Here is a 507113-nt window from a genome sequence, read left to right as displayed (position 1 = left end):
GCTGGCCGGGCACGTTTTGCATTTAGCGCGTAAAATAAATTTGCACAATTTGTGACAAGAGTGCGAGCAAAACTAGGGAAAAGGGGTCTTGAGGAGTCGGTCAGAGGGGGAGGCAAACAAATTGACAAGCCACATGCACTGTGGTTAATTTCCCAATTTTAAATAGTTAATTGTTAAGCAATATTTTATGATTTACATGTATCAGTTTCATTTTAGCGTTAAAACATTACTACAATAACATCAACTGTAAGCTGCGCTTTTCCTTTTATTAACAATTAATAAAATTTTAAATTAAAATTACAAATATTATAAAAAATTATTAAAAATGATGCAAGGCTTTGCTAAAAACCACATATATTAAAGTTTAATAATAATATAACTTGCAATTTGTAAACTTTAAGCTTTTCACATAGTTTGATAAGCACTCCTGGCTATCCGCTTATGGAAGTAACACCTTCCCAATGGAGTTCCGCCCACTGTGCAGTGCCCTTGTCCCAAGGAGGCGTCACAGTGGGCAGGCTGGGCCCCTGTGGGTCGGCTAATTGTCATGCCATGCGAGACTTCTCTCGAGCGGTTGTCTCGGGACCGCTACTGATTTTTCCTCTTATTGCGGCTCCGCACTCGGTCCGTCCATCAATTGACTTTATCTATTTGAACTCGCATGTTAAAAATATCAATTTGTTGTCTGCCCAGACTTTTGACTTTGTCCGCTTCTGACAGACACTTGGGCCCGCTCAACTGGCTGGCTGCTTGGCTTGTTGGCCGACTCTCTTTCGGCCGGGTCTACGGTAGAATCGCAGCTTTGCGTTTTTGGTGTGATTTATGGCCACTCGGTGGCATAAATGTAGGTGCGGCCAGCTGCCACATAAATCATTGTTCACTCTGCAATGCAATTTTGCGCAAAATGCTCACTTTGCTCTCCGTGCCGAGGGCTCAGAGGTTGGCTCGCTAATCAGGGATAATGTTAGATAATGGGTTGGCCACGGCTTAAATTTGGAGACTAGGCATTCGTTGTTTCCGCAAAACTTAAAATTGTGTATTTTTAGGTTATTTATAATTTATAATACCATATATCCTTTTGATAATGAGAAGAAATATTTTAGATTTATTTTGAGATGTATAAATGTATATCGCCCAGGAAACTTAAGTAGCGGAAGCGGATATTTTGTCATCCCCATAAACCATTTAATCTGTTGTCTTAAGGAACTCTAGAGCCATTACCCTTATCCCGACACCTGTTATACTTTTGTCCTCCCTGGAACCTTTAGCAAGTCATTTGACCATTCGGAATCACTTAATTTGCTAAGGAACCCCAGCACTCGTATTCCTGCCCTTCAGATCAATTATGAAAGTAAAAAGGACTGGAGACCTATCCCAGATATAAGTGTGCCACTTGGGAAGGGCAGGGCAGCCGAGTAAATTATAGGGTTTGTGGAAATGTGGAGGGGGCTTACCCCAAATGACCACTCCCACATGAATAATTCATCGAGTCAACTGAGTGGCTGTGGCTGCATTAATGGGTAACGCTTCTTATTTACCATGATGCCGCAAAAAAATCAGACACCGAATTGAGAAATATTCTGCGAGACAAGTTTAATTAGAGAGCGAAGCCGAGTGAAATTGTCTTATCATAATCTTTCCACCGCCAGCGAGGAAATTTTCTGATTTTGCACACAGACTGACTGGAAAATTGTGTTTAGTCACTCCGTACACATCAATCATAGTCAGAGTCCCTTTAGACAGCCGAGTTAATGGCCAAGGGATCCTGGCCATAATGTGCTGGGTGTTTGCGTGTCCTCGGACTTTCAGTCGGACAAGTGCATGATTAATTATTTTATTATCTATAAATTGGTTTTGTCCCCTCCAAACGATGATGGTGGACCTTTTCCGCTCCTCTCGTTTACCTTTGCATACTTTGAGGCTTGTTAAAATTCCCCGCTTTTCTTTGTGCCTTAAAAGTTTTCACCGCGCTCGGAAAACTTCCGACTTCACATGTCGTTCTGCACTCCATCATCATTAAGCCCAGTAAAAGCTATAAGCCTCAAAAAAATATTTTTTAGGCATGAGGACTTCCATCTGAAGTATCCATTTGCACCGGATTTTCTGTTCAATATGTGGTTTTATTTTTTGTGCGCGAAAAAAACTTTCAAGTGGAAAATCTGTTGCAATTCTTTCGACGCCACCATCAAGAATATTTTTCATTTTTTATTGGGCATGTTTTCTGGCGAAACTCTGCCCAGATTTGGGTCACCAACTGCTGTCGTTTAATTAGCAAAATTTTATGACTTTGATTGGGCTGGGAAGGCAAATGTATTTGAAATACTGCGATGACAGCTTTAATGGCACAATGAGAAAAAATTGAAATGAACTTTGCAAGAGAGCTGATGAAATATCAAACTCGTGGAGTGTAAGTATTCAATAGATTCAGAACGTGAGAAACTTTCATTTGCACCAAACCTTATTAAGCCAATTGAGAGATACCCAATTAAAGTTCAAAAGTTAATTTCTTGGCTCGATTTCGGCTATCATTTCCACTGCGGGGCGCCGATCTTCTTTCCACTTAGCGGTTGGGATCATAAACCCGAACCAGCAACTAACTCAATCATTACGCAATTAAGCAGCGACCCAGACAAAGCATTGCCCCACAGATTTATAGCTATATCCATATCGAACGGGGGGCACATTAAATCACGCGACCCATTAATAAAATTGTTCCACACTCGCTGCCCTGTAATCGTTTGGGGGGGTCTGAAACAGAAGGCTCAAATATTTAATCATTGTCGCTGGGCTATCATTCTCGGGCCTTGGGATAGCTGCCATAATTCTGTGGAAAACAATTTGTACAAGTTGATTTTGTTCTCGAGAGGCAGCTGTGCGCTGGATCCAAAGATTCGAACAGTTTTATGACCCTGTTTTGGATGCCATTAAAGCGATTGTGTAAATTCTGGAAATAATCAAATCCCAAATAAAAAGCGTACAGATCACACTTAAATTTCTTGTAGAAGTCGTAAAGAGGTCTCGGGGTTATAAATTAATTTTATTTATCACTTCAGTGTAAGCGATCATCAAGATGGTACAAATAAAAGCAATTATTTACGTCTTCCTACTTCTGTATAAAAATTACACAAGCTGAAAAGGGTTAATTATAAAACCTTAATTACAATTTATAAAAAATTGTATAAATGATACTTCGTTTCATTTGGGAATTGTGCAACTTCTGCTCTTTATTCAAACTGTATTTAAGTCAGCCGAAGAAACAATCCTTTCTGAAAATCTACACACATTAGCTAATGAGATACACTTGCATTTGACGAATTCCCGCCCCCTTCAGCACCGGGGCATTTTCAGCATTGATCAAGTCTCTGATCGACATCAGCCCACACAAATTTTCCGTTTCGCTCTATGCAAATCGCTGTGTGGGACTTGAGCAAAAAATCCAATTAACACTTTTAGAACGTGCCAAAAACTTTATTGCGCAAAACTTGATTTATGCGAAACAGAGGGGAGTCGGTAGGGAAATCTATTGGTAGCCAAGGTGTCTGAGCCAGTTTAGTTGGGCAAACGGAAAACCTCACGATCGCGAAAAGAACACCCACGAACCCCAGAATCCACAAAATCAATAAACCTCGATAGCTTGTTATAGTAAAGGGCAAATATGAAATATTTAAATGTATTTATGACATTTCTATCATCAATTTATACCAATTACAACTTTTGTTATTAACCTAACTAATCTTATTTAATATTTTATTATTTAGGATTTAATAGTTTTTAACTTTAATTCCATTTGATTACACCGAACAAAGATATCTCCAATTTATACCCCCAGTTCATACTGTTTTAAACTGCGCTCTGCCTTGCCTCTTTGTAGTTCTTCGCTCACAACAATGAATTGCCGCGATTTAATCAATTGTGGCAGGTGTTTTTATTTTTTGTGTTTTCGTGCTGCTGCCACAAAAACTGCACGCAGCCAGCGATCGAAACTGGTTGGCTGCAGCACCGAAAACCGCTTTGAATCTTTTTGCGAAGTCTTGTTTGATTTGCTCAAATTAGCGCATGGAGAGCCGAAAACCTGCTGGCGTCCCCCATAAAAAGACTCGCAACATGTGGCACGTTTCCTTGGCCAGGCAATCGAAATTGAAAACTTCGCAGCAAATTGTTGGCACTTAATTGAGTAACTCCGATCGATCTCGATGTGCTTTGCATAAATTGAAAGGGGCCGTGGAAAGAGCGTTCTGGGAGTGGGTGCGTGATATAGGTGTCATATGGAGTCGCTTGTCAGTGGGCTTTGATCGTGTCTCCGCACCGAGGAGCATTGTTTACGATCTGCAGGGGTCCGAGTGGACACCTTACCGCAGTTGTGGCCAGGTGACCACAGCGGACAGAGACTTTATTGATTTCATGCCACAATTGAAAATTGTTGATCTTTTGTGGTTGATTTTCTGACACAATTGGGTCGTAGTTCCTAAGGTCGTGCAGGTGGTGCAAATGAACTATGGGCAACATAGTTGCGCTTTTTAATAATACCAACATGATCTTTGATTTCACACATTCATCGCCCAGGGGTTTCTTTTTATGATGTTTCAATCAATGCTTGAAAAGGTTGCAGTGGTGTCAATGCTATAATTAATTTATTAATGTTGAAAACTTAAGGCGTCAAGTTTATAATTAGCTTTCAAAGACATTTTTTTTTTTTAGAAATTAAACATTGGGTGATACATAAACTTAATCTATTTTCATGAATCTGAGGCAGATCTCCAAACTTTTACTTTTTGCACTCATTCTTTGGCTAATCAAAAGTTTATCACTCATTGAACTCTTTACATATTTTCATAGGCCCCTCTAATTTTCTCGATCCTCAATTTTCACCTCCACAATAAGGCCTCCAACATTTTCGCCACCACTAAAGAAGGTTATGATCGCCTTGACAATCCCCCGGGGCACTTGCGATGGCCAATCTTCGGTGTTGAAAAGGACATTTTTGATGTAGAAGTCGCCCTCAGGAACTGGACAAAAGTCGTCATCGACCAGGGGGAAATTGGTGGTTTCTCCATTTTTCAAAGAGGGCTGCACGAACTGGACGTAGAACTTCTTGAAGCAATCGCAAATGCTCGTTTGGGGCACGTCCATGGCCATCCTCTTGAACTCCCCATCGCCTCTGGGACTCGAATAGAGTTCCACCGAAACCTTGAAGTCATCATTGTTCATCTCACCAGTGAACTTGAAGGACCCGTTGAGAGCCCTCTCCCGGCCAACAGTTTTCAGGTTGTCGAAGAACACCAAAGTCTGCGAATCGCCCTCGAAGGGCTCTAGCCTCTCATTGGTAACTTCATAGGATTGCTCACACTGTTTAAATTATTATATCTGTATTATAATTTATATAAATTCTTTAAAATCACCTTTGTATATTGCAGCAAGTGGAGCAGTAAAATTATCCCAGGCCACCTCATTTTGAACTGTAGCTTGGATTTACTCCGTCCATCCTATTTATTTGGTGATTTCGGAACTGATTTGGCACGCGATTTTCATGTTCCATATGTTTACGAATTTATTAACGTTCTTGTTTTGAAGTTCATCGACAACAATGTATTTTCTGATTCTGATCTTTCGATTCTAACAAGACTTCTCTCAAATTCGCCCTTGTTAAATTTTAATTGACCAATTGACGTTGACATGAATGAAGCCGAAGGTAAATTTTTGGAGCATAAATATTTTACATAAAGAAAACATTTTTTTATAATTAAACATTTATATATTAAACCAAATAGCACGTGATGTTGACAAAAATAGAATGATAAATCATGAAGTTCACAAATAATAATTGCTCGTCCTATCTCGTTAGTAAATTATATAAAGTCGGCTATCGCTTAAAAATATTTTTTAAATAACATAAAGATAAAACCTAATTGCCCTAACTACCACAAATCTCATCAATTGTATAGCACCATTTGTAACGCTCTACAAAATCCGACGCCCACCCAGCGCCGTGTTGAAAATCCAACTAAAATAATTCAATTTGTTGGAATTGCCTTCACTTCACCTTTCCCCGCCAGATGGTGGCCCCGAAAATTCCGTCGAAGTCCCATCAACAGATCATCAAAATTTGGGGGAAAATCCCCCAGAAAAAAGCGATAATAAAGCATTAATTGAAAAGTTATAAACAAAAGACAGCAGCGACTCGAGAACGTGTAGACAAAAGACACGAAATACAAAACAACCAGCACAAAAAAGTGCGCAGTGCCAGAAAAACTAAACTCAGCAGGAGATATTTTACATTTTCACGGATGGATTTCCCCAGAAAGTGTGTGCCAGAGCGGAGGGCGCGCTAGTTTATATTTATACCAAATTCATTCAAGATCCGACGGGGGAAAGCGGCCTCCTTTCAGGGGGAGGAGGCCCAGAAAATAGGGGACACCACGCGCCCGCGCCTGCCACAAACTATAAATAGAAAAAGTCAAATGAGAGGGGATTTTCCGAAAAATGAAAACGTCACTTCAACTTGGCATTGCTCGCTTTTCGAGGGGGGCTTGCTGTGGGTCTATCCACCCATTTTTCCCCCAAAAACCCATAGATATGTGGAGTACTTAAAGTACCTCGTAGTAATATTATATGATACATTAAATGTTCCAGAACCAATTTTCTCCGACTAAATACATTTTAAAAAATATACTTAAAAAATTGTATATTAATCATAAGCTTATTACAAGTTGTGTGCCTTCCATACCTTTCCTTTGAGAGGCCATCAATTCAAGTGTCTAACTTATAAACCACAAATCCAAAAAAATTACATATAAATGCTATATACCCTACAAGAAGGTGGTATCCAAGAGGACAGCCATGTGCAAGCCGCAAACAATTCAAGGCATTTTCCAAGTAATATGCAACACATGTTCTACGGCTCGTGGGGGAAAGTGTGCTCCTGCGCCTGCGCCCCGTGCCACAAATGAAAACGGAAAACTGCCAAGGAGCCGACAGTTGTCGGTTTTTCCTTTTGTCAAATGGAGCAGCACACGAGCGTAATGTCAAGTGACAGTTCGCTGTCCTCGGCGAGGCATGACATTAGATAATGCTTTGACTCGGATCAGCGATCCAAAAACCCCAAAGGGACAAACAAAATGAGGGGGCCAAAGATCCATCTTTCTCCCTGCTCCGGCAGCATTGTCAATCAAAAATATTAGAACAGGATTTATGGGGGGAATGGCTTTTGAAAACCCAAAGAAAGTAAAAAGATAATATTTTTTAAAATATGAATGCAGTATCTGAATTTTTATAATCATAATCAAAACATGTAAACTTTGAATGCACGTTATTGTTAGGGACTGACTTAAAAATATGTTAATATAAAAGAGTTTTTTTGTGTTTAATTTAGGATTTTTGCACCCAACAAATTTGTGAGCAGATAGATTCTACATTTATGTTGTGCCCTTGAAGTAAATTATAGGCGTCACAAAATAATAAAAATATTTCAAACGAATTTCTTAAATCAATAGAATTAAATTCTAATTTAAAATTTTGATATTGACTTATCAATTAATATTGCCGATATAAAACAAACACAGAACGCAGTTAGTACAACCATTTACAATGTCTACCTCACAGACGAAGATATGACGAAATAGCAAAGACAACGAGTTAAGAAACCATTAGGCGGGCCACAAACTTAGCATATTCAGAGGCTTTCCTATCCCAGATTAATGGCCAGTCTGCTGCTCCGAGTTCGCCAAGTGGTCGAGCAGGTGACAGGCATTAGCATAAATCGCAGAAATCGCTGAAATCGAAGCGAGCAGAGCGGACAGGTCGGTCAACCATTAATGAACACCTACACGCCGCTGGGGTCTGGACCTGGGACCTGGCCGCGGTCCTAGCAGTATAAATCAAACATTTAATTACAGTGTAATTAATGTAACGTATTTCAATTAATTAAACGCGCTTTGATTGGCGTCGTTGCCCAGACGCAGTTCAGCCAAGAAACCAACTATCAAACAACGCCTAGGCACAAACCAAAACTTAAGCCGAGAAAATTCAGTGGAAAACAAAAATAAATTACGAAACCTGAAATTTTGCGCGCCAAAAATCGGAGAGGAAAATACTATATTGAAATAATCGAATGATAGAACTGGCAATACTCTTAAATTTTACTAAGCCAATAACTTTTCATATTTAGACCATATTTTAACATTGTGATACTTTTAATTGTAGAAGTACATAGTAAGGAATAGTAAAACTATATTTACAATATTTATAATATTATATGTCATTAAAATGCTGTTGTCTTATTTTCTTATTATTTGCTGCACAATATTGAGTAGCTAATATAAAACTAGTTACATATACAGAGAAGCTTATTATATGCTTAATAAGAGAGCAAGAACTTACCCGGTTCAGAGCAGTACAGATGGTTAATTCGTGCCTTAATAGTTAGTTATTAAATTTAAAATAATATTCATAATGTTTAGTAAACATCAATTTAAATTGGATCTGTAATAAAAAGTTAAATATGAAAAACAAAGCAGGTTATTTGTGGAGAGTTAGAGTATCCCAAACAGCTGGCTATGTCGGTGGAGCAGGTGAGAAGGCGGCAATGCCAACTAGAACCCCATCGAACGGCGCTATAAACCAGCTGCAACTGTTACCAGAGGATCGGAAGGGGCGGAGGGCGTGGCGTGGGCGATGGAAAACTCAATTGCGTCGTTGCGAAAATTAACTGCAATGTGCACAGAGCCCAAAGAGCCCGAGAGCCACTCTTGGCTTTAACAAATGCTAAAGGCTCGCCACAAGGCCTGTCCCGACTTTTTTAGCTATCTTAGCTACACAAGAACCAATATTAATGATTTCTTTTTTTAAATATGTAAATTACAAAAAATAATGATATATCGAAACTATTGATTGTACAATAGTTATGATCCTTATTTAAGCATACGAAAATATGATGAATATTTCGTTTATAAATATCAAAGCTGATTTCATTAACATTTCCATTAAAGGTAAAGAGGGAAAAATAAAAAAAAAATATTGTAAGTAAATTTACGGTAAAATGGGAACCGTGATTTTAAAAGAAGGAGGGAAGAGCTGTTCCAATAGCTTGGTTTTTCCTCAAATAAAAAAAATAGGAAATAAAAAAAATAGGAAAGGCTATAAATTTAATACACAACTAATGGTCCTAACATTTAATCAAATTCTTTTGTGCAATTCTTAAACAAATTTGAAATGTGATATTATTCGACTATATACATATATATTTTTATATTTTATATTTATAAGCCCTACTTATATTTTTTCAGTGTACAACTGCCTGGTGGCCTGTCTTCCTACGTTGCAGGCCGAGTTGAGAAGGCGTCGCGGCTTCCGTGGCAGGTTACAGCGAATTTGTTGCCGTTGTTGTTGGTTTGGCCTAATGCGAAAGTTGTTGCCCTTGTGTTAGTGTGCTGCAACTGTGATCGTGCCACAAGTGGCAGTGCCAAACAAAACTAGTCAACAAAAAACGCATCTTAAATATTTTTAAAAATTTACTAACCTGATAAAATATAACTTCCTGTGCTGTAGAATAGTAAACTAACGATATATTGTGACACTGTCCACAAAAACCAAATCATGCAAAACCAAGTCTTCTGAATTTATAGTTATAATAGTAATTTATTTTTTAAATGTTCATAGGATATCCCAAAATATAACTAATATGTTTTTTGTTTGACAGTGTGGTTTTTCCACCACGTCACGCGTCAAAGTTTGTACGTGTTGTTTCGTTTGTTGGTCAAGTGAGCCACACAACACTGACAATAACAAATGCAACACGCGCTTAATTTTTATTGGACCTCATGTGGTGCGCATGCGCAGCACCGAATAACCGTTGCATATGGACATACGGATGCGAATGCACATGTGCGCGTAGATATGTTTTGGGGCCAGCAATTGGCATAATTGACTGGTCGGTCCGTCTGGTCAGCTACGTGAGGTGGGAGAACTTTTCGGTTGCCATACTGTCCCGCCCCACCCCGCCGAAGTCCCCCGCCAGTCAATTGATTTATGTCCATCATTAATAACAATCACAGAGAGGTTCGAGACAAATGTAAGGCAGGCCAGCTGAGTGACAAGGAGGTTGAACCTTGGGTAACTCCCACACTGGACGGTTGTTTCCAAACTGGGAGCCCAGATAGTTGTGGCTGATCCTAATAGGTGGTTTACCTTTTTGAAAGCAGGTGGACGTGGACAATGAAATTGGATTAATGGGTTTTTTGAAATCATAACTGTTATAAAAGAAAGAAAATGGAATTAATTTGTTTTATTACTTTATTTTGTTGCTTAAATATAATTATTTCATATCTTATTCAGCCAAATAAAGATCATGCAAATATTGCATAATACTCACAAGTTTTTTTTGGGTTTTGTTAGGTATTTGAGGTTTAATATAATATCAATTCCTATGAGATAATTTACTTGTATACTATGTACTTCCATAGTTGCAAGCTTCGTATGTCGTATCATAGCCTTCGCTGTATTTTGCAATTATCAGCAATAAATTGGTTTATGTCGGCAGCCTCACATATCAACCCATACAGATTTTACGGCCCCGTCGTCTATATTTAGATACCGCCACAATAAAGAGCCCAGCACAACAAAAAGCGAATCCACTCGAACTAATTGCCCTGTCCACAATGCTGGGGCTTATCCTTGATCATCAATGGTTCATTAACTCCGCCAGAACTGCTGCTGCAAAAAAAACAATGCCGTGGAGCGTATTTAATACAATTAACTTGCTACGTTATAAGATTAACCCCATCGAAAGGGGGGAACCGCAATGGAGTCAAGATCAGGCTTCCTCCCAGATTAACAATCAATTAAAATTGACAAGTGGTCAGCAAAGTGCAGCGGAAAGCCAGGGGAAAATAAAGGAGAAGAAAATAATTACGATGGCTGCATAAAAGGCGCCATTTAGCCTCGGCTAACGACACGCAATAATTACGCCCAATTAATCGCAATAACTTTTGCAAATTAGATAATTTCGGTTCACGTCCCGGAGTCCAGGGAACGCCTCGCCAGCTGCCCTGGGGCCACATTAAATGCGATTCTTTTCCTGAAAGGGGGAGTTTGGGCGCAGAAGATTTTCCAGCACGCCACTCCAATGTGTGTAATCTTGCATAGCTGCACTTGTCGCTCCGCCAGTCGCCCCAGCCCCAGGCAGACCCAGAAACGCCCCAGCTTTAGTGACAATGTATGGACACCCAGATGGGTGGCTTTGGGTATGTGAAACTAAAAAGGAGAAACCCCTGATTATAATGGTTTACAAAACATTTGCCAGAAGTGCTTTCGTGCATTAAAAAAACATAAAATAGGTATGTCAAATAATTTAATATTTAACATTTTATAACAATTATATTTTTATTGGTATGCTTTTACCTTTTTTTTGAGCTTTTAAAACTAGGTGTCAACCCTTACTTAAATTAACTACGAAGCATAATTTAATTGGTTAGTTATATAAATTATACCCATTTTAATAACATCATTATGTTTCATACACTAAAATCACTTCTGCCTTTCATGTTTGTTCTCATATTTAATCATGTTTATTGCCTAGCAGATATCAAATAGTCGACTCCTCAGCCAAATATCCATAATTTATTATTTCCTAGTACAACTTTTTTATTCTTGCCCCCAGTGTCCGCCACTTGCTGCTCCTCTAGTTGCTGCTCTTGTGCTGCTGCTCCATCAAAAGGCTGTTCTGCAAATAAATTATTGCCCCGTGCACTTGTGCCAGCCCCCTTGGCACATGGCCCCTCCTCTGCCGCTCTACGCCCCTGCCCCTCTGGGGCAGAATGCCTACTTAGCCAAGGCGCAATGCTAAAAATACAATTGAACCTATTGCTGACAGCTGTTGCGTAAGCCGCGGAGCGCTTGAAACCGAAAAAGGGGGCATGTTCTTAAGCAAATATGGAAAGGATTTAGAACCGTCGAAAGAAACTATATGTTATATAAGGAGGAGATTAAAAACGTTTGCATGTTCTAATGCTAAAAAGCAGTAAAATCAAATTAATTACAATTCCTCAAACAATTCTAATGCGATTTTTTACCTATTTTAGGTAATAAAAACATTGTCAACAAGTCTAGGTAATAAAATATATATATTTTTTGTAAGTATAGATTTTGAGTACGTCCATCGGTAACAATAATTTTTATTTTCTGCACAGATTGAGGATGCGTAAGAAAAAAGAAGTAACTTGCCAAGCAGAAAACCTTTTTGCCCACATTTTTCATAAGTTTGCCTATACTAAAAAATATATTACTTAACAAACTCTTTTAGTATTATACCTTTGCATAGGAAACTCCGCTCCTGGACAAATGCAATTTATCAAAAGGCAGCACGCCACGGAGACTAAGAAAGCAACAAGCTGCCCCAACCAGTCGAAAGGCCCACCGGCAGAAGCGAGATTCGCTGCCGAGGAGGAGTCGCCTTCGTCTAGTATTACATAAGCAAACTCGCGATGCGAAGAGCAGTTGGGAGCTTATCTATCCGCGAGTATTGGCTGCTGGCGGAGCAAGGAGCAGATCAAGTGGCACAAGATCACAGGCCACGGCAAAGGGGGAGCACTGCGGAGAAGGGGCCTCGACAGCTGGCAAAAGACGGCGGCACTGTACTGGATGGCCAGTTCTAGAGCCAGAGATCCTGCTCCGTCAGAAGGAAAAGCTCCGGGCGGGCACGCGTCAAGCTGAGACCTGGTCAAGTACACGCACATAAAAAGGGTATTGTACTGGGCCAAAGAATATTAAATAAATAATTGACTTAGCACGTCTTATATGTTTACTTTTATTTGTACTATTAAAATATTATATTCTAATGTACTACATTAAAAATAAAGTTTATAATGTACTCAAAACACTGATATCGTTTAACTTAACGTATAACATAACACAACGCTGGAAAATTATCTTTAAAATAAAGTAAACTATTAAGTTTAATCCCTTCTAAAATTCTGAAGATTCTGTTAAAAATACTTAATGGCGTTAGTTAAAAATAAAAAAACTATTTTCTGTTTAAATTGTTTAATATTTTTTATATTTCTCTGATAAATATTTTAGTTTGTAGAGTAAAATGACAGACTGAACGAATTAAATGATCATGGCAACCCTTCGATTCTTGATTAGGATCTTAGGCCCCACAAATGTTCTTGAAGATTACCCCATTGATCAAACCAATTAAAATAGAATATGCTAATTCTTTCCCGTGCAGCTGGAGAAACTGTCCCAAGCCAAAACAGTAGCCCATTGTGCAGGAATAATATATATGTTGGTTTGTGGATTGGAATTGATTTGTTTGTGGCCTGTGGCCAAGTGACAGAGCTAGGGGACTTAAATCCAATCAGCGGACTGGTCCGCACACGCCTCCAATTAGAGTCTAAATGACAATTGTACTTTTAACCCAATTTACCCCAGGCTCCTCACAAATTCCCGGCAGTTGTTCTCTGCAGCCTTAACTATAAATCTGAATTGTGTACGATATTTAGGGTACGCGTGGAGCCCTTCCTTTAGTCCCTTTCTTTTTTCTCCTCCTGGTCGATCGCACTTCAATCTTTGCTCAAGTGTCGCAGAAGCCCGTGAAGTGCATCGGTTTGCCATATATGAAATGGTATTCTAACCCCAGAATACCCTTTCTTATGACTCGCTTGGGGAGTAAACAAAAAAAAAGGTTTCTTACTACCAGGATTAGGTAAAAGATTTATAATAAAGCAAGGGATTAAGTATTAAAAATCCTATAAATGGATAGTACCTATCAGGTTTCTAAATATGTTTTCTAGGATTTTATTACTAAATATATATATTTTATTTTAAATATTATGATTTGATTAGCATTCGCATAAAAAGGTTTTCCTTTTATCTGAAATGTTAAGTTCAATCATTATTTTACAATATTTTATTAAAGGAATTTTATTTAATTTTGATAATATTTCTATGTTTACATTTTTTAAACCCCCTATTAAGTAAAATTAAATGAAAAATATTTTTTTAATGCGAAATAAAAGAGTATTTATAAATGGCTTTCCTCGCGGGTATGGTGACTTTTCCCCTTTCTTGTTTATGCATTTGATTATTTGCTTAAATCTTTATCGTTGATTTCCCAGTGTGTGTAAGTGGGTATCTGTGTGTGCCTTCCTCGTTTTCAGTTTTCAGTTTGTTCTCTCCTTTAGTTTTGTATGCAGTTTCTCGTTTCGATTCGTTTCGTTCCTTTCGCAGTCTTCGTTTGCATCCACATCCACACAGGCCTACTCCCAGATATATTTGTATCTGTATCTGGAAGTGTGGCGGAGGCGAGTAGAGATCCATTAAGGCAATGACCTGTTTTCATATCATTTCTTTATGTTTGTGTGCTGTCCGGGCTTTGTTGTTGTTTTGTCTCGTTCTCGCCGAAGGGGGCGTGGGCGGAGGAGGCCGCAGGGGGGGCGTGGCGGGGCACACGCAATCGGAGGAATCGACGGCCGTCGCATGTGTCCCAATGTTGCAAGTTGATAGTAAAAATTATGATGATTCTTGCCCCAAACAACTGGCGGTTACTGGTCAAACAAGTTCTGTTGTTGTCGTATTTTTTGTTGTTTTTTTCTGCTTTATTTTATTTTTTTTGTGTGCATATTTATCTCTACGTTGTCGCTGCCTCCACTTCATTAGGTCTTTAATTTTATATCGTATCAAAACAGAGAAAAGGCAGGCACACAGCCGCTTTTTTTTCTCTTTCGCAAAGACCATTTTGTACCCTAAAAAAATTTATAAATTTTATACTATATAGAGAAAAAATTAGATAAAGTAATCTTTATTATTTAAATATATTTTAATCTTACCTTAAAAACAATAAATATTTAAATAAAATTTTCTGCGTTGATATACAATTAAAATATATTCTATTATATGCAATACCTGTTTTAGATAATATAATGTATTTAATTTACGATATAATATAAAATTAGATAAAAAGCTTTATTTTAGTTACGATAAAAAATACAACTAGAAAGAAAACTTTTTAAAATTATAATACAATCCTATTTGTTGAAGATATACGTTCTTGAAGATACATTATGGTGGAAGGACATAAATTGAATAGATATAAACATTAATTTATATATCTAAAACCCTAAATTTAGATGTACTTGTTTGCAAAACCATAGAATAATTATCTTTCCAGGGTATTTAAGCTTCGATCTTTGAAGCCAGTCTCCTATCTTACTGTTTTTTGCAGTCGTACTACGAGCCTACGAGTATCTGGTGGATACTTGAAAAAAGTCTTTGGTGCGTAAAATCTTTTTGGGTTCATTAGAACGTTGAACGTGGTTGTCGTTGTGGGTCCCTGCTCCGTTCCTTCTTGTTTGCCCGGGGAGCGGGTTCCTTGGCTCAGATCCGATCCTGGGCATGGTCACATGGGCAATCAAGTCGTTCCTACTGGCCCTGTCACTTTGACAGCGCATCTGCGGTTTAATCTGGTTTCTGGTTGCGCTGCTCTTCTGCCCGGTTAGCGATTGCAAAGTACCTATGTACATACTCGTAAGTTTTATTGCCGGGTACAGTACGAACCTGGCTCTATGAACCAGCGTCTATTTATAGTGATCGCGTGGATATGATCAATCAAACTGGAGGCGTGACAAAAGGGACAAGGTTATTTATAGGGCAAATAGACTTGCCTCGGGATTGGAAGAATAAAATGGCTAATAATTGTTAATAATTATTTCTTAATAGATGGTTCTAGCACGTACACAATGCTGCTTAGGTGATGCAAAATTAGATTTGACGTTTATTAAAATTTGAAGTAATAAGTACCCAAATTGTTTACTACATTATAATCACCTCTTTGTATTTACTGATCCTTTTTACTTTTTTATTTACAGGTCGGCATTTTAAATTCTGTTTATAGTTTTGAATAGTAATAAATGAAAATTTCCATTTAAAAACCTTGTTGTTCTCAACCTTATCGCACCTCCTTTATTTCCATTGTCGATCACGCCCATCCATCACCTGTAAGCCATGTGTAAAGAGCCCATCCACGAAATCTTCGTTCTTTTCCCAAAGTTTGCTCAAGATAAGCACTTTCAGTGTAAAGTGCCTTTCTATTTGCCCAGAACCAAACGAAAAACTGATATCTGCCTGCATTATTTGCTTAGAGCATTTGCCTCTGTTTGGCTACTTAAATTTCCCAGAGTCAATAAATGGAACCGAGTGTGCAGGCTGAGAAGCCCAGATGTCGCGGCCCAACCTTGACCATTCCACATAATTGCGATTATCTGGCGATGCTACAACGTTCCAGGGTCAGTTTGTTTTTTCTGATTTTCCAGCAATTGTTCATTAGCAGCAGCATCCTTGAAATCGAATGGAAATCGTAATGGGGCACACCCCCTGGGGGGCCAATAGGAATTGCACCCGTCAAGTCAAAGATTAAGCAAAGTTTGACCGAGAGCAAATGTATATGGGCAAAGCACTTTAATCACAGCTCATTTTCCATAGATTAACCTCCAAGTGGGTGGAAACTCTTGATACAAGACAAACAATTATGGGTTCCATAAATTACACATAGGAAAATTATTTTTTTTAACTAGACATGAATTACACCTCAAAAATGTAGTTTCTTAAACATATTGTGACCATTAAAAGATCAATAATAGAACCATAAATATGAAAAGGAATATGTTATATTTTAAGACCATAAAGAAACATTTTTTGTTTCCGTGCAATCGAGATCTGAGAACTTAAAACCTTTTGGATCAGACCATACTAAACCATAATCACGGCCAAGTGGTGATTTGCATTCGCAATTGCTCGAATCAATGTTATGAACGTCAAAAGCACGACAAATGAATCATGCTGCGATCTCTTCTTTATATATGGATCCCCTCCCGGTCCAGCAGATCGGGCCAAACTCCAACTCGTGTGCCCCAGAGGCAGCGACATTGACAATGAGCCAAAAAGCGTTTCCAAAGCGATCCACAAACGGTAGCCAGCCAGCAATAACAAAAAACAATGCACCAAACAAAAGCAGGGAAACGGTGGGGATGCATATCGAATCTCCGATACCATTTACCTAGTTTTAGTCAAAAAAGTATTTCAAAAGAGGCTTGCTTCTTAGTATATTTTACACCTTACCTTTCAAGTTGTTTCGTAAATAATTACAGGTGCTTAGTTGTGGGGAACCAATCAGGCCTCTTATGCGGCAATGATATATCGGAGGATATATTAGATATCAGGAATATCATAGAAATTCGAATTTAAATGATTTCCAAAATTATTTTAGATTAAAACTTTTAAAACCCTATAGCTATATATATTTATTTTAAAACTGTATTTTGCGGTGGACTTCTTTGATAGTTTGTAACACCATCATTATTCCGCCCTCTATTACAGGGTATCTTAAGAAAACGTGCCCGCTTGCCAGAGCTTTTGGATTTGGTTTGTTGTTGCAGCATGATCAGGCAAAAGATCGTTAAGCAGTGCACAGTAGCTGCTCGAGCGTCATAATAACAGCAGCAACAAGATGTTCGAGTCCCCCTCTCCGCGTTGGGGCTCCCTTTTCCCCCCGTTGCCCCATCGCCCATTCGCCCAGCGAGCCCACCGCCTACTGGCAGGTCCCACTGTGCCGTCCGTCCGGCTGTCCGTCCATCCGCCCCACCGTCCGTCCGTGGAGTTCTGAGTTTTGAGTGTGGATGTGGCTGTGGCTGTGGAGTGCAGCTGCAACGCTGCAGGGTGTACACTGCACCGTGCAGTGCAACATCGTCGCGCCACAAATCAACAGCACACACTGGACTCCTCCGATATCGGAGTGGCGTAGGCCCCTGGTTAACCGGTTTGCTCTGCGGACAGCCGGACATTACGGACGGTACGGACAGATGGGACAGATGAGACGGACTGTGCGATCGGATGGAGGAGACGGCGTCGACGACGATGCATAAAGCTTTTTTAGAACCTTCTTTGTTGCGGCTGGCAGCTGGATACACAGAAAAAACAATTAATTATTTCTAACCAGCAATGAGGGTTTTTCATTGATAGGGAATAAACTAAGAGCGAGTGCTTTTGAGAACTAAGAATAAAAATTATACTTTAGGTTAGTATTACAATTTGAAACTAGTAAATATTAAAAAAATATTTTTATTTTTAGATATTAGTAATAAGCATTTATTTTATTTTTTATTTATTTTATCCAAATTAAATCACTTCAAAGAAAAAAATGTTTAGCCAGAAGCCTTGTTAATAAAATCCTACTTACGGCTTATTATAAATTGTCATAATAATATTAACTTGTAAGCCGGAAGGCATACAAAAGCAGCACTACACTACTTATTTACCCTTGCATATTCGCCATCCTGCGCACTCTGCAGTTTCTTTTATTTGCCAAGCCCAATTTCCATTTGTTTACCCTGATTGATCTACGCCAATTTCTCTTTCGGCCTTTATAATAACCGACCAGCTACTAGTTGCCTGACCCACCGCCTCCTTCGCCCAACTCCCCTTTCTAAATCGTTAAATTTCATATATCAAATTATGGCCTGGATCCACGAACCCCTAATTTTGTTGCGTGTAATTGCCACTTCCAGTACAAAAGCTTTTATTTTGTATGCTTGTTGTATATTTTGTAGTTGTGTGTTGTTGTTGTTTCTGCTATATCTTTTGTTGGTGTATCTCGGGCTGTTGTTGGTGTATCTGTTGTTGTTGTTGTATATCTTTTTGCTTTTGTTGTTGTGTTTTCCGTTTCGTTCGGTTCTTTTCCTTCCTCTATGTTTAAGGCGACTGCGCTGCCGTCTTAAGCTGCATTACAACTTTTTACTGCGTCTTAAACTGAAATCGAGTTTTGTTGTGCACGTAGTACAGATACATGTGCCCGTACACACAAATGTATCTTTTGTCCGTATGTATCTTTTCTATCCATCTGTGTGTGCGCAACTCCGCCCGAACCATCAACGCCCCAAGTGCACTGGGCCCCTGCCTCCCATTCCACTGTATCTTTCTTTATGTGTCTCTGACAATCTGCTGGTTTGATAGTTACAACGTAGTCATCGTCAGCCTCCCGCCTTATAGAGGCCCCCTCCCCCTCCCCCTCACCCTTTTCCAACCGACCCACCGAAGTTCGTCCAGTAGCCGCGCTTAATTGCATTTTGACTTGCGGCGTGAAGTTGAGTTGAAGATCATAATGATGACGGCGACGAAGCCGATGATGACGATGGTGATGGGCCAGAAGTTGAAGATCAGCTAGCTGAAGATCTCGAGGCGAAGACGGGAAGAGCTTTGTCATATTGGAACTCTCCACGGTCTATTTGCTTAGGGGCGTGGTCGACGGTCGCCTCCTTTTTGGCGTATGCCCAGTAGCTGCGCTGGGCTGAAAAGTGTTTTGCACCTACACTGAGGGGCAACCTAACTAACTTAGGGGAAAATAAAAAATATCTTATATATGTCTAAATTTTAAGCAGTGAAAATAAATTGAATGGATAAATGAAAGATTAAAAGTAAACGTGGGGAATAGAGCATTTTTTGCAAAAGTACTTCAAGATTGTAACGAATGTAATGTAATAAATGTCTATAATATAAATATCTATACTAATAAATGGCAAGGGCAACCTAACTAACTTAGGGGGAAATAAAAATATCTTTCATAGTCTAAATTGTAAGTAATAAAAATAAATAAATAAATATAATAACGATCATAAGTAGGGTAAATAAGATGGGTAAATGGAAGAGTTAAAGTAAATGTGGGGAATAAATCATATTTTACAAAAGTACTTCAAGATTGTAATAAATGAATGTATAAACGTCTATAATATAAATATCTCTACTAATAAATGGGTAAATCTATAGAAAGTATAATCTGTTTTTGCTTTTTTTTAATGAAAATTTTAAGCAATATATTTTAGCAGTGTACTCGTCTCCAGTCCTGCGTCCCATTGTATTTGCTTGGCTTGTGGGTTTTGTTGTAGTTTTTATTATGACTTGCAACTGCGGGCTGCTTTTTCAGTTTTTGTTTGTGCTATGTTGATTGAATGCGCTTTGTTAGTTTGGGGACCCTTTTGTTGGTTTTTGTTCATTTGCTGTGATTAGTTAGCGGGCTTACGAAAATGTTGAATAAGTTAATACTATTTTGGGAGATCGGTTCTTAACCAAATTAGAGGCTTTTCACCCAAATGACTTCTACGCTGCATAAAATTGGTAAACAATTGGGGGACCCTGTTTGTTTCCATATTAACTGATTTTCACATGGGAACTTCACACATTTCGAATGGAATCCGTTATTGAAATAAGTTAATATCTTGTGGGGTAAAACATCCTAATATTTTATTATCTTATTGCTATTCAATGGAACCACCTGATTATTCATCCCCATTGTTTTTTCCTGTTTAATTTTATTTAAGCTGCACTAACCCACATTATTCGGTTTCTCGATAACCGCAAAACCGTGTTCATATTTATTAATTAGCGTTCAGCGATCCCTTTGTCACTTGGCCACTTGCCCGACGTTGGTCTTCTGTGCCTCGACTCAAACAAATTAGCTATGCTGATCAGCCATCGATTTCGGCGACCCAGAGTCGAATCGGTAGCCCGCTTGTTAACCATAGTCTCAGCCATTACGCATAAATTTCGACTTGTCTCTGGTTACAACTTGTCTTACAGGCCATGCCAACTCATGTTTGCTTCGTGACTCGTGTGTGTTTTTGGCAAATTATGTTCGTTCTCCAAAGGGAAGCAGGTATATTAGCTGTCGGATAACTAACTCACTAAAAATATGTTCTGGCGATTAATTTAGACAACGTACTTGTTTAATTAAATAATATCTGGTATAACTATATGTTATTCTAATAACGTTATAGTTAAAGTCTATACAGTTATAGGTCTTAAAAATTAAACAATATAATCCAAACTTTACATTTAATTGGATACAAAAATATGTAATTACACCTAGTTAAATAAAATATGTGTTAATCCACATTTCATGACAAATAATTCTCTACAGCTCATAAAATATCATAGACCATAATTTTCATTGATTGAATGCTATAATTAATGTGTTGAAATACTCATCTACATTGCAACAAGATCATTGGATAAAAGTTATTGTGTCACTTCATTACTACAAAATCAACGACCTCTAGTACTTTCCGTTTTTCAAATGCAGAACAGAGTATTCTACATTTCTGTTTGTTTTATTTTACTTGGAACTGACCGCTTCGGGCATAAGTTTACCATAATATTGTACCAATTTGGCTTTTGTGTTAATTTGTGTGTGGATCGGTAAATCATCTCGGGGCGTTAGTTTATTGGCCGCGTTGACTCTTGCTTTGATATCGGCTTGATTTGATGCCCCTTTTTATGGTGGCCGCAATTATCCAGGCCGTTTTGATGGGCCTCAAGTCCCGGTAACTGTGCTTTAATGGGCCCCATAAATCGTGGGACATTATGACACGAGCAATAATCCTGACTCCATCCGCAGTCCACACCTCAGCATGCATTTCATTATAAATAGGTTAAGATGCTAAATTTACTGGACATAAAGCGCTGAGGAGCAAAGCAGCTCGCACACACATAGCCACATAAACCTTTAAACCTAAACACGCACTTAAGTCATAAAAAAAAACCAACAACAGCAACTAAGACGAAAAACATGACATTAAATTGCATGAGGTTAAGCAGCGGAGAAGAAGCAGCAGCCGAAGAAGAGGAAAATAATAATATTGTCTATAGAACCCAGCACAGGTGTTCGGTGCCGCTGCAGCAGCCGCACACATAAAAAACCAGCAGAAAAAACACACAACAAACTTAAAATCAAGTTTTAAAGATTCAACAACGTCGACGGCACTTAAACAGCCCCAGCGCTAAAAAGAGATGGAACATAGACGGCAGAGGTCAGCACATTATAATGTTAGGAAAGTTCTCCCTCTAGGGTTCAAGTCATCATATTTCTTAGATTAAAGGATGAATAAAATTTTTTTTTTCATATTTCAACGATTTATTGTCAAGCCCAAGCCCGTGTATCCTGTAAATAAATATGAATGCAGAAATTTTTTTTAAAGAGAGTTCGAATCTTAGGATTGGTGACAAATTCTGTGTAAAATGCTTAAAGTTGGTATCGTAAGTGGTGTCAAAAGTTTAACAATTTACTTACTTTTTTCTCTGACTTATTTGACGGACTTTAAATGACAATATCAAAATCAAAATGCGTTGTTATTAATTTTTTATTTATTTTTTTTATAGTTATAGTATTATTATACTGACCTCTGCTGTGCCAGGAGCGAGACAGCAAGCAACCTTTAAATGCGAGCCGAGCAGCATCCAAACGTGATGCGATCGAAGGAGTGGCGAGGGGGAACACATAGGGGCAGGGGGATCTGGAGGGGATATAGCAAAGCCAAACCCAAGTCGCGATCGAGCCGTGCAGGCAGCAACTTGTCGAGACTCGCCCCCATACCCTTGGACGGACTCAAGTGCCTGACTGCCTGATTATGATCGGCTCGGAGTGGTGTGCTATATGAGCTGCTCCCCCTGCTGGTGCACTCAGAAAAAATACTCTTCATATTATATTAGAGTAACATTATTGGTGGCTAATAACTCAGCATTTTTGGGATAAAAGTTATCAGGGATGGTAAACTTTTTTGAAATCGTATCTAACAACAATTGAATGTGTCACTAAAAAGTCAAGTTCAGAGATCAAAACATATCTGTCTTTGTTGTATATATAATATATTTGTTGTATATATCATATAATTTCTTAAATTGGTCTTAAAAAGGCGTTTAATACAGGTTTTGATTAACCAATTGGTTAAAATTATGTCTTTCAAAACCATATCTCTCCTTATCATACAGTCATTTGAGGTGATACGATGAAACCATTCGCCAGGTTAATAAAATAAGAAGATCACCTTAAATATAGGAAAATATAACCTAAATAATATCCATGAGACCTGCAATTTGTGCTTCTTTTTCCGATTCTTTCCAGTGTAGGCCTGCTGCCGAGGAGTTGGTGCCTGTCTGCGTGTGTAATAAACATAATGATAATGCCCGCCGCCGTCCAAGTGGCTTGGCTGCCTTCTGCAGCTACCGTGGATGTAATTTACACTTACACTGTGGCACAACGGTTTTTCGGGGGGCCAAAGGGGCAGGCTCTGCGGTCTTAGAGCCAAAGAAATGACACACTTTGGTAGAACCCACATCCAATAACTGCTAACTGATTTCGTTTGTTTTCCCTGGGCTTTGCTACTCCGCAGCCGAACGTGATCGAGCGGAAAGCCCTCTGGCGGTCATTAGCCGAAGTTCGGTTAAAAGTAAAAGCCATCTGGCGTTCGAAGGAAGGGTTGAAAGTGGGTCTAATGTTCTGGGCTTCGATTTCTGGTTCAATACAGTAGGCACTCTGAAGGTGGAAAAACTTACAAAGGACTCATGTTACTGAGGTTATTACTTCAAATTTGCAAGAACACTCACTGAAGTTAAGAAAAGGACCCTTTGAAAGCATTAGATTGCCTGAGTTTATAAGCTCTGTACTAGTCAACGGTTTTTATACAACATCTTTGTCTTCTGTACCGTACTCCCATAAAATAATTGTGCAATATATATCCATTCCCTCGGATTATTAAAGTCATTGCGTTTTGCGCAAAATATGACCCACAGCAGGGCACAAATTAAACCGATATAAGCTACGCCCCATCAAGGAGGCCCTACTGAAAACCTTGATTCGTCCCTTGGGGCACTCAAAGTGGATCGGAACTGAAATGGACCCAGCGAAAAAGTCGAGAGACCAAGTGGTGAGCAAAACCAGCAGCTGAGCCCCTCGGGCGGCAGTTAATCAACAGTTTTTATGCAAAACTACAAAAACAGAAACCAGAACAGGAAAATGAAAAGCGAGCAATAACCCAGGCAGGCAGGCGAAAAAAAACCAGAGAAAAAAATCCGAAACGCACACCTCAAGCCCCGAAACAAGTCAATATGATCGATCGTTTGCTTGATTAAGCCTAATTGAAAACGAAAATGCAGAGAGCCAGAGCAGGGCGAGCGGAGAGAGCCACTCTATACGGTCGATGCGATACGATCCGCAGTCATGATCACTGGCCTGGTACTCGGATCGGGCGGACCGTCGGATCGTCGGATCGGTCCGGTTCGGTCAGTGGAAATCCGAAATCGGTGGAAACCCACCAGACGGGCCCCACTACCCACACTGGCACAAGTTACTACAAGAATTTTGAAATCAAAACAAAAACGTAAAAGATCAACGCACAAAAAGAGCGCGCCACTGAATTTTGGCGGGAGACTACTGTACCGCTCGGTCGGCGAGAATCAGATGAACAAAACAAACCAACAAACCGACAAACCGGAGGAGCCTGTAGTAGGCGTACCCAGTATCCAGTATCCACCGTCCGCACTCCGGCTGCATTCGTGTGGCGTGTGTAGAAGATCGAGAAGAACAACAAAACCAAAAAGCAAACTGCGCGAAGAGCGCCAAGCTCGGAAGATTTGCTTCGCGAGATTTTCCCGAGAGCACGGCGTTTTCTCTGGGCTGCGACAAGAGATCGGTGAAGAGACACCGAATGCAGCGAAGAGAGGGCCCCACCAGTGTTGCCGTGCTGCAGGTGGATAGTCGAAGAACCAGATATCATAATGTATTTCAGGCAGTCTTGAAATACCATTTTTTCGAGACCATTTTAATGTTTACCCGAGTTAAAAAATATGATAATAGTAATTCTAGTTATGGGATTGTAATAATAATTTTTAAAATTACTTTGTTTTTTAAAAGGTTACAGTTTAACAAAAGGATTTTACAACACTTGGATAGCTGAAAACTTAAGAACTCTTGTGGCACCAAGCCAGTGAATTCCATTTGATTGTGCTATGGTTCGTACAGTCAGTTAGTTTTATTCTATGATAAAAATCTTTTTTTAAGTTTAACTAATCTCCAGATGAGTTTATTGATAGGCAAATATTATGCTATCTTAAGTTAATATTTGAGTAACCGCTCGATCCGAATTGAAAATAATTTAATGTATCTCATATGTTTCTAAAAAGCAAGTGGTGAAACAATCTATCGATGCCTGTTCGATTTCATTACCGAGCCTAAGACACTACCAGAGTTGAGGGCAATTAAGGAACCCTAATTAATGGTCAATTAAGTACCTCCAACACATCTGTCAGTTGATAAGGAAACCCCGCGAAGGAACCCTTAACACTGCCACAATTTTCCGCACATAAGTGACCCTACCGGTTTCATTTCATTCGGCTTATTCTCCCCTTTTTCGGGCTCGAGAAAAAAGCGCGCCAAAACCGCGCACCTACCGGGGATTTATAGTCCTTCCTATGCTGGGCGCGATAAAACCTGAAAAGGAGCGAGGGGAGTGCGCATCGGCGGAGTGGGGAAAAGGCGCGTTTCCACTGGGCGAGTGTAATAACCCCAAACGGACCCTCGATCCGTCTCCCTTTCTCTCTCTGGCTGAATAAATTTCGCAGCAGAGGCGGAAAGGAGACGCCGAAGGAGGAGGACGAGCAGAAACCAGGCAACGTTACTTGTTTCTTGAAGGGTCCACACGATCGCCCCACGACGTCAATTTGCAAGTTCTCCTGCAGCCACAGAACTCGGGCTGCAACAGCACCGAGCCCACTGATTCGCAGCGGAGAGGGGAGGTTGAAGAGTACTCGGTCTCGGAAAGGGTTTGTAGGTTCCAGAACCCTTTACCCTGATCCTTGAAATATCTAGAGAATCTGACAAGAATGACGAAAAATTGCCTATTTTTCGAGGAAGTTGGAAGGTTTTCAATACTACGGAAATACAGAAATATATTCTTTAATTAATAAACGCTAGGATCATTATTCTTACCTGTAATTATAATAGTCCCTATTCGCCTATCCTTGCATTTTTAAATTTTCACGAAGAGTTCAATGAACTTTCTCTCTTACTCCAGTTTCTTTTTACATCTACAAAGCTCAATTATAGTGTGCTTCTTCATATATGTCCCTATATCTTTAGTCCCTCTTCCCATATCAGTGCACCTCCCGATTTCCCCGAAGAGTTCAATGGACCCTCGCAAAGTGCGCAACATTTGCGGACCGAGTTCGTAGTACGTAAGCCGTGTTCCCCTGTGTTTTGATTTTACGGCACAGATGTTTTATTTGCCACAGCACTCACACTCGGCCACGAAAGGTACACTACCCAGGAGTGATGGAGCGACCCGAAGAGCGAGCAATCTCGTGTTTACCCTGCCGCTGTCTTTCCTCATGATCCTCCACGTCGTGCCTTTTAATGCCTTTAATCCTAGCAAATAGTACGGGAGAGAACTCTAGGACAAGTGTATGGAGGAATACGAAAAGGCTGGATAAGCGAGGAGGAAAATATTACACCGCTCAAAACACAGGACTTTCGAGGAAATTGATCAAAAAATACGTATTTCTAACATATGAATTAAAACTCCTGCTTACCTCCTTATCTTAGTTATTATTTCCAAAAAAAAGTTGGTTTTAGACTAATATATTTCCATCTATCTTATACCTGGTTTTCAAGTCAGAAAAGAATTGAAATATCATTTTTTGACACTTACTATTGTATATCGTTAATAAATGTGCATGAAAGTATGCTACGATCAGGAGAACTTTATGATATCAGATAGGAACTTCAAGATTCCTATAATGATATGGCATATATGGAAACCTCAGGGGCGATGAGTAAATTAAGAGAGAAAAGCAGTTACATTGGATTCAAAAGTATTATTTTTTTAAAACATTTCCTATCTCTTTAACTATCCAGATACTATCGAAAACCTACTCCGAAAATGTTCTCTGTGCAGGCGACTGGCAGAGTCGTCGGGACTCAACCTGGGGACGTGTCTCTGTTTCTGTCCCTGGCATAAAACAGAAAGTGTGCAACACACGCTCTCGAAGCCAAGCAAAAGACTGTGGACGACCGGGCGCGAGGATCGCCAGCGCCCGCAGGGGAGGAGGCGGGAACCATGTGGTTGTGGTCCCAACTACGATTGCAGTGAACTTCTAGCCCAGAGTCATTGAACTTGTCCTGGGGTCTAGAGTGACTCTGGCTTCGACTGTGGCTCTACCACGATATCAGCACTGGGATCGTCATGATTGTCTTCGGCCGCAAGTATAGTACGTCATTACGATCGTGGTCCGTGGCACACACAGAGCAGTGGCTTTGTCCCCAGCTGTACCACACAGAACCGCACTCTGAATCCCACTTCTCCGACTTTTATTCCGACTCCTTCGTGGACATAATGAACTTGGGTTTTGGGACTCGAACATACGTACGTACTGCGTACGCAATTTTCAAATCGTGTTTGCCTCATGAGATCGTGGTGCCTCCTCTTGCTGCCCCTGAGATGGGTTCTAGCTGGGTAAGTTGGAGGTACTCTGCCAGAGGGTATATATTATTTTGTTCCCAATGGCTGTCAGTATATACGACAAACAGAAATTGGAAAAGTTTTTCTTAAGAAGTAGAAATTAGAGAAGTTTTTGTAAAGAAAAACAAGAGGTTCGAAAGCTCCCAAAAAGGTGCCTAAAAGCATGCTACAATATATATTTATTACAAAAAACTTACAGTTTGATGCCATTCCTTGGTATCTAAATTTTTTTTCGCAAATAGACTCAAATCATGTTAAAGAAAACCAGATTTAAGAATATGCCTGACTTTTTTGAGGTGATTTTGCTACATTTGCAATATCTTTATTAGGGTATTCCAAGATTCGCCTAGAGGAGCAGAAGGTCTTCCTGTTTTCTATTTGATTTGGCAACATGCTGTCTTTGTGGCCCGTTGTCGTTTGCATGGATATATCGAAAAGGCACGGGTATGGGTGCATATATATATGATAATGATGTTGGTGATCGTGCCACTTTAGCAATGGTTAGGCTACGTAGATCGGGCCCAAAGCCAGACCCTGGGATGGGTTGAAGAACCTTTTGATTGGTTAACCATACACGACTCCCCGCTACGGTTGCCCCCAAAAGTCTGCGGAGCAGTTCTGTGGGCAATCCTGAAGTGGGGTGCGGCGTTGCTGGGGCATTTAACTGTGCCATGTTCCCAGATCCTCTCCAGAAAAGCCGCCGAAAACCCCTCCTCCTGGGGGCCTGCATGCATAATATTGCCAAGATTTATTCAAAAAATTGATGGCAATTAGTCGTCGACTCTGGTTCGTTCTTTATCCGACTCTCGGCCTCTGTAGGGAACTCTGTTTATTCATTTATATGTGCATATAGGCAGTATGTTTGTGCATAATGATTTTCGGTATCAAATTACATTGGTTAGGGGTTTTAGTATGTATTTTACTTGCAGTTTGCTCTTGTCGACGCTGCTGTCTCCTCCTTCCTGCTTAATTTGATGCGCTCGTGCCGTCTTTCTTTATTTTCCCTGGGTCCATTCCCTCCCAGTCCCCACTATTCCAATCCATTGGATGCTCTGAATCTTCTACAAACTCTGGTTTTCCCTCAAATCGCACTTAATGGCTCCAGACCAAGACGAAATTATTTGCTAGCCCAAAATGATTATAATGAGCGCTAATTCTTTAGGCTTGTTTCGCGAAGCAAATTAGGGATACAAATGGGGATTTGGATTACACAATGTGCAAGGTTCAAAGTTTGCTACTTGAAGAGAGTATTTAACATAAAATTTAGTAATGGTATAGAGTGAAAATATTAAATTATTTATTTAAATATCGTTATATGAAAATTATAATGATTTTGCTAAACACTATAATTATTTAATAGATTCATTAGCTACAGCAAAAACCAATAATCCCAAAGCATTTAGCCCATAAGAAGCGGGTTTTTGAAACTAGTGATGAGGGGTTCATTATACTGGTTGCTATCGTCACTGCCAGGGCATAATTCTAATGGCCGTACAGGTGTTCGATATTAACGGAAAACTCACAAAAGCAAACCCAATGAAAATTAAAATAAAAGCAAAACGACTCAAGAAACAAAGTGAACACAAAACCCACACATCACAAACAAGCAAACGCACAGATGTGAATAAATCTTTAACCGCAGAGAAACAAAGAACAGCTAGGCTCAACCTGGGGCTTCGACTTCAGATTGTCCTGACCTCCGATGAGCCCTCGTCCTCTACACTCTCCATACTTTGAACTTTTCCTTGCAATCGTCTTTGTCTCCTTGAGTCTTTTTGTGATTTAATATTAAATATAATATTATTACCTTTCTCATATTCTTTTTAATTACATTTAGTAACAAAGAGAAAGTATTTATGGTTTTACAGTTCTTTTATAAGTAATTATTAATTATTATAATTAATTAAATTACATTGTTTTAGTGGAAAGGTTAAATATTAATACATTTCTTTATTTGTTTGTATTCAATGTGGTACACCCAAAGTTCATTTTGAGTATGAAAAAGCAGATTAGGTGCAAAAAACATTTAAAAATATCTTATAAGAGCGTTTTGGCAACCTTCTCCCGGGGTCTATTTGGCCAAATGTCTTTCCTTGAGCCGATCGCAGAGTTCAGTAGAAGTGAGTCCCACAGCTGAGGTTTACAAAACACACAGACACTCGCTGGCACACACACCTCATAGAACAGGCGTCCAGCTGTTGTCCCCTTCGAAAGGGAGTAAAGACCGGGGGTCGGAGAAGGGAAATCGGGAGGGGATTTGGGAAGGGTGGGGGATCGCTGTCGCTCAGTCGGACGTCGTAAGCGTGTATGACATGTGAGTTGCACGTTTTGTCGATTTTCAAATTGAGGCAGCGTCTCAGCACTCCTTCTCTTTCTGCCTGCCCTAGATCTGTCGACCTGGCTAGATTTTGAAAATTTGGCTTTTTCTGTTTAGCTTTCTTTCATAATAAAAAGAACCAAAAAAAAATTCTGAATGTTAAAATAAAAAAGTAAATTCATTATTGTTACAAATTTCGTGCAAACATAAAAAAAATCGGGTAAAATGATGAAGATATGCACATTTTCCATACATTTAAAATACATTTCTTAACATTTTTTTAATAGATTTCAGAGTTCAACACTTTTGGTATATATTCGAACCTATACTTTTTTTATCGATAAATATAGTCCCTTTATCCGAACCTTTTACTAAAGATGGTTGGCTGGCAGACCCATCTAGCTTGTCGCGTCTCTCCCCGCCTGGTTATCTCTATCACTCGCCTTTTCCGACTCGTGCAATCAAATTGAGGAGTTTCAGCTGGGCCCGAAGGTCCGTCTGTGGTCCGGACCCGTCCGCTCAAGACCTATGGGTACCTGTCAGTCAAAATGCGTTTTACAACAGTTTTCCTCCTCTTTCTTTCCCTCCCTCGGTTTCTTCGATTCGTTGCCCATTTGGTAACCCGTATCGCTGGTGTGGCTGCAACACGCTTTTATTTTCCCTTTTCTACCTCGAAAATCTATGAGCAATCTATCTTTGAGTGCACCACCAGCACCAGCAACAACAACAATCAATTTCGATTTTTATTTGTTGTCTACTTTTGAGGTTTAATGTGGCTAACAGCGACGAAGATTCAACAACTACTACTGTATGGTAATCCATGACAGTTACCGAGATCTTTATTGTGATCTATGGGTTTTTCGCCAGGTGGCTAGGGGTGGGGGACGAATTGGGATGTGTGTTTTGGAGAGAAGTTATAAGAGGAGATTCTAGTCCGATTATTGCAGTAGAAACGTCTGATATTCTGTTTATATTAAAAATCCGGGAGGCAAGGAAAGGGTTACTTTAAAATGAGTGAGTAGATCAAAAATCAAAAAATATTTTTATAATAAAGACATAAAATTCCACAGTACCAAATGTCTTCCTGCATAAAACTGGCTGCGACTTAAGAGGGCTGTTAAAAAAAGCATAATAGGAGTCCAACTAGTGTACTGAATGACCCTTGTTCTGGGCCAAAGAGCCCCAATAACCATACGAACTTAGGAGGATGGGGATCCACATTCGCTTTTGCCACACAATAAAATGTCATAAATTATACGCTCAAAACAGAGCACAACGCTTGGTCATCATAAAAAATAAAAATGTATACGTATACATGGGCCTGGGCCACAATAAAGATCCGAATGCAACAACGGACGACGACTGATCATTAATTAATGAACATGATCAACAGAGGCAGAAAAAAGCAGGCAGAAGTGGAAGCAGAAGCAGATGAGTTGTGGCTGGGCCATTAGAATGCAACATGTCGTCGTGGTCGTGTTCGATTGCTCAAAACACAGATATGCATCGCAGCCATCTATCCAAGCGTCTATATGGAGGTACACTGCGAGAAGGTCAATAAATTGGGCATTTTTCAGTTTTTCTGTGCTCTACTTAGTTTTATTTTCAACTGTTTCATTTGATTTTAGATTTTATTCAAAGAAAAGTAATTTAAACTATTCATCTATTAAACTATTGAGCTAGTTCAAAAAACTTACTTACTTTTTAAGCAACATTTTCTAAAACATTTTTCTTACATGAGAACTGTTAATTGATCGATATTTCCTTTCAGTGTCTATTTTTTATGTACGTTGAATTTCCCTTTGTTTACAAAACAAAATGTAAACAAAACTTTTGTTCTATCGTCGCAGGCAGCGATCGAAAGCATTTGCTGCCAAGCTTCAAATCCGAAAAAGGCAGAAAAAATGGAAATGAAAGGGCGGCAGGCTGAGGAGAGGCACTGAATCTGGGGCAACCAAGCTGGGGGCCTTTTGGATTCGGCTTCTAGATGGCAGAGTGTTCGTTAGAATCTGTGTGCTTGCATAAGCAGGCTGTGGCAAATGATCGAGCTACGCACCACAAAGAAGCATCAACACAAAACTACAGAGCAAGCAAATAAGCTGAGGAAAATACTGGGGAAAACAGGCTGGGAAATCAGTGATCGATCGGGAAATGCTCTTTAAGATAAAGAAAGGCGGTTTCAAACTCGGGGGATATATTCTGCCAAGAAAGCTATTTTTAATAAAACTATTTGGTTTGATTTTAAAAAATATACAACCCGTAAATATATTTGGTTCTCCTTAACTCTAACTTTTAATTGAGGTTTCTATCTTCACAAGGATAAATATTTAGAAGTAGTCTTTCTCCGCCACTTTTCACATATTACTTTACATTTACTTACCTCGTAAAACTTTTATGAAATAATTAAAATACTATTTTACACACGTTGGCAGATACAGCAACCTTCTCCCTTCGCCTTTTGCCATGCTCCACTTTTTCGAAATAGTGTATCTATCGGATAGCTTCTGCTTTTGTTCGCTGATGGCTGCTGCTGCACTTTGATTGACAGCTGTTGCAGAGGGCTTTACTTTTTATTTTCGTAATTTCTCTTGGTTTCTTTATCTGTAAACGCGCCCCGAAATGTTTCTAATGACATTCACTTTTCGGGAAGAACTCCACGCGCTTTTTGGGTCAATCATTATCGCCAAGTCGAGTTGCCGCGCACGCAGTTTGCACGTTCCTCCAAGTTTCGAGCGTCCCCCTAAGCTCCGTCCGGCATGAGTGGTCATGAACGTGAAGCCCGGCCAAAGACACACCGATCGGACCCCAGATGATTTCACTTTCAATGCCTGGGTTGCACACCGGCCGACAGGGAGAGAGATTGGGGTTATGAGGCCGCCTCGGTGCCCCTCGGGATATCAGTTTACCTTCTACATGGGAAGAAAAACATCGCCATTGGATTAAAAAGTAAAATAATAAAACTACATTTCATAAAAAGTACAACATGTTCTAGAAGTTACTTCATTAAGTATCCTAGAATAGCTAAGTATTATTGCAGAACATTCTTCACAATGCAATCTTTGTGTTACTAAAAAGTATTATTATTAATTCGCATTCTTAATTTCGCAACTTGAAGATCACTCAGCCTTTTCCAGTGTAGTCGGGCCGTGATCTATCCATAGCCAGGGGTCAGTCGAGGGCTGGCCCGCCTCACAAATGCTTGGGGAACCCTATTGGATTACTACATCACAACATTCTGTGTATGCACAGGCATCGGTGTGTTTGCGTTTGCCCCATTATCTAGTCAAACAAATGTTCCCCAGCAAATCTTGCCGGCAATAGAAACGTCAACCCTCTGCAAAAGAAAGAGTCCCAGCTCGAAAGGAGGAACCCAAGGGCTACGCCAGAATGGAAGGGCATAAAAACAGCCACTGGACAGGTCTGTCTGGCCAGCCCATGATAGATCACCCCATGGACAAATACGGACAGGTGAAACTTGTCAGTCTCGGGATCGGATGGTGAAAAGCGGCCCAGGGGTAGGAGCTCGAGTTTAGGGCCAGCCCGCCAAAAGGGTCGACGTCGCAAGTCCTACGCCAACAAACAAACAAACAAATAAACAAAGTGAAAAGAGGGACAGCCCGGGAGCCTGGGTGAAAAACCAAGAAAAAGTGGCGGCCTGGGGAGGGTTCGAAGCCCAAAGTATCCTAGAAAACGAATCATCATTCGATAATTGTATGCTCTTTTTAAAAGCCTTATAGCATCTGTCGATAGGAAATAGGTCCAATAAAATCTTTTTTATCTTTTATATTACTTATCACTTCTTATTTATCTTTTATATTACCCCGATCAAAATTTTCAAAATTATCCAGGGTATGCATAGTTCGCCCAGGGGTCATATCATGGTTGCCTTCTCTTTTTAGGCAACCCAAGCCGATGGTCTTGGCCTCTTATCGCACTGTAAAAACAAAGGCCCTGGAAAAGGGATCATGTAGCTGAGCTCAGATCAGTTCAGTTCGGTTCACTTGGGATCGGTTTAGCTCCGCGGAGATGGCTTGGGCACAGTGAACCCGAGACACACTTGCAGAGTGTGCTGGGCACAAGTGCAGGGAACCTGGGGCTCCGGAGAAAATTCGATGGGAGGGGGAAGGTTCAGGGGCCAGGGACCGAGGGCAATTTCTTCGGCAATTATGGGGTGACTGTGATCGTGCCTCGTCTCACAATTTCATGTTAATTTCCGTCTCCGTGGACGGAGCATTTATCGCGCTGTCTTCGGTTTTACGACCCATCATTGTCCTCATCCCCCGATTGTCACCTATTCGGTTGGTTTTGGTGGATTCGCAGCTCCCTTTTATGGGGACCAGTTCGCTCTTTGTCTCCTCGGTTTTTAATACGTCTATAAAATGATTTTTTGGACTGGAGCTAGTTTAACGATCTGTCCCTGCTACCAGAAAGTTATGATTCATTGGCGATCCGAGCACCAGCCATCTGAAGTTTTTGTCAGGCAGTCAGGTGTGACCCATGGCTAATGAGCGGGAAACTAAGTCGGATTAGGATCATTGGGGTTGCAGAGCCCTAGATTGAATACAAAAAATGATGGCGATGGCAAGGAACACATTTACAAGGATTGGTATTCAAAAATTATATTATAAAAGCTTCAACAGAGATCCATTAGCTAAGATCGCATAAGCCTAGTTTAAAGAGGAGCCAACATGTTTTTCAGAAAAGTGCTCAACTTAAGTTAAACAGTTTAGCCATACACCTAAATTAATTGATCGTTCAACGATGTTACAAAGTTGTAGCCATTTCAAACTTCAGTTGCCCAATAAATTTCCTTCAATACCTTTTCCTTTGTTTAGCCTCGGCAAAAAACACTTTGTCGCACAATTTGTATTTAACCTTTTAGGGGAATCCGAAAGATCACGCCACTCAGTTCGAGATACTGTGTAGGATGGCCAACTGTTTGTGTTTTATCATTTAACTGCGGAGATAATTTGCGCAGACATGATTTAAGCATTAAGCCGGGTTCCAGTGGACCATTAACATTCAGGTGTCAATTGGCCGGGCCAATAAGAACGCCGTGGAAAATGTCCGAGGGAGGGGGAAATGCTAAACGATTGGCAGCCTGGCACATTAACAAGAGAGCCAAAGGTGGCCAGCGATCCGCCGGTAAAAGTAAAAGTGATCCTCGGACTACTCCATTCGCCATATTTACATTCCCAGCGACTTGACTTAGTAACTGACGGATCGACTGGGTCAATAGAAACCAGAAGTCGCTGAGGAGGAGACCTGATTGCACTGGAAAGATGGTTTTTTACCATACACACAGACAGAAATAATCAAAAATAATAGAAATAGAAAAGAGTTTGCCTATAGTTGAATTGAGGTTTTTGATTGTACCCCAAAGTATATTTTTAAATTAAATTACAAACATTTTTTTCAGTGCAGTTATAATTTCCTGCGGCTGCCGACTTCAGCTCAACAAGTTCCGCGCGACTGCTTCCAATTATGGCGAGGATCTGTTTGCAACATACGCCAAAAAGTCAACTGCTTTGGGGCCTGGTCTCAACTGGGTTTGGTTTGGCTCGGTTGGGATCGGTTAGCTGGCTGGCTACTGGGCCTGCTGGCCTACTACTGGTCTTAGACTGCCTGGCGGCTTCCACTCGGACCAAGACAATGCGTGGATGCAGCCCAAACTGGCCAAACTCGCGGACAAATCGACCAGCCAGATACATATTTCAAAACACTCTTTAACGCCGTACATGGCAAGCTGTTTTACCCTTTCATACACATTTATTTTATGGGTCAAGTTTAGGATTAGGTACAACAAGTTTTATTATAAATTATAAAAACCGATAACCATTCTATGTAAAACGTGTTCAATAATATTTTTGAAAAACATTTTTTTGAATTAGGTATGTATATTTTTCATCTAAGAAGTTTTACCTTTACTAGAGTATCCCGAGGCTTGGCAATGTCGTTTTGAGCACTAACTTCACCGACTGCTAACTCATGCATTACGCTTAATTATAGTTTATTTATTTAATAAGCCAACTTTTGTGGGCTGCTGCCCGGCCCGGTCCAAGCCCCTAAGATTTCATTTTGCGCTTTAAGTTTTCGCAGCTCTTTGACTTGTTTTTGTGGTTTTTGTGTGCAAACTTTAATTAAATCGTTATGCAAAAGGTCCACTTGTGGTGCTGGTTTTGGCCATATAATTTAGGATTTTACTGGATCAGCAAGAGGTTGGTAGATATGGATTAAAGTACATGTTACATTTTTTCATACAATTTTATTTTTTATAAATTGAATATTTGAAAGCATGTATTTTGACAAAAATAATTTTAAAAAATCTAATCCTTCCTGTTTATATTAATTATGATATATAATTAGTTATGTTATATAAATATATATTATAAACTATACTACATTTCCAGTGTGGGCGCCTTCAGATTTAAGTCTTCCAACATCGATTTGGGTCAAGTGTTTTGTGTGCGTCTCGTTCTTCAAGATTGGGGCCTAATTATCTAATTTTCAAATTAACAGCTGAAACTGCGCCACAGGCTAGAAACTTGTGGCATCGACCAGCATAAACCATAATACGTTTGGGGCTGTTCCCCTCCAAATAATATTCCAATTGCCTGCTGAACTTCGACTTGCTCTTGGAACTTTTACTGATAACTCTTAATTGGATTTTCATTGTAATTCGAGGCGTAAGTCGAGCTTATCAGTCACCATGGGAGAATGTTCGAACGCATTCCTTCTGATGCCCATAAAAATAGGGTTAAACAAATAGTGACAGGAAAATAATGTTTACATGGACCTCCGTCGACAGCTGCAACTGCTTTTTTGTTTCTTTGCCTGGGGCCACCTGCGTTTGGATTTCGCACCTCCTGGCAAATGCGTGAATCACTCGAGCCCGCCGACAAGTGAATTAGTCATCATTAGTGAAAAATTACACTAGAAAAGTGTGTCCGAGCTGAAGAAATTCCATTGGCATAAGTCGGCCAGCAAGCGTTAAAATGGTTTAAAACACGGTTGCTGACTACACTGATCACCACTACTGTTAAACTTTCGAAGATATTATAACTTTCAAGCAAAAACTAGTACTTTTCAAATTCATAAAAGTATGTTTGCTATAAAATGTTAGTATTTAGTTTAATAAATCATAGCTTTTCAGCTCATAGCAATTAGGCGATTAAGTTTTATTTTTTTTTTTAAATACTTTTTAAAATATGTTATAAAATTCTAAAGTATATCCAAATACGATTAAAAAACACATTTAGGTCTAAATTATACAAACTGCCCGTGGTATTTACCAGTATTTGGTGGTGGAGTAATACTTTGAGTCCGCACTTTCCTGAATCTGGCTCCGTAGCCTCAAATGGCTCACCAGATGGTAGATGGTGAGCAGCAAGATAGGGGATCCGAGCGAGAGGAGGCTGGAGACGGGCCAGAGACTCAAGTTGAAGTGCAGCCCGAAATGCTGCGGCGCATGCGCAACGGAGCCGATGTCGGCTTATTTATGGCCTTTGGTTTGGGGCTTTGCTTCTTTATTTTCTGTGTTGGTTTTCAATTTTTTCCTTTCTTTTATTTTTACTTTTTGCTTCAGGTTCATTGGCTCTCGGGGCTTGTCTTTTGTTAAAATGCATTTATGGTCTTATTTCGTTGTAGTTCTCGGGGGCCCTTTCAGCGCGAGAGTGTGTGCCAGGCAGTGTTTTTTATATTTATTTTCTTTATTGTTGTGTGCGCGCCGAAGACGAAGGAAAATTTCACAAGGCGTCGCCAGTTTGTCTGGCGTGTTGGCCCTGGCTTATCTGCCTCTCTTTCCGATGGCTCTTTCCATTTGAGCAGTGCTACCGAGGCAGCTACTTTTCCGACGGGTCCAAAACGGTTGGGCTACAGACCAAAAAACTACCCTTCAGTAATCGAGTTACTAAAATTGCACCCCTTCATTTTATATATTTTTACTTTATTAAGCAACTCAACGCTTTATTTCATTTTTGCTCGGTCAAAAGAAGAAATTATGAATTATAAAATAAAGACGTATACCATATCTTTATGTGTATTCTTTTAAAGCAATTGTTCCAAAAGATCGAAAAATCTAAAGCTGTTGTGTCCTTCAATCCGCAGTACACCGTCGATTAATTTCTGAAAATTATAAAGGTGAAATACTGTTACATTTTATATTCACATTTTAAAGTATACTACAAAATGCCAACTAACTATAGATTAGTTTTTGGTGAATAGCACTGAATATTACAAAAGTTTCATTTGTTTTAATGCGAAATCTTCAAATGTGAATGCATACATTAGTATGAAAAGATACGGATAGTTTTATCGGTGAAGTCAGAAAAAAGCCAGAAAATATTTATACAACAAAGGGGATATATTTCTAAACAAAAAATCGTTAAATATTCAATTAAAAAAAAACTACTAACGTAAACAGGTGGTAAATCGTAATTTGTGTGGCTGAATCGCATTATAAGATACGTCTTTTAACTTACATCGCTCACAGCTCCGAATTCAGCACCAACTTTAAGTACTAAGGGATTATCTGGCTGAACGCCGTTCATACTTAGAAGAGCGACAGCCGGCTTTACCAAAGCCTTGTTGATCAGCCGGCAACCAAAAACGTCAAGTTTACGCAGCTTCTTGCAGCGGTTTAGCAACTTGAGGATGCCGACATTGGTGATGTTGGAGGAGTTTTGCAGGCTAAGGTCCTCCAGTTGCTGCAACCGAGTGATAAATAGATCGATGTATAAATCGTCTTCCAACTGACATTCAAGCCTCTTCAGGGCCTTCAACTTAGATATGGTTTCGGCCTCTCCAGAATCGATACATCGCAGGGTTTCTGGACAAAAGCGCAGAGACTCCAAGGTTTCGCCGTACTTTGTTACCGTTTCCCCAAATATTTTGTTAAGTTTTATACGGAAATTAGTGTTATCTATAGTGAAGTATTTCAGAGTCGGCAAATAAGGTAATGGCGAGTAGAAGATACCGTAACCAACTCTCAGTAATTCTATCTTGGGCCACAATGGCTCTTCGCCCAGATTACTGGGGATTCGAATGTCGCCGCAGTGTATCCTCAACGAATCCATGTTTTTCATGGACGAACACACATTATAAATATCAATTGGTTCCCCTCTTTTGTTCTGGAGTATGGACAGGTTCTCCAGGTTTACAAGCTCCTTTAGTCTTCCCACTGAAATAAATAATAGTTAACTCTAATTATTAAAAACCAAATATTTTGTTGGGCTCGGCATTACTGCTTTGAATCCATTAAAGAATTCGATCCCCCTATACGATTTGTCTCTTGATTCGACCCCTTAAAAATCGAAATTTGACTTTACTTATCCTTTAAATAAACATAATCTTAAAGACCAAAATATAAAACTTTAAAAGGCATGAACAAAATGAATTGTACAAAAATTTTTCACTGGCTTTAGTGGCTTTTTTAACCTGTAATGCTTTTTCTTGGGGGTATGTTGAAAATGTTTCCCGAAATTTTTTACGTTCCGAAGAGTTAAAGATAAATTTCCTATACTATTCGTGATCGATCAATGATTCTTGGTAAATATGAAGACAATAATTTTTGAACGAAATATAAAAAATAATTGGTGTTTCTTGTTATTATAAATGAGTAGGACTTACTATCTCGACGGTTAAACCTAACCAATTGCAAGTTATTTAGTTTAGGTAACTTCATCAGAGTGTCGACCAAATTTACTCTATCAAAATTGTTTATGAATCCGACCCATTTCAGATTTTGCAAGGTCAATAGAAGTGGAGCAATATGATTCCAGTAATTGCTGCGAACGGGAATGAAGAACTCCTCGAGATTGGGACAGAACATCGAAGCCAGTTTGGTCACAACCATTGTTTTTCCCACCGTCATGCTTGATATTCTAGAAACGGAAGATCCACAGAACGACAAAATTTTTGACCACTCGATATCTGGGCGTTGCTCGAAAACTATTTCCTTGTAAGTATTCCCAGCTTGCAGTGCAAAAGCCGTTCCGAGAACTGGATGGGCTTCGGCCAAATTAAGTTTATCCTTGATATTAAATAGCTCCTTGAAAATCAAGGCGAGAACTTCCACCGGCAAATTTAGGATATTACAAGACGCCATTATTTCGAACGTAAGCTTTATCTCGAACCGACCAACACGCTTTGACAACTGCAACTGAACTTAAAAGCTGTGAAGTTAGAAAGGATATATATATAGTTATACATATATATCGATAGTTGCACAAAGCTGAAATTATCGATATGGTATATAGTGTATAAAAAGCCGATCGATCGATACAAAAGAAGCTTTGTTGTTATATTGTACACTTGGACTTTCTAATGTGTGATATAAGACACTTATAAAATCGTTCGAATTTTAAATACGATTCTTGAATCTTACTTCAGAATGAATAGGGGAACTCCCCTATTAATGTCTAAAACTTATCGATACCATCGTTTGAATCGGATTGCTAACGGTGCGAAAATGGGACTTCCCAAAAATATTTCTGGATTGTAGCGGACACACACACACTTGCATATTTTTGCAGCTGTGTAATTTCAAAATAAACTGAGGAGTAGCTGATCACAGCGATCTAATACTGCTTATTCTTAGGAACATGTACATTCTACATACATTTATACATTACTACTTATGTATGTGCGTGTACATTGTCGGCGCAAATTGGACCTTTCATCGGCTGAATTGAGCAGGTTAGACAGCGCGATTCGATCTAATCAAATTTAACGCAGCATTGATCACCCCAAAGGTGCGACCCTTTTACATTGGCAAATGTTGCCCTTCCTTAACCCTTCGACCTGCTCGCCAGATTTTAATGGAAGTTCTCACGATTTTGAGATCTGCTGAAGTGGAGGGATGTCGAGGTGATAGGAGTGGATCATTTTCACACGCCTCTATTTTTCATGCGTTCTGCTTTCGCGCCTACTGCCAATTACATTCGTGCAACTGTCAGCCGTTCAATGACAATGACAGCATGGGGTTAAGCCCTGTTTCCTTCTCCCATCAACGACCTTTTTTATATACATTTGTATGCAACATCAGCGATTTTCTCTTGTATAAGTATGCGATATCGGGACTAGGCTGCACCGTCAGAAATTTTAACATGAAATCTTCAACAAAGTATACAGGATCTCTAGAATCTGCATGCTTTCAAGATCCTAGCGCTTATACGGACGGACGGACAGACGGACATGGCTAGATCGACAGGGCTAGTGATCCCAATCAAGAATATATATTTACAGTTTATAAGGTAGGTTCCGGCGAATCCTTTACCTGTATCTTCAACATTAATAAAATTAGTACAGTTTGTTTTCTCATGGCCAATACACCTTGCTTTTCTCTCAGTGAGCTGCAAACAAGCAGAGCCCAATTCATGCCTATGCAGCCATTATGTGAGGGAGATCGATTCGGCAGGGCTCCTCCTTCGATCCCCTCGATCAGATCTGCATAGGCTCGGGAAAAGAGAAGCAGCGACTTGTGCAGGTTATCCTGGCCGGGCATACTATACATATACATTGTATAATGATCGTGGCTGATCGCATTCGGATCTGCTTTTGTGCCTCACGCAATTTGTGCGCCGAATAATGCCGAGCATCGCTATCAATTGCCTGACCCCAAATAACGAATTCGTGCCCAACTTAATTGCAGACATATTGATGAGGCCCGGGCAGGGGATAATCCTCGGGACCCTTCCCCCTCCCGACTTCGGTTTCCATTTTCCAGAGTTTAGTTTTTTCGCCATTTGCGTGTCATTTTCTAAGTAGAATTGGCATTTCTTTTATCTCCGGGGAGATCGGATCAGATATCAGAAAAGGTCCGGGGGCCGCAACAATTGAGAGTAAAAGTAAATGTTGTAGATCCATATCAGCCATCCGAGTCCCTTTCGGAGATCGTGATCACTTGTTTGTTTAAGTTCTTAGCAGGTTCATCGTCATCGAAATGTTTCTGGTTCGTTGATTTGAGAAAATATAAATCCTTTTGTTTGCCTCGCCAACAGGTGGAGGATCGTCTCTCGTCCCGTCTCTTTCTCGCCGGCTGTGTGCTAATTGGATTATGTATTGCTTAATGATCCCTCGGGGCTGTCGGGTGTTAATCACTTAAGCATCCAGCACACAGATCGCCGTATTCTGCGGTTGTGCGATCAGCAACGCCGAAAAGGGAAAGTCTGGTAAATGGGTCAAGTAGGCCTGCTTGAAGGGATTACTTCCCTCATTTTAAGTCTGGTTGGTGCGGGCCCGAAACAAAGCATGAAGGTAAATGCATTGTGGGGCACTTTATCAAATGCGTGCTTACCTAAACATTGTTTGCGAAATCTTGAACCCTCTTCAATGTTTCGTCAAACTTGTATTTTTATGCTCCCTGTATTGTCACCTTAGCAAATATGTAGGTTCATATGAGAGATCCCATGTGGAAACGGATTGTTCATTGTTATTAAGAGTTGTTAAAGAATATAGAAACAAAGCCAATGGTTATTTGAGGTCAAGTTTAAGTTTCACGACGAGTTGATGTGCCAATACTATACATCTCCCGAGACATCACCCGAAGACCTGGGGTAACCCTTGATTTTAATGGCCGGAAGCTAGCCAGTTCTCATAGATCAAAGCGCTTGACTCCCTGCAATTAAAAATCGATGCAGGAGAGTAGCTCCAAATGATATTTGTACAATTCGTTAAGCAATTTAATTCTCACACTTTGCTGATTTTCCACATTTTCTTAAATAAACAAAACGACGAAACCTCACCTGGGTGCGGCCCCTTCTCGAAGACGCTGAAAATCGGGGTTCCCAACTCCCCCACAAGTGCTCAGAACGGCGTGAAAACGCTTGTAGTTGGTGGGCATTATTCTCATTTAACAATCGAATGCACAAGACTTGGGAGGGTTGCCAAGACACAAAAAATAAATAAAGAATAGCACATCGAACAAATTAATTTACTTTTGCCATGGAAGAGTGCGCAGGCGCAAGTTGCTCTTCGACTTTTTATTTCGGGTGCGCTTAACCACAGAGTTCTGGCCCAGGGGAAAATATGATTTAATATGTTGTCTTTGATTTTCTTGTCTGGGAGCTAAGAGTTCTCATTGAGCTCTGCCTTCGTTTTGCACCATTGCACTCTGGTCGAGCTTCAGCGATCATCAAATTTATGCGAGGCAACTTGAAGAACTTGTACCTTAAACACATTTAGATTATTCATATAAATGCCGGACTCTGCGTGGGAATTTTCGTGTAGTACTTTCTTATTAATTAAGAAACTCGATCATGCGGAACGTGTAAGCAATTATGGGGCTTATTCATTAGGAACTCTTTTTATGTCTTGGTTCCTGTACATTGAAATCGAGTTTAGAATGCTAGAATAACGAGTTCTCGACCTTTATAAATATTTCTTAAATATATTATTATTTATATACTATTAAGCAAAAGATCCCAAATTTAAACCCATTATTTGATTGTGTTTCCTAATACTTTCGCATTGAATTTCAAAGATAAACGCACTTCAAACTGTCATATTCGTCAAATTTTTCAATGCGTTTTATGGGTTTTAAACTGCAAACGCCAACGGCTGGAAGGGTGTTCTGCGGCGCGGAGGGCAAGGCCCTTGAGAGTCTAAGTATTCCTGGAACGCACGTGTTGCCCAAGTGTTAAAAATGCATTTGTGGAAATAAATCAGGGCAGGCAAAAGGGGCGGTTGCGGCGGGCATCGTCACCCAAGTCGAAACTAATTTTATGCATGACTTTTTACACATTCCAGCAATATTTACCCTGACAGCCACTCCAGCATAGTTGGACAGTTTTTACTTTTGTTCCACGGTCTCGCCGAGACATTCCTGCAGTTTTCCTTCTCCCTGTTTTCCCTGTTTGGGGTGTGAGGCATTTTATGCACAGTTAAGTTAATCTGCCCTGAGGGTACTTAGCAATCCACAGGCATGTGTCATCCTCTCACTTTTTCGCTTTTCCCGGCCTCTGACACATGAGACGCCGTCGTCTCCTGGTTTCTGTTTCTGTTTCTGGCTCTTTTGGTCCGTGCCAAATAAATACCAATGCCCACTTGAGGCAGGGTCCTCGGTTTGCCCCTGGCGGTGGCATTAGGCCCCGAATTCCGGACCATTTGGTGGCTCTCGATTTGGCATATGTCCCGCAGATCATCAATCCGTTGGTCCCGGCCTTGCACCACAGCAGGTGGCGGCCATTAATATACCTCGTGACCCAAAAGGTTAAATTACTCGCATTTATCCTAATGGGCGGATATTATACTTCAATAGTAAACATAAGAGTAAGTTGATTTAATATATATAAAATTATTAACATTAATTTTTTAATTTAAATACTTTATACTTTCAAAGCTTTGGGTACATAAAGACCAATTAGATAACTAAAAAAATAAGGAAATTAGTATGAAACTAAACTTTTCTTTGGTGGAATGTTAAGTGATCGTATGCCATAATATTAAATAATAATAGCTCAGAAAACGAAGACCTCATGCAGGCTCACAATTTTTCATGAACTTATATTTATTATTTTGTCTAAGTATGCTGTATTTCATGTCATTCTAATTTTTTCCACATCATGTGTGCCTTCCAGCTGGGAGAACTTTTGAGATCAGCCTAAGTCCCATCCTCTCCACCTTTTTCGTAATAAATTACCCCCAACAACCGCAGTGAAAACAACGAAAAGGCATTTCAATGCATCCACCTGATGACTGCCCGGGCATCCAGCTAATGACACATAAATATTTATCGGAAACCTCGGGCCCGGGCCGCCCCCTCCCTAAGTCGAAGTTATTACTGAAAGGGTTTCCGTGGCCAAAGCAAAAGCTTTGATCGCCACGGTCGGTTTCTGTTCAGTTTTTTGTCCGTTTGTCTTCTGTAATCTGGCTGAGCCGAGCTACTTGACTTACACACGCAGAACAGCAGAACAGCAGAACCAGTTCGAGGCATTGAGTAATTACCGAGGAGAAGTTCGGCGGGACGGAACCCAGGGTGAACCTTTTGTCGTGCTAGTGCGTCTTTGCACTCAAAAAAATTGTCCTTAAAAAGGTTTTCATTTCATTCAAAGTCAGTAACAAGTACAATATACTTATAATGTCAAATAAAATATACTAAGATTAGGTAAATTACCATTTAACTTGGTATAACGCACTCTTGTTTTATTGAATAATGATATAATTTGTTATTAGGAGCTCCAGATGTTGCAATCAAAGTTTATATTCAGGTGGCCTGAACTCATACATAAACCTAAAGAATTCGCGTTGAAACACAGAACAGAGTTGGAATCTAAAGCAATTCTGCTAAAAGAACTGTGCCATTATAACCGTAACAGAATAATGTTAATGTAGCTTGAACCTGATGTATGAATCTAAAGAATTCGCGTAGAAGCGGAGAAGACCTGCCGGCAAAAAAGAACGCAAGAGGCTTTAAGGTCCTCCACTTGGTAGTGAGTGTTTTTCCCAGTGCCCGACTCCAGCGCTGTCTTTCGCTTAATTGCGTAAGGCAGGTGGCAGTTGGAGCTGCCTTTCTGCCGATGAGGAGAATAAGACACGGTCACAGACAGGCCACTTTAAAGTTGTTCCCGTTGGTGATTAGTGACGGCTCTCCGGCTCTGCGGCTCGGCGGCTCACCCCTCCGCCGGAGTCCGTCTATTTTTCAGTTCGAGTGCTTTCCATTATGGCCAAGTGTCAAATTAAGTGCTCACATGATTAATATTTGTGGCCGGCAGGCATTGTTCCACAATGCAATCGGCCAATTCCATTCGGCTCCTGCTTCTGTCGTGGGCCAGTGCAATTTTCTCGCTGATTAACCGTGTCGTTTGGCTATTAAGTTTTAATTGTGAGTTGCATGCCGAAACGCATGAGAGTCTATTCCTTGAGGAATTTCCTAGCCATAAAGTCAATTGATGTATTTGGCATTGCCCGATTTTTTACGATGTCCTGGAACGGATCGGCCATGGGCAGCGGAAATTGACTGGCATAGCTTTGAGGTGAGTCAGTTCCTTCAAAACGCACATTTTTGTGGTTAGGGACTTAGAGCTGTCCACTACATTTATATACCTTAAAGCAAATAATTAGACATCAAAGTGAAGCCTTAGGCACCTATGTAGAAAATTTGAATAAAGAACTCCCATTGTCAACACTTTCATCCGCATGTCTGAAACCCAGTTCCTGTTTATGAGCCGTTTTTTGGCAAAACTTTCGTTTTTCGGGTCAGTTAATTAATGCGATAATTAATCTTGCTGACTGTCTGACTGGGGGATGACGTTCGACGGACTTTTATTGGTTGCGGGCAGCAGACTTTAAATCAGCTAACCGAGCTGTCAGAATTTTACAGTTGCTGTGCGATTGGGCATTTCGCCTTGAAAAATTGGGTCAACGTAAAAAAAACAAAATACAAGCTGTTGAAAAAGAGGGTCAGACTTTATTTCTAAAGTAAAGGACAGAAATTTATGTTATAATAGGTGGGTACTTCTTGAGAAATAAAGTAACCTAAGCTTTTAAAACTGAAATCGATATAAAAATAAGTAGAACTATAAGAACGCACATTACTCACACATTAAATATATGTATTATCGGATCGGAAATATATTCAGAAAGCAGAGTAAAGTTTAAGCCAAGAATAATGGATAATGTCTTTAGGACAAACAAATAAATTAAAAACAATGTATATTTAAAATAAATTTAGAGGATTGGTTCCCAGTTCTACATTTTAGACTTCTTTTAAAAAGTTTAACAATTTGTGGCTGATTAAGTTTACACTTATTTCTCTTACCGTTTGCAAAGATACATTCAAAATACAATTAAAACAATACCATATATCAGTTTTTTTTTTATTGAACTTTACAAATATATTGTAATATAGCAAGCGTGTGATCAATATTTTATAGATATATAGAGTTAGGAACAAATAAATGTAATTTATATTTTGCATTTATTGAACTATTACAAATATATTGTAATACAGCAAGCAATATTTTATAGATATGTAGAGTTAGGACTACCTCCATTCCAAATACTTGGTCTGCAATTGATATCTTCCGTTCTTACACCTTCTACTTGATAATAACCAACTTCCCTTGGTTAGGTCAATTAAAGTCGAGTTACACTAGGGTACCAAAAAGTTATCAATTAAATAAAAAAGATTGCTTCTAATGCACTTTTCAGCGGATGTGTTCATCGAGGGATCAAACCTAACGTGGGGCTGGGGAAAAACCTATCTGCAACTTTGGGCGAGAACTGGTTTTTTCGGTTTCCGACAATTCGAAACGTAAATTTATGATCCAGTGCGAGTGGTGATAGCTGTATCTGTATCTGTATCTGTAGCCGAGTACTGGAGTATCCGAGAGATGTCAAGATACACGGACCGAGTTCGCTACTGCGACTTGGACTTGATGCACACCTGCACCTCGCCGCCGCAGCCGTTGTTGTTGTTTCTCTTTTTATTATTGGTGTTAAAATTATGGGTTACGCCAGCCAGTTGGGGTAATGGTGATGCTGATCTGGGGTTGGGTGAGGTGTGGTTGACAGTCGGGACCGGTGTGCGTGTGTATCTGTGTAAGACGGTAGCACTTCCCTAGGCCGGTAACCAGCACCCATACCAGTGTCCAGGCCCAGCAACCAGTTCCTGTTCATCGGGGACTCGGATTCTGGACCTCTGGCCTGTCGTCGTGTCTGAAAAACTGTTCTAAGGGCCATAAATTGTGCCTGCCGTGTTCGCTGTTTGGAGTTGAGCCAACCATGACCACAATGGACTCAACACTGGTAGTCAAATAATCTCGTTTAATACCTGGCTTTTGTCGATCTTATTAGGAAAGAGCTGGAACGAGGCGGGGAACATTTACGTTAAGTAGGGAACACTTTTGTGATATCCTAAAGTGAAGCTCCAGAGATAAAACGCACTCCCATTTTCAAAACATGTATATTTTGATTTAATATGCATTGCAAAAGAAGATTATTTTAATATTTATTAGACATGTAAAATAAAAAGCGCTAACTGCCTTACACATATTTATATAGTTTCATAAAATGTACTACATTTTTAATTATTAATGTATTTAGAACGCAAAATAACTAACATTGATCAGCCAATTTAAAAATTCAGTTTGTTAGAATTAGACATGTATAAAATTGTAATAAATGGTTTTGAAGAAACGGTGATTTTAAATTCGAATTGAAAGTTAAGCGCCTTATAACTGATAGTGAAAAGATGGTTTGCAATTGAGTTGCATGCAGGATACAAATCATTTACTCTTTTACGAAAGCCCTGAGGCAGATGCCAACTAAAGGTTCTCTGATTAAGCCGGCTATTTCTGTCCCGAACACCTCTGGGTTCATTAGCCGCTGCATCCTCTGACCAATCAATTACTGAAACCCCAAGCCGGCTCATTAGATGCAGTCGAGATCATGTCTCGTTTCTCCAAAAGCAATTGCAGTTCATTACCGAGGATTGGAGCCTCATTAGGGGCACGGTTCCTTGCAATTTGCAGGCATGCCAAAAGGGTTTAATGTTTTGATTAAGACACAATTCTAACCAGATCCATTTCGAGAGCAGGTGTTGAGCGACGTTGGCGTGCGGCTTGTAAATCTTAAATTTGCCATGACCAGAAGCATTACACACAGCACTAAAAAAGGAGTCGGACTAGGGAGATTCTGAGATAGTTTATCTGGCACTGACATCTGTTAACTGTACTCTTGGAACGAGCCCAAACGCAGCCGCAATTCGTTTTTTGGCCTGCGGTTTCTTTGGTTCTGTTGGGAAATCGACCAAAGAAACCTTGGCCGATTAGCGACAAGTTAAACCCTTTGTACACAATCTTCTGACCTTAGGTCGTAAATTAATCAAGCTCCGAAGTGCGACCGAGTCGAAACAGAGTCATCAAACGGTGGCAGTGGCTCCATCCACTCGACTCGACTCCAATCCAATCCGAACCAATCCACCGGCCAACACCTGAGCCCCGAAACACAGCCGCACACAAACAAGTTGATTTTCCAGCCCAAATGCCCCCAAAACCCAACCCACTCCATCGAAACTCCGAACCGCTCCAATCCAAGCTCGGCCCAGGCCCATTGTATGTCATTTTTCAAAACCAGAAATGAAAAGAAACCAAGCCAAACGAAACGAATTAAAACAAGTGGGGCACTCATGTTCGACTAGAAGATACCCGTTGAATAATGTTAATCCCTTTGTAGAACACTAGCAGCTTGAAAGGCTGATATTGCTGAATTAAGTAGGCAATAAGTTTTCTAAGGACTGGGTTATAATTTTACATTTTTATAAAACTTATTACCCTTTTTCAAGTTTTAATTGAAATAATAATTACAAAAAAACACTAAACCTCATGGTAATACATAGATACTAGCCAGTTATAATATCAACAAGGTTTCTATACATTTCGGACTACATAAAAGGTTATACCCTTCTTATCTGGCCTACCAGGGTATCCCAAATTAAGCCTGCAGTGCGCTTTGCCACAGCGCACGTGCCAAGGCAGCGCAGCTTTTGCGCAGGCGCAGCCTCCTATTCAGAGTCGGAAAAAAGTCAGACACTCAAGACAACGACGATGACGATGCCCAAAACAGTTGTGGAACAGTTGTACTTCGTTGTTGCCGCTGGCCAGGCCAGTTGGGAAAACGCCCAGGCCAGAGCTTTGTAGTTAAAACGGTTGGAAGTCGCCCTTTCAATATGCTTTTACAATGTAACCATATTGAGGAACAACAATCCAACAGTATTAAAACACAATTTAGAATTGCTATAAAAAAATAATACTATATGCTATTACCAAATCTCCCCTATGATCAAATGCCCATTGCTATTTTTCTCGCATTATGTTTAGTAATTTAGATTTACGATAGACTGTAGCAACTTTCTTAATGTACTATACTTTGTTCAAATATATTATTTTGCTATTTACAATCCGCTTTAGATATCCTAATTTATAGAGTATCTAGAGTTCTCTTAACCATCACATCTCTTCTATCCCAAAGACTCGGGAAACATCTCCGGCCATGAGTCTTCGATTCTGCGATGATGTAGCTTTTAGATCTCCAGAGAAAAAGCCATTTATTTTATTTAGGGTCTGCAGACATTTTTTGTGCGCAGCGTTTTTAATTAAAAACATGGCTAGAAACAAAATATCTTGGCTACTTGGGCTCGTGCCCACGATTTGAAGGTGCTCAAAGTGGGCGTTGATTTCCGAGGGCGGCGGGAATGGGAGTTATAGCTTCTTCTTGAGCAGACATTGTAATTGTGGATCATGATGGCGTTGAAGATGGTGATTCAGCTGATTTTTTCTGTCTGGAATATTTATGGCCCGTGCCAACTGTGTCCGCGGCTGGGGAAAACAGCCTAACCTGAACTTCAGCTCCGATTCCATCTCGTCAGCATTTGAAACGGGATCTATCACTGATTGCTGCTACTGGAAATTTGTTTCTCGTTTGTTCGTTGGCACCACATAAAAGTGGAATTCGATTTACCTGGAAATTGGATTTTTGGGAGCACAGCCAGCACGTGCTCCCCGGTTCCATTTGCAGGTGTTGGTCCGCACAGCTTTCTTGGCCACGTTCTGATCTCTGACTGTCAGCAGCGCCCACGCCAATAGATCCCCGTGTCTTTGTCTTGTCTGGCTAACTGTGTCAGCAATTAGTTGCGGGCCTTATTTATGGTCTCCATTTGCCATTTGGCTGTTAAATTAATTAAACAAAGCAATAAACGAACATTGTATCCATAAAGCAATTCGGTGTTTTGGAAACAAACACAAGGCCTTTGGCTGGGTTAAATTTCGGATACGGCTCATTGAATTGGAAAGGATGCAGAACGTTCTTTGAAAAGGGGTTTATGTCGATCGAATAAATACAACAAATATAGGCCTAACATAATGCCACATACTTTTAAAATCTCAAGAACTTTCGTATATTTTCTAAAAGGTTCGTATACCATGATTCATTTACACAATTTCCTTATAACCACACAAACTTCCTAATCCTAGTGTTTCTAATTTATTGACTGCTTAAAAATCCACCTTAAGATAATTAAGAGATCAAAGTCAGAAATAAAATCACCAGCCCCTTCCTGCCAGAAATCACTCAGTCAGCAAATCCAAGTGTCAACGACCAGTACAAAGTGTTTATAACTATCTTTTCAACAACGATCCCAGCGTTTTGCACAACAAAGAGATCGCCTGAGCCAAGCGACGGACGAAATTCATTACCAAAGACCTGAGCCCCAGCCACCCGACATTAGTCATCTGCGGCAGGCAGACAGACACGACCAATCGACTACAATGAACTTATCGCGCCTATAAAATCAATCAACTTTTAATAAAAAAAAAAATATAAACGGCCAACAATAGCAACAGTAAAGTGCTGCTGGAAAAGGAGTTCAGTTTCCGCACATATGGATCAGGTCGGCCAATGACTCATCGAGTGGTCAAGTCGAGAACGAGCCGAACCCAAACCGAAAACCATAAATAAGCTCAAATATAAATAATTTTTAGTCCCCCCTGCTCAAGCCGCCACTCGAATTCGCCGGTCTTCCTGGCTCGTTGCTTATTTGCCCATTCGGCTTTGTTTATACAATAAATCTACCTGAACAGGCCCTCCCCAACATCTAATAAGGTGGGGACCAGGCCGGAACGGAGTCCATTATCCGATTGATCGCAGCTTGATGTACCCTAAATAAAAATAAATAAAAAACGATTTAAATATTTAATTTTCATATTTCAAAAAAAATATTACCTTATTATTATCAGTTTTATTTCTATGTCTCTCGTTGTCCATTGTCCTTTAATAATAAAATTGGCATATATTATAAGATTAATTTATATTATTATATATTATATCATACATATCTTCAAAAATGTCCCCTCTTATAAAATAATAAACTTTCTCTACCGGCTTTAGGCACCCTCAGCTAGGGTATCAAAGAAGAGATGGCTCCAACTGGGTCTAGTCTGGACCAAAGGCCAACTACCTGCAGTCCGTGAGTCATCCAAGCGAATCTTGCAGTTCGGCACACAGTTAAATGAAAACAATTCGTGGCTCGATATGATTAGCGAATCCCTCAAAAAACGCTGGCCAGGTAGTTAGACCGAAAAAGCGTCTGCGACCCTGGCCCTGTAGTCTGTCCCCAAAAGCTCCCAAGATCTTCGTTTCACACATTAAAACTTTTCAGCGGGATCGTGCAGACGTCTGGAGAGTCTATACCTCGCGAATGGATGACTCACCGCAGATCGCACCAGATCAAAATACTCGTCGTCCATTCCCGCGATCTCCTCCGGCCTTTCCTTACACGACCACGAACCTGGGGATACTGTTTTAGTTTTAATGCGAAACTTGTGTTTCTGCTGGCTTCTTTTGCTGGAACTCGATTTAGTCTGAAAAACAGAAATTATGAGTGCGATCAGCGCGGGAATGGGTTCAGAAGTGGCTAAATTTCTTAATTAAACTGGTGTGAAACGAGAACTACGCGTCTATAAACCTGTATACATTATAAGAGCGAAACCCTTGACATTTTTATGACATTAATATAGCTTCATAGGAACAGTTTGTTGATTAAATGACCTGTTTTCCAACTATTCCAATATTTTTGTTCTGAGGAGATAATATATTTATAAATATAAGGTTCTTTTCAATGGTTACCTTAATTAAACGGAAAAAAATTAGTTTTTCTTAAGGAATACATAAAAACATAAATAACTAAATCAAAGAGCTCTTATATATTGTACGTCAATGTGTGTCAGTAATGTATTTTAATTTTAAAAAATCATATTAGTTGTAGGTAACACTTAGGAGTCATATTCTTGTAAATTTAAACAAAAATGAATTTTTATTCCATCCCAGTAGAAGTATCCAACGCAGCTGACGATATATAAAAAATGACACTCCATTTGCTATTTTAGGCATTTATTGCATTGAAGATAGATTCATGAGGCTTCTGCAATTTCTAAACATATCCGCTGGGTGTCGAATTAAATTGCCGCATTTTTCATCCGCCGCAATATTTTTTCAGTTCGTTTGAACAGCGCAGTCAACGGGGACAGTAGCCACATTTTATGCAAAAATCTTTTATAGAATATTCGCTCTCTATAAATTTTAGGTGTAAAATATTTGCTGTGATGCAAATTACAACTTTCAAAGGGAAGGCGTTACCAGGCAGGCGAATTTCAAAACGGAATTTGTTTATTTTAGTATGTGTGCAGGCTTTTATTAAATTTTAAGCGGCAGCCAATTGTTTGTATAAGGTCTGGTATACATATTGCCAAAGCCTTTCAATAGTTTTTTAAATTTCAACGCTTCTACTTAAAGAATTCGATATGGCATACAGAAAACCTGTGAGAAAAATTTATTAGTTGTTTGAAAAATATAAAACATTTGTACCTTACCAACGCATTTCATTTGTAGAGAATGAATGTGAGCTCCTAGTTAATCAAACGACACTTTGTAAAATCGTCTGGTGGTATGAGGAAAATTAATTGTAAGTCTATCAGTTTCTCTACCACATGCTTCAAAACTTGTGGTAATAGTGCCGAGCTGATGTAAACAGGCAACACTTAGTTTCTTAAGCTTCGGCATTATGGGAAAATCATCTAAGATGGTACAGCAGCGAAATTTCAGTTCTTCTAAGACCGGAAAGCTAAAGTCTTCGTTGTCCTCCTCTGATGATATAAAAAAGCCCTTTAAATACAAATGGGTCAGCTTTTTGAGGGGTGAAAATGTGTGATAAAGATTAACAGGCTTGGGCAAGGTTTTCGGATACCCCTTAGCATACATATTTTCCAGAAACCACTTGCTCATTTGATACTCAGCTGAAAAAAATCTACATTAAAAACCAAAAACTAAATGTTGAGGGTGAAACGTACCTTCAGGATGGATATTATTGTGAATCCATATTTTCTCCAAATTGGGAAGATCGGTCAAAAAATTCAGAGCTTCCGGTGTGGCATTTACGGCAAAAATGTCAATTTCCTTTATATTTTTCATCTTCCGGAGGAAATTTCCAACTTTTTCTTGGTTCGGCAGACACAAATGCAAACTTATAACCCGCAAATTTGGGCAATACTGTTCGACCAAATCAAACGGCGGGCTGTCATTGTCGTACTTGTTTGTGTGGACAACTTCAATGGTTGATCCGCATAAGGGCAAAAAGTCCTTCCAAAGATGAGCTGGAGCGTCATACTCCGTCAAGCATTTCATTTCCTTCCCGCAATGGTACTTAAATGCTGCAGTAAACACTTCATCAACTTTGGCCAATTGCAGCTTGTCTTCCAGGCTTTCAAGCGATTCAAAGATCAGATCAAGAATTTCCAGAGGTAATTTGGCAAGTTGACCCATTATGCCACTTTTTTACGGGAAGCACGTGCTAAAACAATTACACAGCCTTGCACAGTTCACGTTATCGGGCTTTCGATAGGTTTAAGTCAAGGTAGCACCGAAGTAGGTTCTTATTTTTGTGACAAATGGAACTGATCTATTGCCGGCGGGCTGTTCTTAGCGGAACTATGGAAAGTCCTGAAGATGTGAAATCCAATTTAATACCCTGTCTACCTTGCCAATGTTAAAATAAATTCCTGCTCACACTTTAATCGAGTTATACGGATCTCTTTTACGTTTTTTGGCATTTTTCGTATATAATCATGAAGAAGTATGAATGATAATAATGTTGACTTCCAAAGTGCTAGTTTGAACATGAAGGAATGCATATTATTACAACTAAGTAAGGAACATTTAATTCCGACCAAAGTAATAAATAGGATTACTACTTTCCTATATTGCTAAAGAGGCTACGATTTTAAATTCGATTTTTCGCTATTTTTACTTGATACAAATTTCTGGGAACTTGCCTTTTTGCAGTAAAATTCTATGCAAGTAAAGTGTAGAGATGCCTTTATCGATTAATTGCGCGTCAAAGCTAACCTGCAGCCCTGGTAACTAATGTAACTTCATTCCCATAGAAACATAAGTTAAAAGCGTGTTTTGTTTGCTTGAACTAAAATTGGAAACACGAAGTTCAATAGATTGCTCTTGCGAACACACAATAATTTTGATTATCTAAAATATTTTCAGTGCAATTAGAGGAGCTGTCGGTAAACTGTCAACCTTCAGTCACACGAGTGTCATGCATTATTCAGGCCGATAAGCCCAAGAACCGTTCGATTTCCAGTCAACAAGTATTTGCCAATATGTTTTTAATTCGCCGCGGTGCAAGTTGGTCAAGCTGCCAAGCTGTTGGCAAAACCGAATTCAAGGATGTCGACTTCTTGTAGAACACAGTTGGGGGGTAAGTTGTTTATGTAATTTATAGATACTTTCTGACGTTGTTCAAGACGCACAGTTATATCATTTCTGGAGCCCATGTGGGCGCAAAGTAATAGTATGTTTTCCTCTATTATCTCCTCGGCTAGCATTAAAACCGCAAGTGCTAATAATAATTTCGATCAATTACAGCAATTAGCACTGGTCGGCTTGCACATAAAAAACTGCAGCAATTGCTTTTGGCGCAGAGTCTTCAATTGCTTTTTATTAGCGTTTCGATGTGCCTTGATTTACGCCTGATCGGGTATAATTTTTGCATCGACAACAACTTTATAGGGCTGGCCTGTTCAGATTCTAAAATTTATTGGTTTTCTGAACTTTTGTTTTACAACCAGATAGTTCGTTTCCACAGAAATAAAAAGTTCTTGTTTGTGCTATTAACTTCCCCCACTGAGAATGGCACCCAAGAGGAAAATTATTTTTATCACCATTCATTGAGGGACTTTCCAAGCGCTATAATATTTGGCACTTTGCCAATTGGCTACCAGATAGATTCGCTTAAAAATAATTTGAGTGCGCTACGCCCCTTTTTGATAATTATTTCCCAGCTCACGGATGAACGCGAGTGCAAACACTTCAGACAAATGGCATTTAATTGGAAATGTGAAAGTAATTAAAATATTTAATAAATATATGTATAGGTATAATCATGCATCACATATAATATTTATGTAGCATTTCTTTTTTATTTTGTTTATCAACGCATTCACAAGTGCCTTTATTTTGTGATTACCCACTTTCTTTATTAATCAAACTATGGAAAGTCTACGCAAGTTCATTCTTATGTATATTTAACCCTTTGTCTCTCTATCTACACTTTCAGTGATAATGCACAAAGAGTCCTTTTTTACTTACTATGCAGTCAGTTCAACAAAATTTTAATTTTAGTCCTATAAGGAAAAAGGTATTAATATTTTAAAAAGAAATTCAAGTTTAGTTTCTTTTTAAACCTTTGCCGCCATTTCAGCAACACCCCAGTTAATCCCATTTCAAAACAAAAACATCCGCAATCGCCTACCCCAACAAGGCCATTAAATGTGCCAGCGGTGACCCACTTTCACTGGCCAGAGAATGTGAACAGCTGTCAGGCATTGTGAAATATTGGGCAACCCTTGAGACAGGCCCAGCACCGATAAACCAAGAGACAGTGGACAGAAGACAGGGGCCACCAACGCCTCCCATCGCTCATCCGACTGAAAGCGAAACAAAAGACGGCAACCGGCAAACATGGGGAATACTTCCGATCCAGGACCGCGATCCCGATGTGGACTGAAAGTGCGATCGCCCACACTTTCGGAATAAGACAAAAGAACAGCTTGCCGGGCGATGATTAACTCGATTCGGGTGAGAATAATTTCCTTGCTTTGAATTTAAACTTGGAATCCAACAGCTTATCTAAGGAATTCAGTAACAATACTAAAAGTAACAATTAAATTCTTCTCAAAAAAACTAACACAAATTTTGTGCATAAAGAACTCTAGTAGATTTTTTGAAAATTTTAGCTAAAGTTCTACTTCTATTAAATTTACTGCTTGTACCATCTAGAATTAAACGAGATTTAGTATTTGTTTTAAAAGACATACCATTCCTTGTAAAAATATAGGTTTTAATTTTAAAAGTTCCTATATTGCGCTATATCAAATGATTCATTACATTGAACACTATCTTATGAATTCAAAAAAAGCTTACTGAAGCAGTGGATGTGATATCCTCAATATAAGCTTACGTCTTTGAAACATTGGGGCCCATTTTCTTCTCCGACGAGGGTAGAAAATTTTCCAAAGGCATGCTTTTTTAGTTGAACTATATAACTAAATTAAAAAATAAAAAATCCTATCGCTTTCTAGCAGTGGTGAGCAATCTATCTATTGTTGTTTAATGTCAACAGACCGAAATTGCTAATTTTCTTTGAACCCAAGCTTATCAGCTAGCTTCTGATTTTTCTGATTACGCCAAAAATAAAATTTCATAAATCATTTAAAGAGTCATTAATTTTTTCTGACATTAACTCATACTGTCTAAGAAAATGTTAGAAACTGAAATACAACCAATTTATTTAAATACATTAATGGTCATTGTCCAATAAAATTAAAATTGCTCATCTTCATAGTTCTGCATTACCAACTGTATTCGAGGCTCTTCGAATAAGCTGTCCGAGTCGGTGGTGAACTACAATTTAGGTTAATAATTGGGTCAAAATATCTGATTTGTTAAGATTAAAAGCTACTTTGACTTCTGTTAAATGCGTGTAAAAGAATTTAAGAAATCCGAAGAAGGTTAACGGACGTCTTAAATGGAATGGTATAGTTTATATATGATGATTTACTCAAAGTCCATATTATTCCTTGGCCAAATGACGACTGTTCTTTGTTCAGTTTAAATCTATTTCTGAAATATTTGATTTTGCTTTTTAAAAAGCCCCTGGCTATTGCGATCTTTTATCTCCCAGCCTTTTGGAACTCCGACTGTTGTTGCTCAGCGCCAGCTTTAAATAATTGTGATTTGTAAATTTATATAAAAACCGACTGATAACACTTTAGAATTTATTGATCGAATTGCGACGAACTTTAAATAAAATGAGTCATATGTACATATATATTTTTGAAATTAAACAATAGAAGCTTTGTTTACATTTGTTATCATTTATTTCTTATAAATGTATTTAGCGCTGAGAAATATTTTTGATTTTAATACGTAGTGGTATGACGGCCTAATTGTTTTTACTAAACATTACTTTTTTCGAACCTTAACCTAGATAAATAAAAGCAATGATGAAGTGCATTTCAAGATGGCTTGATATTTTTTGAAGGGTGTGTAACAATTCGATGTATAATGAGGCTTTAGTCATATCGAAGGCGGATGAGGATGAGCCACTTTTATCGTTGCAATCGGCGAGCGCCTTCGTTTGCGCCCAAGGCAATTTATTAATTATGCATAAATGGTGAGGTCGGGCGAGGGATGTGGGGGAGTGGGGCTGGGGGCTGGGGCTGGCAGCTCGGCGGAAAGTTCAAAAAGCAATCAAGTTCTGAGTGCCGACAGTTCTCAGCCGATTGTACAGTTAAGCAAACAGAAGGACCGTCGACGGGTCGGGATGGGATCGGCGGACTTTACAGCCTGACCAACTGAAGTTAAGCTGACAAAATGCACTTCAACTGGAATCACCTTAAATGGCAGACAACACACGCCTTTTGTCGTTGAGCATTTTATGGTTTTATCCCTTAGAAGGCAAAAGTTTTCATCGGAAACCATTTGACTGGGCAAAAGTTCTTGCTTGCCCCCTCTTCAGTTTGGGCGCAATAAATTATTGTATGGGAAAATAAGAGAAAAAATTAGAGTCCATTACTAGGTCTTCTACCTGCGGTTTGAGATCCTCAAACTCCGATTCCCGGCCATGTGTTCTCGAGTGCCCGGGTCCTATCTGCTCTGAACACCCCGACACCATTTTTCTTTTCCCCTTTTTCGGGTTCCTCGCTCCTTCGCAAAGTTTTAAATTTCTTGGAAATAAAAGCCTGGACATTAGTTTTCTTCCTTCCCTTTTCTATCGCTCAACGCTCGGATGGACCCTTTTATTATATCTGTCTTTTTGGGTTTTCGGGACAGGCAAAATTTCGCAGCTACCTAGGACCAGAATTCGTATAGCTAGTGGGAGTGGGACAGGCGAGGGGAAAAGTGAGGGATAGATGCTGAAGAAAATCTAAGGCTCGTTACGGTTGCCTAGTCTTCTAAGGATACTCTACTGGTGCCGGTTGATCACCACGAATATGTCAGTTGATTGGGGTTCTTTACACAATATTTAACTAACTAACATTTATAAAAACTTTCCAAATTGATAATAAATTTTGACAAATATTATACTGCAAGTATTATTATTTTGTAGAGTTTTTTAAAATTATTTTTGATTAATATGTATAAAATATATAATACACATTATTTTAAGTAATTAGAAAATAAGTGATAATTGTATAAAAGTGTTCAAAGATATTACCGTGTTTTAGCTCATACAAAAAAGTAGAAAAAAATATCATTTAAAATAAGGTTAGAGTAGCTATGATTTGATTTTTTCAAATATTTGTATTAATAATATGTTTCTATAAAAATTAAAAAAAAAGAAAATTACCACAGTATTGCTCATTTCGAATTATGTAGATGACTACCTCTATAATATTTTATTAAGTCAACGTATCTCAAAGTGGACCCTTTTGAATATTTTTTACTAACATTTATATTATTTTTTAACATTTTTTATTATTTGGATAAATTGTATCAAATATTTTCTATGATCTATGTTATGTAGTTCTAAACATGTAAAATGTTATGTAGTTCTAAACAATTTCTACCATTAACTTGTAGGATACCACATCCACAATCTTTCAGTGAGTCAGAGTATCTTAGATGCGACCTGTTCGGAATCTTTTCCTCGTTCGTCTTCCAAGTGTTATCTGCTCAGTCGCTGTGCCATCGACGCCCTGCCTCTTGGCCCCTGTCCGTGCGTTTATTTAATTTTTATTCGGGCTTCACTTGTCCCTCATACGCCGTGTGGATGTTGTAGTTGCTGCTTGGCTGCGATACGAAACCGTGCAGGTGTCCAATATTTTCTTTTATACCGCGTCATCGGCCCAAAGAAAAAGAGAAAAATCGAAAAAAAAATCCAAAACTAGTTCTAGATTTACAGCCACTCCCCCTCGCCGCCCCTGCCCCGTCCCGCTTTATTTCGCCCATATTTTCGATTCGATTGCGTATAACAAGTTTAGCGGTCTCGCCGCCCCGCCCCTTCTTCGAACCGTTCTTCGACTTGGTATAAAGTGCTTTGCATCCATGCAACGTCGTTTCCAGACCCCCAGCTCCCTTTGGGTCCACCCCCTCCCCAACTTTTGAAGCCCTTTCCCCTCCATACAGACATATATTGTTCGCTTTTAATTTTTGTTTTGATTCTACGCTTTTGAATCTCGTGCAGTGAGAAAAGATTTTCAGTCCTGAAGGCAATACATTTTATTTTGTATCAGTAAAAAAGGAGATGCTGAAATTATTACTTACTGATCCTTATTTCCTTTTTTTTTTGAATCTACAACAATTGTTTTTTGTATTTATAAAGCACAAACATTTTTTCCAGTGTGATTTTGATTAATATTGTATACATGTTGGGACTGTGGCTCTGGGGTTCTAAGGCCCCATGTGGAGTGGCCCGTCTTCTTAATATTTCCTCCATGCCTTGTAATTACCCAAATTTGGCGTCACTATCCGTTAAAGGGTTTATTTGTTAGGATTAGGAAGGGGATAGACAGGAAAACGGTTAACTGAAATTGAAGTTTATTTATGGAGTTGCCCAAGAGGTTTCCTACGAGGTTCGATAGGTGATAGACGTTAATAAAGAGATATTACAAACAGAATTAACATAGTAAATCTATCCCACAATGTTTAAAATATGTTCGATAGGTGATAGACGTTAATAAAGAGATATTACAAACAGAATTAACATAGTAAATCTGTCCCACAAAGTTTAAAAATATGTTTCCTATACTTTTTTGTTTAATAAAAACCTTTAGGTCTCTATTATTTCATCCAGTTGTGAAATTACAAAATACAAAAAATATACGAATGTGATAAGTTAACAAAATATGTAAGGAATTATTTATATTTTGTGTAAGAAGTTTAACTCAAAGATAACATATATACTTTGGACGTCTACATTTATTATGGTTGATAGTTCTCATGCAGGATATTTACATCTTTCCAGTAGACATGGTCACCAGAGGTCTCCACAGCTTGGTTATCGTCTTCCAGAATGCGTTCGAAGGGATAAGCCAGGGGTAAATCATCCCATCGACTGATACCCTTGGTGAAGTCGCAGTTAAGTTCGTTGCCCTGTCGAGCCTTGAAGTCGTAGACGGTGGCCACGATGAGAAGTCGTATCTTCAGGGGATTTCCTGAACCTCCCCGCGGTAGAAGCAGACGTCTAGGAAATCCACAATTCGAAGTGGAAATATTCAAGGGAAAGTCGTATTCCTCCCTCTCTGCCAGCTTTACGAACTGATGGAGTTCAGTGTACGAGATGTGATCACCAATCAGGCCTCCAAACTCTTTCGAATTCCTCGTAATCCTGTTGACTCCTGGATATATTACAGTGAGAAACGAGTCCAGCTGATAAAAGGGCTCTCTTTGAAGTGATCCTTGTCCTGGAGTGGTCAGAAAAATTCTGAAAATTGTAGATTGGGTTTTGTTGCTTGATACTTGTAGGCTGTAGTTAAAATCCTGGTGCTGCAGGCGAAACTGTCGTTGTTGCAGGGTAAAAGGCCACACAAACTGTCCTGCTAAGTAGAAATGCCTGGCATGCAGGATATTACTGAGATCTACATCAACTGGCTGATCGTAGGTGATCAGGGGACTTATTTGCACATCATCGATGCGAAGGTCACTGGGAATGAACGCTTTCTGATTAGGGGGTTGGAACACAGTACGATACCAACGATATGAGTGCAAAAATCGCTCGGCATAATAATAAAAGTCTTCTGACCTCAGAGAAGTCCGAATGTCCAGCAAAAGCTCAGGTTGCATCGGTTCTTCTATGGTAAGTTGTGTCCAATCGTATGGGAACAGTTCTCTTAGTCCAGTTAGCCAATTTTCGTTCTCTGCCAGATCAATATTACTGCCATTAGTTAGCTGAAGACTTCTAAATGAAATAGCGTCACTAACTTTGGCCTCGAATTCATCAAGATAATCCATAATGATTTGCGTAGTTTTTAAAGAGCTTTCCTTAAATCTATGATTATGTTTTTGTATATTCCGTGCTGGCTTTAACTGCTTATAGGACAGCTTCTGCGCATAGCGTTCCATTTTATAACGTGCTAGAATTTGGCTCAATTGATAGTAGCACCATTCCTGCAACTGATCTGACTTTTCCGCAGTCAAAGCAATACCCATGTTCAGATTATACCAATAAGACTGCCAACCAATGTCCTCCAACAAGTGCTGTAGTTTGTTCTCCCCTTTCTGCTGATGCATTCTCAGGATATTTACATCGGCCATGGCCTGAAACCATTCAAGCGAATTTCGCAGATCACCTTCCAAGCTTGATGGTTCCATTTTCTGCGGATGGATTTCCTCAATATCACTTGTGTTCTCGTATCTTACCCAGTTGGCAAAGTTGAAGTTCCTTGCCTTTGCTAGCGTTATGTCATCGTGATACGTTTCTGGCCACAATTCGTAGACCTTGGGCATAATAAGCGCCTGATAGTCCTCCCTTTTGAGGATAACTTGCGTCAGAGCTTGAACAAAAATTCCTGGATTAAGGTGAACTCTTGCCCAGCAAATGTTTTGCCATAAGGTATACCAGTCTCTTGTGTTGTAGAAAAAGTGATAAAGTCCCAGCGTCTGTTGAAAATGGTCGGCATTAAGTGGATTGTAGTATACATTGTGATTTAACAGTTTTCCCAAATTGAAGGCCTTATAAAACTCGGTCATGTGATCGTTGTAGACCTTGAATTTGTAGTATTCGAATAGTTATATATTTTGATTATTTAATTCATATACCGACCACATACTGCTCCTTATCGGTTACCAAGTGCTCTCCCAGTGATCGCCATTGTTGGTTCATCAGAGGCTCGTGTACATGATGCAAAATTTCCAGCAAAAAACGCTGTTTCTCCAAAAAGTAACGATTGCCTAAAAAGAATTGAAGGTTTTGAATCTGCACAAGTAACAATATTTTCAAAATGAACCTATGCCATTCCCAAGAACTTCCGAACAAATACCTATAATTAACAATGATAAGACAATGGAAAGTCCCATCGTGCTTGTGTACCACACACGAATCAAAAACACACTGGCGACAGTTTGCAAATTGCATTTTGATTAGCCTTCACATAGCTTTCACCTATATAAGGCAGCATTATCTCTCAGTTCGCAGGGTGCCTATTTTAAAATACAGATAGCCATTTTTAGACCTTTGTTATGTTATACCTTGAGATGAGTTTTGGTTTAATGCTTACAGTAAGCTTTTCTTTTGTCACCCTTTATTTTATTAAATTGGGGATAAACAAATAATACGAATTCCATATCATTTTGAAAATAAACCAATATGAGATTTCTAGTCTATATTTTAACAGTAATAATAATTTTAACAGTAAAATAAACCTTTATTATCTTATAGTTCCTAAATCTTTATCTAACAAGATATGACTCCAGATGGCTTTGCATTGTTAAATTAATCATACGCAGTTTATAAAAACTGTATCACATATCTCTTGTTTCTGAATTAAGTATATACTGGTTACTGTTATCCCCGTAATTGGCTATTGTTGGTAAAACAAATACTGGAAAACTGGGAATAAAGCGGAAAATTACCTAAAAGATATCCACAGAAGCGAGCCTCATTTGCCCATTAGTCACCAAGAGTGGCACAATAATGCAAAACGATTTTCGCCAACCGAGTGGTTATCCCCGCCCACCGGCGATCGCTTCCCGCTCCTGTTGCGAAAATGTGCGGACATTAAATTGACAACTGAGTCGCTTTCTGGGGCCGCTTATGTCTGATTTCTGATGGCTGCTGATGACTGGATGGCGGAAAAAGGGCAAATTATAATACGAGAAATGTTAATTACAGTCGGCGCGACTCGGATGTCTCGGTATCTGGCCCATTGTTCGCCCAGAAATTGGCGCATTAATGTAAATCGGCAGCCAGGCATGACGGATTATAGGAACCCAGACCTAGTCCAGATGCAGGCCCACCAGCAAATTATCGTCCAGTTACGCCAGTACTATATGTAAGACACAAAGCTCTTTGTTTCCACTCCCGGTGACAACACGTTGCGCTCGAGGAACTTAATGAGTTGGAACCGAAACGAAAGGAAGTAACCAGTTACTCGCACCACCCGGTAACTACTGATTGATTCTCATTGATGGTGCAAGAGGTGGTTGGGTCGATAAGCCTGTTATGACCGTTACCTATCAGGGAGATCTGTTGCAGCCTCATGAAAACTGATTACCAAACTCGTAGGCCAAAGAAACGTGACAAACTTCTGGCGAATCTTGCCTAATCATTGTCAGGGATAGAACAAAACTCTGGCAAGCACTGGAAAAATAAAGGTGAAATATTCTTAAAACATATCTACGGTCGTCACACTAAAACGACATTCTTAAATCAAGTTGAATTGGAGGCATTTTTGTTGCTATAATAATATGATTTAAACTCAATTCAACGTTTCGGTCCTCACCACTTTGCTCTCATATTGAGAACATTACACAGTTTTGAAGCACGAATGTTCTCAATTCAAGAATAATGTAGAACTTTTGTACTAATAAAACAAGCAAAAAAGTTGTAATATTGTTTAACAAAACTACGATATTAAACATAAAGCAATTGGGTTAAATTCGTGTAACTTTATCATATAATATTTGACGACCTAGCTTCGCTTCAAAACTTGTATGCACTTTTTCTTACACTGTATGCATGCACAAATCCCTTCGCACGTGCATTGGCATCCCTGGCTTTCCATCCGATTGCAGCCCGTCTTCGATCCTGAGTGCTTTGCATAATATCAGCACATTAACCGAGATCGCTGCATCTTGGCGCAGACTTTCAATGGGCTTGCCATCATCAAATCGCCATAAATCGTCACATAGCAGAACCCTCGGGGGCCGTGCTCCTTTCAAATGTCATCACAGGCTTTTTGCTGGCGTTTCCGTGATCCTTGGCCCCGGGAGGCTTATGAAATGCAAATTACATTTCAATAGCGCGCCTAATGGTCCCCTAACCCGCCTCATCTGCACGCACTGGGTTCTTTGTCATCGGCCCGATGATTGCCCCTTTTAGCGCATAGGAATCGCATTTAAAAAGTCATTATCGGGCGGATCCATCCCCCTACCACTTTCAGCGCATCAATCACTGCGCCTTTTGTCAACCTTCTTTTTTTGGTGGGTCATAAAACGGTTGGAAAGTGGAAGTCTTAGGCCCTATGCATGAGATTGGTAGGGTAGAATGCGTAACAAGCCGGTATATAGGTTTGGGGAACTCTGCTGGAGGTTTTCTTGTGTTCTAAGGGGTGCTAGGGAAATTCGGTGGGAGAGCTACTTGGGTTTAATGATCTCTTCCTTTGACCTCATATTGGTGGTTCTATAAAAACAGAAGCTAAATGAGAAATTTATGAATGAGTTCCTAAAAGGGGCTTAAACTCGTAATACTCTATTATATTAAAATCTGTTTTCATTTCAGGACTGCCTATGACTCACCAGACAGTAAACAACATGTTGCAGCTTAAGTGATCGCAGTGACTTCAATTACCACATTTCCGCCACCTTGAAGAGGTTACCCAACCGCTCTTAGCTGCCATCTAACTATTTTCACTCACTCAGCTATCTGCCAACCTCCAAAAGCTTCTTATTTATTATGGCTTTTTTTGGTGTAAATATTTAAGGTCTGACGCATACGACGGAATGGCATGTAACCAAGCGCAAATGAATCATCGAAGTCGGGCCAAAAGACCAGCCCAGACCGCAGGGCCCCGATCGGTAGTCGGATGTTTTTAATAAGGCGAGCGACAAACAACCAGAAATTGGGTCAACCGAGATAAATACGAGTAAGTGTTGTTTAAACGTACACTTTGGGAATTACTCGATTAAATTTAAAATTGAGGTTTAGATGAAATTATAATATGGGATCAGAACTAAAAGACGAAGATTTTTTCCATGGCCTATAAAGTGGTTTCAATTGGTTTATACATTTATTTAAAGGATTTATATACATAATTTCACAAATATTTATTTCGTTTCCTTTTGGTTTACTTCTTGACTCCAACTTAACATTCCATCTTTGCTATCCCATTATAACTCTAAAATTCTTGTAAATACACAAAAATATTGTAAACTGCAAATTTAAATATTTTTTTTAGGAAATTGAGTTTTAAATTTATAATAATTTTAGAACATAAATTAATAGAATGAAATACTTTTTTTGAAGTGCTCATAAATGGAGCTGATTTCGGGAGTTCTTTGTCGAAATTTAATACACTGATGGATACGGGAAGGGAAAGGAGCCTCGAACAATGGCAGGGCTTTCACGCGAACTGTCAACTTGTCACGACAATTAAGCAAGTCGATGGCTATCTGGCTATCTATCGGCGGAGCATCAGGAAACGCCCACGCATGCCAGCCGTCTTAAGCGTTAAGCAAATTAAATGTCCGATGTGTGGGGGGAGGACTTATTGAAACACGACACCAATCGGAGTGGATGCATCAGGTAGAGGCGATGACCCAATTCGCCGTGCACTTGCGCGACAATTTTGGTAAACACAGAACCCTGGGGTGACCCCTTACCACCTTGGGCCCCCAACTCCCCTGCTTTTTTGTCAGCTCCAATATTTGTTTACCATTTAGTTTATTATGCTGTGTGCGCCGTGGTTCTGCCTTGTTTGATTGCCCTTATTGGACTTCGGTGCGTTCCCTTGTGCCGTGGTGATTTTCAATTCAAGTTATGATTATTATATGTTGGGAAAGTCAAATAACGGTCGCTATAAGTCGAGCCGTTTGCATTCGAAGGCCCACAATTGCCGGCGATAATTTCAATTTGATGAGTTTTCAATTGCGCTTCCCAATGGGTTTTTTGATCTTTCTCGCTGGGACCCAGAGGTGTTGGGAAGCTTGTTAATACGCCAAATGCCTAACAAATATCAAACATTAGTTCTCTATTGTTGACATCGATGAGAACTAAGTTTTGAATACAGCCGAATTGATGCGATGTGTGCGTGGCAAATGGGCTGCTTGATCGTTATGATATTTACCTGTGAAGGTAAACCCCTAAGAAAGTCTATTTATTCTGAAATAAGTTTACATAAAGGCAATAGTTTTGATTTTATTACTAAAAAGCCCATGTTAATGTATACGATATTTAAAAAAAAATCATACAAATATAAGAGTAAAAAATTAATAAAAACAACTATTGTAGAATTATTTAATTCCTATAATAAAGTTAAAGCAAATGTAGGGATATAAAATTAAAATAAAAGTATAGTTCAAAATGTATTCGCAATATACACGTCAAGCTTATAATTATTTTTATAAAATATTTATAAAGTTTTTAAAACTCCTTAGCTATCAATAACTGATGCAACCTTTTATTGAAATATTTTTGTTTCTATTTTTATTTTAATCCTTTCGGTAAGCTACTTCTTATTCTGGCTTAATGATCCTTTAAATTTAAAATTCATTTTCTGCCCTCAATCCAGAATAACCGTCACCTCATCAGCGGCACAGTTAACCCAAACGAGTTGAAAGCGCCAAATCATCGCGAGGATTAACACCAATCGAGAGTCACCGTGGATGTGGTTCTCTGCCCACCTGAAAAGTTCCCATCGTTTCACGTGATTTGTTCTGTGTCAGCTTCCTTTTCTGCGTGTCACAAATTCACGGTGAGTGACTTTCGTAATTTGCTTTTTAAAAATTTTTTGGAAACGCCCAATTACTTTTACTCCTAAAATGGAATACTGTATCATTAAGAGCGAACAAGCTCTAGGTTTGGCAAAGAATCTTTATAGGTGTGCCCCGAGGAGGATCACAATACCTTAAGATACACGTACTTCTCCCCTTTGCTTTAAGTGCAAAAATCAAAAACAAGTCTCCCTGTTGTCTGCTACAGCAGATATCTTAAAATAACAAGCAAAAAGAGATAAAATATAGTAAACAAAATTTTCATTCCCCCTTTGCGCAGAAAATTCTTTCTGTATATAAATACAACTGCTGCGCGATTGTCAAAGCTGACAATTTATTTTTAATCAACAATACGCAAAGCAAAAACTCAGCCACAGTCCGCATATCTCAAAGATACGCACAGCTCAATGTCATTCCATTTTCCCCACTTTGGACGGGCATCCCGCAGATACAAATGTATCTGAGCAGATTTCCAGCCCTCTTTTTGGTAAGGAAACTGTATTCAAACAGAAGGGTAGATCACCTTCAAATGGAATTTGCAGTTGCGGATCGCTTAGTATTTTTAAAGGCATCCAATTTAATTTCTTGAATTTTCGCTGGCTTTCAATGTAAGGCTTTTTTACTTTAGATTTTTATAGATCAAAGATAGGAAGAAAATGTTTTTTTTTTTAATTAAGTTAATGTAAACTATGGTGTTAGAATCTTCAAAAAGCATACAAAATCTTTACTCTTTGTGGAAAGGGTCTCCCAAGCAAGAGCCTCTGACCTACTTCAGAGTCGATCTCAGCGACCCAGAAGTGCCACCCAGCCAAGCGAATCGGTTGCTCCAGAGAGCCACTGACCATCCAGCCAGATCCCATCCCTTGGGCGGCTCTTTGATCCCATTTACAGAGCGCCTTGGAAGTTGCAAACCCACTGGAGCATGGATGAGATTCGCTTTCGTTTTGCGGATCGATTTCAGCTGGGGCAGGAGAGTGATTGCACAGCCTCAGTGCAGCCGAGGATCACACGTTTTAGTTTTTGGGCCAGTGCTGGTGGGCAATTACAGTAATCCCAATTAATACGCGGCACTGGATCGCTTTCCTTCGGATCGTTTCGGTGCGAGATCGCCAGATGTGGCGCGTGCTGCATGCCAGCCCAGTATCGTATCTGTATCGGTATCTTTCTCTGCTCCTGGCCTATACTCGCCCATCGGGCCACACTTATTATTGTCCATCTATTTGTCTTTGATCAATCTCTGCAGTCCGAAGCAGCGGCCAGTGGCTGAAGGCCCCGGACCCGCAATTATAAGTGGCAGCCAGCCCGCAGAGTTGGCTGGCATAATTGCCCCAAAGGGGAAATCGGCAGCAGCAACTACTCCAACTTTGTAGCTGCAGACACGCTAACAACTTTGCTCTTTCCTAGGCGGTCGTACTCCGCGTCCACACGAGGCGTTCTACGACTCTTATCGCTCAGTTCTGGCCAACTGCAGGCGATGCTCTGATGAGGGTAATCCAGGCACTTGCATCTGCAGTGCCTCTCCGGTCGCATTCAAAATATCAAACGATCTAACTGTTTTTCTCTCGTGGTTCAGGACCAAGGCAATTTCCGTCGCCTGGGAGTCATCAACGGATTTACAAGAAAAGTCCATTAAAGATTTTTGTATTAACTGCCTGTCCGATTCGGAATCTTCAGGACAATTACTCATAATGAACGTATATCTTCTAACTGTTCTGATAGTATGAGCGAGTTGCATATATTATTTGTAGTCTAAGACCAATATATTTTCTTCGCGAAACAAGGGAACTTCTACATTTTAGTTTCAAAAGATAAATATTTTTTATGTTTTGTTTGGAAAACATTTATTTCCTACGCACGGAAAAAACCCGAGAGAAAACCCTGAAGAACCCTTCAGTGAAGCATACCCAAAATCAATGCACTTGGCCAAATCGATCGAGCCCGCCTAAATATGGGTTGTGCTCTTGGCCGCGATTTGCGATCGGTTTCGAAGGGGACCCTGCCATACGCAGCCCGGCCCTTGCCCCACCAACCCGGCCAAGCTCAGGCATATAATTTCGTTGACGCGCAGAATAAATGATAAATGCAATCATTATAAGAAACACAGCCACAGCGGAGCAACGAAAACTTGGCGAACACGAACGCATGATTAAAACTTTGGCAAGATGTGAGGCGATGGGGTGAGGGCCGGTGGATCCACGGTGGAGACCGCATTCTGAGGCGTTGATGCGGAGCTCAAGATACTTTATGCAGTTAAAGGAGTTTTTATACATTTTATGTCTCTCGAAAACTATAGTTTGGGAAAATAACTTAAATAATATAAGAGCTATTTTAAACTTTTTTTTTAAAGCTCAGTTACATTACATTTTTTCTATGCTTTTAGAGGGTTTAAAAAAATCAAAAGTAGGTAGATATTTTTCAAATCTGTATATATCTTATGTTTCACAAACAATTGGAAAATTTCTCAAATTTGATCTAAGATTTTATCAAATATCCTAATGATAGTATACATATTTTACAATATTATTCCATATTTTCTCTGAGTGTCGGAACTGGGGACCATCCAATGCGTGCGGCCGGTTTCACCCCGATCCCTCTGAGTTCGATCGTGATACGCTGACCGAGTGCAGCGCGAATGTTTTATGACCAGTCCCGACCCAGCCCGGCATAATTTGTTAGCCCGACCGAGTGGTCGAGGATGCTGGATCTGGATCTGGATCTGGGGCCTTGCCTCCGCGGTCCTTTCCTGTCCGCCCCTTTGCACAGAAGCTGCTCCACTCGGCTCGATTGCGTATAATTTTTTTCGTTTGTTTCTTTTTTTATTTAGCTTTTCGGGGTTTTGCTTCTTTATTGGCATCATTTGCCTGCGGGGCATAATTTTTGATGGGCTTTTGTCTGCTTCTTTGGAACCCAAAAGCCAAAAGAGATATTGTAGCGGGTTTCCGTACTACCTGGGTAAAAATAGGGTAGTTTGGTTTGCTTTTGGTTGAGAAGTGAAGATGAGGTTTACTCTTATTTTTATAAAAAGACTAGAAACTCTTCGGTAATATTCACATTTATAACGAGAAAATATCTAATTTTCAAGAATATTTTGCGTTTATTATAAAATCTATTTAAAATTAAAATGAAATCTTTTGCTATATTTTCTTTAAGAATAGTTCAGATTTAGGGATATTCCCAGCCTGCCTAGACCAACCACTTGCTCCACATTCTGTGCGGGTCCTAACAGCCCCTGCATGCGCATCAGTCTGGACTCCAGGCCGCTTCTCAATCGCTTTTGGCGGACAGTGCGCATTTGCTTATTCCCCTGCATATGATCGGGAAATATGCTACACATTTTCACTTTATGGAGTTCCCTCCGCAGAACCCTAAACCCCTTTTCATGGCCCCGGGCACCACGGGAGCAGCCGCGGTGAAGCGACAGCGGACGCCCCTCGGGCCTCAAATGTCGGACTCAGCATGAATATTTTATTTGGCGAAAAAAGAGTGGATGGATCCAGCTGAGTTACACGCGAAGAAATGTTGTCTTCTGAGGACTGATACCTAAAACGAAATACTGATCACTCTTCTGTGCACATATGTATCTAACTTAGGTTTGTCTTAGCTTCTCTTTTACTTTAAACAGATTTTTAAGTGAGAAAAATTGGTTTCTGTGTAGACTGATGGGTAGGGTGAGGATTGGTTTAGGGATAGCGATTGCGATTGGGGCCTGGGCCTGGGCCTGGGCCTGGGCCTGGGACTGGTATTGGTCTTGTCTGTCATGGACATGGGGCGCTGATGAACGTCGTTTCGTGTCTGGCATCTTAAGGTTGCCTTTTCGTACCCTTCACTTGAAGGCGTTTTGGGGTATGCTAAAAATTATAAATAAAGAGGGTATATAATGGGAAGAAAACATTAAAACCCTGTTTCTTGGCATCCTTGATATTAGTTATGGTTGAGTGAAGAGTATGATTACGTATGTGAGTCTGGTATGCTGTGTTATATTTGAAAATTTTCCTAAAATAAGTTCTTATCTCAAATATTTTTTTATCTAAAGTTTTGACTTATGGGTTCTTTATAGGGTGATTTTCTTTCAGATCTTATTCTTCGCCGATCCTCCTTTTTTGCCGATTTTTGTCTGTTTGGCTCGGTTTGACTTGATTTTTTGCCGGTTCTTGGCTGCGCTGTATTTTATGCTCATTTAATCTCGCTGCGCGTTTTTAACACATTTAAGGAGTTTCCTGGGAAGGGATGGGGTGGTATGGGGGGCAGGGGAGGGGCAGCAACCACCACATCATCGATTATGTTGATCTTTTTTGTAGCGTTTCATTTCGCTGTCCGTTCGCAGTCCCTCTCTTTCCCCCCACTCAGCCCCATCTCTTTCTTCAACCGATTTTTTGTTTAACTGCGCACTTTTTCTGGACCGTCCCGGAGCAGGGGGTGGTGCGGGGGACAGGGGGTGGGGGCAGACAATGGCCGAGACGAGAGGTGACTCGCTACCTGTCTTACACAAAATAAACGCACCAGTCTCTGCCCATTCCGCTTCCCTGCACCGAAAGAAAATAGTAGCGAAATGGGGTACTATGTTTTAAATTTTTTCCCCAAAACAAAACTACACCGAAGAAAAATAATAGACAAGTGGGGTAATGGATGTTACTCAAATTTAATTTTTATTCCAATCATTGTCTTAAAACGTATTTGATTAAAATTAACTACCATACATGAAGAAACTGTAGAGGTGACCAACCCTTTTTAGATTCCAATCAAAAAGTGGTAGATAACTTTTTCGATATAAATAGTTAAGGTCTATATTAACGTAGCCAAAATACTAATGTTGTCTATTTAAAGTGTAATAATTATAATCGATCCGATATAATTAAATAGTGTAGCAATGCCTAAGAGGAGAAACCTTAAAGGAAAATGTATTTATATTATTTCTACAGATTTTTTCTCACTGCACTTTGCCTCCTCAATGTTTTCTCTGTCTTTGTAACATAATTTTCCCTGCCATCTCTGTTTGTTTCCAGTTTGGAAACCCTTTAGGCGCTCATTGTCAGCTCAGGTTCTTCGATTCTGTTTTTTGTGTGTGTTTTTTTAACGAAACCAGATAAAAAGCGAAAAAACGAGAAGTGAACAAACTGCCGAGATATATGATTTCTTATTGTAAATCATGACATTTTGTTGCCTTCTGGCCCGGCAAGTTGTCTGTTTTCTGGCTACCGTTTCGGCCGTTACGCCGTGTTTGATTTGCGACGGGAGGCCAACAGATGGACGGGGGAATGGGTTCGGAACCCACGCGGCGGATTATGAACGCTGAGCAATCATCCCATCTCAGATTGGGGTTAAGCAGCTGGAGAGGACAGATCCTGTTTTAGGAATCGGAAGTATTTCATTTTCAAGTGATACGTAACGTACGTGAAGATGTAACTTTTTTAATGTTATGCAAAATAAAACTGATCAAACTGTTTAAACACACACATAAGAAAGTATCTTTTAGGACGTCCCATCATGATTTGCTTGTGAGTAATCTGTGACGATTGAGAATAACTATTATAATTAATCCTTTTTTTTAATTTAATTTTAGCTGCTTTTTTCACCATCCTTTCCGGACATCCGACAGCACTACCAAGTTTTACGTGTTACATCTTTCTGCTCGTAGTGCACCCTCATTATAGGGGATTAGCCACGCTCAATCGGAGCCAAGGAGACCCCTCTGAATGGCCTTCTTCTCAGACCTATTCGAGCTATTTAAACTCTTTGAACTACTCGACGGACCCTATCCTTTTGGTGCACAAATTACCCCAATTCAGGTGCCACGGGTAACCCCTTTTCCTTCTTGGGGGAAACTGAAACAAAATGTAAATAAAATGGCCACAAAAGGGGGTAAAGCGACGAAAAAGAATATTTCGCCCGCGGCCAAGTTTCACTTTGACACCTAAAGTGTGTGCGCATACCCCCTACATGGGGAAACCCGCTTTTCCACACCCTCGCACCGCCCTTTCCAACCCCTCCTGCTGGCTGCCCTTGGTGCGCGCCCCTGTTCGTTTATTTTAATTTTTTGTTCGCCCGCGCTTTCGTTTTCCAGAGAGCGAAAAAGAGGGATTTTCTGTTTTGGTTTTCCCCGCAGACAACAGGCCGCATTTGCTGGCACCCCGACTTTTCCGCTTTTCCGCCCACTCTCGGGCCTCCCGTTTGGCTCAATGCTCAATAGGTCTTGCGCTTGATAGGTCAGTGACCCACTTGGATGCGCTGCTCACCACCATCCTCATCATCGTGTTGCGGATGGTAATGACGTTGGGATACGGCTCCGGATGATGCTGCTCTACCAGGCTGGGGAACGAGGCTGGCTATGTCGCGTTTTAAACGTTCATTTTACATTTTAGTTTAATTTTTTAAATTTTATATTCAAACTAAGAGCAGTTTTTGTTCTTTTTTAAAGACTACCAAAAAATCATTACCAAGGGTTAACTATACTATATCATTCTCAAGCATGGGTAAGGTTTTTTTAACAAATATTTTTTTTTTAATCAAATATTATACAAATTAGTTTGAACTATAGACAGTTTTTTAATAAATCTAACTCGCTTTAGGCAGCATTTTGAAATATACTTTTCTGTACAAAACAAATACCCAAAGTCGAAGGTGTGGCGCACTGTAACCCCTGCGGCCCGCCCCCTTTCGGGCCTGCGGTGGCGCCCCCTTCGCCCCACCACCGCCCCCTTTCAGCACAGCATCAAGTTCCCCACATCATCATCATCGTGTTCTTTCCCCCGATTTCTCCCCTTTTTTCTTCAATTTTTTGCCTTTCCACAAAGTCAACGTTCTTGGCGTTTTCGCAGCTGCTTCGCTTTGCCATTGCCCCTGAAGGGGGAGGGAGATGCGAATGGGGGGTGGGGGATGGGAGGGAGTGCGACAGCCTATGCTGGGGCCTCTGTATGGGTGTGTATCTGTGAGCGCTTGGAGCTGGCCAAGATTGCGGCACATGTGACGCTTTGGTCGCGTGCTGCCTTTCGCTCCTCATCTGCTCGTACAGATTCCTCCTCTTCTTCGCTTCCATCATCTGCAGGGCCTACTGCACTGAAAAAAATATGATGCTAAAAGGGATAAGATCAATAATTCCGGCTTTGATCCTATAGGTATAGGTTAATATTGTGCAAAAATATCACTACATAGGTTCCCATTCTATCTTTAAAGATTTTTAACTGTTTAACTTCTACTTTTTCAATAAAATGTTTAATTAATATTAAAAAATATTAAAATTCCAATCAAAAATAGTGACATTTTTATATCACTATATCACCTTATCACTATTTTATTATTGAAAATTATATTTTACCACAGGTGTTCGAAGCTTAATGCTCTAAAAATGGTGTACATACTTTCTGAACTATATATTAGCGTGATTCATTAATTAATTTTTTTCTAAAAAGATATTAGTATTTCCATAAATAGCAATGAATTCTGATTTTTATGTAATATAAGTAGCATATAACCTATGTAAGTAACGAATTGTTTTCTGTGTATGCAACTTCTGCCGCGCGCTTCATTTTCAGCCACTGCAGTTGCAGTTGCAATTGGCATGGGCGGCGTGAAAGGGCTGGTGGCAGCGAAAGGAGGGGCGTGCTGCCTGTGCCTTATCAAGAGCAGGTCATCGGGAGATGGCAGATGCTGATTGCGGGCGGGGGGCTCAGCAAAAGAAATGAAAAATGGGTGGCCACGGAAAGTGTAACTTCTTCAAGGGAATAATATTTATGCTGCTGGAAGCGCGAGTTCGAGGGGGAAACCGGGGCTCTAAATCAATAAATTGATAGGGGAGTGACATCCACATCCTGGAGACACGCCATCGCACATCTACGATGGGCCTGGTGCCAGGTCCCCAGGCACAAGTGCGTGCTCCCCCAATTAAAATGGTTCCTAATCGCTCAACAAACCGTAAAACAGCAGAGGAGGTTAAAGAACTAGCTAATTTTTAGAAGCTTAGATTACATTCATAGAAATCTAGATTGGGTTTAATTTTCTACAGGGTGTATGTTAAGAATGAATATAAGGTTTTTAGGTTACCATAATACACAAGCTTTTCTTCAATTTCCTCCCAATATTTTTCATTAATAAAAAGATTTCAGATTTCAAATCACTCTAAATTAGAATTTTTAACTTTCTAACTAGTTTTAATTGCATTATAGGAAAGGATTTTCAATAAAATGTTTGACTTTTAAGAATCCACTTTTTTATGTTACTTTTAGTTCTTTAGAGCCATATATTTAAAACGGATTTAAATTTGTTAAAACTAAAGTGTTTCTTAAATATTTAATATTTTATATATAGTTATATTAACATTCTAACTAGTTTTAAGCTTTAGACATTGTGATACATTTAAACATCTATACGAACTCTAGTGATAATTAAGTTAATATGGTATTTGATAGACCTCAAAACGTGATTTATGCTGAAGTTTTCGCTATGCATTATCAGATACTTGTTATAGGGAGGGATTTTCAATAAAATGTTTGATTTTTATGAATCCACTATTGTATGTTTCCTTAATTATTTAGTGAATATATTTAAAACGGATTTAAATTTGTTAAAACTAAAGTGTTTCTTAAATATTTAATATTTTACATTTAGTTCTATTAACTTTGTTATGCTCTCCCGCTCACTCCAGCATCTCCCCCTCTCCTTCTGTGCGTTAACTCTCCCGCTTAAGTGACGATCGCGAGCTCTTAATTTAACGGTAATTTGCGTAGAACAGCCTGCCGCTCTGCCAGCGCCCGTCTCGCTCCCCCTGCCCGCCATCCCGCTCCGCTGGGCCGCTGCGCAGGCGCACAATTTACTGTTGTTTAGCCTCCTCCTAATTGATTGCTCCCGTTGTTATTGTTATTAGTGGCTTGTTGTTGCTAGTGCTGCTCTGCAGCGGCTGCCGCTACTTATTGCAAATATGAATTATTATTTATTTTTATTGGGGCGAACGGCAGCGTTTTCGTCACAACTTTTGCGTAGCCCGCCAGAAATAGTAGTGGACGTGGACCTGCGTTGGGTGCAGAAACTTATTTGTTTTCATTGTTGTTGGGCTGCAGAAATTGTGTAATAAATAATTCACGCTCGCTTTTGCAGCGTGCCACATAATCATATTCAATAATAATGGAAAAGCAGCAGCGAAACGGGCTGGGCCCCGGTTCAGGGGGCCGCAGTGCAGCTTGTTTGGGTCGCTGACCCAGAAATGTCAAACAGGGAAGTCTTTTAATTTGTACTGCTCCACACTCCATTTGCCTGGTCTCCCCGCGTGGCGAGCTGATTTGTGGGCCTTCAGTTCTGATAGGACTGGAGGTTTTTGAGTGTTCTCAGACTGTTAATTTGTCCATAAGAACTACCGAAACGTGTCTATTACTTTGTGAATGAATATAATTCTTTGCTTTTAACTGTGTCTAAATAATTTATATCTTAAACTTAAAAACTTCCAGTGCGTTTATCTTAAAACTACAGTTTTAGAGACCTATAAATTACTTATTGTAGTTCATTTTTCCTAGAAGCGGTTATCACGCTATTCTCTTAATAAAAAACTGTATGAAAGCTATAATTTTTTTTAACTTTTAATATTTTTACTTTTTCAAAAGTGATAATCGATATACTTTTAATAAAAAAAATGATATGAAAGCTATAATTTAGATAGACTTTTATATTTTATTGCGTAATCATGTTTTTAGTTATAAATATTAAAATTATATTCAAATAAAATAAATTAAATTAATTTCACTGAAAAAAAGGGTTAACTTAACCATTAAAAATAGTAAAGTTTAATAGTACACCTACCATATAATGGAAAGTCTGTATTTTCGTTGTTCAAATTAACTATTTGATAGGCTGGTATCCAAAGATTTAATACCGGTACAGTCGTACGAGATATTCCAAAAACTGCGTATTATCAAAACTATAAAACGTCTTTGAGTGGATTTCACCACCTCCATTCGGAGCAGGCTTATCTCAGTTTTCAGCTTGAAAAATGAAAAACACCCCCGCCCCCCGTATTTGCTTATTTTTGCTTTTACGGACTCTGGCAGCCAATCCGACGACACAGAGCACTCATATTACGCTTAATCAGTTTCGAATCCAAATATTTTTTATTTATTCTGCACTGCCTCGAGTAATTGGAGTTGCAAACGGAGAGATAAAAGATACTAAAAAAGCTGTCTAAAAACATAAGCAAGCTGTGGAGAGACAAAGAATAAATCGCAAAATCGAGCCCCTTTTTCTGTTTAATCCGTGTTTGCCCCTGCCCCTCCTCCTTTCCTTCGCCTTGCCTCGGACTTCTTCGCTTGTTGCATGCTCGCGCATGTTCATGTTTTTATGCTGTTTTGTGCATGTGTGTTCTTGTATTTCATCATCTGCGGAAATCCTTGCGTAATGTATCTTGAGTCGTAGCTTATCATTGCGAGCTATATCGGCTTGCTTTTGACCTCAGTTGACCTTGATTGGGTGTTTTATTTGGAGTTTAATCTAAATTAGTTTAGTACATAGGGTAAGGTAAATGAAATAATAGTTAATGGTTTACAAGTAATTGAATTTAGAATGGAAAGTAATACAAACATTTTATGATCCAAAAATATTAAGCTTTTATCAATGTTTTTAGCTAGTTTTAAACTCGTAAAATAAAGATTAAAGTGCAAACTGCGTATGTTTTTCATTATCCTAAATTATAAACATTTAATTAAAATCAATTGCCGTTTTTGGCATCAAATTAGAATTAGAGGCATAAAGGTGTTTTACGCGTATTTCGTAATATTTTTCAAGCGTTTTCGCGCGCAAAGTTGTGGAAGAAAGAGAAGGAGCTAAGGAGAGAAAGAGTGAAAAAAGCCAGTTTATGAGGAGTGTGGGTGGGAGGGGGTCTGAGTAGAAGAAGAGAGGAGAAAAGCAGAAACTGGTTTTCATGTTGCACAGTGAATTTTATGAAATATGGTGAAATTGATCAAAAATAACCAAATCAATATGGAAAATATTGACTGACAGTCAAGTATGTATTTTATAATTTCTGTAAAATAACAGTTTTAAGCTGTCATTTTAACAGAATCAATAGATCGCATTTTATTCAGTTTAATTTTTATAGAGTATCTTTTATGAGTTAACCAACGAATTACGCGTTTTATTTTTTAAGTAGTTTTTAAAAAATTTCATTTAATGTATATAATTTCATTAAAATTATAATATAAAACGTTTGACTAAAGAAAGATAATACAGGATAATACTTTTTGTACCCTTCAAAACAAGTGATGAATATAGTAAGTATTACCTTATCTTATTTAAATTTTAATTTGATTAAAGGAGCTCTAGAGAAAAGCTACTCCCTTTGTCTACTACCTTTTCAGTATTTTTTTTACTGCTTTATTCGTCCGCTCATAGAATCTACTCCCAATCACTCATACTCTTTCTACTGCGTTTTGAAGCCTCTTAAAAACGCTCGCTCACGCTGCCTCCGCTCTCTTTTTTAACAAATAAAAAATCAAAATCAAGAGGCAAGAGCAAAATGCAATAGCAACAACCACAAGCGGAGAGCATTGTACAATTGCAGTTTTTGTTTTGCTTCAGTGTTCGCTGGGCAGAGCAGTCGGCGTCGCTGCCTCCTCTTCGCTCCTTCTGCTGTCTCTTCTTCTTCTGCATTTACCTGCTCAACAAGATCTTTGTGTACCCACACACACATTCGAGCACAGCCTGCCTGCCCACTCACTCTCAGTTGAAACGAGAAAGAACGTTCGCCTTGGAGCACCGATTCAGGCATACCCTTTACTCGCTGTTGGGAGGATCAATTTTTTATCTTCCCTTTGTTAACGGAATTTTGGCTATTCGAAAACTTTTAATAGTTATGGAAATAATTTTATTTACTTTATGTAACTTACTAATTTTCATAATTTATTTCTATAAGATTTTTTTTTAAATGATCACTTAGCTTAACAAGTTTAAATTATATTGAATGATATCTTTTCAGTTAAAAACTTTGTTGTGTAAAAGTTATTTTTTTAGCGACGTGCCTAAGTGTACCATCATCAAGGCTAAAGAATCCTCTTAATATATGAATACATTTTTGACGAATTCGAGTACAACCTCTTATACGGCCAGTAAAGGGTACACAAAGAGCGAGTTTTTTTAATTTTTTCTCTCACCTCCCTGGCCCCGCGCCCGCCCACAACTACCTGCATGCATGTGCATGTGCAGGAGCGGGAGCGTGCGAGAGCGAGAGAGACTGCGATTGCACTGGCTGCGGCCTATGCTCGCTGCGCCTACGCCGCCTCGCTGCCGACGTCGCAGCGGACTCGCCGTCGCCGTAGTTTGAGGCTCCAGTGCGAACAGTTCTTTTTTAGCCGCGGAGCCAGTAAGACGTGTTTTCTGCCCTCTTTCCTTGAGTCTGCGACACGTTTTAAGTGCTCTTCCCCAATTGACAACAACAGCAAAGTAACAAAAAACCAGAACCCTCGTGACGACAGTTGTTTGTGTTTTTAAATCAGTTCTGAACACGAAAGGGCTTGATGAAAAATGCAAAAGAATCCGAAAAACTAACCAACCGACCTAAAACCTGACTTGAGTGTTGCTTGACAAATCAAGAAAACCGAAAACAAATCATAACAAAAACTGCACGAAAAGATGCAAAAGTTTCTAATATTCAAAATCTTGCACAAGAAGTACAAAATCAATTAAAGTGAACTCTACCAAAAGTTGTTCCAAGAGAAAAGAAAACAAACCAGCGAAGAACAATCAGAAGAGAGCGAAGTGCAAGCAAAGAGCAGGAAGGAAGGAAGCGGATAAGGACAAAAAGGAAGCCAGCACACACACCCACACACACACAATGGCCGTGCCCTTTTATTTGCCCGAGGGCGGCGCCGATGACGTAGCCTCGAGTTCGTCGGGAGCCTCGGGCAACTCCTCCCCCCACAACCACCCGCACCCGCACCCGCACCCACTGCCCTCGAGCGCCTCCTCCACCACCTCCTCCTCGGGCGTGTCCTCCGCCTCCTCGGCCTCGTCCTCGTCCTCCGCATCCACGTCCTCCGCCTCCTCGTCCTCGGACGGGGCCAGCAGCGCCGCCTCGCAGTCGCCGAACACCACCACCTCGTCGGCCACGCAGACGCCGATGCAGTCGCCGCTGCCCACCGACCAGGTGCTCTACGCCCTCTACGAGTGGGTCAGGATGTACCAGAGCCAGCAGAGCGGTGAGTCTGCGAAGATCCTCGGAACATAGCCGAGTTTTCCACTGCAGTTCTTGGGACTGCTGTTGGGTTATACACATATATCCATTTAAGATAGTACAACTTTTTAGATAAGTTGGAGGTTATTAGTTCTCCTGATTTATAAATCTTATCGTTTGCTATAGCCAAGTTGAACAGTAAATCTTTATAGATATAGCATCAGTTTATTGAACTCAGAACTTAAGATTGTGGTTTAATATAATAAAATAGAAGTATATATCTTTAAAAAGAAAGAAAAAGTTATAATAGAAATATAATCTTTTTATATATAACCAGTTTATTGCACTAAGAACTTGAGTTTGCGGTTTGAGAATATACAAAACTTATATCATTCAAAAGATACGAGATGTTCTACTCTTTCAGACTCATAGTAAATATTACACGTTTAAACCCAGATCTGCCCTTAGAAAAGTGAGAACCTTTAAAATTTCGATTACATTTTCAGTAAATATTGAGAATGGTTACTCAAAACCATCACAGCTCGTAGAAGTATAATAAACAAATTTAAACAAAACCGATCGTGATTTATAAAACGAGTATAAAATCTTTTCTTATCCTGATTTTTGAATGTTTGAATGATTTTAAGCATTATTCCAAAACATTTAAGTGAAGTTTGAAGTTTCCGAAAGTGACTAAAATATAAGGAAAAAATAGGGTAAACTAAAGATTAAAGAACATATATTTATCGAGAAAAGTAGTAATTTTTAGAAAACTTCACTGAAATTGGGTTACAAAAATAATAAAAGAACACAAAACAATAAATAATAATTTTATGGAATTTTGTAACATAACAAAAAAAGTTTAAAACCGCTTAGAAAAATACTTCAACGAAATACTACCCATAAATTAGTTTAACACCTTTGAATACCCTTGTTTGCATTGGATTGTTATTTTTGAAAATGAGCTCAAAACTAAATTGTTTCGACTAACAAAGTCTTATTTTTTATAGAACATTTTTTTGTGAATGAAACGTAAAATCACAACTTTTCCTTATTAAGAGATCTTTACGTTTTCCTACTCCTTTAACACGAGCCTCTACCTGGATGGTCAAGAAAGTGTTTCCCGCTTTTAAATGGGTCAGCAATTAGCCAGGTTGTTGTTGTGACTTTATTTGTTAACTGCTTCAGTTCCCCGTGCAGTTTCACTTTTCAAGGTTGTTGACTCATCCAGCGATTCGAGCAACTGCGTCAACTGCCTCCAGGTTGTGTTTTTCGCCCAGTTTTTTTATTTTGTGTATGGTCAGGTCAGCACTTTGTCAGCTTATCAGCAAAAAAAAGGGAGAGCGGAAGGCTACGCGAAATTTGCATTAAATTACTCGGCCACACTCGAAAGGAAGCCGCAACCCAAAACGGTAACTCAATAAAAATTAATCGAACAAGTTCAAAAAGGGGAAAATTGAGAGGTAATTGAGAAGTCTCGATTGGGGGAGGGGGCCGACCAAATAAACTGGAAGTCACAAAAATGCAAAAGCACAAACATGCAGGATTACTGGAGTAAAGGGATCCGGTTTCAATGAATTTGTAAACAGTTTCAGTTGGTAAATATTTACGGCAAGGGAACAGCCGAGAAATAATACATTACCTAATCTCCGTTGGTAAATAAAGTAATAAACGCAGGACAGATACACGGCATAAATCGATCACAACAAGATCGTTTTTATAGCTCCCCTTCGGTAATAGTCCCCTAAACCAGGCTCATAAATCTCCCGCCAATCCCGACTGAAATCTGCTAATGTGGTAAGCGGCAGTACGACTGCCAAGTCGGCTGTCATGCGATACGGCCCCTATTTCTTGGCCACAAAAATTGGGCGTGTGCTGCTGGACCAGCAGAGAGCGGGAAATAGAGACCTGGCCAAAAGCAGGGGCGCAGAGGCCGGAAGAGGTGAAACAGGGCTGGGAGCAAAGAGCTAAGCACGTTTAATTGGCACGCGCCAAACTCGAGTCGAATGTCTTACTTTTGAGCCGCTCGAGTGTGGGGCCATGTATCTGGGTATCTGCGCGATACGTATCTGCATCTCGATCGCAGTGCGCCCGTATCTGTTGCAGCCCGCTCGGCTAACCCAAATTATTAAACGCCATTTGACCTTAGGCAACTAGTTTTCCGATTTTCCGAGGGGCCGCGCGGGCCGAGGGTGTGAGCCATTTGCAAAGTGTTTGCCTTAACGGTTGTTTAAGTAGCTTTTGTGCTCGGCCACGTTGAGTGCGGTCAGTTTTTTATTGTTTTCCTCAGTTTTTCCTTTTTTGCGCGCTTTTCATGTTTGCTTTGCGGTTTTTCACTCGCGTTCCTTAATTTTGTGTTGGCTTTGCATAATAGATTTTGTCGCTGTCGATGATTGCCAGCTGCGGTCTGGCCAAATTGTTGTTTTATTACGTTGGCCGTTTTATTCGTTTCTTGCCTTTTTCGCGACTGTCAGCAACAGTTGGTCAAGCCAAAAAAAGAGGGTTCCCTTCTTGGTTTTGGGCGTGACTCACTTTTGGGCGTTTCATTATTCTGCCGTCTTTAACATCATATTTTTGAACTATTTGTTGCATATCACAGCTAGAGTTCTGCGATTTCGCAAAGCATGGAGTAATATCTTTTACATCGTTCCTTCAAAAGTCAAGTTTCCACTTAATCACATTTTACCCACAAATCTCTAGAAGCCCTTATCCACACTCTGCGATCGTCTACTTCAGTTAGCCACTCGAGTGGATAATTTATCTAATAGTGACACATCCCGAAAGTAGTGAACAATGCTTAAAGCACTCGAAGCGAGCACGGGATAAACTGCAGTTAACCAAGATGCGAGCACCCTTTTCCTGGTTCCCCCAGCCCGGCCATTATGTGCAAGCCAGAAGCACAGAATACTTTTAGCCCTGAAACGCGCTTAGTCATCAGGCAGCTATCAACCCTAAAAGCCTAAAAATGCGAGGCGCAAACAACCCCGACAAAAATTCCTAAATACCAACAGAGCTTTTCCCTACCAAAAACAAAAAACGCAGGAGGGAGCCCTTTGTTTCGGGAGAGGATTAAGCATCCAGAGGCATCCAAAGAGCCACCCCGCGGCCCACTCCGAATGGCGCCCAACAAAAGGTGCAATGACAGCAGTGGTTCCTAATCAGGGATGAGAACGGGTGCTCGGTACAAAGTATCTCCCTTTAATAGAGCTTGTTTGGCCAAAGGGTACAGTATATCTCCGGGATATCTCCGTACAACTAGTTTCATTACAAAGTAGTAAACCCGATTATTCCCTTATTAAAGTTGTTTACAAAACTAATGTAATGCGGAATAATAGTTTTGCTTTTGAATAGATTACCTTTGTAGGTTTTCAGCAAGTACCTATCTGACAAAGTATCTCAAAGTACCGAGCTTCAACCACAGATAGATACTGCCCCTCGCAGTCCCACCTCACATAACCCCAATTCTCGGCCGCTTCGTTTTGGCATGCAAATTCGCATCATTCGCCTGGCTTGGCTTCACTTTTTGCTGTTGCCAACAGCTGTTCTGCTGCTAGGCGTTGTTTCGCTGCCGGCGCCGCTGCCGCACTTGACATTTTCAACCATTTTGTTTTGCTCGGCAACTTCGTGGGTGCCGTTGCCGCAGCTAACGGCGCTAACGGTAAGGCGGCGGCATAATGGCGGCAAAAATGGCGACCCTGCCGCATCCTGCCTGGCAACAACAAACACAGCTGACTGCTGCGCAGAGAGAGGGAAGAGAGTTGGAGAGAGAGGCAGCACAAGGGCTCCGATTAACCGCAAGTTTTGAACTCTTTTTTTTATTTTGTACAGCCTACCCAAAGGGGTGGGAAAATGGGAGGAGGAGGAGGACGAGTTTGAGGTTAGGATAGGAGGCTTTTCCTGCACTTTCATCATCGTCATTTGCGTCTCGATTTGTTTGGCCTGTTGCCAAGCTGATTTATACAGAGCAGACTTTTGTATGTTTTTTACTTGGCTTTCTGCTGCTTCCCTCGTTGTCTGCATTATTTTTTGGTTATTACGGCTTCGCCTCTACATTGACCGTGAATTTTCGTTTCCCTCAGTTTTTGCTTCGCCTTCTTTATTTTTCCCATGCAAATTGTGTTTTTATTGAGCTGCGTCTTTTGTAATTGTTTCATTTCATTTAAGACAATCGCTTTTTAAGGCTTGCTTCCTCTTACAGCATAGTTTTTTATGAGTTTACTGCCTTCATAAATTTTTTGATGATCTGCCCGAAACAGCTGCGACAAATCGAATCGGAAATCTTTACTCGAATATTATTTGCTCGTAAAAGTTGAAAGTAGTTGGTGAGCAGAAGACCAGCTGCGAAGCACATTTTTCATCTGAGGATTGCAAGTAAAGTAAAAAGAGCTTTAAGTTAATATTCTATTGATTTCAAGAGCACTTGCTGTTGAAAAAGTGAAAATCAAAAATACTGAAAACTAGTACATTTTGCTCTTGATTTTTTCTTTTCTAGTTCTAACCTGTATGAACAATTTTTTCTTCTCGACAGATGTTTAATTTAAACTCGGGCCTTCGTACTTTCCTATGGTCTTCCCAACTATTCTAGAAATACCACCACCAGTTTGTTTACATTTCACACCATTCAGCGCAATGAACTTTACACATTTTCAAGTTTAAATGGCCGCCAGGCACTTTGACTAATAAGAAAAAATATCACCTGAATACAGGTATAAACTTGACACTTTTGAGGCACTATAAGCGTCGGGAGTCCGTTGAATCGGGCTCAGACGACAGTCTGCCAGGATTCCTAAGTTGGCTTTTGATTAAGTCTCCGCTGAGGCCGTGCTAAATTGTTTGCACTGAGGCGTTTGGGTTAAGTTAGGGGCGACGGGGGTTAGGGATAGAACGTGCTCAAGTTTTTGTTATGAAATTGAGCCTAGACAAGCCGGGCGAAGCCCCTTCTTCGCCGACAACTCGACTCCTTTTCAGCAGCTCGGGACAATGGAACTTGTGCGACACGCTCAAGGCAGAAGTGGAAAAGGATATGTATCAAAAGGCGGAAAACTAAGAACAGGATATGCTCCTCGGCACAAAAACGGGCGGCAGACAGCATACCTGGCTACTTGTTATAATTGGCAAGCTGGCGAACGCTCCAGACACCAGTTAACTTTCAAATTTTCCCCGCGATGAGCTCTCAAAGGAACATTCCTGCTGAAGGTGTTCTCCGATTCCCAAAGGGGAAGTCTTTTCGCGGCTCTGCAGGGAAGTTTTAATGAGGCAGGGATAGCTTTCAGGGGCTTAAGTTGGGAAAAATATATGTTAAATGTATATTTACTGTTTATAACTTTATTCATTATACTGACCTTCAATGTAAACCCTTTCAAACTAAAATTCGTGCTTTTTCTCTACTCTGCTGCGAGTTAAATTAACTTGTATAATAGTTAAATGGCACCAACCAACTTACAGCCTAACATTTTATGGGTTTTTTATTTTATTAAAAATTAAATTTGGGGCATTCTGATTTGAGTTGAAAATGTTCTTAAATATAGAACGGCATTTTTAAGTTGATAATATTTTAAATGTGTGGGATCCAGTTAAATTGACTTTTCTCGTCTTACCATTTTTTGTGATATCAAAAACACTGAACACTAGATGTACCCACCAAGTTTTTAAGAAAAAATGTTCTTAATTCGAGAACTTACTTTGTTATTTTGTGTTAAAATATTATAGACCGAACTCCGCTCAGAGCCCCTCCTATTTTCCCGCCTCTCGAGTGCCCATATCCATATCGACTTCTTTGGTAAACAAATCAAATGCGCTTACTAAATGTGCAAACAAAGTGCCGAACGACAATTAAATCAACAAATAAGCTCGTGTAATTGAGTACGCCAGAGGCAGCCGGTGGGTGGGTGCTTCGGCGGATCGGTGCATTCAGTGGTTCGGTGGGTTGGCGGGGTGCCTGGGTGGATCGAGTGTAGATAACCCTATGGACACGCCACCTCCGAGTGGTTGCTGGGGACTGGATGACGCAGCGAAGACAGCCAGTCTGGCCCAGTCGCATATGCAATTCCCATTCATTTATTAATAACTTTTTGCCTCGGCGTTGAGACGTGCAGTTTGCCGTTTTGCGGCCGCAGTTCTGTTTCGGTTTTCCTCTCTTTTTTAATTATTTTAATTGCGTTGCATCTGATCGAATGCTGGCGTACAGTTTTATTTATTGTTTAATTGTAATTTTCGCATTTACGTTGTTAATTGCGGCGTGTGGCTGGGAGGAGATTCGGTTTAATCAACTGCTAAATGCTTTTTGCTCGTTGCAAAGAAATAAAGTTCGGTTATATGGCGATGGCAAAATTTATGAGCATAGTTTAGTGCGGAAGTTGGGAAAACGTACCTTAAAGGGGTATTATTAAAAAACGCAGAAACGTTTAGATCTAGCAGTTAAGCTAGTTAATGAGCTTTGGCTTTTACAGAGTTATAATTTAGTTCTGGTCTATAAAAATGTTTAGCTAAGCAGTTACACTTTACTACCCACAATATATCTTGGGAATATTTTAAATTTCCATCCACTCCTAGCATTTCTTTCATCTCATTTCCAGCTGATTCAGCCAGTTATATTTTACTGTTTTGCCCAGCCATTTTTATATGTTCCTCCGACACACAAAACACATGCTCCGCTCCTCCGGAAAATCCTTTGGACCGCCGGAAAATATGCAAACAACTGCCAGGACCAAAGACTTGTGTTTCGCTCAGTTTCCTGTCAATCGATGTGCATCGTACTATACGAGTTCCTTGGGAACGTCGTCTTACGCCTGATTTTCCCTTGGCTTTTTATGGCCTTTTAAGCTGTTCTGCTTTTGTTGTGCGGAGTGAAGGAGGAAATTGAAAAATTGCATTTGTCTGTCGCTGATAAAATATTGAGCAGCTTGCACATTCTATAGCCCCTGGTTTAGCTGCTCTGTCGTGATAAGCGTTTGAGCTATTCCCAGAAAATGCTCTCATGGAAATTGGCAAAGAATGAAAATGCCGGGCGGGTGGGAGAATTTCGGAGTTCCATTCAGCTGTCCCTCAAAGGGTTTCCTCATTCCCTGAAGCCGCTTTCCAGCGGCACTTAATTCCCGAGATATTTAATTAAATTCCTGCATATTAGCTTTAGTTTTGCAGCTATTGCTTGCGTGTTTGCTGGCCCCGTTTTAGGTTAGCCTTGCCCCGAGAAGATTAAAAATATTTTTAAACGCGCCTCCTCGGATCATCAAAGTGTAGATTTAGAACTGCCGACTATATGGGATTTATCTGCTCTGTACACACTTGACCTTAGGCTTTTTCGTCGAGCCTTTCTGCTGACGCACCAGTGCAGTAGATAGTATTCATTGTTTGTTTTCTTGGATTCCCACAGAATTGATGCGTGAATTTGATTCAATCTGGGCTTGCCAAATCGCCAACAAAGAAACTTTCCCTTTGTTTTTGAGGAATTACGCAATTCAATTAAATTGTGGATCAAAGAATCATTCTTGGAGCATCTCATCCCGAACTTTCTCCTTCTTTTCACATGAATCATGTGACTTTCGCAAATTTGTCATTAGCTTCCGCATGCTTTTACCGCTGCTTTTGGTCGTTCATATTTTGTTCCGAAAGTCGCGCATTCCAAAAATGGCTAATTAGCGGCTTACCAAAATTGGTAATTAACAGCGGGATATGTGATCTGTGGATTGAGCCTCGTACATAGATCGACACCTGATTGACATGCAGTTCGAGACAAAAACTTGATCGAATTGTGCAGGCCCCAAAAGGCATTCGGAGAACAATCTTTTGTCATATATAGAGAGGCGGAGTTTCTTAATCTGGAGCCAGTATCGGCATTGTTTCCCGAATTCTCTACCGATTTCCTGAAGAGCCATTAGTCACTTGCCTTGGCCCTGAGCAGCTTGTGCCGTTCATCCGTGGGGAAACATCGCCTGTGTTCAGCTGTTGCCTAATTAAACCGAGGTGACAGACGATCTGACGAACTGAAACGCGAGTTGACCAACCAAATTAGTAATCTCGCATCGTGACAGACGACAAATCGCCTTAAATGAACGACTTCAAATGTAATTTTTGTGGGATTTTATTTACTGTTTTCGGCTGTTGCTTACGGCTTATTGTGCTTCCCCCTCGTGTGTGGGCGTTTGTGTTAACTGTAAAATGATTTTTACACTTTTGGCCAAGTTATTCAGGTCTCCGACGTGGCTTTCATGTTGTAATCCTCAGCTTGGCCTGAGTTCAAGAAGGAGTTCAGTGTGGAGTGTTCCTTTGTTCTGTCATCTTGAGCGTGTTTCGATGCTGGTTATTTTTTTAATTTTAAATTAAATATTCATCAATAAATGTCAATGTCAAGTGAAGTTGCCGCTTCGCTTGAGGACCTCGAGATTTTGGGATAAGAGATTGCAGTTTGCTGAAAGATTCGACGGCTTGGAGTTTCGATGGCCCAAATGAAACATGAGATTGCTCGGTGAAGCCAAGAGGTATTTATTAACCAAGTTGGCTGATCGGAGATATAACTTCCTTTCTTAATGAGTTCTGTACCAGCTTTGACTGGAACATGCTTGTTCCTCCCCTTAAAAACTTATTTGAGATACTGCATTCACTATATAAGTCAAAGTACAATGAGTCTTAAATTTGATATTATTTGTGCAAAAAGTTCCTAAGATAAGTGTATACCAAATGAGTAACTGAGTGGGTTAAAGTGTCAGATCCTCTGTGTGATCTTTCCCAGCCACAACTTCCTGCCTACACCTCGGCTGGGCCATAGCTTCCTTCCCGATATCTGGCCAATCCATATGGCATTTCCCATTCCGTTCCACTGACCAACTTACGGACTCGCACTTGCAAACTCGTTTAGCCGCCGATTCCGAAGTGCGACGCAATTGTTCGAGTTGGGCCGCCAGAGATACGAGTACTCGAACCCGTACTCGTATCTATTCATACTCGCCCGTGCGGCGCGGTGACTCTAGTATATTTTTATGTGTACTTTTTTGCATTTAGCCAGCACTCCAAGGTTATAATGAGCAACATATGCTGCGGGTAGGCGAGCAGACTGCCGCTGCAACTGCAAATGCAATCAACTGCAAAGGCACAACTAAAAATGCATTTCAACGTTGCCGACGACGATTTGTTCTTTTGTGTGGCAACTAAAGCGAGGCATTTTTCACGTTTTTCCGCTGCCTCCGAGCAGTTCTTGGGCTTTTTCTGAGGCGTTCTGCTTAGTTAAACTTTTGCCTGATTGATGTTTGTCAGCTGCTGCCCAGCGGCCTTAGAAATGGTTGCAACATCGCCTAGAACCGCTGGAGAATTAAAGTGAATTATACACATAATTGCATTTTTTTCCAGTCCCCGTTGTTCTGCCCAGATGCGACTGGTACTCGTAATTCAATTAAACATTTTGCACATATTGTCGCCCGTGGAAACAGCAGCTAGAGTAAAAACAATACTCCCAACAATTGGTCACGTTTCGTCACCAACAATTGCAGCGCCCGCATTGGGCGATTATAAAAATCGTTGAGGTGCCGATCGGACCAACTACCTTATAGAGATGGCCAGGGAGCCAACGTTGTTAGGATTCAATTGCGTTTTAGGTACACTTGCCTAAATGAAAAACTACTCAAAAGAAAGTATATTTACCTTTAATAGACCTTATTTGATATCCTAATTATCACCTTTACACTTAACAAATACAATAAATGGAGAATAAGTAATCTTTGATTCACACCTAATTAATATATAAATTGTATAGCACTAAGTTTGCTCAACAGAGTTGAACGCAAATATTCAGATAAAATTACTTAATAGTTTTTAGCTTTTCCTTATTTGTGAATATTTGAGATATCAGATAATAAACAGATAACATTGTTAAACAAATCCGTTTAATCATAGAACTGAAAACATTCTCACTTAGCCAAAGATTAAATCACTCCATAGTTTGCTTGCGTATTTTTCCGATCTCGGATTAAATCACAGTTTAGTAACCCACGGCAATTTATGCGATTTACGATCGCTTGGATAAGTTATATTGACGTTTTACAGTGTGTGCCAGCACCGAATGAAAATATATCTCATATGTATATGCTATGGCAAACGAAATGAGTTGGTAAATAATTTTCCACACAATTTGCAATTAGTAATAACATTTTTATCGGGCTTTGGCTTGGGCTATAGCTCGTCAATTCCATCACAAAATCAATACACAGGGAGAAGTGTATTGGCAAGTATGTTACAAGGCTTGGAATTTAAAATTGTAATATGTAATAGCACATGAGAAAAAGTCAGCTCACAAAGGATATGTAATTTTTCCTCATCTAAGTTAACGATGGGTGATATAAGTTATTCAAGGTATTCAAATAGCATTTTACCTATGGGATAATACTAAGCAAAGCAATCACTCAATATTTGAATTAACACCTAGTACTAGATTGATGACTGAAAATGTATACCTGTTGTAACGATCTTAATATAGATCACTTTATGGGACTATAATTTATTTGGTAATATATGACACAATTATTTTTGATATTAAATGAGCACTTTTTGGGCTCACTCCTAAACAAAATATCCCTTCAATATTGGAATGGTGATATCAGTGCTATTTGTTCTCTGTGCACCAGCATCGCCATGGCACGGCTAGTTATATAAGTTGGCCAGGCAGTAATGATCCCTGCCGTTGGCTTCAATTCGTTTCTGAAGCTGAGGCTGAGGCTGAAGCTAAAGCTGGCAGATTTTCAAGGTTAGAAGCGACTTTGCGATGGCGCGCGGCGAGCGCACGTGAGTTCTGCTCAGCTGCTAGCCAGCGAACTGCACAGCAAACTAGTTTCAAATGCCTGGCAGTATCTTACAGATACAGATGCTAAGGCTGCGGCCAAAGGAGTGGCTCTTAACTCGCTTCGCTTCGCCTCGGTTCGGTTCGGATCGGCTTGTCTTGGCTTGGCCTGGCCCGCAATTAAATACAGATTTTTTGCGCTCTTGCAACTGCAACTGCCAATGCAAACGCGAACGCAACAGCTGTGGGCTCGTTCCGATTCGATTCGAGTTCAAGGCTATTGGGTCAAATTGCAAATTAGTCGCCTGCAGGTTGACAGTGAGTGACATTATTGTGTATCTGCAAACTGACCACCGACAAAGAGGCAGGCGGACAGCCAGATCGGATGGATGGATGTATTGGCTAGATGGTCGGACATTCCCTGCGGTCAATTATCGTTCTTGCTGTCCGGTAATCGGTATCTGTGAGATACTCGTACCTCTGCCGCCGGCTGCTGGCGATTTGTATAAATTTTGCATTACAATCAATCATTTGTCTCGCTGGGCAATGGCTTTTTAAGTAAGTAAACATTAAGAAATCATACAGATGAAAAAGTACACCCAACTAATGGGCAGCTCACAATTTATGCGCATATCAAGTGGCCAGCTTAGCAGCGCATTTACCTATCAACGCTTTTGTTGTCGATTTGCATGAAATTGCAAGTGGAAAAAAGAGGAGGGCAAAAATTGAAATACAACTGGTAGTCAAACAGAAGATGCAGATACGCTTCTCCTTACATGCATAAATGATGCTGAAGCTGGAAGATCCCACTGGCAGATACAGATACTTTTCAAGTTGGGCCACTCAAGTGGATGCTCTTGGCAATGTTTGCCAAAGATACAAAAAGAAGACAAAATACTTGGGAGCAAGTGAGCACGAGAATCGGCAATGACGTGTAAACAACTGAGATACAAATGTATCTTCAGGCGGCTTGTTAGATTCTTAACGCGGCGAGTAAGTGGAATTTTGTTTGCCATTGTTCGGGGATACGTATCAAAAGGGGAATGAAAATGTGTATTTAGGAAGTTGTAATAACTTGCATAATGATTACTGGTTCATTTATAAAATAAATGATAAGAAAACCTTTAATGACTAGTTTTATTGGTAAATCCGCCGTAATACTTAATTAAGGGAGTCGAAATAAAGATGACCGAGAACCATAAAATATTTGCAACGTTTCAATGAAATCTTATTGGCACATTTATCTTAAAAGCACCATTTTGTGGTTTCCTGCTGCACCAGCATATGAAGATATTCCGCTTTAATGTGCACTGAAGCCTGTAGCTGGTGGGGGCTACCAGATCGCTTTATGGGCGGTTTTATGATCGCAGAGGACTTGCCATAATTACGGCAGGTTTTACAGTCAGTCGGCTAAGTGGCAGTTGGCAAGACAATGCGTTCCACAGACCCCGACCTTAGACACTTCCCTACATTGTCACTGACTCAAGTTGACTTCGTTCCAGAACCGGCCAATGCCACCTTTGTTTACCTCGTCCATTGTTGGGTGATCTTTATTGCGGGTATAAATAGTTACACAGTACATCATCCAGAGGGCGAGCTAATTTTAATTTTAAAGGGTCTATTTACTGTGCTAACAGTTAACAAGTCAACAAAAGAATTTAATACTTCCTGCTAAAAAAATAACATACTTAAAAATGTATCTTAGATAACTATTATCCAATGCTGACTGTTTATTAATTTTAAAATCACTCTCTTTCGTTGCAGCCCCTCAAATCTTCCAGTATCCGCCGCCGCCGAGCCCCTCCTGCAACTTCACGGGCGGCGATGTGTTCTTCCCCCACGGCCACCCGAATCCGCACCCGCGCACCCCCCGCACCAGCGTGAGCTTCTCCTCCGGCGAGGAGTACAACTTCTTCCGGCAGCAGCAGCCGCAGCCACATCCGCCGTATCCGGCGCCATCGACACCGCAGCCAATGCCACCGCAGTCAGCGCCGGCGATGCACTGCAGCCACAGCTACCCACAGCAGTCGGCGCACATGATGCCGCACCACTCCGCCCCCTTCGGGATGGGCGGTCCCTACTACGCCGCCTACACGCCGCCACCCACTCCGAACACGGCCAGTGCGGGCACCTCCACCTCGTCGGCGGCCTTCGGCTGGCACGGCCACCTCCACAGCCCCCTCTCGTCGACGTCGACGCCCCTGTCGGCGCCAGTGGCGCCCAAGATGCGCCTGCAGCGCAGTCAGTCGGATGCGGCCAGACGGTGAGTAGCCGGCGATGCTGGGTGCCAAAAGATACAGTGCCTGGGGGGCAATCAGGAACAGGTTCGGATCGATGAGCTCCAAAAATGTGGGGAAAAGTCTCTAACCGTAATGTGTTTAGGATGACCAGGGGAGGTTTCCTTTTGGAATATCAAAAAAATGTCTAAAAGATACATTATTTCCAGATGAAACCTAAGTTGTAGATAATATATTAACCTTGTAACCTAATTAGCCCTTCATATTAAGGGGTATTCATTACAGACCCTAGGGTCCGATGATTAGACAATTTTTTGAGAGAACCAGCTTCTCACAATGCATGCAAATGATTAAGAACTAAGTACCATGCGTAATAGCAAGATTATTAACGCAATCTGAGCACCTTACGTTCCGCCCGACCCCTAATCCAATTCCCATGACTCAACGCCAAGTTTTAATTAATGAAATCGCCCAGTTGTCGCTGGATTATGCGCACATACAGTGCCAAGCCAAACCGAACCGACTGATAATTGCTCATGACGTTCCCAAGTTCCCAAGTCACCCGTCTGTATGTGCAGCGATACTCATAGTGCCCATTTTGCGTCTCTTCCCACAGCAAGCGATTGACCTCGACGGGCGAGGATGAGCGCGAGTACCAGAGCGATCATGAGGCCAGTTGGGACGAGTTCGGCGGTCGCTACGACAACTTCACGGCCGGCCGGGAGCGTCTGCAGGAGTTCAACGGACGCATCCCGCCGCGCAAGAAGAAGAGCTCCAGCAGCCACTGCGGCGGCGATAATAACCCAGTCTGCCCAAACAGCAACAGCCAGCCCCGTGACCACAGTGCATCCTCCCAGGCGGAGAGTGGTGGAAGCAGTGGCCACGCCAGTCAGCAGCGACAGGTGGAGCGCGAGCGGCAAAAAGCGAAGGCCGAGGAGAAGGTAAGGGAATATTAACTGATCCTGAAATAGTTGTTATATAAGTATTAATCAGGGAATATTATAATAATGAACAGAAAACCACCATAAGCTATTACCTTAGGGCTATTAAATATTGTTTACACATTTCAAAATCGAATCAATTCTGCATAAAATGAATACTTATTAACCCTAACAAGTAGTCCAAAAACACCAAAATAGTCAAACTTTTTAGGTTTCACAAGTATTGATCAGAAGTATGGAACAGAAAATAATGATTATTAACTATTTCAAACCCTGAAATCGCATCAAATCTGCATAGTTGGTATATTTAGAAAGTATTCGAGACTGACAGGCCCCTTCTATAGGCACCGACAGCGTTTTCGCCGCCCCCCACTATCCAGCAATTAGAACAACAAGAGGAGATAAGTTGGGGAGTTCATTAACTCGGGGCTTCACACATCTGCTGGAGCTGGCAGTTCTTGCCCCGAAAGCCGTGGCACGTGGCAAACATTTTTCAAAGGCTCAACTAGAGGAAGAGCGCTAAAAATACGCGCCGAGGAATGACAAATTGCCGCAGGCGAAAGGAGTCGCAGATTCAGATGGAGTGCAGATACGCTCGCAAATGTATCTGCGCCTAGTAGAGTGCGGCCTGGGCATGTGTATAACACTTTTTGCACATGCTAAATGTGTGATAAAAATTAATTGCGCAGTGCGGAGAGAAAGAGTCGCTCATGTCACTTGTCCCGTCTCCGCTCGACTCGTCTCGTCTCGCTTTATGTTAATCAAGGCAGGCGCCTCCATATAGCCCCATATACCATATATGTATCCCCCCTAAGTCGGGCCTTTGTGACGGCCCTCATTGAGCTCACTTTTTTACGCGTCGCGCTTTTTTAGTTTTAGTTTCTTGCGCGTTTGCCTGCGCAATTGAAAGAAATGCAAGCTCGAAGAAATTCAATCGCAATCGCATGACACACACTTCGACTCAGACCTGATACCATTTCCAGTCCAATTCGCGCCCACATTTTATTATTCCAATTCACTTTGATTTGTTTTTTATTGTAATTCATGTTGCGCCCTCCGCTCTTATCGCCCATCGCTTTGTGGGGGCCCATCCTTGGGGAGGCTGCGGCTGATCGGGAGCTGCAGGGGCAGCCCACTCAGCTCCCTGGGATCTGACCTTATCCGAGACTCTGTCAGCTGCTAAACGAGAGCGTGAGAAATTCCGCAATCTGAAATGCACAGGCCTACATACCCGTACTCATGCATAAATACGTTGGGAATAATCCCATAAAGGGGGAATTAATCAGAGTTTCTTCTTAGTTTGGGAAGAATTACTTTTTATATCGGAATTATAAAATGTATTTCATTTTCTATCAAATAGCACCTAGTCACCCAAGTGTTTATTTCGCAGTAATTTCTCCCCCACCAAAAATCAAATCAAAATATGGCCACATGTTCGATGGCCTTTCATACCATTAACCGCAGCGACAAAGCCGCAAAGTCCCACCGAAATATATCCTAAAATTCGGACAAAAATAGCAGAAAAGCGAATTTGCATAATAAATGTGGGGTCAGTTGGTTGTTTGGTGGTTGTACCGCCACCACCTCATCACTCACACGCGCCGCACTGCGACCATTGAAGCGTGGACTATTGGACAAATAAATGGTGTAAATTATATAACCATTGATGCGGGTTCGGGGGAGTCAAGTGCGTTATATAGAAAAATAATTACACCAGTGACCGGACAAAAGTTGACCGCCCATTTGGGTCAGGCCACACGGAGTTCATCCGCTGGCGAGTCAATAGTTTCGCTTGATTTACGGTTCAAACTGATTGAGGGGCGGGGTTGGCTGGGTTTCGGAGGGGTGGTTTCGGTCACGTGTGCGGTTTTAGATATTTTATGCCACACAGGGGAGCTATTGGTTAAAATGAGTCCATTTCTTCTGCGTGGAGAGGTGCTTCTATTGCCACAAATATTTATCCAACTTGTTGTTATAAGTTGCTTTTTTATTAATGTATCTATGAGAAATAAGAGACTAATGCCAATTCCCCTTTTCTCTTCCCCTTCCAGAAACCTCAGAGCTTCACCTGGCCAACTGTTGTGACCGTCTTCGTTCTGGCCATGGGCTGTGGATTCTTTGCGGCGCGATGAAACCGCGGGAGACGTGCAACCGAACGATCTATAGTTAAATCAGCTAGCACTTAAGATATATGCCGATCTATACATAGATATAGCTATAGCTAAACCGTAAAAAGTTCAACGAATTTATTGAACTGCAAGCCGCAAGCAGAAAGTCATTAATTCGTAAACGAATTGTTATATACATACACACAGCCAACATAAGATTAAGAAGGTTGACGGGACACAAGAACAATATATTCTATCTGTCTATGGTAGCTGCATTTGTATTTCTAAATCGCAACGAAACAGAACTTTCCTCAAAGTGAACAATTAATACTGCTCAAAGTAACGAAAACTCTTAGACTGGCAAGAGACTCAAATCACACTTATTTTTTTGCATATGCATATTTTTGTACGCACTTTTGAGAGATATTTACAAATTACGAAAAAAAAAGGAAAGTACAAAAGAGAGATACGCAAAAGAAAACTGCCACTTTTGAGATACTTTTGATAATCTTTGATTCGCATTTAATCATTTCCACACTTGCATTTTCGTAAGCAACAACAAAATTATTTCTATTGTAGAACAAAGTGAACTGCAATTTCAATGTCTTCGCATTTGTAATTCCGAATTGCAAGAAAAACAAAAAGTATATTTTAAATATGTTTAACTAGTAGAATTTTTTAATGTAAGTCGACAAAAAATCACACACCTAGCTTTAATTGTTAAAACAAACAGAAAAAACAAAAGCAGAGAAAACGCAAAAAAAAAATGAATGAAAAATCATTAAATTAATTTTGTATATAGTTTTTACGCCATTTTTGTGATGTTTTGTGTCTACGGCTTATGTCATGTTATTTTAGTTAAATTTCTTATGATTTATGTTTACTTGTAATTTTTTGTCATTGTTTGTTCATCAACATATTCAAATTGGTCTCACAATACAGTAGTCTTAAGATCCACGCCCAGGAAGTCGATGGCAAAGCGATTGAAACTTGGCCAGGAGAGAGATGGTTTTCCCATTCTTACACAGTCTTTTTTGGAATGCACATAAATGATCTCTCACAATGGAAATTAATGAAAGTTGATCTCCGCAGCTAGCCAAAGTAAAAAGAAATGAGGAGGAACACATATTTTAAAGGCAATTTTCACTATTTGCTTAGAATTTCCAGGGCGTTTCAATGCTAATCGAATACCGTGACATGAAAGCAAACATAGAGAAAATAATAAGAGAAAATCAATCAAAAAGAAAGAAAAAACAATTCCCAAAAATCGCATTGATCTCATGGATTTATACAATACAAATACATCAACCGTTTTTTACAATGAGAAATGTTATAAAAAGCAGCAAGTGAAACACAGAAACAGAAACAAAAATTAATGAAAAGTCTAGGTTTAGGTTCGCCAAGCGTTTTAGTTCTACTTCTAGAATGTTTAAGTCGGTTTAGTGAGCATATTGCGCTGTCCTCGGACACGAGTTTATATTTGTACATAGAGCAATATTATTTGTGTAGCCTAAGTGACAGCCCCAACCGAATCCCAACTCCCAATCCAGACAAATCCCAGCCACGCAATAGAACATTTCCTCGTACACATGTATCAATCTTAATTTGAACTACCACAAAACAGAAAAACTACATCCATACCCAATGAAAAATTATTTTTGTAAATTTTTTGCATCAATTGAACCGGGATGTCAGCTATGGAATTGTCCCGGCTGCTTCTTCGGTTCATTGCTAATTAGTTTTCACAATGATCTCGGTAAAGTTTTGTGGCCTCGCGCCCAGAAGTCGATAAGATTTCTGGTTTGCCATAAATACTCGAACAAAAAGTTAAATAAAAACGAAGCAAATGGAAAGAAAATCAGAACGAAACACAAGAAATTTATATTTTTGACCCAATGCGACTTAATCCGTTTTTAAATTTAAGTATCTTTACTCGACCTTGTATATAGCGCAGTTGGAATCATAGAATCAAATGCCATTTTTGTATAGAATTTTGTTTGGTGCCAAAACAGTGACACATATTGTCAATGAACACGTGTATTTCGCATATTATACATTTATCCATATATCGTAACTTCAATCATAAGTTTGATTCTGCAATTCGTCAATTCAGTTTAAGAAATCATTTCTGTTTTAGTTTTGTGTTCGAAAGCAGAAAATACTTTGTTTAATTGTACATTTTATATTATGCTGTAATATTTTAATATACATAAATATCATTACTGATCTCATGAATATGTTCATAAGACAACAAAAATTATATATATATATGATACATCTATGTGTATGTGTAAATGAAATAAAAGCGCATAAATATTATGTAAGATTTACAAAACAAATGAAAATAAAAATACAAAAATATTTGAAAAACAAACAATAAATATTTATTTTTGAACCCTGATAACAGGGAATGACGGGTATTTAAAATATATATGAAAATGGGGCTTGTGTCAGGTTTCTAACTATTCTTGGTATATAATTCTTGATCTTAAAAATTTGAGAAGAATGAAGAATTCTTCGATAAAGTGGGAAGTGACTATTATTGAAAATATATTTAAGTGGGGCTTGTAACAAATTAGCAAGAATTTCTTTTATAATTAATTACCAAAGCCTTGAAATTTGAGAAGAATGAATAATTCTTCAAGCTAGTCCCAAAAACCACGTAGATTTCTACATCTATTTTACATCGATCAAATGTAAAATAAAATTTAAAGGCATACTTTCAGGCAGTTACGGGATCTTAGATCAGTGAAATATTGCGTGCTGGATTTCCTCCCTCCCGAGAGGAAAACGACCTCTAATGATTTTAGGGGTGCAGTGTGCGTGCGAAAATACTTTTTCTGATTTAAATGGCAAATGCTGGCCACTTGAGCGGCAAATAACCCGGCGAAATTCTAAACCAATTTGTAGTTTCTATGCCTCTTGCGGTTGCGGATTAAGTGGCCATAATTGCTGCTCCTGCAGCCGCGCCACGCGACTTGGAAACGGGATACTATTCCACGTTGGTCATGACACAAAAATGATGTGTTATTAACGGCTTAAGCAGGCGATGGCAATTATAACGAAACGCGGCAATTATGTTAACCTGGCCACCCGAAAGGCGCGGGCTCAGCGGTCATGACATCCGTTTCCGCCTTCAATCGCGGACACATGCAAGTGTCAATCAAAGCGGCATATTTAATCTGAAACTGCTATTTCCATTGAACACTGGCGCGTGTCCGACTCGCCCGAATGAATATTGAATGGCAACTGCTAATCGGTCCCCCGAAATCTTACAAGTTTTCAATTACTATTTAAACAAAACTAACCAATAGTCTCGTTCCCCTTCCACAGTTCATGGTAATTACTGTTCGGTTCGGCACCTGCCAGCAGCATTAAACAAAGGGAAGCAGGACATTGTTTCATAAGTGACAATAAGTATGGGAGGGCATTTTACTCGAACCTTTAAAACCCCAACAGAAACATAACTAAAATTTTAAAAGGACCTTTAAGAAATAAACAAAGGTTCCTAATGTTTTGTCAGGCTTTGGTTGCTTATAGGAACAGCTTACACTCTATCTTTAATCTGAATGTTTTTTCGTACCCTTCCTTAAACATAGCCCTATCCCTCCGTTTTTTCCTTACCCTAGCATAATGTTTTCATATGTTTTAATTAAACTGTAGCCTGCTTAACTATTCGCCACTCGAAAGTCACTTAAAAGTAATTCAATTATAAATAAAACCCATTGAGAGTGTAACGCATCTGCTTATTTCAGCTTACAGGCAAAAGTGGAAGGAAGAAAAAGTTAATTTCATTAAAGGAGAAGCTCTCCTCAGACTTCGAATAGCTTAACCCTGTGGGTTGTGTGAAACGCACGGGCAGCAAAATGCATTAAAAATGTATTACAAAGTGCACGCGGAGGACAATTCCTTCCCTTTCTTCGGAGGACCTTCAGGTATGGATGTAGATAAGTGGCTCATGGAACATGCACACAAATGTAAGAAACTTGTCTCGTTTGTCTGCGATGTAATGCCCATGCCCCTAATCTGCTGGATACATGGGAATTTCACCACATATATTTTCACATGTTTCGCATCCGACTGGGGTTTGAGCTAAACAGAATGCAAATAAATCGATATTTCACATTTTATCAATAATATGTTTAACTGGCAATTTGGAATGCATGTTGTATATGCCCTTTTAATAAAGATCTCTACTAAAAACAGCAATGGAAACATTGTGGTACGTTTATTGCTCTTACTCTACAGTTGCCCTGCTTAATTTTAAAATGCCAGCAAAAGGGTCTGTTTACTTAACATGCCTCAGGTGATATGACATTTACTCAGCTCAAACTTAGCTCGAATCTAAAAACAGATAAGCTTACGTCTCTGCCGAAATCGGAAAGCACAAGGACAAGTATCCCAAGGATTCAGAGGAAACGGTTAAGAAGCATGGCAAACGGAAGGAAATAAACAATCTCATATCTGGAAAATGGTCAGAGCACATCTCGTAAATTGTCCTGGCCTGCAGGCCATCAGCTGGATAACTCATAAGAGAGGCAATATATGGCGATCATAATCAACGTCTTTGGCACTTTATTGACAAACTAATAAAAACCCAGAGAGCCAGGAAATCCAAGCTGAAAGGATGTCCAACGAGAGACGAATAGACACTCGTAGAGGGCAGCAAACGATTTATTAAAATCCCTGTACATGCCATACATAATAAAAAGCCACCGAAACAGGAGACCCTTGCTGACCGTTGATGTGATGAGTAATTTGCTTTTAGTACTAACCAACTGCACTCAAAGAAAATAAGAATAAGAATTTGTTTTGGGTTTATAACTCTAACAAAACTGGAATATTCTGTATGATTGGTGTATTTAACACCCTTAAAAATGGTAAAGAATTTGCTTTTTTAAGATTGTTTTGTCAATCGTAAGTGGTTTTTCTCACTGCATAAACCCGTCCAGAAACCGAATAGTTGCAGGACACGGAAATTAGTGCGGAAGCGCTTACTACGCTTAGCAATCTGTCAAAAAGCCAAAATGTAATAAATGAAGGCCGCATGCCAGCGGGGGTGGGGTGTCTGGGGGCCATCAACATAATTCATACGACAAGCCATGGCAGGACAAAAGACTGGCCGTCCAAGGACAAAGGCGCCAACTGGGGCTGGGCTGTCCTTTATGGCAGCAGATGCACCATATTTCATTACACGTTGATAAGTGGTCATTTGTCCAGGACCAAACACGGTCGGCCAATGGCTGGAACCCCGAGGAAGTTGGTTTCCTGCATGCCAACAGGCATTTCATAATAATTTTAACAACCTTTTTACGCAAACCTGCAGCCAGGACTCCTTTGATTAAATGTGGAAACCAGGATAGCGGGATGTCCGACATGGCATTTAAGCCCCGTTTAGTCACTCAGGAAGTACATAAGCTTCTTAGTTGCCGCACTTTATATAATAGCCTTTTGTTTATTATATATTATATATTTGTGCACGATTTTTGCTCTTGAATTGTAACATATTAGATCAGTTTTAACCCTTGAAAGCATTAATAATACATCGCGTACGTATCTAAGCTTGAGGTGTTTTTTATAAACGCTTGAAAATCAAAGCTCTCAAATAAATCAAAGATGCGTTTTGATATTTGATAATTATTTCATAGTGGGATTTACAATTTTCAAGAAAAATTGTAAAATTGTCAATTGAAAATTGTCACTCTTCATTTTAAAGCGCCTCTTCCAATTAATAAATATTGGAATTATTAATTTAAGTAGTATTTACCTTTACTTGAGGAGCTAACTCAATCTTGGTTCGATGTTGTTTACGTTAACAAAAAAGTTTTAATTACATATAAGCAGAAATCTAATGCGATTCAACATTTATAAGTATTTCGGAGACAGATTTACAATTTTCAAGAAGAATTGTAAAGTTGTCTATTTGAGGAACATAAAATCATTAAAAAATAAAATAGAATAAAGAACAAAATAAAAACAAAATCATAAGAAAATATTTCAATATTATATGTTAATTTCATTATATTTGCAGTTGGAAGACCTTCCTGATTCTGCTATTATTATTCTGCTGTAAATATAGAAAACAAGTGTGTTTGAAAAACCGAGATCATATGCTATCCGTTACAAAAAATTAAAATCTGTTTGAAAAAAAAATGAAAGCTTTTATTGTTTCAGTAAATAATTTATCAGCTTATATTTTACCATTATTTTAGTTTGGAAACCATTGCATTGTATGGGCTTTTTTAAGTAACCCTATTTCAAAGAAGTTGATGGCTCATTTGGGCTTTACCAAAGTGGAAATTATCGGCAACTCATCGACGACCTTTCATGGTCGGGCAACACACCCAGGTACTCCCACAGGCGGATATAAAAATTCACCGACTTGCCATTCATCAATCATGACCAGAAGAAGGCAGTTCGAGCCTTTTGCATAACCCAGCCGAATGTAAACAAATTGCGAGACGGCGAAGAGCAAAAAGTGAAGCGGGTTGAATGACAGACATTGGCATAGATTTCGGCTTGGTACTCTGCCGTGAGCCGAGTTCGGGGAACAGCCCACGATCTGTGGATAATACTTTGTTTTGCTTTCGTTCGAGCGCCAAATCTGTCCCAATATTAGCCCGTGGATGCTGGGTTACCTCAGAGGCGATAAAAAGTGTAAATTATTATTACCAACAGCTTCCCGGGAGGGGAAAAGAAAGCCGCTTTGGGGGCGGAGGTTGGCGACTAGAGCAGAAAATTACTCAACTCGAGTCAGTCTCGGTTTCGGTTTCTGTTTCACTTGGGTTCAGCTCGGCTGTTGGGGCTTGTTAGCTGCTTAGCCGCTTGGCCTGCTCTTTCTTGGGGGCCCAACTTTCACTCAGACTGGCAGACAATTTGCTGGTCGTCCGGCCCGTTGGCCCCCCATAATTAAGCCATTTGGCTGGCCAACTGCCTCGTTGGACAATCATTTCTCACTCGAAAAGTGTAACAAATGCGCCAATTAGTCGGCGCAACGCAGATGCAAGTGTAATTGATAAAGTCGTGTGTAACCGAGTTGAATGATCAGCTCAGAGATAAGTGCTGAAATATCTGATTAGTTGGTGCAATAGTTTTGGTGGCTTGTTGGTACAAGTCTCCAAAATAAAATTTTGCAACTTTAATGATATAATAAAATGTCGCATTTCAATTATTCTATGAAATAAAATCTCGTATTTTAAATATTTTTGTATGTATGTACAATTTTATACTAAACGCTGTTTTTAAACTAACGACTTTATGAATTATTTTCTAAAATAAATATTATTTTATTACCAAAAACAAAAACGTTACACAACAAATTTTTAAACTAACAACTTTACGAGTTCTTTTCCTAATTTTAATTTTATTTCATTTTTAAAGTGAAATGTGTTTCACAACAAAATGAGACATCTGTGTAATTATTAATGTAATAAATTAAATTTAATTAATTTTTTTCCGATTTCTATATTATCAATATGTTAAAAATAAGTATTATCAGTATAAGTAGCCCTGTAGAAAATGATGATTATACCCCAATTCAAAGTTTATTTTTTGTTCAAAAAACCCAAAAATATTTTTAAGTTTGCACCTTAAACCATTGACCTTCAGAGAGACCTAGCTCTTCCGAGCGACCTCTGCTCTCGTTTACCAGGCAGGCAGCTCTCTGACGAGGCTAATCCACCTGGCCAAGACGAGGTGCTCTCTCTGCTGGATGGTAGACTTCGGCTTTATCCGCGGAGAAATGGCTCGATGGCTTCTCTGCGCAGGCGTCGCGTGTCAAACGATCGCCGAACTTAAGGCCGGAAAGACGTCGTCGTCGCTTAAAGTCTTACACCGCTTACGTCTGCGGTTGCGTGGCCCGAGCTAAAAGCTAACCAGTTTCGATTCGAATTTCGCTTTCAGTTTCGTTTGAGACACGCGGGGAAGAGACAGCAGCGACGGCCTCAAAAGTGCAGTGAGTAAGTTGGGAAAAAACCCACGGCGAAAATCGAAACCGAAAGTGTGCAAATCGAAATCAAAAGCCGGCCCCTAAAATAACTCTTCAAATGTAGCAATTCAAAAAGCACACAATGCTTGGCAATTGTATCTAGAAACGCGGCCGGACAATTTTCGAGTTCAGCCAGCCAGGAAGAGCGAAAAGAAAGTTGGGGAAAAAAGCGGCAGCGGCGGAGAATTGCGCAAAAATGGCATTACAAAAATCGTTGGGCACGAGTGACTCCAGAGCCTGCACAGAAAAAATTGTGTAAACCATCATTTAATTTGAATATTAAACAAAACTGTTGGGTTCCAAAAAGAATAAATAGATGAAATAAATTGGGAAACTATTTGTTCCTTAAACTATACTTACACTTTTCATAACCGATGTGTAAATACAATTATTTTATTAGTTCACACATCAAAGATAAAATAAAACATAATACATTTATTCATTTTTATAATTTAATATACATTTTCCATAAAACAATTATTTGAGCTAAGAAATTTAAATTATCTGAAATATCAAATCAAATATAAGAAACACTATGAAAAATCAAAACGTACAGTGGAATATCTTAAAAGTACAGCTTAACGAGTTCACTTTTTTCTGTGCGAGTTCAGCCATAAGACCCGGATCGAACCTCAGCACGCCTTGGACATTAAAGCTAATTGGTGGGCGTCGAGGAGTGGGGCGTGTTGAGTGGATTATGTAATTTGACAAGCGGAGGATACTTCCCCAAAGAATTCACAACACGTACGCCACATCCGCATCCGCATCCGTATCCGTGTTCGTCTTTGCCCGCACAATTTGGAACGCATCTCGAGCGTAAAGTGTCCTTTCGTGTCGCCGCCTTCTCGTTCGGTGTCGGAATGCCTCCCCCCAGTTGACCACCCTCCATGTGCATTTTGTGATCCTTGCACCTGCTGCAGCCACCCTGCCCCCGAAATTAGCTGCCATTTCTTGTTGTAAACTTCCATTGCCGTCTGCTGTCTTTCGGTTTAGTGCAGCGCCCTCTGGCGCCAGCCAGCGGCAAATGCAGTTTTCTGGTACTTCCCCGAGAATCCCCTCTGTGTCTTTTGCCCCTCGGATGGGGCCATAAAATTTTTGGCTGCAATTACAGCTGGAGAAGTCTGTTGCCCGTCTCCGCTGGCAATTGCAAGGAATTTAAATTTTATATTCAACAAGACATTTGGCTTAGGAGATGTTTTTATATTGCACAAGCACAAAAATAAATAATATATAATTTTTGGCGTGCAGATGCTGCAAAACCAGTGACACTTGACCAGATAATTTCGAAATTTCCCGTGCGTCATCTTTAAAAAGTGCTTAACATTTTTGCCACACACACAGTGTCTCGTACAACAACCTTGACTCCATTTAAATGCAAATGCAAATCGAGGAGTGCTAAATGACGCACTAAACAAGGCGACAGGCCGTGCATATTTATGGTGAAATTTATGGTCTGCAGAAGTCGAAAAGAGTTAAAAAGTTTAAGACCCCAATGAATGAATTGTGAGTCTGCTAAAAGCCATAGAAATCAATGAAGAAATGAGAGAAAGATGATGGAATGAAGAAACGATTAGCTTAAGAACATAAAACATACTTTCACTGGTCCATAAAATATGATCGGTCAAAAACTCTATAGAGCAGGTGATAATGATAGCCAATAAAGATTAGTTTTTATAAGGAAAAAATGTTGGTCAAAATACATTATTTTTCAATCATTTACAATATTTGCATGAAAACTTTAGGAAATCTTAATTCTGTTAAATAAATATGTTTATCATTAAATATTCATTATTATAAATGTGAAAGGTGGGGAAATTACATGAATATTTTACCATAAAAGTATTTAATCTTGATATCAAATTTTTAGGGTATTTGGGAAAATGAAAACAATATAATACAAATCCTACATTTGCAAAGTGATGTACAAACTGCGTACCTCTCGTATAAGTTAGTAAAGTACCATCTATTCCATGAGTCAAGAAAAACAAACCAAGCTAAACCCAAAACAAAGAACAATCCTACGAAGGGTTTATTCACATCCAGACTAGTTGGAACCCAGATATATGCACTCTAGACACTTCTCCTAATAGAACCCGAGCATAAAAAGAAGCCAAGCCGTGCTGGCCATTAAACTTTTAAGGCCTGTCAGCGTCCCGCCAAATAAAAGTTGACAATAATCCGAATAATTTTGCATGGTTCGCCGGGCTGAAGATGATGGGATCCGATTATTTCTGGCAGTCGTGCGGTTGCATAAACACGGCGCAATCATAAAAAACGGAATTAAACAAATGTCGTCGGCAGGGAAAACTCCTTGCCGGATAGCACGTGAGAATTGCATTAATATGAATGCAAATGTGCATCCCCGGGGGCGGCGGGTGGCAAATCTATAAATTTATGTGCAAATGTAGCAAGAAAATGTCGAGCACAAGTCGTCGGAAATTGCGCGAAATTCTTTTGTAGTTTGAGTTTGACAGCAAGTTTTTATGATGTTTTCCACCATTCCATTTCGCCCACTTTAGGCGACGTGCGAAGACACTTTGGCTTTAGCTTATGAATCGCTGACGTGAGCAGCGGGATTTTCCACACTTTCCCCCCAACCCCATCGCCAAAATGCAATTGCTATGGGAGCCGCGAAGTGTGCAATGGAAAATTGCAATTCTAATTATCGCATTAGTCCTCGACGTGTCGTGCATAAGAAATGGCAACGGGTGAGTTGATTGAGCTTCCTTGAATTATGCAATTTTCCTACAGCCTTAAGTTGACGTTTTTCATTTTAATCAAGAAATAAGTACATTATAATTTGCAACAATATTTAAATACATTTTAAATATTACACATTTAAATATATCGAATTCTCGAAATAATGTTCTTATTGTTTTAAATCGATATAATATGTACAAGTTAATTCATATTTTTCGAACTTTTAAAATACTAAATCATTGTTAGATGCAAATATTAAATTATTTTCTATATTTAAAGACTAAGACACTTTTTATTTATATTAAAATAGCTATCTAAATGATTTATATAAATAAAATTAAACCGAAACTCCTAAGGGATAATTAAGCTTGCAAGAGTATTTAATTTATACCTAGTATCATTTCATTTTTATAAGACATAATGATATTCAAACAGATGAACTCTTTCAGCGACGACCAGCAGATATCCGTGAAGTTGAAAAACTTCTTCCCCTCGGAGCAGCTGCCCGAGGGACAGAACCCCACCGAAACCTCGGCTAGAGTGACTACGGGCGGAGGCTTTAGACCCTCCCAAATGCTGGAATTCACGCCCTCGGATGTGATGCCCCAGGGCGGCTTCAATCGCTATCCGCCCAGCTATTTGGAACCGAACTACAGGCACGAAGTGCCCAACTCTCTGGGCCAGCAGGCGGGGTCGGACAAGCAGTTCTCCTTTCCCCAGGAATCGCACTCGGCCTTCCAGGGCACACCGCTGCCCACAACGCCGGTAGTCAGCTACCTGGATCCGTACACGCAGCAGAACTACCGCTACACACCCACCCCGCCCTCCATAATTCAGTATCAGCGGGAGCAGCCGGCTCAAGACGACCAGGTCTACACCGTACAGTCATCCCTGTTGGTGGGCAGTCACCAGCAGAACCACCAACGTCCCGGCCACGTGGAGGATGTCTATCTGAAGCGACCCGGCTACGTCTTCGACGAGAGCCCCGCCCCCTCGTACCGCCGCCCCACAAGGCCGCCGCCCTCGCTCCCAGCACCTCCCACCACCGCCTCGCACAAAATCTCCTATGATAGCCATGATTACCCACCGCCCAGCTATGCGGCCGAGCAGACCTCCAATTTCGTGCCCCAGCAGCCCAAGCAGCGACCACTGTACCAACGCCAAGACACCAATGCAAATCGAGGGGGAGGAGGTGGCGGTGGAGGCGGAGTGGGTGGTGCACCATCCAAAGGCTCGTCTAATTATGCAAACAACTTTGATAATTATTCGCAGCGGCCGAGCCCACAGCAGACTCAGATACAGAACCCCAACCAGGTACACGACAAATAAATTGAAGTATTGATAACCCAAAATTACTAGAAATTTAGTTAGTTTAAAATTTCTTAAATTATTGTATCATTTTTAAAATACAATTCAAGTTTCATAACGTTTATATCAAATTAAAATTTTTGTTTATATTGTTTTGCATTCTAACATATAATATAAATAACTATAAAGTTATCGCATTAAAATCCTATAAAACCTATTATTTACATGCGATTTTGTGCAAACTTTGGATAGTAGTGGATTTGTTTTTTAAATTTATAATTTTTAACATTTTGACAAAAAAGTTTAACTGACAAAAGTTTCCTAACCACCACCGTTCTAAAAAATGTAACCAACGCCTTTTAATTTTAAAATATCTTAACAATTAACTGATTACTTCAAATGTTTTAAAGAAAGAGACCAAAAATCTTTTATTAATATATATTTATAAATCTTTGTATAGAAATGTTTCTTACAAAAACTTCCCCTTGAGTTGATAATAATTTCCTTTAATTTTGTTCTGTGCAGATTCAGTCGCAGTTTGCCAACTATCAATACAACCCCCAGAATGGAGGACCCGGAGGTCTAGTGGGAGGAGCTGGAGGTCCAGGATCTGGACTACCCCAGCGACCCAGACCGGGACATAATTACTACGAGTACCAAATTGGCGAGATACCGCCACCGCAGTCCCAGCACTTCCAGCAGCCGCAGCAGCAGTTCAACTATCGTCCTGCCACTCAGTCACCGGGTGGCGGTGGTGGCTCCGGAGGCGGAGTGGGTGGTGGCCTGGCCACCCTGGCCTCGCTGTACGCACCACAATTTACGAATCTCCTCCTGGGGGGCGGTGGCTCATCCTCCTCCTCCGCCTCCTCGCAGTCCGCCAGCCCATTAGGCAGTCTCCTCGGCGCTTTCGCCGGGACACAAGGAGCAGGACAGCAATCCGGGGGCCTGGGAGGCGGACGACCGCCCAACACACAACTCATTAGGGCACTGGAGAACATCGCTCGCAACGACGATTTGCAGTGCGTGCCCAAGGTGCTCTGCCAGATGATTGCCGGTCAAACGTTACGTGGCCAATTGCCCGGATTCGTTACCTCCCCGGCCATAACCAAGTGAGTACTCCAGCAAGGGGAAAGTGGCAGGGGATCGATCGTCACTGAGAGAAATAAATTTTGATATTATAGTATTTGGAATAACTTTCAGATTTTTAAAAATTATTTGCCATATTTTATTATTATATATATATTTACTTCTTTAACCGAGGTAATAATTGATTAAAGTATATCTATATATTTTTAAATTATAGTATGTAAATGTAAATATAGTTATATTTGTTGTCAAAATTGTTAAGGAATCAATAACCCCCTTTGTTCTCAGTGCAGAGACTTTGGCTGGCCCCCATTTTGCAGGGGCTTTAGTTGTGAGTAAATATTATTAAATTTGCATTTTGCGGCAGATGGGGGCATCTTGTTTCTGTGGTGCAGCGTTAAATGGGATTAGACTTCATTACTGCCTTGCAGACCATATTGATTGTTCCATTAAATGAGCTACGTCTGGTGCGGGATTTTCCACGGGGCACGGGGACTGGGAAAAGGGGTTGCGATAGCACCCATTGTAAATTGAAATTGTTTTGGCTTTGCCAAATTCTTGGCTTCGAGTCAATTAAGTTTTATAAGCGGCCTAGAGAGAGGACGAATGGGGGTGGAGGTGCATTACTTGCGTAACTGGATGGGAAGCTTAGGGGGTGAAGTGTTCCTGCAGCTCGAACGTTTCTAAGGACCATTATCGTAAATTGGCCACAGATCCTGGAAATCTAGCCTTACTTAAAAAATGAAGTATCAATACAACGCATTTTTTAATCTTGAAATTATGTATATCAAATACCATAGAATCCCAGTAATGCAAGATTTTAAGTGTGAAATAACATTATTTATTTATTATATTTTTTCTCCTTATAAAGTTTCCTCGCTGGATTCCCTGTGGCATCGCCTGCCCTGATTTACGGAAGAGCTGCCCTTCTTGGTTTAAGTGGTGGAGAGAAAAGTTGCATCCAGACCTATGCGAAATGTCCCAAAAATGATGTAAGTTATTGCATATGTACCAGGTTTTTCTGATTAAATGAATTTCCTTTTTTATACACAGATGGAAATCATTCACTACCTGAACAACCATCGCGGCGGATTCTTCAAGTTCTTCAGTGAGCCGGAGGAGACGCCTGTGGCCTCTCAGCAAGCTGAGGGCGGCTCAGGATCCTTGTTTAGCATCCTATCTGCTTTGACAGGAGGGGCAGGAGGAGGTGGTGGCCAAAGTTACACCACTCCAAGACCCGTGCCCCGACCCACTCAGAGACCCTCCACGGACATAGCCAGCGGAATCGGCAGCTTTTTCACCCAAGTTCTTTCCGAATATCTAAATGGAGTGGAGTACCAAAGGAGGAGGAGGAGGAGGAGTATCAATATGGATGATGACTTCCATGACGAAGAGGACAATCTGGACACCCAAACAAGTCAGCTTGTGAAGTTCCAGGACGATGAGGAGGAGGAGGCGGCCAAGGCCCACACAGAGCTCATAGGTGTCCTTCAGTTTCCAGAAGATGAAGGCGAAGGTCGGGTGATTAACTTTAAGGATATTCAAAGTGAGGAACAGCACGAGGAAGGAGCAATCCGCTTTCCGGATGCCACACCAGCGGATGTCATCCGGGATTTCAACCGCGATGCTGCCCAGCGAAAGCTGAGATTTCCCCAGGATGAAGATAAACCGTCTGAGAATGTGAGAAAAGCCAAGAGCCTATCTTTCATGGATGGCTGGAAAGTTGTGCTGCCAAATGGCCTTTCACCATCTGACTTGGGAGAGGACAAGAGGAGAGGAAAGAGGATTGTGTTTAGGGACACCAACGAGCATCTGGATGATCAGAGGTTGCAAGAAGAGAGGCTCAGGGAGGAGGAGCAATTCAGAGAAGCTGAACTGAGGGAAGAACGAATTTTGGAGGAACAAGTCAGGGAACAACAGATAAGAGAAGAAATTAGACAGCAACAACTGCGGGAGGAGCAACTGAGAAAGGACCAGATCCGGGAAGAAGATCTACGAGAAGATCGAATCCGGCAGGAACAGCTGCAGATCCAGCTTATCCGGGAGGCGCAAAGTAACCAACCGTCCTTCAAGGAAGACACTCCTCCTCCAAATGCAGTCTACGAGGATGCAGCTCCTCCGCAGCGAGGGGCTCGGGTTATTTTTCCCGATCACTATGAACAGCACATTCGGAAGGGCAAGATCCTGAATCGACCCACCTACGCGCCCACCTACGAGTACAATGAGGTTGGAGAAGCCAAGGAGGACCGCCTGGTGGTGAGCGACCAGCACAGGCCCCACAACAACTACCGCCTGGAGGGCGGATTCAACTCCCTGAACTACGGAGAGTACATGCCGGGGAACACGATTCGCTTTGAAAATCCTACAAGTGACAGACCCCACTACAACTACCCAAACACGAACTACATCAGCGACAATCGCTATGGAAGCAGTCAAAATCAAAAGCCCCACTACGAAGATGACAAAAATATATACGTTACCAACTCGCAGGGGGTCAACGAGTACTATATCCGTCCCGATGGGAGTAAGGTGTATCTTAAGACAGGTTAGGTTTACTAACAACTAAATTAGTGAATTTGTGTCAGTGCTGAAGATAAAGGCACCATATTGTAAATAATACAAAACGAAATCGTATATGCCTACTCTAAGTGTCGTCTTTTAAAGTCTAGTAAACTCTATCATTTTAATTTAATTAGACAAGCTTTCCTCGAATTTTCGTTATTTGTATTTAAAATTATTTATAAATATTTATACGATTTTATGCCTTTTTACCTTGCGTTTATGCAAATTAATTGATTTAAAGTGTAAACTTAAAAGACCCGCACAGAGGCAGGCCACCACTTAGTCACATAAGTATGTAAATATTTAACGCTTTAACAAATATTTATTAATAAAACACAATTCAATCAACCGAGTAACGCAAAGGGATACACTTTCTTCATCTGCGGCTATTGTTTCAACAAGTGAAACACACTGCCAGTGGAATTGTCGCATAAATCTAGCGGCAACGACCTCATCCAGGGAATAAGTTTGAAAAATTAAATGTGATAAACCCGGACAATAATGGAAATGCAAAAATAAGCAAGGAAAATACCCCAAGAACTTGTGCTGAAAGGCAAAATACCCCTTTTTTGACTTAAAGTTCTTAAAAAATCAATATAAATATAAAAACATGTCATTTCTTGAAGTGCTACCCAATGACAACGTTTTTCGCTTAGGTAGGGTTTACTTAAATTTAAGCAAGAACTTTCTTAAATGAGAATCCAGGATCAATGCTAGTCGAATCCCTAAGGGGCAACCAGAATTTAATTTATTCCTTTTTCCAGCCAGCGTTTTCCCGAACGGTCGGACGTTTGTCAGCAGGAAAATCGCACAGAAATTCAAAAGTGCAAAAAGTGCAGCATACTTTTGTGCAGCCCAGGCGGCCAGGGTTGCCATGGCTGCCGTGGAAGAGGAAAGCTCCCAGCGACATTTGCTGCTGCAGTTGCTGTCGTCTTGTTTTATTTACAGCACTCGGGACGACGACAGCATCCAACGTTTGTATGCAAACCATATGCAACGAGTTAATAAATGGGAAACACAGGCTTAGGGTTGTTAAGTCGGGGTTTGGGTTTAGAAACCGAGACCTCGACATTTGTTTTTATATTTTGGTTTTCAGTTGGGGTAGTAAGAAACCAAATGAAGAAAAAGAAATAGCTGATGGTTGGTTTTTAGATGTCTGTTATAAGTATCACCTAGATTTTAACTTTGTTAGGTTTGCTTTTAGAATACTTACCTTATATTTAAGGATAAGTAAATGGCAAATTTATTATGGTTGCAGGATACCTGATAAAGTTATTTTATATTTCAATCTTATAGTTGGTCCAATAGATTTTTAAAAAGAAATATATTTTATTTTATTTTGTCTTAGAAACGTTTGTCCCTTGGATTGTGAAATATAAACTAAAACATCTCAAAATGTTGTACAATTATTTTGAGTTATGTTCTTGATATGAGAGTAAATGAATTATTAAACAATTGAATAATTGAATTTGGTTTTCTAAGCTATTTTTGCTTTTTATTTAATACGGTATGCCTTTAAGAAATTTCCCTATATGCCCAACTAGAACATGTACAGGATATTCGGGCTCCCCTTCCCCAGCATCTTAATGCCTTGCGTCAACAAATTGCGAGTGGCGTTGCAACCAGAATTTTTGCTGCACGCCCTTTGGAGTATCAATTTTTTGCTCCTTCCGTCGGCGAGGAAATGGGGAACGGGAAATGCATTGTCCGAGCGGAAAATTGAGGGAGTCCAGACATGTCCTGGCATAGAACACACAAATTTCGGGTTGATTTTTTCCAGCTGGTTTCTTTATTTATTTGCTTACTCATAAATCTAAGCGCCTACGTCTGTTGGCGGGCGTTCGTTTAAATTAAAACCCTTAAAAGCAACTAAAAGTACAACAAAATGATGGGGTGCACGGGGACAGCACATGGCTGCGGGATGCGAGTGCTGAAAGATGGATGATTAACAAAGATGTCCGATGTGACTGACTAAGGGGACTCCATCCGGATGCTGCTCCTCCTCCTCCCTTAATGTGAAGTCCCCCAGAGGAGGTGGAACCGACCAGATCCTCATCGTGGCTGGGGCGGCGGCAGAGGTCCGACTCCCGGACAGGGCATCCTCTTGGCCAGGTGCTTGCAGAGCGGCACATCCCGGACAGCATCGCCGATGAACAGGGACAGCAGGTACCATTGTTTCATCCCACTGACGCCCGATTGCACTTTGTAGTTCCTGTTGGTCGTGGCACATCCATGTTGCACGTTGCAGGCGGGGCATCGGAAAGCGGATTACAGAAATAATTACTTATAAGTAAGTGGGTAATATGCACATAACAACAGAGGCTCCATCCCCGGGTTAAAAACAAAAGCAATTTTCAACGGCAGTCCCAAAAGGAAGAGTTTTCCTTTACAATGCGCAGTGTGTTCGCTCTGGAGTGGGTTTCACTTGGGTTATTCGTATTATGGGGGTGCTTATGAGGGGTGGTGAAGCCAAACAATATGAACAATATGTATCAAGCAGGGCAGAATTAACTTTAGTTTGCAGGAATTTTTCCAGGCTTAATCTCAATGGGGCATGCAGAATATGCTGTGCAACTTTATAGTACTTAAATTATTAAAAGTGATATATATATGACATGCAAAAAACTATTCAAGTTGAATAATATAATTACACCACCATATATAGTACTGTCTTCTACATTTTTTTCGTCATTTAATAAGACGTTTTGGGAGTTTAATGTTTTGTAACATACTCTTCTGGCTTTTTTCATGTGCAATCTTTGGAAAATCATTATATTGAAATGAAAATAGGTTTCATAAGTGCATGTGACATTTTCACACCCATTACAACAATATCCTCGCCTTTATTAAACTAAAACCCCTCATATCCTTTAACTAACTTACTTATTTATAGTACGCAAGCCCCATGCCTCACTGACTTTATGAAATATATTAAAAGTACCCTTTTGGACGGGACCCTGCTGATTACTTTGTGATAACCATCCTTTCTGTCGAAGAACCCTTTCCTTCCCACCTGCGGACCCATAGACAGATGAAATTTCACACGTCTGCAGTGGCATAATTTAATCAACTCGGTAACAAACACATCTGCAGATGCCCTCCGGAAAAGCCGAGTGCCAGCAACAAAGAGTCGGAAAAACTGACCAAACCTGGAGAAAAGCCAGCATCGGCATGCCATTCCCCACTGTGCACTTGCATAAATTTAATCAAAAACTTTAATCATATTTTATTATTACAAAACACGTCGAGTTGCAGAACTTTCTTCTAATGCCAATTACATTTGCAGCGCAACGAAAACTAAACAAAACCAAAACCAAACGAAAACATCACAGCCAGACCCACACGAAACTCAGGCTAGGTCAGGGATGAAGGTGAGGGCTCCTCAGACAGACGAGCATTTCAAAAATAATTTTGAATATTTGCTCTTGACACGTTGGCCAAACAACTTTTGCCCATTTTGGGGCGGGTTGAGGGTTAAGGGCTGAGCATTTTGCACATTAAGTGTGAAAGTGTCAGATGCATGTGGAAACCTTTTTGCGATATCACAAAATATTAAATAGAATAAATGTAGGAATGCCAAACAAGAAAATGTTACACATACGACACGTCTGCACGAGGACCTCCCTAAGAAGCTTTTCTTTAAGCTGCCCTTTGTTTGTCCTGCCCAGCTTAAATGCAATGCCAGTATTTCAAAATGGAAACTGGTGGCAACAATAAAAATGTTTTACTACCACTGACCAGCCAAGCTTCCTTTCTTTTATTGCACAAAAACGGCAGTAAAAAAATCAAGGAAGATGCTGCCGAGACAAGCGCATTAATTATGAATCACAGCAGTTAGCATGGACTTTTGATGGGTGAGAGGAATAACTTAATGCCTTGTAACATTACCATGACAATGGGGAGCTGCGAGGGCAACCAACTCATCAGGAACTGACAGCCAAACTAAATTTATGTAAACTTACAAATTGAAATCCAAAGGCGAAGGAGAAGCCAAAGTCGGAGTCGAAGTCGTGACATGCACTTTTAAACTCGGGGATCCCTAGGATACATTAAATTATGCACAGATGAGTTAGCAATGCCAATGACAATGGGCGAACGGAGAACTCCAGGATGAGACAGCGACAACAAGGAGATATAAAAATTGATTGGAAAACATTTTGCCTTAGCTAAAAACAAGCCATTCATTTGCCAAATGACAACAGCAGCAGCGCCAAACTGCAAACGTGGCCATAAGAAGTGCAATCGCAGAAAAGAAATGGAACCAGGAGCGAATGAAGTTCAAGTTGTTACTGCCAGTTTGAGTCGAGTGATTTGCCATAAAGTCAGCCCTGCTGTCCTTGATGAGAAAATGGGGGTGCACTCGATGGCGATGATGATAACCAGGAACACAACCCCTGGGATGTGGTTCTGTGGAGGGGGTAGGATGTACGATAATGAAAACAGAAGTTTTAAATAGTTAAAGGAATCAAAGAAATTAACCAGTCCGGAAATGAAAACTTAAACTGGAAATTAAACCATATCCAGGTGGGATTTGAAAATTATTAGTGATGGTTGACGAAATATAAATATGAATCCTATAACTCTCTATTTAGGTAAGCTTTTAAACAAATAAGTTACAATAATGATATCCACAAAAATAAAGACTTTTTTAAATTTGTATTACAATTTTTGGTTTTAAGGAGCTAGACCAACACATAAAGAAGATGCATTTTTTTATATTTTAACAAACCACCATAAATGCAAAAACTCTGATTAGTTTTCTATTAATTAATTCTTTTCGTAACACTAACGAATACAAAATAATTGTATTACTATTATATTATAAGCCATCCCTATTCTTATTTACCTCACCCTAACCATATCTTAAACCTACCTCAAAACCTCTGACCAGGCGCCATGTGGCTTTGCCCTTCCATCGCCGGGAACCCGCCTTTCACTACTACCCAAGTGTCGAGAGGCGTGGACGCGGCACGGCTCCTCCAGAATGCAGGCTTGAGGTCCGAACTCAGCTATGATCTGCTTCTGGGCCAGCTCAGCGTCAAGGGCCAGCGGGTGTGCTACGTCCCTCCTGCTGCGAGATCTATAGGTACCTGTAGGAGAGAGAAGTATGTTACTAAATATTATTCTTCTTGGTTTGATTCTTCGACACGCATAAAGTACTTAATACTTTTACTGCTATAAACGCCTATCCCGATATCCAAATATTTCACGATTAATTATAGCTTTAAGACAGCTTATGATAGTAATTAAATAGTTACTTAATAGCTAACATATTAATTAAAAATTATAGTATTAATGTTAATTGTTGGAAGGTTATTGATCTAATAGACATCACACCTTCCTCAAAGATATTCCCTTCTCTGCTTTCTTTCTCTGCTAAAGCTTTAAAGCTGGCCAAAAAGTTCGTTCAATTATTTTGATTTGGGGTATTTCCCTGGTTACTCATGCCTGAAGCTTATCGGCTCAGCTGTCAACATCGTGCTGCCTCTCTCCGATATTTAGTTTCCGGCTTCGCGGAGCGGTGGCACTTGTTATGGTTGACGCCACTGGCTGGCGACAGCCTTGACCCCATTTTCGCATTTTGTGGACGAGCACGATGGTTGGCAGCCGCTTTTGTCATCGCACTTGCAGATCAGGTTTTTACGGACCAACGCAATGAGCAACGAGTCACAACAATCAGCAATAGACACACATTTAGCAAATGGGTCGGGTAAAAGGTCTTAAGCGATATTTGGATTTTACATTAACAAATACCGAAATTACATAGGTCTAAAATGTAGTAATACTTAATCAACTGTGAGTCGATAATAGATATTCAGGCCTCTGAAAGTTGCAGATTGTTTTGAATAATAATTTGTTACTACTAAATACCTTTAATCAGGGATGAAAGATAAGCCCAGGTAAAAAGATGTAAACAATGTGTCCTTAAATTATTTTTGTTTGATGTTTAGAATAGAGAAATTATACAAAAAAAATATTAAATGTGGTAAAAAAAGATATAAAAAAATGCATTTTATTCCTGGTTTTGCAACCATAGTATCAACGATTTTGAATGTGCTTGTAAGGCAATCAAGAATCATTTAATCCCGACTACCTTTAATACCTTTACAAAATACATAAAATATTGTGTAACCTCGTAACAATAGAAGGTTTCAGCCGGACTACTTTTCCAAGTTTGTAATATGCATAATATGAACTCCAAAGCTCACTTGAGCGGAAATAACAACATTTCGACCAGCCGCTGGCCAAAATTTCGATGGATTAATTTTGGAAATCTGCTCATCGAATTCCTGCACTGATTTTAACAATGCAAAACACTTAATTTATGCACAGCAGATTTTCAACTTTCACTCGACGGACAAAAGAAATTAAAAGCTGATTGCGAGGGGCGCCAGACTTACTGGGACTGAGGGAGTAGGCCAGCTTCTTGGCGAACTGGGAAAGGCGGACGGAGAGCACGATTACGGGGAATCCGACCAACTGGACGGGGAGCTCGAACAGTGGATCGGAGCTCTGGGCCAGGCCCTCCTCCACGAACTCCAGCAGAAGCACCAGCAGCACGCAGAGCGTCGGCACGAGGGCGACAGTGCAGATATACCGCAGATTCATGGCCGCCGAATAATACCACTGGCGTAATACCACTAGTATCCGATCCCGAGCGGTTCGAGTTTTCGAGTGGAGTGGCAGGCGACTTGGTGCGCTTGAAGTCTTGGAACGACTGAAGCGACCTGCGGACGCCAAAAGCCGCCAAAGCGCAGCTTAAAAAATAAACCAGACGTTAACTTGAACGTTAACGCAAACGTAAACAAAGAGAAGCGGAGACCGAGAGTCGCTGGCCGAACCTCAAGTGTAGGCCCCCAGAAATCACTTGTTGTGTAAAGCTACACTCCCATGTGTGGGTTTTCGAATCCAGTGACGTCGTGGATAAGGTGGGGATCTACTTTCCCTGAATTATTTTGTCACTTTTGTTATTATTATTAGGTTATGAGGATCTTGAAATATTTAGAAGATAGAAAAAGACATGAAGGGGTAAATGGCAGACTACTTTTTTTACTGAGTTTTGAAAATATTTTGAAAACAAGTAAATGAAGATAAAAGTATATTTTAGGTCAAAATAGGAACTGTGTTAAAAAACAAAAAATGTATTATAAAAAAAAACTTGACCGTTGGTTAATGTTTTGATTTAACCTTTAGGTTATATTTTTATTTAACCTTTGGATAATACATTAATGTAACCTTTGGTAAATATTTTAATTTAACCTTTGCTTTAATAGCTTAATGATGTATGTAGTTCAAATTCACCTTGCTTGATTTCTTTACATTTTAAAGAACAGTTAATTTTTTGTATATAATAATACTAAATTAAAATCTCAAAAAATAATGTATGATTTTTTTTGTTTTTATATACTGCTTTATTTACATTCCCATCCCCCATTCGACGCCACTGCCTGTTTCGGGTTTTTGCGGGCCAAGTTTGTTTTGCATTTTGACCAAGTTTCGTGCGGAAGCCGAAGACAAGACCAGTAAGTGAAAGTGAGGCCCACTAAGCGGAGGGCGCAGCCTAGGCTCTACGCTCTCTCTCTAGACCCAAAGCCCCCCGACCAAATATCACTGTCTCTGTGGTTCCTGTCGTCGACTTTGCAATTATCAAAAGTTATGAAATCTTTCAACCAAGTGTCTGGGCACTCGCTCTGGCTCGTCGGGGTTTCCTTCATTGCTCTTTACTTCTGCGGTTTTATTTTGGGTTTGGCGTTTGGCTTGCATATCAATTACCTCATTTCCGTTAGGTGTTACCTGGGTGACTACCATACGAAGTGCAAGATTTCCTATACGTATGGGCTAGCAAGTGATTTGAGCAATTCGTTTCGCCTGGGTTTAAGTTTGGGTTGAGGGTTAAACGGCTAGGTCTGTTAACTAGCAACAGGTGGAACTTTGAGGTGAACAAAATAATTAGTAATAATAAGTTATATTTAACAAGAGCTGGTTATTTAGATGTTCTTAAGATGATATCTAAAGCCGGTTTCTCAATGTCCTGTTATTGTCCTATCTTATTATAAGTCACAGAAAGTTAAAACTAAGTTAAATTTTCGTGAACAATACATTTATTTTCCTAACATATTTTATAAAAAAAATTGCTAAAAAAAACTAACGATTGTTAAAAAGATAAGATCGATTGTGCCTGTCAGAGCTGAAGAAGTTTGGGACTCTTCTATAAAAAAATAGTATGAGACCCTTGTTGTGGTTATTAAAACCCTTTTAAGCTAAAGTTTATATCTATTTGTATTTATATAAATATTAATAATAATTAATATTAAAATATTAAAAGTTCTATGAATTATAGTCAAATAACATTTTTTATTTGAACTAGTTCCAAAAAAAGTGTCATTTCTAGCTGCCAATACGGCCATTCAGCATCCACCTTGTCGGCTCTGCTAATTATCACCGCTGAAGTTAACTGAATGCCTACGCTCGTGTTTGTCAAATCAGTTATCAAAACAGCGCCGGGGAGCACGTGTCTTTGGCCAGGCTAACACCCAGAGAAAAGTGAAGTGGGAAGTAAATTAAGTACCGAGGAAAACCACTTTGAGTAACTGTGCAGATGCAATGAGACCGCACTAATAAGAATAATTTACCGAAGGCAACCGTCCATCCAAGAGTGGTTCAATCAGTCAGTTGGCCAAGTCGCCGGGACCCGTTTGGAAACACCTCGACCAGATCACGTAGCCAGCTTGGGAGTTGCGCAACCCACAGTGGAGACTGCCGAGCGGCGCTCAGTTCCAAACGCTCCAACTACCGCTGCGGGAAATTCGCTTTTCCCCGCCACTGATTCAAAGTTTGTCTTTCACTTTATGCACATCAACCGCACACTTGATTTTCTCCTCCGTTATGCTTTTTCTTGGTGTGAAGTAGGAAAGTGTGTTGGGAAGTGCAACATTTGCAGTGGAACATTTTCGTGTTTTCCAGTTCCCCTGAAGTGGTGAAGGATTTTAATATTTACGCCCTCTCATCATGCATTTAAAAGCTACACCCTCTCATTAGGCATGGTACACCCTCTCATTAGGTCTTTGAAATGGCCTAATGAAATGCTAATTTATTTATCATTTGGCGTTGGATTTTATGTGAAATCGAAATGTCCGATTTTTTACAAAAACAAAATTAGTTTACCTTTAAATTGAATTATGATTTTATGAATACATTTTTTACCAATAAAATGTAAGAAATATACAAATATATATATATATAAAATATAAAATTTGACGTCTATTTATGTTCATTTATTTATTATTATTTAATCTAAGTTATGCTATAAAAATACTTATTCTAACGTTTTTTTCAGAAGAATCGAAATGTTTTTGATTGATTTTAAAATTATTTTTCAGGATTAAAGGTTATATTGGACCAAAAAACGTTGGGACATTGTTTTTTGAAGCTTTTCATTGTCTGTTCTCAAGGATTTGAACCACAGCACCTTTAGTTTTTAGGGTATTTAAGATTCGTTGATGCAAGAGCTGCTGCCGAAACTTCGCTTTCATTTTCGGTGTGCCAAGTATGCGGAAATTATTAAGCGAAAGCCAGAAACCAGCCGCTGACAGAAGTCTGAGACAATGCAACTGCACCTGGTTCACCTGTCCTCCCGCCGCCCAGCCACCCCCTCCCCGGGTTGCATAAGCCAAACAACTTGTCAAACGTCAGGCCAAAAGCAGAAATCGAGCCGGGCTTAGGCCAAACACGAAATTTGGGCCATGCCAAACAATGAAAGTTGCGCACTGGAACACGCAACTACAACAACTAGCGTAACAACAGCTAAAATGCTGAAACGGTTAAACAAATCTGACCCAATTTCTGTTTGATATTACGAATATGTTGACTTTTATTGTTTTGTACGCTTTGTGCAATTTCTGGCCAAATTCGTTGCCAAATCGAACGTGTTTGTAATCGGAATTTCAATTAGGATTCGATTTTCAATTCTCATTTTCACTCCCATCATGGATTCGCATTATTTACTGCTCTGTGTCAGTGACTGATTTATGCATTAGTGAAAAATCTAAAAATACTGTATTGTTTTTGTTTACTTTCTAGAGTTTTTTTTAATGCGGCCATAAATATTTTTGTCATAATCCGTCAATTTCACCCGAATGCCTAACCATTCGTATTTTTGTGAACTGTGCTCGGAATACGCGATCCATCAGAGAAACAATTGTAAACAAAGCGAAATATATTCCAATTTTTTTGCACAATGCCATTGAGTTAATCGAATTTGCATTTAAAGTGTGCACTAAAATGTTCGTTGTTGGTTTTTTATTCAAGGTGTGTGGTACATGTCGTTTTGGGAGGGCGCCCAAAAGTATGCGCTGAATATTTGTGCTTTGACACCTATTTACTAATCAAATGTGAACAGCTATTTGTTTTGCTGTATAAATAATACAAATAGTGTCAATATTAATTATTCTAAAATATGCAGTTTGAAATTTATTTAAGCATTTTACTGTCTGTCTCAAATCTGATACATGATATATGTTTCTGTCTATAAATCCACGCCGAAAAAATAAAAGCCAACAAGAGTTAAAATTATGTTAATTAATTAACATTTTATTGCCATAAAGTTCACAAATTTAATATTTAATTTATAAAATGATTTGAAACTAAATTTTTTTATCTATTTTTTTTATTTTTCAATGACTTGGTTAATATTTAAATGTTTCGAAACATATTTTGACGTTTTAAGGATGTTGTACTTTTAATTTTTCTACGAGGACTGCAATCGCAGCATATCGTACGTCTTTTAAGTATTTTTTGTTGGCTTTTGCTATTTGTATGTGGTTCAAAATGTTGATTAGAGTTTCAATTAGTCTCGCTGGAATGCACACTTAAATATTATATAAAAATTCATATACTTACCTTTCGTTCCCGCCAATTAATTCCCCTTGTCTGCTCATTTCCTATAAAAGTTAGCATGTGAACCCAACTTAAAACACAATTATAATGCCCCAATAAGGTTTCCCCAGACAACGCCAATGATGTATCACAAAGTCCGTTTAGCAGGTTGCCACATTTAATGGCGGGGGCAACCTTCCATTGCACAACAATTTCTAAAAATACAATTTCATTGCCAGCAACTCAAACGCTTCCTAGCAATTACATACGTACCCGTTCATACATGAACTTGCTGCTTTTTATCAAAGCCATTTCCCAAATCACCCCAAGGTGACGCGGCAAAGTTAAGATGGATTAAGGCAGGTCATTAGGGAGTATGCACAAAACGTGTAATTTATTAACAATTACAGGAGCATCGAACTTAGGCTAGGCGTAATGCTAGATCGGGTCGTGACTAGTCACACTTATGTAATTACTACTCACTACCTAGGACTCGTAGCCAGAAGATACGGATACAAGTGGGTACGGTTCTACATTCACTTCAGTCATGTCGGGACTAAGGTCTAATCTAAATTTAAGTTAATTTACAGGGTAGGGTTATCCAACGGTGAAGACATATGGTACAAAAGTCGAGGCGTCCTAAAACCTAATACTTGAGCTGCGGATCCAGGGTTAGACCCTCACTTTGTAGCTGAGCTTCATTAGCTTCTTGGAGCTGATGGGGCAGTTGGGCCACAGATTGGCGCATCCCATGGGTCCGCTGAGGTTGTCGCCCGTGTGGCGCATCAGCTCGCCCATGTGGGCCGCGAAGTACCACTTGCTCGGCGGCATGTTCATCATCCAGGGCATGGTGGGGGATCTGCAAATAGGGGGCACATTAGACGGAAGTTTCTCTCCACAGCCGAGCACAACTGAGCAAATGTTAAATATTATAATAAGCCATTATCATTTCACGCTTCGCCTGCCCTCGCATTTGGAGTTCGCCCAAGTTTCGCTTTCAGTGGTAGTTTTTTCGTATACCTCGATTCTAGAATGCCTCAGCCATTCACCTTGCTGCCGACTTACTCAACTCTACACTGGGCGGGCTTTTAATGTAATGTAGCCTCGGCTCACCTTCGTCTCAAGTGCGAGGTTACAGCTGAAGTTGAGGTAGGTTACGACTGATCCATGGGATCAATCTCAAATAGTTGCCGCATTTAGCTCATCTAAACAGCGCTTTTGTTTCCCTAAGTGCTGCACTTTGCTGGTAGATTGGCCAACTGTCTGTGAGTCACCTTCCAAACAGTTAATAAAAGTGGTTATTAGGAATTTAATGGACTGCAATTGTAGAAAACTGCACTGGAACCCTTCGAAACCGGTTGGGAAACTTTCGTAACTGTCGAGTATGCAAATGTTTGGTAGATCGGCTAACAACTGGTTCTACTTGTTGCACTTAACGGGCAAATGATCGTAAATTCTCTAGCAAATCAGTACAAAAGAAGTATTTACATCAGAGAGAATGAATATAAAGACCTAATGTAGCAAAGGTTTTTTAATCTTTTTTTTTAATGGGTACTTGGCTAAAAAGCTAAATTTAAACCGAATGTTAAATGCTCCAAAAAATATCTAAGCTGAGGACTTTTAAATGTGGTTTGTTTTTTTTAAGAAAACACTATAGTAAATGGCATATTCATAATAAAGATTGAATATATTTATTTACCAAAATTGTACACTAATGAAAAATAATAATATTTCCTTCAAAGCACAAACAAGTATTTGGTAATCATGAAACATTTTAAATTATTTTAACAATCTTGGCTTAATGTCAGATATATTATAAATGGATTTCTCATCGATAACTAAAATTAGTTGATGTCAAGTCACTGCAAACCGGTTTCAAGAAGTTGTCTAAACATCCATAGATTAATGAATTTGCAGTGTTTGCTGACATTTATATTCAGTTTCTTATGCTGGCAAATTTATTTGACTATTGAACTGAGTTTACTAGGTTCAACTTATGTTCCTTTAACCTCTTCAATAAATATTTATTATCATATTGATATTAACGATATTTCTTATCAAAAATTGTTAATTAATTTAATTAATTAATTCTTACTTTGAATTCCGTTTCCTACATTATTATTATCCCAGTTTTTGTGTGCTTCTATATAGATATTTCAAAAGGTGTTCTACTAGACCTCGTTCTAAAGCTATTTATGGGTTTGTTTGTGCTCCATATTTCAGGTTTGCCTGTGTTTGCCACTCACCTGATCAGTCTGAGCAGTTCCCGCTCCTTCTCGCTGAGCTGGTAGTCCGGCTTGGAGGCCAGTTCGCAGAGCATCTTCGGCAGACACGACTCCTTGATGGTGTCCGTCAGCTGGGACTTGGTCTTCAGGCTCGCCCCGGTAACCACTGCCATGCCCGGCTTCAGGGACTGGGCCGCCGCTGAGAACTCATTGAAATCGTGCTCTGGAATAACAAAACACAATAAGTTAGGCATGCGGTCACATAAATTGGGGGGCTGGCCCCACTCGAATTTGACATTTGGTTTTTGTTTTACTCGCTGGCGCTCATTTGCATGGCAAACTGCTTTCAAATTAAGATTTCGGGAACTGCGCAAATCTCAAAACAATTTATTGGGGGAGAGGCGAGATCGGAGATCCCAGGTCCAAGGTTGCCAAATCTAAGGCTAAAACAACCGATGACTAATAGAGGCTCAGAGCAAATTGTCAACAAGAGGCAACCACTTGTAGGCAATGGGGCAAATATGCAGGCAGTCAAATACACGTAGAAATTGAGAGTGTGAAAAGCGCTATAAACAGAACGAATTCTGTTTAATTTTTTCGAGTGGTGAGTAAGCCAAATATTTATTTGGCTATATGCGGTCGATCAGCTGTTGCGAACTCCGTGCCCCGAACAAGGCCAAGTCGATGCGTTGAACTTTACTTTGAATATTTGTTCAGTCATTCAACGCTCAGTTTTATTAATTATGGTCTCCGGTCGAATATTCATTATGCCATTATGCCGCCATCTAAGGCGGGTTTGTCGGATCTTTGACTTTGAATGCGGAACCGATGCAAAACCCTATCGCGGCGTGAAAATCCAAACCCAATCTGTTCCTTACTGATAACAAGTATTTTAATTTATGCCCCTTGTCTTTTCACTAACTCGACTTCGAAGAAATGCAGTCAGGCATGACTCAGCTGGATTTATTGTTAGGTTTTTAGAAATAAAATGGTATACATATATATTTGGCAGTGTTTTGCTTGGCATTCTCGTTTTTCCGTTAACTCGTTTCTAGAACAGATAATAGAACTAATAAATTCTAATACATTATTATTGATAAAAATAATATATTATTATATATGTTAATTACGTTATTAGACAATTAAAGTTCAGAGCTATGGGTTGTTTTTATGTAGATTGGACTTTGAGAATTTTTAATGATATAATAAACACAAATATGTTCACAAAATATATTTTTAAACCATATTTGAAAGTGATTTGTGTATTATATGATATATATATGTACATTTAAATTTATTGGGCAAACTCCGAAAATCGATGAACCTGACTTTTAAGCTGCTAAAAATGCAGTTCTTGTGCGACCCCCCAATATAGAGTCAATTAAGTTGGCCCCTTCGACGGAATCAATTTGCTTTCCAAGTGCACGTAATTGAATGGAAATAAATACAAATGGATGTGCAAGCTCGGCATGTTTATCACGCACTGCATTCATCAGCTAAAGGTTGCGGCAAAGTGTATCTTTGTTTTGTATCTTATTATTTTTTTGGCCAAGAGAGAGAGACGTGGAAAGAAACCGAAATTGTCGATTCAAATAATTTCCACCAGCTTTGGGCAAGATTGGGAAGGGCACGTGACGTATCTCTATGGAGTGAATGGCGTTTACAGGCGATAAACGTGAACACAAACGCCAGATATTATCAGCTTCACTCTCGGTTTCCGTTGAACTCGTTCTGGCGCAGACAACTTCTTCAGATGGAACGGATTACGTCGGGAATCGGAACCGGTTGGGGGTTAACATATGGCTGAATAGTTCCCAAAGCCCAGTCGGCGTCTTGGCTTGGTTCGACAAATTAAATGTCACAAATCAAGTCAAGTTTTCATCACTTCCTGTTCGAGGTAGCAAGCCAGAATAATGAACTTTGAGTTTAAATAGTGGCAGCGGTTTTGTCTAGACACCGCTTACGAAGGTGGAATACTGAGCGAAAAACCCTATTTGCCCGCAACTTTTGGACCTGGCCCACGCTAATGAACTGCCACTCTCTGGGAAAGTTCGGATGCAATTTAAGACCCTCTCCCAAGATGCAAAGCGAAAACTTGTTCGCTTGGAGTTTTATTACATCAAGTTTATTTGCTTGGCATTTTTCCACTTTCACCTCGAGAAAGACAAAAGAAATACCCACTTCCAATGACTTCGAGATGGTTCAGCCATCTTAATGAACTGCGAAATGGTCTGGGGTTTATTTCTCTTACTTGTAATACTGGGATTGGATGGGTTTTAATATGAGAATAATAAATTAGTACATTTTTCTATTATTATGCTTATATTTAATAAACAATTTAAACTAATTTTGTTGATTTTAATGTGAGAATAATAAATTAGTACATTTTTCTATTATTATGCTTATATTTAATATACAATTTAAACAAATTTTGTAGATAAATTTAAATTATGCTTAAGATGTGTAACTCAATTGTTATGCTTTTTAAAGAACATGTCGACAACATATTGTTAACGTTTTAAAGATTAGAAAACAGCCTGAGAATTTGTTTTGGTTGAGATTGCCAAGTAAAGCCTTCAAAGTAAGGTCAAAATTTAGGTAACAAAGAATAGCTTAGGTTTTAACATTGTGTTGGGACCCCAATAGATCTTTTAATGCCCTGGGTCTGATGTATTTTAATACTTCCCTTCGTATTCCATTTCCTGGTCGGTTTAATTTAAGCTAAATCCCCATATGCACCGAACTCTCGACTTTCCTTTGATTTTGTTAAAGTTTTATTGTCTCCACTCACATTCGTTCGGGTATCTTTTCCGGTTTCGCCACGACTTTTGTTGTGCAATGCCCAAATGTTATGTCATACAATAGGGTTCGATATTGTGTATGCAAATCAACGAGAAAGTGGAGGCGAAGAAGTGTATTCGAATCGCCTTTGAAAGCTCTTGAACGATCGATTTGAACATGAACTTTGGTAGTGTTGAATAATAATGTGTGGATAGTTTATGGACTTTTGATCGAATGCTTACATTTTGCACAGAAATGCATTGCAAAAAGTCGCATATAATTAATTTCTTACCAAGTTCTTACGTAATTTTATGTTACTTAGGTACGTTCCAGGTAACTTATAAAATTTTTAAACATTTTGTTTGAATAGTTATTGCCAATAAAGATTACTTTCCATCAGTCTAGCAATTCAAATGAAGTACTGGAGTAATGAAATCACTTTCGTCCAAAGCATGATCATAAAAAAACTTAATGACTTTTTTGTAGTTAATGGAAACTTTTTCTGTCTGGTGTATCTGCTTAATATGCCAGACAACATTCAACTTTAGGTAATTTTTGGGTACTTAAGTTTTCGGAACATTTCCTAGGAAATTTTTTTAAATCATTACCCTAATGTACTAGTAATTCTATTCTACTTTATTCGTAATGCCCGCATCATTAGACAAAAATATTTAAGTGCTCACAAAATAAAAAAACCATTTACAGATTGTATTGTAAGTAAAATTTTGATTTATAGAGACTCAAATGTATTTCCCAAACCGACAACATTATCTTTAAAGTTGACCTACACGTGTGTAATAAACAATTGTATGTAGTCTCCCCGAGCTCGGTTCCGGTTTTCACCTACCGAGCCACCAACAAAAAACGCAATTAAACATTTAAGCCCGAATCAAGGTTTACACGTGCCTCCAGCACTTTAAAAGTAAGCCTCCATTTATAAAGCGAAATTAGCCTTGATACGACCAAATACAACAAAAATGTATGGTATAACAAACAACTTAAGTAAAAATTCCTATAAAGCATTTGATTTGAGTTGGGTGATCGATACAACTGATTTTGATAAATGGTGTTTTTATTATAAAAAATTCTTCGATTTATTATTTTTATTTTTCACTGAAACTTTAAAAAAAATGTATTAAATTTTGTTATGTAAAAAAATGGAGACTATCAAGTGTAATAAGTAATTACAAATTAAAATTTTATTATGTACGTTGTACACAACAAAAAAGAAAAATAAAATTAAAGTCAAAATAAAAAGTTCAATATTAGGCTGTTTACCACATTGCTGGTCTACTGTGTGTCCGAAACTCAATACCGAAATCCCAAAATGTGGCAATGCCAGGCGAGTAAAACATTTTGTCAATGAAAAATGGCAAAATTGCTTAAAAACGAGATGGGATAAATGGCAAGACTAACCTTCAGTTATATCGATTTCGGCATTCTTCGACTGGAACTTGCTGGCCGCCGCAGCCGCCGGACCCGTCGGGGCACCGCCCGCCCCCGACCCGCCCCCCGAGCGCACAGCGTGCGGATTGGGGTGGTTGGACTTCATGCCGCCGCCATAGCCAAAAAGATCGCCCACCAGCAGCAGGGAGACGACGCCAAAGATCATGAGGCGACAACGCCAGGCAGTGTCCATGATGGCCATAATCCAAAAATTGATCAATTCACACGCGTTTCACAATTTTTTCCAGCTACACCTTTTGCCGTAGTAAGTATATCAACTCTTTTTTGGGTTGTTAGCACCTGGCTTTTGACACTTTTTTCAATGGCAAGCCGACGACGAGCAAGAAAAAGGAAAGTTACGGGGGGAAAACGAAAGTAGTTTTTACTCGCTTTTCGAAAATGTTTTAAAATTACTGCTGACGAACATGCAAAGAGCGGCAATTAAATTTGGCATTCAAGCGCACATAACTCGTTAGTAACTGTAAAGCCGAAATACAGATACAAGATACAGCTAGCACACGCGACAGCCACAGGTAGTACGAGATGCGAAGATACGTCCGATTCGGCCAGAAGTTGCAGTGCCACTGAACTGAAGCGGGTCTCAGATATAACACCAAAGCTGGGCCCAGGCGATCAGCTGATCGGGAGAGAGAGCGAATACAGCTGGAGAGTAAGATCAGGTAAAAATGTTACCCTGGTGCGGTGCAGCTATTCGTGAGATACTCTCCCAGAGACCCGCGCTTACTTGGTCGGAGAGCGGTGCGTGCCCTTTAGCACCCACTGTACTGCCAGCGGTGGTGCTAATTGTCTGTGGCCAGGCGAAACCACAACTGTCCATCACTTGGCTAAGAAAAGGTTTGATTAAAGCCAGCACAAGTCACTTACTTACACACGTAGCCTGGTAGTCTTATACACATATAAACTCGCTTAAACTGGGCGACTTGCAGGTTCGATTACCCGAACGGGCTAACGACCTCAGGCAGGGAATTACGGCCAACTTAGTTTGCAGAAATGTGGTATGAAATTCCTTGAGCGATTGGAGTGTAAAGAGGTCGAAAGATAAGCAGACCACCTGAGTCGCAGCTATAAATGATATGAATCAAATATAAACACAGAAAGTAAATTATTTAAATAAATATATCATGTAATGGTACAGAAATTAACACTAATTTTAAATGATTAAAGTAAATTTCTTGCTAAAGCGGAATCATATTGTTAAGAGGTGGACTAGATGGACTATTTTATATACATATTTGTATTTCGGACTTTAAAATTTCGTGAATTCAAAATATGAATATTTATAAATATTTAATTTAATTTAATATTTATTTTTGCACTTAAGCCTTATTTATATGCATTGCGTAATATGTAAGGTGATGTACATAACTAATAAACTGAACTATAGATGGCACCTGTGCAGATCCTTCTCATTTTCCAGAGAAAAATTATGTGCTACATGTGCGTAGAACAACTGCCAAAAAAAAGGTATACCAGATACCCTTTATAAATATGAGTTCTGTTATTCCGATCCTTTACCTCATACAAAAATATCCGTTTTTCGCTGTTTTTTACAAAATACCTCAATTATAAGCTTAAACCAGAATAGGGAATCCACATTCCTAGCTAATGCACCACATAAGTCGCGTGCCCGTCACGTAGGCCACTTAGGGTCACTGTAAATATTGAAACTACTTCCCCAATTTACATTTATTTACGATCCCTAGGACAGCAATTTGAGCGGTCATCGAGCAGGTAGAAAGGTCATAGGACGATCGCTGACAGATTTATGGTTCTGCTGACGAGGCCCACAGTTCAGTGCAGTTAAACATAATAAAAGCCCGCCCTACCCTGCCAGTTAATGTAGAGACGCCAGGCAGCCAAATGTTGCAATTGCCAAAAAAAGGAGCCAGCAAATGGAAAGAGACGTTTTGGCCACGAAACCTAACCAACCGGACGGCAAGTTAAGCGCAATAAATGCGCAATCGGAACGTGACTTAGCCGTGGCCAACAATCACCCAAAAAAACATGATAAAAAACAGCACCGAAACGTACTCAAATTAAAGGTAACAACAAGAACAGCGACAACTTTTTCCCCTGCTTAACTTGGCCAAATTGCAGTCAAGCGAAGTGCAACCGTCGAGAAATCGAGGCAATTGCCATTGCTAACGGCAGTCGTGAGGTTGACCAGTTGCCAAAAAAAATTATTAGGTTCTTTAAAAATAAAAAGTAAATTATAAAGGATTTTAAAGGAAGTTCCAAACCATATGTTGTTAGCTGTTATTGAGAGTTCCATTTCAAATTTCTGCAAACGCAAAGAAAATAAATATTATTTAGAACATTTTTTAATATTTAAACAAATAAAATTCTTGTGGAAGGGGAAATTCACAACCATAATTTAATATATATTTCAATTGGTTATTTTCAGTTATAATTTATCAGTTATAATTTAACTTTTTATTTAAAGTGCAGCACCAAGAAATGGAGCTAACAAGTTGAGGTGAGGTAACAAGTTGTAAGGGGTAATTGAGTGTTCTCTGTGCCACTGGAAACTCCGTTCAGAACAGCTGCAAAAAGTATTCACCCCGCTTCGACTTCGTCTCCCAGAATTCATTTGTTTTGCTTGCCTTCAAACTGCAGTTGCCGCTGTCCTTCAGTTGCAACAACGCCCTGTCCAAAAAACTACACCGTCAAAACTCTTTGGATTAGTCGAACTTAAAATACCCTAAAGTGTTGGACAGTTATTAGCTAAGCTTGGACAATTTTAAAATTAAAGATTTACAAGTAAAAATAAATTGTAGTTATTTTTAAATTTATATAAAATATAAATCTTTAATTATTACGTTTTATTAACACTTTAGTTCCATAAACAGTCTAAACTTACCCAGCTTAAAGGTTTTTAAACATTTTGTTTTTACTTAAAAGTTTTACTTACAAAACATCAATTATATATACCTTTTTTGTTTGAAGACCTAACCTATTCACCTTACTATCAAAAAGAGTATGTGGAAAGAAATATGTACGTAAGTACTAGTTTATACAAAACATCTTGCGCCTCGAAGGTTAAGCATCGAAAATCCAACAAAAACGCGTTGTGGAAAAGAGAAAAAAGACTTCATTACTGACGGGGCAGCCAAGCATGGGGCTTAAAAAAGTAATATAAAATTATTATTTTGACTTTATTAAAGCCGCCTAAACCTTTAGGCCAGATGACGAAGATTAAGTTTAAGGTTCCAGTAGGAAATGCAAAATGTTGGCACATCGTTATGGTTGTGATAAATATCATGATTGAATATTAGAGGTTTTAGTGGGGAGAAAAAGTAAGTTAAGATTGTTCAGATTGCAGCTTTTTTGCATTGCTGCTGGGTCAGTTTAACTAACTGGTTTTAAAATTAAATCTGTTCCTCTGCATTATGGAGGTAACTCACTAAATTGCAGGAGGAACTTGAAAATCTGAAAAATTTTGTCTAAGCTACTTTAATCTTAATTATTTCCAAAGCTTGACCTCTCCAGATTAAAAAGTAATAAAAATATTCATGTACATTGAGTTGGCTTCAAAAGAGTTTTATAAATGGAAAATTATTGGGACAAGCTGTTAACTGAGTTAGTGGGACATATAAACAGGTTCTTTACTGAGCTCACAATGAAGATATGACAATAGATTTTTATGAAAGCCAATTGAATCGATTTTATTTATTTTTATCTTATTGTACATGAAATGGCAAAACGAGTTGGCTGTTTGTTATTATAGGAAAAGAGTGAAGAAAACTTTCCGGTCTATTAGATAAAATAAAAAACACCTTCATTAAAAGGTACTTTAAATGTTGTAAATAAAAATATATTTTTAAAAATACTTCTTTTGTACTTCAGTAATTCAATATGTTTTTTATTAAACTGCTTGTGTAGAAAACGTGCCTTCTACAAAAATTATAGTAATGAGTTTCAATAGGCATATTTGATTTAATTGAATCAACATTCGATAATTAAAGACATTTAATTCCCCGAGCTTAATGAATCCTTGGATTGGGTTGTCAATTAAATTAAGTTGAAGCAATAAATACGCGAATTAAGCCAACCTATGAAGAACTCACCCCCTCGAAGAAGCGGAAACGGAAGCAGCAGCCGAGTCTTGGGGGGTTTGCATTTTTAACTTCATTAGGAAGGGCGGTCCGGGCTAAAACCGCCTCAAACACCTCGGGAAAATAGCCGAGACCGCAGGAGCAGGAGCAGAAGTGAAAGACACCGCCCGCGGCTTCCATTTACAGCCTGGTTAATTTATGCTAAACGCGTCGCGTCTTTGCATTTAATTGTGAAATTAAATTTGAAGCGATTAATGTTGACACAACATGCGATTAGTGCACGAGGGCACTGCAAAAATATGCTGTGACATAAAACAATATCTATCTTTTAAGCCTATTTATTTAAAAAATGTATATAATAAAACAATATTAATTTAAAAAAATTACATTTTTAACTATATAAGTAAGATTTTGCACTTCTTACCACGAACTAATATCTAAAAAAATATATTTCTTAAATGAAAAATTTAACGTAACTAAAAAATCCAAAACCATTATAAATATTTATAAAAATTATAAAAAGATAATTTATTTCATTTTAGAGAATAAGTTTGGTTTTTTTCGAAGTGTTACTATTGGCGAGCATGCGGTTTGCCCTTTGGGCTTGGCTCGGTTGGCTTGGTCTTAGAGGTGGAGATACTAGCAGATATCTATTAGCCAATCGCCTCGCATTTGGCAAATTATCATTGTTTATAATATGACAATATTCGATGGCAGCGACAGCGACACATACAAGCCGTACATAAACAATAATTAAATGTAGCCAAATTAAATTTTACACAAAAGCAGAACACAAAGTGACAGCTGGGCGGTCCGTTCCACGGCCTTTCCTGACCCTTCCGAGCCCGATCCCACCCACGCCTTGGCAATGTCTGCATAATTATGTGGTCCTTGTGGGTGGGTGGAAATGCCTCAGTTGAGTGGTTGAAGGCATGTGTGAGTGTCGTGGCTGATAATATGCAGTTTAATTACAGAACAGCAATGCCCACAAACAACAATAACGGGGGAAATCAGGCTCAAAAGGTTTCCACAAGTAAATACTCTTACCAACACAACTATTAAAAATAAATGTCTTTAAGTGTACCAATAAAACAAGGCTATGCAAGAAGAAAAAAATAATAAAAAAAAATCATAGAAAACTTAAATTTAAATATAGTTAAAGATTCCATTTTTTATATATTTGGATATATTTTTATATTTTCCAATAAAAAATGCTTAATAAAATATCCAAGACAAAGTATAAAAATAAATCCCATTAAAAGTATTTTCTTTTTTTTAATAATTCATTTATAATCTCAAAAAATATATTTTAGATACCATATAAAAAAAATGGTGTCCTAAGGTTGCCATTGCAATGAAGAATCAAAGTTTTATGTACCATCATCATTTTGGTAACTTGCTTCTTAAGATTTACATTAATTATGCATTCTCAACACTCGTTACTTATCTACGAGTATTTATAATGAAAAAAAAATACTGTTTAATACTTAATTTAAGCTTGTCGGATTTACATTTAACTAAACAACATTCTTGATTTTTGTGGAGCAAAACAAGTATGCAACAAATGGATTGAGGAGAAAGACCAACTGTTTAGGCCTAATAAAGCAAATGAAGTTGTTTTTTTTTACAAGATATATTTAGGATTTGCATTACCGACCCCTAAACCATTATGCCCAAAGAAAAGGAGGGCACTCAGCGGGGTGGTCAACATTTTGCTGCATAAATTCAAATTAGTTTGAACTGCCTTATCCCCACTTCCACCCGGCCAAAATCAACCCGAGAAGCCCCTGCAACTTCCCCTATTAAAGCCCCACCTCGCCTCGTGGCCACGCATCACTTTTAATTTTCCGTGTGAGACAATGTTCTTGGTCCTGTCAGGTGCATAACTGTATTATGTCCTCAAATGCCTGCCAGGATATACACACGCATGCGAGTGTGGATCGCTGTTTATTGGCATCCATTAGATAAGGGAATTTACGCGAGTGCAATTGTTCGGCTTCGCCTCGACTTCAAAGGGCATTGTCGTGCTTTGTCCAGTTAGGCGTGATTAGAGCATTGGATGGTATTCGCGGATACGCGGAGGTCCTAAATTGAATTTTTAAGGACGGATGGATGAAATAGAAGCCCAATTAAGTATAAAAAACATACTTCCTAAGAGGCTTCCTGAAAAAAGCGGTGTTTCTGTGTTTCTTTATAATTTGCACACAATGGCCAGACATTATCTATCATTCTGATATTCTAATCTAGAACAATATTTGAATATCATAGTGCACTATCTCCACTTCGTAAATTGTACATACCTTATAAATACAATGAAGTGAGCTTGTTTTATTATTTTGAGAAATTTGTGAATCGCTTGGAGATGCAGGAGCGCAAAATAAGTAGATTTTCGACTACTTCTCAATATTACCAACGCCCCCATAAATCTATTTTTGAAGTGTAAACTTCCGGAAATATTCTTGGAAATGGCCAAACCAGGACCAATATGTAATCTGTCTGTTTAATTGTTGAATTGTTTAATCATTTTCTAGTTTAAATAAAAGCGGCCATGGCTATATCTGTTTAATTATAGTTTGTTAAACCACATTTTCCTGACATCACCTATCATTCTGATATTTTAAACCTAGAACAACATAGTACACCATCTCTCTTGTGCCTACCTTATAAAAGCATTGATGTGGGTTACTTTATTATTTTGAAAAATGTGCGAATCGTTTGGCGATGATCCAGATGTGTGCTGCGTAGCGTTCTATGGAATATGGTGCATAGTCGTTGGAGTTATTTTCCTGCTTTATGCGGCTTATTGTACGGTTGTAACCTGGTACTTTGTGATTTATTCCATTCCAGGCTCTAGCGCTGATTTTGGCCATCCTAGCCACGTTGGACTTCTTAACGAATTAAAATTTATAATATTAGTACTCGATTTTATTTGAACATAGATGTGGAAAAATGCTAAGCTATTTCTTTCCTATTTTTACCATTTTATTAGTATTTACAATAAGTAAGAACAAATTTGAAAAACAAATGTGAATGTATTATTTTTTAGTTATTCTTAACACTCTGATTTTGCCTTTTAGTTGTGCACTTCGTTTGTATGCCGAAACTGTGCAGGTATTACGAGAGGACCTGGACTGCAAAGAGCGCAAGATAAGTCGTTTTTTCGACTACTTCTCAATACTGCCAACGCGCCAACGCGCCACACGCGCCAATGTGTAAAAAGGGTGAGCTGCTCAGACTATTTAAATTTTTAGCTTACTGAAATACACGGGTTTTCTGAGAATGTGGGAAAATTGAGAACATCCTAGTAGACTGAATTGTTCAACGTTCTTCAAGTTTGAAAAAGTGATGCCTATGAGTAAGTCGCATTGCCGAATTCTGGGCTATTGTTAAGTCGTTTATGCTATTTCGTGGAGGCACGGGAAGGGATTTGGCGGGATGTAACTTGGGCTAAAAAGTAAAATAAAAAATAAAATAATAATTCTGATCAGAACATATTTACTTAATGAAGTCGGAAACGTCTTCTTCACGCAGGCTTCTGACTGAAAGGAAATAAAAACTATTTTGTTCTGAACCTGCAATAAGTTAGCACTCAATAAGCATTAATTAGTAAAAAGCAATGACAACTATTCATAAAATAGTGAATATAAATTTGGAACCAGAACTGGCCAAATAATTATAATTAAACTCCCTCTTATGCCATCCATTTGTCCTGTCATTTTCATAAAAAGTCTGAAATGCCGGAAGAGAGAGGTGCTTTTGCACACATATATGAATACAAGTAGTAAAGCGAAGGATAAATTATTTTTGTATGAATTGTTGACCGGCAAATATTATTTTCAACCCAGTCCCATCCGCTTTAATTACAATTACTCTTGTTCTCTTATTGTATTTTTTGTCGGCTGATAACTTTTTCGTGTTAATTAGTGTAAATATGGAGTAGGGGAACTACCTAGCTTTTTGTACTTGTCGTCACTATTGGAATGATAAAAAAATATGAATTGAATGACAGTTGGACGAGTGGAAAACCAACAACACAAGCTTCTGAAAAGTGTGTTAAATGAGAGCCATAATAAAGTCTCTAGCTGGGGTTCAATTTTAAATAAATGTTTGTTCTATGCGTAATAAATGGAAATAAAACAGAAATTATATAACTGACAAATATGACACATTGTGTATCCAATAATGTGGGAAGTTAAACAAAGATATTTGCATAGTTTTGTTACCTCCTATCTGATGACTCAGAGTATGTAAATTGGTTATTATTTTATTCAAAGAATATTTACTGCATCTTTGTTATGACGTTTTATTTGAGTAATTCCAATATTAAATTAGTTTAGAGGTAGAAAAGTATTTTTCGCTAGCCCATCTTCCTAGATGAGCTTATTTTTATTTGCAAATCAATTTTGTTTTTTTTTTCATCCATAACCGTCACTTTTTACTTCTTCACGAGATAATCGATTTTAGGAAATAGAAATCCCAATTTCGTTCCACGTATGCCCGTAACTGGGTGGCCCCATCCCAATCACCCGTCAAGTTTTATGAGCATTATGAAATTTGTATGCAATCGACAGAAGTACAATCGAAATTATAATTCAGCAAATAAAACAAAAAGTAATAGGCGGACTTAAAGCATCGACAAAATTGAAGAGTATTTGTTTATGAATTTTTGACCTGGCGAATCTTCAGCTTAGAGATGAAACGTAGTTAGACGTAACTAGAAAGATTTATAATCGGATATATAATTTATTTTGTGAGTTCTCGTAAATAATGTAGCAAAAATTCAATATAGATTTATTTTTTAGTAGATAGGCTTGGTAAATAATAAAAATAGCTTTGCATAACACTAGCATCTTTACAGATTTAAAACTCGAAAAAATAACGATAAGCAATAATTATATAAATAATTTCGATACAATTTATGTTTAAAAACTGAAAAAACTATCCATACTCTATAAGAACAAGGAACTAAGAAATGTCAAGAAGAAGGCCTAGAGCACTGGGAGTGCGACTTAGAAGTACCAGATTCCGATTTATAATGTTTTGTTTACATCTCCGGTGCCTGATGTTGAGCACTAAGTGCCTGGGGACGAGCAAAAAGAGTCACTTCAATTTCGCAGCCCCATCGATTTGAATACGCTTATAATATACATATTGGGGTGTACGAAATTCGTATAAATACATATGCGCAGTGTTAATACCGCTGTCGACCCGACAGTTGCTCTTAATCGGTGCGTTGCACAATGCGAAACCAAGTGCAAAACTTTAAAATCGTCGAGTTCTTACACTCGAAGAAAATGTGATCCAAGGATTGAAAGAAAGTACTAAATTGAAAGAAAGTACTAAATTGCAAATAAATAAATATTTTCTAAATACATGTTAATACCGAGTCATAATAATAAATCTATGATGTGCCACCTTTGTAAAAATATCTAAACTAAAGAAATAAAAAAAGAGCATTTTATAAATAATAGGTTTCAAAAAGTTTACCGATTGACAGGTTTTGGAAAATGCGTCTGAACGTAGCGTATAAGAACTTTAATTCAAGACTTGGTTTGCATTTTTCCAAGTGTAAGTCCGCCTGGCAGCCAACTTGTGTGACCCTTGCGTCTGGTGACCCTTCAGTAACTGTCTGATCTCCGCGTCGTGTTCCGCTTAAAACGCTTGATGCGATATTGTTTCGAGGCAGTTGCTATCTGGAACCCTCGTCGCAATGTTCTGGCTCGGTTTAGGTCTCCTGTTTGTCGCGTTGTCCCTATACCTGCTGTACGTCGTCGAACGCCAGAGGAGGATCGATCGGCTCACCAGCAACTGGCCAGGTCCACCGGCCCTGCCGATCATTGGCCATCTGCACATCCTGGCCAAGTTGGTGGGACCGCATCCCCTCCGCCGCGCCACCGAAATGGTCACCAACCACCTGAAGGATCATCGCGGGAAGCTTTGGATGGGCACCAAGCTCTATCTGCTGGACTGCAATCCCAAGGATATCCAGGCCCTGTGCAGTGCGCAGCAGCTCTTGCAGAAGACCAATGACTACACGGTCTTCGAGAACTGGCTCTGCGAGGGTCTCTTCACGAGTGGTTTCGAGAAGTGGTCCCATCGCCGGAAGATCATCATGCCAGCCTTCAATTATGCCATGATCAAACAATTTGTGCATGTCTTCGAGAAGCAGTCGCGGATTCTTCTGACCAGGGTTACGGAGTTTGCAGAATCCGGCGAACCGTTGGATTTCCTCAAGCTGATCAGTTGCTTCACGTTGGACACTATTTGCGAGACGGCCCTCGGGGTCTCTGTGGGTGCTCTCTCGAATGCCAAATCGGACTATCTGGATGCTGTTAAAGAGTAAGTTAGCTGCTTTTATACTGCTGAAACGTGTCATAATAAACAAACACACTATGATTAAGCATCCATTTGCACACGTTAGTAAAACAAAACAAACATTTGGTCGGACATAAAACTACCAGTTGACCCTTTCGTTCAGCAAAATGTGATTACTTTTGTTTACCCAAAGAGTTAGTGTGCATTTGTTCATCCAAAAGCAGTTTTTTTACAAAATAAATATGAAGAGATTAAAAATATAACAGATAAGAAGTTGAATATTTAAAATTTTCCTGTTATATTAATAAATATTATTTTTTTATAGAACTAAACTAATTCTTCATTTATTTGCCTTCTTACAGAATCCTTGTTATCATCGATACACGCTTAAAGAACCTTTTTTATCGCAGTTCGTTTATTTTTCGACAAACATCGCATTTTAAACGAGAGCAGGAGTTACTAAAAACCCTTCATGGGTTCACCGAGGGCATTATCCAAAAGCGAATGGATGAGATCAGTCAGGATGCGGAGAACTTTAATACCGAGAGCACTAAGAATGCGGAAATGGAAGGAGGCAAGCGGACGCTTTGCTTCCTCGATAGCTTGCTCCAGGCCAAGGGACCCTCTGGACAGCCTTTGACAGTCAAGGATATTCGCGAGGAAGTGGATACCATCATATTTGGGGGCTTCGATCTCACGGCCACCACCCTGAAGTTTTTCATGTACAACATGACCCTCCATCCGGAGCACCAGGAGCGTTGCCGGGAGGAGGTGTGGTCGGTGTGCGGAAGGGACAAAACGGAGCCCATTTCCATGGAGCAAGTGCGGCAACTGCAGTTCCTAGAGGCTTGCGTGAAGGAGACGCTACGACTGTACCCGTCGGGTCCACTTACGGCCAGGAAGGCCACAGCCAACTGCCAAATCAGTAAGTCCAGTAGTCCTTATATCAAGAATCTTAATTATAATATTTGTATAGGGGAATACCTTTTTATTTTATTTTTTGTCCCCTCCTCAATTTGCAGATGATTTCTTCATACCCAAGGGTAGCGATGTGATCATCTCGCCAATTTACATGGGTCGCTGCAAGGATTTCTTTCCGGAGCCGTTGGTCTTCAAACCAGATCGCTGGTCGAGCGGAGCGGAGCCCAAGATCGAGGCCACCACCTTTATACCATTTATGACAGGGGCACGGAGCTGTTTGGGTCAACGGTATGCGATGGTGATGCTCAAGGTAGTCTTAGCCCACCTGCTGAGGAATTTCCTGTTCGAGCCCCTGGGCGAGCGTCAGGTGAAAATGAAGCTCAACTTTGTGATCACCCTCCATACCGTCGATCCCTATCTTTGTAGAGTGAAGCAAATCGATTGAGGCTAGCCATGAGTCTATTGACTTGGCCAAGACCTTTACAATAAAGTTAGTTTATTTTTTAGCAACTAGTTTAGTCAATTCTTTAAAATTTTCACTATTGGGACGTGTTACTTGATATTAGAACAAGCTTAAACAATAACATATAAAGCGGACTGATAAACTTCCGGTTACATCTGTTTATTACCTTTAGGGAGAATTATCGTTTCCCTGACATACAAATATTTTAAGTTTATTAACAAATAACTGAATCATTCGGTTGCATTTTTCCAAGTTGAAGTTAAGTGAACGGAGATATTTCAAGTTGAAATACTGTCTTCCTTACAACACACCCTTGTCTATTCTCTTCACTTGGTTCCTTTCAAAAAGGTTGAGTTTCTTGCGAAGCACAACATTTCCGTTTTTAATGATATATAAAAAAGAATTCTGTACAATTTGGAGCATTTTCTGCCTGCTCATTTTTATGTGATATGAGCGGGCGCGTTCGTCTAGAAAATAATTCCTGGCTGGCGTGGATTTTTATTGTGGCAACCGAAGAGCGGAAAATCAACAAACATTTCCTGGCGCTGTAATAAATAAAAATGCATAAAGCAGCCACCAAGCCGTCGCCAGTCAGTCACCCGGTCCGTCCTTATCCTGGCGAAATACACACATCCCATATCACCATTATCCGCCGTCATCATCATCGGATTCCGGTGCAAATTATGAGCCCTGCCTGCTTATTATTGTGGCAGCCACGGGGGGCGGAGCAGGCGGAATATAAAATGCAATTTATTTAAATAAAAATCAAGTTTAATTCGCAGTGTCGTAAATTTTTCTTTTATTTTTTATACCCTTCAGCTCGTCCCGGGCATTGAATTTCACGCTTTTGTTAACAAGCGCATAAAAGTTGGCTCTATCTGCCAGCTGATACGTTTCTGGTATTGGAACTGGAGAAAGGGGTTCGAAGATTGTTGAACTCAGTGGCTGATTGGGGGTGGGAGTGTGGGGTGGTTCGATTTTTATATACGCCAGTGCATTGGGGAAGGAAAAGGTTCCAGCCAATTTCCAAGCATTCGAAGTCGATTTAAAGCAATGATGAAAGACTATGTGTATAACTTTAATAAGCTTAAATAAATTGATATAAATGTTAGTTAAGTTCTGCGAATTTTTTAAATTATTATATATATACTATATATATTAAAATTATAAATAGGTATTTTCTACAATAAGTCGGTGAATTTATAAATGTATTAAAAAAAAAGTACTAAATATAAATTTCCGTGCTTAAGAATGTGATAATACTTTATATTCATTTCTTTTCTCCGATGTTTTTTTTATTACAATGCATTGACGTAATGGAAATATTTTAAACACAGTGAATGGCCTAATTTAAATTGAAATAAATGTGTAAGGCCAATGAATCTGTAAGTTCAAATGCTCATCGGTTCATCTTGGTTATTAATATATATTTTATAAATAAAATTAGATAATTAATAAATAAAATAAGTCTCAGGTCAAAGCATCGCAATAAGAATAACTGGTATATTAAGCAAATTCTCATTATGTACCTACAAAATATTTCCGTTCAACCAGTTCTCAGTTATGCCCCAGTAACTTTCACAATGCTCAGTTAAATAAATTTGTAACAGAAATAAAATATTAAGAGCTGTATAAAAATGAGTGCATTTGATAAACAAATTAAGACCAACATTTTTTAATGTCCACTCGGACTTTTATGACCAACCCTACCTACCAAGCGTCCTTCCAAAGCCATCTTAAAATTAAAATATGGGCCCTAGGAACATGTTCCTAAAATTTGGAGAGCTTGGCCAAGGTTTTACGATCGTTTTATTGGGTTTGTATTCGCGGGGCGCCTTTAACCCTTCTGTTGGCACCCGCCATAACTTAATTATCCATATGAATCCTTCAGGCTTTTATTGCGGCCTAACCCCGCGGCTTTAATTATGATGAGTACTTGCGCGTCCTTTTAGTGTCAGCTGTCATATTTCTATTTATCTAAATTCGCAGATCTTCACGGTGGCTTTCTTGGGGTGTCGTCGCCCATTAAACAGATAGGGACTCCTGGTCCATATCCTAAGCCCGGTCCAGACTTGACGCAATGTTTTATTGCTGCTGACTGGGCGCAGTTTTCATTTACACGATTTTTATGTCCAGCATCTGTACATCGTGCATAAGTTTATGATGGAGCATAATTCACGGCGTTGGTCTCGTCAATGAAATGGTTCAGAAGGCCCAAGGCGAGGGTTCTTAATTATAATAAATTTAAGGGTTTGAGGGTGTTTTGCATTATGAATTTTGGAAGGGCTTAGGAATGGGTTCACTCTTTTAAGACCTTATATAGGAAAGAAAAGGAAAAAATGGTGCTAGTTTATATCTTTGTTTTGTTAATAACTAATTTTTCAAAATATAATCGAAATGTTTAATAATAAAAATGTTTGTGGCTAAAAAATGTTTAAAAAGTCTATCGATTTTCAAAGAGAAAGTAGACAAGATCTATATCTAGTATTCTAGATACTTAATATTTATTTTTATACGGTGATTTGCGAATCAAATTAATATAGAATTTTCCTTAAAACTTACTTACTTTTAAAGCATTGTGTTAACTTCAACTTGTAAACTCAGGCCCAAAGAGCTTTGTTACGACCAAATGTGGTTTTCCTCACCGCATTCCGGTCAGTTCACATTCATTTCTCATTGTTTCAAGTTAAGTAAACCATACTCCAACCCAAAATGTGAAAACAAATGAAATCCGCCTGCGAGTCGTGGTTGTTTGAGGTGAGCTGTGGCCAAGTGATGTGTGATGGGTTTTTGGATGGGGTTGCTTGGAAGGGGAGATTCGACAAGAGTGGGTGGATGGGTCGGAGCCGACTTTGAAGTAATCGGCGCCGGTGACATTGCCCCACGGCTAAGCCTCATTTGTGGTTAAATTGTGTCGGGCGGCAGCTGAAAGTCGATTACGTCAATATTGTCCTAGGTTTACGACGGCCCCGCGGCTAATGGCTAATGGATGGTGCTTCTGGATCGGGTCGGGGTTGGGGCACATATTTGCGATAAGCTGTAAGTTTGCGGCCCAGCTAGCCGCAGCTCATATGCTAATTAGTGTGGCATACTTTAAGGCTCCCCAGTTGCATTAAATCTGAAAACTTAACGATCCCAGGAGCGGGCGGCTTCCTAACGCCCATATGCGAACAATGCCGCTATAAACATCCTGTAGAAAAACATAAAAATCCTTGGAATACATTTAGGAATCGAATTACAAGCGAGTTGCGAAAAAGAGGAAGAATATAAAAGGAGTAGCTGCTCTACACATTAAAAACGCATAAAAGTTGGAAAAATAAAACAGCAGAGCAGCCAAAACAGGAGAAAAAGGCTACAAATAAAGTGGCTATGAGCATAAAAATCTCGATAGGATTGCAGTTGGTGAAGGGATGGGAGGCTTTTGCACAGAAACCAATTGAAGCAATCAATTAAAATTGATCAGCGAAATTGAATCACGTGTTACAATATCCCGCATCCAGTTACATGCAGCATGTGGGTACGCAATAAAGTCGCCATAAAAATCGAATCCATTAAAATGTCTCAAGAGCCGAGATTTCGTTGAAATTACTTTAAATTCCTTAATTTGATTACATTCTTAAATATCTAAAGAACCTATTTCCAATAACAAGCATTGGTTCTGTGTGATTTCATTATTTTTATTCCTTAATTTGATTACATTCTTAAATATCTAAAGAACCTATTTCCAATAACAAGCATTGGTTCTGTGTGATTTCATTATTTTTATTCGCTAAAGATTACTGAAAAGTACTTTTTGTAGTGACCATAATATATTCTTTTTGAATCATATAGTCTTCATATCCCAATATTTTAGAAATTGTAGGAAAAATTTAAAAGGGCATTTTACATTTTCTTAATGTTAACTGCAAATTCCGGAAGGGATAACCAGCCAAAATGCAAAGCAGAAACGCAACCGTTTCGCTAATGTAATTAACCGGTCTGCGAGGAAAATGCAGAAAAGCAAGAAATTAGTAAGAAAATAGAGTGCAGAAAAAATGGTAATGCTTCGAAATAGAAAGGGGTAAGAAAATTACAAACTGTTGGTCCAAAATGTCAACTTAAACTTTTTATGCACAACAGGGAATGGAAAAATGTACAAAAATAGCAGGAGCATCAGCAGCTGTCTTGGTCAGAAGGTGGCTAATTAAACTGCACAGCAAACAAAGAAATGAAGCAGAAAAAGGTGAACGAAGGGGAAAAATTGCAGTCCCTTGGGGGGCGAAATTTGTTTTGCTGAAGACATTAAACAGAAGCCAAAGCGGCGAATTCCGGGCACGTAGGAGTCACAAAAAATAGTAATACAGAATTAATTAAAACAAAAATTGCTTAAGGAAATTGTATTTTATCTATATTATTGCAGCTCCTGAGACGGGGAATATTACGCAGCTTGTCAGCAGCACATGATGCAGAAATTCAAAACAGCCACAGAACAATAACAGAAAACTAAACACAGGGACCTGCAAACAGCTCGCCCATATTCAGTGAAGTTTTGTGTGTTTTGCATAAAGTTTTGTGGATCTGAAAACCAAACATTTATACATGGCAGCCACTTGAATGTAACAAGCCAAAGTTCAAAGCTCAAACTTTTGCCCGCACTTCAAACCCGAAGTAGCAACAATGTTGTGCCCCATATCAAATATCCAGGAAGCATGTGGCACGTTGAGTGTGGTCAGGGTGGATGAAGTTGGACAAACGAAAAGTTTGGCTTACATAGAGGCAGAGGTGCGAGTGCAATTCCCCAGAATATGCAGGAAAATTTTGTTATCCGTGAGTAAGACACCATTAAATAATAATATTAGAACATATGCATGTCTATATCAGATAAACTAATATTTTGTCTTGGGAAAAATACTATTCCCTTTTTTAATAAATATAAAAAAGTAATAATTCACTTTATTTTTTAAAGATCTATTTGAAGCCCATTTCTTCTGATGATAAAAGTGGTTCAATTCAAAAGGGTGCAAAATCAAAAGAAAAGGTTTCAAACTGTCTAGCAGACCGAACTTAATTTTATTGTCCTTAACAACATTCCATTGCTTAACCCTTAAGTAACCGCTAAGTGCTTCAGTTTTTAAGCCCATTAGACCTCTAATAAACCAGCGTTTGAAGATGAAAAAGATAAGGCACTTGCAGCGAAAGACTTTCAAAATACAATGTTAAAGAGTGGCCATTTTAATTACTCACAAGGAACTATGAACAATTGGATTGAAAAAGCCATTAGGAATGGATACAACTCTTACTCCCAGTTCAAACAAATAAAGATACAAATATAAATGCCAGACTCTGTCAGTCAGATTTCTACCTCAACTAATGAGTGACCATGCATAAACAAAAAATGAGGGGGAAAATGGGTATTCGGACTTAAGTCCATTGCCATGGACGAGCACCTTGCCCTGGGAGATGCTTGAATGTCTCAAGTCAAGCGACTCCCTCGGCCAACACTTATTTTAATGAGAAATTCTAATTTCACCAATAACACAAAAGACATCCTGCAGAAATGCGCAAACAAAAAAGAATAAATAAAGAAATGTGGCGAAAGATATTTTTTGCTTTTCCTGGCAAGGAGCTGCCGTGATTGCTTTTCGCCACTCGTCCGTGACGAAAACAAAAGAGGCCGCTGTCTTTTCCCCTATCGAAAAGCTGGAAAAACCCCGAACGGAAAAAATACGAATTGCCTGCATAAAAATATCTTGAGTATTTGCTAGTCTGCAATTAAATGAGAGCCCTGCTCTCCTGTTTCCAGAAAGGAAAGGAGGTGACTGAGCTTAGCAATAATAATTACAGTTTGGATGAGTTCTGGGGGGGCTATCCCTGAAGTGTTGCAGGGGCTAAAGTTCTTCTGTGTCGGTAGAGAACGGGTGATTTGGGGGATTCAACAAGGAGGCATTAGCAAGTCAGAACGCAGGGCTGACAGAAAGGAAAAGCTGAATACCATGTTAAATTGAAAAGAACTCAAGAGGAATATTATGATAAAGGTCATAATAATGTAGAATCAAGGATTAATCTGTAAACGAATAATGCATTTTTAAATTGGTAGGGGAATTTTTTCGATAATAATAATCATTTAAATTTATTCTTAAATGCATTCTTTTATGCGTTCTTAAAAGCATTCTTAAACTTCGTTTAATGCATTTTCAAATGCATTCTTAAATGCTTTCTTTTATGCGTTTATAAAAGAATTCATAAGTGCATTCCTAAATTGTAAAAAACATATAATATTGATAATAGAAGATATAACTAATGCGTATCTTTTTTCTTACTTATTCTTAAGCTAAAGGCTCAATCGGACTAACTCCTCGAATCAAAATGTAAAGGCCTACGGATATAAATTTAACTAATACACCACACAAGAAGGAAACGAACATCGCAATGCATTACGCAACCCTCGAGAAGGGGAGATACGAGTAGAAGATACTCCCCCTTTCGGAATGTTCCACAATAATCAAGCAGGACCAAGGCAAGCCGAATTACAGATACAGTTAAGGTAGCGGTAACGCATGGCAATGTCCATAAAATGACACTGAGTGTCAGTTTCAATTAAACATGTTGACAGCTGTAAGGACACGGCCTGAACTAAGGGGCAGCCGAAATATTTGCTTCCCCACATCCCAGAGATACTATTGTCCATGTCTGGGGTGGATTCCTGTCCCCCGGCTATTTCGATTTTAATACGAGACATTCCAGGCATTGTCGCCGGGCCATAAAGAAGTCGAAGGGAATACGTTAAAGGAGCCGAACTCATATGACAACTTTATCGGCTCGAAAGAAGAATATTTACTGAGATTTTCTGGTTGCTTCTGGACGTTGACATCTTATGCCTATATGACACTAGTTCAACAGTATGCGTCCTTATTAAACTTCTAATTTAGATTATTTTAATTATTTATCTATAAAATAAAAACATAACTGTATGCCTTTCCTACCCGTGAAAGTTAATTTAAACTCACATAATTTAAATGTAGTTTATAATAATATATAATGTGAACTTTGCTCAAAACTAATGTCAGTCTCATGTGCTCCTTTCATATTTTTGGCATTTGCATGCCTTGCAAGGACTTTAATTTTTTGACAGGACGTAAAGAAACTCAGTACAATTTTAAGTAATTTTATGTGTATTTGTTTTAATTTACATTCAAAATGAACGATAAGATTTTCTTCGGCAATTTTCTGCCTTATCCCTTCGTTCCTGATGCATTGACAACTTGTCAAACATTCTAATATCCTGTCCGGCTTGTGAGCATGATGTCGTGATGTGAGCTGCATGGGGGAATTTAGTTTAATTAAACTGCCCATGTATGAATGCAAATACAACGATTTTACTGTTTGCATATTAATTTCCTGTAATTCTAATTGAAGGTGACAGAAATTGAGAACTGTTTTTTAAGTTATTGCAAGGAAATAATGAAGAAAATGTTTACATTTTACAGGAAAATAAAGTTGGATTGTTAGAAAGCAATGTAACTAAGTCAGTTAGTGTTGATAATGGGATTTTAATATTTGCTAATGGAAAACCTTGAATCTATATTATATTTCATGACAAATACATTATTTATTTATTTCGAGGCGTAAATAAACTCATAATCCGCTGGCAGAAATTAAAAGCCTTTTACACTTGAACAATTCGCTTAAGTCCTTCTCTTCATCCTCCCTTTATTCATTTTTTTTAATTTTTCCGGAATCTTGAGGGTGGAAAGTAAAACCACTTGATGTCATTTTGACGCCAGCCAGTTGGTGACTTTTTCCAGTATTTGCCGAAAATATTAGCGTAATGCCTTTGACAAATCAGTTGGTAAGCGATTGACTTGAGAGACAGAAGGCTGAGTGTCATCGACCACACCCTCAATTGGCGTTGGTCACACCTTGTGCCTAAATTATTTGCCCGGATTGCTTGCAGAATTGGTACAAAGGAACTTGTTGACGGTTAGGATCAAAAGAAAACGAAGCTGCGATAAAGAGGTATTGAAAACCATTCTGAATGATTTGACAATCCTCAAAGTTAAAAGTCAAACAAAAAATGTCTAACCACTTCAATCATAAATTTTCAGATAATACCAACAAGCTTAAGAAAATTTTAATGAAATATGCGACTTATGAATACAATGGAGCAGTAAACTATTATTCCTCCTTGCCTTATAAATGTTAAGAATTACCATTACCTAGGTAATTATATTATAAGTTATATTTTTATTATTTATGTTTAATTACATTTATTTTTATCAAGAGAAAACTACCTTAAACTACCTCTTCCTGACAAACAAAAAAAATTGAATATAAATGTAAGCCTTACAACTCAAATCAAAATCGATTTTGTGCGGAAAAAGGAAACACTTTTTAAATCTGCGGAAAACCCCTTTTCAAACCCAATCACCGACATACAAATTTAATTTGCATAATTGGAGGGGGGAAGTGTTTTAGGATAAAATTCTTATACTAGCAGATGACGATATTTGACAGCATGTGCTTTTGGTAGACTTAAGGGTGGGGTAAGTCTTTCAAATAAGAAAAAAGTAAAAGTTTTCCTTATGGTCTCCAAACGGTTTCGTATTTGTATCATATTTTGCAATACTTTATTTTTGGTTAGTTTATTTATAATTTTAAAAATGTTGTTAATAAATGTAAAAAATATTAAAAATAGTTATTATTTTTGTACTTTTTTCATATCTTTAATAATTTTATATTCGTGATGAAAATAAAAAAGATCGTAATCAGACCTTATAGAGAATTTAATTCAAAAATTTAAATTCATTTTTTATTATGCTGCTTATATTAGAATATCAGCCATGTTTAAATCAAGTATGTAGACATTTGACAGTCAGTAAAATAATAACCGAACAAGCAATCGTTTCAACATTGTGCTTAAGCAGCCTCGAGAAGTTCATTCAAAGGCAAACAAATTCATGGCATCGGATCTTAACCCACTTCCAGTTCCCGAACCCAATAAAGAGGACCTTCAAATGATAACCAGCAATATGAGCGAGGAGGTAGCAGTTCTTAAAAACACCAATCAAAATGTGGCACCGGAAATGTGCCCACTTCAAATTACTGAACCCAAGGCAGAGGACATTCAAGAGATATCCAACAGTGTGTCCGACGGGGTAACAATCACCAATGAAAATGAGGCTTCGGATGTGATCCCTTTTCCAGATCCTGAACCCAATGCAGAGGTTGTCCAAAATATATCCAGCTTTATGTGTGAGTGGGTTACTCAGCTGATCTTTTGGCGCAATTGGCGAAAGTCGATTCTGGTATTCGCAGTCCTTCAGTCTATTATCTATGACCTTTCATCTGAATCGGCAATATCCGTTCTGAACGTGTGGGCTGTGACTGGACTATGGATAACGATCGCCTACCGGTTGTATGTGCAGTTCCTTCAGTGGTTTGATAAGACCAATATCCAGGGAAATCCGTATCAGAAATATCTTGACATGGACATCAGTATTCCCGCAGAGCAGTCGAAAGCGCTGGGACTCTTGATCTCAACCAAAATTTTTGGGCACCTCGATAAGCTACGAGCCATATTGTTAGTAAAGAGCCCATGGGAATCTTTTAAGTGGTTTGTATTTCTAGTTGGAATGACCCTGATTATGAGGAATATAAACTTCACCATATTGTTCCAATTTGGTAAGTCAACTTCTTAAAACTTAATACAAATTATTAATTACAATTTTCATCCAGTGTTGGTTTTTGTGTTTACAATTCCCAAAATGTATGAGAAGAAATCAGTGTTCTTGAATTTTCCAAAACTCCGTAATTCTGATGGCGAAGTAAAATCCATTAAATCCATTAAATCCGAAATCCAAGGCGAGATGGACATTAATTCTTCAAAGCAATCTGATAAAGTTATTTTAAAGAAAGAGGAGGGCTCGAAGACCTCATTCGAGTCAGATGTAACCCACAAACCCTATGCTGGTGGCGATAATTTTGCAATCTCTAAGTCTGACGCAGAAGCATGTGATGAGTTTGAGCGCCTTGCCGATTCCTGGACGGATGAAGAGACACAAGCTGATACATAACTCAACAATTTGGCAATCTCTATCTATATATTTTGAGGGGAAAAGAGATATTTTATGCTATTGCTGAGTTACTAACAACGTTAGTTATATTATAATAAAAAAGATTTTTTTCTTTTATATATCGAGAAATAGGTATCACTTACAAGTATTATAACTTATCGAAGAGCGCCAACGCTTGAACTCCTAATTAAATATTTTCACAAAGAACCAATATGGTAGAGAATTATTTCGCATCAAATTTAAAAGCATTCGATTAAATATTTATGATTTTAAATAAGATTTTCCTAAGAAATTTCCAAAAATTTATGACATTAAACTTAGATATTTAACTTTTTTTTCAAATATTGAAATCCCTTAGATGTTGCATGCTTAAGAATTCCATAGTTCGTTACTTTAAGCTTATAGTTATAAGAATTATTTTTAGCCCGAATCACTGCTGTCCTCATTAAGAAATTCGAAGGCCTTCCTGGCCTGGATAGCTCGATAGGAGCCTTGCTTTTCCCCCTTTTTTGGTGGAGCATTATGAATCCTTGATACCGCGGCCTCAGTCTGCGGGGAATAGTTTGCCTTAAATCGTTTCAGGAATGGCGGAATGGGCGGGATAACGCCATCCGATTGGAAGGGCACAATCCCCTGGATGTGTTGCGGTCGCAACAAGCTGCATAGTTGGCGAAGATGCATCCTTGTCGGTGTCGGCGACCACTTAAGGTATTTTGTTTCCAAGGAGACCACATTTCTCGGCCGATACATTTGTTCAGCGTCCTCCAGGGAACCGTGAACACAAACCCTTGGAATAAAGTTCTTGAGCCGAAAGCACTCTAGATCGGAACTAAGGCACTTATAGCTTTCAGCCAACTTCTCGTGTAGGTGAATATGACCTCCGAGGCGAGTTTGTGCCAGTTTCCAGACCATTTCCTCGTAGCCAAAAAGCGGCACATCCAGATGCACCACGCTGTTGTTATTCCTCTTTCCATGTTCCTCAAAAGTGATTGCCATCTTATCGAAATCAACATGGGTGAACGGCATATTTACAGAAGAAAGATTGAGATATAGCTGGTCGGTTCCCGCGGCGATCCATGAATTGAAGATGGGGTTGCCCAGCAAACGCCCGAGATTATCGAGCCTCATGGCCGAGTAGCAATAGAGCAGTCTGCCACCCTGCTGCTTCCTGATGAGCAGGATGAGGCTGTGGCCCAGATGACTGCCAGAGCAGAGCATTGCTTCCAGTCTCTTTCCATCGCTGAGGAGCAGCGGGAAGGGCTGTCCCTCATTGACCACATTGAAGTCCTGCTTCGTAATATTCGCCTTGAGAGGTTGCAGGTACTTCAGTAGCTGTGTGGCCAGCGCCTCAGTGGTGTACATCCGGCAGAACCGACGAGGTAGCTTTTCGAGCTGCTTTTGCACATGGCACAGGCTCGTTACAAACACCTTAAAGTGTGGATCATACATCTTAGGGATCACATCCAAGTGCAAGTCCGGATGATCCTTTGGCCGCATGGTGAATCTGGCAACTCAGGAAAACGCTGAAAGTAACAAAAGTATGGGGTATTAATTTAGTTTGTTAGTAAGTTTCGCGAAAGAGATCTTGTATACCTAGTTATAATGATAATACAAAATTATACAAAAGAAAGCCTTTGGGTATGGAGCCTTATGACCGTAGTATGAACTGTGAAATTTATTCGCTAAAGACTTTAAAAGTATATATAAATTATTTACCGCATTGTACCGCATCTCTTAAGGTTAAGATAATATTTTCAGGTTGTAAACTTGTTTTCTCGCAAAAGAAGACGTCCTGGTTATAAATTTGAAGGAAGTTTGTCAAGTTCCCACAGACATCTCCAAACTTCTTATATCTCTGAGATGCATGCATGAGAAGAAGTGGATTGAGAGACTGGGGTAGTTGCACTATGAATAATTTTTGTTACCCATTCTGAGTGACGACGCTGCGTTTTTATGGGCCAACAAATTTTCCGCCTTGACTCGCACGGACCGAAAATGTCATAAAACCTTTTTTGGATGGGAGGAGGTCGTTTTATCGATTGCAGCATTCAAATGCTATGCAAAATGACATTAAAAATTATATTGAAAGTGCCGAAACCACACCGACCATAAAAGCTTCCTCAGCTCTCATGTAAAAACCCAGTTTGAGGTAATTAGTTTTTGGCTCATGTCTGCGCGGAGACCATAAAAGTTGCCTGACATCGACCGGTTGCCAGAAAATGCCATTAGAATATATCCAAAATATCACAGGATTTGTTTTTATTGCTACGCCTAGCGCTAAATGTCATAAGGAAAATGCATTATAAAATTGCAAAACGTTTTGAGCAATCATGTGGGGATACTGAGTGATTGAATTAGAGTGGAAGGAAATAATTTATTGAATTAAAAATTGACAGCCTTAACTTACTTAATGTTACAGATTTTAAGAATTTACATTATATGTCAAAATCATCCACTATAATGATTTTTGTGGGCCTTTTTTAAAATTATTTAAGAGGCCTGACAAAAACATAAATTCCAACAAAAAGTTGCAATCTTCAAACATTGCCGAAAGCAGTCTGCAATCAAAGTAATGATGGCCAATAAATAATTTGCCACAGACAATGGACCAAGGGGACTCCAAGTACTTAGTTGCACGACTAGAGACCTGTCACTCCCTGCCACAAAGAATTTGCATATGAATACTCTAGTATCTGAAGGATTTAATCACATATAATCCCACCCCTTCTGGCATGGAATGTGAAAAATCGTATAGGACACATGTGATTACGGAGCTTGTGGGGTTGGCCAATGACTAATGATGCTTTCATTTATCCTTGGGTTGCTTGCCGTGAAAGTGTTAATGCCTGTAGTCTCCACATAACCTTTCTCTGGATGCCATGTGCGCATATAATTACTTGGATGGCTGCAAAAGCTTTTGTCATCATTTTAAAATTATTTAAATTTGGCTCTGAAATGACTAACTGGCTAAAAGCAATCGCACAGACATCGTTGATAAATGAGCCACTGATGAGTGGCGTTTGAGAAAAGCCCGGGCAAAATGAAAAATTATCGCAATTTAGGTGTTGACTTCTAAGCTTTTCCGAGCGCAAATGGGAAATGTGGTTCTTCTAAGGCGCTCGCTGATAATTATAAGGGATTTGCATGTGAAATTTTACGCTTTCCCGGACTGAAATTACCAAGTCCTGCCATTTAGGGTTGCAAAATTTATTTTTTTATATATTTATATATCCTTTGCTACTTTAAGTTCGAACATAATCGTTTCGAGGACAATAAAAGCAAACGAAGTAAATCCTTTAATGTGTCTAATTGATACTGCCAGCCATTAAACCATATAAAACAACAATATATTGGGGGAATGTGAACGGAAGGGCCCAACTGAGATTTGCCAAACGAAAGATTTATGGTGTGCCAGAGAAAACATTTGTGTTTATATTTCGGTGTTGGTCCCTCACTCCAGCCCGAACTGCGAGGATATGTGGAATTTGCGGCGGAGGATGTGCCGAAAGTTCATTAATTATGATTGGAGACAGTTGTACAATTAATAAACGAAGCGAAGCGACTGTTTCCCCGGATTGTGGTGAAGTTCTTGGGTCGAACTTTCAAAGGATAGGAGAAAATTCCGAGCGGAAACGAGAGTTTCGTTTTTGGCTTTTTCCCTCTATTTGCCTAGCCCGAGATTATGATCGGACTTTGATTTATGGTTGCCTGTGCAAATTTATTGCTTTTAATTGTGTGGCCCACAGGATTCGGACTGAAACCATCGCGTACCCAGCATCAGCCATACGCTGAGTAGTTGGCAGCTAATTGATAAAAGTTTCTTAAGTTATTCTGGCATAGCGAGAGGAAATGGTTGGGGATTGCAATGAATAGAGGGTGTTACATAATCGTAGATTAAAGAATCTTTAAGTTTGTATCTAGTTCTGATTTGTATTGAAACTAAGAATGTGTAGAATAGATCATACCCAATTTTAACTAATAAATACTACTTAGAATGTGGGCAAATAGATCATATCAGATTTAAATGATTTATTTTTCTTAAAACAAATAAAAAATATTCAAATATTCCGATGCGAAACGATTGGTGATTGCAAGAGAAAAGAGGGCGTTAAGGTAAGTGGTGGTAAAGATAGATACACAAATCGTTAAGTTTTTTTAGCATTGAGAAAATATCATTCGTCATATCATTTTATTAATATATACCATACCATAAAAATCTAAAAATGGACAATTTTCCTGAATATTCTAAACCCGCCTAAATGCATACAAGAGTCTTTGCTGTTCCTGTATGGTTTATCCCTCATTGGTTTTTTTAATAAACCAATATTATATTCACAGGACTCAAGCAAAAACCAATCATTCCACAGCCACTTCCTCAAACTTCCTATGGTTCCTCGAGCATCCCCAATAAGTTCATTTACTCATCATTTTTTTCTGTGCCTTTCGGTTTCGAATGCAACTTCTCGTCTGCAGACGTCGGAAGGTGGGAGGATTGGCCCGCCAGGGCCTCAAGGCATTAATTGCATTCTGCAGCATCGCATTGCACTTTCAATTAGTTGCAAATGCCTTGCCCGAAAGTCAGAGGAACCGACTCGAAGCCCCCGCCCTGGAAACAGGAAACGGAAGTTAAGTGCTGAGGCGAGGCGTTAAGTAAATGCAACCCCAGATGAAAGCAGAGGAAGCCACTTCCACCGTCTCACTGGAGAAACACGCATTAATTGCAAGGTGACGAAGGGAGGAGGGGACTCCGTTCTTGGGGGTTGACTCCGCTGCAACTTTTGGCCACTGACCAGCTCCAGAAAGTTGACCCCTTCGAGTTGCTGCAGCTCTGCAGTCACTTTGCTCGGAGCCATTTCCTTGACAAAACTGGGGAACGGGCGAGTGCGGCGGCGGGTTACCTGTCTCTAATGCATTTCAAAATTGATTTATGAGTTTCTTTCGACTGGCTGGCAGCCTTAGACAGATTTCTGTTTGCGTTGGGCAGTCGTGTTTGTTTTCAATGTTAATTAAGGTTTACAATTACCCATGGGGGCCAGAAAGTGGTAAGTAGGGGGTGGAATGGTAATCGACCGAAGGTTGAAACGATTTGTGTTATGTCAGGGCCTGATACATTGGTTTCCAATCCCTTGCCGGTTTTTATTTATTAAAGGTATATATTAAGAATATTTATATTATTATAATATTCTCATAACCTTTTCTCATAACCAACACAACAAGCATTCCCGATATTCAAATTCCTTAAGAGATTTTTCCCCATCCAAACTTAAGCTTAGGTCGGGTTAACTTGAGTGCTCCCGAACAATAGTAATAAATTGCTTTTTAAACACTTGAAAGAAGGACTAGCGAGTTCCAAGTAACATTGGCGTCAAATGCACTTTAGCTCCCACGCCCTGCATAATACTCCTCCTTGGTCATGCATTCTGATCCTATATGCTCCCCAGTTCGCTTCGCTTGGCTTCATTTCGAGCCGAGTTGGCTTACACTTGGCAGCTGACAACTTTCTAAGAACAACTGCAAAGCGATTTGCATATTTAGCTGCCTGGGGTTGGCTCCAAATGGAGGTGAGAACTTTATCGCTTTTAATGCAGCCAGCCGAGGCACATGCATCACACACTCACACTCGTAAATCTTGGACAGAAACTTTGGCAGACTACAAATTTATTTATAACGACAAGAAGTAACACTTGAGTAGAGGAACGGCTGGGAAGTAAGTCGACATTATTAAATATTTCCGATTTAAGGAAACAGTTCGAAATCTGTGTTGCAATTAATTCTCATAAAAGCCAACTTATGCAATATCTAAAACAGTTTGTTCTTACAAAATACTGACATTACAGACTTTAACGAAATAGTAGTTATTAAAAATAAAACAAAGTAAAAAATTGCTCCTATCTTAGGGGGTCTCTAGAACACCCTGCTGATCAAAATGCGGAAGACAGGCCCTAATCGTCTGGCGCACTCGCTCACAGGTGTACAATTGCTGACGTTTCTTGCGCATAGCTTCCCGGTCTCCAAAGGTTTGAACCCCAAAGTCGGCACTTGCCTCAGGGGAGGCACAAGCAATGGGTAGCTCACAAGTGACTGTATAATAGCCGTACAGCAGGCATCGTTGCATCTCATCCTTTAATTGATCAAAGGTTGGCAGCGGTCCCTTGAAGCCACAATGTTTTAGTGTCTCCTGGAGGCAGCGGAAGTAATGTTTCAGAAAATTTTCCAAATTGTTCACCAGTATTTCATGCTTTATGCTGGTGTAAAAAAAGAAGTAAAGGTCAATGGCCGGACTGCCCCAATAACAGTTCTGAAAGTCAACCTAAAATGGTCAAAATAATATTAATAGAAATTAATTTAAAAAAAGGGGTTATAATTTTACTTACAAGGACTACCTTCTTGTTAACTGAATCAACCATGATGTTATTCAACCAGGGATCCCCGTGGATAACTGCGTTGAAAGAAGACTTTTTGGGATCGACAACATCTTGCATTCTCCGCGAATATGCGTCTGGTATTTGAGCCTTCATTTTTCTCGATATTTCCGGCAGTTCCTCGGCAAACACATCGGCAGCATATTCGGTAGCATCTAGGATGAGGGATTTGGCGAAAGGATCTGATAGTCCCTTGGCATAATGAGAAGGTGAGAGCTTTGCCACCAACTCGGGTTGATTCTGGAATAAGACCATGGAAGAGCCGTGGAACTGAGCCAATTTCCTCAAGCCAATCTTGACTTCGTCCACGCTTAGGCCCTTAAAACGATCGAACGTTCCGTATCCCAGGGCACCCAGATCCTCCATAATGTAGATCTCCTTTCTGGGGGAGGTCTCGGCTAAGAGGCATCTAAAATTCCAAACAAAATGTATCAAAGGGGGTTTGATTTGAATACCTGAGTTCATTGGTTCTAAAATTTTTAAAGGATTTGATTTGTACCATATTCTGTAATTGCAACTTTTTACAAGGTTAAACTTTATGAACATGAGGTATTTTAAGCGATAAAGATTGTTTTAGAAACTTTACACTTACTCTGCACTCAGTTTGTGTTCGCCAAACTCCTTTGGGGCTTTTTCGAGGATAGCTGACATCGCCGGCAGGAGTTCCTCGAACATATCCTTTTCGTTTGTTCCCAACTCAGCAGCGACGGGCAGCAGGTCCTTGAGAATGTATCTTCCGGACTCAAGATCCCCATAGGGAGACCTCCGGAAGTCCAACGCCACCCGGTAGATGACGCTGCAGAAGTGCTCGCCCTTCTGGCTCAGCACCTCGCTGTGAAAGTTCTCCACCCGCAGCTTTTCGCAACCGTATGCTCTCGCCAAAGCTCGCTCGAAGTATTCCGCATTGTAGTTTTCCCGCTCCATAGTTTCACGTCCGTTCTGAACAAACCTCGCCAATCTACTGAGCCCACGGGCGTTGCACTACTTATGAAATACATTCCGGGTTTCCCTCTGAACTGTTACACGTACATCTGGGAGCTTTGCCGTTATCACTGCATGATCAACACAGAACAAAAATTGTTTTCCACTTGGGATCCACTGGGATCACATATGTTGTATTTCAACATCGACGAAACTATCTCGACGGTAATATAGTCATCTAATGTATTGTGTTAAGAAAAGACGACTAATTGATTGGTATTCTACCATGTAACATTTACATGATATTTCCATTTCGAATTTTTAGGGCAGTACTTTTATTTCAAGAAATTATATTTTTCTAAAACACTTTGCTACCAAAATGTATAATTGAATGAATTTTATTGAAGTAATTTTTTTTATTGTAGTATTGTATTTTTTTAATACACTTTACTATTTTAGAGTGTAACACTTTATTATTTTAAAGTGCAACCAAAATATATAATTGAATTTTATTAGTCCTTTTTTTTTGCCTGTATATGAAGAGCGCTACTTCGCGGAATCAAATAATAAAACGTGTTTGCCAAACGCACCCCAAACAAAGAGGAATTGTCTGCGCTTAACTAAATCACGAGATTAAGCTCAATGTCATCAAAAGTGGTTTAGTGGGGCACTTTAATAGCCACCGGTAATTTTATTATCAAACATTGTTTTAAGTAAACATTTTTGAACAACCTGCTAGGTTTTAATATCAGTTTATTGCATGTTTCAGCTATCTTAATCATTAACCCAAAATGTATCCTCATATAAACGGTTATACAAAGAAACTGTTATTTTGGAACTTAGAATGATGATGAAGATAACCGGGGACAAGTTCTTAGGATCACGATTCAAGCTCGACATTTGTCTTTCAGGTTAAACCGCCCCAGCACAAACATTGGAAACTGAGATCTGAGTATGTGGATTTTATACAACATTATAAAAAGATACCGATAAGAAAAAACCCCAGTTCTAGATAAACATTTTATTATGGTTTAGGGAGTTTCCTGTGCTAAATCCACTGTTTTGATAATTTAAATAGTTATGGTTAAGGTTTAGAACTTAGAACAAGTAAGAAAATTTAGAGCTCAACATCTTTTGGCTTACTATGGGTGTTAGTTCATATACATATAGTACATATACATAGTACATATACACTTTTGTGGTAATTCAGCAATATAATTTTTTGAACACCACAAAAATCAATGTGCACTAAATTCGGACAAGATTTGTAAGTCTAAAAAAATCCTCCCAAATTCAGCGCTAAGCGATTTTTGTGGCACATCGTTTCTTATCATGATAAAACAAATCAAACGAAGCCCTGTTGACATCCTACGTACCCCAAAACAGACATCGCTTGATGTGCGACATTTTACTTGTTAATTTGGCTAATATCATTTTCATATATCAGATACTTATAAGAGCTTATTGTTATTGTTATTATTAGAGTATATAATGTAAAAATTCTCACGAACCTTGGGAGATATTGTCAACAATGCGGGAAAAAACAAGAATGATGCGCATTTGGAGATAACCACGCTTGTAGCATCAAATTGCAGATAGTGCACGCGAGCTATGAAATGGTATTTGTTTACAAACACTTGATTGATGATTAATACAGCTTTTATTTGCTTTAGACGGATAATTGAAATATAATTTCCAAAATTAAGGAGAACATCGCGCTTACACACTAGTTCAATCCGAAGTGAACTGGTTCAAATGAGCAATATATCAGCTGTTTTAGCTAGTTCGTTAGGATCGATAACTTGGACCTCCACAAAATTATCGGATATCGATGCCGGTTACCGGTTAATTTAAAATATTTCTTCCTACTTTTGGTAAAAAGTAGGATTTTTTTTTGATAATTGTCATAGAATATTTAACATTATCTGAAATTATAAATTCTTATGCATTTTTTCAGATTCTTTTTTTGCAACAATGCCACAGAGTTTTAAAAATATATTTCTTAAATAAGATCTTTTGTAGTTTAAAAATATATTGATGTTTATCAGCATGGCTCTCATATTTGGCACTTAAGCTTTTTATAACTTTATTAACAGACTGGTGTATTTGCTGTACTATACAATTCTTAAAAACTTATACGAAAATAACTAAACTTAATAAATTATTACTACTCAAAAGTGCTCTCCTCCCGTTTAAGGCCACCGAAGAAGTCGATATCGAGCAATTTACTAGGATCGAATTTCACAGCCGACTTTACTGTCTTTTGGGCATCCGCATTCTTCACAATGCGGTTCCACTCGGAGAGGTCGTTGCCTGGGTTGTTGCGATTGGCCTCCTGATGGAGGGGTTTCAGCATGAAGTGGGCCTTCACGAGCTGACTTAGCAAACGCACTAAAAGGGATTTTGTAATATTATATGTGAAAAATGTAAAAAGGATCGTTAAGTTACAGTGTATTGGCTGAAAACCAAGTAAATCTGCATGCTCGCTCCACCAGTTACAAATAAGGCTGAGGTAGTGCTTTGTCGTCTCTTCGGAGTCGCGGAAAAGGCAGGTGAGATAATACTCGTGAAAGACGAGGGTCAGCAGGTGCACAGCAATGCGGGAAATCTCGCCTACTTCATCGGTACCTTAAAAAAGTATTTGATTTTACTTAAGAAAAATATTTCTTTAGACCTAGGATATACAAACCTGATTTTCTTTCGTGCAACATCCATTGGTGCATCACTTGGAAGACAATCGTGACAGCACTAAGGCACAGCTTCACATAGCACTCGCAGTCTTTGCTGCGCTGCGTTGAACTCGAGTTGGAATTGGAGTTTACATTCAAGTTTGAAACGGAAGCTGACGTAGATGCACTGGAGATCGATCCCTGGACCGCTCCTGTCGTACTGCAACTCAAAGTGCTGCCCGCTTTCATCACAGTTCTTTCGCCAGATTCCTCCTCGTCGACGTCTGTGAAGTACGGCAGCATTTCCAGTACGAAGTCCGGTGGATTCTTGAAACACTCGAAAGCAAAGCGCACGTGATTTCTTCCTATTTGGAGCAGTAACTGGAAGTGATCCTTTCTCAGAGGGGTTTCACTGAAGAAGCACAGCTCCAGCAATCCCGCATAGACCTGTAGTAGACAGGAGTCGGGACCAAACCGATACACGGATCGAACCCTGTCCGAGACAAAGCTCTCCTTGGGACTATTTACACACATCTTAACCATCAATTCAGGCTGTCGAAGGCAGCTCAAGAAACAGATGCTGAGCTCAGCAAAAACCCAAGGACTGGGGCGAGTAAATGCCAGCTGCTTCAGAAGATCAAAGAGTAGCTCCTCATTTTGTTGAGGCAACCCCTCTCCTTGTATAAGACTATTCAGAAGGGAAGCCAAAGCTTCCAGCAAGCCAAAATGCTTACTAACCTCGTAGGAAAATCCCAGCTTGATAACAGCTTCGGTTGCCATCTCAATCAATCCCATTTCATTCTCTTTCCACTCCAGGAGGGCTCTGGAAATTCTTTCCTCTTGCCGGCAAATCAAAGCCAAGGTAGCCATGTAGCGACGCAATGGCACAGCCCTTTCGTTCTCAAAGAGGCTACCCTGCTGGGAAAGAGAGGTCCGGTGAACTTGCTCCTCGAGGTTGTAGGGATTGTAGGGATACAACATGCAGTTGTGGGGAAAGTCCAAGCTTTGAGCATACGACGAAAACTCAGTGAAAACCTTGCCGACTGAAGAGAGTATCCTGGGAATGAGATTATCCAATGATTCTGGCTGCGCTTGCAACTGCGCGTAGTAGAGCAGCAGTTGCTTCAGCTCTAGCTCGAAGGGGTTTCTCCGCTTCTTAGCCTGACCCTCATCTTCGCTATACTCAAACATACTGCCATTGTTTGCTTTTAGCCTGGGCACAGATCTGTGTATGTTCAGCTTCTGAAGACGGAGTAAGGACCGCTTCTCTATCGGATCTGGGGCAGCGTGCAAAATGCTGGAATTCATACTTTTTTCATGCGCTCTTTGCTGTGTCTTCAGCTTGCTGTACTCGGCGTTCTTCATCTTCAACTCGATGTCCTTGGCCGCAACTTGTTTGGCCGCCTCCGCCACTTTTTTGTTGCAGTCCCGATTCGTTTCGTCGGCCAAGGCCAGCTTCTCCATCTTGCTGGCCTGCAGCTGCTGGCGCACGTGCTTAAGCTCATCGCGAAGCAGGGTAACCTGGGAAAAATAGTTGAGTTTAAATGGTTTTCCATTGATATAGCTGACTACCCACCTCTCCCGACTTGATCTCGTTGCGCTCGTTGCTGTCGCCCAGATTTTTCTCCAGCTGAGCCTTGTCCCGCTTAAGAGCTTCGATTCGCTCCATGAGAAATTTGATCTGGTGCTCCTGCTGGCGGGATTGTGTGGCATTAATGGTAGTCGTGGTCGTAGTTTTCTGCTGCACACTGATGCTGGAAGTTGTGATCCTACTTGTACTGGGTTTCGAGTCCGCCAGCTTCTGTGGCTCGCTATCGATGAGGGTTACGGCCAGGAAATCAAAGTCATCGTCGTCCCCGAAAATGGCTTCCATGTCCAAGGAAGTGGACTTCTTTTTTGGCGGTGGTGGGGGCGGGAACATTTGCTGCGTGCTCGTGGAGCTTTGGCCCATGGGAGCGAATTCACTGAAGGTCACCTCGCTGTGGCCAATGTCCACATCCGCTCCCGCCTTCCTTTTGCGCGCCTCCGCCTCTATCTCGGCCTCCGCCAGCTGGGTGGCCATTAAGATGACGTCGTCGTCTTCGTCGTCCCAGAAAACCCCATCGAAATTATTCCTCGGCGGACTGGGCCGCGTTGATCCGCGGGTCACGCTGACATCCAGACGAGGTTTCTTGGCCCGCGCAAAGTCCTTCATGGGACCATATCGCTTGGAGGCCATGATTGCCCCAGTTTTTTCCTTTTACGTTACTTTCTGGCCATAAGAAGAGGAGAGTATTCCGCCGGTTTGTTTTGTTTATAAAATCCCTCAGAGATGACACCATCGATAACTGCGATGGTGCATCGTATCGAGCAATGCGTATCGAAACGTACGGTGTGTTTACACTGGGTCTAGATTAGCAGTTTTCGAGTTCAGCCAAGCTCAAATACAGCTTAAAATCTGTTTTAGCTTTCTTTGCATTTTAATATTTGTTTCAAAATGGTATTTTTAAATGTTGCTAAATAAATTTCCTGATTCTAGATGATAATGTCTCTTTGCGGATATTTGACGATACTCGAATTTTTAATAGAAATGAAAACTAATAATAATATAAAACTATTTAGCTTTTTTCTATTACAGTGTAAAGAAATTTTCCAAAAAATGGTTAATAGTTTTAAATGTTTTTACCTACATTTTGTTTAAAATATTGAAAAATATTTTTTAAACCTAATTCGGCATGTGCGGAAGATTATGTTTTTTGACCTAAGGCACAGCACTAAATACAAATAATTTGCACGGGACAGAACCTGAGCAAGCTAATTCCGATGTTATATTTATATTTTAAATTTGTTCTTCAAAAACTAACATTTTTATAAAATGTAAATTTAATTTTTTTAAATTAATATACCTTGAATACATCGATAACATCAATCTTTGCCACCTCTTTCACAATTCGAACTATCGATTGTTGTGTATCGGCATGCACACTGCTTTCCTATTAACCTCAAAGGAAAACGAAAGGGATCAACGCGAGCTCCAGCGGAAAACAAGCGGATTCTAAGAAATATTGGAGCTCTGCAACGTCTGCAGACCTTTTGGGAGGACGGGCGGCGCGAATGGGACGCCATGCCAGCGAAGCGGATGACGGCCACGACAGCAACAGCTTCTTCCATCAGTGGAGCCAGTGGGTCCACCACGAATAGCAATGGTCCGTCGGGGGGCGGGACACGTCCCCTGGAGACGCTCAACGGCATGACCAGACCATTTTACTTAAGAAAAATATTTCTTTAGACCTAGGATATACAAACCTGATTTTCTTTCGTGCAACATCCATTGGTGCATCACTTGGAAGACAATCGTGACAGCACTAAGGCACAGCTTCACATAGCACTCGCAGTCTTTGCTGCGCTGCGTTGAACTCGAGTTGGAATTGGAGTTTACATTCAAGTTTGAAACGGAAGCTGACGTAGATGCACTGGAGATCGATCCCTGGACCGCTCCTGTCGTACTGCAACTCAAAGTGCTGCCCGCTTTCATCACAGTTCTTTCGCCAGATTCCTCCTCGTCGACGTCTGTGAAGTACGGCAGCATTTCCAGTACGAAGTCCGGTGGATTCTTGAAACACTCGAAAGCAAAGCGCACGTGATTTCTTCCTATTTGGAGCAGTAACTGGAAGTGATCCTTTCTCAGAGGGGTTTCACTGAAGAAGCACAGCTCCAGCAATCCCGCATAGACCTGTAGTAGACAGGAGTCGGGACCAAACCGATACACGGATCGAACCCTGTCCGAGACAAAGCTCTCCTTGGGACTATTTACACACATCTTAACCATCAATTCAGGCTGTCGAAGGCAGCTCAAGAAACAGATGCTGAGCTCAGCAAAAACCCAAGGACTGGGGCGAGTAAATGCCAGCTGCTTCAGAAGATCAAAGAGTAGCTCCTCATTTTGTTGAGGCAACCCCTCTCCTTGTATAAGACTATTCAGAAGGGAAGCCAAAGCTTCCAGCAAGCCAAAATGCTTACTAACCTCGTAGGAAAATCCCAGCTTGATAACAGCTTCGGTTGCCATCTCAATCAATCCCATTTCATTCTCTTTCCACTCCAGGAGGGCTCTGGAAATTCTTTCCTCTTGCCGGCAAATCAAAGCCAAGGTAGCCATGTAGCGACGCAATGGCACAGCCCTTTCGTTCTCAAAGAGGCTACCCTGCTGGGAAAGAGAGGTCCGGTGAACTTGCTCCTCGAGGTTGTAGGGATTGTAGGGATACAACATGCAGTTGTGGGGAAAGTCCAAGCTTTGAGCATACGACGAAAACTCAGTGAAAACCTTGCCGACTGAAGAGAGTATCCTGGGAATGAGATTATCCAATGATTCTGGCTGCGCTTGCAACTGCGCGTAGTAGAGCAGCAGTTGCTTCAGCTCTAGCTCGAAGGGGTTTCTCCGCTTCTTAGCCTGACCCTCATCTTCGCTATACTCAAACATACTGCCATTGTTTGCTTTTAGCCTGGGCACAGATCTGTGTATGTTCAGCTTCTGAAGACGGAGTAAGGACCGCTTCTCTATCGGATCTGGGGCAGCGTGCAAAATGCTGGAATTCATACTTTTTTCATGCGCTCTTTGCTGTGTCTTCAGCTTGCTGTACTCGGCGTTCTTCATCTTCAACTCGATGTCCTTGGCCGCAACTTGTTTGGCCGCCTCCGCCACTTTTTTGTTGCAGTCCCGATTCGTTTCGTCGGCCAAGGCCAGCTTCTCCATCTTGCTGGCCTGCAGCTGCTGGCGCACGTGCTTAAGCTCATCGCGAAGCAGGGTAACCTGGGAAAAATAGTTGAGTTTAAATGGTTTTCCATTGATATAGCTGACTACCCACCTCTCCCGACTTGATCTCGTTGCGCTCGTTGCTGTCGCCCAGATTTTTCTCCAGCTGAGCCTTGTCCCGCTTAAGAGCTTCGATTCGCTCCATGAGAAATTTGATCTGGTGCTCCTGCTGGCGGGATTGTGTGGCATTAATGGTAGTCGTGGTCGTAGTTTTCTGCTGCACACTGATGCTGGAAGTTGTGATCCTACTTGTACTGGGTTTCGAGTCCGCCAGCTTCTGTGGCTCGCTATCGATGAGGGTTACGGCCAGGAAATCAAAGTCATCGTCGTCCCCGAAAATGGCTTCCATGTCCAAGGAAGTGGACTTCTTTTTTGGCGGTGGTGGGGGCGGGAACATTTGCTGCGTGCTCGTGGAGCTTTGGCCCATGGGAGCGAATTCACTGAAGGTCACCTCGCTGTGGCCAATGTCCACATCCGCTCCCGCCTTCCTTTTGCGCGCCTCCGCCTCTATCTCGGCCTCCGCCAGCTGGGTGGCCATTAAGATGACGTCGTCGTCTTCGTCGTCCCAGAAAACCCCATCGAAATTATTCCTCGGCGGACTGGGCCGCGTTGATCCGCGGGTCACGCTGACATCCAGACGAGGTTTCTTGGCCCGCGCAAAGTCCTTCATGGGACCATATCGCTTGGAGGCCATGATTGCCCCAGTTTTTTCCTTTTACGTTACTTTCTGGCCATAAGAAGAGGAGAGTATTCCGCCGGTTTGTTTTGTTTATAAAATCCCTCAGAGATGACACCATCGATAACTGCGATGGTGCATCGTATCGAGCAATGCGTATCGAAACGTACGGTGTGTTTACACTGGGTCTAGATTAGCAGTTTTCGAGTTCAGCCAAGCTCAAATACAGCTTAAAATCTGTTTTAGCTTTCTTTGCATTTTAATATTTGTTTCAAAATGGTATTTTTAAATGTTGCTAAATAAATTTCCTGATTCTAGATGATAATGTCTCTTTGCGGATATTTGACGATACTCGAATTTTTAATAGAAATGAAAACTAATAATAATATAAAACTATTTAGCTTTTTTCTATTACAGTGTAAAGAAATTTTCCAAAAAATGGTTAATAGTTTTAAATGTTTTTACCTACATTTTGTTTAAAATATTGAAAAATATTTTTTAAACCTAATTCGGCATGTGCGGAAGATTATGTTTTTTGACCTAAGGCACAGCACTAAATACAAATAATTTGCACGGGACAGAACCTGAGCAAGCTAATTCCGATGTTATATTTATATTTTAAATTTGTTCTTCAAAAACTAACATTTTTATAAAATGTAAATTTAATTTTTTTAAATTAATATACCTTGAATACATCGATAACATCAATCTTTGCCACCTCTTTCACAATTCGAACTATCGATTGTTGTGTATCGGCATGCACACTGCTTTCCTATTAACCTCAAAGGAAAACGAAAGGGATCAACGCGAGCTCCAGCGGAAAACAAGCGGATTCTAAGAAATATTGGAGCTCTGCAACGTCTGCAGACCTTTTGGGAGGACGGGCGGCGCGAATGGGACGCCATGCCAGCGAAGCGGATGACGGCCACGACAGCAACAGCTTCTTCCATCAGTGGAGCCAGTGGGTCCACCACGAATAGCAATGGTCCGTCGGGGGGCGGGACACGTCCCCTGGAGACGCTCAACGGCATGACCAGGCTGGCCCCCGCCCGCGACTTGACCCTCGGTGGGCGTGGCGCTGGGGCGGCCAGCAAAAAGGTCTTTGCCCCCAATTTGAACGCTGTGCGGAACAAGAATTCGTTAGTATTGGGATTTCCTAGTAATATCGTCATTTTCATCATCAATTCCTAAACACAGCAATGTCAAGACCTCCAAGGACACCACCCAGCCCAGGAGCGGACGCAGGGGTGGACGTGGCAACGGCACAGGAGCAACACGTGGTCGTGGTGGAAATTCCGCTGGCGGGGCCAATTCCACGCTCATCCAGACCCAAGGTCTCTTCTCCGAAGGAGCTGGCGATGTCCATGTGCGAAGGTCCACGGGCAATGGAACGGCGTATGCCAGGGGCGGTGAGGAGGTGGCCGTGGCCAGGAAACGGGTGGATCGTAAGGACGACAAGAGCCAGGCCGAACGGATTAAGGAACTCCTGGGAGAATCGGAAGCCAGCGATGCCGAGCTCAGCGAGGAAGAGCCTACCAAGACTGAGATGGCCCTCAGGCCCATTCTACTAAAGGAGGGTAGGTGTTAGTTAAGAGAGAGTTATTGTTATTGGAGTTATTGACCCTAGTCCGCCTTTTGAGAACCTGTATATTAATCCAGCATTTACTTTACTAACGCGAAAGCCACTTACAAGCATTAATATTTGTTTGTTTCTTTGCTCTAGGACTTTGGGTTACCCAGAAGACACCGATCGTAAAGCAGGAGGACCCCAGTTCATCCTCAACACAGAAGGGTAAGCTCCTGGACTTGCCAATTTATTTAGTCTAATATAATTTCCACTTTCAGACACTTTGGCAGTAGCACAGCATCTGCAGCAGTTGCATGTGGCCGCCCAGGCTGCCAGCTTAGAGGAACCTCCGCTGCAGTACGGTCGCTATCCACGCACCATAGGAAACTTTCTGGACTCCAGCCAATCGCAGATCTTTCTTATGCAGCTCCCAGATGTGTTGCCCTGTGTTGGCGATGATTCCGAGGAGCCAGAATCTAAGGCTGATCCTCTAGCTACAGGTGGATCGGAACCCTCAAGTCCTACAGCCAAACCCTCCATCGGGACCAAGGGAAGTGTGCTGCGGCAGCTAGAAGAGGGACAGATTGGCAAGATTCTAAGGTTCAAATCGGGTCGCGTCAAGCTGCAGCTGGGAGACACCCGCTTTGACTTGGATATGGGTCTCGATCCTGGATTCCTGCAGGAGCTGATGTCTGTAACGGCGAACCGCGAGCAGCGGAGCGGAAACATGATCAATTTGGGGCCCATCCAAGCGAAGCTCAAGGCCACACCAGATTGGGTGCATCTTTTCGAGCAGCAGGAGGCGGCAGCCAAACGGACGAATACGGTATCGGGCACGTAGCACACCCTGCACCCACTCCCGCTTTTTAGATATTTAATATTGTAAATAGGCTGCGCCTAAGTCTAAGTTATTCCTACTCTAAATGCCGTACATAAAATTTAAATATAGAAATTTTGTAATACGATTACCTTAGAAACCCTATTCTTTTCGGAGGGAAAAATGACTACAATGTGTTCGAACCATTAACTCGACATCAACATATGCACTAAAGTCTTCAATTAAGCCTCTAACTCTAAATAGTTACCCGTAATGGTCGGTATTATTTTATATATTAAAATGCATATATTTATTATTCAAAAGTGGAAGAATATGGTCCTATAATCCTGGCTTTTAATGGCATGGTAAGAAGACCATTGCATACGTTCCTTATTTACATCTATTTTATACTGTTCTGAATAAAAGTCGCGTATTTGTGAATTGGTAAACTTGGTTCCAATCCCTTAGAAACCACATTTAGCAAAGAAAGCACTTTTAATATAACAACAAACTAAGACAACGGATTAATTACTCGCCACCTGCTGGTTGGGCTCTGGACTGGCATCTGGGAGCTGAGAGGTGCTTCGTCCCTGGTAAAGATTCCCGGCCAGGTCGATGGCGAAGTTGTGGTCCACGGGATTGGCCAGAGCGGTCTCAATGGCTGCGTCCAAGTTCTCCCTGGTGATGTACGTCTTGGAGCGCTCGATTTCGAGCAGAACACGCTGGTTGGCCTGCTCTCTGCGCTCCTCCTCACGCACCTGGCGTGCCTCCAGTCGCTCCTGAACATAGGCCACCTTTTCCTCTCGCTCCTTGGCCAAGCGCTGGTCCCGCTCCTTGGCAATGGCTGCGTTCCAGGCGGCGTTGGCATCAAGGCATTTCTGGAACTCGGCCTCCTCCTGCTCGGGAGTGAGCACGATGTGGTCTGCGGTGGATGTTTCCTCATGCCGAACGTTTTCTTCTCTCAAAAACTGGCGCACTGAGCGGAGTTGGGTTCTGGAAATAAGTAATTTAGGATTAAAGTTAGCAGCTAAAAAGTAAAATTACTTAAATCAATATGTCACGGTTGAAACGAGTACTTCTTTTTAGGAATAGGTCCCGAGAAATATAATAATATGTAAGGGGAATGGTTTATTGGTTGGTTTTATTGGTGGCAGATGGATTTCTGGATTGCAGGAACCCTTCAGCCTTGGTGGAAAAATAGAGCTTGGGATGGGGATCTGAGGATGGCCAACCTACTTGTACTGGTTGTGGAGCCTCATCAGCTCCGTGCGCTCCTCCTCCGTCTGCTTTTTGCGCTCGGGCACGCGGAACATCTTGCTCTTGGCCACCGGCAGCCACCGCGGCTTTCGGCGCCAGCGGACGAATTCCAGGGCGAAGCTATTGCCGCCCGTCTTTCCGGCCGGAAGGGCGGACTGCGCCAGCAGTTGGCATCCAGCACGCAGCATTTCTTAGGCAGTTTAATTAAGAATTATTAATTTTTACTTTGCTGCCGCTGGAACTGTTGTGCAACTCTGTTGACAAGAACTAGTTCGATTGTTGGTTCCATCAGTGATGGCCGATCAGGGTGATCCAACTAGAAAATGATAGCCAAAAATATTTATGAAAAATAATGGGTTGAATTAAAGTCCACTTTTATGAGTAAATCAATACAAAATCGGGTGTTTGGCATGCATAAATTGTTTTATTGGGTATCCATTAAGCTGTAATACGTGTATTTAAAATAACTCACTAGGCTACCTATGAATTTAAAACTTTAAACATGAGAACTTTTCGATCTGTAAGTATTTCAGTATGTGTGGTCTAAAACAGCCAAATTTGGCTTGAAAACAGCTGGTTGCCCAACGCGTTAGTGCGTTTCTCACGGCTGCGCTCCGCCAAGCTCGGGCTCAAAAGCTTCTCGGCCAGGTGAACTTGGCGGAAGGTACGAAAAGTAACTGCCCACTCAGTCGACGATATATCGCCGCGCTGGACGCACTGAAGTAGCTACGAGGTACGAGCTCCGCTTCGTCGACCTTTCTACGTGGGTTAGCTTAAAACAAAAGTCGCCTGCGCAGCCGGCGCGCCTGGAAAGTGTGTGTGTGTGAAAATGTTGTGAAATGTCCGAGTTCTGAATCAGTTCAAAGGCAGTGTGGAAAGTGCATTAGTTGCTTAGAAATCCCAAGGCTAAAAAGTGTTAAAAGTTAACTCCCAGAAATGCACACACGCATACCAATGCAACCGAAAAGTTGAGCGACGATCATTCATTACTGCTTCTTCTTCTCTTTGCGACGTGTTTCGCTTACCTGTCAAAACGCGCGTGTATTAGTGGGCTCCATCGCTCCCTCTCACTCGCTCTCCCTCGATTTGCACATGCAAAAAGGCAGCGGCAGCAGCAACAACAACAAGAACCACAAGAACTTCGCCTGAGAGCTTTCAAGTCGAAGTTCTTGGCGTCGCCGTTGGCGGCGGCAGCGCATTCGGCGGAGGCAGCGCAGCGGCAGAGAACCACTCGTACAGGTTTCAGGTTTGTTGGCATTTTTTAGATATTGTCGTTTTTGATTTTTGTTTACCTCTGATTGCAAAAAAATCCGAAAAGATCGTTTCGGATTTGAATAATCTGGGAGGACGATCAATGTTCTATCGCTGCCCAACTATTTGTAATATAAAACCGAAATATAAACTACAATTTGGTGGAAAATAGTATCATTCCAATAAGAAACATTATAAAATTTTAATATTTTTGGAACTATACTTTTTTAATATTTAGAAAATAAAATATATTCTATACAAATGTAATATCAGAACCATTTTATTGGCGATGAGGCATTATAGCTTATGCTACTTATCCAACGACTGTATCTGTTTACTTTCACATTCCTCAGAATTGTTTGTTCAGATATTAATCTTGTTACTATGGGATAAGATTTCCTATCTAAGAACGTGATGCAGATGAGATCGGTTCACAAAGAATGCAAGATAATTGAACGATAAAAGTTAAAAAGTGTGTGATAGTTAAAAAAATTGGGGATCTCAAAACCATAAAATAAAAATATTTATTTAAAGAATTTATTTAAACCACTTATGTTGATAAAAATTCCTATTTTATTACCACCCCAGCTAAATGAACTCATCCAAAGTAATATCCAAGTCTCTTTTGGACTACTTCAAACCTGCAATTTTCTCTTGGAACAACATACAATTTTCCCACCAACATAACCCCCTTTGGCTTATCAACGAAGCTCATTAAAAATTCCGAAAAAGATTTACGACTTCAGGCCACTGCACCAACCGAGGCAAAAGTCAAAAGTCTTGCCTTGGGTGCCTGTGCAAGTGCGAAATCTGCTGGCAAATTTATTTACCTAGCTCCAACTCAACTCTTTGAAAACCTAAACACAAAAAATGTAAAAAATAATTATGCCAGCAGCAGCAACAACATCGAACAACATCAGCAAGTGAAACAGTTTAAACGACTTTCAGTCACGGCAGCTCAGCAGGTGTTGGCTTTCAGGGGGGAAACCTGGGGGAGGGCCCTGACTTCAACTTAAATATGCAAACTTTTTCGCAGTGCGCTGAGAATATTCGCAAACTGTGATAAGAGTTTCCCCAACTGTAAAAACTAATTAGCAAATGTTGGGGGCAATTAAACGAAATTACAGCGCTCCTTCCCGGCCATGTTGCAGGTTGGAAAACGAAATAATTGTCACAGAATGTCGCAGTGAAGTTTTGCACTTAATTAACATTGTTTAGCATATTGAGCAGGCACACAGAAGCAAAACGTGAGCTGTTAAATTGTAAAACAGTCTTACATTTAATTTAATTTCAGATTTTTATGTTCTGGTATCAACGTCTATTATAATTATATTACATAGCTTTTAATGATATTAAATTGTCTTACACACGATTATGTTTCAATTTTTGTAATAGGAGCCCCATTTTCCTAAGCAAACTTCCCTAAGTTAATGAAAGTTAAACCAAATAAAAGCCAAAGTTACCACTCATGTGCTTACATCATTAAGCTAAAAACCAACCCCGAGAACCGGTAATCAAGTAATAGGGCAACGTCAAATCAAAATCACATTCTAAGGTCTGAAACAACAAAGAAAATGAGTCCAAAGCACTTGAGAAAATCCCTTGATTTGAAGTATCTTTTCCTGGTTACTGCCGTGCTTTTTTTAACCATCTCAGCCTTCCATCAAAGCGCCCAGCCAAGCGAAAGATTGACAAACTATATTTACGACTCCCTGCTGATGATCTCAGCAAATGATGACAATCTGACACGCAAGGGAATTCGTTACATTTCGTTCTCGTAGATAAAAGCCTTTCGCAAACTCGACTACAATGGCAGGAACCTGCCACATCTAGATAGCCTTCTGGAGAACTGACCTCAAATTTAATTACCAACTTAACCTTTTTGGCCAACGCAACACGGATGAGGGTGCAGCCCATGTGACCTAATCCTGACCGAGTTGACCTATTAGGCGCAGGAAAAGTCACGTTGGGGAAGGGAAATGAGGCCATCTGGGGTGGGATGAGCCTACGCAAAATGAGCCCCAGCCCGAGTAACCGAAAGTGTTGGCCTGCTCATTGAGCGTTTTATTCTTAGCCAAGGAACAGTTGCATGCCTGCCGATGAAGCGTTTTACGGGCTCGTAAAACTGGGACAATAAACATTTCTGAGACACGGCAGGCTTCGCCTTTGGGTCTATTTTGGGGCACCATTTTATGGATTGCGCTCTTCCTATGAGGAATAAATTAATAAGCAAATGAATTTGCAATGCTGAGCGAATATTAAGTGGCTAGTTAAGGTTGCTACTTTAAAAGTATGCACTTAGTATACAATTAAATATGAAAATAAATTTAAATTGGCTTGTGAAGCAGTTCAATTTTTATTAGGGACAACTTTAACATAATTTATATTAAGCTAACTATCTTTTTTCAATTAAATTTCTATGCTTTTCTATTGTTTTTAATAATTTGTAATACTTTCCTTATGTTTGTTAAAATGTTTGTTGTTAAATAAATCGTTTTACTGCTCTTACTTCGAAGAAATTTCTTAGATTAATGTCAAACGATTTCCATAAACTCATATTCCGTATGGATAAAGATAGGCATCTATAATAGAATACGAGTAGAGAGAAAGGCATGTTTGTGTATATATTGGCCTATTATAAACCCCATTCCAGTTGAGAACTCGCCATTTGTTGGCATTGGTAAAAAGTAAAAGGCTAAGGGGTATTCAACAACCGGTGCACTAAGTGCTCCTTCTTTTTAGTTATTAGAAAAGTATGTTCTATGTTCTGTTTATTACAAGATTTGACTTCAGTTGACCCTGGCACGCGCTTTTTATTGAAGACCTTTTACGCTTTTCCCTGCTTTCATCATTTTTCTCTCAAGTTACTTATCAAGTTTCGGGGAGTGGTTAAAATATGCAAATGCTGCCTTGATGTGTGAAACAGGTTATAGTTGAAGTCGTAGAAAAGTATCTAGTTGATCACCGATTTTAATATGGCTTAGGTATGACATAAATCGTTGTCTTTATATAAGAAAATGTATTGATTAAGGCTAACTAACAAAAATTATTCATTTATGTGTGTTACGCTGTAAAATTTTTATTTCAGAACCTTTGTTCATTTCTAATCCAAATGAAAACTCGGTCAAAACTCCACGGGTTGAACTTTTTTCCTCTCAATTTCTTCTTTTAACCGAATTTCAAAATTAATTTCGTTTTCAATGCTTAAAAATCTTGAGGAAATCCAAAAAAAAACCGGTTTTAACGGCTACGCACACACACATATAGAAAAAGGTATTTCATCTACCAAATACTCAAAATCCAAAATTAAAAGTAGGTGACGTGAAGCACCGTTAGACCCCAAAAACTGGTCGTTGTTATTGTTCTTCTTCTTATTGTTATTGTCGCTGCACAGAAAGAAATTTAATGTTTTAACTAAAACCTGCATAAAAAGTAATTTTATGGCATAACATATAAACTGCATTAAAAATTACAACAAACAAAAACGAAAATGCATGCGAATAGAATAGAATTATTTTCTTTGGAAATACCTAAGTATATCTTAACTAATTTAAGGTTTGCTTAAAGCTAAAAAATAAAGCAACATGTATTGGAACCCATATTCTTTAATATTGAAATATAAAAGTCTATCAAAATACGTTAAACGTTTTTTATGTGTGAATCCTTCATAAAAAGGTGATGCTTATCTTTCTCTTAGGTGCATGCGTGTAAAAGTGTGTTGTTTGGGGACCCCGCCTATCGGATTTTCAATTTTACATAATGTGGGCAGGTCGACGGCATTGCGTCGAGTGGTCTGAAGGGGTGGGGAGGGGCGTGGAGAGGAGGCCTGGCATGGAAGTGGGGAGCTTTGGTTGAGTGGCCAAATAGCATTGGAAAAGCAGCAACAGCGCAGACGCAGCAGCAGCCGCAGCAACAACTGGCGACGTCACACTTGCGTGGTCAGCGTTTTGTGCATTCCCGAGAGCGAGACAGCTAATTTGTTGCAGCGAGCGCGATGCACACATGCAACAAGCCTTGGTTCAGAACAGTGGATCCATTTCAGGCGTATTTTAAAAATAATATTTTTTTTATTATAATTTATTTTACATTTATTTAAAAAAATGTTTGGCATTCTAGGTAAATTTTATCCATATTCTCCCCATCATGAAAAATGTAACAAAATAGCGTTTAAAGCAAAATGACTGAAACGTAAATTTTTTAGTATTTGATTTTCTTGCTAAGATTATTTTTAAGACGGTGAAGAAGTGCCCATATTTCCCATTTAAGGAAGAAGTATCTCAAAAAATATTTAATGAAATTGCCCAATATAATAATCAATTCCGAATTGTTAATTTGACCAGCGAATTAGGGCCTTTCAACAATAAAATCCGCCTAGCTTCCCATTTTGTGTAACTTTTACTATTAAACAAATAGTAACCGAAGCACTAATAAATACTTATAACTATTTTTCATAGTCGCTAACCATTTGCACAGTTTGATATAGTTTTTGTATTGGTCGATGGTATCTATAAAAATTTTTTAATTGTAGACATCTATGGCATTAAAGATAATTTAAATATTTTATTTAAAAATAAAATCAGGGAGCATATTTTTTTAAATAGTGTAAATATTTTTTCAGTCACCTGATCCACTGTAAAATTGCATTGGCGCGGCAGCCGGCTTCATGGTCAATCCAAACTCCAGCTTGTCTTATGCAAATTGACTTATGGCATTCTTCCTACAAGTGTTCTACGGGTCTCCCTTCTAGATTTCTTGCTCTCACATTTGCACACTTTGACTGCGTAATTAAGTGCCCTTTTAATTGAGTCTGGAACGGTTAGCCTCATCTTCCACAGGGTCCATTGCCGATCCCTCGGAGTTAGCCCAAAGCGGTTTTGTATCTTGTTGTTTCCTTTCCTATTTCGCTGCATTTTAATTGAAATTTATGCTGCTATTTAGTGCACTGCTCTCTTCCCTTTTTCGGAGGGAGGATGCGGTTCAGCGATTCTTTTGTGGAAGTTTTGCGTTAACTTTGATTACATGAATCCGTTTTCTGTTCTACATTATGTTTTTGAGTACACGAGAGGGGCAGTTCCCCTGCATTGATTCGAAATTGAAACTGCTTTTGCCATTGTCGAACAGGAAATTAGATGAAAAGGCGGGCTGCCCCAGACGGAAGCTCTGGTCCAATTAAACGGGGCGAGGCCTTCAACGAAAGTGCAGCACTCAGCTTGGTCCGAACTATTGTTAAGCCAAGTTAATGGACTGCCAAAACTATTGGGATTCGTTTGGGAACATTGGGAAAAGTTTTATATAAAATTTATAACTATATTATACACATTTGATCTTCACGTGGATAATCTAAAAGAACTCAAGCTAATGACAATGAAAAGACCCTAAATTAATTAAGATTCGTCGTTAAAAAATTTCCGTTTTCCGTTTTAAATGGTATTACACTTCCAAGTGGAACCCAAATAGAGTTCCCATGTTATTAGGGTAATCATGGCTTAATTTAAATGTTTCCTTTATAATGTTGTAGCATGCAGTCTTGACAACAATAAGTAATTTTACACGAATTACCATGCTTTGTATTTCTTAAAAATTTAATTAAAGTTAAGGGCTTGCAATTTGAACAACTTTAATAAAACTTTGTATCTGATTTGATTTTATTTATGGAAAATGTCCATAAATCTTTGCCTGCATCTACAAGCCAATCAATTTTTATCTAATTGATGCTACTCCGATTACCAAATATTCTTTCTGAAATTGAACAAAATTGTCCGAATTCTTTTTTGGGTGGTTTCCAATTGCTCAATCAACAAAAGTATTTGAAGAGGTCAAGTATAAATGCTCCAACTTGCATAACACAAAACTCACACAAAGGGGCCGCAAAAAGAGACAACAATTTGCTCGCCTAGTTTCCAGCTTTTGTTTGGGGGTCAATTATAATACATGTGAGCTGCAAGTCTCAAATTAAAGTGTCTTTTTCTGCCCAAACCAAAGAAGCGAAGCTCGAGGAAATTAGAAAGCCATCAACGACGCCTGTCAACTTTCGGTTGGGTTTTTAAGTACTTTTGATTGCGTTTCACCCATCGTCACGCCGCTGACTAACGTGATTCACGCAATTTTGGGGCAGGGGCGTCGAGGTGGACGATTGCTAGGGGGTTCCAGTAACCATTGTCATTGCTGCGCAACTGGCATACAAATGTCGTTGAATTTTCTTGCTCGACTCTCCGGGTCTCTGGGGTAATTGTCATGCAATTTTAACTCGGCGATTCAAGGCACGACTGCCAACCCCCTTTCCCCCTTTTGATAAGAGTTTGAGCAATTGTTGTTGTGCTTGATGCAATGGTTGTTAGTGAAGTTTATCATTTAATTAAGGGAAGTGATTAGGGAAGACTCTTTGTAGACGGAAAACATAATCCTAGGAGCACTACCTATGAATATAATAAGCGAAAATGTCAATCTCACAAGTAATTAGTTTAATTCCAGGTAAAAATACCTATCAATGGGAACTTTTCTAGCTTATAGGTAGGGTTAAAGTCAGTTTTATAGCCAAGTAAATACCCACAGCACGTATTGATCAACCCACAAGCCAGTAAAATACAAAAATATCTCTGATTCATTGATTTGAAAAGCAGCAAACAACTCCATACTAATCTCTTATTTGTTTTATGTTACCTTTTAGATAGGGAGAAGAACACGCCCATAACGAATCCTTGAGTCATGGATTGTAGCAGAAGAAAAATAAAAGTTGGCCTAAGTGAAATGGATTTATAAAACTAGTTAGAAGTAAGTATTTAACTTGAAGAGAGAATTTCGTTCTTAAATAAGCACGCCATGCATCATAAAAAGTATAAACTCCTAGTTATGATTTAAAGCTTTTCTTACGGGTATTAAACTTTTTAAGGCACTTTTAAAGTTTTCTCAGAAGTCCAAATATTTGCCGAATCAGCTTGAATTCCACACCAATAAAAGTCAAATAAAAGAATGTTCCCCACTCTTTCTCCCAACAAAATTCGCGGTCAAGGTTGTTAACCTAAACAGCGCCCGCTTCTGTCTTCTTTTTTACGGAATTTAATTCTCATTCTTTTTAATTTTTACGCATTTTTATGAGCACGAGGAGAACGAAATGTAACTGCTCTTGCGACATCATTAAATTATGAAATTATGTATACGCCGTGAGGGTTACAAGCTCGAATTGTACGTAAATTAAATTTAAATACTCAAAACAAAACGATATGAAAAGATACTAGATGATATTGGTTTTATAAATGTATTATTATTGTCTTTCTCTTGTTTTAAGATGTTATGATAAATATTAAACAAATAAGTGGTTTGCAACCTATTACATAGGATTATTTTGTGTTCTCCCCTTCCTAGTCTCAATTTTTACTCAGAAAATTACATAATTTATATAAATTAATTATTGATTCAATACACCCTTGATCTTTGCCAGTACTGAACAAAACAATCATAAATAAATGAATGAATGGACGGGGAGCGTAGGGGAAAGACAGCAGCAACCGGTTCAATATCTGACAACTGGAATGAGGCACAAATTAAATTACATTAAAAGGGCAGCGGCCAAAAGACGATCCACAATATTTGCATGACTCAACCGAAAGATACGTTCCGAACATGATAATCGAGCTAGAAATTCTCAAGTTGCGTTTGAAGTATTTGCGGCCGCCTCATTAGAGGCTTTTCTTTTCGCTAACCTTTGGCCGCCCCTTTATTACAGACAATGAAAACTTGTTTTCAACAATATCTGCGACTGATTAACATTATGTTAATTCGAATTTGACGGAGGTATAAATTAATCCGCACATGAGAGAAACTTGTCTGGAAGCCAATTGTTGAGTGGGAGGCTTGGGGAAATTTATGAATTTTTGTGTTTTTTTATAATGTATGTACCTATTGTTGTAGCTTGCATTGCTAAAATTCACTTAATTAACTTTTTTAATTATCTACGGATTAAGATTATATAATAAATGTATTATATTTCTAATTCTATACCAATATTAAGTACTATATTATTATACTGTACTGTATTCCCATAAAGATTTTAGGAAGCTATGTTTTCCGCTCTGTGCCACTTGCTTCTCCGGAAGTACTTTCAATCTTTGACGTGATTTTAATTGTTAATTAGCCTGCAAAAAGGTTATAGCCAAACATTTGCCTATTTAATTAGCCAACTGAAAAGTCCGAGTCATGGCAACAGCGTTTTAATTTTCCCATTGCCACGGCTGACAAAATCACATCGCCTTTCGAGATGAGCAGCGCACGTGATTTATCGACTGCATCGGTGAGCAACTCCCCTACAAAATGAAAACCCAGAGCCAAGTCCAGACACACTCGAGTGCCAGTTGGCCATTCATCCATCTGAACGGCTTGTGGAGCCTCTGGTGCCAGGCAGTTTTGTTCTGTTCTGTTTATTTATTTATTGGCGTGAAGGCGCAAGTGTCGAAAAAATCTGATAAAAGTGGAAGAGGGTCTACAAGGGTCTGGAGTATCTTGAAGCGGATAAACAAAGATAGGATGCGTTTTGCCGCTTAAACTTCCGGATAGTTTAAATTACAAGCAAAATATAATTATGGCATTGCATTGGGCAAGCTCTGAAAACTCCAATTTATTTTGTAAATAAATAATTAAACCATAAACTATCTGAAAATGATTTAATAGGAATTCTAAAGCTAATAATCGCGTGCTTCTACTTGGGGATTGCTCTATTCTTTTGCGAATTTGCGAGGAATGGCAACAAACTTGGTCCAGTGACTTTCACGGATTAAGTTATTTTTACAAAAATAAAGGAAATCATTTTATTTAAAAAATATTTTTTATTTAAAGACCACATATTATTTGTAAACCACATTTTTCCTATATTTTTAAAGTTTTAAAGGCGTTGCTCTAACCCAAATCTGGTTTAATAAATGTGATTTAATTCTTGGGAGCCTCCTTCGATTCTTTCCGAATACATAGAAATCCCCGGGCTTTCGCCTTTTCTGGGCTATAAATCGACTTTCAGCCAGATAACGGACCATCTTTGGGAGTTGGCTAGTTAGTTGGTTAGTTGGCACCGCCTTGGGGCGTGGAGAGCGGCACGCAGAATTATTAACTGACAGCGGCAGCCATTAACAATGCGAACACACATGCACACGAGTCGTTCTTGCAACATCAGCAACATGCACAGCAGCAACATGAGTACCACCACCAGCAGCAAAATTACACTGGGAAAAAATACATTCTACTACTATCATTGAAGTATTATCAGAAACTGTTAGATACATTTTCGTAATCGTATGTTTCTACATATTCGGCGATATCTTTTACAGTTGAAATTATAATAGCATTTAAGAGAACTGCATTTAAAAAAAATGTTAGAATCAGTACAACATCAGTGTAATAATCTAAAGTCTTCAGAACTTGAAATGTATTTCTTTATTTATTAATATTATTTTAATAACTTAAAATGAGTAGCAGGTATTCCATGTTTTTTTCCGTGTCATTTCAAATACTTGAGCATTGATATCACCTAGTTTTTGATCTTATTTTCGGGAATGGTTTCTTCTATCTCTTTTTCTTATCAACATGATTTTCTTTGAGTGCAGCAGCATCGTTGCCTCGTTGCACTTTCCATTTGCCAAGTCAGTGAGCCGCAACCCGCTCCATTCTGCTCTCATCTTGGACCGGCGAACGTCCCCGATGCATTGGCTACTTTAGCTAATGACTTTATTGAATCGACCGAGGCGTATCCCCAGCCCGATCTCCAGTCCCCTGGACCTCAATCCTAAATCTGCTCGCTTCTGTTGACTCTTCGTGTGACTTTTGCCGTATCAAGCGAGAAATTAGCACAAGCAAATTAAGTGAATAGACGACAATGGGCCATCATCATTATACAGAACGTGTTAGCATCGCCCTGGGTGGCAATTCAAGCAGTTCAAACTGGGTTACTATGGGAGTAAAGACACTGAAGTTGCAATAAATTATACTCACATTCGTTTTTTAAATATTATATATGTTATTTTTTTACTTACCTTTAAGGTAGCTCTATAAATAAACGCTACCAGCTTATCACTTATTGCTTATATTTATTTGTCTTAGAAATATATAACTAATTTTTTATCTATTCTGGTATAAAGTGTTTTTAGTTTTGCGAAAAATAAACGAATTTACATATACTTACAATTTAAATATTTTTTATTTGTTTATGCTTAAGATTTGTCATTTTTATTTTAATGTTTAAATATATATTTTTAAAGATTTAATGATCAAAATAACACTAGTTATCCTCAGACTGGAAGTAGAAAGGCCCATCAAAAGAACACTCGAGTTCCTGTTTTAAAGATTTTTATTATTCTTAACGCTTTTTATTATAATGTATTATTTGGAAATTTGGAATCTTTTAAACATACATACGTGCATATGCATAAGAGTCATGAATTGCTTGTTTTACACCCCCTAAGTCAGACTAATTTGACCTGTAACTAAGTTGAGTTAATGCGCAAAACGCTGGAACATGGCTGTTTATACTACCAACATTCAAGTTTACCCAGACCCATGTAAGACATAATTCTTAAGCCCTGACTAAACATGCCCCAGGCCATTTCCCATCGTCCCCATCAACACTCCCCTTTTTGCTGTTTGCCTCGCAATTATGCTTAATTGTTTGACACGGCCAAAGAAGATGGTTAACCGTTTCGTGTAAAATGCAGCACATGTTATGTAAATAACGGCCTTACCTGTGCAACAATATGGCAGCCAAGTCATGGGTGGGGGCTGTGAAATATGAGGGGGTGCGATGGTGGAAAAGATGGAACTGCGGCACAAAGTGGGGCACCAACAGCTGGCCACAGAACAAACTGTTTTCAGAGCTGGACGAAAAACGCTTTCCCCTTTTCCTCCCCACTGCCTAATGACAATGTCTGACACACATATGGAAAAAGGGTGGGGAAACGGGAGGACTCCGTAGAAGGTCTACACCTAAATATGTTATAAAGTATACTAAATATATATCTTAGTAATTTGTTTAAAAAAAAAGGTTTTTAATTTATTTAGTTCTATATTCAGAAGGGAGTTATAGGTTCTGTTGCTAACAAATCATGTTACATTTATGTTTATAGCTCAGATTTCACTGACTTAAACGAAAGCCATTGAAACTAGATCACGCCCACTCCAATTCCCTTTTAAGTGAGTTCTGTGTACCGTATTCTGATCAAATATCTAGTTTTTTTCAGTGTAAAGGGTGGCCAACAAGTTTTTGAGGGCGTTGGCAGCTTGATTGTTGTTTGCACAACTTGTCGCACTTGCAGCATGTTGCACGCTTGTCATAACGATAGATAAATACTAACTGAAAAGTATAGAAAAAGAAGAAAACGCTGACAGTTTACTGAACTACTTAAGGCTGAGTGCGAGCGAACGAGATCGCTGCCACACAGATAGCGCTAGGGCCTTTGTTTGGTGGTAACTTTCACCCAAAATAAAAAAGTGAAGTGTTTAAAGAAGCGGCAACAAAGTAAAAGTTTTTCACAACCCAACGAAACGTGAAAATCTTCCCCCAGAGCGAGTGAGAAAAAGGGATCTGGACAGGGGCAGAAGGTGGTAGACGGGAGCTTCCGTCGGCAAGCCAAGGTGAAATGTGGTAACCACAAATCAAACAAGAACGGCAATTATAAACCCTGCTGGAGAGATGACAACAAAAGATGAACACAGCTTGAACTTAAACGTATTCTACGTGTTCTGAAGACAAGTTTGACCCATTTCCACGACCATCCAACCTATGTGAACAGAAATTAGCATGCTAGATCTCTGTGCTCCGGAGCCTGGGAATCCGAATTTTCTCTAGAAAGTGGTGGCTCAGAAGTATCTCGGGAATCTTTTTAACCAGCGGAAGTAGTTTCTTTGATTTCTGCCTCGTTTCCTTTCCTGACTGGTTTTAGTTTTCCATGGTATTTGTGTAATAGATCATGGAAACCAAAGATTTAATCGAATGTAGTGATTTCAATATACTTTTTGTTAAAAATATAAAATCCGTTTAATATTATATATAAATTAGTGCGCAAATTAAGTACTATATTAAGTAATGCCCCTGCATTGCAAAATTGTTTCGTATTGAGTGGAGACTTTCAATACATCGACCCCATGGAAATTAATCCGAACAAACCCATGTTTAATTTAACGTAAGGAACCCACATTTCGTTAGCTGTCTGCTCCGTCACTCAATTAAGACAAGTTCTAACCTCTCTTGACTTTGGCTCGCGAAGTGTATATTTAGAACCCCAAAAAGGGGAGCCGCTAGGAAAATTGCATTTCCACTGTGCCAAATTTACAAAGTTTTCCAAGGCAACGGCAAAGGCAGAAACGGCGCAAACTTTTCCCCAGCTGTTGTGGCCTGTTTTGCACTTTGCCATGGCAACAAGTGCGGCCAAACATAAACAAAGCAAAGAAAACACGGTTCGGAAAATTCTTTCCTCGCGTTGCCAACTAGCGACGATTTAGAACTTCGCTTTTGGCCTGCAGGCTTTGAGATATCCGTTTTTAATTACGTTTTTTAATTATTGTTTAAAAACAAATAATTTGACACAATCCTGAACTTCTTAAAATCATATATTATTAGACATTTTTAACAAAAAAAAAAAATTAAATATATAATACCCCCTGTGAGTTAGATAAAAAACCTTAATATAGGTAAATGTATATTCTTTTAATAGTTTAAGTTAGTTTCCGCTTAAATAAAGAAATGTAGATTATGCATTTTAAAACTGTTCACCCTTTTTACGTGATACCCTCTAACTCCACGGTATGAAAATCAAACAATAATACAACCACGATTCGGCTGAAAATCAATAGCAAAAAGGTGGAAAATACAGGTGGGGAAATGTGAGCCGAGGGGTGGAAAGGTGAGCGGCACCATTAGAGAGTCCGCGACACGTTTTTCCATTTGATTTGCGGGCGGGCGAGTCGATCCCAGTCGAGCCGGCCGACAAATTGAAGTAAATTTCCTGTCTGGGTTCCTGCTCCGTCCGGCTGGCTCGTTCCCACTGGTGACCCAATTTCCGCGGAAAAGCGACTTTTCATTAGTCTAAGTTCCCTTTTATTTGGGTTGCGCTAGGTTGGCCCTTCGTCTGGAAAAATTTGCACACTCTGCTGATTAAGTGAGCGAGGCTAATGGGTCTGGAGCGGATGGCTGGGGTCTGGACAATCCTCGAAAGGTGATTGGCCTTTCTTTTCCACTGTGATCTGCGTTAAATTGCTTTATTTGGCCGGCTTTCGTTTCCCAAGTTAATTGATTTGGTTTGCTGGCTGCGGACGATTTGCAAATGCTAATGGAAGTACGAGTTGAACTTTACTTGGGAGTTGTGTCGGAGATAAACCGAATCGAGGTGACTAAGTCGCTATTAATGGTCTATAAGCACGACAGTTGGCGAAGTGCGCTGAAGCCGTTCTAAATAAAACTACTTTAAAGAATGCAAAAATGTAGCCTTCTCTATTTTTGGGTACATGTAATATGAACTGGAAAAAATAAAAAAATTAAAAAAAAGCCTCTTTAAAGTGCAGTGAAACCAGATTGGTAGTGGTTTTTTAGTTTAAAATTATTCTTTGCCTGGCTTGCCGGTAGATATATTTAAGCTAAAAAATATTGTTCTAAAATAGAGTCCATCTTTTACATTTTTCTAAGATAAGGTTGGCAAAAGTGGATAAAAAGATTTCTCCTCTCATTGGTGGTTTGATTCATGGTTATGGCTTTATGTTAAAATACCGAAAGACCCGGGGAAACCCACACGAAGTGGCTGCCACATCATGTGGCACGCCAGTGTGGTTGACTTGGCTCGGACGACCCGCTGACAATTACACTTGGTGGCTTTTCGCTTGGCCACTCGTGTTGGCCACTCAATAAGCGGAAACCCAGTATCAACAGTAGAACATACCTAACACGAACCGTTCTAAAATAGATAGAGCTTTGTTTTACAAGGAATAAGATGTGAAAGCAATCCCTAGTCTGCGTAATTATAGAAGTTATATTTATTAAATGTTTACAAATATTTTTAAAATGACTGTTTTGTAACCCAACTGGCTTAAAATGTATTCTGTATATTTCAATGAATATATAAGATGGAAAGTTGCTTAGTTCTTAAGCGGATTTCTTTTACAAACGCCTTCCTTAAATTTAATAAGAATTACTAATTAAAATGTAAAAAGTATGGCATTTCTACGAAATGTTTAAGACTTACGAATTTAAATTTAAATAGTAAGGTATTTGAATGTTATTCAATATATTTCCAGTTACTTGAAGTATGGTTTTAAAGAGCATACACTGTACATTTTTTCTTGACACCAACGCACGGCGTGTAAATCATATAAACATATGCACATCACCTCTGAATCACGCTCCCAGGCGGGCAATCAAAATGGCCCAGAGCTCTATAAGTCAGTGCCCGATTCCAAACAGCGCCTTGGGCCTTCTCTCCACCTTCTCGACCACCTACACACGATCTCCGGTGTGATGGCCAGGAAAGAGGAAAAAATAAAAGAAGCCACGCGACGAGACTTCAATTTTTTTGGTGGTCGGAAGGGAAATGGAGAGGAGTAACCCAAACGAAATTTATGCAAGTTGAAAATCGTGACACTATTGAGAAAAGTTCATTCCATTGACTTTGACTTGGCCTGGCTGTGGCTTTTGATTAGGCTCTTAGCTTGGCTTTGGCTTGAGCTTCGACTCAGGGGTTAGCTGCCATTTGTTAGCCACACAACAAAGTTGCAGAATGAATTGGGAGAGAGAAAGAAAAGATCACAAAGAGCTCAGAAGAAAGATGGAATTGTTAGGAAGTAAAACCAGCGATACCTAATAATATCGTTATACGAAAATGATATACAAGGTAAAGTTAAAGGTATTTATTAAATATTTAAGAATTATCCAAAGACACAAATATTTAAAATATCATATCTCTCTAAAACCATTCTCCTCAAAATCCCAAATACCCAATTAAATCTTTATAAAAAAGTTCTATATTAAGTTTCCTCGTTTATACGTACACAAATTTATCAAATAATAATTACAAACTATGAACTAAGTATTAAAAATCAAGATATAAATGATTCCCTAGAGCAGCGTGTCTCCAAAGATGCATTCCAGGCCTTTTCGAAATCTGCGTTCCACTCCGGCGAGCAAAGTCGAGCCTTCCTCTTGGCCAACTTTCGAGCCAAGAAGCAGAACCATGGGCGGCATTCGTTGGGGTAATCTAAGCCGGGCGGCACAAATTCGCCTTCTTGATATTCAGATTCGCCAGTCTATTTACCGCTAAGAGCAACAAACAGCGTCTGGCAAACATCGTCAGAATCGGAGCCTCCACTCCAGTTCAGTTGCCAAGATGAGGCAACCGCGTCTCGGATTCATTTGGATTTCTCGGGCAGAGTGTGTCTCCAGTTTCTGGTTTCTGGCATTTCAATGCTCGCTGCGATCTCTCGCTGTCATAGAGGACTCTCAACTTACCTGCATGTGATACTATTTATGCTATTACGAGGGAGTGGGTTTGACTGGCTTATTGAGAAGGTTGTTAAGTTTATTAGCATGAAGGTAGGAGACACTCACCGTGGGGTTTTGCAGTTGATAAGTGGAAAAGATTCCACAAGACAATTTGATTATTAGGCCTTGAAGATTGTCAAAATATCTAGACTGATACGAATTACATAAATTAACAACTAGAATAGTAGGCAACTCATTAGCACACAGTCTTTGCACTGCTATTCTCTCATGAAACCACCTATACTTAACGTTCACTTTTCCAAAATACGTATACGTTGATGTCGTTACGCCAATTACTTCCTAAACGCTACTTTTGCACGCGGTCTTTAATAGCTCATCAATTAGCCGAGAGCTGTCAAAAATAACTGGCATTTCTCGGGCTGAACTTGTCTTTGGGGGTAGCTATAGATATTGATACTCTGGAAATATGTATTCTAAAATACCATTTAATTACATGTAAGAGAAAATCGGTTTATGGCTGAAATCCGCTTACAGAAAAACGCAAGCTGAGGCAAACTGAATTGAGAGCTTTTGTGCATCTTTTGGATACAGATACGTGCATGCGACCTACACACAGATAGATATTTCTCTGCGTAAGCATTATTTTTCTTGGTCTTTTTATGCAATCTCAAGGTCAGCGGCAAGTAGCTCTTTATGTATGAATGGGATCTAATTGTTCGTGATGAGAACACACGGCTCGATGCGAGGATGACAAAGTGCTCGGATGGGTGGGTTACGGGTGTACGAGTACGTCATGTGGGTGGCCCCTCCTTAGGCACATTTGCTAATGCATGTAAGCAGATTTTCGGGGAACAGCTCAGCCTCTTTATCGTCGAGCTCGCATTTCAAATGCGCCTGACAATGACATTTTTTATCTCCTGGATTGGTAAATGTGGCTCAAAGTCAACGGGCACTTGACGTACTGTAATTTGGCAGAACGATGTCTTCGTTATTTAAGCAAGTGTTTGCAATGGAATGCTAATGTCTGCTCGTTTCTTTTCAGCTCGTTGGATCTCAATTGGACTGTTATCGTAATGCTGTACAGTAAAACATGGCAAAGTCGACACTTTATGCTGCTGGGGTGACCTGTCTGGGCTTTGTTTGCTTCGCCTTGGCATCCGTGGCCATTGGCATACCCATCTGGGGTTACTACGATAGTCCCTCGGGTGAGTGCCCACTGTGCCATATTTTAATTCGATCAATCTAATTCGTATTTCCAATTCGCAGGCGGCTATGACTACGATCGAGGTTATTTCGGACCGTTTAAGGTCTGCAAGCAATTGACGTACAACCGCGAGAAATGCGGCAACGATGTATCAAAGTTTAGGTTAAGCAGTAAGTATAGAAAAATATTGAAGAAAAATTCACAGGTCATATTTTTGTTTATATTGATATTAGTATACATTTTTTTAAATTTTTAGAATTTTTTTACATTGCAGGTAATAACAAATATACAGGAAATAATTAAAGATTTTTTAATTTTAGTTAATGATGTAAAGTAAAATAATAAATGAAAAATCTAATTATGGCTTAAAAGTTTTTTTTACATTTTATTTAATTTAATTTAAAGTGTAAAATTATTTGATACACTTTTATAAAATTATCTATAATATATAATTATAATTAATGGTCTATCTTCCTCCATTACAGATGCAGTTTTCGTCAGTGGACTTTTGGCCATTGGCAGCTCAGCCGTGCTGGGCATCTTCTGCATTCTGTCGGTCATTCAACACGCGATGATCTCATCCAGGGAGAAGGTGGTAATGCCCTACACAACTCTAGTGATAGTGAAGTTAATGTTGGCGTTGCTGGGAGGTGAGTTCAAATGGCTAAGAACGATAAGAAAGCGTAATTAAATTAATATATTTCCAGGTGTACTGGCCATCATAGCGACGGTTTTGTTTGCTCTGCAAATCGATGAGCAGGAGCGCTTTGGCTTCAAGATATCGCGGGGCGTTTCCTTCTATATACAGGTGATTAATGGTTAATTACTCATTTCGTTGCGTGAGCAATAATCAGGCAATCTAAAAATTTTCTGTTGTTTGGTTCATGATAGAAATTTTATTATTCAAATCGCTTAATTTTTATTAGTCAAAAATAAGAGCCATTTTTTATTATAAAATTTATTAATGAATCAAGAAAGTATATTTTTAATAAAGAAATAATTTTTTAAAGTTATATGGAAACAATAGAGAGTAAAAATCGTTCGATTGCCTTTGAATTATGCTGTGTACTTTTTTATTAAGTCGTTTTTTTTTTATTTCTCAGATCGTGGCGATCGTTTTAACCATCGCCCTGTTTGTGGCCGCCCTCTACGATGTGATCTACTCACGCAGTCCCGGCGGAGATCCCACGATGGCGCTGGATGCCTCTTCTCCTGGCAGTGCCACCACGTTCAACAATCCGGGCTTCAAGGAGCCGCGCAGTCGCAACGGCGTCTCGGTGACGGACGCCTCCGGAAAGCCGTACAGTGGCATCCGGAATGGAGCGGGAACGGCGGGCAGTGTGGCCTCCATGAGCACCACGGTGACCAGCGTCTCCAATGGGTCCACCCTCGACTCGGTGACCCGATCGCCACTGCGGTCGAGCCTGAAAAAACCAAGACCTCGGCCGGATCCAACGCTGGGCATTCAGAATCCCGGCTATTCCGGGTCCGGCAGTTCGCCTCCGATGCGCCGAAATGGAAGTGTCAAGAAAGTCCGAATTCAGACGCACAGCACCGAGGTGTAAGATGGTTTCAATCACTTAGACTAAAGTTCTTCAACAAACAAGCAAACGAAAAAAGAAAACAAAAATATACAAAGACTGTGTACAGTAGCAAAAAAGACACAAAGAAGAGTGGAGATGAGAAACTTTTGTAGGTGTCTCTCGTTTATTAATTAATAACTCCCAACCGCAAATTGAAAATTCATTTTCATTTGTCTTCCAAGAAGGATGCATATTATTCGTTTGGCCTAGGCCACAATTTCTGTAAGCAACGGTTTCCGTCCACGGGCAAGGCAAGAGTATTTAATTCGAATGGAATTCCCCAGAAGTATTTGATTTTCTATATACCTCCCCAAGTGCCCTTCAGACCACGCCCAGTCTCCCGCACTTCGAAAGGAATTGTGCACGATAACACTGGAGTACCAACCAACATATAATTAATTTGCAATATTCTTATTTAACAGAAACAAAGTAAACTTAAGCATTATAAAGCAGCATTTGTAAAATACATAAAAATCAAAGCGACACAAATTGTTATTTATAATTAAGCTTAAGTCAAGGCGAAACGAGCGAGTTTCAAATAGAATCGATATCTGTATGTTATTGTTAGAGGTACTTTATATTAAAAGCGTTATTTAACGGAAATTAATAATTGTTGCGCTAAGATTTCACTATTAAAGACACTTAGATTAATGGCTAAGCTTGTTTGTTTAGTTTTTGTAATTTAATTGAAAAATGTGTTTCATGTTTTTCGCTGTAAGCTAAGGAAATACTAAATAAAAGCAAAAAATAAATATCTTTGTAAAGTTGGTTTCTTGGGGAGCTTAACAGGCTAGATACCAAAATTTGTTAGTACCTAGACGGTTTATTTTACGATTTATAATTTTTTTATCAAAGAGTTTGTTACCAGTCTTTCGTTTTTCTCAAAACAGCTCAAGTAAACCGGAAAGTATAAATTATAGAAAAAAAGATATTGTATTTTTAAATTTATTATATTTTTTTTTTAAATTACATATACAAACAAATATAACATATTGTTTATTTATTTTATTAATTAGTTTTAAAAACATTTACATTCGTTTTAAAAAAATTAAAATTTTTTACATAAGCTTGCATACACTTTACGCAACTGCTTGCTTTTATACGTAACATTTTACATGACATTTGACATCTAAGCATTCAAGCAGTTTACATTTTATTTAATGTTAGGTAAGCTGTTAAGCTTAACAGAGGCTCAATTTTAATAAAAAATCTTCTATGAATAAATACAAAATAAAATGCTTTAAATAATAAACTAAAAAGATTGCTAGCATTGCGGTTTACACTGAAATAAAAGTTAGTAATAAGGTATATAGAAATATAAACAAAAGTTTATTTAATTTTTCATGTCAAAATCTGTGTACTCCTCAACGCTATTTTAACATGAGAATTTTTAAGTTTTATTTTGTTGAATTAATTTTTAATAACTGATTTAATGTCAAAACTGCAAAAACTAATTTGCCCTCCCAGACATAGCACAAATTCCCATTACTACAGATATCTTGAGCAACCGATTAACCCGTCAAAGCTGCTGCACACGCCTTTCTTTGGTTCTCGGATTTGAAATCCATTATCATCTCCCGATTCACAATCTGGGATTGATGCTACTGCGCTCCGCTTTGTTTACAAAGAGATTTGGTTCATTCAGGAAAAGTTGATAAGTAGTGAATACCAGGTGGAGCGGCGAGTAGGGCGGGCGGAGGAGATCGAAACTCAGAGCTGGGCCGACAGCTCGAACAGTTTGAGCTGAGGCTGCTTGGAGTGAGGACGGGCGTCGTCATCGAAAGATAATTCAGAACCGCTGCATCTAGTATAGGAAGCCAGACAACAACAGTATTTGTTTATATTTCCACATAGACCGCATATAAATAAATTATGAAATCAGAGGCGTTGCACAAGTTTCTGGCTTTCTGTCCGCTGCTGATAGTCTGCGCGTGGAGCCACCCATGTAAGTAGCAGCTAGACGCGGAAACCGTAGCATCAAAGTTCGATGAATTTATAAGATTCAATATTTTTTCTTTTGAAATGGATAAATTATCTTAAAAGTATATATTAGCATGAAGAGAAAACACCAACCCTTTAAAACATAAATACAAATAATATTATCTCTTTTGTAACCATTTCCATTTTTTAGTAAATCCAACTCAACAACAACCAACTTATCAGCAAACGCTCGGAGTTCAACATCCCGTTATCTTGATTAAGCATAATATAAATGCGGACGATGCCAAGAACTACCATATAGCAGTACCCCAGGACCCCAAAGAGGGGGAGCCTTGCCTCACGATCACTTGGAAGACCAATCCGGATGGCAGTGGTCCCGCTCAACCGGATATCTTCATGGGAAATGGTTACTTTGGACTAATTCCACAGGTGGCACTGAGACCGCAAGGGCATTAAACCAATCCCAAATTTGTATTTATTTATTGACATTTCGTGAAGAAGAATGAAATGCTAAACGATTCTTAAAGTAAGTTTCGAAATACCAAAAACGGAATAAATACCTGCCTTTCCAATCCAATTAATATTTGTAAAGTGCATAGACTTACATTAAAAACTGTGAAGAAACCTTTAAAAACTCTTATTTTAATACTTCCTTATAACACATGGTTTTCATAAATTATAAAAATTCGATGTAATAATATTTACTTTGATTTAGATGTAATTTTCTGTTATGTGTATTACACCTTATTCTGGGATCCCTTTGTATATCTTTTTATACATTTTCATTGGTAATCATACATATATATAAATTAAATTCCATTAAACCAGTGAAGTATTTAATAATCACCTATATGTAACTCCCACCATAACCTACTCTCCACCGATTTTTTATTTGACAAAATAATTGTACACTGACCCATTGCGCATTGGGGGAGAAGTTGGATATTTTGCTCGTATTTTCAGTGCCCGGATTTGGCAACACCCAGTCTGGACCTCGGAATATCGGTTGGTTGTCATGGCAACTCTGTGGGTGGAGTTCGAGCCGGGTTTTTGGATGCGGGTGCAGGGTGTTGCCCAGACAGTAGAATCCCAAACTCCGCGACAACTCCCCGATACCGAACTGAACTCCCCTCGAAAACCCCACACTCCGCTGTCTGTGTCTGCAAGTGACAGAGATGGAGCGATGCAGACAGTGAGGGGGGAGCGAATCCAGTGGAGAGTCCTCGGAGAGAGCCTGCCAGGATGACTCCAATTTGCAGGGCTGCACTTTTCGGGATGACTGCAAAAAATTTCGCTTTTTTCCATGCCCCGACTTTCGCTGCAGTTTTCATTTCAGAGCGCAACTCGAGAAGCAACATCAGAGCCAACAACAACAACCCGAAAAAATGTGGCGTGGGAGTGTGTTAGTAAGGCTAATTGACTTGCCATGCCCCCTGGGCCCACGGGTGGTATGATGAATATTGGGGAATGTCAATTAATAGAATGGAATGCCATTTCCATTACCTTAACTGTGTGTTATTATCCTAACATTACTAAGGAGAGCATAGTCATAGACGTTATTAATATATATCTTCCATCTGCCTCTAATGAAGAATTGACTCTTTTATGTTCCCAACGTTATCTTACACAGAAGTATCATGAAATTGTTTCAAAAATTATTTAGGATGCAATTTACTTCGAGCAGGACTCTCAATATTATAGTACAAAAAAAACAAACTTTGAAAGAAAAAACCAACAATATTTCCTTAATATATTTTTTGGGACGAGTCAAATTATTATTTTGTATTATTTATATTGGCTGGATAGTTAGATAAGAGCTCTATTCTAACCATTATAAAATATATTTATGAATTCAATTTATTTTTTTATGACTTTCGTTATAATTATAATACTTTTTATATACCAATGTTTTTGGGTATATGAAAAAATAGCCAATGAAGAGGTTTTTGGAAAAACTAGGTGTATGTTGTTTTTGTTATTAAAAAGATAGATGTATTTTTAGAAGATAATTTGTACAGTTCAAAAGTTGAACTCTTCTATTATTTATCAGGTATCGATATCCCTAACCAACTGTCAAAAGTCATTATAAAATTAAATTAATATGATGTTGACTTTATATACAAATCGGAATTGTTAAAACTTGTGAATATTTCTGATGTAACACTTTGCGCGTGTAGCCACGGTTTGTTAAACATCCCGGCGAATCCCTCATTTCAATCAAAATTACATCGTGCTAGTGATAATGCTCGTTCTTTTGTCCGCCTGCTTTTACCTTACATTTGGGTTCTTAGTTGTGTACTTAATATGCCTGTTTATTGTGATATGCCTGTCTATTTTCTTTGGCTATAACCCGCTTGATGACTAGGAAACCGATCGTTTGCAAGTGAAATATGCAGGAGTAGGCAGTGTAAGTAAAGTTGTTTATCGAATAATCTTAATTTTAAATATTTATTGTTAACATATTATGTTTACATGATTTTTAAAACATTTTTATCCATTGTCATAGAAAAATTACAGATTGAAAATATTGGAAAATCACAATGCAAGTCAAGTAAATCCCCAGAAAATTGCGTTTCGCGAGGAACAACCCCGAAAAAATCTCAGACAGGCGGTAAGTTGGCAAAAACTTTTGGGCATTACCTTACATTGCATTTCGGTCAGTTCGAAAGGAATTATACGGATTTAGGGGGTGTACGGAGTGCGGAGGCTCAGACAACAGTCAATGGATTGAGTGTTTGTTATGGGGTTGTTCCTTATGTGAATATGCTATTGCTATTTTATTTAACGCTTCAATGCACTTGGCCATGTCTGGCTGGGGACCCTGCTGGATGTTGGCCAGGCTAGTTGTTTTCCCCCCTTGCTGAATTTTTAATCAGCCCTTTTGGCCCGTGGCCTGCGCGCCTTGATTGAATGGAATAAAATATTCGGGCTTCACTCTCGCTCCACTTTTTCGTCCTTCCTGTTTGCTGCTGTTCCAGAAATTTTAGAAAGTTCCGTTGCGGCTGCAGCCACCCCTGGAGCGCCACCATCGCCCGCCCGCCACCCACTTCTCCCTTTCTGACCCCCTTTTGGCCCCCGCCCCTGCGAACCTTCTTTCTGCACTGCGTCACGTTCGCCGCATGCTGTCTGCCATTTTGGCTTTTCCTGCAGGAAGCTTGCATATTTCACGTTCGCCATGTTGTTTTTTCCCCGCTGCGTCGGTGTGTGTGTGCAGTGCGTGTGTGCAGTATCTGTGTGCAGTGTCTGTGTGAGCTGGTGCCCCAACTCTTCGCTTTTATCGATTGAATTGTGTCTCCGGCTGTGAAATGCAGGTCATTGATCTGTTCGTGCCAGCTAAAAACGACGAAATGCTTTTCGGTTTTTTCGCTCTCTCCCTGTGTCCTTTCTCCCTCTCTTTCTCTTTTCGAAGAAATTGGAGTTGGCCAGGACAGCAGCTGTGGAGTGCAATTCATCGTCTGGGGCTTTTTCGAGTTTGTTGGGTAGTCAGCATGTGACCAGGGCTCGGTTTTCAGTAAACAGCCCCATAAATCTGATTTCGCTTTGATAAACCAATTTTTTTGTCAGCTAATTTCGAACGAATTTTATTTGGGAGGCTCAGAGTTTGCATCTTAAGAATGGATAAGTTAAATTTTCATCAAATTTTTAAAATAATTTATAAGGGTTAGGTTTCGAAAAAAGTTACTTATAACTTGTTGCAGCTATTAATTTTTGTAACCGAAATTTTAAGCAATAAAGGGTTAAAATACAAAATAATATTATGTTGCAATCATTTTTAATGGTTGAAAAAAAAATTAAAATACTTTTGTTTTAATAAAAATACTGAAGCTTTGTTTACACTTTTAACAGGATAATTTTATAAATACACATAAGTAATTATTTTATTTTATATATTTAATTTCAATTTTTTACATTTATGAATAATGCATTGTTATCTTATTTTAACAAATGTTCTAAATATAAATGTATTTTTTTTAAGCTAACGATCTTCAAATTCTGTCTGTCAGCACAAAAGTAGGCTACAAACAATTTCCTTGCCATAGATGGTGATCCTAATGAAAATAAATATTTATGGAAGAGCCTCTGAACCATATTTCATCCTAGTGAATATATATATTTATGGAAGATCCTCTGAAAAATATTTCATCAAGCCTAGACAGTTTTCAGCTAAAAACTGCACAGAGCAGCTCGATGGCCAAATCCCTTCCCCTTTCCGACCAACGCCAACACAACGACTGTGAAAAATATTTCCTTTCGAAGCTTTGGGGTAGTGGAGCAGCAGAAAACGGAGTTATATTCGAAGCTGGAGTTTGGGAGTTGGAGTCGGGAGTTGGCAGTTGGCAGTCACAGCCAGACTGCCAGCAGATATATATCCAACGATGGGGCAAACTGTACCGAAGTGTCGAGAACACAGCGACCAGACAGCAGTAGAAAGGGAAATCTACTGCGACTTATGGCACCAGGACGTGTATTTTTGGGCATTCGAGTTTTCCGCCTCCGGTTGCTGGGGGGTTCAGTAAAAAGTACTTGTCCGGTTGGCGGTTCAATGACCATCACGCCGACCGGCGACGATGCTATCTGGACAAAGTGTATTGCCATCGACCACCGACCAGCGACCGCTTCTTCCTACACTTACTAATGGGTCTTGGGTCTTGGGCTTACGTTTACCTATCGCTGGAAAAACAAAAATAAATAAGCATAATGTGCAGAACGAGTTGCAAGGTCGACGAACGTTGAGCGTGGTGCCCAATCGCAGTTCCCTGTTCTTGGTTCCCAGTTCCCGGTTCCCGGATTCCGAGCCCAAGTCAGTGCAGTTGACTTAATGCCCAGCTCTGTGAGCCAAACACGTTTTTCGCTAGCGCATAATTTGTGGGTAAGTTTTCAATCAACAAGCTTCAAGCCAAGCTCTTCGGTCGCTCTTCCCCATATTTCTGTTCCACCTTTGGCCAATCATTTTGGGAGGCCCTGGATGGTCTCTCTGGGCGGTCAGGAGGTCCAACGTTTTACGGTGGGCTAATCTGGCAATGACATATGCATCAGGGGAATATGATCAAGGACGCCATGCTACGGCACATTTTTATGTTTTTTTGGAAGTCAATTCTTATGTGCCGTAGCAATAAGGTACAATTTTATGAAATTGGAAAAATATAGAACAAAATTATATGCTAATTTATCGCATCTATGGTATATTTTAGGAGCCTTAATATTGCATATAATCTCACTTATATCACCTGGGATAGGGACTAACTGAATAACATAGCTTGTTTACTCTTAAAATTATCAATATATAATATTTGAAAAGCAAAAAATGGTGGGTTATCATAGATCTAGATCTCCTTGGTTCTTTGGTTTATTCTAAGATCCCTAATATCCCAAATAATCCCATAATAAGGCTGACTAGAGCGCCTAGGAAACTTCGAGTCTTTGGGATTGCACAGCGGAGTCCAAAGAACGCTAAGCGCAGGCGTCGTCACTAGAGAAAGGCCGAGATTGGGCTACGGGGAGCCGAGAGCGAGTTGCCGTAGAGTTCTCTCTGGCGGGCAGTCTTTTCCTCCTCAGCTGCCAAAGCCGTGGGCCCTAGCACTCGGGCTAATGGCCTCTCGAGTCGCTAGCCGATGTTATAATCGCTGGAATCGTGGCTGCAGCTTTTGTTGCATTCCACAGCGCCGAGGTGGCTTCTCGCTCCGCTCCTCCGGTTCCCAGAGCCGCCTGTTCTCCAGCTCCCCGGTTGCTCGGCTGCTCGGTTCTCCGGTTCCCCTCCCACACTCTCACCCAGTTTCGGGTCGGCTCTGCTGGCATTGACACTGACACTGCGCCACGATGGCCATGGCCATGGCATTCTCGGTGCTTCTTGCAGCGGCTTCCTGCACCACCACCTTGGAACCCCTCCTCCGACACTCCCTATGTGCCCCCCGGTCCAAACTGGTCTGGTATTCATCAACCTTGGGTTGGGGGAGGAATGGGGGCTGGTACCTGCCACAGGGTGCACAAGTACTTCGGAGATTGGGAAGTTGCATTGGCTAGAGAAACTCGTATAAATATATTTAATAATGTATTACAAATTAAAACATATATTTGTGTTTTGTATAAATAAATAAATATATTTATTTTTGATTTTATCAAAATAATGTAGAATAGTATACAAAGTTAATTACTATAATAATACATAAAGTGATTTCAATAATTTGAATACTAGGCGAAATACACTTAGAAGTAGTACATGTTAAGATCACATTTACTTTGGTTTTCCAAACGTATCTTCTTTTTCCATGCAATGCTCTTATGCTGTAGGCCACAAATAAAACCATTTATGATTTGCGTTATGCATTGGCAGGTTTCTATTGTGTGACCAGGACGCACCCGTGGCCTTTCTGTTTGCAGACCCCGACCATCGGAAGGCCCAGGTCCATGGTGTCCATGAAGTCCATGATGTCCATCATGTCCGTGATGATGACGCTGCACTGGCTGAGCTTGAACTGGATTTTTAATTGGCCTAGTCCATTGAGTGCTCCATTTGCCGGCGCCCCATCTGTGCACCCATCTGATATCCGCCGGCCAAGGTGCCAGTGGGGTGGAATGGGGGACAGATGCCCAACGATAATGGACAGCTGAGATTTGCACTCGGATAGCAGTAACTGTGGAAACAAGTTTGAATTGCAAATGAGTGAATTGCAGATGGACTGGGAATTTTCCAATTGGTATTTGAAGAACTAAATGCACTCAACGCGACGGAGGCAGTGTGGCAATCTTTACCAGGAATCTTGAGTAGTTTAATTTTTGTCGCACACTTTTGAAAATATATCCTAGGGGGCTTTGAAATATATGATGGTTGAATAATTCATTCCAAAAGATATGGAAATTAAAGTTTGCTTAGGGAAATGTTAAAATGGCTAATAAAGGTCTACACAGAAACTCATCACATTTTTTTCATTTCTCTATCGCTTTAATTTTTAGACAATATTCTTTACTAAATAATGCTTAAATTAGGTATAAAATGTACTTGAACCAGTGCGAAATGTTGATAAAATATCCGAATATTTAAACTATTTTATGAAAGCTACCGCTTAATTAAATTTCATTTTTAATTTAAGTACAAAATTAATATTTAATTTTATTAAAATAGCTTTTGCTATTTAATATCTCTTATAAACATTTTTTGATTAATAAAATAATAATACATTTATTTACTATGCTTACGTTTGTACCATTAAATTTGTATCCTTAATACTTTTACATTGATCGTCTTGCCATGTGAGAAAATTTCATTATAATTACCTATTTTATACTTATCTATAATTCGTAACATGCGGAGTAGTATGACAAAAGGCCATCTTCACTACACTCTATCCATCCCCATGGTCCTTAATTTGTCTTCGATACCTCCACCCCTGCAGCTTTCCACTTCAGCACTTTTCCATGTGACAGTTTAACCAACTGATGAGTAAACTAAAAAAAGTAAATTAAAATAAAAGGGACACGACAATTAAAATGAAAATCAACGAAAAGCGAAAACTTTGTGTCATACACACTCTTCATGCTTTCATGTACATGGGGAGATATATACGACGAGCACACACGGACAATTTTAATCCTCGCAGACAGAACAATAACAGACTAACCTATTGTAAAGTGGGGGAAATATAAAGCTCAGCGCAAATATGTGTGTTTACATAGAGATATACGTATGGCACATCCCTTTTGGCCATGTGCCTGTATGTTTATGCATTTGTATGCGCTTGCGACAAATTTTCCAAAATGGCGTCGACAATGACTAACCGTTCGACTTCAGCTCCCCCCTTTCCCCACTTTTCCACCCATCCAGAAAAGTGGGGGAGGTTCTTTTTGTCTGCCTGTGAAACTCCAGAACTCCAGGTCAATGATACCAAAAGTTAAACACCCAACCAGCCCACAACTCCGTGCAAGCCCCCGCCTGCCTCCCACCAAGTCTGCGTCGCACTTGAGCAATTTTCACAAAAAAGAGTAATACAAAAATGAAATGCAGAAAAAAGAATAGCAGAGGCAAGACTCGAATGAAAGCGGAGAAGGAAAACAAAAAACGACGGGCCGCACCCTGGGGCCCAACGAGTGGGAAAATGGAGCGGGCGGGTGGAGTTCATATAACGTCAGTGTCAAGTTTACGCTAGGTTCACCACCTTCTGCCCCCAGCCGTCAGTGAGCCACCGCCCGCCGATCGCCTCTGTTCCACACACAACTCCATTTCCAATGGCAGCACAAAAGCACTTTTATCTTTTGTACGTTTAATTTGTGCAGTGAAAAGCGAGCGGGAAAAGCGGCCAATTCGGGCTGGAGGGTAGAGGGTGCACGTCAAAAATATGTTTGCTTTGAAACTGATGTCAAAATGTATTCACGAATATCGAAAAGATACCTGGCTTTTAAAGATAATAATTTTAAGAAAGAAAAAAAAAGATCTACATAATGTAGTACTTTAATAATTTGTATTTATTAAAATAAATATATAACTTTCTTATAAAACAAACTTCGAACTTTTTAAAACTTTCTTATATAAACAATATTAATTGTATCACACTTTTTAGATTTTTTACATTCAAATAAATCTACTACATTGTTTAAAAAATTACCAGAAATATATAAGTTGTATAACTAAAATATAAATAAAGTATTATAAATAACAAAATTTCCTCCCCTTTCTAATGCAAATTTTTGTTTTTTCAACTCAATAAACCACATTTAAATATTCGTATTTGATTTTAAAAAAATGAAATTTTGTAATTTCTTTCTAAATGAAAACTTTTTTATGATCCTAAATTATTTGAATGTAACATGTTTTGAAAATGCTTTAAGAATAATAGAATATCCAAAACCATACACTTTTGAAAGAAACCGAAAATTTTTTAAAGTGCTGCATCAAGGGGGAATGGGCGATTGCGCCACCTAGCGGCCAACACCTCCCCCTTTTCGCACAGCAAAACAGTCCACAACCATCTGCACTCATGCATCATTCACGGAGCCTTCCTCTCTCTGTCGCTCTCTTTTCTGCATTTGCTTTCCTGTCTGTGTGTGCATAAAAATGTGAGTGAGTGTGCGAGTGTATTGGAGCTGCAGCAGCAACAACAAGCACGACAACTTGAACAACGCGGTGAAGGTCATTGCTACCAAAATTGTGTCTCCCTTTTGTCCTACTCTACTCTCGACTCGATTCGCTTCGTCTCACACACTCGCGCAGATGCCCACACAGAGGCACCCTCGTGCACACACAGACAGGAAAAGCACCGTATCTGTGTGAGCTATCCATCCATCCTAGTGGTATACTCCACATCCCGAAAACATACTACAACTTCTGCGGGGAGTTGGGAGCTCGCTTCTGGAATGAGCGATGGAAATGGAGACAGCGAAGGAAAGAGACGGCAATGGGAGACAGAGAGTGAGAGAGAGGGGGACCTGGAGAACTGCAATGCTCGTTGGGGAGTTTTTCTTTTTCGCTTGGCAGTTTTGTTTTCTACGTGCACTTTTTTCACCAGCCTTCCCTTTCGGCCACTTCTATAAGGCATGGGTTAAATGGGTAAAGAAGTTGCCAGATGGTACAAGTTTAAGGAAATCAAAAGTATCGTTGTTCACGGAAACGAGAAAATTATTATAATAGCAGAAATGTACTAGCAAAGAGAACGAATGAAGGAGTTTGTAGGGCATTACGTATACTTAACGTGTAAAAATATACAAATTCTAAAATCGTAATTACAAGGAAACAATTATACTTTACCAAAAACTTGTGCGTTTTCAGGCAAAGTTGTTTCCAGTTTATTTTGTTTTAATACTATTAAGTATTATGCACTTTATAAAAATATTTATATTATATTATTATACTGATCAAACCTATAATACTTTCTTAAGCCAATATTTTTAATAATTTTTTTGTTGGCACACTCTCAATTCTATAATTTATAAGAAATCTTAACCGAAATAAACCTTTAAACGCCCTTTAAATTTGGCTATGGACTGTAAGGACTCCGTTTTTGGACTGTAAGGACTCAACATTTTCAGACTAGAATTCCAGTAGTGTGGCAACGCCGTAACGACGCTTGGCTTGCGATTACAAAATCGCAACAGTGCCTCCAACTCGGCAACTCAGAACCTGATCGCCACCCCTCCCCTGCCTTTCCCACTCCCTCCCGTCTCGCTCCGGCCGCAAACTGTGTCTGTGTCACTCAACCCACTAAACTAGCGCACAATGCGAACCGCGAACTGCGAACTGCGCCGATGACGACGACGCTAGGCAACGGACGGGCTTATTGTGTTTCCCCGGCTACGTATACCTTTTCACAAGGAGTTCAAGTTTTGCTGGGCAGTACAAATCGTTACTTTAAGCAATATTTTAAATTAATTTATTAATTTAATTTAATTGAGAATAATGCATAATTCAAATATATATTTTGATCTTAACCTGAAATCTTACGTCAATTTATATACATAAAATAAAAAAATCGTTCCTAGACTATTCAAATAAGTGAATCTTCTTTTAAGAGTATTTTGCGAAAATAAGGGATAAGGGTTATAGGTCTAAAGAAATTAATTTGAGCAGAATTTTGAATTTTTTATATAAAAAGTGTATGCATTAAAATCTAGAGCAACATTCGAACAACTTACATACCTAATAAAAATATTGAATATTTTTGAAAATTGCCAAACCGGGAACAATCTGTAAAGTCTGTTATCATGCCATTGGTTACTGTTACTGCATTTGTTTTTATTGTGTGTTTTGAGAATGCGTAGAATATGTGAACATCATAGTATACTGAGTTGTTCAATCACCTTCCAGTGTAAAGAAAACCTTTAAAACGAAATTTGTATACATTTTGGCTATGTGTAAGTCGTACCGCAAGATTCCAGCTTATTGTTACGTGAAGTTCTATGCAATTTGGTGTATAGTTATTGGTGGCATGGACATAATTCATGCAACGTATGCCATATTTTACAGATTCGAGAAAAAGAGGCATTTTTTTAACCAAATTTGGTTTGTTATTATTCATCTAATTTTCTCCATGACGTATATTTTTGCGGGGATTGCCATGTTGATGGCAATAGTTAAGGTAAAACAACAAAATATACATTTGAAATATAGAGTAATACCATTTTGATTTTAATTTAGGGTTCAAAGATGCTGTTTAAGTTCGGGAAAGTTGTATCCTATTTCTTCCCAATACTTAATATATACGCAATATTTCCAACATGTGAGTTTGTACTTTGTATTGCTTTTTTTTATTACACGTATGTATGTATGCATTTAAGCAAAGTAAATGTTAATTGGGGCTTTGAAAAAATTTTATAATAAATACATAACGCAACTGGTATCAAAATATGTTTTTCAGGCCAGCAATACTAATTCTTAAAAATGAAATCTATATTTTCACAGGGTAGTCTTTGAAAAAGTTTTCAAAATATCACATTTATATTTTTAGGTATTTCAACTAGGTAGACATAGTTTATTGCATAATTTTATTGCATAATGATTAATTATTTTCATTATACTGATTTCTCAATTTAGTGGTGCATTGTGTGTGTTTGCCGAAAATATGCGTGTTTATTAAGGAAACTTGGAACTAAAGTTACTGGAACTACTCATATGTATGCCAGGACTGATCTGCGATGTTTTACCATGTTATGATATCTTTTTGTAATTATATCTTTTGTGTTATTTCCATAAGTATTTATGAAAAGTATCCCAGAAAAGGTTACAAAAATTGTTTGCTAGGTATTTTTATTATTAATTTGCGATTAAACCAACCAATAAATGCAAGTATAATGAGTACATTAGGATTTTGAATTTGAAAGTGCAGATATCCTTTTCAAGTGCGTTATCTAAATACGTTCGAAATATATGACTTTTGACAGAATCGGTCAAATGGGGCTATTGTGGAAGCGGGAATCCAGGTATTGGATATATTTATATTAAATTTTTTAATAATAGAATAGAAAATTACGTAATGTAAACTATATTTAATAAAAATAAATAATCTCTTATGGTTGTAATATTTATAAGCAAGTTAAAGATGGATACATACAAAAGAACATTAGTACTTTTTAATTCTTTTCAGGTGCAGAGCCATTTTAAACCAAAAACAATAGTATACTTTTTTAACTTACAGCAAATATAAGTATTTTCATATTAAAGCTCATTGAAGAGCGCTTTTCTTAGGGTGTTTGGAAAGTCGGTCTCTAAAGCTGTCGTTGGTGCGCTCTCCTTCGCCCCGAGGCAGACATTGCCCTGCTTACTCTCCCCGTCTTCTTCTGCTGGGCAAGTTGCTCCATTCACGTGCTGCCCGCTTTTCGCGTGAGTTTCCCCCAGTCTCCGGGATCCCCCATCCCAGCGCCCTCTCTTTGCGATTCTCTCCTGGCTCTCAACGGAAGTTGGCGTGCGCCAGTGTGTGTGAGTGCTGGGTTCAACGTCTGGTGGTTGACCTACCCACACCACCAGGCTTTCCCAGGAGTCTCGCCCCTCGGCTCCTGCTGCACTCGGCTCCGCCTTCTCGCCCGTTGACTCATTTGAACTGCTTGTTCCGCCAATGCCGGGGTATTAGAAAGTGCCGCACCCAGAAAAAAGGAGAAAATAATAAAATAAAGGACCCACAACCAGACTCCCACCTCGTCTGTGTGACAAGTGAAAACTAGAAAATTCTGCTGCTCACTGCTCACCAAAGTAAAAGTTGTCTTATCAATGCGCCGGAGCTTGGGTCGGTGGGTGGTGGGTCGGTGCCGACAGCTCATTGGCGTCTCTGCGCCGAGACAAGGGCCCCATAAAGATGTTAACCAGAAATTGCATAGCTTAATAGAGATCTCGGAGCTCGTCTGGCCTCAATCGCTTTGGACTTGACCAAGGGCATGGTTATAGTCATCGAAATATGTAGAAGAACTTAGTAAAGTTACGTATATATTGGAGAGAAGAGTGACGCCATGAAGGATTTATAGATAGTAATATCCTTTAGACTCCCCGGGTTCAATATGGAAAGTACATAATTTATTTATTTCCCAAGTAGATACAAATAATTCTAAATATAATATTCCACACTGTGTACCAGGTGGACATTTTGCCAAGGGATATCATAATTCAATTTCGGTCGTAGAAAAATTGAACTGCTGCATTTTCCTTCAGTTCATAGCTGGAAAACCTTCTTGGCCACCAACTGGTTTTCCACTTCCATCAGATTCAAGGCTAAGTCTGTTGGGTCATTGCCATTGCGAGTGTTCCCCCAGTGCTGGAAAAACTAGTTGCATTCACCTGGGAGCGCAATATTTGCTTAGACAGATTACCCAAGAACCGGCTGGGCGGGTTTTCTTCAGCCCGCCTTCGTCACAGGGAAAGTTCTGGAGCGAGAGAGTGTGCGCTAATACCGGAGAAATGGAGAAAGTTCCAAGTGGCAAAAGACACTTCAGCCAGCCTATTGTGCAACAACTTCCCGCACTTCCACTCCATTTCCACAGTGAAAACTAGGTGAGGTGAGTCACAGTTGCCAGTTGCAATATGCATGTTACAACCCCTTTTTGGTCGTTGCAAGTGCTCTGAAATAGCGTTGGGTGGTTCGGTTCCTTGTGCCCTCAAATGTTAAACTGTCCCGAAACCAGACGGAAAGACTTGCCCTTGCCAAACTGGGCAAATAATAATGAACTGGGATAATGAACTTGTAACAACAAAGCTCTCATGCTCCTTTGGAAAGTAATCAAACATTGTCCCCCAAAGAGTTTCTAAGAGATTTTCGGCTTAACAAATAAACTATATATTATTATATTTCAACTTTAATCAAATTTAATTTGAAATTGTATTTATTATTTATTTACTTTCTGAATAGGTGGCAATCTTTTAGCACAAGTACCTTTTAATGTATGCCAATAAATTAGCAAGCATGTTTAAATTGAAAATATTTTGCATTTGTATAAAATTCACCCCGATTACTAAGCAGCCATGTGCTATCCCCTGTAGATGGTTACAACCCTTTTTTCGTGAAATTTTGCGACGTTCCCGCAACATTAAGCTTGGTTTATTGACCTCCATGCTGCACTGCATTGCGTCACCGGCTCATCTGGTCGCCTCTTATCACGCAACTGGCATCAAAAGTGTCAGCCATGCCACTACACACGGAGAAAAGTTATTTCAAAGCGTTAGCATTATATTAATACCATGTTATTAGGCTTTTCAGATATTACAACTTCAATTTTTTAATTTTTTTACGTATTTGAAAAGTTATATGGATTATCATACGTACTATAGTTCATGAAAAACAATATAAAAAAAAAGTACGTACCTCGACTAACAAATACCCATTGCCCTTTTAACCAATACTTGACAGACAAGTCAAGTTTAACCTCAAAAATGTATTCACCACACTTTTTACGATTTGTAGATAGTGTCACATTGGGTTTAACCCCTTGGGGTCGAAAATTTCTAACAGAAATCATATTTATTTTTCTGTGTACCTCAACCCTTAACTGCTCCCCAAGCTACTGCAACTTTTTGTTTACTGCTGCAACATTACAAATTAGCGAAAGTTTTGGGTGGAGAAGGAGGCCAACTGTCTGGGCCCAGACACTGTTTGGTTTGAGAGCACGAAAGTGGAAAGTAGGGGGTTGGGGCTGTCACAAGGGGTTGGTGCATTACGGCGGCATAATTACTGTAATCTATATCATATTGCAGAGCTTGCTTGATGTTTTGTTGGCCAACTAAGTGGTCATTAAACGCAGTCAACTTCGGGTGCAAACCGCAGTTGGACTTGGCTTTAAATGCGGCTGGGAGTGGGGACGCCGAATAGTATGTGCAACAGTACTGAATGTGATTTCTTTTATCTGAATACCTAAAACATCTGCACATATTGTGTCATATATATAAGGACTAACTAATAAATTAATTAACATTGTTAATTAGGAAAATTAATAATTAGTCAGCCCAATCTTATTCAACTCTGACAGTTTGAAATTTTGATTATTATAATAACTCTGCAATAAGGTATTACTTCTATTAATGCCCGGAAATAGCTAAAAATGTTTACGACCTGTCGTTTGTATTTTAATCATTTATAATTGTCTTTAAATTTCTAAATTTTTATTAAACAGTAAACAAATATGATGCAATCACTTCTTTGTATGTAAACAGTTTCTTCGTTACAATGTCTTGAATTTGGTAGAGAAGAAAGCTTTTTGATTCAGTTTTCAATAATCTCTCCGTGGAATAGTACAGCAAAGAAAAGCGGCTACATTTAAAAGGTTTTCAGATGTATGTTAAATCTTTTTGATAAGCTGGCATACTCAACAAAGATACAACAACCATATCAAAGTATGATAAAATAATATTCTAAAATACACTTTATGCTAACAATTAAGGCAGATACGTAAATAAATTTGAGGAATCAAAATAACATGTAAGGAAAGTAAAACAAATATTTTTTATTATTTAACTTATAAATTGCAGCGAAGAGAAATGAAAAGTTTTCGCGCTTAGTCTCTCTCAGAGGGGCCAATTGCATGGGCTCTCGGCACAATGGGCTTGACATAGTTCTCAGTACGCATTTCGCTCTCGAGGCAAAAGCTTGTGATGGAAAATGCACGGACTATCACCGATTTGCCTTTCGAAATCCTCGATCTGGTATTCAAGAATCTCACTTACTTGAAATACAAAGTGCACCTATCTCAGGCTCACGAAAAGCTCGGAAAAGCTTTTGCCTTTCACTGTCGCAATGAGTTCAGGAGGCTGTCGCCCGGAGCTCAGTTAACAGCCGAACTGTGGGCGATTCTCATAAGGGAATGCGGCCCCTCAGTTGAGGAGTACGTCTACGGCGAGTCGGGTTTCTCCTGGAACGAGCCAATCGCCGAGGCGGTTGTGAGACACTGTCCCAATCTGAGATCGGTATCCGTTCGTCTGTTTAGGTCTGGCCAGGTCGGTGTTCCGGCCTTTTTAAAAAAGGTTAAAAACAGACTCAAGTCGGTGAAATTAGACCAACAAGATCACTTTCAAGCCACCGTCCTGGCAGTGGTTGGCGAAATGCCCCAGTTACAGACATTGTCCTTTAAGGGATATGTGGACGAAAACGGTGAGTCTTTTGGTTAATTACTTTTACAAGTCGTATCTATAGTTAATAATTTAATTATCATTATAAGCTATGTTTTAAAGTTTTAGAAATGTTTTCAATTGAACTTTATGCCCCTAAATCGACCATTGCGCACTCCGGGGATCTACTTGTACTGATCATTCTTCCTGGTTTGAATTAACTTCTTAGAGGGTCTTTTTTAGTGCACCACGTAGAAAAGTGTAACGCCCTGGAGAAGTTGAGCATCGAGCACATTAGTCATTGGGACAAGCCTCCTGTGAACTTACTACGGATTTGTGCTCCACTAAGGAATTTGCGTGACTTAAGCTTGACTAAAATAAAAATAATGTCGTTTCAAGAGCCACATTCAAATATGTGGATTGGCTTAAAATCCCTGACACTAAATTTATGCGAGTTTTCCGAGGCACTGCCAGACTGTCCCGAACTACAAAGTTTGGTTATCCATTATCCAAGATGTCACATCGAAGGTTACAGTTTGAAATTCATTCTCAAGAATGGAAGAAATCTCAAAACATTGCATGAGAAATGCGAGCCGCCAATTGACGCAGAGGGTTTTCTTGAACTGCTTCGGAACTGCCCAAAACTACGATACCTTTATACTCCGATGGAATTTATCAAACTCTATTCGGCCTATGTGTCTAGGATTATAGAAATTCTGAAGACAAGTGGAGTAACGCGGGAGGACCCGCTGGAACTGGTAATTTGTAGGCGTATTAAGTGGAAATGGTTCAAGAGATTAGTGAGTGCGCCAAACCAAGTTGGTTTAAAATAATGCCCAACGGCTACTTTCAGCTTCTTCGGACTCCCAACGCTGAGTTGATCGATCTTTACGAGGGCACTGACTAAACGAAAATACATTTTGTAAGATATACAAAAATAAAGAAAAACAATTGTTTGCAATTGTTAATATTATGTATTTAATTTATTGTATTGTATGTGGACTAAGGCATACATTTTAATAAAATGATATGTGAGTCGTACGTGAGAGGTAAACTTTAAAAACTTAAGAACTCTCACTTCGCTTTCGCTTTGTCACAATTCTCAAAAGCATAAGCTTCTGAAGTGCTTGTCTCACATTTAATAACCTTTTATATCCGTCAAATAAATTAAATTGCCATACTCAGCGCCTAATGAAATACAGATTAAAATTTCAATGCTTCACAAAGAAAACATATTTTTTAACCATCAACTAAAATGTGAAGTCCAGAAGACACTACTTAGTTAAGAGTTTGAGATACCAGTGTAATTAATAAATTAAACATTTTAAAATCTGTAATATATGTAAATAAGTGTAATATTATGACAACTTCTTGGGATATGATGAAATACGCCATAAACAGTATTACGTAGGGAGGGTCAATGATTTCCGAGAAGAGAGCCGTCATCAGCTTTTTCGCTATCTCTCTTAGAGCTTGCGAATGCATTTCTCTCTTGGCAAGATTTTCGTCGCAGTTTTCAGTTTGCAAATCGCTCCTGAGCGAAAAGCTTGCGATGGGAAACGCACGGACGATAGCCGATTTGCCGCTCGAAGTCCTCGATCTGATATTCGAACATCTTTGTTACTTGAAATACAAAGTGAGCCTGGCTCAGGCTTGCGAAAAGCTCGGAAAAGCTTTTGCCTTTCACTGCCGCAATGAGTTCAGGAAACTGGCGCCAAATGCCCAACTAAGCCCCGATTCGTGGGTGTTTGTCATTCAAGAATGTGGCTCAGAAGTTGAGGAGTTATTCCACAGTGGACCCCTCAGAGGACTGCACTGGAACGATCTCATAGCGCAGGCTGTTGTGGAGCACTGTCCCAATCTTGAGTCGGTATCAATTTGTGTCTAATGAAGATGAAAAGCTCTTTAGTATCAGTTGCATTGGACCAACAGGAAAGTTTTCCTCTAGAAATCTTAAAAACGGTCAGCGAAATTACCCAATTACAAAAATTATCATTTAAAGGATATGTTGACGAAAATGGTGAGTCTTGTAAAGCGGAAAATATTTCAATCGCTGAAATTTCTAGATTCTTCAATTATTGCTAAGTATCTTATGATTATTTTGTTTCTCAATAATAGGTATGCTGGCTTTAATTTTCTTAAACCTTTTTTTTTAGTTTACCATATACAGAACTTGGTCGCCCTGGAGAAGCTGGCGATTGAAAACCAATATTATCTAAGAAGAACTTCCGTCAACTTACCAAGGATTTGTGCTCCCCTAAAGAAACTCCGAGACTTATCTGCGTTCAATGTAAAAATAGTTTCATCCGAAGAGACTTACTCAGGGATGTGGCTCGCCTTGGAATCTCTGTCACTGATTCGCTGCGAGTTATCCATCGAATTGCCCGACTGCCCAAAGCTCACGTACTTGGATATGGAAAGCCTCACTTGTCGGAAGGAGGGCTATATTTTGAGATATGTTCTCAAAAATGGAGCAAATCTTAAAACTTTGTATGAGAGTTGTGAACCTCCATTCAGTGCCGATGGCTTTCTTGAGCTGCTTCGGGGATGTCCCAAACTCCGATACTTCTACACTCCCATGGACTACATAAAACTCTATTCGGCCTATGTGTCTACCATAGTGGAAATTCTCGAGAGCAATGGAGTTACGCGCGAGGACCCTTTAAAACTGGTCATAAGTAGGCGTATTAAGTGGAAGTGGTTCCGAAGATTAGTGAGTGTGAAAAAGTAAGTTGATTCAAAGTCTAACTTCATGTTTATTCTCAGCTTCTTCGGACCCCCAATGCGGAATTGATCGATTTGTATGAGGCTGATACTGATTAAAAATAAATCCTTCTAATTTAAGTACTTATTTATTTTTTAAATAGTATTTACATTGATTTTCTTCCAGAGTTTTTTAGAAAATAAATTTAAATTTAAATATAAATTTATTTGTTTTGTTATTATCTTTAATGAGGAGTATTTGGTACATCCGGGAACGACGTATGGATTCTTCCACTAGGCAATTTGAAGATGATGCTGTCCAAGCTTTTATTAAAATAAAAACACTATAATTTACAATACAAAAGAGTTGTTTTAATCAATTAATTATAGAAGGGGAAACCCTTCATAGTTTATAACAAATATACCCCTAAACGTCACAAGTAAGCGGTATCAAATGCGTTGCCGCTCTCAATTCCAACGTCTCTTTTCTTCGGTCCGTCTCTTTCGTCGGTCAAAATAGGGCAATTTTGGCATCACTTCTTAGTTTGCCCTCAGCTCTCGAGGGTATGGGTACCCGCGATGAGAAATCAACGGACTTTGACCGATTTGCCACTCGAAGTCCTCGATCTTATATTTAAGAACCTACGAAATCTGAGAGACAAACTCCGACTGGCGCAGGTCCATGAACATCTGGGGCAGGCGTTTTCCTACCACAGCGGCAGTGATTACAGGAGATTCTCCCCAAAAATACATTTTCCGGTTCGGCTGTATCGTGTTCTCTTGGCGGAATGCGGTCCCTCAATTGTGGAGTTCACCTGTGGGTCGGACACTTGGAGCGATCTGCTGGCCAAATCGATAGCCAAGTACTGTCCCAACCTGGAATCGGTGAACATCAGTGTTACACTGAGGAACAGTAACAGCGTCCACTCCTTCCTGCTGAACATGGCGGAATCCTTAATTTCGGTGGAGCTAAAACTCAACGACAGTTGCCAGTCGCCGAGGATCCTCAATGCCGTGGCAGAACTGAAGAACTTGAGAAAATTGTTGTACGAAGGATACATCGACAGGGGAGGTGAGCAATAATAATAAAGAGATGTTTTATTTGAAGATATACTGATCTTAATTTAAAGAAATTTCGTTAAAGTCAGTTCTTTTGTAAAATAACTAATAAAATAGCTTAAATTTAATAATTACTTAAAATAATTTGATACTTGTTGTGTTTTCACCGCTAGTCATTAATGGGTTAAAAGAAAATAGCTTAAAGTGTAATGTGATAAGCGGTTGTTGGTATTCCAGTTCAGGCGATGATAAACGGTAATAATCTTCTCCGTGAATATTGAAAAAAGATTATCAGATTATGCTATTGCAAATATTTACTCTACTTTTTGTTTTGGCTCCTAGAATTGGCTCCTAAAAATAAAGGGGAGTGTAGTTCTTTTGGGAATACAACTCTTTATTATCACCCAAAATTTAAATAAATGGATTTAGCGTACTTGATCGAGCTTAGAACCAATCCTTTTGTTTTTTTATTTATTTAATATTTCAGTAAACCAGCTGCACAAATTAGTAGCTCTTGAGGAGCTGAGGCTCGACTATCAAGGAAGGGGATACCGATGCAGAGCGGTTAATCTCCTCCAGATTTGCGGCCAGATGACAAATCTCCGGTGCCTGGCAGTGAGCAACATTTGCATATCTCCACCGGATGGGTTTCATCCCATGATATGGCCAAACCTGGATGATTTCAAAATGCACAACTGCGAAATCTCCACAGCATTACCCGACTGTCCAAAGCTGAGAACCCTGTACATAAAGTTTTGCAAGTGCAGAATAAGGGGATACGTGTGCAGCTTTATTTTGAAGAATGGCAAGAATCTGGAGGAAATAGACGAGAGTTGTGAGCCGGCACCTTTCGACGGGCCCAGTTTCCTCCAAGTGATACGAACCTGTCAGAAGCTGCAACTATTCTCCACTCCCTTGGGTGGTATTCGGATCTACCAGGCATTCGTTACCTCCTTAGTGGACATTCTTAGGGTTAATGCAGCGGCGCGAAAGGAACCCTTTGAGCTGATACTGTACTGCCGGGATAAGCTGAGATGGTTCCGACGATTTGTGAGTGGAATTTACTATATTACCCTACATACAGTTTTTGTTCTTTCATTTATGTTTTCCAGCTACAGCGGACAGCGTATCCTGAAGTGATCCATACGCTGTATCTGTACAAGTTCTGATGATTGGAAAATGTATGATTTTATTTTGTTTCACTTCAACCATCCAGTTCCTTTCAAAATGTTTAAAAGTTTTAAGGTTTAAATATGTATTAAATGTAAAATAATTTTAAGCAATATTCATTTTTTATAGAAAGTGATTTTTGTAAAACAAAATGTATTTATTTACTTGTTTAAAGTTTTCCAAAAGTGGTAAAGTTGTTAACTTTCTTATAAGCAATACTTTTTTAGCCTTTCCCAGTTAGCTCTGCCAACTTTAAAAATAATCTTTAAGTGTTAGGGCTTTCTTTTGAAAACAAAAAAAGAACAATAAAAAAATATACATACGACCGATAAATACGAGAACAGTGGCATGGCTTACCTGCTTACCTGGCTTACCCAAATCCGACACGAACTTTGAACTTGCGCCTGAACTTTGGCGCAATACCCACCCGTTTGAATGTGTTCCTTTCTATCCAGGAGTGCGTGTCAGGTGCAATGGACACAGGCCCCTAGGAGGTTCAACAACATTGGCCGCAAATTCCCTGGCTTACTCATCCGGTGCTCGAGGGTTGGCAGCCCGAAAGTGCGAGTTTATGGAACCATGATTCACCTTTGCTGGCTGCAGGTCGGAATAATAAAACAGGACGAGCAACAATGAGAGGGCTTGAACACGTGGAAAATCTGTAGTTGTAGTAAAAGGACCGACACGCCAAACATTGATGGTAGAAATGATTTAATTAAACTAAAAGCTATTAAAAAAATGTATAGGGTATTGCAAAAAATCGTAATTGTTCAAAATTCTAAAACAAAACAAAAAATTAAATTATATCTAAATAATTATTTTTGAACTAATTAAAATACCATATTGTCTTTAGCTGAACAGGTGAAATTTTTTATTTCTCCAAGCAGCATATCCCATCAAATTTAGATCCAAGCGGTGCCAACAGGATGTGCCTTACGCAGGACCAGAGGATAAGCATTCGGCAGGCCCTAATCGAGGGGTGCCCAAATATCCCCTCTGAGTCATCGACCCGAGACTGCTCGGCCATAAATAAAGCAGAATACGCACCCTCGGGAAGGCCTGCTCTCCTGCTCTCCTGCTCTCCTGCTCCGCATGTCCCGAATTAGTCGCAGTGAACTCCCTGGAGGCGACTGACTTATAGCACACTTTTGGCCAATTTGCGCTTTGACTTGGCTTGCCGGCCGAATCAGTTCAGTGCACGCACATTGACCCAATAATTGGCTTGGGTCTGGTATTGAAATGTCGTTAGTGTGGTGAGCACTTGTCTGGAGGTCCCCAAGTTGACACAGGCATTGGTCTTTGTTTGTTTTGTCAAAAACTTAAACGATATTTTAAGTACTCCTCAAATAGTTTCAATTTTGTGTTATTAATTCGTTTTGCAGACGAAAAAACAAGTCTAACAATTCACTAGTTCATTTTAAACTACAGATATGGCTTATTATAAAATTGCAGCTTAACCAATTCAATTGCCAAATTTTAATCCAAATCTAGACAAGGATTCCATCTTTTTCTTCGGGGCAATAAGGAAATACAATTTGCTTAAAGTTTTCCAAGTTTAAAATGGTCCAGTGAATTTAATCAATTAGCTAGTTCTGCATCTTAGTGCACATCTAGGCAAGGACTTTTATCTGCTGACCTTTTAATGGCCATCGGGGCAATGTCGAATTTCCGTCTCGCGTGGGTGTGGGTGACACGTGTGTGGCAAATATCCTTGCAGTGCAACGGGTGAACTTAGTTAACAATTTGCCAGGGAAATGCATAACAACTGCAGTGAGCAGCCCTGAATTTAAGCTGCCTCCCCCGCACTCCCTTTCCTTTTTTCGCCCACTGTCTGCCACCCACTCAATGTCACTTGCAGGAGTTCGGCGGCTGCATCATCGAATGCAAGCTGAGTGACAGCCGGTGCATCCTACTTTAAAGCTAAAATATTCAATGAGCTAAAAAATATATATTATTTTAATTTACTAATTGAATATTTTATATTTATGGTCTGGATATAGCTTCGCATAGCAGATGATAATTTATTTTTTAGAAAATCTAAAGCAGCATAGCTATTTTTGCATTTCATGGCAGGCAACACTAGTTCCCCCTCGCTTAGGACCTTGGCAATGAGGCACCTCCAACGAAGGATCCGAGTACGAAGCCGAATCGGAGCCAAGGACCCGACGGCGGATGCGGAAATGCGCATGCCTGCGTGTCCTTGCCCTTGGTCCTTGGGCCTCGCCGGGTGAAGCAGTTGTAAGTCCCGTAGTGCCCCTGAAAACTCTCTTAACCTTCGTGCAGCCGTGTGGCAAGTGCAACGCTGCAGCTCCCAAACATGCGCCATTGCACCTCCGCTCTCTGCAGAGAGAGAAGAGATATTTCGGTTTTAGATTCAGATTCAGGTTCAGGTTGGGTCGAGAGTGGCCTCCCCTCCACAGGACCAAAGGGGGTGTCTGGTCGCCCCTGCCACGTGTCGCCAGTTGCAAATTTCACGACGCTGTCATTGACCATGATATTTGGCCACTAGAATAGTGTGGCTGCCAGGGCCAGTGTCTCAATGCGAGGCCCTCGTTGCATTTGGAGGTCCTCAATGGGAAAGATTTGGATACAAAATGCGACAAGAGAGGGTCTGCTAAGGGCTTAGACAAGGTTGAAAGGAATTAAATAATTGCTTATTGCCAATTTAAACTTATACTTAAAACTTATGGTTTTGAACCAAGTTATAAATATATATTTTAAGCGCATTTGATGGGTACAGGATTATCAGAGATTCCTATAGAAGCCTTGAATATTTTTAAATTTGTATGAAAAACACATGACCAGTTCTTGAGAACTTATTTACTTCTCGTCAACAAAAATAGCAGGCAAGAAAATCGAGGTTACAAGGAACTATTCCCTTAAAACTTCCCCCACGCGTTGGAAGACAAAGGAAGCCAACTCCATTAGAGAGCAACCCCCGGAGTTGGCCAAAATCGAAGCTCGTGGAGGAAGTATCTCTGCCTTGGACCGACCTTACCAAACAAAATGTAGCCCATCGAGTGTCTAGGAAACCGCTTGTCCTCTTACTCCTTTTCCTGCCTTCCCACCTCGTACTCCTTTGAGTCCCACTCGTTTTCCACACCCCAAGTCGAAGAGTCTGAAGTTTGCTTTCATTTCGTCGCCCGAGGGGTTGCAACTCCAGACAGACAGAGGACCGAGATCCCGAACCAAAGTACCGGAGCAATCCACCCACTCGCCGACTTTTTGCAATTATTTTTAATTTCTGTGCTACGACAACTCCCGGAATGCCAAAACTTTGCAACCCCAAAAGAAGCACGCAAAAGGGGCAAGTCGATCCAGCCGGGAACCACGATATCTGCGGAATAGACCAGAAACATGGGTACAAAGCTTTGAAAGCATGGTACAGTGCAGAGTGCAATGTCAAAACTTTAATGTCTCGAAGATTTCCATAGGTTTGTGGAGAAAACCCCATATAAGAAGATGAGGATCTGAAGAATTTGCGGTTAGATCTTATTTTAAAACCCAAACTTTAAAATATTAAGCTAAACATTTTTGTTCAAATGTAATGCTGTAGGCTTACTTATATTATATTTTGACAGATTCCTAAAATGTCGATTTTTTTATTTTGTTGAATTTTTTTTACTGGTTATTCAAAAATATGTATATGTCCGGTGTAGTCTGCTTTCTTTAAGTTTCTTTCTTTCAAATAAGAAAAAATATTGAAAGTATTTCCGAGTCGTGGGTAGCGGGCACCCACTGTAGGGTCTGGGTTTCATGTGCCGTCCATTGCACCCCCAATCTGCTTTGTACATTGACTTCTCTGCTCCGCTTTGTTCTCTGCATTCGCTGCAGGTTCTGTGCTGCCTTCCGCTCTCGCGCGCTCTCTGCGAGGCTCTCTCCCGTTTCTCCCTGGGCCCACTGTGCATTCCCATACCACGACCTACCTTACCCACACCCACAGTGCGCTGCTGCTGCACAACTCCCGCCCGGGCAGCGCGGTCGGCGTCGACGGCGGCAGCGCTGCTCGTTTTCATATTGAAAGTAGAATTTTTCACTTTTGCGAAAATTTTCAGTCGAGTCTCGGTCTCAGTCATTTTGAATACGTCATGTGGAACGCACCGTCGCGTTCCGTCCTCTGTCGCGCTCTTCCTCTTCTGCGCAATCGTCTTACCAATCGGCGGTTAACTTTCGTTTGTTAAGACCAGAATCCGATCGGGCCAAATTGCAATCCCCTGGATGCGGATGCAAAAAGAATCTGTGGGATGTGTGCGATTAAGTGGACTCTTTGTACGTAAAGATGGCTTGGATTAAGTGCAGTGTTGTGGGAGCTTTGTGTGACAATTTAAGAAGACAAATCATACAAATAATGATCAAGGATTAATTTAAATATAAGAAAATAAATTGTTAATAATAATACATGTACAAAGCTACAAGTTTATAATCTGTGCTTTAAATAAAATGTTGAGTAAATAAAAAAATCAAGTTTTAAAAAACCTTGTGAGTAAATAGATATATTCTATTAAAAAATTAAAAAATTTAAAAACTAAAAGCTCTAATAAATAAAATGTGTGCAAATGTGTAGAAATTAACAAAACTTAAAACTATTTAACAAAATGCAATGGATTATCCACGAGCAACTTAATCTTTGTGAAAAATGGGATAGATTTATATTTATAAACAAACTTATATTCTAATTGTATAAAAAAAACTTATAATAGTTATATTTTATATTAATAAGTACAAGTACTAATTTTTAATGACCAAGTGCTAAATACAGAAGAATAGAGAAATACAGAAAGTGAAAAAACATTAAAATTGGTATTCAAAAATTTAAATGTTTCAGAAAAATTGTAAAACATTTTAGAAAACATAATATTTTTCAAATTTAAAACAATACAAATTGCCCATCCTTTCAAAGAAAAATTTGCATAAAACCCCTAACTTAAGTTCCGCTTGACCTTTCACTCTCAGGCTTCGCGCGAAAGCCCTCAATTAGATGCTCAAGTATATTGACTGTTAAAATAAAAATCGAACCCAAGGACTATTATCCTTCCTGCTAAATAAGCTCCTTTTCGGGCCCAGTCCACTGCTGTCTGACTCATTCCACTTGGCCGAAACTCCGTCTGGAGTTGCAACCCTCATTAGAAGCAAGCCACACCCCCTTGCAAATAGTGCCCAGCCCCAGCACCACCCACACCCCACGCCCCACACCCACCGCCCCCTGCAACTCCGCAGAAATGCAGAGACGAGACCCCAAAAAGCAGGGGGGGAACCCTAACAGGGTATCTACAGCGCGACAACAGTGCGCTGCTTGCTCAACTGTAGACGCTCTGTTAGCCTCGCCTTGGTGTGGGTGAACTTGAACACACACACTCGTGTGGTCTATTTCTCTCGGCGCTCTCTTTTTATTTGCACTGCTCTCTCGCTCGATTTATTCTATTTCAAGTTCTTATTTTGCAACGCAAGTGTGTGCGATGTCGTTCAGTGTTAAGGTCAATACATTGCCGCATTTGCATGGGTGTGCGCTTTATTTTGTGTCCGTATGTGCGTTTGCACTTGGAAAAAATTATAGAACTTCAGTATCAAACATACATGTGTATGTTTTATATTATATTTTTACTAAGTTATATAAAGTATCTTTAAATTTGTGCTAGAACAGAAAGGTTAAAATGTATACTTTTTCTTTATCTTTAAAAAATATCCTTGGATTAAAAATTATCTATTCGGATATTGCTATATTTGGCAACCAAGCAAGTATACAAATAACATGTTTATTGATTTTTGTATTAAAAACCTTTTAAAAATCTATAAATGATTTCCAATTTGGTTGACAAAAGGCTACTTAACTTAAATAAGTGTTTCAGTATTTCCCCCTGTCGATTTCCACATGGCTGCAGCTCGTGAGGTTGCATTTTGTTTGTTGATTGGTCTGCTATTGAATGTTGCCATGCACACGCGAGTGCACACACTCGCACTCCGAATGTCATCGCCTTTGCTCGATTTGTAAATAGCGGTTTATTTTGCGCCTAGCGCTTCTACGTATATTTTTTGGAGGTCTCCCCAACTGACGTTTGCGGAAGCTTCCGCTATGTGGCCGCCATCGGATCCACTGCGAATTGTGGGGCACGATGCATCATCTCATGGCGCTGCGAAAAAATATGCATTTCTTCTGACAATGTCATATGGTTGCTCTGGCTAGCTATTTATGGGCAGGTGAAAGTAAGCGCAATGCACGTGTTACTCAATTTCCTAACGGGATTAAGAAGGCTATTAGGCAATGTTATGATATTAACAATTGTTTTTATAGTTTTTAATTTTTTTTATAGATACACATTATAAAATAGGGGCTTAATAAGCCTTTGTATGATCTATTTTTATACTATAAGCTAAAAGCCCTTCAAAACTACCAACATAATTCAGTTTGTAGACCTTAAACTTTGCCAATTTTATGCGCAAAACTGCCTTTCTGGCACTCCGGCTCCATTCATCCATTGCAGGCAGACCCCGAACCTACCTCAACGCGTAACCCTGCCCTAACCCAGAGAACACCACCCGTAGTGGCCCGAACCCAATGAAACCCCCAGCCCCATGGACAGCTCTCCGCACGCATATCACTCATACGCACCCGAGACACGGAAGTTGGGCGGCGCGTTAGGTGTAACCCCAAAGGGAAGGCGAGCAACCCCCGAGTAATGAGCCACCCTTATGCCACAAAAAACTCCGAAAACTCCCCCTCGCAACTGCCCCAGTCCAGATTTTGTTAGCCCCCTTCTCGGAGAAAAAGGAGCCAACAAAAGTCTAACAATCTTTCGCTTTTGGCTGGCTCATTCGCATTTATTTTTGTTTATTTATGTTTTGCTTGTTGTATTCTGCGCCCCAGCTTCCTCGTACGCAGTCGCCCTCTCTCCGGGCTCTCGGCTTCGAATTCTTCCCGTCTTTGCAGCCCGAGATTCTCTCGGTCCTCACATGGTTTTCACTTTCATTGTGCAGCTTTTTGCGCGAGAGGCGACTCGCTTTTGCGCTCTTTTCTGGTTCTGTTCTGGCTATCTGAGCTTTTGCAGTTTCAGTCAGAGAAAGTACGGCCAACGCAACGGTTGCGACTGTATTCCTACCAGCCGCGATTGTAGCAAATAAACAGAAGCCCACTCGCCGAGCAGAGAGTGAATGAATTTCGGAAGCAATTTTCCAAAGGAAAAATAGCAAAAAATCAAATAAAGCGTGTGAATGAATTGGGGAAATGTGCGATAATTATGGGAGCACGCCAAGGCCCCTTATATAAGCGAGAGCCCACTGTCAAGGGCGCCAAGTGCTGGCCACATTGAGCCGTGGCCGTGGCCGTAACCGTGTCCGTGTATCGCTGTCGTATCGCATCCGTAGCGCCTCGTGAGCGTCCTTGTCCTTGTGCAGGCCGAACAGCTGCTTGGGTCCTGTCCTCCGACCTCCGACCTCCGTCCCCCAACCACCCCTTACCGCCCCGAACCCGACCTCGTCTTCGTCCTTGTTCTTGAACCGCAGTCCTCCAAGAGTATCTGCTGCTGATGCCACTGCTACTCCGTCCTGGAAAACGACCTTCCCGGACGCCCAGCTGTTGCTACCGACCGCCCACTCGCATTCGACCCTCAGCTGTTGGCCATACGATATAGGAAAGGCGGAGAAAAGTGGCCAGCAAATCGGAGATATCGCTTAAACAGCTGTGCAATTCCAACGAAACCTTTTCTATTCGTCACCTCGTCGCAATGTGCTTCAATAAGTTGTTCCTAATAAACAAATTCGCCCAGCGTTCGCCAGGCACAAAGGTCAAAAGTCAGCAGAGACAAGTGTAAGAGCCGAAAACCGCAAAAACAAGTAATCAAATTAAAATCAAAGTGAAAATAACCAACAAATGAGCTTAAAGCAGTTGAAAAAATATTCAAAAAATGAAAAGTGCCCAATTGAATATCTAACAAAGCTCACACAACGCTCCCCCTGCAAAATAAATACTTGAAACAAATAAAAACCAAGTCCACTATATTTTTCTAGAGGTGTTTAACAAACAAATTAACCCAACTACTCCACGGAAGTTTAAAAACGCAAGTTTAAACGAAAACAAAGTGAACGAAAATTACTGCTCAGGTTTAAAAGTTTATAACAAAAAGGCAACTTAAGCGTTGTGTTTCATGTGCAAAATCTTAAGGAATATCTACACAAATATACTCATATATTTTCGGAATAAAATTACTAAAGCCAATCGTAATAATAAATCTTGTGAAGCGTGTAACTTGTATAAATTATAACGTAACATATATAAAAACAACTATAACATCAGTTTGTAAACAAACGAATAAAAGATTAAACCTTATACACACCTAAATACGGTCATCAAATATATATTCTTATACATATTATTCAACGATTTTAATCAATCCATACATCAATCAATTCAACAATCAATCGAGCGATATACTTCATTTTGCAAATGTAAGTAGAGCCATTTCGGAAAATGTATCTTTTGCTCTTTAGATTTCCCAAGATGAAATAATTCTGGCCCCAGAACAGTTACAAATCGGTTCTATCCCTTGCAGCTACTTCAAAGGAAACCTACAAACATACTCAGACGCTGCTGTGGATCGGGCGGAGCATAGATCAGCAAACAATAAGCCATCAAGTATTATTAGCAACTAAAACGAACTCAGACTCGGAATCAGCCTCAGAACTCGAACTCAGCACGAGATCATCCAACTCAACTCAACTTAACGCAACTCAGTCGAACTCATCTCATCGTCAACGGAAGTAGCCTCAACCAGAATACCAGAATACCAGAAATCACCAGATACAAGTATATATTTAGACATATTCGGTAAGGATCAAGCAACTGTGGGCAGGTATAGGAACAACGCTAAGCTAAACGTAAGGACTAAGGACAACCAATTCTCTAGGATACAATAGCATACAAGGAAAACATACAAAACAGAAGAAACTGCAACTTTGAAGGCTGACAAAACTAATTTTTGATAATCCAAAAGCAGAAGCGAACAAATTACAAAATACCACAAGCGGCAACAACAAAAGCGTAAGAAGAGACTGATTTTAAAACAAAAAGAGCAAGCGGCAAGCGGCAGATAAAAGGCAGCAGAAGTGAGGCAACAGTGATTCAGGATCAAATCCAAACAAAAACAAAATACAAGCAACAAAGGCAACTTTCCATACAACACATATTAGAGCATATATTTAAGACAGATTGATATTTTTGAGCGATTAACCCTATTTTGGTATATCATGTTGAAGAAACTCAAGTGCATGGAGGCGGCGCAGGCAGCGGCGGCTGCAGCCTCATCCGAAGGATCGCCCTCCACCGCGAAACTGATCAAGACCGAACCCATTGACTTCGAGATGCTGCACCTGGAGGAGAGCGAAAGGCAGCGCGACCTGGAGCGGGAGCCCACCAGCAGCAACAGCCTGACCCCCCAGCGGTACACCCACGTGCAGGTGCAGACCGTGCCGCCCCGCCAGCCCACGGGTCTGACCACGCCGGGCGGCACCCAGAAGGTCATCCTCACGCCGCGCGTGGAGTACGTCCAGCAGAGGGCCACCAGTTCTACGGGCGGCGGGGTCAAGCACATCTACAGCCAGCAACAGGTGGGCGCTGCAGCGCGATCCGCCCCACCCGAGGCCACGGCCCTGCTGACCACCACCTCGGGCACCCCCCAGATCATCATCACCCGCACCCTGCCCTCCAGTCAGCACCTGTCGCGGCGCCACTCGGCCAGTCCCTCGGCCCTGCACCACTACCAGCAGCAGCAACAGCAGCAGCAGCAGCCACAACGACAGCAGCAATCGCCACCACCGCTGCACCACCAACAGCAGCAGCATGTCCGGGTGATCCGCGATGGCCGGCTGTATGACGAGACCACTGTGGTGGTGGCTCGTCGGCACTCGGTTTCGCCGCCTCCACTGCACCACCACTCCAGATCGGCGCCCGTGTCCCCGGTGATTGCCAGGCGAACGGGAGGTGCATCTGCCGCCTATATGGAGCAGCAATATCAGCAAAGGCAGACTCCACCCCTGGCTCCGCCGCCGCCGCCTCCACCTCCGCCACCACCTCCACAGCCACAGCCACCCCAGCAGCAGCAGCAGCAGCAGCAATATGTCTCCAGCGGTGTTGCACCGCCCACGGCAGCGGCTCGGAAGCTGGTGGTTAGCACCAGCACGCGTCACGTGAACGTGATCGCCTCCAATCATTTCCAGCAGCAGCATCAGGTGCAGCAGCAGCACCAGCCGCATCAGCAGCATCAGCAACATGTGATTGCCAGCGTTAGTTCTAGCAGTGGCTCCTCGGGAGCAGCCGGCCCTTCTTCTGCGCACATCTTCCGCACGCCCGTGGTATCCAGCAGCAGCAGCAGCAACAGCAACATGGCGCACAGCAGCAACATGCACCACCAGCAGCAACAGCAGCAGCAGCAGGCGAACCTGGGCAGCTCGGTGATGCGGCCACCACCGCCGCCGCCTCCGCCCAAGGTCAAACACGCCTCCAGCTCCGGCAGCAGCGGCTCGAGCAGCAGCAACACCAACAGCAGCAGCAGCAGCAACGGCGAGGAGCCGTCTAGCTCGATTCCTGATCTAGGTAAGTCGACTCTGCCCGAGACAGGCCGCTCGAACTGCTAAACTAGCCACCCGTTGACCCTGACGGCACTTGTCGATCGCTTATGGTCGGATAAACCGCGGGCAGGTTCCTACAACTGACGATATGTAGGGACACTGGACAACACGATCATGACGACCCACTACACTCATGTTGAAAATGTTTCAAAGGTATAATAGTACAAAGGGGAACAAATATTGAATATTATATATTATTCTTAGACAGAGAGGGTTGATAGTGTAGTTTAGCTTGACTTAGCTTGGAGGTCATACGCTAAAATATGGGTATACGTACTGTATTATCACTACTACTTTACTAATATATTACTATACTAGGTTCCCCAACAAACATTCATACTTGATTGTACTTAGAAAACAAATGTATTTCTAATATATTTTCAAGGTAATTTGAATTTCCATCAGAACTCTGTTTTCGAAAGTTAAGTAGCAATCAATATCTCTCTAATCCGTAGCTTAGTGTAAAACTGGGACAGACAAACTTGGCATGTAGGAAATTGAAACGAATTCACTTGTGAGTCAGCGGCTAATAGAGCTGTTTGTACAGTTAGTCGCCGCACATGATGCATTTGTTTATACGTATCTACGGAATGAATGGGCTTAACGGTAGTGCTGAGACCACCGAAAGGTCAAACTAAATATGAGTAATTTTACTTTCACAAGTGGCGAGCAAAAATCTAGAACAGAATACAATTAAAGCACGTTTTGAAAGTCGAGTTCAAATGGGGATTGGGTCAATGGTTCAACGGGGCGGATTACGGGTGGGAAAGTTAGTCAGTCCAAATCGGAATCATACGACACTTATCTGATTTGAGATTTCAGCTTCAAGCCCAAAATCATTTCATGCGAAATAATTCCAATTCATCATGGGATTACCTCATATTTAGGATTGCTTATTGAGGAATAACATATACAAATATATGTACGTTGCTTTCAGTGCTGCACCCTCAATCAGAATTTTTATTTAAATTTAATTATCAATTTAAATTGAAATCGTTTTCGGGGGTTGGTCAACAATCCCCCCATCCCCTTCCCCATGCCCACCCATTCTCGGCACACTTTTTAGCATTGCCAAGGCTGCGAGATATATGTTATATATTCCTATCTGTATCTGTGTTAATTTTTGTGTGTACTCAGCAATTCGCGCTCTCGCCCATTCACCTTGAACTTCAACTGGAATAAACTTGCCGCTCAGTCTGCTTTTCTGCTTTCCTCTGACGTGATGTCTGACTTTTGTTGGTTTCGCCATCCAAATTGGAATTAAATCTATATGGGTGAAATTGGGTATAAATGAAGTACATACCAGATCTGCATTGTTCGATTTTTGTTGTTAATGAATTACTCGGCGGGAGGGATTTACAATGCTAATTTTTCACTGCTTCCGTTTTGAAATTGTTTTTCAGGCATAAATATAACAAATAAACAAAGATTGAAAGTTTCTTTTACTAACACCTTATTATTAGGTAATAGTTTTTCTTAGCCACCAATAGTGGTGTTTTTAAAAGGCTCATTTAAATGCAAATTTGCCACGGAATTAATGCCTCTGATTGTCACCTAATTAAAGTCAATTAGATTTTTTGTTATTTTAACTGCCACACGTTGCTGCGATTTCCTACAACCCTATTCGTTTTCTGATATTAATGGGAATTCTGCTGCGATTGTTTTCATAAATTATTCACTTTCAGTTGTGTTTCGTTTGGCTTCCCCCAAAGCACTAATTAATCAACTATTTGTTTATTTTTCCACATAACCGAGCCAGCGAAGTGCGTTGATTGTGTGACCAGCATTTTTGAGTCGGGTTAAATCATATGTTTGGACCGGGATTTCCAGCTAAGCGGGGAACCTGTTCTGCGAATGCGAAGAGCTACGGATGAAAGTGACAGTCGAGAACGATTTTCGGGCTGAGAAATCTTGGTATTCTAATGATTTCATTCGGCCGCGCTGTGGGTTTTTATTTCTGCGCTTTGATTTTATTTCGTATACGTATATTATTTTGCACATGTCTCAAGATACGCTTACTTATACAACATACACGAGCGTGTGTGCTTTATATGGAGAGTCGGCAGCCGATTTCTTGGACCACGGCCTGTTGTTCTTGCCGTTCTCCTTTGTTGCTGGCTAATAAATAAACGAGTCTGCGAGCTGAGCAAATAAAAGTCAAGGCCAATCGAGCCGACTCGATAGATTTATTTTCTTTTTTCCAAGCCGAGAAAGTGAGAGGTTTCCAATTTGCCAGCTTTTTCCTCAGATTTCCCTGTTGCTCCCCTTGTCGGATATGCCCGACTGTAGGGCACTCGATTTTTCAATGTCAATGCCAAGCCAATTTCGAGACCCTCAGCTCCACGCATCACACATATCAGCAATGGGTCAACACCGGGTGGTGCTTGTGTGTATGTAGAGCACTTATAAACGTCCATATCCCTCATGAAATGTATTTTTATTCCATTGTTATCATTTTGCGCCAGTGACAGCCAGCAATTGTCGCCCATAAGCTCGCAACACAAAGAGAATTTCTTCAAGTATTTTAAAATGAATAACTTAATTTTATTTATTTGAATTTGTAATATTTATTTTTAAAATACCGGAATATTTCATGAGTGTTCTTTAATATTCACAAATGTTTGTGTGAAAATTATGCCAGGTTTTGAGGTATTACTAGCAGTACAAAGTATAAAAACTTGTTGGTCTTAGCCCATTTAACTTCATGTAACTTTTTGCGCCCGCTGAGAGGTTCTTACTTAAGCGTTAGGTATTTGCGCAACCTTTTTCCCATTAAGCGGTCTGCAAAATATCTTAATTTCCCAAGTCGAGCAATTACAGATCGTCATCATTGAGGCAGGGATTACAAAACACTCGGCTGAGGGCGAACAGTGATTGTTTATTTATTTACATTTTTACCCCGACCGGTTGACAAGCTGCAATATTTAAAACACGCTCGAGTTGAACAACTGTTGTGTAAACGGTTATACTAACTAGTATATAGTGTTATGCAAGCAGTTATCCAAAGCGACAGATTAAACAGCGCGTTAAACTACCTACTGACACCAAGTGCTATACTAGTATTGGGTAACTAATATTAACTTCTAAAGAAGGAAAAATATACTATACTCTTAGCTTTTCTATCGATTTCATACATTGATATTCACTTAACATGCTTATTATAATTTTCTGTTTTAACTTAAATTCAATCAAATGCCAGGAACTCTCTTTGAAGCTCTTCAACAGAATTCCGCGTCTATAATTCAATTTGCAGATGAAATGCTCCGAGTGCTCAACTGCAGAGCAAACACATTTGCCTTTTTGCGTTCTGGCCAACTTTCAATTGAGTCACCAGCAGTTTTTGACTTATTTTTCCGGACTGCCTGGCCTAGTCCCAGTCGTGGGACGACCTTGCCAGTGAAAATGCGCTCTCCCCCTTGTTTACATAACTCCCTTAGAGAGCAATACTAAATGCTGATTTTCGCTCAGAACTAGCAATTACATTATTCAATAGAATAGAGGCAAACGCGTAATTTGTTAAGGTTTAGCTGAACTATGTGGCATTGAATAAATAAGTAGATTATGGCATATAAAAACCGATCAATGATCGCCGGAGATAACAGATAGAAAGTGTGAGGGGGCCGGCTGCGGGGGTGCGGATGCCCTGGGGGCTTTTAACCTTGGGGTTATACAAACATATAGTAAATACACGTACCTGCTGCTAATTTACCCTCAATCTTTCATATTTCATAACCGAAATGAATACTGATTGAAATTATAATTCACAATTATAGCAACAATGTAATGTCGATTGCGCATCGATCGAGGTTTTATGCAACTAAAATAATAAAATATATTTCTAGACCTTAAAATAATAAATAAAGAAATGAACTTAAAGATTTTACATTTGAATCAAATTTCAAAAATATATTTATTTTCATAGGTCTTAGGTCAGACCTAGGTCTCTTGGCCAGATAAACGTTCTGTAAATTAAATCTTAAAATAATTTTTGTTCAACTCTGATAATTAAACCAAAGGGTCATAAGGTGTTACAGATAAACGTTCTCCAATTACTCCACTCCTCGGTTCGTGAGGAAATTCCCTCCAGCCCGCTGGCCCTGAATTACGATCAATGATTTTCGCATAATTAGCCAACAGCAGATTGATTTATAACTGTTGTTCTAGCGAACTAAGCTTAAAACGACTCGTTTCTAAATCAACAAAACATTGACACAAAGTCACGCCAAGTCCAGTCTGGTTATGGCGATTTTTCAGTTACTTAACCGGGCGCAGATAAGCGGGCTGCGACGCGGCGAAATAGAAACAGTTAGCAAGAGTATCTGGCGGATAAAATACCGCACGAAGCAAATCCAAACCTGTTCTAATGGCAGCCAAAACGAAAATCGAAACGAAACGAAATCAGCGAAAGCCAAATGCAAAACAAATAGCACAAAAATAATATACAATGTGCAATTGTATAAAAATGCGAATTACAAGTGGGCGAGCGCAATAAAAATGTTAGAAAAAGCACAAGGTCATTGAGAAGCGGAAGAGAACACAAAGGCGAAAAGCAAAAGGCAATAGAGGCAAAAGCAAACAACAAAATGTGACACACTGAAAGCGAGAACGCCATAATTACACAAACAGATTCGTGGCTGTGTTGGTGAGGGGCGGTGCCGGGAGGGGCAGGCAAGTGCAGGCGTAGCGTAAATCTAGAACACTTCCTGAACGAGCGAGCGGGACGGCGAAACAATTAGCGAAAAGTGAATTTGATTACAGTTGCAACGGGGCGTATGAGTGACGTACTTGAGCGCCGCCAGCGATCCCCCATCGCCGTCTCCCTCGCACGCCCTCGCCCTCGCGAGCCCCGGTACACTCGCATTGAGACTGAGGCTGCGTAACGGTACCGCACTAGGCCAACTTACAAGGTACCGCTCGTAAGCCTAAACCCAAGTGGAGCGTCCTCGCAGCGATGCTCGCGCGATTTCCCCCCGATGTAGAGCTCTCCGATTCGAAAGATGGTGTTAAATACCTATGTAAACTAACTTGGTATTTGATTTATCCAAAAATATATTTCCTGGGCGAAATTAAAAAATTGTATCTATAAAAAAAGTGTATTGGAGTCCGATTGCAACGAAAATTAAAGCTTCCATATTTGCAGTAAACTGCCTATTTAATTTTTAAAACAATCTAATTATTAATTTTGGTAAACATTTTTTTAATGTTAGAGTTGTTTTTGAAAATTAGAGAAACAGAAAACTTGTAATACCATCGGTTCCTCGACTCCACAAAAATTAGAGCTGCGATTGTTTTAGGTGTTTTATGTTAATATTTTTTATACAATATAATCGATTTATACAATATCATTAATTTTATATTAGATCAGTATTTATCCTTAATGCTCATTCTACTATTTTGATTAAATTTTGACAATTAAAAGTAGGGACACACCATAGAATTTTACTTTTACTTACACATTTTATTCCCAACGCAATCAGAAGTCCAGCGTAAATAAAGTTGTAACTGGTTTTGTACTGCATTACTTGGACTGAATGCTCCGGTATAAAACCCAGAAGACCCCCAGTAGCAAAACACACAAACCCGAATGGAAACGGGCATGGTATTGTAGTAAACAGCTCCGTGAAAATAAAATAAAAATAAACAAAACCCAATAAATTTCCAAGGAAGAAAGGAGCTATAATATGTCCTAAGGAATCCGCTGTATATGGTACGCCTGTTGCGAACAGAAATAAGAGTTGATATTAATCCGAGGACACCGATTACTAAGCACCATACTCCAGAAAAGACTGAGCAGCGTGAATGAGCAGGATTCACACATTTTTTTAATCTAATCCAAGTAAAGTTAAGTTTAAATAATATGTTAAAGGTCCTTAAGGTGCTGACATAGTCGACTGGGATACTTGAATTCGGAATTAACTCAGCTAGTGACCCGTATCAAGAATATACACATATATATTGTTGACAAACGTTTCGAAAACGCTTCTTTTTGCTCATTACTCCCTACTGATGCTTCTGCTTTTGCCGTATTTTAAATTTTAACTTATTTTCAAAATGTGTTTTATAATTTTAAATGCTATTTGCTTTAATGTGCAATTAGTCTTAAACCTTCAATCTTTTCAAAAATGATAACTTTTCTTTTCTTCATATGACATTATTTTTAATATGAGTACTTGGATACAGTGTTATATTGTCACGTGCCACCGTTGCCACCTTGGTTTCAAAGTGATTCAGTTGGGTGGAAAGCTTTAAATTTCTTACAACCAGCTCTGGACTGGCGCTGAATCATCTCTACTTGGATTAGATGACGGTTTGACGGGAAGCCCTATGGGCACGCAAATTCTCAGACGTAAATTCGAGCGTTCTTTCAAGGTTAAGGTCGTTTTTGTTGAAATTTCTCGGTTAACCATGTTTTTGGATCAAAAAGAAATGTTGTACTTATTAAACATCTTTTTAATCTATACAAATGCAGCTTGCGAAAACCATGCTATCTTGACTTTCCACATGAGTCATGTGTGAATAAACGAATGGACTTCTCAATGCTTATGCAAATTCAACACCAGCCCTTCAAAAACCTCCCTTTATCTCCGCGCCACCCAGCAGTTGCCCTAAATTGCACATTTAGGTCATGAACCGGAAACGTCTTAATTACATGAAATAAGTGAAGCTCAAAGTCAATTTAAATGCACCACAAAAGTGAAAAATGCAGAACGGACAAGAAAATCAAAAGTGCAAAAAAGTGGAGGGAAAAAGGCGCAGACAGCCGAGAGCCGCATACATAAAAAACTCGAATCAAGTTAAATAATTAAGCTGGCCAGCAAAGCAGAACAGCAGGAGGGGAAAAGGAGAAAGAAGATCGGAAGGGAATGAGAGAAATTGGCTAACAAAGGGACTGGCTGGACTCTTCAAAAAATAAATAAAATAATTAGAACGCAGACAGCAGTAGCCTAAAAATGATAAATATTTGATCAGTTTTTTGGTTAGGAGATTTCATTTTTTATTTTCAATACGATTTTGAAAACAAATGAGCGATTTTAAGCAACAAAAGTAATATTTACATTTTAAATAAACCGTTTTTTATTAAAAATGAGCCTGATAATGACGGTATACCAACAATACTTAAGTCCTTATATGATTATTTTATGTATAGTTTTGTTGCACTCCCCAGTTAAGATGTCAAATTTAAATACGAAAAATAGGACTTTTGGTAACCTAGCATATTTTCTTTGAAATCCTTTTGCATCAGTAACATTCGTCGCCTTCGAATCACCACTGTTTCAAGAATAAGTATCTCAAAAACAGAGGCAGGGAAGATAAATCGAAGACCTTGAACTTTGGTAACAACAAAAGCATGCAGAACAGTTCAGGCGGCGAAGAAATGAGCCTGGAAAAAACCGAGATGAAGAAGGGGCAACAGTACCAGCATTAAATCAAGCAGACCAAGGGTCCAATGTAGGGCAGACAGAGGAGGACGGCATCAGTGGAGGGAGAGGCGAACAGGGAGGGATTCGTCTGGTTATTAGCAGGATCGGCGAAGAATAAAACTGGTTGCTCGGGGAGCGCATAAAGAACCTCCTTCTCAGGCAAGTGCCATTGACCTACAAGCAAAAGTCGTTGGCTTCTTGGGGATTGCAAAGAACTCTGCCCGTACAAGGAAAGAGATGGAGATAGGAGTGCAGAAAGAGACGGCAACGAGTCGGGAAAGTGGGAAGAAGAAGTGCACAGAGAAACTATTCTTATCGAATAGTTAAATAAAAAGAACTTCAAATATCAAGTGCTTACTAACAAATTATCCTAAAAGTAGAAAACCAAACAAAAGTATGCTTCATTTTTGAAATACCTCTAAAACTTGAACCTTCTTCGGCTAAGTAAAGAATTATTTACAGAATATACAGCTACTTCGGGATTGAAACACCGTTTTTTGTGTTAAAAAGACTTATTTTTATGCATCTTACCAATTTTTATTTTTATATTAAGGACAGTTTTTAATATGACCAAAAATTCCGATTCAAAATCATTCAAACTGTAGGTATTTTGAGGCCTAACTTATACACTCGGATTATATTATAACACATTTTTCGCTGTGGAAAGGAACTGAAGTTTGGTAGGTGGGCTGGCCTTGATATTGTCAACGACATGACTTCACCCAAACAACAAAAACACCACATCACCGCCAGCAAAAATTTAAAAATACAGTATCAAAGGAGGGAGATGGCCCGCGGGAAAGGGGAAGGGAGGGCTATAGAGCGTCACGCTTGGGACTTGGGGGCGCTATTTATACATTTTCCTCTTGTGATCTGCTTTTTGTTTATTTGCGCGCCTAAAAACGTTCGCAGATCTGCCCAGCCCCGCCGATCACGTCTTTTGCCCCAAAACTTCGGCCAACTCGCTGCGATTCGAATCGCGGCTGTACTCGAATCTGCAATCTGCATTCCCTTCCATAGGCTCTGGCCATCCCGCTCCGGCCCGCGGATGTAGCTCAAGTGCAGTGCCCTTGACTTAGGTCAATAACACGATTTGTTGTCGTTGTTCAGGTTCTTTGGCTAGCATTTGGGCTCGCTTGTATCCGTACGATGCACACTCTGAGGGGACTAACTAGGTGAGAGCCAAAATGTGGGTTGTTTATGGAGCCTTGCTTCTATAAGGAGGTCTAAGGGGCTTTCTTAATCATTTAATTAAGGCACACTGCAAAACTAAGTGCATTATTTTAAGTCTTTTCCCAAGAACAATTTTATCTAATCTATGATCTACATTTTCGGAAAACGATTCATTTTTGGCCAGGTAACGGACGTTAGTACTAGTAAAACAGATTGATTGCTAATTTAAAACAAGAACTTAAAGAACACCTAAACTTCGCTGGTCATAGGTTTTTAGTACCTTATCACCTGGATATTTGGGAGGATCATAACAAAATGTTAAACTTACTAGGTATTAAACAAGAAGGTGCTGTCCAAGACTGAACATTAATTTGGTACATTAAAATTTATTCCATTACTAAAACATTGCTAGCCTTAACTTGAATATTTGCAAGGATTAGGTAAAAATAGTTACCCTCTAATTCCATAGTTGAATTAAGTTCGAAATTCTATTCACCAACGAACATGGAATCCAATTCAGACCACCGATATCCCGCCAGCCCAGACCTTATTAACCCAAACAAATACCGAAAGTATCCGCACACGTCGCCACTTAAACGGCTCATCCTTGGACATGCCATTGCCACTTGGCAGTGACCTTACAACCGCCGAACGTGGCACCACCCAGTGGCCCGACGCCACCCCTGTACCACCCCCAATTTAACCCCCGTGCGCCCTTCACTGGGCTGCAACTGCTGCTGCATAACCTTTGCCTTGCATTTGGAGGCGATGCGCATGAACCTGACATTGAACGTGATGGCAATGAAATTTTCTTGCCCACTTCCGAGAACGAGAGAGGGAGAGGGGCGAAAGCAGCGATAGAGAGGGCAATACGGCGGCGCTCGGTGGAGAAAGGGAAGTTAAAACTTTCCCCTACCGCAGGTAACTGGGGCCAGCATTTTTGATGGCTTTCTACTATACATTGTTGCTTTGCCGGGCTCTCGGTTCGGCATAGTTAGGGGCTGGGCCATAGGGGTTATAGCGTGGGCAACCAGCGCTGTATCGGAGGTCAGGTCAGGGCCAAAGCACTTGACATTTCTCCCCTGCCACGAGCTCATAAATATTCCGGTTCCCTAGACTTCCCCTACATTTATGGGTTACTGTGTCAGGCAAATGTTGAATAGGACAGTTCTTATAAACAACATCGGATCCGCTGATACCCAGACTAGCAGGTGTCATTGACCCATATGCGGAAAGCAAACGTCAATAAAATGGAAACCAATTAGACTGATTTGATTACAATTATTATTCCGGGAAATAGTGGGTATGTTATTAGTATTGAGTGGGAACTTATTATTTGTTTATGGGCCGTACTTCGAGCTGTTGATTGTAGGCAGGGGTTTTCATGTCACTAAGCTTGGATCTCATTTGAGTATTATATACATAACAACTTTTTTAATTGTATTACAGTAATACAATCCTTATTCTTATTCGTTACATTATTCAACATCATAAGTTTAATATCGTTGTATTACCAACCCTCTGTGTTTCCCCTTCTTCCATGATCAGTCAATCAAACCCCATTAGGTCCCCTCTTGATTGCTGATTCGGAAGGGTTTGTAGCACTTCCTTTATTTGTACCAATCGCCTATTTTCCTAATAGAGGCTAATTGGACGATTATCGATGGGCTTAACCACCATCCTCTTGTAACTTATTTGGAATCGAATTTCACCATCAACGAACTCAACCAAGTGACACCGAAACTTTTGTTTTCCCCAATGCAATTGAGGCGAACTAACTTTCGGGAGAAGTGAAGAGTTTCGCAAGAAATGGGAAAAAAGATTGCAAAATGTGTTCATAACACAAATTAAATTACGATGGCTACTCTCACGTAACAGAAATGTTTCAGCTGCGTTTTCCTTGCCCTTTTCCCTAAGTTGTATACCCTCTTGCTCCTCAGCTTCAGTTTTGGACGACTGAGTTGATGTGGCCTCTTGACAGGTGCACTGAAGCACATTTGTTATTTCTCCTAATATCTTTTCATTCGGAAAAAAAAATGTCTTACAGAAAATAACCACAATAGGTAAACAGTTTGGTAATTTTAAAATCACTTATACGCAATGTGGACATTAATTATATTACTCATACGCAGTGTAGGGTACTGATTTTAATATTTATAAAATGATGTTATCCAAAATGCATTTATTATAAAGTGAGCTTTGCTTGAATCATATGTATAACAAAATTTGTAAGTAGAAAAGGTATTTTTAGTTTTTCCAAATTCCTATTGGTTTCTCCGTGTATATTGCTTCTGCGGCTGCTGAAATTGACAAGTCCTTGTTCATGGTCAGGGCCGTATTGTGGGCTGTGTGTGTGTGGGTGGGGGGTTCTCTGAGTGTGTGTGTGTGTGGCAATGAAATGTGCATGCGTTGACAACTACAAAAACAGCAACAACGGTCTGGGCGCGTGCTCTTCGGCTTGTGTAATGAACGCACAAGGACAAGGATAAGGACGAAAACGACAGGCTCCCACTCTGAGTATCACTGGCCTCCTTTCCTCCGTGGCATGTGTGCTTCTTGTGCGATAAGCAATGCCAATGTCAACTTATAATTGCCATTTTTCCTCCAATTACCAACACTTAGAGTAATGAACATTGATTTTTCGGCGTTGACTCTTGGAGGATGTTCTCTGGAACACTAACCCAGTTCTGCTTTCACAATTCGGTTCCTTCTTCATTTGGCTGTTTCATAAGCCCTCCTGCCATCGTTATTATTTGTTATGGCGAAATTTCGCTGGGGGAAATACTCGATGGGAAGCCTTGGCTCACTTCCGCGCCTTGAGCCATTTCGCTGGCACTTTGCCCACTGTGCTGCCAGAGTTGCCACCGCACATTCGCTCGCTCAATCATCAATTGTGCTTTAACGTAGCTCATAGGTCTGTATTGACCTCACCCACATTACTCTATTTCATTCGTGTATATATAGATTTCCCCACTCGTCTGTTTTGTGACATTGAAAATATATATTTTGTGTCTGAGCACAGGCCATATTGAACGACTCGATGTCGGTTAGACGACCGCCAGTTTCCGCATTAAGTTTTCTAATGAACTTGGGCTACTTGGGGAAAGGTGCGCAGGTGGAACTACAGGTGCACATCTATAGGAAGCAGCATTCAAATAGAATCGGTTGTAAAATAAATTATTTATTGACAGAGAGATATCAAGCGTATCGGTTTGTAATGGGGAAATATTTATTAGTATATTTTATGAGAATCGCTTTCTAATGGGGAAATATTTATTAGTATATTTTATGCGAATCGATTTCTAATGGGGTAATATTTATTTATATATTTTATGCGAATCGATTTCTAATGGGTAATATTTATTTTTATATTTATTATTAAAGATGTCAAAACACCTTCGAGGACCTTTTAAAAAATTTCACTATTTTTCTTTTCCTCTAAATAAACCTTTATTGCTAAAAATAAGTCATATATATTTATTTAAAGGTCCTTAGTAATAGTTTTTATCTACTTTCGAAATTCCTGTGCTCTAAATATAGTTTTGAAAAATCTCTTAAATATTCTCGATAATTTTTTGCACAATGGAAAATCGCATTTAAAATATTGTCAGCCAGAGCTACTCGTACACACACTTCAGGGTATAATAAAAAGTTATAATAATAACAAAACGACCGCAGAAAGGGGCAGAGAGAGAGAGAAAGATAGGGAAATGTCGGGTGGGCTGGGGGTGGGGCTGGCCTTGCCTGGGGTCTTGTGTAAGCGACTAAATGGGGACCTACGTAATGTGTGTCACTTGCTGCACACTCTCACTCACACACACAGGGCGGGAGAGAGAGGCAGAAGTAAAATGAAAATAAATTGTGATGGTCAAGGTCGTTGGCATGTGCGCTTTGCGCAATAAAAACACAAAAACCGGGCACAAACGAGGAAAAACTGTGCAAAACAAACGGATAAAAGTTGGGGAACTCTCGACACGATGTCTGCAAGTCTTAGAGGACCGAACCGAAGCCAACCCACCGACGCCCCCAGAAAGCTGACCCACATTTAGTATTTATAATTAATCTCGTCTTCTCTCTGTTTTTTGTTGCAGGTATGTACCAAAATGCCTCGTGTTTCGGCTGTCAGGTCCAATTAAGTGTAAGTCACTCTCGGATGTCGGTTAATGCCACTCAAAGTCAATTAAATGGTCATTAAGCCGGGGCTTGCCTCTGCTTTTGCCTTGGCTTTCGGGTCCCGGCCAATTAACCCTGGGCAAGGACTCGCTGCCCATGTCCTTGCAGCCCCCTTCCGCATTTATTTTTCCCACTTTCACATTTTTCATTTTGCATTCCGAGGGCGAAAGCTCTCGCCTGCGCTGAAGGTTACTCGCGATCAAGGGCGGCTCAATGTCGGATCCTTGGTGCAGGATGTGGCTGCACGGCACCGGCGAAAAATGAAGGTCACCACCACACTGAAACCATAATTTTGTGGAATATTTTAAATTGAGATACATTCGGGAAATATTGATAAAAATTGATAAAAATCGATGTATTTCGGCAACCTTTCGATATCCTTAAAAATGTTAGTATTTTACAAAAATGATTTTTTATTCAAAATCAAATACTATAAAAAATAGTTATGATTGCAAATTACTTTATCTAATTATTTGATGTGTTTTTTGTCAGATTTTCAAACAGCTGTTCATCAGATTCTCTCTGCCGCTGCAACTGTTGCACTTGCTTTCGGCAACTTGTGGCTTTTCACCTGCAGAGAAGTGCAGAAAGCTCTCTCCTCTCGCTTATATACGAGTATATCTCTTTGACTGCAATCTTTCTCTACTTGTAGGGTTGCCTTTAGTTTGCAATTAGCTTTTTAATAGTTGCAACTATTTTAAGAGCTTTTAGCTGCAAATGCAACCCAGGTGCACTTTACAAAGCTTTTGATTGTAGACCCAGTTTTTTTTTCTTTCCCGGCTGGAAAAACTTTTGTCTAATGCAACTGGAAAATTTTTTGATCAAGCTTTTCCTCGGTGCACTCAATGCAATTCTTGAGGTTCCTCCACCAGACCATAGATGGCGGCAGGCTCTCGTGGTTGCCAGATCTCTGCCGCCACACAATAGTATAACGATAAGGTGCTTTGTGCAAATTACTCAAAAAATTTAAGAGAGAATTGCATTGTATTGCTTCCCAACTGCTAATGTAAAATAAAGTTAAATATAAAACTTATTTTCTCCACATTTGGTCAAATTTAAGTCAATTTTAATTAACTTATTTAAGAAATGAAACCTTTTCTAGTAAAAGGTTTTCGACTTTTAGAGCACTTTTGTAAGCCTCATTTATTATGTTGTTAATCCAACATAATCCCAAACAAATAGCGCCCCAACCACAGGGAGTCACAGGCACACTTGTTAACTAGCGAATGCGACCTTAACCTTGAGCCAGCGAAACCATTAGTTTCTGTTGATGTTTGTATTCGGCCTCTCCCCATTGCATTGTATTTTGGGCGAATTTGCGGGCGGCAACAAATTTAATTAAGCGCTTCAGCCGGCAGAGAAAGAGAATTTCAAATATTTCTCCTGAACTTTGCTCGTTTTTTCTCGGGCCTTTCCTTTCCTTTTCGGCCCAAATGTTTCCTTACAGCCATTAAGTTCGGTTTCGGCGTTGGCAGGCGTAGTGGGCTGTTAACCGAGCTGATTGCCACCACCTCCAATAGAAATGGGCCCATAAATTTGGCACATAACTCTCACACGCATTAGCACTTTGTCAATGTGCTAGCTTGCCGTCTCTATCGCTCCTACGGCGGCCAATCCGTCAGCCCGTCTCTTTCCTTTCCTTCGACCGGGCATGTGTCGAATTTCGTTGGTGGCCTTGACTTTCAGTAACCTTTCGGTTAATTCTAGTGTTATTAATGGAGCAATTCGTGGAAATTGCTCGCTGTGCTCTCTCATTCTACTTCTTTTCCATTTGGGTTTCTCTTCTTCATTATTAGGCCGCACTTGACGTGACTTAATTGAATTCCTATTGACAAATCCCGAAGCCCCTAGCCTGCTTCAAAATTATGATAAATGATTTTAAGCACCGCTCATGCTAAAGAGCGGAAAACGTTTCCAAGCTGACAGGATATAAAAATTTTCCGTTTTGCCACGTGCAATGTAGAACCACTTTTATTTGCACTGCAAATAAAACTGTTGAAGTATTTAATTCAGTTTTATTAAAGAAGGTTTCTTGTAACTTATATGGTTTTACAATAGCTTTTATATTACGTTATATTTTTATCCTTTACATTTTGTTAGTATTGTACTTTCTTATATGTTGCTTTTATAAATTACGAAAATTTACTATTTTTTTTGTTATGAAATAATCAAGTTTTGTTTTAATTATAAACACGCTTTACACTTATTTTTGTATTGTTTTTAAATATTTATCAAAATAAGTTATCTATGCAATTTACGACCATTAAATTTTCTTAAAAGTTAATATCTATATACTTATTTTTCTGTAACCACTTTTTCAACTGGTAACAGCAAATTCATGGTCAATGTGTCAAACCCCCTCAAGCGAAGTCGAGACCCCCCACATAAGCCGCTTTGTATGCTGGGCTGACAGCCCAAGCCCCTTGATATCCACCCACAATTACCCACTAAAATCCCACCCCCTTGCAGCCACAAGCTTGGCCCTGTTGGGCTAGGCCTCCTCTCTTGGCTTGTGCTAAAAATAACCCATACGCCCAGTCGGCCCACTGAGACTTTCACTTTTTCTTGTCTTACTTTCCTCTCACCCTACAATGTAAGCTCTGGTCTTCCTTTTCTTAGGAAATATTTGTTGGACCCTTGTTATTTTGGCTCTGAGAAAAAATTGGGTTCTGTATTATTGCTTAGAACTGTAGGATGTTTAAAGTTTCCTGGAATTTCTGCTGCTGTCCCTTGGCCATATGTTCATGTACATGTCAACCTTTATTTATGTAGGTGGCCACGACTATGCTTGAGGAAAAATATTTTTGTCATGTCTAAAACGTCTTTTTTTAAAGTTGCTTAAAGGACAAAAAGTTTTTGAATAATTTCTTTACAAGGTCATTCATTCTTGTACACAGATAATATTACGTTTTAAAATACATTTTACATTTATATTCTTTTGATATTCCCTGAATATTAATCATCTCTCTGCCAACTCTCATCTTCCTAAAAGCCTTCCATCTCGTTCACACAGTCGTGACCTAATGACCTAGCTGTACACAAGCTTTCGTCGGCCTACTTTGCAAATGGAAGATACATGGTCTCTCAAAATGTTATATTTTAGCCACCCCCTGGTTTTTAACCCACCTTCAGTCAAATTTTAAGGAGGCACATATGTTTTAGCTTATTGAAAACCGCCAATATAACGCCCCTTTTTGTGTTTATTAAGCTCTTAAGTGTATTGGTATTTATGAGGCGTTTTGTTTATTTTTTTGCTTGCTCACCTAATGCGCATTAACTGTCAAAAAAAATATACAAAAAACGGTAAAAACATATTCGTGTGTGTGGACTGCCTCAATACTTCCTCAAAAAGCTTTTCCGCATAATTTTCCCGCTTCCTTTTAGAGAGCTTTCCCAATAAACACGGCAACAAATGTCGCACGCGCTGCGGCAACACCAAAAGCAAACACAGGCTGGGGAAACTGCTGATTAAATATATGTACACATAATTTCAAAACAGTAGCGACAAATATATTCACACACACTTCATATACATAAAGCAAACCGAGATGTACAGTAAGGACCGGAAATGAGAACAACAAAAAAAGAACTCCAATTGTAAATTTATAGAAAAATGTTTATCCAGAAATGCAGATATATATTATGTCCCAAATTAAATTATTGTTTATAACACCTTAAAGCTTGTAATTGTTAAAATGATTAATATTATTATTTTTATTCACTTCTTGTTATCCTTAAAATTTACTTTTATTTCAGGACATCAAGATGTGAATCTGAAAAAATTTATAAAACCCAAATATTATTTAATTCAAGGAGGGCTTTAACATTATTAATTTATTTAAAGTTAAATAAATTGAAACAGACAGAACCATTTCTTTTAAAGCCTTATAGCAAATAATTATTATTATTACCTATAGGCAAACAATACATTTTTTCCTCAGGAATTCACTGTATGTACCACAATATTTATTAATTTACAAACATAGTATTCATATATATGTATGAAAAAACAGACGCAGAAAGGAAAAAAAGCAGAAGCCCACCCGCAGTCGACGGCGACGTCGACGCCAGCGTCGCTGCTGTGTGTATTTGTTGCTTTTGTTGTTCGCCGAGTAAATAGGTGAACGACCGTCGATAATACGCGACCTTCAAAATAATCTGGGCCAAGTGCTGTCCCAGTGTGCGGTGGTGTGTGTGTATCCGAGCCTGTATTTGTATCTGAGAGTGCCCAACTCACTCACACTCTCTCCCGCAGCCACCCCCTTTGGGCGCCCTCCTTTCCATTCCCTGCCTTTCGCTCTCCCTCTCTCTTAGTTGGTGTGAGTAACTTTTGTCGCCCGCTTTTGTTGTCTGCTGATTGGGGAATAGAAATTATATTTATGCGCTTCCTATCACAACTTTTGCTATGAATACCACCCAGACATTGTATTTAATCATAGGAATTTTTGCGATGTGCTAGACCATTAAATAAAATAATTTAACTCCAGTTTATTGTAATTAATGCAGTGGAAATTTGATTGATAAATTAGAGCAAACCATTTGTAAAATAAAACAGCAAATTGAAGTTCTAAAATTGAATGTTTGATCAGTATCTGCAGATTCTTAGAAAAATATTTTTGGATTAAGGAAATTAATATAATTAATTAATATAATTAATTTTCTTAATTACAAGTTCAAATAAAAAGAAAAGAAATAAATAGTTATTTTATACTGTATTTATATGAAAATCCTCCTATTTTGAATTACGAAACTCAGAAAATCACATAGCTTTTGACTCTCGAAAGCCCAGGACGAAGCTTTCACAAGCTTTTCACGCTCTTTTCGTGACGTTTCGAAGGGCCAAAGTCGTTGCACTTTATCCAGGACAATGACATGGCACACATACAGAAGCACTGGCTCACACACACAGCCAGCTACTCCAAATCCTTACACAAATGTTAAAATTACCTCGGGTTGGCCATTTGTCGAGACATTTGAATTACATTGCAGTTATTTTGCGTTTAAATTAAAATTTTAAAATTGTCCTTCTTTTGTTTTGTCTTTTCCATCATTTGATGTTTGCAGATGGCTGTCGAAATAGGTTTTAGGTTGTAAAAAAGCTGGCACACCATTTATCGGCGCCTTCTGTTCCATTTGCATGGAGTCGAATCGCTTTGGGGGTGAGCACAGTTCATGTCCTTGGACGAATTTCCCCGGTGTTGAATAGACATTGAAGGTTATCCACTCTATAACTATATATGCATGCTCAAGTGAGTTTGGTGGGAGGGTGTTCCTTGGAACCAACGTCAGAAGATTAAGCGATTTGTATGTGGTTAGCCATTTGAATCTGTGCAATTTGGGAAGTTTTTTGGGGGTAAAGTTAAACAGGCTCTTAATGAATTCGAAAAGGGTTTGCTTGTAATAAAGCCTATTTAACAAATGTTGATTAGGCGTATACTTAACCTTTAAAATAACCCCTTATTATGAGCAATCATTCTTAGTTAAAGATATTTCGTTTTAGGATTCTGTAAATAATCCCCACATTTTTCACGTTACATTTACTTGAACTGTGTCAGCAATTAGTTATTTCTATTTTTTATTATTAAATTGTCGTTTTCCTGTTCCACAATTATCCGTGGTCATCTTGCACCAGCCGCAACCTTCCATTCTCTTTAAAAAGTGTGTTTCTCCATCAAGCTAAGCCCCTTCTCCTCTCAATTCTCGGTTCTCAGCGGTGTTGGCCTAATCGAATCAGCGGCGAATTGCTGGTGGGTTAAGTGCTTTTTATTTCACACCGTTCGGCGCCTAACACGTTTAATGGAGCACTAGTGGCAGCAACACAAGCCATTTAGCACAGCGACAAATTTATATAAGAATCTAACAAAAAATGATTTACTTTTTGTATGGTTTCAAACATTAAATGTTGCCATTTTCAATGTTGTTTACCAAAAGTATGCAATAATATGTATAGTGGCAGTAATTTTTCATAGCATACTTTTAAGACTTTACAGTTTTTCAAATTCCTACAGATTTACAAATAATTAATTTACTTTTAATTACATTGACTTATTTGTGCTAAAATTGTTTTATTTTTAACTTAAACTTTGTTTTCAATTTAAGTGGTTTCTTTCTCAGTATATATGGACGCAGTTTTGGTCTTCAATTTACTTAACTCATATTACCTTAAGTCTTGTCCTTACATTTCTTGACATAACCTCAATATAGCCGGTAACTGCGCCCAGTTTTTCTCAGTGTGCACCAGCCCAAGTGGTTCAACCCACACCCAGATGCGGCTGCTGGGCGCTGAGAGCAACGCGAGCTGACCCTGAACCCGTGCAACGACTCAGAATCGCTGGCTGCGACTGCTGGCCGGGATTGTGCAACATGGCAGCCGAATCCGAATTGAGGGCAGACCCAGAGGCACGGCCTCAGTGGGCGGAGATAATGGCCCCGCCACATCCCTCCATTTACGTGGGGAGTTCGGTTGCAATGAAAAGTTCAAACGCGTTCGCTGACATTTTGCTACACTGCCCAATGTCACTCTTGGGTGGCTGAAAGTCCCAAGAAAAGAGGAGATTGCGGAAAGTGGAGGTGACTTAGCTGCTGGCTAGGACAATCCCTATGTAGCTCAAGGATGCTCGCGCATTCGCGTTGCACAAGCCACAGACGTGGACTTACCTAACCCAAACATCGAGGCTTCGGTCGTTTTGTTTTCAAAGCAGCTAATGCCCATGTTTATTATTTGCTGTTGCCAGTTGATCTTAGGAAACACTTTTAATTGATAATTGCATCTAGAAAATACTAGTGTAACATTTAATGCAACTTAATGCATCGAATTATCGCTTTTTAATCTTTTCCTCTGCAAAAAGTTGTTAAATGGGTTAATCGAGGGTTAATTTTATTTTGTTTAAAACAAATTTAAACCTTTTATAAATTGATTATCTTGATAAGTATTGATATTAAAATAGTCTTCTCAGAAAAGATTTCAATTCATAATATATAAGATTTAATTTCGAATTTATCACTAACAATTATTTATCGAATTAAATTTTCGAAATTAGTTAGTTGTGTAGAACCTTTCTGTTTTAAGTATGTATCGCTAAATTTCAGTTTGGTGTATTTCTATTTTTAATTGGAACTCCTTCGGTTAAGCCTGTTTTGTTCCTGGGTTTTCTGCTGGCGCTCTTAGGAAACTTTTTGAGTGGTTTCTGCTGTAGGTCTAGTTGGCTTTGTTCTGCTTGCCGTTGCTACTGGCCATCGCCGAAGCCTTTCTCACGCCTCGTTTTTGGTTCGTATCGCTGTTCGTCAGTGCGGCCTTGAATAATTCTTCTGTCATTGGCATTTTCACAGTTCATTTAACTTTGGCCCGCTCCGCTTTGTTGCTGTTTCTGCGTTTGGGCCAGGACATAGCTTTCGGAGCTTCTGTTGCCAACCGAATTGGCAATCAGACATCGGCCGAGGATTTTTTTCAGCAGCGACCCCAAATTCCGCTGTTGGTAATGGCGGCCACAATCTGATAGTTCCCCATTTGCTTAAGTATTCGTCATCAGCTTGAGCCAATCGCTTTTGTCTGGAGAGAGAATGGTCGAAACGGGTTCAAATTAGAGTTGATCGCTGAAGGAGTAGTCAAATAAATGCTGTAAAAAAACATAGTTTTAAAGGATGGAGGATATTAATAGAATAATATTTGGGGGTAAACAAAGCTAAGCAAATTTTAATATGAATATCTGAATATCTAAAATTTCTTAATATCATAATAAAATATTAAGATTTCGAAATATCATTAATAATGTAGGATCTCATTAAAGATTAGGACACCAACATACATAAAGCCAAAAAAAAAGTAAAAGGAATACGCATTCCTTGAAGTCATGGTTAAGTGTGAAGATCTATCAACATATATGAGAGAGCCAACTAGACTAGGACAATCTTAAGAGTAATTTGGTTATTATTTTGTTTAAAAAATCGAATTTTCATGTTGAGTACCAACTATGGATAGTACATTATTATAGTTCGAGGTAGAGATACTAAAAAGTATCTTGAAATCCCCGCGCCAGCACTGTAAAGCTTCCCCAACACCGCTTGCAAGCAGTGCAAAGCTCCAGGCAAGCAGTTCCCAGCACTGTGGCCACATGGCCGGCCCCAAAAAAGCGAAAAACAATCCGAACAGCTGACAGAAACTTGCGATTTCTGCTTCTGCATTTCGGCTTTGGCGCCCCGCGTTTGTTGTTTTGCTTATTATTCTGCGTTCTTCGCTCGCTGCGCGAATACTGAGTTCTGAACACTGAGACTGTGCCCGGCGCTCAAAATCTTTTCGAAACCTTTCGGCATTTCCACGTGAATTCTAACGGCCAAAGCACAAATCAAAGTATATAGTTATATTTTTGAAAAATCCCCAAGTGTCATAAATAGAGAATGATAAGTCTTTCTAAATGTTAAATAGCTAAGCAATGCATAAACAAATGGTGGCATTTATTAGATGAAAATGCATAAGGACTTGGCCAAAAACAAAACACGTAAAAAATCCTACATCATCGCTGCTCTGGTTGCTACTTTGTGATATATCTGTGCACACAAATATTCAATATAAATCAAATCAAATTAAATTTAAATATTAAAATAGACTCAATACGTTTTTAGCCAAAACTAGCCTAGTTAGCTTAACAATTGAACACTCACAAAGGTGCCATAAAAAAGCCTTAAATAAATTATTACAAACAATAACTAGCTAATTATCCTAGCTAATTATAGATCAATCAAATAAATTTCCATCAAATCAAATCTTATAAAATAAAATCAAACCGAGCGACTTAAGTACATTGTGCCACGCCCCCTTTTCAACTGAAATCAAACATAATGACGGTGGGCAGTCGGGAGGATCTGTTTGCCCAGGCGAAACATATAGACGATACCGAACGTCTGATTGGACGCGTTTTAGCTGGTGAGTGAGTGAATCATCCTCATATATACACATAGAATATAGATATAGGGTAATTGGGAATGGGAATCAATAGATGTTTTCTTAGTCATGGTTCATCATGAAAAGCATGATTAAACTAGCCCCAAGCAAGCTTAGTTTTATGAATGGTATATCATATATATGATCATAAAAGAACCTTATCAAATTTCGCCATTTTTTCTCTGATTATTTTACCAATGGATCATTAACACTTAAATTTTATTTCTTTATTTCTACAATTCCTAATTAAATTCAAAGGCATAAAAACTGTAAATATTTTATCAATGAATCACTGATATTTAAGTTTACTTCCCTATTTCTTGAACTTCTTATCGTACCTATTTCTTTAATTTTTTATTTTGTTTCTCATTTCCTTAGTCATAGTCATGACATTATTATAGTATATAATATATTATATATTATATCATATATTATATCATTTCTAATATTATTATTTAACCAAACTCATGACCCTTTGAAAGTCACTAAGTTCTCCCCATATTTACACACTTGCCCTTTTCTGGTCCCACACTTATGTTTATTTGGCATCCACAAACACCATCGAATTTCCCCCTCTCGAGCAAAATGATTTCACTTTCTGTCTATCTTTCTATTGGCTCCATGTACTGGGTGTATTTTTGGCGCTTCCTCGGCGGTCGTTGAACTCATTAACCTAAATTTTTCCTTGTGTGCAAAAACAAAAAGCAAGCGCAACAATCCGGGGCAGAGGAAATAGGGGATGCACGTCATGACGATGGCAAATCGCGCTTGCCCGCCGCCTTGGCTTTGTTATCTTTTCCGAGGGATTTTTCTGTGGCTTTCGGGCAATAGGAATTTTATTGGCTAGTGACTGGCCACATACCGAGTTGAATACTTAATGTGTCTCAAATTATGATTAATACTTGCCGCATAATTGAATTACATATTCATGTTGGGCTGTCAAAATGCGTAGCAGAGAAAAAATGTTCGCTAGAAAAGCATGCTCGTAAAAATTCAAGAATTTACTATTCCCAAATATTTTTGCCTCTATTTATTAAGTTACATATTTCTTTTCTCCAATAACATTTAACAAGCATATCACCTGCTGAATACTTTTTATGTACTTAACAGTTTGTAGTATAAAATGTAATAAATATTAATTTGCAATAACAAATTTTGGCTGAATCTTAAAAATAATTTACAATAATTTGGTTTTAAAATATTTCAATTATATAATTTAAGAAAATCAACGCTCGAAGGTAGGCTACAAATTTTGTAGAAGAGCTGTGTTAGCGGGTATCTCAAAGTCGAGCCCCACTTATTTCTTCCTTCTACACTTTTCTGCCTCAGAGTTTTAATTATTTTTTAGCTGCTTAAATTATTATTTGGAGCAGTTCCTATTATCTCGAACTCAAAAGCATGAACGTGCCCAGAGAGTAAGCCTATTGCCCGAGAACCAATCAAATTGCAGCCGAAAGCGGCGAGCAAGCCCGAGCGAGTCCGACGGCGAACGAAAGTAAAAGCACGCCAGCAATATCAGCAATGTCTGTTGCTGTCGCTGATGTTGGAAAATCTAGGCCAGGGACTCGTGCGGTCGTTGAACTTGGCCAAATGTGCGCGAGCATTGCGCGGGAGAAAGGCAACCGGGAGCCATGAAAGTGAATTTCGCTTTCAATTGATAGCGCTTTAGATAGCACGGAGATTGCGGTCGAAATTTATTTTGTAGGCTCTTGTATTGCCTTTTTTTGGAACTAACTGTTGCAAGTGAATGGCTTCGCTGCCTTATATGTATAGACACATGCACGTGCCACAAGTATTTGGGGCAATTGTTGACATTTTGCGGCATTCATTCCGCTGAATTCATATATTTTTCCGCTTTTTTGTCTCTGCCAGTTAGAGATTTATGACTGACAATATTAGGTTTTCGCGTTCGAACAAAACGCTTGGGTGACACTCTTTTGTGAATAAATGGGATTGTCTTCTGACGTCTGGTATTTGTTAGATTCTCTGCGAATTTGGAAATGAACGTTCTAAAATTAAGCACACATAGTAGTAGTGATTAATTGAGCTTTTAAGGATTAACAAAATTAATCTATGCTTTTGTAATTAAAATAAATATAAGTACATACTTTTGAACATTTTTACTACTTTATTAATATTTTAAATAGCTTAGTCCAAATATTTCAAAATTAAAATTTATTGTTTTAAAATACCTTGAAAGCTTATAATTGCCCAAACATATAAAAGAAAATGTTAGGTAATAAATAATAAATGATCATAATAAACTTACTAATTGCAAAGCTACATTAACATTAATATCAGCTCCATTTTTGATAATTAGATAATTGTAAGCCTTTCCGTTTCTCTGAAAAAGGTTTTTAGCATTTTTAATATTTTTTTTTGGATTTTGTCTAAGTGTTTTTGCAGGAGATTAGATAAACGGACCGACAGTCGCCGGCATTATAAATGAACCCGATAGATACGCAGTTTATTCGCCCTCTTTATAGAACTGCCCTCTCTGCTCTCTAAACTATTTGGACTTTGAAAAAATTGGGAGAGTTGATGAACATTTATATTTTAATAAAGTGTTTAAGGATTGATTTTAGAAATTCCTACAACCTATGCTGTCCAATAACCTGAATTGGGGAAAACCCTACACATTTTCGACGCATTTCCCCTATTTTCCCCGAAACTTCCTCTCTCGTTTCCGCTCTCCGGTGTTTCGCTTATCGCACTCCCTCTCTATTTTTCTCTCCGGGGTTCTGGGCATTGTGGCTTTGGCCTTGGAATTGCCACGGCGTTCATTGACCTGCCTCGGCTCGGGCTTGTTTTTTCATTGCTGCCCCTATCTGAAACTATGTGTGCGATTGTAGTGCGCCTGTGTGTTTATTTCTATTATCGCCACAGTCGATGTACGCGGCGATATGATGCCAGCCATATGACCTAATAAAATTTTTTGTTTTGCTTTATTTTTCACTGTGCCAACATTTGCGTTTGCTGGGGGGATCGGGGGTTGGCAAGGGGGAGGGGATGTCAGGGTGCAAGGCGGTTTCAGTTTCACTTTGGGAATATAGGCTTGCAAACAGTGCGTATACTTGATCAGGATCGGATTTTTTCCATGTTTGCTTTATTTTCGGGTAAACAAGTTAAATGATTTGATTCTGCCGTTTAAAAATAATGTTGCAATCATGGTCGACCTTTAGGAAAAATAAATTTGGAATAGTGTACATACAAATGTACATAATTATAATCCTTGAAATGTTTTTTTATAAATATTCGGTTCCAGCATTTCTATTACAACCTGAATTCATTTAAAATATTTCGTTTAAAAAACTTGGCAGTAGAATAATGAAGGTTTTATTTGTTTTGTCGTAAATATTTATTTCATATCCTTGCAAAATGGACACACATACGTCGTCTGAGAAATCACATTTGCCTGTCAACTGCAGCAGACATTTCAGCATTTGCCGCTGACACAGACAAGAGATACATAAATACTCGTGGGAGGGGGAAAAACTACGAATTACTCATACGCAACGTGGCCACCATAGAGAGATACTCAGAGAGGGTAAGAGAACGCCTCGCATTTTCGCTCTCCGACAGCAGTTTCTGGGGTAAATGCATCGGTCGCTTTGGGCCAATGTCCGACCTTCAATTCGGCCCGGTTCTGGCGCCCGGCTGGGGCTCCACTGCAGCTTGGATGCTGCCCCGTTTCACCTTGATCCGCTCCTGTTCTGGTTGCATTTGCCACTGCTGCGCTCCCATTGTGCCAGTGCACAAATGCCCCTGAATGAACATTTGCCTAACTGTTTTTGTCGCTGGCCAAGAGTGAGCGGATGGCTTAAAAGTTTTCAGCTTTCCGGAGCGAAGGCTAAAATGTTGGGAAATGCTTGATTTATGAGGCGATTGCATTGGAGATCAGAGATTAATTGGATGGAAAAGCTGAGACAAAATGTGTTTCGGGAGCCTTTGTTGATTATCGACTAATTTTGACGAATTAACTCTTCTGGTTCAATAAACCGAACTATTATTTTAATGACTGTCATTCAAGTTTTTGTAAGAATATCTTTTTTTAAGTGTGTAAGGATAGGGTTTTTATATTTATTTTTTAATGGCATTAAATCATTTAAACATCAATGTATGTTAAGGTTTCTTCGAAATCCATTGACTTATGAGACCGTATGCGTTCCCTTGAAACATCGTTGAACAATTTTCAATTACTTATCAAATATTTATTCTACTTTCAGGTAAGTCAACTGCGATCGATCAATCACGCTTCTAATCCCTCGATTCCCGCCACGTATGTAAGTTGCAACAAATTAGCTAAGCGAAAACGAGTGCCAAGCTCGCAATATCGGCTCGATCGCTTGAGCCGAGTCGAATGTCATCAGGGGTTCTTCACCTGGCCCCAGTATTTCTAGTGGGCCACAACCTTGCCACCGCTGAAACTGAGTCAAATAACTCATAAAAATAAATGTGCGCGGCTACGGAATACCGTCCCATGTCCGATGCTTGCGTTCGTCGCAGCCCCAGACCCACACGATTTGCATTTTGCAATTGAATCGAGAGAGAGGCTAACGCTGCGTTCTATGCAATAAATAAATTCAACATAATTTTTCTAAATGTCACTTTTTGCTCTCCGCCGCTGGCTCTTGCTTAGTCCGAGCTGAACTCCGAGTTGAATGCACCAGCAGCATTGTGAAGCAATAGCCTCGATCTAAATTTACACACAGATACACACGCTCACATGGGTAGCAAACTGCAGCTACTGATTTTGTCATAGTTCTGCCAGTGTGTGCGTCCGTGTGATGAACTTGCACTCAATTTTTGCGCCTCTCACACACACACACGCAAGCTAAAGGGGCGAGCGAAAAGCTTTTTTGGCGATGGCGAACGGAAATGGCTGAAAAAGAGAGAGAAACAGCAAGCTCCGGAAAACTGCCTCTCTCCTTCTCTCAGCATATCTTAGGGATTAATATTAACAGATCCCTGGAAGCCATATTTCATTTTTAGTTTCCTTTATTTTTTAAATAAATTTAAAACCTCCTCCACGCTTTTAAAGTGTATAATTATTTATCAAAAATAACCCAATTCCGAGGAGGGCAACATAATGCTCTCGTAGTCGCAAGCTTTTGAACTATGTTAATTTCTAAACCGTTTGATTTAAAGTTCAAACTTTAGGTTTTATATTATTTTATATTTTATGGAAATAATTTTTTACTAAAAAATCGTTTTTTTCAAAAATATTTCATTAGCAGGAAGGTTTGGGTGCTAGATTGATTAGAAAAGATTCATATTTTTATATTACAGATAATAAAAAAACATAAAAACAAAATTAATAAAATTAGACAAGCTTGTAAGGTGCAAAAGCCATAAAGAAAGATACAATTCTGAATCAAAATATTTAATTGCGGGAAAAATCTGACAAATAAAATCAATATATAACGAGTTAAAAATTAAGAACCAAAACTAATTTTAATTATTACACACCAAACTGAGCGAACAAAAGCGGACCACCCACACACCCGCTTTGAATAGACTCTCAAAAATAGTAGACAAAAAGTCGCACAAATACGTAGAGAGCATTTTTAGAGGTTACTGCGAAGCGGGTCAGTTCAGTTCATTCGCCCTGTCTCACGGCGAGGCGGCAAAGGGGGTGGCGAGGGGCACTGCAACCTTGCAGTGCATTTTCATACAGCCGTTCGCTATCGCGCCGCAAGTCTGTGTGAGTGTAGAGCGCCATATTGCCAAGCCAACTGCACGTGACCTCGTTGCATGTGGCGACTGCTCGCCCCTCCTCTTTCCCTCTCCCTCCAAGTGCATATTATATATATTTTTCGTTCGCCTAGCCTAGCGCACAAATTGAAGTCGACAAACGTTCATGAACTCAATTTCGGTTTTCCTTCAGAATCCGCAGTGACGTCAAAGAGCAACTGTAAATTTTGTACGCTCGATGCTGCCCTGGGTTCTTTTCTCTCTCGCTACAAGCTGCAATATCACTAGTATAGTTGATTAAATTAATTGTATTTGTTGTGAATTTCTAAGTCTTCATTGGATTAAATTAAATTAATTTCAGTTTGAATTTAACGAACATTTTTGGGTTTCTTGTGGCGCCACCTGGCGGCTGGTGGCGGCAGCGTTGGGGGTTTGGAAAGCTCTGAGTTTCGTTTACTAACCGCTTGGGGCGCCACCACATTTTGCTTAGATAGCTTTTACAAAAGTCCGTTGTTATTCAAAATTGGGTTTTGTTTTTCTCAAAAACGAGTCATAAGTCGAGTCAAAAGGGTAATAATTCATATTTTTAGATACAACGTAAAAGTGGAAGCTATACCCAAAATAAAAGACTTATTATGAAACGTCGTAGGGTAAACAAGTGTAATTACTTTTTACTTCTGTTCTAACTATTGGCTTATAGAAGAGTTATTGGGTTATAGATCATTTATACCCAAGTTCGTGTTTCTTATCCTGTTAATAGGTAGGTTTTCCCCCTGTAGCTCTGTAGGCTTCCAGAATCTTAGCAATCTCCACTTGATATGCTCAACTTCTTCATTCAACTGCGTATCGATCAATCCCAGTGATCTCAAATTCTAATTGCCACGATCGACAGCGATGCAAACCCTTCGCGAGGATTGGGTTTATTTCAATTTATTTTTTAGGGTTGGATAAGAACCTTATGCGCATTGCAAATTTAATTTGGGCCCTTACACTTAAGTGATTCTCAACGCGATACGCTCTACCTTGGGCTCTCCTTCCACCCCTCTCCGAATATCTCTCTTTTCGGTGTGGCAGCTTTTCTCCTTTGGCTTCTTTCAAGGTTGTTCGGACATTGACATTTTCATTATTTGGTGTGTTCTTTTTTTCTGCCAAAAACTTTGGTTCGCCCCGTCTTCCCCTTGTTCGCTTTTTGGTGCGTGTGTTCTTCTCCCTTCCCCGTGCTTCTTCTTGGGGTTCTTTGAGTTTCTTTTTTTCGTATACTTTTTATATTTTGTTAATGTTGCCCGCATAAAATTTGAGTTGATCCAAAGCGGTTGGTTCGGTGGTCTTTCATTTCTCTTTCGTTCTTTCGGGGCTTCCTACAAAATGGCGCCCAACGTGCCACGAGCCACGTAACTCCCCCAAAAAAGCCCCTCTTATTTTCTAGGGCACCACCTTTTGGGGGCCCATCTATGTGGGGTAGCTTAGCATTTCGGACACGTTCGCCCCTAGCCCTTGACTTTGAAATCGAGTTGGGTTGGTTCGGCTCTCGGTTTAGGATTTAGGGTCTAGGCAGGTAATTCGAAGATATTTCGGGCCTACTTCCTCCTTCTTTTGTGCTGAAGTTCAAGTTCGTTTTACGCATTTTAAATGCTGCCTACGTTCGCCCCGTGTATAATCATTTAAATTCACGTTTTTTTTGTTCGCGCCCCTGAGGCAATTGTAATTGACACATGAATATGCCAGACGCACAGCTGGTCGTGAAAGAGGGGTGTGGGGGCGCTTCTGGCCCCTTGGCAACTGAGCCATGACATGGCCAAAACCAAGCACTAGGCAAAAGTTACTTGAACTCGCCTAATTACGCGAATTACGATTGTCTAACGCCGTCCGAACCGAGCCTCAAAATATGACTCTGCGAAAATTCCCATAATTTTTAATAGGCTTTGCCGGCTTGGAACTTTTAAGGCCCGAAAACGTTTGGCCAAATGACATCACCAGGCCTCAGTTCTGATTCTCCTAATCATATTAATCATGGGTAAGCACACGCACTCGCGTAATTAGCAATAGCACATTTAACAACCATTATTAGAACTGAAAGCCTAGCTAATGTCTAAACGAGATCCGCCAGCATTTTAAGTGATATTACGTAGGGGATTTTTGAAAGGCTTGCGTTGTTTGGTCCTTCGAAATTTAAGGGTAGGTACCACATGAAAACAGGGATAATTTCTAAGATAAACCATACGATTGCTTCAAAAATGATTTATCATTCTTCGTAAACTTAAATCACTTCATCAGAAAACAGGCCAAGAACTACCAAATGCACTTGAAAACCTCTTCTCCCCATTCTTCCAAACCAAAACAAACAACCTCGGTGAAATTCCGATGCCCATTAACCCATTTCACCTGACCAAGACCCTGGCCAAATAAAGAAAGCAGGCCATGGCCACGTTACATAAGAGGTACGAAGAAAGTAGCAAAGAGGAGGAACGAGTGAGCAGAACCAGAGAAAGCAGCAGCCGGGGAAAGAAAACAAAGGGGAAGAGAGCACTTGCTGAGATCCCAACTTTTGATTTCAGCATCAGCTAAGAAGAACGCACAGTGTATTTGCTGTGCTGTTTAGTTTTAAGGTGTTACTTCTGTTCTGCTGGAGAGTAAGGGAGCTGGCAGCTCTGGGATGAGGTAACCAAATAAAGTCAGAAAAATAGAAAAGGTCGCCCAACAACTTTCTGTTTTTGTGCCAGTAAACATAAAAGCAACTCCAATTGGAATCGAAAAAGAGTGCGACTTCAAACTGGTAAAGAGATCGTGATAGGAAATGATAATGCTGCCAGCCAGCATTTAACTCTGACCTTCCCAGCGAGTTTTGACCCTTGTCGTTGCCAAATTATGGTTTGGCCTTTGCCTCTCCGCTTCGATCATCGACAGAAGTTTGTTTGAACAAGTTTCCAGGGGATTATTTCGTTAATTAACGAGAGTCGAAACTGGTTCTCCGAGCATAAGATCATCGGAGATCACTTCGAGCCTCAAACAAATCAAGTTGATATGATTTCAACACCCGCGCAAGCCTCAAATCGTTTTTAACTATTTCCTGTACTTAAGCGATCGTAGTACCCTTGCGGAGGTAAATCCACTGGGACAAGAAGGTTGCTAAAGATATGCTTCAAAGGGTGATGTCTTTCGAAAGAATTCTTAACAGAATTGATAGAAGAAGAACTGATAAGAGATATATACGTACATATGATCCTAAACTGTAACGTAGTATCTTATAGATTCCAAGGGGATCTGACATAAAGAGGAACTTGGTATAACAAAAATAGAGTGTGTTATGTTCTCAAAGATCGGTGTATCTCATTTAATCTGTGGTCTTACCTTCCTTTCCATTTGGTCCCCAATCTCGAGCTCGATCTCTTTCCATCTCCCCATCTCGCTTCCTCAGAGCTCGACTCCGAAATCGTTCTAGTTTAAAACGCAAAGAGAGCGATCGGGAGAGCAGTCGCTTCCAGTGTGTGTGCGTGTGAGAGATCGCTCGGCGATGGTGTTGGTGCTCGGGTTCTCGGCGCACTTCGGCGCTCGTTTCGCTTCTCTTGTTTTATTTTATTTCGTTTCCCATTGTGCGTGTGCGTAGCAAGTTTACTGACCTTGAACTTCGAAATTATTTTCTGTGTATGTACACCGAAAATGAGACCATCACGCACACACGCACACGCTGGCACCCGAAAAAATACTCGAACACGCATTTTAAAATAGAGAGATAAATTTTTTTGGGCTGCTCGAAATAATTTTTGTACTCGCACTTGGAAGCAGAACTTTGTCCGTCTGAAAATTTTCATTGTTTTTCTAGTGAAGTGAGCTCGACAAAGGCACACACACAATTTGTATCTAGGTGGCTAAAAATAGGCAAATGTATCTTACGGATACGCCATTAGCCAGTTGCCCCCGCAGCGCCATCTGTCTGGGTCCATTCGTTTTAACCTTCTTATAGCAATTTTTCCCCTTTTGGGGATCATAATATTTTACTTCGTGATTAACCAATTCTTTTCTACCACATAAGGTATTATAAATTAGCGGGCACATGGTCCAACATACTGCCCGATATTAGCCCCTATGCAAACGATTATGTTTACCCATTCCGCACACGTGCATTTCAATGATAAGATAAGGTTCCGTCTATTTGCTGGAAGTTCAACTCTAGCAAGGGCTTTTTGCGCACTTGGCTCTTGTGCCCCTGGGTCGGTCGTAAACCCAAGCTGAAGCAGACGCAAAAGTATACCTCAAAAACACGGAAATGATCTAAAATTGGGAGTGGAGTTAGCCCTTCGAATAGGTTTGCTTAGAGCGTGTTTTTTATTACCCCTACACACATTGTAGTATGCGATACTTGTTGACTAATTTGGCCGATAATTTATTCTCGGCTTCTTTCCCTTCCAGGTGAGTGATTCGAACCCCCAAACTGAGGGCTAACCTTTTGTGGTAGATCGAGGAACGCGTTTGGTATGCCAGCGAGCCCAGGAGTGGCCGGTGGAATCATTAATTTCCTTTGCCACAGGTGCCTGTGGGCCAGTTACCGTTCTATTCTTATTGGAGGCTTCTGGGATCTGTGTGAGCCTGTTTTCTAAGTGCGTTAGGTTATGGTCTTTCAGCTCTGGGTTTTGGGCAGGTAGAAGCCAGTAGGCGTAGCCCTCAAAAGGTTCTTCGTGGGCCCGCTTGATGAATGAACTGTCAGTCGATAGCCTTGCCGTAATTCACCCTGCTGTCTTATTTCGGGATTTTTATTGGTACCTGTTGAACGATTGGGACATGTCTTATTGCTTCAGGGGATATAAAACCAAATATGAGTTGAATTTTTATTTGGAAGAAAGGCGAGTTAGTCAACAGCACATAAATATTGGCGATCCTTATTTGAAATATCTTTAAAAGTCAATTATTCCCTAAAATATGCCGTTCTTCACTTATTTTTAAAATGGTAAAAAACACTGAAAAACAAAAGCGCTGAAAAAAGACTTAAATGGCGATGGGCAAATAATCAGAAACGCAAAAACAGATAGAATCAGCCAGAAAAAGAAAAGGTGAACAGAAGAAAAACAACCATTATGGGGAAAAGGTAGAAATTATATGACCAAGTGACTCGAAATTCGACTCGGACTCGGACTTGGCTTCGGTCGATGCCACGAATCTAGGTTATTACGCCGAAAATAATTAAAAATACAATAAACCCGGCGCAGAATAAGAAAAGAACGAAAGGAGGCCGAAAGAGACTCCCCGAAATTTCGTAAATCATGCAAAAATATTACAAAAGAAGTTCTTCCCCTTGCGCTTGGCCCCAGCCTTTTGGCCAACGCTTCTTGGCTGCCTCGTCTTTGTCTTGGCCAAATTATTCATACCTCTTACACGTGTTTCAAGTTCATTGCCAAATTTCGGCACGACCACAATCTACCAGAAAGAGACGGCCACAGTGTGAGATATAGAGAGGGAGGTATGGCTCTTGGTACAGAAATGTTGTTGGCGTTTTCTTTCTGCCCGGTTTTCGCTTTTCTGGTTTGACTTACAAGTCCGCCGAGCTGAGTTGGCCAAAAGCGTTTTCTGGTCCGGCACTGACTGACTGACTGACCGAGCTAGGGAAACTGCTGATCTGGCAAGAAGATACATATGCATGTTCTGTATATTCTTTCAACATCAGTTGGCTTGGTGTAGATTTGGCAGTCTGAGATTGATCCCTGCTTCAAGGAGAACACGATTTGGTTAGGCAATAGTATCTGATAAAAGATAAAAGATAAAAGATCAAAGGTCAAAGATCGAAGATACAATTTGAAAAATGTGTCTTCTTTTTAGAATGAACAAATAGTATTGGTTTGTTTTTTTTTGAAACTGTATCAGTTTTGAAAATTATTTTAAAATAATACCTACCCCTTTCCAATAGTATTTGGTATGCTACTTTTATCCCTGTATCTTCACTTAAGCTTTTAAAGAGCGAGCATCCTTTCTGCATGTTTCTTACTTAGACAATTTACTTACTAAGTACTTCCATGAGACTCATTGATCACTTAAAGTGGCTTGCTTTTCAATTTCTCCCACACTTTCCACCTTAGTATTTCAATTTCCTCTTCCTTTCTCACCTGCGCCTTGTGAACTGCCCGTGGCAATCTCCTTTTCCCATATTTGACTATTTAAAGGCTTGTCTGGCTGTAAAAGCCACACAGAATCCCACGCCTCGAGTGACGCATATTGTTTCTGGTCCTTTTTTGTTCACCCGCCTGTTTGTTTGTTTGTCCCACCAACGTCATCGCCACTGCCCACCGAATCCGAATCCGAATCCGGCACTCACTTTGGAGCCCCTTTGGACCCCCGACGGCCGCCTCCACGCCGCGAAACCACTCGATCTGCAGCCTCGTTGCGATCATTGCACTTTGCGTCTGCGGTCGTCGTGTTGCAAATTGTGTGTTGACTGCGAGGAAACCAGTTTCGCCGGAGTTTTGAACTCGCCAAACTGGAAACGATCGCGGATCGTGGGGCCGCTCTTCGTGTTGCACGTTGCAGCGAGTCGGTTTGCATCGGATCGCATCGGCAACGTCTGTCTTTCTCCGGTCGGTCAATGGTTTTCTGGTTCATTGCCATTGCGCTGGGGGTAACTAACCCAGCAACGAGGCATACCACACGATACCCATACACCATACACCACACAATACAATGAGTTTTGCAGCGTCACTTTGCCAACAACCAACAACGTCGTCGCCGTGGTTGTCGTTGTCGTTGTTCGGCTGGCGTGTTGGTAACTGAAGCAAGGACGTTGTCACCGGTGACATGGTATGGGTGTTGTGGAAGCGTATGGGTGCCTTGGAGCTGCGAGTAGTATGCCGCTGGGCCATTCACTCGCACAATCGACCATGTGCGAAAAGAAAATCAAATAAAATGAGATGACTAAACGATAGATAAATACTCCACGGCCCAAGTTTGCTGCTGGGTTGTTGGAGTTGTTGTGTGGCCATAGCCTATCCTCTTGGTTCGTTGACTTACAAATGGCTGTCCGTCCGTTCGAGTTGTTATTGTGGCTTTTGAGCTGTTGATTGCAGTTAGCTGTTTGTGTTTTTGCCAGGCGCAGAGAAAACACAGTTTTGGCCGCAAGGGAAATTTGGAAATGGGAAAAACCGAGTGGAAAATTGCTCAAAATAATTTGATGGGTTTTTTTTTGTCACTTTAGGAGGCATATTAATGGAAAAACTATTACTGATGGTTACAAATTTACGATTTTAATATTATAATCTTTTCTTTGCATTACTTTAACTTTAATGTCACTCTCTCCTATTAAGATAATTTCGTAAGTAACCTTCTTAATGTTACTGATTTAGCATACAGCATATTTACAAACCCAAGCTGGGAATTTAATTTAAAGATACTTACTGCAATCACTTTCGGTTGAAGCTGAACTCAAACAATGTCAACAACCTGCTCGACTTCCCTTTGTGACTCAATGCGAGATCGGCTCGCGAACTTCTCCTGACATAAACTATGTCGATCGATTCGCTTTATTCCTGATTCCAGTTGTCACTGAACTCTACTGCCTAAGCATTTCGTAAGGCATTCCCAATCGGGCTGGGACGGAGATATTAATCAGAGCGAGATTCCCCCGCAAACGTAATTATCGCGCTGGCTTACATTTGTTCTTGCTTCAAACTCCGGCCCGTCACGATTATACAATCAGCTACATGTCATTACCCACTATATAGTCTGAATTCGGATCGGCATTCGTCAGCACTTCCAGCCGCCAACTGACGAATGCAATTTCATGAGTTACCCAAGAGGCAATTGACCCGGGCCGGGAAAATATACAATCACAATCCTGATGACATTCACCCCGTTTGCGAATCCGCAACATGTGCAAAACTGGCGAAGGAGAGCAGTGCTAAAAAATACAATCGAGTGCAGTTCGAAAACAAACAGAGAAAGCTCATGGGCGTGGGATTTTCGGGGGGATTATAAAAAGGGAAGCAATTCCTAAAAACACTAACATATTTGTTAATATCTCAAAATGGTTTATTTAACCCTTAAAATGTATGTACTTTAAGTTTGTATTTTATTTAAATATAGGTATCTACTAATCATTTCAGAATTAGCTCGTCTTGTATCTTCTTTTCCAATCTTAAATTCTAGTACACTTTCTAGAATTCCTTCTTACCACACCACTGACACTATAACCCCCGAGAGATTGCATTTCCCTCACCCCTCCGCCTTATCGGGAGTATTCGTCACTTTTTTAGCTGTGACGTTTTGCAATACAAATTTTGTCGGTTACTTAAACGCTTTCCGTATTGTTCTGAATGCAAAAAGCGGGCAGGGAGAGATACAATTAAGAGTCTGAAAAAAGAAACAGCAGATTCTTTTGAACTTGTTGCGTCGCCTGTGGAGATCATTGCATCGCGTTTTTTGGCGTTGATAATGGTGATATATAAAGCACATAAAGGAAGCAATATTTTGGGCATTACTTGGGCTCGTTGTTTGTTTGTTACTGCTGGCCTCGTTTGTTTTTGAAGAAGGTTCTTTTCGTGGGGAGGGGCAAGCACGCGTCCTTAATTGGGTTGCCAAAAGCGCTGCCCCGGCGATAAGATCGAAATTGCATCCGTTTATATATTTTCCAGAAACTGCAGCTGTCTTTTGCAAACTGTCAGAACAAATTGGAGCATCCAGATATGTATGATATCATGAAAACAATCTTCAAGATCCATCAAAATGTTAGTAGAAAATAACGAGAAAGTGCATATATCAAACAAATGTAGTTGGTGGTTTTTCAAATGTTTAAAATAAAATGTGATATAGAAGTTGGGCCTACCTAAATTCTAATAGTTACCATAAAGTGCGATTCAACCGTTATAAAATTATTATTTCGCTTTTAAAATTGACCATTTTAAGTAAATATAATGGCATAATTTGCAGATAAAACTATAACCTTAATAGCTCGCCTGCGGCAAAAGTTCCCCCTGCATATTTTGCGCAGTTTTTTAAGCCCCTCTAGTTAAATACCGTTAATAGACAATTTCTTTTCGCGCTTCTCTTTTCTGGCCAAATTTTGTTTACGAAAAAATCGAGTTTGGGCCAACAACAAGCCAGAGTCGAGAACCAAAAGGCGAAATAATTCCCGAGTGCCGAAGACAGCGGCAGTCAAAACAACAATGAAAGAATAGACCATTACATAAGCCCCATTCCCCAACTATGTATTCCCAAAAAAAAAGTAGAAAGTCATTAAGTAAGCAAAGTGCCGCGAAAAGAGAAGCAGAGACCGGAAAAAAGAAAGAACGAAAAAAATCAAAAGTTGTAAACAAATATGAGCGTAAAAGAAAACGAAAATCGGGACGGGAGATGATGTAAAGAGGGTCCCTCCCCCCGCCCCCCGCCCATCCTCGCGAGCCCCTGTCTCCGGAATTCTTCTGGAATCTTCTGGCCGCCGGTGAACTTGTCCCAAATAAACAAAATTCCGAACGGTCCAAACTTGGGTTGGTTGGGCAACCATGTTTGCTCCCCTCCTCCCACCTTTCTCCCCCTTTCACCTCTCACCGCCCCGTGCCGGCCTTTCTTCGCTCCTCCACACTCGTGTTGCGTAGTTTTCATTTCTTCTGTTGTTCTCGTTGTTTATACGCCAAAAAGGCGTCGATGTCAATGGGCACGGCTTGGAAGGGGAGGGGTGGTTGGGGGTTTTCGGGGTCTTTGGAGTCCAAGTTTATGCTATTGTCATATGATTTTTCGTGGAATTTTGTAGTTCAGCCGGTTCTTTGACCAGATTGAGTCACTTGACCGGAGAGCGCTCATAATGTGAAGTACCTAATAAAATATCAGTAGCATAAGTGATCGTCAAAATGTTGGGAAAAGTACCAGAAGGGGTTCCAGCTCGACAGTCTTCGGAAGAATTGCTCTCTAACTGTGGTTAATTCTTCATTACACTATCTAAAAAAGATCTTAAATACATTTTAGTAAGGCTTTGATGAATATATGCGATTATTTTTATAAAATCTTTTATTGACTTCCTAATTTTCTGAGGGCATGCCTAACAGGATAGATATGCTTATACCATCTCCTATCCCCAGGCAATTTCTTTTTCACCCAAATTTTGAAGGCGGTGTGCAACCCATCATATGGCCAATAAAATGCAAATTTCCCTCTTTATCAGAGACTGCCGATCTCGCTTTCCTTTCCACACCCACTCGGCAGCCACCCACCCGGAATTTCCCCAATCTCCCCTCCCTTTTAAGATGCCACCCAACTCTGCTCTTCCATCTCTCCACAAGTCACTCAACCCATCAATTCCTTTCCAGCCTTAGCCGACTTTCACTGCCACCCACGGCATTTGCATGACCTCCAAAAAAACGCAAGAGAGTGCTGCATTTTCCCTGAACTTCCATCGCCCCCCTGAATTTCCAGTCAATGCACTCGGTCCATAAAGTTAATAAACTATAAATTACTATCAAAAAGCCATCGAAGAAATGCCGAAAAAAACTTTCACAGAAAATGCAGCTGAGCCAATTTTGTGCCAATGTTCGTGCAACACGTGGAAAGGCGCTTCCCTCCCCTTCCCCCAACAGTTTCAACTTCGACTCCGCACAACAATTTCACTTTGTTTGGGTTGCTGTGGGTTAAAGTCCTGCCATCGAGGTGTCAGTCAACTCTCATGGCTGTCGTTGCATGCTGCATGTTGCTAGTTGCTAGTTGCCCGCTGCCCGCTGCCCGTTGCAAGTTGCAGTTCCCAGTTGCAATTTGCTGCTGTGTATCACTAGCATAGTTGCCCACCAAACTCACTCGAATGCTCCACTGAGTTTGAGCACACTGAAGAAAATTATTTATTAAATTATTTAAAAGTCTACGAAAAAGTTATACATTTATAGCCGACTTTAAGGTCTAAATAATATCACCTTCTTATAAATTAAAGATTGTTAACAATTAAGAAGAAGGAGATTTAATATTTGTAATATTCTACTTTCTTAAATGGCGAATCTTTAAAAAAAGTTATACATTTATGAACGATTTTGAAGATATCACGGTTCCAATAACTTATAGGTCATTAACAATTTTGAGGAAGATGAGAAAAGTACATCCGAATATTATAATTATTCTTGTCAAACTGCGAAACATTATAAAAATTTGATAAAGATAAATAAAAATATTTTAAAATTATTATATCAGAGTTAAGGCGCTTCAGTGTACTCCATAATTCATCTATTGAAATGGATCAGGAAGTATTTCTCACCGTGTAGAGCAAAGTAAGAGGGAGGGGTACATTTAAGCGGACAGAGAGGAAGGGAGTGCAGCGACCTGCGATCGTCGACCGAGTCAACAACACTCACCGCATACTGAATCATGGATGGGAATCGCCAAAGGGGTGCAGGTGGGGCGATCGTGCGGGGGGTTCCTCTTTGACTTGGCAACGTCATCAGCTGACGTCCACCTCCCCCTCTCCCGCCGCTTCCCACCCAATTGCAGTTGCATACCAGTTTTTTCGCGCTATTTTGCATGCGATCGCTGGATGAAGGGGGAAAACCGAGCTGTGGGGGGGCGAAGGGGCCACATGTGGTAGAAAGCGCCAATGCACTGCCGACTGCCGTGCCATAGTATAACGAACTCTGCGAACAATCTCGACACTGGTCGTCGGGGTGTTTGACTTCTGTGCCTGGCACCAAGCCGATTGAAAGTCCAGGGGCAATGCGACCTGCGGCTGCCAGGTAATTGGCGGGGGAAGATCACCCATTCATGGGTACAGTTAGTGGATAGAAGAGATCATTGGGCGGCGGCAGGCACTTGTAGAGTGCTCGGGGATGCTAGTTCTCTTCCAATTTATAAATCCCCTAGGAATTGCAGTTCAGCTATCTGTTACAGGCCAGTGTAAGATACTTTGTCTTGAGATCAATTTATATTTGTGATCAATTTTGTAAGATCTATGTAAAAGGAATAATGGAATATTTAAAAGAATAAGTAAACCTTGTAGCTTTCCATTCAAAATTAAGCTTTTTATTATAAAACATATATAATTTTTAGTATGAGTTTCTACATTCTTTGTTACCAAGTACGTAATTGTTGTTACTTTTTATTAACTGCTTTTTAATTGTTAATCTCATAAGCTAGTTGTAAAGCACCTTTTCCTAGTTCCAAATATTATTATATTCAGATGGTGCTCAGAGTTCTAGAACGTTTTCCAGCTCGAACCACAGTCTAGTATCACAATTCTTCGCCTTGCTGATCTAAGCCCACTGCCTCACTAATCGCCCGCCGATCAAGTTGTCACCCTGCCTTTTCTGCGATCAGCGAACCCCTGAGCCGCCTTGACTGCTTGTGATAATTGTCAAAACTCCGACCACTCGACCTCAGAAGCCCCAAGGGTCTCTCGACCTCTCGGCTCTTCCTGCTCGGTCATAATCTAATCAGAAACCAGCGGCGCTCGCCGATTGATTTGCCACCTGATTCTCGCACGACAATCTCTTCCAGGCGTGTTCTATGACCGCCAGATCGTACATTAAACCCCACTTCCTTGTGTTTACGAGGGGAGGGGGCACTGGCGCTCATCGCCTCGCATTCATAAATTATCAGTCAGCAGGCGCAAAAAAAGATACACGAAAAATTATGCTAAACACGTTTGAGAGCGCGCATGTGTGCTGGTGCTCAAACAGGTTTCAAATTCCCCGACGAACCACAGACCAATTTCGGGGCTTATGCGTACTCTCTTCCAGGCCCCAGTTTCTGGCGGGTATTATATATTTTTTGTCTCACTAATTATTATGCTAAGGCCAAGAAGCGGAGGGACAGCCGAAAGGGTTGCGAATTTTCGAAAGAAACGGGCAGTGCGAAGACGCGGCGGCGGAGAACGCACAATTCTGCAGAAGACAAGACTTCGGTTAATGGAGGTCATTCACTTTCGCACGAATTGTTTCTCCACTGGAGTCAAGTCCAAGTCCCAGTCCAAGTTTCATCTTACCCGCCATATATCGCATAATCTTATTACGTTGCCAAATACACATCGGTTTATATACATTCCCCGAGCCTGACTTTTGATTTTCGTTGTTCTGGGGTTTGTTTTCTTTTCGCTTTTTTTGCTGTATGTTATTTTTATGGCTTTTCTGCACTTATTACCGACTGAGATATCAATCTGGGTGTGCGGCTTCCTATGCCGCGGTCTGCGGCAGCTGTCAGCCTATTGAACAAAAAGTGGTTTGGTCAAATAATGCGGTCTGATCGGTTTCCTTTCGACCCATTGGCTCTACCCGACTCGATTTGGTCAAGTGCCGAAAGCTTAGCGCCTAACGAAAAGAGAATCTGCGGAGGGAGGGGTGAGATCTTATAGTCTTGGGCTGTACGTTCTGAAGGGATCTGGTGGGAAAGTTTCAGAATCTTAAGATTGTCAAAGCTACAAAAATAATATTTATAATTATATTTCGAGTGCTGTTTAAATCTATCTCGAAGGCTGTATCTTCTGCTTCAGCCGTTCTCCAGTATCACGTGTATTTATAATTCGACACGTCAAATATTCTGTAATAGATACTTGCAGAAAGTTCTCTACCGTTCTTCCATTTCTTCGCCCGAGCCATTCATAAATCATCGCTAGTGGCACCACATTCCCAGGGCATCTTGGCCATATTTTAACTCTCTGGTGGCCATTAGGCCTCTGCGCGTCTCTGCTACCAAGTACCCCAGTATCTATGCCCATCAACTACCGTTCGAATCTATCTGTCTATCGGATGCAAAGCCATAATTCAAGGCCTGTTCACGTGCTTATTACCCAGCCGACCAAGTGCAAATTGCCAATTAAACAGGGGTACTGGAAAATGCGGATGCATGGATGGAGGCAGGGAAAGAAAAGAAAGATAGCCCGGGTTAAGGTTTTGTGTCTCTGGCATAATCATAGAAAGCACGTGCGGCAATTACCAATTTTCGCAAAACATGGCCAAAAGTGCATTCAACCTGGCCAACTGTGCGCACTGCGCATGCGTGGCCCGCGCAAGAGCGAGAGGCAGCGAGACGAGTCAATAAACTGCGTGCTTATCAGACAAACTAAGCACGATCGGAGCAGGGGAGTGGGGCAGAACTAACACTGCAGCTGGGGAGTGCGAATCCGGAGCTGTAGGCCTGGCTATTTTCCCACCAGCATTGGGTCTAAAGCTAGAAGTGGTTCAGCATTTGGTTTACCTTTAAAACTATTTTACAAGTAAGGTATTTTCCATTTAGCACAAAATATCAACACAAAATATATGATGGATATATGGATCATAAGATTAACCCAATTTTCTTCAACATATGTGTTCTGCTAAAGTAAAGCTTTGATAAAAAGATATAACCCATAGTTCAAACTCCAGGGACACATTTTTGTATTACAGATAATAACAACGCAAATAACAAATAAAACTCACTAAAGGCTTACCGAAAATAAGCAAATTTTTAAATTAAAAAAATATATTTTTTCTAAAAGTCTTAAAAAATTTCGTAATTATACCTACTTTCTGCTCTTTGATATATATTTTCGATACATTACAATTGGCTTTTTTGGACTATATACTCAAACTAAGTGCCTTTAATATTTTGAAACTATTTGAAAGTGCAACTTTCTTAGGCTCGGCATATCTGAAGTGTATAACCCTCAATAACAGTTACAAAACTGTAAGCAGTCGCAAAGCCATCCCCCGTCCACTCCCCCTGCGGCTGGGTGTATGCGTGCGTATCTGTGTGCAGAGTCAATGCACGCAACTAGGCATAGATACGATTGCGAATGCGAAAGCCACGACGGCCAGAGAAGAATGTGCAAGAAAAAATTGCACACAAGACGTGCGGTCGGCGAGGAGAAGGGGGGAAGGAGACGGACGGGGGGAGAGTGCATTGCACTGCCCGAAGGGTTAAAGACCCTCAATGAGCGATCCACCGCTGCGAGTGGAAAAATCCGAAGATACACTCACACCAGCGAAAATCTGTGCAGCGGGAAAGCAAAAGTGCAGCCTCCCCATAGAAAGACATTAAAAAAGAAAGGAGAAAAACAAAGCGACACGAAACGAAACGAACCTACATCAACAGCGCAGGAAAGTGGATGGTGTGGGGGCTCGGGGGATCGTAGCAATCTCAGCCTCAGTGCAGTGGCTTTGAACTTCACACAGATTCAGCTCTCCCTCTCTTTCGCACCCGGCACGCTCCATCTCTTTCCCTGGCGCTCTTATTGCGGCCGACGTCTATTTGGATACCCTAACCTGTGGGGAGCGGTACTATATTTATAGGAAACTGAGCTGAGGAGCCCACCCCACAAGGAACCATTCTTGGAAATAGTATGATACATTCCCTACGGAATATAACAATAAATTCTACTCAAATCCCAAAGATGTTCTGCTATAAACCATCAGGGAATATCAAATGCGGTGAAATGGATTTTAATAAAAGGTGTTACCAATATTTTTCTGCGATGAAATGGATTTTAATAAAAGGTGTTACCAATATTTTCCTTAAAAATAATAACACGGCTTGCGAATTTCTCAGGCCAATGCTAAATACAAAATAAATATTAGGTGCCTAGGGTATTCCACTTGTCGATGTTTGGAATGCAACTCCAGCTGTCTAGCTATCGATGTGGCTGGCTTCGTGTGTGAGTCGGTTTTATATTTTTTTTCAATGTCGAGTTCACTTTTCAAAGCGGGGCATGGGCGCTGCTATTGGGATAGATCATTGAACGTTCAATGCGCCTTGATTGAGGCGAGTCGGGGCTTGGGCTCCGCCTCGCGTCGGATCGTTCAAGTGGAGGCGTCTGCTCCAAGGCACTTTTGATTAATTCCTCGCCGATAAGGGAATGCGTTTCCTGCCCTTGCATGTCAGCAGATAATAACAATGGGAAATGGAAAATGGAAAATGGGGAAAAGCTGAGGCGGCATTAGAAAAACAACCGAAAGGAACCAACTCGAGCCAACTCGAGTTGTTCGAGAACCAGCTAGACCGCAAGAAGCAGCAGCAGACACAGGCTAGAAACGAGTTCAAGTACAATCCCAGAACGAGAAAAGAGCCCAGAGGGAGTGGGAAGAGCAGTATACAGGATTTGGTGGGGAAGTGGAAATGGAAAATGCCGTGGAGCATCAGGCTGTGGAGCATTTTCTGGAAATTTCCTTGAAGCGACAACCAGGAAAACACCAAGACCGGGATGCACGGAAAATTCGAGTGAGATTTGGTGGGTATGTTGGAAGATCAGATGCTTACAGAATTTGTATCTGAAATTGTGTTAATTTAATAAAAATTAATTTAATTTAAACTATTAAAATAAATTGGCAGCAATTTATGTTTTAGTAGAATAGCTGTTGTCTTCAGTTCAATATCCTCGTAAGCTTGACCCCAAGGCGTTCCTCCTAACCTTCGCGCACAGTTCATATACTTTGCATATCCAAACACTTTTCGTTCCTTTGATATTTTCGGCACTCGGCACTACTTGTTTATGTAGCAAACAGAAACTAATAACTATTGTTGGGTGCGTGCAAACAAAAGGAAGTGGTGGCGAAATGGAGGAAAGCAGTTCAATAGACCGAGAACAGGCCATGGTAAAGAGATGCGGCTGTTTGATTAGGAATTTGGCAGTTTCCAACAGGCGATAAAAAACGGCACACACGCATGGGCGAAAATTCCGACGACCTTGGCTAATAAAAAGCGTGGGCAGGGAAAGCCGCGCGCTGATTATGTAACTGCACCCGAACTATCTGCTTTCGGGGACCTTGAAAACCCTTATCGAATCTTAACCTTTCGCGAAAACTACGAAAATACTGCGAGTCCGGAATAAATAGAAATCAACTGCTGATAAGCACACCTGTTTACCCCAGCCCCTGTGCCACCCACATGCTTGTTCTATTAGCTATTTTTATCAGAAACAACAGGGGCAACATTCAAGGGGCTCAGGCCTGAAGTGCTATGCGAATTGGGAATGCCCTTCAAAAAATATTAAAACTTTTTAGTATCTGAAAAAGAGAACTATCTACTTAAGGCCACTCCTAACTTTGATAAAATATTTCAAGAGCCTTAGAACTAAGAAATATACCTTTATAATAATATAGTTCTTTCCTATTTGCTAAAAGATTTGTAAAATTTTGCGTTCTAAATAAATGTCAAAAAGTAGCTGAGAGTTGTTACACCCTCCTTATAAAGGGAAGTCAACAAAGTGACGCGGGGGAACAAAGCGCGCCGAAAGAGAGGGCTATAGACAGTGAAAGCGAGACGGGTATATAGGAACAGAGATAAGCGAACTCTGGGCCGAGGAATTTGTGCTGCTGACCTTCATTTCGGTTTTGAAGCTGATAAGAAGGGCTCACCGATAAGAGACTAACTGTCACTGCCGCGCTGCGAGTGTGTGCGTTTATTATTATGATTTAAGTTTGCTGGCTGGTTACGTCGATAAGGCGCTTGTTGTTCCACTGTGCTCGTAATTCTCACACACACGATCCGATAAGTGGCCATTATGGCACAGGCACTGCCCCAAACTATTACGAACTGCGGCTTCTATCTGTTTCACACGTGGGCGGGACTCGTCGGGGGGAAGTACTGTACTTACAGGGGTTACAAGGGTTTACCTAGTAATCGGAACGGGCTCCAGACGGAAAGCAGTCTGTGAAAGCGAAACAATAGTTGAATAATAGGCGAGTGTTACGATTAGATTTTTTATTATTTAATGATATTTATACGGTTCCTGAAAGAACCTTGGGCAATACTTTGGAGCTCAACCATAAAGTGAGTGAATACTTTTGCGCATGTCAAAGGGGATCTTGGAAAACTTTAGGGAAAACCTTACTGGAAATGACTTATTTCTGAGTTCAAACAAACTTTTGTCCCACTTTCTAAGTTCCTTTAAATTCTCTAGCTAAGACTTTTTGCCACTCGGTTCCTATCGCGAAATCACTTTGTTCCCATGTCTCAAGTGGGGGCAACCTTCAGAACACACAAATCGTACACACTTTCGGCTCGTTCTTGTGCCGATTGCCCCCTTCGCCATGACATCATGAACGGGCCCAAAAACTATGCGTAATCAACGACACAATCCTACCAGAACCACAATGCCGGAAAAAAGAAGCCACGCAAAAAAATTAAATTGCTCGAGTACGAAAATCATAAAAAACGCGGCACAGCTAAAACGAAAACCAACAACGCTGGTGGAATACACACATTTTCAATGCGTAAGCCGCAAAATGGTTGGCCTTCAAATTGACCGAGTTCATGAACGCGGACGGACGGACGGACGGCCAGACCGGCGGACTCACGCACCTTCTCATTGTGCGTTAATTATATAGATACAGATACAGATACAGATGCCCAAACACACAGCCAAGCCGCGGAGCGATAGACAGGCGGGGGTTTACGCAATCCGAAACTGGTTTCGGAGTTCTAAAATCTACTTGCCCAAATTGTTAACAACTTATCGGGGAAGTTTTTTCTCTACCACCGTATTTACCCCCTATTTTTTGGCAAACTGTGTCCACAAGGAAAAATGTATAAAAGAGTCGTTCAACTCGATCGAGAGAGAATACAGAGTAGCACGGAAGCCTTCAACTGCCCGTCAACCGATTAACACTTGCCAATGATTATAGCACAATAAAATAAGTAAAGTAATATGAATTTGATGCCACACAGTGAGCCATTTCTCTGCCATGTGCGTGCGGCCCTCGATCTCAATTTATCGGTCAATTGTACGCCGTACGCCGCACGCCGGAGAGTTGAAGGCGAGACTGCGTCAGGGACACTTCTTTATCGGAGTACTTTGATCCAGCTGTCGTGACTAAGTGACTAAGTAACCGCCGGAGGCCCCATACACCATGCTGATAAACGGCGCGGAGTTCGCAACATAAAGCGGGAGAGCGACGAGATACCACTCGGGCTGGGATGGGATGGGATGGGGGAGAAAGCCAATGACATTTCCAAGGAGTTCACTCGCCCCATGATCGCGAGCAGTGATCGCGGCCAGATCATGACACGGCGAAACTCTTTGGGAACTTGCAGTAAAGTAAAAAGCGTGGCAAGGAAGGGTAGCCAGGTGATCTTAAGCCCTATCTCACAATATACAAATACTTTCTATAAAATGTATCATGATATCTTACAGTAATTGAGGTTACTATACAATATCATGATACATTATGGTAGTTTAGGTTACTGTGAAGTATCTTGATATACAATAGTAATTGAAGTTACTATAAAATATCATAATACATTGTGGTAATTGAAGTGTCTATAAATATCATGATACATTTTTATACATATGTTACAAATACTTTTCTTAAAATGTATCATGATATCTTACAGTAATTAAAGTTACTGTACAATATCATGATACATTATGGTAGTTTGATATATAATAGTAATTGAAGTTACTATAAAATATCATAATTATGGTAATTGAAGTGTCTATAAATATCATGATACATTTTTATACATATGTTACAAATACTTTCCTTAAAATGTATCATGATATCTTACAGTAATTGAAGTTACTGTACAATATCATGATACATTATGGTAGTTTATGTTACTGTAAAGTGTCTTGATATATAATAGTAATTGAAGTTACTATTATATATATAAATATAGTAATTGAAGTTACTATAAAATATCTTGACACATTTATTTTAAAGTAGTAAAACAAATACTCTTCTTACTTACTTATTATATCATGATACTTTTTTGTAAGTAATACATAGAATACAGTACAATAAAATAGAAAAGAAGGCCTGTCCCAGCGAACATGTAAATTCAGTCAGTCGGGCATTCCCGAAACGCTGATAAGAAAATACATATATTTATGGCTCCCAGCCAGACCAGTCATACTCACGAGGCATTATTAATAACCTTTTGAAAACACATAAAGGGGAATAGCATCTCCCGAATATTGATAATAATACACTTTTTGGAGAGTTCACCCTCATTGAACTTGACCCCCACTTGAACCCGGGATGAGATCTTCTCGGAGGTCCACTTTCGTTTTGTCTGCTCGCCTATATATATCCCCAGACTCGAACTCGCGGATCCGGGGACTTGACTCTTGAGCTGCCCTGCACTGTTGTCATTATTGAAATTGCATTAATAAGGAAGTTCAATGTTTATTTTTGTTTGGGTCTGGCGGTCGAAGGAAAATGTGCCTTTATTGTTATTATGCGCTCGAGTTTCTGATTATGGGAGTCCGGTGGCCGATCAACGAGCAACGTCAGCAAACCAATGTGAAAGTGATCGAAGAGCAAGGGGCTTAAGGTAATTAGAGATTTGATTCAAGGATGACGGCGGTGGGTGGGGTAAAGATTATACAAACTTGGATCTCAGCTTGTAAGGGTGGTATAGTGAGTGATCCTAAAAATGTATACCAAGTAAAACCTTCTTGATTCATTATACCATTCATCGAAATCCAATGTCTTAGATTGATCTTATTTGATTTTAACCCCATTTAAAAGAAATAAAGATCGCGGCAGTATCGTTTCCTCCCCCATACAAAAATGGTGCTAAAGCAGCTAATTTACCCCAAGCATTTTCCACACTTCCCACAAAAACACCCCCATAAAGACCAAGAAAATGGGAATATCTTTCTGTTTTTGTTTGGAGAAAAACATGTCGTATTCCGAAAAGAAAAACAAAACCCTCCCGCCTGCCTAGGAAAATGTGTTAGATTTTCCCCCGCCGACAAAGTGCCGAAAAGTTGAAAATTGGAAACAAGGAAAACTCAGTCAAAGATTATTTTTGGAACGCCCGAGCGAGACGGCGGACGTCTAGCCTTGAATGGGTCAAGTGTGGGGGCGGTGGGCCGGCAGGGGTTATCGGGGTGCCCTAGCATATAGCCACACGTGGCTCAACGATCCAGGAAATAAGTTTAGCATTGACCTAGGCGAAGTTTTTTCAGCATTCGGCTGGGTTTATTGCCTTTTGGCCGTGTAAATATTTGATTTACATGTTTTCCGCCCAGTGTCAACGACTGAGAGTCAACGATCCTATCTTGCGGCTCCGAACTCTTCATTATTGTGAGTGATATAATTTTTAATTGCATGTAATTTCATAAATTTTCACTCCGCCGAAGTTTTATTGAACTCCATCGAGGGGGAGGGTGGGATGGCAAGAGAGAGCTGCTCTCTTTGGCTCTGCACTCGAGCGACATGTGTTTCTCTCACAGCTGTTGTTCACCCTCGCTGGCTCTTACCACTGCTGATACGGGGTTCATGCGTGGTCTGTTCGGGTAATCAGTTCGCGAATTGCCGGATCAACTGAGTCCGTAATCAGTTGGTCAAATTGTGTTACTTCCTCTTTTGAGATCAAGAGACAATCACTTCTCTCCCTTGTTTATTTGTTCGATCTAACAGTTTCTAAGTAGTATTATACAACTTTACATCCCAAAGTTAAACAAGAGTTCTGATCAAAGCAGCATTGAGGTACATTGCGGGTTACTTCAAAGCGGTTTTATCAGAGCACTTATGAACAACCAAGCAAGTGAGTAACAGGCACTTAGTATAATTTATAAAATGAAGAAACTATTTAATTCCGTAAGAAATGGATGATCTGAACAAATGAACAGCTGAGGAAATGAACACGAACCGATTCCGTGAACTGGGCCACGCATAAGCGCGGTATCCGAGGGATCGGCCGCTCCTGCTCGCACTCGCTGCTGGCTGGCAGCACATGTTTCCAGTGCGAGAGAGTGGGAAGCGCAGAGGCAGAGCGCTCTCCCTCACTCTCTACCGCCGCCGACGTCGACGTTCGCTCTCAGGGTCGGCTGGCCGAAAAAACTGAACAAGATCCGACGCGAATGTTGATTTTCCTTTCATTGACTAACTGCCACTCGCAGCGCGCAGATCGTCGGCTCTCCGCTCCGTTCGCTTCGTTTCGTTCGATCCACTTCGAGTCGCGAGTTTCTAGCAGTGTAGTGAATCTTCCGCGGCAGGATAACCCTAACCCCACAGTGATTTTTATAGTGTTTAAAAGTGTTCCGAAAACATGCAAACTTTGCCCGCGTAGGGTCCCAAAAAAGATACAAAATTTCAATGCAAAGGATAACATAGTATCTTACCAAGTGCTCCAAAAACCAAAACTATGCCTAAGGCTGGAAATTTAAATTAAAAATTGAAATATAATATTCAAAAAGTTCCCCGAAAAGTGTTGATAAAGCCGCCAGCAAAATGCTAATGTCCGCGGACAGTTCAGATAGCGCCAAGACCTCTGTGATTTGCAGCACAGTGGGCACAAATATGATAGCACCGCCAGCCCCCGAGCAGCCCAGCACCACAGCGCCGCCCATTTTGGGGGTCACCGGGCGTTCTCACCTGGAAAACGCCCTGAAGCTGCCGCCCAACACCAGTGTCTCGGCGTACTACCAGCACAACAGCAAGCTGGCCATGGGCCAGAACTACAACCCGGAATTCAGGAGCCTGGGAGCACCTGTCACAGATCTGGATACTGTGCCACCCACAGGTGTGACCATGGCGAGTTCTTCGAATTCTCCCAGTTCCCCCGTCAAGCTGCCCCACAGCAGTGTGATCTTCGTGAGCAAGTCGAGTGCCGTCAGCACCACCACTGTGGTGGTGCAGCAGCAGCAGGCGCCGATGCCCCAGCACTTCGAGTCCCTGCCCCACCACCCCCAGCAGCAGCAGCAGCAACAGCTTCAGCCGCACCAGCAGCAACCGCACCAGCAGCAGCAGCACCACCTTCAGCACCACCCACACCCACATTCGATGTATCCGCACGCATATCCGCAGGCCAACCTGCACCACCAGGCTGGCCTGGCGGTGGTGCCGGCGGACTCGCGACCCCAAACTCCGGAGTACATCAAGTCCTACCCAGTTATGGATACAACTGTGGCGAGCTCGATCAAGGGAGAGCCGGAGCTCAACATAGGTGAGTCTGAGGGATTACCAAAAGGATCACAAGGAACTTTAAACTCTTTCTTAGGGGAAAATAAATAAATTGATTAAGCTCCTAAGAAGTATCTTTAATATTATCACCCAATAAAACCCACATTTCAAACAAGATATAGTTCTTAAGGAAGACTTATAAGGTGAACAGATAGATCATACGCGAATTCTTTCTTGATCAGAATTCTGACCAATAAGCTGAGACCAATAGAAAAACCGTATTGATCTCATAAACCAAAGCAATCTTATGGTTTGCTTCCGTTTAGACCAGATGAGAACCTTGAAAACCAAAGGCATGCGAACCATAAAACGCCGGTATACGTATCTCTAAAATGATATATGTATGGGCGGGCTGAGAGAGAAAATCCGATCGATTGTTGGCCGATCTGATTTGGCTTTGACCTTCCCCCGCCAATTAGCATTGGGTCAATAAGCTTGGCAAGGCGGAAATTGCGAGGTGGCGCCCCGATATAATTATTGTGACGTCACGCGTCCCGCAATCGTGTGACCATCATTATCAAAGTAATTACCATTATCAGCGCGATGATCGCCGTTTAGTCAGTCAGCTCCAGTCACCAAGGTCGTTCCGCATCCGAAATCATTTGCTGCTCAAGCTTCGGGTTCAAGTAAGTTCAATTAACTTGAGCGCTCACCACATTTCGGTTTTTCTCATGTTTGTTTTATTTTTTGTTTAACCGAAAATATAACTGTACCAATGCCAGGCTTTGTTTTATGACTAAAGGAAGTTAATGCACTTATGAGCAACCGGTTCAAGTCCCCAGAAAGACTTCAGATCGGATCGGTTGGGGGCAATCGCAGTTCAAGCGATGAGTCAAGGTGGTTCTTCCTACAGAGGGGAACTGGTTGACTGTCGTTTTTACTCGATCCTCGCATGAGAAGTTATCTGGGGACTCCAATAAAACTAGTCGGGAGAACCTTGGGCAACAGAAAGTGTCGTTTTGGGGTTGGGAGTTCCCAGGGTGTTTAGGAAAAGGATTGTTTAGGATGAATATTTGTAAGTCTGTAGATAAATAAAAAAATCTTATGATCGCTATTATAGTGTGTGGCTTAAATGTGGGGTTTAAATCATTAAAAATTATATGTTACAACTTGTAATCCATAAAAAACAGCTTTCTTACGATAAAAACACTATGTAATGGTGCACCACTCATTTGTTGGGAAACCCCAAGTAGATTACTTTTAACACCCCATCTCCATATGCACGGATTAAACCGAAACACCCCTTGAGTCAACTGCATTTCACACTCACACTGCCTGACAGTCGAATCGAAAGTGAAAACCAAAACAATATTTATATGTGTCTCGATTATGTCTCCAATTTCCAATCCCCGGCCATTTCTCGCCCACTCTCGGCGCCATTATTTGCTTTACTTTGCAAAAGTGTGTTTTCCCCCTTGCCACCGATATTTATTTATGCGCTTGTGTGCTTGGCATTGCATTTCACTAAGTGAAAAACCGGCAAAAGAAATGGGGGTGGGGGTGGATGACAAAGTGGGTTTCCAAGTTCATTGCTACCCCGTGGATCGTGGATTGCGGATCGGCGGATTTCTTTTGCTGCTTCGGTTTCGGCCAGGTCGCTGTGCATCCGTTTGCCAAGTCTCGCATTTCAATTGCCGCCAAACGCCAAACGGCAAACGGCAAACGAAAGTGAAAAGCCAACTGCAGCTTGACTTGGCCAAATTCACTTTTCACCACGGCGCCTGCGACTGCGCATGCGCGGCCAATTTACGGGCAAAAATAAAATAAAATAGAGGAAAAACCGGGCCTAATCCTCTTTGACATTTTTGCATAGCGGCCATAGCGGCGGGTTAACGACTCCTCCGGGTGGGCCGTGCACCCCCTCCCCTGCGAAATGTCGGTGAAAGTCAAGCTGCAACGCTACAATTGTCCAAAAGAAAAGTTCGCCTTGCCATTGCTCCCCGCCGTTTATTTGTCTTTGCTTTATTTCATTTTCTTTCTTCGCTTTTCACAGGCGCCTTGCTATTTTTCGATTTTCGATTTTCGATTTTCGTAGGCGGCTCTTGAACTTTTGCTCGCTTGGAAAGTTTGCTCTGTGCGATTTTTATTTTATTTTGATTTCATTTGATTTTCGTCCGATCGTGTTTATTTTTATTGGCACAATTATTTGTGCATTTTAGAAATTTATTAGGCGGCCAAAGACCTGAAAGTGAAAACGACCATCGCCGAATCGAAAGTGAACAATTTGGCGGCGTTTCTCAGTGCAATTTATCAGTGGGCCACGTTTTGCTTGGGCCTTTTTTCGGGGACTTTTACTTTTGGCTAATTGGTTGGGACAGTTGAGCTGGGAGCATTTCGGGCAGGTTTCTATTTGTCTAAGATATGTTGGATTTTTGCTGCAACATATGTAGGTATCCCAATAATGGAGGAATAATTTCACTCCCTATTACTTCTAAAGTAAGCCAATTATTTCTTAAGTATAGCCACTCATATTTTGTCAAAGTAAGCGTTCCCACGCCCGATCAGTCACCCCCGAAAGTTCAATAAATTTATGATTCCCGCCGAAAGTGCAAGGCACTGGAAAACAAAACAAACCCGCGGATCAATGCACTCGGCACTCGGAATGCCAACATTCTGTTCCACTGAGAGGTCATTAATTTCCATTCCCGCCAAAGCGAAAAACCGATCCCATTGCATAATCGAGAATTAGGCAGCTGTTCTCGATTCAATGAACCCCCGTCGAAGGTGACTGGAACGCGCCCACTTTGCAAGGTGTATCCCTCGCAGCGAGCTGACCTCAGGGGCGTTTTTTGAACTTGACGAAAGCGCTGAATAAACTTTTTATTCCTGACTCGATTAGGCGATACGTTGAACTGGCGCTAAGTAAAAAGGCCACAGAAAAACCTGTCCGAACATTTCCGCATTGAAGTCTGTGGGCAGAGCGAGAACGCCTCGCTCGCCCCCTCTCCTTCCCGCCTGCACGCGCTGAACTTTTATTGATTGAGCGGGAAAGAGAGGGAGCGAGAGCGGCAAAAATTTCAATGTCAAATTTTAATTTAGTGGCTTTTTTTCCTACTCACAGAACATTGCCAATATGGCACTATCTCGCTCTCTCCCCCGCTCTGCAGCGGTCCTCGCTCTCGCTCACTCCCGTGTTAATAAATATTTTGAGTAGTCGAAACTCGCCTGTGTGTGTGCTCTTTTTCCAGGGGTGTGTTTGTGGGGGGAGCTGCCATTTGTTTGGCTCATTTCTAGTGTGCTGATAGTGCCGTTCCACCTCTTCGCAGACACCCCCAGAGCCCCCGCCCCTGCCGCATCCGTGTGCGTGTGAAGTGAATGAAACTTTCAAGGTCGCCTCCGCGCGCGAGTGTGTGTGAGCAGTGCGTATTAGATAATTCCTATAGATCTGGCAGCCAGATTATTCGGTTAGCTGGAATTTCACAGACAGCTGGAAATATTCTTTGGAAAACATTTCCAGAGCGGGCTAAGGTAGTGTTGTAAAGTCCTGAAAATGTAAAGGAAATGAAAGAAAATGTGTGTCACACAAATTACTTAAAAATAGTACTTATTTCCACTGGATTTACTAGAAGGAATCTTTTTATTACAAAGAATCTTTTTATCATAAAGATGGAACCAGAAAATATTACAAGGAGTTAGTCCCTCTCTTGAAAATATTTATTTTAATCTTGCTTATCTATGTAATCCCCAAAATACAGTGTTTTAATCGACCTCACAGAATGTCAAGATACCTTGAAAAAACCCCAACTATAGTATCATTCTAAAGCTTCTAAGCACTTCCCGAAGCACTTCCTCAAATGCGTTGTTATTACACCGAAAAAATATAATTTGTATTTATCAGGCCATTACACGTGTCGCCGATTAGCAACTGCTCACTCCAAGTTCCCAAGGCGATGAAACAGCGATAGGCGATTAGAAAGAGAGGGCGCGAGGTGCGAGAAAAGAGACAGAGATAGGGAGGGGGCAGACAGAGAGGGCTCTCTCACTCTGGCACTGACCTTGCCGCCTTTGTTTATAGAACACAGTTTGGTAATCCATGAGCGAATCTATTACAAAAGCAAGTTCTTGCCAAAAAAAACCTATATTTATAAAAATCACAATGGCAATGACGTAAGCCAAGCGATTCCGAATGGGTTCCGGATTAGGAAAAAAAGACAGCCAGAGTCCGAGGGAGATGGAAACAGAACCTGGCATTCTTTATTCTCTCAACGCCCCCAATGAAATATTTTTAAATGTGTGCCACGAAATTCCCCGAAACAAATGCCAAAACATCACAAAGGAAACCCGAACGACAACCACAATATTTTATTAAGTAAAGGCAACTTGTGAAATGCATTTTTTTCAAGTTCAAATAAGCAGCCAGCTGTGATTGTTTTATTTTTTTCGCTTTCTTCCCTCTGATAAGAACTTCAATTACGGCAGCTAGTCTTACAGATACTTTGTATCTGTATCTACGTAATAGGAAGACAGGCGTCTACGAATATGATCTTTTGGTGTTTGCTTCCTAGTTGTGAATCTGGCAGATACAAGGGAAGATATATAAGAAACGATAACAAAAATATCCTCAGTGATCGTGGATGCTGATTCATATAATTTTGCCATTAAAGCCTCCTCATTTGCAGCTTAATTAGGTAGCCAACTCTGAAAGTAGACCACCACTTATCCGCACTCGTTGTTGATCACAAATATATTTACATATCTTTCGGTCGGGAAACTTGAAGCGAACTCAGTCAGTGGCGTGCGAAAGATCTTTGCGAGACCCCTTTCCTCTTCGCATCCAGCTTGTTGTTATTGTCCGATGCAAAAGTGCAACGATCTGCAGTGCGAAATGTCAGTGAACTGTCGGCATTGCAGCCACGTACATGGCAGCCACGGCTGTGTGTGAGTCTGGCACAGAAATAGCAAAAAGGAGATACAGATACAAGTTGCTCATGATCGCGATGATCGTGTTCGTGGCGATGATGATGGCCATGGCAGCGTGAAGATCATGAACATTGTTTGCCATTTACAATTGTTTACAAAGCGTGGCGTGTCTGATTGCTGGTAAAAAGAGGAAGTTCAGAGGGGGGAGATAAAAAGGCGAGGCAGGCAGAGGCCTAGAATGTCTTCTACCGCTGGGAGAAAGACTTTCTTCGGAGCTGCCCCAACACTGAGAAAGAGCCAAAACAGAACCTGTTCGAAGAAAGTCTTTCACTTAGCCACGAGAACTTGTTTCCTCCCAAAAGAAAGTCTATCTCTTCCGCTCTTTCTCGGGTTCTTGCGCTCTCCCTTGCTTACTTTCTTCTGGTTTGGTTGCTTGTTTTTTCCTTGTTTACCTGCCGTGCCGGTGAAAGTTACGTAACATTTCTTCGGCCAAGAACGAGCTCAAGTTCAGCAGCAAGTTTCTTGTGTCTCGCCCATTTTGTTTTGCTGCTTTCTTCGTCTTCAGCACGGGCACTGCGCTGTCTTTATTTGAAGAAAGTATTACGTCGCCTTCAGGGGACTTTCTTCTGATTGCTTAAGTCATTCGATAAGCAATGGAAGTGATAATGAAAGTGGTGGATTGTTTTTGGCTGTAAAATAATTAGGTAGTCTTGTCACTTTATTACTTTGGGAGCTTACTTTATTTTTAGTAATACGCCATACGTTTAAGGTAAAATAGGAATGTATCTTTGCAATTGTTTAATTTGTTTCCCACCCCGGACAATATCTTTCCCTAAGCAAACTTACCCCTTATTACTTTCCAATTTCCAATATCCTTTAATGCTATTTTCTGGTTATTAATCTCTGAATTGGTATCTTTTCTTTGCAGAATTCGATGGCACAACGGTGCTGTGCCGCGTTTGCGGGGACAAGGCCTCCGGCTTCCACTACGGCGTGCATTCCTGCGAGGGTTGCAAGGTAAGTTCCTGCACCGCATATCCTTCGGGAAAGAGAGGGGTTGTCGATGCCGCGGGGGTGGCAGCGCTGAAGTGTGCTCGCCACGTGCAACTTGATGCCCAACCACCGAGCGTGGCTCTGACATTGAACTCTGTTGACCTCCTTGGCAGGGAAAAAAGGGATCAGGAATTGCTTGGCAGGGTTGTTTTTTCGCCAGCAACAGGCCCTTGCCCTTCACAAAAACCTGCGACGTCGTCTGGCGAATTGTCCTTGCATTAAATTGCGTCGCAATAAAATAAATCAAAATGTACAACAGCACGGTCCTGGGCAAAGCAAATGAGACACAAAAATAAAATACAGCCACCACCAAACCAGAACGAAACCTTCAATTTCAATGCTGGCCTTTGTGGATGATTCTTTTCAGTCTGCACTGCAAAATCAAAGTGAGATGACAGTTGTACTTTAAGGATAGGGTATTTTAAATCAATATAATAGACAATTTCCACCTCATGGATGCTAAGAGCATTAGGATCATTACAGATATTATACAACTTGCAAGGCAATTATATTCAGAATGAAAATGAGCTTGGGTTGAGCAAAAGGATTCTTAAAATATCATTTAAATTCATGCTTACTTAATGGGCTTTTAATACATTTAATATTTTGTTCAGTGCTTCTCTTGGGCTCCTGCTGGTTATGAAGCCTCTGAAGCCGCCCTTTGTCGTCTGTGACATTGAAAATGCCGGCCAGTTCATTCGCCCAAAGAGCTGAACCTCTGGCCAGAGTCCAGTGATCGTTCCAGTGATTGTTCCCTCGCCAGAGAGGAGTGTCTCGCCTGAAGGAATCTTAATCGAGCCGAGCTTTTCCCGGCGATCACGAGGGTTCGTGTCACGCGATCACCGCCAACTCCACTCTGCACAGCCTTGGCAAAGTAGTTTGCCCTATTCCCTTATATTCGCCGGCACTCGGGGTTCGGAAAGCGAGTCGGGTTTAATGTCTCAATGACGTCCTTGAATTGGGTTAACAGCCAGTCGAGCTTGGTTCTCGATCTCGCTCCCTCCTTCCAACAGCCGTCCCTTTCTTTTCGTCTGGCCCTCGGCGGTCCTGTATTTGTTTTTTCATTTAAACTGTCTGCGCGTCTGAAATTTCAAACGTTGCGAAAACGCAGGCACAGTGATTACTCGGAAATTAAAACTTTTAAAAGAAATCAAGAAGTCAAGGTTGTAGGAAAGCCACTGGAACTGAGAGTGTTTTACTTCAAGGAAAACTGGGACAGTGTACTTTACAACACTAATTCAAAGCTAGGTAATTGCATTTCACAACACTAATCCAAAGAAAAGTGAGATAAAAGTACCTTAAAACACTTTTGAGTTTCCCTTTTTGATAACTGCTTGAAATCTTTGTGTGATTTAAAATTTGCGACTGACCACTGTGTGTCCACCGAAAAACTCGAATCGGTCTGCAGAGGAAGAAGCAGAAGTTCATTGACTTTGGACCAGTTTTTCGGCATTTCGGGTTTCGTGGAACCTCTTTTGTTGTGTGCTAATTTATATGTTTATTATGTGAATGTAAATATATGTCTAACTGAATAGGTAGGCCTACAAATTTGTGTTACCCTCGCGCTTTTTTGAAGTTCAAGGTTAGGCGGGCTTGCCATCTCCCTCGCACGCACGCTACCCGTCCCGCTCTCGCCCTTCGAGGAAGCGCGTTTCGCACATTGCTCATACGCCGCGTGGAGCGGTGGCTCGTTTTTGGCTGATATTTCCGCCCTGGCCATTTGTGGCCACGATTTCTGACTGCCTGCCTACCTGATCTGCTCGGCGGACCTTCGTCTTGTCTATTGACCTCTATTTCAGAGACAGATTCTTGGATTTTGTGTGGTTTGTTTCTTTGTTTCAGATCTTTTTTGCGTTTTGAGCTTGACGAATGACTTCATTCGCAGCCAACTGACTCATTTGGAGACTTGGCAACCGAAATCTATTCGAAACTCGTTGTTCTTGGTCGTATTTTATGGCTTTAGAGCCGCTGTAGGGTTCTACGCGCTGATTAATTATGGCGGAAAAGGTTTGATAAAAACATGTTCTATAAATAACGCAACAACGATTATATTAGTTTCGAGATGTGAGCTTTACTTAAATTGGTAATAATTGGTAGTAATCTCTTATAAACCTTTTTGGCTGCTGTCTTCTTGATTCGATTATATTGAGACCCTCATCTTCTAGCAACCTTTTTCATGAAACACATTAAAGATACCCAACTTAAAAGAAAAACCTAATAACCAGTACCTTTTCAACTGCTAATCGCTTAGGGTAAGTGGTGGTGAGGTGTTATTTCTTGGGGAAAGGACCCAAAATCTGTATCGTGACTCACATGTATCTTTTGCCCCTTCCATTATCCTTAGACCAACTAGTTTCACACATTTATTGCCTGCTGCCTTAATGACCCAATTCCCGATTTCGTAACTTAAATTCGTTGAGGGCAGGTGATATTATTTGTATCTTTTTTGAGGGACCACTGCGAAGGAGCGACCAAAGCGGAGGCGAGGAGAAATAGTCAAATAGATGTTAATTTTCAATAAAAAATGCCGCGGGACTTTTCTTCGCTGTCCGCTTTCTTTATTTCTGATTCTGGGACCATTACCTAACGTGTTTGTTATTCTTTCCACATTATTTAGCATATTTATTTATTTACGCACACTCTCGCGTGCTTTTTATTTTGTTTTCTGTTATTTTATTTCTTTTTGCTGCCTACCGTGCCTCACTTTTTTCTCTTTCTCATTTCGCTTCGGCAGTTGTTGTTTATGCTTCGTGTAGTTTTTCGTGCGAGTATCTGTGAGCGGGGCACTGCAGTTGTGTGCGTGCAGCAAATGTGAATGAACCCGTTCAATGTCAAAGCAGAAGCAGAAGCAGCGTACGCAGCATAGGCCACGAGAAAGCGGCGGAGGGAGAGAGGCAGAATAAGAGAAAGAGAGCCTTACTCCCGCGAGCGCTTTGGCTCTCTGCGGGTTTTCTCGGTGCATTTCATAAAAAGAGGAGGGAAATTAAGGAAAAATGGTTTGTTACTTTATTTGTAACCAAAGCATAAGGTTAATATGAGAAAACATTTACCAGAATTTCTTTTACATTTCTTTTTTTCCTCCCCCACCTTTCTCCTTTGTTTTCCTAGATCATAACCTGCATCAATTTTAGAGCCCTCATCAGATTATGATTGTTAGGTGAACAAATACGAAGTGCACTTGGTAATCCCAAAGAAAGAAAGCCAGGAAAGGCGGTAGGCAAGCAAACTCCAAAAACAAACAGAAAAAATGAAATTTCGGCTGGACTTATCAGTGGGGAAAATACTATATACCCATACTTGCGCCATTCCCAAGATTTTATCTTGGGAGACCCCAATTCTCATTTTGCTTTCGAGGTTTTCCACTTGCCTGCACTTCAAATTGGAAAACCAAAAGAAAAGCCAGGGAAAACAAGAGAGAGAGAGAGATAGGCGACCCGACCCGAAGAGAGCGCTCAATTGTTGGGCTAGGACACACAACACACACTCACACAGCGACACAAAGGTTAACGCTCTGAAATGCACTTGAACGACTGGCTGCAGTCGCGGTCGACGGCGGCAGCGACGCCTGCAGCGGCGCAGCGTAGCATGAAGTTGTCTAGGCGTGTGTGTGGTTGTGTGTGAGCACGAGGTGTGGCAGAGGGGTGGGAAAAGTGAGAAGGGCGGGGTGGCGGAGGGGGAGGAGTGACGGTGGGGTGGGTGGCGCTTTTCATTCGAATTTGGGTTGTGCTTCTGCAGGGTAAATTCTAGAAAATGCATTTCCTCTTCGAATCAATTTTGAATACAAAATAGAAATATTGGAAAATGTGTATGACTATTCAATTTAAAAAGTAGACACCAAATTGTTGAGTCTTTCTTTAAGTAAAAAATAAAAAATAATTTAAATGTACTTTATTTAATTTGAGATATAATCCAAGAAACATTTTTTTTAATTTCATAAGAAATTGTTTCAGATAAATTAAGTTCAACAAAAAACTAACCATTTATTTTATATAATGGCCATATTAGTATTAATTATCAAAAAAAGAAATGCAATTTTTAAGTGAGCAAAATAATATTATTTATTTAAGCAAAAAATGTCTTTAATTATTTCATTTCCTTTTCAACCGGAAAACTGTGCTGAAACCGAGCTCTAGATTTTCCACCCACTTCCGTTTTACAACTAACCAAGCAAAAACACACGCAGAAGTCACAATGCAAAACACTCTCCCACTCTCTTTTCGCTCTCTTTCGCTTACGCATCGCCAGTGACGTTTTTTGCTCCGCTTTTCTGCCCACAAACAGTTCAATGCACCTTGCAAAATTTGGGTCAACAACCTCAGCCTATTTGGGTTACAGGCCAAAGCAACAAAAGCGTTTGCATAGCTAGATATATACACTTACATTGGTATACAAGGGATAAGCGGTTAAAGATCTGATTCTTTTAGTTTAAATAGGTTTAATAAGGAATGTTTAAAATGAGTAATTAGATTTGGTTTTCTAGAAACTATGAGATACAACTTATCTTGCAGATCGCAGCACGAATTTTACTTGCAGCAAAAATATTTTACATACTTTTCTACGCCAGTTTATTGGCGCCACCTAGCGTTTGGTGGCTTTCATGCGATCGAGCGTGTGCTTTTTACAAGCACAAAAGTATGCTACTTTTTATTAAAGGTTGCTAGTCATTGTGTCAGCGAGCTTTTGAGAGAAACTAAGTAAACTCAAACAAGAAAAATTGAATTAATAATAATTAATATTAATTATAATCTATATAAAATATTAATAAATTGTTACAATTTTGTTTTTCCCTTATAGTTTATAAGCAAACACTTGCAGGTCAAATAAAAGAATTGAAAGCTTTGCAAATGTTTTTAGTACAAGGCTTTCCAAATTTTCAAAGTATCGAAAACATGTTGTGTTCCAAAACTGCAATGCAAACAGCGATAAAGCCGCCAAGAACACAGAGGCCCACTTAAAACGGCCATTAAAATGCAAATGACTAATTATTCCGCCAGTAAGCCTGCACATATGCTCTCCGCTCGACCAAGGCCAAATCAAATTCGTTTATTTGTTCCAGCGAATGAGTAATTAGTGCTGAAAGCAGAATCAAATGGCGAGCAAACTAATGGCACCGCCACGCCCACCGGGGCGGCCTTTGGGCTTTGGCCTTATCTGCTGCAAAGAGAACGTGCAACTGCAACGGCAGCTGCAACTGCAACTGCAACTGCGGCAGCAGCTCTACTACGCGCCATGCCAAATGCAGTTTTTTTCGCCTTTCCGTCTTTACGAGCGATAGTAAAATGTGTGCCAGTGTGCGAGTGTGTGGTTGAGTGGCTGAGCGAATGGATATATATCCATGCGTATATGTATCTATATCCGTACCTGAACCACCCCCGAAGCCGAGGGACAGCAGCCACTTTTGCTGACCCAGTTGAAAGTCATTCGCCCCGGCTCTCGAGCCACGTGCCGCCTTTTCCCCCGCCTTGAGCTTTTGGCTCCAGCTCGGAGAAGTCTTTGCTTTCGTTCGAGGTTACTTACCCCTTTCTAGGGGTGCGGGTGCTGTTTGGCTTGCGGCTCAGCTTGTTTCACTTTTCCCCATTTCCACAGCAGCTGCTGATGGGCCAAAATACCGTGTTTGTTTAGACTGCCATTTTGGGGGGCCACAGCGAAGGGCTGTTGCGAGGGTTCAAGGGTTGTCTCCCTCGACGGCTAATTGGAAAGATGAAATATTAGGCATAAGGCTTGGGCATATTAAAATTTCGACAGCGAGATATTTCAGTTCAAATAACACAATTTATTTGACAGTTATTTGCTTACATATTTCACACAAATAATTAAAATAAGGGTTGCCTTCTGTGCTTTCAAAGCATTTATGTTACACTTCTGTATTTATCAATTTTAAATAGGTAATAAACCATTTTCTTTGGATACTTAAAATATATTCCTAGTGAGTAGAGCATCAAAATTAAAATCAGGACAGATGCATTACTTGTTTTAAAGATATAGGCAGAATTTAATTCTACAGAAATATGACCTGTGATTACAACTAAATTAGTTGTATTTAGAGAACAGCACTGGTAAATATTATACTTCTAGACCTAGTGAAGACAGGAATAACTGATGATAATAATATATATTGTCCCACACTCTAGTTACACAAATGTGTTGCGCAATCTCTTCCCATCCGATGGCGCATTTCGCCAGCCTCTTCGCTTGGATTTTCCCCAGTGCGCTCAACATGTTGCACATGCTGTTGCTTTCTCTTTCTCCGCTGCAATCTAGCTGGAAATTTCCCAGTTGGCTGGCAACATTCTAGAACACTCACACAGGCGTAGTGTGCCAGGCACAGAAATACAGAACGTCAACGAACTTGCAACAAACGCGACGAGTTTTGCGCCGCTTTGCTTTATTTTTGCTTGCTGCTCGAGCAATGAAAGTACCGCAACCCGCAGAGCGGGACGGCGCTAGAGAGAAAGAGGGAGAAAGGCTGACTAGTTGCAGCAAAGTGCATTGACTCTGCTTTCTTTGCCAAGCCAAAATGTTGACGTCAGCCCGGGTTGAATGCACTTTTGTGCGGCGGAAAGCCCGCGCTAGCCGGGACTCGAACCCGATCACATGTTGCAAGTAGCAAGTGGCAAGTAGCTGGAGCCTAGAGACTAGAGACTAGCGACTAGCGACTGGAGACCAGAGTTCAATGCGCCGCCAATGCTCGGCTGCCAACGGCTGCACCTTGGCTATAATTGTCTTATGTCATAAGTCAAGAAACCGTCTGACATTTTGCCGTTGACAGTTTTATGTGGTTTCTGCCCGCTCCGCTTTCGCCTTGACTCGGCCAATAATTAAGAGCGAATTATTTATGTGGCCTGTGTTGTGTGGCCCGTGGGGCGTGCCATCTTGGCCAGGACCGTCGGTGTGGCGTGGGAATGGCTCACGACTCGTTAATTGCCTGCCAAGGGAATCGTTCTTTGGGCCGCAATTAAGTTTAAGGGAGCACAGGTCTGTGCTACGAGTTAATTCGCTTGTTTAATTGAACTTTTGGCTTGGGAAATTCGGCTCGAAACGATTGGTATTTAGCTTTGGGGTTGGTCTTTGTACTTAAGTGCACAATGTTTGTACTAAACAGTGGAAGTGATTATCTTTTTTGTTTTGACAAAGGAGGTAAATTGCAATTAAATAGTTATATTTTAATAGGATATAGGAGGTTTTTAAGTGGTAGTATCCAGCTTGGCATATGTCATTATTACTCTCCTCAGCTTGTTGGTAACTTATACTGTCCAAAGCCCATCAATTTAGCTCAGTCCCAGCCAAGTTACTTGGGTTGGTTTCTAAGACGGGCTGCTCCCATCCCCCATAGTTACCTCAACCAGCAGGAGTAGCCCAAATTAAGTTGCATACCAAGTGGTTTCGCATTTCTCCCAACATATTTCTTCTCCTCCCTACCAGTGAGCTTTTGATTTGGATTCGGCCCGCTCGATCGCCAGCCGCCCGGCGATTTTGATTGCAAGTACCGCCCAGAACAAGCCCTCAATTATCCCTAAAACAAAATGGGCGCCCTTCCTCCTCGGCTAATTGATTTATGTGGCCGGCGCGTTTTGAGGCGCGATAAGCGACACGAAGTGCTGTGCCCCAGAGCCGCGAAGCCAACCTCAAGGCAGGCCAGGCAATCCAATTCAATCCCAGTCCGAATCCGCGGTAGTAACAATGCAACTTTGTTGGGCACGCGAGGCGAATGGGGAATGAAGTTCGGAACGGCTTGGCAGCCGAAAAGAGAAGCACAAAGAAAACCTTGCAACTGGCCGGCAGGCGTTTGGCTTTAACTGATTTCGCTGCTGCCTCTTTCCTCGGTTTTTTGCTGCCTTTGCGCTGCACTAACCTCGGACAAGCGGCCAAACATTGCGGCCAGCTCGTAATCCTTCTGGCTACCTAACGGTTGCTGGCCGCGGTCAAAGACCGCTCCAACTGCCTCCCAGTAGCGCAGCTGCTGCCCGGCCACCCGGCCCACCCCCGGCCTGCCCCTGCCCCTGCCCACTCGCCGTTTCGGCCAGGTTTTGATAGCAATGGTCATGCCACGCACGTTTCGCTGTGAGTTGCCAGTTGCCGGGCAGCAAAGGCCCACGGCAGACCGCAAACAGCCCGGGGAGGGGGCACGGAATGGCGAATCGGCTAAGGAGGAGGAGGGTCGATCGAGGAGTTGTCGGCTGCCTACCTTCCTAGAGAAGGTTTCATGGTCTTGGCGAAGTCGCAGATTTATTTCAGTTAGCTGTTTATGAATTTATTTAATTCAGCAAACTATGAAACAAAAATACTAATATATTCGCCACTTTACTAAATGTGATCATTGATATTGACCAGGCTTAAATGCTAATATAACAAAAAATTAAATCCCAAGGAATTTTCTAGTACCTATCTATTGCTTCCTAACATTTCTTTTTTATTCTAAGTAGTTAAAAAATATTATTTAGCACCACCAACATTTTAACCACATTGTCTACCTCCTTTTAATGGCCCATTCAAACACATGTCTTTGTGGTATTTAACATTTCCCCAACAAATGTGTGATTTATTAAGCCATTACAGCGACAATACATTTCCCCAGTCATAAATTAGACATCTTCGTTGATATATGATCGGCTTTAAACTAGCCAGCACGAATTTTATTTCCTCACCTCCATCAACTCCCCACTCCAGCCCATGGAAAATTGTGCGTAAAGTGCGTGACTAAGCCTATCTGCGAGCCCCTTTCCCATTTCCCAGGTGTGGCGGCGGGGGCATGGAGGCTAAACCCTCTCAGGCGTTAAACAACGTTTTGTTTTGGCCACAACTCTCAGACACTCCAAGTCGACTGCCGCATGTTGCATGATAATTATGCAACCCGGCAGCGCTGCAGGCCAAAAACATCGGCAACGGGTACGCGGGCGGGTGCCCGCCCCCTCCTGCCCCGCCCCTGCTTTTGGTAGTCGCTGCACGCGCTTTCAATGCATGCGTGTGCACTGCAACCCCCTCTGCGCCGCCCCTTGCCCCCTTTTGTGGTTGGGGGCATGCCAAATGGCACTAACTCATTTCCGTCACAAATTCTACGAATGTGTGGCCGCCCCGCCCCGCCCCCGGGTGCCACTATTTTTATGGCAATTAATGTGGAACAGGCTGTTTTGGCCTGGTCAACGCTGCGTATGAGTAATCTAATATTCGCCCTGCCCCGTATAGAGTTCTAGCATTTGCCACTGCCGCACTCGAGCATTGCTCATAGTGTGGCTTTTGGCGCGGGGAGTGGTCTCCAAAGGGGCGTGCCCATCGGAGGCGGCAAATCTTGGGGATACAGTGCGTATGAGTAATGTGGATGGGTGAGGAGTGGCATAAGAACGGAATTTAAATGCCCATATATATCGGTTTTAAATAGGAGCAGGGAGCATAATTATTATAAATATATATACAATATTCATTGATATAAAATTTAATTTGGTTTTTTTTTGGAAAACCAAGGCATCAAGCTAGTTAAATGATCAGTGATTCCTTTGAGCATCACTTGATTAAAAAAATATTTTTCTTTTAACGGGCTATTTTAAAACTTAATATTCTGGGGATTCAATTGGCTAATATAGGATATGAAGCTGAAACCTTTAGTGCCATTTGCCTACACAACCCATTCTTTTGCTTTGGAGAAATGCAGACTGCTGCACAGTCTTTAATAACCCATATTTCCCTCGTTATTTTAAAGAGGCCCTTTGTCCTTACACACGATCATGCAATCCAGCGACATTTGGCATTTTTCCCAACTCCTCCAAAAAACCATTAAGTAGCTCCCAACATGGAGACCCTTAAGGCGCGATTGAAAACAACACCTTGCCTCATTTAATGGTGTCGCGCCGTGTCGTGTCGAATCGAATCGAATTGAAGTCGCCTCATGTCAGTCAGGGGCTGTTGTCATAACCTCAAACATGCAACCGACGGCTGGAAAACAGACGGCCAAAACATAATACCAGCGAAAATGTCAAGCCGAGTGGAGTTTGCAGTTTGCAGTTTGCAGCTCGCAGGCGGCGGTTTTCAGCAGAATAAGATCAAGCGGCTTGTAGTTTATGTTGACTCTGAAAAAATCGAATGTAAGGCAGTTTGAGATGGATTTTTTCGGTGCGAAACTCGTTCGGCAGCCTTCAGAAATCCGCAGCACGTACCTTGTTAGCCAGCCCGTACAATCACCTCAGCAGAGTGGTCCAAAGGCGCCTTGCAGGCCCCTCCGGGCGGGAAAAGAGACGAGAAAACGTGACTCGACGGCGGACCCAAGTCAAGTAGATGGAATTGCATTTAATGGGGCCCAAGCCTAGGCCCAGGCATTAGGATCGCTCCGCTCTTTGCGAGCACAACTCTTTACAATTCAAATTCGCAATTGATTTCGCCCAGGCGGCTTCGGCTGTTACGTTTGATATTTGCATTTCGAGCCGAGCGACACCAATCCATAGGCATTAGGTCCAACGAAATTTGTATTTTTCGACAACAAATTGAAAAATCAAGCGGCGCTCTCAAGTGGGTGACAGATGCAACGAGTCATTCAACTTGAGCGCAATTAATTCACTGAAATCGATGCAGAGACAACATATCAAAGCACTCCAATTAATCGATTGACTCTGCCAACTCGGCTTCTAGTTGAGTTATTAAAGTGTTCTAACCACTGAATTTGTTTGCCCTCAGCACTGAAGTGTTGAATGATTATTGAGATGGCAATTAGGTTATTTCGAATAGGATTATCTTGATCTATTTCTGAATTTTCGAGTCCCTTTTTGCCTCAGACAGTCGCCTAACAATCAATTTGTCGGCTAACCCATTTTTCCCGAAACACCCAAAAATACTCCGCCAAAAGTACGCCTCATGCGCTTTCTGGTTTTCCCTGGTTTTCCAACACGAATTTCTTCTAATAATACAAGTATTCGAGTGCGAGTGCGAGTGCGAGTGCGGCGACAAATCGTTTTTCAAATGCCTAAAATTCGTGTTTCCGTCGGAGAGCTGTCAGAATAAGTCCCAAAAAATTAAAAATAAAAGAGCCGAGCGACGCGACGTTGTCAGGAATCCACTTGAGAGGCGAAGACTATTTTTAATTGCTTTTAATTAACAGAACCTACAAAATTTTAAGTGACAAGCATAATAATTCTCGCCGCTCGAGTGTGTGCTCGAGTGTGTGTCATTAATGCAATTATTGCGACGGCACAAATGTGCCAGAAAGAGCCGAGTGCAAGGAGTCTTTTTTCGGCAAAGGCATTTTCGCCCGTGCCGTGGGTCACACAGCCGAAGTAGATAGGACTGCGAGTGCCAAGCAGAAGGCAGTCCCAAGAAAAGCAAAAGAAAAGCGGCGGGAGAGACGCGAATGCAAAATATGCCGCTATACCAAGTGCAATGAACTTCGGGTGGGCTGCAGCGGAAAACTCTGCCTGCCGCTCAGAAGCGACGACAAAACAGCGATGGAAAAACGACAGAACTGCACGGCACAGCACGAGCTGAAAGCCAGCAAGCCAAAAGCAAGGCAAAAGCACAGCAAAAGCAGCAAAGTCAAGCAAGTTCTAGTTGAGGCAGGCCAGCGAAGACCGAGGAGCTGGGCAGAACTCGGGCCCAGACCAGAGCAGAGCATGCATGTCATTATAAAAGTCTAGAAGTATCGTTGGGCACTGAGAAAATGGCAGTTGATGCGATTTTTTTTGCAAGCATATGGTAGAACAAGTTTATTAACTATCAAATTATAAAGCCTAGCTAGTTTTTGTATTTTAATTATTTGTATTTTAAGCTTCTAATATCTCTGTATTAATCATAATATTTAAAATCATTTAACATAATAGTTAAATATATTAAAACTCAAGTGAATGATTCCAGAATCTACTTAAAAAGGAGATACATTAAATTGAAGAGATACCTAAATGTAGATTTTTTTATTTAGGTTATATCTGATGAATAGTAAACCATCAATGAAAATAAAAAGTATCTTTAGTTCGTTTTCTAATTTAGAAATTAATTAATTCTCAGCATAATAATATGTTTGCAACGAAATACAATTGCATCTTAAAGATATCTGGAGTATCTGCTTCTCCCGGTGCACCTCTATTTGTGTGCCCGCTGATTAGGCTCGAAGATTTACAGCTAATCTATATTTTAGAATTGTATTATAGCAGGGGGGTGGGGGATGTTGGGGATACCCTAATCCAAGAACCACTGCCCCTCCCCTCGCCCGCCCAAACCCGTTGTGCCCGCCCCCAGCTGGCCGCCCCGCTTGCGGTTTGGGTTTATTGAACCCGCCGAATTAGGTTAGCGTAGGTTAGCTTGGGTTAGGTTAGTTACTCGCTGCCTGCTGCGTTGCTGCAGCTGTGTGCGAGTGCGCGTATCTGTGTGCGAGTGTGCTTGTTCTAAAATTGTGAAATGCGATAACGACCAGCGCTGACTAACACCATACGAGCGCACGGAGTTGTTGCCGCAGTTCTTGTCGCTTTGTGGGCTTTGATTTGGCTTAATTGCCCAAGGAGTCGCGGGGCAGGGATGGAGGGGAATTTGCAAATGGAAAATGGAAAACGGGCAGGTGAAGTGGAGCCAGCCTGTCGAGAGGGCTCCCTGGGCCCCATTCCAGCGTTCTGCACTTCTGTAGGGCTCCGTGCGGAGTTTCAGTGGCTTCTCGCCTTTGATGGGGCCTCTGATAAGTGCCGAGGTCTCTATGATTGAGTGCCTCAAACGGTGGAAATGGCCTGAGATGGTGCGGATAAGATTGCCCGCTTTTAATTGGGCTCAGAGCTCTGCGTTTTTTTCCCCCAAAAGATCTTAACTCGACTGGTTGCATATGAAGTGAGTGTAGCTTTGGGTTGGCTTGGCCTGTCTTTATGTGGATTTGGTTTCGTTTAATTGGTAAAGATTAAAGATTGGTCTTACAAGGTCTTACTAGTAAAATTCTTTTGAAAATGTAGGTCTACTTTGTATCACACAGCTTATTGATAATGCTTGAAAAATGGGTTCTCCTCTTGCTAAAATAAGTGATACTTTGATATCGTACCATATTGCTAACTTTAAATACTTAAGCACAAATTCAGCAAATTTCTAACAAATTACCCTTTCCTTCCTCTACTTTCAGGTATGTTTCTCCCCACTTCTAAGCACTGCGTTCCCCTTTTAAACAGGCACAAGTCACCTGAGTAAGTTATTGGAATACTGGGATTGCATGGAGTGCATTCTTCAGAGGCCTTCGGCCGCCCCCTCTAGATACCCCAGTTTTCGAAAGGCCCCCTGAAATCCCCGCCTTATCGCAGAGTCCCCAGAAGTCCCCCGAAAGCAATTACCACGCAACGGACAAACGAGCGACGAAAACAGACGAACGGACTCGACCGATTAGTGCTCCTCCGAGAGTGTGCGTGCGTATCTGTGTGTTGCCAAGCGCCTCGCCGCCCCTGTGTGCGTGTGCCACAGTGCGCTGCGGTGCTCTATAGCATGCCATAGTGTGCCATAGTGTGCCACAGTGCCGTGGTGGCACACATGTGTGCAGAGTTGTTGCCATGCTCGTTGACTTCGCTGGCTGCAATTGCATTGCGTAGAGAGGCTCTCCGCAGACACTCGAGGTTATTGAACGGCAGCGACCTCACTTTGCATCGCACACAGCCGACACACTCGCAGATACAAATCCGCCGAACACACCAGCGCACCAAGACACATCGGATTGCTGGGCAATTTTCTTGTTGCTCTTGTCGGGCAAATGCAATTTATAAATTAATCAAATGAATTATTGCCATTGGACAAGCGCTGTCAGCACTTGTGATAAACTTGTTGGCCACAAAGCAATTCGGGCGGTCTCGATAATGTGGCGCAATGTTCTCGAAATTTTGGAAAACTTTGCCATTTCGCCCACTCAAAAACGATCATGAGCCCCTGGTTTTCGACCAGTTAATGGCCACTGCAAGTATTCCACAAGTATTTGGCCAAAGTATCAAATTTTAAGATCGCTCAAGAGGCGCCGTCTGGCCTCAAAAATATTTTTTAGCAAACTCAATTTAGCTTGGGAATTTTCCTCTGAATGCCATTTTCTTTAAATAATAAAACGTAAATGGATTATAGCTCGTTTCGCCATAAAACATTGCACTGTTCCAGCGCAATTTCACACTAATAACATCCAGTTAGCCACTCTTTCCCAACCGAAATTCTTTGTTGGCCTGCCAAATTTGATTAATTCCATGTAATTTACTCGACACCGAAATATCGTCGATATGGATCTGATCATGATAGATGGCTGTGCTGCAGAAATTACTATATTCCCGATTGCCTAGAACTCTGAACTCAATATTTCAATTATAGCCCGTAATCAACTCGAGCCACGCCCACTTCCTGCAGTGGGAATTTGTCTTTTCCAGCGGCAGCGGCAGTCTCTCACATATATGACTCAATATTGAAAATAATTTGCAATGACTTTTGTCATAAATTGTTCAAAGCTGTTGCATAATACGACTCAAAGCTGCAGCTGTGCGCCCGTGCACAGGGAGAAAATGCACTGCCTTTTCGTACACAAAAGGGGGTTGTTTTAGGATTGAGATAGAAAGAGGTTTTCATTACTGTATCATATTGAAATATTATTTAAGAACCAAATAATACATTTAATGAAATTGAATTATATTATTTGGTATATACCAATTAAATACTAAATAATATTGAAAATCTTTCTGGTTTCTTTGATCAAGTGGTTTCTAATAATAAGTAAACCATTTAAATGTAATATAAGGGATTAGAACTATCAACTAACTTAAGAAAGTAAAATAAAAATATATAATATTTATTATCTAGTACCATTGCTTTTCTCCAAGTGTGCGCATTTAAAGCGCCCACTTAGCCGAGCGAGAGGGCGATAGCGATCTCAATGCGTTGCAACTGAAACAAAATCAAATCGCACTCGAAAAAATCGCAAAAGAAGGCGGCGTACGCCCAAATACAGCACGTGAGCTTGCGTTTTGGCTGGTTTTGATCATTTTTGGAAGCCTGGCTCTCGGCTGAGTCATTAAAAGAGCCGCCAACAGCGATGAGGAATTTATATGACAGCGAGGGCAGCCGAAAAAGGCGAAAACAATGATTGAAATTACATTAATACCGGCCATTAAAGAAGCCGGGGAGGCGGGGCATGAGTGGGAGTCGACTCCGACTGCGACTGCGACTTCGCCAGAGTTCAGTGCACTTTTGGTCAGCTTGAGGCCGTCATCACCTGCTATCCCCGTCTCTCTCGGCCGGGCTCGCCCCGTCTCTTTCGCGCGCTGCCAAATGGCAACGACCTGCGCAGAAACTGCAGTTAGATTCGCACTGCTGCTGCTGTTGCAGTCGCACGCAAAAGACCTTGCCTCTCTCTTTTTTTTCGCGGGTCTCCGAAACGAGTTTCATGCCCCATGTGCCGCGAGTGCTTGGTCAACTGTTTTAATATTTGCCGCAATCGCTTGACTTGTCTCGGATTAGATTTTAGCCGCTTGGCATTATAACCCCTCTATTTCTATATTTCTGTATTTCTATATTTCTCTATTTTGTATCTTTTTGCCGCGTTTGTATGACTGCCTTTGTTTGCTCGCCTACCAGACCCCCATAACAACCGCGCAATAATGCTGGATAATTGTTTTGAGCGCCCAAAAGTGTTTCCACTTGCGTCAATTGCAGACGGGCTGGCCGAAAATTGGGTAATGAGGGACTTAGTTGGGGCAAATTTGAATTCATTTTGCCTTACAAAGTGCTTAGCAATGCTGCCGTTCAAATGTCATTAAAATAATCTTCACGGTCTTAAATTAATTTTAGTAGCTAGGTGTCGAGGGTGGTTCTTCTCACAGTTCTTTTGAGGGTTTATATAAGGCAACTATTTTATTTAATTTCAACAAGGCATTCTCCATAGTAATCCAGTCCCATACAAATTTCGGATTTTAATATATAAAAATGTTGAGTGTTACCATGTAGGTAATACCAAGTTAGATAGAATCCCAACAATAATCATAGCTTTTTCAACATAACAATGAAAAAAGGTCAGGTTGGTCATTAGCTCTACCCCAACGTGTTATCTGCTTAGCCAAACATGGCATCCCCACTCGACACCTCCCCCGAGCACAATTGAATCCGCGCTCAACGAGGCGTGTTCTAGTGCTCAGAGTCTATCTATCGATAGATCGGATCGGAGGCCAAACCGCACAAAGGTAATTGCGAAATAATGGCCCTGGGTTCGTTGAACTGGCCGCACTCCCCCGGCTCTTTCGCACTCCGTGACGCACGGCTGAAGGGGAACTGGCCAACGGACGGGAGACAAGTGCCCAAAAGGCAAGAACAACGAGAAGTGAAAGAACACACAGCTAGCCGGGGGAGCAGCAGCATGTGTGTGGTTATAAATATTCGGATATAAATATGAGACGCGCCGTATGTGGAGCACTCTCCGGCGCTGGCCACTGATTCGACAAAAGACGCTGCCGATCGGGGGGCACTTCCTGCCCCGCCCCGCCCCGCGGCCCGCTCGCCCTGCCACGGTTATCCTTCAACTTTGGCCAGCTGCGGTCATTGCTCCAGCTCCGGAGTGCGGAGTGCGGAGGGCCCAGCGCAGCGGAGTCGTCACATGACCACTTTCTGGCGGGCGGCACGGGGGGCGGCAAACACTTTCGTTGCACCCAGAGCGTAACCCCTAAAAATGTTCGTGTGTTTCGCCATTCAACCCCCGAACCCGTGCATCCGGTTCGGATCTTGCCTCGGCACTCGCCTCGTGTTCTGGCCCCAGCTCTGGGAGTTGAACGCACCGAAAGTGGGTCAAAGCAAAACCGAGACACTGCTAAAAACCACCCAACCTCCGGCCACCACCCCCGAAAGCACGGGAAAAGTGAAAAGTGGGCGGGGGCCGTGGGCCGTGGGCAGCTCTGTCGTCTGACGGGGCACAGGTGTCTTCCATTCCATTCCGCCACTACTACACTATGCCTGCTGAGAGTGCGCGCCAATTTTTCGCCTTGGGTTCATTGGCCCGGTTAAAGGACGGAGCTCCATTTCTGCCCCTTCACTATCGCAACGAAAGTGTTTGAGTGGAAAACTAATCACTGCGAAAACGGGAAAAGCCTGTGATGGAGAGCTGCACTGGGGGCCTTTTGTTCTGATTCGAGTTTTCAATCAGTGAGTCATGCAGTCACCGAACCCTTTGGTATAGGCACATCTTCAGGACTCATTGTGCCGGAAAGTGATGCATTCAGGCGTTAAATGGGGAAAATTGAGAAAATTCTCCGAAATTATACGAAGTTCAATGAGAACCTTTTGGGAACTCTTGATCTGGCTCATTATTCGACCAGCTTCTGTGGCGACCAGGTGGTACGATGAAGCCCCGTGCCGTTCTGACCAATTAAATGCATTGCACTTCCTTCCTGAGGTCACTTCCTCTGCGTCTTCGTGGCGGGGCAACTGTTCCCAGGCACACAAATAGAAACCCCTCCCACGCATTTCGCGTATGCAAAAGAACCATTTGCTGAGCGCCAAGTCGGGAGAGCGCTCTGCTCCTCGGACTCTCGCCACTCCACCTCGCTCTCTCGCCGCCTCTCCGTGCTGATACCATTTCCTTAAGGTTACTGCAGTGCAATGTCCTCAATTGTCGCTCGCCTTGGTGCTGCTGCTGTTGCTGCTGTTGTTGCTGCCTTTTTCGGGAGCTCAGATGCTGTCGCATGTCCCTGCACTCTTACGCGCCCCTCTCTTTGGCCTCTCTCTCTGCAGCGGTTGCCCTTCGCTGGCGCAAAATGTGAAATGTGAAAGGTATTTCCGTTTTATTGTCGTGGCTCCGATTCCGGAGTTCGATATTGGTTTGTTCTGTTGACTTCTGATTTGTCATCGTTGGGCTTTGTGGTTTGTTTGCGAGTGTGGGAACACATTAAGCACGGCTAGCTGGAGGTCGGAGCTAATCTGGCTTGGCCTTTTTACCGGCCAATATGCTTTGATTACGTTGACTTAGGATAAGAATTAAGGGGAAACTAATATTTACTGTGCGATAAAGTCTTGTAATTTAATAATAAATAATACATTTTATCGTATTTATTTGTTTATATTATGATTTTTTATATTATAAATTATATAATTCTCAATATTAAGAATAATAATTTGGTGCCCTGAGTTCATATATTCCTAATGATTGCCCATTAGTCCAATGAATCAGGACATCTGTTCGATTAGCTCGGCTTGTTCTAGAACTTACTAAGCGGGTTCCTGGGCGACACACCACCCCCTCGACCTGCCTGCCGCCCAAACCACCCCCGAAAACCGCCCCACGCAAGAACAAACACACACACAAAGGCAGGCAAAAGCAAAGGCAGCAGCAACGTGCCCCACAACAACAACTACTGCAAGGCGACCATGAAGGCAGCGGGTTGAACGAACTCGGCGCTGGCAGCGCTGCGGCAGAGCCAGCGACTGCAGAAGTGACGTCAATGAGCGCGAGGCCAAATTGCCAGGGTGTGTGTGTGTGTAGCGCGTGTGTGCGAGTTGTGTGGGGGAGGATTGCTCCCTTTTTGCCTACGTGCGGCTGACCTCGTGTTGCTTTTACTACCAGAAAGGAAGGATACAGAGAGGCAGAAAAACAGAGGGGGAGAGAGGGAGAGAGGGAAAGGTAGCATTATCCTTGGTGGCTGGGAGCGTTGACCCCTGACCTGAATGGGCGGCCAGGCGCAGGTCGCACAGTTGTAACTCGCACATAACTTATTTACACATCATTTCACATTTTTGGCAGCGCCTGTCTAGTTTCAAGTTTGATTATTTAAAAATCGGTAAAATCAAAGAATTTGCAAAGATTTTTTAATAAATCTCCTAAAAGGACCCAAAAAAGTATGCTGCAAAAATGCAGCCTTTTGCTGAAGGGAGCAAAATAAAAATTGTATTGCATACTTTTTGAAACATTTTTAAGAGTTTTCTAGAAACATTACATTACAGCTTAAAACTTTCTGAATAACTTAAAAAAACGATATTGGGCTATATTTCCTTTAAACATAATAATATGCCGATCATTTCTAACCATCTCGAAAACATGCTACTTCCCAACCCAAAGAACGATTGGCATTAACATAGTTCGACTGTACGGCTTGGCTTGAATTATGAGCAAACTGTCGAATAAACTTCAAGACAAGCTTGACGAACGAGCGTTGAATGAACTGTAAAGCGCCATAAAGTTCCGGATCGGATTTGAAGTCCCAGCCTGAGTCCCAAGGCCCGGGCACGTGCTAATTGCTGACGCATAGAATGAGCGCCCAGAAGGGAAGGCGGTAGAGGGGCCGGAGAAAGGGGCGGGAGAAAAGCGGGCGAGGGAGTTCTGAAAGCCCAACAAACGATCGTCGTTATGACAGGAGATTAGGTGTTGTCTGTTTATGCGACGGTGTGCGATGTTTTTTAAATATGTGGGCGACTGACGCAGAGCAGAACTTAAAAAGTGGGGAGACAGAGCGAGGGAATCGGAGAAGTGGAGATGGGAGATCGCTCGGGAAGTTTCCAAACAGTTTCAGGGAAGTTCGTGGAATGTCTTGTTTATGCTTGGGAGATTTTATTGATTCGGGATGCATATTTCAGTGGCGATCAGTGTGCAAGTGAAAGACTAAAGGAAGATCTCTAGGTTTACAAGTGTTTAAGATGAAATACGATATTTCCCCCGAAAGATCCCCAAAGAATTATAGAATTCCCATAAATCCGAAAATATCTTGAGCTAATTTCGACCCCATCCAGCCACGACTTCGTTCCATTTTCCCCAATTTTCTCCTGGCACCCATTAAGTTGCCAGGCATTTTTTTGGACCTGCTCAACAGCTCTTCTGGGGCGATCGATCGATCGAATTGATGTCAAGTTCCGACGGTAGCACCCTCCCCAAAAGAATGGTGTACCCCAAGCAAAACAAAGAACATACAAGAACCGAAACAGCACAGCAATCTTGGTCAAGCAGTTGGCGAGGCAACGATCGTGCCAACAGGTAGGCGGTTTCAGCAAAAACACAGGCAGCCAAATAAACAAGAAAACCCCCGCGGCCTAGGATCATTCATGAAAAGCACCCAAGCCAGCCGAAAAAAAATTAAAAACAAAATTAACAACGAATTACAGAAGGAAAATGTGCCAAAGCAGAGGCAAAAAGAAATTATTTAACAAACAAAAAACGAATGAATTATAAAATGACGTTGCGCATCACAGTCCAAGGGGGCGGGCGAGAGGGCGCCACTGGGGAGAGAGAGCAGGCTGGCGCTGTGTGTGCCGTTGTGTGTGGAAGTGCTCTCACTTTCTTTTGAAACTTGTTATTCGCTTTGCGAGCAGAGTTCATTCACATTTGGCCACGCCACGGCGGGAGAGCGAGAGGCAGGGGGAGTTGAGAAGGCAGGGAGAGCGAGAGAGAGAGAGGAGCTAGAAATGGCACAGCTGTTCCCGAAAGTTCCCGAAAGCCGAGTTCGAAAATGAGTGCAAATCTCTTGACACGACTCCCCCGCGGCAGTGCAATGACCCCAGATTCTGCAGCTTAGATTGCAGGCTTGGTCGAGAGCTCGCAAAATATGTGTGCAAATTTTTAATTGCCAAAGATTTCCTTGAACGCATTTCGACAGTTCTACAAGTATGCCTGCATACTGCGCCCCCCGCCCCCGCCCCGCAGTCCACCGTCGAAGCCAAGCCCACCTGAGGTTTCTGTGTCGTTGACCGACCGCCAGAGCTCAAAAATCGCGAATGTACATATATAAACTCGAATATATATGTATCTGGCCGAACTGCAAGCGAATTTGCATGCAAAATGCATTGAGAGCAGAGCTCTCTCACTCGCCTCGGCTCGTTTCGAGTTCGCTCGGCTCCGTCTTCGGCTCTGGCGCTCGGCTGGCCGCCCCCTCTCTCTCTCTCTCTAAACGCATTTGGCCCTCTCTCTCGCAGCTCCACATTCGAAGGTGGCTGACCGAAATGTGGGTCACGACAATGGCGGGGTTCGTTGAACTGAACCACCGCTGCTGCCTGGCTGCCTCGGCCGCTGCGCTGCCTCTGCCTCTGCCGCGGGCCTCTGCTGGCGTCGCTGGCGTTTTGGGGCTTTTTGGTTACGTAGCTCGTGTGCGAGCGAGAGGGGCTGCCCCCAACTTGTGTGCATTATTTGGCCCCAAAAAATCACAAATATTATTTAACACTTTTATTAAATCACCTGGCTTCTGGAAAGTGGGGTTCATCGAACCGCCAGCAGTTGGCGAAAATATTTGCCCAAACTGACTGTTTGCACTTTGTTAATTAGGCGGGGATTGTCGTGTAAATTGGGTCAACTTTTCGGCCACTGAATAAGTCAGAGAAACAGCTGAGTTTGCTTGGAACAAACTAATTAGGATACATTTATCCAGAATCAAATGGCAGCCTGTAAAGTTGGGTGCCCCAAAATCAAATAGTTCCCCCTTCCCGCTTATCAACTTACTTATTTTCCATGTCATAACTCTGGGGAACAACGCACACAGTCGGACGACTAATCTTAATCACTCCTAAGTTTTCTGGAAATACACCCCCATCCCCGGCGGTTGGGCTGACCCCAAAAGGCGTTCGGGAACATCGCTCCAGATCTCAGATCCTCTTAGGCCTGTCATGCGCGCATTGATGGCTCGGCCAGCCCCCGCGCTCGTATCAATTAATCTTATTTGTCACTCATTTATCAAAACACGAGCAAACACAGGGCCCGCGCGGGGGCATCTGTGGGGAACAATCGAACGCACAGAATGGCATAGAACGGCGCAGCGCGCCTCTGTTTTGTTATCAAACAAAGCTGATCAGTCAGGTGGCAGGGGCAGCCACTGCCTGGGATACCTGAGCTACCTGGGCTACCTTAGCTACCTGAGAAATCGGAGTGTCGCGTGGGTGTTGCATGAATTGTTTACCAGGCGCCCCCGCTGCAGCAGCAGCAGCAGCAACAACAGCAGCAGCAACACCAAGCAGCAACATCTATTGTTAGACGCTGGCGTCGCTGCCGCCGCGCGGAGTGAATGTCCTCAGTTGGCACACAAAAACAAAAACACAAAACGACAGCAGCAACAGCAGTGCGAGCGAGAGAGCGGCCCGAAGCCGCGCGAGGCACAAAAGCCACTTCGGCAGGCCGCTTTCGTGCCGCTCGGGGTCGGTTGGTGTTGCTGGCGGACGCTGCTGTCATTCGCAAATTGCTCGTCGTTGGCAGCGGTTGTGCAGAGCAAGAAAAGCGCGCGAAAATCAAAAGAAATCATACAGCTGGATCAGGCGAAAGAGATAGAGAGCAGCGCCAACAGCAACAGCAACAAATGTTCAATAGCAAATAGTTCACACATATTTTTGTTGGTGCCAGTGAAGTGAGATCAAGTGAAGTGTGCAATGTTCCTTACTAGCCAATCGTAGAGCCACCAACAATCGAGAGTTCAAGTGTCATTCTGAAGCCAAAAAGCAAAATCTCTAATTCAAATATGGTTTGTGCAATGCAAGAGGTGGCTGCCGTGCAGCAGCAACAGCAGCAGCAGCAACTCCAGTTGCCCCAGCAGCAGCAGCAGCAGCAGACACAGCAGCAGCACGGCACAACGATAGTGCTGCTGACGGGCAACGGCGGCGGTAATCTGCACATTGTGGCCGCCCCGCAGCAACATCAGCCGCTGCAGCAGCAGCAGCAGCAGCAGCACCAGCAGCATCACCATCAGCAGGCCAAGAGCCAGCAGCTGAAGCAGCAACACTCGGCTCTGGTCAAGTTGCTGGAGTCGGCGCCCATCCAGAAGCAACAGCAGACGCCCAAGCAAATTTATCTGCAGCAGCAGCAGCAACACCAGCAGCAGCAGCAGCAACCGCAACGCAAGAGACTGAAAAACGAAGCAGCAATCGTACAACAGCAACAACAAACACCTGCAACACTAGTAAAGACAACCACCAACAGCAACAGCAACAGCAACAACACCCAGACAACAAATAGTATTAGTCAGCAGCAGCAGCAGCAGATTGTGTTGCTGCAGCAACACCAGCCTGCGACAGTAGCAACACCAAAGCCGCCATGTGCCGATCTGAGCGCCAAAAATGACAGCGAGTCGGGCATCGAGTCGAACAGCGATGAGGACTGCCCGAGTGCCAACCCCGCGGCAACATCGCTCGAGGACAGCAGCTACGAGCAATATCAGTGTCCCTGGAAGAAGATACGCTATGCGCGGGAGCTCAAGCAGCGGGAACTGGAGCAGCAGCAGACCACCACCAGTGGCAGCAGCGCGCAGCAGCCCGAGGCCAAGCCAGCTGCAACACCCACCAGCAACATCAAGCAGCTGCACTGTGATAGTCCCTTTTCGGCGCAGACCCACAAGGAAATCGCCAATCTCCTGCGACAACAATCCCAGCAACAGCAACACCAGGTGCAACAGCAGCAGCAGCATCAGCAGCAACAGCAGCAGCAGCAGCAGCAACAGCGAAGGGATAGCTCCGACAGCAACTGCTCGCTGATGAGCAACTCGAGCAACTCCAGTGCGGGCAATTGTTGCACCTGCAACGGCGGCGACGAGCAGCAGCTGGAGGAGCTGGACGAGGCCCAGGACTCGGGCTGCGACGATGAGCTGTGCGAGCAGCACCACCAGCGCCTGGACTCCTCGCAGCTGAACTACCTGTGCCAGAAGTTCGACGAGAACCTGGACACGGCGCTGAGCAACAGCAACGCCAGCGCGGGGAGGAGCACGCCAGCGATGTCAGCGAACGAAGACGCCGATGTAGGTTTTCAGGATCGGGGGGATGTGTATTTTATAGCCATAATATACGGGGATTTCTCCAGACCTACCTAATATATATTATATCTTGTATCTTATGTTATTACACTGGCTAACTTTTGTTATTTTCCCGTATCTTTGCAGGGCTTCTTCCGTCGCTCCATCCAGCAAAAGATCCAGTACCGCCCCTGCACCAAAAATCAGCAGTGCAGCATTCTGCGCATCAACCGCAATCGCTGTCAGTATTGCCGCCTGAAAAAGTGCATTGCCGTGGGCATGAGTCGCGATGGTGAGTACTCAAGTCTCCTCTACTACGTTATGAAAGCATACTATGAAGCGACGCCTTCGTCGTAAGGGAGGGAAATTGGGCTAATAGAAGGGGCCAAATTAATTCAAGCTCAACCCATGCCAGCAGCAACACTTAGGCGAGCACTCGGCCGAGTGCCACACGAAGTGCGCTCGGCTCCTCTGAGTTCATTGACCAGCCGTGAACGAAATTTCAGCTGGGCGAGTGTGTGTGTGTGTGTTGCAACATTTCGCTGGCGCGATTTCACGGCAAAGTAAAAGTTGTCTATTTTGTTTAAACAAATTCCCCGAGCCACACACACCCGCAGGCGGAATCGAGAGCAGGCTGGCGGCGAGAAGTGTGCGCCATTTCGAAATGGTGTTAAGAGTTGAATGAACGCACTTAACCCAAATCCATAATGGAGACAGCGGAGCGAGGCCATCCGTCCTGCTGTCTCTCCCAGCCCTCTCTCCGCCACGCTCTTTGTTGCGCTGCGCCGAGCTGACTGCATTTGTTATTATTGAGTTTTGTAATAATTTGTTTAAATTAAGCTCGCAGCCCGGAAAATATTTACAGGAAATAGCCAGCGATTATGAAAGCCCACACTCACAGATACAACACACAGATAGAGCTCGCCACCAACACAGGCACACGCTCCCAAACTCTCTCGCACTCTCTTCTCCGCGTTCATTGACTTCTCGCTGGGCGGCCATGTTTGCTGTTTGCAGTGAAAACGAAAACGAAAGTGGTTCGTGCGAGTGTGTGTGTGTGGGGGAGAGAGAGGCTGCTTGGGAGGCAACGCGCAGACGCGGCCTTTGTGTGAAACCCATGGTATTTGTTGTTGCTCCGATGTTGTAATTGATGGATTAGGTTTTGATATTTTTTCGAATGTGGAGCGCGCTTGTGAGGCAATGGGAAAGTAAGAAAGAGAGCAGTGGAAAATATGAAGTATGTTGCAGGGAAATTTACCATTTATAATATCGATAATTAACGGTTTCAAAGACTGAGAATGCTATATGGATAGATTATTTTTCTTTTTTATTGCTTTATTTTTCACCCCTAACACACCACCGTTCATTTTGACAACTGTTTTATGCCCTTGTTTACCAGCACCAAACACTGATGAGGCCTCGCCGCTGTCGCCATTAAAATCCTAGCATTAATTAGCCGCTAACCTAGAGCCGGGCACAATAATTTTTTAGCAAATCCTTGAACTAGTTCTGTGCCTAGAGCAACCCAAAGCTGGTGCCAAAAATAAGTCATGTGAACCGAACAAAAATTCGACCGCCAACCAGATAAACAGCAAACTCGAACTCGGCAACAGCAATGAAATGAAATGAAATGAAATCGAAAAAAGGCAGAAAAAAACAAAGAGAAAAAGCAAACCAACAAATTTCGAATTGTTTATAATAAAAATGACCGTGTGCTATTTAAGCGACGGCGACTGCGCTGCCGGTTGCCTTATCTTTCAAGGAAAATTAAAATAAAAACGCACACGCCGAAAAATGAACAGAAAAACACCGAGGGCCGCTGATGAACAATTTACAGTTATAAAACAAGAGCGACTGACCTAGAAAAGGCCACGAAATCATAAGTCAATTTTTGTTTATAAACAGCATTACAGAGAAGAGGCACACTACTTTCACTTTTTGGAAAAAACGGAAAAAAAACCGACAAATATCTATATAATTGGCATTGGCCATTTCGAAACACTTTCTTTTTCATTTCGCTCCGTTACATTTCGGCCGCTTTCATAATTTCTTTGGCCAGTAATAGGCGCCATTTTGCTGCTGGTTGGTTTTTGCTGCTTTTGTTGGCTCGCTTTTCTTTTTGGTATTGCAAAGACACGAAAATAACGCAAGAAATGAAAACGAAACCGAAATTTAGCGCACACAAGCGCCGCCCCCCTCGAAAAAGTCAAATAAAATACGTCCCAACTCGGCTCAGTTCATTGACCGCCGCTGACGTGCAGCGAAACTGGGTCACCACCGACGGCGCAGCGGCAGAGATGCGGCAGCGCGGCAGTGAAGGTGCCTGCGCCTGTGTGCGCGATTCGTATCTGTGAGAGCGCCGATAGTAAACAACGAACAATGTGCACCGCACTCTCGCTGCTCGCTTTGCATCTGATTTGGCGGATTCGTTGGAGATTTATTAGTTCGCCGTGGGCTGGCCAAAAAATCAGAAAAACAAGAAAGCCTAAGACAACGTGTCGTTGGATTTCTTTTCGCATTTATTTGTGGTCGCAGTGCTTTTCTCTATTGGCTGCCACATGCACATGCACACATGCTGGCTTTTAATTGAAATGAACTTAAATTAGCGCGAGGTTAGGCAAATTGAAAGTAAATATGCAGCACGAACGAGCGCCGAGATAAAGCCCGCGAAGAGGGAGACTAACAGTGTCTGCTTCTGTTAAGTTGGGGGTTTTGAGTATGTAGCTTAAAAATGGTCTTCAATATATTTTTTGCACTCTCCGCCACATAAAATTCACCTAAAGATATTTTATCTGCCAGATACTTTGGTATCTTTCGCTCAAAATCTTGGCTTAGCAAACAAGTGCGGGGCAAGTAGATAACCGCACCTAGCAGCAACATGCACAGCAGCAATTAGTTGCTGGTGTGTCCCAGAATCACATAAAATAATCAAACAATTGTCAATTATCGAAGGCACAGCATTTTTTCTATATATACACACATAAATATATATGTAAGCGAGCAACTACGACATGCCCGTTGTTGTTGTCGCAATCATTATTATTTTGAGGCTACACACACACAGCAGCAACACCAACAGCAGCAACACCAACAACAGCATGCATGTAGATTTCGCCTTGCCTCGCCGCTGCGAGTGTTTTGAACTTTATTCAGGTCAATTACAAATACATTAAAATGCCAGTGCTACACACAGATACTCATGACAAGCTGTTGACTAAAATAATATTGGAGGCTACACGAAATTTACAATAACAACGCGAACAAGGCGGACAAGGAGACCAGAGACCAGATACTATAGGCCAGAGACTACAGACCAGAGGCGATGGGTCGGGGGTGTTTCGGGGTTGGGCCTCTGGTAGGAGTTGAACACTTGGAACAGTTCAAGGAGCCTTCGAGTCGGCTCAGAGAGCGGGCGCGTGAGTGGGCGGCGCTAGAACGGCTCACAGCTTCAAGTACAAAATGCTAATGATGACGATGTGGGTGAGGCTCCACGGTGGGTTGGTGGGTTCACTCACTCAGGCTGTTCTGTGAGCTGGTGAAGGTTTTTGCGAGGCAATCGAGAAGATTGAACGGGTCAGTGCGGCAATGAGCGCTAAATATAACTAGAAATATATGCATTGTTTAGTATATTTTCGGTATTTCTATAGTATTTTTTATTTTAATTAATTTTTAAAACTGCACTTTGCCTTAGATACATTCCTGAGGCAAGTACTTTCTGGAACCCTCCTGTCATCCCTATTTCAAGCCCAATTACTCCACTCCCCCGTTGCTTATACAATTACTGTCCATAAGTGAAATCATTTCACGCGTGTCATCCATCACCGAAAAAAGGAGAAAAAGCCAGCAAAAAGAGCAACGGCAGCTGCTTGACAACTCGGGCTTTAGCTTCTTTTATTATTTCTTCTTCGCCTTGGTTACATAAAGTCAGCCTGCCTGGCTGGCGGCCTGCCTTCACCTGCCTCGCAAAAACTGTTAACGGTGAAATTGCAAAGAAAAGAGCGCCAAAAGCAGCGAAAAGAAAGAAAAGCAGGCAAGAGCCGCAGCGAACGTAACAAACTTGTTTTACACCAGACGCTGGCGTCGCCTACTACGCAAGTTGAACCTTCAAAAGGTTCATTTACCTCGCGCCACGAAGAGCAAACGCGCTCGCGTTCGCCACTCGCGTTCGTCTGGCCGCTCGAGCGAGCCGAGTTTTGGACGCTTTTTTCCCGCGGGCGAGGGGTGGAGCGGGCGAAATAAAAAATGTACTTTCGCTTTTTTCAATGCCTCGGCGCCAAAAACTAGTTTTCCAGCTCTCAAATGCGCTCGGCGAGAGAGCAGCGTTGCAGCAATATTGCAGTTGCTGTTGGCCGCTGTTGCCGCTGCTGCTGTTGCAGTTGCTGCTGCTGCTGCTGTTGCTGCTGCTGCTGCTGCTTTTGGGCCACAGTTAAACGACCGAGCCGCAGAGTTCAACGACTCTTGTAAAATTTCTCGAAGGTTTCGCATTGCAACACCGCCCGACGAGCAGTCGCAACTTGTTCGAAGCTGCATTTGCATGCCGTCTCTCTCTGCGCCGCTCGCCCCGTCTCTCTCGTGTGCTGAATGCTGTTCATTGCACTCGGCCTCGTTTCGTTCGGCTGCAGTTTCGCACGACGTCAGAGGCTGAGAGCAGAATGCGAATGTTTCGCGCGGGGCTGGCAGGGGCTGGGGAGGGGGGGCCAGGGGCCAAGGGGCCTGCAGTTTGTCGCCGAGTGCAGCGACTCCTATTTGGGTCAGGCACGGTCATTCGCCTCCGCGGCAGCGACGACGGCGACGGCATTGGCGCGCATTTATTCGAAAATGATTAGACGCGAATTGGAATTATTTTGCGTGCGCCTTTGAAGTCCGTTCGCTGGCAGTGCGCGTAGATGCAGATCAGCTTGACCCAATTTCCGTCCGTTTTTTGCGGGGGGAATGGTTTCTGAACTTGTAAACAAGTTGGCTGCTTGCGGGGAATATTTCGCTGGGAGCTGCAAAGGTCAGGGATGGTTTTTACCTAGCCTAGATACTCTTCCCCAAAATGATTGCTCAATAACTATGACTCATTACCCATCCGCAGCGTAAACGCGGCTGCCTTCGAGTGCCTTTTGTTTGATCTGCGCCCCAATGCAACGGGGCGACCTTTTCGTGTAAAATTAATAATATGGCACAGGGTCCACTACTCTACCCTGAGCGGTCCGAGCGACGTCAAGTGCTGTGCGCTATGTGCGCGGCGGCGACCTCCCCGGCGCCTTGCATTGAGGCATTTTTCATGACCCACAAAAGCCAGCGCCGAAGGCTCCAAACCGAAAATAAAATACCCGCTCGTGCGGGGGCTTTCTTTTGTCTTCCGCGGAACTTCAAGAAACTTCGAAAGCAAATGCATGATGGCTTCGTTATTGTTATTATTATTTGGGGCTCACTCGGCCCCTTCCTTGGCATATCACTTCTCTTGTGTGCCCCCTTTGTTTCGCCGTGCGGCTCTTTCCACACTCTTCGATCGCGTTGTAAACAACTTACGCAAGCAAGCCAAAAACCAAACCAAAAACCAAAGCAACAACAGTTGTGTCGCTTATGCGACTTTACGTAAAGCCAGCCAGAGGTGTCTGTGAATCACCTTTCCTACGAATCCCATGAGCCCCACAAACGAAAGTAGGCCTCTTCCTCCGCTCGGCGGGGGCACTGACCCCGAGTGTGTGTCCCGCGCAAACAACAAGTTTGGTTTTCGGCTTTCGTCTATTAGTTCCCCGTAATTCAGGAAGTTGGCCGCACAAATGCCCAGACAGTAACAAGAGATCATAAACAACTGGGGTTTAGAAAGCCACTCGATACAAGGCACTTGGGATGGCACGGCCTGTCGCAGTGAAAGCGAAACTTGTTAATTGCCTTTTAATTGCCGGCATTATTGTGAATGTCAATTATGACCGAAGCTGTGGTATTGAACTGGTTTCGAGCCCCGCTTGCATAAGACTTGCCTTGTAAAGGAGAGATGAGCCCGCCTCTGGAGAACTTCTTCCTTGCTAAATACAAATAGCTAACTTGGGGAGTACTAAGTGAGGGGTAATTACATCAAGAGGCCCATTAAACTGCCCGCCTGTTATCACATAGTTTCGTTTTCGGGCCACCTCCGCCCGGTCGAATCCAGTTGTCCCTCCGTCTTTCCGCCTCTTGGGCCTGCTCGGTCTTTAGCCCCAATCCGCGGGCGTTATGCAACCGTGTAGGCCTAGCCAACGCCGCTGTTGACCAATCCAGTTGCTGCATTTCCGCGGCACGCACGAAAATTTCTACCCGAAAAAGAGCCAAACAACTTTCACTTTTACTTTCGTCGCATCGCCGGAATGATTATTAAATGCGGCTCGTTGTGCGCTCGTTCGTTACGTTTCTGTGGCCTCATTCGGGCGGCCAGGTTCATTGACCACCAGCGCGGTGGGGCAAACCGAAACTTCGCGATGACAAAGCCGGAGTGCGGATAAACAAACAATCTGGAGCACTCACGTCGCTTGGCGATGATCGCGCAGTGGGTGAGTCAGCCCCAAGATCTGCATTTAAATTGTAAACTCAATGCCTAACCCTCGGACGGACAGACGGGGCCAGTGGCGCCGTAAATTACGCGCTCGGGCGTGAAGTCATCAGTGAGATTTAGCGGTCTCCTTGCTGGCCTCAGCCTCCAGTCCAGATTTCCCACCTGCCAACGTGACGTATGCGCAATGCTCCGCATAAATCACTCATACGCACCGCGAAAACCAACCGCTTCGAAATATTCAAAGTGCGGCAAAAGCTTTCCTCAAAGCTTTGTCAACTCAACACACTGCTCTTAAGTGGTGAAAAGCTCGTGGTGGCTAAGAGCACTTAAGAGAGTGCGCTCTGCTCTTTGGTCTAAGGTTCCTCTTCTCTTTCGAGTTTGTTGAACTTTCCTTCGCTGGTTGAGTGTCCAGGAAAAGAGAGATGTAAGCGCCGATAAAGAGCCCTTAGGGAAGAAGAGCTGTGGCAAGCTTATCAGGAAAGCTTATCAGTGGTTGAACTTGCTTTGTGCGTGGGGTGGGTCGTTGTTGCAATATATTTAAGAACAATATACATATGATAAATATTAAACAAAAAATATTATTTTAGCTTCATTAGCAACGGAAGCTGGAGATGATTTTAACATTTTATTGAAATGTATATACATTGGCTTTTACAAACATTTTATCCAAAATCTTAACAAATTCCGTTTTGGAATAGGGCTCAGCTACACTCCTTATCACTGCCTCAGTTCTCTTTCGCTGGTTTGTTGCCCCCGCAGAACAACAAAGGCTGCCGTTGACAAAGAGCTTTGGCCGCTCTTAGGCCCGCTCTTCGGCTCTCTTGCGAGCGCTCCGTTGGTCGTTGCCTCTGCGGCTTTTCGCCCGTGTGCTTGTGTGTTTCTGTGTTTTGTGCGGCGTTTCGGTTTTCCGTTTCTGTTTTGAGACCGAAGCTCAGTCGCCGTCGCAGTCGCCGCAGCTGAGGTTCGCTCTCTGCGCTTCGCCAGATACAGATACAACCTCACAGTACCCTACTCCGGGTATATTCGTAACGCGCTTTGGCTTTTACAGTTAGTCGCGTTCGAGACCTTGTCGAGTTTTGTCATATTAGCCAGCGATCCGCGGGATCCGAGGAAAGCCAAGAGTAACGCGAGTGCGGCAGATGCCACAAGCAACTAGAGCCATATTAGGGGCAATATCAGCTAAATTAAATTAAGTCAAATGAAACAAAGTGCTGATCAACGCCGATGAATGCTAAACGCAGTTGTTAATGTGAAGAAAAGTCGACCAAGTCTCCCCGAGCAAACACTCACCACTCGTCTGTCTGGATTACGCGCCTAAACTACCAACCTACCAAAAGCAACCACTAATTTATTTGCTAAATATTCCAAAAATCCAATCAATGTGAAACGCAAGCAAACAAAGTTCCTCTCACAACAAAACAGCAGTTGATGAAAAATATTTAACCGAGATTAAGTGCAACTAAGATAACAAGTTTTCTCAAACCAACACCCATATGTACCTGAGTACCAACCAAAAAAAGCTGTGTGTGTGCCAAAAAACCAAGAAGAATTACCCAAAAAATACTTAATGAGCGAGCTCAACTGAGTGGTTGGTGTGCCCCCACAGGGAGAAGTGACCAAGTCAAGATATTTCGCAGAACAAACAAACAGAAAGCATAAAAATGGGCGAAGAACTGCCGATACTGAAGGGCATACTCAAAGGCAACGTCAACTACCACAATGCGCGTAAGTTAACCGCTCCGAAAGCCAGAGTTAGAAAGTGAAAGAGCTGAGCCCAGCTAAACTCCAGTTTCCCTAAGCCGGCTGACACAGATTTGGCCAAATTCAAGTAACACCCAGCTTTCGGTTTCCGAAAAAAGCGAACAAACTCCCAGAGAAATGCAGCCGTCCTGAGATTCTCCGCGTTGGTTCGCTTTTTGTTTACCTTTTTTCTTGTCGATGCCTCCAAACAAATAGCAACAACCAGAAGCGAGCGCCATTGAAGTGCTGACCTCGTTTATAAACACACAACAATTTTTTCTTTGCCGCGGAAGAGCTTTAAACTTGAATCGAAACTGCGGCGAAGGCAGCGTTGCGTTGCTATTTTCTAAAAAACAGAAAAAACTGAGCCGCAAGAGCGGAGCAGTCATATCGCATGTTTGACCAACTTCTCCGGCCTCTCCGCATGGGAAAGTTGGACGTTGCGGCGCGTCGCTCTAATTTCTACGCGCAGCCCGTCGCTGCGCCTGCGCAGACTTCATTTTCCATTTCGTTTGACCTGGATTTCGCTGCGCGGCAAGTGGGTCACACTCTCTCGCTGGCTGCTGGAAAAAGCGGTGAAAAATCGGTGAACGAGCTGTTTCACTTTTGCCACCGGAGACGGAGTGAAACTGTGCGCGTAGAAATTTCTTTTGACATTGAAAAGTTGGCCAAACATTTGTCAGATTTTGCTTGATGGCTGTGGATAGCTGGGGGGCTTTGGGAAAACGATACAAATTGGGCAAAAGTGCTCCAAATGAGCAAATAAATTTGCTTAATGTTGCTTTGTGGGAAAGAACTATAATATTTTGTTTAATATTTCCGAAGTAACTAAAATCTATAGATTGAGCTCAAAACCTGCTGGAATACAAATTAAACTCCCCTTGATCGCTGGCAAACCTTCTGCTCAATTAGCAAGCCCACAAAGCGACCGACTTTTATCGATCCCCTCCTCGGCACTCCCCTCGGATTTATTCCTAGTGCGAAAAACGTGACCGCAAACGTGCCTGATTTTTCCCTCTCTCGTTGGTGAAATGTGAAAGTTCACCCACATACAAATTTTCGGTTGCGGCCGAAGGCAGAAATTAAAATCTAAAAAAGAGAAAGTGTAACAGGGGAGAGAAGACCGAAGACCGAAGACCGAGACTGACAGAGGCAGCTGAGGCAATGACCCACTTCGAAGGGCAGTAAATTGCAGGGGGACGGTGCACTTCCTGCGTGACAACAGGACAACAGCTGTCCGCTGCACCTGCTCTGCGTGCAGTGAAGTGTGCAATTGATGGGGCCCCATAATTTTATGCTCAACTCCGAGTTTAAGCACCGCTCACAAGGCCGAAAACTAACCGAAACCGCTCTTCTTCCCATTGCAGCTGTGCGTTTTGGACGCGTGCCGAAGCGCGAAAAGGCGCGCATCCTGGCGGCCATGCAGCAAAGTACCCAGAATCGCGGCCAGCAGCGGGCCCTCGCCACCGAGCTGGACGACCAGCCACGCCTCCTCGCCGCCGTGCTGCGCGCCCACCTCGAGACCTGCGAGTTCACCAAGGAGAAGGTCTCGGCCATGCGGCAGCGGGCGCGGGACTGCCCCTCCTACTCCATGCCCACACTTCTGGTGAGTAGCCCTATCTACCTATCTTGTAGATAAAAAGCGTAGATTAAGGAGCATAGACAATGTTGAGTGAATAGGGTAGAATCAAAGATAGCATGGATAATATGGGTTATGTTTTTGGATAGTAGGATTCATATATTTATTTTTATAAACCCTGAGATATATCATCCTCTGCTCTAAGCAATCACCCAGCGCTGAGTTACACCCTATGCATAGCCAAGATACATTACTACTCCATTTCAAGTGGTATCATAAATAACCATTGGCCATAAAGTTATGAAAATGCCAGCTGCCCTAGGTCTGTCAGTACGTTATTAATAGTCCGCCAAAGGTTACGGCGTAGGCGATGTCACATTTCCGGGCCGCCGACTTCTGTTGACATGCATAGATCAGCTAGTTTAAAAAAACAAAAGCCACAGCGTTTGTGGACTAGCTAGTGGCTGGCGGCTGGTGGCTGGTTACTGGCGACTGCCTACTGCCGGCGTTAGTCATGCGCCAAGGTGAACCTGTTTGCACGATTCTAAACCAGGAAATCGCGGGCCCCACGTAGACGCGTCTGCGAGCGCGGCTCTTTCGCTCTTCGGCGATTCTTGGGGGCCGCCAAACGTGGCCATTGAAGTGGCAAGTTTGGGGTCAAGTTCTTGACGAAAAGCCCCTCAATGTCAGATCGGACCCATGACGTTTCCCTTGACAGCTGACGAATGATGAATGCTGGCTGTGGCGTTTTGTAAATTCCATTCGCTGTTTGCCTTACAATTTTGGGGTCAGAGGAAGTGCTTGAACAGATTCGGTGCTGAAAGTAAAACCCCGAAGAACCAAGAACCGAGAACCGTACCAAAACCCAAAGCGATAAAGAAAAGTTCTTCATACATACTTATAAATACAAAAAACGTGTCCCGGCTCTCGGCAACAACAAAGTACACAAAGTTCTAAAGCTCAAGGTCAAGCGTAGCGTCATTATTAATGAAAGCACATATCGCGGGGGAAAGAGACGGAAGGAGGGAGCGGGAAAGAGACAGAGCACAGGATTAGAGAGAGACGGCTAGCAGGGGCCAGACACATGCGTTGGCCATTTAAATAAATTATTATTAAAGTATTTAAAAAGCAACTGCGACTGCTCGTGTCGCCAAAAAAAACGGGGAAAAACGGCGGGACAAAGTCAGAGTCAAGTGCAAGGCTAAAAAAGTTAAAATTTGATTTGGTGATTCGAGAAGAAAGAAATCGCAGGCGATCGACAGTTCAAGAAGTGCCGCGCAGCACACAAACGCGGTGTAGAACGACCTTGGGGCGAGTTATTTTTCAACCTTGGACAGAACGAAATGAGCGGACCCGCCGCCCCCTCTCTTTCTCTGTTTGCAGTTGATATTTCCACTCTATATGAGTAAACAATAATGGCACTAAAAAATATGCATAAAATGTCATGAGCATGAGGAAGCGAATGCCAGACGCGCGGCGTCACAAACTGCAACACACATGTATCTCGCACAGGGGGACAAAAGTACGGCGAGAGCAATCTGTAAGATTGTCAGGTGGTTCATTAGGAAGCGTCGTAATATTCCGTTTATGACGGAAGGCGGAAGATGCGCCGGCGGTGCAAGGTGAGGTTAAGTCGCGGCGATCTCGCCGAGAATTCCGTATACGAATAGAAATTCCTCTGGCCCAGCGATTAGCCCCAGAGATTATTCAATCTGGCAGGCCATATCAGCCGGTACAAGAGTTCTGCGAATTATTTTTGGCAAGAACACGGGGGACCAACACGCCAATTGAAGGTCGCTTCGAGTCTTGTGATGTGCCGGGGAATTCGGGGAGCGCTACCCAGTCATAAATAGCCCCGCCGCCGTTTTCGCAAACTATTTCCGCTTTTGCGCAAATGGGAAATATATTTTCGTGGCGAAAATCAAATGATACGACGACGTCAGAGCGCCGGCGAAAGGAAAATGCGGGGGAAAAGCTGCTTGCCGGTTGCCGGCTGCCTTTTTCCCGCTCTCTATCTCGTGTGCGCGCCACTCTCGTTCTATTGTATATATTTTCTTTTGATTTTTTGCACAAAGAAAACACATTTTCAAGGTTGATCAGTCGAAAATCGAAAGAGAAAAAGAGGCGGCGGCAGACAGCACAACGTGTGCTTATTGAAACAGAACGAATCGAGAAACACACATGAAATCAAACGTAAATTAAAAATCAAGTTGCTGAAAACAATGGTGGGTAGCGGCGACGGCGATGTCTGGGGCACTTGGCGCATGTTCATGTAACTCAAAACCCGGAAAGCCGAATGGCGAAACAACATGAGCATTCGCCTGGCTTAGACGGGGCGCACTGCCTCCCCCTTTTCCATGCCGCTGGCGAATAAAAAAACACGCGCCGAAAGCAGGAAAAAGAACAACACTATAGTAACAGCACACAGCCCGGAACCTTGAACTCTAGTTCGTCGACCTTGGCTGCTAATGTCAGCACAGAAAGCTCTCCACTGGGGGGATGTGCCCCGTGTAGAGGGAGGGTGGGGCGGCGGGAGCAGCCCCTAGAAACTAGAACCAGAAAACTAGCAGCCGCCTGACGTAGGCGAAGCTTTTCCCTCTGTTTTGTATTTGTATCTCTATCTTTTTGTAGAAAAGCTTCCAGCGGTGTTCAGGGAAATGCGACATTTGTGCGGGGGGGACGGCAGATAGCTGGCGTGGTGGGCGTGCGGAAGTACGAATAGTTATTATTATTGATTTAAATGAGTGGGCCAGGAGGGGAGGTTCGCTGACCTTCGCGTGTGAAATAAGCGGTGACGTGATGGGGCAGGGGGAACTACTGGCCAAGCAACAGTTACGGGAAAAGTTTCCAGATGCTATCTATAGACAGGTTTACGACAGTTGCTTGCGACTTTGTATAAGTTGACTATTACAAAAACTCACATCCTTCAATGCATAGTACTGTGATGTATTCAATCTAAGTTGCTAACTATCCAAGAACCCTTGGGTCTATTATCCTTAGATGTATTATACATTATACTATAGATCCCCACCTTCCTTACACCCCTTCTAACCCGTCATATCTTCTTCTCCTACCATTGCAGGCCTGTCCGCTGAACCCCGCCCCTGAGCTGCAGTCGGAGCAGGAGTTCTCGCAGCGCTTCGCCCACGTGATCCGCGGCGTCATCGACTTCGCCGGCATGATTCCCGGCTTCCAGCTGCTCACCCAGGACGACAAGTTCACGCTCCTGAAGGCCGGGCTCTTCGACGCCCTGTTCGTGCGCCTGATCTGCATGTTCGACTCCTCGATCAACTCGATCATCTGCCTGAACGGCCAGGTGATGCGGCGGGATGCCATCCAGAACGGGGCCAACGCCCGCTTCCTGGTGGACTCCACCTTCAACTTTGCGGAGCGCATGAACTCGATGAACCTCACGGACGCCGAGATCGGCCTCTTCTGCGCCATCGTGCTGATCACACCGGACCGCCCCGGACTGCGCAACCTGGAGCTGATCGAGAAGATGTACTCGCGCTTGAAGGGCTGCCTGCAGTACATCGTGGCCCAGAACAGGCCCGACCAGCCGGAGTTCCTGGCCAAGCTGCTGGAGACGATGCCCGACCTGCGCACCCTGAGCACCCTGCACACCGAGAAGCTGGTGGTCTTCCGCACCGAGCACAAGGAGCTGCTGCGCCAGCAGATGTGGTCCATGGAGGACGGCAGCAACAGCGACGGCCAGCAGAACAAGTCGCCCTCGGGCAGCTGGGCGGACGCCATGGACGTGGAGGCGGCCAAGAGCCCGCTGGGCTCCGTCTCCAGCAGCGAGTCCGCCGACCTGGACTACGGCAGTCCGAGCAGTTCGCAGCCGCAGGGCGTGTCCCTGCCCTCGCCGCCGCAGCAGCAGCCGTCGGCGCTGGCCAGCTCGGCTCCCCTGCTGGCCGCCACCCTCTCCGGCGGCTGTCCGCTGAGGAATCGCGCCAACTCCGGCTCCAGCGGCGACTCCGGAGCAGCCGACATGGACATCGTTGGCTCGCACGCCCATCTCACCCAGAACGGGCTGACCATCACGCCCATCGTGAGGCACCACCAGCAGCAGCAGCAACAGCAGCATCAGCAGCAGCAGCAACAGCTGTGCCACCAGCAGCAGCAGCACCCCCAACTGCACCACCACCTGACCGCCGGAGCAGCCCGCTACCGGAAGCTGGACTCGCCCACGGACTCGGGCATTGAGTCGGGCAACGAGAAGAACGAGTGCAAGGCCGTCAGCTCCGGCGGCTCCAGCTCCTGCTCCAGTCCGCGCTCCAGTGTGGACGACGCCCTGGACTGCAGCGACGCCGCCGCCGCCGGCAACCAGGGCCAGCACCAGGTGCCGCACCCCCAGCTGAGTGTGGTGGCCGTCTCGCCAGTCCGCTCGCCCCAGCCCTCGAGCAGTGGCCACCTGAAGCGGCAGATTGTGGAGGACATGCCCGTGCTGAAGCGGGTGCTCCAGGCGCCGCCGCTATACGACACCAACTCGCTGATGGACGAGGCCTACAAGCCGCACAAGAAGTTCCGCGCCCTGAGGCACCGCGAGTTCGAGACCGCCGAGGCGGATGCCAGCAGTTCCACATCGGGCTCGAACAGCCTGAGCGCCGGCAGTCCGCGGCAGAGCCCCATTCCCATACCGAATAGTGTGGCCACGCCCCCGCCCTCGGCGGTCGGCGCTGCCCTCGGCAATCCCGCCCAGAGCCAGCTGCACATGCACCTGACCCGCGCCAGCCCCAAGGCCTCGATGGCCAGCTCGCACTCGGTGCTGGCCAAGTCGCTGATGGCCGAGCCGCGCATGACACCCGAGCAGATGAAGCGCAGCGACATCATCCAGAACTACTTGAAGCGGGAGAACAGCTCGGCGGCGGCCAGCAGCACCACCAACGGCGTGGGCAACCGCAGTCCCAGCAGCAGCTCCACGCCGCCGCCGTCGTCGTCGTCGTCGTCGGTGGGCCAGGCTCAGCAGCGGTGGGGCAGCAGCTCGGTGATCACCACCACCTGCCAGCAGCGCCAGCAGTCCGTCTCGCCGCACAGCAACGGCTCCAGCTCCAGCTCGAGCTCGAGCTCCAGCTCCAGTTCGTCCTCCTCCTCCACCTCCACCTCCTCCAACTGCAGCTCCAGCTCGGCCGGCAGCTGCCAGTACTTCCAGTCGCCGCACTCGACGAGCAACGGCACCGGCACCGCCAGCGGCACCTGTGCCCCGGCCAGCTCCAGCTCGGGATCGGGCTCGAGCAGTGGCACCCCCATGCTGGAGCTGCAGGTGGACATCGCCGACTCGGCGCAGCCGCTCAATCTGTCCAAGAAGTCACCCACGCCGCCGCCCAGCAAGCTGCACGCCCTGGTGGCCGCCGCCAATGCCGTTCAGCGGTACCCTACTCTGTCCGCCGATGTCACGGTGACCGCCTCGAGTGGCGGTCCTCCGTCGGCGGCGGCCAGCCCGGCGCCCAGCAGCAGTCCGCCGGTGGGCTCGCCCAATCCGGGACTGACCACCGCCGTGCCCACGGTCAAGATGGAGGCGTAAGGGAGGCGGAGGAGCGCCTGGAGAAGTGGGAGAGACAGAGACTGGGAGTGGCAGTGACGGTGAAGCAGGACCACCAGGGATCTCCGGGGATCGACAGCAGGAGTTGGATTAAATTATTTTACCTTTAATTGAGCCGTGTACAAAGTTTCAACGCAAAACCAACATGCATGCAATTTAAAACCACTAATATTTAAAGCAACAACAAACAAACAACTACAAGTTATTAATTTAAAGAAACAAAACAAAAAACCCAAGCTTGAATGGTATTACAGAAGAATAAGAAGAAAACACTGAAAAAAAACATAAATATATTTTAGCAGTTAAACTTTAACGTAGCGAGAAACCAACAAAAAAGGCAGCGCTCTGATTTTGCATTGACTTTTCTTCAGCTGCTAACCACAACGCCCCCACCCCCTACACCCCCTCGTCTATCGAACCCTAATTGTTTTATAAGTTTTAAGCTCTTGTTGTACATATTAATTACGTTTACGAGTAACTATGTTTAGCGCTTTAGTTGTAGGCGGAGCAAAACTACTTTGCTTTTTTGGATGTTTTTTGAAAAAACTGCAAATTATTATTATTAAATTTTTAAATACCTAAAACAAAACAAAAACCATGTGTGTGAAATTTTTTATTGTGCGATCTCCGAGCAGAATTGAAGTGCAGTTTGCAACAAATTTTAACTACGATTAAGTTGATAACGATTCATTTTTTATGAATTTGACTAATTTTATGAATTTGTTATAGTTTTCCACCCCCTATCGCCCCTTCTTCGACTTTCTACCCAGCTATCCAGCTATCCGTATTCCCGATTTCTCCTTTGGCACAAAGCTCTTTCTATGCTGAAGATTCAAGTGGAATAAATATTGTTTTCTAATTTTAAAATACCACAAAATACATTTAAAATAAACAAGAAGGGAATGAAAATCAAACAAATGCTTAAATTTTTAGCAGCAAGCAGTAAGACGATGACGGAGCAGAGGAACCCAACGTTAAATATATCTGTTGTGTACATAGTTAAATGTTAAATTAAACACAAAAACATATTTAAAGTACATATAAATACACATAAATATTAATGAGAAACCTATGCTTAAAAGATTCAATGTTTGATTGGCATCTTAGAAAACCAAGCGAAAAATACAAAAAAAAAACAGAAATTATGATATATTATTTAAACGTAACGTATACATTTATATTACAGAAAACAAAAGAGAAAACTTGCGGTAGCAACAAAACTATTATTATAATTACCTTTTAATTACGCTGTACTATTATGATTATTAATTATTACGAATAATTAATTACGATTTTTATGCTTAGACAAACCAACAACAAAAACAAAGATGCAAAAACAACAAAAAAAAACAAAAAACAAGCAAAAAACTACACTGGCGCAGAAATTTGTATTGTCAATCAATAAAAAATTTGTTTAAAAATTTCAACCCTCTTAAGTTTTTTCATTTCAATTTCTTTTTCAGTTTCATATTTTGTTCCGGTTTTTCAGTTACCATTTATTTGCTTTGGAGTGGTAAGACTTCGAGCCTCAGTTGGTTTGATTTTCATTTTGACTACCGTGCTGTAAAAAATATTCAAGAAGTTATATCTAAAGTATTTATATCAGAATTAACTCAACAACAATTTTATGTGTATAAACGAGCCACAAGGAAAATGTGTAAAAACAAAAGAACCCTCGGCGCTGGCGGAAAACTCCAAGCGCAGGGAAAGTCTACAAGAAATATTATATTCTTTTAAAATTTATGCAGCGTAAGGAAGCGATGGTTCCACCAGAACCACGGAAATTAAAAAGATATCACTCTTCAATATTTGACTCTATATATACACACAAGCATATGTACGTAGGCGATGCGATCTTGGTGTCTGTGTGTGTGCATGTACGTAGGTGTGTGTAACATTGTCCGTAACTTTTAGCCAGAAAAACAACCACAAATTATTGTAATTGTGTAACTAAAAGTGAATATTTTATGTAAAACTATCTCAGCATTGGGCGACGACGAAGAGATGGCTATTTATGATCACGATGAAGATGAGATGATATGGTGATGGATTCAGGTAGGGAAATCCGAGAGAACGACGGCAGCGACAACTGAAACAATGAAATTGCGACAATTAAGCGTAACGTAACGTAATATATGTATGTAAAACGTATCCGTAAAGCCGTAAGCCGTAAGAGTTTAACGTAACGCATAGCAACTAAACATTGAAGGGAATAATGCAACTTCGAGGCAACTCCAGCTGAGGCATATGAAATACCGTATAAATAATATCTATTAATATATATATACACACATGAATATATTTTCAAGGACAGTCACAAATCAAATTGCGGCAAAAAAGAGTTTTTAACAAGATAATTTGGCAAAAGTGGTAAAAAATTGTGAAAAATGAGACAGCGAGTGGACTGCTGAAAAGCTAAGAATGTTCTGAAAATTGATCAAATCTCCATGAAAATATAAAATTAACACGAGAATTTGTATTTGTGAAATAACATAATATTACAGTTTGTTTTAAATGGAAACACAATGAAAACCCCCCAGATGGAATATGTGAATAAAATATTGAAAATAAGTATTTAAAATATATCAACAAAAATTATGAAAAACAAATCGTATGTGTTCTTATTTCTCCGTGGTAATGTTCTTGAAGATGGGTAAGTTAAAGAGGAGTGAATTTCTCTCAGCAGATTTCAGCTAAATTGGAAGGTGAAATCACATGTCGTATAAGTGATATTCTTTATAAATGTTGATTCATTTGAGGCATTTTCAAAATAACACCAAAGAAGTGTTCTTCTTAGAAATAAGTTTTATTTTCCGGTAAATGAAGTATAGTTCTTTATTTTTTGATATAGTTCGAAAAACCACTAAGCATTATAAGCACATATATAGTAAGATAAAAACCCCTTCTACAAATCTAAGTCTGGTATAGGTGGAACCTTATGACACAGGTTGACTACCCTTTGAAATAATAGTGTTCCGCAACCTAATCTTTTAAATACCCCTGCAACAATGTCGCCCATTCTTAACAACCCCTGGAAACACTCATCGATGCCCGCCCTCCCCGCGGGGCGATCGCTCACCACCACACTCACAGGCGCCCACCGCTTATCACGCACACACACGGGCGCTTCTGCGGTCGCCGAGAATAGAGATTATTTTCAATGTCGCGCCTGTCTGTCCCAAGCTTTTGTTGGTGCCCGGCGCTTGTGTGTGTTTTGGAATTTTGCCCGTGACCTTGGGGCGATAAGAGTCGCGAAATGAATTTGCCGAAATAATCAAATCAGCGAGGTGTGAGTAGAAAGGGGTGACGGGGAGGCCCAGCTGGCTGGGGCGTCTGGGCAGCGTGAGTGCCGCGTGTAGATAGCGGCGTTCGATGCCAGCGATAGGCAGACACTTATCCCAACACCCGCCCCCAGCCACCACCCCAAAACACCGATAAGACCGGCTGGGTGTGTGAGTGTATTCTAATTTTAAGTGTGCGAGAGCGAGACACTTGAGCACACACAGATACTCGCCTCGTTATCTTCAAAGTCAATGTCAAAGCCAACTGAGAGGCGGATCGCAAGAGGGGGAGGGGGGCAGCGGTCGGGCGGTAGTAGAATCAGAACAAGAACCAGAAAAGAAACCGAAAGAGCGCAACAAATTAACTTAGGGTGGGCACGGTGGCGTATGAGTAACGAGTGACAGACGACAAGTGACAAGCAGGAAATGCAGCATTGCACTGCATCCGGGGGGTGGCTTTCGTGGGGTGGCTATCGGGGGCTGGCTTCTGGGGGAGGAGAGTCAATCAATGGATGCTCTTCCCCCTCTCCGATCTGGCAGTCAGTTAAAAGATACTTTTTTATCTGCTTCTTGTGGGTAAAGATTTTATGAGGCTATGCGAGAGGTGAAATACCTAAGACTTGATAAATTTGTATCCATTTAAAAAATAAATATCTATTAAATTTAAAATATTATTTTTGGCTAACAATCATCATCCTATTTGCATAATGTTCATAGAATTTATAAAATATATGTTAGAGATAAACTAGCTTCATATAAAATTCTAAGATTTAATAAATTTGCATTCATTCCTAAAATCATAATCTTTTTTACATACTATTTTCGCAGTCTCCCAAAAAATATAAAGTAAATGATTTATAGGGTATATCGAATTCGTTGCCCTGCAGTCGCCCACCCTTTGGCAATTTTCTCTCGATATTTTTCGGCAATTTTTATTTGCGCATATTTCACCTTGAAATAAAACAAGCCTCAAATAAATTGAGGCACAAACAACAGCGGCAATAACAACTCGCGCGTAGAAGAAGCAGCGGCAGCGGGCAAATTCCAACGACGGCGAAAAAGAAGAATAGAACGAGAATAAATACACCCGCGGGATGCCGGGGGAAATAAAACAAATATTCAAGGTTAGCTGATTAGACGAAATTAGCAAAGTTCTGGCAGATGATCGAGTGGGGCGAAGGGAAGGCGGCTTGGCCGGGGGCGGGGCGCGGGCAGCGCCTGATGAGAGCACGCGCTGAAATAAAAAACTCACGCAACGCGTTTGGCCAGTGCGTGTAGCGAGCCCCGCCCCCCGCCCCTGCCCCCTTACCCCTTCTCACGCACCCCCTTCCCGACGAGCTGCACGCGTGCGTACGCATGTGATTGCTGGCCCCCTCTCGCTCACTCGCAGCGCCCAGCACATCGCCCTCTCTTTCTACATATCACTCCATATAACCATTGTCGTCAGCGCAGGCCTTTGGTTTTAGGCTTTTTCGGCTATTACTGCCGAGTGCTGATATTCTATACCATAATCCGGATATATTGGGCTGCACAAAAGGGACTCCACTCAAAATCCATTCAGAATATATCATTCTTAAGAGATATTTCCTTAAAGTACTAAATGTGTAAAATGACTGATCTATTTTAATTAGACAACGAATGATTTCTTACTTCTTTTGACATTATTATTAAAATATTTGAATATACTTAATACTACTTAATACTTATACTTAAATGACTTCTTAATTAATATAGTTAAGAGATTAGATTTATTTTGAAGAATTTTAGATTATAAAAAGCATTTTGAAATAATATTGAAGGTGCTAGAAATTTTCGAGATATTCCTATTTTTTTTGCTTAAATGAATGCCACAGGTCTGGTTATAAACAGTCTGATTTATTCAAGAAACTAGATAAGTACTGGGAAACCTGCAGGTTATTATAAGGTTACTTGCTTGACCTTAGTTTAGATATCGGTCAAAAATGTTTTTAAGTTCTTCTGTTGACAGCTCAAACAAAATGGGTGATTTTATTGTTTTATTTATAAATACACAACAGATCAGGTTTAGAACCAGTTTGATCTTAGTCAAGATTCTTGGTAAGTTCTAAGTATGATCTCTATCTAAAACCATTTAATTTTGTGGCGGCCTTAACCTCTTCTCAAAACTACAGGGTATTACAGGGCTGACTCTCCTAGCCCTAGGCTACGCACTTTATTCGCTCTTCGCCTTTTTCTGGTGCTAAGCCTTTGCTGATATATTCCCGTGGGGTCTATGGGAGCCCCCTGCGTGCGACAGGGACGGCGACAGACTCGCACCAAATAAATAGACTAAATAGCGAATGGCAACAACAGCAAGGGGGCAGAAAAATTCCCGCCAACGAATTTCGATGGCAAATGTATAGAACATTTGGCGCAGCATATAATAAATTTCATTTATGTGCCGCGTGCTCAGCACCACCCCTGCCCCCGCCCATGCCCTGCCCCACGGATCGCCCCTAATGGTTATACATTTTATTTGGAATTATGCGCGAGTTGTCCTTGAGGGGCATACGCCTGTGAACTTGCCGGGGGCTTTTGCTCGTGCCCGCCTCGACCCGGCTCTGAGTCCGTAAATATGGCGACTTATGTGTTGCCCAGCCTGGCGACAGTGTTTGCTTCGCTGCGAAAGGTTCGTAGATTAGAGTGCGTGGAATCGATCCGGAGAGTGGTGTAATTTAATAGATACACTTTATAGTTCCATGTGGGCAGCCCCATTTATGGTACGAAATATGAACGCACAACTAGCGCTATTAGTGGCTTAAATCACAGAGTTCGTTCACTTTTCATGGCTCGTTTAGTGCTGGTTAAATGCTATCTTGTTAATCTTCACACCCTAATAGTTGCAATCTTTACATTGGACAGCCAGAGCAACAGTTTAAATAGTATCTTTCGGGGTCAGATAAAGTGTGATATCTGGGTGCAAATTGCAATACATTCTCTTAAACTACTTTTAATACAATTTTGCTACATTGTTCCCAAGATTAATATTTTTTATGATGTTTTAATGTTTTTGTAGATATAAATATATTTAACATAATAAATATGAAATATTGTTTACTTGTTTTCACCATTCACCTAAATCTCATATTTCCCCGAAAATTGCTGAAATGCGTTCCAATACCTTACAGATTTTTCAAGAAATTTGGTTAAACTTGTATTCTAACATTTCCAGGTAAAGATCGTAAGTGCTAGCTTGAAAATAAATCAAAATTGCCTCTCGCCGAACAGGTAAAGCAACAACAATGGTAAAACACACGTTGAAAATAAACAAAAAGTACGTTTATAGCTCGAAAAGAAGAAGAGAGTGCGGCAAGCTCACGGATGGGAATACAAAGGCAGATATGACGGCGGCGAGATACACTCGAAAATATAAACACAACAGCGAAATGCGCTTGGCATTGAACTTGAACTGCAGTCGACGGCCTGCAGTCGGCGTCGAAGTCGCCGTCGTCGTTGGCAGAGCTGATAGCAGCCGGCTGCCTGTGAGTGGGCGGGAGAGGGAGACGGAAAGGGGGTGGAACGGGCGCCAATGCCAAATGCAGCTGGCGAACGAACTCGGGCGTATACATAATATTGAGAGAAGAGGAGGAAAAGAGGGGGAGGAGCAGCGTCACCGACGACCGCAACAACAATCGCACTCGTGTAAACCATAATTGAAATTACAAACACAAATTGCAAGGAGAGCGGGACGGAGGATGGCCAGACAGAGAGAAAGAGGGGGAGAGAGGCAGGGGACTCACGCGGTGGCGTATGAGTAATTTGCTTTCCCTAAATACTGATTCACAGGGCCTAAATTAAGTGTCTGAAATATCATGCCATTTTTTCAGAACAAAGTCATTTATCAGTAGGAAGGAAGAAAAAATTCTTCATTTTTATTAACTTTCAAGAACAATATTATTTTTGGTTTTCAATACATTTCTTACTTCCAGGAATTTACAGTTTTTTATAGTATTTTTTTAATTGAAGGGTTCCAAAATTTTACTTTTGTTTTTTGTTTTTATAAAATTGTATATCAAATTTAAACATATTTTAACCTATGCGGAGTATCTAATTATTTTGAGTTGAAGTATATTTCTTATTTACAGGAATTTATTTTTGTCAGCGTATCATTAATAGCATTATTAAAAATTGTGTTTTCATTCTACAAATTTAGAATTTGTTAATAAAATCCAAGAAACATAAGATACTTTTTGAATTTAAATATTCTCTCAATAACACTTCCTATTCATTCTAATTATATTTCTTACTTTCAGGATTTTATCTTGCCTTATTCTGGGAAGATAAGTAGAAAGATACATATAAAAGAAAGCGTTCTCTCACATTTCTCATGAAATGCATAATTTTTATTGTAATTTCATTGAATCGACTTAGTCAAGGGAAATTGTCTTTAACTTTTAGACAAACAAAGAAAGTGTTTAAAGTTATGCTGAGCCGCATATAGCTACCCAAGCTTTAGTTTATACAAAATCGCTAGCTCTTAGGACCAGGACCCTCTCGAAAAGTTGGCCGACCACCGACACCACTTGAGCCCGAAATTTGCCTGCCATCAACAGCAGGCCCCGTTAACCCTTTGTTGCCCGCACAAACGACCACCGTTTGATGGGGTCCTTTGGGGAGGGTCGTAAAATCAAGGAGTGGGGGCAGGGTAAACACAATAAATGTGCCAAAACTTTGGAACGCCTAAAAATATGCTAAGCGCGCAAATTACACCGAAAAGGAGGCGGTGGGAGGGGATGGAGCTCGAGTGGAGCCTGAATGCCATTGACAGCTGCCAAGGTCACGCTGACAAGTGTTGCACGCGCCTGCCCACGGGGTCAGAGGTCCTCCCGCCCCGGCCGGGCTCACAATTTGCTTTTCATGCCGGGGAGCTGCCCCGACTCCCGACCTCCCCCTCTTTTTCATCTTATTCTGCTTCGCACTTGATTACCGACACGCGCTCCTTTTTATGTGCGCACATTTATTCCTCGCAGCGCGTGTGTTGTGGCTAAGTGATTTCTGATTTTAAGCAGATTTATTTGGAGACACTCCGCTCGATTTGTTTTGTTTGCTCGCTGGGTAGTGTAAACAGCAAAAGGAATCCTCCTGATGTTCCGATGCCTTTGCCTTTTCAAAAGTGTTTGCGCCACAGTGTCAGCCGAACGTAATTCCCACTGAATGGCTGAATGGAATGCGCTGCGGAGGAGTCCAAAAGATTCCTTCTTTTCAGCCGGAAATTTCCACGAAAGAGGGCCTGTTGCGATGTGCAAAATTCACTGAGAAAATAAGGCTGTAAAGTAATATTCTTATTTAATTTAAATTAACTTATTCAGGTTATGTTAGCAAAAATAACTTTGTACCCTTAGGGGGACTTTACAGTTATAAAAAAGAGATATTTTCTTATGCACACTTGGGGAATAAGGACCTTAATATCTTCTATTTTGAGAATACACTATACCATAATATGGTAAATGTCCTTTTTAACTTAAGATTCTTACACTAACCGCCCAAATTTCGATTTCCAAACCTGATATTAGCCCAATTAAACCATTTCTCCCCCTGTAGATACCTCATTCGTCAGAGCCAACCGCATCGAGTGCTCTGGTAATCTCCTTCAGAAAGGTCAAAGGCAATGCCGCAGCATCCTGGGAGAGCAGAAGCGACGAGAAGAGGGTGCCCAGAGCTCGGCAAGCAAATTGGGACGAGGGTTTTCGGGGGTTCGACGACAGCGGCGACGACGACGCGTGAGTTGTATTGAAATGTCCTTGACAATAACATTGCATGCCTGGTGGCTTCAGCTGGGACCCTCTGCCAGTCCCCAGGCCCGGGATCCGAGCCCGGACCCATCCCCATCTCATTCCGGCTCCGCTCCTGTCCCGTTATCTGCCACGTGGCACGTGGGCGGAGGGTAAGTGGGCGGCGTGCTCGACTTGCTTGATTGCTTATTTACACGTGGCGCACATTCGGGAATTCGAGACAGCAGCTCGGCCCGTCCGAACTGTGGGTTCTTGAGTTCTTGGATTCCCGGTATCCTACTCCTACGCCCATTCAGCAGTACCTGGGGTTGAGCTCCAAGGCTTAGACAATGGCGTAGTAAATGCCTCGGTTATGAATTGGTCCTCTGTTCTTCTTTTGCATCCTTTGGGGAAAGCGAAAAACGTTGTGGAGTTAAGTTCAGCTGAAAAAGTTATTTATATCTGAGTATAATAAGAAACGAAATATGCTAAGGATATTAGGATGGTAATAAGATACGTGATGAAGTTTAAGAGAAAATTATGTATGGCATATAATATAATGAAAGATATTATTTTTTTATTAATATGTGGATTCTTTAAAAAAAGTGCTAGCTAAAGTCCATTTTAAAGTATCAAAAATGAAAAGTTCTTATTTAAATTTGTACAATAACGAAAAATTAGAAAACTGGCATAATGGTTGAATACTCCTAAAATAAGCGTTTACTCTATTATGGTTAACATTAAAATCAACTTCTCCGTTAAAAAAAAACATCTTAACATACCAAACGATCTTTAAAATTGTCCGAGCTTTTTTTGTAACTTTTATCTTTGTGTACATCCGACCCTCGACTCTTCGTCGATCTGATATTCTTTGGAAAAATATTCTCACTGAAGAACACCTGGTTAGGCTTGGTGTTTTTTAGTGATTGTAATTACAATAAAATCGTATTTAGGACAATATTTTTAAACAAAATCTCATTTGAAAAATATATTATATTCTTTAAAACTCAAGCGTCGCCAACTTTTCTTAGAATTTCAGTGAAGATGTTAAACAAAAATCTGTATTTTATGTAGCTTTGGTCGTGTGATCTTCTAGTTGAACAGAAATTAAATCGCTTAAAAATTGTAAAAGGCTCTTTGACATATATATCACATATGATTTAACAACTTAATTACTATGTTTTAGGGTAGTCTCAATGGGATAGCTTAGGGTACGCTGGATCAAAAATGCTTCAGCTGCAGGGCGAGTGTTGGGTAAGACTCCGCCCCGGCACAGCTGCCTGCCGGGAGTCCAGTTAATAAGAATTCCACACCAAGTGGCCGGTCCTGTCGGCGGCCCCTGCGGCGATTCCAGTTAATTTTACAAATGTTAAGCAAACATGGGCGCCGCGCGCAAACAGCCACCCATCGCCGTCCAGACCGCCCCCTTTGAGGCCACGCTTCGCCTGCGTTCTTGGTTTGGTGGGGTCGGGTGCCAAGGCAAACAACCGCACGGAAAAACAACAAAACAACGCGCTCCAACCCCACGGAAACCCACACAAGCCAATAACCTAGAGCGTTTCGCTATTTACACAATTACAGCAACGAAGTGTTCCGCCCGCTGCCCGCGCCCCTCCCTAGATATAAAATTGCGTCGGGAATTTTGTGGGGGGAATTTTACGAGAATCGCATTTGGGCGTGGAGCCTCGGACTGGGCCATCCGGCTCCCCGAGCCCTCCTTTATTCGGGGATTCAAGGTCAAAGTTGAGAGCTGGCCGTAAAACAAAGGCGCCTGATGAAAGGCCAGAATGATAACGTCAAATGGTGGAAGTAACAATGCTCTAATTTTATAAATAACAGTCACAAAAAGGATATTAAAAAATATTACAAATAATTCTATTGTTCTCAAAAAATAATAAATAAATTATAAAAATAAATTAGAGACTTAAGCGAGATTTATGACATCTAAAGAATAATTTTTGATAGGAATAGTAGTTCAGGAAATCTATAGTAAAATATTTATTTTTTATATGCTTTTTAGGAAATGGGTTACACTTACTAGGGGTATCTGTAATTTGTAGAGTATTTTTTACTCATCCCAAAACTCACAGCTTACAACGCGCAGAATCTGCTGACGCTTTGACTTCAGAGCACTTATAAGGTATAAAATTAGGACAGCAGGGCTACTCAAAAAATCATATCGACACAAAAGCAATAAGAGTTTCGGGAGATGTGTATTTATGGCACTTTCTAAGGCACTCGACCCAAATCACAAACCGTCGCTTTAAACACTAGAAAACCAGTTGACATTAGTTTGGTATAATCCAAAGTTAAGAGACTCTTGTAGTGATAAGGGTTGAACAAAGAACTGTCTTCTTCAGATATATGATACTAAAATATTTATTTTTGTAGAATTTAAGCACCCACCAGATAAAACCGATGAATTCGGCATTGACTGAGGAAATCCGATCAGCAATTGCTATGCAAATACATTTTAAAATGTATTTTTGAAACTCCCGGCGAGAGACCCTCGATGCAACTTATGCAAGCCCAAGGCCGCTCATGTCTCGGTTTTGATCTGGCACATGGCAAAACGCGAAATTATAGTTCTATAATCGCAGTGCTCGTCGGGGTATGCTAAATAAATCAAATTACGCATAAAATCGTATTTTCATGTAAGCAACAGCGAAATATCGGGTGGGGGATCGGCGTTACATTTCATCTGAGGTTGGAGGGATAAATATTTAAATGCGCAGCTCGGACACTCAGTTTCTTATTACGTCCGACACTTTGGGGTGATCATTGATTCGTTCTGAAGGCGGGGATTTGTTTGCTTGTGTTGCCTTGATAAATGAAGACACTTTACGATGCCCGACTACGTGAGTTCTATGCCAAGTCGCCCTCAAGGCTGTGCGTAAGGGCATTTAAATGGGAAAAGCAGATTGGAAATCTGCTCTGGAACACAAAAATGTTGTATGTGACTAATAACAATAATAAAAGCTTAATGATAATTGAATCTATTATATGTGATTCTCGTTGGGTAACCATCTGCCCAGAAAGAATAAACAAAACTGGACCATTCTGTTGAGTTTCATACATCACTTTATAAAAAGTTTCCCACTTATATTTTTATAAATTCACTATAAATTGATCTAGAGGAAGTTCCTTTATAGTTATAGTAATATATATTATAGTAAGTTACTGTTCTTCCCATTAAAAAAATAAATTTGTAAATATATATTTTATTATAAAATTTTAAGTCGTGAGGGTACTATTGTTTTATATATTTTATAGAACCCTGCAATTTATTATTAAGCTTTCAGATAACTGCCCAATCCAACGAATTCAAGATCAGTCCTTAAATATACAGTAAATGGCACATTATTCCACTGCTCTGTTGCCGGGGTGTATAAATTAAACTGTATAATACGTTACTGTTTCTTTTTTGTTGGCTGTTTCCTGTCCACTCGATTTCCGAATGCATTAAACACTTCTTAGGGGATCAAGTGATCGCTATATTCATTTTATTCAATGCCTATAAGAGGGTGCTGATTAAATATACAGAATACCGAGAATATCACTTCCTGAATGGAAAAAAGGAAGACCCATGACATTGAAAATGTTTGCCACAGCTTTGCATTGCTAATCGTAGCGATTGGCCAAACATCAACCTCTTGGCAAAAGTTCTTCCCCTATTCTTGGGTTCCTTTTTTCCAAGACCCCCTTCCCCTTCCATTTTTTGGGGCTCAGTCTGTCAATGGTATGCGCATTTCTTATGGCCCCGATGTCCTTGACAACTAGAGCAGTCTGGAGACAGGCGGAACCGATACTCCACCCCCGCCCACTTCCTAACTATCCGGAGACCCGCAACTGTCGCCCGTCGCCAGTCATTTATCGCCGGCAACAGTTGGTTGCCATCTTCCACTCTCTAATGTCCCTCCATTCCAAGAGACTGGCTAGGGGAAGGCGCAGGAGCAGCCATAAAAGTGGGCGGCGCCTTAAGCTCTTAGGCCCCAAGGACGACTGGCACTGGGTTTATTTATAAGGCCATAACCTGTCAAGGCAGGTTACCGAGGACTGGGATCCTTCAGATCTTTATGCCCACTTTGGTTTAGGCAAATTAGTACCTGCACTTTACCAAAATAAACATGAAAGCAGTTGGTCTTGATTACAGGCAGAATTCATTGGAGCCCAATCAACAATCGATAGGTAGTAATCAACCTTAAATGTATAAAAATTAAAAATAAAAAATTTAAAATCTAGTGTGTTTACAATACCCTTTAAAATACGACTTTATTGGATTTTTATGGTTACATAAGAATAATAATATGTACAACAGTAAGTACAGGGACATAGATGTCATTAAAGCTTAAGTACAAACAACAAAACTGTGAGCTTTTATTTAGCCAGCTGTAAAATAAGTTTATTATGTTAACTAAAAACATTTTGATAGTCGTCTCATGGAAAGTGAAAACTGCACACACTCAAGAGACACCTCCCAAGTTCGCCAGCTCGAGTGCTCTTGTCAACATAAACCCATTTTCGCGAGTGTCGCCGGCATCTTCCCTTGGAGGGGCGTGGCGACCCAACCCATTTCGGCTCAAAAATGCACCAGGCGGCCAAGTGGCAATTGCTGAACAGGAATTTTAATGGGGCCTCCGTAATGACAGCCCGAAAAAAGCCAAAGAACCGAACAGAAACCGAAACACCCACAACAAAATGATGGCGCCGTAAACATTGTAAACGCCTACGCTAGATAATTACAGACTATCAGTTAGTCGGAAACTGCACAGGGAGAAACAATAAAAATATTACGACCATTTAGCCACATAGTAAAGCATTGAAATGTAATTATAGCATGAAATCGTAAGTTATACTGAGATGGCCTAGAAGTTTTCTAGAGGCTTTTATGCTAGAAAAAACATTATTAATAGCAATATTTGCATATATGCAAAATACAATCATTTGTTTGCCGTGTATAAAGTGAGTGGCGTTGGAAATTGACCCTAACTGAATTGAGGAATTTTTTGGACTGCGACGCATTTAGGGAAAAGCAATGGGCCCAACCCAACTAATTTTCGGGGTAATGAGGACATGGGCGACCTTGAACAGCCAACGAAATGGGAGAAAGAGTCAGACAGACAGTGCCTGTAGGTGGGTGAGTCCTGGGTAGCCAGAAAATTGATTGATGGGATGGTAACCCGGTATTAACCTTCCCTACCTGGTATTAGGCTGCATATTTTAGCCCACGCAAACATTAGGCTGGATTTTTTGAAGGGCAACGCCCAAACCACCCAACATAATAAGCGCCCGCCCGTCAACTGATGGAATTGCGCATCGGGCAGCTCCGTATAGGCCTCTTTATGTTATTAGGGCCTGTAACTTTCGGTTTATTTTGTTTGACTCGAATCCACCCCATCTCACCGGCACCGCAGCCGCCCTCGTTTGCATACATAATTGCTGGCATACGCGGCGTATACGTGACAATGTCTTCAACACTCCCCATCCTTGGCACCGTTTTGGCCCCCTAAAACCACCCCCGCTGATGTGAGCCTGCCGCAAATACATTCTTCTGGGGTCCTGAGCAAAGCTCGGCGTTTTTTATGCCCCAATATTGAAGCCCAGCGAGCTTATGAGCTTTTCCTATTTACATTTGATTGCAGATTTTATGCGTGAATCGAGGTCGTCTTTGGGAGGGGGAAGGGAGAAATCCGACCCGGATTTGGCCAGTAAATGGTAGCCATTGCTCATCCTGGGAAGCTTACAATTTATCAAGCATGAGCGCATCAAGATATCCCAGCACTTGACATCATAAAAATGGGGCGAAGGGTTTGAGCTAAACTAAAAAACTCGGATTACGTTTGACAAAGTGAAGTTAAAGAATGCTCCTCAATTTTAATAAATTAGTAATGTTAACACATAAAAAGGTTTTTTGAATAACTAATTTTAATCAGTAGTAAATTATCCTGTAGTAGTAGATTAATCTTTAATAGCGTACAGTTTGGAAACGATCTGCCGAACAACATAAACACGAAAACACATCCCACCAAAGTATGAGAAGCGCGGAGGGGGGCGTCAAATTTGGCCATTAACTATCGCAGCAGGCCAATAAATACGCGAAAAGCATTCAATAATTTAAGCGCAAATGCATAAAAATCAAATTGAATGCTCATAAATAAAATAATTTCACTTTTAGCTGTGCCACGACTAACACAGCGGCGAACTGCAAAACAAAAAATACGACATTAACCGGCTCTAAGCGCCATCAATTTGTTACACCAACGAGAGGGGAAAACCGGGGCTCCACGAGGTTGGTACGACCCAATTTCTGTGTGCAGACCGCAACTGAATTCACTTTCTTTGCATTCGAGCTGGAGTTTCTCTCGCCAGAGTTCACTCAACTCCGGCTCCCTTCCCTCTAACAATAATTTAAATGTCCAAATATCAAATAATTGACATTCGCTTCCATTTCCCCCACAGAAAACACTTTCCACAGCGGGCAAACACACAAAAACGCTTCGCTGACCCAGAAACGGCGGCGAGAAAACCCGTTTCGGCCAGAAGAAATGCAACAAAAACACAAGTTAACTTTAAAAATAAATGGAGTACACTTTCGCTTATGAAAACGAAAGTCAACGGACTTTGCCACAAAACAGCGGCAGCAGTGAAATGAAGGAGAAATTTGTCAGCCCTGAGCGGCGGCTGAAATCGCGAGCATTTGAGCGCCCCTGAAAAACGCACTGAGCACGCGACTTTTTGCAACTGACCCCATTTCCATATGGCAAACATTGAAAACGAAATAAAAAATTGCGAGCCAGCCGGCCATAAATATTTTGGAGGTTTCCCACATAAAATCTGCCATGTTTAGTCGCTGTTTATGTAAAAATCGAAGCGAGCGAAAACGCCACTGAAATCGAGACCGAAACTGTAAATGATTTTTGCTTTGTTAACCTTAAATCAAGGCGAAAACTATTTCAGTTAACTGCAAAGCAATTTGTGAATTAGTTGCGGCGACATTTGTTTTTGCGCGGGTCGGGAGGGGGCTGAAAGTACTCGGTAGTCATTGACAGAAGTTCAGGGTAACCTCACACAAAAATAATATTTATGGTTTCTTAACTTAAAGAAAACGTAAAATTGTTTGGGAATAAAAATAAAAAAAACTTTTTAAGGTGACATATTTTAGGAAAGGTATAATACACTTTTGTAACGTATGTTGATCCAGGAACCTCTCTTCAAATTACATTTTTAAGAAATCTATCCCTTTTGCCTGCCTCCTCAAGTTAAAAAGAAGTTATTTTTAATATTTGTGGTTTATTTGCGATCCAAAATATTTAAATAACAGTAAAAAGTATAAAATCCTTATATACTCTTTTAAAAATTATTTCAATTTTTTAAAATGGGTTTAACTGGTTGGTAAAGTTTTTTTCTGTGCACTCATCCTCGGCTCACTTTGCCGTCCTCCAGTTGACTTCGGGCCTTATGCCGTCTTTTGGCCGCTTAATGAAAAACAATTATAATTATTTGGCTTTTTAATTCACAGCCTCACGTGAGGCTATTTCGGGGAGTCAATAACCTGCGCTTGAGGCCCTAAAAGTTTCTCTTGGCTCCGCATTCGAAATGCCGAGCATTTGGCAGCTGCGTCTGCGCCTGCGCAACGGCAGCCAGCGAAAGTGAAACTCTCCGGGGTTTTTGAACTTGGCGCAGAATGAGAGGCCCTCGAGGCGCAAGTAGCCCCGGCGCGTAACTGGAGCGGAACCAAAATTTTACTTTCTTTTCACATGCTGCACTCGAAAGGCTGCATACAAAAGTATCTGTCGGATCTGCAGCGGTGGGAAGGAAGTCAATGAACGCTGGAAACGAAAGCGCCGTCTGGTAACCCAATTGGGGAGACAACTTTTGGTTTCAGTTTCGGTTTCTTTAATTCCTGCGTACGTGTATTTCCCTTAGTTTCGCTGATTTGGCAGCGATTTTTTATGCGCCCGGCGTGCCTTGCCACTGAAATCAAGCACAGAAAAATGCCAAAAAAGGTCAGAGACAATTAGCAAGTGTCGTTCGAGGCGGGCAAACACCCACTCCTCCGCCGCCCCACTCCCCGAGCCAAGTCGGCGCCGTTGGCCATGTCCCATGAGCCAAGCTCAATGCTCAGCGAGCGCGACAAACCAACAACTGCGATCTCGTGTGTGTGTGCTTGAATAACCTCATAATTGCCGCCGAGGGTCTTTGCAATGAATTATGCGAATTAACCTCAAATACGCGCGTACAGAAGCGTTTGCTGTTCACGAACGCGAAACAATCTGTTGGCCTGCCTTTTCGGCAAGTTCAGCCCAGAGGTCTCGGCTGATCCGGCCCAGCATATTAAGATTGGGGAAGTAGAAGGTTTACTAGGGTCCTAATGATACTTTTCTTAGAGATCTCAGTTCAAAAAGCTAAAAATGCATTTTCTTATAGTTCTTGAGGATCTCGATTGAAGGATTTATCCTGTGACAGTATGGTTTATATTTTACTTTTTAGTGTTTTCTATTTTATCGGTATTTATCACATATTTTTGTATAAGTCGTGAAATACCGTTTTCTTAAAATGTTCCCATAACTTTTATTCAATTACTTTTATTCAGCAATAGTTCTTTCTCAATGACTTTTAATTTCAAAGTCAATGAAAAAGTAATTTTTCAATATTACAAATATTTACGAACTAAAGACATATGAAGCTCTTCTTTGGCACTTGAAGTTGAAAACTTATGATTGAAATTTGCACATGTGTTCATGGATTTCTGAACTTAATGACACCGCGAATTCTCCAGCCTTCATAATAGTATAAAACCAACATCAAAAGAAATGGAAAAATGTTAAATAGAATACAAATTAAATGTAAAAGAAAATGGTAATGTGTTTTAGAAATTTAAAACAGAGTAAAATAAACATCCTCAAAATATCAAAAAAAAAATTGATGGTCGTTTATTATTATTAAATAAAAGTCAAATAAATATTAATACATAACTTATTAGAACTGACTTTACAGTATCATATGATAATTATTATTATTTTTTTAATTTCACCATGTAAACCGCATTACAATTTCTGTATGGCGTTTGTAAATTAACATTTAGTACACCCAACTGAACCAATTCTCGCCATGTTTACAGCCCTATAAATCCAATCAACATGTTCATGTTCATTTTCTTAATTTCGTGTTCAAGTTTCGGATGGTTGGCTCTCTCAAATCATATTGCCAGTTCAACGACCCTGCTCTACCGATCTGCTATTACAAATTTAGCTGCTTTTAGTGACCAGGCCGTCCAATCGACGTCCATTACAAAGTCAAAGTGAAACACAGATGTGTACACAATGTGTATGGTACATCAGCTGGGAGTGATGGGCACATAAAGAGCTGGACGGCACTCGTGCCGCGCATTAAGTGGCTGCGCATGCGCGACAGGCAATCAGAGCAGGCAGGGGATAGCGCTGGAGAAAGAGAAGGAGATGGAAGAGCCGCCGTTTGAAATGAAACTGAAAGCAAAAGCGAAAGTGTATTTCTTTCTTTCTTTCTTCTATTATTTTTGCCTTTTTTCGCCTTACTTGCCGGCCACAATTCTTCAAATTTCTTTCGTTTTGTCAACGGTTTTCACTTTTAACCATATTGAATGCCTTTTTTCAGTCAGAGCGGAGAAGTCCGATCATTATTAATGACAATTTGTTAGACAACAATTGATGAAAGCCAAGACATCTCAATAATGAGAGTGAAATTTTCATTTCGAGTGATTTGGGTTGACCTCGTTTCGCCGGCTCCCAAAGTTCAAAGGTTTAACGGCGGGCGAAGAAACTCTCGTTTCCAACTCGATTTCGGAGTTTGAAGCCATGGAAAGTGGTGCAGAATTCTCGAATAAAAAGGGAGAGGGCGAAGAAAAGAAAAGTTTCTTTTCAGCCGACTCTTGGCTTTGCCATTAATTGAGTTAATTATGCCAGAAGTGCTTGGTGTTACTCGGGGAGTTATTTATTTTCGTTTCGCCTTTGTTTCCATTTTTGTGAGCGGAGTAAGCAGACCAAGAATTTGTAATTCGCCTGGTAAAAGCGTGATTTCATTTCTCCCTTCCCGGGTTAATTAGTGGCCTGTGGACTGGGGTTGACAAGGAACCGAGTTCGAAATGCTCATTCTGAGATATATTTTCAAGAAATACCAGAGAGGTTCATGAGTTTTTAGGCCAAAGCAAAAATTCTTTAATGATTTTTGTTTCTATTCAAAATGTGTTTTTCTTTAAATGAATTTTATTGAAAATATTTTGCTAACTTTAAATAACTTTAAAATAAATTTCGTTGAAAACATTTTAAAGCACTTTATACATTTTTAAGACTTCAGGTAAAAGCATCTTTTTATTGGAAAACAATTAAAAAATTATTTTTAAATATATGTATTTTTATACTACATTGTAAAAAGAATAATAGATTAAAATAAAGCAAGCAACCAAAATTCACTTGAAATGTTAATGTGGAAAATATTTACTGTAACTTTTTTTTAGTATGTTGGAAAGTAAGAGGCACTCTATATAACTTTCTCTAATCGTTCTTATTTTTAAGAATATTTTAATATATTTTTAACTCATAAAAATACCGGTTTTTTCTACCAATATTAAATTGTTTTGAAATAAACCGATCTATAAAGGATTTTATATTTTACCAAATAAAATCAATTTATTTAAGGGATGTTTACATTAATTTGGCGTTTGTCAATGTCTTTTCACATTCATGCGTATAATGATTGGTCCACTTCGGCATGAGTTACTTGCGCATAATACCCCCCACCATCCCTCCTTTCAATAGCTATGCAAAAGATTGCACCTTGTGGATCGCAGTGACTTTCACTCGCTGCTGACCCAGAAACTGCAGTGACACGTTGTTTAACTTGGCCAGCAACCAGCCAGGCGGCCAAGACGCCAATAAAAAAGCATTTATGCAAGCGCATAAAAACTGCAACTGCTGTTGACCTAAAAGGACGGCCATAAAAACCGAAAATACGATACGGAAATGAAGATGTCTCGACATCCTGTTCTTCGCTCGTCGCCCCAGAGATCCCCTATCCCAGATCGCCGACCTGCATTATCCCATGGCAGCCGGCAACTTTCTTAATGACCCTCGCGGTCATCGATGAGCGGCAGTAAAAGTTCACTGGCTCCGACATTCGGGCAGACAATAAAAACGTTTAAAACGACATTTAGTCGCAAGATCGAGTTCTGGCAGCTGTCGTGTCGAGCAATAATCCCCTGCCGATTAACAATCCAATCAGCTGTCGAATACAATTTTCCGCGCTTTCATTTTCCCTGCCAGCCGCACTCCCCAAAATAGAAAATAACCGAAAAGCAAATCTTTGCATCTCTCCATTAAAAGCAATTTAATGTTTGCTACAATAAGCACGAACCGAATAAACGAAACCGAACTCGACAAGAAATTGAGACACAGCCAACGAAAGTTCAACACTTTCTTTTCCTTTCTTTGGGGCGGAGCGAAGGGGGCTTGTCAAACAGTGGCAAGTTCAAACTCTCGTTTTGGGTAGGTGGCTGCCAGCAATTACCTGTACCGAAAAGAGCAACAAATCAGAAAACTATAGCAGGCCGATCCCACCTCTAAGCGCAGTGGGGGAACTTGGAAAAGTATGGGAGCCGATGAAAAAGCACTTTCATTTATAACTTCTTGGTTACTAACTTTAAGATAGTGGTTAAAGTACGATTCAAAGATACACAACATTATCTTCGAGATTAAAATTGATTCGGAAACAAAAATGAGTATTGGATCATTTTTAAAATTAACAGAATGTTTCTAGTTTATAATTTGAAATAAATAAGCACTACAATATAAAATATTAGTTGTTCAAAAAGTCATTGAAATAAAAATGTTATCTTTGCAGACACCATTACATATAGCTAAAGTAAATGTTCTCTTTAGAAATATACTATATATTAAGTATAATCGTGGACTTCGCTGGGTAAAGGGTATCGCGGGAAAAAGACATTTAAATGGCGATCTCCAAAAAGAAAGTGAAAAATGTTGCAACAACGGCAACCGCTCTGTGCGACACATACCCTGTGAAGGCGAAAGGGAGAGGGAAGTCTTTGGCAGACAGGGACGGACATAGGCACGTAAAAGAAAGTGAGGTTGAGTACGGATTGCAGGGCCCGGCGAGGTGTCATTGCTCCGCATTGAGTTCACCGGGGTTTGTTGAACTGCCCCCTGGACATATGCCACATATACCGAATTTGAATGATTTTCACCGACAGCAGTGATCGGCAAAAAGTGAGAGTTGGGCCTCGCTGGCGGAGCGAGAGATTTGAATGCCTATTGGGGTCACCCAGTCACCAGCGTTCGGAGTTGGGCCCGACTTCGTGTTTCCAGACTAATGAAGATCTTTATCGAGCGCCGATCATGATGTATAATTTTTCTATGAAACACTCTTCACAGTTTCTTGGCATTCGTGTTGCTTCTGTTACCGCTTGTTTTCTGTTTGGACCATGACGCATTTTCGGGCTAAAAACTTTCTTCGGAGCTCTTGGCTCCGAAAGAGGTCAGTGAACGGCCGGCGGAGAAAACCTTAAAACCAGGGTGAAAAGGGCAGGGGCTGATATCGGGTAACAAGCCAATTGAGACCACAAAAGCGGCAACAGATGCAAGAAATTTCAAGGGGCAGGAGTTACGGCTCAATTCGGGATTAGACTAAAAGTTTCGAGACGAAAAAGTATCTGGTTACTTTTTTAACAGGCGGTCAGCTCTAAGAAGGAACAGAGGGTTTACTCTCACAAAGGTTAATGACCTTTGAGAAGGTTTCAAAAATGTAAGATTTTGATAAAAGTTCTGTTCTATTCCCTAAAATGTTGTAGGCTAAATAATAAAAGTTTGTTTAAACGTGTTTTTCTTACAGTTTAATTCATGAAATGGGTTCTAAAAAAAAGTTCAGATATTTAGTTATGATAAAAGCTAACTTCCTTTCATTTTAATTTCATTTTAAAATGTTATACAAAATGGAACTACAATTTCTCGTCATTCATAAGTTGTGAGTTTTCGGTTTTACCTGTTTCACTTTCAGCGGAATTTAATATTTCTCGAGCTCGGAAAAGATACTCCCTTGGACACCCATCTTCATTTGCCTGCTTATCTAGCCTGATCGCCTGGCCAGTTCTAACGAAACTGAAACTGACCCCCATTTAGTTTATTCCCGACGAATCGCTTCCACATTTCTCACGCTGCCCATGGGCCAATGGACTGACCAAGTGTTAGCTCGTAATATTCCCGGGAAGTGGGAGCCACACAGCGAGCGCATGACAAGAACCCGGCGAAAATGTTTACTTCACAATTTCCTTGTCTCTTTGAGCTACTCCACTTCGCTGTTTTTTCTTGGTTGTATCAAGCAAAGTCTGCTTTTATTTTGTCATAATAAAGTTTTATGTAATTCGCGCTCAGATTGCCTGGGCCGATTTTTCAAGGTTTCAGCAATTATCCAAAATGTGGCAGCGGCAACGGGACTGGTTTCCTGCAACTTCGCTTTATGGTCTCGAGGTGTACAATGCGGTTGGGGAGTCGGGGAAGACTTCAAGTAAATAAACACAAGCTAGCGATAAAAAATAATAGAAAATTCTACCAGAAATGTATTTTGAACACTTACCCTTCTATGAAGGGCTTAGCCTTTTATAATTCCTACTCATATTGAAATTTATCTAATTTATTTTAAATATCTGTGAACTATTTCCACTCGTTTACCATTAATTTAGAAAAAAGATTGTTGTGGACATATACTAATACATCTTTTGAAAACAGTTCTGAACGCCAAAGTATATGTATCTTTTCGAAAAAATTATATATATCTTTTTTTAAATACTAAATCGGATTTTTTGGTACAATAGTTTTCAATCTTATTCTAATAGCTGAACAATAAATAATAAATAAAGTTGATAGTTCGTATTATTTTTAAAAAAATCACGTACATATGTTTTCTATTATTTTTTGCAATACAATTGTGAATTGGGCTTTACAGACTTATAAACTTATGTTTTGACATACTATTTTTCCAAGGATATAAGATATATTTTAAATTTTAAGCTAAGTCTAGGATACCCCCAGAAAGAGTAAAAAATGTGTCAGCCTTAGGTTCAGCTATGTTATTGTATCGAGTCCACTGCACGTCTTCAATGCATGACGCCGTTTCAAGTTCAGCGAAAAGTAGCTGACACAGCGTAATACCCAGGGGCCATACAAAACGGTGGAAAATGGGGGCAGTCGAAGGGGGGAGCCGCGAGGGAAAATTCTAGGTGGGGGCAGAGCAATGACCGTTGACCGACGGCCAATGTCCGCCCAAGTGGCGACTGAGACAATTGCTGCGCTAATGATGACGCACCCAGAACTGCTAAATATGCGAGCGCTGCTCACGGGTCAGGCAAATGACCCAAAACTATTCGAAGGGGATGGAGAACAATTGAGGCGCAATTAGCAGTGGGGAGGGGCAACCGGAGGGCTGGTGCCATGTGGTCATTGATGGCGCGGTCTCCACCATCGAACTCAGCGCTTTCTGTAAACATTCAGCAATACTTTGTTTCGATTTCCATTTGTGATTCTATTTCCATTGGCTCTCCCTGACCTTTGGGCTAGAATCGCCCGCTAATGGGCTGTACGATTTTAGTTTTGACATTGAAATTTCACTGCCACGGGCCCCACCTCTGCGCATTTTATTGCTATATGTGGTCAGGAAAATTCTTTGTCTTTGTCAGAATAATGTAAAATATTTCCGTTGCTTGGTGAGCAAACTACGAAGTGTGCCTCGTTCTGGTAAATATATATCAGCATTAAGGAAACCATATATGATTTATAGTTCTTCCGTCAAGAATGAACTGAAATTAATGAACACTGACATTTAATGACACAGAGGATATAGCTAAGGATTAAACGTCAATAATAATTAGAGTAAAATAATCAAAATTCTTGATTTTAGGAAACCAAACCAAGTTTATTTACATTTTGAAAATCTAAGTTCAGTAAAATTAGCGTATATTCGTGATTCATTGATTCTTTCACTGCCGCATGGTCATCACAATTCTGAACTTACTGACCCACCACATGTTATTAACCTGTCAAGCCAAAGGTCAAAGCCTCACCAAATGAAATCCAAAAGGTATTCCAAGAACTCTGCTCAACAATTTGCATGAATACATGTGTACAATATATTAACACAGAACTCACATAGAGAGCTCCAACTTCAGCCAGAGATAATTTTAATGGAAATGGACTTGAGTGGCGGGGTTTCGAGAGCTCTGTCCAATATGTAAACGCTAATTCATCAATTTAATGGCAGGGGAATGGGGACTGGATTGGGACAAACAGCACGCCACAAAGTAATCATCAGTGGACAAGTAAAGTGAAATAGGGAGTGGAAAATGGAAAAGCAGGGAGAGCCGATGGAGGGAAGCCAGGACATGTAGGGAAGGCAACGACCCGGCAGTCGTTGACCCAGCAGGACGTCCCATCCGCCAGGCAGAAACGAGAGATTTATGACCGCAGCGCAAGTTGAATGAACTCGGGGAAGCAGGAAAACAGGAAAAACAGGAGGCGGGTGGAGCTGACTTCTTTGTAGGAGTAGATTACATAATGCTTCCGTCAGGACAATGTGGCGCCCGCACAAGCACGGCGAAATTGGGCAAGTCGAGGGGAGCCAGAAGCAGGACCGGAAGTTAACCTTGAAGTTGAGCGGGCGGTGAAAGCCACCACCACCACCCCGGAAAAGATGGGGCAACAACAACTGCGCAGCATCCGAAAATCTGAACCCAGACCCATTCCCTTTCCACTGCCAGAGCTCCTCGGCTTCCATGCCCCACCACCAGGATGCGGAAACGCCAAGCCAGGACACGTGTTGGAAGGAGGAAGCTGGAAAATGGGGTGACTTCGGTGGCGAGGCAGTGGCAAGGAACCCGAATCCGAATCCTCTCAAGTGCGCCAGAAGTTCAGGGCAAACACTTGACATTGAATCGATAATAAGTTCAAATTTCCAAAAATAATACTTGCCAAATGCGGACGAACTTTTCACCCGTGCGGGAGTGGAAAAGCGGGAAAAGCTAATGCCGCACCGCAGTGTCTTATGTAAATGTTTGCCTTGCTGCTTTCGGCAGCGATTCCTTCTCGGCGCAGTGTTATCCAACTGAAGAGTCAACACAGGATGGCAGATTTATGGCTTAGAACCCAGCTACTCTTGTCCAACAAATTGCTTCTGTTAACTTGACATTGATTAACGCTAAGAATAATGTTTACTGAACTGGGAACAATAAGCTAACATGCTTAATAATTAAAAAGAGAATTTTGTACTACTTAATAATCAATCAATAATCAATCCTTCTTTGCAACCCCTAGTAAACCCAATGAAAGCTCTTACCTGCCCGATAATATCAAAAGAGCTAGCAACTATTCCCAACTAGTTCTAGGCGGACAAAACCCCTAAAATTCAGCCAACTTACCAAGGTTATGCGTGGTCAAGGTTGCGCTTTTGCTTCGCGTGACAAGAAGTTTGTGGTTCGGCTTTCGTAATAATTAGAAACTTCCAGCAGGGCAGTAAACAAGTTGACAAGTGCAAATAAACCGAGCTGGTGGAAAGATACCAGAAGGGGAGGTGGGCTTGGGGCCTATAAATAGCCCGACTCTGACCTGTTCCCTGTCCGGAAGTTTTCCTTTGTCCGGGGTCCGGTTTGCCACCACTTCCGCCCTTTAGCTTCCAGTCACGGACTGGCTCAACAAATTTTCCAGCTTTTCCGCAAGTTCATTCACAAAACAGGGCACCACAGAGCCATAAATTGGCTTGTAGGCTCGTGTAAAAAAACAAATTCTGGCTAATTTCTGTTAGAATTTCCAATAAAGCTTTATTTTTTGATTTAACATATTTTTTTGGTGTCTAAAAGTGTGCTCTACTTTTTTTTAATAAGGGGTCTCTCAGATATTTCTAAAAATCGCCTACGATCATGGCTAACCCCCGATAAGTAGGCTGTAGCTCTGGGGGCTTCCATTCCCAGGCAAGTTGGCCCCAGCAAATTATTTCGAAAGCAAATTGAATTTGCGTGTGCCCGGTTGGGAGAGAGGGGCCGGGGTTAATGACGAACTTGGGAAATGCGCAACAGAAAACGGAGCTTTTCCAGCCCCCACCCACACCAGGCGTCCTCGGAAAATGGCAACAAACCTGCCGCTGGCCTTCGCAGAGTACAAAAGAGAGCCGGGTACCCCGCAGAAAGAGCGAGGTGGCGAGGTAAAAGTTCAAAAGCGTGCAATGCCAAGGCAAAAGCTGCCCAATGCCAGCGAAGTACAGTCAACCCAAGCGAAGCTTTCCCAAAGCCACTCCCCTTAAGGGAGAGCTCTCTCTCTTCGGCAGCTTTCCTGGGGTGTTTTCACCCCCTCATCGCTCGGCGAGGTAAAAATTTCCACTCACATTACACTACGCTCAAGGACTTCTCGGCGCAAGGTTAGCGTAAAAGCTTGGGAAGAGATGAGGCACGTCAGAAAGCTTCTGCCTTGGCAACGGTGAAGTTCAAGGTTAAAAGCCGGCTGTCTCTCTCTCGCCTTGCCTTTGACATTGCCAATGCCACCACCCACCCACTCACAACCACACTCTCACCCCCACCCACTCCTCGCAGCCCGGTGTCTTTGCATACTTTGCGGCGCGTGGGGATGCTTATTGTTGAGGCAGCTGGACCTTTCTTACGCACCTGCTGCCGGCCTGACATTCGACCTTGTGCCGCAGCCCATCCCTGTCCCACCCACACGCCCCCCGGCCGTTGATTACATTGCGGCGCGTGACTTTGATTTGATTTTTAAATGATTCTTTTAGCAGCTCGACTCTCTTGCGCCGCATCTCGGCCAGGTTTGGCATCGTTAAAGGTCAACAAAAGGACGACGCTCGGGCTGCTTTTTATGACCGCCCGCGGAGAGGGAGGGCAGATCAATCTGGTGTGGAAAATGCCAACAAAGTTATATGCCTCTAATGCAATTAAGCCACGTGTCGTCGTCAAAGTTTGTTTTATTAACTTGTCTTCTTGGAAGTAAGTGCCGAAGATGCGTGGGAAGGTCAAACGTGGGTAGTGGGCGAATTACAGGACTCTCTTCACTTTATTGACCTGAAGCCGGTGCAAGTTGAAAAGTTGTTGAAACGCGGGGCCTCAAAATTACCACGATTAAAATGATATATTGGGTTAGAAACGGAACAAGGTTGTTTGTAATAACACCAACGCAATATCATATCACATTACAATAGCAATTTTTTATGCATTACCTATGCGATTACTACTTGTTTAAATAGATTTAATCGGTTCTTACATTTATTATATATGTCTATAAACCGTTTAATTATAGAGATTTCCCACTTTTCCTGTTTATGTACAGGAAACCCCTAGAACCATTAATTAAGCATACGCCACCAGGCCATTTGTCATGCCATCACGCCTAACTCCTCTGAGACAACTCGAACCATTTGTTCAAGAGTTTCCCCGAAATGCCGTTGGGTTTCAATTAAAATCAAATAAATTGCCCAAGTTGGCCTAGTGACGTTGATAACCGCAGTTTTGTGGCTGGAGGTGGTAGGTGGGCAGGGAAAATGTTAAAAATAGTTCGAAGCCGGCCGCGGTGACCATGAGAAAGTTTTCCCAAAACGACCGGCCGGCTTAGAATTCCATTAGAAAAAGGGGGTGGGGATGATGTAAGAGGTGATGGACAGGCTGCGAAAGGTGGGTGGGGTGGATGCACAGTGACTTGGGGCCTGGGGACGCCAATAACCACACGGCCTGTCCGCAGTGCTTCCAATTTGGATTTTAAAAAGCCAAATCAATTTGATTACGTTAAAAAATATATTATTGAACCTTTTGAATATTTTTAAATATCTCTCAAACAATCTTATATTTTTTTAACAATTTATTAATTTTGATCAGTGTAGATTCGGAAATTGGGTTCATGCTCTTTTTTTCCATTACGTGACCTTACTCATTACCTTACTTATTGTTTTAGATCAGTAAAATCCAAAATCTATGATAACAAATTTTTTATAATCATTTTTAATAGAAAAAAATGGAATGGAATATTAACCATTTTCAATATATTTACTTAGTGTAGGTGAAGTTAAATAAGCTCCTGTTTTATGAAAGGCCGCAGCTGTCCTTAAAATAACTGCTCCACCATATCATTTTTTGTTGGAACTAGCAAACTTATGATTATTAATATGTGTATGCTCATAAACGTATGTACTTTAAAACCCTAAAACCGAGTAAAGAGGTGTGAAACCCTTTAATAAAACCTTCAGTGCTGATTGTAGGAAGACAATTCAAAGTATTCACACTTTTCGGTATTAGTAGAAGAAGCGTTTTAGCTATTTTCCGTGGGCTTCAGATGCCACAACCGCTCCCAACGTCGGTGGCCATGGCCGTGACCGTGCGGTACGTCAATGCAGCGAGGTGTACGGCAAGGTCACCGCTCGCCGAGTGGGTGGCGCGGGGAGGTCGTGGTGCAATAGTCCTTGCACTTGAACTTGCGCACGCGGCCGTTGCATGTGCCCCACTCGACACAGGGGGAGGCACTGCCGGCCAGGCACTGCCGGGTGGGTTTTTTGACCTTCAGCCGGCGAGCTTTTCCATCGAGCTTATTTTTAGTAACGGGTTCAGTTGGATGAAACCCCGGAAAGAGACGGGGCGATGCGCTGCATTGAAAGGTCATTCGTTGGCTCTGGATGTTCAAGGCCGTTGCTGCAGCCAGCAATCGTCGCAATCGTTGCCCCCACAACGGTAATTGCCCACCCCAGCCGGCCGCCGCGGCCCAGGGGTGGTGGATGGGGGTTGGGCGTTGACATTGACGCAAATTGCCGAGGGTCAAGTGCAGTCGAGCGCTGACTGCGTAATAAGAATGAATCAAATTAGTTAAGCGCCACTTCTGGGGAACCACTTGGGCGGCTGGGAGGAATGCCACCGCCCCTTGGGTCGAGTGGAGGGTTCTGCTGGGTGTGTTGGTGGGTTCTGTATTCGGTGTCTAAGAAATTCTGGAATAAAATATATTCAGTAGGGTAGAGTATGAAAACAAAAAATTAAATATAAAAGCTTTACCTTAAAAAGTATTGTTAAACTTAATAAAATACAACAAAATAATTCATTTATTTGGCGTGTTTAACTCACATTGAGGATAACAAAAGTACAATGAATCCAAAAAAAACATTACCATTTTCGTAACTTCTTTATAAGATTTTAATTTCCAACAGCTCTTCGCAGAAAATTCCCAAAAAGACTTCTATCTTGGGCAAAAATATTTCACCATTTACAAAATTCATGAAGCTGACAAAATATTTCAATGAGAATTTGGCGTCGCATTCATTTTATCTGCCAAGCTGCTTACGTCTTTGAATATTCATTTTGAAAAGTAATATTACAATTTCTTTGAATAACGTTGCCTTTTCTTCAAGTCTCCACAAAAAGTAGGATAGGGGCGTGAGTCACTGAACCAACCCCTGGAAAAACCTCCACAATCTGGTTGTCCTAGGCAGCAAAGCTTCTTAAAAACCTTCGTAGACCGCGTATGAATAAGTGGAGTGAGCAAAGTTTGCGCATATGTGGAAGCTTAATCATCGAGTTCAAATTAATCAGGGGCAAACAAAAAAGACACGAGGAACCATTGTGATGCACGTATATAAATGAGTTCTTTGTGCCGCATATATGCACGGGCATGCATTTAATATCAAATGATATGCAGAGCACAATTAAAAATGTTGACGCTCGTGTCGGGTCATAGACCGATGGAAAGACCATCGAGATTCCGATCGTTTCGGGCATTGTACTCTGCGAGGCGTGGGGCGGGACCGGGATCTCCAGAGGAAGCTGGCACTCGCGATCACGACGGAACAAAGTACTTACTCGCCCTAATTAAGCGGTCAGCGAGCGGTTCAAGGGTGCGGTTCTCGACATCCCCGGGGATCTCCAGCTCTGAGGTTAATGGTGGTGGACAAAGGGTATTCGAGATGCGATCGTGTTAGACCTCTGTAACTTATTTTAGATCTAGCATTTATAAATATTAAATATAAGGAATTTTTTTAGAATACCATGTCTCCAAATAAGCTTTATGAAAGGACATAATGATTATACAGTAGGGATACTCCAATAAAAGCTGTTAATCTCAATCAAAGCTATGGTATAAGAATGATTTTTCATAAAGAGATTCAAAAAATAATTGATTTTATTAGTTTATGTGAATACATAAATGGAAATGATGAGGCCAAGACCTGCTCGCATCCCTGATAATGCATTAAATCGCTGGATCCCTCGCTGAATTCAAGGCAATATACAATACCAGTCCCGGGACCAAAGCAAATTTCAAGTGCAGCGGCGACTCAGAATAAAGGGAATCTGGGAAGAAAATACGGGGACTGCAGTGCCAACGTCAGCGACAAAGTTCAGGGTCTGCCAGCTGCTCCTCGCCTCTAATTTCCCAAGATCTTTCTTTTGTCTGAGGCTGCTTTGGATGTTCTGCTTTTGGGGCTGCTGCAGAGGAAGCGGCTAATAAGTGCAGCGAAAAGACAAAAGAATGCCGGAAATTCGTTGGCGACTCAATCAACTTGTCCTTGAAGACCCGAAGTGCGTCGGGTACGTGTGGTCAGATGTCTATCTTTGTATCTTGTGGCTACATCTTCTTGTAATCTTACATGGGTTCTTGCAAATGAAAATTCGAGGGAAGACGATTTAATGAAGCTAAGCTTTTAAATTATTATTCAATAAGGTATAAGAATATAAGGATTATTAGAATTAACACTAAAATTTAACTAAAATACTTTAAGAGCATCGTATTGTTTATTTGAATTCTCTTGTTTTTTTCATGGTAGCATTTCACAGCGAGAAACACCCAGGAATCTCAGCGGTGAGACATGAGTCACTTGCCCTTGGCACGAATCGGCGAGGATATCACATAGCCACATCTTGCCGAATCCTCCTCTTTGGTACTCCGCATTTGGAATCCTCCGGGGGGTATTTTTTCGGGGCGTGATTTACGACGGCTTACGATGAGTTATGAAAACAGCCCAGCACTCAACAGTTCAGCATGTTGCGTTTGGGTTGAGTTCGTTGCGAATGCACATCACGTCTTCCGAGGGATGGGAACAATTCGGGCAATTACAGGGACAGACAGCTGGGATCTGGGATCGTGGATCCCTTGCTCCCCGCTCCCATCCTCTGTCCCATGCAGATTTCAGCCTGTCGACTCAATCCGGAGTTGTAGGCAGGCATTGAACCCGTTCCCCATCCGCCATAAATAGAATCTATTTTCTTTGTGCCCCAGAGGCTAATTCATCTCGGCTTGGTCCATTGATTCCCCGCGGAGCTGGAGCTCCCTTTGTTTATTATTGGTTGGCCCGCGTATTTCTGTTTACTGCACATTTTTGTTTTGCCACTTCATCGGCCCCTTATCGGCCACTTGGCGGTAATAATATAATAATAATAAACACGGTTAGCCCTCGGCTGCCGGTCGGAGTTGTCAACTCTTGTTTACGGCGGCCGAGTGTAATGAACGCCATCGGTTTGTTGATCTCGGCCGATCGAATGGGATCTGCCTCCCTGCAAACCGCAGGCTGAGATGGCACTTTCTGGACCGAGGACAGGACGACCAGCGGATCGCACAGGAAATGGGCTGAAATCGGATCCACTGTTCTTTATTGAAAAAGATATTTGGTTACTGTTTGGCAGGAAACTAAGTTAATGGGCGGTTTGTTAACAAAAATATCCAGGGGGAAATTATATATAGGTAAGGGGGATATAATTAAACAGTAAACTATTTTTCCGCCCAGGAAATGTTACATTTCCAAAGCCCAAAAGTAATATATTGCCAAGAAGGGGTACGAAAATATAAATATAAAGTCATTGTATTAATATTTTTGTTTAATTATTTAAAAATTTACCAAACAACATTAAATAGGTTCCTTAAGTAATAATAGGATTATAATTTATTTATATTACTTACAAAATTTCCAAAATAACTTGGGAAAGTAAACTGAAACTTCAATAAAAGGCTTATATACATAAGTTATACAAAAGGTTTCAGATTCGGAAGACGGGAAGAACCTTGAGTATCAACCTTTCAATAGAAATATCACTATATTACGCATCACAAGTTGAAATTTTATTTATTACAGTTCAGAAATAGATTATTGCCAAATGATCATGTAAAAAAAGCTGGAAATTCCATATTTATTATTATTTTTTAAAGCCTATAAAACTATTTTTTCTTAGAGTGTAATATTTAGAAAAACGATTTTGAGAATTAACGAAAAGATTTATTTTTCTCTGGAGTTCTTACCATTGTTTCGCGGCCCATGTGCAGCACGATCATTTCGAAAAATGGAAACGTCTCCCAAACACCGACACATAAACCTACCTAGTCCAGTGATCCGATCCAGACTTGGGTCAGGGTCACCACTTAAGGCAGTTAAAGCCGCACAATGAAGAGCGCTGCGGAATTGGGTCAAGTTTGGCGGGTCCACGAGTTCGGCAGAAGAAGCAAACTGCCACAAACAGCTACAACAAGAGCAACCACAGTACGTGCAGCAACAACTTCGCCAACAACCAACAACCAACCACCAAGAGCAACGGGCAACGGCAAACAACGGCGCACCGAAAATTGAAGTCAAGGTGTCGTCGAAGGTTTTTCCGCACTGCGAGGGCTCCGCGGGTATTTAGAGCGTCAATATTTGGATCTGGGCGTTGCTAAACAGCCGCAGCACTTTCGGCTTCACTCCGACTGACCTTAGGTCCGTCCCTCGGTCGCTGTGTCCATCCGTCTATCTGGTATCTATCTGCGATGGCTTTCGGCGCCTCGGCGATCCGACGGATTTGGGTTGGGCGCTTGAACTTGAGCGAGGCGAGACCAGCTGAGAAGGCTGGCCGAAATTGGAAAATCGAGCTGAGAAGTTTTGAGAGTCGCCCGCACAAGCGAATCACGGCCGACCCCCGGATCCATTCCATTCCGATCCGAGTCCATCCGAACCGATCGGATCGGAACCAGTTTTCCTTCGCATATCTCAATGACTCGCCTTTGGATCGGCGATTCATTCATATGGATGCGCACCGTACACCGTTATGCCGCCACTTCCGATCTCGAGTCGCTTATTTGCTTATCAGCGCGATTTACGATTCCTATTCCGATTCCGATCTCAGCTTCATTTTTCCTCGGCCCCCAATGACAAGTGACAGCCTTAGAATCAGATGTGGGGCCAGCCCATCGGTCGCGACCAACTTCCTGGACGAATCCACCAATTAATCACAACTGAGGCGTCGAGCATTATTTATTAACCGCCGAAAAACGTCAACCTAATCTGAAAATAGCGCTAAGTGATTTAGTGTCAGTGATTCGACTTTGGCAAATTTGTTGAAGATAATATTTAAATAATTATAAGCCATTAGGGAAAGGAAGAAATATTGTTTTGTATAATATGCCGCTAATAAAAAGTATATTAAATAAACGCATTCCTTTGTTTGTTTTGTTACTGCATTTACATCTACGGATTTAAAAATAATAAGATTTCGAATCAAAATCACAATTTAAATGCGTGCAAAAAACGGTAATATTTTGATTATATATATTTGTATGATGAAATAATAAACAAAAATTTAATCAGCTCAGCTTGCCCCGAATCACGGATGTTCAAATATAATTGTTTATTAATAATTAAACAAAACAAATGCACTTCAAAAATAGAATACATTTATTAACCTAAAATCAAATTAATCTTACTGTGACTCCTTTAGAAAACGTAATATACTAATTTTTATCAGTTTGTAGTACTAAGGAAATATTGGAATACTTTCTGCTCTTGGGCGGTGCTCATTAATTCTCAAGGAAAAATGATTTGAAAGCAAATCGTATAGAACATAATAACATCCCAGAGCAAATCTTGAAAATCGGCAGGCAAGTGGCCATCAAAGAGCAGCCAATTATAATTATTACCCGAGTCTGAGCCAGTTTTTTACTCAGAAGCTTTTTGCAGGTTCGCCAATTTATCGACGTTCTGTCTGGCACGGCAACCGTCGCTCTCACAGATACGCACACACACAGATACGCAAACGGCCGTCTCTCAAAAAAAGTAGAAAAACGTAACCTTGATCTTGGCAATGTGATAACCTAACCTTGAACAGCGTATTTGATTTTTGTGTTTTCTGCCTTTGCTTTGTTTGCTTTTTGTTGAGTTTTTTTTTTTGCCTTTTCTTTTGTATACATTTAAATGGCTTTTACTGTGTCTCGCTGCTGGACGTTATTTTAGAATTTGCTCCTTACTCGGCGCTGTCTGCACTTTCAATTAAGCCCCCAGCGGACTGCCGCCCACCCCCAGCAGCGCCCACTTCCCTTGGCGCCAAGAAAGATCTGCGATTGCGATCAACGATAGCAGACGACCGCTGGTCAAGCGTTTCGGCTTCCGCTTTGCAACGGCTTTGGAAAATAAATAAAACAGAGCCGAAACAGAGACAAAAACTACTCAACGCCACCAAGTTCAGCTCATTAATTAAAAGCACGAGCGAGCCCCCAGCGTTGATTATTCAGATCTTTTATTTTATGAGTCGATGTGATTGGAACCGACCGCGTGTCCCCCTCTCTTTCAGATATTGTATCTATCTCTACCGGTCGCACGTTGGCACCGTGATAAATGGGCTTAAATGCAGAACAGCCACGGCCTAGTCTTCGGGTTCTTCGATATTTTGGTATCTGATCTGGAAAATGTCAAGTTCGCGACTCAAAATATGTGAGCAATACCCGTGAGTCGTGACTTTATAGGGGTGTACCAAATCTACTGATGATTCTCTATTATGGGATAGAAATTCGTAAAATTAGAAATTTTTTTAAGTAAAGGGAATATTGCATATTAAAACTGTGTTTTAAGATGTCAAGTGTTTAATCCATCTCCAGTCTGTACTATTATGCTAGCTTAGGGTTTTCTAGCAAAGTTCAGGTAATATTTCGCAAAAAAAAGGTTCCAGACAAATAAAAATCAATTCAGCTCTTTTTTGATTAGCTCTTATTTTTAATTATTAAAGAAAAAAAATATTTTAAAAGTGCTAAAAAATATTATTTCTGGTTATTAAAAATTGTTTTATTTTCAAACAACTTCTAGACCAATGGGAAGCAATATCTTTTTAAATAATACAATACAATTTATTAATTATATTTTATTATAAATAACAGTAATTATTTAGGAAACTTACAGAGTAATGCGTTAATTTCCACTTGAATGCACAAAATTGTGCATTGCTTTTCTCGTATCTTAAAAGAGTTTAAGCTTTCTTGTTAACTTTCTAATCAGTATACTTCTTTTTGAACGTTAGTATCTGTAACTCGGAGTATTACTTTTTCATCCCCAAGCGATTCCCACACTGCTTTCTTTCGGCTTCCGTCCCAATTATCGCCCGTTTCGACGTTCTGTCAGTCTGGCCCACAATCAGTTTGATTTAATTTCGCATCGCTTATTCATTGTACTACACTCGCTTACTGACTTTCCGATTGTCATGGGGCGTCCTTGACCTTGGCCATAAACCTGAATTCGAGCCTCATGTGTTCCCTGTCTGCTTCTTTCTCTTCAAAGCTGCTTTCGAGGCGGCTCCGAGGGCGAGTTTCTGTTTGTGGGACTGCTGTTTGCCAAATTATCGCTTAATATGCAGTGTGGCATTTGTTGATTTTAATTTTGTTAATTAGATAAATAGAAGCGAGCTGCTGGCACCGGGACGGGGGACTTTCCATGCCGACCTTCACCCCGCCGCCTGGGCTGTTGTTATTTGCAAATATTTTGCCAAATAAATCAGTTTGTCCATAAAATTCTAAGTAAATATGGTGCGGGGCAAAGCAAACGACACACGGAGTAATTCAGCAAAGTGAAAATAAAATTGGAAAACAAAAATAAAGGCAGAGCCGAATCCAAAGTTCGAGTACTTTTGGTAGACAACAATGTATTCCGAATTCCAAGCCAATGCATGATTCCGATTTCAATGCACTTTCCGTTGTTGTTGCCGTTTTTTATATTTATATATATTTTATTTTGTATTTTATAAGGTACCGAGTTACTCCAGACAATAACAAAACAAAGCGGGGCGTCCTTGAATGCGCGACAGGCCGCTAAACTCGAAAACGCTGGCGGCGACGCAAATAACTCACAATGCACAGGGACATCGCCCAGAAAAAGAGATGGAAACAGCGGAGCGAGAGAGACGGGTATATGCCCGCAGACATCGCCCAGAGAGAGACGGAAGCAGCGGAGCGAAAGAGACGGGTGTATGCGTGAAGAGCGAGAGCGGCGGATCTGACGTAGCTTTCGTCTGATTCAGCTGGAATGCAAAAAGAGACTTATTAATATGCAATTCAATTCCATTAATTAAAGTACATATAACGCCGATATATTTACCATCCGTAGGAAATCTTTTTTGCTGTACCCATTTTTATCGACAATGCCTGCGAATGCAATGCAAATCGCGGCCGTGTAACCCTTGAATTTGAACCGATTGTAAAGTGCCCGAGTCATAAGCATACCCATCACGCCCTTTAGCAGTGGAACTGGTGAATATTAGTAATATTAAATATTTTATTTACCAAATACCAATAAATTTAAGGTATGAGATATTTTCAGCAAATTGGTTTTGAAATTACATAAATAACAGTGATAAAACTAATTTGCCATAGATATTTTAATTTCTTCGTAACTAGATTAATTTGATGTAAACACTGTTTTTCAACTGATAAGGGAAATATAAATATTTTTCAAAAGATGTTATGTTTGTGTATATATGTATACATATCAAAATAAATATTGTTTATAAATAATAAAAGCTACTTAACAATAATACGACCAATACGACCAGCTACTGGATATACTCCTATAATTTCCCACAAGAGGTACGCTAGAGTCGTCTCCCTGTACTTGTTGCACATTGCTTTCGTTCCATTTCATATAATTTTATTTACATATTTTGCTCGTCACGAGAAAAATTAGCTTTCGGCTGAGTTCAAGGATTTTTCGCCCCTTGTCCGGTAGAAAACTTTTCAATAGCGACTGCTTCAATTAATCGATTATAGATCCAATATATACGCAGGTACAATCTCCGTTCTATATGCTCCAAAGTGCACGTTTTGTTGTTTTCAAGTCGAAATAATTTGATTTGCGGTTCGGTAGACCCTCTCACAAGCACCGACACGTGTGCACCTCAAATTGATTAATTCAATAAATAGTTTCCAATTCAAAAAGTACTGTGATGAACGACTTTTGGCGCGCGCCAAATCGAACATGGAGAAAAGAACAAGTGGCCGAGAAACAGGAATGAAGCGAGGCGGTCAAAAAGCCATAAAAACAAAATAGCTCGGCTACAGTATTAATAAGCAATAATTGCCCAAGGTCGACTCGAGAATTCTGCCTTAGAACAACGGCGAAAAAACAAGCTTCGGGGAACACAGTCCTACTAGCAGGTGGATGTATAGGTACATCCATATATTATGACTCGAAATGAGCTTGCAGTTCTGCAAGTGTGAAATTCACAAAAGGAATAACATCAGCGAAAATCCCATTAAAAGTTAATGGGAAATTGTGCTTAGGTAATTTGCCAAGTTTGTGCTGGAATGGGGTTTACAGGGCTGAAATGCGTAATCCGTTGTGACAAAGCCGCAGATAGAAAATTTAAGATACGGAGAAAGAAGGAGGATACGAAGACTTGTAAAATTCTTTTTTGAATAGTTTGAAGATACGGAATAAAACCAATTTCATGCTTAACAAACTATAGTATTTATTAGTATTTTAGGATTACTAATTTATCATTTTAAAAATGTTATTTTTAATTCTTTGATCACTTTAACTGAAATGAACTGATTAGTTTTAATATTTTTTATGATAAGATATAGTACATGCAAAATTATATATTTAATGTAATTACATAGTTTTAATGATGTTATTTTGTTAGATATTTTCGTTTTGTTCTATTATTAGTTATTATTGTTATATTTACTTTTTTATATAATATGCTAAACTATAAACTATATTTCGATTTTAAAGTATTTATTTGTTGTATATGAAGTAGGTTATGTAAATTTTAATTTTTGAAGTACTTACTTGGTATAAATACTTTAATATTTTTAGATATTTCGGGTTGTGAGTGACAGTACGAGTATTATCTCTTTCTTCCCCCTTTGTGCTTGGCTCATCATTCGTGATGTCACACGATGCCTAAATATTTGCCTGCAGTCAGCATTTCTGCCCAATTGCGCATTGGGTTCGTGGTATTCCTATTTTGAACAGTCCCATCCCGAGAACAAAAACTATTTTCGAAAATGGTTTTGTCACTCAGATCTCTACAATGTTGCTACCCGTTCGGCGACTGTGGTTCTGGGCAGTGGATGTCCGAATGTCCGAGTACGATCAAATTCTGCTCTGCCTTTTTACTTTGGTTTTTGCTTTGGCAGTTGTTATTTGATCGCAACCAGAAACGAGTAGCCGCTGCGGAGTGGGCGGGGTGTGGCGGCGGTTCGGGGGGAGGCTGCCCAAGGTCAGCGCGTCTCTGTGCTGCTCGCGCTGAATAATTAAGTGCGAAATAAATTAATTTCGGTAGAACTTTTTAGCATGCGTTGTGTGGCATTTTAGTCAACAGCCAGCCCAGCACACACAGAAATATGAAAACTTATCGAGCAGTTTAACCATCTCGAATGGCAAACAAGAAACTATAGCTCCTAATAGACGGGCAAGGTCAAATCTAAGCATGACTCAAGGCCGAATGTGCGTGGGCCGGCCGACAGTCGGATGAATAGGCTGAAAAGTTGAGTTTTCCTTTCAACTAAATTAAGTAATTGTCTTTAGTCTCAGTCAATGGGGAGTAATAATCATTTTAAAATATATAAAACATCGATCACATGTTAATCAACTTTCAAGATTTATAAAAATGAAAAATGTTACACTTTTATAGTGTCTGAAATCCCAGAAAATTCTGTCTTTTGTATACAATAAAGAAGGGCTATAATGTCGCGTCAATTAATTGTAAAATTAACAATAGATATGTGTAATAAAATACTTTTAATTTAGATGATTTTACTTAGATCTCTTTATCTTGTTCGTTCAAAACACTTAAAGATGATTAATTAAAACAACTATTAAATCCTCCCTACTTTTGATTAAAATATTTAACGATTTAAATCGCAAATTGGAACTCTGTGTGCCACCATCAAAATAAAAATAACTAAACTGCAAAATGTGGCAGTTAAAAATGCAATCATCGTTTCCAAGCGAAAGCTAAGGCGAAAAGGAAAACAGCGGAATGCAACAGGTGGCGACTGGAGCAAATAATTTATTGGTCAAACTTCACATTTGTAGCTTAAAAATTTAGCCATTTAAAAAATGCTTAATAACTTTTTCAATTTTGCTCAAACCAAACGCTGACCTCGAACTCAGGCCCCTTGCATCCGCCTCCGGGCATTAGGGGCACTCAGCGAGTGGGGCACTCGGCTTGTGAAAGTTGCGGCGCGAAAGTGAAAACTGATTTGAAGCTGAAATAGTTGCGCCGGCGCCGGAGACATGGAAACCCACTGACATCAATTCCGCGGATGAATGAAAAGCGGGGGGAGAAAATCTGAAAATAAAACTGGCAGCCAAGTGTTTGAGCAACTGGAGCCGTCTTTATGTCACAGCAATTAAATTATTTCAGGCGAGCGCTGGGCAACAAGTAAAAATAAACGCTAAGCAAATTATATTTATTTGCATTTATTTGCCATAACAAAAGCACACAGGCACACCGTTTGAAAAAAAGAACATACAAATGTAGTGAAACAAAGCCCGAACGACCTTGAGTGGCTGGCCTGCAAGCGAAACAGGCAAATAGGAGCATTAAAAATGCTAAAAATTAAAAAAATATAAATTAACCGAAATGCAATTAAGCCCACAAAAACAGATATAAATAAATATTAATAGAGGCGGAGATGGCGGCAGTGAGCATCTGTTTTGTGTTTAGAACTTAAACTTAAAGTTATTTATATGAACCAGTTAAGCAAATAGAAAACAAGACCCGACTAAATAAATGTTCTTAGACGGACTTCTGGATGCCCTCTCCGTTTAAGAACTGACTTGGCTGAAGATCAATTAATAAGGGTGGCAAAAATAATCTTTTATTGTCACTGCATTTTTTTAAAACTTTCGTAAAATAATAGGTATCGTTGTTTGAAAGAAGCAAGATTTCGAAAAAGTATTGATAAAAGTATATATTTATTACGGGCTTAAATGATTTTGTATTAGTATTTGTATACTTTTCACTATTTTTAAAAATAAAAAAGAAAGGTTTAAAATCCGTTTAAACGGTATAAAACTAATTTTTTAGTTTTACATATATTTGGTAAACTAATTTAATTATTATAGCGAATACAATTAATTTAACAAGAGAAAAACACAAAATTACTTAAAAGATTTGAAATTTATGAACCCTAAGTTACTGTTGCCTCGGTGACATTCTTAAAGATAATTCTTTTTGGGCTTTTCATTGACTCCGACTTTAGTCATTTGCGCATTTGCAGTGTTTGTTTGAATCTGTACTTATTAAATGCCTGAATGGGGTTTTCGGATCTGCATTATTCATGGCTGACGTGCAACTTGGCGTGGAGATACAAGCGAAGAAAAAAACACGCTGCCGTTTTGGGTCATGATGACGTCCACTTGGAAGCCGCGTGCCGGCTGCAATCCACTGGATGCGATTCGAACTCATTTGAATGCAATGTGCACTTGGCCATGCAACGCCGACGTGAAAGAGAGTGCACCGCGGAAAGTGAGGGAGAGAGCGGCACAATCGCGCCAAAATGGCACATGGCAAAAAACTTTGGGGCTGATGACTAAGCCAAGAGAGCAGCCGAACTAAACGTTCAAGAGATCCATGAGATACTACGAGGCTTGAAGCTAAGAGTATCTTTGAATGAAGAGTAATAGTAGTAAAGCAGCCGAACTAAACGTTCAAGAGATCCATGAAATACTACGAGGCTTGAAGCTAAGAGTATCTTTGAATGAAGAGTAATAGTAGAAAAGCTTTCCTCTCTGTTTCAGCTGTGGTGGATTTAAAAACTCAAATGTATTTAAGAGTAATGACAAGGAAAAGCCGTTAAAAAAGCTCTTATCAATAATTCAGATACTTTTGGGTTTTTAAGGGAAACCGAAAAGTAAGGCAAGAATTAGATACTTTTGATTTTATAGTTTAATTTAATGCATGTAATTTTAGAAATGCTTAGTATAGACTACTTGTATTTAACTTAAATACTTACTTTTTCAAAACCTTTTTTAACAGTCATTATAATTTATAAACTATAAATACTTAACAAGAAAATAAGATGTAATACGAACAAGCAAGAGGAGTAAATTGATGCGGGAAAAATATCTGTTTATCCAATCATTTATACGGTGAGGCAACATACCACATATACTATTTATAGGCCAAAAGAGAGATATAAAAACCAATTAGTTGGTAACGGGAAATACCACCCTTATCGTAAGATTTGTTTGGCCAGGCCAGCCTTGAACTCGATCAGATTCCGCTCGAAGATAGGTATCCTCAGATAACCCCGCACACCGTAGTTAAATGGCTCCGATAGCCCTTATCGCCTCTTATGCTATCAGGTTTCGCCGGAATATGCAAAGTATTTGGCAGATACGATTTCTTTTGTTTCTCCGCCGGCAACTGTACTGCGTTTCGCGGGGTGTTCGCCTTTTCGCTGGCGATGTCAATGTGCCACCCCCTCAGAAACCCATCGCGTTCTCCGATAGCGGCGGCAATCGACGACCTTGACCGTGAAATTTAAATTTAGAAGCACGGCGGCGGCTAAGACGTAAAAAATAAAATACCGCCGAGCTTTCCGAAGCTATCTTCGCCAGTGTGTTAGTCACTGTGTGTTCTGGTAATTGCAGAAAAATAAAACCTGCGCTCTATCGCAGGTAATTCCCTTCGGCCCCTGGCACTCCGCCATTAATAAAGATTCGGAGAACAAAATTTGACCATTTCACGAGGGCGCCGCATGTGACTTATGCAAATATTCAAGCGGGCGGATGCCTATTTTTAAAAGCGATTTAATTGAAACACGAACTTGCGTACTGGCGCCGTCGGGACTTGGTCAATGATGCAAACCCGTCTAAAGATGTGAAATTGAGTGCAGCGCTAATCGGTGCGGGCTAGCATAGGGCTAAAAATAATGATTTGTTTTTAATTGGCTGCTTGTTGAAAGAGTTTGAATGTGCCGCCAAGAAAAAGTGTTGGCTAACAAATGTGCGCAGGTGTATTTGGTATTTTTAATACCAAACTTTGGAGCAATTAAATTTCAGTTCAGATTCAGTGAAAACAGATAATTCAAGATAGTTAATGGAAAATAATAAATGCTAGTAAATAATATTTTATATCTTGTGAAATTTCCTTATTACTTAATCTTACATTTAATAAGATTTAGTGGCTCAAAGAAGATACTTTCCTTTTAAATTAACCGCCTGCCTATCGATAACTCGTATCAGCTGATCAGCCACAGAAAGTTCGAGAACGCCCATCCCTAATAAACAATTTGCGCGACATTAAAAATTCTAGAACACGCTTAAACTACTGTTTAACAGTTAAATGCATCTTTTTTCATTGAAAAAATAACTATCAAAGCACTGAAAAAGTGTAGTTTTTCTGATAAAGCCAAAACTTTGGTTGAAGTCCAGCCGGCTCTCTCAAACACTTGGAAGCGATCCACGTGCGCTAGCAATTGTTTATCCCAATTCCATATCTTAAGCAATTTCATCACAAAATCTAGTGATAATGGTGGCTGAGGAATTCAGTGAATACTATATTTGCAATTTCAACGATGCGGTGGCAGTAGAAGGTAGATTATTAAACAGACATACATTTTAGCCTACCTATAACACCAGCTTTAAAACTTCCCCTTAGATCTGCCAGCCGATGAGCAACTGCGTCAGCTGTGGACCAGCCAGAAACTGTGGACGGTTGAGGATCTTCGGGAGATCCTTCAACGCTGGCGCGAAAAGGGCAAAGCCGATGATCCCGCTGCACAACTGAAGGATTTCCTGCTCCTGGTCTTTACTTTTGTTCAAAACAATTTTACTGGACCCTTTGACAAGCTTGAAGATTTCCAGCAAATTCATAGTCAACTAAACCTGGAGGAACTGGATGCCCAGGAGAAGCTTAAGGCCAGCGGCGAGGAGCTGAATCCGAATGTGAAGACTGCAGAACTTTTACTGGCGGCCAGGGATATACTTCAGGGATTGCTAGAAAACCACCCAGAATCCAAGGTTATTATGCTTAGTTAATGTTAATAAATATGTATTAACGACCCTACAATACAGGTGCTGACTTGGTGGCACCTACGACTGATCTGCCTGCACCAGCACGTCCTGGATGATCTGGCGGCCTCACTTTATGAACAGTTCAAGGCAGCAGCTGGTCATCTTCAGGCTCAGATTAACCAGTTTGAGAGCAGAGAACTGCAGTCCCTGCTCCTACTCGAGTTGGCTAATGGCTATCTGCAGTTTCACCGGTCGGAGATAGCCTCCCAATTGCTGGATGACCTATGTAACCATCTTCAGGTGGAGCTCAAGGTCGAGGGCTTGCTGGGAGTACGCACCAAGTTCCAGCAAAAGGCTCTCCCACAGCTTTGCCTCAAGGTGGAGCACCTAACGGAAAAGCAAACCCTGCCTGCAGCTATCCTTACAAATGAGAAGACCAAGCTGCCCAAGCTGCTTCTTCTGGAGGACGACACGCGACTGGAGCGAATACGCTTTGTGGAGCTCAAGGACAACGAAGTGATGACTTTGCCCAGTGTGCTGCAAGCTCTGGTCTTGGCCAAGGTGTGAGTATGAGCAAGGATCAATGTATTGTACTTATATTGTCATTATTCCTCTGAACAGAAAACAACTAAAACGCTCGCAGCCCAAAGATCGCCTGGCGGATGAGCAACTGGAGCCGTATACACAAACTTTGATCTACCAGGAGCACGGCCCTTTCCAAGTGCGCCAGGCTGCCCTGCTTCTGAACTGCCTGCAGGAATCTGGCCAGCGGAGAACCGTCGAACGCAGCTGGAAACAGTGCGAGGAGTGCGTCAAGCTGCTGGACAGCTCCGAGGAGGAGCTCTCCCTTCGCTCTCGGCTGTCCTATGGCTTCGCAGCCCACCTTCTGCCCAAATGGCAGGTGCAGTTGCAACTTGTGGACCTACTGCGGTCCCTGGGCATGACCAAGACCGCTCTGGACATCTGCCTTCGCATACACGCCTGGCAGCAGGTCATCGAGTGCTACACGAGTCTGGAACTGCGCCACAAGGCGGCGGAGATTATCCGCCAGGAGCTGGAGAAGAAACCTACTGCTCTGCTTTATTGCCTTCTTGGCGATGCTATCGACGAGCCCAAGTTCTACGAGGAGGCATGGCTGTATTCCAAGAAAACCAGTGGCAAAGCGCAAGCCTATTGGGGGAACTACTTTTACAGGAGTGCAGATTATACCCAGGCCATGGAGCACTTCGAGATCTCGCTTGAGATAAATAACCTGCAGGAGGCTATCCTTTTGCGCTGCGGCTACTGCGCCATCCAACTGGAGCGCTGGGAGGCGGCTGTTAAATATTACCTGGCTTACACTCACCTGGAGCCCAATGGCTTCGAGTCCTGGAACAACTTGGCCAAGGCTCTGATTAAATTGGGTGACAAACAGCGGGCCCATCGTGTTTTGGGTGAAGCCCTGAAGTGCAACTACAGCAACTGGAAGGTTTGGGAAAACTATATGCTCGTGTCCGTGGACACTTCCCACTGGGAGGATGCAATGCGTGCGTACCAGCGAATGTCGGAGCTGAAACAGCACTACCTCGATCAGGAGGTGCTCACCCGCATAGTCTACGGCATTTCCAAGGAGGATCCCGCCGGCGCAGGCACTCTTATCAAGAGACTCATAAAGCTGCTGGGACAACAGAGTATCCAGCACGGAAATGAGCCTCTAGTTTGGGAACTGGCCGCCTTGGTGGCTCCAACACCGCTGAAAAAGGCAGAGAAACTGGTAAAATCCTATCGTGCGTATACCCCTAAACATTTGGGCTGGGAAACAAAGTCGGAGCATGCCCTCAAAGCTCTGGACCTTTGCTTGGAGGTCTGTGAACTCTCAGCGGCGGCCATCACAGAGCACATTCAGGATGAGAGTGAGGTGATGATAACCTCTCAGCTTAATTCCGCGAGATTGGCGGGCACGTCTTGTTTGAACGCCCTGAAAAGAGCCATCAATGTGGATGTGCCGGCAGAACAGACGGAGAAGGTGGAGCAGCTGGAAAAGAAGATCGAAGATCTGACAAAAATAGTACAGGAGCGAATGAATGTGCCTAGATCTTAGATGTCAGCTTTTCTTGACTTTTTTTTATAATTTAGATCTGTAATAATTTGTTACCAACAAATAAAGACCTAATTTATATTACAGAGAACATTTATTGGGTGGATTTTGATGACTACCTATATTTGTATGTGCTAGTTTTGATTTGTTAAGCAATTCAGGTCAAGCTTCTGAACTAGTTTATGTGAATAAATAGCATTGAAGTGTAGAGGACAATCTGTTGAAGTTTATGCATATGCTATTAAATTCTCTATCATATTCATAAAAATATAAACCTAATCTTTAAACCCATATCACATGTATGAGGCGTTTTTACATTCTTGCGATTTCCACTTAATAAGTGTTCAATTTGGTGGTGATCAAAACGCGAACACTCTGATCAAAGGCTCCACAGACGGCCAGGCCCAGTTTGTCCGGATGCCAGTCGAAGCAGTGAACCGGCTGAGTGCTCAACGTGGCTGCACTGATCATGCTCAGCCCCCCGGCCACTCCCAGCTTGTTGCCATCCGTGTCATCAACGACCCTCCTGTCGGGATACTCGTACTTCCACAGGCGGATCGAGCCAGTGCCTCCGCCCGTGAGGAAAAGATCCCTGTTCTGCGGCAGATGGCGCACCACCCACACGGTGGCCTTTGGACCGCTAATCACGCCATTTGTGCCCACGCTCCGTCCGGCGTTGCGCTCCTCCACATAGCTAAATCCCTTAGTCGGGTGCTGGGTTCTCATATCGTAGACGAGGAGACCGCCCTCCAGAGTGGTCACAGCCAGTTTGTTCATGGGAATGTCCCGGCGATCGAACTCCAAGCCGCAAATTCCGTTCTTCATGGTGGCCTCCCAGCGCACGGAAAGGGTACGCAAGTCAAATATCTTCAGATCTCCGTTGTCGTAGCCGGCGGCCACGATGCGCTCCTCGGCGTTGTAAGTATTTCCGAAGGCCACGGCCCAGCAGTCGCGGCGAGCGCTGCTCTGGTTTACGCCATCTCCCATTTGCGGTGGCGGCGACATGTCCACCACAGGAGCCTGCCCCTGGCGGATGTCCCAGACCTTCACGGCGCCATCCCGGCTGCCAGTAACGATTTCGGGGGCTCCACAATCGATCTGAGTGCCGCCAATGGCATCGATGGTGTTGATGATGCCACTGTGGGCCTTCACGTTGTAGACCGGCAGATCTGGTTGCTCCATGTCCCTGGAAGTAAAGCTTATTAGATGGGTTTCAGTGGGTTTCCCCTTACATTTTGCTCACAGAACTTGCAGCCTGCCCTCGAAGTCCCCGATGGCCATGTGGCGGTTCCTCAGCGAAGCTGCTCCGAAGGTCCCGCACTTGAAGGCCACCTTCTTCTCCACGGACTTCACCTTCACCAGCTTGTCCTGGTTGAGCTCGTAGATGTCCATGATTCCATGCCCGTTGGCCTTGGAGCCCAGCACCACGAACTTGGCGGAGAGAGGCACCCACTTCGTGTCGTACACCGTGTAGTTGACCGCCTCGTGGAGGTGCTCGATCAGCTGTGGCTTGTCCATGGCGAGGATCTTGTTTGTCTGACTGTATTCCAATGCGGCCGGTGAAAAGTGAAGGATTTTTCGAAAACAACTTGTTTTGTTGTCATAGCTACCTGCTTCCTCTTCTCCAGTGTGACTGCGCTGGGTCCGGCTCGAAAATACCACGCGGCCACTGCAAATACCGAATACCGAATTAATAGCCTAGTACTCATCTCGACGCAATGTGAAAATGGAGGGAAAGACATCTTCAGGATGTCAGTACTCAATAAAAAAATAAAAACATAAATAAAAAATAATTGGGTACCAGAATTGCTTGCACTAAAATGATTTTAATAATCATTTTTGAACGGTGACGTGCAGGTGATAGAAGAAAAATTTTGTTGTGACTTTTACTCACAGAATCTTGGAAAATAAGAAATGGGTCGTAAGTGTTTGCTGTGTAGCAGTGCTATCGATAAAACAGCTGTTCAAAGCTTTGTACTCAGAAGCGTAGCCGCCTTCAATTCTACTCTCTCAGAGAGAAGTGGCTTACGTTTGCTTACGTCAAACGTAAGCGGTCAGCTGTTTTGCTCTTCAAAGCTTACCGTAGTGTTTAATTTTTCCTCAATTTTTCTGGGTCGGTCGAGCTGTTTTGTTGTGTCGCCTCCGTCGCTGCTCCCCCACTATTTCCCCTTCCTTTTGGCGCGAGCATCTTTTCTTGGCGTTCGACCCCGCGACACCAGCAACACCAACAACGCAAGCAACAATTACAACTGCAGCAACAACCTCAGAAGCAGCAACAACGACAAAAACAACACTTTCGAGTGTCACAAGCGACGCTTTCGGCATTAAAAACTCAAATTATCGACGTGCGGTTAAATAAGAGAGAAAATATTAGCGAAATAACGGAGTGGATCTAGCCAAAAACTTGGCACTTGTTGGCGCGCCTTTTAGCCAGTTTTATATAAGTGATAATCGCGAGTATTACCAAGGGTGCTTAAAGTTCAATACATCGGCGCTGCATGCGCCAGGAAAGTGCTAATCAAAATTTTACTGGCAACAAGTGATACAACAACGAAAACAAAGGCACGGGCGCTATCAAAGTTGAAGGTGCCAACCCACCAGCCAGCCAGCAGCAAGTCGACGACGACAATACAGACGGCCTCAGCTCAGCACCTGTCGTTTGGCCACCGAACTGAGGCAGCAAAATAACTCAGTTTTCTTAAGGTAGGAGCAGCGGAGATTGCCGCGTTCCCGAAATATCATACCTATGCCCAACATTTCTTGATTTCTCGTCAATTCGGGGCAATCACATTAATTGTGGTTGGTTCAGCCCCTTCATTGGCTTTATTGCTTTTCATTTGCTCCTCCCTTTCAGCGCCTTTTCCTCTTCCCGGGTGCACTTGCACTTGACACACAGTCATCGGCGAATACATACTATATAGAATTGTAGAACACGGGGCTCTCATTTTAGACGTATATAGCATGTTTATGTCGTTCTTCCGTTTTGGCGACTTTTGCCAACCTGTCGCGCCGCTGGCCGAGAATACCCTCTATTGTTGGGATTTGTTGATAGGCCGCTGCTCGGGAAAGCAAATAATGAATGGCGCCTAATTGGTTTTCCCTGAAAAAATGTTTACATTATGCAACAAGCCCAATGGGTGGTTATTAAAAATATGCTATTAAAAAAATCCCCTGAAAAGATGACTTGATAAATAAGACGAGGCCTGAGTTATGGCGAACCGCGACCTTTTATCAATCGAGTCTTAAACAATTTTCAAGCTTAATAAAGTAAAATTTAACACTAAGTACTTATCAATCAAAGAGTAATTCAAGCTGATTATTGTTACCACTATCAGTCATACGTGAGCTGTAAAGATTGCTTATAATTATAACCGGGGCCTTGAGCGCAATAGTAAAACTCTACAATTTCACACCTGTTTTGGGTCAAACCTTACCAATTGTTTTTTTAATTGTTTTAGAGCTAGCAAATAAAAGATAACTAATAATTCAAGAAAAGGCACCTGAAAAGGATTAAGAAATTAAAAAAGCTTTACACATCCCTAAATTTAAAAAAAAAATGCTAAAGTTTTTTTATAGTATAAATCTAATTAAAATATATTATTTTTTATTTAATTTTAATAATAGTTTAGAATAGTATAGTATAGATAGTATAGTATAGAAATGATTTGCATCGCCAAGTTTTAGGATCGCTCTCTCAAATTTATTTTTTTGATCAATTGTTTTTTTTTGTTTTCATTTCCTTTTTTTTACAAATATTGCACAGTTCCGATTTAAATATATAAAATGTAATACTTTACTTTAATGATATTAACAAATATGGAAGTAATGAGGTCTAACTTCTCTCTATAAATAGAGCTTGCTTTCTTTTTCATCGCGCTCTCAAGTTTTCCGATCAATTAAAAGATGTTTCAATTGAGTTTTTTCCTTTGCGGTGTCAGAACTTTGTGCGTGCGCACAGTAGGGAAAATGGAAAATGTTGCAGCCCAATGCTCCCCCGACGTCCCCGTCAACCCCCGGCTCCAGCGCAGAAAATAAATAAATGCCGCACAATCGAAATCTAAACAAAGAGATATAAAAAATCTGCCAACTGCCGCAACAGCACTTCCACAGAAGCTAAACAAGGGAAACTCAAAGTCCAACCCGCGAACATGAATGCAGTTCATATCTAAACGGAAGCTACTCATGGTGTAGGGAAGATGTGTAAGGCTCATTGTTGGCAGTTGTGTGGTCAAATCGATGATGAAACTGGATTCCACCAGCAGGGGCTAACCCGCCGATAAGGGCGTGCCCCATTTAGTTGACGATCCAACCCCAAAGACGACGTCTCTCGACGCCTTGAGCTTTGACCTCATTTCAAACGCTGGGAATCATAACATAGGGCATGCTATTTAGGCAAGGGTTCTAAAATTAAGTTACAAAGTTTGCCCAATATTTTCCTTGACATATAGAACCCCCAAAGGGGTTACCTTTGTCCATTTTATTATATACACTCCATGGCTTTCTATCAATTTATTTTGGGCTTTATAAAAAGTGACTCATTTTCACTTTCGACTATCGTACACTCATGAATGAATGAATCAGACAAAGCACTTAGTAGATAAATACAATTATTTATGTAGATATTATCTTCAAATTAAATCTCTTTTTGTTTTTCTTTTTTATAAATGAAGTCGAGTTCATAAAACGCCTGAGTGCTTGTGTTTGACTTTCTGATTATTTCTATGAAAAATAAAGTTTATAAAAAAGCTCGCCTGCTCCATAAATTTTCCCCCAAGCCGGACAAATATTGTTCCAAGAAATACCCGTTTATGTACTTCAATGTCACTTTTATCGCATCAAACAGACAGCATCAGCTGAATTTGTAAAACAGAGCCCCGGGATCAGATCCCATTTCTAGTATTTGCCTCAGTTTTCTCCATTGGCCCCAACAAGGAAGTCGGTTCAAGTGCGTCAGTAGAGGCACAGCGGATCAATCACCATGATTGAAGTACGTATCTCCAAGTTTATTTACCAAAGTTCCCTTTAAAATTGTCTGCGTTATCTGTGACATTTGGCTTGCCACTTACGCAATCAATATTTTGATACCGAATGCACTGCATATGGTGGCTAGAAAAAGGGGAACGTCAAAGCCTATTGTAACTATTTCATGGCCATTAGTTGCTGATAAGAGCGGGGTCAATATATCGACAAACACCTGCCCGGAGATTCCCCTTCCGATGGGAACCATTTACACATCATAACAAAACTTTTAATTGCTGAAGTGTGTTCGTTAATATTTTATTTTCAATTTGACTTTCGTTGACCTTCAGACCCCCATTTGATTTTTAGAGAGGCAAACTCAGACAGAAAATATAATTATTCTTAAAAGCAGCGCAAGTGCGACATGTCTCCCTAAAAACTGTTTTTATGTATAAATCCTTTTATCAGAACCTTAAGTATATGTCGAAGGAATATTAAAATCTAAACGCAAGTACGACATGTCTCTTCAAAAACTGTTTTATTGTAGAAATCCTTTTATCAGAACTTTAAGTATATAATGAAGGAAAATTAAAATCTACACGACTGACACATTAAGTATTTGCCTAGCTGTCTTCAAAAGATTAATGCCTAACTTAAACATACTAAAAATATATATAATAGATTTCTAATAGTATGTATAAGCCGCCAAAGAAGACACCAACCCACAGGCTTTAGTTCGCTGAAACTGCGGGTTTGTCTCTGTGCCGAGGTTAAAACATTGATTAACGCGGCTGATGGCGGTGCCCGTGCTGCTGATAAGCAAAGTGGACACTTTCGATAAGAGCTCAGCAGCGATTTCAGCTGGGGCACTTGTGCACCCCCTATATGTGGCGCCTTTACCCTTCCCTGCGGTTCCCTTCGGGCTAATCTCGCCCTGGTCATGTGCGTTTGGGCCCATTGCATAAGCGTTTGGTTTGGGCCAACTGCGGGATCCCGTTTTTGCACTCCGTTTCCACAGTAACCGGTTCGTTGGTAGAACTAATGAGTGCCCCGCAATTGCCGGCAGCACAACAATACCCCAGGGGCAGCACAATTAAACCGGATTCGGGGTGTTTGCTCTATATATATTGCTCGTTTTTATGGATAAGTACGGATTAGTCACTGCTTTCGAAAATCAAGCGAAAAAGAGAGAGAGCCCTGCAATTGCAGAGAAATTTAGGGTACCGAATTAGGCGATCCGAGCTTGTTGAGGGTAAATTGTGTAGGTGAAATATTCAAAGTGTTAATTGGCAACCAATTCCTAGGAAACAACCCTTAAGGTATTACATTTCTCTGACCCTACGCTTTATTTATATATTTATATTGATATTTTAAGCCTTTTAAACCAGAACCGTATCTTATCTAATTCACACTCTTTTATTTGAAATGCAAATCCAATTGAGACTGTTGATCTCGACTTTTGATCTCCTGATTGATTATAGATACTTCCAATATAACTGGGGATACCTTTGGTTTCCCAATCACCTTGCGAAACGTTGAACTTGACATTGGCAGCAAGGTTTCAACCGATTTTGACTAAACACAAACTGGGGAAGTACTACTTATATGATGCAAGTCACCGAACACAGCTTTCAAAATATATTTAGGAGTTGTTTGTTGTTGTGTCTGGCTGCCGCTTCGTAGATCCGGTTTATGAAGTTGTTTGCTTTGCTTTATGGAGTGCCATTTTATGGTCACTTAGCAGGAACTGTGTCAGTTGGTAACGGGGCTTTGCAGGGTAACTAAAGAGTATAGTGTGTTATCGCGGTTGTGGGACTACAACCTGTGATCCAAGGTGACTTAAAGTTCCTAGGTTTAATGCTGATTTAATGTAAATAATATTACATTTATAATATTTAAATGTTAAATTCCATTAATCCATTTCTGTTTAATACACTGTTTCTAACTTCTTCATAATCCAGTAGATGTTTTTTAACCGAGTGCTTCCCCTATCACACTGTTTGTTCATTATAAACCCTTCAAATGCCATTTGTTGGCACTCGCTTGGCGGCTTGGCCGTAAAAGCTATCTACCATGAACCGATTATTATAGGTGTTTATGGCTTGAGCCAATGAAGCGAATGACAGAATGCGCAAAATGCCCTCTACTGTTATCCCATTTATCGCGAGTGTACGTTACTTTATTGAGCACTTAGCAAGTGACTTTCGCCAGACGGTAATTGATGATGAACATCTTTTGGAAATACGTCAACAGTAGGCGCTTGTCAACGCTGCGTATGCGTAATAAAGGCCGATAGATGATATTTTTGGCAGGGAGTTCTACAAATTTTGTCAAAACCGTCGGTCACCCAGAGAACGCATGTTGATCAAATAATTAAGCCTATTAGCATTCGCTATGAAATCATGATTCATTATAAGTTATGCCCAAAAAAGATCACGAATTCGGGGATATTATATTTAAAGATCTGTCGGCGGTGATAGATGCTTCAGTCGTGCGCGGTGGGTGATAAGGTTGGCAACTATAGATGCCTGTGGTTTTTGATCGAAAGAGATGCTAATTGTTCGGGGTTGGAAGATGTTATCTAACTGGCGTTGTGAAATACTCGGTTCAATGCTTGAGATTATGTGCTCTAAGAGGATTGTCGAAAACTTTCCAAGGTTTACTATCTCCTGCTTTTAAAGTGGCACTGGTGATAAGGAAACAAATAAGAACAAGTACTCAAAGATTTTTTGCAGATTCAAAAAAGTAATTTCAATGGTTTCAGATAAGATGACCTAAGAGAGACAAGTTTTTATATTATCAAAATGTGTTTTAGAACAAGAATTACCAAATAAACTAAAGAAAGGGAATGTTTTTATAATAATTTATGAATATTGAACTTCATAAAAAAAAGATATTAGTTGACAAGTATCCACAAAATGTAGTTACTCATTTTTAATCTTAAATATCGATAACATACTATAACTTTTTTATTTTATTTTCAGAAACCAAAACACCATCTTAAATCCTTGCCCAAAGGAGCTTGGAAGCGATTAAAAGACTTGCACGATCGCCAACAGAGGCGGCGTTACTTACTAATAGACAATAGTTCCCAGGATCCACATATCGACAACGAAGACGGCACTTTATTAGTACCTATTGTACTAACTGAAACCCCTCCAACCAGAGCGACTGGAGCAATACCCAAGAAACCCAAGGGCGCCGACTCCGATCCTAGTTGTCCTGTTTCTCGCTTCAGGCAGTTGCAGTTCCAACGCGACCTCCGCATCCATCCCTTCACAGACACCAATGTTGAACGCGGCAGGAACCCAAAGAGCACAGAAGTAGTGGAAGATTTAGCCAAAATGCCTAGTGATAAAGAGAGTCCAGAGTAAGACTTAATTAAGCATAGGATTTCGCAAAGATATGTAGTATAATCCCTTTTCTTGCAGAACCAAACCACTGAACAACAACAACACAAACGGAAATGGAGGCAGTGCACCGAGTAAGCCAAAGATCCAGCCAAAGTACAGCATCCACCGGGATGTGCTGACCCACGAGGTGGTGATCAAGCAAACGGGCTATGCGGCCCGGGACAAGAGCATTCCGTCCTCCCTGCGCAACTGCTGGAAGGGCTGGAACTTCTTCGCGCTCTTCACCGGCGTGATCCCCATCCTGCAATGGTTACCCCAGTATTCGCCCAGGAGAGACCTACCTGGAGACATCATCGCCGGCTTCACCGTCGCCATCATGAACATACCCCATGGCATGGCCTATGGGATTCTGGCAGGAGTGTCGGCGGGAAATGGTCTCTATATGGCCGTGTTTCCAGTGCTGGTCTACATGTTTCTGGGCACCTCCAAGCACATCTCCATTGGCACCTTTGCGGTGGCCAGTATGATGACGGCCAAGGTGGTGGACTCGTATGCCAATGTGGATGACCACCATCATGGAGCCGGATTGTTGTCGAATGGAACAGCCACTGCATTACCTATTCTCTCATTGAATTCATCACAACTTGCGGACTTTCCTACCTCAACCAGTGCATCACCGCTTTCGGTCTTCGAGGCCACCACCGCATCCACGATTCAGCTGTTGAATTCCACTGCAATTGCGGATCCCATCACGAAGTTGGAGGTGGCAACCACCTTGGCCCTCACCGTTGGCATTGTGAATGTGAGTTCATTTTAGAAATCAATTTAGTATTGAATATTTTATTAACTTGTCATTATTTTTCAGCTCCTCATGGCTTTTCTTAGACTGGGAACCCTGTCGTCCCTGCTCAGCGAGCCCCTGGTCAATGGATTCACCACCGCCGCCGCTTGCCACGTGGTCACCGCCCAGCTGAAAGATGTCCTGGGCATCTCAGTGCCCCGCTACAAGGGCGCTTTCAAGATCATATATAGTGTTATTGATGTGATCAAGGGTGTGCCGGAGACGAATCTTGTGAACTTTGGCTTTTGCATGGCTGTGATTGTGTTTATGATGATCTGCAATGAGATCATTAAGCCGCGCCTGAGTAAGCACTGTCGCTTCCCCCTGCCCGCCGAGCTGATCGTGGTGATCGGTGGCACCCTGGTCTCCAAGTGGTTCAACCTGCAGGTCGACTACAAGGTGAACCCGGTAGGTACGATACCCAGCGGCTTGCCCGAGCCCATTCTGCCACGCTTGGATCTTGTGCCAAAGGTGGCCGTCGACTCGATAGCCATTGCCATAGTCACCTACTCCATCATCATGTCCATGGGCCTGACGTTCGCCAAGAAGCACGGCTATGAGGTCAGGCCAAACCAGGAACTGTTCGCCATGGGCATTGGCAACATGGTGGCCGGCTGCTTCTCCTGCATTCCCATGGCGTGCTCCTTGTCGCGATCCGTGATCCAGGATCAGACAGGAGGGGTTTCACAGATCGCTTCGCTGGTCTCCGCCTCGCTGGTCGTGGTCACCCTCATGTGGATCGGTCCCTTCTTCGGCAGTTTACCCAGGGTGACTATAATATTTCGCCTAGATGTTTTTATTGTTTTATTCAATTTGGTATCCCGTCTTTCAGTGCGTTCTGGCAGGCGTTATCATAGTGGCTCTGAAGCCAATGTTTATGCAGGCCAAGGAGCTGAAAAAGTTCTCTAAGCAGGGCAAGCTGGAGATGTTCACCTGGATATCCACCTTTCTCTGCGTGGTGATCATCGATATTGACATCGGGTGGGTACCAAACCAGAATTGATTCTCTGAATTCCTTACTAATTTGCGTATACTTCCTTTTACAGCCTTCTGATTGGCATCTGCATTTCCTTGTTGGCCCTGTACATCAAGGGCCTGAAGCCCTACTCCTGCCTTCTGGGCTACATGCCAGAGGCCCCGGGAATCTATATGGATCTCAACCAGCACCGCAATGCCATGCAGGTGCCCGAGACCCGCATTTTCCGCTACAGTGGATCGTTGAACTTCGCCACAAGTCTGTTCTTCCGGCGGGCTCTGTACGAGGCCGTGGGTCTGGACAAGGTTCCGCTGACAAAGATCACCAGCAGTAGCAGTCCGAGTAGAGGCAGCAAATCGAGCTACTCTCCGGTTTCGCAGAACGGAGGAAAGACAATCAATGGCCAGTTGGAGACTTCACCTGGTGCGTTCAAGGTGCTAATCCTGGACTTCTCCATGCTGGGTCACATCGATGTGGCTGGGTGTCGTATGCTGACGGATCTGAGCAAGGAGCTGAAGGTACGAGGAGCTCGCCTGCTGCTGGCCAGTCCCGTAGATCGGGTGTACGACACCCTGGTGCACAGTATGGCCCTCAGCGAAGGACCTTTCGAGATCTTCCCTACGCTGCACGATTGTGTGGAGTACGCCAATGCCTGTCGAACGGCGTGAGAGGAAGAGGGTGATACCGATCCTGCTGCAGAATTTCCTAGTTGAAGGAATGCCGAGGCAACCACGTTTTGTGATATGTCCAAGTGATAGCTTGCGAATCGTAGCACCAAAACCCCTTCATAGCTGCTAAGTCCTATTTTAAACTGAATAGAAACAATGTCGCCGTCTACAATCAAGCAGAATAGGCTAAGTTTGTTTAAGTGCCTCCAAGAAACAGATTTTTGTACTTAATGCATACACAGTCCACCAGTCAAGGCAACCGAAGAACTTCAAGCGATCAATGAAGCGCATTGATTAAGTGCAATTTGTACCAAAATGAACAATTCAAACACACAATTAGTTTTTAGGGATGATATGTATGGAGATGTATAAACTGTACATAAAGATTAAACTGAATTTGTTGAAATTGTGGGTGTGGTTTCTCAGTTGGGAGCTTGGATCGAAAAATGGGTTTTAAATTTCTTTTAAATTTGTGCAGTATATTTTCAGGCTTTCCATACTTTAACATTTACTTAACATGTTAAAACGATTTTGAACATAGAGTAAGCTAAATATTTTAGAGGTTCACTTGGGTAATTATGTGGGTAGGCAAAGATTTTTTCGCAAACTAAAGCCAACTTTTAGGCTGTAGTTGGTATACTTTATTTTAATATTTTCATCATGATCATAAAGGCTTTGTCTTACATTTTAGATTTCAGTAATGAATGGAAAGCACTTTCCAGGGTTTTAACAATCACAAAGCTAAAGAAAAGGATTTTTACTAAAATAATCAAAATGACTGCCAAAAGGTCCATCATCACCATCTTGTGTTTTGATGAAATGAAAGTGATGATTTAGTTTGGTCTAGTTGCCTTTTTAGTCATATCCTTTTTTTAGCTGTCTCTTTAGGTAATTTAGAACAAATTAAATCAATTTAATAAAGTACCTTAAGTTTTTATATTCCTTTCTCTTTATTCAAATTATATATATATTTTTTTATATTTTTTGAGGTGTAAATATATTTTATACTTCATATGATTCATAGAATATGTACTTCAGGAGTCAAGAGATACTGGCAATTCGAGTCGGAAATACCTGACCTGGTCGGCAGACAGAATATCCAGCTTAGGCTGACACATCGCCACGTACAATCGCTGGAGCTGACACCGAGCAATTAGCGGGCACATGACTAAACTGAGATGTGTTTTTTGGCCATTTGTTTGCCCAAAATCTATATGTTTGCGGGGGAGGAGGTGGAAAATGCCCTGAGCGGCGGCCAAAAGGGAACACAATTGTTCCAACTGATTAGCCATTAAATGATTTCTGCCCGAGGCCACAGACTGCACTTGGAGTTGTTTGGATAAGTGTGGCACATGGGAAAACTACATGACTTGAGTTGGTCAAGATCTGAGAGTCGGTTGCGTTTTGTGGTTGTCCACCAAAACGAATGCCAGTCCTCAAGTTCGAATTTCCTGAAGGTGACTTTGCGTGAAAACTTAAATTTGCTTCGGCCAGTATTGAAAATAATTTTTCTACTTTTGTATTAGAAGTTAAATAATTTCTATACAATTAACCCTCGGTAACCTCTCAACTTGTTTGATGAATTATTCAAGAGCGCCATGCATTCTCATAGACTCATTAATTTATTAATGAAGTATGCAAATTGTTGATCTGGAGACCAGAAAGCGGAGAGGTAATAAAACAAGGTATTGGAATTAGAATGGCAATAGACTCTAAAATGATATTATTTTTCCAGAAAATGAATACGTTTATCTTAAAAGTTTTTCAACAAGTTGTACATTTTAAACATTAGTAATTTGTTGCGTTGATAATTATGCACAGGTTAAATTTTAATTATATCCTCTGCTATTTGTTGTCATTTGTAGCCCCCCTCTTTGACTCATTCCAATCACTGTAAGTGCTACAATTTAACGCTTCTGACGCTTGTCACCTTCGGGGAGCTCAACGAGGTTTCAACTCACTCACGTTAATCGGATCTCCGTCAGAATATTTTCATAGGCAAAATTGACTTGCTTAAAATCGAGTTAAGAATCCCCCACAATATTAATGATGGCTTGGCCACTTGTGAGTTTCGATTTTTGTGCAATATTTTATCACGAGGCGCCTGCATACGAGGGTTTGGAAATGTATTTTATGGCGTCTATAAAACGCAAAAGGTTCCCACAGCGAGTGTACGAGATGCAAAATCAACAGGCGGAGTAATTGTTTTTCATTTTTTATTTTTATTTCTGTTTTTTCCATGCAACTTCCACTTTGGTGGGGAATTAAGGGGCCGGCGGCGGGTGGCTGTTAACACGACCATAAAAGTGCTAAACATGCCAGCAATTTGAGCGTTTTTCAACCGTGCTGTGGAGTGTAAGCGAAGCTCCCTCGGTTCCTTGGGGTGGAGCTATTTGTGTATCGGCAGCCAACTCTTTGACCTTAGCTTGGAAATTGCCTACGAAATTACTCAACGCAGCCAAAACTATTTGTGTGGCTAACAACAAAATTGGGCTGTTAATTGGCGAAGGTTACCTTCTAATGCAGCAATTAAACGCGATTTAATCAAAACAAAGGGCTACGGAAGAATTTGCTAGCGATAAACTTGTGAAAGCTAATTGCGGGTGTAGAAGTTTTTTGCCATTTTAACATGTTACATTTTAAACTTATTTGTAAAAATAAATATTAAATGCTTTACGAATATTTTTAATAAAGCTAATAAAGAACTCATAGGAAAAATCCTATAATCCAGATGATCCTTAGAAATTTTAGAAAATTTAAAGCTTAAACAATCAATTTAAATAATTATTGAAACCTAAGTTCAATACCTATGAGGAATTTTAAAACCAATTTATGGTTGATGCTGATTAAGCATTTATAGTGTATGATGAGCTTTTATACTTCCTATAAGAAATAAAGCATTACATTTGACAAGAATACTCCACATAATAAGACTTTTTGGATGGTCTTTATTTTACCACTGAAGTCAGTGATCCCTACCGCTGGCTAAAACCAAAAAATATCACATTTCGTTTGCTTATCAATATTTATATTTTGCAATTGCCCAAAATGAGACAAAGGTGCTGCCTGTGGACGGAACACATATTGTTTGCTCAACGCATTTTCACATGGAGATTCGGCAAGGAAGTCGGGGGAAAAAACCGAAAAATAGATGAATAAATAAGAGAGGTACGAACATTCAGAAGTATTTGCGGTTTGTAAGCGAGCCCCCTCCCCTGGCACCTGCAGTTCGAAGCCTCCAAAGTCGGGGCCCAAGTCGGAATTGTTGTAATTTCGAGAGCCAAGACCAGAAAAAGCCCAACAACGAAGCTCTTTGTGAGCGAAACTAATAAAAAACCGATTGCCACGACTGTTCCCACAACCAGTTTCCAGCGAGCTCTCGAGCGGAGGAGTCGTCGCCGTCCCCACACAACACCATAGGATTATAGCTCCCGAACCACTCACTCTCTGTAAGGCGAGCTCAAAGCGAGGCTTAAGTCCATGAGAAACCAAGTGAAACACATAGTTTTATTTTCGGGCTATATCCCGATGGTCCAGTGATAACTCCGCTGAGGATAGTGCTACCTTGGCGATTGTGACGCAACTTTAAAAGCAAATGCTAAGGCAGGCCCGCAAAAAAGTGGTTTGCCATGGGAGAACTGCAATTGACAATAACAGCAGCAGCAGCAACAATCGAATAAAAACTCAATAACAATTATCAACTGCGAGTGAGGCTCAAAACAAATGCAAGAAACCTGTATTAAAAAGTTTAATAAAATCCGAGCGTAAATATTAACAAATATTGCATAAATTGTTACCGACGTAAAATTCGCGAGCTCTTGCGATCTGAATGAAATACGATAAAGCCGCAAAGAGAAACAGAAAAGCAAAATAAAATGATCGTGGATAATATTTGCTCATTTTATTAAGGGTTCGAATGTTATTTAAGTTATATTAAATAAGCACAAATGATCAATGAAACACGTTCGACAAACAAGTTGCACATAAGTAAATGTCAACCGAAAATCCTTTAACAAACATTTAAACTATTTTTACCGCCGTAAAGTCAAGCCTTTTGTTTAAACCTATTTTTTTTTCAATTTGTAGCCACCCCGCCTTTGGATACTGTCCATTACCATTTCCCACTTCCAAAGTCTCTGTGCATTCAAGTGCGACTAAGACTAGTGGCTGTTTCTCTTAACTTGGATTGTTTTCCTTTGCGTTTTTGCAAAACAACACTTCGAGGCAATTTACATACGCGAACGCTGAGAAAGAAAACCGCCAAAATTGGTTACCTAACGAAAACTTCGTTTGTGCTACGGGACGGCAGACTTGTAAGTATATTTGTTTATCAATTAATGTTTCAGCCAAATAAGGTAGTAATTTTGCATATGCGTAGTTTGTTACGTACTTAGCAACATAGAAATTTAACTGACAAGTTAAAAAACGTTTGCTTTGATAATAGAGATTGTAAGTTAAGGAGTTCTGATTTTAGGACTTAATGTGAAGTTTACTGTTTAAATATATCAAATGTAAATCGTTCTTTTTTACTCTTTTTAAAGCTTTTTTTATTGCTTATCTATTAATCTCGTTATTTTACAGTTAACAACGTTTTAATTAATTTACCAATAAAAAGAATAACACTTCAATTATAATATAACACTTTAAAATGATAATTTTATTTAGTACGTTATCCGATCGTAAATAAGAATATAAAAGTGTGGGCAGAGCATGTTTCAATTAGAGCAAAGTTCTTTAGAGTGGAGGCATTTATAAATGTATAAGTTTTTCTTTAAATCGCATATAAATCTTGTTTACTTTCGAATTTTAAACTAGCATTTTTATGTTCAGTCGCACTTCCGAGGTCCAAACTAGCATCAAAAGAGTTATTGAACTGATAGCTAAATAAACTTCTTTAGAAAACAATGTACATGGCATGTAAGTTCATTAGTTCCCAGAAAATGTTCAATAAAACTTTCCAAGATTTTTTTAACTCCTCCAAAAAAATCGGCGATAGTTTGTCTAGTTTTCAAAAGTGAGAGGACTACGAATCCGAGCTTAAAGTGATCTATTATGATGTGTAGCACGTACTGCTGAGCAATTACCATAAACCTAATTGGTCTCAGCTTACAAGCCGCAGATATAGTGATTCGCCCCGCCGCCAACGCCCCGTCATTAATGGCGACTTTCAGATGACTTACTGTCATCCCAGGCACGATTCCCGCAACATGATAACGCCGAATGAAAAATAGTGAATATTCAGACAGTGTGAGAACATTTTTAATGGCCCCGCCAATTACCTGGCGAACTTTGTGCGGCTTGACTTATTTGAATTTGGAGAATAATGCTCGAAATGAGATGTCGCTTGCCAGCTGCCTGGAGGAGGGGGATCCATTGCTCAGCCCGCAATTACTTTTAATTAGCATTTAGAACATCGCAGTGCCCCAGGATGAATCAGAGACGGGGCGGCACTCGCAAACAAGCCACTACAATTAGCCAGCCATTTTTCGGGCAGGCTATTACTTTGATTTATTTGCTTTGATTGCTCCAACTTCCACTGGGAATTCGCCTCGGCATCGCTGCGCAGCGAACCCTTGAGGTGGGCCTAATGCGTCGCCAGTAACCAAGTATCTTTTTAAGAGCCGTAACTGACAAATCCACATACGCTGGCAGCCACCGCCGATAATGAACGCATGTCTAGGCCCATTGCGTTGGCAGCTTCGCTGCGGCGTCGCCGCTCCCAAAAGTGGGTCATGGTTAAGTGTACTTCGGTCGCCTCGCGGTTCGGGCCCGGCTTAGAAACAGCAAACAGTCGGCCGAAACCACATCTGCGCATGCGCACCACTCTCCGAGCTTCACTCTCGCTTAACAGCTGGAAAACTGCGATTGGCGCGAAGATAGTGGTGTGTATCACTAACATATCCTACACGGAAGAGTTCCCGGATACCCTGTAAATAATTGGGCAGTTCAGACAAAATTACGTATCATATTTTGACAAAAAGTAGGCTTTACAATGTGTTTATTACAGCTTAATAGTACCCTTTCATAGAAACGTAAGAATACACCATTAAAAAGTTTTATTTAATTTTCCCTAAAAACGTAAAATAGGTAATTTAATATAAAGTTAGTCTATTTAACGGTTGGATATTGGAACTTAAAAAAAATATTAATAAATTAATATAAAATACATTTTATATGATGGGCTTTAATGAATCTTAGAATTAACAGGTAGGATGAAAAATAGTTATATATACTGAACCACATAATTTCATTTCTAAACCATTTCTTACTAACCCCAAACCCAATCAAAGCCAAGTGGAAAATAATCTTATCTGTTTCGTCATACAGAGTTGTTGCGCCATCAAGATCCTCTGCATCTTTTCCTATCCCAAATCCTTAGCATCATCCTCCTTGCATCAAATCCCATTTGGAACCCGTCACGTCTAGACAAAAGTAAAAATGTTATTTGTATTTCCTGTTTCGAATTGATTAACCGACAGTTTTATTCCATTAAAAGGAAGACGACATGGGCTTCAGTTCGCGAATGGACTGCTGCGGGCAGTTCGTCAAGTACAGCCTCTTCATAGCCAACTTTGTGATATTCGTGAGTGCCTCACCTAAATGAAATCCATTTTACAAAATATACTAAAATTAAATTTGTGTAATTTAGGTGGGAGGAGCCATTGTCTTCTGTCTCACCCTGTGGACTCTGGTGGATCGCAGCTTCGTTAACGAGTTGCTCGGAACAAACCTGTTCTCAGGAGCAGTCTATGTCCTGCTGGTTACATCGATCATCATTTGCCTGGTGTCCTTTTTGGGCTGTGTAGGTGCTGGAAAGGAGGTCAAGTGTCTACTTCTTACGGTGAGTTAACATATATTGCATGAAGCTAATAAAATAAACGTAAGCTATAGTCAATTTTTTAAAAACAAATTTAAGCCAAAATAAAATTTCTTTTGGCCCTATAAAATCAAACATTTTTTTAAAAGCCTAATTTTAAAGAAATTTAAGTAATTCCCAAAGAAGCATAAAACCATTCCATATTTTATTTCTACTAAGTGCTCCTTCCTAAAATTACCTTAAGAAATCGTAGTTATTATCTTCTAAACTATGATGCAAGCACCATTTATCATGTAGACTAACTAATCGGTTTTTCTTTTGCAGTATTTCATAATAGTGGCTCTGGTTTTCGTCACCATGCTAATTGGCGGCGTCTTGGGTTACGTGTTTCGCGAACGAGTTCAGCAGACCATGCGGCAGGTGAGGCAAATCAATAAATTAGTTTGTGGCACTGTATTGAACCCACCGAATGCTCCCTAGGAAATGCGGTCCACAATGGCCTTGTACGGCAGCAGGAGGGAGATCACCCAGGCCTGGGACTTGACCCAGGAGCGACTCCAGTGCTGCGGAGTGGACACGTGGCACGATTGGAACCGGTATGGACCAGTGCCCGAGTCCTGCTGCCAGGAGCTCTTCGGGGGCCAGCGAAAGGAGTGCACCATCTTCCCAACCATCACGAATCTGTACAACCAGGGCTGTCTCTATGTGACGACCAACTTCATCAGAGATCATGCGGCGGTTATTGGAGGGACCTCCATAGCGGTGGCCATTCTGATGGTAAGTAAAGTCCATATTACAGGTTGATTTCCCTGTAAAAGTATACTGCTAAAAAGATTATTATGTTTTGTGTGAGTCAGTTTAATTATAAATAATAAGAGTTTATATTATCCATTAGTATCCAGTTTATAATTTTATAAATATCCCTGCTTATTTTCTTTCAGATCTTTGGTATGATATTCTCCTGTCTACTGTTCAATATGATCGAATAGCGCCAAAGAGGAGGGGAATTCCATGGCCACGCAGGAAAACCAGATACCAAGGCCCAAAGCCCGGAGGAAACCCATTTTTGAGTTATGTTAAGAGTATTATCCAAATGTATGATAATGTTGGCTCTGCACCAGTCAACTGTCCGTGTGTATTATGTATGTATATACGAGTTTAGAAATCTAGTGAGTATTCAAGAGCGAGAAACTGGATTGTATTGTTATCTTCTGTTTTGTATTATTTTTGTGTAATTTTGTAAATTTAGTCTTAATCTCCTGTAATCATTAACCAAATGCAATTGCTAGATTTAAGCCAGCTTTTCTATTGTTTATAGAGAATATAGTTGTCTGTCCATTGTTGTTTCTAATAAAATTAGTTAAAATCGATTACTCCGGTAAGTTCCGTTTCTGGATTTTGGGCTGGTTTATTCGTGGGGCGTATTAAATTCTTTTTTTTAATTAAAAGAAAATATTCTTGAATACTCCATACAATTTTATTAAAACTAAAGTTATAGCCCAACAAGATTGACTTCGAGAAAATAAAAAAACTTAAATTATTTTATTGCTATATAACTTTGTTGTTTTATTTAATACACACAACTTTAAGCTGTACTACTGTTGCATATTTTCGGGCAAAGTTTATTTGACAAATTAAAAAGCTTAACATATCAACAATCTTAAATCACAATATCGTAAGGGGGAAAATATAGAAAATATATATAGGTCACTGATCTCAGTCTAGTGCAGTTTTTTATCTTTAAGGCGAAAGTTGTTTACATAATTTGTTATCAACAGTGATACCAAAAACAGGGGCTCAATACAAGCGAATTTCTGCTCATTTAATGAATGTAGTTTTAGGGCAAAAATAAAGAGTTGATGCTTAAAATTATTTGTTTTTATTACAAATTAAACTATTTTTTCCTACAACTACAAACATTACCTAATTGCTAAGCCTATAAAACTTCCTATCACAACCCACGAATTTAATAAACATTTATCGGAACCTGATCCCGTTTCCGTGTTGTTCCACCACTCCCAATTTCCGTTGTGGTAAGCCGGATCAGCCCGTGGATCGGAGATGGGCACTCGGGCGCTGGGAATCGCAGTCCGACGCACTTGCTCCACCTCTTGGGCTAGTTCCTGCAGTTGGCGGGGATAAAGTTGCGCTAAATTGTACCGCTCGCAGGGATCCTTTGCCAGATCGAAGAAACAATGGGCCTTGAGGGGCTCACATCTGTATTTCGGATCCAGAGGATTTTGGCCCTCAACAGGGAGGCACTTCTCGGTGGCTTGGCTTCGCATTTGAAGGATGCGATCCTTAGTTAGTCCTCGCTTTCCCAGGGCGCGTTGAACTTCCGATCCCAGAACATGCTGCTCGTAGCTCTCACTCAAGGGATCGGCTTCATTGGATTCGAGTTTACCCAGCCACTGGTCGTATTTTCCCCCAAAGCTGCTTCCGTTTACGTACTTAAGATTATCTCTCATGTACGAAGAGTAACCGAAAACTTCATCCAGAACGTGAACCATCGTTCTGGGCTTCGGTTTCTGATTGGCACTCAGCGCCGGCCAGAGATTAATCCCGTCCAGCTGAAGGTCCTGTGGCAGAGATACTCCGGCAGCGCCAGCCAATGTGGGCAGCCAATCTACGGCATGGATGGCCTGGTTGGACACATAACCTTGCTCCTTTAGCAGCGGACTCCACAGGGCTCCAGCCGATCGAATGCCACCCTCCCAGGGGGATTCCTTTTGCTGTTGGATTAAGACAGGAAACAAAATTAGATTAATATTTAAGATTAAGATCTTAAAGAACCACCAAGTGTAGTATTTTGAAACCATTGGTTACGATAGTTACTTACACCTCGATATGGATAGTTAGATCCAGCGTTGGAGTGTATCCCGACAGTGGGAGCTCCATTGTCCGAGAAGAGTAAAATAATGGTGTTATTCAGCATGCCATTGTCCTTCAAAGCACCAATCGTCTGACCCACGCTCTTATCCAGACTGGATATCATGCCTTTGATCAAACAATACAGATGATAAAATAAGTTCCCATAAAAAACCCTTTAGATAGATATTCACCAGCGTAAGTGCGTCGCTTGGGATCCTTGATGTGGACAAATTTGGCCACCTCCTCCTCGGGAGCCTGCATAGGATTGTCCTCGTTGCCCGTGTGCACTGCCAAATGACTGAGCACCATGAACAACGGCTTCCTCTTGTCGTGCTTCTCAATGATCCTTTTTGCTTCGGCGGTGAAGGCCTCCGTGGCGTAGGTTCCATGTGCCTCGGGACAGGGCTCAAGATCCCTTCGGAGGTCCAGTCCTGCCGAGTAGTTCCGGTCGAGCATTCGGAGCTGGTGGTCGTAGTAGTCGATGTACCCGTTGTAATAACCAAAGTGATGGTCGAATCCGCGCATTGTGGGAGTGAGGTCCTTTCGCCAGAAGCCCAGGTGCCACTTTCCCACCAAGTGGGTGGAATAGCCCGCCTCCCGGAAAAATTCCGGCATCAGGCGCTCTCGCTTGGGCAGACTCCAGGGCTCGTCGGTTATAATAACAAAGTGCTGCATTCCTGGCAATATTTACCTATGAAAAATAACCCTTTTTGTTTTGTAAACTATATTTAACCTGTGTGTATGGGATATTTTCCGGTCAACAGGGTGGACCTGGATGGCGTGCACAAATTGGGAACATAGTGCTTGTTGAGCAGAATTCCATTGTAGGCCAGGGCATCGATGTTGGGTGTGAGAATCTGATTCGAGCCGTGAAAACTCACATCGTTCATCCCCTAAATGTAGTAGCACGTGTTAACAAGTAGTTACTGTTGCTTAAAAGTACAACTTACCATATCATCTATCATTATTATCACTATATTCGGCTTGGTGGCATATCCAGATCCCGTTGCCAGACTGAGCACGGCACTCACTGCCAGCAGACCACGGATTCTTCCCGACATGTTTATACTCCCAGGGCCTTGACTTTATAGGATGGAGAAATTTGCCTCTGATCTAATAAATTGTTTAAGACAAATTAATAAAAGCGTATACACTTTTACCGCACTCAATCTTGGCACACTATGTATTACGGAAATATTTAGTAAGTAATTGCTAGTAAAACTAACTTCGGCTTATTGTTTTTGGCAATATGGTGAAATGCCAGCTTGTAACTCTCCGGATTACACTATTGCACATCCAGTCTCTTCCGAATTTTCTTCGCCATAATTGGCCGTTGTACAATCGGCCATCTTCCACAGGTGCTGCCCCCCAACTTCTTCCTCCTGACCTATCCCATGGCCCAAAGTAGCATGTGGCCGAAAAGTTCATTCAACCATTCGGGCGACTGCTGGCTTTTTACTTCGTTGTATTTTGGCAACAATGGCTAAGGCATTATATAAAACGAAAAACATATGAGCACTTGCATACTTGGGCTTACCTCCGCTGTGAGGACTGTAATTTCTTTTATCTTGGCTAAAACTGGGGTTTAATTGTCGCAATAGGCCATAAAAGCTGGCAACAATGAAATCGGGGCAGATAAGCAAGACAAACCATAAAATCTATGATCTGTGCAATTGTTTTTAGCACTTCAGACGAGTTTCATACATAATTTGGCTGGATTTAAAAGTGTCGTGCGAACGGGATGGGAATTTTAGTCACGACATGGGGACTGTGACTGAGAATGGGAACGCCCAACTGTCAGGTGGTGACCCTCACAGCTCGTTAATATTGTGACCTTGATTAAACACATGTGATGTAATCAATATCCAGTTCATCGTGCATCAATGGAAAGGTTCTTGAGTGGAAGCCCCCATTATGACACTGACTAGTCCAATCAAAACTTGTTTATTGCAATAAAGATCTCCATTTTTCCGATTCGGAAACTTTCTGGACTTGAAAAACGTGGATAACCACTAATAAGGTTTAACCACATTTTGCGTTAGCCAATAAAACCTCATGTAGTTAAACAATTAAAAAGGTTTGGTAAGACCTTATCGGGGTATTGCAAAATCTTATTATTTTTAAAAAAGAGAAATACAAAAATGAGCAAACAATATAATGTTAAATTCAAAATATCCAATACTGGCTCAGTTTAAGGCAGTACTATAATAAATAGGATCATAACTAATTAACAAATGTAATTCCAATTTTTAAAATGTTCTTAAGTTAATATTCAACTTAAAAATTCCACTAAAGCAACGTAACTTTTGTGTACTACTACTTAATCTTAGCATTTCTGAAATGTACTTAAGGAAAGTGGTTCTTGAGTGCAATCGTTTATGTTTTATGGATCCTCTTTATGTGTCATAAAGAAATCTGTTGTCACAAGCGTTTGTTTATTTCATTTCAAAAATTTTTCTCTCTTTATAAAGTCATTATAAAAGCAGAGACTTTTTTAATTCGGATGTTATAAGCGACGCAATAAACTGGTTCAGAACGCAAAGCTAGCGGACTTTTTGTTTTAGTTGCTAAATAAATAATGGTATATTAAGTATAAATGATGCTTTGCTTTATATTTCTTTGATTTCTTTGAATCTGGCTCTGAGACCATTTCAAAATACCTTAGGCACATCGATTTTCAATACAAATTAATTGATTTATAGTTACTATTTTTTTGTTTCATTTATGTATTATTATAAAAGCTTACGGCCTTGGTAAATTAATTTCGCCGACAATATATTGTTTATGTATGGATTTATAAAAATAAGAATTAAAAATTATGGAATATTTTAAGGGAAATTGGTTGCGCAACACATTTATTAAGTAGCTTCTTCTGTTAAATATGTTTCAAGTGTGCAACTAGGTTGCTAAACCTTTTTAGCACATTACACTAAACACTTAACTGTTTTTCCGCAATCAGCTAAAGGTCTTAACGATGGAGGGTGATCGTCGGCGATCCTTCCCCCAGCGGCTTCTCCACTCGACTAACCGCTCCGCTGGATCTTGGCGCTTTTAAAGTGACAACGTTTTAGCCGTCTCAGACGGCTGTGACGTCACGAAACGTGCCCGAAAAATAAACGTATACAACTCATAGCACACTGCTATAAAACAGCCACAGAAATTATCGTACGAAAGCGAAACTCAGCGCTTTGAGGGGCAAAGCCAAAACTGCTTTTGCAAAGACAGGCAAGCGAGGAAAAGCAAAGGCAATTTTAAGGTTCAACGAACCTTTAAAGGGTTCGGGGAAGAGCTGGAAAGAAAACGAAAGGTATTTCGAAATGAGCTTCATTGTGATTGTTAACTAAGGTCGGGGTTCTCATAGCCTGTTGATAAGTCGAATAGGTTGATAAGCAGCAAACGGGTTTGGTCCGCTCTAATTGAATTGATTAGTATTCTATCATTCGATTTCGTTCGATCTTGGCCTCGCAGATTTTTGCGCTAACTTAAGAAGGTTATTAATTTTACGTGTTCAATATTACAAAAACTACCATACAAAAAATTATTTTTTTTAAGGCGAGTTATACCTTTTTATATAGAGATACCTCGACTAAACTTTTTTAAATATCATGATATTTCTGCTGTAACAACGATACTTTAGGGGACTTCCACTCCGAAAAATCACAAGATTTTACGTGTTAATCACCAAGCCGTAAAAGGAACCCACTATCTAACCACTTAAATAATCCCTCGAAAAATTATTTACAATCAATCTTATCAGGCCTCGGAGTCCATTGGGGTAGATCTATAAAAGCGGTCAACGGATGAAAATGGCCACAACACTTCCTCAGTCAGCAATAGAATCATGACCTCAACCAAGAGCTCTGTTATTGTGACCGTAATCCTCGTCCAGCTGGTGGCTTTCATTCAGGGCGGCCTCTACAGCACGCTGGACACGTGGGTGTACCTGGACAAGACCCTAGACATACCCGATGAAGCGGTCCTTGGTGGCATAGATTCCGCTGGTTACTACAACTACGTGGGTCGTGTGGCCTACAGCAGTAACATTCTGCCCGCCCGCGTGGTTCCGGAACTGGGCAAGGCCACCTTCAACACGGACACGTTGGCCAACCAAGTCACGACCTACGAGGTCCTGGTGTCCAATGCCACCGTCAGCTACCACTGGGTCCGCAGCTTCGATGGATTCCGGGAGAAGAACGCCGTGTCCGTGGGAACCAACGCCTCCAACGACCGTGTCTTCATCTGTCGCATACGCTGCGACGAAGGGCTCTTCATTGGGACATTGTACCTTGCGAAGCGGGCATGCATCGTCAAATACGAGAACCTCTTCACTCGTCAATCTGACAAATACGAGATTCTCGTTAGGGAACGCCATGTGGCCACCTATTCTCCTTTTGTAGATGCATACATCGGACACTGAGAATTGACTAAATAAATAAATATTTATTATTACTGAATTAATCACTGATTATGTTTTCTAATTCGGTTGAAACTTTAATAAATTTATTTCGTGTTCTTGCTTAAAATTCGGAGGAAAAAAAGCAAATAAAAATTTAAACGATTTTTATTGGCTCGGTGATTTTTAATGCTTCTAGGGCTACGCCATCTAGCGGAGGGATGCGGAACTCAAAAAATAAAACCTCAACAATTTGTATTGACAAACGAAATAAATTTCATTAAAAGTTTAGTTATTTTATTTTTGAAAAAAGATTTTGTGAACAAGATTTGGAAAATTATTTAAAACTAAAACAATTTACCAAAAAGAACAAATGAAAAAATAACATTTTGATGATGCCGTATTTATTAATTTTCTAACGAAAAGTCAATCGTATCAGCCATAAAATATCTTTTTTGAACAACTGGCCATGTCCAAGACTGTTTAACTTAGTAAATGGATCAAAAAATAAATCTTCAACAATTTGTATTGACAAACGAAATGATTTTCAATAAAAGTTTAGATATTTTATTTTTGGACAAAGATTTTGTGGACAAGAGTTTGGAAATTATTTAAAACTAAAACAATTTACCAAAAAGAACAAATGATAAAAACCTGTCAAGTATCATTTTGATGTATTTTTTACTTTTCTAACGAAAAGTCAATTGTATCTGCCATAAAATATCTTTTATGTTTTCTAAACTATAACGATGTGTTTTATTTCATATGTATTGACCAAATAATCCTTGCCTGATCATACCTTTGATATTATTATGATATTATTATAATAATATAAATATATATAAATTATTATAAAGCTCGAAATATTTAAATTGGTTTTAAAAAACGTAAACTAAATAAAGGTGATCTGAATATGTTTGGTATGATTAGTACCTGCAATTTCCTAAAAGGCTTTTTAACACAACTTTATTTTAAATTTATTTCTTATTTATTTGGGACTTCCATTCCGGAAATTCTTTTGAAGTTTCTTAAGTCTTACCGAGAAATCTGATTAATACTTCCAGAAAACTACCCATTTATCTAATCTTTCGAGCAGTCCCCGAAAATAATTTACAACAGGACTTAACCCTAAAAATAACAAGAAAGGAAGTTAACTTCGGCAAGCCGAAGTTTGTATACTCTTGCAGCTATAAAAAATAATCAATAATTTTATTAAATTGAATTCGAAATTCTTAAAAGTAGAAAAATGTATATTCCTAATATTATAAGATAATATGTCAAAAAGCCCCAAAGCTATAATTTGTTTCACATTATTTCCCACCAATTATCCAATCGTTGATATGATACAGTCGTCCGATTTTAATAAAATTTAATTCGAAATTCTGAACTAATTAAAAAATTTTATTTTCAATCTCATAAGGTATATGTTAAAAACACGAAAGATATAATTTTTATTTCATGTTTTTCTATTTATTTTCCGATCGTTCCTATGGCAGCTATATAGTCGTCCGATTTTGATAAAATTTAATTCCAAATTCAAAGCCAAATAAAAAATGTTATTTCCAAGCGTAGGAGGTTGCATTTTTATTAAAATCGGACGACTGTATCATATAGTTAATAAGTTAAAAATCACCGAAGATATAATTTTTCAATATTATTTTACCACTAATTTTTCGATTGTTCCTATGGGAGCTATATGATATAGTCGTCCGATTTTGATCCAATTTAATTCGAAATTCAGAACTAATTTAAAAATGTTATATCCAAGCTTAGAAAGGTATATGTTAAAAAACACGAAAGATATATTTTTTTTTAATATTTTTTCCCCGATAGTTGCTATGGGAGCTGTAAGATATAGTTGTCCGATCCGGCTGTTTCCGACTTATATACTACCTGCAATAGAAAGATGACTTTTGGGAAAGTTTCACTGCGTTGCAAACTTCTGACTGAAATCATTATACCCTCTGGAAGGGTATAAAAACGATTCAAAAACGGTTAGCAAATGGTCACAAAAGCTCTTCAGTCAACAGACCAACCGTGCAATCAGCCAAGAACCTAATAATACTGACGGTCCTTTTTCAAACTTTGGTCCAATGGGTTTTCGTGGACACAGCTAAGGATCTGGGGGACGAAGCTGTTTTGGGCGGCTACGATCCAGAGGGTTACTATAACTACGTGGGTCGAACGACGAAGATCAGTAATATTCTACCCGCCCGAGTGGTTCCACCTGGAACTTTGCAAGCGAAGACCAATGACACAGAAATCTACGAATAGATCTTAAGTTTTGATGGCATCCGAAAGAAGAATGCCGTATCCGTAGAAACTAATGCCGCCAACGTTCGCGTATTCATCTGTCGCATTCTTTACGATAATGCGGTCTTCATTGGAACCTTATACCTTTCAAAGCGGAAATGCATTGTCAAATACGAAAGTCCGCCTCTCCGTGGGTTCGAAAAGTATAAGATACTGGTCAGAAAACGGTAGGTAGCTCCGTTTGTGCTATGTTTTGCAGATTGCTGAGTGCTAGCAAATAAAATGCGTACTTAGTGATCAAGCACCTTTCTATTTTGCTCTTAATTGACTTGTCATGTTGGGTAAGATAAAAGATGAGATGTATTCTTTTACTCGGGTTTGATAGGTGCATGCCATATTTTTATTGATCTTAAAGACCAGCTGCATTTATTCAAATAAATAATTTCCAGATTAAACGATTATACAATAACCTAAACTTACGAAATATTTTGAAAGGGGATTTTTCAACTCATATTCTGTTATTTTTAGAGGGTGCAATAAAACTGCGATGCGTAGAGTCACTCTTTATGTTAGTCACCAAAACCGATGCTATCAATACCAATCTTCTGATAATGAAAAGTGTAATTTGAGTGGGGAGATAAGGAGGCGACTATAAAAGCAGCTAGCGTCTAGGCCAGTTACTCAAAGCGTATCCAACAGTCCGTCAAGATGTACAAAGTAGCCTGTTTGGTCTTGGCCCTGTTCGCCGTCGCCATTGCGGTTCCCTCGACTTATGGTGAGAACCAGAAGAACTGGAGGGTTATCTGAACCGATGTAACACCTATATTCCTGCAGATACCGAGCACGTGTGGAAGGCTGGAAACCTGTCGTACGCTATCCCCGATACTGCAGTTTTGGGTGGCTTTGATCCCAACGGTTTCAACACGTATGTGGGCCGCGTGAAGTACATCAACGATATCCTGCCTGCCCGCGTTGTTGCGGAAACTGGGGTGGCTTACTTTAACACCGCGTCCATCTCCTCGAAGCTCCTTGTGTACGACCTCCTGGTGGCCGAGCGCAATCTGAACTACGTGTGGGTCAGGAGTTTCGATGGTTTCTACGAGAAGGGAGCCGTGGCCGTTGGCACCACGGTCAAAAATGAGCGCGTCTTCTGCTGCCGCGCCAAGACCGATGGAGGTATCCTGATCGGCACCCTTCTCCTCAGCGAAAAGCTCTGCATCATCAAGCACGAGACCTTGGCCCTGCGGAAGTTCGACAAGTACGAGGTCTTGGTGGCACAGCCGAAGGTTAATGGAACCATCTACTAGATTCAATTGTAATTTGAAATATCTGAAAATTATAAGGCGAAATATCTATGGACTGCTAATAAAAAATGAAACAAATCGAATTTGAGTGGAGAAAACGTATATGTAGATTGTTACTGGCTGCTGGTAGATTGTATACGTTTTTTATTAATTAAATATCTATAAAAATGACAGAATTTTAAAATATGATTGGGAGTTATTCAAATCTTTAATGACTTAACCAGTTGGTGTAGTAAAAATAAAGACAAAAACATGTTGTTAATTTCATATACACATTACACGCAATTTATTTCGCTTGAAGAATATTTACAAAAAAGGCCCTAACATTTGACTGAGCTAAGGACGTTTTCTCATCCTCATGTTATAAGAAAATTATATTTTAAGCTTTATTTTTAAAGTGTTACACCAATTATTTTATCATAAGAATGAGAAAACGAGCCTTAATTTACAATTACTTATTGTTAATTTGGCAAACATAACAAATAAATAAAGTCACTTATAACTTTTGATATTACCGATATGATAACAATAATATCCGCTTGGTGAAGTTCACAACAAAAATAAATCTGGCGTTATAAATAGTGATAAAATTTCTAAGTTTTCACATTTTCATTAAGTTCGGTCTAACACTTTGTAAGCCACTTTGATTGACAGAGATCTACTTTCGTGTGGTTTTGATTGATTTTCAGTTTATCAGTTTTCGCAGAAGTGATCGATAAGATAAGCTGGCGGATTGGCTATTGGAAACTGGAGCCATTCAGACATTACTTAGAAATGTTTACAGTTGGTCAAATTTAAGTTATAAATTATCTAAATTGGTTTGACCCAAACTCTCAATTCACTGTGAGTGGTCTAGAGACTCCGCCTATTTATCATCAGTATAAAGATATTTCCATTTCTTATCAATTTCAATTCCAGGATTTTTTAGCGGCAAATAAATTAGCACTATAGTATTCTTAAGAACTTCTACTATTTTTGCTTGTATAAAACCTGAAAATAATAAAAAAAACCGTGTAAGAAAACTATAAGTCAACTTTTGAGTAAAACTTTTAGAACTTAAACTGAACTAATTCTAAGTTAAAAGTTACTATAAATACATTAGCTTTATAAGAAAAATGTAGGTTTCATTGGCTTGACATCAATGTATCCCTGAACATCCAACTGCTTGTATGCAAAAGTATTATTTTACAATATGTATTTCTATAAGTAGTACTTACTCAAAGAGTTACCTCAAAGATAGAGAGTCCACCGACTTGTTAGGATGAGTCCTAAGAAAAAGCTGATGACATTCATTCGCACTGGTGTCCCCGAACTAGAACGCTGCTCATCCTGCCACCACGTCCACTCATTGTGGTAAAACCGGGGATCGCATTCCGGATCCGCTGGTTTATTGTTCGGAGGGTGTGCCTGTTTGGCAAACTGCTGAGCTCGCGCCCAAAGATCCAGAAAAATTGTCGTGTTTTGATACTCCTCATACAGGTTGCTCCGTTCGCAGGGGTCAGCGTCGATGTCGAAGAGACAGGGAGCCTCGAGGGGCATGCAGGGCTTGATCCCTGTCGCAGGATCCGGGCACTCGATCCTGGCCTGATCCCTCAGCTCGCTGATGTTGCGCTCTCCGGCGGATACCCGCTGCAAGTGGTGCCACACACTGGTGTTCCGAATGAGATCCTCGTAGTCCACCGAGCGCGGATCCTCCTCACTGGTCACTCTTCCACCCAGCCAGCCGTCGTAGAGACCCTGGCTGGTAGTGCCGCTGATTACCTTCCACTTGCCACGCGTGTAAGAGAGGTGGGGTTCCTCCGGATCCTCATCGATTACGTGGACAATCTCCCGCTCCACCGACTCGTATCCGTACTTGAGGGCAGACCAGAGGTTCAAGCCGTCCAGTTTGAGTTCCGGATCCGGAGTTATTCCCGCTGCAGCTGCCAAGGTGGGTAGGAGGTCGCCAATATAGATCTGCTGCTTCCACACACTTCCCAAGCGCTCGAACTCAGTGCTCCAAATGGCAGCCGAGGATCGCAGGGCTCCCTCCCAGGGGGAATTCTTTTGCTGGGGTTAGAGAAGGAGTAGAAAAGTATGTAATTGGGAGAGTTAATTGCTTTAATAGGAACTTACCCCCCTCAGTGGATAATTGGAGGCGGTGGTGGAGTGCATTCCCTCTGTGGGTCCCCCATTATCAGACAGGAAGAGTACGATGCTGTTTTGGAGCATTTCCTGCCGGGCCAGAGCTTCTATGACCTTTCCCACGCTTTTGTCCAGTCGAGAAACCATCGCGGCATAGGCGCGGTGGGTTTCGTTTCGAATATAATCGAACTGGGTCAACTCATCGGCAGGCGCCTGCATTGGGTTGTCATCATTTGCGGCATGGGGAGCCAGGTGACTCAACAGCAGAAAGAGGGGCTGGCTTCTTTTTTTTGATCCGTGATCCTCGATCTCCTGGACTGCAGCGTCGGTGAGCACATCGGTGACATAGTGCCCCACCTGATCGTGTGTGGATTTCAGATTATCCCGGAAGTCGTGGCCATTGTAGCCTTTGTTCTATAAACACAATTTCTATTAATAATAATAATAGCATTTCTTAAATGTTAGTAACGTCGTATCAAAGATACAAAATGCATTGTTTTAATATTTTACATTGCCTACTTTTTGGCTGATCCCAAAAGTTAATTTTGTTAAAAATGCTCAGGTATAAATGGATGAGTTTCCTACCTTCTGCTCAAAGCTCTGGGTGTAGTAATCAACATAGGCCCCAAGGTAGCCCAAATGCCGGTCGAAGCCCCGCTGTGTGGGCGTAAAGTTGCGCTGTGCCATGCCCAAGTGCCACTTTCCCAGGAGACTAGTTCGATAGCCGTTTTCCCGGAAAATCTCCGCCATGGTGGTCTCATTTAGTGGCAGACCCCAGGGCTGATCGTTCACGATTACATAGTGCTGCATTCCTGAGGAGCAGTTAGATAAGATTAAGAATTTTATATAAAAATTAAATGGCAGTCTGCAAAGATTTAAAATTTAACCGCCTTGCCTGTACTAATGGGATATTTTCCAGTTAGCAGAGCAGCCCGACTGGGCGTGCACATGGGAGCGGCGTAGAGATTGTTCAGGATCACTCCGCTGTATGCCAGGGCATCAATGTTGGGGGTGAGGAAGTTGTTGGAGCCGCGAAAACTCACGTCGTCGAAACCCTTTCAGAAAATGTACCTTTCCTTATCCAACAACAACAAAAAGCCTACTAGACTCACCAGATCATCTGCCATTATAATGATGATATTGGGCTTATGGGATGTGGCAGTTATTCCCCTGCTTAAGGCTATACATAAAACTAATCCGGCAGTGAGCAACGAAGTACTTCTGCTGAGTTTACCCAGGTGAGTTGACATCGCCGTGAATGGAGTGGGGAATATGTGGGACAGCTAGTAAAAACAGCCAAATGGAATTAGTGCAAATAAGCGTTTTAAAATTAACATACCAAATGGGCGACAATGATGGATGAGCTCGTCAGTCCGTTCCGGATATATCAGCAGTAAAATGGCTCCCAATTTAATCTGCTTTATGTAGCTTCAATAGTTAATTTGCGGAATTTTCTGCAGTTTAGCTAGTCCAATTAAATAGCAGTGGGCAAACATCGATTGTATTTGCACTTAGGCAAATATTTTCAACAATCGAGTCGTAAATAAAGAGCACAGCAATTACGAGTAAATGCAAATGAGATGGAGCTGGGAATTAGTTAAGTAGGAAATTGGCTATGATCACTGCTGTGCTGAAACTCTGGCCTGGGAGTATTATTGTTCTCAGCCGAAACAAATGCCTTTTATATACATTTTTGGTGCTTTAAAATAATTAACTGTTGCAACTAGTAAAAACAAATAGTATTAAAACGCACTGCTTGTGAAAAATAAATAAAAGCTGGTAAGAATTAACAATGAAACATAGAAATACAACACAAAAAATTGTTTTTATGAGTGTATTTATTATTACTTATAAAGTTATACCAAAAGCAGTAAGTACTGACAAGCAATTATCACATTCCTTCCTAAAACTTTTTTTACAGCGGGATTTATATGTTTCTTATTTATTGCCTAACCCTCCTTATATAAAGTCTAATCTTTAATTGCTTTCTGCTGTCACTCCAAACCAATTGATATAAGCACCGAAATTGTATTCAAAGATTCGGCGGCGTTATTGCTGAATCATTTGATTCTGTTCACACACTTTTATAATAATCACGGAGCAACATGTTCGCCGAAAGAGAATAAAAGAATCCAAATCACGATGGGCTTATCAGCTAGATTCGTGCTTGCCAATTCCACTCACAGGTATTCGCGATCGGCTTTATGGTACCCCGTGTTCTGATCTCTGATCCGCCGAACGCGAAGTGCGGAGAGCAACTGAATAACATCTGAAAATAATTCGAGACTGCCCTAATAGCCAGTTACTGGCTAATATGTATCCCCCCAAATAAACATCAAACCAGCTTGGAGTGGGTGGCACCGACAGAGAGAGAGCGTGATATGGCTCGGAAGGCTGGGATTTGGTGCATAATTTTGGGAGGAAATGGTAATTTCTTCAAAAAGACCAGGGAAAGCGAGCTTTGCAGCCCAGTGGGATGGCATAACATTATTCAGTTTTGGCCAGCTTTTGTACCCGTTACTCGTACAGTAGAAGAGTATACTACATTCGTCGGAAAGTACGTAACAGGTAGAAGGATAAAGTATATTTATTCGATATACAGCCGAGTCGATCTAGCTGAGTCGCAGAGATCTCGCAAACTATTAGACCTGGAATATTCAGACTCGTCATGCCACGCCCACAAACCGCCCAAAACTGAGCAGAGCCACAGTTGTCGAACTAGAACTTTTTTTGCTAAAATGTATTTGTCTGATAAAATCCTTTCGATTGACTAAAAACATGTTTGCCACGCCCACTCTAACGCCCGCAATCGGTTAAACCGCTTAAAGCTGTCTGCCGCCCACATAGCATACACCGAAAAAGCCGTTAGGTGGCGCTGTACAATGTTTCCTTGCTGCGTATATATCTCCTTTTTTTTGCTCCCTCAAGCTGAGTAACGGGTATCTGATAGTCGACGCAATGGACTACAGCGTTATTTCTTGAGCGATCTCTCTTAAGATGGCATTGTTTAATGTTGAGCCACTTATAAACACAGCCCGTAGAAGTCTTGCGGAATGGTTGAATTAAAAATTTCAATTTGAAACTTATACATTATTCGTTTCACGAAGATTCACTCATATCTTTTTACATAACTGTCGGAACTTAACATTTTTTAAGTTAAGTAAGTGTATAAACAATAGAAACAATATATGTATTTGGATTTTTATTTTAATTGAAAAATTATAAGTCGTTACAGCGCGTTCAATTTTAAAATTCATCTTGCGCTGCGCAGGGATTATTAAAATGTGTAATGAAGGGCATGAAAAGATTGGATCTAAACTTCGTTGGTCTAGCTTGATTAACTTGTAATATCAAAAACCACAATTTTCAAGTATTTATAATAATAGTGTTGTGAACGTTTTTTCCATTTGTACCCGAATTTCTTTCATTCTTATCCTCTCCACCCCCACCTCCACCTCCGCCAGCTTCTCCTTCAGTAGTAGTTCCACCGGAACCTCCACCAGAAGCTCCACCACCTCCACCACCTCCCCCGCCTCCACCACCTCCACCAGCTCCACCACCTCCACCAGCTCCACCACCTCCACCAAAACTTCCCTTAATACTTCCCTTAACACTTCCACTCCAACTCCCACCATAATTTCCCGTACTTCCGCCGACAATCGTATTCCAAGCGTTCTTTACCATACCCCAAGCTGATGAAACCCAACCCCACAACCCGCAACTAAAGACACAGAAAGTCCTGGATTTGACCTGCTTGTTCAGCATACCCCTAATAATCGATGCAGTATCGTTGGTAATTACATCCTTGAACAAGTCGGAGTGCTTGCAATCTTCCACGGGTTCTGTGACATTGCAAAGATGTTGGAACTTCCCTTCAACACCGGTGGTGCAATACATTGCGGGGTTGGCAGAGTACTCGTACAGAGCAGCGTTTTTCTTGGGTGAACAGCTGTACAGGCAGGATAGCCATTGGTGGGTCCACCCATCCTTTTCGACTCTGGCTATGGCACAGCCCAATCGGTTCGTTGGGCCCACCATCATCCTCAGGAAGTGTCCGATCTCCTTGCTGAAACGAAAAATGGCTAGTAACCAAATCCAGGTAAGGTCTTTACAAAAAATTTACTTATCAGCGGACAGTCCATCCAATAAGCTGGGTGCGGAGACGTGCTTGTACTGATCGTACCAAGCGTTTAGCTGCGATCTTACCACCCTGAGTGGATTCACCTTCACCTTGAACTTGTTGTAGACCGCGTGGTATCCGGGGGAGGAGAATATTTCCGTGGATATACATTGCTTCGTGGGTTGGAGGTCACAGCGTTTCACAAGGAGCTCGGCCAGGTATGCCAGTTCGCGATCCCACTGCAGGGTGAGCATGCGTGCTGCGTTGGGCAACCTGTGGAACTTGCTCCCGGCCACAATGTCGCGATATGTGTTGTGATAGTACAATATGAAATCCCTTATGTTCGGGACATGGTGATGATTGTTGCGTCCTTTCCACACTTTGATGACCAATGCTGAAATTTTAAAAGAAGTTAATATACTGTTTTAAAGACTGCTCCCTTCCTGGAATCACACAAAGCCGGGAATAATTCAAAGATCAATATGTGGATAAAGAAATCTTTAGGGCTTGGACTTTCTACAAAGGTAAGTAGTTGATTAAGCAGGGACCTAATAAGAAAAAAATTGGAGGGGAACTAAGACATTGTTCACGTGCAATTGCCAATAAAGATTAAGCCTTTAAAAATCCATACTTAGAAAATAACAAGGGAATTTAGCAGTCAGTGGTAGAAAGTAAATGCTATGTGGTAGACTTTCACGCTCACCCCTTCATTATGGCATCCAATATGCGGAAGTTTCCTGTCCTCATGGCAGTTTTTTAAAGCACAATAGTCCGTTTCTGGCACCAGATCGACCACATGAACGCTAAGAAACAGCAGCAATCCGAAGTTAGCGCAAAAACCACTCCTCATCTTCGTATTTCCTTTAAAACTAACTGTGTCAATCATCATTCGGTTTTAAAATTAGTCTATTATATTGTTAGCCTTGGTTCATTATGGCCGAGTGTGACTAAAAGCATTATAATTGAATGCTTGATTTTGTCCCAAGCCTGTATTGATAATAATTAGATCAGGTGACAAATGTCCCAGTATATACTCGTACATATCTCCTAAATCAGGTGTGTTAGACCCATTCGATGGACTTCATAGCTAGTAATAAAGATCATCTGAAAATTAAAAAATAATGCTTTCTTTTTGCTTATCTCAAAATCTGTGGTTAAGAATATGAAAACAGAAAAACTACTTTCGCGAAGATTTTTCAATACATTTATTTTTTGTTTTCCCTTTTAAAAGTTTTTAAAAATGAATAGCTCTTGAGAAGAATACTCCAAAGGATTTCAAAGCGTTTAAGAACACTAATATTCTTCACTTCATTCTCCACCTCCCTCTTCACCGCCTCCACCACCCCCGCCGGTTATGGTACTCCAAGTACTCTTTACCAGTTGCCAAGTACCTGCCGCCCAATCCCACCACCGGCAGCAAATACTACAGATGCTACACAGAGTCCTGGACTTGACCTGCTGGTTCATCATACCCCTGATGAGCGATGCAGTATCGTTGGTAATCACTTCCTTGAACAACTCAGAGTGCTTGCAGTCCACCACGGGCTCTGAGGCATTGCAAAGATGCTGGAAGTTCCCATCGACGCCGGTGGTGCAATACATGGCGGGCTTGGCAGAATACTCGTACAACAGGGAGTGCTTCTTGGGTGAACAGCTGTACAGGCAGGATAGCCATTGGTGGGTCCATCCATCCTTATTGAACCTGGCTATGGCGCACCCCAACCGGTTGCTTGGGCCCACCATCATTCTCAGGAAGTGTCCGATCTCCTTGCTGAAATGGGAAAAATTACAAGTAACTAGAGATCAGATGAGGTCCTCATCAAAGTGTTACTTATCAGTGGACAGTCCATCTATTAAACTGGGTGCGGAGACGTGCTTGTACTGGTCGTACCAGGCATTCAGCTGGGATCGTATAATCCTAAGTTTACTCGAGTTCGCCTTGAACTTGTTGTAGACCGCGTGGTATGCCGGCGAGGAGAATACTTCCGTGGAAATACAGTGCTTCGTGGGTTGGAGGTCACAGCGTATCACAAGGAGCTCGGCCAGGAATGCCAGTTCGCTATCCCACTTCATTTTGAGCATGCGAGCTGCGTTGGGCAACCTGTGGAACTTGCTTCCGGCCACAATGTCGCGATATGTGTTGTGATAGTGTAAGATGAATTTCTGAGTTTTCTTGGATAAGAAAACTACCTTCGGCTTCGTTCCACACTGTGACGACCAGTTCTGCAATGTCAAAATCATCACATTCATTTATAAACTGTCTGTGAACTCTGTCAAGCTTTGATTATGCCGTTTTTGATGCTGCTTTACGGAAATGCCTAATAATCTGTGAGTGGTAAAATTTAATTCTAGTTTCTCGGCGCTCACACTTACTCCCTCATTATTGCAGCCAATATGTGGTAACACCTTGTCGGCTGGACAGTTTTTTAAAGTACAATAGTTTGTTCTGGGTAGCAGTTTAACAACATCCAGGTTGAAAAGAAGGAATAGTCCGGCTGCAACGTAGAAAGAACTCCACATCTTTATATTCCCTTCTAAACTAACTACAACGATTATTATGTGGCACCAAAATTAGTTTCGATTATAATTTTAGTCTCAGTCCATTACGACTAAATGTGACAAATACCAGAAAAGAAATTGGCTTGGGTAACCCAAAGTTCATATACCCTTGCAATTAATAAACATATAATTCAATTGCAACCTATAAGTTCATACAGTTTTTGTTTCATTTTGATCCAATAGATCATAGTTTAACTTAAACTAACTTAACTATAAAGATAGATCAAACAAAAACAGCTCTTAGCGAGGTATGGGGTCCCAACACACCATTTTGTGGGCCAAAAAGGCTGGACATTCATTAAATATTTAAGCTTATCGCGTACAAAAGTATTTTCTATTCCAGCGTGCCGAAAATAATTGTTTGCGCTTCGTCACTATGAGTAATGCCGCCCTGTGATATGATTAACTTCATAACCAATTTTTAAATAAATAAATTTTAGCAATTCAGTCACAAATTTGTATACAAATATAATATATGTACATTGGCTCATAAATGGATAAGGGGCATGATTCATTCAAACATTTAAATGGTTTCCTTTTCACTGATTAGCACATGAAAATATGACCTTAATTGTAAATAAATCACACATTTTGATTTGTAGATATTTGTGAAGCGGTTTTTGGATTATTATTGATTATTGAATATAAAAAATAATTATTATTTTTTGTATGTTAAAGTAAATTGAAAAAAAATGTATTTTTACAATCGCAGGTTTTTAAATAAATTTTTGATAAATTCCATTTGTTTTCTAAAAAAATCATAAACATCTACATTTAAAATGTATTTCCAGCCCTGAATCTTTTGACGAAAAGAAATTCAGTTAAGGGTGGAACGGAGGGCTGATGAAATAGAAGTGGCTAAAAAATAAGCCCAACAACAAAGCCCAAGAGAGCCAGCGGAGAGAGCGCTAGTGTAATGTATTCTTTACCGGCTAAGTCAGGGCTGCCAGACCACCGCGTTGAGTGTACAAATTTGGGCAGCATATCTAGTTCATGGAGATTTGGGGAAGTCGACTACCCGGTTTCTCTCCCGCCTCACAGAACAATGGTGGTTGCACATGGGCGTCTGGTAAAATGATCAACTTATAAAATATATTTATTTATAAAATAAGAATATACTATATTATATTTTTTGATTTTAAGAAACAATTTATTTTTATTTTATTCCTAATTTTTTTTTTTTTATATGTGAGGTTTGTGTAGACTCAGATTTTTATTGTAAATGCGATGTTTGGGATTCTTAAATCATATTCCATTAATAATTATTGTATCCTACATTTTAAAATAAATATATTATTATTGAGGTTTAAGATTTTTACCTATTTCGACTAATAAAGAGGTACAAATATTTTTTATTTATTTTTATTTTAAGTAATGGCATTATATGTTTCCGAAAAAGTTCAAATATTAAGTGAACATTAAAAAAACGAAATTCCAATACACGGCGAATAAAACATATAGTTATTATGAAAACAAATTTTTAAAGCTTTCGGACACATTTTTTAACGATTTTGAGAAATTGAGAGAAATACGCGCAGATTCCACTCCACTCCCAAAACATCCTAGGAGTTATGTGAGATCTTATGATCTCTAACCTGTGATTTGGGTGAAAGGTACACTTTAGCGGAAAGGTACACAGTCCCCGGTGACTACGTCTATGGAAACTTAGAGAGCGAGCTGCCCGTCGGGAGAGCGGCAGCTGCAATGTGTTGCGTGGAAATGTGATTTCTGGCCGGTTGGCTAGGGACCAGAACACATGGTTTGTGGCAGAACGGTTATGTGAAGAGCGGAAGGCGGCCGCAATTGATAGCGACACAGTATTAATTGAATTTAATCGAATCGATTCGGGTGACAACAATGGAGGAGTTCGCCGAGTACTATGGGTGAGTTCCCGGCATGTGTGGGGCCCCAAGAACACGCATGCAACAAGTGTCTAAAATTAGCGTTGAATGCAATCAAACACGGCGGCTAATTTTAGCCACGATTAGCACCCACCTCTCGGCCACACGACGCGAGTAGCAGCTATCAGCTGAGTTGCCTATAAACAATGCCGAATCTCCACGCGGCCATGCCAATGGAAAGCTCAAACGAGCCAAATTAGTAGAGCCGTATGAAAACAAAACAACCCGGGGGCCAGCAGCACCCCTACTGCAAAATGCTCTATTGGAGGGCAAACCAAAACTCCAGCTGCTGTTTCTTCGTTTGCCGCGTAAACACTTCCAGTCAGCCAAGCAAAGCGAAATACTCACGTGATGAATACGTATTCATACATAAATAATTATTTTTCTTTGCTTTGATAAAAAATGCATTTAAAAATTTCACACAAATGGTAATAACATTTCATGGCTTAACAAAATGGTCTACCTATTACTACGCCTAATTTTCATTTTAGTTGTCATCAAAAAGACAATATATTTTTCAAAGCAAATTTTTCAAGAACCGAAAGCCCTGTGTACGATCTTTTTCTTATCTCTAAATATCGCCGTATGTCCAAATATACAATTCGAAGAAACTGCACGAAAAACATTGATATCAAGACTAATTATTACATATTATATTATTATTTCAAGGCCTAAAGATCTTATAAATGTTAAAAAGATACCATTAGTTTTGGTTAAGAAGAACAGTTTAAACAATCTTAGGCTGTTAATAAAATGATAGGACTGTAAAGTTTTAATTTTTATTGTGTATTGTTATTTCTATCGATCCTTTTAGTCGTAAAGAATGGCTTAAGAAAACACTCACAAAACGTAAAGTAAAAATTTTAAACAATTTAATAATTTGTGGAATGCCGAGTTAAACCATATTTTGTAAGGATCCAACTGCTCAGCTGCTCATCTATTTATTTATCGACAACAAAAAGTTTATACTACTTGAACCGCTAATCGAACCCGACAATTCATTAGGGCTTGTGGTAAACTTGGCCCATCGACCTGCCAAGTCATCTGGCAAACCGAGAGTTCCCACTGGAGGTATGCGTTCGGGTCTTCTCATATATATCAGGCGGGGCAGGAATGGAGGAGGTGACGGGTTACCAATTAGCGTTATCAGCGTCAGAGCCGGGAGCCCACCACAATCGTGGCCGAGCTGAGGATGCGAAAGCTTCTGTCCGGTTCGAAGTCACCACGATCCCCCGGAGCCGTAGAACCGATTCGCTATTTAATGGCTCTGGCGTGCTCGACGAACGCTCAGAAATAAGTGGGACGCTTTCCGGCGCCATACGAAACTCGATCAAATTCCAAATTGCGAATCCAAATACTCAAACTCAATTAAGTGGCAACCAGATACTGTATAAACGGCCGTAACTTGTCCATTCAAATATTTGAAACTCGATTCCGCCCTTGCCAACCGAAGATGGCTTGTCGTTTGTGACATTATATACCCTAAAATAAAAGATCAATACCAAGTGCTATAGTAAAAACAAAAGCTCAAGTGATAATTTATACAGGAGTTCGACGTATTCTTTCGGAAGCAGGTGAGAAGAAAAGAAATAAATAAGAGTAGTTGGATTAAGAATGGTGTCAGCATCAAAATCAAAAGAAACTACCATACCTCTAATGTCGAAACGTATCAGAGAAAGTATCTTTAGTAGTAGATTTGACCGATTTAGAAAACTAATAATAAATACGGCTCTCCTTAAAGGAATTAAAAACCTATAACCATTTCTGAGTTCTGTCAGGATAGACTCTAAATGACTTAGTTATAGCCTAGACGTTAGACTTCATTACGGGAGGCCTTTGCAGGGAGATTTCCCCACTTAGTCATCGGGGATTATTCCCGATGATCACAAGACCCCAATTTAGATCAGCTTTGACGCGCTGGTGGTCGTAAAGCCGTTGTCTACATTCGCACATTAACGGACGCCCACTAATTTTCTTATGGCCCGATCCATAAACCCAACTCCGAACAATTTCTTGGCCCACCTACCACAGGCACTTTCCACAAACTGCGAACGTGTTAATATGTGGGTTCTGTAAACATCGAGACTACGGCGGGTTACATATTGCACGGCTCAGCAAGAAGCCCTAGAGCCCCAGTTGCACACTTACCCATTATAACAATATAATAACTATTTAATGAACACTTTCCAGAATGCCCAGCTGGAGCGTGACGAATGCGTTTCGCGTGCTCACACGCAAGAAGCCCCTGGAGGACTCGAATGAGTCCAAGCTGGCCAAGGTTCTGTCCGCCTTCGATCTCACCGCCCTGGGGATAGGATCAACCCTGGGCGTGGGCGTCTACGTGCTCGCCGGAGAGGTGTCCAAGCAGTATGCGGGTCCAGCGGTGGTCGTCAGCTTCCTCATCGCCGCCATCGCCTCGATCTTCGCCGGACTCTGCTATGCGGAGTTTGGAGCCCGCGTACCCAAGGCGGGATCGGCGTACATCTACAGCTATGTGACCATTGGCGAGTTTATCGCCTTCCTCATCGGCTGGAATCTCATTCTCGAATACGCAATTGGTAAGTTCTCAATTAGCGGCGCCGCCGTCTGATTGATTTGATTTAATTGCCAATTTCTTTAGGCTCCGCCAGTGTCGTCAAGGGTTTAAGCACCTACCTCGATCAGCTCTGCGGCAATCCCATGAGCACTTTCCTGGGCACCCACATGCCCCTCAACGTCGAGGGAATGAGCGCCTACCCGGATCTGTTCGCCTTCGTGGTCACCATTCTCTTCTCCCTGGCCATTGCCGTGGGGGCCAAGGAGTCCACCAGGGTGAACAACGTCTTCACCATGCTCAATCTGGGAGTGGTGCTGTTCGTGATCATCGCGGGGCTCTTCAAAGGTGAGTTTTTAATTTAAACTGAGTGGGTTAAAATGAATTAATTTTAGAGATGTACTATAATTAAATATCACTTATCTTTTGGAGTTCATCCTGATAAAAATTTTTTACTTTTGTTTTGATATAAAATATTTGTTTTTAAAGAAGTTGTATTTTTGACAAATCTTTTATAGAAAATACGAATATTATCAGATTGTAACATTTCAATTTAAAAAATTTGTAAAAGGGATCAAAGTTTCATTCTCAAACATTAATGTAAGAGTATTTAAGTAATACATACAACGTAATACATTTAAACAATACTTGATTCCTACCCATCCATAATCTAACCATATCTCTTGTTCAGTTTCCAGCAGCAACTGGTCCATTCCAAAATCCGAGGTTCCCGAGGGCTACGGCAACGGTGGCTTCATGCCTTATGGAGTTTCAGGTATTATCAAGGGAGCTGCCGTTTGCTTCTACGGCTTCATTGGCTTCGACTGCATCGCCACGGCTGGAGAGGAGGCCAAGAACCCCAAGAAGTCCATTCCATTTGCTGTGATCGTCTCGCTGGCCATGATCTTTCTGGCCTACTTCGGCGTGTCCACGGTGCTGACCATGATGTTGCCCTATTTTGAGCAGGACGAGAAGGCCCCGCTGCCCCATGTCTTCCGGATTAATGGCTGGCATGTGGCCGAATATGTGGTCAGCATTGGGGCCATGTTTGGTCTGTGCTCCAGCATGATGGGAGCCATGTTCCCATTGCCCAGGATCGTTTTCGCCATGTCCAACGATGGACTGCTGTTCAAGTTCCTCGGAGACATCAGCGAGAAGTACAAGACTCCCTTCAAGGGCACCATGATCACGGGTCTGCTGACGGGCATCCTGGCTGCGGTATTCAATCTTAGCCAGCTGGTGAACATGATGTCCATTGGAACCCTGTTGGCCTACTCCATGGTGGCCAGTTGTGTGCTCATGCTGCGCTACGAGGTGGACGATCGTCGAGAGAGTCGCATCGTGGGAAATGGTCGGGCACTAAGCCTCGAACAGGATCGCCCATATGCCCTTTGGAGGCGGATCTTCAACCTCAATGGCCAGGCAGTGCCCACAAAGCAGACTTCAAGGATCGTCACCTACAGTGTGACGCTGTTCTGTAAGTAAAAAATAGTTTCAGTAATCCAAGGAATCTTTAATTAATTCTAATAAAATAATTTACCTTTCAGCTCTTTGGTGCATGGTCTTCTCACAGATTCTGACCAAATTCGAGGAGGACATAGCCAACGTAACGTCCTTCGATGGTATTAAACTGGTGCTGGGCACCATTCCCCTGGTACTGCTTCTCCTGATCATCTCGCGCCAGCCAACCTCCGGAGTCAAGCTGTCGTTCAAGGTGCCCCTGGTTCCCTGGTTGCCTGGCATTTCCATTCTGATCAACATCTACCTGATGATCAAGCTGGACATCCTCACCTGGGTGCGTTTCAGCATTTGGATCGCCATCGGACTGGCCATCTTTCTGTCCTACGGCATCCGTCACAGCCGCCTGAGGCAGCGGGAGCAGCGGAACAACTCCATCGCCATGATGCGGGACTGCAGCAACTCTGCCCTGCTGGGCGGCCAGGAGAACTCCAAGTATGGCAACGAGGTGCCTCTGATATTGATGCACAGTTCATCCTAAGTATACATTGATATTTAACCACATTACACACTTGTTTTTTGCCTGAAAGATACGCGATTGCACCTGCGATTCTCATCATCCATATACTCACCTATGTAATTTACACATGCACTTAGCCTCATACCGTAAAATAGGAAACCAAAAACTACGAAAAGTACAATAAGTTAGCTGAAAGCAATAAACGCGAATATTCGTATGCTAAGCAGTGGTTTATTTTACTTAGGTGACTACAATTTAGCAATCATTCACGTGGGATTTAACATTTTATATTTTGAAAATGTTTTCGTACTGCACTCACAGTATATAAAATTAAATATAACAATAATGGTAGCGGTCAATCGTATCTCCGTTTCACATTTGTCATTCGATTTTGATACGTCAATTTGTTGGGTATAAAACAATTACTAAATTATCTTCATGACATATACTTCAACTACTGACTAGTTTCTTCCGGCAGACTCTGTCTATTATTTTCATAAAAACGACAGATGTAACAGAAATGTTGGTATCTATACTTGTACTACACTAATAACAATTGCAATGTTTCCTAGACTTAAATCTCGACCGTGTTAGCTTCAGTGGCCTTGCGCTCCGAGTTCTCCCTTTCTGCTGCCTCCTCCTCTTCAGCCTCCTCACGTTGCTCCTCAGAGGATGACTGCTCTTCGTCCTCGTTCGCTACGATGATAAACTCACTGTCTCCCGACTTGGAGGTGGTCTTTTCACTGGAGCGGTTCGAATTGGCGCGTGATTCCAGGGCGGCCGCGTAGAAGGCAGAATTGGCCATGTTGCAAGTGAACTCCTGCTTCCTGGCAGCATTCACTTCCCGTGCTATTGTGGACACCGCACTGGGATTAACGTTCTGACTGCTCTTGTACGATCCACCCTGTGAGTGCCCGAAGCCCATGCTGCCCGATACGGGCTTAACATTCGGTCGCTTGCTCTTTGCCAGAGCTCCAGTAACCATGCTGGCGGCAAATCCTGGCGGCGCCTTGAACCCAATGTGCGGGGCGTTGCAGGTGTCCATCTGGAATACGTGGCGTGTGCGGGTACTGCCCATCTGCTTCTCGACGCGCATGGACTGAGTGGGAACAACGGGCGGCCGACGGGCCACTCGCGGGAGAGACGTCTGAGTCATCTCGGCCAGCTCCCCAGTGGCAGACTGGCCAGCTCCGCCACTTGGCTGATCTCCGAATCCGTACATCCGCTCGTGGCGTTCGTGGACATTGCCATCAAAGTCCTTGGACATTCGCCTGCTGGCCGAGGTCTTAGAAACATCGGGCGCGGGCAGTAGAGGTGCCACGTGCACCGCAGCCGGAATGTTGACACTTGTGCCCAGTCCCAGGCGCTGCTTCACATCGTTCAATGTCTGCTGTGCCTGTTGACGCGCCTTTTCCGCCCCCACTTCCAGCAAGTAGACCATCTCATTGCGTCTGGTCATGTGGTGGTGGATTTGCTCCCGGATTGGGCGCAAGTGCTCAACCACAGCCTCTGCCACACGGTCCTTGTACTTGGCCGTGTCCAGGGTGGCAGCTTCGTCCACCACCGTCTTTATGGGCTGCCCCGTGACCTGGGAATGAATATTGACGAGGTTGCTGACGCCGGCTCGCTTGCCAGGATTATAGGTAATGTCCGAGGTGAAGTCTGTGACGGCCTTCTTTATCTTCTGCGTGATCAAGTCAGGCGAATCACAAAGATTTATGGTGGCCTTGGGGTTGGCCTCCGATTTTGACATCTTCTTCGAGGGATCTCGCAGGGACAGCACACGGGAGGCGTCACCCTCCTCGATGATGGCGTGGCAGACAGGAAAGGTCTCGCCATAGCGACCGTTGTAGGTTCTGGCCAGGTGCTGTGCCAGCTGAATGTGCTGCACCTGGTCTGCGCCCACTGGCACATGGGTGGCCCTAGTAAAGAAGATGTTTTCCATATGTTAAGGATGATACATTGGATATTATCATTGAATAAAAAAAATTTCTAAGGAAGTCCTTCCTTACTGGAGGTAAACTCAAATTAAGCTTTATAATTTAAAATCGTAACGTTGGGATGAAGATTACCACGGGAAAGCCATTAACTTACTTGTAGAGCATAATGTCGGCTGCTTGGAGAACAGGATAGACGTACAATCCCAGCGGAACATCTTTGAGCAGGCGGGACTTCTCCCGGAACTGTGGCAGCTGAGCCAAACGCGGCATGGTAGTCATCGAGCTGAGGATCCAGTTGAACTCGGAATGCTCGGCGACGGCGGACTGGACGAAGAGTGTGCTCTTGCCGGGATCAATGCCGCAGGCGAGCAGCGTGGCGGCCATGGTGAAAATGTTCTCGCGTAGAAGCGGCGGATTGTGGGGCATGGTGATGGAGTGCAGGTCCACGATGCAGACGGTGACGTCGTCGCGGGCATTCTGCAGCTGAACCCACTTGCGTACGGCACCCAGATAGTTGCCCAGATGCAGGGATCCCGTGGGCTGGATGCCACTGAAGATCTTCCTTGGCCAGCGGCTGTTCTGCTGTGATGGGGGATCGTATTGGAGTCGAGTGTTATGTAAACTAATTTCCCACATGTACTCACGTCCTCGGCGCCACTGTCGGTGGTATGGGCTTGCGGCTGGACCGGCTGCTTGCCGCCACCGGCCACCTGCGCCGTCGCGGAGGGCGTCCCTGCCGACCTACTGGTCAATCCTGGCAAGAAGCTCCTCGCCTGGATGCAGCGCCGCTGCAAACGCACTGTGGCGGGCTCCTTTTTGGCCACCTCAGATAGGCTGAGACGAAGCTTCCCAAACCGGAACATTGCTAAGAGCTAAGAATTTTGTACCCCAAACCGTCGAGCAAAAAATGTTGGGAATAATGCAGTACTAAACGTGAAACGGAGCCCGAAAATAAACTATTTATTATAAACGGGCCGTAATTTTGACACTGGGCTCGCGAGCGTTGCCAGATCGACTTCGAGAAGCCGGTGCGACAGCTGTTCCAGTGATACTCAGTTTGGCGGGTTTTTTCCAAAGAATCCAAAATTAGCTACTTTTAGCGCTTTACAAAATTGAAAAAAGTATAAAAACCGATTCATTTTAAAATACAAATTGTAAGTTATAGTTCCTAATGTGTTTGCTTATCGAATAAAAATTATTAGCTCCCATTGATTCATCAATAATTAAAATACAAATAAGATTCAAATGTTCAGATGATAATACAATATTATCTTTTTTTCTCTCTGTTAAATCAAATTACACATCACTAAAAAAATCCATTTTAAATATTTCAAAAGTACATGTAGCATTTTTGCAGGTAAAATATAGTAAGCCCTTCAGTCATCGAGTCACATTGTTATACCATCAAACATCAACAACAAAGCACGATTAGGGTTTTCCGTAGCTTTTAGCTTTATTAGTACTACACCAGAACATCTAAAGACATCGAGAGTAGATAGATAGATAGAACGACTTCAGTTTCGAGTTTTCAAACTGTGTTGTATTTATTCTAGCTTAATACACATATTACATTGCAATTAACGCCTGGCGCCATTACCAATATTTATAGTTTCCACTTTACTGTACCTACAAAGAGAGTTACAAATATGCGGAGACTGTCGTTTCGGCTGTCAGGATAACTTTTCGATTTGGGGGGTTTTCAATAATTTCAAGCGCGGTGCAAAATTCTCCAAAAGCTGGCAGGGATGGGGAAGTGCTTAGAAGTTGATGGGCTTGCCGAAAGCAGCCGCAACGTTAGCCTCACGCAAAGCCTCGGCACATGTCTGAAAATAAGAGATTTTAGGCATTAGATCGGTCGATCATGACTCAAAATTACACAAGCCAAAGGTTATAAAACTTTTCGATAAGAACAAAATGTGAATTTTCAGTTATGTAAGCTATTCGATGAGTGATCACTTACTGGATGCGCATGGCAGACGCGGGCAACGTCCTCGGCCGCTGCTCCGTACTCCATGGCCAGCACTGCCTCGTTAATCAGCTCGCCGGCGTTGGGTCCGATGATGTGGGTTCCCAGGATCTTGTCGGTGGCCTGGTCGGCCAAAACCTTGACGAAACCGTCCGTCTCGTTGTTGGTCTTGGCGCGCGAGTTGGCCAGGAAGGGGAACTTGCCCACTTTGTAGGCAACGCCCTCCTGCTTCAGCTGCTCCTCGCTCTTGCCCACCCACGCGACCTCGGGATGCGTGTAAACCACGCTTGGCACGCAGTTGTAGTCGATGTGCACGTGACCGCCGTTGATGCCCTCAATGGTGATGAGACCCTCATCCTCGGCCTTGTGCGCCAACATGGGTCCGTGAATGCAGTCGCCGATGGCGTAGATGTTGGGCACCACAGTCTGGAAGGTCGCGTTGACGGGGATCCTGCCGCGGTCATCCTTGACAATGCCTACAGCCTCCAGACCCAGACCCTCGGTGTAGGGACGACGGCCCACACTGACCAGCAGGGCGTCGCACTGGATCTCCTCCTTCTCGCCGGACTTGGCGTTCTCCACGGACACGGTGACGTTGTCGCCGCTGCGCGAGGCAGCCGTCACTTTGGTTCCCAGCTTGAACTTCAGACCCTGCTTGACGAGCACTTTCTGGAAGGTCTTGGAGACCTCGTTGTCAATGCCCACGCCGCCGATCGTGTCCATGAACTCGATGGCAGTGACTTCGGCACCCAGACGCGACCACACCGAACCCAGCTCCAGGCCAATGACGCCGGCGCCGATGACAACCAGATGCTTGGGCACCTTGGCCAGCTTCAGGGCGCCAGTGCTGCTCACAATTACCTCCTCATCAATCTGTAAAAGATAGTAAAAGGGTGAATCAAATAATACGAGTGCTACAGCTTTTTCGAACTCACTTCAATGCCCGGGAAGGGGCTGACCTCCGAGCCGGTGGCAATGAGGATGTTCTTCGTCTTGACAGTCTCCGTCGAGCCGTCGGACTTCTTGACCTGCACCTCGTTGGGATTGACGATGCTGCCGAAGCCCGTCAGCTGTGTTACCTTGTTTTTCTTGAAGAGCATGGCAATGCCGCCGGTCAGGGCCTTCACAGCGTTGACCTTCTGGCCCATGAGCTTCTCCAGGTCGAGGCTCACGCTGCCGCAGCTGATGCCGCGGCTCTCCAGATCCCCGGAGTGGGCCATGTGGTAGTAGTGGGAGTTGTTCAGCAGCGCCTTCGAGGGAATGCAGCCGACGTTCAGGCAGGTTCCGCCCAGAGTGGCCTCCTTCTCCACGCTGACCGTCTTCAAGCCCATCTGGGCTGCCTTAATAGCAGCCACATAGCCACCGGGGCCGGAGCCAATTACCACGATGTCCGCCTCGTGGGTGGTGGAGTAGCAGCGGGCGTTGAGGGCGCCCAGAATGGCGGCATTGGTGCGCAGAGGAGTCTGGAAAGAGAGCTGATTAGCAGAGGTTCTGTGACCTTATCATTTATCACGCCAGTCGCACGCATTTCGCACTAATCTCCGGCCGCCTATCAGCTGATGATTGGCCCAATTAGCGACCTTGAAAACGGGGCCAAACAAATCCCCCAGACGCCAGTGATTCACCGCCGCGATCATATGAGCGCTGCAGGCGATCCAGCTGCGTTTTCCAGGCTTTTCCTGCCCATTTCACGGCCCCCTCGGTGAGGTTAGATTGCATAACTTGGGGGGGCGAAAGGCGTTCGCAAAGCGGAATCCCCAACATCCTGCGGTCTTTACCTTGGCTACTGCCGACACGACATGGCGGAGCGTGAACTGCATGGCTGGAGCGGGCGAGTTGTGAGGATAATCGTTATTTAACTACAAACACAACACTAATTTGATGTGTTTTTCCGACTCTTTTTCGTGTTGTGGGCTCGGAGCGGTCGCAGGGCTGGCGAAGCGCGTTCGATAGTGGTCATATGACGGCCAGCGGGTTATCGATAGTGCTGGGAAATTTCCATTCGTTTATTTACGATGTATATAAAATAAAATATACAAAAGGCTACTAGTTTGTGATTTTCATTTTAATCGAAAGCAAATTTACGAATTGCGATTACTTTTAAACATATTACTGTAACTATTTTGCATATTTAAGAGCCATTTGGTGATTATTAAAGAAACATATTAAGGTACAGAGCGCTGTGAATTTTAAATGAGCGGCCTGCGATGTACTCTCCCATTAAAATTTAAATATTTTGAAAATATGTAAAATATCACCGATGTATCGATATTTTCAAATATAATTTTGATATTTTTCAATAACCAAATGTCATCGATACGATATTTAAAAAAAAAACTGGCCCAAAAAATATACCATTTTCAGACCATTATATCTGCGATAGAAAATGACGGAGACAACAAATAAAATATTGCACTTCTTTAAACAAATGCTGCAATGACTACTGTTGTTACAGCATTAGTTCTAATGACCAAAGACAACAAGAATTGACCGATTCTTTTTGGGTTCATCCGCATTTGGCGCAACTTCTTAAGAAAGTACGAATTTCAATAGATGTATTATTTGCAAAAACAAATAAGGCTACATTTGAAATATATTGTTACGGTTTATCCTCTCCTAGTGTCGCTTTTTATTTATAAGCATAGATTAGGGGTTAAAGAATTCCGATGTTATTAAAATATTGCTTAGATAGTAAGATGCCGAGCAGCTTGATAGCTCTCAAAATATATAAACTTAATAATATCTTTAGCGGTTTGTTAATTAATTAGTTATTTCTTGTGTTTGTTTTCTTTGAAAGTTGTTTATGAATAAGAATATAATTTTGGTTTTTGTATATCAATAACATTTGAAACAAAACTGCATCATTACTTTTCCTGTAAAAGCTATAGGCCTAATGAAATAATTTTACCATATTCATATTCCTTTTACGATTCAAGCTGTTTTAGTCAATCAACTGAAAACAATAATAATAAAATATTTAAATTGTATGCGATGAATTTTTGATAACTGGCACTGCAGCTCTGTGCGGTATTCGGTATTTGCGGTATTTTCTGGCGGCGCGTCGCATCGCGTTTTCGCCGCAGCCTCAGTTTTTCGCTAGCTGTCGCAATGCGGTCACACCTGTTCGCGGACACAACAAGATGGCGAGACTTGCCCCCGAAATCTGTTAAAAAACGCCACAAGGACAGATAGTTAATTGAGTTTTCGCCCAGAAAAGAGTCCGCCGAAGTGCCGGGCAGCCGCGGCGCATTTTGCAGTGTGTGAGCTTGGCCGCTGTTGCCCGAGAGCCGCGACTGGCGTACCTTCTGCTGGCCTTGCCTGTGCCCGTGCCCCTGTGTGTGCGTGCGGCGCGAGTGTGTGCGTGGTCTGCCAAGAGTGCCAAGAATCGGAAGAATCGCAGGATTTGCAAGATGATGAGCAACTACGGCAACATGATGGACTCCCCCAAGTCGTCGCCCCACGGCGGCGGCCGATCCCCCGTGGTCGCCCGCCAGGACTCCTCCGGCACCCTGAAGACGACCATCTCGCTGGGCAAAACGCCCACGATCATCCACACCGGGCCGTTCTACTCGATGAAGGAACCGCCCGCCAAGGCGGAGCTCACCGGCGACAAGGATCTCATGACCGAGTACGGACTGCACCACACACTGACCAAGTTCAAGGAGAAGAAGTTCAAGGAGTCGCTGGCCTCGTTCCTGCAGAACATCCCCGGCATCAACGACCTCATCACGCACCCCGTCGAGAACAGCACGCTGCGGAGCGTGATCGAAAAGCCGCCGATCGGCGGCAAGGAGCTCCTCCCGCTGACCCCCGTCCAGCTGGCCGGATTCCGCCTGCATCCCGGACCGGTTGGTGTTTCCACTTTTATTTTAATGCCCATGCTCCACATCCCCATCTTTCAAGCATCGATTTTATGAAGTTCATTGCATCTCTTTGTGCTTTCACTTAATCAGCTACTCAAAAATGAGTAATGATTTACATATTTTTTATCATGCTATAATAAAATCAATTTTAACTTTCTCCTCTTTTACTATAACTAAATATAGAAAGTATGTTTCATGTTTATTTAGCTGGTTCAACAATACAGTCGCCTAATCTTTTATAGTAATTACTAAAAATCTATAATATAACCTATAATAAGGTCTAAATTTGGACTTGTCAAATTTCTGTCATACCAAATCATACTGTTAAAAGTACTTCATTGCATTTATGCAAGTGTACCCTATTGGGTACTTGTTAAAATTGTTTTAGGGATTTCTAATCGCTGAATATTTTTTGCAATTTGAGCCTATAATAAGCATGTACTCAAAATTTACATATGCATAAGAAATCATTTTCCTGTATTCTTATGGTTAAAGGTCTATATAAACTCCACCAAAACAAATTGCATGAAATTTGGCGTTTTCGCTGCTTGAAATCTTGATATTTATTCTAGCCTTCAGTGAATTTAACCCTTCCGCTTTTCCTTTCAGCTGCCGGAACAGTATCGCACCACATATGTCACACCTGCGCGAAAACACAAAAACAAACACAAAAAGCACAAACACAAAGACGGCGTGACCACGGGACAGGAATCTACGCTACTGGGTGAGTTCTCTTGCAAAACCTCGCTTTTCTCGATCCCCACCTAACCCAGGAAAATCCCCCCTTGCAGATTCGGCCGGCCTGGAGACTTACGAGAAGAAGCACAAGAAGCAGAAGCGCCACGAGGACGACAAGGAGCGCAAGAAGCGCAAAAAGGAGAAGAAGCGCAAGAAGAAGAACCAGAGTCCGGAGCCGGGCGTTGGCCTGCTGCCCGGAGGAGCGGGCTTGGGTGGAGCAGCGGGTGTTATGGGCGCCACCAGTCTTGGATCGCTGGCCGGAGGACCTGGGCCCGGACTGTCTAGCCTGGGCGCCAGCATGGGTCCCGGCGGTGTGGGTGGCATGAACAGCTTCTCGTCGTCCATGCAGATGCAGCAGCAGCAGATGCCCATGCAGCAGCAGCAGATGTCAAGCGGAGGTCTCCTCGGATCCGTGCTGGGCACGAGCGGCGGTCCGGGTGGCGGCGGCGGAGGAGGAGGCGGCGGCGTGGGGAGCGGCGGCGGCGGAGGCAGCCTGCTAATGTCGCAGTTCTAGGCAGGATCCTTTAGCAAAATAGACTTGGCTCATTACCTCTCATCAGCAGACGCACCCCGGATGGCAAACATAAAAAGTAATCGCAGACGGACCCTTAAGCGGTCCTCTAAATGCAATTTTCTCGATAACGTTTCGTGTCCTAGTTATTAATTTATGATTATCGTAACTGTAAAATAGTTTATTTCTGTAATTAGCCAACAATTTTTCGTTCGTTTTTCCGCGCTAGCTTAATGAGATTTATTTAAACGCAAGTTATGGTACAAAACGTTTTCGCTCTCGATTCCAGCTCTTCCCCACACACCAACATAAGCAAAAGCCCCGCACCCGCTTGCTTGCAACCTTTTTTCTCACCAACCTTGTAACTTGTAGGGTCAGTATTTCAATTATATTTCTGCAATGGTTTGTTCTTCCAGCAAGTTTAAAAACACAAAAGAAAGCTGAGATTCAACAAAATAAGATGCCTGTACTATAAGTAATTAATTTTAGTGATTAGGCGCATAAACAATAATAAACAAGCATACAAATGATCAGGGTTGGCATTTCATTGTTTCGGAATCTGTAGAAGAGATCCTAATTAGGGGTTCCCCTTTTTCTGAAAGATTGAGGTTTCTTTATTTTGCAAGTCATTAGTAGCTTAACTAAATGTGTTTCAGCATAATAAAAATACATACATGGGTGTACAAAGTACTGGTTAATAATTGGTAATTGTATTGAAGTTTCGATTATCGGAAACTCTCAAATTCAAAATGGGCGCCAAACACTTGTTCGCACTCTGTTAGCTCTAACATGGGCGCCCTAACAGCTCGGTGAAATCTGACAGCTGGTAACAGAGCCCTAACAGGCGCCAACAGCTGCTCCGTTTCTCAGGGAGTTCCTCGCAATCGAGAGGCAATTAATAAATTAAAAGTGATGTGTAAGAGGTAGCCGTCACTGCAAGCCCGTAAATGAGATCTAGCTTCAGCACCTGCTCGCGAAAGGCTCTAACCATGTACAAGCAGACGTGCACCAATCTCCTGGAACTGTCCTCCGCCAAGGTGACCGAGTGGATTTCGAGCTTCGACTCGGTGATTACAGACTGTGATGGTGAGTGGGTGGTGGGTGGTGGGCGGGTCTCCCTGCCCCGAAAGGACTGCCCCAGGAAGTTGCGTCACATAAAGATATGTATACGTATGCCATGTTTTCGGTCCGACATCTGCCCTCATACGTCAGCAGCCGAATAGTTCGCTGTGTTGTTGCTGCGTCGCGAATTTCAATGTCAAAGAGTGAAGTGCGTGATGTGGCGGCAAGTCGACTTTCGGATGCCCTCATGAGATAAAGTGTATATGGATATTTACTACTACTAATATACTATCACAAACCACAAACCTATTTAAATATGTATATAAAAGCTGTATCTCCAATTCTAACAATATATAGAATATAGTTTTTTGTTGTTTATTTATTCATGATATCAAGTGGTTCTATCCTAAAAAGTTTCTAGGGGCTCTAAATTTTGTAGAAGTTATGTAAAAAATACTTCTTCAAAATAAACGCAAAATAGTAAAGTTTTTCTACAATGGTCTGAAAAATTTTAAGTACAGACCCATTTAAAAAGTTTAAATATATTAACGTTTTTTGATAATTTCTAAAATGAACGTTTCTTTGTAATCCCTCAGGCATTTAACCACTTTCCCCGATGACTAATACTATTCTTTCCTTTCCCAGGAGTTCTTTGGATCTATGGTCAGGCCCTGGAGGGCTCCGTGGATGTGATGAACCAGTTCAAGGCCATGGGCAAGTCAATTTACTTCTGCACGAACAACTCGACGAAGACCCGGTCGGAGCTGCTACAGAAGGGCGTGGAGCTGGGCTTCCACATCAAGGAGAACGGCATTATTTCGACGGCCCATGCCACAGCAGCGTACCTGAAGCGTCGCAACTTCAGCAAGCGGGTGTTCGTGATCGGCAGCGAGGGCATCACCAAGGAGCTGGACGCCGTGGGCATCCGGCACACCGCGGTGGGACCGGAACCCATGCAGGGCTCGCTGGCCGAGTTCATGGCGGAGCATTTAAAGCTGGACACGGACATCGGAGCCGTGGTCGTGGGCTTCGACGAGCACTTCAGCTTCCCCAAGATGATGAAGGCCGCCTCGTACCTGAACGATCCGCAGTGCCTGTTCGTGGCCACCAACACGGATGAGCGCTTCCCCATGCCCAACATGATAGTGCCGGGCAGCGGGAGCTTCGTGCGGGCCATCCAAACCTGTGCGGAGCGGGAGCCAATAGTGATCGGAAAGCCCAATCCGGAAATTTGCGAATCTCTGGTCAGGGAAAAGAAGATCGATCCCTCGAGGACCCTGATGATCGGCGATCGTGCCAATACGGACATCCTCCTGGGCTACAACTGCGGTTTCCAGACCTTGCTCGTGGGCTCCGGAATCCACCAGCTGAAGGACGTGGAGCAGTGGAAGAGCAGCAAGAACCCCGAGGACAAGAAGCTCATACCAGACGTGTACCTGCCCAAGCTGGGCGATCTGCTGCCATCGATTGTGGACGCCCTGGCGGGCTCCAAGTGATTGAGATCGGGATCACCAAACATTAATCAGTATGTAGTACGGACACGTGTTTGTAGTGCAGTTACGCTCCACGGCAATAGACAGGACAAATTATAAGTACATAACGCAAATTTATAGTACAATTTATACCACAGAACAAAATATTTAAATAAATTCAGAAGCATTTTGTCAAACGGACGACTTAATCAACATGCCCGAGCGTTTGTTTTTTGAGCGAGCTTTGTGCGAAGGCGAGATAGCCACTTCTCTCCAATCACCGTGAGTCGGAAAAGCCAGCCCGCCGCCGATTTAGTCGAGTCGCAAACTTTTGGCGGAGCGGTCTACGGAGCAGAATGTCCAGAGGCGGTGCTATCAACTTGACGGACCTGTCCGCGGGGCAGGTGGGCCAGTGGCTCCAAAGTTTCGACGCGGTTCTCTGCGACGGCGACGGTGAGTGTGAAGGGCGGCGGAGGTGCCTCGGAGAGCGCTTCGAAGCTTTCGCCAGAGTTGTCAGTTTTGGGAAACTAGCAAATATCGGAGGTAGTTTACATGGGTGGGGGATAAGCTCATGCGATCACGGATATTTCACTGTATAAAAATATTATTCTAGTCTTAAAACACTTTGATGAAGTATAGGAAAGAAGTTATAGATCGCCATTTATCTGATTTGTAGTTAGGACAAAGTATTGAGCGGTTCTCAATTGTTTCTAGTTTTCAATTATTACTTACTACACGAAGGTGACTTCCACTTGTTTTATTTATTTATGGCTTTGGAAATTATAATCCATAGTTTATAAGTGTTGTTGAATTACTCATGCTTCAATGTAGGTATGGACAAAAAGTACAAGGTATAAGTCAATCCAAACACAATGAAACAAATAGTCTTAAATTATGATCATACAATGTAGTTTAAATTAATAAATGTTTCATCTAAATAATTAAAAATAAATATACATTTAATTTAATACAATTTTCCTGATCTATATGAAAAAACAATTTTAAAATGAAATCTCTTGAAACTATTGTATCTTAAAACTATTGTATCTTAAAACTATTGCATCAAAAAGTAAACTAGTTTATTAAAAAAAAATCTTTTATAAAAGCCACCCTTACATAAAGAGATGAAAGCTACATAATTGAAAGATATATATTGGGTACCTAAACTTCAATTATAATTTAAGAAACATCAAAAAATCCTTTATCTTCCATCATTTGCTGGCAACATGCATTAGCAGAACTTTCATTTCGAACTGCTGAAGAGCCCACCCATCCTAATATCCATTTGTCGCCCAGGCACCATTTGGCAGGATGACACGGCCATCGAGGGCGCGTCGGATGTGCTGAACGCCCTGCAGCACCGCTTGGGCAAGAAAGTGTACCTGATTACCAACAATGGTCTGAAGACGCGACAGGAGCTCTTCGAGCGCTCGCAGCGGCTCGGATTCCATTTGCCCAGCGACCGACACATCATATCGCCCACGGCGGCCATCGCCGACTATCTGGTCCAGAGTCCGGAGTTCGACAGGACCCGCCACAAGGTCTATGTGGTGGGCAACGCGGCCATCGCACGGGAATTAAGGCAGCACGGAATCGACAGCTACGGAGCTGGGGGAACAGAGGAACTGCCTCCGGGCGTCAAGTGGCCGGACTTTGTGGCCCGCGAGTTCGGAGGCCCGGAGGCGGCCAAGGACGTGGGTGCCGTGGTGGTCGGCTGGGATGAGTACTTCAGCTACTGCAAGATGGCCCGCGCCTGTCACATCCTGTGCAGCAATCCGGGCTGCGCCTTCCTCGTCACCAACCGGGATGCCGTGCACAAGTATCCCGCCTTCTGTATCCCCGGCACCGGGGCCTTTGTGGCCGGAATCGAGGCCTGCTCCGAGCGCGAGGCCCTCGAGATGGGCAAGCCGAATCCCTTGGTCCTCAAGCCCCTCACCAAGTCCGGCGAGCTGCAGCCGGAACGAACGCTTATGATTGGTGACTGGTAAGCGGGATTACCGCATCCTCCGATGGCACTTCTAATGAGTTTCTCCCTCTTTCGCAGCCTCAAAATAGATGTCGGCTTCGCCAGTAATTGTGGCATGCTATCGCTTCTGGTGGGCACTGGCAGATACAATAATCTCTCGGACGTCCGACGGGAGGAGGGCAAGCTGGTCCAGCCAGATTTGTATCTGCCCCGACTGGCCGACCTGCTGGCCTATCTGTGAGCCATAAATTCATGCGGTTCCCAATCCCCGGTTCCCGTGCAGCTATCAACTCGTTATCAACTGCTTAATTCGACTTTTATTTGGCTTTAGTTCGTGTGTTTACACATAGTTGTACATATTTCATCTGCCGGCAAGTAACACTCTCTGCTGGATATTTTCGTTATACATTAGAGTGGTTGTAACTGCAGGGCCGGAAAGTTATCCATGAACAAACCTATTTTAAACTATATATTTATAGTGTACTCAGCATTCAAGTGGTTGGCACAATTTTGAAAAAAACCATTAAAATAGTTGGCACAAAATAACTATTAGTAATTCACTAACCATCTGCAATCATTTATCTGCATTCCAGTGGGAATTTTGGCATGGGATATCCTACGTCTGTTCTAGGACACCTTTCAGGCCCACGAGTTTTCCTTGGAATTAACAATATAGGCTGAGTGACTTATTAAAATACTGGCTTACCCTCTATTACTTGCCGGGACAGAAAAGCAGAGACGGCAATTTCCTAACATTTCCCTATTTTTCGGTGCTCCCTTGTAAAATCTGTAATCTGCAGTGAACTAAACAAATTCCTCAACTAAGTGCAAATCCTTGTGCGGCGACGTTCAAATCAATATTAACCATTACCAAAACTAATTAACTTATTGGTTAGCTGTACAACAAACTTACAGGACACCCCTGGTCAAAATATTGCGAGCAAGTATCACAGAAGATCTATTTTCTTTGGCTGCTTTCACCGATGTAAGTAAATGAATTTTCAGGAAAAACGAACAGACGCGTCTTTGAAATGTCCAAGTCACAGTACTTAGACGGCTAAAGCTCTGCATTTTAGGGGTGTCCGTATAGCAAGTCCTCTGATATGTTAGAGTTGAGCTCTGTTTTCTGTACTTTAGCAATTTAGCGCGAAAAGAAATCCCATTAAGCGGTGTCACGTTTGGTAGCAAATCAGAATAAGAGCGTAACTGAATCCGAAAAGTTAAACCCATCCCCTGCTTTTCCCGACCCCCCACAGATATTCCCCCCACGCATTCTCCCAAAGGCCGAGTGTAAGCGGTGCACCATCACCATGGGCGAGGCTGCGGATGCATCGACTACAATCCCCCTTAGTGGTCTGTTCGCTGCCGGCGATCGCTTTTTGATTTCTTCGAGGACCCTGTCTAAATTGCTAAAAGGTAACATCAGGTGCTCGCATCCGGCGTGTTGGCCAAAATGCGGGAGCTTCTCGACAAGTAGCCGTACCAGTAGAACACGTTGATCAGGATGAAGAGCAGCGGGAAGACGATGCGCGAGGCGCGGTCGATCTTCGACACGGAGTTGTACTGCGGGGTTCGCTTGCCCTTCCTGCGGGCCTCCATCTCCTCGCGTCGGTAGTAGGACATCCGGCGGCGGCCTCCGGTCGGAGGACTGATCCGGGCAGCCTGTCCTGCCGCCTGAGCCGCTGCAGCTGCCGCGGACGTGGTCGGGGCCTCGTTGACCCTCAGCTGCGTCTGCTCGTCGTCCTCCTCCTCATCGGAGTCGCCGGCGCGGGGCGGCTTTCTTCTTCGCCGCCAGTCGAAGAGGCCCAGGAGCTTCATGCTCCACAGACCATGTCGCCTGTTCCGGGGCCCACGGTTCCTGGAGGTGAGCATGCCCAGCCGGTTGGGTGGCGGCGGCATGCTGATGGCGCACATGGACAGCGGAATGACCTCGTAGATCTTGGACTCTGTGCTGTCCCGGAAGTCGGAGGTGAGTGGCTCCGTCTCCGACTCCCCCGAATCCGAGTCCAGCTCCTCGATGATGAAGTAGCACTCCCCCGATCCGTACTTGGTGTAGTAGTGCACCACCGCGAACTGCAGGATCGTGGCGAAGATGAAGCCGAACGAGAGGAACACGAAGAAGTCCAGGGCCGTGGGATAGGACACCTTGGGCAGATCCGTGCGAGCCTCCAGCCCGAGGAAGGTCATCGTCAGCACGGTGGTGATCCCGAGGGAGACCCGATCCGCGGTGGCCTCGCGGTTCAGCCAGAAGGACACCCAGCTCAGGACGACCAGCAGGCAGCAGGGACCGTACACCTGGATCAGGAAGTTGCCCATGTGCCGCTGCAGGTGGAAGTTCACCATCAGCATGGAGTACTCCGCTGAAAAGGATAAAGAGATGGGAATACAAGTAATGATAAAATTATGATTTAAGCTCGACATATTAAAATCAGTTCTAAGAGTAAGTCGAAGTACATCACGTACATGGGTGGTTGGTCTCCAGGGTGATGGTGCCACTTAGTCCGGTGGAGGACCCTGCTCCGCCGGTGGCATCCCGTCCGGTGCCGAAGGCTCCCTTGTCCAGCTTAAGTCCCGTGCCGCGGACATGCTGGTTCTTTGCCGCCGGACCGGCGAAAGTGGTCAGCACCTTGCTGGTGGGTCGTGGTGGGTCCTTGTTGCTGAATGGACGGCGTTGCGGTCTGGGAGCCGCCGCCTTGTACACGATGTCCGTTAAATTCCCTGCCGGACAATCGACCAAATCGAATTGGGACAGCTTCATGTCCTCGGCGATGGCCACGGGGGGTCGCTCTTTGTTCCACCGGTAGATGACGTCGGACGTGGTGTAACCAACTATTCGGTGGATTTCAGATAAATGCAAAACATTTTGGACAGATGTCAATTGAAAGGGTGGCATGTGGAACTCAGCGGAGTACTCAACTGTGACTCAGTTGTTTGATATATTTGTATGCAAACCGAAGCTTAGAGGACCTTTAGAGATGTGTATCTGAAGTTAATGCCCAGAGTATTCATAAATTGAGATATCAAAATGTATATATGGAGTCAAAAAATGGTCAACTGCATTACATAAGTAGTTAAACCATTCCTCAGTGCCATTTTAAGCAATTTAAGCTAAAGCCAATGCAATTTTACCAATTTTTTAATTGTTTAACAACCGTGATAGTGCCTTCATTTAATGATTCCTTAAAGTCAGTTATAGTTAGCCGAATAAATCGCATCAAAAAACACTATATGTAGGAGCTCTTACGCTTCAAAGGATAAGCATTTGGCTACACTATCCATTCATCCAATCGTTTACAGAACCCACCGACCGATCCCTCCCCAATATTCGCCTTTCAATCACTACCTCACGTGGGTTTAGTTATTTTATTTTGATGCTGCTGTGGTGCCGCTCCGAAATGCACAAATTGCCAAACAGAGCGCCGTATGTGGGAATAAGTTACCCTCCGCCCAAATCCGCATGCCTCGTCCTTCGAATCATCACCAGGCCGAAGCTGCTCCTTCCTTCTGTTTGCCAATCGCTGACTTTGGCAATATTTTCAGTTCGCTCGCACCAAATGGGAAATTGTCAACATTAAGCGGCAGTCAGTGTACATATGGGGGAGTGGGGCCGAGATAGAGGGGTAATTGAATTCTTGACTGCCTCCGTGCAGCATTATTCACAACAAATCGGAAGTAATAATACATTTCTAGGTCGGGTGGCGGCTTGTTCATTTGCGATAAGCTGCAGAGGCAGTTAGTAGGTCTTGAGAGGTGAGGGCGGACACCTTTCCTGCCAACAAAAATGCCTCTAAATGGTACACTAGTACCTCTGCGTTCCTTTATTTTTGGAACTTTCTGTTTTGCATTTGAATAGGAGGAAATATGATGGAAATTCATCAAATGCCAGGAGGTGTACATTTTTTGCAACCGGAAAATAATAGAAATGTCATGGGCAGGACGAAAACCTATGCGAAATCCTGGGGGTGAAGGAGGTCCGGTTCGGGGTATGGTAATTAAGTGCGACTGCAGCATGCAGAACTGCCAAAAGAATCATAAACTTGATATCTGTACAATTCGGTAAGTTTAAACAGCACTTAAACAGCATTTTTTGTTTGAACCTGGCACTTTTGCACGAGGATTCTCTAACGAGTGGTGCAATAGCAGGGCTTGCCTCACCATAAAAAATAATGTTTAACTACAAATAAAGCACATTCGGATAAGCAAAAAATGCGAAATTTCCAATTTTGTTCAAACAGGCAGAGTTGTCTAGCAAAACATTCTGAAAGCAATGCAAACGTGCAAACCCCCAAAGTAACATCTGTATTTGGACTGCACCTAATGTTTCTACAGCTCAGAAGGGACTATAAATATTCGGGCGCTTGATCTGTGGGCAGCAGTTCCAATATTCACCGAACGAAATCCCATCGCAATGCGCTTTCTCCTGGCTATCTTCATGGTCGGTCTGGCCGTGCTGATCCTCCAGAGCAGCCTGGTCTCCGCCGCATCGACCACCGGCACCGCCACTACCTCAACCACAACCACCACCACCACCACCACGACCACGACCACCACCACTGCCGCTCCCACAACTGGGGCTGCGGCGGCGGCTGCCGCCAGCTCAGTTTCCTCTACCACCAAGAGGACGACGAAAAAAAGTCGACACTTTCGTATCATTTACCACAGACCCAACCACGTCGAAAGAAGGTCACGCCACCGGAGGGGGGGACGGACTAGGACCGGAGGCCACTGTCGGCGGTCTGGACGCCATCGCAGAAGGGGCTAGACCCCCAGGACAGCTGTGTTTTTCTTCAAAATAAATTAGACATGAACATAAAACCTCACTTTTCTTACGATTCCTCATGCAAGTCATACATCTTACTTCAATTTTGGAACATTTTGTCTCTATAACTCGCAAGCTCCACACATCGATCAGAAAAGTTTATAGGATGTTTCGGCAAACTTAGGCTGGTCCCTGTGCACATCAGTATAAGACAAATAAAAAACAAGAGAGAACGCTATAGTCAAGAACAAGTGTCTCGACTTTTAGATACCTGTTACTCAGCTTCAAAATAAAAATTGATAAAAGTTAAGTTACAATGTTAACATGACCGCCTTGCCATACAAAAGTTAGTCATAGACTAATGGGAAATTGCCGATCAATATTACGTGCCCGAATGCTTGGTCCTTTAACTGTCTAGAGATAGAGATCTGGTTCGGGGTATGGCGTATTTTCAACAATGCGTAATCTATCTTTTTTCACTTTCTTTCAGAATGGAGAGCAAAGGGCGAGAATCCCCCTCCGAGGTCTCAGCGTTCAAACAGACGGACGGACGACCTCTATGGGGTCGGCTTCCATTTGCCTGTTACAAACATTTCGAAGAATCTAGTATACCCTTTACTCTACGAGTAACTTTTAAACTTTGATTTTTACCTGGCTAGCTTTTATAATTTTATGCCAAATTGTATAGTGTGACCTGTGTATTGTTAATTGTTTCATATTTAATGTAGTTATATATTTTTTGAACTACATTTTAATTAGAAAAAATAAAATGTTAATTTAAAAAAACTTTTTGTTACTTTAATTATTAAATTTATTTACGAGACAGATCTGAAGTATTAAATATTGGCAATTTGTATTATATTATTGTTTACGTTTTATGCGAATTTCTTTCCCTTGGGTTTGCGTAGAAGTAAAAACTACAATTACGTCTAAACTGGCGTAAACAAACTAGACAAAACACCGTAGAAAACCCGAAGAAGTGTAACTGGAACAAAAACCATAGGTACTCCGAGAGAACACATCTGTGTTTGCTTGGAGCCTTCTCCTAGGCACTATAAATGTACACCCGCTTGGTCCACTGACATTAGTTTCCGACCCACTAAGAACACCATCGCAATGCGCTCCCTCCTGGCTCTTTCCCTGGTCGTCCTGGCCGTGCTGATCCTGCAGAGCAGCCAGGTCTCCTCCGCCTCGTCCACCACCTCTACCGAGGCCTCAACCACCACCACCACCACCACGGCAGCCACCACCACCACCACCACAGAATCCTCCACCACCACCACAGAGGCCTCGAAGAAGAAGCACCGACGACGACGAGTGATAATCAGACGCGTGGTCATCCGCCGGGATGGAGGACGCCGCCGGAGGTCGGGACAAATCCAGAGCGGAGTCAACCGCCGACGGGTCGTCGTTCGAGTTCGCAGGACGGCCAACTGAGACATTACATAAAAATTGGTGTGAGAGATGTTATCAAGTTTATGGTTATTTCAAATAAACTTTAGAATCATGATTTATCATATCTTGAAAATGCTTTTGATATCATGAGTTTAAAGGATTACCAAATGGAATTTGAAGCACAAAATGGATCAAGAATAACAAGAATACATATTTTATAGGGTCGGATAGTAAAATATATTTATTCAATCTAGCCATGTCCGTCAGTCCGTGTGAACGCTGTGATATAAGATTTAGAGACTAAAGATTTTGCGTGCAGATACAAACTGCACTACTGCTGATTTCAAATTATATAAAGCTTAAAACTATGGCTCCTACGGTTTTAATGCTAGAATAGGAGTTTCGCTGAAACGATTTAACCGACCTCAGGGGTCTTTTAAAATAGCTCTTCAATTGCAAAAAAATTTGTTTAAAAACACTGCGAGTATCGAGGTTGGAAAGCTCCAATTTATAAAAATACTTATCCTTTTTAAAAGCAATATGGAAATTTTTCTTAAAGTCCTGAAGACCCGTTTCTGTATGAGAATAAGGACTGTTTTTATAATACTTTTTATATTGGGCGATGATATAATAGTCCATGTAATAAAAAGAAAACATTGTATTTTTTATAACCCGTACTTAAACTGTGTGTTTAACGTATATAAAGAGTAAACTCGGAATCCTATATTTTTCTCAGCTATATTTTTCTAGGAACTTTTCCAATAGGAATAATAATAATTTAATAATTTTTCCAATAGGAATGACAAGCAAGCCACAAGTGATTTGTTGCCTAATTTAAGTAAATTGAAAGATTTATTTGAGCATTTTAATTAAATGGGATTCGCAAGTCAAATTACACTTTTGTATTATGTTCTTAGCAGCCATTTATTTGCATACATTTTGTATTAATGTGTTTTTAATAAGTAGAATAAATACTTTTGTTTTTTTTATTTTAATTTGTCTGCTTAATTTAATTTCTTTTACAGAAAAATAAATTCTAAAGCAGAAACACCTAGTTTAGCAACAAATGGTATTGCAAGTCAAAATATGCCTTTAGCCAGGAAAAAAGTACAAAAGTCATAAACTCTAATGCTTATTAATAATGAGCTTCCCAGTCACAGTATTTACGACGTTTTTTCCATTCAGAAACCGCCTTGTAATGATTTCGATTTTTTTTTTAATTGGGAAAAATTGGAAGAAATATCATCAACAACAAAGAAGTATCTTTCGGTTTACGTAAGCGCAAAATTCTATTTACGTCGAAGTTGGTGTAAACAATATCAACAAAGCGCCGTAAATACTTTTGTTGCTGTAAAAAAAAGCATAGATTTTCCCAGGGAACACATCTGTGTTTGCTTGGAGCAAAACACTTCCCCTAGGCACTATAAATGTTCGGTCCACTGACAATAGTTCCCGACCCACTAAGAACACCATTGTAATGCGCTCCCTCCTGCCCATTTCCCTGGTCGTCCTGGTTATGCTGATCCTCCAGAGCAGACAGGTCTCCTCCGCCTCGTCGAAAACGCTTCCTTTCTTCTGTTTCATACTTTCCTATGATTTTCGTATATTTCCACGCCCACTCTAACGCCCACAACATACATAACATATACTGAAATAGCTGGTAAGTGGCGCTTTCCGTTTCCCTTTTGCTCTTTTAAGCTGAGTAACGGGTATCTCATAGTCGAGGCACTCGACAATAGAGTTCTTCCTTTTTATTTTTATTTTTATTTGAATAATCGATTCCACTTTAATTTCGGTTTTGACCAAAAATATTATGTTGGATTTGGAAAGCAATACAACCGTTTTATCGTTTTATTATCTACTCCCAATTTTTGTTTTATTTTAAATAAGCCATGGCAATTATAGAGCGCGAACAAACCTGTATGTTTTTTGTGCAAAACAAACGTATAGTTATTACTCCAGATCGCCTTTTAGGTCATTAGGACTTATAATTCGTGCACATGGGTCCAGTAAGCTGTACTAAAATAATTTATTCCGAAAAAATTTAACTAATGTAATCTAGAAATGGTTTGTGTAAATTTTAATTTTGTTCAGTTCAGTGTGTGTTCCTGTTCTATCGGTAAACATTAATTTTTTTGCCCAAACTCAGAAGGCTTTTTCAAATAGCTCATCTAATAAAAACAATACTCTGAACACTTTGTTAAAAACACTTCGAGTATCAAAATTTTACAATCCTACATTATAAATTGAATTATATTAAAAACAATGTGTCAATCTTGTACTGATAATCAATCTCCTCAAGACTGTGTCGAGTTCTATGCATGTTTTTGCATAGTTGTGGGGTCTATTTTCCTGGCACTTGATTGCTTAGGCATTCTTTTTTTCACACTACATTTCGTCCTTGTGACAGAAGAATTATTGCGATATACCCTTAGTTCATATATATTTAATTTCATTTTCTTGACTTTCTCTGTTCTGGAGGCCTTGTCATACATTATTGCTGGGAAACTTCTACAGACTGGAGTGCGACAGGAAAGTATATGTTATATTTTATTAAACCACCATTTTAACTATTCGTTAATTTTTTAGAATAAAATCGGTCTGGTAAGGGCCGGAAAGTGTCTCAGCTATATTTTTCCAATATGTAACTTTGGCTGGATTTTCCCATTAGGTAAGTTAATATAGCTGTATTTGGAATGACATACATAACAATACATTTGTCGCAAATAATTTATTATGTAATTTTTCAATAGAACACATTAATGACCTGTTTCAGCTTGGGCTATAAAAAAAACCTCGCAAATCTATGAATACCTTTATAATAAGCCTGCAGCAGTCTTGTCTCACCGTTTCATTTTTTATCCGTTTGAATTAAGAATCAAACAAAAACACCTCTTAAGGAGGTAAAAACTATGTGACGATCGCACATTTAACGTACATTTATTATACGATCTACTAAATAAATAGATTTTCTTAATTTTTTTTTACATTTGGCATGCCTTATATCTTCGTACAGTTAATCCCGACCATATTGAAGAACAGCGTGTCGAATGTAAAAAAGTGTCAATGTGTATACACTTTAATGCTAGCCCGAAATCGGTAATGCCGCTTTTGAGAATAGAATCCCCCAAAATCTCGTTTTGCGTATTATTTGTGAACTTGGCAACCGAATTTCGTCATTTTAAACTAGAATACAACTAGTTTAATAGGGGTGGAAATAATCCTCACATATACACTTTCACCACTTTTTTTCCCAAATTAATTGGTTTTACTTAAGGCTTGGTGTGCAATTCTTTTAGTTTTTTAAATTGGTTGATCGATGACGATAACTGTAGATTTTCATTTCTTTGGGGAGTCGTAGTAGTCGCCTTCGCACTCCCTCCTGATGCGCTTCGTCACTACGTAAACGCTGTCCACAGAGAAAGAGTTAATGATTTTTTCAGGATCTTTGTAGATATTTATTTTAAAAGTCGTAAAAATTTTGTTATAATCAGAGTCTAATTATTATTTATGTATCTTGTTTATTTTAGTTATACACATTTTGTCCATGATCAAAGCGTGCGAATATCTCGACGCCCGCAAGTAATAGTGGATATATTTATGGTGAATCTGCCTTATTTAAAATATTTAAAGGGGTTATACACTTTTATCCGCTTAAAATTAAATGAATACACCTTAACTCATACGGATCGGACCGTTAAGGGCCCTTGCATCGCATTGCTTTTTATTTGGATTTTACAAAATGAGTAGTTATCTTGGTGCTGAACAAACAATTTTTTAAATGAAAAGGTATTTTTAATTTCTTCGCTTAGCGACAGGATAATGAATTTAACTTATCAATTGCATTTCCCGTTTATTTTTATTTGTTAAAAAAAAAAATGTAAAGATAAGGTTAAGGCTATTTCCTTTGAGGACAAAAAAAAGGAATTTAAATAACGCTTTTCATTCATTAAAAAAACAATGTAATCTAACTATTTTTCGTGGTGCAAGTGTATACAACCCCTTACCCCTAACTTTGTTCTAAATATTTTTTGTTTTTTTACAGAATAGTTTCTAAACTGGGATTGACCTAGGCAGATTAGGTAACCCAATCCAAAAAATAAGAGGTTTTCACTGTTTCACTATTGTTTTTAATGTGGTTCCTTCACCGAAGGAAATACGTGCACAGCACCACCTAAATTATGACGGTTGCATGTAGTGTAAGGTTTCGGTGTTTATCGATTCTGGTAAGTGAATTAATTTAATTGCTTAAAGTTTGTAACAGTTCAAAAGTAAGACAAATTTTAAATTAAGAAAACTCGCTTCAAATTTGTGCTAACGAAGAGCAGAAAATTTGTTTTACAGAAATGTAAATTCTAAGAGAGAAACTGCTACTTTAATAGTCAGGAAATTTATTCTTTAATTTAAAATTTTTTCTACTTTCTACTAATTGATAAAATAATTAAATGTTGTCTTCCCTGTAATAAAATCATTTACTCGCATTCTTTTTAATAATAGAGCATGCCAGTCACAGTATATACGACGATTAACCAATTCAGAAACCGCCTTTGAAGAAATACCATCAACAACAAAGAAGTATGCGTATCTTTCGGTTTACGTAAGACCAAAAACTCCACTTACGTCCAAGTTGGTGTAAACAGTATCAACAAAGCGCCGTAAATAATGAAAGGTACTGTAACAAAAACCATAGATACTCTGAAAGAACCCATCTGTGTTTGCTTGGCTAGAGTTCTTCTAGGCACTATAAATTTAAACCCTTTCGGCCCACTGACATTAGTTCCCGATCCACTAAGAACACCATCGCAATGCGCTCCCTCCTGGCCTTTTCCCTGGTCGTCCTGGCCGTGCTGATCCTCCAGATCAGCCAGGTCTCCTCCGCCTCGTCCACCACCTCCACCGAGGCCTCAACCACCACCACCACCACCACTGCAGCCACCACCACCACCACCACGGCAGCCACCACCACCACCACGTCCGCCACGAAGAAGAAGCACCGACGCCGACGAGTCATAATCAGACGCGTGGTCATCCGCCGGAATGGAGGACGCCGCCGGAGGTCGGGACAATCCCAGAGCGGAGTCAACCGCCGCCGGGTGGTCGTTCGAGTTCGCAGGACGGCCAACTAAAGGACGAAGTCAGAAAAGGTTTACCGGCTTCAAGCTAATAAAAATTTTAAAAAAGCGTAACTGTTTAAATGAATAAATCTACATTACATAAAAACCATTAAAAATAATGTATTTATATAGGGCCTTTTGAAAATCGGGTAAGTTTTAAGATTCTGGATGAAAGACCAACATTTTTAAAACTTATTTATTTTTTTTTGACTAACGTCGACTCTAAATGGATGCTGAATGGTAAAGCCAGGTGCTTTACAACTATCAAATTTGTGCGCTTAGTTTGGGAAGTATAATTATTAAAATCTTCAGCTGCTACTTTTGTGAGTTCAAATGCCTGTAATTTAATAATAACTATGGAATGTCTTGCATGTGAACATACATGTATGAAATCCTTAAAGGGCTTAGCATACATCCCCGACTTTGAAACACAGTCAAGCGGCTCTCATTACAAGAATGCCTGATCATGAATCTTTTAGGAACATATCCCTCATCGCTGATTCGAATTTACAAAAGGATACCGTGTCGCTCGCTTGGCATGAAGGACTTTCATACAAATGTGACGGACCGCACACTTTCTGTACTTGTGGACAGCGCACCCTCGCCAAACAGCCCAAACACGCCGGCGCCACTCAAGGATGCGTCCTGGGGCCATTACCTTACTCTATTTTCACCTCGGACCCAACCAAGTTTAATAGGCGGCTACTCGCACGGTGGCGACATGCGCTAAATGCAATGCATATGCGAATTTACAGACCAATTACAAGAATACTTACATACTTTTGAACAATGGACTCAAAAGCGGCGCATGTGAGTCAACACGGACAAAAGCGCCTCACTTTTGCATACGAACTACTTGAGCTGCACCAGAGCCAGGTGCCCGGTGCCCGGTGCCAGGTGCGAGGTGGTAGGTAAGGGTATTCCCTAATGGCACATTACTCCCCCATTTGGACTGCCGCGCCTGCTTGGGACTTACACTGGCCAGCAGACTCTCGCTTTCCTCATTACAGAGTCACGCTCTATATAACAACGATTCTTGAAGAAAACGATTATTTTTTAAATGGCGCACGGCTTTAAAGAGGGTATTTGAAAAATAATAGGTAACGCCTTTAAATGGAAAGAGCGTATTGTTTCCTCCACTTTGGGAAACCAAAGTCCCAAGCAGACTCAAAAATCCATCACCATAAAGAAGAAAATAGAAATTCCAGCTAGCCAATGCTGCGCAGAGATCTCCAACCACATTAGGATGTCCCATTAAACCATTACCTCATCTAATCCGCTTCCAGCATTCAGACGCATGGAACCACTTGAATATTTCCGGCCCTTGTGCCATTTCTTTCTTTCTTTCATTTCCATTTCCCCTTCAATTCAAAACACATCTCACTTCACATTTCTTGTCGCCAGCGATTCCTCGAATCCAATCCCAACCCATCCCATCCCACCGCATCGCATCCAATGTCATGGCATTCAGCGTAATCCCCAGCCCAGATTCCTTGTCCTTCGGACCCAACAACAAGTGGACATTTTGCCGACACGAGGAGAACAAATCACATCAAAGCGCAATGAGCAGCCATTATGCATAATTATACTCGTGCTGCAGCGCTGAGTTCCACATGGCCACTTGGCATTCTTTCGCAATTCCTCGGTACTCACATGATCCGAATTTCAGGGGACACTTTTGTATGTCCATGGGGAAATCGGCCAGATTCATCGGGCAGCCGGCCTTAATTGTCAGCCGGCTGGAGTACAGAACGCGTCCGTTCTGATAGATCCTCACAAACTTATTTGGCGTGGTAATCGTGTGTAAATAGCTCTGCTTGCCGTTGTAAAAGTACGTATCCGGCTTCCAAATCCGGGCCAGCATCGAGACGCTCAGTGCCAGCGTGTCCTGGGCCCCCTCGAACGCGAGACGTTTATCCACCCAGGATTGGCGGAAGTAACAGTCCATCGAGTAGGTCTGCAAAGGAGGCAAAGACGGAGTCAGAATCGCAGGCGGCCGAGCAAGTCAGGCAGGCGACGGCTCTGCAAATTGAATTGTGGGGCACGGATTGTGAGGTATCAGACACTCTCAGAATCCTAGACCTGTTTCTCAAGTTGAAATCTGATTTAAATGTGTAGAGTAAACTATCTCGATACTCTCAATAAGCAGCGGGTGTTTAAATCAAGTAAAATGTTACATATTTGGTGTCTGGTAAAAATACTAAATAAAATTGCATTTAATAACATTTTGACATCTGGTAAAAATACTAACTTAAATAGCATTTCATAAAAAAATGGTTAGTTAAAATATATTGGCATTTAATTTTCTTTAGTATCTGTCACATTTGAGTCACTGGGTAGTATATTTAATAAGATTAATAAAAAAGGCTGGCAACGGCTGTGCAAATTGAATTGTAAAAGAGAGATTGTGAGGTATCAGACACACTCAGAATCCTAGCCTTGTCTTTCAAGTTAAAAGCTGGTCAAAATGTGACCGCAGAGTAAGCTATGTCCATTCTGTCAATATGCAGCGGGTTACAAATTTGGTATCTGGTAAAAATTCTAGTTGATATTTCTTCTAATAATATGTTGGTATCTGGTTAATATAATAACTGAAATTTCCTTTAACAAAATGTTGGCATGCGGGAAAAATTGTTTCTAAAATATATTGGCTTTAAAGCACATAAATTTATTTTTAAAATTTTAAAACATTATTTTTTTAGTATCTGACATTTTTAATATATTGCTCTGTAGTATATTAAGCATTATTAATACAAACTTAATGAGCAAATAAATGCCAAATAAAATGCCTTTAACCAAATAGTACCATTTGAAAACTCTATGGGAAAACATTTAAATTGTACATACCATGTCGACCTCTGATATTGGTCCCATGCTGCGAACCATAATATCCACTTCGACTGTTGCTGGAGGACCTAAAACCAATTATTAAGTAAGCATTGTAGTCTCACATATACTTTATAGTATTCAAAAACTTAATTGGACTGCTTTAAGCAAAAATACTGATTAAGATAAGCACTTAAAGTGTCTCGCAAAGCTGTAAAGAATTACCTTGATTCCACTGACTATTTAATCCCTAGCCCAGTTTAGTTATGGAAAATGGGATTTCTGTGAGCTGAAGGCCACGGAATCCAACTATATAATCCCCGTACCCTCCGTATCGGTTTTGCTCGACTATGAATATTCATATGCGAGTCGCAGGCCCTAAATGAAAATGTTAAATGCTCCTCTGTGTGAACAATGACACTTAAGCCGCTTCGCAGACAGTCCCAAACCCTCTGGATCCGCCACCACTCCCCACCGCCGCCCATTTTTATCTAGCTTTTCTGCACTAATATGCAATTTTTCAGGGCCCAGATTCGCCTCCTCCCGAGCCCCCAGGAATTTTTTGTATTTTGCCTATGCGAACAGTTTTTAATGACTTTGCTGCTGAGCCCGCTCGGCAAACATGCGTCGCGCTCGCCGGATGCGGATGTGCATTGCCACGTATCCTTTGAATCCACTCCAGCTGGCGCCCACGACGAGGGCGCGCGAGGGGCGTGTCACGGCCCATTCTTAATGAAGTGTTAAAAACAATGTAATTTGGTCTTAAGCCGGAGAGCGAAAACGATTTTCGCCACGCTAACCAAAATCCATTCCCCCAATTGAGTGGATGGCATTTTAAATTTCGGAAATATTTAAATTTTTATTGCTTCGACCATTTGCAAGATTGAAAACGAATCGAGTCGCTGATCCGTTTTGGGCGACGCTCTCGGGCGGGGGAAATCCTTGAGAGCCTCGGAAAAAGCAATAAAATTGTTTGTATGTAGGTAAATATTTGTCGGTTTTGACACTTACTATTTACCAAATAAGCTGCGAGGCAATCATCAGGGGCGGCTCCATCACCTTGGTGCCCCCTGAGAGTGATGTGTCGCCTCGCAGCGATTTCCGCTTCATTAAATGCTTCCGTTGAGCGGAAAATCTGCGAATCTATGCTGATTACACCAGGGAAGGGGGCAGAGTCAAAAGGGTAAACAACGCAAGATTTGGGGCAGACAGAGCGATTTGGGAGTATTTTCTGTACCGATTTTCTGTAATCGAAGAAACTTTAGGTAGAACAGCCACATATTTTATCATACTTTTCAGAAAGTACAAAGACTTGTTTATCATATATCATTATATCATATATCAAAACAGTGCTAGCTTTAGGAATTCAATCAGATAATATTTGGAAATGCGCCCCTATTAACTCCAACAGATCCTATCCTTATGAAATAGCTTTATGCTTAAGTTTTTTGAAGAGTGGTAAATGGATTGCTACGTGGCCACTTTGATAAACCTTTTCCTTGGACTCAGACGCAAGCTGACTTTATTTTTCTTTTCTCAAAGCAATCCTGTTTATATTTGTTGGAAGTTCCAACTTGGGACAATACTCCCCCGAGGTACTCACCCCCGAAATCCGGTCGAATGCTATTGTCGTAGCCGCGCAGCAGATTGTCCAGCAGCTCCGATATATTTGCATGGTTATTGCTCTGAGTGAGCCACGAGGACGGCAGGGAGCCGGAGGAGGTGTGCGAGTGGGAGTGGGGGCCCATCTCGTCCAGGCGGTGGGCATCGCCGCGTCCCTTGATACTGTCGGCCGAGACCCAGATGGATCCCGATCCCGATCCCGGTCCGGGGCCGATGGACAAGAGCCAGGCCTTTGGGTAAATGCAGAGCGAGAGGAGGCAGCAGCTAATCAAAAGTTTAAATATGCGCAAGTTCAGGCGGCGTCCTTGGTGGCAGGAGTGGCTCCTGGCTGCGATGAGGTCAGTTGATGCATCGCCGGAGCCGGATGCATCTGTTGTTGCTGGCATTGTGCACATATTGTTCGGTTTTGTTTGCTGTTTGTTCGCCGGCTGCAACTATTGTTCAGTCCAAGTCATCTGCCGTTGTTGCCGGTCTAATCTACACATCCGTTTGTCTAACTTTTGTCGCTCCAACTGCTCCAACTGGCCCCTGGCTCCCGCTGCCACGCCCATTACCATTCGCACTCCCAATCCCATCGCCATTAAAATTCGCATTCTAGAGGTCCGGCTGCTGCTGATGACAGTGCCTTTTTCCTGGCTCGCCTGAGCTCGTATTTATTTTCATTTATTCACCGGAAGTTGCACTCGGGTCGAGAGCAATTTCATGAAGCGCTTTCTTCTTAATTTCTGAGATTCCTTTCAGGCGGGCATTAGTTCCGTTTGTCTTGGCCCGTGTCCTCGGCTCCTTTGCGATGAGTTTTCTTAGATTTTTTTAATTGCTCAAACTTGTTGGACTTGCTGTTGGCAGTTTTTGATTGGCCAATTAGCCAGCGGCATTTTCAGCTATCGGCCATCAGCCATATACTATTAAGATTAGAGGTCGTGGCTAGTTGAGAATTCACAGTTCCTTGCGTTTGGCGATTATTTGATTTAATTGATTTTTAATTATGACCCATTCTTATCGTTTAGTTTATGTGCACGGATACATTGCTTTGGCAGTTTACGAATTGCAATTTATTTTCTATCTTCTGAAACACACAATGATTGGTTTGAGTCAGGCAAACAAATTTTAGATTATTAGACTTAACATTCCTGTCTTGTATTTATTTAGGTAATTTTTAAGTTTTTACTACGTTGTCAATCTTTTTATACTTATATTATATTTATTTAAGTTCTTACCTATATGTAACACACGGCGTATGCGTAACATTAAGAAATTTACTTTTCATTTGTAAGCTCTCTGGGAAATTCTCTTCAATTCTGTTTGTATCACCCTTAAGACACTCCGGCATTAGCTTGTATAAGTTCATACCAGATCCTGTACGAATATCATGCTTTAATGAAAACACACTGCGTATGCGTACTCTTGAGTTTCAAAAATTGCACTTCTGGGAGACGTCGAAGATTAATGACCCCACTTGGCGAAAAAAACGAAGTGTAAACTTTATGACTGCCTCTGGCGTAATATTTCAGCGTATGCATAATACAAAATTAATCTTGGCTGAACTTCGGCTTTATAGATGGCCAGTAATTAAGATCAACTATGCCCGGGACTCGGAATCCGATGCCGCTGCCGTAACCAGCTCGTCAGCCGGGCGATACGTTAATGAAAAATCAACCGGAAATGTCAAAGGCGGCGAGTGAATAATGCCGACGGAGGTGGCCAAGTCCGATGTCCTCGAGCCAGCAAGACAACATCACACTCAATAATGCGAAAAAAGTAGGAAAAACAATGCGACCCCATAACTTAATTATGTCTCACCCACTAACCTAATTTGATGCATGGTCATTGGCCAATGCCGACATCCGGCCAGGGTGCCCACCTCTGCCCGCATCGCCACATCCGGGCCAGGTTGCGATAACTATTTTCAATACTGAGGAGTGCTCCTCGGCCACTTGGATGTTGCCTTCAAGTCGGCCGTCTGCTATCAGCCAGCATCTCCTGCATATTTAGCCTCGACGTCAATGCTACTTGCCACTGGATTAGACGCTTGTGCCAGCTAATTACGGCCTGGCCTGAAGGAAATTCACATTATTTTTAGTTGATTTGTCACACTGGAAATCCAAGCCATCACTTCAGGCCAATAAGATGTCCTGGCATTTTCCAAGCCACTCGGGTGAACTTTAACCATAATTCGTCAATTGTGATGAATTCCAAAGTGGAGAATAGACATATTTTAATACAAATTTCTGTTAGGAATTACATCTTTTTCAAGAAAATTAGGTTGTTTCCTAAATTTACTAAGCTCAAAATAAATTGGAAGTAATAAACATCTTTTTTAGGCTTGCTTCATTTCCTCGAAATATAATACCCATTTTAATACCAGCTTTTGTCCTTAACTAAGCAGCCGTCCCATAAATTCAGTTTTTGTCCACCACGAAATCAGAGCCACATACTTGCCTTTATTCGGCTGTTAATTACACTTCACTTTATGCTTTTTGATGGCCAAGTTGCGTCAAACAAGCAAATTGCTGTCAGAAGCACAAACATCAGCCGACATCCCCGAAAAGCATCCTTTTCGTTTATAATTTCTTGCTTAGCCGCCTTCGTTTTCCACGCCCTTTGTTAACTGCTGCGAACGGGTTAAAGTTAAATGTAGGAATACCCACTTTCGCCTTGCCAACCATTTTCCTCGGTTTGGCAGAGAACAACTTGAGCACGTTCAACGCATTTTCTCATCAGCGTCGAAATTGCACTCAATTTTTGAAGGCTGCTGACGGTACCCTTCCCCGAATCCCCATCCCTCCTTTAATACCCTTTTGCCTGCTAAAGGAATATTTTGTCGTATATTTTTTAAAGGAAATGCATTGTAGAAAGGCGTTCACTTGGAATGAAGGGTATGCAGAGTAGCACAGATCTCAGTAAGAGCTTTGATACGTACTAAATTGCACCTAGTCAATATTTATAATATATAATATATAAATAATCAATATAAATAAATCAATGTGTACACAAATATATTTTAAAAATGCTTGCCTAGTCTTTAGGTTTACTACATTTATATTATAACATAATTGGTCTCGAATGGAAAAGGTAATAAATATTATATTAAGTATCAAACTAACCACATAAATATGTTTCAAATTTTTCAAAAATATACATTTTGGGCCAGAAGTAAAGGGTACCCCCAGTCCCGGATTTCCCCTTAAACTACAAAGAATTTCTTATATTGTTGATGTGCCTGGCATCTGGTGCCTATCTTTGGGGGCATTATGGGGTCGTCCCACTACATTTTGTGGCTCATCGGAAGCGCCAGCAGCAGGTGGTTTATATGGGAAGTCGGGAGCAGGCTGGTGGCAGTATTATTTGTTCGCCTGCAAATGAGATGAGCGTTTCAATTTGGCCACAGCCCTCGGATGCATACGGAATAATATATGTGTGAGCAGCTTAGTTCACGCGGCCTTGCGTGTGAAATGAGAACGAGAATGATGGCGCAAGTTTTTCAGTTAACCTAAGTAGCATTAAAATCGCATTCTAATTAAATGAAAGTCAAAAAATTTCGCCTCTGCGGTCAGCTCGCTGGCTGCAATGGGTTGCGATGGCCCCACCACTAACTTTATGGCCCTAGGCCAATGCAATTGCTCTAATTATTTTACAGTTGAGCGACAAGCACGTGCCCGGTTCCCAGTCCCCGGAATTCACGATCTCAGCATCCCTTGGCTTTTGCTCCCTGTCGGATACGGATACGGATATTCCTCACCAACTAGCTCACGTTTTGTGGAAATGTTTGTCGAAGGGAGCTGGCGAGGATTAGGGAAGCGTGAAATGCAGCTGAATCGCTTTTGCCGGGGCATTATAATGCACAAATGTTTGCTCTTGTCTTTGCTAAGTGGGTATCCTTGTTCAGTTACCAATTTGGAGGACCCAGGCTCCAGCTGAAACGGCTAATTTCAATTTATCGATACAGATTTTTCCAAAACTAGGTCAATTTTAAGAATATAGAAAATTGTAACTTTAAATTTAGCAACTATTTAGAATAATTTAAGCGTTGATTAAGAGTTAGTTATAATGAAAAAAAATATTTTAATATGAATTATCTCAGTAGTATGTAAGCGCGGGATTTGGAACAGATTTGTTAAAAGATTCTCCTTAATGAAACCGTTTTATTTGATAGTTCTAAGGGCCACAGAAATTGGGTCTTGTAGAATCTAACCATCAATTTGGGCACTCTTGCCATATCAGACTAATGGGAACGCAAACTCATTTATAATTTTTGAACATTCCATTTGGTCAGGCCTGGCAAGGGCAGTTGTGGAAGTAAACAAAAACATTTCAACTTACTTGCAAATTTAATGAACACAAATGCAGAAGAGCATACAAAAAATGGAAATGGAAGAGCCTGCCACTGCGCTCCCCTTTGAAATAATGACACACAAAACGCATTCGGACGGCGCTTAAGTAAACTTGTGGTGCCTGCCCCACCAGACACGCCACAATCTTGACTTGTGGGTCAACCAACAAATCCCCAAACCAATTCAATAAGAGCAATAGAACCGAAGGACAGAATGGTCGGATCCGGGGCCCTTGGACAGGCCCTTCGACGAAAAAAATCTACAAAATTCAATTAATTTAAATGCAGTTTTTTGTGAGCCCGCATCATGTACTATACTGTGTATATAGACGACGAGGCGAGGGGATCACTTTACAATGTAAATCTCAAGAGTGTGATGCCCCAACTGACGCTTTTTATGCTTTGCATTTTTCTATTTAAGAGATGTTTCGTAGCCTCAAGCGGCGTCAACAAAAAATGCAAAATCTGCCAAAAAAGATAAAAGCCTTTGAAAGGCAGGATAGCAGAATAAGTTGGAATAAAAAACTGGTCTAAGTCAGCCTAAAACTGTACGATAATGCACGAGACCGTTCTGATATGACTTAAGTTCACGAGAACGAAAATAGATTAAACATTAGAAATAAATTATAAATTATGGTAATCAAGGTGCTTCAGAACTACATTCACTAGAATTAACATTGATGTACCTAAATTTCCGGCTAAATTCTGCTCGATTCTGCTAATGCTTAAAAACAAATAAGCATCTGTTTTTAAAAAGTTTAGCTCTAAAACTATCTATTGGACTTCGTTGTATTATACGCTCTGGAAGTATCCGAACATATTTATATTATTTAAAGTAACTTAATAAGAAATCAAACGTTACTTAAATTTATATAAAGAAACATTAAGTTCCTATTACTTAAGTCATGAGCTCAAGCCAGATTCAGAAATTGTTCTTAATCTTTAATTCTTTACATCGGGATGCCGTCGCCCAATCAATTTCCCCAGTAAATAGTTTTTGTTAATAGTTCGTTTTCGTTCTGCTGGTTTACCAAAATCCTCTGGTGGATTATTGGCGGGTGTTGCAGTGAATTTTCCACCCACGTCCCTGCGGCCATGTGGTGCTCATGGAAAATTTATGAATCTCTAATGCCCGTTTAAATCAGCGATAATTGCATTTTATTTGCACTCAGTTTCTACAGTTCCGCCATCCAACGCTGTTTTTGTTCTGCAGTTCACTTTCATGTTGTTTTATTTGTTTCTATCGAATATGTCATATTTGTGGTTCATTGTGAGTTTTTCATTTGTTGGCCCAATGCGGATGACCACATTTCAATTGATTCTTAATATGTTCATTTCGGTTTTTTTTCTTACGAAAGTTAGCATTACATTTTAAATATAAATATATTTATCTCAATTATGGGACAAATGGAGTGTACTGCTTTTGATGCTTAATTACCATTATTCCTTTTAAATATATTTAGTTTTGAATTTGCGATTTGTGTTTGCGTCGCACAAAGGTTTGTTGTTATTCCCAAAGCTGAGTAATAAATAAAAGACTTTTTTGATAAAGACAGACAAACAATATCGCCAAATCTGGAGTATTAAATTGGATTGATCGTATTGAAACTATAATTACGATTAAGAGAATATTAAAATACTAGTGACTAAAGATAAACATTAATTTTCTTCATTTACTGGTAGCTTACATATATACAGTTAATAATATTCTTGCACTAACAGAATATTTGTTTAAATATACAAAGCTTTAAATATTTTGAAAAATGAGCATACGCAAAGAGATAAAAAGTATACAAAGTATGAAAACGACATTTCCTAATTTTTTTTTTTAATTTAGAGACCGCTTGAATTTAAAAAAAAGTGAAATTAAATAATCTGGTTATTTTATGCTTCTTTATCTCATTTTATAACACACAATGACACAAATAAATTTCAATCTGTTGGTAAATTGAAAGCACTGCACTATATATATTTGATTTTAAAGATTGATTTCGTTTTTGTTTTGATTTTCCTATTTTATTGGGATAAGTTGCAACCTTTTCAAACAAAAATAACACGATTATTTTGGAATTCTCATATCCAGCTGTGTTTTTTCAGCCCTCGTAGCTGCCACGAATCTATCCGCACTAATCGTACCGAAAATACACACAAATCTCCAGAGCCAAACGACAGTCTCGGCGACAACGAGCGGCGAAAATAAACAAACTAGCAACCAACCAAGGCAAAAACCAAACCAAACCGAATCGAACTGAACTGAGCGGGGACCGAGTGGATTTCCAGAGACAGATGCGGAGATTCGGAGATACGTCAAAACGCGCCAAGCGCGCAACGCAGACTGAGCCGAAATGATATTGTGACCAGGCCAGAAGATTGAATGGTGCAGCATTCGCTGGGTGGCAGGGTAGAGGCGGAGATGGGGCAAGGCACCATGCAAAAGGCGCAAAATCACTAAAGCCTGCGGCGCTGCCCTCCTGACCCACAATGCCACCCACCAGCCGCCCGGCTCAGGAATCCATTAGCACCCACCCACCGCCAGGCTTCCATTCATAAATCCCTCCTGCACTTTTGTTTACGCTACCGAATCCTGCGCAGGCGCCCTTCTCCAAGCACTTGTTGCTTCTCGGGCCCAGTATTTTCGGCTGAAATTGGTCCCAAAATTTCACTGAGCTGTCTGTCAAAACTCAGAATTGACGGCTGTCCCCAAAAATGTGGCTTTAATTACTTAATTGGCCTCGTTGGACATCTTGGCTTTGGTCTATAAAAGGGCCAGTCGTCTTGCCAAGAACCAAGGAAGCCGTCAAGATGGCCAGTCTCCCCTTGTATCGGTTGATTGTTTTCCATCTGTTGGAAGTCAATTTGAGCAACCTAATGGTATTCCACTGCTGGTCGATAAAGGGTGAGATTCGCAAGGGTTGTAGTTGAAAATTCAAAAATACCCATGGGTTCTTTAATAAATCTTTCAGAGGCCTTTCCCCTGGCGGAGATGCTGAATGAGAACGGCATTTTTTCGCAATACATTAACCTGCAACAGGACCCTGAAAAATTGGCCAACGTCCACAAGGACTATTTGGATAGTGATTTGGTCAGGCTGGGTGTGTTTTTGGACCTGGGTTGCGACCAAGCTGAGCTCATAACAAATCAGGTGGGGCTTTTAACATTTTATATTTTATATTTATCAAATATCTAATATAAAAAGAATTTTTTCTTGAAATTTAATTCTATCCTTTCTAGTCTAGTCGTGCTCGTCTTTACAACCAAAACCTGCATTGGCTGCTTTACGACGAAGCTGGTAACTTTACCAAGCTAACCCAGCTATTTGAGGGAGCCAATCTCAGTCTGAATGCGGACGTGACCTATGTGCGGCGTCAGTGGGAGGAGCTCTTCATCTTGCACGACGTCTACAACAAGGGAAGTCATCTGGGGGGCAAGCTCAACGTCACCGTGGACCAGAGTCTGTGGTGCAATCGTAGTCACTGCCAGGTGAAGGATTATCTCAGTGATTTGCATTTGCGACCCAGACTGCAGCACCGCTTGGACTTATCGAGCGTTACCTTTCGATTGGCCGCTTTGGTGGGTTGGCTAAATAGTGGAATGAAACCAAATCATTAATACTTTCTCTTCAGGTTTCTGTGCTGCCCATTAATTCCAGTGAGGAGGACCTTCTCGAGTTCCTCAATAGCGACAGGGATTCCCACATGGACTCGGTTTCTCGCATTGGCAATCGGCTTATCATGCACACTCAGGAAATGCTCGGCTTCAAGTAAGAGAAAATTCGATTCAACAAGGAGCACAATTTTAGTATCCATATGATAAAATCGGTCATAGAGTATCATAAAATTCTCTCTTTAGGCCCAAGGACAGTTTATGGTTTTCAATTTTTTTCATAATGAACGAGATTAGAAAAGATTCGTCCACAAAACAAAAAGTCAAGAACACCATACGCTTAATTTGAAGAAGATTTAAGCTTGAAATAGTAGAAAGATAATATCAGGGTAGATGTACTTTCAAATGTGTATTGGTATAAAAATAATATTTTTGTTTTATTTCTTTTCCTACACCATTTATTTGTCGGGTAATATTTCTCAGGCTGCACTACATTTGGTGTGGCACCTGGAGCGTGCAGGATGCGTTTGGTGGTGCAATCGGCATGTTGACCAATGAATCCGCCGAGCTCTGCACCTCTCCGTTCGTTGCCTCCTGGAATCGCCTTCACTACGTACATCCCATGACGGAGCAGGCTCAGTTCCGGGCCGTCTGCATGTTCCGTACGCCGCACAACGCCGGAATCAAGGCAGCCGTGTTCTTGGAGCCCTTCATGCCGAGCGTTTGGTTCGCCTTCGCCGGACTGCTGATCTTCGCTGGCGTGCTGCTCTGGCTGATCTTCCTCCTGGAGCGGCATTGGATGCAGCGTTGCCTGGACTTCATCCCGTCCCTGCTCAGCAGTTGCCTCATCAGTTTCGGAGCGGCCTGCATCCAGGGTTCCTATCTGATGCCCAAGTCGGCAGGAGGTCGATTAGCCTTCATCGCCGTCATGCTGACCTCTTTCCTCATGTACAACTACTACACCTCCATCGTGGTGTCCACTCTGCTGGGATCTCCAGTGCGCTCCAACATCAGGACCATCCAGCAGCTGGCCGACAGCTCCCTGGAAGTGGGCTTTGACACTGTGCCTTTTACGAAGACTTACATGGTGGTGAGTATTAAGCAACTTTAGGTGAGTTAGAAGTAGTTTTTGATGCACTTGAAAAAGTTTCTCTCATACCACTCAAGGATCAGCTAAATATACCCGAAAAACAGATGCATCTTTATCCATATTTAATATTAGTAGGCTTCCAATACAACATAATTTATTTTCCAATAAAAATAAGGAGTATTTCTAAGCCACAAAAACTAACTTATTTTTATTGTAATTTTTAAAACACTTGGTTTGACTAATATATTTATTTTCCAGTCCTCGCCCCGCGCAGACATTCGCAGCCTGTACAAACAGAAGGTGGAGAGCAAGCGGGATCCCAATAGCGTCTGGCTTTCTCCGGAGGAGGGAGTGATCCGGGTGCGCGATCAGCCCGGATTCGTGTACACCTCGGAGGCCTCGTTCATGTACCACTTCGTGGAGAAGCACTATCTGCCGCGCGAGATCTCCGATCTGAACGAGATCATCCTGCGACCCGAGAGCGCCGTCTACGGAATGGTTCACCTGAACTCCACCTATCGACAGTTGCTCACCCAGATCCAGGTGCGAATGCTGGAAACCGGGATCATATCGAAGCAGAGTCGCTTCTTCAGCAAGACCAAGCTGCACACGTTCTCCAATAGTTTTGTGATCCAGGTGGGCATGGAGTATGCGGCGCCCCTCTTCATATCCCTCCTGGTGGCCTACTTCTTGGCCTTACTGATCCTGGCCATGGAGATCTGCTGGGCACGTTATGCCAAAAAGAAATTGGTTACGGTTTTCCCCCAAAGTCAGTAAGGGAAAACCTTTTAATAATCTTGGTAAGTGACTTTCAGTTCTTAAACTATTTAAATTGCCCGCAAATTGGCCTACGTTTTGATTGGACTAGACAGGCCTGTCGATGTCTTATTTTCGTGTACCCATTAAGTTGTCAAGTCAAGTTCACTCGGCAAATGACTTGCATTATGTCCATTCTGCTGGCATTATGTGTGCCCTATAAAAACCCCTGTTGACTCATTATCAGTAGAACTAATTGTTAAGTTCTTTGTTCGAGTTTCTACCATGCTGGAGTTGCACAGTTTTATTTTGTACAACCTTCTTCACATGGCTAGGTTGAGTCATGTCCTCATTTTGCACTGCTGGTCAATGGACTGTGAGTGGATAGCTCTCTGATAATTCTTCAACTTCCGATTTAATCTTCTTGTTTCAGCACTTGCACATTTAGCACTTTTGGCGCAATCTAAAAATATGTTTACGCAATTCAGAGCATTAGTCTCGGAAATACACTTGGAGGATGACTTTCTTAATCACAATATTCTTAAGTTGGGGGTTTTCTTGGATATAAATTGCAACCAAAGCGGCGCTGTTTTGGATAAGGAAAGTATTTGTCTTTATAATTTTGAAAAAATATTTGAAAAGATAAATAATTTCAGGCCAGTTCTAAGCGACTGCTTGGCCATCGGTACCATTGGCTCATCTATGACAGGTCGATGCACCTCTCCCGGCTTCAATCTCACTTTAAGGAGGCTCAGCTCTTTGTTGATGCTGATGTTACCTATGTCACGCTTGATCCTATTACACATAACTTTATACTCTACGATGTATACAATAAGGGCAGACAACTAGGTGGGGAATTGAATGTCACAGTCGATCGGGAAATTTCTTGCAATCAGCAAGATTGTCGACTTGAGCGGTATTTGAGTGACCTTCACAAAAGGGATCCCCTGCAGCACAGAAAGTCCTTCACAGGATTGACCATGAGAGTCACTGCTGTGGTAAGTGATCTTGCCGGATATTACACTCTCCACTAACAAAGGTTTCCAAAAGGTGACTGCTCTACCTTTAAACAGTTCTAGGGAGAAGATCTTTGATTTTATGGAGGCCTTGGACAGAATTCACTTGGATACATACGGTAGAATAGGCTATCAGGCACGACAGCCCCTGAGGGACATGTTGGACTGCAAGTGAGGAGCTTTGGTTCTTGAAACGCGAATGGTGACTTTATATTAACCATAAAACCTAGCTTTAAGTATATATTTAGAGATCGCTGGTCGGATGGCAATGCCACAGGCGGCATGATCGGAGATCTCATCCTGGATGTGGCTGATTTGGCAATAGCCCCATTCATCTATTCCTTTGATCGCGGAATATTTCTGCAGCCCTTGACAAAGTTTAGTGTTTTCCGGGAGATCTGCATGTTCCGGAACCCCCGATCCGTCTCCGCTGGCCTGAGTGCCACGGAATTCCTGCAGCCCTTCAGCGGAGGAGTTTGGCTGACATTCGCACTTTTGCTCCTCCTGTCAGGCTGTCTACTTTGGATCACCTTCAGTCTGGAGCGTAGGAAGGAGTGGAAGCCCTCGCTTCTGACCAGCTGCCTGCTCTCCTTCGGAGCAGGTTGTATCCAAGGGGCCTGGTTCACCCCACGATCGATGGGCGGGCGAATGGCCTTCTTTGCCCTGATGATGACCTCCTTCTTGATGTACAACTACTACACCTCCATTGTGGTGTCCAAGCTGCTGGGTCAGCCGATCAAGTCGAACATCCGGACGCTACAGCAACTGGCGGATAGCAGCCTGGAGGTGGGCATAGAGCCAGCGATATACACCCGCATCTATGTGGAGACCTCCGAGGAGCCGGACGTTCGTAGCCTGTATCGGAACAAGGTGCTCGCCAGCAAACGGTCACCGGATCGCATTTGGATGCCCACCGAGGATGGGGTCAAGTCGGTCAGGGATCAGGAGGGCTTCGTCTACATAACCGGCGTGGCCACGGGCTATGAGTTCGTCAGGAAGCACTTCCTGCCCCACCAGATCTGCGAGCTCAACGAGATTCCTCTGCGCGATGCCTCCCATACCCACTCGGTCGTGGCGAAGAAGTCGCCCTACGCGGAGCTATTCAAACTTTGGTGGGTGTAACTTACCTTAATAACTTATCTAATAATCTCGTTAGTTGATCTAAAGAATTCGCGATCTTATTCGCGAAGTCACAGTTCTTTAGCTTGAGGTGTTGTTAATTTTGATTCTCCCATAAAAATGTATTTTAAAAACAGAGATTACTATTATTTTAAAGTTGGTTTACTTCCAAATCCAAATTTCAGTGAGTTGCGGATGCTGGAGACTGGAGTTCATTTCAAGCACGAGCGGTATTGGATGCAGACGAAGCTCCACTGCTACCAGCATAATCACACGGTAGCTGTGGGTCTGGAGTACGCTACTCCTCTTTTTATCCTCCTGCTGGGCGCGATGATTCTTTGTGTGGGCATACTGGGACTGGAGGTCATCTGGTACCGCCACTGCACTCTCTACTAAGGTGAGCACCCCAGGCCAAGGTCATCGGCAATTGTCGACCAATTTCGGCAATTTAAAAACAAACAAGGCACATTGTTGACAGCCAAATTGGTGGACTTTCCGGTTGTATAAAAGGGACCTTCGGCCTAGGAAAATCAAAGTGAATAAGTCAACAATGCAGCTGGTGCAGTTGGCTAACTTTATTCTGGACAATCTCGTGCAGTCGCAGATTGGATTCATTGTGTTCTTTCACTGCTGGCAGAGTGATGAAAGTGGGCGCGGAACTTGTATTCACTTCTGATAATGGTAAACCCTACCTATGTTTTCCAGGTCTTCAGTTCGCCCAGCAATTCACCAATCCCATTCATCCCATTCTTGCCTATCACCAGTTTGTTCAAATGAAGGGAGTTCAGAGCTGGTCAGACTTGGAGCTCAACTACATGGGCCATTTGCAACCCACCCTGGGGATCTATGTGGATATAAACTGTGACCAGGCCCAGGAATTGTTGGAGCAGGTTTGAATCTAAATCATATAATAATTACTTAATTCCAGCTGTACTTTCTTTTAAGGCAAGTCGCGAGCAGATCTACAATCAGCACTACCATTGGCTCTTGCATGGCAACCAGTCTGTTTTGGAGTTCTATGAACAATTTGCACCATTTAACGTGTCTATTGATGCGGATGTCAGTTATGTAAAGGAGAAATTCCGGGTCATCAATTCCTCGGTGGTCTATGCCGTCTATGATGTCTACAACAATGGCAAAATCATTGGTGGCCGGCTGAACATGACCGGATCCCATGAAATGGCTTGTGACCCAAATGGATGTCGTAGGGTTCGGTATCTAAGTACGTTGCAACTGCGTTCTAAGTATGGAAACAGGGAGCAGCTAACGGATGTTGTCCTGAGGGGTAAGGCTTTACCCCGTTTATTAAAGAAACTGAGCTGAGGAACTCTTTTAGTGGCCACGGTGGTTACCCAACGACCCCTCTCCTTGCCGGATGATGAACTAATTAGGTTTTTGAGCCAGGAGAACGACACCCACATCGACTCATTGGCCAGATTCGGGTTTCACCTGACCCTAATCCTGAGAGACCTGCTGCACTGCGAGTGAGTTTCAGAGTCCAGGAATATAAACCTCTTTGAATTGCCTTCTTATTCTTTCTGCAGGATGAAGTTCATCTTCTCGGACAGTTGGAGCAAATCGGATGTTGTGGGTGGATCGGTGGGTGCAGTGGTGGATAAGTCGGCGGACCTCACAGCCACGCCTTCTTTGGCTACGGAGGGCAGACTCAAGTATTTGTCGGCCATTATTGAGACGGGCTTTTTCCGGTCGGTTTGTATTTTCCGAACGCCTCACAATGCGGGTTTACGGGGAGACGTATTCCTGCAGCCCTTCAGCCCACTGGTGTGGTACCTCTTTGGGGGAGTGCTCTCGCTGATCGGAGTCCTCCTGTGGATCACTTTTTACATGGAGGGCAAGCGGATGCGAAAACGTTGGCGACTGGACTACCTGCCCTCCCTGCTCACCACTTTTCTGATCAGTTTTGGGGCTGCCTGCATCCAAAGTTCGTCCTTGATTCCACGCTCCGCCGGCGGAAGACTCATATACTTTGCCCTGTTCCTGATCAGCTTCATCATGTACAACTACTACACTTCGGTGGTGGTATCTTCGCTGCTTAGTTCCCCCGTCAAGTCAAAAATCAAGACGATGCAGCAGCTGGCGGAGAGTCCTTTGACCGTGGGCCTGGAACCACTGCCATTCACCAAGAGCTATCTGAATGTGGGTTTACATTCTTCCTATAAATTAGGAATATATATATTATAGTATTTTTATTTCAGTACTCAAGGCTGCCTGAGATCCATTTGTTTATCAAGCGCAAAATCGACACGCAAACGCAGAATCCTGAGCTTTGGTTGCCCGCTGAACAAGGGGTCTTGAGGGTTAGGGACAATCCTGGCTACGTCTACGTGTTTGAGACCTCCTCCGGTTACGCCTATGTGGAGCGATACTTTACGGCCCAACAGATTTGCGACTTGAATGAGGTTCTTTTCCGACCCGAGCAGTTATTCTACACGCACTTGCACCGCAACTCTACGTACAAGGAGATCTTCAGACTTCGGTGAGTCTGCTTGAAATATTCCATAAAGTCGTTTTGGAAACATATTTTTGAGTACAACAATTGAGCCATATATTACCAAAAAATTATTTAGCTTAAAATGTAAACACCTCTGGTCACACTATTACATTGAAAACTTAAAAAATATAATAACTCGGCCACACCGTTTTTCCAGACTCCTGAGGGTCCTCGAAACTGGCGTCTATCGGAAGCAACGCAGCTACTGGGTTCACATGAAGCTCCATTGCGTGGCCCAGAACTTCGTGATCACCGTGGGAATGGAGTACGTGGCTCCGCTGCTCCTCATGCTCGTCTGTGCCGACATCCTGGTCGTGGTCATTCTGCTGGTGGAGCTTGGCTGGAAGCGCTTTCTCACCCGACCCACCTATCATACGTAGTGCTTTAAAATCCCTTTAAGCTGCTGTAACAACTATATACTCTATTTGCACCCAGGAGAAAATAAAAACACTTTGCGTTAACTTTTCGCATCGCGAAATTATGCAGGGGCGAACGCTTTTCCTCACTTCCTGTTTTCGCGCCGGAAAATTGCAGCACGCCTCGTTAAACGGAGGGATGAAAGGGGGGATTTTCAAAGGACGTGGTGGCCATGTTTCCATGCGATTTTCATATTTGTATTAAAAACTTTTCGTGTTTGGCGGTTACTTTTTATTCTCCATTTTTACTTTTGGCAACGATTTTATTCACTTTCCCCCAAGCCGTTTTATTTGCATTTTTATGCCCGGCCCCATTCGAATTGAAAACTTTGTCGCCCGATGGCCACGTGTGAATCGTAGATAACAGAGTGTGGGCCTAATACGGCCTATTATAAACGTACGGAGAACAGTAGTGAGCTCTGGTTGTGGCATTTCCCCACTTTCCCAACCAAAATCAGTAGTTTTCCCACCGCAGCAATCGCGTTTTGTCTCACCATGATTTATGGGAATTTAATGATTTTCGCCAGAGGCGACAGATATTAGAAGGGAAGTGCCAACGCTTTATCGAAATTGATTGTACAATAAATATGTGGAAGTGGAGATGGGACACATTAACGAGTGGTAAGGGAGTCGTATTAATATATAGATGGCGGAAGTAAGTTTCAAATATTTCACAAGTTGATCCTCCACATAAATGGCTCCCTGACGACTGCAAAACTGCAACTGGCACACATGTTTGCCAAACAGCACTCGCAGGCAGTCCGCAATTCCCCACATATTACTATAATAAATTGCCTTAACAATTTGTCAACTCAATCTTGCTGTCGACAGGCCTTCGCTTTGGCCATAGTTAGCCCCACAAGGGATACTTTCCCTTGGCAGGGATGACAACTTTGGAGTGACTCGAAATTGACAGGCAATTGTGAATTATTTACTGCACAAAGCACGGTCTTCCCTTTCCCAGCCAGCCCTGAACCACTTTATTTCGCAATTTGTCAACAACATGTTTTATTTTGAAATGCAATGTATAACCCAGGGGCAAAGTAAAAAGTGTTCCCTGCTTTGCGGCTGCGGTGTGAAATTGGTTTTGGCGGTTTCCGTACGTGCTAAATGAGCGCAAAACCGATTTAATTTAAACGGGGAAAAGGAAACAGAGCCCAATGAATTTATCATTGGAAACCCTCGGCTAGTCTGATAATTAGAGTTAAGTGTACTGCCCAGAGAGAGAGTGAGTTTATGGCCCTCACCTCCCACCATCATCGGTTTGATTACCCTTTCTGTTGGCCAAAGCCTGTCATATACGAAATGCCGTTGCCGAGTGATATCTTAAGATTTATAAGGCCCAATGCTGCGAACATCTTATCTGTAATTTAATCTGTTGCCCACTTAACGAGAATGATAATGTCGATTGCAGCTGGTAGAGCCGTACTCTGGGCCCGTATTCGCCGAGTCCTCAGTAGGTTTTCATTGCTCCAGCGGACTGAGTGGCAGCCGGAAATAATTCGAAAGTGTACGTACCACACAGCGACTGTTTGTTATTCACTCGGCGAGAAGTGTTTATTGCACTTAATCTCGGATTTACTGCCATCTTTGCATAGGAAGTGCCTCGTACAGATGTATTTTCGAATTGAATAATTCTAAAATTAGCCTGCATTTCCAGTTAGACGGGTAACTGCGGTGTTGTATCGGGTTAAATAAACCCAGTATTGTCACGCGTGTTAATGCTTCTTAAAATAGAGTCTCCCTTTCCTAATCCCCTTCAAAGTTCTTTTGAAACTCTCATTTGTTCCGAGAACATGTGTTTTTTGTTTTAGGACATTCCCAGATTACGCATACGCCACGTGCTCCGATAGTATAACAATAAACCGAACAATGATTAGTGCTCCTGACATTAAATGTAGCAACACAAAACAAAGCTCTAAGGCAATGGCACTTGCTACTCGCATTTAAACGGCCCAAGTTAAAACCGAAAGCAATTAAGCTCGTTTTAATTAACAGCTCACCAGAAGTGTTAATGCGACGCCCTAAACACCCTAAAAGCACTTGGTACTTCGGAGCAGTATGTATCTTCAAGAGCCCTATGACACAATATCTTTGCAATCTAATCGATACGATTTCGATTATCGGATTGTTCGGCATCCACGAGTGCCAGAGAGGACTAGGCTGATAAGCTTTTCCCACCATAAACAATCACAAGGTTCGGAGATCACCGCCGGGAAATCGAAACATCTTATCGTAATCTGCGCACTCTTGAAGAGTGCAGAGCCCCGAGCGAAGGCACTTGCCAGCCTGAAAAACGTGACGCTCGCCGACCGACTTCCACTCCCCCGCCTTCCTCAATCGAGTCAAATCGAATTGAATTAAATTGAGTTATATGTGCCCCGTGTGTTACCTGCTACCGATCTACGTATAGTACATAACCTGCCTGATCGGCACTTTGGCACTTGTTGCATCTGCAATTGCTTCGGTTTTTCATGCTGCCGCTGGCCACTCGCGTGATAAATCCACTTGGGTCCCATTCGCTTGGCTCCATTGTTGTCGCCGATCGGTATCGGTTCTCGGTCAGTTGGGAGGGTTCGCACAGGTTCAGTCACTCATTGAACGCCTCGCAGCGCGAATCGGTGTCGTTGCCGTGTTTATCAGGTCTGGCAATCCGAACCCTCGGAACCGACTAACCGGAAAATAGTGCTAGAAACGTAAGACTGTACTCGGAGATAATTTTTTAAAGGGTTTCAGAACCTAAAAACAGTTAGGGAATAAGGGATATCAGATAATTACCAGTTCTATGAATAAATAGACCAGAGCTTTATTTGAGAGTCAATTTTTGTATACGTTAGGAACAAGGATATTTTAATTATAGGGATATAGGTTTATCCCTGTAAGCATTGCCAATAAGGGTCCAGGAAATTCTTTTAAAGTCTTTATTAAAAATAGATAATTGACACAAATTTTCGCTGTGCTATTATTTTGAAGTCCAAGGCAAAGCAGGCAAAAATTCGCCTATCATTCTCAATTTACCTATGATATTTCGAAATGCATTTCGGTCGCGTATCGAATTTTTGGATACCAAGCAAAAGTAATCCGATAGGAAAGTGCACTGCGAAGTGGGTCAACAACTTTAAAACTGCGCAAATGGCTCGAGTGAATCTCGTGAATGAGTCAGCTGCTAAGAAGTTTTTCACACAGTTCTGCACGTACAAATTGAATTCGCAAGTTAATTTGTTTTAATTACTTGCCAGTTGGCTAACAGCACTTGTTGCTAATTGTTGATTATTTAATTTGATTTTTGCTAAGCTAAGCTATTGCAAGGTCAACTCAAATGATCTGGATAATTAAAGCTGTCAAAGGGTTGATGAAACATAAATGTATCTGGTGGATGGTCCTTACATACATTGATCGTTTTCCGGCTTAGTTCCTTTTCCCCTATTTCCTCTTTATTATACCATCAGTCACAAGTTCTGTCGGATGTAAACAAACCGAATAACCTGAACTTTGCACCACCCAAATCATTGCCAAAAAAGTGTTTATCTCAATACTATATAATATCCGGTAGTGTCACCCACAGTTCACTTCCCCTTAGTTTACTTAAATCACCTGTAGCACCGTATTAAAGTAAAAGCCAAGGAAAACTTTTCCTAAATGACATTGTAAATTACCTGGTCATAAATCATATTTATAGTTTGTTTACTCCGAGAAATTTGTTCAGCAATAGAGTTGCTTCATTAAAAATTTAAGCAAACAAATAGAAAATTGAACGTGATGTGAAAATACGCCCCAAGGCACTTAACTATATAAATAACGAGGCTTTTAACCCGTCAGGCCCTGAGACTCGACTAAACAGCTGTCTTTTACTACCTTCAATACAATTTGTATATTTTTTATCATTTATTGCACGTATCTTCCAACAAAAGTCCAGTGTATTTACTGTAGCGATTTCCCCAGTGACCATATTTTGTCAAGTTCAAGACTACCTACGCACCTGCTCAGCTTAACAAATTGAACAATTTGCTTAAATTCGACATGAGCAAATACTAGTTCACAATGGGTAAACACAAACCTATGAGTGCATTGTTTGTTGAGAGCAAAAGCACTTTCTTGCTTAAGAGCTGAAAGAGCTTTAATTGCGGAAGAGAATTTAGTTAGTTGTTGACTAAGCTAAAGTGAGTAAATTAATAGAAACTAGTGATTTCAAAGCGGTAGTAGGAAAATCGTTCAGATGCTCTTGGCAAGATTTTCTTGCAAGTAAACAAAGTGGTAAGGTTGCCATCGGATAACAACAAATTAAATTATTAAATTTTCCTTTAATTAATGTTTTATTTTTAAAACAAAAGGGTTCAAAAGACGTAAGACTCCATCTGACATTGTTTTAAAAATGTCGATAAAAAGTAATGTTTTTCCTTAAGCATATTTATTTTATGTGATAAATAATTATTTAAAGAATAAAAGGTTTTCTTTCTCTATAAATAAATGAAAAGTTTGAAATATAAAGGATCCAAAATGCGTAAAATAAACACACACCAAGGAGCTCAATTGTATAATGAATTTATCCGGAAGCAAAATCTGGTGAAATTTACGAACTGGAATAAAGTGTTCATTTTTTTTAAATTATTGCTCACACTCAGTAAAAGTTCCAAAACAATTTAATTTTTTGACTTCCCGAATCAAGTTTTTTTTTCAAGTTCAAAACCACCGACGCACTTGCTCAGCTTGACAAATCAATCAGTGCAGTTTTTGCAAAGAGTAATTTTAATTTTAAGAGATGGAAAAGCTTTTCCTAATATAGAAGATGCACGTTTTTTTATTTACGTGAAGTATATAATATTCCTTTTTTAAAATGACAAATAATAATAAAATATAATTTAATTTTTCTCCTTTTAGTTTGCCGGCTCAAGATGACGGCAAGCAAGCAGCAAGAGGCAGAGGCCGATCACGATCCCCAAGTGGTGGTCACCCCGGGAGATGCCTCTCACAGTTCTCGCCAGGATCGGGGCCTTTGGCGGGATCTGACTTCCTACTGGATCCTCGGTCTGTGCAACAACTACGGATATGTGGTGATGCTCAGTGCTGCCCACGATATTATCAAGCAGTTCAATCCGGTAAGAAAAAAAAAAATTTTTATTTATTAAATTATATTATTACTTTATTAATATATTTAATAACTGTTTACTGTTATTATTCTTTTTTCAGAACGATGAAAGTGAAGAAAGCTCGTCGGGTAGAAATTGTCACTTGGTGTCCACGGGGGCTATTTTGCTGGCTGATGTGCTGCCCTCCTTGTTTGTGAAGATACTGATGCCCTTCTTTCCATTTTGGGTCAAGTGAGTAATGACTGACTTTCTTCTTAAAAAATAATTTTAAAAAAGTTTTTAAAAATAATCGGCCTAAAAAACGCTATACAATTGATCATCCCTTATATGAAGGCTTATAAATAATATTTTTTTCCAGCTTCCGCATAGCTCTTGCGGTGGCTTTCTCCGCCGCTGGTTTCCTGCTCGTAGGATTCGCCAATGCAGAGTGGATGGCCCTGTTGGGAGTGATCATCACTTCCGCTAGCAGTGGAATCGGAGAAACCACTTTTTTGGCCTACTCCTCGCGCTACAACAAGTGAGTTCTCGTAGAGAAAGTCACTCAATAGAAACTCTCTAATGCGTTCTCGTTCTCGTAGGAATGTGATATCCACCTGGTCATCCGGAACTGGTGGTGCCGGAGTCATCGGATCCTTGAGCTATGCCAGTCTGAGATCGCTGGACTTCAGTCCCCGAGACACTATGCTGATCATGCTGATCTTCCCCGCGATCGAGGCTTTCGCTTTTTGGCTCCTTCTGCGCCGTCCGCAGGTTGATATCCTGCCGGTGACGACGGTTGAGTCCACGGAAGTCCTGATCACGGACGAGAAGCCCTTGGTTGGTTTCAAGGAGAAGTTCTTCTACATCAAGCACCTCTTGAAGTACATGTTGCCCCTTTGCCTGGTTTACTTCTTCGAGTACTTCATCAACCAGGGACTGGTAAGCTAAATATTTGGCCATCAAATCATTAAATCACATGCTCACTCCATCTTCCAGTTCGAGCTGGTCTACTTCGAGGACATCTTCCTGGACAAGGACTCGCAGTACCGCTGGCTGAATGTGGACTACCAAATCGGAGTCTTCATCTCTCGTTCCTCGGTCAACGTCTTCCAGCTGGACAAGATCTGGCTGATGTCCATCTTCCAGTTCGTCAACGTGGTCTACTTCCTCACCGAGGTCATCTGGTGGTACACGCCCAGCATCTGGATAGTGTTCGCCATCGTTCTGTGGGAGGGACTTCTGGGCGGCGGTGCCTACGTGAACACCTTCTATCGGATGTCCAAGGAGATCTCGCCGGAGCGCCAGCAGTTCGCCATGGCCATGGTGGTCCAGTCGGACTCGTATGGCATCGCCCTGGCCGGCTTCCTGGCCATCCCCGTCCACAACGCCATCTGCGGTCTTCCGGCGGCTGCCAGGAGCCTTGTCTGGTGATCGTGATCGGCGGGAGGATCGAAAACAGGGTCATGATCAGGATCGAGATCAGATTATTCCTTTACTGTGTGCGTGTGTAGCTAATTAAGCGTGTATGTCTGTGCGTGTCCCGATAGTATTACTCACCGGACCACTGGACTCCCAGGAGCCAGATAGATGGTTATATACCCCATAAGGTTTAGCTTATAGACGAAAGTAAAGTAAACATTCACTTGTGTTATTGAAAATCCAATCCGACTGGTGGTTCTATTGAGTATGTTCCAATTATAAGGGTTATCAGTTGGTTCAATTTGCAAAAGGGGGATCGCACTAGTTTTTAATTTGTTCCCAAGAAATATAGTCTTAAGTTCCAAAACCAGGTTTATATCAGGAGGGTTTTCCACTACAGAATATGCCCACTTGTCTGCCGTTTATTCAACTGTCTAAAACCGAACGCCACTTGAGGTTAGGCTTATTTAAACTTGCACACATTATAATTAGTGAGCTTGTTTTTGTTGGAGGTACGCAACAGCCGCATACATCAATTTGATGGCGACTACTAATTCGGTTTGATCGATGCTGGATCGAACGCAAGCGTTTAGTTTGGGAGTGAGCTGCCGGCGGAGACTGGCTGGGCGATGGAGACCCAAACTGAGTGGGGCGAGATGTTACGTGGACCCTCCGCTCGCGGCTTCAGTCGTTCGGGAACTGCCGTGCAAAGCGGAACGCGTCTGTCGAGTACTACGTGTTGCTCCGATTCGGGAGTTGGGTAACCAAGATGCGGGCCTTATCAGCGTTTCTGCTCTTCCTCTGCCTCCAACGGGTGAAGTCGGGTGGCGCCGCTGCAGCACGGCGACCCAACATAATCATCATAATGGCCGATGATATGGTCTGGTTTCGCCACCGTGAATCAGCCACTTCAACCATTTCTAAAACAAACCGAATTTCAGGGCTTCGACGACGTGAGCTTCCGCGGTGGCCGGGAGTTTCTGACGCCCAACATCGACGCCCTGGCCTACCACGGTCGCCTGCTGGACCGCCTGTACGCCCCCGCGATGTGCACTCCCTCCCGGGGAGCTCTGCTCAGCGGTCGCTATCCAATCCACACGGGTAAGTACCAACTTACCAGGGAGCCTTTCAAGGAGTATGGTGAGAGCTTGTCTTGGTACTAATCCATTGGAGATTTTCCATTCGAAAAAACTTTAGGTGAACCAACTTTTGCAATGTAAAACTTATATCAATTTCTTATCATACAATGTTGAAATTTGGTTATATTTCTGCTAAAGAGATCGCACAGACAAAATGCTAAGAGACAGGCAGTTAAAATTACATATTTGCGAATATAATAATTATAATAAGAAAAAACTGGTTATGAAATATGCAAGCGACTTTACTCTGTTCTTATTCACAGATTTCGAGGTCTAAAATGAAAAGTATGTGCATCTATAAATTTGCACATTTTTAAAATGGTTCTGATAAAAAAGTTTCACACACTACTTAAATTACTACTTTATTATATAAAATACATATTTAACGTTGCACTGCCACAGGTACCCAGCACTTTGTGATCAGCAACGAGGAGCCTTGGGCTTTGACCCTCAATGTCACCTTGATGCCGCAGATCTTTAAGGACGCAGGCTACTCCACCAACTTGGTGGGAAAGTGGCATCTGGGCTTCTCCAGACCGGAGTACACACCCACCCAGCGGGGATTCGACTACCACTACGGCTACTGGGGCGCCTACATAGACTATTACCAGAGACGCTCCAAGATGCCGGTGGCCAATTACAGCCTGGGCTACGATTTCCGGCGCAACATGGAGCTGGAGTGTCGGGAACGTGGAGTTTACGTGACCGACTTGTTGACCGCCGAGGCGGAACGGTTGATCAAAGAGAATGCCAGCAAGGAGCAACCGCTGTTCCTGATGCTCAGCCATCTGGCTACTCATACAGCGAACGAGGATGATCCCCTGCAGGCTCCCGAGGAGGAAATAAGAAGGTTTTCCTACATCAAGGATCCGAACCGGAGGAAATACGCCGGTGAGTATTTATTATACTATTTTTCATTTTAATTCTGTTTTTATATTTGAGCCTTTTAATTGTATACTTCATACATAAAAGAAGTTAAATCTAGATTTACTATATACAGTGATTCGGCACAATTAAAATCAATTTAAATTCATTTGTATTAAACTAAAGAAATTTTGGAATGCCTTTCAACAAATATTACATTTTCTACCTTACTTAACAATACAATTGTATTAATAAAAGATTTTAATGACAACTTGGAAAACATTAGATCAAAACAAGTATTTGTTAAGAATAATAGTTGATGTTTATAAATGATTTGAGTTATGCAATGACACGGGATACTTAGGGGACTTTCTTGTTACAAACACAATTTTTTCTTGGCCAAAAGAATATACTCTTTGTTTATCATGTATCTTTCTTGAGTCTTTTAACCTTACTTTACCTTGATCTTATCTTCAGCGATGGTCTCCAAACTGGACCAGAGCGTGGGCCGCATAATGAGCACCCTGGCCAGCACGGATCAACTGGAGAACAGCATAGTGATCTTCTACTCGGACAACGGAGCACCATCGGTGGGCATGTTCGCCAATACGGGCTCAAACTATCCGCTTCGGGGCCAGAAGAATACGCCGTGGGAGGGCGGAGTGAGAGTGGCCGGAGCCATTTGGAGTTCCCTGCTCCAGGCGCGTGGCTCCATTTTTACCCAGCCCATCTACGTGGCCGACTGGCTTCCCACCCTATCCCATGCGGCGGGAATTGAGTTGGATAGCTCACTGAAGCTGGACGGGATCGATCTGTGGCCCCAGCTATCCGGATCGCCGGATGCTCCCCACGTTCCTCGGGAGATCCTGCACACTTTGGACGACGTGTGGCGGGTGGGTGCCCTTCAGATGGGTCAGTGGAAGTACGTGAATGGGACCACTGCCGCCGGCCAGTACGACTCGGTGCTCACCTACCACGAGCTGGACGACCTAGATCCCCGAGAGAATCGTTATGCGGTGACGGTGCGGAACTCCGCCACCTCAAGAGCCCTTTCCCGCTACGATTTACGACGGCTGACGCAACAAAGGATCTCAGCACTTCGGCGATCCGCGGCCGTGCGTTGTGGCGATCTCCAGCGGTCGTGCAATCCATTGCTGGAGGAGTGCTTGTACGACATCTCCACGGATCCCTGTGAGCAGAACAACCTGGCTTACTCCGACAGGTACTCCGACGTCCTGGCCGCCCTGCGAAGACGTGTTCGAGAATTGAGAGCGAGTGCGTCGGTACCGGGGAACCGGGCCAGCATGCAGGAGGCGAGTCCCGCATGGCACACCTGCTCCTGGGAGTCCTTCGAAGTGCAGAAGCCCAAGATGGGTAAGTATCGTTAATTAGCCGCATTTTGTATTAAATTATGATTTCTTACCCGAACAATATCTAGATCCCTTGGAATGCGATTACCAAGGCGTGCCTTGTTAATTAGACCAATATGACTATGAAACAAAGGAGGAATCCAATTGTTTGTCAGCACTCAGTGGATTGTGCTGGAGCAAAGGCGCAACATGGCAAATTATTATTAATTTAGTATAATTATTAGTTTAATATAAAATAAACATATTTTAAAACTATTTTTCTGTAAAATAAATATTAAAACAATTTAGAAATTTAAAATTATTTTGAAAACAACGGTTGTGTCCGTAGGATAACGTCCACTTCTAACACCACTGTTAACAAGCTAAAAAACTGTTAGGAAATGCCCCCATCTGGCAGCACTGTTCCGCTCGGTTATAAAATGTTAGAAAAATAACATTTTTTGAATGCTTAAATCAGAGCGTTTTAAATAGAGTGTTTTGAGTTCTTTGATGGTTGAGTACTAAAATTTTTTCCATAGATAATGACTATGCTTACAACAAGCTTAATATTCCGCCATGGAGAGGCACCCCGAACAGCTGACGAGGCATACACACACATCGAAAAAGGGGGGTTGATAAAACCGGATGACAGGATACAAATCAGAGCCCGAACTAAGGCTGAATCCGAAAACCACTCGTCATGGAGGAACGTGCTGTGCTGGCCAACATTGCCTCCATAATCACCAAGGATCTGCTAATTGACCAGCCGCCCGGGGACATCAGTTCAGGCAGTTATCCCCTGTTGTCCTTCGGCGAGGACGACGATGAGGCGGAGATCTTCGCCCTGATGCAGCGGAAACGGGCGATGGCCGCCAGCCGGAAGCGACGGATGCAGCAGGAACCGGAGGGCCGGAAGCAGGATCTCAAGGTGCCCAAGCTGGAGTGGCTTCACGCCGAACTCAACCTCCTGCATCGCTACACGGATGCCCAGTTCGAGTCCTACCTCCACATGCGCAAGCTCACATTCCTGGTGAGTACGGGACGGGTTTGCCCAGAGGTATCTGTACATGATAGATTTGTTGTCCCTAGCGGGATAGAAAGTTAGAGGATGATGATCCGTTTCCTAAAGTATTATAAATTCCCGATTAGGTGTAACCCCAATATAGAACTACGATAGCAATGTTAAGAAGCGCTCCCTAATCCTTTCAGAAAATCCAGCAATCACTGGAGGGGACCCTCAGCGGAATTCCGTTGCCCGGCTATCCCACTCCGCCGGCGCAGACCATGTTGTCCCTGGCCTTGTGGAAGCTCTCCACCGACGAGCACTTCGAGGAGATCGCCCGCAAGTTCCGGCTGCCCTGGGCCCTCTGCCAGCAGGTGGTGCGGGGATTCTGGCACTGCATCTCCGACAACTACGAGAGCTTCATCAAGTGGCCCAACTCCCTGGCGGCCCAGCGGAGCACCCTGCAGGGCTACCAGCGGCTAGAGAAGCTGCGCTGCTTCCGTGAACTGTTCGGCATCATAACTCTGAGGCGGCTGGACGTCTTCCTGGAATCGGAGCACGCCGAGGTGCCGGTGGTGCTTCAGCTGATCTGCAACGCAGAGCGTAAGATCGTCGACTGCTACGTGGAACTAGCGCAGGAATACACCTTCGAGGACTCGCCCATCGGCCAGACGTTGGCCCTGAATCCGAGGACCATGCCGGCGGGCAGCTATCTCATCGGAAACGGGGTCTTTCCTCTGAAATCCTACCTAATGCGGCCCATCGAGGCCGAGTGCTTCCGCAAGGATGCGGTGTTCAACGAACTGCTGCGTCCCGCCTTCCAGCTGGCGGAGCAGGTTCTGGACACCTTGGCTCGCCGGTTCAATACCCTGTACGCCCTGGAGGCGCGCGATTTGAACGAGGTGCGGCTCATAGTGGAGAGCATATGTGCCATGCACAACCTCTGCGAGGAGTACGAGGACGAGGGACTGGGGGACATGGGCCAGAGCTCCTTTAGCTGGGGTGGACTGCCCGAGGGGGTCAGGGGCAGCGAGAAGGACCCAAAGGGTCTGCAGCGAAGAGTCGAGCTCCTTGACGAGCTGGTGGCCATCGAGCCGGGAGAATAAAAAGCACTCTTACATGGATATGGTTTTGGTTAAATTTCTTTGGCGTTCTTTCTTTGGTTTTCCGGGATGTATACATATATTTTTTGGATACGCAACACCTCAGAAAGCCTTTATCAGTTAGGATTTTATGATAAATTACAACTATTATTTAATATTATACTTCATGATAAAACTATAAAATATTTAAATACCATTTTTTAAAAAATATGTAGATATTATTTAAAACTATTCTTAAATTAATTAAGATCAGGATTTCTTTTTTATTTAGGTTCGAATTTTTCAGAATTTGGCCAGCAGTAAAGCATGTTACATTTTCATTTTGAATATTAAAGTTACATTTTAAAGTTTGGTCACCAAGGGGTTAATCAGCTGTTGTGCTTAACTTCACTCTGTTAACAATACTTTCGACAGATCTGGCAGCGCTACGCGTGAATCAAAACAAATACATGGCCAACAGCTGTTCCACTCAACAGCATCCTGTTAACTAGTTTTCGGCAGGTCTGGCAGCGCTACCACCATATCAAAACAATTGCACGTGCGTTTATTTGGGAAAGAATGGATGAGCATGACATATTTAAACTAATTACGGCTGGCGTTCGGTTCGCCAAGAAGCCGAAGGTAAGTGGATTCCAAGGAAGGTAATGCTCACAGGTTAAATAAAACCATTGCAGAAGCCGGCGCCCGCAAAACCGCAGCCGCAGCCCGACGTTTTCAAGCGAGAGGAGCCGGTAAAAAGCGATAAATCAGATGAGGACGACCAGGAAACCACAGAATTTCGACTTCTTGCTGGAGGATCAGGCAGCCAACCCAAGCGCAAGAAGCCCAAGGGAGGGAAAGCGCCCTCTGCCAAGGACTTGGAGCTCCAAAAGGCTGCCGATGAGGCAAACGAGACCAGGAAGCAGTACGGTATCAGTGTGTTGGGCAAGAAGGTCCCACCCCCGGTGGGCAGTTTCGAGGCTCTGACCAAAGAGTTCAAGCTGCTGCCTCGCCTTCAGCAGAACCTACTGGGCCGTAACTTCGACCAACCCACCCCCATCCAGATGCAGGCTCTGCCCGTGCTTCTCCAGCGGCGGGCGTTGATGGCCTGCGCACCCACCGGCTCCGGAAAAACTCTAGCCTTCCTCACACCCATCATCGATGGCCTGAGGTCGCACAAGACCAGCGGCCTGAGAGCCTTGGTCCTGGCGCCCACTCGCGAGTTGGCCCAGCAAATCTACCGCGAGTGTGCGGAACTCACGCGCCAAACGGGCCTGCGCACCCATTTCATCAGCAAGGTGAGCGAGGCGAAGCAGAAACACGGAGCCGAGTGCAAGCAGCGCTACGACATTCTGGTCTCCACACCAAACCGGGTGAGATTCCTGCTCCAGCAGGAGCCCCCGCTGCTTGATTTGTCGCTCGTCGAATGGTTCGTATTGGACGAGGCCGATCGTCTGATGGAAGAGGGGAAAAACAACTTCAAAGAGCAGCTTGACGACATATACGCCGCCTGCTCACATCCGAGCAAGTGCGTGGCCTTCTTTAGTGCCACCTACACAGTGCCAGTGGCCAAATGGGCACTGCGTCACCTGAAAAACCTTGTGCGCATCACCATTGGAGTGCAAAACAGCGCCACAGAAACGGTCCAGCAGGAGCTCTTGTTCGTCGGATCCGAGAGCGGAAAACTGATGGCCATGCGAGACCTTGTGCGCCAAGGCTTACAGCCACCGGTACTCGTTTTCGTGCAGAGCAAGGAGCGCGCCAAGCAGCTATTCGAGGAGCTGCTCTACGACGGTATCAACGTGGACGTAATCCACGCGGAACGGAGCCAGCACCAGCGTGACAACTGCGTGAGAGCCTTTCGCGAGGGCAGTATTTGGGTGCTAATCTGTACGGAGCTCATGGGCCGTGGCATTGACTTTAAGGGCGTCAATCTGGTGATCAACTACGACTTCCCACCCACCACCATCTCGTACATCCATCGGATAGGACGGACTGGTCGAGCTGGACGTCCAGGTCGGGCAATTACATTCTTCACACAGGAGGACACGGCCAACTTGAGAAGGTAAATGCAAGCTGCGAACATAACGATGACTTTACCAATTTGTTTTTATTTACCCTCAGCATTGCACTGATCATTAAAAACTCTGGGGGATCTGTTCCGGAGTATATGCTGCAAATGAAAAAGATCCGGAAATCGGAGGCGAAGATGCGGGCCAAAAAGCCTTTAGATCGCGAAGACATATCCACCAAGATACGCCCAGAAACGAAAAGCGACGAAATCCACAAAACAGCAAAACTGAAAAAAGTCGAAAAGACGGAAAAAGTTATAAAAAAGCGTCCGGGCACAGAAAATGATTTAAAGTCAAAGCAGAAGTTATTGGAAAAAATCAAAGCTGACCTCAAAGCTGCGGACAAAAGCAAAAAAAAGGGGCCAAAAACAAAAGAGGTGTAAATTTTAGAAAAAACCATTAAACTAAAGTACATTTAAAATACAAAATTATTTTATAAAAAATTAATTCGTGTCATACCGTGCGGATAAAGGGATTACAAAGGGATTATAAATAAAAATATAATATATATAAGAGTTCAAGTGTTCGAAAAAGGTTACAAATGGTAACGCTTTCTAAAAATGTACATTTCCTATAACGACAAAGATTTTCTAGCATCCTTAGTGTAAACGCCAACATTTTACTATACTCAGCAATGATGCAAATAGTCTGAACAAGCTATTAGGTCAGAATTCCTAGGGATGGGATGCCGACGATAGGCCAAAAACATACATCGATATTTTGTGAACATCGGTTACATCGATGGCTCTCCACCTTTATGAGCGACAACAATCTCGACACGTCAGAATAAAGTATTGAGAATACTTGTTTTTTGTGGAGATATTTGCACAGTTGTTGCCCAGAATTGGACAAAACTGGGAAGTACTCGCCACAAGCACACTCTCGAAGCCATGGCACAGTACGTAGCCCTGCTGGGATTGGCCCTGATTGCGGTTTCCTCGGTTGTCGCCTTGCCTGTGACCCAGAACAAGAAGGAACCCAAGGAGGCGGAGTCCTCCACTCCGGCCACCGCCGACGTGGAAACGGCCCTGGAGTACGAGCGCTACCTGCGGGAGGTGGTCGAGGCCCTGGAGGCGGATCCCGAGTTCCGGAAGAAGCTGGACAAGGCGCCCGAGGCCGACATTCGCGTAAGTAGGGAGGGGATTTCCCGAAAGAGGAAGGAAAATTCTTGGTACAAAGTGGCCACCAATATTTTGATTTACATGTTTAGGAAACTATATTCAAAACCAACCGAAAGTTTATTCAATCTTGCAGGGGACATTATATAATTTATATTTAAAGTACTTTTTGTTACCATCTCTTCTTTGCACTGCAGTCTATCCAAATCCATCAAAACTATTAAGCTTCTAGAGACTTCAATACATTACGCTATGCTATACTTTCTGTAGTCAAATTCCCAAGATGATTCTCAAAGTTAAAAACGATTTTGGCTAAAAGGGCAAAAGGTGGTCCAAATTGCAAATTTGACAATAGGAGTAGCATGACTTTGTGTGTCCCCCTCACCATTCTTGTTTCATTGTTCCGATTCGCAGAGTGGCAAGATCGCACAAGAGCTGGACTATGTGAATCACCATGTGCGCACCAAGCTGGACGAAATTAAGCGTCGCGAAGTAGAGCGTCTGCGCGAACTGGCCAACCAGGCCTACGAGCTGTCCAACGACATTGACCGGAAGCACCTAAAGGTCTCCCAGCATCTGGACCACGACAACGAGCACACCTTCGAGATCGAGGATCTACGCAAGCTGATCCAGAAGACCTCCGACGACCTGGCTGAGGCGGATCGCAAGCGGCGCGGCGAGTTTAAGGAGTACGAAATGCAAAAGGAGTTCGAGCGTGAGGCGCAGAAAAAGGAGATGGATGAGGAGTCGCGTAAGAAGTTCGAGGCCGAGGTCAAGGAGAAGGAGCAGAAGCACAAGGACCACGAGAAGCTGCACCACCCCGGAAACAAGGCCCAACTGGAGGATGTCTGGGAGAAGCAGGACCACATGGACAAGAACGACTTTGATCCGAAAACCTTCTTCTCAATTCACGATGTTGACAGCAATGGATACTGGGACGAGGCGGAGGTTAAGGCGCTGTTCGTCAAGGAACTGGACAAGGTCTACCAGAGTGATCTGCCTGAGGACGACATGAGGGAGCGGGCCGAGGAGATGGAGCGTATGCGCGAGCACTATTTCCAGGAGACGGACTCCAACCACGATGGCCTAATCAGCATCGAGGAGTTCATGTTGCAGACCAACAAGGAGGAGTTCCAAAAGGACCCTGAGTGGGAGACCATCGACCGACAGCCACAGTACACGCACGAGGAGTATCTGGAATACGAGCGGCGGCGCCAAGAAGAGGTGCAGCGCCTGATCGCCCAGGGCCAGCTGGCCCCGCATCCAAACATGCCGCAGGGCTACTATGCTGCACCACCCCCAGGTGGGGTGGCCTACCAACAGGCGCCCCCGCCAGGTGGACAGCTGCACTACCAGCAACCGGACCAGGTACACGCTCAACAGCAACAACAATACGCACAGCAGCAACAGCAATACGCTCAGCAGTACCAGCAACAGCAGTACGGTCAGCAGCCAGTGCAACTCCATCCCAACCAGGTTTATCAGCACGCTGGGCAGATCCCGCAGCAACAACAGCCTGTCTACCAACAACAACCTGTGTACCAACAGCAGCAGCCAGTATATCAGCAGCAGCAGCCGGTGCAACAGCAGCAGCAGCCGTCGGTGCAACAGCAACAGCAGCCTGTTGCTCAAGCGCCCGTGCAGCAGCAGCCTTTACAACAACAGCAAACCGCACAGCAGCAACAGCAACCCGTACAGCAGCAACAGGCCACCGTGCAACAGCAGCAGCAAACCGCACAAAACCAACCCATACCACAGCAGCAAGTCCACAATCAAAGCCCTCCACCAGCTCAAAGTCAACAGGTGCCAGTCCAGCAGCAACAGAAACAACATCAGGAAACAGCAAATCAGGCTAGCCAGCAACACTAAACATTCCTTGGCTAAACCTTATTTTAGGCCATGAATGCATTTCATATTTCTGGAAAAAAACACAATGTGATTGGACTGAAATAGCTCACTAAAATCAATACATCTCACTATAGTTAAATTGTGTCTTTCCTTCTTTTTGTACTCTTTTCTCTCATCCCCTAGATCTGCATTTTCACGATGTATTTTTTACACCAACTTTTTGTACATATGAGTTTTTGCCTAAACATCGGAAACATAATAAATGCAGTGAAACGAAATCTTTTTGGTTTATTTATTGCAACAAAAAAATCAAAACAAATTCAAATAATTAGATATGTGATAGAACAAGGAAGGAAGTAAACTTCGGCAAACCGAAGTTTGAATACCCTTGCAGTTATAAGAAATAATCAACTTCAGTAACACCATGTTAAATTTTTAAAGATTGTTGCTGGCTTCAAAGACATCAAATAAAAAAATTAATTTATTATTTCTCTGACTATTTCATTGACAGCTATAAGTTAGAGTCGTCCGATTTTTATTAATTTTGATTCAAAATTCTTAAAGATATAAAAAATGATGTTCCCAGTATTATAAAAAAATATGTCAAAAAACACCGAAGCTACACCTTTGTTTCATATTAATTTCCCATCCATTTTTCAGCCCTATAGCTTTAAAACTGAGAGACTAGTTCGCTTAGAAACGGACGGACTGACGGACAGGCGGACGGACAGACGGACATGGCTAGATCGACTCGACTAGTGAAGCTGATCAAGAATAAATATTCTTTATGGGGTCGGAAACGTCTCCTTCACTGCGTTGCAAACTTCTGACTGAAATCAATATACCCTCTGCGAGGATATAATTTTAATATCAAAGTGCATTAGGTTTAGTTTGTAATATTTTGGCTTTTAATATGTGTAATATATTTTCAAAAATAATTCACTTTGTTTTTATTAATTTAAAATTTGAATTGAGGTACATTTCACCTTTAAAAGTCATATGTATGTTTCAATTTGCGGTTTAAGAATGTGAGGTAAAATCCTTTCAAGTCTTTGGGTCCTTTAGCCTTGACCCAAGCAGTCCTTGCATAAAACGTAATCATGTAGTCAATCCGGTTTTCTCAAAGGCTGAACCAAAAATAGTTTTTCTAAAAATGTCCAAAAATAGATTTTTTTGGTTTCTTATTTCCGCTCTGTCACTTCTTAAAACAAGTGCATCATTAGAAAAAGACTTTCTTTTGTGTGGAGACTGCACTAAGGCAAACAAGGACGTGTGCTCAATCGAAAGTGATTCGGGATATTATGTGGCGCCAAGCATTATTCCTAAATCGATTGATCTGAGATTTTCCGTACTTCCTCCGCAAACCGCTGACCTGAACGTGTGCATTCCTAGCAACATGGAAATTTATGGTATTGAGACCGGCAGCAGTAAAACACAATGAATTAACGAACACTTATTACAGCAAAAGATGCTGATTTCCGATATATTTGTGTTTGGTCAGCCGAACTCGGTTGTCAGATTCTAACACGTAAGGACGACGAGCGCCTAGGGTGTGCGATGTGCCGATTGAGGAACTTAGATGGAACACCAGATTGCCTCTTAGGCAAAAAATAAGCAAGGGCAAGCACATAAAGGCAAAGTCGGGACCAAGGAACTTCTGTACCGCATCTCTGCATATTATGATCCTTGCTTTTGTTGTGCAGCAGACTTATAAATTCACTAAGACCATGCTGAGATGTCAATTGAATTCAGCTGGTTCACCACCGTGAATTCTATCACACAGTCCGGACAATTTCGTTTTTAATTTAACCCTATATTTGATCCCCTAGGGTCAAAGGTGTGCAATCCAAACAGTGTTTGCCCAGAACTTGTATACAATGCCATGCTAGGTCTTCGAATAAAGAGCATCGGCTGTACTTGACAATGGCATTTTTCGAAAATATCGATGACTACTTGGATTCCTGCGTTCTTCGTCGGGGATCCGTACCTATTCCGTCAACCAACCACCCTTTTCTGGCCCCCTAATGCCCTTTACCTTACCCCTTTACCTTTATGCCCTTTACGTAGCCGTCAAGAAAGCCTTTATTTATAAGTAGAACCAATGCAGAAAGGGATGGTCAACCCAACATCTCGTTACAAATGTCCGAAAGCGGAATGAAAGAGGAGAGCCACCATGCTTCTCGTTGTTAGTAGTTATGGTATGCTCAGCTCTGTTCCCAAGGCATTGCCTGGACTATCCTAAGCCCGCTACTTACCTTTCCAATTAAACTAGCTAAAAATAGAGCAATTAAAGCCATAATGAAATGTAAAATAATAAATGTAAAATGTTCCCCTACTGGAAGATGATAATTTGTTTATTAGTTGTATTAACAATAAATTACAAAATTAATTAAAAATAAATTACAATTACAAAATTACAATTTTAACACACAATATTACACTTTTTACCGAAAATGTTCGCTTGGTTTTAGAATATCACAATCGAAAATGGTATAAATCCAAACCCTCTAAATACAAATGTGTTTCAAAAGTTAACAAATATATTGGGATATGAGAAATGAATAAGTTTTTCAATGTTTTATCAATAATCATTATTTACAGTCCATGATGACCAACAAATAATTTTGCAATATACAATCTAAAGAAGTCGCGGTCCAATGAGGATCAATTATTTTAACATTTTTTTTTTTAATAACTAAATATGTGGTATATGTCGCTGAAAAACTAATTGATTTTCTAAAGTAGCCAGAATTTGCCTTGGACCCAAAATGATGTTATATAAAATATTTCAAATAAATTGTTTCACCTAAAAATATATCGCCTTTAATTTAGCATAATTTTTGTATTTACCTTAATTACCTTGCGGAGCCATTAAATATGCAATTTTAATTACTGAACTTGCTATCAGAAGTGAAATCTATATATTTATAAATTATGTGCCGGTTTCCCTATCACACATTTTTAGAAACGTATTGCCTTTTAGGTAACTGTAATGTAAATTCCACTGTGACATAAAATTCTATAGCTGTTTAATAAAAGTTTTAATAATTATTTTTATATCTTTAAAAATATAATACTGCGCTTAAAAAATAATTGATCTACTCCGAAAACATTATTTTGCTAATCAATGCAATCCTGCCATGACTTAAACATTTATGATTTTTACCCCTTTGTTTATTGGTAATCTTTGTTTTAGGGTATCATAATAAAACTAAAACCATTAGTTTGTATTAAAAAAAAACAAAAAAAATAATGACTTCCGTCACTCTGATTTCACCGTTGACTAAAAAGCATTCAAAACTATCTCCGCAATGTATATATATAAGTGTATTGTTGTGCTACAAAGAACATTTTTCATTTCGAGTTAAAATGACTGCTATTTAATATAGAAGAAAATGTCCTTGACTGAGAAATTTCAGCTCCTTGCGAGTAGCAGTCTTGATTTCAATAGCTGTTAGCAAATGAGCCTATGCGCCTATATATCCGTATGTCCCGTTTCTGCGGTCAGGAAATGAACCTTTTCGATGAGAGTCCCTGGCTCTGGCTGATTTCCTTCTGACCGTTTTGTGGTAAGGGAAGAATCTTTGACAATTTAAACGTAACTTAAACTTTAAAAAAAATGTCAGAAATTTTTTCGTAGCTTTATAATATATTTACTCATTTATTCTATATTTCTTAAAGCTCTTTACACCTATAGTCTCAACCTTTTAATATTGTGTGCATTGTATAGAGCACAAGCCCCTGAAGATGTGCTTAACCTGTTTAATGACGGACAGCAAATTTGACGAATCCCAAAAAACTTACGAGAAATCAAATAATGGTTTTCCGTTTGTAATTGTCCTTACATATTTTCGTTCCACAATTTTTTGAGATTTTTATTGTTTAACCAAATTGCAGTTTTTTTAAGATTTTGTGTTTATCAAAGTAAAATCATAGGGTTATGATTAAAATATGGTTATATTTAATAGTTGAGCTGTTTGGCCTTGGTACAGTTAATACACGTTGTATTTAGCTGTTACCTTGATGGTTTAGATCTTGTTTTGCTGTAAAATGATTTTGGTTAGATAAATAGGTATTAGCTGTCGTATAATTAGTATAGAATTATAGCTCACCATCAATTGTCATGTTGCTAGGAATGCACACGTCCAAGTCCGCGGTCCACGGGGTTTCTTCAAATTCAAATATTAAATTCGATCTAAGAGCTTTTCGAATTACAACATGGTCCGAATCACTTTTAATTATGCATATGCCTTTATTGTCCTCAGTACAGTTTCCGCACTTTACAAGTTCTTTATTAAATGAAGCACATTTCGTAAACAGGAAAGCGAAAATCAGAATACAAAATATACAACTTTTAGACATTTTAAAGAAAATAATTTTGTTCAGGTTTTTTGAAAACTAGATTGACTACAGAGTCACGTATATTTCAAGGACCACTATTTTTTGATTAGGTAATATCAGAACTTTTGATTGGCTAAGGTACGATTTTTATATAGGCTAGAGGTGTTTTGTTCGATATCATAAATTTTTATTTGTTAGAAATCAGTCTCAAAATTATCTACTCTCACAAAACTTGTACAATTCGAGTTCCTTATGTATAACTGTTTGTAACCATTTAAATGATTTGATGGATACGCCCAAAATCATTGTTCAGGCAGCGTTAGACGTTCTGAAGTTAATTAATAACTTTAATTAATAATTTTCAAAAGTGAGTTGTTACAATAATGTGTTGTATCTCTTCGACAACTATAAAGCGATGAATTCCAACATCGTCGCTGGAGCACGCGGAGAGTGGTGAACCCGACTGACATCACATCGAAGATGCATCGCATACCTCCATCTCGTCGAAGGATAGCAAACACACACTTTAGGTCTTATTTAAGATGCCTTATTTCTTTTTACCTTTCTTTCTTCAATCGTACATACCCAAGATTTCTTCATTACGATGGAACATTGCAGACATTCTACCGCTACATCGAAAAGCCTTTCGATTTGCAACAACAATAAGTGGCTATTAATATTGAATTAGCATTAGGAGGACAAAAATTATGTGTATCAGCAAAGGCCTTTCTAATGTCAAATTGTAATCGGTTCGGAAAGAAATCATTCTACCTTCGCAAATAATAGTACTTTAAATTCTTCTTCCACAGCAGAATACTTCCACAAATGAAACTCCCGAAGTTCGACGGGTTCAAAATTGTTATAGGTATTTTTATCCGTTGAGTTCACAGCGACGAATCGCTTATAAATGTTTATCCTTTTTAGAAAAGGAAGCGTTAGGAACAGAATGGCTTACCAGACCACGGAAGCAAATTACGCAGTGCCAATGTGGCCATGGTCAGGGTTTATCTGTCTGTTTGAAATCCCAACAATGCAACCGCCATCCCCCGCGGCGTTTCGATCCCTTATCAACACCGAAACAGTGGGTAGTCAAAGTCGTCATTGTTTTCTTTTTTTATTTGCACTAAACTTTAATGTGTGACACCATTGTTAAACAACTGCATTTTCTTGTGAATTTGAAAAGATTTACGGGATGGTTACAGTTGTCTGAGAGCAATTTTTTCTAGAATTTTAATCTTTTCGCATTAGTCCACAAGTTGCTACACAAGAAGAGCAATAAGCATAAGATTCAGTATGTCGGTGAAGAGTGTGCTTGATCCCGACTTTTCCTCACGCTTAAATGTTCTTTTTGGTACCCTACACCTACATGTACTTTCGAAACCTTTCAGTGGCCAGCACACTAGGCAACTTATTTTTTTCGCATACTTGGGATATATAATTTGACAACCCAGTTCTGGTGACCAAACACATATATAAGACCAATAATCATCATAAGCTGTAATGAAATGTTTGGATAAGTCTACAAGTATTATAGCTTCCGCTCTCAGTACCCTTAATTGTCATATTTCTGGGAATGCACACGCTCAAGTCCGATGTTCCCTTGGGCAAATAACTATATTCTGAGCGAGCACTAGGAGCTGCAGCAGATTGGGAGTATACAGAGTACCCCGTACCGTTTTCAACTATGCAATTATCCAGTGCATACGCAGTACAGTCTCCACACCTTACAAGATCTCTATTAATTTCGACACATGTGGTAAACACAAAAAAACCGAAAACCAAAAACCAAAAAAGAAAGCATGTGATTATTTGACATATTTTTGAGAAAATACTTTTGCTCCGACCTAATGAAAATAAAATTTGTTAATGATTATTTCAAAGACTACTTAAAATGAAACAGAGGAGGTCTATAATGAAATAGCTCACTAAAATCAATAAGTCTCACTATTTATATCCGTTACTCATAGAGTTAAGGGATATACTAGTCAGAAAGTATGTAACAGGTAAGGGAAGCGTTTCAGACCCCATAATAATATATATTCTTGATCAGGATCACCGAGTCCATCTAACCATGCCCGTTTGTCTGTCTGTCCGTTTGTCCATATGAACGCTGAGATCTCGAAAACTATATCAGCCTTGGTGTGCAGATTCCTGGGCTTCCTGCGCAGCGCAATTTTGGTGCCACGCCCACAAATCTCGAACATTTGTAGCGCCTAGTTATTATGATAGAATCACTGAAATATATTTGACTCATCAATGCCTATCGATTGATCACAAAAAAAAAAAATTTCCGCGCTCACTCAAACGCCCACAAACCGCCCAAAACTGTGGTGGCCACAGTAGTCATGCTAGAAATGCTAGAAAGTCAAAACATGCTTTTATAAATAAAATTAATATTTTTAATATTATATTAAGTCACTTGAGATTTAGATTGAGGTATACATGCGCCAATCAGCTGTTTTCAAATCAATTACTTCCGCAAAATTCAGAGCTAGCGAATGTGGCCATTTTTGTTTAATAATAAACTTTTTACGAAAAAGTGTTGTGTTAAAAAAGTTGAGCAATTTTAAGGGCTCTACACTGTTAAATTTAGCCCTAAATATATTAAATTGAACTATTTATAGCTATTTTCCCGCCGAACTAGAGAGATTTTTAAAACTGGTACAACTAAAGTTTCTTACATTTAGATGTTTATCATCATCTAGTTTGCAGGACAGATTACATATCATATAATTTCACTTTTACAGTCTTACCGCTTTTTCTCTTCATTCAAAAGAAGAAAGGAAGTTAACTTCGGCAAGCAGAAGTTTGTATACCCTTGCAGTTATAAAAAACAAAAGACTTTAGTAACAGCGTATAAAATTTTTAAGGATTGCTGCTGACTTTAAAAAAATTTATTTCATTCTTTTTTTAGAGCATTTTTTGACATCTATTTATACGGTAGAGTTGTCTGATTTTTATTACATTGAATTTGAAATTCTTAGAAATATAAAATGTTATATTCCCAATATTACAAGATATTATGTCAAAAAGCGCCAAAGCTATAATTTGTTTCACATTATTTTCCCACCAATTTTCCCTTCGTTCCTATGACAGCTATATAATATAGAACTAATTAAAAAATGTTACTTCTTAGCTTAGAAGATTATATGTTAAAAAACACCAAAGATATATTTCTTTCATATTTCACATAGCTATGGCAGCTATATGACAAGGTAAGTTCCAAAGTAAACAGGACTTTTTTAATCTAGCGCCCTCTAGTGGCGCCATCTATATGTCAACTGGTGCGTTAGAATCTGCTATCGCTTATCGACTTTCAGTAAACATTTCATGACATTTCATCTATTGGAAGTGAGGTTATTGCGTTTTAAGTGTCAGTATGTTTTTGTCATCGGTGCGAAAATGAGCTTCGAACAAAGAGCCAACATTAAAGTTTGTTTTAAAATTGGTACAACTTTTACCGAAACGTTTCAATTGATAAAACAAGTTTATGGCGATAATTGCCTATCCCGTAGCAGAGTGCACGAGTGGTTTCAACGATTTCAAAGAGGTCGTGAGGACCTAAATGTCGATGAACATGTGGCCAACCGAAATCCGTGAACACCGAAAATTCCATCAAAACTGTGCGCGAATTCATAAAAAATCAGCCGAAATCATCATTGAAATGCATGGAAATAGAATTGAACATCTCCAAAACATCGATTTATCGTATTTTGACCGAACATTTGGGCTTACAAAAGGTGTGTGCACGGTTTGTTCCGCACAAATTGACTGATTAAAAATTGCTCAGAAGTCTACATTCGAATGACATCATTGAAGAGGCAAAAAAAAGACTCGAACATCCTTTACAAGATTGTGACTGGTGACGAAACGTGGTGTTTGCAATATGATCCCGAAATGGCGCCGGACCAGCCGAAACCCACAAAAAAGGCGCCTAGAGAAGTCAAAAGTGAGGACAATGCCGATTTGTTTTTATGATTCCAAGGGTTTTTCCACAAGAATTTGTTCCACGCGTGCAAAACGTTAATGCGGTATTCTACCCTGGAGTTTTAAAGCGTTTGGTGCGCCGTATTCGACGTGTTCGGCCCGAAAATCGCGAAGATGAAGGTTGGCGTTTGTTACTCGATAATGCGCCGTCTCATCGATCGACGCTTGTGTCCGACTATTAATCACATTTTAACCATCAACCACTCCCCGTATTCACCTGATATGGCTCCGTGCGACTTCTACCTTTTCGGAAAAATGCATTTGCCGATGAAAGGAACGCAGCATGCAGACGTGAGGCCATTCAAAAGGCTTGCACCGGCATACTGGCGGCCACACCGGGCAACGAACACTCGTTCGACATGATTTTGGACCGTCCAAAACGCTGTATTAAAGCAGGAGACTATTTTGAATAAAATACATTGATTTTGCCGAAAAAACAATCTTTTGTCTTTTTTTTAAAAGTCCTGTTTACTGTGGAACTCACCTTGTACATGTCAGTTTAAATTTATGTTCTAGTTTATGAAATCATGATTTAAGGGTCAACTTTCTAAAGTTAAAAAGATATATGAACCAGCGTTTTGTAAGTTCTTGGTGAACTTTCAACTCGGTTAAAGGCAACATGGTCTTGAATTTATGTCTGAAACCCACAAAACTTCAATCTTATAGACTGATGCATAAAATAAGCACCAATCATGATAGGCAGAGACCGCGAGGAAAGTTGCTTTGATCCCGATCTAGAATAGTCATTATTATCTGGGGGTGACTCACACGGACAGCCTGGGCCTCACAGCCCAAAAATGTGTCCTTATTGTCCTTAGGTAATAAAATTTGACAACCAATTTCGGGTGACCAAACACATAAATATAAGAATTCTCCATCTTTTGCTGTAATAAAATATTGGTTAGATTTATAAGTATTAACTGCCGTATAATTGTAGTTTTATAGCTCACCATCAATTGTCATATTTTTAGGAATGCACACGTCCAAGTCCGCGGTCCACGGGGTGTTTTCAAAGTGAGATTTAAAACCCGATCTTACAGATTTTTCGTGCGCAACATGGTCTGAATCACCTTTAATTATGCAAAATTCCTTATTCTCATTTTTACAGTCTCCACACCTTACAAGATCTTTATTAAATGAATAACATATCGTAAAAAGAAAAAGAGCGAAAATCAGAAAACAAAATATACGATTTGCAGACATTTTAAGGAAAATATTTCTTCCCGTTCCTTTAAAACCAAGGTTAACTATAGACTGACGAATATTTCAAGGACTACTATATTTGATTAGGTAATATTAGAACTTTTGTTTGCTGAAGTGCGATTTTTACCTCGCTAAGAGGTGTTTTTGTATGATATCAGAATTTTTTGTTTTGAAAATCAAATCATCAATATAATGAATCTACTTTCGCAGTAAGAATACTCGTGCTCGACTCGTCTAGTGACGCTGATCAATAATATAAATACTTTATGGGGTCGGAAACGTCTCCTTCCCTACACGTAGTGACGAAAAATTTATTTTTCAATTATTTAAATTTTTTACAGCTATTAAAATTATTTTTGAGTTTTTTAAATCGGATTACCAGTTCAGTCGGAACCCTGATAGCCAGCGGATTCGTCGGAAAGTATGTAACAGGTTAAAGGAAGCGTTTCCAACCTCATAAAGTATATATCAGGATCACTAGCCGAGTCGATCTAGCCATGTCCGTCTGTCCGTATAAACGCTGAGATTTTGGTAAGTATAAAGGGTAGAACAGCCAAACTTGGCACGCAGATTCCAGGACTTCCTGCGTAGCGCAAGATTGTTTCAGCCACGCTACGCCCACTCTAACGCATATTATTTTCCCACCAATTTTCCGATTGATTTTGATAAAATTTATTCCAAATTCAGAACTAATTAAAAAATGTTATTTCGAACGTTATATGTTAAAAAGCACCAAAGATATAATTTTTAAAAAAATGTTTTTCCGATAATGCCTATGGGAACTATATGATAAATATATATATCCGAACCGGCTGGTTCCGACTTATATACTACCTGCAATAGAAAGAAGACTTTTGGGAAAGTTTCAGCCCGATAACTTTAAAGCTGAGAGACTAGTTTGCGTAGAAACGGATGGACAGACAGACATGTGTACATCTACTCGTTCAGTGATGCTGATCAAGAATATATATACTTTATGGGGTCGGAAACGTCTCCTTCACTAGGTTGCAAACTTCTGACTAAAATCAACACACCCTCTGCAAGGGTATAAAAATGCCTCGAATTTGTCACGATAGCTTTATCGGTTGAGGCTGCACGGAGCCTTATAAATTAAGCATATTGTTCTTGAATTACATTTTTTTCGGTGTACATAATTAAAAAAAACTTGTTTATTTCGATAAAGCATGTACAATGTACGTATTTGCTTAACTAACTGCTAAATGGTATTAATAAGGAAATATTTCCAAGTCGACCAAGTTTATTAATAAACAAACCAAACCAAATATAAACAAAATGACAGAATGGAAAACATGGTTGTAGTAATAATTTTATTTTCGGATTTCAAATCTTGACATGTGGTAACTTGACTTCCTGGTAACACTGGTATAAATTGAATGGCGGCAGATTGAACCCACTCACAAATCTTTGTGTTGGAACGTGGAACTTCTATTATAATGAGGCTCCTTCTTCCACTCGCTTTGGTAGTGATGGCCGTTTGCTGCTTGTCCTTCGCTGACGGCGCCTCTTCGGACGACAAAGGAACTACTAGCGGATCAGGCACTGGTACTGGGACTGGTACTGGGACTGGGACTGGTACTGGTACTGGAACGGGTACTAGTACTGTCACCTCAACATCGACCACAGCTCCGTCAACCAGCACTACAACCACCAAGGCTCCGTCCGCGACCCACAAAAGGAAACATCGACGCAGGCATCGAATCCTTAGGAGAATTCGCCGCAGGCGCGCAGAAGCCGAGAGAAGGCGTCGAAGAGGCTGACCTATAATGAGTTTTTATGAAGTTTATTACAAATTTTTATCAATTGAAAAGCTCGAAAAATGAATCGAATGCCAAATATAAACTTTAAGGATATATAAAAAGCTTTCACATTACTGTTTCCCAGGAAAATGTGCTAAGATAATTACTATCCATAGCCACAGAATCTAAAAACCAGTGATTGATCATAGTAGGTGGTAACCCAACGGAAAGTTGTCAAAGTAGCAGTTCCTGGCAAAAAATTAGAAACTCCGATTGTTGAATTACACAAGGCACTTTTGGAACAAAAGGTAATATAGAACTGTATGATGTTGAAGAAGCGATAATCATTAGTTTTTTGCCACATTAAAACGTATTTTTGTTTGATAAGAAATCAATTGCAATCGGTTGCATTATATGTGTATAATGTTACCAATCTTATCTTATAGAATGACCAAAAATGGTCATAATTGAACAATTCATTAAAAAGTTATAAGCTAATACAGATATCGACGCTTGGCGGCTCCGTTGTGGGTGTGCAGTGGTGAACAGTCGCTTTGCTGCATATCTCCATCTTCGTCGTACTTTTTTAGCCCTGTAAACTTAATCATTTTGATATATTATATATAATATTTTTGAAATAACATCTAGTTGGCCTTCTTTATAAACGTATATATGGCCTCATGGCAAGCGGGTTCGATTTTAAGTTGACGTTGTCTGAGGTAAAAATCTTTTCATACGTTATTTATATGTTTCTAAAAGAAATTTATTTTAAATAAATCTTTATAAAATTAAGCTAAATATGAAAATATATAAACTATTCACATAGAATATTATTTACTTTAAATTATTATTTACTTTAAAAACATTACTTACATTATTTACTAAAAAAAAAAAGGCCAGTCGCCGTTGGATAAAAATCAGAGCCTAGACCCCCCCGTTTCCACTTATCGGGTCATTCCGGCGAATTCCATAATTTCTGAGATGTAGAACCAGCAAAGAGCCGCGGAAATCTGCTTTACAAAGGACCCTCTCTCAATTTGATTCTGTCAGCCGGTCTGCAGGATTTTATACCCTTGCGGAGGCCATACCACCCTTCGTTTTTCTACAGTTTATAATGGTTTGTTCAATGGTTAAACGTAATTTGAAATGGCCTATCTGTTTTTTGCTGACTTATGTGATTCTGTGTTTGTAAAGGTGTTTTATGTTTTAAAGTTGGAAAACAGAGCTAAAGTAAAGTAAAGTTTACATTGTCACTTGTTATGCTACGGAGTAGAATGAGTTACTTTTTCGACTGAATACAAAGATCTCGACCGATTTCCTTGTGACATGTTAAAATTCCAGTTTCTTGGCTGCCAGAAAACGTTAAATTTGCTTGATTGTTGCAAATTACAATTTTATAAATTATTTTGGTGGTAAACCAAATCACTAAACAATCTAGCTAATATTTATTTATATTAGGAATAAAATAGTCATTATTTTTTACAGAAAATTGCAATAGGAAAAGGTATTTTAAGTTTCGACCAAATTGGCTGGAATCCGAGAATTTGATAATCAATTTTCGATCCGCAGTCAAGAAAAGCAAGAAAAAACGCTATAGTAGAGAGCCTCGACTATCAGATACCTGTTACTCAGCACAAGGGAGGAAAAAGGGAAATGTATGTGTATATTTCCACATGCTGCAAAGCGAGATTGTAAAGAGCCACCTACCTGGTAATTCAATATATGGTGATGTGGGCTGTAGACAGATTAAATCGGTTGGGCACTGGGCAGTGACCCTGATCAATAATATATATATAGGGGTCGGAAATGCTTACTTCTTCCTGTTAAGGACCTTTCTACAAAACTAGTATTCCTCTTTACTCAACAAGAATCGGGTATTTAATTGCGTTTTAAAAACTACATTATATTAAATCGGAAATAAGCACAAATATATTTTTTCTCAACCAGAGAAATGATTGCTGCTAGAGTATTTAATGCTCTGCCTTCTGAAAATATACCGATCATTTTTTTGGCAGCAACATGCCCGCATTTCAAAAGGGCTTTAGCTCATTAAAAAAGATGACAGCTGAAGCTGTAGTCGAGGACCAGCGACGCCCTGAAGAGCTTCAGGCAGATGTGGTTATTCAGCAGGGCCAGCCCAAGCTGTGGCAGAACAATGGCTCTCGCAGTTTCAGCGGTTTGTACCTGTTTTTTATTTGATAAGTCACTGATTCCGTTTTGCACAAAAATTAAATTTATTTATTTTCTTATATATTATATACAAATTTTAAAAAATACAACTAGGCACATAGCTTCATCTCTGTACGTCCGCGGGGCCAGTGGCAGTTTGGCTGAATAGTTTCCCTGATCTCACCTAGCTGTCCATTTGGGCCGCTAGCGCACATCCAGCAGATGCAGGGCCACCAGAGCGGGCACATTCATACCAAGTCGATTCCACCAGCGGCGATGACTAAGCGCGCTCGTGCGCAAACGAATAGCTGCCAGTTCTTTCCACCGGACACCATGGAGTATCCGCTTTCAGAACTGCCAGATCCCACGAGCTAGTCCGGGCATGAGGACTTTTTATTCTGATACCAGTTGGGGCAGGTGTGGGGTTAAAGACTTTCAATAATGATATATAATAATATGTCATTTAAGATCACGATTTTATTTGGTGGTCCACGTTTCAAGCGGTTTTTAATAAATATGTTTCGTTTTTTTACCTTTACAGCAGCTCATCTATTTTCGTTGTTCCTTAATTTAATGTTTATGTTACTCATCTGCTAAACCTGCTTTACCTGTAATGCTTCTTTTATGTGGTCAGGGCGCTTCGCAAAAAGCCAGCGCAATCCTTTGTTGTCGGTATCACATTTATTCAACTCCATCGGAATCTTGATTAAGCAGATGCATTTACTTTTCGATTGCCTCTTAATCAATGAAGCGTTAAATATAGTTACACACATGTATCTTTTGTGGTGCCCCATCATCAATATTGAAAAGTGCAATTGCACAAGCAGAAATAACAAGAAAACAATTGGAAAGCACAATAAAGTGAGCAACGTGAGAACGGTTAGCTGATGGTGATGGGAATGGCAGGTTGATGGGATGGCAGGGCAGAAGGGCGGAGGATACGGGCGAAGTGGTTATCCTGAAAGCCAAAAACGAAAGACAAACATTTCACTAGGACTTTCAAGAAAGTGTAACAGCCTCCGAAGTTCTCTAAGGGGCGAAAGGCATTTGATCTTTTTTTAAATGGAGGACATTTGTGTTCATAACGAAAAAAAAGTACATTTGATTGTGTTACTGTAGTATTTAGTGTAAGAATCCCATTACGGTTGCCACCCTTTTGAAAGGGTATTCTAGGTTCGCAGAGTTTTCCACGAGCGGGCGCAGTTGTTGGCCCTCAGCACTGGTAGATTTTTGCGCTTTTCCCTGGCTTTTTGCCCTTCCATGTCTCTGGCTTCGACTCCATTTTCTATTATTGTTTTCTTTATTTGAATTGCAGTACGTGTTTGCACCTAGGGCACTTTGTGTTCCTGCCCTGCTGTTTACATTTTGGATGCCGGCGGAGCAGCTGCGTCCAAAGGGTTGAGCTCCACGTGCACATCCGCACTTTCCTCCACTTCCACATCCTCCATTGGATGTTTGCATTATTATTTCGTAAGCCTTGTTCCGGCACTCGCACAGCGCAATTGTATCGCAAGTTGACCGCAGCAGTTGGACCGTTTTATGGGCTCAATCATGGGTTTTTTGGGAGTGATTGTGGAGTGCCGCCCTCCGAATCAAGCGTCAATTTTCATTAAAATAATGTCACAATTCAGCCCCGAAATGGTTTTGCCCCCGGTTTAGGGGTCCGTGCTTCGTAATGGGCACAATAGCCTCCCCATCTGCGGTTAACCGCTCGGCTCTGCCCACCATCGGTGGGTTGTACACATGCCATCATGTCCTGCGGCTGTGCGTGTCCTTCTACCCCCAGCCCTCCCTTCCTTGGTAGGACCCTTCCCAATATCCTTTCTTTACCCGCTGACCCCTTGACTGAGGGTGCTTACGTAGGCGGATAATTGAGTTAGTGCGATGGTTGTAATGTCCAAACAATAAAAAAATAAAAATCCGTCGGATGAAGTCGGAATGTGATTTATCGTCGAAAAAATGTAATCAAAGTATAATATAAATGTTTAATTTAAATTGTTGATGCTCCTAACGTTTTATGAAGTCAATCCATTCAAAAGTTTAATTAAATATTGCATTAATATTTTATTATTTTTTTTTATTATTTTATTAGTATTTGACAAAATAAATGATAATCGAAAAATGTATTTTGGTTTTGTCTCTGTGTGACTCCCAAATGCAGACGAAGTTTTGGGACAGCGGCGCACACATTTGAGAGGCGGATGTCTGACCTCCTTGGTTGATGGTATTTTGTCAGTCTCTGTGTGGCGCTCTCTATTTGATATTTGTGAATACGAATCGAATACCGATCCATTCAAGCGTTCACAGGGCTCTGAATAATTTATTTTTGTGGAGCTATGTTGGCAGGTGGATATTTCTGGGGTATGCGGGTACAAAGTCCTCCGGTAGTTCATCGTGCTGACACTGTCGCCCCCAGTGGATCGCGTGGACAGACACAAAAATAATCCGATCTTACCGCAAATAATATTTATAGGAAATATGATAGGTAGAAATCAAGGGTACATTTTAACAAACTTGCCTATAGTAATCATTTTTTTAAAGATGTTAAAACAGTATGCTTTAAAATGCAGAAGCTATTAATATAGTTCTACTATAGTTTTCCAAAAATATATTTTTTATATCGTACTTTTTTGGTTTCAAGATTCAAAGCTAATCTACAGATTTTTTAAAGTGGCGCTAGTAAAATTTTGAAGGCACCCGATTGGCTTCTCCATCCATTTCGCACTCAATTGAAATTGCTGAATATTTACTTAAGGTTAAGTGAATGGGTTTTTTAGTTTAATCAACCCGATTACGGCATGTATTTTTCTCAGTGCCTACACTCGAGGCTAGACTGCTGTCAGGATCCCATTGTCAGCAGTACTCGCATGCATGGCAGTTTTGTCCTCTTTGACCCCGCAAAAGCCCCGATACATATGTAAATGTATCTGCGGTCATCGGGTCAAAGCTTAAATGTTGAATAAAAAAAGAGAAAACGCAAAACTTTGGGGAGAAGGCGATTGCCTATTTTTTATCAATAGTAATAAAAGCCTGAGCCCCAAGCCAAAACTTTACTTTCAGAAAAAACCGCTCCATACCATCTCGTTCTCAATCAAATTGCAGAATTTGCCTTGTTATGAAATAAACAATTTTAATGCATCCCATAAATGGGCAGAGAAGTGCACCGTCGCACAGGATTGCAAATAAATATTATTTTTTTATTGTGCCTCGCTGAGATTTCATAGCATAATAACAATATTCGTGTATTGACAGCGGCGAGCAATGGCTGTCAGTGGGAAAAGGGAATACCATCAGGCAAGTCAAGCGGCCACCGAGGTTTGCGCTTTTCTCCGTTCCTCTCAATTTTTCTCTCTCCACTTTTCCCTAGCCTTTTATCAAACTGAAAAAAATATTTTAGCTAACTTTATATATCGGTGTTAGGTACGTCCGCATTTCTAATGACTTAATACACAACCCTAGTAATGTGTATAAGTTATGTAAACTAATTATTTGAAAGATTTATCATTCCCTGCATGGTGAAGAAATGGAAAAGTATTATTGAACATTAACATGCCTGTTTTCTTACTGTGCACTCCGTGCCTTGCTGTTGCATTGTGATTTCCTTGTTGCTGTTTGCGGGGGATTATTGAATGCGAATGACCTGACCCAGTGGCATCTCCTTGGACTTCCTCCATCGCCATGGACTCTGTTGTCCTGTGGATGTCCACTGTCGACTCGACTCGAATCGCTTTTTGTGTTTACTCGCATTTCCTGCACATTTCCGGCTCAATGGCAAGGTGGCAACCTGCTCCCCACCATGTTCGGGAAGCATGAAAAATTGTGATCGTGATTGGTAAAATGTGGTTGGGTGCTTCGTTTTAAGGCTTCGTTTATATCATTTGTGTTACCCACAAGCTTGTTTTGTACTTCTAAAACTTTTAAAACATTATTCTTTTATAAAAACGTATCAATCTTGTTTTCCTAAAGAGTGAACGTGGCACTTTTTTTTTGGGTCAGTCGATAGATATTGATAAGACAAACACATTTCATTTAAAACGTTGTTTCTGACTTAAAAACTGTAGGCGCTACAGATTTTCGCGGATTGTGGGCGTTTGAGTGGGCTGCGCAGAAAGCCCAGGAATCTGCATGCCAAGTTTGGCTGTTCTAGCTCTTACAGTTTCCGGGATCTCAGCGTTCATACGGACAGACAGACAGACGGACATGGCTAGATCGAATCGGCTATAGGTCCTGATCATTTATTTATATAAAATTTAAAATATTTTAGTACTCCTAAAGATTTGTATTTATGCATATCCGCGTCGTCTACGCTTTTCTTTTATATATTGAGCATACCAATATTGAACCGCGCAAGCAAGTAATGCAGAAACTAAATTAAACTATAAGGTAATACAAAATATTTTAAATAATTTTGTTATACCCACTCCATGCAGCTTCCGCCCAGAACGGGTTTTTGGGGAAAGTCGACCCAGTCCAAACGCCACATTTTCTCGAAGTTGAAAATATGTAAACGCAGATAAGAGTGCTTATTGCCATCCACGTACAAGCAAAGGGCATTAAGAACTTTTAACATCGCTGCAATTAAATAAGGCAATTGAAAAATAACTATACACCGGTACTTTGAAACATTTACATATTTTCATAATCCAGTACTATTGAAATAACTAAGAGAAAGTTGCAAAAAAGAAATATTCCCCACGTGGCCAAATACTGATATGTTGGTCTATCTAAAAGTTTATTAGAACGTAATTTTATTAACAAAATATTTTGTAATGGCGTCAAGTTCAAGTTCGATGTATCTTTTTTTTTTTATTGCTTATACGGTATTTTTTGACAATAATATCAGGGAAATGTTGATTGAGTGGTTCTAATTATCAACACATAAATATTATTTCAAGCGACTATATATACCCATTACTTTTTACTATAAAATAGCTATCAGGAACGAAAGCCAGGTAGAAATAGCAATGTCCGTTAGAACTTCTGTCTGTCCGTCCGTATGAAAGCTGTGATATCGGAAACTCTAAAAGCTATAAAGTTGCGAATAAGCATGCCGATTCTTAAGGTTCTTGCGCAGGGCACTTTATTATGCGGGGTGCAAATCGGACGACAATATAATGTAGCTGCAATAGGAAAATTTATGGAGAAAAACGAATTATGGGTACTCTTTTTTGGCATACTATCTTATCTGCTGGGAATATCATTTTTTATGTATTTTATGAATTTCGAATTAAATTAAATAAAAATCGGACGACACAAACACGTCATTAAAAACCTTAACAATGTTGTGACTTTGAAAAATATTTTAAAGAAGTATGCCTTGAAGAAATAATTTCCGTAGTTAATCTAGCTTTTATTGGGACGTAGCCAAATTTCTTTTTTATTAAAATGCCTGAAAGGCGCATATTTGGTTTTTTGATGTTCATTCTTTTCCTGCTTACAACGCGTGCCTCATTCAACAAAGACCTTGTACTGTGTGGAGACTGTTCTAAGCAAAAGAATGCTTGCAAAATTAAAGGTGATTCGGGACACATTGTAGTCCGAAAAGGCATTTTTGAACGGATTCCGTTTAGATCCAACGACGTTTTTCTAACCAAAAACTTCGACGTGTGTATTCCTAGCGGTATGCAAATTAATGGTAAGTAGCAATACTAAACTTATTCCATTGCAGCAATAAGTATTTGGGCTAAGCAACATATTGTTTTTGGTTTTATTTACAGCAACAGATGGAGATTTCAAATATATATGTGTTTGGTCACCCCAACTTGGTTGTCAAATTCTAATACCTAAGGACGATGAGGACAAAGCATCCTGTGCGTTTTGCCGAATTGGCGAATTAAATGGAATAAAAGCATGTCCGTGCATTTTTAACTTGGAAAAGAAAAAAAAGAAATCGGGATCAAGGAAACTCCACTCCAGCAATCTTCATATTATGGTTTCTGCCCTTATTGTGGTTACACAATCGAAATGGAAAGCATTCAGTGCACACTTTATGTGACATTAGTACCCTCCGCAGAGGGAATTATTATCGAGAAACAAAACTTTTGAATTAACTTGTTCAAATTGGTTTCACTAGGTTAATCCTTACAATGGCCGTGTTAGAAAGCTATTAAAATGAAAACTAATGCAAGGCATTTGCACTGCAGATGCCGCCTTTCTATGAAAACCAATATTTCATTGGCGTTGCTAATGAACTCCTATTTTTTACCACAACTTTTTGTTTTTTTCTTGAACACCCAACTAGATGGAGCCAAACAGTGAAATAAACTTTATTTCACAAGACAGAAACTCTTTGTGACGCTCAGACTTAACATTTTTAATGTCCATCTATCAATATGTATCGATGAACCTCATACGGTCTTTTATTTAACACAAAAAAACGTATCTACCCTTTTGTGAGATTTTTTTCTTCATATACCTTTTTCCCTTAGCAGGTGCAACTGCTCGTGGCAATATGTGCTACACATTTTATGGGTCTTTCCTACGGTTGAGTCGAACCTCGCCATCACCCATACGCCAAGTTGCCACTTCGCTTTGAGAGGCGTTGCTTGCAGCACATTTGCCATGGCTTTGGATGCTTAGATCGGAATTTCGGGACGGGGTGATGTGGAAACTAGAGCGTGTTACGGGATAATGACATCTGTTTGACTGACACTCGAATGCATTTGGGGTGCCCAAAGGAAATACGTACAGAATTCGGAGAAATTAATGGTTTACCATTTTGTCACCAAGCCTTAAAAGCCAATTTGGCTTTTGATTTCTTTATGTATGTAGGTGAAACTTTGCTTTCGAATTAACCAATTACATTTTGGTTAAATGACAATTGCAAGAAGTGTAATGAAAAAATTGTTTTACGAAAAGGTGATATTAAAATATCCTTGAATTGCAGAAGCAATATAAATATTTTTAATAAAAGTTGACCTAAAATAACAGATATTTTAGTCTCCAAGAAAATAATCGTACGCAAATCAATTAAGTGTAGGGGCATTCAATTGTAATTAACCCATCGACAATTAATTCGCTTCGAGCTACCTGCTAGTCACGGAAATATATGTTTATCCAATAAACAATTAGTTTACTTTCAGCCCAGTTACTGAAAACCAACGAGAAGCATCTGCTCTAGCAAAACGATGCATGTTAATTACTTTAAGCCGAACAAAGTTGGTGTTACAACCACATCGACTCCCTGGCCCACATTCCCCGCCTTTGCGCTGCGCTAAATTAATTAAATTGAGCTAAGGAAATTCACAAACACGTTTTAGTGAGGAGGAAGCAAGGCAGCACACCCGCAATTTTTAATTGCATTTTAATGACTTTATTCCGCTGAAATATGCCAGAACAGAGAGAGGGCCATTAAACTGATTAATCTCAGCCATTGACACCTGGAGGCAGTAATTAAAGTGGCCCAAGCCAGAAGGATTCCATCATAACTCGACAGCCAACGATATAAGCCCTGAAAAAATGCAACTTTCTATTCGCCTGTCTGGCCGTGTCAGGCGGAAACCGGGGGGAAGTGCCATACAGTCGGAACAGAGGCAGAAACAGAGCGAGAACATTGCCATGTGGCATGTGGCAGCGACAGGGGCATGAACAAAAGTAAGTCCGACAATTGGCAGTTTCGCAAAATAACTTTGTTGCCGCTGCCGCTGCCGCTGCCAGTGGCCCAAAATAGCCGACACAGCATATATAACTAATACTCCCAGTTGGCAGCTGACCACAGACCAGTCATCCGACCAAATATCTCACCGCCCAAGCCACCCAATCCATTCCCATTCCCCCGAACCGAACCGATGGACAATAAAACAAATCGAATAGAACTTCATTTTCTCCAACAATTTTTTGCTCGCTTTCCCTCATTTTTTTGGGGCGGGGAGTGGGTTCGGGCGACGTGTTCGGTTTTGTGTTGTCGCTGGCTGTGTGAAAATGGCCATAAAATGTGAAGGCAAAATCGGTGTTTAATTAAGTTATAAAAATGTTCTGGTCATTTAAGCCGCGACCAAGAGAATTTTCGGATCGCACTTAATAAGGGTAGATTAAATGGAAACTTATCTGCAGATTAGGTCGCTTTTAAAGTTTGCGTTTTTTTATCTCGGCTCTTCTTAAAGTTTTAAATAATTTTACATTTTCCTTAAATTTTTAAGGTCAAGAGTTTTCGTACTTTCCGCTTATTGGATCCGCTTTACTTTTTGTTGCTCTTGCTAGGTAGTTTTTAATGAAATAAAATAGTATTTTTAAAACGCAATATATTAATTTGTAATATTAATTTAACAACATTACGGAATGCAAATATTTTTGAAAAGAAAATCTTAAAGGAATTTTAAATTATAGGAAAGAGAAAAGTTCTCACTATAATTTACTTTTCATTATTAAATTTTAAAATAAAAGCTAATTCTTTCATTAGTAAAATTATATTCGATATATTTTTAATTTTGTAACTATTGTTTTGTAATACCTAAATTTGATATAATAGTTTTGACTAAATAATCATGTATTTTATTATTATTATAAATATTTTTTACCTAAATATGAAACAGGTTAGAATGTTGACAAAACTGCGGTAGGTGAACAATTTTTTTAAAAAGTTCTGACTGTAACACATGTCGTATGAGTAATTTTTAAGCAAACTTTGAGTCTTAAGTCTACACAAAAAAAGGTTTTTTGACTACATTTTTTACAGACGTTAATACACCATGCAAAATGGTGAGGACGAGGCTTAATTTCTTGGACCGCCCTTATGTACACCCTGACTTTTTCTACGTTGCATTCCTGGCTATGAGGAAAACTTTCAGAAAAAGACAGCATATTTGCAGGCGGCACTCAAAAATTGCTCACCGTGCTTGTAGCAGCCATTCTGCATTTCTTTTTTCATCCTAGTTTTTTATTATTATGGAACGGAATATTTATGAGCATTTATACCTACCCTGTAAGTTGACTGCGGGTTATTGGGGTATATTGATTCTTATCCCCTTACCGATTTTTATACATTTCCATTTCCGAGTTATCCCTTCGCAAATATTTGTTAAAGATAGTTCAAAACAAAAGTTTTGAAGCCAAAATGAATGAATTTTTTGGTAAACATATCTACAACCCAGGAGATGTAAGTCAATTTATCTACGACTGTTCTTAAACTATGTTTAAAACGAACTTTGAAAGGAAATTTGTTGGTTTCTAACAGAGAAATAGGGTATAGAATAATTCGTCGCCTTTACTGTGCTTTGTTTTCCATACGTATACAAGAAACTCGTATGAGCTGCTGCAGCTTACTTATTCTGCAACTTCTTCATCCGTTTCCTTATGCGAATGTGAATGCTTAAGCTGCTTTTCCACGCACACACGCCCGGACACAGAGGAAAAGCGAGGAAGCCCGGGGAAGGGCGGGGGAAAAACAACACATTGAGCTGAGCTTAACGGCTGGCGCATAAGTTTCAAAGTCAGCATGGAAGGTCCGAGTCTCAGTTCGACTGTCTTGCAACTTTTGCAGCGTCGTCGTCTTTTGGCCCGAAACGCTTATACACACAGAAAACCAATTAGTGAACAAAAAATAAATGTACCTATTCTATTAAATGTCAATTTTGATATTTGTTTAACTCTTAAAAGGGTTGTTAACTTCGAAACGAGTTCCTTATAACATAAATTAAAATCTATTTGAAAGTTGCATCTGCACGATATCCGTTTTAAAATACTCATTTTTGCTTGTGTAGAAGGGGGATTGGTAATGGGACTGAGGTTGAGACTGGGCCAAATTTATCTGGGCACGTCGTCTGTGTATTTCAAATGCCATCCATTGTGCTCCTCCGTGTGTGTGAGTGTGTGTGTGGTGCTTTATGCCCAGTCTGTTGTGTTTGTGTTACCAAATCCCCACTGTGTGTGCGAGTGTGAGAGCCTGGGGAGGGGCTTGAGAAATAACCAACTTGGGGCGCTGCGCTTGCACTTTGGGAAACTCTTTTAAACGCCTCTCGCAAACGCATGTTTTGCTGCAGTTTCAACGAGGCCATTGGCCCGGCTGTCAGCTCGTAAATCTCATCAGCCCTTCGGTCCACAATTGCATAATCTACAAGCTCACCTAACTATTTATGGTCGTTTGTTTATATAATATTTTGATTGATCATTAAACCAAAGACTTTCCAACGCAAAATTGGTTATAAAAACGTACACTTTCCCAAGAGTTTCCCGCTTTAAGCCGCAAATTGTCAGGGATCCCATGTAAATGGGCCTCAAGTTCATTTGGCGCAAATGGAAACGCGAAACACGTAATTACAACGAGCATGCGAAGTGTTTGATTGAGAGATTGGCCCAGATGGTAATCGAATTTCAATGGAATTACACTGCGGCAACCAGCCGAAGATGGCGATGATGATGTTGTGCGGTTATTTGGGCGAGTGCCAGCGGCTAAGGGTGGGGGTCGTCTTCGCCGCCTGGTCAAGAGTCGAGGATAAGGTGTGCGGCTAATTGGCTTGCTGTTCGAAAATTAATTCAATGCTAATTATTGGCTAACATGCACACAATAAACGCAATTATAATTACGCAACAGCAGCGCAACAACTACAAAGCTGCAATTAGGTTTGCATAATGCATATTTGCATTTTCAGCTTCGTCACTGTCATGCACAATAGCCCAACGCTGCTGTTTGTTGTTTGTTGTTTTTTGTGAATTTGTTTTTTGGTATTTTGGCTTAATTAATCTGTCAACACGCTGACGGTGGGTTGGGTACTAGTCCATTTGGCTCATTTATCTGCGTCAACAAATTGCATTAGTTTCGGCAATTGCGAACAAATCGATGGTGGCAGTGAATTACTTAGCTTTATTTGTTTTTGAATTTACAGCAATTATTAAAGTGTACTGAATTCAAATTCAAAAAACTTGTTATTAAGGACAGCAGACGTAACCAATAATTAATATCAAAATGAAATGAAAATGAAAAATATATATTTTTTAGTTAAAAACTAGCAATAAAATTGAACAACATTAGGTATTCTTAATTATAACGTTAGTAGTTGGTATAAGTGTCCACTTTAAATCACTTTGATATAATTTATTAAGTTAGTGGTTAGTAAAACTGTCCAATTGAAATCACTTAAATGTACTTTTTTGATTTCCCCACTTTATCCCTTTAAAGATAGCTTAAATCCCAGCTGCCCTCCAGCTACTCAGCGCATCGAAGCTAATAAACATCAAAGTTTATGCAACAATTCTTTTGAGTTTCACCTGTCAAGCACACAAGGATGCTCACAGGAGTCGCACGCACACAGGCACGAACAGTGTACATATTTGCACAGACTTGAATGCATAACTTTTGGTTTTCGGTTTGACATTTTGCGGTTAGATTTTAATATGTGGCAAAGTGAATGAAAAGTTACGCAGGACCCGGAACCAGCAAGATGGCTAAATGCATTATGCCGCTGCTGGTTGCCACAGTGGAAACTTTGGCCGCACAGCCCCCGAGCCCGCCTCCTTATAGAGGTCCCATCCGAAACACTATCAGTGGCAGATGCTGTTGTGGGCGTGTGTGCGAGGCGCAAATTAGCATTCCTGCCACCAGAAATTCGGGTGCGTGTGTGCTGTTTGTGTTGCATGCCTCACTGTCTCCACTGTCTGGCATCGTTTGCTGTTTGTCTTTGAGCAGGAGATGCAGTGCACTGGGAAAAATATCGTAGTACTTTTAGGGTCTATATGAAGAATACAACTAAATAATTTTTACATTTATTTAACCTGAATCAACGTTTAATATCGACTAGGTAATTATTTACTTAATTGGTGTTATTAAAAAGTCTTGAAGAAAAACGATTTAAATTCAATCTAAGTAATAGATAAAATTGGAAAATAAAAAATAAAAATAAAGAACAAAGGATATTTACTATATTCAAGGAAAGGTACACCATTTTTTATAAAAGTTTATAATATGAATTCAGCATATACATACTTTTGTTAGTAATAATTATTATTATTTTATTAATTATTATTAACTACTTATCCAGCATAATGATTCCGCATTTAGTTGAACAAATTATTTCAGCACCTGATATTATTTGAATTATTTCTAAGACCTAAAAAATTAAGATCTAAAGTTATGTAATTCAATCACGAATATATAGTTTTTTAGCACTTTATTTCGGTGCCTGCGAGGCGCGGCTTAGGCTGTCAGCGAGCTGCAGCTTAAAGCCTTTAAGCGGAGCCACTCCGACCACATGGCGGATGCGTGACATTGCATAACTCACTTTGTCGAAGGGAAGCGGGGCTTACGGGCGGCTGAGTGGGTAAGTTACAACTCGAGCGAGCACCGCCAGCCCCCGGGCCTTGGGCTGAAACTTTGTCTTGAGAGTTGAAGTCGACGTTGCGAACCCCCCGAAAGCACCCAAATCCCCATTACCTTGCGCTGCCTTGTGCAACAAGCAAATGCATTGCAACTTTATTAAAAAGTCGTAAAAGTTATAAAAACTACTAAAAGCAATGGGTAATAAGTTATTGTTTTTGTTAATAATACCGCTGTTATGGCTGTTCCTACCGCTGTTTCTTTTTGTCCTTCGCGGGGCAGGAAACTTTTCCGCTGTTGACAATGTGCAATGTCGAAATACGGCGAGTGCAAATGCAAATGCGGAAAGCGAAGGAAAGTCTTCTGTGTAATTTGATAAGTGCGATACGCGGCAAGAAACTTTATTGTTCGCCATTTCCACCGACTCTTCAGGTATGCAAAGATTCGGTTCCAGCGGCGTTTACCGAGCACATTATTATCGAGGTACAGTTGCGTTTCCATTGCAGCCGACTTCTGGAACGGAAACGGAAGCTGGCCTCTGCCTGACGCAAGAATGCATTCAGCAAAAAGCATTAGATCAAGTTTGCCCATATATAATATGTACTGTCAATGCTTAATATTTATCTAAATGGTCGAGCATACTTTAATTGAACATTTTTAATCTATAAAACCATCATTAAGTTACGGTTAATTCGATTTTGCATAAGAAATGTCATCTCTTCTTTAAAAAACTATTTCATATGAAATCTTGGGATATACTAAAGTTATTAATACGACTGTTTGACTGCTTAGCATATTTTAACAAACTTATCTTTTAAAATTCATTTTGATTAAAGACCCATACTTAGATGCTGGTAATTTCTAGGCGTGCATCCGGCTAGCTCGGGTCCTTCGTGGGCATTGGGACCAGTGTTTGATTTCCTTTAAAATGTCATTGTTAACCGGCTGGTCAACCGTTTGCTGTGACTCCGGTTGCGATTGCTGGTCCGGATTGTGTGGTCGGCCAGCTGCTGTTGGCACAACAATGGGCCGGCTGCCAGCTCGCTGATGTTTATGATATGTAAGCATCTTCATTACGGGTTTCCGGCTGCCGGGCCACAAATCCTGGCTCCCAACAGCAGCCATTAAGGAATTCTCGAAAGTTTGCCCAAGCTGCTGCCGTTTGCTGCAACTTGCAAGTAATAATTGCACTCGCGGTTGAGCACACACTCGCGCACGAGATGGAGATGAGATGAGTTGCGTTGAGCTGCGTTGCAGGCACTTAAAATCCCATGCACTCAAAAAATATATTTTGTGAGCAGATTTCTATCAATATATAAAATCAAAGGGAAATAGGTGGTTAATAAACACTGTTAATATATAAATTCAGTAAATTTTCTACTCTAAAAGCTACAACATATTTTCTAAGCATAACTTTTCTTTCTGAATATTTCAGTTTTACAAATCATAAACTTAGAAAAAAAAATAAAAAAATTAATTGTTCTCTGACCCAACTCATTACGACAAATTCCTTTCAAAGGCAACAGTGCTTATTGTATTAAAAGAATTTTCACTGACTTCCGTTTTGTGAATATCGTAATATTTAACTTAAACCACTTATGTTTTTTTTTTAAGTGCAACGCCACAGCCACATGCTCTACGCTCAAGGCGGCTAACGTGGCAAAAAGAACCACACGAAAGGGCGTAACCGGGGGCGGTAAGTGGGCGTGGTCGGTGGGGCGTGGCCGCGGAGAGGCATCTAGGGCTCAGGAGCTGCCGGAGCAGCAGCTGTAATAAGACAGCTCGTCTGCCCCGACTCTGTCTTGTTAACTTTTGCCCATTTGTGCCCCAAAATGCAGCATCAGGCAACTGCAGCGGGGATGGCGGGTGGTTAAAGGACGAGGTGTTAAAGCTTAGCTGCTCAGGCTGACACATTAACGCACGCCGCTTAGGGCAGCGTTTTTAATGAGCAGCCAGGACAAACTGGCCAACCTGGCAGCCCGGCTGCACATCCATCAATTTATCGGGTAAATATTGAAGTGTTGCCCCTGCCATTTTCAATTTGCAGCAAACTTTAGCAATTAAAAACTTCCCCTGGCCGCGCCAACCAACAGCCTCGATACCTGCAATTAAGCCCTGCTTTAACACAAAAGGGCTTTTAATGAGCATTAAGATAATGTCACACACGACATCGATATGAGTCCGCTGCGCTCTTTTAATGGAGTCTATATGGTGTATCGCATATCCGCTGTGCAGGGATTGACTTGTTAACTGTCACCGATAATCGTGGGCAATTTTCGAAGGGACAGGTTTTCCGATAGAAGGGTGTTCTTGGAGGAGGTTTATTACAGAACTTTTCATAATGAAAATGTATTACATTGATAATTAAATTTGAAAATATTTCAAGTTGGTAGTAAAATATTTTAAAATTCATAGATACCATTCAGAGATGTTTTCACATTTTTCATATAAAAAAAAGAAAGAAAGAAACAGAAATAGATAGGTAGAAATGCCGAAACCCGGTTGAAACACCTTCGTGGCCTGGGCCATCAACGGTTGCGATACATATCAATTTCGCATGTGTGTTTTTGCGCACACAGATAGGCACCAATACGAGCGCAGATTGGCAGGATACACACGCACACCAACGCGCAGCGGCGGCCATTCGCACCGCAAGTGGCAAAATGACACTCAACGAGCGTGTAAGTGCATGTCAATCGTGTTTGCCAGGCGTCAATAAAAAGTAATTTCATCTCGCATTAAAAACAAGCGGAAGGCAGAAAAGCACGAGTGCAGGTAAGTACTTAAAGCGGACACTTTAAAGCAGCCGTTAAAGCAGCGTTAATTATGCAGGTGCAATTATCGCCGGGCTTATGGTTATATCCTTGGCAAGGCGAAGGAGTTGCCCGACAGAGCAGCTCCAAATTAACTTTCTACTGGCCGCAGGAGGTGCTCGAACAGCAGCGGGATACAAGGGAGAGCCACAGAGACACAGATACTCGGGATGACCTCGGGTCATCTGGTTTCGCAATGCGACAAAGGGCGAACAAGCTGCGTGTGTTTGTGCCACGCCTTTGACTATTTTTCGGCTCGGGTCAAGGGTCGAGGCAGTAGATTTAACCTAAATAAGATATTTCCATTAAGGGTTTGAAAGTCCTGGTATTTGAAATAATGTATCCTGTATATATTTTTAGAGTAGCATGAATGCAAATTATTGTGTAGCTTAACAAGGTTAAGCTAATCCATTGTATATCCTTGTTAAACTTCAAACAGGTTCAGTTACTCTACATTTTTAATTTAAGGCTCACTCGTCCATCTTAATTTTATTTCTAATTTATCCTGCGTTTCATTTTAAATTTTCTTCTCGCCATTCACTTTTTCCGCATGTCAGTGGAAATCTATTCGACCAGAATTCCCCTCAGCTGGTTAATTAAATGTGCCTTCGCAGCGTGATTTCCTTTACCCCAAGGCAAAAGTCCTTGCCATTTCCCGAACAAAAAACGAATAAAAAGCAGAGACTGCGTTTGGGCGGCTAATGTTGTTTGTGGGCCACAAAGCTCACTTGGCAACATGTGTTCGAACACACAGAAATAATTTTTAAGAACCCTTAGTCCCTCAAACCTTGTTAATGAAAGATAGGTAGCTCAGAACTAGGTTTTAAAATTATCAGATTAAGGATGAAGTATATAATATATTAATTTATTGTTATTAGCTGTTATGTTCAGGACTATCTGCATTTATCTCAGTGTACCCATTCCGTATGCAAAGAGCCCAGTGTCTGTGTGCGCGGGGCATCAAAGCCGTTCCATTTGCTTCTCCACGGCGCCCAGACGTACCTCCATTTCCTCCGACTGCCTCAATCAATTTCAATTTATCAATTCCTACAATCAACTGATTTTATCAATTTTATGGCGCATTTTAAGACCACGCACGGGCCGAGAAAGGCAGCTCGGCAGATGGGCCAGCAGTGCCGCTGGGCAGGAATAAAGGACTCGCGAAGGAGGAAATTTGACTGCCAGCAGCAGCAGAAAAAGAGAGAGCTGCCGCCCTGCCAGCGAAACATGTCAATAAAATCAACAAATGTCGTTGCCGGTTTATTGGTATCGTCCTGGCCCGGCTTTCTGTCCTTGCCACCAGCTTCCTGTTTCCTGCCCAGCACTTGCCCCGCATGTAAATAAGCATTTTCCCGGCTTCCTCCCGATTGTTATTTCAACTGGCAGCCGGAAAAAAAGAAGTCCTGGCCTTTGGCTGGCTGCCGTGACTGCTGACTCGACTCCAGGAGTAATCCACAGGTAAGTCGCTCAGGATCTTGGCAACGTCTTAGTCGAAATTATCATCTCACCGAGGTCTCTTTGTCAGCTGCTAATGATTCCGATGATATTTGGCCGTCTTTGCGTACTTAATCTGCTTCAAATAAATTGAAAAGCGGACAACTAAGTGAATTTACAGTATTTCATCTACAGAACTCTGTAATCTGTTATACCTTTTCTCTGTGGGTATTTGGATTCATTTAATGTGTTGTAAGGGTAAAGTCGGAATATCTTTAATTTAAAATCCCAGACTTTGAGAAACCCCGCCTCTTATTTATTTGGGTAAAATCTAAGATCCTTTAAAGTATAGTTCCACACTTCCCTTTACGCATATTTATTTATAATGCTACTATGTAACCGTAAGAGTAAGCCCCAGAAATATTTTAATTTCCCCTAATTTGTTGCCTGCTTCCCAGTGATATTGATTACCGGCATTTGCAGCCTGGAAACTTCGGCGTGGCTATAATTAACGGATAATTTGTGGCCCGGCCAACGGCGTCACATGGCCAGGCCCGAGCTCCTTTGGCTGGCACTCAAAGGAAGTGGGCGGGCGAGGACTCGCCCCTCAAAAACTCACTAATTAAAGTCAACACTCGTGACTATGACCTCATTACAGGCAAATCTGTGAGGAAAAGCGGGGGAACTGGGTGGCCCGGGCCGCTGGTCACCTGGTGATTGTCTTCGAGTTGCCTTTGACTCGCCGTACACCCGATACTTTTTTCAAGTTCATTAGGGTAATGAAGCAGCCACAGGCCCATCCAGAGACCTAGACCTGTGGAGGCAGTGGGCAATGGCAAGTGCGAAGGGGAAAGGGCCGGAGTAAAGTGGCGTGCGCCTACTTTATGGTCCTCATAACCACGTATATATAGTCGGTGCTCCAGTTGTTGGCTCTTTGCATAATGAACGGACATAAACATGGCGCAGCCCACAGCGAGCGACGGCTAGGCCAAAGTTTTTTCCACAATTTCGCAGTCTTGGGCGCACATGACTGCCACCAACTCGGCCGTTTCTGCTTATTACGCCGATATAATTTTAAATACATATTATATTTACTTAGCGCCATTTCGTTAATTAATAAGAAACTTTCCCGGCTCTGGCTGGAATTCGGGAGCTCACTCGAGAGTTCGACGATGATTTGCCAAAGGGAAGTACTTTGGCCGAGCAACTGTAGGCCAACTTTCAAGTATTTACTTTCTTAGCGAAAAGATTAAGGTTTTTATGGGCACATAAAACTTAAGAACTCGGGATCAAAAAATATATATTTACTTGTAGACTTAGAACACTCACAATTCCTAAGAATTCAAATAATTTGATTTAATTTAGGCATAACATCCTATATTCTCAAAATCCATTATTATACTTGCAACACATTCTCTACTTTAATCTTTCTATGAATTCACTCGCACTTTCACAGTCTTTTAATCCGCCGTTTTCTGAGAACTCAATGCCATTCAGGAACGGAGCGCAGTCAAGCACTTAGCTGGAAATTCCTTGGCAGCTGTGGAAATCTTTTCAAATCCATCATACCACTCGACATTCCTTCGTTCATTTGTCAATATGCGGGCTGAAACTCGTTGCGCAATTGCTTGTCAGGGATCGGATATTTATATAAATTATGGCAGGGCGGAAACCGATTTGAGCTGCTTAAATGTGGGAGATGACTTTGGTATGTAGTTGAATTGACTCTTCCAATTGGGGGCACAGCGTCATCTGCTTTCTGCAAAATGATTTTTGGCATTTTGCTTGTTTATGCATTTTGACCGCCCCTCATAAATATGCACATTTGCTGCCATGGAAAATTCGCAAATGAAATATGGCCATCAATCGGGAAAATGGCAGGCGACCAACAAGTGGTAAGCGGGCGATTCCCATGGTGCACGAGCACGAGCGTAATTTTCATGACTATTTAATGCCGCTTAAATGCGCAAATTATAATTGAAAAATGCTAGGCAAACAAGGACGGCTATTTCGAAATTCCTTGCGACTATTTTCCACCTGGGACAACTGGTCGATGGGCTTGCGTGTGACATAATTGAACAAGGTCGGAATGGCTTGGTCATCAAATTTGTCACTGACATTGGGGCCACATGTCCCCATGCGAACGCCTGTGACCTCCATGACTTGTTTGGCTGGCCAGCCGGGCTATCATTATAATTGTTCAATTCCAGCCTGCTGTCCAGAAACCTTGGTGTATAATTAAGCCATGAATAATTGGCGAGGCCAGTTGTCTAAAGTGGACTCCAATTAGAGACCTTGAAAGCAGACAGTGGCGAAGGACATTGTAATTGCGTTCGGGCAGGAATGGGGCTGAGTCCCCTTGGCGTTTTCAAATGCAATTACATAAAGATATTCGATTCACTTAGTGTAATTCGAAGCCCTTCAGTGTAATTCCAAGCCGTTGCCCTGAAACAAAGATCAACTTTTCAAAACTCAATTTCCCAGGCGAGCCCCAATTGAATTGAAAACATTTTAAACCAGCTTGATCCAGACCCAAGCCAAAATCTAATTAAGCAGCGGGTGATTTGCGTAACATGATATAGATGAAGTTATGAAAGATTTTCCAATATATTTTGTTCGTCCTGCCAGCAGAGGATGTCCCTGCCGCACAAGAAGAATGCTGGGAGCTGGAAGTTAAATATAAATAACATCATATTGACCCGTCTGACACCTACAAATGCCAGTCTGAGGTACACTGAAAAATGTAAATACATTTTTTTACATTACTCCAAATGCCTTTCTAGTTACCAGGAACTGTAAGTGACAAGAAAAGAAAACCATCAAACTCCTACACAAATGCCACCTTGGTCTTCCGATACAGTTGAGCTTTCTGGTCAAGATAGGGCACTTAGAATTTTGTGTATAGTGTCAAATTTCATTTGAGTGTAATGTTGTTTATTTCGTGTTCTTATCGTCTTGAAACCATCCATTCATTAGCACAGTACTTATAAAAACTGGGCTTGGAAAGTTTATACCTTTCTTGAGACTTGAGGATTACAAAAAATTATGGAAATTGTGGCTTACAGTACTTATATATCCAACAATTTCGTTTCGTATGTTACAATTCTTTCAACCATTAAATAATATATAATAAATTAATTTTTTAAGCTGTTGTTTTGATATGACAAATGTTTGCAATGTTGATTATTCAGGCATTTCCAGAAGCTGTTGAAATGCTACTCTTAAAAAGTCACAGGATAATATCAATTTAATTTCCCTTTTTACTCACTCAAAATTGATAGATTTTATAAAGCTTTAATTATAATTTAGTATCAAGATTCCACTACGAGCTAATAACTGAAATAATGCTTTGGAATTTTGTCGTTATGTAGGAATTTTCGCATTCGTTTTGCCTGAGGAACCTATGGTGCCTGTAAGCATTAAGTATATATTACGGCAGGTCGGGCCGGCGGGCGACCTTCCCTTCCTAAGTTTGTAGGTCAAAGGCAAGGAGAGAACAAAAGCCAAGTACGACCTTGCATGCAAATGCTGCCTTTGACAGGCAAAGGATAACAGTATTGATTGTGGGATTGGTGTAAGGATATCGGTGAGTTGTGTTTACAGCTTGTTTGCCTGAGTTTCCCAGGACAACGAATCGACATCGCGACCTCTGCCCGTCTTTTTAGCCTTTTCGTGTTCTGTGTGCCATTTCTAATGGCTTTTTAATTGAAGCACAGAATTCAATGAATAAATAAAAGATAGTTGCAAAGCTTTTGTTTGTCCTCTGCACTCTGGCGCAAAGTGAAAATGGTTGGGCAAGCTCGAGCAGACAACAAAAAAATTGATAAAGTTTGAAAGTCAGGAAAAGGAAATTTTCTAATTGAGTTAAACTTTTGCGCCATTATGAATATGGGCAAGGCAAAACTTTGCCCTCAGCCTCACATGTGTCTGCCGCAGAAAGTGCTTCCAATCCAATGAATTTCCATGAGGCGTTCAAAGTTCAAAGAGCTCTTCTCGGTCAATAAAAATCGTCTGCCTTGCTTTCTGCGTGGCATGATACCATGGGAACTCTTTAACACCATTCTGCTAAAGAGATGATTAATTTTCACCACTCTCGATCGAATAAATTTCTTTTTTAACGTCGATACATATGAATATATTCATATTATGCAGCTTATGAAGCCCTTTGTTTGAAAATGGAAGTTTATTAATAATGTAATACCCTTTTTATACCGGATATTCTAATTGAAATTGCGTACTTACTGAAAATAATTCACATTAACTTTTACCCTAATGAGGCCACCATTCGAACAATGAACACATATTAAATGCCATGTGTGCAAATGTAAGTGATAGCTAGCCCACGTTGAAATATATGAACATAAATAAACCCATATTTATTCCCCAACATTTCGCTGTCTGTCTAATTAAAACGAGTCACGTACATTGGAAATTAAAAGCGAACAACAATTTCGCTGACCACAAAAGTTCGAAGGTTGGGCTCGGCGGGCGGGTCATGGAAATGGGTGGCTTTCCCCAGTTCGACCTCGCTCCCGTTCAATTTCATTTCACGCAGCTGCGCCTCGATCACCAATCAAAGTGGAATCGCCTAGAAAATTGTAATTAAATGGCGAAAATTGGCATAATAATTGTTGTTGCCGGGGTTGAATCCCATGCTGTTTGGAATGCCACTTGAAGGAAAACGGAGTGCCAGAAGCCATCTAATTTGCAACCTGATATGAGGAGATGCGACCAAAGGGATCATCACATCCTTGGCGGTTGCCCACAAGGATAATGAGGTGGGGCGCCTGCCACTTGCGAAACTATCGAGCCATGCATGATGTAATTACCGCTCAGTTTCGGATTTAAATTTCATTCGTGTCTGGCCTTATGGCTTGTAATCTTGCACAGGGGAAAATATTTATAAATAAATTTAATATATAGTAATAAATAAAATATCCAGTTAAACTCAGCATTCATAAAAATCTTTAAAAATAAAGAAAGCAAGGGAAGCCCCCACCAATTATAAAATGGTAAAATGTACTACAACACTTTAGATAAATCAAGTAGGTATCGAAATACTTATGGGTGCATGGGTGCACATTTGGATCCCTGGAAATACCTTAAATTATGAAACGTATATCAAAATATATATTAGGTAAAATAATCATTAAAGCGTAATTTCTCCCAGTGCAAGCCGTATAATGAGTTGTTCATTTGGGGCCGTTGGCTGGCAAAGTAACTGCCAAAAGTCACCACTTCCCAGGTTGCGTGTCTGTGTGGGCTGCTCCGGTTTGCTTTTGCCTGGTTGGTTTGGCAACCACAGAGTGCCACAGTTTTGGCAGGAAACCGCACCAACACGTGCCCAAACAACAAGGACCGGCATGAGAAATGGCAGCAGTCTGGCAGGCGAGTCCTTCGGCTTTATGTTTGTTGGCAGACCGAGCTCCTTTGTCTATTTCGATTTGGTTAATTATATATCAGTGGACAGCATTACGTTTGGGTAACATCTTTCGGTAATGTTCTGAGGTTTGAGTGGTATTGCACTTGGGCGTTGGATTAAACTTAGGCCCCAGGAGGTGTCGAGCCTTTGAAGCGCTTACGGAAGAGCAAATGGGGCTTATCAATTGTATTTGGGGAATTTATTATAGAAAATTGTTTCTGAAACGTATTTTCGTCCATTCACAAACAGGTTCTTTAGATACTCCTACCTATAGCCTACTCATAGCGCCATTATCGTTTACTTCCCTGCCTTTTCTAGTTTTATGGCTCTTTAAGTAGAAATAACTCACAAAGAGTTGGATCTTCTGTCCTGGCAAAAGAAGACTTATATCGCCTGCTAAATTTCCCGTCGTTTGGCTGTAACTTTTCGAATAAAACGGTATAGCATTGCACAAACAGCAGGCAACAACACTGAGGAAGCCAGCTGCACGGCGGAAACTTTCACTTGCCAAGCTGTCGATAAAGATGTAGATCCTTCCTTGTCCTGCAGCCAGCCCGAAAGTGGGCGAAACTTGTTAAATAAGACTTCTAAATTCATTTGCTCCATACGCAACTTAACACCGAGAAAAACCCAAAGCGGCATCAAAACTTTTTGGCCCCGCAAAAAGTGCAGGGCGACGTTGAGCTAAAAAGCGTTCAGCACCCAAGTTCTTAATACTCTATCTAACTAATCACTGAAACTATGCGCCGCCGAAAGTTAATGTAGTTACCCTTTCGTAACATTAAATGAGTTGGAGGAGGCTACACTTAAATAACCTGCGTAGTTATTGGTGGGATAGACTCATATGGAAATGGAAAAAGAAAACCCTCGCTGCAAACCTGCCAGCCAAGTTTCACAACTCCCCAGTTAGGGTCTGGAAATGAGCGAAACACAATAAACAACTTCATCAAATGCTTGTGGCTGCAATTCCCCGTTGTTGTAGCCTGTGCAAATATTTTCGGCAATCCCGAAAGCGCAAAGAAAATAGAGGAGTCGGAAAAACTTTTTCGCAGGGCTGCAGCTTAAATAAATAGAGCGGTTTTCCACCCAGAGAGTGGGGGTGGAGCGAAGGCCAAAAGCATCACAATGGTCGTCGCCGCTTGGCCACCTAAAAGTATGCAACACTTTCTCAAGTTGCCCGCCCACGCTGCTGATCCTTACAAGTTTTGTTCCTTGTGCATTTTCATTAAATAGTGTTGTTCGCCATTGTTGCCGACGCCGTACTTTGCATATTTTAACTGCTTATGGCTCGTTCTGACACGCCTCCGTCATACAGTGCTGGAGAAACGGCAGGGGGCGGTGGTCAGGACATTGTAATAAAAAACAAACTTTCTGTTCGCTGGCAAAAAACTACTTTTGTCTTTCTTATTATCGTGTTGCGGGTGCTTGTCATTTGTTTATTGTTTCTCGAGGGTAGCCAGGGGGAAATTTGGGGCGTGTAAGACGCGGGATTAGTTGCTGCTGCTCAAGGTGGTGGCCAAGTTTTCGCGGAAAATATTATTTTGAAAGCTAAAGCAATGGAATCCCTTACGACGTTACTAGTACTTAAGAAATACTCTATTGCATAATTCGAATTTTTAGTAATGGTCTTTATAGTCCTAATGTATACTTTTAAGGCCACATACCACACTCCTTCTAAATTTAGAATTGTAAAAAGTAGTAAAAAGAATAGAACTAAGCATGGACTTTTAGGGATCTAAACATGAGTGTGCCTTAAATTTTTCAATGTTTTTAGAATTAATTAAAAATGGTTTTTAAATATGGATTTGAAATATTTAATTTTGTAGAAGGAAATTTATTTCTAACTTAAGTTTATTGTATTTATTTCTCCTTGTAACATATGAATATGTATATATGTATAACAACAGCTAAGGGAATGATATGAGCTAATGTTAGGTAAAGGTAATTAACTTATTCGAAAAGCTATACAATGTATTACACTTACTTAAGAAATGTAACCTATCCACTTTCCCAGTGTAATTGCATTAAAACCGTGACATCACATTGAAGCTATCATTGCGAATTCAGCAACAAGCAAGAACACGGCATGTTCCCCCATTTAGTTGCGCCAAGGACAATCTGCCAAGGCAAGTGCATTTGTTCGCGATGTAATTTGTTTCATTGCCAATTGTCTTGTCGTGTCCCGTCTCCGTACTGGCTTTTTATGACTCTTGCCAACGGCGGGTTTTATGGCCCAGACGCGACCACGCCCCAAAAAGTCGACTAGGGCCTGGACTCGGCCTCGGGCCTGGGCTTGGGCTTGGGCTAGCACCAGCTGCAAGTGCGGCCAAGTCCGACTGTCTGCCACTCGACTCCTGACGGCTGTCGAGGGGTTTTCCCAACTTAATTTGCAACAACTGCGCTGGCAGAGCCTTTAGGTGTGGCCTGGCGAGCAGTGAGGTAAACACTCTGTAGCCGGCTTTCCACTGTTCTCATCTGGCTTAATTGGCTTATGAAGTCGATCCCCAGCTCGGTGTCTCGGCTCCCCGGCCATTGAAATAATTATTACGAATAACTATTCAAGTGTTGCACAATTAAGTGTCATTAGCGAAAAATGCAGAAACACTGTTGAATATATACTCGTAGCCCAACATATACACAGAGCCTAATCCTGGTCCCCGAGGGACTTTCGGAGCCCGCTGTTTGCTGTGGGCATTTAATTAGCATCAAATTACTTTTATTCACACTCCAATGCGTTGGGGCATGTGTTGCACCTTTTATTCCCGCCCTCGGTTTTATTTCTCTCACTCCCCGGCTTGGAGGGGAAATGAATTTGCCAAGCTCATTTATGGCTAATTAATCCATGCGATTACATGGGTGTATAGTCCTTGGAAAGGAGCTGGCTTAATTGAAGATACCGCTGACTTATCGGATTATTAACACTTCTTCTTCTGAGAGGGGTACAATTGTAACAAATGAGAATCATAGGCGAAGGCATTTTGGTTCTAGTTATGCTACAAAAATCATAGGCGTTCATAAATAACATTTAGGTGTCTAAAAGTATGCAACAAAATTTGTTTAAGTTCATAAGTGAAGGAATTTAATAAGAAAG

The 507113-nt window shown here is 41.3% G+C and overlaps 49 protein-coding genes, 10 long non-coding RNA genes and 3 pseudogenes across 84 annotated transcripts; 36 read left to right on the top strand and 26 right to left on the bottom strand.

Annotated features, from left to right (window-relative positions):
* Positions 1-4614: 4614 nt before the first annotated feature.
* Positions 4615-5450, bottom strand: LOC108028180 (uncharacterized). Its single transcript, XM_017099841.2, has 2 exons — positions 5400-5450; positions 4615-5346 (listed from the first exon to the last, which is right to left on the bottom strand). The coding sequence occupies exons 1-2, from the start codon at positions 5448-5450 to the stop codon at positions 4843-4845; spliced, it is 555 nt and encodes a 184-aa protein (XP_016955330.1). The 3' UTR covers positions 4615-4842.
* A 31379-nt stretch (positions 5451-36829) lies between these two features.
* LOC127010814 (uncharacterized) lies at positions 36830-39800 on the bottom strand. The gene is made up of 3 exons (XM_050885885.1): positions 39274-39800; positions 38127-38824; positions 36830-37770 (listed from the first exon to the last, which is right to left on the bottom strand). Exons 1-3 carry the CDS (start codon positions 39749-39751, stop codon positions 37693-37695), a joined length of 1254 nt encoding a protein of 417 aa, XP_050741842.1. The 5' UTR covers positions 39752-39800; the 3' UTR covers positions 36830-37692.
* A 9903-nt stretch (positions 39801-49703) lies between these two features.
* On the bottom strand, positions 49704-51993 carry LOC108028232 (uncharacterized). The gene is made up of 5 exons (XR_001768373.2): positions 51852-51993; positions 51364-51409; positions 51214-51299; positions 50104-50310; positions 49704-50042 (listed from the first exon to the last, which is right to left on the bottom strand). It is a non-coding gene; the product is annotated as an uncharacterized LOC108028232 (long non-coding RNA).
* Positions 51994-52363: 370 nt separating this feature from the next.
* LOC108028030 (uncharacterized) lies at positions 52364-53958 on the bottom strand. The gene is made up of 3 exons (XM_017099668.2): positions 53487-53958; positions 53010-53432; positions 52364-52956 (listed from the first exon to the last, which is right to left on the bottom strand). The coding sequence occupies exons 1-2, from the start codon at positions 53956-53958 to the stop codon at positions 53050-53052; spliced, it is 855 nt and encodes a 284-aa protein (XP_016955157.1). The 3' UTR covers positions 52364-52956; positions 53010-53049.
* A 489-nt stretch (positions 53959-54447) lies between these two features.
* On the top strand, positions 54448-65617 carry LOC108028029 (uncharacterized). 2 transcript variants are annotated; one of them, XR_007763615.1, is made up of 6 exons: positions 54448-54551; positions 54691-54904; positions 55763-55843; positions 55907-56283; positions 65147-65510; positions 65573-65617. It is a non-coding gene; the product is annotated as an uncharacterized LOC108028029 (long non-coding RNA). The 2 variants fall into 2 exon arrangements; XR_007763616.1 differs by lacking the exons at positions 65147-65510; positions 65573-65617 and adding an exon at positions 63086-63502.
* LOC108027976 (larval serum protein 1 gamma chain) lies at positions 60040-62743 on the bottom strand. Its single transcript, XM_017099601.2, has 3 exons — positions 62655-62743; positions 62471-62598; positions 60040-62412 (listed from the first exon to the last, which is right to left on the bottom strand). The coding sequence occupies exons 1-3, from the start codon at positions 62722-62724 to the stop codon at positions 60631-60633; spliced, it is 1980 nt and encodes a 659-aa protein (XP_016955090.1). The 5' UTR covers positions 62725-62743; the 3' UTR covers positions 60040-60630.
* Positions 65618-79661: 14044 nt separating the features above from the next.
* LOC108028615 (cell death protein hid) lies at positions 79662-96820 on the top strand. Its single transcript, XM_017100535.3, has 4 exons — positions 79662-80525; positions 93030-93528; positions 94119-94443; positions 96495-96820. The coding sequence occupies exons 1-4, from the start codon at positions 80162-80164 to the stop codon at positions 96573-96575; spliced, it is 1269 nt and encodes a 422-aa protein (XP_016956024.1). The 5' UTR covers positions 79662-80161; the 3' UTR covers positions 96576-96820.
* A 7557-nt stretch (positions 96821-104377) lies between these two features.
* Positions 104378-112474, top strand: LOC108028840 (uncharacterized). 2 transcript variants are annotated; one of them, XM_017100833.3, is made up of 6 exons: positions 104378-104509; positions 107058-107246; positions 107688-108552; positions 109072-109655; positions 110504-110624; positions 110686-112474. In XM_017100833.3, the coding sequence occupies exons 2-6, from the start codon at positions 107149-107151 to the stop codon at positions 112180-112182; spliced, it is 3165 nt and encodes a 1054-aa protein (XP_016956322.1). In that variant the 5' UTR covers positions 104378-104509; positions 107058-107148; the 3' UTR covers positions 112183-112474. The 2 variants fall into 2 exon arrangements, with proteins under 2 accessions (XP_016956322.1, XP_016956323.1); XM_017100834.3 differs by having other exon boundaries at positions 104475-104505.
* Positions 112475-113657: 1183 nt separating this feature from the next.
* Positions 113658-118899, bottom strand: LOC108028078 (uncharacterized). The gene is made up of 3 exons (XM_017099721.3): positions 118596-118899; positions 117068-117284; positions 113658-114406 (listed from the first exon to the last, which is right to left on the bottom strand). The coding sequence occupies exons 1-3, from the start codon at positions 118801-118803 to the stop codon at positions 114247-114249; spliced, it is 585 nt and encodes a 194-aa protein (XP_016955210.1). The 5' UTR covers positions 118804-118899; the 3' UTR covers positions 113658-114246.
* Positions 118900-123436: 4537 nt separating this feature from the next.
* LOC108028769 (uncharacterized) lies at positions 123437-130116 on the bottom strand. The gene is made up of 3 exons (XM_017100744.3): positions 129492-130116; positions 125316-125517; positions 123437-123928 (listed from the first exon to the last, which is right to left on the bottom strand). The coding sequence occupies exons 1-3, from the start codon at positions 129721-129723 to the stop codon at positions 123742-123744; spliced, it is 621 nt and encodes a 206-aa protein (XP_016956233.1). The 5' UTR covers positions 129724-130116; the 3' UTR covers positions 123437-123741.
* Positions 130117-139307: 9191 nt separating this feature from the next.
* On the top strand, positions 139308-141438 carry LOC108028817 (probable cytochrome P450 312a1). Its single transcript, XM_017100804.3, has 3 exons — positions 139308-139936; positions 140275-140837; positions 140935-141438. The coding sequence occupies exons 1-3, from the start codon at positions 139308-139310 to the stop codon at positions 141276-141278; spliced, it is 1536 nt and encodes a 511-aa protein (XP_016956293.1). The 3' UTR covers positions 141279-141438.
* An 8701-nt stretch (positions 141439-150139) lies between these two features.
* LOC108028680 (reticulon-3) lies at positions 150140-151465 on the top strand. 2 transcript variants are annotated; one of them, XM_050885886.1, is made up of 3 exons: positions 150140-150527; positions 150591-150956; positions 151011-151465. In XM_050885886.1, exons 1-3 carry the CDS (start codon positions 150233-150235, stop codon positions 151346-151348), a joined length of 999 nt encoding a protein of 332 aa, XP_050741843.1. In that variant the 5' UTR covers positions 150140-150232; the 3' UTR covers positions 151349-151465. The 2 variants fall into 2 exon arrangements, with proteins under 2 accessions (XP_050741843.1, XP_016956105.1); XM_017100616.3 differs by having other exon boundaries at positions 150142-150956.
* A 121-nt stretch (positions 151466-151586) lies between these two features.
* On the bottom strand, positions 151587-160344 carry LOC108028679 (uncharacterized). The gene is made up of 2 exons (XM_017100615.3): positions 160203-160344; positions 151587-152871 (listed from the first exon to the last, which is right to left on the bottom strand). Exon 2 carries the CDS (start codon positions 152843-152845, stop codon positions 151769-151771), a length of 1077 nt encoding a protein of 358 aa, XP_016956104.1. The 5' UTR covers positions 152846-152871; positions 160203-160344; the 3' UTR covers positions 151587-151768.
* LOC108028677 (uncharacterized) lies at positions 156976-158812 on the bottom strand. Its single transcript, XM_017100614.3, has 3 exons — positions 158363-158812; positions 157723-158179; positions 156976-157658 (listed from the first exon to the last, which is right to left on the bottom strand). The coding sequence occupies exons 1-3, from the start codon at positions 158692-158694 to the stop codon at positions 157242-157244; spliced, it is 1206 nt and encodes a 401-aa protein (XP_016956103.1). The 5' UTR covers positions 158695-158812; the 3' UTR covers positions 156976-157241.
* A 406-nt stretch (positions 160345-160750) lies between the features above and the next one.
* LOC108028798 (ATR-interacting protein mus304) lies at positions 160751-163819 on the bottom strand. The gene is made up of 4 exons (XM_017100782.3): positions 162937-163819; positions 161381-162881; positions 161140-161319; positions 160751-161082 (listed from the first exon to the last, which is right to left on the bottom strand). Exons 1-4 carry the CDS (start codon positions 163576-163578, stop codon positions 160859-160861), a joined length of 2547 nt encoding a protein of 848 aa, XP_016956271.2. The 5' UTR covers positions 163579-163819; the 3' UTR covers positions 160751-160858.
* Positions 163820-164047: 228 nt separating this feature from the next.
* LOC127010812 (ATR-interacting protein mus304-like) lies at positions 164048-167560 on the bottom strand. Its single transcript, XM_050885884.1, has 3 exons — positions 166202-167560; positions 164646-166146; positions 164048-164571 (listed from the first exon to the last, which is right to left on the bottom strand). Exons 1-3 carry the CDS (start codon positions 166841-166843, stop codon positions 164510-164512), a joined length of 2205 nt encoding a protein of 734 aa, XP_050741841.1. The 5' UTR covers positions 166844-167560; the 3' UTR covers positions 164048-164509.
* A 24-nt stretch (positions 167561-167584) lies between these two features.
* On the top strand, positions 167585-169357 carry LOC108028733 (DNA-directed RNA polymerase III subunit RPC4). The gene is made up of 4 exons (XM_017100699.3): positions 167585-167964; positions 168023-168402; positions 168549-168617; positions 168671-169357. Exons 1-4 carry the CDS (start codon positions 167729-167731, stop codon positions 169231-169233), a joined length of 1248 nt encoding a protein of 415 aa, XP_016956188.1. The 5' UTR covers positions 167585-167728; the 3' UTR covers positions 169234-169357.
* A 285-nt stretch (positions 169358-169642) lies between these two features.
* On the bottom strand, positions 169643-170745 carry LOC108028734 (probable 28S ribosomal protein S26, mitochondrial). Its single transcript, XM_017100700.3, has 2 exons — positions 170446-170745; positions 169643-170202 (listed from the first exon to the last, which is right to left on the bottom strand). Exons 1-2 carry the CDS (start codon positions 170652-170654, stop codon positions 169734-169736), a joined length of 678 nt encoding a protein of 225 aa, XP_016956189.1. The 5' UTR covers positions 170655-170745; the 3' UTR covers positions 169643-169733.
* Positions 170746-171142: 397 nt separating this feature from the next.
* On the top strand, positions 171143-190719 carry LOC108028749 (uncharacterized). 2 transcript variants are annotated; one of them, XM_017100718.3, is made up of 7 exons: positions 171143-171712; positions 178385-178488; positions 188223-188385; positions 188447-188554; positions 188870-189034; positions 189092-189192; positions 189488-190719. In XM_017100718.3, the coding sequence occupies exons 3-7, from the start codon at positions 188271-188273 to the stop codon at positions 189947-189949; spliced, it is 951 nt and encodes a 316-aa protein (XP_016956207.1). In that variant the 5' UTR covers positions 171143-171712; positions 178385-178488; positions 188223-188270; the 3' UTR covers positions 189950-190719. The 2 variants fall into 2 exon arrangements, with proteins under 2 accessions (XP_016956207.1, XP_016956208.1); XM_017100719.3 differs by lacking the exon at positions 178385-178488.
* Positions 190720-191698: 979 nt separating this feature from the next.
* LOC108028168 (uncharacterized) lies at positions 191699-192542 on the top strand. The gene is made up of 2 exons (XM_017099828.3): positions 191699-191912; positions 192099-192542. The coding sequence occupies exons 1-2, from the start codon at positions 191840-191842 to the stop codon at positions 192362-192364; spliced, it is 339 nt and encodes a 112-aa protein (XP_016955317.1). The 5' UTR covers positions 191699-191839; the 3' UTR covers positions 192365-192542.
* Positions 192543-193967: 1425 nt separating this feature from the next.
* Positions 193968-198292, top strand: LOC108028205 (uncharacterized). The gene is made up of 3 exons (XR_001768369.3): positions 193968-194315; positions 194415-194519; positions 198240-198292. It is a non-coding gene; the product is annotated as an uncharacterized LOC108028205 (long non-coding RNA).
* A 4376-nt stretch (positions 198293-202668) lies between these two features.
* LOC122819047 (uncharacterized) lies at positions 202669-203585 on the top strand. 2 transcript variants are annotated; one of them, XR_007763614.1, is made up of 4 exons: positions 202669-202747; positions 202860-202971; positions 203031-203112; positions 203427-203585. It is a non-coding gene; the product is annotated as an uncharacterized LOC122819047 (long non-coding RNA). The 2 variants fall into 2 exon arrangements; XR_006368493.2 differs by having other exon boundaries at positions 202690-202971.
* Positions 203586-207445: 3860 nt separating this feature from the next.
* Positions 207446-208874, top strand: LOC108028124 (uncharacterized). Its single transcript, XM_017099774.3, has 3 exons — positions 207446-207957; positions 208158-208714; positions 208768-208874. The coding sequence occupies exons 1-3, from the start codon at positions 207462-207464 to the stop codon at positions 208819-208821; spliced, it is 1107 nt and encodes a 368-aa protein (XP_016955263.1). The 5' UTR covers positions 207446-207461; the 3' UTR covers positions 208822-208874.
* A 122-nt stretch (positions 208875-208996) lies between these two features.
* Positions 208997-210800, top strand: LOC108027975 (uncharacterized). Its single transcript, XM_044094874.2, is given in 4 exon segments — positions 208997-209794; positions 209797-209934; positions 210071-210627; positions 210681-210800. Coding segments are annotated over 4 exon segments (1212 nt in total). The 5' UTR covers positions 208997-209334; the 3' UTR covers positions 210738-210800.
* A 353-nt stretch (positions 210801-211153) lies between these two features.
* Positions 211154-213030, top strand: LOC108028121 (uncharacterized). 2 transcript variants are annotated; one of them, XM_017099770.3, is made up of 3 exons: positions 211154-211689; positions 212164-212726; positions 212795-213030. In XM_017099770.3, exons 1-3 carry the CDS (start codon positions 211197-211199, stop codon positions 212843-212845), a joined length of 1107 nt encoding a protein of 368 aa, XP_016955259.1. In that variant the 5' UTR covers positions 211154-211196; the 3' UTR covers positions 212846-213030. The 2 variants fall into 2 exon arrangements, with proteins under 2 accessions (XP_016955259.1, XP_016955258.1); XM_017099769.3 differs by having other exon boundaries at positions 212789-213030.
* A 3909-nt stretch (positions 213031-216939) lies between these two features.
* On the top strand, positions 216940-320045 carry LOC108028246 (ecdysone-induced protein 75B, isoforms C/D). 4 transcript variants are annotated; one of them, XM_017099925.3, is made up of 7 exons: positions 216940-217115; positions 220848-221285; positions 221390-223428; positions 279477-279565; positions 303385-303529; positions 312865-313103; positions 316159-320045. In XM_017099925.3, the coding sequence occupies exons 3-7, from the start codon at positions 222084-222086 to the stop codon at positions 318598-318600; spliced, it is 4260 nt and encodes a 1419-aa protein (XP_016955414.1). In that variant the 5' UTR covers positions 216940-217115; positions 220848-221285; positions 221390-222083; the 3' UTR covers positions 318601-320045. The 4 variants fall into 4 exon arrangements, with proteins under 4 accessions (XP_016955414.1, XP_016955418.1, XP_016955415.1 ...); XM_017099929.3 differs by lacking the exons at positions 216940-217115; positions 220848-221285; positions 221390-223428 and adding an exon at positions 272616-273671; XM_017099926.3 differs by lacking the exons at positions 216940-217115; positions 220848-221285; positions 221390-223428; positions 279477-279565 and adding an exon at positions 301697-303243.
* A 26511-nt stretch (positions 320046-346556) lies between these two features.
* LOC127010800 (uncharacterized) lies at positions 346557-348114 on the bottom strand. The gene is made up of 3 exons (XR_007763598.1): positions 347983-348114; positions 347697-347921; positions 346557-347632 (listed from the first exon to the last, which is right to left on the bottom strand). It is a non-coding gene; the product is annotated as an uncharacterized LOC127010800 (long non-coding RNA).
* Positions 348115-351831: 3717 nt separating this feature from the next.
* Positions 351832-357172, bottom strand: LOC127010799 (uncharacterized). The gene is made up of 4 exons (XR_007763597.1): positions 356705-357172; positions 355013-355161; positions 353823-354935; positions 351832-351940 (listed from the first exon to the last, which is right to left on the bottom strand). It is a non-coding gene; the product is annotated as an uncharacterized LOC127010799 (long non-coding RNA).
* Positions 357173-357911: 739 nt separating this feature from the next.
* On the bottom strand, positions 357912-360315 carry LOC127010801 (uncharacterized). Its single transcript, XR_007763599.1, has 2 exons — positions 360031-360315; positions 357912-358223 (listed from the first exon to the last, which is right to left on the bottom strand). It is a non-coding gene; the product is annotated as an uncharacterized LOC127010801 (long non-coding RNA).
* Positions 360316-361125: 810 nt separating this feature from the next.
* LOC108028639 (tetratricopeptide repeat protein 27) lies at positions 361126-364053 on the top strand. The gene is made up of 4 exons (XM_017100564.3): positions 361126-361464; positions 361530-361891; positions 361946-362448; positions 362507-364053. The coding sequence occupies exons 1-4, from the start codon at positions 361401-361403 to the stop codon at positions 363963-363965; spliced, it is 2388 nt and encodes a 795-aa protein (XP_016956053.1). The 5' UTR covers positions 361126-361400; the 3' UTR covers positions 363966-364053.
* Positions 364054-364166: 113 nt separating this feature from the next.
* LOC108028640 (dynein axonemal assembly factor 10) lies at positions 364167-365578 on the bottom strand. Its single transcript, XM_050885789.1, has 2 exons — positions 365206-365578; positions 364167-365148 (listed from the first exon to the last, which is right to left on the bottom strand). The coding sequence occupies exons 1-2, from the start codon at positions 365478-365480 to the stop codon at positions 364296-364298; spliced, it is 1128 nt and encodes a 375-aa protein (XP_050741746.1). The 5' UTR covers positions 365481-365578; the 3' UTR covers positions 364167-364295.
* Positions 365579-366056: 478 nt separating this feature from the next.
* On the top strand, positions 366057-375165 carry LOC108028708 (sulfate anion transporter 1). The gene is made up of 6 exons (XM_017100658.3): positions 366057-366665; positions 371906-372291; positions 372353-373076; positions 373140-373883; positions 373948-374096; positions 374162-375165. The coding sequence occupies exons 2-6, from the start codon at positions 372266-372268 to the stop codon at positions 374757-374759; spliced, it is 2241 nt and encodes a 746-aa protein (XP_016956147.1). The 5' UTR covers positions 366057-366665; positions 371906-372265; the 3' UTR covers positions 374760-375165.
* Positions 375166-378105: 2940 nt separating this feature from the next.
* On the top strand, positions 378106-382946 carry LOC108028797 (CD151 antigen). 5 transcript variants are annotated; one of them, XM_050885787.1, is made up of 8 exons: positions 378106-378208; positions 378846-379072; positions 381087-381191; positions 381256-381342; positions 381409-381600; positions 381901-381996; positions 382057-382353; positions 382518-382946. In XM_050885787.1, the coding sequence occupies exons 4-8, from the start codon at positions 381265-381267 to the stop codon at positions 382563-382565; spliced, it is 711 nt and encodes a 236-aa protein (XP_050741744.1). In that variant the 5' UTR covers positions 378106-378208; positions 378846-379072; positions 381087-381191; positions 381256-381264; the 3' UTR covers positions 382566-382946. The 5 variants fall into 5 exon arrangements, with proteins under 5 accessions (XP_050741744.1, XP_016956270.1, XP_050741745.1 ...); XM_017100781.3 differs by lacking the exon at positions 381087-381191 and having other exon boundaries at positions 378107-378208; XM_050885788.1 differs by lacking the exons at positions 378106-378208; positions 381087-381191 and adding an exon at positions 378237-378466.
* Positions 382947-383185: 239 nt separating this feature from the next.
* LOC108028072 (arylsulfatase B) lies at positions 383186-387466 on the bottom strand. 2 transcript variants are annotated; one of them, XM_017099713.3, is made up of 6 exons: positions 387390-387466; positions 385398-385560; positions 385181-385340; positions 384639-385124; positions 384416-384573; positions 383186-384308 (listed from the first exon to the last, which is right to left on the bottom strand). In XM_017099713.3, exons 2-6 carry the CDS (start codon positions 385506-385508, stop codon positions 383496-383498), a joined length of 1728 nt encoding a protein of 575 aa, XP_016955202.1. In that variant the 5' UTR covers positions 385509-385560; positions 387390-387466; the 3' UTR covers positions 383186-383495. The 2 variants fall into 2 exon arrangements, with proteins under 2 accessions (XP_016955202.1, XP_050741743.1); XM_050885786.1 differs by lacking the exon at positions 387390-387466 and adding an exon at positions 385674-385967.
* Positions 387467-388273: 807 nt separating this feature from the next.
* LOC108028190 (uncharacterized) lies at positions 388274-388901 on the top strand. The gene has a single exon (XM_044095048.2). The coding sequence runs from the start codon at positions 388289-388291 to the stop codon at positions 388862-388864; it is 576 nt and encodes a 191-aa protein (XP_043950983.1). The 5' UTR covers positions 388274-388288; the 3' UTR covers positions 388865-388901.
* Positions 388902-389753: 852 nt separating this feature from the next.
* Positions 389754-391360, top strand: LOC122818979 (uncharacterized; annotated as a pseudogene).
* Positions 391361-391761: 401 nt separating this feature from the next.
* On the top strand, positions 391762-392480 carry LOC108028715 (uncharacterized). Its single transcript, XM_017100671.3, has 2 exons — positions 391762-391868; positions 391928-392480. Exons 1-2 carry the CDS (start codon positions 391802-391804, stop codon positions 392398-392400), a joined length of 540 nt encoding a protein of 179 aa, XP_016956160.1. The 5' UTR covers positions 391762-391801; the 3' UTR covers positions 392401-392480.
* Positions 392481-392659: 179 nt separating this feature from the next.
* LOC108028714 (arylsulfatase B) lies at positions 392660-396784 on the bottom strand. 7 transcript variants are annotated; one of them, XM_044095032.2, is made up of 8 exons: positions 396706-396784; positions 395861-396107; positions 395634-395804; positions 395417-395576; positions 395107-395333; positions 394513-394935; positions 393615-394446; positions 392660-393387 (listed from the first exon to the last, which is right to left on the bottom strand). In XM_044095032.2, the coding sequence occupies exons 3-7, from the start codon at positions 395769-395771 to the stop codon at positions 393628-393630; spliced, it is 1767 nt and encodes a 588-aa protein (XP_043950967.1). In that variant the 5' UTR covers positions 395772-395804; positions 395861-396107; positions 396706-396784; the 3' UTR covers positions 392660-393387; positions 393615-393627. The 7 variants fall into 7 exon arrangements, with proteins under 7 accessions (XP_043950967.1, XP_043950968.1, XP_050741742.1 ...); XM_044095033.2 differs by having other exon boundaries at positions 395861-395986; XM_050885785.1 differs by having other exon boundaries at positions 396604-396783.
* Positions 396785-397708: 924 nt separating this feature from the next.
* LOC108027974 (tabinhibitin 3-like) lies at positions 397709-399491 on the bottom strand (annotated as a pseudogene).
* A 338-nt stretch (positions 399492-399829) lies between these two features.
* Positions 399830-401187, bottom strand: LOC108028128 (antigen 5 like allergen Cul n 1). Its single transcript, XM_017099781.3, has 3 exons — positions 401015-401187; positions 400473-400864; positions 399830-400412 (listed from the first exon to the last, which is right to left on the bottom strand). Exons 1-3 carry the CDS (start codon positions 401159-401161, stop codon positions 399950-399952), a joined length of 1002 nt encoding a protein of 333 aa, XP_016955270.1. The 5' UTR covers positions 401162-401187; the 3' UTR covers positions 399830-399949.
* A 1729-nt stretch (positions 401188-402916) lies between these two features.
* Positions 402917-407835, top strand: LOC108028558 (cationic amino acid transporter 2). Of its 2 annotated transcripts, none has more exons than XM_017100462.3 (5): positions 402917-403083; positions 405292-405659; positions 405722-405982; positions 406326-407111; positions 407182-407835. In XM_017100462.3, the coding sequence occupies exons 1-5, from the start codon at positions 403058-403060 to the stop codon at positions 407631-407633; spliced, it is 1893 nt and encodes a 630-aa protein (XP_016955951.1). In that variant the 5' UTR covers positions 402917-403057; the 3' UTR covers positions 407634-407835. The 2 variants fall into 2 exon arrangements, with proteins under 2 accessions (XP_016955951.1, XP_043950834.1); XM_044094899.2 differs by lacking the exon at positions 402917-403083 and adding an exon at positions 404394-404675.
* A 42-nt stretch (positions 407836-407877) lies between these two features.
* On the bottom strand, positions 407878-410572 carry LOC108028556 (tryptophan--tRNA ligase). Of its 2 annotated transcripts, none has more exons than XM_017100460.3 (3): positions 410197-410572; positions 409707-410134; positions 407878-409534 (listed from the first exon to the last, which is right to left on the bottom strand). In XM_017100460.3, exons 1-3 carry the CDS (start codon positions 410413-410415, stop codon positions 408187-408189), a joined length of 1995 nt encoding a protein of 664 aa, XP_016955949.1. In that variant the 5' UTR covers positions 410416-410572; the 3' UTR covers positions 407878-408186. The 2 variants fall into 2 exon arrangements, with proteins under 2 accessions (XP_016955949.1, XP_016955950.1); XM_017100461.3 differs by having other exon boundaries at positions 409707-410131.
* A 498-nt stretch (positions 410573-411070) lies between these two features.
* Positions 411071-413475, bottom strand: LOC108028721 (dihydrolipoyl dehydrogenase, mitochondrial). The gene is made up of 4 exons (XM_017100679.3): positions 413297-413475; positions 412454-412981; positions 411513-412391; positions 411071-411375 (listed from the first exon to the last, which is right to left on the bottom strand). The coding sequence occupies exons 1-4, from the start codon at positions 413336-413338 to the stop codon at positions 411310-411312; spliced, it is 1515 nt and encodes a 504-aa protein (XP_016956168.1). The 5' UTR covers positions 413339-413475; the 3' UTR covers positions 411071-411309.
* A 1151-nt stretch (positions 413476-414626) lies between these two features.
* LOC108028780 (mediator of RNA polymerase II transcription subunit 19) lies at positions 414627-417163 on the top strand. Its single transcript, XM_017100759.3, has 3 exons — positions 414627-415366; positions 415991-416105; positions 416173-417163. Exons 1-3 carry the CDS (start codon positions 414929-414931, stop codon positions 416631-416633), a joined length of 1014 nt encoding a protein of 337 aa, XP_016956248.1. The 5' UTR covers positions 414627-414928; the 3' UTR covers positions 416634-417163.
* A 291-nt stretch (positions 417164-417454) lies between these two features.
* Positions 417455-419377, top strand: LOC108028564 (glycerol-3-phosphate phosphatase). Its single transcript, XM_017100470.3, has 2 exons — positions 417455-417716; positions 418338-419377. The coding sequence occupies exons 1-2, from the start codon at positions 417578-417580 to the stop codon at positions 419186-419188; spliced, it is 990 nt and encodes a 329-aa protein (XP_016955959.1). The 5' UTR covers positions 417455-417577; the 3' UTR covers positions 419189-419377.
* A 28-nt stretch (positions 419378-419405) lies between these two features.
* On the top strand, positions 419406-421827 carry LOC108028565 (uncharacterized). Its single transcript, XM_017100471.3, has 3 exons — positions 419406-419617; positions 420461-421148; positions 421209-421827. Exons 1-3 carry the CDS (start codon positions 419521-419523, stop codon positions 421369-421371), a joined length of 948 nt encoding a protein of 315 aa, XP_016955960.1. The 5' UTR covers positions 419406-419520; the 3' UTR covers positions 421372-421827.
* Positions 421828-422534: 707 nt separating this feature from the next.
* On the bottom strand, positions 422535-437242 carry LOC108028567 (gamma-aminobutyric acid receptor alpha-like). The gene is made up of 5 exons (XM_017100474.2): positions 436828-437242; positions 435246-435313; positions 434052-434355; positions 423594-423959; positions 422535-423490 (listed from the first exon to the last, which is right to left on the bottom strand). Exons 1-5 carry the CDS (start codon positions 437240-437242, stop codon positions 422553-422555), a joined length of 2091 nt encoding a protein of 696 aa, XP_016955963.1. The 3' UTR covers positions 422535-422552.
* LOC108028566 (protein new-glue 1) lies at positions 431334-432511 on the top strand. Its single transcript, XM_017100472.3, has 2 exons — positions 431334-431510; positions 431782-432511. The coding sequence occupies exon 2, from the start codon at positions 432090-432092 to the stop codon at positions 432408-432410; it is 321 nt and encodes a 106-aa protein (XP_016955961.1). The 5' UTR covers positions 431334-431510; positions 431782-432089; the 3' UTR covers positions 432411-432511.
* Positions 437243-443979: 6737 nt separating the features above from the next.
* Positions 443980-446647, top strand: LOC108028562 (ionotropic receptor 75a). The gene is made up of 6 exons (XM_017100468.1): positions 443980-444073; positions 444141-444319; positions 444409-444747; positions 444801-444937; positions 445264-445870; positions 446129-446647. The coding sequence occupies exons 1-6, from the start codon at positions 443980-443982 to the stop codon at positions 446645-446647; spliced, it is 1875 nt and encodes a 624-aa protein (XP_016955957.1).
* Positions 446648-446911: 264 nt separating this feature from the next.
* LOC108028563 (ionotropic receptor 75a) lies at positions 446912-449157 on the top strand. The gene is given in 6 exon segments (XM_017100469.1): positions 446912-447002; positions 447060-447230; positions 447269-447624; positions 447677-447813; positions 447873-448754; positions 448947-449157. Coding segments are annotated over 6 exon segments (1848 nt in total).
* Positions 449158-449489: 332 nt separating this feature from the next.
* LOC108027973 (ionotropic receptor 75a) lies at positions 449490-451703 on the top strand. Its single transcript, XM_017099598.3, has 6 exons — positions 449490-449651; positions 449707-450046; positions 450098-450245; positions 450306-450918; positions 450978-451258; positions 451431-451703. Exons 1-6 carry the CDS (start codon positions 449535-449537, stop codon positions 451651-451653), a joined length of 1722 nt encoding a protein of 573 aa, XP_016955087.2. The 5' UTR covers positions 449490-449534; the 3' UTR covers positions 451654-451703.
* Positions 451704-453166: 1463 nt separating this feature from the next.
* Positions 453167-458418, top strand: LOC108028028 (battenin). Of its 3 annotated transcripts, none has more exons than XM_017099665.3 (6): positions 453167-453199; positions 456568-456785; positions 456877-457007; positions 457135-457293; positions 457355-457694; positions 457752-458418. In XM_017099665.3, exons 2-6 carry the CDS (start codon positions 456582-456584, stop codon positions 458184-458186), a joined length of 1269 nt encoding a protein of 422 aa, XP_016955154.1. In that variant the 5' UTR covers positions 453167-453199; positions 456568-456581; the 3' UTR covers positions 458187-458418. The 3 variants fall into 3 exon arrangements, with proteins under 3 accessions (XP_016955154.1, XP_016955155.1, XP_016955156.1); XM_017099666.3 differs by lacking the exon at positions 453167-453199 and adding an exon at positions 454265-454385; XM_017099667.3 differs by lacking the exon at positions 453167-453199 and adding an exon at positions 454315-454332.
* A 434-nt stretch (positions 458419-458852) lies between these two features.
* LOC108028049 (arylsulfatase B) lies at positions 458853-461793 on the top strand. Its single transcript, XM_017099688.3, has 5 exons — positions 458853-459054; positions 459116-459275; positions 459716-460204; positions 460655-461551; positions 461616-461793. The coding sequence occupies exons 1-5, from the start codon at positions 458944-458946 to the stop codon at positions 461651-461653; spliced, it is 1695 nt and encodes a 564-aa protein (XP_016955177.1). The 5' UTR covers positions 458853-458943; the 3' UTR covers positions 461654-461793.
* A 290-nt stretch (positions 461794-462083) lies between these two features.
* Positions 462084-463635, top strand: LOC108028116 (uncharacterized). Its single transcript, XM_017099765.3, has 2 exons — positions 462084-462556; positions 462736-463635. Exons 1-2 carry the CDS (start codon positions 462227-462229, stop codon positions 463633-463635), a joined length of 1230 nt encoding a protein of 409 aa, XP_016955254.1. The 5' UTR covers positions 462084-462226.
* A 473-nt stretch (positions 463636-464108) lies between these two features.
* On the top strand, positions 464109-466130 carry LOC108028815 (probable ATP-dependent RNA helicase DDX52). The gene is made up of 3 exons (XM_017100802.3): positions 464109-464253; positions 464307-465676; positions 465736-466130. Exons 1-3 carry the CDS (start codon positions 464191-464193, stop codon positions 466064-466066), a joined length of 1764 nt encoding a protein of 587 aa, XP_016956291.1. The 5' UTR covers positions 464109-464190; the 3' UTR covers positions 466067-466130.
* Positions 466131-466424: 294 nt separating this feature from the next.
* Positions 466425-468927, top strand: LOC108028773 (nucleobindin-2). Its single transcript, XM_017100751.2, has 2 exons — positions 466425-466810; positions 467216-468927. The coding sequence occupies exons 1-2, from the start codon at positions 466574-466576 to the stop codon at positions 468668-468670; spliced, it is 1692 nt and encodes a 563-aa protein (XP_016956240.1). The 5' UTR covers positions 466425-466573; the 3' UTR covers positions 468671-468927.
* Positions 468928-469741: 814 nt separating this feature from the next.
* LOC127010798 (uncharacterized) lies at positions 469742-470565 on the top strand. Its single transcript, XR_007763596.1, has 2 exons — positions 469742-470058; positions 470112-470565. It is a non-coding gene; the product is annotated as an uncharacterized LOC127010798 (long non-coding RNA).
* Positions 470566-472587: 2022 nt separating this feature from the next.
* Positions 472588-478220, bottom strand: LOC127010796 (uncharacterized). 2 transcript variants are annotated; one of them, XR_007763594.1, is made up of 4 exons: positions 477928-478220; positions 477746-477861; positions 472762-472938; positions 472588-472692 (listed from the first exon to the last, which is right to left on the bottom strand). It is a non-coding gene; the product is annotated as an uncharacterized LOC127010796 (long non-coding RNA). The 2 variants fall into 2 exon arrangements; XR_007763593.1 differs by lacking the exons at positions 477746-477861; positions 477928-478220 and having other exon boundaries at positions 472762-473133.
* On the bottom strand, positions 474089-474842 carry LOC127010797 (uncharacterized). Its single transcript, XR_007763595.1, has 2 exons — positions 474541-474842; positions 474089-474485 (listed from the first exon to the last, which is right to left on the bottom strand). It is a non-coding gene; the product is annotated as an uncharacterized LOC127010797 (long non-coding RNA).
* Positions 478221-479521: 1301 nt separating the features above from the next.
* On the top strand, positions 479522-480272 carry LOC108028187 (period circadian protein). Its single transcript, XM_017099849.3, has one exon. It carries the CDS (start codon positions 479635-479637, stop codon positions 479956-479958), a length of 324 nt encoding a protein of 107 aa, XP_016955338.1. The 5' UTR covers positions 479522-479634; the 3' UTR covers positions 479959-480272.
* Positions 480273-481986: 1714 nt separating this feature from the next.
* Positions 481987-483567, bottom strand: LOC108027972 (uncharacterized; annotated as a pseudogene).
* A 3839-nt stretch (positions 483568-487406) lies between these two features.
* LOC122819030 (uncharacterized) lies at positions 487407-488144 on the top strand. Its single transcript, XM_044095040.2, has 2 exons — positions 487407-487741; positions 487824-488144. The coding sequence occupies exons 1-2, from the start codon at positions 487492-487494 to the stop codon at positions 488099-488101; spliced, it is 528 nt and encodes a 175-aa protein (XP_043950975.1). The 5' UTR covers positions 487407-487491; the 3' UTR covers positions 488102-488144.
* Positions 488145-507113: the final 18969 nt, after the last annotated feature.

Source organism: Drosophila biarmipes, chromosome 3L (assembly GCF_025231255.1).
Source record: "Drosophila biarmipes strain raj3 chromosome 3L, RU_DBia_V1.1, whole genome shotgun sequence".
NCBI lineage: Eukaryota > Metazoa > Arthropoda > Insecta > Diptera > Drosophilidae > Drosophila > Drosophila biarmipes.
The sequence above is the reverse complement of the archived record's forward strand: the minus strand, read 5'-3'. Positions and strand labels throughout refer to the sequence as shown.

Excerpts from the sequence above, each read along its gene's own strand:
- LOC108028072 (XM_017099713.3), bottom strand. The coding sequence starts at position 385,508 with ATGTCGGGAAGAATCCGTGGTCTGCTGGCAGTGAGTGCCGTGCTCAGT. Across the intron at positions 385,125-385,180 it reads AAAATATCCCATACACACAG|GAATGCAGCACTTTGTTATT; the intron begins GTTAAATATAGT and ends AAATATTGCCAG. Across the intron at positions 384,309-384,415 it reads CTAACTATCCATATCGAGGT|CAAAAGGAATCCCCCTGGGA; the intron begins GTAAGTAACTAT and ends TTAATCCAACAG.
- LOC108028780 (XM_017100759.3), top strand. The coding sequence starts at position 414,929 with ATGATGAGCAACTACGGCAACATGATGGACTCCCCCAAGTCGTCGCCC. Across the intron at positions 415,367-415,990 it reads TCCGCCTGCATCCCGGACCG|CTGCCGGAACAGTATCGCAC; the intron begins GTTGGTGTTTCC and ends TTTTCCTTTCAG. Across the intron at positions 416,106-416,172 it reads ACAGGAATCTACGCTACTGG|ATTCGGCCGGCCTGGAGACT; the intron begins GTGAGTTCTCTT and ends CCCCCCTTGCAG.
- LOC108028566 (XM_017100472.3), top strand. The coding sequence starts at position 432,090 with ATGCGCTCCCTCCTGGCCTTTTCCCTGGTCGTCCTGGCCGTGCTGATC.
- LOC108028128 (XM_017099781.3), bottom strand. The coding sequence starts at position 401,161 with ATGTGGAGTTCTTTCTACGTTGCAGCCGGACTATTCCTTCTTTTCAAC. Across the intron at positions 400,865-401,014 it reads TTGGCTGCAATAATGAGGGA|AACTGGTCGTCACAGTGTGG; the intron begins GTAAGTGTGAGC and ends TTGACATTGCAG. Across the intron at positions 400,413-400,472 it reads GATGGACTGTCCACTGATAA|CAAGGAGATCGGACACTTCC; the intron begins GTAACACTTTGA and ends TTCCCATTTCAG.
- LOC108028679 (XM_017100615.3), bottom strand. The coding sequence starts at position 152,845 with ATGCGGCCAAAGGATCATCCGGACTTGCACTTGGATGTGATCCCTAAG.
- LOC108028116 (XM_017099765.3), top strand. The coding sequence starts at position 462,227 with ATGGAGGAACGTGCTGTGCTGGCCAACATTGCCTCCATAATCACCAAG. Across the intron at positions 462,557-462,735 it reads TGCGCAAGCTCACATTCCTG|AAAATCCAGCAATCACTGGA; the intron begins GTGAGTACGGGA and ends TAATCCTTTCAG.
- LOC108028078 (XM_017099721.3), bottom strand. The coding sequence starts at position 118,803 with ATGAATCTGCGGTATATCTGCACTGTCGCCCTCGTGCCGACGCTCTGC. Across the intron at positions 117,285-118,595 it reads GGCCTACTCCCTCAGTCCCA|GTACCTATAGATCTCGCAGC; the intron begins GTAAGTCTGGCG and ends TCTCTCCTACAG. Across the intron at positions 114,407-117,067 it reads GCCTGGTCAGAGGTTTTGAG|GAACTACAAAGTGCAATCGG; the intron begins GTAGGTTTAAGA and ends CACGACCAACAG.
- LOC108028815 (XM_017100802.3), top strand. The coding sequence starts at position 464,191 with ATGGATGAGCATGACATATTTAAACTAATTACGGCTGGCGTTCGGTTC. Across the intron at positions 464,254-464,306 it reads GGTTCGCCAAGAAGCCGAAG|AAGCCGGCGCCCGCAAAACC; the intron begins GTAAGTGGATTC and ends AAACCATTGCAG. Across the intron at positions 465,677-465,735 it reads GACACGGCCAACTTGAGAAG|CATTGCACTGATCATTAAAA; the intron begins GTAAATGCAAGC and ends ATTTACCCTCAG.
- LOC108028639 (XM_017100564.3), top strand. The coding sequence starts at position 361,401 with ATGGTGGCTGAGGAATTCAGTGAATACTATATTTGCAATTTCAACGAT. Across the intron at positions 361,465-361,529 it reads CGATGCGGTGGCAGTAGAAG|ATCTGCCAGCCGATGAGCAA; the intron begins GTAGATTATTAA and ends ACTTCCCCTTAG. Across the intron at positions 361,892-361,945 it reads AAAACCACCCAGAATCCAAG|GTGCTGACTTGGTGGCACCT; the intron begins GTTATTATGCTT and ends CCTACAATACAG.
- LOC108028615 (XM_017100535.3), top strand. The coding sequence starts at position 80,162 with ATGGCCGTGCCCTTTTATTTGCCCGAGGGCGGCGCCGATGACGTAGCC. Across the intron at positions 80,526-93,029 it reads GTACCAGAGCCAGCAGAGCG|CCCCTCAAATCTTCCAGTAT; the intron begins GTGAGTCTGCGA and ends CTTTCGTTGCAG. Across the intron at positions 94,444-96,494 it reads AAGCGAAGGCCGAGGAGAAG|AAACCTCAGAGCTTCACCTG; the intron begins GTAAGGGAATAT and ends TTCCCCTTCCAG.
- LOC108028677 (XM_017100614.3), bottom strand. The coding sequence starts at position 158,694 with ATGGAGCGGGAAAACTACAATGCGGAATACTTCGAGCGAGCTTTGGCG. Across the intron at positions 158,180-158,362 it reads GAACACAAACTGAGTGCAGA|ATGCCTCTTAGCCGAGACCT; the intron begins GTAAGTGTAAAG and ends TTGGAATTTTAG. Across the intron at positions 157,659-157,722 it reads TTAACAAGAAGGTAGTCCTT|GTTGACTTTCAGAACTGTTA; the intron begins GTAAGTAAAATT and ends TGACCATTTTAG.
- LOC108028030 (XM_017099668.2), bottom strand. The coding sequence starts at position 53,958 with ATGGGTCAACTTGCCAAATTACCTCTGGAAATTCTTGATCTGATCTTT. Across the intron at positions 53,433-53,486 it reads CAATAATATCCATCCTGAAG|CTGAGTATCAAATGAGCAAG; the intron begins GTACGTTTCACC and ends GATTTTTTTCAG.
- LOC108028715 (XM_017100671.3), top strand. The coding sequence starts at position 391,802 with ATGTACAAAGTAGCCTGTTTGGTCTTGGCCCTGTTCGCCGTCGCCATT. Across the intron at positions 391,869-391,927 it reads TGCGGTTCCCTCGACTTATG|ATACCGAGCACGTGTGGAAG; the intron begins GTGAGAACCAGA and ends ATATTCCTGCAG.
- LOC108028733 (XM_017100699.3), top strand. The coding sequence starts at position 167,729 with ATGCCAGCGAAGCGGATGACGGCCACGACAGCAACAGCTTCTTCCATC. Across the intron at positions 168,403-168,548 it reads GCCCATTCTACTAAAGGAGG|GACTTTGGGTTACCCAGAAG; the intron begins GTAGGTGTTAGT and ends TCTTTGCTCTAG. Across the intron at positions 168,618-168,670 it reads TTCATCCTCAACACAGAAGG|ACACTTTGGCAGTAGCACAG; the intron begins GTAAGCTCCTGG and ends TTCCACTTTCAG.
- LOC108028640 (XM_050885789.1), bottom strand. The coding sequence starts at position 365,480 with ATGGACAAGCCACAGCTGATCGAGCACCTCCACGAGGCGGTCAACTAC. Across the intron at positions 365,149-365,205 it reads GAGGGCAGGCTGCAAGTTCT|GGACATGGAGCAACCAGATC; the intron begins GTGAGCAAAATG and ends CTTTACTTCCAG.
- LOC108028708 (XM_017100658.3), top strand. The coding sequence starts at position 372,266 with ATGCCTAGTGATAAAGAGAGTCCAGA. Across the intron at positions 373,077-373,139 it reads TCACCGTTGGCATTGTGAAT|CTCCTCATGGCTTTTCTTAG; the intron begins GTGAGTTCATTT and ends ATTATTTTTCAG. Across the intron at positions 373,884-373,947 it reads TCTTCGGCAGTTTACCCAGG|TGCGTTCTGGCAGGCGTTAT; the intron begins GTGACTATAATA and ends CCCGTCTTTCAG.
- LOC108027973 (XM_017099598.3), top strand. The coding sequence starts at position 449,535 with ATGAAGGGAGTTCAGAGCTGGTCAGACTTGGAGCTCAACTACATGGGC. Across the intron at positions 449,652-449,706 it reads CCCAGGAATTGTTGGAGCAG|GCAAGTCGCGAGCAGATCTA; the intron begins GTTTGAATCTAA and ends CTTTCTTTTAAG. Across the intron at positions 450,047-450,097 it reads AACGGATGTTGTCCTGAGGG|TGGCCACGGTGGTTACCCAA; the intron begins GTAAGGCTTTAC and ends GAACTCTTTTAG.
- LOC108028734 (XM_017100700.3), bottom strand. The coding sequence starts at position 170,654 with ATGCTGCGTGCTGGATGCCAACTGCTGGCGCAGTCCGCCCTTCCGGCC. Across the intron at positions 170,203-170,445 it reads AGGCTCCACAACCAGTACAA|AACCCAACTCCGCTCAGTGC; the intron begins GTAGGTTGGCCA and ends ACTTATTTCCAG.
- LOC108028565 (XM_017100471.3), top strand. The coding sequence starts at position 419,521 with ATGTCCAGAGGCGGTGCTATCAACTTGACGGACCTGTCCGCGGGGCAG. Across the intron at positions 419,618-420,460 it reads GGTTCTCTGCGACGGCGACG|GCACCATTTGGCAGGATGAC; the intron begins GTGAGTGTGAAG and ends TTTGTCGCCCAG. Across the intron at positions 421,149-421,208 it reads ACGCTTATGATTGGTGACTG|CCTCAAAATAGATGTCGGCT; the intron begins GTAAGCGGGATT and ends CCTCTTTCGCAG.
- LOC108028124 (XM_017099774.3), top strand. The coding sequence starts at position 207,462 with ATGGAAAATGCACGGACTATCACCGATTTGCCTTTCGAAATCCTCGAT. Across the intron at positions 207,958-208,157 it reads GGGATATGTGGACGAAAACG|TGCACCACGTAGAAAAGTGT; the intron begins GTGAGTCTTTTG and ends GGTCTTTTTTAG. Across the intron at positions 208,715-208,767 it reads GGAAATGGTTCAAGAGATTA|CTTCTTCGGACTCCCAACGC; the intron begins GTGAGTGCGCCA and ends GGCTACTTTCAG.
- LOC108028798 (XM_017100782.3), bottom strand. The coding sequence starts at position 163,578 with ATGGCCTCCAAGCGATATGGTCCCATGAAGGACTTTGCGCGGGCCAAG. Across the intron at positions 162,882-162,936 it reads ACGAGATCAAGTCGGGAGAG|GTTACCCTGCTTCGCGATGA; the intron begins GTGGGTAGTCAG and ends TATTTTTCCCAG. Across the intron at positions 161,320-161,380 it reads GTTGCACGAAAGAAAATCAG|GTACCGATGAAGTAGGCGAG; the intron begins GTTTGTATATCC and ends TACTTTTTTAAG.
- LOC108028168 (XM_017099828.3), top strand. The coding sequence starts at position 191,840 with ATGAAATCAGAGGCGTTGCACAAGTTTCTGGCTTTCTGTCCGCTGCTG. Across the intron at positions 191,913-192,098 it reads CTGCGCGTGGAGCCACCCAT|TAAATCCAACTCAACAACAA; the intron begins GTAAGTAGCAGC and ends TCCATTTTTTAG.
- LOC108028180 (XM_017099841.2), bottom strand. The coding sequence starts at position 5,450 with ATGAGGTGGCCTGGGATAATTTTACTGCTCCACTTGCTGCAATATACA. Across the intron at positions 5,347-5,399 it reads ACTTGCTGCAATATACAAAG|TGTGAGCAATCCTATGAAGT; the intron begins GTGATTTTAAAG and ends TAATTTAAACAG.
- LOC108028187 (XM_017099849.3), top strand. The coding sequence starts at position 479,635 with ATGAGGCTCCTTCTTCCACTCGCTTTGGTAGTGATGGCCGTTTGCTGC.
- LOC108028817 (XM_017100804.3), top strand. The coding sequence starts at position 139,308 with ATGTTCTGGCTCGGTTTAGGTCTCCTGTTTGTCGCGTTGTCCCTATAC. Across the intron at positions 139,937-140,274 it reads TATCTGGATGCTGTTAAAGA|AATCCTTGTTATCATCGATA; the intron begins GTAAGTTAGCTG and ends GCCTTCTTACAG. Across the intron at positions 140,838-140,934 it reads CACAGCCAACTGCCAAATCA|ATGATTTCTTCATACCCAAG; the intron begins GTAAGTCCAGTA and ends CTCAATTTGCAG.
- LOC127010814 (XM_050885885.1), bottom strand. The coding sequence starts at position 39,751 with ATGGCGTCTTGTAATATCCTAAATTTGCCGGTGGAAGTTCTCGCCTTG. Across the intron at positions 38,825-39,273 it reads TAGGTTTAACCGTCGAGATA|TGGGAAGACTAAAGGAGCTT; the intron begins GTAAGTCCTACT and ends TATTTATTTCAG. Across the intron at positions 37,771-38,126 it reads AATTCGGAGCTGTGAGCGAT|AAATTAATCGACGGTGTACT; the intron begins GTAAGTTAAAAG and ends TATAATTTTCAG.
- LOC108028749 (XM_017100719.3), top strand. The coding sequence starts at position 188,271 with ATGGCAAAGTCGACACTTTATGCTGCTGGGGTGACCTGTCTGGGCTTT. Across the intron at positions 189,035-189,091 it reads AATGTTGGCGTTGCTGGGAG|GTGTACTGGCCATCATAGCG; the intron begins GTGAGTTCAAAT and ends ATATATTTCCAG. Across the intron at positions 189,193-189,487 it reads GCGTTTCCTTCTATATACAG|ATCGTGGCGATCGTTTTAAC; the intron begins GTGATTAATGGT and ends TTTATTTCTCAG.
- LOC108028714 (XM_044095032.2), bottom strand. The coding sequence starts at position 395,771 with ATGTCAACTCACCTGGGTAAACTCAGCAGAAGTACTTCGTTGCTCACT. Across the intron at positions 395,334-395,416 it reads AAAATATCCCATTAGTACAG|GAATGCAGCACTATGTAATC; the intron begins GCAAGGCGGTTA and ends ACTGCTCCTCAG. Across the intron at positions 394,447-394,512 it reads CCAATTATCCACTGAGGGGG|CAAAAGAATTCCCCCTGGGA; the intron begins GTAAGTTCCTAT and ends CTCTAACCCCAG.
- LOC108028773 (XM_017100751.2), top strand. The coding sequence starts at position 466,574 with ATGGCACAGTACGTAGCCCTGCTGGGATTGGCCCTGATTGCGGTTTCC. Across the intron at positions 466,811-467,215 it reads CGCCCGAGGCCGACATTCGC|AGTGGCAAGATCGCACAAGA; the intron begins GTAAGTAGGGAG and ends TCCGATTCGCAG.
- LOC108028567 (XM_017100474.2), bottom strand. The coding sequence starts at position 437,242 with ATGTGCACAATGCCAGCAACAACAGATGCATCCGGCTCCGGCGATGCA. Across the intron at positions 434,356-435,245 it reads CAATATCAGAGGTCGACATG|ACCTACTCGATGGACTGTTA; the intron begins GTATGTACAATT and ends CCTCCTTTGCAG. Across the intron at positions 423,960-434,051 it reads TCCCCTGAAATTCGGATCAT|TTGGTTACACCACGTCCGAC; the intron begins GTGAGTACCGAG and ends TCCACCGAATAG.
- LOC108028028 (XM_017099665.3), top strand. The coding sequence starts at position 456,582 with ATGACGGCAAGCAAGCAGCAAGAGGCAGAGGCCGATCACGATCCCCAA. Across the intron at positions 456,786-456,876 it reads TTATCAAGCAGTTCAATCCG|AACGATGAAAGTGAAGAAAG; the intron begins GTAAGAAAAAAA and ends TTCTTTTTTCAG. Across the intron at positions 457,008-457,134 it reads TTCTTTCCATTTTGGGTCAA|CTTCCGCATAGCTCTTGCGG; the intron begins GTGAGTAATGAC and ends ATTTTTTTCCAG.
- LOC108028564 (XM_017100470.3), top strand. The coding sequence starts at position 417,578 with ATGAGATCTAGCTTCAGCACCTGCTCGCGAAAGGCTCTAACCATGTAC. Across the intron at positions 417,717-418,337 it reads GGTGATTACAGACTGTGATG|GAGTTCTTTGGATCTATGGT; the intron begins GTGAGTGGGTGG and ends TTCCTTTCCCAG.
- LOC108028680 (XM_017100616.3), top strand. The coding sequence starts at position 150,233 with ATGGCATCGGATCTTAACCCACTTCCAGTTCCCGAACCCAATAAAGAG. Across the intron at positions 150,957-151,010 it reads CACCATATTGTTCCAATTTG|TGTTGGTTTTTGTGTTTACA; the intron begins GTAAGTCAACTT and ends ATTTTCATCCAG.
- LOC108028190 (XM_044095048.2), top strand. The coding sequence starts at position 388,289 with ATGACCTCAACCAAGAGCTCTGTTATTGTGACCGTAATCCTCGTCCAG.
- LOC108028840 (XM_017100833.3), top strand. The coding sequence starts at position 107,149 with ATGCAATTGCTATGGGAGCCGCGAAGTGTGCAATGGAAAATTGCAATT. Across the intron at positions 108,553-109,071 it reads AGATACAGAACCCCAACCAG|ATTCAGTCGCAGTTTGCCAA; the intron begins GTACACGACAAA and ends TGTTCTGTGCAG. Across the intron at positions 109,656-110,503 it reads ACCTCCCCGGCCATAACCAA|TTTCCTCGCTGGATTCCCTG; the intron begins GTGAGTACTCCA and ends CTCCTTATAAAG.
- LOC108028121 (XM_017099769.3), top strand. The coding sequence starts at position 211,197 with ATGAGAAATCAACGGACTTTGACCGATTTGCCACTCGAAGTCCTCGAT. Across the intron at positions 211,690-212,163 it reads AGGATACATCGACAGGGGAG|TAAACCAGCTGCACAAATTA; the intron begins GTGAGCAATAAT and ends TTAATATTTCAG. Across the intron at positions 212,727-212,788 it reads TGAGATGGTTCCGACGATTT|CTACAGCGGACAGCGTATCC; the intron begins GTGAGTGGAATT and ends TATGTTTTCCAG.
- LOC122819030 (XM_044095040.2), top strand. The coding sequence starts at position 487,492 with ATGCCTGAAAGGCGCATATTTGGTTTTTTGATGTTCATTCTTTTCCTG. Across the intron at positions 487,742-487,823 it reads TAGCGGTATGCAAATTAATG|CAACAGATGGAGATTTCAAA; the intron begins GTAAGTAGCAAT and ends TTTTATTTACAG.
- LOC108028797 (XM_050885787.1), top strand. The coding sequence starts at position 381,265 with ATGGGCTTCAGTTCGCGAATGGACTGCTGCGGGCAGTTCGTCAAGTAC. Across the intron at positions 381,343-381,408 it reads TAGCCAACTTTGTGATATTC|GTGGGAGGAGCCATTGTCTT; the intron begins GTGAGTGCCTCA and ends TGTGTAATTTAG. Across the intron at positions 381,997-382,056 it reads TTCAGCAGACCATGCGGCAG|GAAATGCGGTCCACAATGGC; the intron begins GTGAGGCAAATC and ends AATGCTCCCTAG.
- LOC108028246 (XM_017099925.3), top strand. The coding sequence starts at position 222,084 with ATGTTGAAGAAACTCAAGTGCATGGAGGCGGCGCAGGCAGCGGCGGCT. Across the intron at positions 279,566-303,384 it reads ATTCCTGCGAGGGTTGCAAG|GGCTTCTTCCGTCGCTCCAT; the intron begins GTAAGTTCCTGC and ends GTATCTTTGCAG. Across the intron at positions 313,104-316,158 it reads ACTCCATGCCCACACTTCTG|GCCTGTCCGCTGAACCCCGC; the intron begins GTGAGTAGCCCT and ends CTACCATTGCAG.
- LOC108028558 (XM_017100462.3), top strand. The coding sequence starts at position 403,058 with ATGGAGGAGTTCGCCGAGTACTATGG. Across the intron at positions 403,084-405,291 it reads GAGTTCGCCGAGTACTATGG|AATGCCCAGCTGGAGCGTGA; the intron begins GTGAGTTCCCGG and ends AACACTTTCCAG. Across the intron at positions 405,660-405,721 it reads CATTCTCGAATACGCAATTG|GCTCCGCCAGTGTCGTCAAG; the intron begins GTAAGTTCTCAA and ends CAATTTCTTTAG.
- LOC108028721 (XM_017100679.3), bottom strand. The coding sequence starts at position 413,338 with ATGCAGTTCACGCTCCGCCATGTCGTGTCGGCAGTAGCCAAG. Across the intron at positions 412,392-412,453 it reads GCCCCTTCCCGGGCATTGAA|ATTGATGAGGAGGTAATTGT; the intron begins GTGAGTTCGAAA and ends TATCTTTTACAG. Across the intron at positions 411,376-411,512 it reads GCGTCTGCCATGCGCATCCA|ACATGTGCCGAGGCTTTGCG; the intron begins GTAAGTGATCAC and ends TCTTATTTTCAG.
- LOC108028049 (XM_017099688.3), top strand. The coding sequence starts at position 458,944 with ATGCGGGCCTTATCAGCGTTTCTGCTCTTCCTCTGCCTCCAACGGGTG. Across the intron at positions 460,205-460,654 it reads GAACCGGAGGAAATACGCCG|CGATGGTCTCCAAACTGGAC; the intron begins GTGAGTATTTAT and ends TCTTATCTTCAG. Across the intron at positions 461,552-461,615 it reads AGTGCAGAAGCCCAAGATGG|ATCCCTTGGAATGCGATTAC; the intron begins GTAAGTATCGTT and ends AACAATATCTAG.
- LOC108028769 (XM_017100744.3), bottom strand. The coding sequence starts at position 129,723 with ATGGCCATCATGGACACTGCCTGGCGTTGTCGCCTCATGATCTTTGGC. Across the intron at positions 125,518-129,491 it reads CGAAATCGATATAACTGAAG|AGCACGATTTCAATGAGTTC; the intron begins GTTAGTCTTGCC and ends TTGTTATTCCAG. Across the intron at positions 123,929-125,315 it reads GAACTGCTCAGACTGATCAG|ATCCCCCACCATGCCCTGGA; the intron begins GTGAGTGGCAAA and ends CCCTATTTGCAG.
- LOC108028556 (XM_017100460.3), bottom strand. The coding sequence starts at position 410,415 with ATGTTCCGGTTTGGGAAGCTTCGTCTCAGCCTATCTGAGGTGGCCAAA. Across the intron at positions 410,135-410,196 it reads CCGACAGTGGCGCCGAGGAC|CAGAACAGCCGCTGGCCAAG; the intron begins GTGAGTACATGT and ends CCCCCATCACAG. Across the intron at positions 409,535-409,706 it reads GCCGACATTATGCTCTACAA|GGCCACCCATGTGCCAGTGG; the intron begins GTAAGTTAATGG and ends CTTCTTTACTAG.
- LOC127010812 (XM_050885884.1), bottom strand. The coding sequence starts at position 166,843 with ATGGCCTCCAAGCGATATGGTCCCATGAAGGACTTTGCGCGGGCCAAG. Across the intron at positions 166,147-166,201 it reads ACGAGATCAAGTCGGGAGAG|GTTACCCTGCTTCGCGATGA; the intron begins GTGGGTAGTCAG and ends TATTTTTCCCAG. Across the intron at positions 164,572-164,645 it reads GTTGCACGAAAGAAAATCAG|GGGACGTGTCCCGCCCCCCG; the intron begins GTTTGTATATCC and ends GAGCGTCTCCAG.
- LOC108027976 (XM_017099601.2), bottom strand. The coding sequence starts at position 62,724 with ATGGGACTTTCCATTGTCTTATCATTGTTAATTATAGGTATTTGTTCG. Across the intron at positions 62,599-62,654 it reads AGTTCTTGGGAATGGCATAG|GCAATCGTTACTTTTTGGAG; the intron begins GTTCATTTTGAA and ends AATTCTTTTTAG. Across the intron at positions 62,413-62,470 it reads CCGATAAGGAGCAGTATGTG|GTCTACAACGATCACATGAC; the intron begins GTCGGTATATGA and ends TACAAATTCAAG.
- LOC108028562 (XM_017100468.1), top strand. The coding sequence starts at position 443,980 with ATGGCCAGTCTCCCCTTGTATCGGTTGATTGTTTTCCATCTGTTGGAA. Across the intron at positions 444,938-445,263 it reads CAGGAAATGCTCGGCTTCAA|GCTGCACTACATTTGGTGTG; the intron begins GTAAGAGAAAAT and ends AATATTTCTCAG. Across the intron at positions 445,871-446,128 it reads TTACGAAGACTTACATGGTG|TCCTCGCCCCGCGCAGACAT; the intron begins GTGAGTATTAAG and ends TTTATTTTCCAG.